Here is a 574,660-nt window from a genome sequence, read left to right as displayed (position 1 = left end):
TACTCAGCCAAGGTCGAAGCGCTCTGGGTGAGACCCCCTCTGAGCTGAAGCGCCGCCAGTCCCCAAGCGGCCGGGGTAACCTCGGGGTCGGTCAGTGCAAGCAAGGAGGGTCGTCGGCTCAGCAAGCCTAAATTTTGTCAGCTCCCCCGCGAAGATCTAGGGTTGGTGGGGATGGACGCTGCTTGAACTAGGCGCCAAGTGACCCACGGAGGGGACACTCCCTCCCCGCAGGCTCCACTCCGGAAGCGGGATGGGGCGTTTGTCCGCTCAGCTCTAGAAACTAGCTGCGTTCTTACTGTGCGGTCATCCCGGTGTAGCTGTAAAGTTAAGTTGTTCAGATCACTTCCTTTTTTTTTTACCCCCAGTTTTAATGAGAGATAATTAACATACAATCCATGTAAACTTAAAATGTAGAATAATGATTTGATCCCCGTGTATGTTATGAAATAATTACCGCAAGAAGGTTAGTTAACATCTCCATTCTCACATGACAGTAGTTTGTGTGTGACAATGACATTTAAGGTTTACTCCCTTAACTTTCAAGTGTATAATACAGTATTGATGGTTGTTGGTTGTAGTCACCATGCTGAACATTGGATCCCCAGAACTTAACTCTTCTTAATCGCTGTAAATTTATACCCTTAGATCGTCCCATTTCCCCTACCCCCTGGCAATCACCGTTCTATTCCTATGAAGTAGGCTTTTTTAGATCCACATATAAATGATATCAGTATTTTTCTGTGCCTTACTTCATTTAGCCTATGCCCTCAAGGTCCACGTTATCCTAAAAGGCAGGATTTCCTTTTTTAATAGTCTTGTGGGTAGGTGGGTTGGATTGTGTATAACATTCTCTTTATCCATTCTTCCATGGGAATAAGTTGTTTCCATATATTGACTATTGTAAATAATGCTTCAATGAACAGGAGGGTGCAGATACCTCTTTGAGATAGTGATTTTGTTCAGGTCATTTTGGATTGACCAAATATCTGGGTTTCTTATAAAACATCTTTTACATTGGCATGCTTCAACTAATGGCAGAGCTCATCTTCTGACCTTTTTTCTTTCTTTTTTTTTTTAATTTTGGGCTTTTGGTAGGTGACTTTGGCCTTATTCCTAAATTCCGAGGATATTTTACAGTAGCCTTATATAGAGAGTCAGAGAATCTCTTTTTTGTTTTATTAACAGTTTTACTGAGATATAATTTATATGCCATAAAATTCACCTGATTTAAGTGTACAACTGAATGATTTTTGGTTGATTTACAGACTTGTACAACCACCACCAGTAGAATTAAATTTTTTTTGGTGAATTTTTTTCTAGTAATTGCATTTACTTTACCATTCTTAAAGTTTGCACAAGTAGACAAAATAGAAGTACAACTTAATACATAATATGGGGGTGCCTGGGTGTCTTAGTCAGTTGGGTGTCCAACTTTTGACCTCAGCTCAGGTCATGATCTCAGGGTTGTGAGTTCAGGCTCCGTGTTGGGCTCCATGCTGACCATGGAGCCTACTTAAAAAAATAATAATAGGGGCGCCTGGGTGGCTGAGTCAGTTGAGCTTCCGACTTCGGCTCAGGTCATGATCTCACGGTTTGTGAGTTCGGGCCCTGCATCGGCTCTGTGCTGACAGCTTGGAGCCTGGAGCCTGCTTCGGATTCTGTGTCTCCTTCTCTCTCTGCCCCTCCCCCGCTCGTGCTCAGTCTCTCTCTGTCAAAAATAAATAAACATTAAAAAAATTTTTTTGGGGGGCACCTGGGTGGCGTAGTCGGTTGAGCGTCCGACTTCAGCCAGGTCACGATCTCACGGTCCGTGAGTTCCAGCCCCGCGTCGGGCTCTGGGCTGATGGCTCGGAGCCTGGAGCCTGTTTCCGATTCTGTGTCTCCCTCTCTCTCTGCCCCTCCCCCGTTCATGCTCTGTCTCTCTCTGTCCCAAAAATAAAATAAACGTTGAAAAAAAAATTTAAAAAAAAAAAAAAATTTTTTTTTAAATAATATATAATATAGTGATGTAATGTAATAACTTAATATGAGGACCTCTGAACACATACCCTTACATTGGGTTTGACCTAAACAAGTAAAATTAAGAGGAAAATTGAAGCAAATGTTCCTGGTAAATTGCAGGTAGTGAAACTTTTGTGGCTTATAATACCAAGTACATATTGACTATTTCAGCTGTCTTGTTTGCTGAGGAAGATGGCAAAACCCCAATTTACAGCTGGAGAAATAGACTTTGAAGGATAACTTGCCCAATGCTGTATAGCTGTGCCTGGGACAGGCCCCAAACCTTGATGCTTCGTCTCTAAATATATTGTCTTTTCCACCTCAACAACCTGGTTTTCAATAAAAATATCTTTATGTGACCTATATCATTCATTCATTCATTGAACAAATGGTTATTGAGTGGCTACTGTGCTAACAACAAAAAATACTGGGGTGCCTGGGTGGCATCCAACTCTTGATTTCGGCTGAGGTCTTGATCTCATAGTTTGTGGGATTGAGCCTCATGTTGGGCTCCGTGCTGTCAGCGTAGAGCCTGCTTGAGATTCTCTCTCACTCCTTCTCAAAAATAAATACGAACTTAAAAAAAAAATTACTGCTCAGGGTGCTAGAGATACCATAGTGAAACAATGAATTTCCTGTCCCCAGCCTATATTCTGGTAACAAAACAATGACCGATTAAAGAAATATATGCTCTAATTTTAGATATTGACATATCGGGGCGCCTGGGTGGCGCAGTCGGTTAAGCGTCCGACTTCAGCCAGGTCACGATCTCGCGGTCCGTGAGTTCGAGCCCCGCGTCGGGCTCTGGGCTATTGGCTCAGAGCCTGGAGCCTGTTTCTGATTCTGTGTTCCCCTCTCTCTCTGCCCCTCCCCCGTTCATGCTCTGTCTCTCTCTGTCCCAAAAATAAATAAACGTTGAAAAAAAAAAAAAATTTAGATATTGACATATCATTTTTTAAAAATAGACAAGCTGAGAGGCGCCTGGGTGGCTCAGTCATTTGAGCATCTGACTTCGACTCAGTCGTGATCTCACAGCGTGTGAGTTCGAGCCCTGCGTTGGGCCCTATGCAGACAGCTCAGAGCCTAGAGCCTGCTTTGGATTCTGTGTCTCCCTCTCTCTCTGCCCCTCCCCTGCTCGCACTTTCTCTCTCTCAAAATAAACATTAAACCAAAAAAAATAATAATAGACAAGCTGAGAGGATGGGCAATGGTGGTTAAGAGGCAGGAAAGTACTGTTTTAGAAATGTGGTAAGAAAGGCTTCTCTGGGGAATCTGACTTGGGCAGAAACCTGTTTGAAAAGAAGAAATTGGGGTATAAGAGAGTGGATTTGGTTCGAGCAACTGGAAATATGGAGTTGTCATATATTGAATTGAAATAAGATAGCTCTGGGGCAGGAGCAGGTTTTGAATTTTAATTCAGTTTTAGATGTTTTCAAAGACTTCTTAGACATCCAAATGAAACATATTTAAGTCCATGAGATTAGATAAGAGCCCATGAAGGGAATGGGTGTAGGTAGAGAAAGGACCAAGAACTGACCCCCAGGACATTTCAGTGTTTAGAATTCAAGAAGATGAGGAAGAACCTGGAGAGCAGATTGAAAAGCAAGGTTCAGGGGCGCCTGGGTGGCACAGTCGGTTAAGCGTCCGACTTCAGCCAGGTCACGATCTCGCGGTCCGTGAGTTCGAGCCCCGCGTCAGGCTCTGGGCTGATGGCTCAGAGCCTGGAGCCTGTTTCCGATTCTGTGTCTCCCTCTCTCTCTGCCCCTCCCCCGTTCATGCTCTGTCTCTCTCTGTCCCAAAAATTTTAAACAAAAAACAAAAAACGGTTAAAAAAAAAAAAAGAAAAGCAAGGTTCAGGGGCACCTGGGTGGCTCAGTCTGTTAAGCATCAGCTCAGGTCATGTTCTCATGATTCATTGTTTCGAGCCCTGTGTTGGGCTCTGTGGGGACAGCTCAGAGCCTGGAGCCTGCTTCAGATTGTGTCTCCCTCTCTCTCTGACCCTCGCCTGCTCATGCTGAGTCTCTCTCAAAAATAAATAATAAACATTAACACAATTTTTTTAAGAAAGCAGAGTCCAGTGTGTTATGAGGAAAACCATGGAGGCATACCGCTTTAGAAGAGAGGTAAAGAGTTTTATGGGAAAAGGGGTAACTCAAATATATTGCAAATTGGTCAGATCAGGTAAAGATTGAGAATCAATAATTTCACAGAGAATAGAAAGACAAAATATTTTTATTCAAATGATCTTAATGGCAGTTGCTTGAAAAAAAATGCAACCTTTTGCAGAAGCTCCATTTGTTCCAACCTTTTTGAGGACAATCTGATACTATCTATCAGAAACTTAAATGTATGCTTTCTTTAACCTTGTAATTTCACTTGTAGGAATTTATCCTGGAGTATAAAAGTGTACAAATGTATAAAAGTGTTCCTCACAGTGTTGATTTCAGTAGTAAAAAAATCTTCATCAGGACGGATACAGTGGTTAAAGGAGCAATAGATATGTAATGGATGCATATTGATGTGTAAGATAGCTTTCACATTTTGTTAAATGATAAACTCAGGTTATTCAATAAAATGTATAATATGATTTAATTTATGTTAATATATGTAAAACAGGCCTTCTTTGAGTATACTATCAAAAGCTGCCTGCCTACTCATTTAACTCATAACTGTCACATTAGCCTATTTTATTCACAACTCTTATCACTATGTAAAATAATCTTATTTATATACTTGTTCACTTTTTCCACCAGAATGTAGGCTTTGTAATACATTTCCTGTCTTGTTCATGCTTCTATTCCTGCTGCTTAGGGATATAATTTTTAAAACCTTGTTTTAGGGGAAACTTATATTGCTTATTTTCTAAGGTTAGTAACTAACTATTACTCTCATTCCAATGAATATCACTTTGTGCTGCCTCATTTTTAATATTTATAAATGAAGATAGTACAACAGTCATTCTCAACCCTAAAGCAACACTAAAATTGCTTGTGTAGCTTTAGAGGAAAAAAAGTTATGCATAGGCTCCAGTGTAGACCAATTAAGTCAGAATTTGGGGTGGGATCAGGGTATCAGTATTTTTTTAAAAGTTTTCATTGAGATTCTAATGTGCAGGCAGAGCTGAGAACCAAGAAGATGAGAAGGTGACATTTAAAGTATAATCCCAATGATTCTGGTATCAAGAATACATAACAGGAAAACTATACTTTCAGGGAGCATTTCTTTTTTTTTTTTTTTAATTTTTTTAATGTTTACTTGAGAGCGTGTGCACACAAATGGGGGAGGGGCAGAAAGAGATGGGAACAGAGGATCTGAAGCAGGCTCCGCTCTGACAGCGGAGAGCTGAATGTGGAACTTGAACTCACGAAATATGAGATCATGACCTGAGCCACCCAGGTGCCCAGGGATCATTTCTGTAGTTCATTACTAGAGAAGTTTCTCTGAACATGTAGAGTACCTACAACCACAGGGAGGAGGTGCAGTGTCCTTTCCTGAGTATGAAGCTGGCTTTGGTGTTGCTTTTACAGCTGCTTTTTACCCTTGGTGATGGTTCTTTTTCTCCTTTGAGCGATTAAGAAGAAAGGGACATGGTCTGGGTGGCTTCTTAAAAAAAAAAAAAAAAGCATATTAGGGACACACTTTCTCTAGTGTAAAAAAGTATTTGCTTAGAATTAGAATATCAGTTTTGCAGACAAATCATCTTCTGCTTTAGAAATAGTAGATTGAATCAAATCATTTTTTCCTCTCAAAGTACTTCTTCCCTGAATGAGGTATTGGAGACAAAAGTTTCACCTATTTCAAGAATTTCACAAAAGACCCCAAATTTTCTGGAAGGTTTACTTTCAGGGGAATCACTTTCTTCAGAGTTCTTAGGTTTACTAGTGCTTGATGAAAATCGCTTTGTGCTTTCACGTCATTAATTAAGGAAATAGTCATGGGCTACCTTACTGCATCACTTTGGAAGGACTTTTCCCTTCCTTGGAGTTCTGTGATGCGTTCACCTAGAAACAGCTTCTTTGTTGTGCAAACATTCTACTGGCAAATCGTGCCAGGCTGCCACTCACCTTGGACAATTCAAGTTTCTTCTGGGAATTGAACTTAAATTCGGACTTTTCTCTTGTGTTTGATATGGTAAAAATGTATGGTTTTTACATTCTGAAGCATAGTGAAGTGTAGCATACTGTATCTTTTCTCATTTGAAGTATTGATACATCTTTTAAATGAATAGAAAAACAGAATAGTCATCTATGAACCTCTCGTCACAGAATAATTCTGTCATATTGCTCTATTTTGTGTAGTCTCCTAATACATTTTTATTATATAAGGTTAGTTTGGGAAAACAGTACTATTACCCATATGAGTTAACTTTGTATTAAGGAATTTTTTTTTCTGTTGGGTTCTTTAGTTGTTCAATGTGTATTTTTTGTGCCTACTCTTGAGATGATAGAGATAAACCAGAAATAAATCCTGCTCTTAGGTACCTTTAATGTAGTAGGAGAGATAATATTTTTACATAATCCAACATTGAATGAGTTAACAGTTGAAAGGAAGGTGTAGATCATATGCTACAAGAGTTAGAGAAAGAGATTACCCTTACCTTGCAGGAATTGGGGACTGAGGTGGTATTTGAAGTGATATTGAAGAATTTATATGTTCATGCTTTTGGAGGTATAGTTTGGTCCACATAATAATATAGCCAAGTTTTTAGAAGCAATATGAATGAAAGTCATTAAATAACTTTGTTTTTAATAGAGCATAATTTTCATAAAATGTAAGGAAATAAAAGTAAAGGATAGAATTCTTTAAAAAAATTTTTATATTTATATTTGAGAGAGAGAGAGAGAGAGACAGTGCATGAGCAGGGGAGGAGCAAAGAGAGACATGGAACAGAATCTGAAGCAGGCTCCATGCTCTGAGCTGTCAGCACAGAGCCTGTCATGGGGCTTGAACTCATGAGCCGTGAGATCATGACCTGAGCCGAAGTCAGATGCTCAACCGACTAAGCCACCCAGGTGCCCCTAGATTTCTTATGGAGACGTTTGTCTCCACTATCATTTTTGTTCCAGAATTTAGGAGCTATTTATTCTCCCTTTTCATTCACCAAAACTTAAGTTGTTTTTCAGTTCTCTTCTTTGGTTCTTAGAAAAGGAATGTAGTAATGATTGTAGGTATTAAATGATAAGAATGAGGAAAACACTAAAGTCTCATTAGAGATATTTGCACTTTATTTATTTTTTAAGATTTTATTAAGTAATCTCTACACCCAACATGGGGCTTAAACTCACAACTCTCAGATCAAGTCACATGCTGCACCCACTGAGCCATCCAGGTGCCTCAGAGGTATTTGTACTTTAGTAATTGCCTTAAATATCAAAAGAATGAAATAATACAGGAATTGCAAAATGGATTTCAGGGTTAGTGAATAAAATCAGGCCTTCATGCTTTCTGTTCCATGTTATTCAAGTCACACATCTTGATTTTTTTTTTTTTTTCTCTGTGAAAATGCCTTTAATCTAGGAAAGTTTAATTTCCTGGGAGATACCAACCAGCCAAAGAAACACATACCCCACTTACATGCAGCCCTCTGGCCTTCAGTTTTTCTAAATGTGGCTTTCTCCTCCCCTTCCCTCATACATCCCCTGATCTCAAAAAAGAAATCTCCTTTTCGTAATAAAGAAATCTCTTATTGTCTAATAAAATGTGAACATTAATTTGGAAGATGGCTTTCCACTCTTGCCTTTACTTTAACGTTAGAAAAGAAAGATAATATATGAAGTTGAACTGAGTAGGGAATATGGATTTAAGGCAGTACTGAAGTTCTTGGGAAATTGAATTTATGAAAATTATAATGTAAAGTTACATTCTGCTGGGGCAAAAAGAGCACTCTGAGTTATCAGATGCTACGTTAGGAACTCATGTTAGACTTTTTATCTTTTGGCTGAATCCAGAGGGATATAGTTAGGGATCCTGATAGATAGAGAAACTGAAAATGAAGGCTATTTGCAAGTCTTATTTCCATAGATATGATTCATAGGTAGCATTTAAATATGAGTACATATATATACGTTAGCAGGCTGTTTCCACCAGTTACAATTTAAACCATGATTTGATCTTTACAAGGTAGATCTGCCTTGTCTCCCAGCAACAGGTTCAGCAGGCATCTCCTTCTCAAGTCTGGCTAAGGTGTGTGGATCTGAAGTGGAACCTTCCTAAAGACATTGTTATAGATGCTGGGCATACCTCAGCAGCAATTCCTGACTGCTCTATGCAGACTCTCCTTGGAAGCACCTCGGATCACCATTACTAGATCTGTTTCATGCTTCTTTTATCTCCAACATGTCAGGCCCTCTCCAGTTTTTAAACCACTCAGATCCAGGAAACCTTGCTACTGGCCGAAGCAAAGGGCTCCACGAGGCTAAGCCATCAAAAGCCAAGCATCTATCAGCTCACACATCTCAGAAAAATAGCCCAGTGGTGAGTTGTACGCTGGCATTTATTTTTTTGCCCTGTTCTTAGAAGACAGAGGTACAACAACTCCTGCACAGTTGAGGGCCAGGAGAAAGGAAAGTCCAGTTCTGTTTGCCCACCTGCCTATGCGAGCACCCTTTTATGTCTTTGCTAGTGACTGATCTAAGATGTGAGGTCAAATGAACTCTCATTTCTTTTGATTCCCAGCTTGACTCTAGAATAAGGAACAGTGAAGCAACTAAATCTAATGGAACCTCAAAGTGGATTTTGTTTATATTTGCCTTTTTGGTGGTTCTGACATTTCACTGAGGCCCAATAATCCCAAAACAATATAAAAATAGACTCTAACAGGCCTCTGAATTAATTTGATCCAACTCTATCATTTTCCAAATTAGGAAACAGCACTAGAGAGGCCACAGTGATTTGGGGGAAGAACTAAGTAGTCCTGAGTCCTGTTACCTTTTACCATATTACCTCCATATGCACCATATTACCTCCTTGGTTTACAGCCTTGTTTTATTAGGGCTAGACCCTAATGAGAATCTTTCTGAAGGTTACATATCCTCTTGGATCAGTTGATGTCCCTTCCATTGATGTTTTTAAGATCACTGGAAAGATCCACCTTGTCTTTAGCATACAGCTCTTCGGGGATGAAGTCTGAACTTGGGGTGAAAATGCAGACTAGCATAGTTTATTTCCTACTCCCCATATTGGGGTTAAATGAGAATCACAAGCTTAGTTGCTTTGCTAGGAGAGGAAATGTTTTACAGTAAAAATAAGTTGTGGATGAATGTTACATATTCATGTGAAAGAAATGTTACATATACATGTATATACACATGTACCCATTGCACAGATTTATATTTGACTCCCCCCCCCCCCCCCCCCAGTTTGCTTCACTTCTTCTTTTAAAAGAGATTAAACTTGACTGGTAACAGTTGACGACCATTGTGTAACTTTTGATCCCATCCCCAGCTCTCAGGACAGATGATATAAAAAATTTAACAAGATCAGACATCAACCAGTAAGAATCTTTGCCATTCCTAGCACTGGGGCAGGCCTTGGAGTTTCTGCTGTTGAGCATTAGGTATCTTGGATACTAGACTGAAGTGGGGTGAGCACCCCCAGGGTCTGGGGTGGTGAGATATGGAGGTGTTAGGGAAGCTGCTATTTTTTTTTTAAACTATTTATTTTGAGGTGGGGGAGGGGCAGAGATCAAGAGGGAGAGAGAAGCCTAAGCAGGCTCTGCACTGTCAGCACAGAGCCCAGTTAGGGGAAATGTGAGATCATGACCCCACCTGATATCAAGAGTTGGACACTCAGCCGACAGAGCCACTCAGGTGCCCCAGGCAGCTGCTATTACAAACCTCTGTGAAAGTGTTATTTGGCCATCTTGGGCCTTTTTTTTTTTTCATTTTGGGAGAGAACTCTTGTGAACTAAGTGTATATATAATCTTTATGTTCTTGCGTATATATGAAGGCTTTTAATGTTTTGGGCATTTAAAAAATTACATAAATGGTATTCTAGACATAACTTTCTGCCATGCTATTTGCATTCAATCTTATGTTTTTGAAAGTTGTTCTTTTTGATTCACATTAGTTTAGTCTGTGAACGTTAACTGCTGCATAGAATTTCATTACAAATTAATATATCACATTTTTTATATATTTTAATTTCTGTATATATACAAGCCGCAGTTGCGTATTCTTTTACGGCATGCCTCCTTATCCATATCTTTTAAACTATGAAATAAAAAGTTTTCAAACTGTATTTGAAAGAACTATATACAAAAAATAAATTGTAGGTTGTATATTGATTATTTTTATGAACCAAAAGCCTAACTGGAAATAATAGTTATTATTTTTATTTTTATTATTGGTGTTTTAAGTCTCAGTGATATTGCAAGGAAAAATAATGCTTATTTTTTGTACATGACTTTCTTAAATCCTGAAAGCTAACTATATTAGCTTTAGTCTTAAAAGGGAATAAAAAGACTGGGACACCTGGGTAGCTCAGTTGGTTAAGTGTCTGACTTCGGCTCAGGTCATGATTTCACGGTTTGTGAGTTGGGCCACGCGTCAGGCTCTGTGCTGACAAGTCAGAGCCTGGAACCTGCTTCGGATTCTGTGTGTCTTTCTCTCTGCCCCTTCCCTGCTCATGCTCTGTCTCAAAAATAAATAAGGATCTAAAAAAAAAAAAAAAAAAAAAACCTAAAAAAAAAAAAAAGAGGGAATAAAAAGAAATATTCCTTGTTTAAAAAAAAAATAAATCTTAGTGAGATTGAAATGTACTAGTCTACGGCCATACCACCCTGAATGCGCCCGATCTCGTCTGATCTCGGAAGCGAAGCAGGGTCGGGCCTGGTTAGTACTTGGATGGGAGATTGAAATGTACTAAATAAGATAGCTAGCACATTTTAGTCAGTTTACTCTCATTTTGGATCTCGGGTATGCTGTCAAGTTACTCATGTTAGTTCATGGTATATTGTCATCTTTCTGTGTAAGGTTGTGCTTTACTTTTTTCCCCATAATCCCCATTTGTATCCCATTTCAATCTAATATATTTGATATATGCCTTTGAATATATATACACATCTTTTAAAAATACATGGCTTTGTTTTGTGTATGGATTTATTTTCAAAAATACGTCATGCTTAGAAAATTACAAAATGTATACACACAGATTAGATAACGAAACAAATACCTATGAACTTACTCCCTAGTTTCACAGAACATTGCCTTATCCGCTTCCTGTATGCCCCTTCCTAACTAAATCCCTTTCCTCCCACCTAAACCTCAAAGTAGTAGATGTTTTGAATTTTGCATCTGTCATTCCTTGTTTCTTTTCCTAGTTAATCACCCATACATGTATCCCTAATCCATGTTTTTATTGGTTTTGAAAGCTGATTTGAATTGAATTATACTGCTTTCTTTTGTTACTTCTTTTGCTTTGTGAGTTTGTGTTGATGCAGTTATTAATAATTACTACAGTTATTAATAATTTTGGGGTGTCTGGGTGGCTCAATCAGTTGAGCACCTGACTCTTGATTTTAGCTCAGGTCATGATCCCAGGGTCATGGGATCCAGCCCTGCATCAAAGAGATTCTCTCTTTCTTGGGGCACCTGGGTGGCTCCAGTCAGTTAAACATCAGACTTTATAGCTCAGGTCATGATGTCAAGGTTTGTGAGTTTAAGCCCCATGTTGGGCTCTGTGCCGACAGCTCAGAACTTACTTTGTATCCTCTGTCTCCCTCTTTCTCTGCCCCTCCCCTGCTGGTTCTCTCTCTCTCTCTTTTCTCTATCTCTCAAAATAAATAAACTTTAAAAAAAAGATTCTGTCTTTTTTTGTGTGTTTGTGTGTGCTCTCTCTCTCTAAAATAAAAAAATAATAAATGAAAAATTAATTTCCATCATTATGCAATATTTTATTGTATGAAATAAATTATTTACCTATTATTTACCTATTAAACTCTTAGTTGTCATATGGTTTTTCAGTTTTTTGCTTCAACTAATGTCGATAATCTTTGCTTTTAACTAGAAGGATTAGTTCATTTACATTTATAGATATTACTGACTATTTGGATGTATATCTGTCATTACATTATGCATATTCTTTTTTTTTATTTTTTTCAATGTTTATTTATGTTTGAGAGAGAGAGGGTGCAAGGCGGAGAGGAGCAGAGAGAGAGGCAGAGGAGCTGAAGCAGACTCTGAGCTGTCAGCACAGAGCACATCATGAGGCACGAACTCAAGAACTATGAGATCATGACCTGAGCCGAAGTCAGACGCTTAACTGACTGAGCCACCCAGACACCCCACATTATGCATACTCTATTGTCCCATTATATTTCTGTTTCCTTTTCCTTCCTCTTCTCGTGCCAAAAACTGATTATGTTTTTGTTTTGTTGTATTTATTTTTTCATTCCATTTTTTCCTTTTCTACCAGTTTAAAAATTTTTTAAATGTTTTTACTTATTTTTGAGACAGAGAGAGACAGAGCATGAGCAGGAGAGAGAGAGGGAGACACAGAATCCAAAGCAGGCTCCAGGCTCTGAGCTGTCAGCACTGAGCCTGACACGGGGCTTGAACTCATGGACTGTGAGATCATGACCTGAACTGAAGTCGGTTGCTTAACCGACTGAGCCACCCAGGCACCCCATCCTTTTCTACTAGTTTAAAAGTTATATGTTATATGACTACAGTTTTAGTAGTTATATTAACTATATTACATTATATACTTAACAAAGCTAACTGAAATCTTTGTTAACTCCTGAGAAATCTGAAGATTTTATACTGCTTTAAACTATTTTTCTCCTATCCATGTATATGCATTTTTTTGTCCTGCATTGGTTCTATTCTTTATTTTCAATCCCTAAATCCTATTTTTAAAATTACTTAATGCTTAAATATATCCACATATTTACTATTATTTTTTACTATTCTTGCTTGTATTTTAGACTTTGTAAGTTAATTTTCTATGTGAAATCTATCCTTTAGAATTTTCTTAAATGAGGGCATATTGGTAAATTCAGTTTTTGTTTCTCTAAAATGTCTTTATTCTACCCCCCTATTAAAACATAATTTCATTCAGTATAGAATTCTAGCTGCCAGTTACAATATATCCTTGATTTGAAGAATTGCTACTATTTTATGCACTATTATAAAGTTTAAAAATGTTGCCACCTAAACTACCCACTATATGAAATGGCACCAACTTTAGATGCATCCCAGTTGCAGAGACTTGACAAGTTGTGTCTCTTAGAATCGGTGGAAATTTTTCTTAGCTATCATTTTGCAGTTTTCAATCTTCTGTATTATTGTTGAGAAGTCACTCGCCAGTCCAACAGCTATTTCTTTGTAACTACCTGTCCTTTCTAATTATCTGCTTTTTAGATATTTCTTTGATGTCCTGCAATTTCATTATGAGTGTGTAGGTAAGGAATTCTTTTTACTTACTCTTCTTGGGATCTGCTAGACCACTTAGATTGATATCTTTCAACAATTCTGTAAAATTCTCAGACATTATGTTTTTAAATAATGCCTCTTCCTGTTCTTTAAATTATAAACTTCTTGAACTCCAAATAGACATATGATAGACCACTTCATGTTGTTTCTGTGCCTTTGAACTCTTTTATATTTACCATTTATTGTTTCCTGTATGCTGTACTCTTGTTCCTTCCTATAGATCCGTTTATTCTTCAACTAGGCCTAATCTGTTTTTTAACATGTCCATTCCATTTTTAAATTAAAATTATTATACTTTTAATTTCTAGAAATCTTATTTGGTTGTTTTTTCCATGACATTTATTCTTTGTGATCCTGTGACTTATTTATATTTTCCAAATTCCCTTTTCTTTCTTTCTTTCTTTCTTTCTTTCTTTCTTTCTTTCCTTCTTTCTTTCTTTTTCTCAGAGTGGTGCCCGATGTGGGGTTCCATCCCACAACCCTGGGACCATGACCTGAGCCAAAATCAAGAGCTGGATGCTCAAGTGACTTAGCCACCCAGGCAGCCCTCTTATTTTTTTATTAATGTTTTGTTTTGAAGTAATCTCCATACCCAACCTGGGGCTCAAACCCACAACCCCAAGATCAAGAGATGCACGCTTTACTGACTGAGCCAGCCAAATGCTCCTTTTTTATTTCTTTAAATAGTTAAACATAGTTATGTTGTATTCTCTTGTGCAATTCTGTTTCCTAGTATCTTGGTAAGCATAAAATTCTAAAACCTGGTAACTTTAGAAAAATGTATTTTGTTCTTTAGCACATTAATCACCATGTGATAGATTTATATGCTTTTTAGAGATTTATGTTAATACATTTTTCTTGGTTTTATTTGAGTCATATAAACTTTGTTCTTAACAAAAATTGTACTAATTACAATTACACTTTGCACACCCTTTTGACAATAGGAGGAGATACTGTCATACAGGTAAATACTCCCTAAGTTTTACCCTCCATATAGGTGTGGAAAAAACAAAATTGACACTGACTTAATAAAATAAGATTTTAAAAAATCAATTTGTATAATAATAAAATGCATAGGAATTGATTTGTAACCAAAAATAAAACAAATACATACTGGTAATTCTTTCATCAATGGCTTTCTAATAGTTCACGTCTCTATAAAGGTTTTATTGGATGTGATCTAACATTTCCCCAGATATCTCATATGTGTTGTCTTGATTCCTATACTCTTAGAAATTATATTTATTTAGATAAATAATATGGGCTACTTGCTATTTTCCTGAGACCTATTGCATTTGTTATCCCAGCACCTCAAAATAAATATTTTAAAGTTGTATTCTATTTAAGGCTACTTAATTGCATTTGTGTGAGTTCAAACATTGTTGGTTTTGATCAATAGGGCACATGTTCAGTTAATTAATTTGCAGTTTCTCTTTGTAGGCTTGTTTTGATCCACCTGTTAAAACGGTTCCCACCAAGAACCCAATGATATACAAGAAAAGAGCAGCTGACCCAGTCTGTCCTGACCTTACTGCTTTGTTGGTGAAAAACAAGACTCTTTTAGCTGAGGTATATGGATTATCTGAAAATAAAGTGCCAAAGGAAAATGTATCCTCTGTAAAAGTAAGGAGAGAAACTTTTTTTTTTTCAGAGACAGAGAGAGAAGGGAATGCACATGGAGGCGGGGCAGAGAGAGAGGGAGAGAGAATCCCAAGCAGGCTCCGTGCTATTAGTGTGGAGCCCTAAGTGGAGCTCAGACTCATGAGCCATGAGATCGTGACCTGAGCAGAAATCAAGAGTCAGACTAAACAACTGAGCCACCCAGGTGCACCAGGGAGAGAAACATTCTGATAAGGGATTCATAACTCAGTTGTGCTTTTTTTTCTCAATATTGAACTGTCTTATTACTGAGGAACACTAATTTAGACCCAAATCTGTTTGCTTTTTTACCAGATAAATCCTTTTGAAGATGGTACATAGTTAGATACTTTTGAGTGGACCACTGAATGCTGTAGTGTTAAAATCGTGCTAGGCACTGCCATGCTCAAAATTTATGTAAAAACACTAATCAATTACATGTATTATGCGTTTTTTAATGGAAAGATTGAGTTCCTATTTAAAACAGCACCAAATGTCAAATATCCACTAGTCTTATATAATACTTGAGGAGACATCTGAGTAACGTCAACAGATGAAAAAGAAAGAAACCACATTTGTAGAAAATGCCTTGACTTTTCCCTTAACACCAGGTGATGAACTAGAGTGTAGTCATTTTTTTTTAATATTTATTTTTAAGAGAGAGAGAGAGAGAGCAAGCATGAGCAGGGAGGGGCAGAGAAAGAGGGAGACACAGAATCCAAAGGAGGCTCCGGGCTCTGAGCTGTCAGCACAGAGCCCTATGCAGGGCTCGAACCCACGAGCTGTGAGATCATAACCTGAGCTGAAGTTGGGCGCTCAACTGACTGCGCCACCCAGGCGCCCCAAGAATATAGGAATTCTTTAGTTGAGGTCAAGCACCCTCAGGCTATTTGTTGCAAGAGAGTCTCCCAGATAACCATGATTGAATCTCAAAGGCCACTATCATTGTTAAGGTACTGTGATGTGGCTGTTTATGCCTGCCCTGTCTCTATGGTTACCTTCAAGTAAAATATTCTGAATGCTTATATTGTGGGACACTGACCAGCCTTTCAAGTAAGTAGCTATATATGGCGTGTGCATGAGTTTGCTAGGGCTGCCGTAAGAAAGGAGCACAGTCTAGATGGCTTAAATAATAAAAATTTTTCTCATAGTTCTGGAGGCTGGAAGTCTAAGACAAGGTATCAGCAGGATTAGTAGTACTCCTTCTCCACCTCCTTCTTCTCCTACCAATACTACAACTGCTACTTCTCCTCCCCCTCTTCCTCTTCCTCTCAGATTTATTGCCACATAATTGACATGTAACATTATGTAAGTTTGGGATGTACAATGTGATGTGGTTTCTTTAATAAATTTTTTAAATGTTTATTTTTGAGACAGAGAGAGACAGAGCACGAACAGGGGAGGGGCAGAGAGAGAGGGAGACACAGGATCCGAAGCAGGCTCCAGGCTCTGAGCGGTCAGCACAGAGCCCGACACAGGGCTTGAACTCACAGACCGTGAAATCGTGACCTGAGCTAAAGTCAGACGCTTAACCAACTGAGCCACCCAGGTGCTCCTGTGATGTTTTGATGTACATATATTTTGCAAAATGATGATCGCAGTAAAGTTAGTTAATACCTCTGTCACCTCACATAATGACTGTGTGTGTGTGTGTGTGTGTGTGTGTGTGTGTGTGTGTGGTGAGAAGGTTCATTTCTTCTGAGGCCTCTTTTCTTGGCTTATAGATAGATAGCCATCTATTCTCTGTGTCTTTATGAGGTTTTCCCTCTGTATCTGTGACCAAATTTCCTCTTCTTTTTTTTTTTTATGTTTATTTTTGAGAGAGAGCATGTGCAAGTGGGGGAGGGGCAAGGGCCGAGAGGGAGCTGGGGCAGGAACAGAGGATCTGAAGCAGACTGTGTACTGACAGCAGTGAGCCCTATGTGGGGCTCAAACTCACAATTATGAGATCATGAGCTGAGCTGAAGTCAGACACTCAACCAACCGAGCCACCCAGGCACCCCTAAATTTTCACTTCTTTCTAAGAACATCAGTCATACAGGATTATGGCCTACCCTAAAGATCTCATTTTAACTTAATTACCTCTTTAAAGATCCTGTCCTCAAATATAGTCACATTCTGAGTCACTAGGGGTTAGCACTTCAACATGTGAAATTTTGAGAAGACAAAACTCAGCCTACAACAGGGGCCTGATTCCTTGGGCCTTCTTTTCTATCTCATCTACCAATAGTCTGACTCCAGGTTTTATTGAAACATATAGATAAAGAGGGGCACCTGGGTGGCTCTGTTGGTTGTGTCCAACTCTTGATTTCGGCTCAGATCGTGATCTCACGGTTGGTTCGTGAGTTTGAGCTCCAATCAGGCTCTGCATTGACAGTGCAGAGCCTGCTTGGGATTCTCTCTCTCTCTCTCTCTGTCTCTCTCTCTGTCCCTCCCCTGCTCACACTCATGCACGCTCGTTCTCTCTCACAAAATAAATAAACATTAAAAAATAAATAAATAAACATAGGGGTGCCTGGGTGGATCAGTCGGTTAAGTGAACAACTTTGGCTCAGGTCACGATCTCATGGTTGGTGAGTTCAAGCCCCATGTGGGGCTCTGTCTCTCTCTCTTTCTCTCTCAAAAATAAAATTTAAAAAAACATGAAAAAAATAAATATACAGGGGCGCCTGGGTGGCTCAGTCGGTTAAGTGTCCGACTTCGGCTCAGGTCATGATCTCATGGTTTGTGAGTTCAAGCCCCACATCAGGCTCTGTGCTGACAGCTCAGAGCCTGGAACCTGTTTCAGATTCTGTGTCTCCCTCTCTCTGCCCCTCCCCCACTCTCACTTTGTCTCACCCTGTCTCTCAAAAATAAATAAATGTAAAAAAAATTTTTAAATAAATATACAGATATATAGATAAATACATTTCTTTTAATTCTATTTATTCTATTTTAAAAAAAAAATTTTTTTTTCAACGTTTATTTTATTTTTGGGACAGAGAGAGACAGAGCATGAACAGGGGAGGGGCAGAGAGAGAGGGAGACACAGAATCGGAAACAGGCTCCAGGCTCTGAGCCATCAGCCCAGAGCCTGACGCGGGGCTCGAACTCACGGACCACGAGATCGTGACCTGGCTGAAGTCGGACGCTTAACCGACTGCGCCACCCAGGTGCCCCTAATTCTATTTATTCTAAATTTTTCCCTCTTTTAGTATATGGAGGTGAACAGAGATTAAATTTAAGTGGTGGAGTTTATATAAATGCAATCCGTTTTATGACACTGGAGAGATTTCTTAATTTGTCTTTTTTTTTTTTTCCCCACAGAAAAACATAATGCCAAATCCCTGAAAACCTTAGCAGTTTTAGTATGGGTAGCATTATTGTTCTTGTCTGCAGTATAACTTACTACTAATATTTAACAAGTTAGGGATGTAAAAAAATTTTTCTTTAGTGTTTATTTATTTTTAAGAGAGGGACAGAACATGAGCAGCGCAGGGGCAGAGAGAGAAGGAGACACAGAATCTGAAGCAGGCTCCAGGCTCTGAGCTGTCAGCACAGAGCCCGATGCAGGGCTGGATCTCACAAGCTACGAAATCCTGACCTGAGCCCAAGCTGGACACTTAACCAACTGAACCATCCAGGTGCCCCTTGGGATTTTTGATAATTCACATTTGGAGTTGATTAAGGTTTATCTATGCCTGATTCATAAAGAAGGCTTTTAAACCAAATTGTCAACAAAAGATCATAGGTTTTAAACCTTCTCTAAAGAAAATTTGTAAGTTATTTTCAAGAATTTCAAAGTACTTTTTTTTTTAATTTTTTTTTCAATGTTTATTTATTTTTGGGACAGAGAGAGACAGAGCATGAACGGGGGAGGGGCAGAGAGAGAGGGAGACACAGAATCGGAAACAGGCTCCAGGCTCTGTGCCATCAGCCCAGAGCCCGACGCAGGGCTCGAACTCACGGACCGCAAGATCATGACCTGGCTGAAGTCGGACGCTTAACCGACTGCGCCACCCAGGCGCCCCTCAAAGTACTTTTTAAAAGCAATTCTCTACATGTGCATAAGTCATTGGTAACTATAAGTATGTTTAATCTATTTATCAAAACACATATGAAAGGCTCTACAAGATATCATTTTGACTTGGTTTTTGATAGTATATGTATTAAAAAGTATTCCATATCACTTATTGGGATTTTCTGAATTTAATAAAAATTGGTGACTGTTATTGCATGGTTTCCCAGTGTTAAAGTTATTTTAATGTTTTATTTATTTATTTATTTATTTATTTATTTTTGAGAGAACACAAGCAAGGGAGAGGGAGAGAGGGGGGGACAGAGGATCCAAAGCGGGCTCTGTGCTGACAGCAGTAAGCCATATGTGGGGTTTGAGCTCACAAACCCATGAGGAACCTTGAGATTGTAACGTGAGCCGAAGTCAGACGCTTAACCAACTGAGCTACCCAGGTGCCCCTAAAGTTATTTAAAAAAAAAGAGTCCAGTGATTTCAACAGAATATCTTCAACATGAGTCATCTTTCTCTTTTCCAATAACCTATTATTTAATTCCACAGGAACACAATTGTCTTGATAAGCCAGTTTATTTTCTTCACTGCATGCATTTAAATTTTTTTTGTTATAATCAACTTCATTTCTTTGTGGGACATTATCATGTGTTTCTGCCCAATAATGGAGGCACAGGTGCAAGAAGGGCTATATTTAAGAAAAGCCAGATATAGAAGTGATGAATATTAAAGTATTCAGTTGGTGATTGTATTGTCTGATTTAGGCATTGTGATAGTGAACTAAAACTCTTGCATAGTCAGGTACACTGTTGTAGTAATAAACAGGAGTTAAAAACTTGTAAAAAAAATGTTACTAATATGTATAACAAGGCATGGTGTCCTAAAATAAATTTAGTGTGTTTTGCCAGTATTTTTAGTTTGATTTTTCATAGAAATTTTTATTTGTGAGGGCAGTATGACTGTGTTCATGCCGATAAGATGCTTTTTTTCCTTTAGCTTGGTAATAAGGCAAATAGGAGAAACCTGGTAGATACAGCTAGTTCTGGAGGGCGTGAATGGAGGCAATGTAAATTTTCCTGCTAAGGAAAAATATGTCAGAACCCATTATTATTAACTTTAAAATTGAAAATTTTATGGAGATAATTGAAGAATCATTTGCAGTTTTTTTTTAATATTTTTTAACATTTATTTATTTTTGAGACAGAGAGAGACAGAGCATGAACGGGGGAGGGACAGAGACAGAGGGAGACGCAGAATCGGAAGCAGGCTCCAGGCTCTGAGCCATCAGCCCAGAGCCCGACGTGGGGCTCGAACTCACCGACCTCGAGATCCTGACCTGAGCTGAAGTTGGACGCTCAACCGACTGAACCACCCAGGCGCCCCTATAATGTTACATCTAATTTGCCCTTTTTCCTCCTCTCTTACTAGTTCATAAGGATCTTATACAGCCTATTAAGAAATTTGAACAAATTAGGTTAAATCAAAAGTTAATTGACCCCTGGGGCACCTGGGTGGCTCTGTCGGTTAAGCATCTGACTTGATTTCAGCTCAGGTCATGATCTCACGGTTGGTGGGATCCAGCCCTGCGTGAGGCTCAGCACTGACAGTGAGGAGCCTGCTTGGGCTTCTCTCTCTTGCTCTCCCTCTGCCCCTCCCCCCACTCATGTGAGCTCTCTCTCTATATATTAAAATAAACGTTTAAAAAAAAGTTAACTGGGGCGCCTGGGTGGCGCAGTCGGTTAAGCATCCGACTTCAGCCAGGTCACGATCTCGTGGTCCGTGAGTTCGAGCCCCGCGTCAGGCTCTGGGCTGATGGCTCAGAGCCTGGAGCCTGTTTCCGATTCTGTGTCTCCCTCTCTCTCTGCCCCTCCCCCGTTCATGCTCTGTCTCTCTCTGTCCCAAAAATAAATAAACGTTGAAAAAAAAAAAAAGTTAACTGACCCCTGAATATTAGCAGTACCTCAAGTTTCTCCATCTAGTGAACTTTCTTCACTTATCAGATAGAAGAGCAGAGGTTTAAAAAATGATACCAAGGGGCACCCGAATGACCAGTCAGTTGAGCAGCTGACTCTCAGTTTTGATCTCAGGGTCATGGGATCAAGTCCTGCATCAGGCTTCCCCCTGAATATGGATCCTGCTTAAGATTCTCTCTCTCTCTTTCTCTCTCTCATCTGCCTCCTCCCCCACTTGCTCTCCATTCTAAAATTTAAAATTTTTTATTTTATTTTATTATTTAAAAATTTTTTAATGTTTATTTATTTTTGAGAGAGAGGGAGAGACAGACAGAGTGCAAGCAGGGGAGCGGCAGAGAGAGAGGGAGAGAGAATCCTAAGCAGGCTCCAGGCTCTGAGCTGTCAGCACAAGGTCTGACATGGGGCTCAAATGCACAAACCGCGAGATCATGACCTGAGCCAAAGTCAGATGCTCAACCAACTGAGCCACCCAGGCGCCCCTAAAATAAAAAAAAAAATTTTTTTTTAATGCTACCGAAAGATAAATAAGTCACCTGACAGCAGCCATGCATTCTGCCTCTCCAATCTCTTTTTGGTCTTTCTCAGCAGTTTGTGGCTGTCTTCTGTTGCTCCCTCTCTCGCAAGCCATCACTCTTGCTTCTCTTCATAACTTTATGATCTTTTCTTTCCTTTATTTGCTTTAAAATAATATATAGTCAATATAAGCCTCATTCTTTCTCCTGACTCTCCTATCCAACCATTTCACTGATGAGCACAGATAAGGCCGGGAAACAAGTGGTGTAAACATAGCTTTTTAGGAGAGAGGCCTCTGAACACACTCCCCTTCACAACCAACATAAAGTAACACGTCTATGGCCAAAGCATTAAGTATTTCTTTTCTGCTAGGCATCATAGAATTCATTATTGGTGTGATTTACTCTCACAACAAAATTTGAACAACTTTAATGTTGATGAGAATAAAATCGCTTATTCTAAACCCTATGTGTCATTTTAACGGTTTTTGTTGTTGTTGTGGTTGTTGTTGTTGTTTAATTATGCTGCTTCAGGAGTTCCTGGGTGGCTCAGTCGGTTAAGGGTCTGACTCTTGATTTAAAGGCTCAGGTCATGATCTCAGTGTTCATGGGATCGAGCCCCACGTGGGCTCTGTGCTGGCAGCAGCACAGAGACTGCTTGGGATCCTCTCTCTCCCTCTGTCTCTGTCTCTCAAAATAAATAAATAAACGTTTAAAAAAATTACACTGCTTCGGTGCGCCTGGGTGGCTCAGTCAGTTGAGAGTCCAACTCTTGATTTTGGCTCAGGTCATGATCTCAGGCTCATGGGATCTGTGCTGTTACTGCAGACCCTGCTTGGGATTCTTTCTCTCCCTCTCTCTCTCTCTGCCCCTCCCCAACTCTTGGTTTCTGTCTCAAAATAAATAAGTAAACTTTAAAAAAAAATGAGTGTAACACTGGAATATACTGTTAGGAGATTTGAGAATCTTCATTTTATTGTATAATAAGTTATAACTGAAATATATCCATAATGATTTAAAGTCATGAATTTTCTAAAACCAACATTATGATTTTAAGTAACATTTTCCCTTTCTGAATAGCTAAGAAACCTTCAAAACAAGCTCTTCATAAAAGAAACTTCATTGCAAGAGATGAAGAGTGAGCTAGAAAGTTACAAACGAAGTAACGTGCATCAGTCTTCCCAGATAATGTCCCTGAAAGAGGATATCAAGGACTTAGAGGAACTTATCGCTTCTCTAACCAGAATTAAATCTTTGAAAAACACCAATATTCAGAATCTTGAAAGAGGCAACTGGGATCTAACTGAAAAAATTATAGAACTGGAAAACAATCTAAGGTAGGAAATGTTCTAGTTTGTTTTCAAACATCTCATTTGTCATAAGTTTGCAAATAGTATATAAACTCCATATTCCTGATGGATCACAGAATTTAAAACTAGTAGAATTTCATGTAATACCTGACTCAAAATTATTATGTTTAAAAAAAGACATTTTTAAAATATTTATTTTTGAGAGGGAGAGAGAAGGAAAGAGTGAGAGAGAGAGAGACAACACAAGAGGGGGAGGGGCAGACAGGGAGACACAGAATCTGAAGCAAGCTCCAGGCTCTGAGCTCAGAGTGTGATACAGGACTTGAACTCATAAACCATGAGATCATGACCTGCTTGGACGCTTAACCAACTGAGCCACCCAGGTGCCCCTAAAAAAGATGTTTTTATAGACATGTAATTCACATACCATTAAAATTCACCCTTTTAGTCAATTGTACTTCAATAAAAAAAGAAAAAAAATGCACCCCTTTAAAGTATGCAATTCAGTAGTCTTTTTTTTTAATTTTTTTTTAATGTTTATTCATTTTTGAGAGACAGAGAGACAGAGCATGAGCAGGGAAGGGGCAGAGAGAGGGAGACACAGAATCCGAGGCAGGCTCCAGGCTCTGAACCGCCAGCACAGAGCCCGATGTGGGGCTCGAACCCATAAACTGCAAGATCATGACCTGAGCCGAAGTCGGTCGCTCAACTGACTGAGCCACCCAGGTGCCCCAGTAGTTTTTAATATATTCACAAGATTGTGCGATCAGTACCACTAATTCCAGAACATTTTTAATCACCCCTCAAAGAAACCCCATGCCTATTTTCAGTTACTCCCCATTCTGACAACCACCAGTCTACATTCTTTCTCTATGGACTTGCTTTTTCTGGACATTTTCCATGAATGCAGTCATACGATATATGGCCTGTTTAGCACAATGTTTTTAAGGTTAATCCATGTTGAACCATGAATCAGCATACTTCACTCTTTTTTATGGCTGAATAATATTGTATGAATATACCACAGTTTGTTTATGCATTCATCCGTTGATGGACATTGGCTTGTTTCCTTTTTTGGGGGTGACTTTATGCATAACGCTCCTGTGACCATTCTCGTGTGAGCTTTTACATGTCTGTATGCTTCATTCCTGTTAGGTATATGCCTTGGGAGTAGAATGGCTGAGTCATAAAGTAACTCTGTTTACTTTTGAGGCACTTCCAGAGTATTTTCCAAGGCAGTTACGCGTTTTACATTCCCACCAGCAATGTTTGAGGATTCCGGTTACTGCACATCCTCACCAACATCTGTTATTGTTCGTCTTTTTTATGATAGCTGTTCTAGTGGGTAGGAAGTATCTTACTGTGATTTTAATTTGCATTTCTGTAAGGCTAAAGATGTTGAGCATCTTTTCATGTGCTTATTGGCCCTTTGTGTATCTTCTTTATAGAAATATCTATTCAAATCCTTTGCCCAATTTTCAATTGGGTTATTTGTCTTTTTATTTTTGAGGTGTGTTTTTTATGTGTTCTGGACACTGGACCCATATCAGACATATGACGGGCAGGGATTTTCTCCCATCTGTGGGTTGTCTTTTCACTTTTTTTTTTTTTCTCTAAGTAATCTCTATACTCTATGTGGGGCTTGAACTCCTAACCCTGAGATCAGGGGTCGCATGTCCCTCTGAGCCTGGCTCAGTCTTTTCATGTTCTTAATGGTGTCCTTTGGAGCATAAAGTATTTTAATTTGGATGGAAGTTTATTTTTTGTCACTTGAGACTTGGTGTCATATCTAAGAAACCATTGCCTAATCCAGGGTCACAAAGATTGACGCATATATTTTCTTTTTAAGATGTATAGTCTTAACACTTAAATTTATATCTCTGAAAAATTTTGACTAATTTTTGTATATGATGTGAGTTAGGGGTTAGGAGTTCAAATTCATTCTTTTTCATGTGAAGACCCGCTATTCAAGGTCTTTTGTGGTTCCATACAAACTTTACTATTATTTCCTCAAGTCCTGTGAAAAATGCCATTGGTATTTTGATAGGGATTGCATTAAATGTTTAGATTGCTTTGGATAGTATAGGCATTTTAACAATATTAATTCTTCCAATCCATGAGCATGGAATATCGTCCCATTTGTGTCATCTTCAATTTCTTTTCGTCAATGTTTTACAGTGTTCAGAGTACAGATTTTTCTTGTTAAGATTTTTCTTAACTCCTTGGTTAAGTTTATTCCTGGATATTTTGTTCTTTTTGGTATAATTATAAATGGGATTATTTTCTTAATTTCTCTATCTGCTACTTTATTAGTGTATAGAAATGCAATCAACTTATGTGTATTAACTTTGTATCCTGCAACTTTACTGACTTTATTTTTTACTTCTAATAGTTTATTGTTGGAGTCTTTAAGGTTTTATATATATAGTATCATGTTATCTGCAAATAGTGACAGTTTAACTTTTTCCTTACTAATTTGGATGCCTTTTCTTTCTTTCTCTTTCTTCTTTTCTTTCTTTCTTTCTTTCTTTCTTTCTTTCTTTCTTTCTTTCTTTTTATTTCTTTTGTCTGATTGCTGTTGGTAGAACCTCTAGCACTATGTTGAATAAAAGTGGTGAGAATAGACATCCTTGTTTTGCTCCTGATCTTAGAGGAAAAGCTCGCATTTTTTTTTTTTTACCATTGAGTAGGATGTTAGCTGTGGTTTTTTTCTTTTCTTTTTTTTTTTTTTATATGGCCTTTATTATGTTGAGGTGTGTTCCCTCTAAACCCACTTTATTGAGAGCTTTTATCATGAATGAGTATTGGATTTTATCAGATGCTTTTCTTTCATCCATTGAGATGATCATATGATTTTAATCCTTCATTTTGTTGATGTGGCATATCACATTGATTCATGAATGTGAACCATCCTTGCACGCCCAGAATAAATCCCACTTGATCATGGTGGATGACCCTTTGAATGTATATTTAAAAAAAATTTTTTTTTTAAATTTTTTTTTTTTCATTTTTTATTTATTTTTGGGACAGAGAGAGACAGAGCATGAACGGGGGAGGGGCAGAGAGAGAGGGAGACACAGAATCGGAAACAGGCTCCAGGCTCTGAGCCATCAGCCCAGAGCCTGACACGGGGCTCGAACTCACGGACCGCGAGATCGTGACCTGGCTGAAGTCGGACGCTTAACCGACTGCGCCACCCAGGCGCCCCTAAAATTTTTTTAATGTTTATTTATTTCTGAGACGCAGAGAGACAGAGCATGAGTGGGGGAGGGGCAGAGAGAGAGGGAGACACAGAATCGCAAACAGGCTCCAGGCTCTGAGCTGTCAGCACAGAGCCCGACGCGGGGCTTGAACTCACAAACCGTGAGATCATGACCTGAGCAGAAGTCGGTTGCTCAACTGACTGAGCCACCCAGGCGCCCCTCAATGTATTTTTTTAATTTTACTTTTGAGAATGAGAGAGAGAGTGAGGGAGAGAGAGAGAGAGAATGGGCAAGGGACACAGAGGTGAAGAGAGAATCTTAAACAAGGTCCTTGCTCAGTGTGGAGCCTGACACAGCTCTTGATCCCACAAACCCATGATCCACAATCAGGATCATGACTTGAACCGAAATCAAGAGTTGGATGCTCAACCAACTGAGCCACACAGGCGCCCCTCAATGTATTTTTGAATGCAATTTGCTCCTATTTGGGGGGAATTTTTGCATCTATGTTCATCAGGGATATTAGCCTATAGTTTTCTTTTTATGTAGTGTCTTTGTCTGATTTTGGTATCAGGACTCATATTTGGAAGCTTTCCTTCCTCTTCTGTTTTTTGGAATATTTTGAGGAGAATAGACATTAACTCTTCTTTAAATGTTTAGTAGAATTCACCTGTGAATCTATCTGGTCCTAGACTTTTGTTTATTCAGAGATTTTTTAAATTTTGTTATTACTGATTAAATTTTGTTACTAGTAATCTGTTCAGATTTTCTATTTCTTCCTTATTCAGTTTTGGAAAATTATATGTTTCTAGGAATTGATACATTTCTTCTAGGTTGTCCAATTTTTTGGCATATGATTTTTTGAGTAGTCTCCTATAATCCTTTTTATTTTTGTCATGTCTATTGTTTCTTCTCCTCTTTCATTTCTGATTTATTTGTTTGTGTCTTCTCTCTTTTTTTCTTGATGAGTCTGGTTAAAGGTTCATCAATGTTTTATTTATCTTTTCAAAGTAATAGTTCTCGGTTTCACTGATCCTTTCTTTTTTCTTTCTTTCTCTCTTTCTTTTTTGTCTCTATTTCATTTATTTCTATTTCAATCTTTATTATTTCCTTCCTTCTACTAAACTTGGACTTTGTTCTTCTTTTTCTAGTTCCTTTAGGTGTAAGATTAGGTTGTTTATTTGAGATTTTGTGTTTGTGTGTTTCTTGAGGTGGACCTGTACTGCTGTAAATTTCTGTCTTAAAACTGCTTTCATTGTGTCCTCAAAATTTTGGACCATAGTGTTTTCATTTTCATTTGTCTCCACGTATTTTTTTTATTTCCTCTTTGATTTTTTTAAATTGACCTGTTGACTGTTTAGCAGCGTGTTGTTTAGCCTCCATTTGTGTTTTTTTCTAGCACATTCTTATGATTCTTTTAATTTCATACCATTGTGGTCAGAAAAGATGCATGATATGATTTCAATCTTCTTAAATTTATTGAGACATGCCTTGTGGCCTAATGTGTGATCTATCCTGGAGAATGTTCCATAGGCTCTTGAAAGGAATGCATAGTGTTGTTTTGGATAGAATGTTCTGTATATATCTGTTAAGTCCATCTGGTCTAATATGTAATTCAAAGACACTGTTTCCTTATTGATTTTATGCCTGGATGATCTATCCATTGATGTGAGTGAGGTGTTAAAGTTCTCTACTATTATTGTACTACTGTTAATTTCTCCCTTTATGTCTGCTAATGTTTTCTTTATGTATTTAAGCTCCAATTTCGGGTGTATAGATATTTACAGCCATTATATACTCTTGGTGGATTGACCACTTTGTCTTTATGTAATGCCCTTCTTTATCTCTACTTACAATCTTTGTTTTAAAGTCTATTTTGTCTGTTATAACTATTGCTATCCTGGCTTTTTTTCTTCTCTCATTTCTATTTGCATGGTGTATCTTTCTCTATCCTTTCACTTTCAGTCTGTGTAAGCATTTAAGTCTGAAGTAAGTCTCTTGTAGGCAGCATATAGGTAGCTCTTTTTTTTTTTTTTTTAATCTAGCTGCCACTCTTTGTCTTTGGATTTGAAAACTTAGACCATTTACATTGAAAGTAATTATTGATAAGTATGTACTTATTTCCATTTTGTTGTTTTCTGGTTATTTTTGTAGTTATTCTCTCTCTTCCTCTCAAACTGTCTTTCCCTGTGATTGATGACTCTCTGTAGTGTTATGCCTGAATTCTTTTTCTCTATTTTTTGTGTATTCATCATAGGTTTTGAGTTTGTGGTTACCCTGAGGTTCATATATAGGACCCTAAGTTTTTAGCAGTTTATAGTAAATTGATTGAAATTTGAACACATTCCAAAAGAACTTCTTTTTTACTCTCCTCCACATCTTATGTATATGCTGTCATATATTTTGTATCTTCTTATTCATAATTGTCTTACTTCTAATTATAACCTTTTTTCCCCTACTTAACAAAGCCCCTTTAACATTTAACATTTATTTAAGCTGGTTTGGTGGTGATAAACTTTAACTATTGTTTGTCTGGGTAACTTTTTTTTTTAAGTTTATTTATTTGGGGGAGAGGGGAGGGAGGATCAGAAAAAGAGAGAGAGAGAGAGAGAGAGAGAGAGAGAGAGAGAGAGAGAGAATCCCAAGCAGGCTCCACACTGTTAGCTCAGAGCCTGATGTGGGGTCTATCTCACAAACCATGAGACCATGACCTGAGCCAAAATCAGGAGTCAGATACTAACTGACTATGCCACCCAGGCACCCCTGTTTAGGAAATTCTTTATCTCTCCTTCAATTCTGAATGATAACCTTGGCAGGTAGCATATTCTTGGTTGTAGATTTTTTTACTTTCAGCTTTTTTATTTCAGGAGTGAATATATGCCACTCCTTTCTGGCCTGCAAAGTTTTTGTTGCAGAATCAGCTGATAGCCTATGGGGTTTCCCTTGTATGTAACTAGTTGCTTCTCTCTTGCTGCTTTTAAAATCTCTCTTTATCTTTAACCTTTGACATTTAATTATTTTATTATGTGTTGGTGATATGGACCTCCTTAAGTCATCTTGTTTGGAGCTCTCTGTGGTTCCTGAATCTGGATGTTTGTTTCCTTTCTCCAGTTAAGGAATTTTTCAGCTATTATTTCTTCAAATAAATTTTCTTCCCCTTTCTTCTTCTGAGACCCCTATAATGTGAATGTTTGCTTGCTTGATGTTATTCAAGAGATCCCTTAACCTATCCTCTTTTTGTTTTAAGTTTATTTTACTTATTTTGAGAGAGAGAGAGAGTGAGCAGGGGAGGGGCAGAGAGAGAGGGGTGGGGAGAGAGAGAGGATCCCAAGCGGGCTGTCAGCACAGAGCCTGACATGGGGCTTAAACTCATGAACTGTGAGATCATGACCTGATCCAAAATCCAGAGTCAGTTGCTTAACTGACTGAGTTACCCAGGTACCCTATCCTCTTTAAAAATAGATTATTTTTTCTTTTGGCTGTTCAGCTAGGGAGATTTCCATTACCCTATCTTCCAGATTGCTGATATATTCTTCTGTATTCTCTAATCTACTGTTGATTTCCTTCTAATGTATTTTTCATTTTAGTTATTGTATGCTTCAAATCTGATTGGTTCTCTTTATGTTTTCTATCTCTTTGTTGAAGTTCTCACTCAGTCTACTCTTCTTTCCAGTCTGGTGAGCATACTTTAAACTCTGTAGCAGGCATATTGCTTATCTCCATTTCATATAGTTCTTTTTCTGGGTTTTTGTCTTGTTCATTCATTCAGAGCATATTCCTCTGTTTCCTCATTTTGCTGTACTGTCTGTGTTTGTTTCTATGAATTAGATGGAACAGCTACTTCTCCTAAACTTGCAGGAATGGTTTGTATATGGTCATCTTCTGTGTAGACTGTATGTGGCTGGTGCCTTTGGCTGGCTGGCTGGAACTGTGTCTGCATGAGCTCGGGTCCCAGTGCACTCCATGCTGTGGCTACCCTGGTGGGATGGCTGGAGCAGAAGTGAGTGTGGGCCTGGGTGGTCCCAGGACTCTGTGTAGAAGGTGCCCCAGCAGGACAGCTGAAGCTGAAGTGAGCTCAAGCCAGTGGGTCCTGGGGTCCTTCACACAGAGTGCCCTGGCAGGGCAGCTGGAGCCACAGGAGGGCATGGCCCAAGGGGCCAGTGGCACCTCATGTCGGAAGTGTCCCAGTGGGATGTCTGGAACTGAGGTGAGGCATGTGCTGCACAGGATCAGCCTGGGAGGATACCTGAAGCAGAAGTAGGTGAAAGCTAGGGTGTCCTGAGGTGTTCAGTGAAGAGTGTGCCCTATTGGGGTGATCAAAATGGAGGCCAGCATGGGCCAGGTTGTCCCAGGATATCCTGTACAGAGGGCTCCCTGGTGGGGTGGCTGGAGCCGAGGTGAGGGGTGGGCTTGGGGTCTCAGGGTGCTCCATGCAGGAGGTGTTTTGGCAGGGCAGCTGGAGCTAAAGTGAACACGGGCTGGGGGTTCCCAGGGTGCTCCATGCATGGGACATCTTAGCAAGGCAGCTGGAGCCAAAGTAGGCATTAGCTAAGAGGTCCCAGAGTGCTCTGTGTCAGGGGTCCCCTAGCAAGCTATCTGGAGCTGAAGTGGTGTGGGCCTGGAATTTTCCAAGGAGGTGCTTTGTGCCTGTGTCACCTTGGCATGATGGTTGGAGCCATAGTGAGTGCTGGACCAGGGGTGTCCCAGTGTGTGTCATGCTGGGGCCATCTTTGTGTGACAGCTGGGGTTGGGAGGCTAGGAGCCTGGGGCTCACTGAGGTGGTAGGCTGGCTATGGCGCCTGGACCTTGTTCCCGTCCACATTATCAAGTTGGATGGGGAACATAACTGTGGCGCTCACCAGCCCTTTCAACCTGGAGAGTTCTAGCAGGTCCCCCTGCTGTCTGTTAGAGTTCTAGGACTGGCTCTTTTATATTTGGTTCCTCTTTTAAACTGTGGCTTTTCTGTGCCCCACGGTGTCTGAGGCTGGTGTGGGCCAGGGGCATGGGGCTTGTTGACATGACAGGCTGGCCATGGAGCCTGGACCCTGTCCTATCTGCACCATCCAGGTAGAAGGGGAAGGTGAACCATGGTGCTCCCCAGCCCCTCTGACCCAGCAAAAGCTTTACCTGTTCCCTCACTGCCTAGCGAGATTCTAGACCTAGCTCCTTTACACCCTAGCTGCTCTTTTAAACTGTGGCTTCTCCTCCGTGCCCCAGCGTGTCTGGGGCTGGTATGGGCCCAGGACCCAGTGGGCCCAGGCTCGCTGGGGTGGCAGGCCAACCAGGGGTTTGGAACCCTGCTCCCATCCACATCCCCACCTTGGTGGAGGGGGAGCACAGACTATGCTACCCAGAGAGAGTTCCAACAGCTCTCTCACCGCTGGGCAAGGTTCCAGGGCCAGTTCCTCCACATTCCAGTTGCTTTTCCAACCTTCAGCTTTCCCTCCAAGCCCCAGGGCATCTGGACCTGGTGTGGGCCAGTGACCCGGACCTTGCAGGGGTATCGGCTACTCTGTCTGTCCTGCCTCTCCATGTCGTCTCCCCATCCTCTGTTGTACAGAAGCTGCTCAGTCAGCCCTCAGCTCCCCCTAGGGCAGAATTGCTGTATAAATAGATGTAGACCTGGTGCCTCCATGGAGGAGGTGAGCCCAGGGTCTTCCCATGTCATCATCTTGGACTGGAACCTCCTCTAGTGTTTCCTATAAAGCATTTCTTCTGACAGCCTTTCTGTTTCTTCTTCTTCTTTTTCTGAAACTATATTATTTCATTTTCATTTTTTGAAGGTCATTTTTTGTTTTGGTTTGTGTTACTGAGTACAAAATTTGGGGTTGCCAGTATTTTTTTCTTTCAGCACTCTAAGATGTCATCTGGTTATCTTCTGACGTCTATAGTTTCTGTTGAAAAGTTATTTATCAGTCTTATTGTTGTGCCTTTGGAGGTAATAAGGTGTGCTTTTTATTGGTAGCAATTTGACTATGATGTGTCTTAGTGTGGCTTTCTTTGTATCTGTCCTGCTTAGGATTTAAAGAACTTATTGAATCTATCAATTATGTCTTTCATCAGGTATGGAGTCTTGGGAATTATTTTTTCAAATACTGTTTTTTCCCATTCTGTCTCTACTCTCACTCTAGGCCTACAGTTATAGGTGTGTTAGACCTTTTGAGCATCTCCTGCATGTCTCTAATATAATCTTTAAAAAAAAAAAATTTAGGGGTGCCTGGGTGGCGCAGTCGGTTAAGCGTCCGACTTCAGCCAGGTCACGATCTCGCGGTCCGTGAGTTCGAGCCCCGCGTCAGGCTCTGGGCTGATGGCTCGGAGCCTGGAGCCTGTTTCTGATTCTGTGTCTCCCTCTCTCTCTGCCCCTCCCCCGTTCATGCTCTGTCTCTCTCTGTCCCAAAAATAAATAAACGTTGAAAAAAAAATTAAAAAAAAAAAATTTAATGTGTTTATTTTTGGGAGAGAGGGACAAACAGATCATGAACAGGGAGGGGCAGAGAGAGAGAGAGAGACACACACAGACTCTGAAGCAGGCTCCAGGCTCCGAGCTGTCAGCACAGAGCCCAACGTGGGGCTCGAACCTGCAAACCATGAGATCATGGCGTGAGCCAAAGTCAGACGCTTAACTCAGACTGAGCAACCCAGGCACCCCTCTAATATAATCTTTTCAATTAAAAATTTCTGGGGGCGCCTGGGTGGCGCAGTCAGTTGAGCGTCGGACTTCAGCCAGGTCACGATCTCGCGGTCCGGGAGTTGGAGCCCCGTGTCAGGTTCTGGGCTGATGGCTCAGAGCCTGGAGCCTGTTTCCGATTCTGTGTCTCCCTCTCTCTCTGCCCCTCCCCCGTTCATGCTCTGTCTCTCTCTGTCCCAAAAATAAATAAAAAACGTTGAAAAAAAATTAAAAAATAAATAAAAATTTCTGTTTGGATAATACAGGTAATTTCTTTTAACCTGACTCAAATTCACTAATTCTGTAAGCTGCAATTCTTAGACAGGAGAGGGTCAAAAATACACAAACAGCAACAAACAAAAAATATGGAAGATCGACTGAAACTTTGACCTAGCTATGGGTACAGGGTAGAAAATATTAACAATACCTAGCAATTGATAGGTAATCAAAACAAGAACCAAACACACACACACACACACACACACACCAAATAATTAGCTATTTGTATATTTGATAATAAAACAAGTTTTTACATATGTTCTTCTCTATTGCTGCATCATTATTCGAATTCCCTTTCCTCTCATTAAATCCCAGTGGAAGAGCCATCAGATGTTATTAAAACAGGAGTCCTCATATCTCTGTGGAACCTCCTGGCCATCACAATGTTACTAATAGTGGCAGTCAGATATTCATGCTCAAATTTCCCCATGAAAAAGATGGTTTAAAAATTAACCTTCCCCAGCGGAACTACTAGAGGACCTAGCACTGGATTGTTTTCATCTCTATTTCTCTGCCATTTCTAGTTTCTCCCTAGAAATAGTTGGGTAACCACACAGCTCTTTGCAAAAGTACATTTCTAACTTGATACATATATTTAATATATTTTAAGTGGGGATTGCTTCTTTAATGATTATTATTTTTTAGAAGTTTATTTGGAGAGAGAGCAGGGGAGGGTCAGAGAGAGGGAGAGAAAGACAGAATCCCAAGCAGGCTCTGCACTGTCAGCGCAGAGCCCCACATGGGGCTTGAAATCACAAACCGCAAGATCATGACCTGAGCTGAAATCAAGAGTTGGACGCTCAACCGACTGAACCACCCAGGTGCTCTCTTTCATTTTTTTTTAAATGTTTATTTATTTTTGAGATGGGGGCCGGCTGAGAGAGAGAGGGAAACACAGAATCTGAAGCAGGCTCTAGGCTCTGAGCTGTGAGCACAGCGCCCGACAAGGGGCTCGAACCTACAAGCCATGAGATCATGACCTGAGGCAAAGTCAGATGCTTAACCCACTGAGCCACCCAGGCACCCCAACTTTAATTATTTTTAATTTAAGTTTGAAAATTGAGTTGGTTTCATGATATTGTTACCCACCAATATTTTACACAGAGTCCATCTGTTTGAAAGAGAAAAGGCAGAGCGGAAAGCAGGCCTTTTGGAGGAAAAGTTAGCAGGTGTTAATGGATTCACCCATCATATGAATATGAAAGGACAAGAAGATTCCTTGGATAGTTTCATGATGAAGGTGAGAATAAATATTGATTTTTCAAGAAACAGGATTTGCAAGACCTCGTGTTACTCTGAGAGATCATTGGCAAATGTTTAGTAGGTTGTTGGTCTGCTTCTGATCCTGGGGGGATGGGAAATGGGGGGGCATGGGGATGTGGGCGGGGAATCAAAGGAAGCTGTGCAGTATGGTTGACCGAAAGCCTTTCCGAGGTACAGAGAGTAATCACAAGGTGGATCTAAGGCCTCTGTGATAGAACCCTAAAAGGGATTGGAGCTGAGCAAGACCTGGGAGGAAGCGGTGGTGATAAGAGACTGAAATGTCGGTGTTATACATTTCTGGTGTGGGTTACCTCCTGCTGCTGCCAGCAGCTGGATTTTGGGCTCTGAATGTGTGTTGAAGGGCGGTGTAAGCAAAAGTCATTGAAACCGAGGCACAGAAATCACAAAGCTAAACTGGCAGATCATCTGCATTTGACCTTGAAATCTAGAATTATGGCATGAGTTGGGTTTAGAAGGAAGAGATGAGCCTGGTCACTAGTAGAAAGCAATTCACCGGATGAGTAGAGGTTTTATAGAAGAATGTTGGAGGGTGGGAGCCAGGGGAGAAATACAAGCATTTTTTTTTTTTTTTTTTTTTTTAGCCCTGACTATTTATAATGGAAGCAGGATGATTACAGGAGTACAAGGGAAAGGTTGGGGGAAAGAGGTGTGACTTCTTTCATTTATACATCTATACATCTACATAGTCAAAGTTGTTGTTACTAAGTGATGTTATAGAACCATGATGAAGTCTTTGTAGAAATATCTGTTGCCCTCCCAACTTTTCATTAAGTGTCTTAGCATTCATTGATGGTCCTTGCCTGAATCAGTTATTTCATTAGATAGAAAATGATGATTTTTAAATTTCTATCATTCCTTCTACATTTATTAGCTCAGAATTTTCTCTTTTTTTTTTTGTTTTACATTTTTAATGTTTATTATTTATTTTTGAGAGAGAGAGGGGCAGAGCACGAGTGGGGTAGGGACAGAGAAAGAGGGAGACACAGAATCTGAAGCAGCTCCAGGCTCTGAGCTGTCAGCACAGAGCCCAATGCGGGGCTCGAACCCACAAACTGAGATCATGACCTGAGCTGAAACCAAGAGTCAGATGCTTAACCAACTGAGCCACCCAGGTACCCCCCAGAATTTTCTATTAAGAGTTTAACTTCATAACTGAGGCTATTTGGTCAGCTGCTTCTCTAAGCTAAATTTCCTGTGTTCTCAAAACAATTTCTTCGTACAGTCATTTTAATACCTGTTGATATTCCAGTTTGCTCTTTTGAGCATGCCCTCGTCTGTCTTATGACTCCATAACTCTTTATGTCTTTGGAGGACCTTTCTCCTGAAGTCTTGTATTATGACTATATTTATATTTCAAGAAAACAAAAGGAAGTCAATGTCTCCATATTAAATTCCAAATGGGAAGTTTCACGTGTGTTGGCACGTTTAGGATATAGGGGAAGCTATCCTGACCAAAAACTTGGAGAGAGACAACATTTTTCACTCTGAAGGACCAAAAGATGGGCAGAAAATTTGGGATAAATGTCAGCAAGATTCAATCCATAAGGAAAAACAAAAATATGAGTTGGACAGACCTTTGTCTCCTTCCGGCTGGGAAACAAAAACTGTGCAATGTTACTGTCAGAAATTCCTCAGTCGGTTGGCTACTCTTCTGAGCAATAGTGTTGTCCCCACACTAGCCACGGAAGAAGCTGTGAAAGAGAGGGTTCAGGAAGTTGGTGCAAATGAGCAATCTTGGAAGTCTGTTAAGTGTATTGACAGACAAGCCACCCTTTCAGATTTGTTTAACATGTGGATTTTTTTATATTAGCGATTTAGTAAATTCTGTGGCTCTGAATTTTAATTTTGATTTCATTTTTATTACTACAATATAAAAGGGAAGAGGATGTCCATTATGACAGCAGAGGTAGTATAGTGTATTTGTGAAAAGTAGAGAGCCCCAGTATGAATCCCAGCTCAGCCATTGCCAGCTGTGTGCTCTTGGGCCGGTTCCTTATCCTCTCTGTATCTCGGTTTCATTTGTAAAATTTGGTGGAGGGGTGTGGGGTGGGGGCTGGGAGGGCACAGTTCCTGTCTCACAGAGTGGTAAGGATTAAATGGATTAATACATGATAAATGCTTACTACAGTTCAGTGGAAGGTCAACGAATGCTAGCTTAAAGATAGTGGTATGGTGGGGTGCCTGGGTGGCTCAGTCGGTCAAACGTCCCACTTCCTCTCAGGTCATGATCTCGCGGTTCGTGGGTTCAAGCCCTGTGTCAGGCTCTGTGCTGACAGCTCGGAGCCTGGAGCCTGCTTCGGATTTTGTGTCTCCCTCTTTCTCTGCGCCTCACCTGCTCTCTCTCTCTCAAAAATAAATAAAAATTTAAAAAAAAAATAGTGGTATGGTGAAGATATATATGTGTCCATCATGACTAAATACTGGTCAGTTCAGTCAATGGGGTAAAATACATTGTCAAGTCAGTCATTTGTTTGAATATACTGGCCGAGTCTATCAAAAGATTGAACCGGCAAGTTTAAGTGGCTATATATCTCCTTGTCATGTCCACATGATTTTAGTAAAATTTCATGCCTCTTCACCCTAAAATTCAAAGTTAGATACTGCTTAAATTCAGTGTGTCAATAAAATCTGCTCAGTCTGTTTGTTGGAGAGTTCCAATTTTTTATTTTACTTTTTGCTTAAAATTCATTACACAATTTTATTTCTCAATGCCAACTAAAATGTCTGATTTTGTATATCACACCTTTCAATTTCTTTTTCTAAAACCAGCTTCTACATGTCAAATCTTAGAAGTCTTCCCCAGTCACCTATTTAGTAATGTAATGTCAGCACAATGTCAGTGTCAGTAGACCTCACACATAGTTTTTAATTGAAACAGAGGTCACAGACCATCAGGAGCTTTGTCTGTCCTTTTCTCCCCACAGAGGACAGCAGGTCTGCAGCAGGAAATCCAGATGCTCACCAAACGGCTGGAGCAGCTATGTGGCCACTCTGAAGAAGCCGTTGGAGAATTCTCCCAAATGGAAGAAAGGCAGAGGGAACAAAAAAGACCCTTGAAACGTATGGAAGGAAACACTGCTATTAATGACTTTTTTCAAGAGAGATTAGAATTGAACAGGAAAAAAGTAAGAATTTCTATATATAAAGCATTTCTTTGACAATGAAAATGATCGTATTTTATGGTATCATCTAACGTTTAAAGCTGTTAATACTTAATATTAGAAAAGGGAGGAAAATTTGCTACAAACTTTTAAACCTTCTGTTTTTATCAAAAAGCCTCTCCTTGGAAAACCTGGGCAGCTTAATGGATTGGGCATCTGACTTCAGTTCAGGTCATGGTCTCATGGTTCGTGGGTTCCAGCCTCGTGTCGGGCTCTGTGCTGACAGCTCAGAGCCTGGAGCCTGCTTCAGATTCTGTGCCTCCCTCTCTCTCTCTGGCCCTCTCTTGCTTGCGCCCTCTCTCTCTCTCTCTCAAAAATAAATAAACATTTAAAAAAAATCCTCTCCAGGGGCGCCTGGGTGGCTCAGTCGGTTGGGCGGCCGACTTCGGCTCAGGTCATGATCTCGCGGTCCGTGAGTTCGAGCCCCGCGTCGGGCTCTGTGCTGACAGCTCGGAGCCTGGAGCCTGTTTCAGATTCTGTGTCTCCCTCTCTCTGACCCTCCCCCGTTCATGCTCTGTCTCTCTCTGTCTCAAAAATAAATAAACATTAAAAAAAATTTAAAAAAAAATCCTCTCCTCTTTCCATGTCTCTCATTTCTCTAAGATGCACACATTTGGTATTTATTATGAGGGCATTTGTTAATGTATTTCTTAATGTGCTTTAAAAAGCTGATTCGAAGGAAAGGAGCTCAAGGGAATGACTGTACAGGTGGAGCCTCAGGCACTGTGTTCCCCAGAATGTCAGGACACGAACTGTCAGTGTCCCGACACAAACTGTGAGATCATGATCTGAGCCAAAATCAGGAGTCAGATGTTCAACTCACTGAGCCACTCAGGCACCCGTAAAATGCTATATTAAATTTTAAGAATATTCAATTAACACATCCTTTCTGTAACTCTTGAAACCAAGTGAAAAGTTTTTAAGAAAACAATAATAATTTCCCCCAACCTTCTTTCTGCCTATTTTACCCCAGTAAACAGCAGTATATATATCTTCTACAACTATTGCCATGGTTATGGAAATAGTCAAGTACATGTATGTAGGTACTTTTTATCAAACTGGGACTGTGTGGGGGCACCTGGGTGGCTCAGTAGGTTAAGCATCCGATTCTTGGTTTCGACTCAGGTCACCATCTCAAGCCCTGTGTCGGGTTCTGTGCTGACAATACGTGGGATTCTCTCTCTCCCTCTCTCTGTCCTTCCCCTGCTTGCACCCTCTCTCTCTTTCAAAATAAATAAACTGGAAAAAAAAAACTGGGACTATGCTAGTGAAATACTGTTATTACACAGTAAAAAGTAAGTACCTCATGGTTTGTCCTTAGGTTAAAAGAATGGATTTAACTCATTCCTTTAATAGCTGCATAGTATTCCACCGAGTATATATAACTTATTTATTTGATTAGTTCCCTACTGATGGACTACTAAATTATTTCCACCTTTTATGCCATTACAAATAATGTAGCAATAAATATATTTCTACATATGTCTTTCCACATTGGTGCTTTCTCCCCCTAGGCGATTGAGTTCTAGATATGAAATTATAGGATCACAGTGTATGAGTATTTTAAATTTTAATAGCCACTGCCAAAATACCACCTTCCAAAAAGCAAGAGTTTCACTTTCCAAATAGAAATGCCTGAGTGCCTGCTTCTTCTTCACAGCCTAGCCAGCATTGGATGATGTCATTCTTTGAGAGAGAGAGAGTTGGGTTAAAATAGTATAGTTATAACATTTACCTGATTACTAGTAAGGCTGAGCACCTTGTTTTTTGTTTGTTTGTTTGTTTGTTGGCTTCTTGTATTCCTTTGCTTCCCTACTCCTCACAATTTGGACCTCATATGCAGAAGGTTGAGTTAATCAAACTCTATGGTACATAACACACTATCTTGGACCATGGAAGAGCTTTCTCTTATTTATTTACTCCTTTTAAGTCTATTTTCCCATTCCCTCTTCCAAAAGAGATCAATCTAATGTGTTTAATGTGTATCTTTTTGTCTATACTATGTGGGGGTTAGGGGTGCTGACACCTTCCCCATGTAGTTGAAAGGTCCCGTGTATAATTTTCGACTACCTCAGAACTTAACTACTAATAGCCTACTGTTGACCAGAAGCCTTGCTGATTACATAAAGAGTCAATTAACACATATTTTGTATGCCATATTTATGTATATGGTATTCTTATGATAAAGTAAGCTAGAGAAAAGAAAATGTTAAAAAAAGTCATAAGAGAGAATACATTCTTCCTAAATTTTCCTATTTTGGGGGGTATAAAGTGTTGTTAATTTAATTTGCATTTCTCTAATTAGTGAGTTGGAGCATTTCTTTTATCTTTTTTAGTCTTTTGGCTTTTTAGTCTTTGCCTGGATGTTTCCTTCACCCATTTGCCTATTTGGGTTCCTGTCTCTTCTTGTTAATTTCCAAAACCGTGTGCATGCCTTCCTCACCCTGCTCGGGCTGTTACCCTCCACGGCAGGTCACCTCTCCACCCGGGCTCTCCTTTCACCCTGGTCAGGCTCTGAGCCCCTCTGCAGGGCAGCCCATCTCTGTGTCCACTTCTGTCAGCCCGCTTGGGTCATCAGCTTTTCTCTTCTCATTCTGGCGCCTACCTTGTCTTGCCCATCTACCAGCATGAGGACTGTATTGTCCAGAGAGGAAAAGAAAGGAAAGGGAGAATAAGAAGAGAAGGAATAAGAACACCTGCTTTATGTTTAACCTTTCAAATATCCTGATAAAAGTGCTTAAACTATAATTTTTCTGTCAAGAGGTACTTTAGCTTTGTGCCACAAATATTGACATGGACTGTTTTCCTTATTTTTCATTTTAAACATAGTAATACATTTTTAGGTTTCCAGATGCATAGGATTTAAGATTTTTGTCTTTTATTACAACATGCTGGAAGTACCTGATCCTTGAGAATTTATTGAGACTTCTTACATGGCTTAATACTGGATTGATTTTGGTAACTGTTCCACGTGTGCTTGTAAAGAATGTGTTCTCTGTTTGTTGGGCATAAAGTTCCATAGATAGTTAATGCTCATATGATTCATATGGTTCAAATTGTCAGTATCTTTGATTTTTTTCCCTTGATTCGGAAAAAGTATGCCAAATTCTCCAAGTATAATTCATTTTATTTATTTATTTATTTATTTACTTACTTACTTACTTATTTATTTTGAGGGGCAGGGGCAGAGAGAGGGAGAGAGAGAATTCCAAGCAGGCTCTGCACTGTCAACGTGGAGACTGACACAGGGCTCAAACCCATGAACCATGAGATCATGACCTGAGCTGAAACCAAGAGTTGGATACTTAACTGAATGAGCCACCCAGGTGCCCCTTTACTAGGGTTTTTTGTTTTCTGGTCATGATTGCATATTATTGTTTTCTAGAAAAAAATGTATTTCTTTTAGATTTTCAACTTTTTGCCACTGAATTATAAAATATTCTTTTAGAATTATTTTCATATAATCGCCTCTCGGCCTTTTGGCTAAGATCAAGTGTAGAATTATTTTCATATTTTCTGTATCTATGCATTCTGTATGTTTTTCCTTCCTAATATTATGTATTTTTTACTTTCTCTCTTTTCTCTTTAACCAGGCTTGCTTGGGGCATCTATTTTATTCTTCCAAAGAACAGTTGGTTTTTTTTTTTTAATACAAACGTTATTATCTTTTGATTTATATATAGTGAAAATATATGGTATTTTTATTCGATTTTTATCCTCTCTTTTTTTCTGGTACTAATTTTATAAAGTATAGATTATTAGAAAGAATATAATTAAAATCACAGTAATCCTACCACTGTAAGATAAGCAGTGTTAAAATATAGGGATAATTCTAATATTTTTCCACAGAGGGGCACCTGAGTGGTTCAGTCGGTTAAGCATCTGGTTCTTGATTTCAGCTTAGGTCATGATCTTGCAATTCATGAGATCGAGTCCCGGGTCTGATTCTGAGCTGATAGCATGGAGCCTACCCAGGATTCTCTCTCTCTCCCTTGCTCGCTGCCCCTTCCCCACTCATGCTCTGTCTGTCTCTCTCAAAATAAACAAATTAATACTTAAAAAGAATATTTTTCTATACCTATGTTAACATAATTGGTAGGCAGAGTTTTTCTTTTTTTTTTTTTTCTTTTTTTTTTTTTAACGTTTATTTATTATTGAGACAGAGAGAGACAGAGCATGAACGGGGGAGGGTCAGAGAGAGGGAGACACAGAATCTGAAGCAGGCTCCAGGCTCTGAGCTGTCAGCACAGAGCCCGACGCGGGGCTCGAACTCACGGACCGCGAGATCATGACCTGAGCTGAAGTAGGCCGCTTAACCGACTGAGCCACCCAGGCGCCCTGGCAGAGTTTTTCTTAATCCTCCTTCCTTCATTTAGTTGTAGCATTAATATTTTCTTTTAGTAGATATTTTTGAAGCTTGACTTCTAGGGAATGTATAATCAATAATATGTAATTTTTTGGCATTTGCACTGTTACTACTTTTTTGTGTTATAAATAATGTAAAGAATATATTTGCGTATGAATCTTTACTAAATATTTCCTTATAATACATTCCTTGAAAAGCTGATCTCCTCTGTTACCATCCAATGTTTATGAAATTGTCTACTTACCTGTGCCCTTGTTAGCACTGAGCCACCCTTTTATTGTCATACTTTATTTTCCAGATTATTTTAATAATGCATATTTATGGTGAAAAAAATTTACTTACATAAGTATTACTGTCTGCAGTTTATTAGACTAGAGTAGATGTGGTATGCTAGTGTGGAACACCACTTAAAGCACAACTTCTTTATTTCAATACTGTTGATTTCTGCAAAGGAAAACTCTGGGATTAAGAAATCATGGATAGCAGAACATGGCAAGATATCCAAACAGCTAGAGAAAGACAATGAGCAACAAACACTGTTGAATATTCAGCAGAATTTGCAGAATGCTACAACTCAAAGATTAGAGGAGAAAATTCAGAAACTTCAGAAACAGCTGAGTGATTTGAAATTGTCAAATAAAAGTATGAAAACTCAACTGACAAGAGTAAACGTCCTCAAGGTAAGTAAAGGAAGTGAGCTTTCAAAGATTCACTTAAGCTTTGGTCTTGTTACTATTTTAGCTGCATGTTTCTCATTGAATTAAAAAGCATTAAAATTATTTTATATACACACATAAGAGTATATATTGGATAATAAAATTAGATGCATGCAAATCTACCACTTATCTTAAGAACGAGAGCATTATCGGGGAGCCTGGGTGGCTCAGTCAGTTGAGCATCCAACTTCGGCTCAGGTCATGATCTCGCGGTTCGTGAGTTCGAGCCCTGCATCAGGCTCTGTGCTGACAGCTCAGAGCCTGGAGCCTGTTTCAGATTTTGTGTCTCCCTCTCTCTCTGCCCACCCCTGCTGGTGCTCTCTCTCTCTCTGTCTTTCAAAAATGAATAAACATTAAAAAAAATTTAAAGAACAAGAGCATTATCAACTCCACTGAAGCCATCATGTATTCTCTTCCCTACTTCTCAAAGGTAACCGGTATTCTAAATGTTGGGATTCTAGAACCCTTGCTTTTTTTTTTTTATTTTTATATATTTTTTAACGTTTATTTACTTTTGAGAAAGGGAGAGACACAGCATGAACAGGGGAGGGTCAGAGAGAGGGAGACACAGAATCTGAAGCAGGCTCCAGGCTCTGAGCTGTCAGCACAGAGCCCGATGTGGGGCTCGAACTCACGGACCGAGAGACCATGACCTGAGCCAAAGTCAGCCACTTAACTGACTGAGCCACCCAGGCGCCCCAGAACCCTTGCTTTTTAAGTTTTATTTTGGTCTTTCTTATTGGGGTAATAGTTAAAAGTTTTACTCATTTTGGGGGCTCCTCTTTGGATCTTCTCCATACCAAGCTTCGCTGTACTATTTCAAGCATACGTTTGATTCCTTAAACCAAAGGTGCACTAAATACTTATGGATCAATGTTTTTTTTTCCCATTCTATCACAATATTTATCTTACTGCAAAGCCAGTTATTGTCTGTATTTCTGAATTTGGCTAGCAGAGGCTGTAAGACTTTTGAAGGCATGGAATACTCGTTAAACGTCTTTAAATCCCAAGTGTCTAATTGATACAGGTGCTCAGTGACTGTTGGTTATTGATGAGTTTGACGGTTAAGAAATGTTCTCTTAATTCATAAATTATGGAATTTTCTTTCTTTTCCGTATATCAGGTCAAAAAAAACAAAACAAAACAAGAAGAAGAAGGAAAAGAAGCATGGGTTATACCATGCATCTTGTTTATTACTTAGAAAAGATCTAATCACAGCCATCTCCCTTCCCCCAACCTTATACCCTCACAGGACAAAACAATTGAAAAGCTCAGGCAATCTTTAACAAAAGCTGAACTAACGCAAGGGAAGACAGTTATGAAAACAGACAACTTGAAAACTACGTCAGACTCTGCCAAGACAGAGGAAAGAGGAGACAAAGAGAAAGTCCATCAGATGTTAGACGCCATCAGCCCTGAGCGCTACACAGCAAAGAGCACGCTTGATAAAGTATCAAGACAACAAGAGGTTTGTTTTATTACTTTAGTAAGATTCTTTAAGTCGAAGTGATCAACACCCATCTCAACGTAGACTCTAGGCCAGACAAAAAGGACGTTGTTGGCTTATGGAATCAAAGGTGAGTTAAACAGCCAGACCTCTGAGAGGGCCCCAGGATCAGCGCCTGGAGCCTCATACAGCTCTTTTCACCATCTCTGCTTGGCTTTGCCATGTATGTCAGCTTGCTTGATATTTAGAGATTCTGTGACAGGAGAGAGAATCCCAAGAAAGTGTCTTATAAGCCCAGCTTAGATCAAATGCCTATTCCCGGTAAATCCTCCGTGGCAAAGGAGGGGATATAGGATTATCTTATGTTAGGTTTGCATACACATCCTCCGATTAACCGGTGACAAGGAGGAAAACGATGTGAGAGATTGGGAGTTCAGGGGAACCCACGTGTCTGGGGCTGAGTCACTTTTAGGAAAAGAGGGTCGTGCTTCTAAATTTGCTTAGATTTCCACGGCATTTACAGAGCACATGTTTTTGGAGAATTTTTTAAAGGCTAACTGGTAATTTTGGGCTATTGTGAGATTATATGCCGCCTGTCCATTATTAGTTCTTACAAAATATGTAGAACTTTAGAGATTACCTTAAGAAATTCTTAAAACACAAAATCATGATATGATTTGGCTTTTTCTCATTTTAAACTTCTGCTTATGTATATTCTTGTTTTTATTCTTCTCGATGTTCCTTATCATATTTTCAGTCAGATCTCTTCTACTTTGGGTACTCTGTAGCTTACTCCTTATCTCTGAGATGACTTTGTCATGTTCTTCCCTGACTTCAACCTGACCTCACATCTTATTTATGAGATATCTTGGATATCTTTTTTTGTCCATTTGTATTCTGAATACTGTATTTCTGATTCAAAACAAAGGTTCCCCCCACCCCCCGTCTGCAAATCCTTGTTTGATATTTAATCCATACTGGGTATTGTGTCAAACATGTTTCTTTTGCTTCATGGGAGTTCTTTGGCGGGGGGGGGGGGGGGGGGGGGGTCGGGGCAGAGTTTCATCACCTGACTAGTTTGGAGGAGGCTATTTTCTTCTTAAGGAAATTTGGATGGGGGCACCTGGGTGGCTCAGTCGGTTAAGCGTCCGACTTGGGCTCAGGCCATGATCTCACGGATTCGTGGGTTTGAGCCCCGCATCGGGCTCTGTGCTGACAGCTTGGAACCTGGAGCCTGCTTCAGATTCTGTGTTTCCCTCTCTCTCTGTCCCTACCCCACTGGCGCTCTGTCTCTCAAAAATAAATAAACGTTAAAAACTTTTCAATACAAAAAGAAATTTGGATGGATAGTATTTGCCATTTATCTATTCACTTTAAAATCCTTTTAATTGTCCTGCCCTCTCAATTTTAGGTGTTTCTACTTTACGTAGTTACAGGGCAGGGTTTACTTAGTTTCTTTTTTTAAAAAAATTTTTTTTCAACGTTTATTTATTTTTGGGACAGAGAGAGACAGAGCATGAACGGGGGAGGGGCAGAGAGAGAGGGAGACACAGAATTGGAAACAGGCTCCAAGCCATCAGCCCAGAGCCTGACGCGGGGTTCGAACTCACGGACCGTGAGATCATGACCTGGCTGAAGTCGGACGCTTAACTGACTGCGCCACCCAGGCGCCCCTTTAGTTTCTTAACTCAATACTACCCTCTTGTGTTGGTACAGTAAGTGCAGTTTCTAAAGTTTAACACCTCAAGTCTTTTACGTTGAGGTGTGGGGGGGGTTTATGTGATGTCTGATTCTGCAGTACATCTTGTTTATAGAAATCACTCATTTCCCACTGTTTGCTTTTCTCTTTTCCTTTATCTCTAAACCTCCAAGGAACACCTTACCCTTCCAAGTATCTCTTTCTCCCCTCAGAAACCCTGTCCTTTACAACTGCCCGTTTCGGCTAATGTGTTTCCAAGGCCCTCTCTTTTCCCTCTCACTTGCCAGGGTTCTGACCCACTAGGTCTTGGACTTCTCAGTATTTCCTCATTTATGCATTGTCCTATTTCTGGGCCGCCCCTGGAGGCCAGCTGCATCCTTCAGCCTGGGCTCATGATTTATGGGTGATTAGAGCTGCTTTCCTTATAAGGGAGGAGGGGTGGAGACAGATGGATTTCGGGGACTGCTATTACCATACAACAAGTCTGAAATCAAAAAAGGAATCACCTTAGAGATGAAAAGCAGCAATAAAATTAGGTTTAGTCTATAAAGTGTAAAAATAAAACCTTAGGAGCGCTTGGGTGGCTCAGTCGGTAAAGCATCCAACTCTTGATCTCAGAGTCATGAGTTCAAGGCCCATGTTAGGCTCTGTGCTGGGGGTGAAAAAGACTTAAAAATAAAAAGAAAAATCTTAAAATGAAAAGGACATTTTCTTTTTTTTTCTTTTTTTTTTTAGCGTTTATTTATTTTTGAGACAGAGAGAGACAAGGCATGAACGGGGGAGGGTCAGAGAGAGGGAGACACAGAATCTGAAACAGGCTCGAGGCTCTGAGCTGTCAGCACAGAGCCGGACTCGGGGCTCAAACTCACGGACCGCGAGATCATGACCTGGGCCGAAGTTGGCCGCTCAACCGACTGAGCCACCCAGGCGCCCCTGAAAAGGACATTTTAAATAAAGAGTTCTTGTAATAGAAGAGACCACTTTTCTTTCTTTCTTTTTTAAATGTTTTTATTTTATTTTTTTTTAATTTTTTTTTCAACGTTTTTATTTATTTTTTTGGGACAGAGAGAGACAGAGCATGAACGCGGGAGGGGGCAGAGAGAGAGGGAGACACAGAAATCGGAAACAGGCTCCAGGCTCTGAGCCATCAGCCCAGAGCCCGACCCGGGGCTCGAACTCACGGACCGTGAGATCGTGACCTGGCTGAAGTTGGATGCTTAAACGACTGCGCCACCCAGGCGCCCCAGTTTTTATTTATTTTTGAGAGAGAGAGAGCAGAAGAGGAGCAGAGAGAGAGGGAGACAGAGGATCCAAAGTGGGCTCCGTGCTGAGAGTGGGAGAGCCCCATGTGGGGCTTGAACTCATAAACCATAAGATCATGACCTGTGCCAAAGTCTGACGCTTAACCCACTGAGCCACCCAGGCACTCCAAAAGAGACCATTTTTCTATCTTAAAAATACAATTTGAATGTAGAATGTTACATTTCATAGAGAAATGTTTAATAAGACTACATTTCTGATACCGATTTTATTGTACATAATATGTAGGTGACTGAAACTAATGGTATGACTTGATGTTTTGGGTGGTTTTTTGTAGCTGACTGATTTTCGAGAAACTATTATGAAGATGTTGGGATTTAACATGAGAACAGCAGACAAGGAAATCATCAATCACCTAAGGCTTATTATACAAGATTATAAAGCATCTGACAAATCAAAGGTTGCTTCTCACTCTGAGACTGGACAGGATAATGAATAAAAAAGTTCTGTCCTTTTCATTACTCCCGACAAAGAACTCAGTAGATACGGGCATCTCCTGTAGCATCTTGAATGCAGCTATGTTATGAATAAATGCACTGGGAATTTCTCACCTTTGATATTTGGCATTTAACTTTTCTTTGTCATTGTCGTGTTCTACACATTTATTTATGGTCTAGTCTAGATTGTTACTTGCAATATACAATATCTAATTATATTTATTATTAATTGTATTTTAAGCAGGGTATTAATCAGGACTTGTGTTCTTAGTTGTAATATGTATATTTATAGTTAACAGCCTATTTATTTCTAGAGTGAACAATTTCCTGGGTATACCCGCTTACAAATCCAGGTACAGTTGTGTTCTATACTTTGAATCTGTCTTATCTATTTGATTAACTGAGAGTGTGAAAATCAGATACGAAATGTTGAATGGTAAAAAAAGTCATTAAGAATACTTACTTTTTAAAGGTTTTTAATTTTTTTTTTCAACGTTTCTTTATTTTTGGGACAGAAAGAGACAGAGCATGAACGGGGGAGGGGCAGAGAGAGAGGGAGACACAGAATCTGAAGCAGGCTCCAGGCTCTGAGCCATCAGCCCAGAGCCCGACGCGGGGCTCGAACTCACGGACCGTGAGATCGTGACCTGGCTGAAGTCGGACGCTTAACCGACTGTGCCACCCAGGTGCCCCTAAAGGTTTTTTAAAAAGTTTATTTATTTTGAGAGAGAGAGAGAGAGATCAAGTAGGGGAGGGGCAGAGAGGGAGGGAGAGTGAGAATCCCAAGAAGGCTCTGCACTGCCACTGTGGAGCCCCATGCAGAGCTTGACCTCACAAACTGTGAAATCATGACCTGAGCCGAAATCGAATTCGAGTCAGACACATAACTGACTGAGCCACCCAGGCACCCTGAAGTTAATGGCTACATTTTAAACAATTATAATTTCTTGGGGTGCTGAGTGGCTCAGTCAGTTGAATATCTAAATCTTGATTTCAGCTCAGGTCGTGATCCCAGGGTCATGGCATCAGGCCCCATGTTGGGCTCTGCTCTGAGCATGGAGCCTGCTTGGGTTCTCTCTCTTCCTCTCTCTGTACCTCCCCTGCTCATACACACACATGCGTGTGGGCTATCCCGGAAATAAAATGAGGGGGTGCCTTGATGGCTCAGTCATCGAGCATCTGACTTGGCTCAGGTCATGATCTCATGCTTTGTGAATTCGAGTCCCACACTGGGTGAGCAGGAGCCCCAAATTGGGTGAGGCTGCTTCTCAATCTCAATCTCTCTCTCTCTGTCTCTGCCCCTTGTTTACTTACACCCTCTCTCTCTCTCTCTCTCTCTCAAAATAAATAAATAGTTATTATAATTTATTATTTATTGCATTTAAAATAGGAAACTGTTCCTCTTCCAAGGTAGTTTTAGACTTATCCAAAATGTCCTCCATAGGAACAAGTCAGAATCTGGACCCTCAGTATCTGCTGTGGTCATCTAAAAATATCTCCTGTGGAGCTCAGTTTTAGAAGAATCTTCAAGGTGGAAGGGGTCAGGTTATACTGGAGCTTAGAGAGGTTGTACTTTGGAGAAAATGATTATCTTGAATACTCAATCAAAGACTGTTATGCCCAGAATTCGTGATCCCCAAAGACAACTAGGGAGCCCAGTCCGATGCAAAAGCAAAAGAGCCTTTATTCGACCTAGCTCGAGCTCAATCCCCTACCTGCACCGACCCTACCTGCAGCGGTGAGAAGCCTGGGAGAGAGCGAGCGAGTTTCAAAAGGACAAAGGTTTTATTGGGGCCTAGGGGCAGTTGGTGAGGTAATGGCTGTGGCCTCAGCCGATTGGCTGGGGAAGGGTCGGGGGTCCTGTTACGCAGGTCGCCGGAGTGTTTTCATCGGGAAGTTTGAACCGGTGAGCAGGAGGTTACTCAAAGGGAGGAGGCGTGGTCAAGGTGCAGGGCACAGAACAAGATGGAGTTGGTAGGCCCGCCCTTTCAGGACAAAATGAGAATCGCTCAGTTTCTAAATGGTCATGGCTGTGGTTCTCACATTGTGTGACAGGACACTCTGGTGTACTGCAGGGATCGTAGCATGCCATAGCATATTTCAATTAAAAAAAATTTTTTTAAGGGGCGCCTGGGTGGCTCATTCGGCTGAGCATCCAACTTCAGCTCTGGTCATGATCTTGCGGTTGGTGAGTTCGAGCCCCGCGTTGGGCTCTGTGCTGACAGCTCAGAGCCTGGGGTCTGCTTCAGATTCTGTGTCCCCCTCTCTCTTCGCCTCACCCCTGCTTGTGCTCTGTTTCTCTCTGTCTTTCAAAAAATGAATAAACATTTAAAAAAAGTTTTTTTAATATTTTTTTTTTTTTTAGAGAGAGAAAGAGTCTGCAAGCAGGAGAAGGGGCAGAAGAAGAGAGAGAGAGAGAGAGAGAGAGAGAGAAAAGGAGGGAGAATCTTAAGCAGGCTCCACTTGATCCCATGATCCTGGGATCATGACTTGAGCCAAAATCAAGAGTTGGACACTCAGGGGCACCTGGGTGGCTCAGTCGGTTAAGCGTCCGTCTTCAGTTCAGGTCATGATCTCATGGTTCACGAGTTTGAGCACCACGTCGGGCTCTGTGCTGACAGCTCAGAGCCTGGAGCCTGTTTCGGATTCTGTCTCCCTCTCTCTCTGCCCCCCCCCCCCCCATCATGCTCTGTCTTTCTCAAAAATAAATGAAACATTTAAAACAGTTAAAAAAAAAAAAGAGTTGGATGCTCAACCAACTGAACCACCCAGGCACCCCAGAATATTTCAAATTTTAAGGGAAAACAGTGATACATGACATTTGCCAGGAAAATACTTGAACTATCAGCTCCAAGTAGTTTCATAGTTTCAATATTGGATCACTCTTCATTCCTTTTGATATCATATCTTTGTGACGGAAACTGCCCGAGGCTTCTCGGGACACATAAATTTGATGCCAAGCAGGGGCCAGTAGTTGGTGGAATCACTGCCTGGGAAGTTGACTCCAGGCTTCTGACTGCAACGCAAGCAGCTCACTTAGCTTTCCTCTCAAGATTACCTTGGGCCCTGGCAAAACAGGAAAGGCAGGGATGCCCTGTCCAGAGCTTCCACCCGCAGCCCAACCTGCTGAAGCTGTAAGAACCATCTTCTTGTTCAGGATCCCCCCAGGGCCATGGCCCAAGGTCAGCACCTGCTGCGGCTTCAGCAAACAGGGCGGGGGGGGGGGGGGGGGGGGGGGGGGGGGGGGGGGACTGTATCCCCTGCTGCCCGGAGCTCCCCTTTTCTGAGGAATTGCGAATACTACCAGTGCCCAAGGTCACGATTTCCATGAAAATAAAGGTGCCGAGGTGTGGCAGTTTCTGAAAGAGCCACTTTATAAACACATTAAAGAAAGATCTTCTGTAAATACAAAGAGGCCTTAGCCTTAATGCTGCTTTATGAATTGTGTCAGTAGTAACTGATTGTTCAGCCATGGAGCAGTGTAAAAGGTTAGCTATATTAATCTTTTTTTTAACTTACACATACTTGATTGAAAGCCTATATGGTACATATGATGTTTGATATAGTTGACCTCAGCTTTTCTTTTTTTTTAAGGTTTGTTACTTATTTGTTTAAATTTTTTTTTTAACGTTTATTTATTTTTGAGACAGAGAGAGACAGAGCATGAACGGGGGAGGGGCAGAGAGAGAGGGAGACACAGAATCTGAAATAGGCTCCAGGCTCTGAGCAGTCAGCACAGAGCCCAACGCGGGGCTCGAACTCACATACCGCGAGATCGTGACCTGAGCCAAAGTCGGACGCTTAACCGACTGAGCCACCCAGGCGCCCCAAGGTTTGTTACTTATTTTTGAGAGAGAGACAGCAGCAAGTGGAGGAGGGGCAGAGAGGGGGGGGACAGAGGGTCCGAAGCGGACTCTGGGCTGACAGCAGCAAGCTTGACGTGGGGCTCGAACTCACACTCACAAACCGTGAGATCACGCCTTGAGCATGAAGTCAGACAATCAACTGAGCCACCCACGTGCCCCTAGTTGACCTCAGCTTTCTTCACACTGACTTCAGTGAGCTGCATTTGGGCTTTCTGTGCTTAACATCGCCTACTTGCTGCTGTTGTCATTGGTTTGTTTCATTTCAGGAACATGGTGGGTACTTTCAGGAAAAATCATATTTTTAGTTCCTTCTCTGGCAATTCTTTCCTGGATTCTTAGCTTTACATAATTATACCTGCAATGGAACCAGCATCCTAAAGGCATGAAGATGAGTCTTACTCCAATATCACATGATCTTCTAATTCTACTAGTTAACAAGAAATGTCCAGCCACAAGAGATCCCAATGAACTTGGTGATAATCAGATCCTGTGCACAGGAAATGTTTTTGACATCTAACATTCCTAGGAGCTTAAAAGGCTTCCCTTTAGTAGACCCGCTGGGCTTCAGTGCATCAGCCATGGACTCCAGTGGCCCCCTGTGGCCCCTGGCTATGCTAATTATTTTTTTTCTTTTCTTTTTAGCTATGCTAATTCTTGAGTAGACAAGGGAGAAGGACCCTTCTAGCATCCGGAACTGTCTTTATGAGAACTGCTTTCAATCCTGTGGTCAAATCACTACCACATTCTTCAATGATGAGAACTGGGTTTAGCTTTAAGGCTTCAGATAAGTAGTTCTCAACTTCAGGATGTATCAGAATCATCTAATGAATTTAATTACCACTGCGCCGCCCCCACCCACCTCCCCACACCCCCACCCCCGACCATCATGAGATACCAGTTCGACCATCATGAGATACCAGTTCGGTTAGAGAGGTATAGGGCTGAAGGCTGGATATTTTTTCAAAGAGCCCTAAGTCTATGAATTGACAAAACTACTTTGGGAAGCAGTTGTGGCAGTGTATTTGTGTCCTGTTGCTGCTGTAACAAATTGTCCAAACTTTGTGGCTGGAACAATATTTATTATCCTACATTTCTGGAAGTCTCATCAGGTGTTGGCAGGGCTACATGTCACTTCTGGAGAGGAGAAAATCTATTTCCTTGCCTTCCCCGAGTTCTAGAAGATGCACATCCTCTTGGCTCATTGCCACCACTTTTCACCTTCAAAACCAGGGACATCAGGCCCTCCCAGCCTTCCTCACACTACCATTTCTCTAGTTCTCTCAGTCCTGTTTCCCTCCTCCCCTTTTAAGTACTCTTGTGATTACACTGGCCACACCTGGACAATCCAAAATAATTATTTTAAAGTCAGCTGATGAGCAACCTTAATTTCCTTTTGCCAGGTAGCCCAAAATACAGATTCCAGGGATCAGGACATAGACATTTTGGGGGAGCCATTATTCTGCCTACCATAGTTCACATGTACCCAAACTGAATACATGCATGGCTTTAAACAGGCAATTCTACTCCTACATATATACCTACCTAGTAGAAATGCATAATAGATTCCACAAAAAGACATTTACAGATTATGGCAGCATTGTTGATAATCGCCCCAAACTAGAAACTGCCCAAATGACCAAAAGTAGAGTTAACGATGACAACCAGATCCACTAGCTAAGCAATCAGATCTCCTTCGTTTGTGGGATAGGGAGGGGTCAACTGGATTGATGAATTTTCTTAGGGACCAAACTAGAAAGTGACTCTAGGTCTAAGACTGGGGATGTGGCAAATGGAAGACAGCATGAGTTTGAGGAGAAATGGTAAATTTATGGGCCTCCACTTAGCATGCAGTAAAACTCTTAACAGTGGGGAAAGCAGCGGCCTGGAAGGAGAAAGTTCTTGTTGCCTATCGGCTATTAACCAGCCTTATAACCCTTGGTCAAATGTTGGGTTGAACAAAAAATTTTAAAATTGACCTCAAAATTAGGAAGTGTGGCCTGGATTTCTGACTTGTGCCTCTGGGGTTTCAGGCAGCCCCAATTGTTGCAGGTTTGTTTTTTGTTTTTTTTTAACCTCAAAACCCAGGATTCGTTGTCTCGCTGCTTTGAAGAATGAAGAGGTGGACACGAAGTGAGCAGCAGGCAAAAGTTTATTGTAGTATAAGATCAGAAAGGAAGAATAGTATGGAAGAAAGCTCTCCTTACAGAGAGGGAGCATCCCAAAGTGAGTGCCCCCGGAAAATAGTCAAGGACCTTTGTTATATAAGGTTCTGGTCACCCTCTCTTTCTCTTCCCCCTTGTTCCTTCTCAGGTTCTACCCTAACTGGCTTGATAGCTCTACGAGCTGGGTTGTCCATTGCTGATTGGCTCATTTCCATTGTATGTCTATGACCACTGCTGATTGGCTCATTTCCATTGTATGTCTATGACCATACCATTCCTTGCGGTCATACGTTTTATGGTACTGATTTTTAGTTAGGTCTTTGATCTAATTCCTGAGGGAATCCTGAGGGGGAGTAGCTGGTGTCTGTTACATTCCAAAGAGGAACCTTATGCCTGACGGAGTTTGCTAAGGTCAGACACTCCCAGCATTGTTCCAAAATAGGTGTTTTTCCTCACCCTGAGACCTCAGGTCCTGACCTTTCCCTCTCTGCCTATTGTATCCCATCTTTTCCCAATCATACAACTAGCCTAGCAGCAACATTTTTCGGGTCAGAATAATGGAGCTTGTTAACCCAAGACAGGAGCCAGCAGGCATAGCCAGGCACTTTCTGTCTGGAGACCGTTCCCTCAAATGAAAGGGCCATTTTCAGGCGTGAAAGGCTGGAAGATCAACAACCTCTCTCCGGGCCTATGCGCAGTGTCCCCTTCCGCAAAAGAGGAACCATGAACGCTCTGAACGCTCGCCCGCGGCCCAACACATGCTAGCGACAAGTGCAGCTGCTTCTACGGAAACCACGTGCCTGGGCAGGAGTCCCATTCAAGATTCTACAATGGATGCGGCCAAAACGCAGGTGGGATCCTTTCCCGGGCTGCGCGCAGCAGCCCCGCCCGTCATTAGCTACGGTGCAGACGACCCGCACTACTGCGCCTGCGCCGCGCCTAACTGGGCTGCGCCGGGGATGCTGCGCGGGGCGGGAACGGAAGACGCTCGTAATCGGGGCGGTAGACGAGCGACGCTGAAGGCGGAAGTGGGCGAAAAAGACGCAGAGGACCTTGCTAGTGACTCGCTGGCGGAAATGATTGGAAGGTGGAACAGCCGTTTCAGTTCGCGCCTTCGTGTGGGGCGGGGACCTCGCGATTCCAGCCCAGCCCAAAGGAGGGGCGGTCTCGCGGGAGAACAGTTTCGCGCGCGCGCGGGAGCGGGGCACTGGCGGCCAGGGCGTTCCCGGCTGCGCGCGCGGTGCTTACCCCGGGGGAATTCTGAGCGAGTTCCCGCGCGGGCAGGCTGTGGTGGCGCCCACAGCCCCAAGTCCGAAGGTCCGGGCGGTCCCCGTAACCGTTTTAAAAACTCAGGTGACTCCTTGGCCAAGGTCGAAGCCTATGCGCTGTGCGAGGCCGTTCTGAGCTGGAGCGCCGCGTGGCTCCCAGTGCCCGGGGTAACCTCGGGGTCGGTCAGTGCGAGAAGGGTCGTCAGCTTCCCCGCGCAGATCTGGGGTTGGAGAGGACGGACGCTACTTGAATTAGACTCCAAGTGACCCACGTGTGTGTGTGTGTGGGGGGGTGTTGGGGGAGAGAGACAATCTCCCCGCAGGCGTCCACTCTGCAGAAGTGAGATGGGGTTTTGCTTGCAGAACAGGACCGGAGGGAGGCATCTCGTGAGGACTGGTACCGCCAGTTTCCGAGTATGAAGCTTTCTTTGCTGGAGGAACCTGGCTAGGTTCTTACAGCTTTCAGCTTAGTTATCCCAATGCAGTTCTGAAGACAGGTTTTTCAGGTCACTTTGGACTCTACCAAATACCGGGGTTTTTTTCCTAAACCGTGTCTAACCGATGGCAGAGCTTACTTATTGAACGTGATTCATTTTTTTATTTGGGGGGGGTTTATTAACGGTTTTATTGGGATGTAGTTTACATAGCATAAAATTCACCTGTTTTAAGTGTGCAGTTAATGATTGTTAGCATATATACATAGTTGTGTAGCCGTCACCATAGTGGAATTAGACTCTGGCGATTTTTTCCCTAGTAATTGCCTTTATTCTCAAAAGTTTGCACAAGTGGACCTTTAAAGGTACAGTGTACTGTATGTAAGAGACTCTGAAGATGTACACTCAAATCGTGTTATACCTGAGTAGGTGAAATTAAGAGGAGACTCGAAGCATATTTTCCTAGGTGTTGCCAGTGGTGAAACTTGTGTATTGCAATCCAAAGAAATACTGTATCAACTGCTTCATTTGCTGAGGAATATGGCATAAACCCCATTTTACATGTGACCAAATCAACATTGAAGGATAAATTGCCTAAACATAGCTGTGCCCAGGCTAAACCCCAACCCTCGATGCCTTATCTCTAAATGTATTGCCTTTGCCACTTCATCAGCCTGCTTTTCAATTATATCTATGTATGACCTGTACTGTTCACTCATTTATTGAGCAAATAACTATTGAGTCACCACTATGCCAACAGCAACATAAAACGGCTCTAGATGCTGGAGATACCATAACGAACCAGCTAAATTCCTACCCTCGTCTAATATTCTGGCAGAGGAGACCATGAGCAATTAAAGAAACACCCTAATTTTAGATATTGAGACGTGGCATTAAAAACAAAACAATGTTTATTTAATTTTTGAGAGAGAGACTACAAGAGTTGGGGAGGGGCCGAGAGAGAGAGGGAGACACAGAATCCAAAGCAGGCTCCGAGCTCAACTATCAGCACAGAGCCTGATGTGAAGCTCAAACCCATGAACTGCAAGATCAAGACCTGAGCTGAAGTTGGACGCTTAGCCAGCTGAGCCACCCAGGTGCCCCAAGGCATGGCATTTAAAAAAAAGAGGCAAACCAGGAGTATAGGGAACAGTGGTAGGAGGCAGGATCTGTCTTGAGCAGAAATCTGAAAGAAGAGAGGAGTTGGGATGTAAGAGAAAAAGGATTTGGTTTGAGCAACTGGAAAGATGGAGTTGCAGTTTACGAAGTTAAAATAAGGTAATGCTGTGAAAGGATGAGGTTTTTGAGTTAAGCTTATGAATGCAGCTTTAGATGCTTTTTAGATGTCTCTTAGACGTCTAGTTGGAGATGTGGTATTTCATTCTGTGAAGTTACATGTCATTTGACCAAGGGAATGGTCAAATTCAAGGAGATGAAGGGGAACCAGGAGGAAAGATCGAAAAGGGGAGTGTAGTGTGTTACGAGGATAACCAGGAGAGCATATAGCCTGAGAAGATAAATGAAGAAAGTGATTTGTGGAAGAGGGGACAATGTTAAATGTTAACAGATTGATGAGATAAAATGAAGACTGAGAATGGCCCATCTGTAAGAGAATAGAAATACAGTTAAATAACATGGGTTTGAACTGCATGGATCCACGTGGATTTTTTAAAGATAAATACTGTACAGCACTGTAAATGTATTTTCTCTTCCTTGTGATTTCCTTAACATTTTCTTTTCTCTCTTTTTTTTTTTTTTAATATTTTTTTTCAACGTTTATTTATTTTGGGGACAGAGACAGAGCATGAACGGGGGAGGGGCAGAGAGAGAGGGAGACACAGAATCAGAAACAGGCTCCAGGCTCTGAGCCATCAGCCCAGAGCCCGACGCGGGGCTCGAACTCCCGGACCGCGAGATCGTGACCTGGCTGAAGTCGGACGCTTAACCGACTGCGCCACCCAGGCGCCCCTCTTTTCTCTCGTTTTGTTGTAAAGATACAGTGTATAATACATATACAAAAGGTGTTTAGTCAACTTTATATTATCAGTAAGGCTTCTGGCCAATAGTGGGAGTCAAAAGTTATTTTAAAAAGTCATGTGGACTTTTCAACTATGCAAAGGGTCGTTTCCCCACCCCACCTCCTTCAGTGGTCAACTGTATATAAAGTCTTTTGATATAAAATCTTTTTATATATATGTTTGTACTGACAGCTACTACAGAAACAGTGTTTACCCTTTTTTGAGGAGGTGTACGTTTTTACAACCTTTCTGAAGTGATGTTATCTAAAATTTAAATCGTGCTTTTTTTGACCAAGTAATTTCACTTGTAGGCACTTATCCTATAAAAATATTTATACATGCACACAAAGGTATGTGTGTGTGTGTGTGTATATATATATATATATATACACACACATATGATACAATATGAGTGTTAATCACAGCATTGTTTACAATTGGGGAAGAAAAATTTTCATCAAGATGGATATAGTTTTTTTTTAATTTTTTTTTCAACGTTTATTTATTTTTTTTGAGACAGAGAGAGACAGAGCATGAATGGGGGAGGGGCAGAGAGAGAGGGAGACACAGAATCGGAAACAGGCTCCAGGCTCTGAGCCATCAGCCCAGAGCCCCACGCGGGGCTCGAACTCACTGACCGCGAGATCGTGACCTGGCTGAAGTCGGACGCTTAACCGACTGCGCCACCCAGGCGCCCCAAGATGGATATAGTTTTAAAGGAAAGATGTTAGTGTATAGAGGGGCACATGAGTGGCTCACTTGGTTTAAGCATCCAACTCTTGATTTCAGCTCAGGTCATAATCTCACAGTTTGTGAGTTCAAGCCCCACATTGGTCTTTGCACTGACACTGTGGGGCCTGCTTGGGATTCTCTCTCTCCCCTTTCTCTCTACCCCTACCCCACTTGCTCTCTCAAAATAAATAAACAAAAAAAATTTTAAATAAATAAAGGAAAGCTATTAGTGTATAGATATGAAAGACACCTGCTACAGCTTGAAACTTGACCTTCTAGAATTCAAGTATTGAGGACCTAACCCTAAGTGTGATGGTATTTGGAGGTGGAACCTTTGAGAGGTGATTAGGTTTAGATGAGGTCTCAAGGGTGGGATCCCCATGATGGGATTAGTGTTCTTATAAGAAGAGGGGGACCTGAGCTCTCTTCTCTCTGCCATGTAAGGACACTAAAGCCGCGAAGTAAGTGCTCGCCAGAACTGAATTGACTGGCACCTTGACAGAGTTCCCAGCCTCCAGAACTATGAGAAATAAATGTTTGCTGTTTAAGCTACCCAAACTATGGTATTTTGTTATTGCAGCCCTAGCTGGTTAAGACAGAGAGCCTTATTGAATGATAAAGTTGGATTATCTAATAGAATGTATATGATCTCATTTATGTTAATATACCTGTGAGAGGCCTGTCTAATCACACTGTCAAAAATTACTCTATTTACCTTCCCTGATACTATTACTTACCCTTTTCTATCTGTAGCACTTATCACTATCTAAAATTAATTTTTATACTCATTTATTGTTTTGTCATAGTGGAAGGTAAGTTCTGTAAGATTTTTGCCTTTCTTGTTTATCTTTCTATCCCCAGTGCTGGGGTATATAACTTTTAGAAACATTATTTTAGGGAAAAAACCTTAACAGAGAGTATTCCTGCAGCAAATTAAGCCACAAATTCTTTCATACTGTTTCCTTCAAATGGTGGTGGCACATTTCCCTGCTTTTGAGTGTAGGACTTAGTGACTAGCTTTTAGTAAGTGGAATATGGCAAAAGTGGAGGGATGTCAGTAGGCCATAAAAGGCACCATGACTTCCTCCTTGCTCCTTCTCTTGCATCATTCATTTGGGTAGACCAGCTGCCCTGTCATGAGGACATAGCAAGCAATGCTCTGGAGAGTCCTCTGGGCAAGAAACTGAGGCCTGCTCCCAATAGCCAGTGGGGAACTTAGGCCTCTAACAATTTCGGTCAGCCCCAGTCAAGACTTAAGATGACTGCATCTCCAGGTGACAGCTTGACAGCAAGGTCACAGGAGGGAGAGAAGGACTGGAAGCAGGTCCTCTGGAGTGGACTCTGGAGAAGATTCTGTACCAAGATTCTTAGGCCATGTCAGATTTCCAGGTCTTTTACCTGGCTTCGCCTTGCAGCGAGGGCTAAATTGACTGAGATTTTTAGGCTCAGTAAGTTACTGAGAAAGGTGTGTTAAAATTGGCACTTAATTATTATGGGTTTTTCCCTGTATAGTTCTGTCAACATTTACTTTTTAATTGTGAACCAATTTGCACACAAATTTGAGATTTTTACTTTTCTGTTGAATTGCCCCTTTTTATCATGAAATCTCACCCTTTATTTCATGTGATACTTCTTGTCTCACAGTGTCCCACACTTTTGATATTTAAGAAAAACTTTTTTTTAAAATGTTTTATTTACTTTTGAGAGAGAGACAGACAGAGCATGAGCAGGGGAGGGGCAGAGAGAGGGAGATACGTTGATATTAGCGAAACCACATTTCTTTCAGTTGGTGTTTGCATGGCAATTTTTTTTCCATTTTTTCTTCAACCATTGTGTGTTGTTACATTTAAAGCTTATCTATTATGTAAACAGCACATAGTTGAGCTTTGTGTCTTTTAATCCAATCGTATAATCTTTGCTTTTAAATTGGAATGTTTAGACTATTGATGCTTAAAGTAAATTCTGATGAAGTTGGATTTAAGTCTACCATGCTGATGTTTATTGTCTATTTTCCCCATCTATTCTTTGTTCATATGATGGTTAATTTATGGGTCAGCTTGGCTGGGCCACAATGCCCAGATATTTGGTCAAATAGTATTTTTGATGTTTCTGTGAGAGTGTTTTTGGGTGAGATTAACATTTAAAGTGGTGGATTTTAAATAAAGCAGAATGCCCTCCATTATGTGGGTGGCCTCATTCAATAGTTGAAGTCCTATTCAAAACAAAAATTGACCTCCCCTGAGTAAGAGGGAATTCTGCCAGCAGATTATCTTCAGACTTGAGTTGCGCAACATTGGCTTGTCTCTGGGTCTCCAGCCTGCTGGTCTACCCTATAGATTTTAGACTTGCCAGGCTTCATAATTGCATGAACCAATTTCTTAAAATAAAATCTCTTTCTACATACATACACACAGTCTATTCATTCTGTTCTCTGGAGAACCCTAACACAGTTTCTTAATTTTTCCTTTATCACTTTCTTTGAATTAAATATTTTAATTTTATTATTGCGTCTTTCTTTTGTGTTTTAATTATATACTTCTGTTATCTTTAGTGATTACCCTTGACCTACAGATTAAAAAATGCATATGTATTTGACTTATGATAACTTAAAATTAAAACTTTTATAATTTCTGCCCCAAATTAAGAAATTTATATTTTAACTCCATTTTAAACTACCCTATAGCCACTGTACTATTATCATGTACTTTTCCAAATGTAATAAATCCTACAAGACATTATTATTGTTACTGTTAACTGCTAGTACTTATATCTGTTTCTCTACACATTTACCAATTCTATTGTTCTTTATTCCTTTCTACTATTCTGTGTTTCTAAAATGGGCTAATTTTCCATCAACTTGAAGAATTTCATTTAGTATTTCTTATAGTATAGTTCTTATAGCAGTAGGTCCCTTCAGTTTGTTTTTTTTTTTTTCCCTGAAAACTTCTTTATTTAATCTTAATTTTTGAATGGTATTTTCATTGGGCATAAAACCCTAGGATAACAGGTTTTTTTCCCCAGCACATTGAAGATGTCATTCTATTATTTTCTGACTGCTTTAGTTAAAAGTCAGCCCTCAGTCTTCTTGTATCTTTGAAGGTAGTGTGTCTTTTTCTCCCCTCTGTGGTTGCATCTAAGTTTTTCTGTCTTTAATTGTAAACACTTTGACTATGATGTGCCTTGGTATGAGTTTATTATCTTTATCATGCCTAAGATTTGCAGTTTATTGAATCTGTGGTTGATGTCTGTCATCAGGTTTGGCAATTTTTTTAGTCACCATTTCTTCAACCCTTTTGTTTCTCTTTTCTTATTTTGAAACTCCAATTACAAACGTGCTAGATCTTTTGAGTGTGTACCACATGTCTTGAATGTAATTGAAAAAATTTTTTTCTGTCTGTGCTTCAGTTGGGTTACTTATTTTGACTTGACTTCAAGGTCATCAATCCTGGTGGCTGTGCTTCTAAGACACAAAGACAGAAAATATGGAAACAGGACTGAAACTGTAAATTAGGTTTAGAATAGGGAGATGTTACCATTCCCTAGCAACTGGTATTCAAAGCAACATGTGAGCATAATTAGCTGTGTATCTAAGCTCTTTATGTGTATGATGACAAAGCAAGTTTTTACAAATGTCATTTTCTATTGCAGTATAGTTATTTTCAATTCCTTTCTCCTTCAAATACAATTAATGAGTCCCCTTTTGGGAATTGTTGTGGTAGAAGTACTTTAGTCCATGTGTAATGTCCGGACCATCACAGTATTATATTAGTACAGTAAGACCTTGGTTTGCAAGCATAATTCATTCTAAAAACATGCTTGTAATCCAAAGCACTTATATATCAAAGTGGATTTCCCCATAAGAAATGATGGAAACTCAGATGATTCATTCCACAACCCCAAAATATTCATATATAATTGATTACAATACTGTAATATGATACAAAATAATAAGGAAAATGCAAAATATAAAGAAAATTAACCAATAAACCTCTACTTACCTTTGAAAATCTTTGTGACTGGGGTGAGGGAGACAAGAGAGAGGAGGGTTATTGTGTAGGACGACTTTCACTATCTCTAACGGAATCACTGCTATGTATTGGCTCAATGGAATCTTTTTCTACATGGGGGCCATTGTACACGTTCATACAAATGTTGACTATAGTACAGTATTAATAAGCTCTTGTCATATACTGTATTTAATGTAACTGGAAATAAGGCAGGAGAGGAAAGGGTCTGTATCTGCAGACCGCCTCACCTAGAGTGACGGAAAGCATTCCCAAGCTTACTCTTGTATGGAAAAGCAAAGGACTGTCCATAGGCGCTTTGAAGTGACAAAAAATACAGTAGTGTCACTTGTGGACACCTTCCAACGTTCTGAAAAATCACTGGGGCCTGAGACCCACAGTGAGAGAGAGAGAAAACTGTTGGCTCAGTTGTGATTATGTGATGTACAGCAGCATCATGTACTACTCGTATTGCAAGACATCGCTCGTTTATCAAGTTAAAATTTATGAGAAATGTTTGCTCATCTTGTGGGACACTCACAAAACAAGTTATTCGCAATCCAAGGATTTATCGTATTTAAGCAGATGCTTCTCCCAAATGTTCCCTTGAGGGGATGTTTTCTGAAATGGCATTCCTCATGGGAATATTTGTATGACTGAACAGCTATTTTCATTAGAAATCCACTGTCTGTCTGTCTCTCTATGTATTTCTTTTTGTTATTTTTTTATTATTATAAATCCATTTCCTGTCTCTATATTTCTTTTTGTTATTTTTGTATTATGTTTCTTTTTAAGTGACATTCGAAAGTTAATTGATCAATTGTCTGTTGATACAGGGCACATCTGAAAGAGAAAAGGCAGAAACCACTTTATATCTGTTGGCAGATATGAACAGATTCACCCCCTATATGAATACGAAGAGAAGATCCCATTGCAGCCTGTAGAAGCTGGAAAAGGCAAGAAAATAAATTCTCCTCTAGAACCTCTAGAGGGAATGCATCTGTGTCGACACCTTGATTTTAGTTTTGTAGACTTGCATAGGACCTCTAACCTATATAACTATAAGATAATAAATTTATGTCATTTTAAGCAACTGAGTTTGTGGTAATTTGTTACAGCAGTGACAGGAAACCAATACACTAGTCCTCCATTATTCCTGCAAATACACATATCATTTTCAGATTATAAGGACACGTATTTGTATATAATTTCCTGCCAGAATTGTTACTCAGAACCTCCTGAATGGTGTTGCCTGATTGTTTGATTTACCTTTTTGATTAAAAACAAAGATAACAGGTATTTATTTATTTTTTTTTTCAACGTTTTTTATTTATTTTTGGGACAGAGAGAGACAGAGCATGAACGGGGGAGGGGCAGAGAGAGAGGGAGACACAGAATCGGAAACAGGCTCCAGGCTCCGAGCCATCAGCCCAGAGCCTGACACAGGGCTCGAACTCACGGACCGCGAGATCGTGACCTGGCTGAAGTCGGACACTTAACCGACTGCGCCACCCAGGCGCCCCAAAGATAACAGGTATTTAAAAGAGAGAGAGAGAAAAGAGGGGCCCTTGGCTGACTCAGTTGGTAGAGCATACTACTTTTTTTTAAAATTCTCTTAAAATGTTTATTTATTTTGAGAGAGAGACAGACAGACAGAGTGCAAGTGGGGGAGGGGCAGAGAGGAAGACACAGAATCTGAAGCAGGCTCCAGGCTCTCCGCTGTCAACACAGAGTCTGACATGGGGCTCGGACCCACAAACCACGAGATCATGACCTGAGCTAAAGTCAGATGCTCAACTGACTGAGCCACTCAGGTACCCCTAGCATGCTACTTTTGATCTCGAGGTCATGAGTTCAGGCCTCATGCTGGATGTGTATAGCTTACTTAAATAAAATAAAGAAGAGAAGATACCACGAACATTTCATGATGAAGGTAAAAACAAATTTTGATTGATTTTTGAAGAAATAGGATTGTTATTAACCTTGCATTACTCCAGGAGATAACTGATAAATGTTGAGTAGTTTGTTTGGTTTCTCAATGAAGGATCAAAGGAAGCAGTACCGCATGGTCAACTGGAAGCCTTTCTGCCTCTGTGATGTATAGACAATACACAAGTAGAGCCTGAAGGTCTAGTGTGACGTTGAAGAGAAGGTATAGGGGAATAGGGCTGTGGGAGCTGAGAGTTGAGGTGGTGGTTAAAGAATGAAATATTCTAGTTTTATATTTCTGGTGTGGGACAATTCCGGCTGATGACCAAGTCCCGGGTTGTTTCTGAATCTGCGTGAGAGAAGTTGAAGTGAGATAGAGGCAGTCATTACTGTTAGGGTCAGGCGTAAGGCAGGGTAAAGATAGGAGTCAGAGGCTAAAAAATTTTAGCAGTCAAAGGCTTTATTTGGGAACTAAGGTCTCGGGCGAGGTTCTGTGACTCAGGGAGAGAGAGAGAGAGGGGAGTCAGGGAAGTCGCCCCCAGGTGTGGTGGGGATGGGGTTTTTAAGCTGCAGCAGTTCCGGGTTTAGGTCTGGGTGGGCCTTTTTCCTGTCAGGTCGTGCCTTCGCTCGGTGATTGGTTGACCTCCAATTCGTTCTGGCACACTACTAGGGGCTTTTCATTGGGTTGCGCTGGCAAGATGGCCATCCCCTCTACTGTGGTTCCAAGGACATCCTAACAATTACTGGTAACCTGGTCCTCAAAAATTAAAAAAATCCCTGATTTGTAGCATTTGTTGATTTTAATCATGTAAATACTGCCACCAAGGTGATTTCAAGTTACCAACATGTTACTGAGTGCAGCACTAGAAAGAGATGTGAACAATCAGCTCTCAAGAGCTGGAATGAACTGGCTTCGACAACACATCACTGAATCTAGGTGAAGGTCACTGGAATTAAATAGATACCCTAATCACAAAGCTATCCTGTTGGATGAGCCATGTACTGTGGCTATTGAAATCCAGGATTATGGCATGAATTTGGTATAGAAGCGTTTGAACAAGGTTCCCAAATCTTCCTTGAATAAAGAATTGGAGAGTGGTCATTTGGTAAGAATTCGTAAGAGTAGGTTTTATCAAAGCCTGGGGTTGGAGGGGCAGGGAGGGATATTGTCAAGGAAATTAGTGGAAGTGTTATTCAAATACCTTCAATTAACTCTCCTAGCTGATTTATGTAAAGTAAAACTCTGGTTTATGTTTATGTGAAGTAAAGCTCTACATGATTCAATATGTGTGGGGTTCCAGTTATAAAGGAATAATTCAATAACCAAAAGTAGTTGATGTAGAGGCTGCTTTGAGACAAACAGGTGGTTAAAAGGTTTGAGCAATGGAATACAGACAGGCCCATAAGGTGACCCACCTCAAAATATCCATAGGCCCTAACTAACCAATGGGCTATTTACAACTCAGCACAGTTACCAAAAAAAAATTCCATACATCACCATCCTCAGCTTCTCCCTTGAAAGCAGCCCCCACCCACTGCCCCATGGCCGACAGTCTCTCCTCTGCTGTCCTGCCTGCCTCTCCCAAATTTCTATCTCTTTTGTTCTGCCTCACTAGAATTCTTTCACCTCCTGCAGCCTGTGCCCCACCAGCTTCCATGGGATTGGCTGATCTAGAGACACCCCATTTAGACACCACAGTTGATAGTAATTCCAATCAAGCAACAAAGAAATCCGATATCCATAATTCACAGTAATAACTTCCATTTTTAACTCACTATATATTTCTCACATTCTAAAACCCCTTACCCTCCTGTTAAAAGAAAAATGTCCATAATTTACTGATCTTCTGGCTTTTATTCAGCAATTCCTGAATCGGGCAGCATCCAATCTAGCAGATAGAAAAGGTCTCCCAGAAGCTGTATAAAATGAGAGACTTTCACAGGCACAAGGAAGCAGACACAGGGAAGTCATACTAGGTAGAAACAGATTGGTTACTGCAAGGTTACTTTCCTTACATGGAGCAAAGGGAAGTCTCAGAGCCACGTTGGGGAACTTGTGTTGAAAAGGGAAACACAGATTACTTGCTGAGGCCTTCCTTTTCTGGGAGAACCAAGCATAGAAATGTAGTTAAATTTTGGGTTACTGACATGAGTCTTAGCTCTATGTTGGGCCTAATCCGGTTGCTTTGACACTTTTTCACCCTACTCTCAACTCTCTTGGAAAACTCACAGAACCAGCATCCATGTAGCCCAGGACTTTTTTTCCCCTCCTCTTTTTTCTGCCCTTTTTCTAGTTTCTTTCTAAATCAAATTTATCACTTCTTTAATAATTCTTTCTCCTCTTATTTCCCATTTTTACCTGACAGAAGTTCAGAAACTGAACTTGCTAACTCAGAGCCCAGAGTTTAAAAATGGGACATGAGATCCTGGATGTTATGGGGTGCAAACAGAAGATACTATTTTGTTTGTAACTGAGGGTTTCACAGGTGGTTAAAAATAATTGGTCAAGGGTAGACAAAGAGCTAGGATTCTCCTACATTGCTGGTAAGAGGTTAAATTTGTACGAGTTTGAAAATATGTTTGGAAGTACTCCTAAAACCAAATATATGCATACCCTGTGACTGACTCAGTGGTTCTTCTCCATCAACAGTAGAGTGGATAAATTGTGGCTTATTCATTCAACGGGATACTCTACAGCGATGAGAATGAATGAACTATTGTTTTACATCCAAATGGATGAGTCTTACAACTATAATAATAAATAATATATGATGTAATGGCAAATAAAATAATTGGCAAAAGAAGTCTCAAAATGTTATGATTCCATTTATAAAGCTAAAAAAAATGGCAAACCTAAACTACAGAGTTAGAAGTCAAGAGACTTGTTCCCTTTGCAGGAGGTAATAAAGGTGGTGAAGAAAAGAACCCTTGAGCTACTGATAATTGTTTCAGATACTAGTTATATGAGTATAGATTTCCTGTGAACCTCTATCCAGCTGTACAGTTATGATTTGTTTGTTTTTCTTTATCTGATATACTTCAAAACAAAGTTTTTAAAAAGTAGACTTCCTGTTTATAATAATGGCAGTCTGGGTTATTCTACAGGCTCTTTTGTTAAAAAGATCTAAATAATGAAAGATTGATGCTTTTAAGGAGAAATTTTTATTATTTTATCTAAGAGTTGACAAAGGATTAAGGAATAGATTCAAAAATGAAGGGAAAATCTGGTCAGGCATTCTAGCAGAAAGCCATTTTTAAGCTACTTTGCCCTGAGGGCATTTGTCTAGCCCAAACAAAAAGAGCTTTGATTGCCTTATAGAAGAAAGATGACAGAAAAGAGGGCAGAGACCTTGTAAAAGCTGGAGTTTTTGCCAAAAGATCCTCCCCAAATTCAGCTTGGTTGACCCAAAGTAGAGCTGCTTTATCTAGGATGCAGCCCAGGTTCTAAATGAAGTGTTAGGGAAAGGCGTAGGGTCTGACAGTGAAGCAAAAGGGGAGCAGGAGGGGAGTAGACTTTTTGAGATGTTTGCCTCGAGTGGGGTAGATTTGGTCAAATGCACTGTTCTTCTGGGAAGCTCTTTTTCCTGGTCCTGTGGCTACAGAATGTGGGCTTTTCTTGGAGCATTTTGGTCTGTGCCCATTGGTGTTTCTGGATTAGGGAGCTCTCCTGTGCCCAGGCCTGGATGTACTGGAGACAGACAAAATCCCAGGGAACTCAACACCCAAGGTCGATAGCCAGTTTGTCTTCTTTTCTTCACCTTTATGCCTTCTGTCAGTTGCGCTATGGATGTTGTCGAGGTTTATTTGTTTGTTTGTTTCATTATTAGCAGGAGGACTAATAGGGTGGCATGTGCTTATTTCATCTTGACAGGACCAGAAACGATTCAATAAATTCTATATTGACTCCATATTCTATATTCCAATTTTGTCAGTTGTCCCAGTAATGGGTTTTATGGCATTATTTTCTTTCTGGTACAAGATCCAGTCCAGCATCATGAATTGCATTTAGTTTCCATGTCTAGTTTCCATCTATAATAATTTCTCAGTCTCTCATTTGTCTTTAAAGATACTAAAACTTGTGAAAAACAAAGGCCAGTTGTTTTTTAGAATGTCTCTCATTCGGGTTTGTCTGATATTCCTCATGATGAGATTCAGGTTATGAATGAAAAAAAAAAGTCTTTTTTAGAGAGAGTGTGTGCAAGTGGGAGAGAAGGGCAGAGGGAGAAGGAGGGAGGGAGGGAGGGAGAGAGAGAGAGAGAGAGAGAGAGAGAGAAAGAGAATCTTAAGCAGGCTCCATGATCAGCACAGAGCCCAATACGGAGCTCCATCCCATGAACCTGGGATCAAGACCTGAGCTGAAATAAAGAGTTAGATGCTTATCTGACTGAGCCACCCAGTCACCCCCAGGTTATGAATTTTTTGAGAGAAATACAATGTGAATGATGTTTGGGCCTTCTCAACTTATCATATCCAGAGGCACATGATACCTATTTGCCCCCCACCTTTTTTTTTTAATCTTTTTTTTTTTTTTTTTTTAAGTAAACTCTAGACCCAACATGGGGCTTGAACTCACAACCTTGACTGAGATCAAGAGCCGCATGCTCTTCCAGCTGAGCCATCCACACACCCCTGTTTGCTCCTTACTTTGATCACTTGCTTAACATGTTCTTCTATTCCTCCAGGGTATAATTGTTTTTCCTTTTGCAACTAATGCACACGTTATGAAGAGAAACTTTGATAGTGATTAAATATTCTGTTTCTTATCAAACTTGACCTCGACCCCATGTGTGTAGCATCCGTAGATGATTTTTGCCTGAAAGAAATTTTATTGTGATGGTTATAAAATGGGGATTTCCTGACTCCATCAGTACCTCTATATGCTGGCACTCTACTGCAAGAAAGAGCTCTTCCCTCTTTGAAACCAACTTTAGGAATGATCCCTTCTAGCTATGGCAGGAGATCTAGATAACACACTAGTCCTTCCTCTCCTTTCCCCCATCTTCCCAGTACAGTTATATTATTTTTAGTTCCTCCATTAATTATCATTTGTGACTTAATATACACTTTTTTCTTGTTCTGTCAAGTATCTATGATGTCTCTTGATCTTCGGGTTAGTGAAATGAGGGTCTTATTTTCCTTGCCCTGCCCTTTAGCTCTCTTCCCCCATTCTACTTCCCAACTTCTGTCATGTACACTTTCACATTATTGAGGTCGTTATTGACGCAATGTTTTATAATCACTATTACGTTACTGTGAGCTTATCCAGTTTCCCATCAACTTTCCACTTTCTCATCATTGATGGTCTTTGCCTGACTTATTTCATTAGGAGAGGCAAAATACTGGTATTTAAAGTTACAGTATTTGCTCTGCATTTACTAGCTGCCAGACTCCATTTTTCCGACCGTTCTAATTGTTGTAAAGTACAATTTCAGTGTTTTCACTCATGCATCTCATGGCTGCCCACTGCTTCATGAATCAAGTTCCAATGCTTTCGTGTTATGGCCAGGCCTTTCATATTATGTTTCCTACCCTTTTTTATCTCCCTTATTCCTTTAGATACTCTATGATCCTGGGAAGAGTTTCTGTGTTCCTCAAAAGTTCCACCTCACCCTTGCTTCTTCATCTTTGTTCTTGCCTTTCCTTCTATCTAGATTGTTCTCAGTCCTGTGGAAATTTTATCCAAAGTCCTCACAACGGCCTCAGAGTGGCCTACAAGGTCTTACACGCTAGAGTTTCTATTTCCTGGGATCTCATCTCCAGTGCTTTCTCTCTCTCATTCTAGTCAGACTGTTTTTCCAAGACACCATTCACAAGCCACAAGCTTTGTGATGTCACAGAGACATCAGGTCTTTGCATTTGCTGTTCCCCCTTCCTAGGGCACTCCCTCCAGATACCAGCATGGTTCACAGTCATCAGCTTTTTTTTTTTTTTTTAAAGAATTTTTTTAATGTTTATTTATTTTTGAGACAGAGAGAGACAGAGCATGAACGGGGGAGGGTCAGAGAGAGAGGGAGACACAGAATCCGAAGCAGGCTCCAGGCTCTGAGCTGTCAGCACAGAGCCCGACGCGGGGCTTGAACTCACGGACCGTGAGATCATGACCTGAGCTGAAGTCGGACGCTCAACCGACTGAGCCACCCAGGCGCCCCCACAGTCATCAGCTTTTTAAAGTATCTGCTCAATGTCACTTTCTCGGTGAGGCCTTTTCTGACCTGTCTCTTTGAAACTGCAGCACCTCCCTCCCTTTCCCTGTACTCATTCTCCCCCTTCCCTCTACTATTTTTCTCCAAAGTACTTATTCTGTCAAATAAGTATTATGTGATTTATTGATTTCATTTGTTTTCTGTCCCATCATTATCCTCTGCTAAATTCTGTAAGGATAGACTTAATCTATTTTGCTCACTGCTGAATCCTTACAGCTAGAACAATATTTGGAATTTAGTAGATATATAACAAATATATTCAAGATATTTAAATGAATTTGTGGAATGAATGAATGAATGACAAGACCTGCACTGTGGTCAATTTGTTGGTTGTTGAATAAATGAATCCTCCTTTCAAGAGTCATCTCAAATATCTCTTTTTGGAAATTTTTTGGGCACAAAGTTTTATTTCTTCCTTTGCAATATGTATTCATTTTATTTCCTTTTTTTTTTTTTTTTTAATTTATTTTTGGGACAGAGAGAGACAGAGCATGAACGGGGGAGGGGCAGAGAGAGAGGGAGACACAGAATCGGAAACAGGCTCCAGGCTCCGAGCCATCAGCCCAGAGCCTGACGCGGGGCTCGAACTCACAGTCGGCGAGATCGTGACCTGGCTGAAGTCGGACGCCTAACCGACTGCGCCACCCAGGCGCCCCTTACTTCCTTTTTTTGACTTGTTGCACTGGCTAGGTTTTTCAGCACTGTGTTGAATAAGAATGATGAGCATAGACATCCTCTACCGAATCTTCGATGAAGAGCGGCTTAGTTTTTAACCATTAAATATAATGTTAGATGTAGATATTTGATTTAAAAAAAATTTTTTTTTCAACGTTTTTTATTTATTTTTGGGACAGAGAGAGACAGAGCATGAACGAGGGAGGGGCAGAGAGAGAGGGAGACACAGAATCGGAAACAGGCTCCAGGCTCTGAGCCATCAGCCCAGAGCCTGACGCGGGGGTCGAACTCCCGGACCGTGAGATCATGACCTGGCTAAAGTCGGACGCTTAACCGACTGTGCCACTCAGGCACCCCTATATTTGATATTTTTTTAAACCAAATTGAAGATGTTTCCTCGTATTCCTATTTTTGGAAATTTTTATCGTGAGTGGGTGTTGAATTTTGTCAAAAGCATTTTCTTTACATATTGATGTAATCATATGATTTTTCTTTTCTAGCCTGTTAATACAGTAGGTAAGGCTGATTTTTGAATTTCGGTCTTGTATTCCTGAAATTGAGCCCACTTGGTCATGTATGTAATTCTTTTATATATTGCTGAATTTGATTTGCTAATTTTGTCAAGAATGTTTGCGTATATTCATGAAGTACGTTCATTGATTTGTAGTTATTATTATTATTTTTCATATTGTCTTTGTCTGGTTTTGGTGTCCAGGTAATACTAGCATCATAAAATGAATTGAGTCAAATCATTGTGTTGTACACCAAAACAATGGTATATGTCCTTTCTGTTTTTTGGAAGACATTGTATGTAGAATTGTTGTTAACTCTTCTTTAAGTGTTTGGTAGAATTCTCCAGTAAAGTCACCTGGACCTGTAGATTTGGGAGGGGTGTTAACTATAAGTTTAATTTCTTTAACAGCGTAGGGACACTAAGAATATCTAATTAATGTTAGATGAGCTGTGGTAGTTTTTGTTTTTCAAGGAATTGGTCCATGTAATCCAAGTTGTCAAGTTCATATGTGTGGAGTTGTTTGTAATTGCTGTCATCTGAATGTTTGCATATCCCCCCAAATCATATGTTGAAACCCTAATGCCCAATGGAATGGCATTGAGATGTGGTGTCTTTGGGAGGCGATTGGGTTGTGACAGAAAAAGTTTCATGAATGAGGATAGTACCCGGATAAGAAGCTCTAGAAGCATCCACTGCCCTCTTCCACCATGTGAGGACACTGCCAGGACCTCCCAGCCTCCACAACTGTAAGAAATAAATTTATGTTGTTACCAGTCTGTGGTATTTTGTTATAGCAGCTCAAATGAACCAAGCTGGTAATATTCCCTTTCTATTTTTTTAGATGTTGCGTCTCTGGCCAGCTGAGACATCTGAGGCGTCAAAGAAAATCCAGGCAACTGGGCCACCGTGTTGTTGCTCAGATCCCTGGCTGGTCTGCTTTCTTCTTTCCACCTTTCAGTCTTATGTTTGTTTTATATACAGTGTCAGGGTTTTTATGGTACTTAAGTAGCAAGAGGAATAAGGCAAAGTTGATCTACTCTATATTCCTAGAGTGTAAGCCCCCATGTGGCTTATGTCTTGCTAAGGTATTGCATCCAAATCATTTTTTTTTTAATTTTTTTTTTCAACATTTATTTATTTTTGGGACAGAGAGAGACAGAGCATGAACGGGGGAGGGGCAGAGAGAGAGGGAGACACAGAATCGGAAACAGGCTCCAGGCTCCGAGCCATCAGCCCAGAGCCCGACGCGGGGCTTGAACTCACGGACCGCGAGATCGTGACCTGGCTGAAGTCGGACGCTTAACCGACTGCGCCACCCAGGCGCCCCCCAAATCATTTTTTTGACAAGATAAAATCATTTCGTGCCTATTACTGTAAGACCATTGTTGTCCATTTGGCAAGTCTTACTTATATTCAGTGGCCTGAGATGCTTGGTGAATACAACTTCTGAATATGTGGAAATATTTTAAGATTGGTTGAGAGCAGACTACTTCTATTATAGCAACAGATTTGCCCTCATTTTTATTTGTGAGTATTTATAAATAAAAGTTTATTTGACAAATAAAATATGGTAGTTTAATTCTTCGAAGGCAGTTTACAGACAGATCTGCTATAGGATAATTATAGGTGTTGCAAACCTGGAGTTGATTCCATGGACAAATGTATAAGTAGAAGAGAAACATTGCCAGGAAGGAGCATAAAATGTGCATTCAAATAACTTTAATCGTTAAATTATACTTTCGGTTCTTTCTGACAAGAATGTCAAATCCGTCTCTCACAGTTAAATTGATTGGCCCAGTAATCTGCAATAAATGGTCTGAGATTGTGAGTTTACGTTTTAAAATCCTTTCCATTTAGCCAGAGGGAGAGACCATATTACACACACGCTTCTATGAAAAAATATGACTATTCTGCCTGTTTTAATTTTGTTAAGCAGTTTCCCCCTGTTATTCACATTGCTTTATAGCGGTTTTCATAAACAATGCATTGGCCTACACCAAGGATTATTAGGTGTTTCGCAGCACAGGTGTGAGACTTCTTGACATCTCCAGTGTTAATCATCATTGACTCAGTGATCCTTTGCAACGGTGAGTAAAGCTAAGGCGGGGAATGTAGGCTTTTAAATTGTGAAGCAAAATCATCGTTCTGGGATTTTACTGGGAATCACACATTGGCTTATGAAATGTCAAGAGGCCCAAATATGAATTTAAATTAGAGCTTTACCAAGTAATATTAAGTTATCCTCTTAATGCATTTTAATATAATTTCCTTTAGTGTCCTTCAACATCCTCTAAGCCCATAGTGCTTCACAGTTATTTTAAAATCAATCCCTAAGTCAATATCCTTTCTTTGTAATTTTAGTATCCTCCAATCTCCTAAGAACGGCTGCAAGTTGAAATGATGTCGGAGAACTGTGGCAAAAATCTAATAAAAAAAAAAAATGGCTTCATTTTGCAGGGAAAGGTGTATTAGGTAATTGACAGAGAATGACCAGGAACATGGATGTAGGAGTAGGTCAGACAGATTGAATTGTTAAGTATTTTCAACCCACTGTAAATGAAATTTTGAAATCAATATGCCGTTTTTGTTGCATAAGCCTGTTAAGGACAGAAGCAAGATGGAAAGATGTAATACTGATTTGTTTAGCTGCTAAAGCAAGTGGAAGTGCTGCGTGTAAAAGTTCCAGGATCTCTTGAAAAAAGCAAGTTGCACTCTTGCATAATTTTGCTTTAGAAAAGGGTATTTATAATTGTGTATGAGATAATTGTGCATTATATACTATTGCAATGCACATGATGCTAATTTTTCATCTTGGAACATCTTATTGACTTTTTTTTTTTTTTTGGTTCTTTAGGGTTGCAGTGGGTTTTCCGCTTTTTTTTTTAAAGTTTATTTTTTAGTAATCTCTACACCCAATGTGTGGTTCAAACCCACAACCCCAAGATCAAGTCGAATTCTTTTCCAACTGAGCCACCCAGGTGTCCCCCATAACAGTTCCAGGCTAGACACAGACTTACTGAGGTTTCTCTATGCTTTATCATGCAGCATGCAAATACAGGAATTCTAGGCAGCCGTGATATCTCAAGTACATTTGGTTGGTTACCCAACAGCCATTTCCCTCTTTTTTTTTTTTTCCACTAGGCCTCCATATTTTTGGGGTTCCACTCATTCTTTGCAGTCCTGTGCTTAGAGAAGAGATAAATCCTGGTAAGGCCCTTTCTCCTAGCCAGTGATCGGTTTAGAGATGTGACTATCAACCAGTTTGGCCAAGGAGACATGAGAAATATGCTGGAGGAACTTCTGGGAAGATTTTCCCTGCTTTCAAAAACGACACAGGAGGGAGGGAATCATCTGTTCTTCTGAACATTGTGACTGAATGTGACCCTTGAACTACTCACGGATAAGCAGAAGATGGAAAGGACAGACCTGATGACAATACTGAGCTGCTGAATTTGGAATGAAATTGGGGGCTGCCCTACACCCAGACTTGTTGGTGAGATGTTACATCTCCCTCTGTTGAGGCCTTTTGGGTCAAGATTCTTTATTACTTGCAACTGAAAAGGTCCTGTTAAAATAGTATTATATTACAGCAGCCTTGGCTTACGTAACATCTTCCGCTTAGATGACATATATAAGATTTGTGCTCCTAACTTGGGTGATTCTCTCTTATTAAGCATGATGCACTAATCACGAAGGATTAAAGAAAAAAAGGATAAGATCGAAATTGCTTTGTAGCTTTGGAAAACTATCAGGACTTTCCATCCTCTTGAAAGCAGGCTTCTAAGGATGAGTTGCTCTTGTTTCCAAATGATGTGTGGTGGTGAGAGGGAGAAATGACAGTGATGGTGTCACACAGGGTGTCACACAGGGTGATGGTGCTTCTACGAAGCCTGGACGATGAGGCTGGAGAACTGGGGTTCTGTGGAATCATGCTATTGCTGCAGGTGAGCTTTTTAAGGATAAAAAATGAGGGGCGCCTGGGTGGCTCAGTCGGTTGGGCGGCCGACTTCGGCCCAGGTCATGATTTCGCGGTCTGTGAGTTTGAGCCCCGCGTCGGACTCTGTGCTGACAGCTCAGAGCCTGGAGCCTGTTTCAGATTCTGTGTCTCCCTCTCTCTGACCCTCCCCCGTTCATGCTCTGTCTCTCTCTGTCTCAAAAATAAATAAACGTTAAAAAAAAAAATTTAAGAATAAAAAATGAGAGTTAGGGGAGAATCATGGAGGGAGGCGTCTAAATTAAATTTTCTCCTCAAAATAAAGCAAAGGGGGTTACAGGTTGGAGGGATAAGGGAGAGGTCCATAATTATACATAATGTTCCGGTTTTATTTTATTAAACAGTTTGTTTAATGTTTATTTTTGAGAGAGAGAGGGAGACAGAGCATGAGCAGGGAGGGGCGGAGAGAGAGGGAGACACAGAATCAGAAGCAGGCTGTAAGCTCCAGGCTCCAGGCTCCAGGCTCCGAGCTCTCAGCACAGAGCCCAAACTGGGGCTTGAACTCACGAACTGTGAGATCAGGGCTCGAACTCATGAACTGTGAGATCACAACCTGAGCAGAAGTCAGACACTTAACTGACTGAGCCACCTAGGCGCCCCTGTAATATTCTGGTTTTAGATGAGACTGAGCCCATGGCAGGCTTTATGGCAGCATATGTCTAGGCCTCAGGGACGATCTAGTCCAGATTTCTATTCAGAATTCTTCCTAAGAGAGAAATAGACTCTCAGCTCATGAATTTCATGAAGTAAACTGATTCTCTCATCAGTGTCTTTCAGGATAGCAATGTCAAGCACGCTAGATCCATTCAAGTTTCTGTTCAGGTTTCTGAAACAAATACTGGATCACAATACACCAGAAGTAGCTGAACAGTGTTTGTTTGTTTGTTTCTTTCTTTTTTGATGTATGTTTCTCAATGTTGCCCATTTCCATCTTTATCTCCACAAAATATCCTGGGAATGGAGGTAGACTTGCAGATTCTAGCAATAGTGAGAAAAGGCCAGAAGGATCTGAAACCTCAGAAAGAAACTGGAAGTGAATGAAGTAAACTGATCAGAGAGAGAAGTGGCCCACAGCTCCCATTGTCTTCCCGAGGTACAGGTCAGAAGTAGCATGTCCCCAGAAGATTAAATTCTTCCTGTAGACACCAGCTTGAGTGCCTGAGAGTTCCAGTGCCTTTCCTGACCCCCTGTGGATTTCAGGCTTGTCGAGCTAAGCCCCCATGATTGCATAAGCCAATTCCTTGCAACAAATCTCTTTATATATATAGATCTCCTACTGGTTCTGATTCTCTGCTTGAACCTTGATTGCTACACAGTCATGAAGAGGAACTCTTTTTTTTTTTTTTTAATTTTTTTTTTCAACGTTTATTTATTTTTGGGACAGAGAGAGACAGAGCATGAACGGGGGAGGGGCAGAGAGAGAGGGAGACACAGAATCGGAAACAGGCTCCAGGCTCTGAGCCATTAGCCCAGAGCCTGACGCGGGGCTCGAACCCACGGACCGTGAGATCGTGACCTGGCTGAAGTCGGATGCTTAACCGACTGCGCCACCCAGGCGCCCCAAAGAGGAACTCTTAAAAGCAGCTAGAAAAGAAAAAAACATTATGCCCAGAGAAATAAAGAATGACAGCAGATTTCTCATTAAAACACGCAATTGAGGAGACAGTTGTACATCTTTAAAGTAACAACAACAAAAAATTGCCACTTACATACTAGAATTTATATATTCCAACTTTTTTCACTTTGAAATTATAATTTTTTATTATAGGACATAAATTGTATAAAAATTCAATTGTGACAAAATAATTGGTGACTTTCTTGAAGCAAAGGCAAGAGATGTAACTGCTATGGTCTCATTAGTCGAGTGTCCTCAAAATTCATAGATTGAAACCTAATGCCCAAGGTGATGGTATTAGGAGGTGGGGCCTGTGGGAGGCCGTTAGGTCATGAGGGTGGAACCTCATGGGATGAGTGTCTTAGAATAAAGATATCAGAGGGATCCCTCCCACCTTCCATGCAGCAAGTAGGCAGTTTGCAATCCAGAAAAGGACTTTCACCAGAACCTAACCATGTTGGCACCTTGAATTTCCAGCCTCCAGAACTGTGAGCATAAATTTCTGTTGCTTCTAAACCACCCAGTCTGTAGTATTTTGTTACAGCAGCCCGAATGGACTAAAACAATAGCTTTTAGGGAGTAATTGTGAATTCTGTATTTTTTCACGTTAGTACTCACTCAAATATTATTTATCCAAACATTGTTGTCCTATCCACAAAGCCAGACATGCATGATAATAATTAAATTCAGTCATCTTTGATATTTTGCCACCTTTCAGTCCCAGCCAACCATAGCTTTATATACACTTTTCAATTTTTATCATTTCAAAGGTATATTTGCAACATATATTTGTACAATAAAACCTTGTGTTTACCAATTGGTTGGCTTATTTATTATGTTTAAAAATTTAAGTGTGTAATGGGTAAGCATTCATTTGTACCCTTCTCTGAGGCCCCCAAAATGTTAGGGCCTACAGGAGGGACTCTCTCAGGTCTTGCTCTGGTACCGTGCTATGGAAAGTCACCTGAGTGTGAACCGTCCCTAGCTAATTTCCTCTCCTTCCCTTCCTCTCTCTTGTTTTTGTTGTGGAAAACTGGGCACAGGGTGAAAAGAATCTCCTGGAGATCAGTTTACACACTTTCCCTTCCCAATAGAGAAATAAAACAGTTGAGGAGCCCTCCGTGTGACAGAAGAGGCATCTGTGAAGACCATACTGTACTCAACAACCAGCAAAAAGACTGGTTGCCTTCCTAGCCCCTACCCAGTCCCCAATGTTGGAGGATGCCTAGAATTCCACCCTTAGAACTTTATTTAAGGGGCACCTGGATGGCTCAATCAGTTAAGCGTCCAACTCTTGATCTCAGCTCAGGTCATGAGCTCATGGTTCGGTTGGTGAGATAGAGCCCCACGTCCTGTCATCGGGCTCTGTACTGACAGCAAGGAGCCTGCTTGGGTCAGTCCCACTCTTTGTCTGTGTCCCTCCCCCATTCACACTGTATCTCTCAAAACAAATAAAAAAAAACCCTTTATTTTAAGGTTGGAACCATTCTCTATCTTTGTGTGTTGGTAATTCAAGAGATTTGATTTGGGGAAAGGAGCAGAGAAGACCTGTGTTTCCAATGCAACAGGGCAGATGAACCACTGGGAGGCTGAGGTAGAGATGAGGGGAGGTGGGAGGGAGATGAGGGGAGGTTGGGAATCTTGGCAATTTTTTTTTTTATCTCAGTGTATAGCAAATTTTCTCATTCTTTTTTGCCATTGTGTCATTCATAGCTTTATACCTCAATATCTGGTGCATAGTTAAGCAAATGATAAATATTGAATAAGTGAAATATTGAATGAATGAAAATAAAGGGACATTTTTGTGCTGCTCTTGGAAATTAGCCAAGCAAGTTATTATATATGTGTTTCAACATGTAATATAAATTATACAAAGCCTTCTGATTCAACAATTGAAATATTACTTGTCTTATTCTTTACCATCCATTAGAGGGAGACATGACTCTGTTGTGTAAAGCCAACACTTTGATCCTCTAACTGGAAAATCTGAACCAACTCTATAGCAGGTGGTCCTTTGTAGAATTTGAGCCCTTAATAACTCTGTCTAGGACTGGATGTTCTAGGGATGATAAAGGATGTTAATTTCAGGAGGAGAAAATGTCTGGACCAAAGCACTTGGACCAGGAGTAAGGACACAGGTGAATTTGGCTCAGTTACTAACAGCAAGACTGACTACTTTTGTTAGGTGGGGTGCTAGCAAACTAACTCTTTAAAATAAAGTCCTGTTCTGAATGTAGTACTTATGGATTCCCTAAAGAAAAAGACAATACAGTATTCACAGTGAGCCATGAACCAAAAACCAGAGAACAGCTGAGAAGTGTTCACATCAATCAATGTCCTCTGTTCTGAAGGAAACAACACTCTCGGGCCAAGAGAAATCCGTAGTGTATCTACTTACTATGGTCAATTTCAAGCTATGATTGGTTTAACAATTGAATTGCAAGTTCCTTGAGTAACAATCCGGAATCCGGAGCCAGTGTGAACAGACTTCTGCACACTGCTGAACTTTGTTGGGTCTTAGTTGCCTTTCCTGGAAAATGGGGATGGTAAATAACCCATTACACAGATTCCATTATATAGTGGGCATCTAAGCCCTTTGAACATTTTAAAACAATGTTTTCCAAACTTCCCTGATCATAAAATCACCCAGTGGGTTGTGGAAAATGCACATTTCCAGGACCCACCCCAGAGCTCGTGGTTCAGAGTCTGCTGGGGAGGAGGTGCCTGGGAATCTATATGTTAAACCAGTGACTCGGGTGACCCACGATCTAGGAATATGGAAAAACACTGCTTTAAATTAGTCTCACAACCGGGTTCTAGGTCAGTGGGTCCTTCTCTGACTCACTTCACAAGTGGGCCTGCCTGAGGAGCTGCAGGCAGAACTCATCTATGCCGGACAGGGCACTTAATTCTCTGCTACCCCCTCCACCCTGGGAACCCAAACCTCTTTAACCACTAAACCTGCTGTTTGCCTTCTCCGAGGCCAAGTCTTCCCTACACCTGTGAAGCCCTTTGTTCTAAGGGCTGCTGGATTTTTTTTTTAATTTTTAAAAAATGTTTTATTTATTTTTGAGAGACAGAGAGAGACAGCATGAGTGGGAGAGGGCAGAGAGAGAGAGAGAGAGAGAGAGAGAGGGAGACGCAGAATCTGAAGCAGGCTCCAGGCTCTGAGCTGTCAGCACAGAGCCCCTGACTCGGGGCTCAAACTCATGAGCAGTGAGATCATGACCTGAGCCGGTCAGACGCTCAACCGACTGAGCCACCCAGGTGCCCCTGGGCTGCTGGATTTTTTAAAGCCATCGTGTATGGAGAACCAGCCAGGTGTCAGGCAGGTTACAGCTCATCCCCACAGCCATCTCATGCAGTATATTCTTGTCCTCTTATTTCGCAGAAGGTCAAAGAGGCCAGAAAAATGTTCAAGGGCATATATGCGATAAGAGCCTGGGCTCCATCCTGCCGTGGGCTCTTCTGGGCTGCCTGCTCCTTTGGTGCCTGCGTGTTCTCCATCTTCTCTGTGGAAGCCCCGTGCTCTGAAAGCAGCTTCCAGTAGCCGGAGTGGAAGAATGAAGGATGCCGAGGGCTGGGCCTGGCACCTGCAGAATTCAGAGGAGCCACCCAACCTGGGGAGATCGGCACCTTCCACGTCTGAATGAAGTTCGGTCAGCTCAGGAAACAAGCGCTGGCGGGGGGGGGGGGGGGGGGGGGCGGGGGGAGGGGGGGTGCTAATTTCTAAGAGGAACCCAAACATGCAGGGGATCCTCTGAATGTCCACAAAAACTCCCCATCTGTGCCCTCTACGTGTCTCTGATCATTTGTGACAGGCACTGTGGGTCATTTCTTAGGCATTGGTCTTCTCCCCTCCACTAGAGTACAAAGCCTTCAGGAGATCAGCAGTTAAAGAACCCAGAGAATGTTTTTGTGCTGTGAAATAGATCTGATCGGAACCCTCCACCTGCTAGATGTGTGATATCGGGCAAATTACTTAAATTTTCTGAGCCTTAGTCTTCTCGTTTGCTAAATGGGAACATAAATCGTGCCTCCCTGGTGAGACTGTTTCCAGGATTAAACGAAATAGTGCAGACAAAGTGTTTACAAGCAGTTGCTGAATGAATGATCTCCTCCTCCTCCTCCTCATCTGAGAACAAACACCTTCATGTTCTCTTGTGTCTTAGGCAGGGACTTAGGGCATTTTTGTTTTTCAGCATTAAGAGGGCATTCTCACACAGAGAAATGCATGAAGGCGAGAAGCCTTCCCAAAGAAGAGTGTTTTGCGGAAGAATAAATGTAATGTCGAGTGTCAGAATAACTTGAAAGTAAACATAATAAAGAAGTTGTCAATGATTTTTCTCCCTTGAATGGTATTTTAGCTGGAGATAAGGTGGGAAGGGATGGGGCCAGGGGACACAAGGCCAAGGATACTCGCGGTAGCAGTATGGCGAACACTCCGAGAACTTCCCAAGTATTGGGGACACAGGAAATGAATTTCTCTCAGGGAGGCCGGAATGGATCTATGCAGAGTCAGATAACTAGGGTTTCTAGGACCGTAAATCTGGTGAACTCACTTAAGTTTCCTTACGTGCAAACCAGGAATAAGATCACCTTGACAGAGTCGGCGTGAAAATGAAGCGTGGCATGGCTACGTAAGCGCTTTGTCAACTGTAAAAGCCACCATCGCCCTAAGAAAGCAGTTCTCTTAGTAAGTTGTGGCGGCCGGGTGGAAGAATATGGTGGATGAGAGCAGGCTGAGGAAGTATCTGGCCAGATGTGGGCAGAACCAGGAAGAAAAGATCAGTGAACAAATTGCCTGGACAGAGAGGAAAAAAAAAAGTAGAAATATAAAAAGAAGAGAAAAAAGGGGAGAATGCTGGGATCCTAGGACACTGGACAACACCGGCGACTCCTCAGAAGCTATATAAGCTACTTGGAGAAGTTCGTCTCCTGGTCGTAATTCCCAGCAAAAGGGGAGATGGAATCATGGAACAGATCATTCCTCTCTCTGCTTAGACTCATCAGATCAAGCAATGACTTCTGTGCAAGAAGCAGCATCTCTCTGTACACAAGGGATGCGGTCTGTATTTTTATAAAAGCCGCTGATGCAATTTGCATCACTAGAGTGTTATCTGACACTTTGAGACATTTATGGTAACTTTCCATGATATGAACAAAGAACTTGAAAATGTCAAATACATTTACAAGAAGTAGAAAAACTTCAACTTTTTTGAATTCTAAACTCTATGGAAGCAGACCGTCTTATTAGAATCTGTGGCTTCTTGAGCCATTTCTGTCTACCTATGCTATTTTTTTTTGACCTCATATCTGGGACTATTACACTGTCTGACCTGTTATTAATATTATTTTATTCTGTGCCGGAAGAGGCAAGGAAGCTGCATTTCCAGAATCGCATTTGAGTCATTTGTGAAATTGCATATTACAATTTGCCACCATTTCTAACAGTTCGCTAACATTTTCTTTCTCGACTGGGTGTTCACATTCCTGCCAGTGACCTCCAGGGGCTAGCTGCTTTGCTAGCTCAAGAGAGAATTGCTTCAATCAGAGTTGGGGCTCAGGACAGGAACGTGTCTTCTTCATGCTGTTTGTTTTCAAGTGGATAGAAAACTAGAAACAAATTATGCAAGGGATTTTTGTGGAGTTTAAGTACCTTCAAGGAGCAGTAGATAGTACAAAAACTTATTTTATCTGTACATTTGCGAATGTCAAAGACCAAGACGGAGACAGATGGAGGGTGTGTTATAAGGAGTTGGCTACGTAAGCTAGCTGCCCAGGTGGTTCATTTCAACTGCAGGTCAGAGTAACCTTGTCCTGTGGTCTGGGTGCTTAGATATCAGGTTAGGTCTACCTTGCTGCTTATGACCTAGGCCACCTTACTAAGGGCTCCGGTCAAAGCCATGTCAGTGAAGAACAAAGTTATATAAATATGCACACAGATGGTCATGCCTAGGCAAGAACTTGACAAGATTTCACTCAGCAATATCCAGGCTCTACAGGACACACAGGCTTCAGTTGACACAGCAAATCAGAAAAACGTCACAGTCGTAACAGAGGAGAAAGCAAGGGATTAACACGTAGGTAGAAAACCTTGGGGTGCAAGCTTTCACTCTGCCATAGGCACATGGGTGACCTTACAAAAGATACGCCGTCTCTCTAAGGCTCTGTTTCCCCATCTGTAAAGCAGGGACAGCCAAAGGGAACTTACGAGGACTAAATTCAATAAAAATGAGCCAACCTTGGGCAAGCCTGCCTACTGCAGTGCTTGGGTGGGAAAGGTGCATACACGTTAGGTTCCTTTTGATTTCCACAAAAGACGTGATCCTAGAGAGCTCTACCCAAATCCAGTTTTCAAATATCCAATTTTATCTGACAAACCCTGATTCATAAGCAGCTGCAATAACCTGACGGACGCATCGCATTAGTAATCCCACCTTTCCAATTCATCACCTCCAAGTGAGGGTGTCATTGTAGGTGCCACGTTCTTTCCCTTCTCTCTTAATAATTCCATAAGTTTAGGGTTACATCCCTCAAGTCCTCTTACAACACGCCAATATATGCTCACACATCATGAAGAAAGAGGCTGACCCTATCATTCTCCGGAGCAGTCAAGAGCATCTGGGGACCTAAGTCCTCCCACTTGACCTCAGGCTAAGAAGAGAAAAGAGAGCGACAGTCCAAAGCTGTCCCAGAGCCTGCAACTTTTTGTAGGAACCCTCCCCTCCACATCTGTTTTTGCTTTCTTGCCTTCAACAAGGTTTTCGTTGTTTGTTTTGCATCTTAATAGTCAGTTTCTCTACTACAGGAAATCTCTCGCCTTTTCCTCTGATTTTTCCAGGTTGAAGCCGTCAGCAGGTACTTGTTGAAGGCTGGGTTGAACTAGGCGTGTGTTGAATGCTGTGGGTGCTGTGCTGCGGTGGGGGTGGCTAGAGAGCCAAGACGCGCACTGCACAATCGCGGCGGCGCAGACAGAGCGCACAGGCAGGAGGGGCCCTGGGGGGCAGGCAGCCCGCATGTTCCACTGGGCTGTCTCCGCCTCCACTTTACTCAGGCTCTTCGTTTTGGGCTGGGTACGACTTCACTAGACGGAAAGGGGGCAGGATGAAAAGAAGAGGAAGGGGGCACCTGGGTGGCTCAGCTGGTTAGGTGTCGGACTCTTGATCTCGGCTCAGGTCACGATCTCACGGTTCGTGAGTTTGAGCCCCACGTCGGGCTCTGCGCCAGCAGTGGGGAACCTGCTTGGGATTCTCGCTCTCCCTCTCTCTCTGCCCCTCCCCCGCTTGCTCTCGCACCTCTCTCTCTCAAAATAAATAAATAAATATTAAAAAAAAAAAAAGATGAGGAAGGTGCACCCCGATGGAGAGGCTTTCTTTCCTCCTGTAGCAAAATGTCCCGGTCGAATGCCAACCTCCTTTGCTTTCCTAGGTGACACTTAGCTCATCTTGGAAGCTCATCTCCTTAGTGTAATCATAAATGCTAGTAAATTAATATCACCCATCATATATATAGCATGATTGAATTTCAACAATTCAATGCTGTAACCCCAAAGGATGACTGAACGGTGATGACTTTAGTCCCTGTTATAGAATATTTTGGGAAGAGGAAATACATGTCATACCATGTAGGTGCTTCCTTGGGGAGGTCATGAGTGAGGTACAAATCAGATGAGGAATCTCCTTTCTTTTTTTTTAATTAAAAAAATTTTTTTAATGTTTTTATTATTTATTTTTGAGACAGAGACAGAGCATGAGCAGGGGAGGGGCAGAGAGAGATGGAGACACAGAATCTGAAGCAGGCTCCAGGCTCTGAGCCATCAGCCCAGAGCCCAACGCGGGCCTCAAACTCACAGACTGCGAGTTCGTGACCTGAGCTGAAGTCAGATGGTTAACTGACTGAGCCACCCAGGTGCCCCATATATTTTTTTTTAATTTTAAAAGTTTTATTTTAGAGAGAGAGAGAGCATGAGCAGGGGAAAGAGGCAGAGGGGGAGAGAGAGAGAGAGGGAGAGAGAATCCTATGTGGGGCTCAATCTCATGACCCTGGGATTGTGACAGGAGCTGAAATCAATAGTCGATGGTCAACTGACTGAGCCACCCAGGCACCTGATGTGGGGGTCTTCTGAATGGAGGCATGGTCCTTAATACTAGATTTCAGGGTGCTTTTCAGTCTAACCATTGGTATTAACTGAATCCCTTCTTGGTTTTGGTCGTGTGTTAGGAATAGTCAGAATAATTATCTTCCCTACTCGTTGCGTTAAACCAGGCAAAGTTTCCATCCCTAAGGTACCATTATCTTTCTCAATCCACAGGATGAATCAGAAGGAAATGTACTCACTCCCATTCATTCTTTTTGCTTAATATTTCCTGCGGTGAGGGTTCCTTGCGTAACAAAACGCTTCTGTGGGTGTTTGAGGGTCTTTAAAAAGAGAACATGCTGTTCCCGTGAGTGGAATGCCTTCTGAAGGAAGCATCGCAGCAAACACAGAGCTCTAGTTCTGGGGTGAGCTGATGCTTAACTCTCCGGTGGCAGGAGGCTTTGAGGCAGGGCTTGTGTGTGGGAGCTGTCGTGCCCTGACATTCAAGCCATCTTCATTTCTGATTGATTGCAGTCATGGCATGCAAGAAAGCAGTCTTGGGCTCTTGCCTGGGTTCAACTCTTTCTCGGCCACGGGCTGGCCATTTTCCCAACTGTCAAACGGAGATACTAAATGATAGAATTTCCCTCATAGCCCTGTTGTATATAACTTTTTGTTAATGTTTATTTTCGGGAGAGAGAGAGAGCTGGGGAAGGGACAGAGAGAGGGAGACACAGAATCTGAAGCAGGCTCCAGGCTCTGAGCTGTCTGCATGGAGCCCAACGTGGGGCTCGAACCCATGAACCATGAGATCATGACCTGAGCCGAAGTTGGACACTTAACCGACTGAGCCACCCAGGCGCCCCGTTCATAGCCCTGTTGTGTATAAAATGAGCTAACATGTAGGCAAGCAGGGCATGGCTGAATGCCTAGTAAGTGATAGCTGTCAACGAAAGCATTAATGCCACTTGCTCCTTTCTTACCAAGTGTGGCTTTAGGTAGCCAAGGTAAGCTCTGCAAGCCTCAGTTTCCTCATCTGAGGAGGAACTAGTGGATAGAACTGCTATGCGGAGTAAATGGGATGCTTTGCAAGCACTTAGCGCACTCCCTGGCACGGTGTAGTTACCCGACAGGCGTCAGTTTTCTTCACGCTCACATTATTTTTGTCTGCCTGTCGGCTCATCCCTGAAATTCCCTCATAGTAATCTCCCTTCCAGAGGAAGGTATCTTATTCACAAGTAAGTACTTCCAAATGGGAGTGATTTTTTTTTTTTGAAACCATCACTTAAAATTCTCTCCTGAAGGCGGCAAGGAGGAAGGAGCCTATGGGTGCTGGGGACGTGCAGGGACACCCAGGAGAGGGGACGAGGAAAGCTGGGATTGGTCGAGATCAGCATCGCGTCCCCTACAGTCCTACACCATGAATCCGGTCAGTTCCGCGTCCTCCTGTTCAAACGAACTTCTCTACCTCGGGGAGCGGGAAACCTGGCCTTCCAACTTGAGAGGATCCAGGAGTCTTCGCTTTCATGAAAACTGAAGGGGGTGGCAGAGTAAAGATTTTTCATCACCATTGTTATCAAGTAGGTGGCTTCCCGTGTTTGGAGTCTGTCTTCGCCACCTGTGGCCCTCACTCTCATAAATGCAGAGCACAGTAAAGTCTGTCTAGGCTGTTTTTGGCTAAACCCCCAGCGCTTGAGCCTGGCGTGGTAAGTCTCCCTCCCGATGCCCTTTCGGTCTTTTTCTGTCAGGGATCTGGAGTCACAGCCGGATCAAGAACCATGTCCCTCGTGTCACGCGTCCGGATAGTCTGATGATTAATTAGACACAAATGTGGCCCTGGGGTCTCAGCATGGCCTATGGGACACCCGTAACTTGCCGTTCGACTTTCGCCAGCAGTGGCTGCCCTAAAGCCAGGTGCTTCTTAATGACTATCCTGAGATCCCAGTCCTCGCACTGTGTGCCACCGCAGGGTAGGTGAGGAGACCTTGGGGACCCTGCGGACCGGGGACCTGGAGCTGCCACCAGGGGGCGCGCGCCTGCGGAGAACCCGACGGAGGTGCTGCAGAGGGAGGAGGGGCGCAGCCGCCGCGGAGGCACAGATTTCCCCCCAGGTGCTTCTTCGCAGTAGGTGAGTTTGAGCAAGGCTCCTGGGATCTTTGCTCCAAAGCGAAAGGTCTTCCCAGCGAGCCGCTGAGAACCCACACCCACCCCTCCCCCCCTCCCCGCCCGCGCCCGCGTGGCGTGGCCTCTCCTGCGGCGCGAACCTGCGCTTGCTGCCCGGGATTGGGCAAATCCAAACCCTCTCTAGTGCCGCTACTAGATTCTTAGAGTCAGATTTCTGTATTTGATGACGCCGAAACATCCAGCCCCTCTCAGACCCACGTGGGTGAGGGTCAGGGACGTGAGCCGCAAAGTGTGGTCCCCAGCCGGGCAGCATCAGTTGCAGCCGCACCCTGAACCTAGTTAGAAGTGCACGTTCTCAGGCCCCACCCCCCAGACTCCCTAAATCCAAGAAGGGGGGGAAGGGCGCCAGGGGTGCTTTGCTCCCCCTGGGGGTGACTGTGAAGCGCTCGAGGGTGGCAGGCCTTTCCCTGGGGCTTCTCCCTACGTCCAGGTGAGTGTGGATGGCCGGGCAGGGGAGTCCGCGTCCTCCGAGATTTCCTGGCAGCCGGCTGGGTGGTCACGTGGGCTCTTGGTCTTTCTTCCCCACCTCCTCCCCCCGGGTCTTTAAAAGGAAGGAGAGGCGCCTCGTTAAGTCGTTTGTGATCTTTGCAGTGTCTCTGGCTACTGGACCTGTTGAAACCCACTTCGCGTCCCTGCTGCTAGGCAGCTGGACGCGCCGAGGCTGCGAGAACCGCGGCTGGAAACTTGCGGGGTGGAGAGGGACCACCCTGGGCTGCGACAGGCGCCCCGTCTGCGGCGATCGAGGGCTGGGCTGCGCGAGGTGGGCTCTCTCTCCGCAGCTGGTGGCCGAGCGCCAGGTGCGAGCCAGGTGCGGGAGCCGCTACTCTGGGAAAAGCACGTGTCCGCATTTTAGGGACCGCTAGGCCGGTGTTTCCCTGTAAGGTAAGTGTCTCTTGGCTCATAGTGTGATTTGTCTGCTTTTCTGTTTGAAATCCCGGGATGGGAAACCAGTAATATTGAGAATAAAAGACCAACTCCCCCCGCCCCGCCCCCACCCCCAAACCACTTGTCTTGAAAATTATAGGAAACAAATTTCACGCTCTGATAAGTATTTTCATTCAAGACGCGGACAAGTTCATTTACTTCATTAGTTTGTGCTTGTAAACTCCGGCTTCATGCGTGCCTATTAAAAGGAAAAACTCTGGGAGAGTGGACCGTGGATCAAGCAGGTGACTAGTGTTTTAAATGTATTAACTGGCATTCCTCAGTGATAACAAAAACAGATTTGCTTCTGTCCCGGGCAAACTGAGCAGGATTAAGATCTGGTCTGTTGTGTTTGCAGAAGACGAACACAGCTGCTGCTCTCACCCCTTTGTATTACGGTTTGTGTCTCATTCATACTGGAAGCATGAACTTTAGTCGAGGGAATGGTATTTGTGGGAAAAACAAAACTTCGGGTTTGAGTGGATTTCTATTTAGGAAAACCAGGTTGACTCAATTTTACTAGCTTTTTAAAAAGCAACTTTGTGCTTTGGTGTGGTACACGGCACTTTGAGGAAAGGGTTTTGCCTTGGTTGTTAGATTTTTAGCCTTCACATGGACATTCCATTGGGAATTTTTACTTTTAAGTTTCTGAACTCACAGTGGCTGTTGTCCTTCGTGTGTGGGGAAAGATGTTTGTTACTTAAGTGAACATGTGAAATCAAAGGTTTGTGCTGTATTGTCACAAGTCTGCGTGCTGTGACTATGACACTTATTCTTTGACTTTTTTTTTTTCTGCAAAAAAAATCTATATTTCTGTATATATTCAGGAAGAGGGAAAATGTAAGGGCCTGTTCAACAATAGGCGTTAAGGCATAATCTTAGGATCCATATGATATCCAAGCATTTTTTTTTCAGTTGAATTACTGAAACATTTTCATTTCAGAAGTAGCCAGTGTCCTGTAACACTTACGACTTATCTCTGAAATCAATTAAAAACACATTTCATAGTGGTTCCGAGGGACTCGAATGAATCTAATGACTAATATTCCTCAATTTATAATATGGAAAAGGTAAAATTTAGTAGTAAATTCAATGCTTAAAAATATAATTAGCACTTAATAGATATTGTTATGTCCATTTTTAAGGCACTGCAGTTTTCTATACATCCAGCTAATGATGCAAAATACATCTTGTGATCATTTTAGTTCACGTTTGAGTCATTTTGTAGAATACCTATAAAATATAATAATTCTATAAAATACTGAAGGCTGAACTTCAATCATTTATGGGTAAGTTTTTCAGTAATTACATCTGGAACACTTGAGAACTGTATACTTCATGATTCATTGCCTAGCACATGGATCTAGACATAATAGCCTTTTTAAAAAAGGCAGGCTCTTGGCCATGTAATTTACATACAGTAAAATCTAGCCTCTTTAGGTGTATCACTCTGGGAATTCTGACAGTTGAACATTTATATAATCGCTTCTACAATCAGGACCTAGAACGGTGCCATCACTCCCCAAAAGGCCCCCTTTGTGCCTTCATACTTCACCCTCTCCACCCATCCCCAATGCCTGGAAATCACTGAGCTGTTCTCTGATTTTACCATTCTGCTCTTTGGTATGTTCTTACCTAGAAATAATGATCTTCCTTTGCTTTTCAAAAAAGAACCTCAGCCCCTCCCTCCCCCTTTTTGTTGGGATGAGTCAGGTTGTGGGTTGTGTACTTCTGTTTTAGTCCTACATACTTTGGAATAAATTGAGGCAACAAGAAGCAATTTTGCAAATAGGGCTACATGTTAACTTCCCATTAGACTAGTAGATTCCATTCTTAGCACATTTGGATTCTGTTGCGGGGTAAGCTTTGGTAATGTACGTCATTAATTATCCCAGATGAATTACACGGTTATTTACAAAACATTGGTTATTTAGGTAATATTGATAGAATGTATTGCATTTTTATAATCTGGGCACTTAAAAACACTTTTTTTGTACTTGTAATCTCAAGTTACAAGAAAGTTACCTGAAATTACACATTATTAAATGGTGAGGAACAAAACAGTGGTTGAAAATGGCAGTTTGGAGACATTTAAAATATAAGACAGAAAAAAAAATATAAGAGTGATTGTGACTTGTTAGAATACATTCCTTTCTTCTTCTTTTTTTTTAAAGTTTATTTATTTATTTGAGAGAGACCACAAGTGGGGGTCAGGCAGAGAGAGAGAATTCCAAGCAGGCTCCACACCACCAGTGCAGAGCCTGACCCAGGGCCAGACCCCACGAACCGAACTGTGAGGTCATGACCTGAGCCAAAGTCAGACGTTCAACTGAGTGAGCCACCCAGGCTCCCCCAGATACTCTCCTTAATAGGCTATGAGGTCGGTGCCCAATTTATGTGTAGATGTCAGGGTTTTTTCATTTCTGTGCTCATGCTTTGAAATCTAGCTTCTCTTGCAGGACGTAGATGCAAAATCTTTTGTAAGCTAGTATTCTTTACGGCTTAATATGCTATTCAGTGAACAGTCAGGAGCCATTTCCTAAGAGTGGTACGTCTTCCCTGACAGTTGGAATTGGAAGGGGCAGAGACTTGCCGAAGACCGTGAAGACTGATGGGCTCCCCCTCCCTGCCCCGCCTTAGCGTGTGATGACTTTGCGGCTGAGGCTCAGTCCTCTTCCCCATTCAAGCCCTCAAACTTCTGTTTGCCAGCCAGCTCAGTAAGGACCAGTGGGCTACTAGGGGAGTTAGGTTTTTCTCATTTCAGAAGATATGTGTACACATTCCTAAGAGTTGCGTGTGTGGGTGCTTGGTAGTTCAGTTGGTCGAACATCTGACTCTTGATCTCGGCTCAGGTCTTGATCTCAGGGTTGTGAGTTCAAGCCCTGCGTCGTTAGGCTCCGTGCTAGGCATGGAACCTACTTAAAAAAACAAAACAAAACAGTTGCATGTGAATCAGTTATTAATGATCAGTTCCATGGTGATTTTGGAGTGTTTTTTCCTTTCCAGTGAATACTAAGTTGATCGAGAGCTGTGTTTTGCTGTGGAAAATTTAAGGCCAAAGGCTGGTAGACAGCCACAGACACACATGAAGGATGCTTGACAGTTAAATATTTTGTACCTTTCCCCCCAAATTCCTTCCGGTGTCTGCTTTGTGAATGTGCATCTATGACACACAGTGCATGCATTTGTGACGTATGTTGCATGGGGCACACACACGAGGGGTGCTTGAACTGAATGCTTGGGGAAGTGTGGCGGACAGGCTCGAGAACACAGCACGAGGAGAATGTGGCATTGGGTGCTCCACACGGTGCTAGCAGCCTACCAGTGGCCCAGCTGTTTGGACTGGTGTGATGGGTTGTTAAGCAGAAGTTACCAAAGTACAACGAGCAGGCAGAAGTCTTCAGGGCGGTCAGAAGAGCCTTTTACCTCGCCTAGAAGTTCTGCCACCCACTATTGGCGTGCCCAGGGGCATGTAATAGACTGACGTCAGCTTCCTGGACTGTGATAATCCCTCACAGGACGCTGTCACACACACATCATTTCACTTCATCCAAGTGCTGTGAAAAAACGCAGCCCACAGCAGGTCCCCGTTTCTGCTGAAGAAGCCACAGAGGCTCAGGGAGTTGACGTGATTTGAGTGGCATCACCTGGCTCTCAGCAGAGTCAGGACTGGGACCCTGTGTGCTTCTCTGTCCACCGGGCCGGAATATACGTAATAACAGCCCCGGTGGCACCTGCCTTCTTATTGTTGAGCTAGATTTGATAGGTGCTTTGATAAGATCATTCTACTCTTAGTGGAGTGCCTTTCTAATTTTCTAGGGCTTTTTTTTTTTCTTTTTTCTTTTTTTTTTTTTTCAACTTTTATTTATTTTTGGGACAGAGAGAGAGAGAGAGAGAGAGAGAGAGAGAGAGAGCATGAACGGGGGAGGGGCAGAGAGAGAGGGAGACACAGAATCGGAAGCAGGCTCCAGGCTCTGAGCCATCAGCCCAGAGCCCGACGCGGGGCTCGAACTCACGGACCGCGAGATCGTGACCTGGCTGAAGTCGGACGCTTAACCGACTGCGCCACCCAGGCGCCCCTTTTTTTTCTTTTTTAAATATCTCCCAAGGAATCACTGTTCATATTTGGAATTTTTTTTTTTTAATATTTATTTATTTCTGAGACAGAGACAGAGCATGAGTGGGGGAGGGGCAGAGAGAGAGGGGGACACAGAATCTGAAACAGGCTCCAGGCTCTGAGCTATCAGCACAGAGTCTGACGCGGGGCTCGAACCCACGAACTGTGAGATCATGACCTGAGCCGAAGTCGGACGCTCAACCGACTGAGCCACCCAGGCGCCCCCATATTTGGAATTTTAAAAACTTTTTTTCTGTTTAAGTTCTATAATGTGTTCCTGAGCCAGTGTGTTAGAACGCTGTGTACCATCACATGTGTGCAAAACGCTCTCCTGCTGAACACAGATGTGACCCGAAAGGGCTCACCACCGGCGTGTGAGCTGGAGGAGTGGGGCTGAGAAGCCTCTGCACAGAAGACCGGGGCTGTTCATCGTGAGGACTATGGGCCAACTCTTTGCTGTGGCGACTAATGAAAGAAAATTGACACGCAAAGGAATGTTTAATTCTTAGAATCAGGATGTCCGGGAACATGTTCTTTGGTTGGCCAGGTGAAGTTCGGTGCCTGCCAGGCCCAGCAATTAAGCTGTTGAGAGACTGTTTCTCCCTGTGGTACCTGGCATTGTGCTCGCTGAGTCAAAGCGTGCTTGTTCAGAGGAAAGTGTTGGGAAACTCCCACCCTACAATGAGATTCTTTCCCTCACCCATTTCGTCTCCCCAGTTTCAATAGGACCTGCTCACATAACCGGTACAGGTCTGCTCATGCACTTTTCTAGACGTCCAGTGAAGACGTCTGCTACTTGTTTGCTTGTCCATCAGGCCTCTTGCCATGATTTAGGTTCATCACCCCTTGTGTCTTTGCTTCAGAGGAGAAACCCTTTGCGTTGGCTACCAAGTTCCTAATGATCTGAGGTCCCATGTCACATGACTCTGGATGCATCCAAAGGATATCCAACCAAAAGGCAAAGTGGTCTTTCAATCACTGTCCAGCAACCAGCGCTCTCACGTGAATTACTGTGCGAGGCATGTGTGGAAACTCTGGAGAAATTGATTGGTATAAGTATGTGAAATCCGTTTTCCTAAGCAAAGTCACCATGGCACCTGATTGATCGCCTGGATGAATCCTGGCATTTGCCATTTGGCGGTGTGTCTGACAGGTCATTTCAGCATTTCTGGGCTGAGAATGAACATTTCAGCTGTAGGTGAAAATGAGTAATGGGGTTGATTCTGTGCTCCCGAGAGCTGTCATATTCATTTTAAATTGTGTGTTCACTTTCCACCTGGATAACAGCAAGTGTTATTTCAAGTTTATGAATTTCCATGCTGCTGTTCGTCACTTTGTATCAGTAGGAGCTTTGTGTTTGTAAGAGGCCTAATGAAAGTAAAAGATTGCTGTGGTCTTCTGATAGGTGGCTGTGTTGGCTTTGCTGAATTACTTATGCTAAGACGCTGAGTACATTTCTTTGGGGCAATATAAAGTTGAGACAGCGTGAAATCCAGTAAAACCTTGATTGACCAAAATGTTGAGAATGGTTTTTTGTTTAAACCATTCAACTGATTTTATTATTAATTGTGTATTAACTTGAAGTCTTGCTCAAATTGTTACTCTAACATTCACTGCTGCCCTGCTTCATAATTTCCTGCATGCAATGTGTATAACCACAGTGACCGCACTAGCTTTTGGATATACTTTTATTTATTAAATTGGGTAGGTCATACACACACACACACACACACACACACACACACGTATGTTCCCCATATGTGGAGTTCCCCAACCTACTCCTCCTCCAGCCCCTGGCAACCACCATTCTCCTTTCTGTCTCTTATGGATTTGACTACTCAGTTCATATGGTCTCGTGTGTCAGAATTTCCTTCCTTTTAGGGGCGCCTGGGTGGCGCAGTCGGTTAAGCGTCCGACTTCAGCCAGGTCACGATCTCGCGGTCCGTGAGTTCGAGCCCCGCGTCAGGCTCTGGGCTGATGGCTCAGAGCCTGGAGCCTGTTTCCGATTCTGTGTCTCCCTCTCTCTCTGCCCCTCCCCCGTTCATGCTCTGTCTCTCTCTGTCCCAAAAATAAATAAACGTTGAAAAAAAAATTAAAAAAAAAAAAAAAAGAATTTCCTTCCTTTTTAAGGTTGAATAATATTCCATTGTGTTTATGCACCACATTTTGTGTGTGTGTGTGTGTGTGTGTGTGTGTGTGTGTGTGTGTATAGTCAAGAAATGCAAAATGTATTACCTCCAGGTTACATTTTACTATACATAAATACAATTTGTTAAGCATGCTACCTTCAATATTTTCCTCTCCGTTGTTATAATTTGTACTGTTTAAGTTATGTTGTTAAAGTACTTTAAATGTTTTTTGATTAAACATCTGGATGCACAAGATATGCTGAGATCACATAGCAAAAACAATGCGCTAAAATACAGTCACCAAGGTACAATATAAGAAACATAAAGTACAGAGGGCGAGCACATGTGTAGGTGGATTGAAATAGGAGAGGTGTTTTCAGGACAGATTGAGGGATAGATGGCTCATCACAATACTGATGGTCATGGAATTGCCATCTAAACATTACCAGTGAGCTAATTACCAATGCCTGTGTTTCTTCTAGATTCAACCACTTGCTCTAACCTAGGTTATTTCCATGGACCTGTAAATGTTTTCAAGCATCTCTGTTTAAAACCCTTTTGGACTGGGGCACCTGGGCGGCTCCGTCGGTTAAGCATCGACTTTGGCTCAGATCATGATCTCATGGCTGGTGAGTTGGAGCCCCGCATTGGGCTCTGTGCTGACAGCTCAGAGCCTGGAGCCTGCTTTGGATTCTGTCTCCCTCCCTCTGCCCCTCCCCGACTTGTGCGCACGCTCTCTCTCTCTCTCTCCACCCCCCAAATATAAATAAACATTAAAAAAAAATTAAACCCTTTCTTGATTAACAAAATGTGGTGCATAAACACAATGGAATATTATTCCACCTTAAAAAGGAAGGAAATTCTGACACACGAGACAATATGAATGAACCTTGAGGACATTGTGCTAAGTGAAATAAGCCAGACACAGGAGGACAGATACCGTATGATTCCACTTATATGCAGTACTGAGTAGTCAAATCCATAAGAGACGGAAAGTAGAATGGTGGTTGCCAGGGACTGGAGGAGGAGTAGGTTGGGGAACTCTTGTTTAACAGGTGGGGAGTCTTAGTTGTGCAAGATGGAAAGAGTTCTGGAGATGCACAATGCTGTGAACATATTTAACACTACTGAACTGTGCATTTAAAAGAGGTTAACATTGGGGCACCTGGGTGGCTCAGTCGGTTAAGTGTCTGACTTCAGCTCAGGTCATGATCTCACAGCTCGTGGGTTCGAGCCCAGTATCGGGCTCTGTGCTGACAGCTCAGAGCCTGAAGCTTGCTTCAGATTCTGTGTCTCCCCCTCTCTCTGCCCCTCCCCTGCTCATGCTCTCTCTCTTTCAAAAATAAACAAACATTAAAAAAATAAGGGTGGCTGGGGCGCCTGGGTGGCTCAGTCGGTTAAGCGGCCGACTCTAGCTCAGGTCATGATCTCGCGGTCCGTGAGTTCGGGCCCCGCGTCGGGCTCTGTGCTGACAGCTCAGAGCCTGGAGCCTGTTTCAGATTCTGTGTCTCCCTCTCTCTGACCCTCCCCTGTTCATGCTCTGTCTTTCCCTGTCTCAAAAATAAATAAAACGTTAAAAAAAATAAAAAAAAATAAGGGTGGTTAACATATCATAAGCTTGATGTATGATTCACCACCACTTAAAAAAAAAAAAGTTTGGAAACTGCTAGTTTTGACAATAGTTACTATTATATGGTTTATCCTGCATATTTTCTGTTAGGAATCAGGGATTGTATGTGTTGATTAGGAATCTAAGTAATGGACGTATGAAATTCTGTCATTAACACATGCACATTGATTTTTTGTGTGAAATGTATATAAAATATATATATATATATATATATATGTATAGGTATATATATATGTATAGGTAAATAAACTTTTTGGACACTATATTCTTCTCCGGTTACCATTCCCTCTTCTGTCTTTCATGGTCAGTCAATGTCGATTTTAATTTGTAGCACGTTTGTGCTCATGCCTTAGCATCTCGCCTGGTATTTCCTGCCTCCTTTACCTGGCACGATAGCCCTCTGCAGGCAGAGTGTGTGTGTCGGGACTCCTCGAGCTCTCTCCTGTCTCAGCATGGTACCATGCCTACTGACGGAGCTCTCATCTCTGGCTGACACCCCTGAGTGCCTGAAATCTTACATTTCCTCGTAGTCTTTCATAATAACAAATATTTATTGAGTTGTAGTGGAAGGTGAATAAAAATAGCGTGTGCCTTCAAGGAGCTTGAGTTCTAATCCTACTTCTGCCATTTATAAGGATGATTCAGTGCTGTTCTAATAAGGAGGATTACATTTGCAAGTAATTATAGAGGAGCTAAGAGTGAAAAAAGTGCTAAGGTATGAAATGCCAGCCACTCCACGATGCATTTTGCATATTTCTTACGGACATGGCAGGTCTCCTGTAGGAAAACAGCAGATTAGGGTGGGATGGTGGCTTGGGGCAGCGGCATGGATTGCCTTGGATGTTGGAAGAGTGTGAGTGATTACACAGGCTGGTGGGAAGCAGAGGGCTGATCAGAGCTGGGTTTCAAGAATGTTAATCTGGCAGCTGTATGGACCTGGAGAAGGAGCTCACTGGAGACCAGGAGTGGTAAGGAGTCTATTACAGATGCACAGATAAGAAGTAATGAGAGCTTGCTCAGATGGTGGCAAAGACAGACCACGAGGAAAAGGCACTGGGAGGAAAAAAAAAAAAGTGTGCCTTGGTGATTAAAGGTAATTGGATGCAGGGGAGAAGTCAAAGCTAACTGTACTGGGCTTTGTCATTAACACAAGTAGGAAATTAGGAGTGGTTTGGGGGAGGAAAATGATTAATTTTACCTTGGATATTGTATTAATTATCTAGGGCTGTAGAATTTAGCAGCTTAACTGACAAACATAATATCACACACATTTTCTGAGAGTCAGGAGTCCAGGAGTAGCTTAGCTGGATGGTTCTTGCTTAGCTCCTCTTAGGAGGTTGGAGTCAAGATGCTGGCCAGGGCTACAGTTCCTCTGAAGGCTTGCCTGGGGCTGGCAGGTTAGTTTCCAAAATATCTCACTCACAGAGCCATTGGCTGGAGGCTGTGTTCCTTGCTGGCCATTGGCAGGGGACCTCCATGATACTGCTTGAGTGTCCTCACACTATGGCGGCTAATTTCCCCTGGAATGAGTGATCCAAGGGAGCCAGCCAGGAAGAGGCCTCAGTGCTTTTTATGACCTAGTCATGGAAGCTACATATCATCCCTTCTGCCATAATTTATTCATAAAAAATGAGTCATTGGGGTGCCTGGGTGGCTTGGTCACTTAAGCCTCTGGCTCTTGGTTTCCTCTCGGGCCATGATCTCTCAGTTCATGGGTTCGAGCCCCACATCGAGCTCCGTGCCGGCAGTGCAGAGCCTGCTTGGGATTCTCTCTCTCCCCCCGCCCCTCTCTGTCCCTCTCCCACTCACACTGTCTCTGTCTCTCTCAAGTCAATAAACTTTAAAAAAAAAAGAGTCACAAATCTAGCACATACTCAAGGGGAGGTTAGACTCCACCTTTTGAAGGGAGGAATGTTGAAGAATTTGTGGACATGTTTTAAAACCACCATACGTATATTGTTTTGAGGACAAATGAAATGGGCATTCAAGTGAAAAGGTCAGGAGAAAGTAGATGGAGATGGAGAGATGGAGATGGAGAGCTTCTCCAGGCAAGCTTGTTTACTTCACGATCTCTCTCAACCAGTCTAGTTATTAGTGGTCGTTTTTCCCCTTCCCAGATTATATTATTCCAATTATCCTAGTATTTTTTTAAAGTTTATTTTTATTTATTTTGAGGGAGACAGAGGGCAAGCGGTGGGGGGTGGGGACAGAATCCCAAGCAGGCTCTGTGCCATCAGCACAGTGTCCATGCGGGGCTCAAACTCACAAACGTGAGATCATGACCTGAGCTGAAGTTAAGAGTCGGATGCTTAAATGACTGAGCCACCCAGGCCCCCCTATTCTAAGCTTTTATTATTAAAGGTTTCCATTTGTAATTGTATTTTTTTTGTGTCTTTCCTCCATAGCTTCTTGTGAAAACTTTTGAACTTCAAGAAGAGGTGAAAGACTGGTATAATGAATGTCCACCATCTAGACTCAGTAACTGTTAACGTTTTTACTTGGTTTCTATATCCGATTTAGCCATCCAAATATTTTATTTCTAAACTATTTAGTGGGTGGCATTCTCTTGTAAAGAAGAGCTTGCCCTCAAGTGTGGCATGAACTATGGATCCTCTCAAAAAGGCAGGGTACAGGCTTAATTTCTTTCCCTTAATTACTACTTTTCAGAGTGAGGGACTGATGTAACAATCACTTGCAATGGTAGCCGATGATTCTTTTTTCCCTTTTTCTGGATTCATAGTCCAAAGGTAAAGCATGAGTTCTCTCTGTATAATGCCCGATATCCATGGAGGTTGTGCCATTTTGCATTCCCACCGACAACGTCAGAGAAAGTCTCTGTTTTTCCACAGCCTCGCCAGGGAGGGGAGGTCAAACATTGGAATTTTTGCCAAACGTGATAAGTGAGAAATGGTGTCTTGGTGTAGTTTTAATCTTTATGAATGGAATTGAGCATCTTTCTTTGCATTTGAAGGGCCATTTGCCTTCCCTTTTCTGTGTTCAGTGTCTTTTGCCTGTTTAAAGAATTTTTTTTATCTTTTTTTCACTTTAAAGTTCTCTATATACTAGGGAAATTAGCTCCCTATTTCTTTTAATTTTTTTAATGTTTATTCATTTTTGAGAGACAGAGAAAGTGCAAGCAGGGGAGGGGCTGAGAGAGAGGGAGACACAGAATCTGAAGGCTCCAGGCTCTGAGCTGTCAGCCCAGAGCCCGATGCAGGGCCCGAACCCATGAATTGCAAGATCATGACCTGAGATGAAGTCAGACACCTAACGCACTGAGCCACCCAGGCGCCCTGAGCCCCTTATTTCTGATAGAAGTTGAGAGTTTTTCCCCCGCCCCCCACCCATTTGTCATTAGGCTTTTGGCTTTGCTTATGGTGTTTTTATGATGTACAAAGATTTACTTTTCTCTCCTGAATTTATTGGTCATCTTTTTATTGCCTGTGGATTTTAAGCCATAGTGAAGGTTTTTCCCACACCCATGTTATAAAGCGATTTTTCTGTGTTTGTCTCTAGCACCTGTGTGGTCCGCTCTCCTTCCCCTCACTCCTGGTTGCCTTTCTCTTTTAACATTTGGATCTCTGAGCCCTTTGGAGTTGATTCTGGCATGTGTTCTTTTTCCAATGGCAATTCTACTGTCCAATGTTTTCTTTGTGATGTAAACTATCAGAGACCTTTACCATATGCCAACTTTCCAAAAACTTCGGAGTTTTTGAATTTTCTATTTTGGGATTTTCTATTCTGTTATGTAGCAGCCTGCGGCCGATCAGGGGGTTGAAACTATAGGTTTCAACACAGGAGAATTTTTCTTTTACAAATTTTCTAACATTTATTTATTTTTGAGACACAGAGAGCATGAGCAGGGGAGGGGCAGAGAGAGAGGGAGACACAGAATCTGAAGCAGGCGTCAGGCCCTGAGCTGTCACCGCAGAGCCAGGTGCGGGGCTCGAACTCATGAACTGCGAGATCATGACCTGAGCCTAACGCGGGCGCTTAACCGACTGCGCCACCAAGGCGCCCCCAACAGAGGAGGATTGATATAAAGAATAACTATGATAAGAGATTAAATATAATAAGTAACTCTATGCGGTTCCGTAGGGGTAAGGGAGAGCATCCAGGGAAGAACCAATTTGGAGGGGTTCAGATCTCTTCAGGAAGGGTGGGTGGGCCGCTAACCAGGGTGCAGTGGGGGGGCGGGGGCGGGGCGATCAGCAGCCCGTTGCGTGGTTGTGCCCCGGGAGTCTGGGTGGCTGCACAGGACAGAAGGCCTTTACAGCATGCAGGTAGCAGGAGGTGAGGAGGTTTGTACAAGGAACGACTTCTTTGTGACTCCTCAGGCCACAGTCTGGACAGGTGACTGTGGAAAGGACCCGCCACAGGGCCAGTCTCCCCTGGTTGTTCTCACCCTCATACTGCCGCCCTCTGCCGGTGTCAGAAGTCACAGCCGCTTCTTGCGCCTGCGGTGTCCGTGCAGCGCCCTCTACTGAGAAAGGTTAGCATTGTGCTCACTTTAAACAGGTTAAGCCACTCCAGCGCTTCCCATGGGCCATATACTGAACCTGAGAAGCGATAAATTATTAACTGACACGAGTGCAGTGGCCTGTCTGTTCCTTGTGTTTATTACTGGTGACTGATTCATTGTGTGTTTGAATATCTGTTACTGCTATCCAGGCCCATTGACCTGCTCTTTCGAGGTTTCTTGGCAATTCTCGTTTATTTTTCGATAAGAATTTTTAAATACACTTACCTAGTTCCAGAAGGGGGGAAAAAACCCTTGGGATTTTAATTTAATCCTGCATTTTTTAATTTTAAAAAGTATTTATAATAAATTCTTGTGGTTAAAAAAATTCTTGGAGCTAACAACAACAAAAGTGATAAAAAAAAAGTGAATAAAGTAGCAAATGAGAGTTCCTGCCCCCTGAGGTTAGTATTTTTTTTTTTTTTTTTGTCTGTCTTTCAGGATGTGTTTCTAAGCTGTGTGTGTGTAAGTAAGAAATATGTGTGGACATTTTTAATAGTTAGGCCTATAGCTCTAATTTAGAAATGTCTTCTGTTTTTCTCTACAGCCCCCGAGTCTTTGAGAAACTTATAATGTCCCTTTGTGCCTCTTCTCACAAAGAGTTTCCTCAGCTGTTACCTATTCAAGACATGGATATCAAAAACTCACCATCTAGCCTTAACTCTCCTGCCTCCTACAACTGCAGTCAACCCATCCTACCCCTGGAGCATGGCCCCATATATATACCGTCCTCCTACGTGGAGAGCCGCCATGAATATTCAGCCATGACATTCTATAGCCCTACTGTGATGAATTACGGTATTCCCAGCAGTGCCAGTAACTCCGAAGGTGGACCTGGTCGACAGACCACAAGCCCAAATGTGTTGTGGCCAACCCCTGGACACCTCTCTCCCTTAGCGATCCATTGCCAGTCGTCGCTTCTGTATGCAGAACCTCAAAAGAGTCCTTGGTGTGAAGCAAGGTCACTAGAACCCACCTTACCTGTACACAGGTAAGTCCAGTCTTTATTCTGAATTGTACTTCAGGGGCATTATTCAAATCACTTTATGATTTAGTGAGAAGAAAGATATGCATTACTCCAGGTCTTTCTTCATCACATAGATTACTAAGAGCACCTAACACATATATTCTGAATTCTAGAATATCTATTCTCTTCTAATCCTCATTTAAAAAGTAAGCTTGTAGATCTGGGTTCTGGGGAAAATTCACTATCATGACTACGGTTTTTAGACATTAGAGTTTGAAATAAAAAATCGCTTTTCTGTTGATGAAGTGACTTGGGTTTGAAAAAGAAATTTTTAGGGGTGCCTGGGGGGCTGTCGGTTGAACCTCTGACTCTTGATTTCGGCTCAGGTGACAATCTCACAGTTCCTGGGATCGAACCCTGCATGGGGCTCTGCTCTGACAGAGCCTGCTTGGGATTTTCTTTCTCCCTCTCTCTCCCTCTGCCCCTCCCCTGTTTGCACACTCTCAAAAAAATAAAAAGTAAAAAAAAGAAAATTTTACTTTCTTTTCAAGTTAGATGCTTCTTATCTTGTAGTGAAATCACAGTTGAGTGTTCATGGCACATTGTGTCCAAGAGAAAAGCAACTGGGGAAGTGTTACTGCTTCAATGAAATGGACTGGACACATGAAGCCTGAAAAGACAGGCAATGATTGGCACAAGTTTTTGACAGTGAACTAAAATAGCATTTCATAAAGATTGATGGGAAACTAAATGTAGACTTTAGTTGCAATTTCTTGAAGTTAAAAAGAGTATCTGTACTCTTAAATGCAAGGTAACGTGGGTTATTTCCATTTAATTTGTAATGTATTTAATGATAATTACAGCTATGGAGGGAAGAGGTCGGGTAGGGAGAAGGATGAGGGGGAGATAAATTTCTAAAATAACCAAAGTATTAAGTTCTTGCATGTTGGGTATTGAAATTTGTTACTTTCAAATGCTGTCCTAACACTTTGAGAAAGCTATGTTACACTGTAATTTTATTTTTCTCCTTTTTAAAATCTTTGTGGGTAAAAGAGAATATAAACATTGTAGATAACTTTTTTTTAATGTTTATTTATTTCTGAGACAGAGGGAAACAGAGTGCGAGTGGGGGAGGGGCAGAGAGAGAGGGAGACACAGAATCCAAAGCAGGCTCCAGGCTCTGAGCTGTCAGCACAGAGCCCGACACGGGACTCGAACCCATGAACTGTGAGATCATGACCTGAGCCGAAGTCAGAAACTCAACCGACTGAGCCACCCAGGCGCCCCATGTAGACAACTCTTTCAAAGTCCTGTTTTTCACTCAGCCTTTAAGGGAAGAAATATTTTGTTTCTGATCATGAGATCTAATCAGAGTTCTAATATAGGGTAAATTAACCCGTAGTATAATTATCTTCATTTATAAATCAATTATATCTCTGACATTTCCTTTCCAAAAGAAACATGGCTTAGCACGATTAGGAACTAGCCGGGTATGCATTTAGTGTCCGCTAATACTGCCTTCATGGGCTGTCCCTTCCTCTGTGGAAGCCACTGCCTTTCTCCCCAGCACTGCACACCTGCTTCCTTCAGAAACTTCTCTGAGCACCAGCGTGTGTGCACTTTCTCCCCCTCTCTTCTCCTTTCTCTCTTTTTCTTCTCCCTGCCTTTTCCTGTCCTTCCCTGCCCTTCCCGGCCCTTCTCCACCCTTCTCTACTCTTCCCTACCCCTTCTCTCTCTCTCTAAACCAGAGTATAGCGTTCACTTCGATGTCACTTAAAGTCTACTCCTCTTACCGTTATTTTCACTCTAGACCTTCATCTTAAATTGCAGAATGAAAGTTTTTGTTGCCCATTTAAATGGGAACTCTGAAGGGCTATTTAGCACCACTTAGGAATGACTGATACTTGAAAATGGTTAGGTGAGATTAGGTCCATCCTTGCAGTGTTGATGAATTAGCAATTATGGAAGGCCACTGCACACCCTGCTTGTAGTTCAGACCTGTGGGTAAGACTTGTTCTGGTCACTTATTACACTCAGAGATGTGCAATCTGATGGCTACAACCAGCCGTCTATAGTTACTAGTGACCCTCAGCATTGCATGGATGGGCATAGGCTCACCTAACTACCTTCAAACATCAGTCATTCCCAACAGTGTGACTCTTTCTGGATCTCATGATATCAGCAACAAAGGTCGTGCTTGATCAGATTTCCTGGAACTTATTTATTGTGAGCTCTGGAGGGCAGAGGTAAATTAGGCAGTGTTCGTGCTATATTTTTTTTTTCTAGAAAGTCCATCTTTTCCCCTTAATGCTGTGTTATAATGAATATTTTCTTTGCCCCCAGAGAGACACTGAAAAGGAAGGTTAGTGGGAGCAGTTGTGCCAGCCCTGTTACTAGTCCAAGTTCAAAGAGAGATGCCCACTTCTGTGCGGTCTGCAGCGATTACGCATCTGGATATCACTATGGAGTCTGGTCGTGTGAAGGATGTAAGGCCTTTTTTAAAAGAAGCATTCAAGGTACAAGAGTATTGTTAGCTGCTTCTGTAGTTTTCCGCTTTTGCTTTCAAATAACTCTGCAGATGACCTGGCAGAAGTTTCACCGTTGGCCTGTTTGGTACACAAAGTACAGCAGTTGAGAGGCTCGTGTGTGTTGGGGGATGGGGCGAATGGTGGAGTAGGATGTTTCAAGCATAGAGCCCCTTATCTTTAATTCTGGATCTCTACCGCAGAGCCCCAGAACTTGAACGGATCTCTTCCCACCATCACCCATCACCATTTTCTTGGGAAGAGAGGCCTAGTTACCACTCTTATGTATCTGTTACTGGTTTTTGATCTGTGGTTACCATGAGGTTTGTATGTAACATCTTATGCATATGGTACTTTATGTTAAGTTGATGGTCTCTCTTGTCTTTAATGTTTTTTAAAATGTCTTATTTATTCTTGAGAGACAGAGAGACAGGGCATGAGTGGGGGAGGGGCAGAGAGAGAGGGAGGCCCAGAATCGGAAGCAGGCTCCAGGCTCTGAGCTGTCAGCACAGAGCCCGATGCGGAGCTTGGTCTCACAAACTGTGAGATCATGACCTGAGCTGAAAGTCGGACTCAGCTTAACCGACTGAGCCACCCAGGTGCCCCTTAAGTTGATGGTCTCTTAAGTTTGAACCCATTCTTTACTCCTCCCTCCACTCCCCTCCCCTGCTGTGTTTTAAATCTACTGTGTCATACGTTACATCCTTTTATTTTGTGAATTCCTTGACTGGTTTTTATAGATATATTTAATTTTACTGCTTTTGTGCTTCCCACTTTTCTTCTGCTTATGGTCTTTCTTTTCCACTCAAAGAGTCCCCTTCAACATTTCTCATAGGGCTGCTTTAGTAGTCATGAATTCCTTTAACTTTTGTGTCTGGGAATCTCTAAGTTTATTTTATTATTATTATTATTATTATTTTTTTTTTGAGAGAGAGAGAGATGTCGAGAGAGAGAGTAGGGGAGGGGCAGAGAGAGAGGGAGAGAGAGAGAGAGAGAGAGTCCCAGGCAGGCTCAGTACTGTCAGTGCAGAGCCTGATGCAGGACTCGAACTTACAAACCATGAGATCATGACCCGAGCCGAGATCAAAAGTCAGCTGCTTAACCGACTGGGCCACCCAGGTGCCTCACTTTTTCTCCCTTTCTATTCTGAATGACAGCCTTGCTGGATAGAGTCTTCTTGGTTGCAGGGTTTTGTTTTTTTTTTTCTTTCAGCACTTTGAGTATATCATGCAGAGTTTCTGCTGAAAAATCAGTTAACAGCCTTATGGGGGTTTCTCTTTTATGTATCTGTTTTCTCAGAATTTTAAATTTCTCTCTTTATCACTACTTTTTGCCATTTTAATTATTATGTGTCTTGGTGTGGCCCTCCTTGGGTTGATTTTGTTGGGGTCTCTGTGGGCCTCCTAGATCTGGATTTCTATTTCCTTCTCCAGATGTAGGAAGTTTTCAGCTATTATTTCTTCAAACAAAATTTCTGTCTCCTTTTCTCTCTCTTCCTTCTGGGATCCCTATAATTCAAATGTTATTATGCTTGATGGTGTTGTTCAGTTCACTAAATCTAGTTTCATTCTTTATTTTTTTTCTCTCTCCTATTCAGCTTGATTCCTCCCCATTACTCTGTCCTTCAGGTTGCTGATCCATTCTTCTGCTTCCTCTAGTCTGCTATTTATTCCCTCTAGTGTGTGTGTGTGTGTGTGTGTGTGTGTGTGTGTGTGTGTGTGTTTTAAGTTTTTAATGTTTATTTATTTTTGAGAAAGAGAGAGAGGCAGAGAAAGAGAGGGAGACAGAATCCAAAGCAGGCTTCAGGCTCTGAGCTGTCAGCACAGAGCCCACATGGGGCTTGAACTTATGAACTGCGAGATCATGACCTGAGCCGAAGTTGGATGCCTAACAGACTGAGTCACCCAGGTGTCCCAGCCTCTAGTGTATTTTTAATTTCAGCTATTGAACTTTTCATCTCTGATTGGTTCTTTTTTATGTTTTCTATTTCTTTGATAAGAGTTTAACTGAGGTCCTCTACTCTTTTCTCCAGTCCAGTGAGTATCTTTATGACCATTACTTTAAATTCTCTATCAGGCATGTTACTTATCTCTGTTTTATTTAGGTCTCTTGCTATGATTTTGTCCTCTTCTTTCATTTGAGACCTTATTCCTCTGTCTCCTCATTTTGTCTAACTCTCTGTGTCTATTTCTATGTGTCAGGAAAGTCTACGTCTCCTGCTCTTGAAAGTACTGGCTTTATGAACAAGAGGTCCTCTAGTGCCCTGTGGTGCAATGTCTTCTGTTCACCACACCTAGGTCTTCAAGGATGTCACCTCTGTGTGTTGTGTGCACCCACTATATAGTGGCCAAGGTGCTTTGGCAGTCCTGTTGTCTGCAATGGCTCTCTTTGCCTATTGTGGGCTGAGTTGGGTCCCTTTGTTGTTAGAGAGCCAATCTGGGGCCACCTTGGCTTGAACTGAGTCAGACCAGGCATTTGCCAGAGATGTGGTAGCACTGAACTACAGGGCACTTTTCATGAGTTGTCCTTTGAGAAGCTTTTGTTGGTGGGTGGGGCCAGGAGTTAAGACCAGATGTCTGCCTCCAACCCACTGCTGGGGCCACAATTGGACTGGTGTGGTGATCTTTCCCTCTACCCAGGTCAGGAGTCACTTTGGAATGGTGCTGGCCCCTCTCAGGGCTGCTTGTATGCTGTCAGGCTTGTGACAGCTCTTTGGATGGGCTCTGGCCAAGGGCGTATTAGAGAGGGCAAGTCTGCAGGAGAACATGGAGCATGGCAGGCCTGCTGTTAGCAAGTTATATAGAGGGTATTGGGACTGTGCTGGTTTTTGCAGGTGTCTGTGTGTCTAGGCTGGGGTGTGGGGGAGGGGAATGGCACCCACCAGCTCCTTTGTTCCTGGAACAATCTCCCAATGATTCCTGCCACTCTAGCACACACTCTGAGATTAGTAAACAATCTCCCTTTCATATACCCCAGGCATTTTTCAAATAGCTGCTTCTATGCTGTACCTCCATGGGGCTGTTTGTTGTGCTGTTTCTTTAAGGGCAGGGTCTCCATTTCCTGTTGCCTTCCCAGCTCTCAGAGTCAAGTGCGCTGATTTTTAAAGTTCCATCTGTTAAGCCCCCCTGATTGTAAGAACTCATGAAATTACCCCCCTCTGTTTTTCAAAGCCAAATGTTAATGGGGATTTGTCTTACCTGTGTGCATTCCGTACTTGGGGTGCCTGGTATGATAGTCTGTTTTTCTCCCCACTCCCAGCCAGTGGGTCCTTCCCCTGCTGTGGACAGTCCCACAGGTCTGTTTAGCTCCTGACTACCGTTCCACCCTTCCTACCCTCTTCATTGTGGCCTTTTCTCTACATTTATCTGTGGAGAGTCTGTTCTGACAGTCTTTGGGTCATTTTCTGTATTATTAACACTGATGTGGGTGTTATCTAGTTGTATCCTTGGGACAAGGTGAGCTTAGGATCCTCCTATTCCACCATCTACCCCAGAAATCCCTAGTTATAACCCTTGTGAAGAAAAAGCTTGGAAAAAATGTGCTTATTAGGAATTCCAAAGATTGTTTCTTCCTTTGACTTATGTTTAACATTTGGCATGTTTAAAAGTCATGATGGTAGGATGGCTCCTGATCAAATCTAGAGGGGGCGAAGGGTAGAATTTAGTGGTAAAGAGTTACCTTCCTGTAGATCCCCTGAAATTCATCCTGCTGTATAGATGGCCACCTATTTGTCCTGACTCCTCCATTTAGTAGCTCTATGACTTTACCTTCTAGTCTGTTTCCTCCTCTGTGAAATGGAGATACTTACAAAGTTATTCTAAAAATGAAATGGAGTTGGTTATGTGAAAATATTTGGTCATGTATGAACATCATGCAAATTTAGGATATTCTAGTTGTTCCCTATCTCTTCTACATTGAGATATCAACATCCTTTACCTTTTCTTTGTATTTTCCTTCTAATCCTAATCTCATTTAAATCTACTTCCTTTAAAATCTTCATAGTTGGGTGGGGGCGCCTGGGTGGCTCAGTCCATTAAGTGGCCGACTTCGGCTCAGGTCATGATCTCGTGGTCCGTGAGTACGAGCCCCGTGTCGGGCTCTGTGCTGACAGCTCAGAGCCTGGAGCCTGTTTCCGATTCTGTGTCTCCCTCTCTCTGACCCTCCCCCGTTCATGCTCTGTCTCTCTCTGTCTCAAAAATAAATAAACGTTAAAAAAAAATTAAAAAAAAAATCTTCATAGTTGGGTGGATGAGGGCCCTCTGCCATTTCCAAACTTAATTTTCTCATTCAAAGAAGAAAGCATCACAGATAAAGAAAGCATATGTCATCGAATTATCAAAACATAAATTGTATTGTTTGCTTATTTATAATTGCTTTTATACACCAAGCTTTTCATTCTGTATTTAACATATTTAGTGCTTAGATATTTTTATTTATGATAATTGCAGTAGTAGATTATAAGGCCAGGTCCACTTCCCTACTATATAGTAAAAACAATTCAGATATCTAAAATTCAGAACTGAACTCTTGATATGATGACAGTTCTCTATCTTGTTGAGATTCCAGCATGTTATTCCTTAAGGAAATCTTGACCTGATACAACTAACTATATCCTTTGAAAAAGATCCTTTTTATTTGCTGTTGGGAAAAAAAATCTCTACCTGAAATATCTTGGAACCCTTAGACTATGGCTGATTACAATGATAAGGGAGTTTGCTCTGCTTTCCATATATCATTCCTTCCTACCACATGGGTCAAGAAACTATTGGGAAAGGTGAAAGGAATGTCACACTCTAAGTGTGCAGAAGGGAAAGAGGTAGTGCTCTGTGCCCTTACAATTGCTTAACGTATAAATGATCATTTTTTTTGGACTCCACATTTTTCACATCCCCTGATATAAAATGTGGTGCAGCAACCAAGAATGGACACTCAATTCTTTTTGTATATTGAATAAGAATGAAATGTATTTATCATATTATCATTATTCATGATAAACACTCTCAACGTTTATTTATTTTTGGGACAGAGAGAGACAGAGCATGAACGGGGGAGGGGCAGAGAGAGAGAGGGAGACACAGAATCGGAAACAGGCTCCAGGCTCCGAGCCGTCCGCCCAGAGCCCGACGCGGGGCTCGAACTCCCGGACCGCGAGATCGTGACCTGGCCGAAGCCGGACGCTTAACCGACTGCGCCACCCAGGAGCCCCAATTCATGATAAACACTCTCAACAAAGAAGGTTTAGAGCATATCTCATCGTAATAAAGACCGTATTTGAAAAACCCACAGTTAACATCATGCTTGGTGGTGAAAAACTGAGAGCTTTTCTTCTAAGATCAGGAACAAGACAAGGATGACCACTCTCCCCATTTTTATTCAGTGTAGTACTGGAAGTCCTTGCTAAAGCAATCACACAAGAAAAGAATAAAAAGCATCCAAATCGGTAAGGAAAAAATAAAACTTTCACTACTTGCAGATGACATGATATTATACATAGAAAACCCAAAAGTTTCCACCAAAAACCATTAGAACTGATAAATGAAATAAACTCAGTAAAGTTGGGGATACAAAATTAATATACAGAAATGTGTTGTTTTTCTATACACTACTAAATAGCAGAAAGAGAAATTAAGAAAACCATTCCATTTACAACTGCACCCAAAATAGTAAAATACCTAGGAATAAACTTAACCAAGAAGGTGAAAGACCTATACTCTGAAAACTATAAAACACTGATGAAAGAAATTGAAGATGACATGAACAAATGGAAAGAGATTCCATGCCAATGGACTGGAAGAACAAACATTGTTAAAGTGTCCATACTAACCAAAGTAATCAATCGATTCCCTATCAAAATACCAACAGCACTTTTCACAGAACTAGAACAAACAACACTGAAATTTGTATGAAAGATCCTGAATAACAAAAGCAATCTTGAGAAAGGAGACCAAAGCTGGAGGTATCACAATGCCCGATTTCAAGATACATACTACTTACCTATGGTAATCAAAACAGTGTGGTACTGGCACAAAAACAGACACACAGATTAATGGAACAGAATAGAGAACCCAGAAATAAACCCATGATTATAAGATCAATGAATCCTTGACAAAAGAGGCAACAATGTACAACGGGGAGAGAACATTCTCCTCAATAAATGGTGCTGGGACAACTGGACAGCTGCATGCAACAGAATGAAACTGGATCACTTGCTTACACCACATACAAAAATAAACTCAAAATGGATTAAGGACCTAATGTGTGCGAGACAGAAAACCATAAAACTCCTCGAAGAAAATATAGGCAGTAATCTGACCTCAGCCTTAGCAACGTTTTTCTAGATATGTCTCCTGAGGCAAGGGAAACAAAAGCAAAAATAAACTATTGGGACTAGACCCAAATCATAAGCCTGTGCACAGTAAAGGAAACCATCAACAAAAGAAAAAGTCAGTCTGCTGAATGGGAGGAGGTATTTGCAATGATATATCCAATAAGTGGTTAATATCCAAAACATATATAGAACTTCTACAACTCAACACAAAAATAATAGTAATCCAATTGAAAAATGGGCAGAGAACTTAAATAGAAATGTTTCCAAAGAAGACATACAAATGGTCAATACACACATGAAAAGATATTCGGCAGCACTAATCATCAGGGAAATACAAATCAAAACCACAATCAGATATGGCTGAAATAAGTCAGTCAGAATGGCTAAAATTAAAACACACACACACACACACACACACACACACACACACACACACACAAGAAATAACAAGTGTAGAGAAAAGGGAACCATCATGTACTGTTGGTGAGAATATAAACTGGTACAGCCATTGTGGAAAACAATAAGGAGGTTCCTCAATACATTAAAAATAGAATTACCAAAAGATCTAATAAGTCCATTATTGGATATTTAACCAAAGAAAACTAAAACTAATTCAAAAAGGGATAATGCACCCTGTGTTTATTACAGCATTACTTACAATAGCCAAGATATGGTAGCAATCTAGATGTCCATCAATAGATGAATGGATGAAGAAGTTACACACACACAGAGTAAGAGAGAGAAAGAGAGAGAGAGAGAGGGAGAGAGAAATATTACTCAGCCATTAAAAAGGATGAGATCTTGCTATTTGTGACAACATGGATGGATCTAGAAGGTATAATGCTAAATGAAATAAGTCAGACACAGGCAAATACCATGTGATTTCACTTACATGTAGAATCTAAAAATAAAACAAATGAGCAAAGAAACAAAAAAACAGACTTTCAAATACAGAGAACAAACTGGTGGTTACCAGAAGGGGGTGTAGTGGGGGATGGGTGAAATAAAGGGAATTAAGAGGTACAAACTTCCAATTATAAAATAGTCACAGATGGGGCGCCTGGGTGACTCAGTTAAGCATCCGACTCTTGATCTCATGGTTCATGAGTTTGAGCCCCATGTCAGGCTCTGTGCTGGCAGTGTGGAGCCTGCTTGGGATCCTCTCTCTCTCTCCTCTCTCTCTGCCCCTCCCCTGCTTATGCTCTCTCTTTCTCTCTCTCAAAATAAAGAAACGTAAAAAAAAAAGATCATTTTAAAATAAAGTAGTCACAGGTGAAAAATATAGCATAGGGAATATAATTAATAACACTGTAATAATGTTGTAAGGTGACAGATGGTGACTACACTTACATGGCGGGCACTGAGTAATGTATAGAATTGTTGAATCAAAATGTTATACACTTGAGCTTTTGTTTCCCAGCCATGCCTGTGGTCTTACCACAGCTTGTTTGTTCTGGGTTCTAATTCTCTTTTATTCCCAAATAAACCAGTCTTCCGGTTGGAAAAAAAAAAAAAAAGTTATACACCTGAAACTAATATAGCATTGTATGTTAATTATACTTCAATAAAATAAGCTAAAAAAAGGAAAAAAAATTAAATGTACTTATCTTAGTCAATTTTCTTCACATTGTTTTATTAAATAACTTTATTTTCATTGATTTTTTTAAATATGGGAGGTTATTTTTTTTAGTTGAATTTGAGATACAATTTACATATAATAAAATTCCCCTATTTTATTTGTATAGTTTTATGAATTTTGAAAATGCATGTGGTCATTTAACCACCACCATAATTAAGATATGGAATGTTGGGGCGCCTGGGTGGCGCAGTCGGTTAAGCGTCCGACTTCAGCTCAGGTCACGATCTCACGGTCCGTGAGTTCGAGCCCTGCGTCAGGCTCTGGGCTGATGGCTCAGAGCCTGGAGCCTGTTTCCGATTCTGTGTCTCCCTCTCTCTCTGCCCCTCCCCCATTCATGCTCTGTCTCTCTCTGTCCCAAAAATAAATAAACGTTGAAAAAAAAATTAAAAAAAAAAAAAAAGATATGGAATGTTGCCATCAGCCCAAAAAGTTCCCTTAGGCCCATTGCGGCCAATTGTCCCCCAACCTCCCAAGGCCCTGTAACCATCGATCTATTTTCTGTCCCTATAGTTTTGCCTTTTGCTAGAATGCCCTATAATTGAATCGTAAAGTATGTAATCATCTGTGTATCATTTCTTTCATTTATCATGATGCTTTTAGGATTTATCTGTGTTTCATGTACAGTAGTTCATTCCTCTTTGTTACTGGGGATTATTCCAGTATTTAGATGTACCACGGGTTATGTATTCATCTGGGTTGTTTCTAGTATTAGGCTATTTTGAATGAAACTTCAGTGAATATTCATGCATCTTCCTTTCTCTAGACCAAAGTTTTTGTTTCTCTTGGGTAAATACCTAGGAGTAGAATTGCTGCTTGTATGATGAGTGTATGTTTAATTTTATAAGAACCTAACAAACTGCTTTCCAAAGTGGTTGAAACATTTTGTATTCTCAACAACAGACTATGAGACTTCCAGTTGGTCTACATCCTTGTAAAAACTTGATATTGTCAGCTATTGGGTATACAGTTGTGTCTCATTGTGGTTTTAATTTGTGTTTCCCTGATTAGTAATGATTTTGAGCATCTTTTCATGTGTTCATTGATTTTTTTTCTCTCTCTCTATGACCTATTAAGGTCTTTTATATACTAATGTTTTATTCTGTTCTATTGTCTAGTGCTTCATTCTTATAGAAGTACCACCACATTATTTTAACTATTACAGTTTTCTTTTTTTTAGTATAATTTTATAATGCATTTTAATACAAGCCAGTATAAATATCTCCTGTTTTAAAAGTATTCTGGCTATTTTCCTTGGTTTCTTCATACATAGGAATATTAAAATAATTTTATTAAGTGTCCTCCCATCCATAATGTTAAGAAAAGTGGAGACTTTGTTAAACCTAAGAATTATTATGGAATAAATCTTTTTAATAGTCTTCACATCAAGAATATGTCTCCATTTATTTAGGTCTTTTATATCTCGTATACAGTTTTGTTACACACACATATATATAATACATTTCTCAGAGGTATTTCTGTAAATTTCATTCTTTTGGGCTATTTCTTTTATGTCCATATATAATAGTAATACTATTCTATTCACTTTCATTTTGATATTCATATGAACCTTTTATCATTGTCTTTTGAAAGTTAAAATCTTTTTGAGTGCTGCTCAAAGATCTTTAATTCTTTGTTTCTTACAACTTTGGAGTCTGAGCTTTCAATGGGAAACTCTGACAGCTGGTAGGTTATACAGCAGATTCCTTATCTTGGAGGCACATATTCCATTACTTGGGATTCATTTGGCCTTGAAGCCACAAAGGATGTCCTGAGGGAACAAAACACAAGGTTGATTCCTGCTGTTGAGGGATAAGCGTGCCAGGGAGGGTGCGGATGATAAACATTGCTCTATCGTTGAAATGACAAAATCGGGAAGCTGAACTGAGCTTAAACTCAGATCTTCTGATCTCAGTCCAGTGCTGTCTCTCCCCTCTGTGCTATGGATTTGAATGATGACAGGTATTCAGACTCAATAATTTTGTAGAGTATACAGATAACCTTTTACCTGTATACAGATTATAAAAAGCACATTTTGCTATAAAGCTTTATATCTTTAAGAATTAGCTACCTATTCTGCTTTGAACTTTTCTGTCAGTTCTGTTAGTATGGAATAGCATGCCTCTCAGGTTGTTGCATGAAACAAGAAAACTATTTTATTTAATTTTGTTGGAGAGGGAGAGAGAACGTGAGTAGGGGAGACGGTTAGAGGGAAAGGGAGAGAGAGAATCTTAAGCAGGCTCCACACTCAGCATGGAGTCTGATGCAGGGCTCAGTGTCACGACCGTGAGATCATGACCTGAGCTGAAATCAAGAGTTGGACGCTCAACCAACTGAGCCATCCAGGCGCCCTGAGAAAACCATTTTAATATGTGAGGTAGTTCGTATAGTTTAAGGACTTTTTTTTCCCTTTTTTGCCAGAAGTGAATTCAATTACCCTGGCCTTCTTGTATAAGACATTTTCTAGGCTATTTTTTTTTTTGAACGTTTTATTTATTTTTGAGACAGAGAGAGACAGAGCATGAACGGGGGAGGGGCAGAGAGAGAGGGAGACACAGAATCGGAAGCAGGCACCAGGCTCTGAGCCATCAGCCCAGAGCCCGACACGGGGCTCGAACTCACGGACCGCGAGATCGTGACCTGAGCCGAAGTCGGATGTTTAACCAACTGAGCCACCCAGGCGCCCCAAGGCTATTTTTATTTAGTGTGTTCATATTACTATGCTTTCTCATTGTTTTTAAGTAAAAAGGTCTTTTAAAATGAGGTAAAAAAGTGAACCTTTCATTGTCCCTTAAATGCTTATTGTAAACCTCTATAAAACCAAAAAGGATGACATCATGTATTATTCTTTGAGTTCTTAGAAGGTCCTTAAAAGATTGATACCTCTATGGAAAGTACTGTGGGGTTACATTTACCTTCTAGCCATAAAAGATTATGTTTTAGCGGACAATTGAAAATTTCTAATTGGGAATGTATCTTGACTTTTAGCATATAATTTATTTTTTAATGTTTTAAGTGATCATAAAAGCAATAACAAGTAATTATCTGTTCCTTTAAAAAAGATTTATGCCATACCTCATATTGCCTCCTACTCTTGCGTGTGTGTGGAACCTGTAAATATGAGAGTTGCTTCCTTGGTTAGGTTACCTGATATGGCAAGTGGTGATGGGGGAGTCTCGTGATTATGCTATAATTATGTAAGACTCCATCATACTGGAGTGGAGAGACACATGGGAAGTCAGAGATGTGCCCCCCCTGGCCTGGAAGAAAGCAGACATCGTGCTGTGAACTGCTTTTGGACAGGGAACTGGTTCCTCTATGAGTTGGCAACAGCATCCTGCTGACAGCCAGCAAGTGAATGAGAACTTCAGCCCCACAGCTGCAAATGGCTGATTCTGCAAACACCTTATATGAGCTTGGAAGGGGATGCTGAGCTTCATATGAAACCACAGCCCAGCCAACACCTTGATTGCAGCCTTTTGAAACCCTGACTAGAGTAAGCTGTGCCTGGATTCTTGACTCGTGGAAACGAGATAAGTGGGTTTGGTTTTAAGTGTGTAAGTTTGTAGAAATTTATTACGCATCACAGAATACTAAAACCATAACCTTAAGATGATTCGACTGAAGTTACATGTTTTCTTTTATAGAATGGGGATGATAGCTCTTTATAGGGAAGTTATGGGATTCAATGAAATGTTGATAAAGTATCTGGGAATCAGTACGTTGTCAGAAGGTTGGTGAGCCAGGCTTCCTGTGTGTGGCCGGGATGAAGGTCGCTTGAGAGGGCGTTTGCATCTCTTCGAGAGCTGTAGTCTCTGCCGTTGCTGCTACCCCAGGCTGGCTCAGGAAATGGTGGTAAAGCCACAGGCAACTGAATTTCAATTTGTGTTTGGTTGAACAAGTGTTACTGGAATCTACCTAAAGTGGGAGAGAATTATAAAATTCGATTTTGGTGCAATCGTGGAACAATGTCTTTTTGCTCTAGGGGTCGGGTAGGGTGCATCTGTTTCGCAAGGCTCAGCTCTGAACTCTGGGTGGAGTTCAGTCTGCACATTTCCTTATTCTCCTTGGACCAGCAACTACCCGAGGCATTTCCTTTTTTTCAAAGGGCCTCTTCTTGGCTCCAGCGGCCAAGCCAGACTGTTGGAATATCCCATCTACTTACATACTATTGGCTAAAGCAAGTTTCATGGCCACACTCAACGTCAGTTGGTAGGCGAGCACACTTTGGCTGCTCTAGTGCACTGCAGGGTCACAGGGCCGCGGGAGGCAGTGGCAACTGAGAACAATAACCACAGCCAGCCTCAAGTGGCAGTTTTTTTGGTTCTTCAGTTTGCTAATTTCATTATCCCCTTAGTGATTAGTTTCGCTCTCTTATTTGACTATGAATTCCCATAAGGGGCGCCTGGGTGGCTCAGTGGGTTGAGCGGCTGACTTTGGCTCGGTCATGATCTCACAGCTTGTGGGTTTGAGCTCTGGGTCCGGCTCTATGTGAACAACTCAGAACCTGGAGCCTGCTTTGGATTCTGTGTCTCCCTCTCTCTCTCTGCGCCTCCCCCTCTCATGCGCTGTCTCAAAAATAAATAAACATTTTAAAAAGTAAAAAAAAAAAAATCATGCTAAATCCCAAAGAGGGATATGTATAAAAGAATGTAAGCAATTGAATTTGGTGGCCTGATACGCAAGTACTATCCTTGAGGTGTTCTGTGATTTGCAGAACCAATTTCAGACGACTGTCTTACTTTCCCTGTCCAAAGGAGAATATTTCAGCTTTTCACAGTGGCAGAATTGTAGCCAATGAGGTTTATCCGAGGCACGATTATTGCTAATTGAAACCAAAGGAGAATATTTCTAATGCATCTCTTGAGAATTCTAAGAACATGCAGAGAATAGCCTATTGGTCAAAGAGTAGGATATGGAGATATTCCTGGATTTTCTATACTCACTAATAAGGTGCTTATGATGCTGAACTTTGGCCTTTGTACCTATACCTATCGTTAAGAAGATGCCCCCTACCTCTCAGCTGGGTAGCATTATCAGTGTTGTTGACCAGGAAGACATGTAATCAAAATATTGTAACAATAGCCTGCCTGTTTTGTTTTGTTTTGTTTTGTTTTTTTCCTCCGTTGTAGGACATAACGATTATATTTGCCCAGCGACAAATCAGTGCACGATAGATAAGAACAGGCGCAAAAGCTGCCAGGCCTGCCGACTTCGGAAGTGCTATGAGGTCGGGATGGTGAAGTGTGGTGAGTGTTCGCTTCCTGTTTCATTTCATCGTATGGGGGGGCGTGCCGATGGCTCCTTCAAACAGGACAGGTGGGGGAACTGGGGACGTGTAGCCTGGATGGGAGGAGAGTTAGGACTTGGTAATTATCATCAAGTATTTGTACGCTGCCACATTGGAGGGGGCATTGAGCAGAGGACAGAGCTGAGGTGAACAGGAACAAGTCACAGGAGGCACATTTTGGCCCAATATAGGGAAGAACTTTCTACAGCTCAGGTGGTCTGACAACACAGTAGACTGCTGCTGGGTTTAGGGAGCTCTAGAAACCAAAGTGCTCAAATGGGCTGGATGACCATCTGCCCGAGGCCTTGCAAAGTCTAAGGATGAAGTTCAGATAAATGTCCACAGTCAAAGCTGTGACAGAAAAGTAGAATATCTTGTGGGTTACTTGGAGAGCTATGGGAAAGATTCATGCCTAGCCCTGTATTAGCTTTCTAGAAAAGGTACATATAGGTGTCAGAAACATGATAGAACCATGGAAAGCACACAGAACGCAGATTCTGTTGTATGATATCTACGTATGCATATATGCGTATAAACATACGTATGTGTGTGTATGCACACATACATGTATACGTACATGAAGAAAAAAGAAAAATGGGCACATTAGTATAACATCTGACAGTAATGCGTACCTCCTGCTCTCTCCACCTGGCTAACTTTTGATTCCCTGTCTGTACACACTTGCATGTATATGTACTCACAGCAGCTCTGCCCGAGTTTTCCTGTTATTCTCTAGTCAGTATGTTGCCTGTGGTTAGTTGTAATTTCTCTATTTAAAAAATTTAAAACAAAAGTCTCTTTTCACCCTGAAGTCTCTTAGGAGCTCTGCCTTTTTTTTTTTTTTTTCAACGTTTATTTATTTTTGGGACAGAGAGAAACAGAGCATGAACGGGGGAGGGGCAGAGAGAGGGGGAGACACAGAATCGGAAACAGGCTCCAGGCTCTGAGCCATCAGCCCAGAGCCCGACGCGGGGCTCGAACTCACGGACCGCGAGATCGTGACCTGGCTGAAGTCGGATGCTTAACCGACTGCGCCACCCAGGCGCCCCGAGCTCTGCCTTTTGAATATTCTCTCTTTTTTTGTATTTGCTATGATATAGAACCTTTAATTTCAATATTTATAATTTCTCATCTTTTACATAGACTTATATATATATAAATGTATATGTATACATTATGTATACATTTATATATATGTATAAATATATATATATACACATTTATATATACATGTATAAATGTATATGTGTGTGTGTGTATATAAATTTATTGTTTAATTCACTTCCAATTTAGTTAGCATATAGTGTGCAATAATGATTTCAGGAGTAGATTCCTTAATGCCCTTTACCCACTTAGCCCATCCCCCCCTACCACAACCCCTCCAGTAACCCTCTGTTCTCTATGTTTAAGAGTCTCTTATGTTTTGTCCCCCACCCTGTTTTTATATTCTTTTTGCTTCCCTTCCCTTATGTTCATCTGCTTAGTATCTTAAATTCCTCATATGAGTGAAGTCATATGATATTTGTCCTTCTCTGACTAATTTCACAGTATAATACCCTTCAGTTCCATCCACATAGTTGCAAATGGCAAGATTTTCTTCTTTTTGATTGCCAAGTAATACTCCATTATGTGTGTAAACACACACACACACACACACACACACACACACACATATATATGTATATGTACCACATCTTCTTTATCTGTTCATCTGTCGATGGACATTTGGGCTCTTTCCATACTTTGGCTATTGCCAACAGTACTGCTACAAACATGGGGGTGCATGTGTCCCTTCGAAACAGCACACCTGTATCCCTTGGATAAATGCCTAGTAGTGCAATTGCTGGGTCATAGGGTAGTGCTATTTTTAATTTTTTGAGGAACCTCCATACTGTTTTCCAGAGTGGCTGTACCAGTTTGCACTCCCACCAGCAGTGCAAAAGAGATCTTCTTTCTCTGCATCCTTGCCAACATCTGTTGTTGCTTGAGTTGCTAATGTTAGCTATTCTGACAGGTATGAGGTGGTATCTCATTGTGGTTTTGATTTCTATTTCCCTGATGATGAGTGGTGTTGAGCATTTTATGTGTCTGTTCGCCATCTGGATGTCTTCTTTGGAGAAGTGTCTATTCATGTCTTTTGCCCATTTCTTCACTGGATTATTTGTTTTTTGGGTGTTGAGTTTGATAAGTTCTTTATAGATTTTGGATATTAACCCTTTATCTGATATGTCCTTTGCAAATATCTTCTTCCATTCCATTGTTGCCTTTTAGTTTTGCTGATTGTTTCCTTTGCTGTGCAGAAGCTTTTTATTTTGATGAGGTCCCAATAGTTCATTTTTGCTTTTGTTTCCCTTGCCTCTGGAGACGTGTTGAGTAAGAAGTTGCTGCAGCTGAGGTCAAAGAGGTTTTTGTCTGCTTTCTCCCCTAGGATTTTGATGGCTTCCTGTCTTACATTGAGGTCTTTCATCCATTTTGAGTTTATTTTTGTGTATGGTATAAGAAAGTGGTCCAGGTTCATTCTTCTGCATGTCGCTGTCCAGTTTTCCCAGCACCATTTGCTGAAGAGACTGTCTTTATTCCATTGGATATTCTTTCCTGCTTTGTCAAAGATTAGTTGGTCGTACGTTTGTGGATCCATTTCTGGGTTCTCTGTTCTGTTCCATTCATCTGAGTGTCTGTTTTTGTGCCAGTACCACACTGTCTTGACGATTACAGCTTTGTAATACATCCTGAAGTCTGGGAGTGTGATGCCTCCAGCTTCAGTTTTCTTTTTCAAGATTGCTTTGGCTATTCGGGGGTCTCTTCTGGTTCCATACAAATTGAAGGATTGTTTGTTTTAGCTCTGTGAGGAATGCTGATATTATTTTGATAGGGATTGCTTTTTCTTTTTCTTTATGTATGTAACAGATAAGGCACCTCATCTGGCTATATTATAGTATAGCAGAAGTCCTCTTATTTGATCACACTTCTCTGGCTTTATAATCACTGATGTTTCCTGTTTTCTTTGTAAAACACCCTGCCAATGCCCATGACCTCCCCGTGTGTATTGGTTACTCTTTAAAACATTCAAGCATTTCTGTTCCCACCACTTTAGTTATAGCCTTATCAGTAACCAGTAGACTTTTTCCAAAACCTATTTCTACTCATTGTAACTGTCAAATTATGTAATTTAATTAGAATTTATACAAACATGAAATATGAGTAGGAAAAGATATCATTTCTGTGAAAGCTTTGAATACAACTGTAAAGGAGGGACACCAGGCTGGCTCAGATGGTAGAGCATGTGACTCTTGATCTCAGGGTCGTAAGTTCAAGCCCCACATTGGGTGTAGCACTTACAGTAAAACAACAACAACAACAACAACAACAACAACAACAACTGTAAAAGACTAGTAGCTATTGAGTTAGGTATGAATGAGATTGTGGCGGGGGGGATCATAAACCTAGAAAAATTCTGAATTTGGATTGCTTTATGAGTGCCTAAGTTCTTGCTCCGTTGTAAAGAAGTAGAAATTGAAAATTCAGAGGCTGTGCATCGTGGATGTGGTTTATGTAGGAAAGTTACTTGTGATTTAATTGGCAGATGTGCTTAAGGAGAAAGATTTGGTCCTCTGACAAAAGATTACAAATTAAGTGTTTCATATTTTAAGTTAACATTTTAAGGTGTGTATTTTTTAAAAAGCTATTTACAATTTAGTCAGGATAAGAACAATTTTATTCTACTACGATCTGTTGGACAGGTGTAGCCCTGGTGGTTTGGGACCAGGGCAGGAGCACATGATAATCCGCCTGCAGGGGGCGGTGTATGCGGTGGGAGAACAAGAGGACAGGACTCCCGAAGGTTGAATTTCCTTTTTGTCCTATTTCTTGCTATCTGTGACTATGCTCAAACCTAACGTTTCTTGGTTTTCTTATCTCTGAAAAGAAGATATCTGCTTCACTGAGTTTTGTGAGGAATACATATGAAAAAAAAATATAAAGACCTAGCACAGTGTTTGGCACTAAATTTTAGTTTTCCTTCCTTTCCCCTCCCTCTTTGAAAAGCTCATATAAGTTATGAGGAGTTTTGACACAATACGGTCTTGCAAGGCAGAGTACAGAGATGTACTTTAAAACATCTTTCTGGGGCGCTTGGGTGGCTCAGTTGGCTAAGTGTTCAACTTGGGCTCAGGTCATGATCTCAGTTTGTGAGTTCGAGCCCCGTGTCAGGTCTGCACTATGAAGCCCGCTTGAAATTCTCTCTCTCTGTCTCTCTCTCTCCCCCCTCTCTCTGTTCCTCCTCAACTTGCGCTTTCTCTCTCTCACAAAATAAATAAACTTAAAAAAATCTTTCATGATACCAACTCAAAAGAGATCTGCAACCCCATGTCACAGCAGCATTATTTATTTATTTGTTTGTTTATTTATTTATTTTTAAAATTTATATCCAAGTTAGTTAGCATATAGCAGCATTATTTATAATAGCTAAAGCATGGAAATAACCTAAGTGTCCATTGCCAGATGAATGGATAAAGAAGTTGGTGTGTGCGTGTGTGTGTGTGTGTGTGCGTGTGTGTATAAAAATGGAATAGCATCCAGCCATTTAAAAAAAGCCCACAAAGAGATCCTGCCATTTGTGACAACTTGGATGAACCTTGAGGGCACATGCTAAGCGAAGTAAGTTAGAGAAAGACAAATACTGTTTGATCTCACTTACATTGGAATCTAAAAAACAAAAACAAAAACAAAACCCAAACTCATAGAAAAAGAGATCGGATTTGTGGTTACCAGAGGCAGGGTGTTGGTGGAGAGGGAATTAGAGAAAAGTGACCAAGGGTACAAACTTCCATTTACAAGGTAAGTTTTCTGACATAATGTACAGCATGCTGTTATTAACACTGCTGTATGATAGATATGAAAGTTACTAAGAGAGTAAGTCCTAAGAGTTCCAAAAGAAAAAAGAAATCTTTTTCCTTTTTTCCTTTTTTTTCTTTTAACTTTCCTTCTTTATTGCATCTATATGAAATGATGGACGCTGACTAAACTCACTGGGGTGGTCATTTCACAATATGCATAAGCCAAACCATTATGCTGCATACCTTAAACTTACACAGTGTTGTATGTCAGTTATACTGCAATAAAATTGGAAAGAAAAATCTTTCATGGAAAGGAAAACCAGAGAAAAGGTCATTAAATTTGGCCAAAAAGAAATTGGGCAGGGCTCTCTAAGAGAAAACATTTTATCATCTTTGGAGATGGCATGATGAGATGGGTTGATGTGCAAACATCTGGATATATCGCCCTTTACTGACCACAAAGAAGGACCATTAGGAGTGAACTTTCTTAACTATGCTTCCCTCCTTTTCCGGCACTCTTCTTATCTGTCCTCTCAATAAACCCTCCACCCATATTCTTCCTTCCTTCCAGTCTTGGAGGAGTAGGGACTCCACCTGCACCATTTCCCTTTCATTCAGAAATTTTGTCTTTTCTGTTACCACCGTTTTCTTCACCAATCTTGGGTTTTCTATTGAGGTTTTAATATGGTTGTTTAAATGGTGGGAAGATGCTCACCCAGACTTACTTCAGGGATGAGGCTTTGCTGTAAGGATACGCTGAAATGTAAATAGCCCGGAAAACAATCCAAAAGGCCATGCATTTGATCTCTAGAGATTCCTGTGTTGGGAGAAAAATCTGTATCTTTTTTTTTTTTAATTTTTTTTTCAACATTTATTTATTTTTGGGACAGAGAGAGACAGAGCATGAACGGGGGAGGGGCAGAGAGAGAGGGAGACACAGAATCGGAAACAGGCTCCAGGCTCTGAGCCATCAGCCCAGAGCCCGACGCGGGGCTCGAACTCACGGACCGTGAGATCGTGACCTGGCTGAAGTCGGACGCTTAACCGACTGCGCCACCCAGGCGCCCCATAAATCTCTATCTTTAGATGCCATCTCTCTATTTATCTGCTGTATATACACATGGCAGGGATTGGATAGGGATGTGGGACAAAGTAGTAAAACTGCCAGCTCTGGATTCAGACAACTGCTTTCACTATTTTCTAGTTTTCTACCCTGGGCAAGTTATTTGAGCCTTCTTGTGCCTGGCTCCTCCCCTGTATCTTGGAGATGCTGATAGCCTCTGCCCTCTAGGGCAGTTTTCGGAATGAAATAATCTATATACATTGTACAACATCTGACACATAGAAGCTTCCAGTAGCTGTGAGCTGTCATTTTGATCATTTACCGTTATTATCATTGTTGTCATTGTCATCACCATTGTCATCAACATCTTTTCACTGGGGCTATTTACCACTTTCTATTTTTTTTACGTTTATTTATTTTGAGAAAGAGCACGCATGCATAAGTGGGGGAGGGGCAGAGAGAGAGGGAATAGAGAGAAAATCCCAAGCAAGCTTCCCACTGTCAGCACAGAGCCTGATGCAGGGCTCGATCTCATGAACCATGAGATCATGACCTGAGCTGAAATCAAGAGTCGGGCGCTTAGCTGACTGAGCCACACAGGCGCCCATATTACCACTTTCTAATATGGAGCACTCCTGTTTGGTAGAGTTCTTTATCACGCTTCCTCAGAGGCACACTGAGTGACTGCCTAGATTCCAGTGTAAAAGCCGTGACACTAGAAATATCCTTGGTAGAAAACAGTGAGTTCCTGGTTGAAGACTTTATTTTATTGATCTGGAATCCCCAGGACTCTGTACAGAGCTCAGTATATAGGGCTTTCTCAGTGAAAGCTGATCAAATAAATTTGAGTGTGTGATTCAAAACCTTTCTCTTTGTATGTTAACCTGTTTCCTCATATACTCTACAAAAAGGAGATGTGTGATCAGACAGGTGCTTTCTTAAACCAAACATGTTGTTCCTTTTTACCCTGGGGGTATTAATTGATCTTAAATAATACCTATTGCTTTATGTCTGATTACTAACACAATGAATTATATTTTAGGCTTTTAATTCTTTTAGTAAACAGTTTGATTTGGTAATCTCTAGATAGATAGAGGCCTTCCTTCTAGTTTGATTAGCCAAGGATAAGAAGAAATTCAGATAACTTTTCTTGGGAGCAAGTAATTTAAATGTACTCATACCTCTTAACTAATATTTCTTTTTAAAATATGGACAACTTGGGGCGCCTGGGTGGCACAGTCAGTTAAGCGTCCGACTTCAGCCAGGTCACGATCTCGCGGTCCATGAGTTCGAGCCCCGCGTCAGGCTCTGGGCTGACGGCTCGGAGCCTGGAGCCTGTTTCCGATTCTGTGTCTCCCTCTCTCTCTGCCCCTCCCCCATTCATGCTCTGTCTCTCTCTGTCCCCCCCCCCCCAAAAACAAACAAACAAAAAAAAAACGTTGAGAAAAGAAAACAAAATATGGACAACTGAATTTAGTAAAGAAACATAATGGTAGGAATATAGAAACTAGGCATTTTTCAGATATTTTAGTTTTTTTGTGTGTGTGGGAAAGTTGTACCCATGCTCATGACATCCTGACTTATGTCTTTCTTAATTTTTGCTTTGTATTTTTGTCTTTAACCAATGGATTTCAAAAATGTTTTTAATGTTTATTTATTTCCGAGAGAGAGAAAGAGAGAGCATGAGCAGGGGAAGGGCAGAGAAAGGGAGACACAGAATCCAAAGCAGGCTCCAGGCTCCAACCTGTCAGCACAGAGCCCAATGCGGGGCTTGAATCTACAAACTGCGAGGTCATGACCTGAGTTGAAGTCGGACGCTTAACCCACTGAGCCACCCAAGTGCTCCTAACCAATGGGTTTTTAGAAATTCTTTTGTGCTAAACTTTATAGGGGCCTGGATTGTATTTTTGTTATTTCTTGTGATCTGAGAATATGATCTATATGACACCAATTTTAGTTAAAATTTTATTCATGAACTAGTATGTGATAATTTTTGTTCAAGTGAATTGTACAATCCAAATGTTCTGTATTCTGCCTTTCCCCTTATTGTTTACGCTGTCAGTTGCTGAGAAAGGTACATCAAAATACCCAAATAGGGGTGCTTGGCTGGCTCAGTTGGTGGAGCATGAGACTCTTGGGGTTGTAGGTTTGAGCCCCACGTTGGGTGTAAGGATTACCTAAAAAACCTTAAAAAATAAAATAAAATATCCATTATAATAATGTATTTGTCAATTTCTCTTTTTCTTGCAGTCGCTTTTTCGCGTTACATTTATAGGTTGTGTTTTCTTATCGTTTTGATGAGATAAGAATTATCTAAGTTTAGAATTATTTATCTTCCTTTTATAATCTACTGATGAGGCCTTAATAATGATTTGTGCCTTACAGTTTATATTGTCTGATATTGATAGAGTAACTGATTTATTTCATTAATTTTTGCCTGTTATCTTTTTTTATCCCTTTGTTTTCAGTTTTCTGTGTGTTAGATGTATCTCTTACAACCAGTCTATGTCTAGATAAAAAAAATATAATCTCAGAGTTGCTCTCCATTGATGAATTTAGTCTATTTATGTTTATTGTGATCATGATATTTGAATTCATTTCTATCATTTTATGCTTTAAAAAAATTCATCATATATTTTCTTTCTTTCCTTTTTGGAATTGACACCATTTTACTGTTTTATTTTTCCTCTTCTAGTTTGGAAGTCATACATTCTGTTTCAATTCTTTTAGTGACAGTTCTATTTTTAGCATGCATTCATGAGAATTCAAGCCACTCTCTCTAACTGATGTTTCTCTTCCCAAATAAACAATCTTAGAAAGGTCTAGCCAAAATTATTCCTCTCTCATCTTATTTGTTATTATCCAGTATTTGGTGCTACCTTATTTCTATACCTCCAAAAATTAATTGTTATTATTTTATACATTCTATGTTTATTAGGTTTCCTCTCATGTTTAACAATTTAGTTTCTTACCATTGCACCTTGAATTTCATTGCTTTTCATTGCTTTTCAATTTTTTTTAACGTTTATTCATTTTTGAGACAGAGAGAGACAGAGCATGAACGGGGGAGGGTCAGTGAGAGGGAGACACAGAATCTGAAACAGGCTCCAGGCTCTGAGCTGTCAGCACAGAGCCTGACGAGGGGATCGAACTCACGGACCACGAGATCATGACCTGAGCCGAAGTCGGCCGCTCAACCAACTGAGCCACCCAGGTGCCCCTGAAATGGCTTTAATTTATCCTCACTCTTGAATGATAGTTTATCTGAGAATATAATTCTAAATTGAAGGTTTCTCCCTTCCCCCACCATCTTAAACACATTATCCCATTGTGTTTCTGACCCATAAACCTACAGTAACTGAAATATATTGAGACCAGCAGAGGAGTAAAAACATATATATACATATGTGAAACATATATGAAATAGAGGAGACAATCCAGAAAAAGAGACCTTTATACATATTTCTTAAATGACAAGGCATTTTATAAAAATCTGTGGGAAAAATTTATCCAATAAATGCTACTGGGAAAATTATACATCTGTTTGAAGAACATAATATGACATGATACAAACATACATAAACTTCCAAATAGATTTGAACCACAAAAGTGCTTAAAGAAGATATAAGAAAATATTGGTATAATCTTGATGTGAAACAAAAGACCGATTTGGCTGTGTACCAAAGCTTCTTATGACGAGAGATACCATGAGTAAAGTGAAAAGCTATATAACAAGGCAAATATGGTATATAAGAAAAGTTGTCTATAGTTACTAAATAAACTTCATAGGTTACTGGGGGTGGGGGGAAGAACAAAAGAAATAAGTAGGCAATATACAAGTAAAAGAAATATAAAATATGGCAAATGTATTAGTCAACCTTGCTAGCAATTTAAAAAAATACAAAGTGAAATGAGATTGGTTAGTCATTTGTCAGATTAGCAAAGATTAGAAATTATTTGTAATGTCCAATGGTGTTATGAGGAGATAGGAAGCCCCTTAAAGTATCATTTGGATTATACATTTTAAAATAGTTTTGGAGGGGGCATCTGAATGGTTCAGTTGGTTAAGTGTCCGACTATGACTCAGGTCATGATCTCGCAGTTTGTGGGTTCGAGCCCTGCGTCAGGCTCTGTACTGACAGCTCAGAGCCTGGAGCCTGCTTTGTATTCTGGGTCTCCCTCTCTCTCTGCCCCTCCCCCACTCACACTCTGTTTCTCTCTCTCAAAAATAAATAAACGTTAAAAAAAATTTTTTTAACGTTTATTTATTTTTGAGAGACAGAGAGAGACAAAGCAGGAGACGAGGAGGGGCAGAGAGAGAGGGAGACCCAGAATCCGAAACAGGCTCTAGGCTCTGAGCTGTCAGCACAGAGCCTGATGTGGGGCTTGAACTCATGAAGCATGAGATCATGACCTGAGCCGAAGTCAGACGCTTAAGCGACTGAGCTACCCAGGTGCCCCCAAAATAAATAAACATTTAAAAAATAAAACAATAAAATAGTTTTGGAGGGGGCCCCTGGCTGACTCAGTCTGTAGAGCATGTGACTCTTGATCTCAGGGTTGTGAGTTTAAGCCCCACGTAGAGATTATTGAAAAATAAAATCTTAAAATAGTTTTAGAGGGTAATCTATCAATAATCTTAAATGTGTATATGCCTTGGTTCAGCAACTTGACTTCTTTGAATTTATTTTAAGGGACTAATTGGATACAGGTACTCATTTTCATTGTAATATGAATACTAGCAAAGAAATTAGAACCAACCTAGATTTCCATCAAGGGACACTTTAGATAAATAATGCTATATTCATAAAACAGAATGCTATATAGGTTTTTAAATTGTAAAATGACGCCTTTCTAATAAAAAGAAAAAGGTTTAAATAGTATATGCACACTGTGATCTAAATTTTGTATATGAAATATGCAAAAGTAAATAGCATTAAAAGAAAACTGAAAGAATTTATGCCAAAATTTGTCCTTTTCTATATTTTTCAGGATTTAAAAAAATTTATTACTTGAAATATATTTATTTGTGTAAATATATAAAAATGCATGTGTATATGTGTAAGCACACACAAGTACATGTGACTATTTTCAGAATGTATTATAAAAGTGTATTATTTGATAACTGTTTGGAAACATCGGTGTTCATTCAGTTCCTAAGTTTTGCCTAGCTTTTGTCTGAAGAAAACTCCTAATTCTGTGGTTTGAAAACTGAGGTTATGTCAGCACTCTTTTTTTTTTGTTAAGTTTTATTTATTTTGAGAGACAGAGGTGAGCGAGCACACAAATGAGCGAGGGAGGGGCAGAGAGAGACGACGGAGAGAGAGAGGGAGAGAGAGTCAGTTCCAAGCAGGCTTGGTGCTGTCAGTGTGGAGCCCAATGCAGGGCTCGATCCCACGAAACAGGAAATTATGACCAGAGCTAAAATCAAGTCAGACGCCGAACCCACTGAACCGTCTAGGCGCCCCGTCAACACTGTTGAAAAGAGAAATCGATTTCGTCTCCATAGGTAATCTTGAAATGGGAGACCTTACGTTCATTTGGGCTACTGTCCCTGAAACGTCCCGTTTTGCTCTTGCTAATATAGTCACAAATGTACCCATCTCTGGTACACGCCCCACAGGTTCCAGGAAGTAAGTCAGGCTTCTGTTCTAAGACACGCTGTGGGGACAGGCTCGGGTCTTAACCACGGCGTCACGGCCTCACTCTTGCCCGGCGACTCGGGCGCCTCGAACGCCGGGTTGGCGAAGCCACGGGAAAGCACTGTGTGATCATCTCTCCGGTTTAGGCTCCCGGAGGGAAAGGTGTGGCTACCGTGTCGTGCGAAGGCAGAAGAGCTCCGAGGAGCAGCTGCGCTGCGCCAGCAAAGCCAAGAAAGCCGGGGGCCACGTGACCCGCGTGAAGGAGCTGCTGCTGAGCGCCCTGAGCCCCGAGCAGCTGGTGCTCACGCTCCTGGAGGCGGAGCCGCCGCACGTGCTGGTGAGCCGCCCCAGCACCCCCTTCACCGAGGCCTCCATGATGATGTCCCTGACCAAGCTGGCCGACAAGGAGCTGGTGCACATGATCGGTTGGGCCAAGAAAATCCCAGGTAGGGCTTTCTGGATCTCAGTGCAGAGGACTTTAAAAAATATATAACTAAAAACGATCTGTTCCAGCTTTCTGTTCTTCCCTGGCATCTGTCTGGGGGGGTGGGGGGGGGGTGGAGCTGTGAGCCCAGGTAACTGTCCTTTATAATCTTCGATGACGTGTATTAAGTCTGTAGAAGGAGTCCAAGGCCGGACGTTGTGAGTTGCACACGCAGAGTTCAGAGTTTCCTTCCTTAGGTCAGCGTGTAGCCGCAGCTTTAAAACGTTGGTTGTTTTCTCTGTGTCGTGGGTGTTTTCGTAGCTTGTGAAAACTTGCTCTTTTGTTTTCACAGACACTGGGAGCCGAGGAGGAGGGTGGGTGTTTCTCATGGCCTCTTGCTTTCCCCAGGCTTTGTGGAGCTCAGCCTGTATGACCAAGTGCGCCTCCTGGAGAGCTGCTGGATGGAGGTGCTGATGGTGGGGCTCATGTGGCGCTCCATTGACCACCCCGGCAAGCTCATCTTTGCTCCAGACCTCATTCTGGACAGGTAGGAGAAAAATGCATCCCGTTTCTCCTCCCGACTTGTCTGAGTCCCGGGCGCTGCCTCACACCTCACACCTGAAAGGTCAGTCAAGAGGATGATCATGTCATGAGCTCCCTCACCAGGTCAAGAGCCCAAGAAGGAGAGCATGGGTGCTAGGATTCAGTGTCCTGTGACTTATCCTTACCCGCAGTGGGGTGACATTTACAGGTCAGACTATAAGAGCCCGTATCTTGCAGAATATGTGGCTAGTAAGTGTGCAGGTCAACTTAGATTTTTCAGCATTAAAAATTCCATTTTCAGTGTATAATTTTAAGTTGCCCTGCTGTTCTTTCCACTGGTGGGGACCATGCCTATCTCTTCCTGGACAGGTGATAAAATTCTTACAGATCTGCAGTTTATTTTAATGTGCTTTGACTCTAACTGCATGCTCTATAGCATTTTTGACAGTAGCAGTGGAGGGAATGGTTATTAAAACCAAACGAAAGGTAATGGAAATTGGGGAATGATAGCGCCAATGCCATCACTCGATTGCGCCTTGTTTTCTTTTAAAGATGGCGCAGAAAAGGAACCAATTTTTAATTGACTCAGGTGAACTGTTCATGGAGGAAAAACGAGAATATATAACACTAAAAATGTTAGTAGGAAAAGTGGGACACTTTCTTGGAATACATTTGAGCACAGGTTGAAAATCTCTCCATGGAAATGGATTTCCACGTTCCTTATTTTGAGAAAGTTCTAATGTAGAATGTTCAGTCACGTTTGACTCGGTGCACAGTGTGGAAGGAGCCATTATATGAATGGAAAATGTCTGCCCCCAACTCTTGGAACTGCCTGTTTAGATCATCAGGAGACCCCCGTGCACATGTTACACAGATGAAAAGTGATACCCCTAAGTTGTTAGCACCCACTCTGCCTCTTGTTCTGCATGACACCGTTGACAAAGCACTGTTTTAGTGGAGAACAGAGCCTTTGGGAAGAGCAGGAGCAAGCCCTGGTGTTAAACCATAGAAGAAGGTAGGTTCTGGAAACCATAGAAGAAGGTAGGTTCTGGAAGCCGAGACCCTTCAGTAACAATCAAACCAGTCAACTTATTGGCTTGTATATATCAGTCCCCATCTTAAGCATTTGATGTGTTAACTCATTTTATCTTCACGGCCCTTTATGGGAAGTGCCGTTATTATCCTTATCCTTCAGTTATGGAAATGGGGGGGTCAGGTAATTTGCCTGTGGTGACAGGGTGACAGGGTAGTAAGTGGTAGAGCTGGATGTAGGGGCTGGCTGTGAAGTCCATGCTCTTAACTCTGACAGTAGTTACCTGTACAATGGGTCATGCCCCTCAGAGGGACAGAGAACTGAAAAGGGAAAGAGGAGGAGGCTGAGAGGCAAAGTGACTTTCTACTTGATTCTTTTATCTTGGGACAACTCCATTCTACTCTCTGCCCACTTCAGAAACCTCCTCCTCTTCCTGTCACGGAGGACACCATCTGGCAAGGCAGGCTGGAAAGCCAAGCCCCCTGCTGAGCCGTCACTATCGTTCATTTACTCATTATGTTCCTCTTGGCGTTCAGATGAAGCCACACACACACACGCACACACACACACTTCTCCTAGAAGTTAGTGCTAGGAAGAAGTTTCACGCCTTGAATCAATACATTTGCAGACACCGGGATTGGGTTGTTGTTGCCTTTTGTCCTGATTTCTACATTGATGCCGCATTTAATGTTTATGTGCAGTGACTGTTTCGTTCCTGGTTTTTAGTATAACCACCTCTCCTCTTTGTGTGAGTTCTTTGATTCCTGTGGATGGAATTTACTGTAAACTGACACGAATCCTGGACAAGTTTTAGGCCTACCTTTCGGTTAAGTAATAGAAGGAAAACAAGAAGTAATTTTTGTTACAAATTATTTTTAATAGACTCACATTACTTTTTATAAATATTTGAAAGTATTGTGTTGTCCAGCACACAAATCTAGTATATTTGAGTAGAGGAGAGGCGCCTTTGGAATTGTAAATGCGTTCACAGTGAGCAAGCATTTTTTGTTTGTTTGTTTTTGTAGTGCCTGTGGTGGTTATTTTTTGTTGCAACCTCTAATATTGTTAACACATAAACTTTGTGAGGTCTAGAATTTCAAGTCTAAGATAAGATAGTTCAATTCTTTTGTGCGTCTTTTATTACAGATAAATATTGTTTTATGTGATGGGTATGTTTCTGGAGGAGTTGTCGCTTCAGATATGCTTGAAACGTTTTTTATTCAGAGTCAGAGGTGATGCGTCACAAAGAAGTTCTATTATGAGGTTTTTCTGCAACATGAATAAATAATTTGCACACCGCTTAAAAATCGCTCTCTTTTGGCAGACTGTCCTATCAGAGTGCCTTCATGTGGTGGTGTGACCATGAAAGCTGTGAATATAACTAAATTAGCCCACTTGTGGAGACTGAGGCAACAAATCCTGTTTCCCTTTATTCTTGTTGAGGCTTCTGCAGTGAGAAAACTTAGGCCTATTGAGGATGAGAGGAAGAGCCGGTTATCTCAGCTTATTTCTAACAAGGTAGTTCTCTTGGTAACTACTAGAGTCACAAATTCATGTGAGGATCTACCACAGAATCTGAGCTTTTATTTGCTGGAAAAATCGTATCTGCTAAGACATGTCATGTCCTTGGCATCAACAGGAAACGGTCTAATGTTAAGTATTATTTAAAAATCAGGGGCGCCTGGGTGGCTCAGTCGGTTAAGCATCCGACTTAGGTCAGGTCAGCTCAGGTCATGATCTGACGGTTCGTGAGTTCGAGCCCCGCGTCAGGCTCTGTGCTGACAGCTCAGGGCCTGGAACCTGCTTTGGATTCTGTGTCTCCCTCTCTCTGTCTGCCCCTCCTCTGCTTGCACTCTGTCTCTCTCTCAAAAATAAATAAACATGAAAAAAAGTTTTTTAAAAATCGGAGGGAGTTTGGATCTGGGCACGTCCCTCATTGTGGATGCGTATGGATTTCCGTGCACTCGTATCATTGTGCGTGTACTGAGTCTGCATTCACATTAGTTCTTTGTATGTCGACTTTCTTTAAGATACCCAAAGAATCTTCACTTTAAAAATTTCATCTCCCTTTGGTACGCACGTAATTTTCATTTCTGTTCAATATTTAAGTCTTCTCCATGTGTTAAGCTTTAAGCCCCCAACCTGTTGCCCTGACACAGAAGTAAACTATGGTCACCAGATACGAACGTGGGTACAAAATGGTGCACCCAAAGCCAGGTCCACTCATTCAACATTTTGTCCTTGGGATCAAACAGAATCTTTTTCTTTTATAAAGGAGCGGTTATCATGCAATAAGACATTCCACATGTAGTTACTAATTTTACCTTTACTTAGCCCTAGTTTATGGACAAATGGTGTGCAAAAGTAAGTTTTTATGAGTGGGTTGGTTTGATAGATTGTTTCAGTATTTTAACATTCAAATCATATGTTCTTTCTCTCTCTCTTTTTTTTGAGAGAGAAAAAGCGTGTAAGTGAGCAAGGGGTAAAGAGAGGGGGAGAGAGAGAGAAAATCCCATGAGGGGTAGAAGGAGGGGGGAGAGAGAGAGAGAGAGAGAGAGAGAAGCAGGGCTCACTTGAATTGGGGCTTGGGTTCCCCCAAAGTGGGGTTCGTGCTTACCTGAAGTGGGGCTCAAGCTTATCTGATTCGGGACTCAGACTCACAAACTGAGATCATGACATGAGCTGAAGTCAGATGCTTAACTGACTGAGCCACCCGGGTGTCCTGTTCTCTCTTTTTAATTCAAATCTTTTAATCCCATCCTAATTTCTTTTTTTTGTTGTTGTTTTTTAGACTTTTTTTTTTAACATTTATTCATTTTTGAGAGATGGAGAAAAACAGAGCGTGTGTAGGGGAGGGGCAGAGAGAGAAGGAGACACAGAATCTGAAGCAGGCTCCGGGCTCTGAGCTGTCTGCATAGAGCCTGATGCAAGGGTTGATCCCACAAACCGTGAGATCATGACCTGAGCCGAAGTCAGATGCCCAGCAGACTGAGCCACCCAGGTGTCCCCCATCCTAATTCCTTACCCCCAGTTCAGTTCATTCCATAGTTATAAGAGTAATAGATCTCATTAACTTATTATTTAAGGGTCCTTCCTCTGTAAGACTCATTTTAAGGCAGAGCTTTAGTAGGGTGTCATTTATGAGGTGTTGTCTCATATTTCCTGTATTTCTCATTTATTGTCTACAAAAATTATCTGGTTTCTCCAGCCTGTGAAGTGAATACAAATATTCTAACCGTGCCACCCCTTGAATGAAATGGCTGGCTGTCACATCTATTTAATAAAAGCAATCAAACCTGATTCTTTAAAATTCATTGAGAGATTCACTTTTTCCATGAGGTATACATGTTCTGATTACAGTGAGTTATAGCATTTCTCAGGGTTTAGGATGCTCTAGAATATAAACTCTCCCTCCATTTTTTAAAAAAGTTTATTTATTTATTTTGAGAGAGAGAAAAAGAGCATGAGTGGGAGAGGAGCAGAGAGAGAGGGAGAGAGAGAGAATCACAAGCAGGCTTCAAGCTGTCAGCATGGAGCCTGATGTGGGACTCGATCCCACAAACCCTGAGATCATGACCCAAGCTGAAATCAAGAGTAAGATGCTTAACTGACTGAGCCACCTAAGTGCCCCTCCCTCCATTTTTGAAATATGAGTTTGTGTTTAAAATGGCAAGCATTTTGGGATGCCTGAGTGGTTCAGTCAGTTAAGCATCTTGGTTTCAGCTCAGGTCAGGATCTCACAGTTCATGAATTTGAGCCCCGCATTGGGACTGTTTGGCATCCTCTCTCTCTCCGCTTCTCTGCCCCTCCCCTGCTCGCTCGCTCTCTCTCTCTCTCTCTCTCTCTCTCTCGCTTTCTCACTCAAAATAAACTTTAAAAAAATGGCATGCATTTTAATGAGGAAATTATACTAGTTTCAATACTTAGGGATGTGTTTTTAGGTACACGTGGCAACCTCTGCACAAAATGGTTTTGATTTCAGATGGATCCTCTTATCATACTGTTTGGGGAGTGGTGTGAGTATGCATGCCTCTACATGTGCATGACCCCACCTCTGACTGGGTCTCAAAGAGAAGAGCCAAACTGTCAATCAATGAAGGACTTGGGGGGCTTTTTGTTTTTGTCCCCAGAGATATTTTGTTTTGTTTATTTAGTTTGTTAGTTTCATTTTATTTTATTTTTTAATGTTTATTTTTTGAGACAGAGACAGAGTGCAAGTGGGGGAGGGGCAGAGAGCGAGGGAGACCCAGGATCCAAAGCAGGATCCAGGCTCTGAGCTGTCAGTACAGAGCCCGACATGGGGCTTGAACCCACGAACTGCGATATCATGACCTGAGCCACAGCTGGTCACTTAATCGAATGAGCCACCCAGGTGCCCCTATTTATTTAGTTTTGTAAAGATTTAAAAAAATTTTTTTTTATTTTTGATAGAGACAGAGCACAGTGGAGAGGGGCAGAGAGAGAAGGAGACACAGAATCTGAAGCAGGCTCCAGGCTCTGAGCTGTCAGCACAGAGCCCGATGCAGGGCTCGAACTCACAAACCGCGAGATCATGACCTGAGCCGAAGTCGGACCCTTAACTGACTGAGCCACCTAGGTGCCCCTGCAAAGATTTTTTTTAAAGTAATATCTACACCCAACGTGGGGCATGAACTTACAACCCTGATATCAAGAGTCAAGTGCTCTGGGGCGCCTGGGTGGCTTAGTCGGTGAGTCATCTTGATTTTGGCTCGGGTCATGATCTCGAGATTTGTTGAGTTTGAACCCCTTGTTGGGCTCTGTGCTGATAGTGCAGAGCCTGCTTGGGATTCTTTCTCTTTCCTTCTCATCCTCTGCCCCTCTCCCGTCAAAATAAATAAACTTAAAAAAAAAAAAAGTCACATGCTCAGGGCACCTGGGGGGCCCAGTCGGTTAAGTGTCCAACTCGTGATACCAGCTCAGGTTGTGATCTCAAGTTTATGAGATTGAGCCCCGCTTTGGGCTCCGTGCTGAAGGGGAGCCTGCTTGGGATTCTCTTTTTCCCTTTCTCTCTGCCTCTCTCCCACTTATGCACGTGCACTCTCCTTGTTAAAAATAAAGAAATGATCATTAAAATAGTCATTACAAATGTGTAACACGCTGTAAAGACTGAGCCAGCCAGGTGCCCCTGACCCCCCAAGACATTTTAGAACCAGTTTTATTCAGCATCAGCTCACCTCAAGCCCAACAATTACGATTTCCAATAATTGTCCCCAAGCATAGCGATTTGATTATGTGGCATGAGGGGCCTTCAGGGAATAGGTATTTCACTACGTGCAAAGCATGCATTGTCCTTACTGGACACTTGCAGCTGGCTGCCTGGGAAAGCCCAGAGCAGGGGAGGTGGGAGGAGGGGAGATTTGGGGGTTTCCTACCGATTTGGGCACCCTTTGCCCAGGGCTGATTCTCCAAGGTGGCCTTTCCCTATGAGTGACTTCTAGGAGGCACTGGCGTTTTATCACTTAACCTGTGCATGTTCAGAAAGCCTCAGGTGGTTGCAGAAGTTACCATATTTGTTTGCAACTTGCAGTTGGCTTGCTTGTAGCTTTGTGCAGGTGAGTCTGCGAGGGTTTGGGTGCTGTGGAATGCAGGATCCTGGGAAGCTGCTGTCCTCTCACAGAACCCAGTGGGAAAGACTCACCGCCATCGGTGCTCCATTTCGATTCCGCAGAGGCCCTTTCTCCAGCCACCGCCATCACTGGAAACGTCCTGGCTTGGGGTTGGGGGGAGGAGGAGAGGAAACAGTCAGTTCTCTGAAGATCTCAGGTTCCCTTCAGGGGCTGCGTGGGAGACTAAGGATGAAACCCGCAGACACCCACCTCTGCCAGGCTCCCCTTCATCATGCTCTGCAGGTGTTAAGAGGCAAATGAAGTTTCATGGGAAAATCATCTAACTGCTTGTCAAGGGCTTCCAATGACTATGGCTGATGATAATAGAAGATTTTGGGGGGAGCAGTGAGGCAGAATAATGTGTGTCTGGCTGGAGTGAACTGAAGCTGGTATTTTCCAGATACAGTTCAAGTCACTTCCTTCAAAAGTATGCATATAAAAATTCATTTCTATGAATGTTCAAAAGAATTTTGATTATATGGTTTGACGTTTGTCTAAAACCCTTGCTTAAAAATAATCTTTGGCAAGTCAAAAATGTGCATATTTCCATTTCTACCTTCCTTTCCTGATTCTAATCTGTCTTCTCGCCTTGTGATTTCTTTGGCTTGTTTTCAAGTTACGTTAAATGTCTCTTAGTGGCCCCACCAGTTTCTTACATGACCTCCAGGAAGTGAGTTAAGCCCTCCCGTGTGAAGGATTGTTTCGGTATCATTCAGTCTTCCTCATTAGCCCTTCGGAGTCTTCTGATGGGATCACGGAAGGTCTCATTTTAGCAACGTGTGTCGTAACTAGGGCTGGTTGGCCGAGATGGTCTAGGAAGGAAAATGATCAACAGAAACGGCAATCTGTTAAGGAAACCTCTGGTGCGCAGGTAGAAGGAAAATGTATTTCTAATGCACACTTTTGTCTCAGTAGCATTCATTCAAATGTTTGCTGTCGGAATTTATAGAAGTTCCCTATCCTCTCTATGTGAAGATTATTCTAGTAATTTTATACCACTGGATGTGCTTTCATTACCGGTTTGTCAGGGTTAAAGGGTGTTCAAGATGAAATTTGAGGTTAACAAGAAAATACTCATTGCTTTTGCTGGTTGCCTAGTGCTGCATGTTTCTTAAATTTCCAAACAAACTTTTGTAGGGATGAGGGGAAATGTGTAGAAGGAATTCTGGAAATCTTCGACATGCTCTTGGCAACGACTTCAAGGTTCCGTGAGTTAAAACTCCAACACAAAGAGTATCTCTGTGTCAAGGCCATGGTCCTCCTCAACTCCAGTAAGTAGCCACACAGCTGGGCTGTGTTTTATGGGGGAGAGATGCTGTTTCTAGAACTAGCCTGGTGGGAAGAACAGTATCAAACTTCTTATTTTACTTAAAAAGGGAAAAATGGCTTCCTTTCTGACTTCTCTGTTTCATTTTCTAGGGATTGAAACAGTAGTTAACTTTTGGTAACTTGAATATGAATTATTCACTGGCTGAATTAGTGGCAGTAATTTAAAAAGTGGCTCAAGTTGGAAAAGAAAAAAAAGAACTTTAAAATACTTACTTTACAGCTTTGTTCATTGTTTATACAGGCATTTTACATGGTTGACCCGCATTTATATTTACTCTTTTGCTTTTACAGATTCATTCATTCATTGATTTCATTTATTCATTTGGTAAAGACATTGAAGATGTAGTCCTGCCTTCCAACAGCTCACAGTCTAGGGAGGGAGAGAGAGAAAACAAATTATGAAAAGCAGTGATCGGTGGTCTAATAGAGTAGGTACAGAGTGCTGTGGGAAACCAGGAGAGACACAGGAGTGGCTGCAGAAGGAAACACGGTTTGAGTGCGTCTTCCGGGACGGGCATACATTGGCGGGACAAGGGAAGCACTAGGAGGAATGAAAGGAGGGCCAGGAGCTGCAGGCTGTGCAGAGGAGCAGAGGGAGGTGCGTATGGTTGTGCAGGGTGGTACCGGAGATTACACTGCACGCCTTGGCCGAGAACTGCCCCTGGGGTGCCGAGCAGCCCTAGAAGAGGTCCAGGCAGGGCAGTATCACGGACAGAGAAGCGTTCTGTAGAGATCACTGTGGCTTCCATGTGGAGGACTGGCTGGAGAGGGGAGAGACAGAGGCAGGGGCCTACACAGAGTCATCAGGGACGATGAGAGCCTGAACGGACTTGCTGTGGAGGGGCCAGGGAGGAAGGGCCTGACTTGAAGGAAACATCGGGGTTCGAAGTGAGAAATGAGAGAGGCACTGAAGGTACATGGGTGTGGTGGTGTTGCTGCTCTTTTCTTATTATATAAGTAAAATGTGGTTCTTGTAAACATTCAAACAAAAGAAAAACATACAAGGAAGAAAAAAATCACCAGGAATCTCCCCCCGCCCCTGGGCAAGATAACCACCATAAGTTTGGAAACCAATCTTTAACAGCTCTCTGTAGATAGATAGATAGATAGATAGATAGGTAGGTAGGTAGATAGACAGACAGCTCTCGATAGATGTAGGTAGGTACATAGGTAGAGATGGGTAGGTAGATAGGTAGATAGATATGCGCACACACACACACATACACAGAGAGGGAGATACCCATGCACACACAGGCTTATATGTATGATTTTACATAAACAGCAGAGCATTTTATGTTAAAAATTATAAAGACTTTGAAAGAGGCCTACTTTCATCTAATTATTGGCTTGACCCTTCCAGCCCAACACCAACTAGCTAGTCTTAACAACCAGAGGATAGATTTTATACCTTCTTCTATCCTCTAATAATCTTTTAAAATAATACGTCCCCTCCAATATCCACATAGATAAGCTTTTCCCCCCTATTTCAACAAAGTTAGGGGGAACCTGGGTGGCTCAGCTGGTTGAGTGTCCAACTTTTGGTTTCGGCTTGGGTCATGATCCCAGGGTCGTGGGATCAAGCCCCACATGGGGCCCTGTGCTGAGTGTGGAGCCTGCTTGGGATTCTCTCTCTTTCTCCCTCTGCCCCTGCCCCTCTCCCCGGCTCACACTATCTCTCTCTCTCTCTCTCTCTCAAATTAAAAACAAAAACAAAAAACCTCACTTTAAAAAATTAGCATAATTTTAAAAGTTGGGATACCTATATATACAAATACTTCTCTGTGTCTTGCGTTTTTACTTTCCAAAATGCTGTGAAATACCTCCAGGTCAGCTAGGAGAGGTCTAACTCATTCTTTGAGTGAGGACATTGTCTGAATTGTTCAACCATTTCTTTGATGGGCCTTTACTTAATTACAGCTTTTTTTTTTTTTTTTTTTGCCATTATAAACATTGCTGCAGTAAATACAGTTGTGCTATTTTGTACACATTTCTAGGTTTTTATGTAGTGTTGACACTGTTTAGTTTACCACCTACCTGGTGTTTGGCCCAGCTCCTGTCCCTGGTATTGCTTGCTTTGCTTAGCTGTTTACTCTCGTTGGCTTATTTCTTTCTGAAATAATATGGGTATGCAAGTTTTTGTTGTTGTTGTTTTGTATATGCAAGTTTTAATCCTCCAACTGATGACTTACGGATACCTTCATTTGGGCATCATATGGGGCTTTGCTACCTAGATTTTATCCAATCTTACAACTTCATGCTGGAAACAATGGGAATCTCTGGGATTGTTTGATGCCACTTTATTTTAAATCATCCAAAGCAGCAGTTCCTGAAGCCAAAACTCAGTGCAGACCCTGTGGCCACCTTCTGGGCACCTGCACTCCTTCTGTGACCTACACTTTCCTGCATGTCTAACACCCCCACGTACTGTTGGCCACTGGCACTAGATCTGATGAGAGGGAAAGGGAGACATACAGAGCAGTGCTTCTTGAGCCTTGGCATGGAGCATGGAGATAGAGGGCTGGATCTGGGCAGGGAGAGTCAGTCCTGAGGGAGGGGAAGGGGGGAAATGAAGAAGGAGATATAGAGACCCCGAAGACAACCTTTATGTACTTCCCAGTTGGGTTTCAATCTGGCCCTACCTGCCTAGCAGGGCATTTCCCCTACACCCAGTGCACTCTCCACCCCAGTTCCAGAAAACAGTTTGTGAATAGAAATGGTCAACTGTTGGACGAATGAAAATTGTAGAGAAAGCCAAAGAAGACTCCTAAATGCTCTGGCGCTTCTGGCAACTTCTTGACATTTGTACCATTCACCTTTTACAACATAATACGAGGCTTACATCAGCGATTAAGGTGATGTGTGTATGGAGTACGTCCCACTGAGATCTTTGAAATTGATCGTGGAAGAAAATGGACTTTTCCTGATCTCTTTGAATCCACCTACAGACCTTACCTCACACGTGTGCTGCGATTTCTGTCTTCGTTGCTTGAAAAGTTCATTCCCATCTTGGCACAGGAGGATCATCAAGTGCTAGATTATGGGGCTTCTCTTACTTTTGGAAATAATTTAGAGCTCCTTTCTGTGAAGCAAAGTGCTCCTTGCAAAGCCATGTGCTTCTTGTTACACCACTTTGCAGTAGGAAAGCCTTCTGTTTGGCAAGGCTTCTTACTGTCAGTTTAGCCTCCGAGACATCATATTGTGTTGTTGTGAAAGCTAGAAGTATCATCTGTGCAAATGGGAACGACCAAGGCTACAGCGTCCCTCCTGCAGCATCTGACAGAACTGCCATCATAAAATTACAGAGGGTGAGTCAGGCGTGTGACGTAATTACCATTTGTGGTGGTAAATTGAGTAGAATTTGTTTACACTCAATCTATATTTAGGAAATCTTCTTTTAACAAAGTTCCTTTCTCCCTTGGTAGTCAAAACAGTTGTCAAATGCATTTAGGAAAACGGGATTCTGTTTCTCCTGGGAAATTTCCATTGTCAGGAGAGAGGGGTCTTTTGTGTGCTAGATTTTAAGCATTTGAAGGTATAGGCTTTTGCTGTTGTTGTTTTGGATTATTTGTAGCGTTACATTAAAAATGGGGACAGAATCTACTTTCCCACCTTAAATTTTAAAAAAGAAAAAGAAAAACTGGAGAATATACAAAATAGACCTTGGACATTGGACAACAGACCACACAGGACAGTGATCCCCAAGAGAAGGGACACAAATGAAATGAACTCTTGGATCACCCAGTTTACTATCTAGAGCCAACTACCAGGTTCTATAGGGAGAGGTAACCCAAATAGACACCGGTGGTCTCCCTGCACAGGGAGGACAGAGTCATGAATTTGAGGAGGTCAAGGCAGCTGGGATTTGCAGGGGAGGAGACTACTGGAGAGAAAGAGCTGGGTGCATAGGCTTTGGAGATCTGTAGCGGGTGACCTTCAAGTTTTCATCTGAGCATTAACCTCATGCTTATGAGGATACTAACCAAGGACAGGGAAAGAGCCATCAGAAAGGAGCAGACAGAAAATCCCTAGCATTTACACAGGGGCTGGAATAGTTCATGTGCTCACCACCCAGCAGGAAAACACTGTAATATACTGGACATTGGGTGTAGTATCCAAAAAGGTATTGCATTGGTAGTGAGGTGAACTTAGCCCTAGACTTAAAGGCTGCTCTGATCCTACCAAACAAAATTTAAAAGCACGCCTGAAGGATGAAATTTATTGTCAAGTAATGTAACTGCATCACAGAACAAAGTTCAAGAATATTTAAAAGAATCCAAGAATATCCAATACCCAACCAGGTAAAGTTCACAATGTCTTATAACCAGTCAAAAGTTAGCAAGCATGCAAAGAAGCAGAAAACATGACCTATAATAAGGAGAAAAACCAAGAAACTGGAAAAGACCCCAAAATGATACAGATGATAGAATTCGTAGGCAAGAACATTAAAACAATAGTTTAGTAACAATAATTACTATAACTATTTTCCAAACGTCTAAGAGGTAGAGGAAAGCATGAGCAGATTTAGAGGAGACATGGAAAATATGAAATACACACAAATTGAATTTCTAAATGTGAAATTTATAGCTATATGGGATTTATATCTGTGTTGGGAAGTGGAAGAGGGACAGTAAAATATCCTGCAGACTGAGAAAGCACTTTGAGACCAAACAAACAATGCAAACCACTCCACACTGTTTATATGGTTTTATTTAAAGATTAAACAAGTTTCTTTCACAATGGTAAATGGGTATATTTGTCAAGAAGACATAAAAATGCTAAACATTTATGCATTAAAAAGAGGATGTCAAAATATCTGAGCAAAATCTGATAGAACTGCAGGGAGAAATGGACAAATCTCTTGTTATAGTTGGAAATTTTAATGTCCCTCTGTTAGTTCGATCAATACAGAACAAGTAGACAGAAAATCAGTAAATATAGAGACTTGAACAATATCGTTAACCAACTTGACCTATTTGACATGTATAGAACCCTCTACCCAACAACAGTAGAAAATATGTTCTTTTCAAGTATTCATGAAATATTTACCAGGATAGACCATATTCTGAGTTATAATACAAGTCTCAATATGTTAAAAAGGATTTAAGTCATACAAAGGATTTTCTTTGATAGAGTGAAACTAAATTAGAAACTGCTAATAAAAAGGTCTTGGAAAATTTCCAAACATTTGGAAACCAGATAACATACATCTAAATAACCCATGGATCACAGACAAAAATCACAAGCAATACTAGAAAATATTATGAACTAACTTACAATGAAAATACATTGTAGCAGAATTTGTGGGTTGCAGCTAAAGCCATAGTTTGAGGGAGATTTATAGCACTCAAGACCCATAGTAAAGTAAAAGCAAGGTCTCAGATTAATGACCTTAGCTTCCAACCTTAAGCAACTAGGAAAAACAAAGCAAATGAAACTCCAAGTAAGCCAAAGAAAACAAATGATAAGGATTAGAGTGGAAATCAATGGGACAGAAAAAAGGAAAGCAATCGATATCAAGGAAACCAAAAGCTGATTTTTTTGAGAACAATAAAATTGTTAAGCCTCTAGGCAGACTGATTAGAATAAAGGAAAGAAGGCACAAATTACCAATATCAGGAGCGAGAGAGGTGACATTACTGGTGACATTATTATTCTGCAGATATTAAAAAGAATAATGAGGTCATATTATGAACAACTTTATGCCAATACATTTGAATATTTAGATGAAATGGAAAAATTCCTTAAAAGACAGAAATTACTCAAGAAGAAATTTTAAAATGCTGAGTAGCCATATATTTATTAAGGAAGTTGAATTTGTAGTTAAAAACTTTCCCATAATGAAAACTCCAGGCCCAGATGGCTTTTCTGGGAGAATGCTACCAAACATTTAAGGAATTAATAATCCCAGATTTGTACACACTTTGTTTTTTACTTTTTTAATGTTTAATTTTTTTTTAAATTCCAGTATAGTTAACATACAATATTATGTTAGTTTCAGGTGTACAATATACTGACTCAGCAATTCTGTACATTACTCAGTGTTCATCACTGAGCACTGAGTGAACAAGTGAACTGATGACAAGTGAACTCCTTAGTCCCCATCACCTGTTCCTCCACTCGCCTCCCCCATGGTAACCATCAGTTTTCTATATTTAAGAGTTGTTTCTTAGTTTCTCTCTCTTTTTCCTTTGTTCATTTGTTTTGTTTCTTAAATTCCATATATAAGTGAAACATATGCTATTCTGACTGACTGACTGACTGACTTATTTCACTTAGCATTATATTCTCTGGCTCCATTTATGTTACTGCAAATGGCAAGATTTCATTCTTTTTATGGCTGAGTAATATTCCTGTGTGTGTGTGTGTGTGTATGTGTGTGTGCGTGCGCACGTGCGTGCTTGCGCTTTATCCATTCATCTTTTGATGGACACATGGGCTTCTTCCATAATTTAGCTATTGTAAATACTGCAATAAACATAGGGGTGCATGTATCCCTTTGAATTAGTATTTTTGTATTCTTTGGGTAATTATTCAGTAGTGCAATTACTGGATCATGGGGTGGTTCTGTTTTTAACTTTTTCAGGAACCTCTCTATTGTTTTCTACAGTGGCTGCAACAGTTTACATTCTCACCAACAATGCCTAAGGGTTCCTTTTTCTTTACATCCTTGCCAACACCTGTTGTTTCTTGTGTTGTTGATTTTAGCCATTCTGGCAGATGTGAGGTAGTATCTCATTGTAGTTTTGATTTGCATTTGCCTGCTGATAAGTGATGATGAGCATCTTTTCACAGGGTCTGTTGGCCATCTAGATGTCTTCTTTGGAAAAAATTCTGCTCATGTCTTCTGCCCATTTTTAAATTGGATTGTTTGGTTTTTGCTGTTGAGTTGTATAAGTTCTTTATAGATTTTGGATATTAACCCTTTGCTGGGTATGTCGTTTGCAAATATCTTCTCTCATTCAATAGGTTGCCTTTTTAGTTTTGTTGATTATTTCCTTTGCTGTCAGAGGTTTTTATTTTGATGTAGTCCCAATAGTTTACTTTTACTTTTGCCCATTGCTTCAGGAGACATATCTAGAAGGATGTTGCTACAGCCAGTGTTAGAAAAATTACTGCCTGTGCTCTCTTCTAGGATTTTTATGGTTTCGTGTCTCACATTTAGGCCTTTAATCCATTTTGAGTTTATTTTTGTGTATGGTATAAGAAAATGGTCCAGTTTCATTCTTTTCCATGTAGTTGTCCAGTTTTCCCAACACTATTTATTGAAGAGAGTATCTTTTTCCCATTGTACATTCATTCCTCCTTTGTCAAAGATTAATTGACCATTTAACTGTGGATTTATTTCTGGGTTTTCTAAATTTTTTTTTTAACGTTTATTTATTTTTGAGACAGAGAGAGACAGAGCATGAACAGGGGAGGGTCAGAGAGAGGGAGACACAGAATCGGAAACAGGCTCCAGGCTCTGAGCTGTCAGCACAGAGCCCGACGCGGGGCTCGAACTCACGGACCGCGAGATCATGACCTGAGCCGAAGTCGGCCGCTTAACCGACTGAGCCACCCAGACGCCCCTATTTCTGGGTTTTCTATTCTGTTCCATTGATCTATGTGTCTGTTTTTGTGCCAGTACCATACTGTTTTTGATTATTACAAATTTGTAATATAATGTAAAGTCTGGGATTGTGATACCTCTAGTTTTGTTCTTCTTTTTCTTTTTTTCTAATTTAAAAAAATTTAATGTTTATTCACTTTTGAGAGACAGAGCATGAGCAGGGGAGGGGCAGTGAGAGAGAGAGAGAGAGAGAGAGAGAGGGAGAGAGGGAGACACAGAATCTAAAGCAGGCTCCAGGCTCTGAGCTGTCAGCACAGAGCCTGATGCGGGGCTCGAACCCACAAACTGCGAGATCATGACCCAAGCTGAAGTCGGACACTCAACCGACTGAGCCACCCAAGCACCCCTTGTTCTTCTTTTTCAAGATTGCTTTGGCAGGGCACCTGGGTGGCTCAGTTGGTAAGATCTGACTTTGGCTTAGGTTGGAAAGATAACATGCTAATTGATGTAGACAATCCCAAGGGGTCTACAAAAAAAAAAAAAATGGGTTTATTAAGGTTGTAGGATAAAAGGATAATATATATAAATCAATTGTATTTCTACATAGTAGCAATTAACAAATGATAATTGAAATTAAACTCTATTATTTGTATAGCATTACAAATTATTAAACTTAGGGATAAATTTGACAGAAGGTTTGAGACTGAAAACTCAAAACATTTCTGAGAGAAATTAAATAAATTGTAAATAAATGGAGAGATATGTTAATGGCCTAGCAGATTCAATATTGTTAAGATGTCAGTGCTCCCCTCAAAATCATCTATAGATTCAATTTGGTCCCAATAAAAATCTCAGCAGGCTTTTTTTGGTAGAAATTGACAAACAGATTCTTAAATTCGTAGGGAAATGTAATGAACCTAGAACAGACAAAAGAACTTTGAAAAAGAACTAAGTTGGAAGACTCATACTGGTGGACTTCGAGATTTATTCTAAAGCCACAGGAATGAAAACAACATGTATTGACATCAAAATAGATCGCTGAAACAGAATAGAGTCCAGAAATAGACCTATACAATAAGCAATTTTTAACAAAGGTGTCAAGGTAAATAGGGAAAGAATGATCTTCCCACTAGATGGTGCTTGAACTAAAATAGGCAAATTTTGAATGGATACCTCATCAAAGAAGATATGCTGCTGGCAAATAATTACATGCAATGGTGCTAAAATTATTCATCAGAGAAATCTAAATTAAAACACAATGAGGGGCGCCTGGGTGGCTCAGTCGGTTGAGCGTCCGACTTCGGCTCAGGTCACGATCTCGTGGTCCGTGAGTTCGAGCCCCGTGTCGGGCTCTGGGCTGATGGCTCAGAGCCTGGAGCCTGCTTCCGATTCTGTGTCTCCCTCTCTCTCTGCCCCTCCCCCGTTCATGCTCTATCTCTCTCTGTCTCAAAAATAAATAAACGTTAAAAAAAAAATTAAAAAAAAAATTAAAACACAATGAGAAACCACTCCATACCCAATAGATTGGCTAAAATTAAAGGGACTGACCATATCAAGGGTTTGTGAGAATGTGGAATAAGAACTCTCACTGCACTACTGGGGAGGATATAAACTGGTACAACTACTTTTATTTACTTATTTTGGTGCAGCTACTCTTGAAACCTGATTGGCATTTTCTTAAATAGTTAAGCATACATGTACCAGGTTACCCATTCATCCCACTTCTTGGTATTTACCGAAGAGAGATGAAAGCATATGTTCATACAAAAACTTGTATGCAAATGTTATAGCAACTTTATTTGTAATAACGCTAAACAGGTAACAACCCAAATGACCACCAACAGATGAAAGGATAAACAAATGTGATATATCCTTAGAGTAGAATACTGCTCAGCAGTAAAAAGCATTGAACTACTGATAGATATATGCAGCATTATGAACCTTAAAATAATGGTGCTGAATGAAAGAAGATAGACCAAAAAGCATACATACTAGAAGACCTCATGTATATAAATTTCAGAAAAAGCAAGCTAATCTATAGTAGCAACAGATCTGTAGTTGCCGGGGGATGGGATGGGGGTTGGGGAAGGTGGAGGGATAGATTACTTAGGGACACGAGGGAACTTTTGAGGGTGATGAATGTGTTCATTATCTTGATTGTGGATTATGCTTTTAATGGTGTGTGTATGTGTGTGTGTGTGTATGTATATATATATGTACATATGTCAAAACTAATCAAATTGTACACAGTAAGTGTGTGCAGGTTATTGCATATCAGTTATACTTCAACAAATCTGTAAACAATGTAATTAAAACAGAAAAAGAAAGACGAAGAGGGCAAAAATTGTAGCCTGAATGGAAAAGACATACTGCGCAGCAGCGACCGTATCCAGTACAGGAGGGAGACCCTCGGGATGAGGGTCAGGAAAAGAGAAATGGAGTAGGTTTCTTCAAGTCCAAAGGCTGGGGATGTTCTCTGTCCCATATTGGGAGAGCAGAGTCTCTGAGGGCTGCTACTCTGAGGGTTGCTGTCAGCTTCCCTTGTGTGCTAGGTAAGCATTGGGCTGTCTGGAGGTAGTCTCCTGCGTAAGTGACGAGCTCAAGTTGGGATGACATCATTCAGTCAGGTCTGAATTGGTATCAGCATGCTAGGTGGCCAGGTCAGGGTTTGTTAGTAGTCATATGTATGTATACGTATGTATGTGTTTATATCTGACTTTTTTACAGCCAAGACAGTGTTTTTAACGGAACCATGAGGTATAGTTAATATACAATAAACTGTACATGTTTAAAGCATACAATTTTATGCATTTGGGCAATCATATACGCCCCTGAAAGTGTCACCACAGTTAAGATAGTGAACATATCTATTACACTCAGAAGTTTCCTTGTGCCCCTTCCGAATTTCCCCCTTCTTCATTTCTTCCCCCTGTCCAATCCCATGCAACCCCCCAATACAATTTCTGTCACTATAAGACATAGTCAACATAAAATGGCACAGATTAGTTTGCATTTTATAAAACTTGATATAAAATGTATTTGGGGGTGACCAACTATTTAGATGTACCTGAGACTGAGGAGTTTCCTGGGATGCAGGACCCTCAGTCATGCTAACAGGTGTGTAATGGCATATATTTGTGGTTTCTTTGGTTTTTTCCTATAACTAATGATGTGAATTTTTTCGTATGCTGCTTTGTAATATCTGTATCTTCTTTGGGGAAGTATTTGTTAAAATAGTCCATTTTTAACGGGATATTTGTTTTCCTTTTTTTTTTTTTGAGGTACAGTTGACATACAATATTAGTCTCAAAATTTTTTTAACATTCAGCTTTGAGAGACAGAGCAGAACTGTGAGTGGGGGAGGGGCAGAGAGGGAGACACAGAATCTGTAGCAGGCTCCAGGCTCTGAGCTGTCAGCACAGAGCCCCACGCAGGGCTTGAACTCATGAACCATCAAATCATGACCTGAAGTCGGACACTTAACCAACTGAGCCCCCCAAGTGCCCCTGTATTAGTTTCGGATGTAGGTAGTTATGTTTAAAAATTTTTTTTTTCAACGTTTATTTATTTTTGGGACAGAGAGAGACAGAGCATGAATGGGGGAGGGGCAGAGAGAGAGGGAGACACAGAATTGGAAACAGGCTCCAGGCTCTGAGCCATCAGCCCAGAGCCCGACGCGGGGCTCGAACTCACGGACCGCGAGATTGTGACCTGGCTGAAGTCGGACGCTTAACCGACTGCGCCACCCAGGCGCCCCGGTAGTTATGTTTTAAATAGCTGCATACTTCTGTGTTATTTATCTCTATTTATTTATTTACATATATATATATATTTATTTACTTACTTACTTTCTGGGTTATTTATCTCTTCTAATAATGGACATAATATAGAATGAATATTAACTTTATTATCCAATTCAATTTCAGTTTAGTAAATGTTTATTTGGTTTCAGGTATGTGCCAATGACTTCTAAATAGTAAAAATGTCAAAGTGAACTAGATACATGTGTTTGGTCTAGAATAGCGATATACACTGAAACAGGTAATCAGGGGTCTGGTCCTTGCTAGGCTTTAGTAGCAGAAGAGTATCGTCCTTGCTACAGGGAGAGGGATAGAGAAAGGACATCACCTTTTTTTTTTTTTTTAATTTTTTTTTCAACGTTTTTATTTTTATTTTTGGGACAGAGAGAGACAGAGCATGAACGGGGGAGGGGCAGAGAGAGAGGGAGACACAGAATCGGAGAGAGGCTCCAGGCTCTGAGCCATCAGCCCAGAGCCCGACGCGGGGCTCGAACTCACGGACCGCGAGATCGTGACCTGGCTGAAGTCGGACGCTTAACCGACTGTGCCACCCAGGCGCCCCAGGGACATCACCATTTTGATTCCTCTCTCAGCACATCCTCTTACACACAACCTAGGATGTGAGGGGCACTTGGCATAACTTTATTATTCTCAGCCTTTGATGCGGCTTCTGAAACTTGGCTTCTAAAATTTGGAGATCACAGAAAACACTGCATTTAACAGCCTGTTACAACGTTTGCTAAAATGTTTTAGAACTCAAAAGTGTTATACAAGTGTTGTAGTTAACATAACAACATATCCAAATTAAGAGTGGTGGGACCAGCCATCTTGTCATCCAGAAACCTGAAGACTGAATACGTTTTCCCCTGGATAGAATCAAGGGTACTGAATGTAGGACATGGAGTCGGATCAGTCTGCAAATAGTCTTTAAAAATATTTAAAATTAGGAAGAGGTCTGTGTTTTTAGATTTTTTTTAATGTTTGTTTTTGAGAGTGACAGAGCATGAGCAGGGGAGGGGCAGAGAGAGAGGGAGCCTCCGAAGCACGCTCTGGGCTCTGAGCTGTCAGCACAGAGCCCATTGTGGGGCTTGAGCCCACAAACCATGAGATCGTGACCTGAGCTGAAGTCGAATGCTCAACCGACTGAGCCACCCAGGAGCCCCTGGAAGAGGTCCATTTGTCCAAGCAGTTTTAAGACTTAAAAAGGATGAAACTTTTTGTTCAATGAAAGAAATAGAGGGTTAGAACCAGGCAATGCTCTTTGCCATTAAGAAGATGACGGAGACAACAACTCAAGCCCTGGTTCACTCTGAGTTTTGGGGAGAGCTCCCGTGAGGCAGGTGGGTGGAAGGCAGAGGCACAAAAGGATACACAGAAGGATGCTGAAGAGGCCAGACGGGGCCTTTTCTATTGATGGACTGTGGGAGCAAAGCATTGTGAACATCAGCGTGCTGGTTTCCTATCACGGGCCTTTCTCAAACACTGGCCTGTTCTCGTGGTGCTGGGGTAGGAGGTGGTGATAAAGGGATGGGTCATGGCTAGAGCTTCCTTACCTTAAAGCAAAGAGGCAAACACCACATATACCTCCCCAAAGCACATTTTTCCTTTGGCTAGTATTCTGGGATTTTTATTAAACACTTAAGATTTTCTGATTTATTTGCCTTCAGTCAAGGAGAGCTTATATCTTCATCCTTTGAACGTAGGATGTGGCAGATCTTGGGGAGTCTCCCCCCCCCCCCCCCCCCCGCCTCGGTGTACTGCTCAGAATGTCATCAGGTAGGTTAGTGAGAGGAACACACAGCTGTTCCCAGGTGATAAAGAGGAGAGGAGATTATGTCTTTGTTTTTATTTTACTTTCTTTGGTATGTGTGGGGCATGGTGCCAAGATCTTGTCTTCTTTAGTTTCATGTAAAGTAATTAAACTGTGTTCTAAAATGAATCCTGACGTTTTTTAAATACTTTTTTTAAACAATTTTTTTTACTAACTGATTTGTTTTACTACTTTTTTTAAAACATTTTTTTTTTTACTGTTTATTTATTTTTGAGAGAGAGACACACACACACACACACACACACACACACACACACACAGAGTGCGAGCGGGCGAGGGGCAGAGAGAGAGGGAGACCCAGAATCTGAAGCAGGTTCCAGGCTCTGAGCTGTCAGCACAGAGCCCGACGTGGGGCTCGAACCCACGCACTGTGAGATCATGACCTGAGTCAAAGATGCGCAACTGGCTGAGCCACCCAGGCACCCCAACTGATGTTTTTACTTTTGGCTGGTAGAAGAGCTTAAGTTTTTTCCCTGTTTGGGTGGTGAGCATCCCAGAGGTGAGGGCTTTGTGTCCCATCTCCTGCCTCTGCCACAGCCTGCCAGTTAGCAATTACTCTGTAAGTACACGCTTGGTGAGCCCCGGGGTGTGTGAATGCCCAAGTGCAGGCTTGGCACTGCTGACCAACGAGGCAGCAAAATGGGTATTTTTCGGCTAAATTCCTTCCCAGGATGATCTTATATAGGTTAATCTTTCTGCATATAAAAACTTTCCCTGTATCTAAAATTGATACAGTCCTCACAAAACCTAACTGACTCCCGTCCCCAAACTCCTTGCTGGTGATGACAGTGATGGCCCGGTAGGAAGCTGCACTGCCCCCACAGCCTCTAGAAGACCCAGGGCTTGCCTCTGGCAACGACTACTCCTTTGTGAAGAGGGATTCACCTACTAGACAATTCACCCATTTAAAGTATACAATTCAGTGGATTTTAGTGTGTCCATAGACTTATGCACCACCCATCATCACAACCAATTTTAGTCATCCCTCCCTAATTTCTCTTCCACCTTTACTCCTAGGCAGCCACCCCCGTGTATAGATATGCCTGTACTGGACACGTCCTATAAATGGAACCATACAAATTGTGGTCCTTTGTAACTGGCTTCTTTCACTTGGCATAAGGTTTTCAAGGTTCATCCATGTTGTAGCATGAATGAGTCTTTTGTTCTTTTTTATGGCTGAGTAATACTCCATTGTATGGACACACCCCATTTTGTTTATCCATTTATTAATGGGCACTAGATTTGTTTCCACTTTTAGGCTATCATGAGTAATGGTGCTGTGAATACTAAATGGTGCTGTGTATACTTAGCTGAGGAGTTATTTTTATTTTTTCACTTTGTCACTTTGGACCAACACACGTCCTTTTAGAATCCAAAAACATATTTCTGACAGCAGAAATCCATGGAGCACACATCCTGTAGAAGAATGGACTGAAGGGTAGTTTAGAGAAAGCACTTGTTAATGCAGCTGGGGTCAATTTTAGGGGAAGTAAGTTTAATGAGATTAATAATTTTCTGTGTGTATCCCTAAAATATGCATTAACCTGCATTTTTATCATTTCAGTTATGATGGTGTGATTGGCTAACCTGATGTAAAAATCTGAACCTATGTACATTCAGCTTAATTCTTCCCTTTATGAGTATTCATTCCATGCCAGTCTTTGCACTAGGGTGATGAGGATATAATGATAAGCAGACAGGGTCTGTGCTCTCGAAGTGCTTATGTCCAGTGTCTCTGAGGGTGGAAGGGTGGCCATGGGTGTGTATAAGGAAATCCGGGATGTGGGACAACATGGTGCTGTCTGCACTGTCAGAACTTCAGAGGAGAACCAGAGTAGACTTAGGGTGGGATAGTAGGGAGGTCAGGAGAGCATCCAGAAGGAAGTTCACAGCCAGGCTGGGATCTAAAGGAGGAGTGGATGTCAATAAGCAAAAGAGGGAGGGTGGAGAGGAGGAGAGGGAGAGCGAGCGAGTTCCTAAGCAGAAAGTTGGGCGTGTTCTTTGCATCACCTGCTCTGGAGTTAAAAGGGTTCAAGGTGAGGTGCGGTGGGAGATGAGGGTGAAAAGAGAAGAGAGTGGCCTGGTACCCTTGAAAGCTGCGTCAGGTGGTTTGGACTCTGACCCAAGAGCTGGGAAGTCATGAAAGGGAGCCACATGAGCGGGTCTGCATTTTGGTGGCTCGGAAGGGGCACGTTGGGCCAAGGGTGGGACCTGTTTCCCTTGCGGTGTGAGGGCAGGTCACCTGCTGTGGGGCTCAGTCAGAGTTTTGAGGATATGGGGGGATTCAGGAAGAGTCACTGTGGAGAATGAGGTGAGCCTGTGAGTTAGAGAAGCAGTTCTGGGTTACTGTAAAAAGATGAATATTTTAAGCCTACATCGTCAGACATTGTGGAGGGACAGGCCCCAGGGGTGTGGTGAAGCATTACGCTTGCATAATTGTGGTTCAAGATGTCCCTTGCCTCCACTGAACTGTGTGGAACTGAGCTACCTTAATTGAACTAAAAATACCAATTAAAAAAAAAAAGAATGGAAAGTGCCCAAATTCCATGGATGATGGCGTGCTGGTCCTCATTATCCTTTTAGCACACAGCCGGCAGGTCCCTGGTTGGTTCCACAGAGTTGCCATTTATTCTTACTTTGAAACCGAAAGCCTGGAAGAGAAGCTAATTATTTCCCTGCTTTCAGGGATGCAGGAGGCAGGATTGGTGGTGGGGTGTGGGGGCAAGAGGATTTACCTGAGCCGTTATTTTGCAAATACTGGGAGGCCACAGTATCTCAGATCCTAGAGTCAGAGGGGGATTAAACACCGGGCAGGGTAGGATGAGGTGGGGGGTGGGGAACAGCCTACTTCGAGGATGGCTTTGGGGGTCTCAGGAGTCATGTGCCTGTAGGCTTTGCCCAATGAGGTGCTCAGGCCGGAAGCACTAGGGAACTGGTCTGGGGTCCAAGAACTAGAGATGGTCTTCCTGCCCCAGCGAGGTGCCACCAGAGGTGTGATGCCAAGGGCCTGGACAGCGGGCCTGCCATGGCTGTCTGCATGTGGTGGACAGGGGAGGCTACGTCGCCGTGGTCATTCGTTTATGTTTGTTCAACTCCCCTTAGATGAGGGGGCCTCCTAGGGGCTGAGAGTAGAATTAATCTCACTCTCTGACCCTCTCTGTATGTAGCTGTTACTACAGCTGAGAAACACCATGTAATGGTTCCGGCCACCAGATAGGTTTACTGCTAGGAAAAGCCACGGTTGTGGGCCACGTGGCATTTTGAGAGACCAGTTAGTCCGCCCGCATTCAGCCAGGCTGGCTCTCGGGGGCAGGTGAAGATTTTTTAAGACTTCACTATACGTGCAGATGCCAGAACAGCCCAGATCAATTTGGCCCCCTTTCTGGAGAATGTAGGCATTCTTAGCTGCTGGATACACGACTTCCATTCCCTCTCCTCAGAGCAATGACTCGTGGCTGTTGTTCTCCGTCCAGGTATGCACCCGTTAGTCGCAGCAAGCCAGGAGGCTGACAGCAGCCGGAAGCTGACTCACTTACTGAACGCCGTGACCGATGCTCTGGTCTGGGTGATTGCCAAGAGCGGGATTCCCTCCCAGCAGCAGCCAGTCCGCCTGGCTAACCTCCTGATGCTCCTTTCTCACGTCAGACATGCCAGGTACAATCCTGGCAGCTCCACTGAATGTGTGGGGGTGGGGGGGGGGTTGCACGCACGTGCTCTGAGAAGGGTGAAGAGCTTTGAGAAAGTGTTTGCAAGTTTGAGAGTAATAAGGTAGAATTTTTACCTCTAAAGGAAAATAACCCCCTGAAAGGGAATGGTGGTGGTGGTGGGGTCCCTTCATCGGTGCATGAGCCTGTGGCCAAAGATTGGCATAGTGGGCACTGACTAGATGTCATGTGACCCCTTATAGGATATTTATGGCATCCTTCCTCTGTTTTTTAGTTGCTGGGGGTTTGGGCTTGTTCATGGAATTCTAAAAAGGGCAGTGTCTCTACTAACGTGACGTGCCTCCCCTCCCTGCACCACTACTCTGAGGTCATTTTCTTGGGGAGGTTAGATCAACTCCTGAGGCTAGTGATCTGGGGAAGTACTGAAGCAGCAAATGCATTGCTCCTGGAGGAAATACAGGGTTAGGTTCCTGAGAGGCTCTGGTCACAACATTTTCATCCTCCAATTCATACATAACCTTGGTGTACCTGTGTTTGTGTTTAAAGAGTGGTTCTGTTCTTGTGACAGCATCAGGACATTAAGAATGAGACCAAAGGGAACTGGCGAGGCCAGCAGGTTTAGGAAGGTAGGGCCGTGAGTGGAGTGTATTCAGGGAACACGAATCATGTGTTCTGATGACGAGGGACTCCCCTGGTGTAGGATGGTAGCTCTGTGCTGGGATAGTGATGCTCAGTGCTAGATGGCTCCCGGGATGAGCGTCACCCTGCCTTGGAGCAGGAGGAGGGGAGATGAGGTTGGAAAGTAGTTGCTACCCAAGGAGGACGAAAGTCTGGGGGCTGTGGGGAAGGACAGTACTCACCTCAAGGATTATTACAAGGGGGCGGAAATGAAAACAACCTTTGCCTTGTTTCCTCTTGAATGATTATTTGCCACTAGGATCATTTTCAGAACAGGTACCATCCATTCTCATTATTCACAGATTCTGTATTTGCAAAGGTGACTACGTTTACAAATTTATTTGTAACCCCTGAATCCATACTCTATGGCATTTTTCGTGCTCACTCAAGGACGTGTGCAGAGTGGCAAAAAATTTGAGTTGCCCACACGTACATTCCCAACTGAGGTCAAACAAGGTGACACTTGCATTCTTGTTTCGGCCCTCGTACTGTAAAGAAATGTCCTTTACGTGGTCTCTTAAGTGCCATGTTTTTGCACTTTTTTGTGCTTTTTGTTGGGAGATTTCAGTGTCTAAACGTGGCCCCCAAGCACAGTACTGAAGCACTGTCAGTGTTCCTAAGTGCAAGAAGGCTGTGATGTGCCTTATGGAGAGAATACGTGAGTTAGATCAGCTTTTATTCATGCATGAGCTATGGTACCATAGACTGTGAGTTAAATGTTAATGAAGCGACAAATTATGTTAAACAAGGTGTCTTTGAACACAAACACAGGTACACCTAGGTTATGTATGAATTGGAGGATGAAAATGTTGTGACCAGAGCCTCTGTATTTTCCCCAGGAGCAGTGTATTTGCCGATTCAGTGTTGGTGGCAACTATGTAGAACATAACTGGTATGAAAAATGAGAATTGCACTCCGTGCCAGGTTCTGTCGGGCCACTGCGGGTGGGTGGTGGGACACTGAGGTGCTTGCCCTTCAGTGTAGATGATTGATGGAGCCAGATGGAAGGACCCTACCTAGAGCAAATGGCAAAGGGATTTGGGGTGTGGGGTGGACCGACTTTGTTGGGGAAAGTTGGGGAAGATTTTGAAGTTCCCACGGCTGCCTCACGGGAAGGACTCTCAGCATCTCTTTGTTCCCATAGTAACAAGGGCATGGAACACCTGCTCAACATGAAGTGTAAAAACGTGGTCCCAGTCTATGACCTGCTGCTGGAGATGCTGAATGCCCACACGCTTCGCGGGCACAAGTCCTTGGTCACAGGGTCCGAGTGCAGCCCGGCAGAGGAGAGTAAGAGCAAAGAGGGCTTCCAGAACCTCCAGTCTCCTCAGTGATGCCCATCCTGGGGCGAACAGGCCACAGAGGAGGTCAGAGGCTGAAGTGTGAACCCCAAATGCAAACCGCGAGCTCCATCTGGAAGTGGGCGGGCTTCATCGTCTTTCTCCTGCGTGGTCCCTCATTGGGTCATGGTAGGCTCAGCCATGTGCCGTCCTTCACCTGACCTCTCCACTTCCCAGGAGTCAGGCTGAGAAAGCTAGGGAGCATGTTTGAATGCAGAGTTTACCTCTCGCTTGGCCTCATAGAATCTCAGTGTGGTTCCTTTCTTACTTTCCATCTCCTTTCTGTTCCTCTGGGAAACATCCTGAAGGTTTTGGAATGAATGGTGGAAATCTGACGTGGAAGGTTTATAAGGTAGAGAGGGAGAGAATGAGGCACTTTAAAGAAGTGGACTAACCTTTAAAGAAAAATTTTTTTTAATGTTTATTATTTTTTTTTTTTTGAGAGAGAGAGACAGTGAGAGCAGGGGAGGGGCAGAGAGAGGGAGACACAGAATCTGAAGCAGGTTCCAGGCTGTGAGCTGTCAGCACAGAGCCCTACGTGGGGCTGGAACTCACAAACCATGAGATCATGACCTGAGCCGAAGTCGGATGCTTAACCGACTGAGCCACCCAGGTGCCCCAAGAAGTGGACTAACCTTTATTGTGCCACCTAATCTGCCCTTAGATAGGCCTTTGTTTGCCCTCTTCCGGGCCACTTGATTATAGGATTGAAAACCAAACAATGAATGAATGAACTAGTTCCACAAACCTGCCTCACAAATCTGTGAGGACTAAGGCCATGTATCACTATTACCATTGAAGGCCAGAGGGATTGCAACCTGGGGAGCCGGTGGTCAGGCTGGGAAGTGAGCCACGTTCTCCACCCCCGCGCCCCCCCTCCCCCGCACTTGACCTTGCTGCCATCTTCATAGAGGTTCATTCCTTTTGGTTTGCATTCATAGAGCCTGCTAATTATTTGGGGTGCATGTGTGTTTGTGATCACTTTCATGGAGGATTGTAGAGATTTAAATCTAACTGCCCCTGGAATTTTCCTTCCTCAAAACTCTCTCGTCCCAGGTGCCCGGTGTGTGCGGGAGAAAGGCCCAGTGTTTGCAGGAATGGGTTTCTCTTGTGGGTTTGGGTCACAGCCACAGTGCTTCCCTGGGACATCCACAATTGTCACATCAGCCATCCATAGACAGGGACACGTCAGGCTGTGTGTGCAAGGCATGCTGTTCCGTGGAAAGATGAATGGCTACAGACACACCGGTATGTCGGGTTCATGGCCACAGTGTAGATTTGGTGAGCATTACCACCTGAACAACCCTGGTCTGCAAACTCTACTTAAAAAAAAAAAAAAATATATATATATATATATATATATTTAGGGATATTTATAGCAAGAATTCTTTTACATCCTATGGCTCTTTTGAACTGTTTTCTTATCAGAACATTTCTATGGTGAGTGTGTGGGGGGGGGAACTTCGTAAACTATTAGTTCCTATTTCAAGTGGAACATAAATAGGACGAGGTGATAAAGCACCTCTGAAATTACAATTTTAACTCACTTTTTCATAATGGAAACCTTCAGGAACATGGTGAATGCGTAAAATGAGTTACATCTGTATCTTGAAAGTGAGCAGTTAAATAATATGTATGATTTTTTTGATGATGTTTTAAAAAATTACCTTGTGAGAAGAGGAGATTAAACTCATTCTCTTTTCGAAAACAGGTTTACTTTGCTAGCACACTCTGTATTTCCTAAGTCATTAGGGAAATTAAATTCAATGTTATAAAGGTTGGTTTCTGCTAGGGAGTCCTTGGATAATTCTTAATTTTGGTGCAGTTTTACTGAAAGTTGAGCAGAGCCGTTTCAGAAACACGTGGACACAGACCTAGAGAACACGCCATTGTCTGTAGTCTAAGGTGGCCTGAAATTATTCCTAGTGGCTCAGTGTTGCAGCCTAGGTGAGATTTGGTATAGATCACATGGACTGCCTTTTACAGGAACTGGGGAACCAGTGTCATCCAGAAGGTCAATTTTCTTTCTTTCTGGGCAGCCTAGAACCCTGCACGTTGAACAGAAGATAGCAGGTTGGGGAAACCGAAGTGGGAGGCAAAGGAGGCAGTCTTGAACAAGTATTTGCTGATGAAGTTCTCTCTCTCTCTCTCTTTTCATGTTTATGTGTGCGCATGCGAGAGAGAAAGAGCGCACGCGCGCAAGCTGAGGAGGGGCAGAGAGCGAGAGAGACAGAGGATCTGAAGCAGGCTCCGTGCTGTCGCACAGAGCCCGATGCAGGGCTTGACCTCACGACACTGTGAGATCATGACTTGAGCTGAAGTCAGACGCTTAACTGACTGAGCCACCCAGGTGCCCCTGCTGATGAAATGTTCTTAATTGTACTTACAAAAGAGACTACCAGGTTCAAAAACAAAAACAAAACAGAATGAGGTCCAAGCCACTGCCACAGGAGCATGAGTGACATTTTTTAGGTTGGATTTTGCTGCCCAAGGTAGAAACCAGATTTGTCTCAGGTGTCTAAGCACCTTTCCGTGCCAAACCCTGTGCTTGCCTGGAGGGTGCATGTGCTTGAGTAAACCCTTCCAGCGCCCACTACGCATCCCCTCATTATTCCCGCATGCTTCTTGAGGCTGCTTGCTTCACTGCATTTAGATTCAGCCACGAGGGGGATGTAACACGTTGGTAATTTCTTCTTGGCTCAGGTTGCCATTCGGGGGGGATGTGCTGCTGGTACAGGTTAGTCTAGCCTGGGCGGGGGGGGGGGGGGCCTCCTTCGTGCAAGGCTGTCTCTTAGAACTGGGATCTGGGCCAAGTAGGCAGTTGAGATGACATGGCGTATAGTTGAAAAGAGTTCTTCATTTTGTTTAGAATATTTTAGGGCCCTTTCCCCCACTGCAGATGGAGTGTTTCGAATCTCTGTGCCCATCTGCTCCAAACGTGTCCTCTAAAGATGACACCAGTGTGCAGTTTTTATGTTTTTGGTAAACTCTCCGTATCCATTTTAAAGATGAATCATTTCTATTTAATAGTGCTTTCGTTTAAATGTCGTCTTTTTTGGGGGGGTATCCATACCCCTCAAAGTGATCTATAGACAACTTTAAATTCTGCCATAGCTAAGCCAGGATTTTGTTGTTTCCAAGATCAGTTTTCAAAAGGAATTAACTCGGGGAAATAGGACCTGATAAATGTAAACAGGAATTAACTTGAGTATCGGAAGGGGAAAAAAACCCCACCCAGCTACACTTTATGTATTATGGAAAAATGATCTTAGCTTTGCCTCACACTCGTGTGGCAAGATTCTTTTCTTCCATTTTGATCTGCAAGTTATTGTTTAATGTAAGAAGCTTATTTGTGGGAGACGAATGAGATTTGGGCTTAATTCCAAAAACACGAGTGTCTCATACAGAATCATACGGCAAATGTTAATGAAATAATTAACATGGAATATTCTTAACACAGGGAACGTTAGAAGAGAGCATTCACTCGGAATCCCGGGAGGGAACTGGCAATTCCTAGAGAGGACGGTGTGGGCGAGCCTGGGGCTGCACAGTGAGTGTGCACACGTTGTCCTGTGTCCCCCACCCCTCCCCCGTCCCCTCTGTGTGGCCTCAGGCCTGTCACATTCATACTGTCTACTGGGACCATTACAGAGGATTCAACCCTAACATCATTTTGAGGAGATTTTTCTTAAACACTTGAGGTGGGAATGGAAGATTGTCAGTCTAATAACAAATCTAGAGGGTCTCAACTGTATTAAAAACAAAACAAGGCAAATCAACAAAAGTTCTGCAGTGAGACAATCTTTATCTGGATTATTTCACCTGCCGACTGAGCTAGAAGGCAATTATTCTAGAGTTCAGTAAAAAGACATGAGTTACCAGTTCTTGGCAGAGTGACTTATATAATCATATAAGTAAGCTAGGTTGAAGCAAATCTAGAATATTCTAGCATGTGAAAAGTTTGGTTTTTATTTAAATCAGCTAAGGAGCTTGCATATAGGGACACTTTTTCAAATTCAAGGTGCACCTTCAGTATATAGGTCTGTTTTGAAACAAAATGTTTTTTATTGAGTAAGATTTGACCCATTTCTTTAAGCTGCTGAAAGCCTTTTAGAAAACATAATAAAGGTTACGTGAAGGAAATGATAAAAATACATCATTTAGTACCTAAAAATAACACTTGTGGAACACTTACTGTGTGCCACAGTTCTCCATGCCTCATACTTCTGCATTTACTCTTCATAATAATTACCGTTATCCTAATTTTCTGGCTCTGGAAAACAGAGGGTACAAGCAAACTTGCTCAAGGTCACACAGGGCAGTTAGTGACAGAGCTAAACACAAGTAAAGTTCCAAAGCTTAAAGTAATCATGCAGTTTAGTTAAAAACAAAACAACACACACACCAAAAAAAACTCCAAAACACTAAAGAAATATTTTTATTTTATTTTTTTTTTAAAATGATATGATTTTTAAAAATTTTTTTAATGTTTATTTATTTTTGAGACAGAGAGAGACAGAGCACGAACGGCGGAGGGTCAGAGAGAGGGAGACACAGAATCTGAAACAGGCTCCGGGCTCCGAGCTGTCAGCACAGAGCCCGACGCGGGGCTTGAACTCACGGACCGTGAGATCATGACCTGAGCTGAAGTCGGCCGCTCAACCGACTGAGCCACCCAGGCGCCCCAAGAAATATTTTTAGACTGCGGAATCCATTCATCAATTGCGATTTGACACGCATGGCTGCTCTGGTTTAAGTGGGGCCTTCCCAATTTCCGCAATACCCTGTAGGCACAGTGACAGCTTGCAAACTTGACATAGAGGTTGAGTCTCATCTTTTATCCACACGTAAAATTAAAGCCCAGAGGGGTAAGCTGACCTGCTCAAAGTCATAAAACTACTTATGGCAAAAGTTGGACAGGAATGGAAGTCTTCTGCCTGCCTGGCCAGCATTGCTCCTGCTGCTTGATGTGAATCTCAGTGTGTAACACACATTAGAGTTAGGGTTGCCTCTGGGCACCTGGGTGGCTCAGTCATGAGCATCTGACTTCAGCTCAGGTCATGATCTCACAGTTCGGGAGCTCGTGTCCCACTTCTCTCTCTCTCTCTCTCTTTATGGGATTCTCTCTCTCCTGTCTCTTTCTCCCTGCCCCTTGCTCTTGTGCCCTCTCTCTCAAAAAAAAAAAAAAAAAAAAAAAGAAAAAAAGTTACGGTTGCCCTCTGTTGTATCTTTAGGTCCTCCTACCTTTTTGGCTTAGATGGGGCCTGCAGAAAACTTTATACAGGTGGAACAGAAAATGAAGAGTTCTAGTGTTCCCTCACCCTGGGCTCCTAAGCCAGTGGGTGGTATTCCTGTCACCTCCTATCTGCTATTGCTTTCCCCAGATGCACTGGAGTGGAATACGGGGTTCCTTGGAAATTTACCCCTGTAAAATTCTCACACCTTTTAGGTACTTACTGATGCTTCCCTGTGGAGTTTGGTATACAATCGTGTGAAACACATGCCGTGTATTCTTTGTAGCTCTCAAAGTTGCTGGAATTTCGGCTCCAGTGACAGCTCGAAGATGTGCACTGTCTCTGCGATATGCAATCTTCTTATAACCCTTTTTGTTGCTTTGGAGTCAAGGATCCTTCTTTCCCCCCCTTTCTTTTATTTTTGGAGTTCCAAGGATCCTATCCACTTGTGAGGCCAGTGGCTGGCTGTTAATGTGTGGGAGGATTTCCTTCATGGGAAGGGCGAAGGCTTGTGAACGCTGGTCCTGAGCAGCTCCTATTAGCACGGTTTCCGCACGTTTGTTCTTCTGCGCTGGGTGTCTAACTGCCCGGACTCTTGGTGCTGTGGCTTTGTCATCTGGTGGTCCTGTGTACCTCAGAGCCTGTTGGCTGGCTATAGCTTGTCATTTTTTCAGGTGAATGCTTTGTACCATTAAGCAGCCTTGTACATTTGGGCCTTTTTACAAATGAATGTTGTGTGACAGCAAGTTTTGAGGTCTGCTTTCCGTTCTTCCCACGACTGCTTTTCCCCTCTGCTTTCCCCCCTTAATGTTTATGGAAAGAAGTTTAATGTGACATAAGCTAAATAAAGTGTTTTTCATAATTTTGGCTTTAAAAATGTATTTGTTGGGAATATAAGAACTTTCAATAATTAGGCTTAATTAGTCCGTGTTCCCATATCTGAATTCTATTCTATTTTAGGTTTGCAGCACCCTTTAAGAATTTGATGAAAACCATGGACAGTCTTCCCAGAAAAAGGTACATAAGCAACAAATGCTTGCCTACAATTTCAGGAGGGTTAGAATCTGTCTTAAGCTGTCAAAGACTTAAAAAAAATTTTTTTTTTTTAATGTTTGAGAGAGACGGGAGTGCTAGTGGGGGAGGGGCTGAGAGAGAGGGAGGCACAGAATCTGAAGCAGGCTCCAGGTTCTGAGCTGTCAGCACAGAGCCCAACGTGGGGTTCGAACCACGAGATTGGACACTTGACTATGCTGCCCAGGCGCCCCTGTCAAAGACTTTTTAAACGGCAGCAATTTAATCTTTGGTCAACTAATCTCACCCTGGTGATTTATGACCACAGGCACTGTGTGTTCAAATAAAATGCAGCTCACCCATGTAAGAGTCCTGGTTTGCCTGACATATAGACTCAAGACTCAAAGACCGTTATTTTGAGAATGGATGTGTACAATTAGGCTTTAAAATGCAGACGCTTTTCTTTCACTGGAACTTCGACTTGCTCCAGGGTCAAAGGTTTCTAGAACCATCACCTCCTTTGGACTGGAAGAGAAGGAGGTCAAGATTCTGCAAAACTGGAGCAAGGACCTCCTTCTAACCAACTCAGTGGCTTAGAGAAAAAGTTTGGGTATCATTTTTCCCTTAAATGTCCCTCTGGAATTTTTGTAATCCATGAAAAGAAATGAATTATTTTAAAGCATCAAAAGACTTGGCAGTTAAAAAAAAAAAAGTACAGTGGGGCACGTGGGTGGCTCAGTTGGTTAGGTGCCTGACTCTTGATCTTAGCTCAGGTCTTGATCTCAGGGTCAAGCCCTACACTGGGCTCTGCACTGAGCATGAAGCCTTCTTAAAAAAAAAATTTTTTTTTGAAGTGCCCGTTTCTCCCTATCAAACCCTTTCATCAATTGTTAAAGTGGAGACCGGTTCTCTTCCAAGTGGTCCCTTAACTTAAGCGGCTCGGGAACTGCACATGTCCTGGGGATGTCTCACCTGCAGAAGGGGCCACTGGCGCTGAGAGTCTGGGCTTCACCCACAGATAAGCATCCTTGGCTTCCCCTGAGGTCTGTGCTCGGCAGAGAAGGAGAGAGGGCACTGACCGAGGTGACGGTTAGGTCAGTGGTGTCTCCCATGTGTCAAGAGCTGCAGGTTAGGAACAGTTAACCCAGGAACTGGTTCAGTGACTTCTAATCCCTGTAACATTTGTTAAAATCTGTTCGATTTGGAGAGAGCTGGGAATAGAAAAATCTGGGTGAAATGATCCTTTCCTTTGTACCCACCTTCCCCACCATGCTGCCCTCATCACTCCCTACAGCACTAGGGGGACACACACTGGGTAATTTCTACATATGCAGGTTGTGGGAGTTTAGATCTCACAAGTTACTCTGTACAAAGTTAAATACTATAAAGCTTGGCTTGGAATTAAAACCAATAAATCCCCCCAAATATATATTTTTTAGAAGTTTATTTATTGGGGCGCCTGGGTGGCTCAGTCGGTTAAGCGTCTGACTTTGCCTCAGGTCGTGATCTCCCGGTTTGTGTGTTTGAGCCCCGCTTCTGGCTCTGTGCTGACAGTGTAGCAGGTTTCTTGTACAGAGAGCCCTAACACCGCGGCTTTTCTTTCCAGGAAGCAACTTTATTCGTGCCAGCACGGGCTCAGTTGGGTTCGTACCCGAAAAGTGAGCCCAGACGCCCGGGTGGTGTAGCCTTTTATGCATTTTCTGTTTGTCTCCCATATATGGGTAACGTATAGACATACAGTCTGATTGGATGGTCTCATGTTACAGGGTCATGAGGGATGTCACGTATGCACGCAGCCAGGTTGCCTTCCCTTATCTTGAGGGTTTTTTTTTTTACCACATTCCTTATGGAGGGGACTCCACCACCACAGCTTAGAGCCTGGAGCCTGCTTTGGATTCTGTGTTTCCCCCTCTCTCTGCCCCTCCCCCTCCCGCTCTCTTTCTCAAAAATAAAAGTTTATTTGCTTTGAGAGAACAAGGCGGGGAGAGGCAGAAGAGGGGGACAGAGGATCTAAAGCAGGCTCTAGGCTGGCAGCAGAGAGCCCTATGTGGGGCTTGAACCCACTAACCCTGAGATCACGACCTGAGCTGAAGTCAGACGCTTAACCGACTGAGCCACCCAGGTGCACCCTCCCTCCCTCCAGCAAATATTTTAGAAATAATTTTTGTTCTATAGAAGGTTATGCATAACACTTAACTTGTAATATAATCCAGTGCAACAAGAGTATGGGTATTTGTATGGTTGTTTTAATGAGAAACATTTGAATTGTACATACCACAAATAGCTTCAAGTTTCTGTAACAACCTCCCTCCCCCCCCCCCCATGGCCAAACAGCTAAACAAAACCTGAAGCATCACTTTAAATGTGAAAGTCTTATAAAATTAACTTACAAAAACATCCCTATCAAGTAGTTTGGCATTTACTGTACATTAGTCAAAAGGTCAAGCTAAAATCTGATTCTTTTAAAAAAATCAAAGTTTACATTATTCATACAGATCCAGCATTGTTAAAAAATATGCACAAATAACCACATCCATGCAATATAATTTCTTTAAAAATTTAAAGCAATATAAAAGAGCAGACCTAAGTACAGAACAGAACATTTTGGTTTATAACCTGTAGCTCAAGATTGCTAGCTGATTGGAGTAAAATTAATTCTAAATCTCTTAAATATGATTGTTTCAGTCAACCAGCTAAGGGTGCACGTGAGTTTCCGAACCATTTCTAAGGTGGAATCCGCTAGCGTGTTTCGGTAACGTGGGATGAACGCTACTGTTCGTGAGCAGAGTAGGTACATTTTAATAATGTCGTTTTTCAAATAAATCGGAATTCGCGGAGAGCTCGGCTCTTCAGGCAGCTGCAGTTTCCAGAGATCCCAGACCCATCAATGAGCTTTGTCAAACTGCCTGGGGCGCCCGCTGCCCGGCTCCCTGCCCCCAGGGCAGAATGTCATTCGGAAGCCCTCTCCGGCCAGCCTGGAGGGCGGTGTCCTCGGAGAGATCGCAGCCCGGCCGCCGCTGATAGGGCAGGGGCCGGGTCAGGCACCCGAGAAGCCGAAGCCGGGCGGTGGTGAGGTGCCGCAGGCCAGGCGGGGCCTCTAGGTGGGGGGCGGCCCGTTGGTGTACCTCAGCATGGGGTAGAAGGACCTGGCGAAGTTGTTGGCCTGCGTGCAGCTGTAGTCCTCTTCCGAGGAGGGCAGGAGGCAGGCCAGGAGCAGCAGCAGCAGCAGGAGCAGCTGCAGGGGCAGCGCCGCCCTGATCACCCGCGCCAGGAAGGAGCGCCGTGGCCGAGAGCTGCCGGGGCCGGGCACCCTGCCAACAGACCAGGTGAAGAGGTGAGCAGGAGGTTCCGGACGCCGCACCCCCTCGAGCTACCTGACCCCTGCCTGCGTTAGGTGAGACATCCGGGGCCTGACGTGAAAGTGGGTGCCCACGACTGAGGTTCAGTTCTGGAAGAGCAGCCCAGCCCCTTTCCAGACTGAAGAAAACAAGTCAACTGGGTTCTTACAAACACCTGGAGCGTGGCATTGGCAAGACTGGTGAGGTGCGTGTGTGTGTGTGCGTGTGTGGAACAGAGGACTCATTTCTGTGACTGCATCCCCCCTACCTGCTGTCCGCCTTGTTCTGGTCTTTCGTCATCCTCTCTGCTCCAAACTGCTGGATAAAAACAACCCAGTTAGTAAGTGAAGACTGGTTAGTCCTGTCCATGATAAAACCTCCTTCCTTCTTAAATTATACAGCTTCCTTAGCTCATCTTTCTGCCAAGCTTTTGAAACCAGACAAATACATTTGAGATTATACTCCAGGGGGTAAGAAATCATTGGGTTTGTTAAAGTAACAAGAGCTTCGCGGTCCAGTTTGTTGATCTGTTGTTAATGGGGAGAGATCAGGAAGCCCCTTCAACAACACTAGAAGGGCTCCCATCTTTCACAGCCTACTGGGGGGCGGAGTCTCCAGTTCCTGTCATCTCAGTAACTTTGAAAAATAACCAGCGTGCTTCTCGGGGCAGAAAGGGGCTCTCACCTTGGCTTGGGGAGCTGGTGTGGATGCAGCTGGAGGCTCGTCTCCAGAGTCTACCTCGTCCAAGCTGGGCAGAGATGGGTCTGGGTTCTGAAATCCACACCCCAAGGGTTCAGTTCAGGGAAACAGAGGTTCTGAGTAATCTCAAGAGCGCAAAACGTGCTTCATGCAGTTTCACTGCTCTGCTCACCCCTCCCCCAGCTCAAATCTTTCTGGAAGAGAGAGCCCTTTAACACAGACTTCTCCAGTCAGAAAGGAATGTAAACAAGGCAAGGCCAAGCACAGCATTAAAAACCCATAGCACACATGGGGGGAGACCGAGTTTAGCTGCATCAAGGGTTGACAGCTTGCCAGATGTGCTGAAGGATCATGTGGCCATCAACACACTATAGCCTTGGCTGTACAGGTAGAAATGTCACTCTAGAATGGAGGGGTGGGCCTCCCTCGAGTCTGGTGAAGCCATGGTATGGGTATCCATTTGTTCTGAGTTGGATCACATTTTAAAGACGAGAAAGTAGAAAAATGAGAGAGTGGGCAGCAGAGAGCACCCTGGACGGTGAAGGAGTACTCTCAAGTCTACTCCGCATGAAGGAAAGACAGAAATGATAGAGGGGTTAGACTGGTTTTTCACACACCAGCCATACGAACAGGTAGGTACCATATTGTCGTCTCCCTCTTGTAAAGGACAGAACTGCGTCAAAGAGTTTGTGTAACTTTTTAAGGCCGCCCAGGTAGAAGGGGCGGGACTCGAGGCGCCACTCGGACCACGTGCTTATAGCCTCTGCCCCACAGCGAGGCCTGCCATTCTGCTTTCCTGTTGGCATCTGATACCACACGTATTTAAAAGCCACAAGTGGACTCACCTGGCTGCCCTGCAAGGACATTAAGTCTTGGGACACTTGCTCAAGTAACTGTTTGAGTTTCTTCTCAATAACATGTACCTTCTCTTCAGCCTCAATGTAGTCTTCGCCATGCCCCTTAATAAGAAGGCTGTTTGAAAGCTCTTGTAAGGTGTTTACTTGAGGTTCACGTTCCACGAGCTCCTTTTTCAGTTGCTAAAAATAAAATGTGTGAAATACAAATAAAAATAGCCGCTGCTTACTGTGGCCAGATGGCGCTTGCTTAGTGCCAGGACAGTTCCGGGATGGATGATGGGTGGTGGTCAACTCCAGAACATTCTACTAGCTGTGTACCTGGGTGTATCTGCAAGTCTAGCATCATTTGGGCAGCAAGTAGGTGACACCCTGCCCCTATTTTCCACTCCTCATTCTGAAGACAACTTGAGGCTGGAGGAGTTGGAAGAAGTGAGGGGAAGACTAGACCTTTGTCCACCGCAGTAGCAAAGTCAAGGAAAAAATCTAAATTGGGTAAGTTGAGAAACAGCAGCTTAAGCATACTTTATAGGAATAGAGGCATGTGTCTGGTGAATCAGCCTGTGTGGTCGATTACCTTGCTTGCTGTCCCTTTTGGTAGCCACTACACAACATGTGGCGATTTAAAATTACAATTCAGTCTCAGCCACAATAGCCATGTCTCAAGTGCTCAACAGCCACCTGTGGCTAGTAGCTATCAGACTGGACAGTGCAGATACAGAACATCTTCTTCACTGCAGAAAGGTTACTGGACGGCACCCTTCTTGAGAGTGGGGCTTTACAAGGATTTTAGCATAAAAATTTTTTTATTTTTATTTAAAAAATTTTTAATATTTTTGAAAAAGACAGAATGTGAGTGGCGGAGGGGCAGAAAGGGAGAGAGAGAAGCCAAAGCAGGCTCCAGGCTCTGAGCTGTCAGCACAGAGCCTGATGTGGGGTTCGATCCCACAAACCCCGTGGGATCATGACCTGAGCTGAAGTCAGCCGCTCAACTAAGCCACGCGGGTACCCCTATAAACATGATTTTTAAGGGGCACCTGGGTGGCTCAGTCAGTTGAGTGTCCAACTCTTGCTTTCAGCTCAGGTTGTGATCTCATGGTTCGTGGGACTGAGCCCTGCATTGGGCTCTGCACTGATGGTGCAGAACCTGCTTGGGATTCTCTCTCTCCCTCTCTTTCTCCCTCTCTCTCTAAGCAAACATTAAAAAAAAAGCTTTTAAAATAATGACCAGTACTTTAAGTTTAAACTGTTTATAACTGAATCACCTACAAACTTATGGCTAAGAAAGTCACCTGGTTAGTGAAATAAATCTATGAAAACACAACTACCCTTCAAGAAATAAGACTTTTCAATAGCAGATTTAGAAAACTCATATAGCTCGTTGTGTCTGTGGAGTAATTGAGCATATTTTCCCCCAGGGAGTCCTGATATTCACAAAGGAGAAAATACTTCTAATCAAACGGCCTTATGTTTCTCAGGATATTGCTAAACCCCTACGTCCCCCGTTCCCGAGAGTCTTAAGGACTTCCTGCTTTTAGCCCTGGCCCTTCATCTCTGCAAGCCATCCTGCTTCAGAACTACTACAAAGGGATGCTTAGTAGTTGATACCAACTGGAACACGAGAGCAAAACGTCACGCTGGCGTTGTTCCAAGAAACACGAGGGGCAGCTCCCTGAGTCCTCACCTGCCAGGGGCCAGCGGCAGTGCAGGACCCCTTAGGAGGAAACTTACCATCAGTTCTTCCTGACACTCCAGGAGCACCTGGGGGTCTGCCTCTGGGTCCGTGACACGAGCCTTCTGCCTCCGGCTCTCAGCACTCGCTAACCACAGTAGCAGATCTTGACTCAACTGGTGGAAGTCCTTTAAACATACACACACACAAAACACGTCATAGTATTGCCCTTTCTCTGAGGGAAGGTGTGCTGAGAAGCAGCTTGATGTGTTGGGCCTTCATAGTATTTGCTCTGGTCTTTATCCGATGAATAAAAGGGCCAGATTTAAACTAAATGCCAGGGCCCCCCAACAAGGAAAAGGGAAAGCCACAAAGAGGATGCAGGTGGCACAGTCCCAGGAGGCGTGATGCATGTCGAGTGACGAGTGCTAGCAGAAAGGCCGGGCTTCACAACGCCACACCTGCTATGACACAGAAAGACCACACAAACGACTCCACAAATCTGGATTCAGCGGCAAAGGGAGACACCCCAACGGGACAGGCCGTGGCCCAGGGACACATGGGCACGGGGTCTTGCTGGTGGGGCTCGCGTTCCCAGAGATGGGGTCAGAGCTCACACAGGATGAGCATTTACCATGTGCGGAGGGCTGGGCTAAGATTACCTTGTGAGGTAAGGACTAACATGATTCCCATTTTTCAGATGAGAAAACAGAGGTCTAGCTGGCACAGTGATTTGCTCAGAGTCGCACAGCTACTAAAGCTCTAGGGTTGGGTTAAACCACTCCTTGTTCTGAGCCAGGTCTCTTAATCGCCCTGCTATACATACGGTCCTCCTGGCAAAAGGACAGAGATGGGGCAGCGTGGGGCGGCATTTCTGACCTACTGGAATGTTCGCTGGAACCCTTATGCTAAGAATGGGCCGGGGCAGCAGAGCAGGAGACACAGGGCGGGACACCAGCTGAGCCTCTTGGAAACAAAACGATAAAGCACATGTTTCCTAACACAAGCCGTGTTTGTGTGCCAAAGCATCCTGACTAGGATAAAAATATCTGCCTCTCCCACCCATGTGGGCCGGCGTACCTGGCACTGCACGAGGGCCCTCCGTAAGCCCGCTCTCCAGCTCTCCACCGCGCCCTGTGCCGCGTCCCAGTGCAGCGCCAGCTGGCCGACGCGACCTTGGAGCTCTTTGGACTCCGCGCTCTCAGTCTGTAGATATTCCTCACTGCTCATGTTGACGGAGACCACTAGAGCCTTGTAGGTGTCAAAGGCTTTTAGTATTTCCTACCGCAGAGGGAAGAGACTGGGTTAGGCATTCTGAAAATAGCGATGTGGGGTTCATTTGAACCTCAGCAGGGAATGGATCTGCCAAAGGCTTCTCTGAGCTGTGGCGGCAGAAGCAAGAGCCAACTTGCTTTCAACTGGCTGGGCGGTATCAGGTGAGGAGCTGCCTCACAAGGTCAGTGACCTTGGCTGGCCAGGCTGAGAGTAGAGGCCCGGCTCCTGGCTGGTCAACTCAGCCACAGGCATGAGTAGACCCTGCCGAGTCCTGGTTGGCTTATTTCTGGACCAATTAGAAGTTTTTCAGATAAAGTACATGTAGTTAACCTGCACGAATCCCTCGATATCACAGAAGTATTATTACTTAGGGTGAATAGTTAACCCAGATATACTGATGCACAAAGTAAAATACTAATACCCATGTGAAGACTGCCTGGGTACCCTAAACCCCTGCCCTGGGTTGTCTTAGGAGCTCAGGCTCAGGGCCCCCCTCCCCCCCCGGCCAAAGCGCAGGGCTCCAATTGTCTCTCCCCTGCTCCCTGGCTAGGTCTAGTGGGGCAACGGCCGACTATGTGGGTGACAAATTCTAACTGGGTAACAGAGTAGCTACATCAGGCCACAGAATTCATCAGCAGGTGAGCTGATCTTCCCCCCACCCCCATTCTCAATGCTCCCCCACCAGCCTGGATTGCACAGTTTGGAAGGGCGTTTTTCAGCTGCCTGGTGGTGCCCACTAGCACCTCCTTACAAGTATAGAGGGGTCTCTGAAGTCAGATCTTTCCAGCACAGGGGATCTGAGATGCACCTCCCCAGCACCGCTGGGGGCTTTGGGATCATGTGCAGATGATCTTCTGCATGGAAACAAAAACCTACATCTGCGTCCTTGCCCGTTACAGAAGTGGAACGGGACAGACTGAGCACTACACCTGCTTGCAGCCTGCCACCTACACCGCTGACAGGTGTAACCTGCTGGTCCTGCACAGCGAGCGTCCACATGCACGTTCTAGATCCCTCTTCCCTCCACACCTCCCCCTCACCTTGAGCTGCTTCACTCTGAGCTCCATTTCGTGGATATCAGAGGGAGGTTCTGCCACCTTTAATGTTTCCAGCTCTGCTTCCGTTTTTTTCAGCCAAGTGGTGATGTCGCTGATCTTGGAATTGAGCTGTTGCAAGTTTTGTTTCATCCTGAGTTGATTGTGAAGTTCTTGTGCTTGAATCAGCTCCCATCTGTCAAAGGCGCCTGGAATAAAAAGTTGCGGTAAAAAGAAGCAGTAGCCCCAACAGATTTCCCGGTCTCCAGCTAGTCCAGGGTCAGGATGGCAAAACCTGAAGGGGATGCTCCTTGCAGGAGGCTTGGCTTCAGGAGTCCTCGCCGTCCCCTTGCTGTGGTTCAAGGCTGGTGCCACCACCCTCCCACAAAGGCTGGGATGAGGTACGGAATGGGCTATGAGACCCAACATGGTGCCAACGTGTACTGCAGTCCAATGTTCAGCAGTTTAGTTTATGCTGTTTTCCGGCGCTTTCTCTTCTGGTTCATGAATGATCGGGTCAATTCTATCAGTTTGACTTTTGGCTTAGGAGAATAATTACTTTTATAATCATTGAACTGGTCTCATGAGGAGCCACCTGACTGCTCTTTGGTCATCATCTTCCTGTCTGATCTTTATATACAAGTGACATTAAAATATGCACTTCATATGAGGCTCACTGGTCAATATTTATTTTTTTTTTAATTTTATTTTTTAAAATTTACATCCAAATTGGCATATACTGAAACAATGATTTCAGCAGTAGACTCCTTAATGCCCCTTACCCATTTAGCCCATCCCCCTTCCCACAACCCCTCTCCTTGGTCAATATTTAAAGAATAGTTTTGAAGGACACCTGGGTGGTTCAGTCGGTTGAGCATCCGACTTCAGCTCAGGTTATGACCTTGTAGTTTGTGGGCTCGAGCCCTGCGTCAGGCTCTGTGCTGACAGCTCGGAGCCTGGAACCTGCTTTGGATTCTGTGTCTACCTCTCTGCCCCAACCCCACTCACACTGTCTCGGTGTCTCTCTCTCAAAAATAAACATTAAAAAAAAAAAAAATAGTTTTGCAAGTAAAAAGCCTAGGAATTTGTTCGTAAATACAAGTCAGCTGATTCTGTTTTTGCTTTAACTTTCTTTTTTTAAGTAATCTTCACACCCAACGTGGGGCTCAAACTCACAACCCCAAGATCAAGAATCGCATGTTCTACTGACTGAGCCAGCGAGGTGCCCTACAAGTCAGCTGATTCGAAAATAACAATGGCTGCCGTAGACTAAGTTTAGCCGTTTTGGTGGATTACAGTTGGTCAATTCTTAATTAATGTTCTGTTGAGCAATGACTTAAATTAAATGCTCAGCTGACCCAAAATATAGCCTTGACCTGTCCTAACAACGGCCTAATTTATCTGTACCTGACTGCTGCCCGGTGAGAGCAGCAAGTCCCTCGTCTTCCTGCTGTGAGCTGCCATTCAAGGCTCTGGCACCTTCTTTGCCACCGTCAGTGCCTGGGGATAGCAGCAGCTTTACCTAGAATGAACCGATTTTTATGTTACCACTTATAAATTTCAAAGGCTGTATGAAGAGTATCTTGGTTCATAGGAACAGGTAGGAAATGAAGATATGGGACCCCTTTCCTTTTAATATTAATATTACACGATTAATAATTATTTTTAATATATAATGATTATTAATATGGAGATTATTGGGTACATTTATAAGCAAGCAGAGCCAACGGCAGAAATAAAGCCTTAGTAAAGACCAAGACTGGTGGTGGGGAGCAGGGGAGAGGTCAGTATTGGAAATAAAACGGCCTAATTCGGGCTTCCTAACACTTCTCAAATGAAACATGCAAAAAAAAAAAAAAAAAAAAAAAAAAAAAAAAAAAAAAGCTAAAAACCACCGCTGAGCTACCAGGCTGTTACTGTGTGCACACTTTTGCTTTTGCAGAGTGTTCTACAAAATTTAGTCATCCCTCCTCGTCACTCTGTGGAGCTGGTTGGCAGATTATCCCCAGAATTGGAAACACAGAGGACAAATCTGCCTCCGGGGGTCATTCATTACTGAGCATTTATCTTTCACTGCACATATTGACTCTTCTGTTAGTGCAGAGCTGACTGGCCTATTATCTCAGGACTTTCCAAAAATAAAGGTATCCTTTTTAGTAAAGCCATGCTTTCTTTGGTTTGTGTCCATATGGCCTACTTGTGTGGAATGAAAAAAATACCGCCCCCGCCCCCCGCCTTCAGATTTCTGGTGACACGCCTGGTTCCAGGCACACAGAAAAGGGTGGAGGCTTTTGAAACTGGCCAGGGGAGGAACACAAGCATCAATGCTGGGGAGGCCAAACCATGTGGCCCTGGATACAAAGCAAAGGTGAGGTGCTGGGGTCCCTCCCTCTCCCCACGACTGTCAGGTCTTATTCCGCATCACAGAGGGGCAGATTAAAACTGACAGCTGCTTACTAAGCAAGAGGAAGAGCTGCTGAACTGGGCATGGCAGCCCGCTATCAAATGACTTGGACCTGACCGTATACGGGCAGAAGCTTCTCCAATTATCTAGCACTATCCATTCTTAGACACGGTGGGCACTTGGCGGACTAATTCAGTGATGCCCACCACTGCTTCTGGTTTCTCTAGAAGAGGATGATTAAAAGTACACAGAGACATTTGAATTTCAACTCGCTCCTCCCTAGTCCTCTGTGCTGAGGCTGATCTACAGCCAACGTTAAATCCTAGGCTGGCGGCCCCCAACGGCTGCATAGCCAGAGCATACCAAGGACTCATGCTGCCCGAGGAAACCATAATGAAGAAGGAATGGTCACTGTTATAAACAATAACAACGAACCACATATGGTAGTAAAAATAGTAATAATTGTAACAGTGACCACTTCTAAGGGCCTTCTTTATACATTCTTACAAATCAACACAGACAACAATTAATGGAAAGTAGGTTTATCCTCAGGTGAGGAAGGCTTACGGAGGCAAGGCAAAGTGCTGTGGCCCCAGAGCACTCTATTGGTGGGGTTAGGAATCAAACCTGTGTCTACCACTGTACATGGTCAAATCTTCCTGAATATGAAGTCACAATGTTTTGAATAGGATATGCAGTCAAAACGTAAACAGAACACAGTTTGGGAGCAGCTCAGGAAAGCCAGTATGTTGCTTCTCCATTACTTGCACGGATGACTGACTCAACAGTAATAATCACTGCCGCATCATGTTCATGTACACAAAGATCGTTCTTGGCCAGAAACCAGTCTTTAACTCTAGTATGTTTTGCCAGGGTTCTAATGATGTATGGACGGCTCAGCAGAGATACTGTCACCATGGGAAAACCAGCTCAAAATCCCCCTTGAAAGTGAGCACACGCAGCATACACCAATCTCTCTCTCTCTCTCTCTTAAGAATTTCAACTACTAATGCACTTGGGTTATATTCTCAGTGCAGTCAAGACTTACATAGGCTGGTTTATAGGGAGTGCTGGAATCTGAGGGGATGGTTTGTACATTCCTATCACTTCCCATTTGTTTGTAGCGATGCTTGGGGCAGGAAGGGCTGTCAGGAACATGCCATGAGTGGTCCTCAGAAATGGATTTCCCTGAAACAAAACACAGCAAGTGACAGTCCATTCTCTCCAACCAAAGGATTCATACTTAGTTACACAAAAAAAGGTCATGGGTAACATGGCATCAGGTTATAGTATAATATGAGTTCTGCAGCTTTCCTTGCAAAGCATGCACATTTGCAAAATGTCAGTATGCCCCAGAAGGGAATGAAATGAGAGTCATGCAACTGAGCAGCATTGTGCCTTCACTAGATGGGTTCACGATGGAGCACAACAAACACAGGATTTTTTGAAGATGAATGGTGTTTTGGAGCCAGGCATCTAGTGGCGGGGACACTGGCAGCGAGGCCAGGTCAAAGGGCCAGAAGGACTGAAGACCTCTCAGGAGTGGGGGAGAGTGAACGTCAGGATGGACCTGGGGGCCAGAGGGCCGCTCGTGGCGCTACCCCACCACTGCACATGGCGACGGGGCAGGGAACATAGGTTAGAACTGCAAATCAAGGAAAGGAAGGTTTCTTCTCCTGTGGCTAATGCAACAGTACTTTTACCCCTGCCCACCCATCCTCTTCCCAGGAAGCACCGTAAGCAAGGAAGGAAGGAGTTCCAAACCAAGCCACCGTGAAGAAAGCTTGGTCTATGCCGAAGAACTTCAGTTAGATGGCGGGGGGCGGGGGGGGGGGGATTAAAGTTTTAAAAGACACCATGAAGAATTCCCTTCTGCACAGGCCTGAGGGGCAGGAGAAGGACAGCATGGAGACTGCTCCTGTCTGGGCGGGGTTCTGTAAGGAGCACGCAGGTATGTGTGAGTACGGCAGTGTAAATACACCATGACACAAGGACCAAGGCGCATGGTGTCCACAGAAGGCAGAGGTCAGACATGACATGGGAGCGAGGTTTAGGATGCAGTGTTCGCCACAGGAGGCTGCCATGTTGAGACACATGCACGGTCAGGGGCCTACCAGAAGACGCTTTCAAAGTTTTTGTGGTCATTTTAAGATAGGCCTCAGGATTTTCAGGGATTTCTACATCTGAAAAAGAATAATGTCATTTTCCTCACCGCAGGCATCTGTAGATGAATGCCCAAGTATTAAGTTAAAACAGTAGAAACATTGTCAGCTGGGAGGAGAAGAGTAACCACCTTTGATCTGTCTTATTAAAAAGGTTTAAAAAACCGAAAGGATTTTTTTCAGCCGACTCTTGACGGTTTGAAGCCGTTGTGGGAGAGGGGGGAGTCCACGGAAAGAATGGAGACAATCTACCAATGCTCTGAAGAACTCAACTGAAAAGTTCACTGACGAGCCTCCCAGACAGCCAGAGCCATCAGAGAATAGCCTTAATGTCCCCAGGTGAATTTCGTTCCTTTTTCCCTTTCATTCCACCTGTCATAGGAATGAGCCACTCTCAGGGAAGTCAAAGTGGGCAGGACAGAACACAAGAAGCCACAGAGGTCTGGGTCAGCCATGAGCTGGACTCTGGGTCATCCAGAGATGGCCATGTTGCTACAGTGCTAAAAACATAACCAAGTGGGTCAATGTCAAGGGCTCTGGAAACAGGGGCTGTTACCTGATAGTGCACTGTAGTATGGGCCTTCCTCATCATCTTCGTGAGAGGAGGAGCCCCCCACATCACCTGTGTGATCCCACTCCAGAGGGATGGAGTCCACGCTGACGGGGGTCTCACAGCCAGACCGCTCGGGCCCCGGCGCCGGGGGCACCAGATGACAAAGGGACTGAGGGGAAGAGGGTTCCTCGCTCTCTCTCCTTTTGCGCCAAGAGTCAGCCTGGATCTCTCTGGGGTCCTCCATGTCCGTTTCATTCTCGGAGGCCTCTTTTTCATCTTCCAAGCCCTAAAGTGGGGATGTCCAGTTTTCAGAATGAACCACATTAGAGGCTTGCAGCTGTGAGGTGCATGGGGAGTCTGCCTTGTCTGACAGTTCCTGAAAATGGCCACTGCCCACATTTCTGTGGCCGCTTTAAAAAAGAATCGGGTTAGGTGCACCTGGGTGGTTCAGTCGGCTAAGCGTCAGAGTCTTGATTTTGGCTCAGGTCAGGATCTCACGGTTTGTGAGATGAAGCCCCGTGTCAGACTCTGCACTGGTAGCATGGGGCCTGCTTGGGATTCTCTCTCTCCCTCTCTCCCTCTGCCCCTCCCCTGGTCACTCTCTCTCAAAATAAGTAAACTTAAAAAAAAAAAAATTTTTTTTAAAGAAAAAAGAATCAGATTCCCAGGGCCTAGTTGTGATTATTCTAATTTAGACGCTTTAGTGTGAGGCCTAGAATCTGTATTTTCGGCAAAGCCCAGCCTCTTTCCTAGGAGAAACCTGACATTTGATGGTCTAAGTTAAACAACTTTCCCTAGAAGAAAATGGAGGCCAACATTTTATTAGTGGTTAATGGTAGGTTTCTCCAAGAATCAGAAAATTTTAAATAAAAAAAAAAAATGTAAGGCCATTAAGAGTATATTCTGGCTACGATTCACAACTTCATGACTGTATGTACCAGGTTCTTTCTTTCTTACCCCTCAATCTTATTGTTCAGGATACAGAACCTTATTCTTCCTATTTTGTAATGCCTGGGTTTAAGAGAAATGCCTAGAAACTGCTACATTTAGAAATGAGGAAACTATGATGACTCTTAAGGTTATGTCTGATGAAGAAAGAACCATCAAGTTAGCCAGTTGGAGACACAAAAAAGGAAAAAATGGCCAGTTGTGTTGCTCAATATGGTTATCATGAAAGCTCCTGGCACACAAAGGCAATGAACTTTGAATAGTGGCCTGAATGCCACCTCAACTTCCCAGAAGGTCCCTCTGCCAAGGGAAACCTCACAGTTGCTATGGGAAACTGGTGCTTTTGTCACTTCACAGGTGAGAACAGGGGTGCCCGGGTGGCTCAGTTGGCTAAGCGTCCGATTCTTGATTTTGGCTCAGGTCATGATCTCATGGTTTGTGAGTTCGAGCCCTATGTTGGGCTCTGTGCTGATAGTGTGGGGCCTGCTTGGGGTTCTCTCTCTTCCTCTCTCTCTCTGCCTTTCTCCCTGCTCATGCTCTCTCTCTGCTTCAAAATAAATAAATAAACTTAAAAAAAAAAAGTTCAAAGGTGAGAAGAAGGCACCAGAAAGGCACAAATGTTAAAAGCTCCCGACACTGGGGCACCTGGGTGGCTCAGTCGGCTGAGCCTCCGACTTCGACTCAGGTCATGATCTCACAGCTTGTGAGTCTGAGCCCCACGTCGGGCTCTGTGCTGACAGCTCGGAGCCGGAGCCTGCATCTCCCTCTCTCTCTCTCTCTGCCCCTCCCCCACTCACACTCAGTCTCTCTCTCTCTCAAAACGAACAACTTTTTAAGGCTCCCAGACACTAAGAGGAAAAGGCCAACACATTCCCAAATTAGTACCGTAAGCAAAACCAGAACATATATCCGCATATCCTACGGGTGCTGACACATGTCAGGAGAGCCCTGGGCTGAGGAACACACAGAAAACAGCTGAGGGGCGCAAAAACTTTCAGAAATGCTGTCCCTTCCATCGGGTAAGGGGAGCCCCCAAGTTAAGTGTGACTCTGGAGTAATAAAAGCAGAAACAGAACTGTTTTGCTCTCCTTTTTACCATAAAATACGTCACAGCTGACCAGTACATAGGTTTCCAGCTCTGTAAAAATTTGGCCAGACGTCAAGTGTGCGGAGCCCATTCGGTGAACCGTCAAGTTTGCGCAGCCCGGAGGCGCTCCGCATGAGCGTGCGCTCCCCTTACCGGAGCGCGGGAGGTCAGCCGGCGGTGGAACCGCGAGACGCGGCCGAAGACCTCCTGGCAGTAGCGGTGCAGCTCCTCCAGCTCGTCCTCGATCAGCACGGCGTCCAGGGGCTCGCTCTTCTGAATCAGCTGCTCCCCGAACACGATGAGCTGATCGATCTTGTTGGTATTTAATGTAATTTCCTGTTGGAAGCCCTATTCAGAATAGGAGAGAGGAACGATTTCAAAGAAGGAAAGTTTCCCTGAGGATCCAGACGATGTCTACTTTGTTCCTTCACCCAGGACGCGAGCTTCATCGATTTTTTAACAAAGTGACAATAAAGATTTAGATAATTTAAAATGACTGTAGGGGGGCGCCCGGGTGGCTCAGTCGGTTGAGGGTCCGACTTCGGCTCGGGTCATGATCTTGTGGGTTGTGGGTTCGACCCCTGCACTGGGCCCTCTGCTGTCAGCGCAGAGCCCGCCTTCTCCTTCGGATCCTCTGTCCCATCCAATCTCTCTCTGCCCCTTCCCCGCATGCACTCTGTCTCTCAAAAATAAATAAACATGAAAAAAAAAAATAAATAAAACGATTGTACGTATTTTTTTTTTCCCTCTCCCTTCTGGGCACTGACTTTTGCAATTAAAATCATTCTACACTTGATCTTAGCCAAAAGGCCGAGAAGCGGTTACAATTAAAATAATTCTAAAAGTTTGGCAAGGACAGACATCTACTGCCGTTGGGTGTGAGGGCGAAAACTTGTCTTACTGACACTGAGTGGAAACAAAATTTCTCATAATAAACCACCCGTGGGCATTTGGTCCTGCTGACCCAATAATCACCGCATTGGTGCCGTTATATTAAGGAAGGCAAGGGGCGCCTGGGTGGCTCAGTCGGTTAAGCGGCCGACTTCGGCTCAGGTCATGATCTCGCGGTCCGTGAGTTCGAGCCCCATGTTGGGCTCTGTGCTGACAGCTCAGAGCCTGGAGCCTGTTTCAGATTCTGTGTCTCCCTCTCTCTGACCCTCCCCCGTTCATGCTGTGTCTCTCTCTGTCTCAAAAATAAATAAACATTAAAAAATAAATTAATTAATTAAAAAAAAAAAAAGGAAGGCAAATTTCTATTTTTCAACTTCTTTTAAAAGCCCAGGAGGGAATTACAGTGAAATTTAAGCGAAATGCACATATTTGAGAGAGCAGAAGAGATCTGTTCATGAACCCACTCTTGATACATATGTTCTTCCTGCCACACCCCGCATGTTGCACCCCGACTCAAGAGCTGGGGAAAGAGCACCTTGTGAAGTTCTGTCTGGAACCCCGTGGATGATTATAAATGGCAAAGAATACAGAGCCTCGTGCCAGTGGCCCCTCGACTGTAAGGAACAGTATCCTCTCTCGTGACAACCCTGCGGGACACAGGTGGGGTCAGCCTGGCTGCTTTAACGATTCTGGAATGTGCTCTCAGGGTGTCAGGTGAAGTTTGTGCTTGGCCGGCTCTCCCCTGCAGAGGTGTGTTCTCCCGAGAGGGGCCGTGGGTGCAGGCCTTACATTCAACTGGCGCATCTTGTCGTCGGCGTCGCTCTCCGAGAAGTGCTCCACGTTGGTCAGCTGCAGGTCCATCTCCGTGAGCCACACGAGAACGCTCTCCCGGGTCCCCTCGAATTCTTCCCTCTGGTTGGTGAAATGCTGCGGAAGAGAACCGGGTGTTTGGGTGGATGGCAGAAGACAGTTCAGCAAGGTTACTTTTGGCCAAGACGAAAGGGTACCCCAGGAGACCCAAAGGGCATCAGGGGGCCAGTGTGGGGTTGGGAGCCCGGGCTCTGCTCCTGGCTGTGGGATCACCAACAAGTGCCCCAACTTCTCTGAGCCTTGGCGTCTTTGTGGGCAAGTGAGGGTGTGGGACCGCGGATTGCGACGTTTCGGGTCCTTTCAGCAATTCTGTAATTCTCCAAGTCAGTGATTTTCCCAACCTGCCCTTTGAGGAACGCCCTCAAAGTCTGGGCCAGGCACCTTGGCTATTTTTACCTGTTAGCCTTCTGTGGAAGCTTTTGCTTAACACAAAGATTTAGTAGTTTCGAGATGGAAGAGTACGGATCTCAGGGTTAAGCCTGGCCTAGTGCCCCATTTGCCTTCACTGAGGTAATCCTGAATGTGTGCCCTCCAAGAAAGAAGACCCAGATTTATCACCTCCAATTAAGGATGCCTCTTGGGTTACCCTTAGAGATGGGCAGCCGATTCTCAGACAGACAGCATTCAGTGCCAAATGACCAGTCACAGTCAAATCGGTGGGAGGTAAGGAAATTAATGCATGGGGGGTTGTCTGAAAAGCTAGCCCACTCCTTCTTGAGGGTTAAAAAAAAAAAAAAAAAAGCCCAGATTTTCATCATCTTAGAATGATTTCAAGAATGTTCTCGGGGCGCCTGGGTGGCGCAGTCGGTTAAGCGTCCGACTTCAGCCAGGTCACGATCTCACGGTCCGTGAGTTCGAGCCCCGCGTCGGGCTCTGGGCTGACCGCTCAGAGCCTGGAGCCTGTTTCCGATTCTGTGTCTCCCTCTCTCTCTGCCCCTCCCCCGTTCATGCTCTGTCTCTCTCTGTCCCAAAAATAAATAAACGTTGGAAAAAAAAATTTGTTTAAAAAAGAATGTTCTGCCCTGAGAACAGAAGCAGGGGTTAAAATTACTTGCTGCAGCCATAGACCACACTGGTCTGGTCAGTTTGCAACTAGACTCACAAAGGTTAACACCCCAAGCCTTCCACATTCCAGAAATCTCAGGTGAATGCCTATTAGATTTAAAAATCCAACCCAACCTTTGAGGTTAGGTCAATGTGCTCTGAAATTCGGAGGATAATCACTGTCCCCAAGCTCCACAATGCAGAGGGGGCTCTGTCTCCAGCTCTCACAGTGCAAGAACCAACGGGACACACAAAAACGGGCAGATGGGCAAGGCGGGGCCTCTTTCCAGGCGAAGAGGCACCTTTGCCACACCGGGTAATGGCAGCGGCCCAGGCTCTGGGCAGTCTGTGAGCCAACGTGCAGGCCTTCCGGGTATCCAGAATTGGAAAAATGATGCGCTTGTTACCACAACTCACATAACCAGGCCCCGCCTAAGAAGCCTATTCTTGGGCAAACGACCTCTTTAAAAAACATGAATGCTGGCAGCTTCAGCTTAAAGCAAAGGGAAGGCCGACTGGGAGAACGTTCAGGTAGCTGAGGCCGGAAATGAAGTCTACCCATGGCTTCGCTCTAAGCCCGATACCGCACATCGCTTCTCCCCGAAAGGCTACAAGTAAGGCGGGTGATATAGACAAGGTTACTCTGAGTCTCCGCAGGACGGCCGTGACCCGCTTCTGGAGGTTGTCCCAGCGCTGGTTGCCCTCGTGTACCATCTGCTTCAGCTTGCTGGCCGTGTCCGTGCGGTTCTCCCGGGCCAGCCGCCGGTACTGCTTGTTGATGAGCTCCAGCTGCGTGAGCCTCTCGTGGATCTGCCGCTGGAAGGCCTGCGACAGACGGGGCGCGTCAGTGCCGAGGCACGCGGGGGGCCACCTCGCCCCCTCCCCGGCCCCAGACGGCCCGCCTCGAGGGCTTACCCCCCCAGGCTGAAGTGGCGGCGGAGAGCCTGCTTCACCTGCCCTGATGCCAGCTAAAGAACGGCCTCTCAAGTTCACCGCGTGCCGCGTCGTGCCCGGCAAAGCGGACTCAGCAGCTGCCGGCAGGCTGCGGACTGCGCCGCCCTGGCCAGAGGTGGGGGGAGCCGGCCCCTTAAGGGAGTCACCTGAATTGCCCAGAGGCTTGATTCCCAGGAGCAGCGGGCTGGAGGGGGGCCCTTACCTCGAACCTCTTCAGCTCTTCTTTGGCATTTGTGTACAACACCTCTGAGGAATTCGGGTAGGCTGCTGTCCTCTCGGCTGACTTGAGCCAGTCCTCAAAGCGGGAGTAATCATCTAGAAATTTCTGCCACAGACGCCACGTCTCTTCGATTCTGATAGGAGGAAAGCACCTCAATATAAGCCAGCCATTTCAACAATGAGCTTCCATTTTTTTTTCCCCCTCCCTTGATGGGCCCAATTCCCGACACCCCTCGCACTGGCACTGTTTAGGGGAAGAGACCCTGATATCCCTCTTCTAAGAAATAACCAGGAACATCCCCTTCTCGGTCAGGACACCTTCTGTCTAGGACTGCCCTTCAGAGTTCCTGAAGTTCACAGAGGTTAGCAGGCAGGAGACAGAGCTCCCACTACTTTGTGGCTAGGGACACAGAGGCACAGTGGCCAGCGTGGTTACACCTCAAGGCCCAGGACTGCTGGGGAAAGCTGTTGCCCTGATTGTATTTTTTTCTTGAATAATTCACTTCATGCGCACTGGTCACACCTACTGAGCCTTCTCTGCCAACAGCCTTGGAAGCGGAGTGAACAGAACACAGCTACTCTTCCTGAGATCAGAAGGACGCACGGAGTCTGGCTGACCATGTTCAAAACGTTTAGGGGCGGCTCATTTCTTACTTCATTCGCCGTTCCATTGACATGGCGCAGATGTTCCTCCAGCGTCTGTCCAGGCTTCTGGTGGTCTGCTGGATGGAGTCACACTCGGTCTCGTTGGCACAGGCATCGGAGTCGTGCAGTAGGACATCGCAGATGTTAAACACAGATTCCACCCCTGCGCTGTGTTGTTCGATGTCTCGCTGCAGGTCCTATGGTTGTTAATAGAGCAAGGAGGGCCTTGAGGTGGTGGTGGTGGTGGTGGAAAGATTGGCATCAGAGGATCTCCACTCCCCCGAGACCCTCTTCTAGCCCAGGGGCCACAGGCCTCGTGCACGTCCACCTTGGGATCAGTAACGATGACTACGTCCCCCTCACCTCTGCACAACCCTTGTGCCGTAGCACCCGGCAAAGCTTCAACACTGGCAACAACGGGATTTATTTGTTGAACTGGCTAGAGGGGGTAGGAGATCAAAGGGTACCCTCTTCTGAGAGCCCACTGCCCCACAGACTCTGGGGAGGCATGGCATCCACCCCATATCACCAGACCACAAGGGCCTCCCATTTAGACATGGCTCCTGGGAGGTCTTCCTTGGGAATCTCTTCAGAAGGACCTAAAACTTCAGCAATAGAAACTCTTGACTTTTTATGGGTCACAGAATTATCGAATCTACTGAGACCTTTGGTCCATCTTCACCCCCCCCCCCGCAAATCATGCATGCAGCTGCATGCTGTCCACAGCCTCTCCATGAGCCCATCCTAGGGCTCCATAGCCCCAAAGGAAGAGTCTGGGAGTAGAGACCCCACTTCCCCAACTGATGGGGTCCGAATGAGGGGGCAGGGTCTCTCTGGAGTCTTGTGCCAAACAGTGCTACAGTTCCTAGATTCAGCAAAAAGAGAATTCGTGAAGAGACAATGCATGATTATGGGGAAAAATGGAAAACCTGTTTAAGAATAAACACAGCTTTGGGGTGCCTGGGTGGCTCAATCGGTTAAGAGTCTGACTCTTGTCCGTTGAGCATCCGACTTCACCTCAGGTCATGTTCTCACGGCTCGTGAGTCTGAGCCCCATGTTGGGCTCTGTGCTGACAGCTCAGAGCCTGGAGCCTGCTTGGGATTCTGTGTCTCCCCCTCTCTCTACCCCTCCCACACTCATGCTCTGTCTCTCTCTGCCTCAAAAATAAATAAATAACAACAACAAAAAATTAAAAAACAAAATGAGTCCGACTCTTGGTATCGGCACAGGTCACGATCTCGTGGTTTTGTGAATTCGAGCCCCACCTCGGGCTCTGTGCTGACAGTGTGGAGCCTGCTTGGGATTCTCTCCCTCCCACTGCCCGCCCCCCTGCCCCTCCCCCGCTCATGCTGTCTCCGTCTCTCTCAAAAATAAATAAAAAAACTAAAACAAACAAACATAACCTCTTAAAAAAAGGATAAACACATCATTTTCAGGTATTGCCCAGAGAATACTTCTGCACACCATGGGAGGGCCGGAGGAGCCTGTTTATTTTGCATTCTGGATGAATTAGGCTTCTCCAGGTATCTAACTTCTGTGGTAAGTGAAAACAGACCACGCTGCTAATCTCAGTATCCAAAGGACATTATGAAGAAACAGCAAAGACAAAGCTAAATCAGCCACTGTTGGCGTAAGTTCCCCGGGTTAAACAGGAGAGATTATTTTATAAACTGCCTGGCACTGTCTATAGAAAGGCAACATAAAAGTTCATTCTGGGTCACCTCAATTATTTAATCATTTTGGAAATTACTATTAGATAAGACTAATATTTTCTTACTTTTCTTCTGATAAATGTACAATTTTGATCATTCTCTGCTCAGGCGGATATGAAAGAATAAAACGTTAATGCTCAAACCACATTTTAAATCAAGCAGTTTAAAAAAAAGTTTTGTTTTTTTTTTATTTGAGAGAGGGAGAGAGAGAGAGCACAAGCAGGGGAGAGGGGAAGAGGGAGAGAGAATCTTAAGCAGGTTCCACACTCAGCATGGAGCCCAACGTGGGGCTTGATCCCACACCCTGGGATCGTGACCTGAGCTGAAACCAAGAGTTAGTCGCTCAACCGACTAAGCCTCCCAGGCGCCCATAAATTAAACAGTTTTTAACAGGATCCTAACGGATTAAAAATGAGCACAATGAATTATATTAAGAAAATGTGTTTTCTAGAGGTGCCTGGCTGGCTGGGTTGGGGGAGCTTGTGACTCTTGGTACTGGGTCGTGAGTTCGAGTCCCACACTGGGTATAGGGATTACTAAAAGAAATAAACTTAAAATAAAAAGACAGCAGAGGGTGCCTGGGTGGCTCAGTTGGTTAAGCATCCAAGTCCTGATTTTCGCTCAGGTCATGATTCCATGGTTCGTGAGATCAAGCCCCGTGTTAGGCTCTGTGCCTGACAGTGGAGAGCCTGCCTGGGATTCCGTCTGTCTCTCTCTCAAAATAAATAAATAAACAAAACATTAAAGAACAAAAAAAGAAGAAGAAAGTGCATTTTCTAGTTTGTCACTCTATGTGTCCTATGAAGAGCCATGTACAGGGTGATTTTTTTTTTTTTTTTTAAGCTCTGCAGTCCAGGACAAGTGGTGGAAGTCTTCCTGGGGTCCATGCAAGTACTGGCTTTCAAATTACTAGGTTTAAACAGAACTCAAGCTTTAAGAATTCTCGCCGGCTCGCAGAATTGTCATGGGCTTCCTAAAATGTATTGGCACTGGTAAATGTCTCTTTTGACTTCATCAAAATAATAAGGAACCCTAACATTGGTGTTACATGAGTAATAGTGGCAGTTTTATTTAAAAAAAAATTTTTTTTTAACGTTTATTTATTTTTGAGACAGAGAGAGACACAGCACGAACAGGGGAGGGGCAGAGAGAGAGGGAGACACAGTATCTGAAGCAGGCTCCAGGCTCTGAGCGGTCAGCACAGAGCCTGATGCGGGGCTCGAACCCACGGACCGCGAGATCGTGACCTGAGCTGAAGTCGGACGCTTCAGTCCGACTAAACTAAAACAAACAAACATAACCTCTTAAAAAAAGGATAAACACATCATTTCAGTAACCAACTGAGCCACCCAGGCACCCCAATAGTGGCAATTTGAATTGAAAAATGGTACCTGCCCCTGACCTCAGCTGGTAGGGTCTGGTTGAAAATTACTGAAAAAGGTCTAGTCTATGGATAAATATGAGGGCTGCATATTTTTTTTTTATTTTTTTTCAACGTTTTTATTTATTTTTGGGACAGAGAGAGACAGAGCATGAACAGGGGAGGGGCAGAGAGAGAGGGAGACACAGAATCGGAAACAGGCTCCAGGCTCTGAGCCATCAGCCCAGAGCCTGACGCGGGGCTCGAACTCACGGACCACGAGATCGTGACCTGGCTGAAGTCGGACGCTTAACCGACTGCGCCACCCAGGCGCCCCGAGGGCTGCATATTTTAATAGACTATTTGCAGTTTCTCTACCTTATTTGTTCAGCTTATATTGAATAAAATGGCGACAGAAAACTAACACACAGGGTGAATGGGAGAGCAAGAAATGAGCTCTGTGATAGTTTATAGACGACTATCAACGTTTTGGTTAACCAAATTGCAAAAATTTTCAAAATTTCCAAACCAAACATTTAAAACACGGCAGCATGATCTACGGATTATAATATGCACCAGTTACTTGGTAAAATATAAAGTAGTGAAGCATACTGAAAAAATGCGAACCATTTAAGTGCCAAACGAGGGACATGTTACGGACTAAACCGATCCCACCACTGATTCCCATTGAGGCATGAGCATGCACAGTAAATTAGATTTCAAAAACTGTGTAAGTGCAATTTGAAGAAGGGGACTTAAGAAACAACACAAGACGATGTAAAAGACTTTTGCCGATCGTTCTGGAAACCGCTTGCGTTGTGTTTCTGTTCCTGAGCAGGTGACCAAGAGCACTGAAGCTGAGAAAGAGTGTAACAGGGGTGGGAGGAATGAGGAGGAAGATCCAAGGTAAGAGGTCAGGGAGAACACGACCAGGAAGGAGGAGAATACAAAAGGAACTAAAAAAATAAGATAAAGGGAGAAAAGAAGAAAGTCACTCTCGGGGTGGGGGAGGGGGATGGGGGGCAGAAAATCACGTGGGGTGGGGTTCCCATGGTGGCTCCAGATTGACTCTGGGGGGAGGGGCTTGGGTTGGCAAGCCAGTGGGGCAGAATGGTCGTGGCTTGTGGTTTATGGAGGTTGGTGTTTAGCTGAGTTGGCCTGCTGGGAAGGGGGCTACTGGTAATTACAGAATGGGGGGTACCTAACAGCACCAGCTCCTCATGTTAGCATCTGGCACCCCACAGTGAACCAGGGAGCCAAAGAAAACAGGAGAGAAATGCCCAAGGCTTAATGAAAGTGGTTCATGTTTAAAAGTGTCACAAAGGTTGCTACCACTTTCTCTGAAGATGATCTATGCCACAGAAATAACAACGCAACCCTTATTGCTTCAGGAGTTCTGCATAAGAGAAACAAAAAGGACCCTGATAAGGTTGACCTCTTACCCAGGGTGCTCCCCAGAACACTGCAGTGAGGATCTGGGAAGCACTTCTGCGGGCTTGAGGGCTTCTGCAGAAGGCACTACTAGACGATCCCAAACTTTTAGGTCTTATTTCTGGAAACAATCATGCAACTTATTATACTCAGTGATAGAAACTCAAGTAAGGTTTTTTTTAACAGCCCACATATAATTCTTTTGTGTGACACATTTCTGTTTTTCGTGTTTTTGGTGAAGGCTTTAAGGTCTGGTTTTGGTATAATTTTTTTTTTTTTTTAAACAAAAAATACTAACAGTTTGCTCAGGACACGGGTGGTAAGTGGACTTTTGAGTGCCCAAAGATAACCATGTCCTTGTCCCCAGAATCTGTGAATACGTTGGGCTACATGTCAAAGGAGAATTCAAGTTGCCAATTAGCTGACCTATTATCCAGGGGGCCTAGTGTGATTAGGGTCCTTAAAAGTGGCAGAGGGAGGTAGAAGGGTCAGTCAGAGGGAGGAGGGACTGTGAAGGAAAAGCACAGACAGATGCCATGTTGCTGGCTTTGCAGATGGAGGAAGTGGCCATGAGCCAAGCAATGTGGGCGGTCTCCAGAAGCTGGAAAGGGTAAAAAAAAATGGGTTCTCCCCTGTGGCTGCCACAAAGAAATGCAGCCCATCTGACACCTTCATCTTAACCCGGGGTCACACTTCTGACCTCCAGAACTGTAAGATAATAAATTGGGGTCTAAGTTGCTAAATTTGTGGTAAATTTGTTAAAGCAATCATAGAAAACTCCTACAACATCTAACTTCCTTACAGTAACGGTAGTCCTAAACACCAACTCTTTAACTGGCTTTGGATTACTACGAGATAAGAACTCCTTGATGGTGATTCTGAGTTCTGTGAAGAGGGAAGCTTCAAATCAACCACAGTGAAATTATGGACCATTTCAATACAGGACCAAACCAGGCCCGGAGGATGGCAGCTGCTCCAAATTGTATCCTTTGGGGGATACAGTCCCTGCAATTTAATGTTTTGGCACACTCAGGTTTATAAAACATTAACACACATTATTGACTCCTGCCAAATTTTTCCTCTTAAAGGAAAAATATACTCAGCTTCTGTTTATCTGAAAAAACTCACCACTCAGGGTGAATTGCTATTTGCAAGACCTGTCTGTAAAGAGACTGCTCAGGGAATTTATCTTAGTGGATCAAACTTGCAAACAAAGCTGATAATGTCCAGTAGCTGTGACTCCACTGAGAAGGCCATTAAAATCCGTTCAATGTCCATTAACATGGTACTTCTATCAGTATTCATTTCTCCACAAAGCAAAGACAGCATTGAGATGGTCTCCATGAAAAAGACATACTTAAATTTCTGAGGCTAAGTATTTTTACTTAGTAGCATGGCTAAATCATACTAATTTGAAAGTCAGAGAATAGGCATTGTTTAAACAGGAATAGTAATAGACCGAATAAAGATCTAAGAGTAATGGCTCTATTTTATGGTAGCATGAGATGTCACTTATTCCCGTTAAAAAGACTGACTTGAACTCAAGGGAATTCGTCATCAATTTATCATCACCTTCTGCCCTCGAATCTAAGAAGTTTCAGCCCTAGTTCTTTCTCTAAGAACAGCTGTTACCTGTGGGTGAATCTTCCTGGTGAGCTGACAGGTAGCAAACACTAAGACTTTGGAGATAATGTGAAGAAAACATGTATGAATCTGAGAACCTGATGACAACCATATTGCTTATATGGTCAAAACAGAATCTGCTCACAGGTCTGAGAAAAATCTATGAAGGAGAAGGAAAGCTACTGAAAGGATAATGTAAACTTAATTTTTTTTTAAGTAGGCTCCACACCCAGCACGGAGTGCAGTGCGGGGCTGGAACCCACAATACCGAGATCAAGACCTGAGCTGAGATAAAGAGTTGGACACTTGGGGCCCCTGGGTGGGCTCAGTCAGTTGAGCGTCCGACTACGGCTCAGGTCATGATCTCGCTGTCTGTGAGTTCGAGCCCCACGTCGGGCTCTGTGCTGACAGCTTAGAGCCCAGAGCCTCCTTCGAATTCTGTGTCTCCCTCTCTCTCTGACCCTCACCTGCTCACGCTCTCTTTCTCAAAAATAAAAATGAACATTAAAAAAAAATTTTAAAAAAGAGTCAGATACTCAACTGACTGAGCCACCCAGGTGCCCCAATACAAACTTAATTTAATTTAATGTTTTTTTTAGAGTTTATTTATTTTGAGAGAGTGCAAGTGAGCGCTGAAGAGGGGCAGAGAGAGAGGGAGAGAGAATCCTAAGCAGGCTCCTCACTGTCAGCACAGAGCCTGATGCGGGGCTCAATCTCATGAACCTCAAGATAATGAGTTGGGTGCTTGGGGCACCTGGGTGGCTCAGTCATTTAAACATCCGACTTCGGCTCAGATCACGATCTCGCGGTTCACGGGTTCGAGCCCCGCGTCAGGCTCTGTGCTGACAGCTCAGAGTCTGGAGCCTGTTTGGGATTCTATGTCTCCCTCTCTCTCTGTGTCTCTGCCTCTTATAGTCTATCTGTCTCTCTCTCTCTCTCTCTCTCTCTCTCTCTCAAAAATAAACATTAAAAAAAAACAAAAAAGAGTCGGATGCTTAACTGACTAAGCCACCCAGGCATCTTAAACTTAATTTTAAAAATAAAGACAAGCTCCAGGCACTGCAAAGGAGAATAAACTTGTGAATACGAGCCCATGGAAGTCAGGAAAGTGAACTTGATAAGTCAGTGACATCAACGAGCACCCACCAGGTTAGTGTGATGTTAACACTGGCAGGATTCAGTGGTTTCACACTGTGGAGTTTCCAGGGTTGGCGCTGAGGGTACGTAACTGATGAGAGAAATGTACAGAGTACTGAAGGGGCTTCCTAAGCATGTTGTTTATCATACCTTTCCCCTCCTAGCATCAGTTGTATTGTCCCATGAAAACTTTTCCTGGTTAAAAAATTTATTTTTCTTTCAATTCATTGCCTCCCAAAACGATACGACCAAAAACAAAACAAAGATCCAAGTTTAAAAAAATACATAAGCAAAAAACCTTATTTACCGCTAAGACCTCTTTCTCAAACACTGATCTCACAAAGAGGTATGTGAATGTGGTGGCGGAGGGGCACTCAAGAAATGTCATCTCACACATACAAGGACATGGACACTGGTCAGTTTTCTCTGGAAAAACACACCAATATTATGAAATGTGAACACGCTAAAAGACACAGCCACTACGGGGAAGGTCTGAGTTAGCAGATATCATAGGCACCTATATGTTGACAAAAGTTTGTTTGCCCACCTGCTGCTCGGCGAGCCTCTTCTGGATCTCTTGATCGTCACAGACGTCATAAACAACAGGCTTAGAAAGCTCTGACTCAATTCGAGCCAACCAGGTGCGAAGGTTGCTCATGTTTTTGTCCAACTGCTGAATAAACGCAAAGGTCTCCTTCAGCTTCTTCACCCTAAACGTATTTGCAGGAAAAAAAGGAGGTAAAAAAAAAAAAAAAGCCCAACGTTGAGTGGTGAGAAAAAGAAGGTGTCACAGGATAAAAAGCAGCTTATGTTGGTTATTGATTTTATAGCAGGAACAGCTCTCACGTCACGGGTAGTTTTCACAGAATATGTGACACTTCACAAATTGCTGGTCTGGTTGATTTTCAAATGCACTATGAGTTAATCCAGCCCTACAAACATGAAGTCCTATCTTTCCCAGAGTAGGATCCCCTAAGACCCAGTACCTCTTTCTAGGGCTGCAGAGGAAAGAGGAGATGCTATCCCCGCTCTCTCTAGGTTAAAACAACCACGCTTGATTTCTGTCCAGTTTCTGTCTTGGGTATGCCTGAGATCGCGGCGGTCAGGGACATTCCCCGATGGTTTAAAGACGTTACGTGCCTGGCTCGCTTGGTGATTATCTGGCCTGTGATGACGCTCGTGGAACCCTCCTCTTGAGCAAGCACAAAACATATGCTAAAGCCCACCGCAACCAATCTAAGGGGTTGAGGGTGCCACACACATATACCCAGCCCGTTATGGGGCCGCTGTGCCAGCCAAAAAGGGAGGAGGGAGTGGGGAGGAGGGACAGGCCAGGATAATCTGCAAGCACCGTTCTAAATCCATCTGCCTCCTACTCCGTGTGGAGCGGATTTGAACGGACACACACGGCGTCAGTATAATTGGTGAGCTCACTGGCGCCTCAAGGTACTGTCGGGGGGAAACGGCTTGTTCTGGGGATCTGTGGATTCTCAGCGAATCTCAGCGACTTGAAGTAATAGCCGTGACGCCAAGTTCCCACCGACCAAGACTCAGGTTACAAGGTGCCTTCAGAACTCCATCCTATAGCACTACGGAAAGAAAAACTGAGGCTCCCACTCACCAGAAATGCACTGTATTCCTTGCCACCATCATTTCTTCCCAGGTTGCCTGTGACCAGTTCCCTAGCGCCCTCCTTGCCCTCCTCCTCCTCCCCACCCGTGGGTCTGCGGCCAAAGTGTACATTTGGGGTGGCATGGCCGATCCATGCATGCTCCGCTGGTTTCACAGTCCTCGCCCCACGCTGTCGTATCAGTTTAATCCCCCGACCTTTTCAAGTTGTCCAGCATGCAGTGGCCTCTCTGCCTCTTCCCCTGCACTCTGCAAAGTGGCTCCCCTTCCCTTCTCCTGGAGCCTCCAGCACGGCTCACCGAAGACACTGGGGGGCCCCTGGCCCACGTGCTCCCGCAGCACCTGGGACCTCCTGCCCTGTGTTGCGTCTGCGTCTCTCATTCGCTATCCACCCATCGCAACAGAGCCCGTGCTGGCCAGGCTGCACGGGGCTCCCTACCTCTGCCAGCCCAGTACCTCCCACACTGCCTGGCGGGCGGCGTTGACAAACATTTGTTGCATGAATAAATGCGTAAGAGCATCTCCACTACAAACGTAGACCACAGAATTGTGTGTGTTTTTTTAAATTTTTTTAAATGTTTTAATTTATTTTTGAGAGACAGAGCACAAGTGGGGGAGGGGCAGAGAGAGAGAGAGGGAGACACAGACTCCGAAGCAGGCTCCAGGCTCTGAGCTGCCAGCACAGAGCCTGACGCGGGGCTCGAACTCATGAACCGCGAGACCACGACCCTGAGCCTAAGTCGGATGTTTGACCGACTGAGCCACCCAAGCGCCCCAGAATTGTGTGATTTAATTTTTATTTATTTATTTATTTTTGAATCCTACCATCAACCAAATCAACCCTGGGGACTGACGTCTAGCTCCAGCTCTCTTACCAGCTGGTTTTCTGATTTAGGAAAAATCCTTGTGTTTCAGCCTCCTCATCTCTAGTAGGCTTCTGAGGTCCCTCAAGGTCCAGGGAGGTGATAATATCTGGGTGAAGTTACGGCCAGAGTTCTGGAAGTGAGCAGACCTGGGTCTAAGTCCCACTGCACCATTTATGGGCTTTGCATACTGCAAGGAGCCCAACTGTCCTGATTCCCAGTTTCCTGGTCATCCACCTTGCAGGTGGTTCTGAGCCCCAAAACAAAAGGACGTTGTGTCAAGTCTCTGGCACAGAGCGAGAACTCAATATTAGTTCTTATTGCCACTGGGATTACACGATGCTACAACACCACCTCATTTACACGACACCAGACCTCACAAAGTCCTTTCATAAATATTTATTCTCAACAGTGCCAGGAGGGAGGCCAGCTTAGGAGGCGGCCACGGAGTCCAGTGGTAAAGAGCACAGACTTTGTGGTGAGGGCCTCGGTTTGAATCCTAGCTCTGTTTAAGCTCATCTGAAAAACTGTCTACAGCAGTTAGTCCCTTCCTTCACGGGGTGGCTGAGAGGGTTGAAGGAGATATAAATACATGAAATGCATTTGGCACTGTGCCTAACAGAGATAAATGCCCAGAAACCACGATCGAGAGGATTTTCATGGTGGTTAAGTTTTTCCAAATTACAATCTTACTGCAAATACCACAAGGAGTTCCTTTCAAAGCCTCAAGATGATTTATTAAAAAGGAAGAAACAGAATCTGGGGCCAGGCTTGGATGCAGTTGTAACCTAGATCCTGCCTTCGTCCCTGTGGCTTTCGAGGGACACCCTCCTCCCCCCAGTATCTTGTCACCCTGACTGCCTAGGGATCAGAAAGGACATGCCAGACAATGCCAGAGGAGCTGGGAAACCCAGGCCCTATTGGACAAGGAGTCTTCCATGCAGTTTGCAAGGGGCTGCCCTTCTGGAAGCTCTGGCTGGAGAGGCAGCCCAGCCCTGAGAGCTCCCTAGAATGGAGGGGAGAGGAGGGTCAGCAGCCTCCGCACAGCTCTCCTGCCTCCACCTCCATCCAGCACCTGACCCTAAGCCATCCTCAGCATCCCAGCCTCTTTAAAAAGAAAAGCGCTAAAATGCAATTCTTTAAATGGGGGGGGGGGGGGGGGGGAGGCTAACAGACAAAAGAACCTGGATGTAAACAGAGACGAAGCGACCTTGAATCCTATTAATCCCAGGGTGAGACATACAATAAGTGGGGGTGGGGCGTGGTAGGAGGCAGGTGGAAGAATAATTTACTTGGCTTCACCAGGACTGATACTCCAGGCCAGTGACGTCCAAAATGGAGTGCTCAAGGCAATCCAATGGAGTATGGGAACAAAACGTTAGACTTTCTAGTGCTATCCCATTCTTTTGAAGCGTCTACACTGGGCACACTTTAGAATTCACAAACTTTACGACCATGTGGAACAACTACAGACCACGCTGACATGTACCTGTGCCAGGTCTGTCGTGCTTTATACACGGGAAACTCATTTAACCCTCCTGGCAATGCTAGGAGATCAGTACTATTAGCATCCCCATTTGACAGAGGAGGTAACTGTGGCACAGGGATCAAATAACTTGCCCCAGTCACATGATGATTAAATGGCAGAGGCAGGATTTCAACCTGGGCATGCTGTTCTTAGGCTCTTTCCTCATGGCAACTCATATAAACCTACATACGCTAACGTGCACGCACGAGCCCATGAGATAACGTTAGGCACGGGATGCCTTTTGTTGCTGTAGGGAACATGATTAGAAGTCCAGAGTCGTGGCTCTGGGATACGCTGTGGGGGTAGAAGCCCGTCCACCAAGTGCTATACTTCGGGTGCTCCCAGTTGCCCCTCCATGATTTCCTTTCAGTAAGCAGTTAACCATGTGCTTTGTCTTGGATCCTGTGCAGATCCCAAGGATTCAGGAGACAACTGAAATACAGATCTTATTCCCAAAGAGCTGATAATCTAACTTAGATTGAATTTCGACATTATAATAACAATATAGGAGGCGTTTCATAAATATCTTTTGAATGAGTAAAGGAGGTTCACCCATACCTTCAAATTTGTCTTTTTCATAAAACACATAGCTAGGTTCTATGTTAAAGGAAAGAGGGAAAGGTCAGAGCACCTCTAAGCCATCTTGCCGCAGAACAATTTGCTGCCACACTGCAAGCCCTACATGCTCCTCTTTGTATTTTATTATTATTTTTTTTATTAAATTTTTTTTTTAACGTTTATTTATTTTTGAGACAGAGAGAGAGCATGAACGGGGGAGGGTCAGAGAAAGAGGGAGACACAGAATCCGAAACAGGCCCCAGGCGCTGAGCCGTCAGCACAGAGTCCGACGCGGGGCTCGAACTCACAGACCGTGAGATCATGACCTGAGCCGAAGTCGGACGCTTAACTGACCGAGCCACCCAGGCGCCCCTCCTCTTTGTATTTTAACTGCAGGTCCTTTAGCACGTAGAGAATAGTCCTGAAATGGAAATTATTCTATATAGATGAATTTGATATTAAAAGCCTCCATCACACATTGTAAGCCTTAGGTCTGAGACATAGAATGATACTAGCCAGACTTGGTCTGGTTCCATACAGGGCAAGCAAAATATTGACAGGCCCACAAATCATACGTACACTTAGGTCAAATTAAAGAGAAAGGGAAGGTAGGAGGAAAAGAAAAGAAGAACGTTGCCAAGAAGTTATAAAAGATTCACCTAATCAGGATCCAACCTTACCCCTATGTCCCAACCTCCGACTGAGGACGTAATATCCAAAAGTGCATGGTGATTTAAATAAATGTGGTTTTTTTGCTTTGTTTTTTTTTTTTTTTTTAGATAATCCCGTCACAACTTACTCTAGGAACCCTCACGTGTACTGTTGAGTTTGTATCGTATTCTATGCAGATACTGTAATCTGATTATCACCTTTCCAGGGTTAAGAAGTATGGGTCATTTGCCAACCCAGGCAACCAACCTCCATGTTAGGCCTTGTTAATATCGCTCTTGGAAAAATTTAAATCTCGAGTTCATGTTGAGAAACAAGGAAACCCATTCAGAACCCAGACCGCTGGCACAGGGAAGCAACCACAATATTGCATCACATCAACCATGGAGGCAGTTTGTTTACGTGGCTCATCGTCTCTAACTTGCCCATGTTTTACCCAGGTGCACCACATACAGAAATCCTGTTTCTCTACAAACAATAAGTGTGATTTCCCGAGTCAAATTCTAATTCTGAGGATTGGGAGAACAACATTTTTAGGTGCAAAGGGGAAGTTTCTCACCTGTGTAGATTACTGGAAGACCTTTTTATATGAAATCAAACAAAAATAAGAATTTTTACTAAGAGTAGCTACAAATTAGGAGACCTTTTGCAGGGATTATGGGTAGAAATGCAGCAGATAATCAAGGTGAATAAAGTTTTATTTTAATAGTGATAGATCAGAATACAATACTTGTGAGCCCTGTCTCCCTCTAAAACAAACAAAACCAAATCTGGTTAGTATCATTCTATGTAGCAGACCTAAGCTTACAACATGTGATGGAGGTTTCTAGTATCAAATTCATCTATATGAAATAATTTACACTTCAGTCCTATTCTCTACATGCTAAAGCGTCTACAGCTAAAAGACAAAGACCTTAGATCATCATCAATGAAAAAATCCTATGCCAATGTGGACAGCATAACTTAAAAAATACTGAAAACCGAGATGGTCAAAATATCTGAATTTGTGCAGAAACAAACAGCTACTCAAACCTGGGGGCAGCTGTCAGCTGCTGAAAACACCATACAGATTCTGTACAACTGCATCTTTTTACCTGACTAAACAGCTTTATAGTAAGATAATCAATTACTCCAAGATCTTGAAGCCCTGATTTGAGACATTTGAGCTAATCGTCTCTTTGAAGCATTCATGTCGCCGGAGGACTTCCATTTTCCACACAGCATAATCACCCCTCTCCCTTGCTTGTCAAAAGCTGGGCGCAGACGCCACGCTCGCGAGCTGACACTGGGAGAGAACCCATCCCCCCCCCCCCCCCATGGCTGAGCGCGCGCACACACACACACACACACACACACACACTCCACAGCCACCATCTCATCCATCGCTCCTATTGTAACCAAAATGAGGGAGCAAGAAAGGGAGACATACAGAGGCAGCAGCCGCCCCTCGGCCATATGCTGGGCTGATGGCTGAAATGGCACTTACTGTTGATGAGAAAAAACCATTCCTTCCGTTTAGGGGAAGCTCCAAGTTCCCGGCTGCACCTCCACCTCCCGGGCCAAGGCAGCCCCTCCCCCGGCCACCCGCCAGTCCATCCCCTGGCTCAGCATCCGAGCGAGCGGCCGCCCTCCCGCAGGCTCGGGCCACAAAGCAGCGCCCCCAGGAAGGGAGCCGACCTGCCTCTCGGCTCACTGCAGTTTTAATCTCCGTTTTCTTCCTTCCAATAAACAAATATCTCCAGCTCCTTCCTCTCTCTCTCACACACACAGTCTTTGTTCTGACGCTACAGGATTGCAATGCTGGGGGAAGAAAGTCACAGTGTTATCTTGGCTGTGGGTTATTTATGAAGTGCTGTAAACAGAGGGAAGAGAAACATTTAGGTCTGGGGCACGGGAAAGAGGATTTCTGTCCTCCTCAAGCCAAATTTTGGCTTCAGATTGGAAAGAACTGGTGAAACTGGAAACCCCTGAGTCCAACAGGGATACCCTCCTAGGGTCCTCCTGAGGAAGAAATTTCCAGGGAATGCGGGGGTGGGAGGTGGGTTTCTGCCCTGCCTTTTTAGCCCTGTGCATCCTGGTTTAGGAAAAGGCAGAGAGTTCACCAACTCCATTCCTCCGCCTTTTGCAAAAAAATTCTATGTTATAGCACAAATGGAGTTCAAGACTTTGCAGAGGAAGAGATTTTGCAATTTTCCTTGTTAGCTCCTCCCAGGATTGACCATAATGTCTCTGAAAATTCCTCCATATCCCTAATCTGGGTTTCTCTAGGGTATCCCAAGTGGCTGTTTACCAGAGCACCCTTGGTTTGTGTCCAGCCCCTTTCAGACTTACTCTAAGCCTTATTTGAAGCCTCAACAATATCATTTCTCATGGGTCCCTAAAGCCCAACATACCGTAATTATTATATCCCCACCTTGAAACACCTTGAAACCTCGAGCACATTCTAGACCCGTGAAATTAAGAGCACAGGTTTGGAAACCGTTCTCCCCAAATGCAACATCTAACTGGTGCCCACACGCTTAGCTGTCCCTGGGACCTGCTAAGTATGATCCCCCAAAGACTAGTACATTGGACCTGCTGATGCTGCCCGATGCTGTCCGTTCACTGACCCCCTGGTGGTTGCGGTCTTCTTGAGGAAACTCCCCAACCCTCAGGGCCCAGGAGCAGCAGCCCCATGCTCTGGAGGGGGAAAGATCAGGCTGATGGGAAGGAAAATGGAGATGGGGAGGGTGACCTCACATCTGGCTTCTCCTGCACTAAAATCTCTAAATCCTTCCAGTTGTACTGGATCAGGCCAGAGCAAGTCAACTCGATGACTAGCAGCATTGTTTGGTCTTCCAAAATAACCTTGAGAAAATACAGATAAAAAGAGAGCAAGGAAAAACTTTATCAACTTAAAAAGGCACACATCTCCCTGCCCATTCTGCAAGGGATGGAAAACACTCCCAACACACGGTCGCCATGGTAATAACTGCTAGGTTTAAATGACAAAATTTTAATTGCTACTATTGTGAAACAGGTGGGGTTTTCACGTTTGGTAGGTGAAATGTGAAAATTATGCTTAGTTAAAAAGTTTCTTTTCATGGACTTGATTCTTCTGATAGTGAGAACTATCTAGTCTAAACAGGGAGGGATCGTATGGAAGCATGCCTGAGCAAGTCCCCCCTTGAAACACTGGCTTAAGGATATCAAGTCTGCTAATGACGTTGCCATCACGAGAAATTAAATTTTTTTTAAAATCTGTATTTTTTAGAGAGAGCATGAGCAGGGGAGGGGCAGAGAGAGAGAGAGGGAGACACAGAATCTGAAGCAAGCCCTAGGCTCTGAGCTGACAGCGCAGAGCCCAACGTGGGGCTCAGACTCACGGACAGTGAGATCATGACCTGGGCCAAAGTCAGAGGCTTAACTGACTGAGCCACCCAGGCGCACCAACCATCAAGAGAAATTAAAGAGAAAGGTAAAAACATTGAGGACATTTTTTCTTAAGGAAAAGAAAAAATAAAGCCCCCGTGGTTCCTTTTTCCATAATGAACATTCAGAAAAAACAGATAAGCAAAAAGAAAACCGAAATCACTGATGATGCCAACACCAACAGATAACCAATGTAAACATTCTGGGGTATGTCTTTCCATCCAGTGGTCCCGTCTGTTTTAGGCACTGACAGCCTTGACCAGATCATTCACACATACTGCTAGAAAGAGTCTTTAAAAAGAGCTTCCCTTCTCCTCAGCTACTTTTCCCCAGATCTCTGAAAAGGCTCCACAACCAGCCAAAGTGACTTACCAAAGACAGACTGACCAGTGGCCACAGGGCTCCTACTTCATAGGATGAAGCTAGGGGTTTACTGAATGCAATGGGGAGGGGTTTCTGGGAAACAAAAGTAGATGGGTTTTTAAGGAGTTCAACTGTTGGGTTTCTGAAATCCAGGTAGACACAGATGAGAAGTAGGAGACTGAATTTTCCTCTGGCATCAGTCCCACTGAAGGCAGGATGGTGGGGAGGTGGGGGGGGCAGGCAGGACCCCCTTTTCAGAGCTTTGGTCTGTGCTGGCTGAAGCAAGCCAACTTTGTACCTTTTGTCCATCATCCAACATCCCGTGCCTAAAGTGTTCCCACTAACAGGTAGCCAAGCTGCTTCTAAAACGGGATCACACATATTGGTAGTTCTGAAAACGTCTCGTAATTTAGTTGTCTCTCCTGCATTGACATTTTGCTGGGTCAGTCTTCAAAGATATTATCTAAGAAAGCATGAAGGGGGAGGAGCTAATAGCTACCATATTTTAAAACAATTTTTTTAAAGATTTTATTTCTTAGTAATCTCTTCACTCGATGTGGGGCTCAAACTTACAACCCCGAGATCAAGAGTTGAATGGTCTACCGACCCAGTCAGCCAGGTGCCCTAATAACTGTAATTTTAAAAAAAGTTAACTCTTGGGGCGCCTGGGTGGCTCAGTCGGTTAGGCGTCCGGCTTCAGCTCAGGTCATGATCTTGTGGTCGCGAGTTCGAGCCCCGCGTCAGGCTCTGTGCTGACAGCTCAGAAGCCTGGAGCCTGTTTCAGATTCTGTGTCTCCCTCTCTCTGACCCTCCCCCCATTCATGCTCTGTTTCTCTCTGTCTGAAAAATAAATAAACATTAAAAAAACCCCAAAACATAAAAAAGTTAACTCTTCATTTAATCTGTCAAAGAAGCATAGTAGTGTAAAATTAATATTTCTTGTCATCAAGTCGGATTGAGTTCTAGAATAATCACACCATACACCAAAAAAAAAAAAAAAAAAAATACATAGTGCTTCAATGGCCTTTCTGTCGGTGAAATGAATAGCATGTTTTACATGAATTTAGATATCATTAAGGTAAGCAGCTGCCCAAGGGCCCATGACGATTGGGAAAATCTCCTGCAGCAATTCTGATGGAGAGCCACTTCTCGGAATTTTGATGTCTACACCCAAGGCCAATATAACCTTATGTGAGGTTAGGTTCCCCTGCTCCCTCCTTTGATTAGCTGGTAATTTGGGGAGATGTATCCTTCAGGTTCTCTGCTTTAGCGATTTTACAGAAGCTGAAGAACACCTTACAAGTAGAGAAAGAACAGTGGCTTGGGTCTAAGCCTGCTTTCTCCTCCTCATTACCATGTAACCACCCCGCACTGCGCCCCAGGCTAATAGCGTATGTGTGCAAACAGACCCACAGCTGTCCTGCTGCTCTCTCATCCAGGATCTTGTGCCTAGTTTATCAACCAAGACACTAAAGGTTCTGCTTGGCATTGTTCAGATCTAAATTCTGCAGCCTGTGCTCCCAACCCCTTTCCTCGGTGGTGACACCTTTGTGTAGTACCCAGCATGAAATCAGTGTCAGAGATCCGACAAGGAGCTAATTCCACGTGAGGCTATGGCAGGTCTCAGCTTGCCTCAACTCACAAAGTCAACTGAAGGGTAAACCCCACTCAGAGCTTCTTAGGCTCTCAGCCATCTGTCTCACCTGGTCTTTGCTTTAAGAGAAGAGAAATTACTCTCTCCCAAGTCCTCTAGTTTTGAAGGGATTAGACTCTCATTCTGTTCTCTTCGCTACAAACCGCAAGAGTCTAGGGGAGCAGGGAGGCAACACCACTATGAGTGGAAATCCTGGCGCCTCACATGCTAGCTAGGTAATTACAGGCAGGTTACTCATCTTCAACTTCTCGGTCTCCTTATCTGTAAAAAGGGATAATGGTATCTACCTTTCAGAATACAATGACGATTAAGTGAAATCATGTGTAAAAAGCACATGGTCAAGAATATAGCTCGCAGGGGTACCTGGGTGGCTCAGCTGGTTGAGCACCTGACTCTGGATTTTTGGCTCAGGTCATGATCTCGAGTTTCATGAGGTCAAGCCTCAGGTGGGCTCTGTGCTGACAGGGCAGAGACTGCTTGGGATTCTCTCTTCCTCTCTCTCTCTCTGTCCCTCCCCCCTCAAATAAATAAACATTAAAAAAGAAAAAAGAAAAAAAAAAAGAATGGACTGTCACTCTAGTCTTCGGGAAGCATAATCTAGACCTTGCTCCTAAATGACCCATAAACAGGTCTGATGTCATCATACCCTTGATTAGCGCCAGGTGCTCCAGAAGACTTAGGATATAAAGATGATGTCAACAAAGACATACTAGACACAATTTACTTAACAGAAACGATCGCATTCTTAAGCACTGAAATGTTCACGTCAACCAATATCTGAGACGCTCTGTTGTTGTTGTTGTTTTGTTTTTTAAAGAGAGGGAGAGACAGAGAGAGAGGCAGGGGGAGAAGGAGACAGAGAATCTTAAGCAGGCTCCATGCCCAGCTCAGAGCCTATGAGATCATGACCTGAGCCCAAATCAAGAGTGGGACGCTTAAGCAACTGAGCCACCCAGGTGCACTGGGAATTTAAGAGAGTCAAAGACACTGGTCTCCCGGAAGAAAGACCTCTTAGTATCAGACACAACTGAGGGAATCCTCTCCCATTTAATAAACATGCTACTTCGTCTTACAGTCTTCTTAGGGGAAAACAATGATAACAGCCACTCAGGGAATGCTGGCTCCTCCAGGCTGGTCCTGTGCCACATGCGAGACACAAACCATTCATCCTCATAGCAGCCTCTGACGTAAGCAGTGCTATTGGACATAGTTTGCAGATTTGGAAACTGAGGCTTAGAAAGGTTAGATCTGGAGTGCTTAGGTGGCTCAGTTGGTTCAGTGTCCGGCTTCAGCTCAGGTCATGATCTCACAGTTTTTGAGTTCGAGCCCCGCGTCGGGCTGTGTGCTGACAGCTCAGAGCCTGGAGCCTGTTTTGGATTCTGTGTCTCCCGCGCTCTCTGCCCCTCCCCCACTCACTCACACTCTGTTTCTCTGTCCCCAAAATAAATAAACGTTAAAAAAATAATAATAAAATAAAGGTTAGCTACCACTCAAGTTTCTACAGTAAGTGACAAAGGCAGGATGTGTTCAAAACCTGTGCTCTTAATCCTTATTTGGGTTACCACCATGGATTTCTACGGATTTTTTTTTTTTCAACTGGCAATACAGACAAGTTAAATTCAGCCCAGCCTATGCTGCCAGCCAAACCACCCTAATACTTGTTTTGGCAAACCCTCCACTGCTAAAGAACCATGAATGACTCAGACTTTATTTAGGAGGCCAAATCTTCGGTTGAGATTGAAGGTCTTTTAAGCATTAGCCCTGATCTACCTCTCTAGCTTCATCTCCTACATTTGAGCCAATGGAGCTTCTTGTTTTTTTCTGAGAGACTTCCAAGCTGCTCGATCCCTGTATCCTTTTGCTCACAACGTAACGGTCTCTGCCACCAGTAACCCTCAAGGATCCCAACCCATCACTCAGGACCATCTGGAAACACCACTCCTCTGAAAGGCTCCTCCTCATTCCTGCCCCCACTCCAGAAAGATGAGCTCTGAGCTCTCAAACCACTTGGCTTTACAGCTGCTCAGATGTCTGCTCCCATTAACGTAATTGACTCATCTTACTTCCTGTCTGTAATTCTCGTAGCCCTTAGCCTGGCGCCCTTGCTGATTGAATCAGGTTCACTTACGGTTTACAGTAAACAGTGAGGTCAAGGAAATAAATGCCAAATTATTAAGAGCATCTTATTTTCATTACTCCCTAATTCCTCATTCTCCTTACAGGTCCTCCTGTATATTCTGCATCTCAGGCGTGTTCCAAATATCTGAGCACACTGCTACAGAAGAGAGTCGCATGGCCGGTATAAATACAAAGCTGCATGAGTGGTCCCAGAGCTGAGTGACCATTTTTTGCATGCCAGGTTGCACGTGAAAAACATTTCGGTTGGGGTCTGTCTTTGGAGAGAGAATTTGAAGACAAAAGACACTTAAAAGCTCTGGGTGGTGTCAGCTTCATTACTCTGTGAGGGGAGATAAAAATCACCAGTCTTATTTCTGATAAGGTTGCACTAGAGAATATAGCTTTGATTTGTGGCCACCGACACGCCTCCTAAGGCCACATCGTAGGACCAGATGCCCACTGGGGCCTGCAGACCAGCATCTAGAAATCAGGCACATGTCCCGACCTACTTGCATTTGCCTACGTACAAGCAGGGACAGGCAGAGACGATTTCATCCGGGGGACACACAAGCATTGAAGTAGAGTTGAAGTTTCTAAATACTTCGTCCAGGATCTCTTCTCAAATTAAACCTAACTTCACATGAAATTTTAAGCTAAAGAAAAAAAACACTGAAGTCTCATATATGAAAATACAATCTTCCTAAAAGGTTGAAATAAGAATTTCAACCGAAGTTTGCCTTCCTAAGTTTATGAAACTGCTAGGCTGCTTTAGAGGAGACTAAGCTTAGTTTCTGGATGTGTGATGTCACCACGGTGCCTAGGAAATAAGAGTAACTTCTAGGCCATTTCTCACCTTGATCCAATGACATCAAAAAGATGCTGCCAGCGGTCATTGATTTTGTTGAGCTTGTCATCGATCTCAGCTGCTCTTGTCTTGTTGCTGGCCTTGATCAACTGGTCACCCATTTGCTTTAACTGTAACTTGTTTTCACTAAACAAGTTTATTTCTTCCATGCAGTCCTGGCAAAGGCACCAAAACACAAAAGCCTCAGTTACTACTGAAAATTCGTTTCTTCGCCAGTCACAAACATACAGCCACCTCTTGAAATTAAAAAAGAATTCAAAAACTTCTCTTACCTGTTAATGCAACTCTTCAGTGAGTAGCTAAAAAGTCAAACAACACCCACTTGGCTCATGTGTAATACGTTAAGGCAGTAGTTAACTTTTTAAACAAAATTTTTTTTAATGTTTATTTACTTTTGAGATAGAGAGAGACAGAGTGTGAGTGGGGGAGGGGCAGAGAGAGAGGGAAACACAGAATCTGAAGCAGGCTCCAGGCTCTGAGCTGTCAGCACAGAGCCCGACGCAGGGCTCAAACTCGGGAATGGTGAGATCATGACCTGAGCCGAAATCGGACGCTTAACCAAGTCACCCAGGCGCCCCAGTAGTTATTATCTTTTTACTTTTTTATTTTTATTAAAAAAATTTTTTTTAAATGTTTATTTATTTTTGAGATGGAGAGAGACAGAGCATGAAGGGGGGAGGGTCAAAGACAGAGGGAGACACAGAATCTGAAGCAGGCTCCAGGTTCTGAGCTGTCGGCACAGAGCTCGACGTGGGGCTCAAACTCAACAGACCGTGAGATCATGACCTGAGCCGAAGTCAGGTGCTCAACCGACTGAGCCACCCAGGCGCCCCACTTTCTTTCTAAACAAATTTTTTAAAAAGTTATTTTTGAGAGAGAGAGAGAGAGAGAGAGAAAGAGTGTGAGTGGGGGAGGGGCAGAGAGAGGGAGACGCAAGATCTGAAGCAGGCTCTGCCGAATTGGGATGCTTAACCGACCGACCCACTCAGGAGCCCCAGTAAGAGCTTTCTTGCAATAACCGAGTGGCATTTTGGGTGACCGCAGCAAGAAGCTTTTCCCTGTGGAGCCTGGTGGCCATTTCAAAAATTATGAGCCCCAGTTGCTGTTGGCGTCTCCCCTTTGGCGAGGAGAGCTCCCTCATAGCGACAACCAGAGAAGCCACAACCCCTGGCGTATGAACTGATGCTTAAGCTGACAAGAGCCCTGCTCTGGCCAGACTTCCTGAGAGTAGGCACAACAAGCCTCATGCCCTCCTATGATGGTCCCACATCTCCCCCATCACTTACCAATTTTTCTCTGCGAAGGAATAAAGACAGTGAGAAAGGCGTTCAAATTTCTGCAATGTTATTAGAAACATATCTAACAGGTTAGGCCACTGCGAGCCTGGGAATGAGGGCAGAGAATTCCGAGGCAGTCCTAACGGCAACTATCTGGATATTCCTACTTACCTTCTGTAACTTTTCAATCATTTCTTCAATACTAAGATCCGCTGTCTGTAGAACTTTGTTTTCCATCTGCACCAGCCATGCACACAACTCTTTATTTTTTTCATTGAACACAATCCATGAATTGAGTCTGTCTTCAATCTCCTGTTTGCGTATAGCCACCTGGAAATGAAAATGAATTTGGCAGCTGAGTGTTGGCAGGAAGGAAACTATTTCCTTTCCCTTCCCCCCATTAAAAAGACTATGAATTTCATTCATTTTAATCAGTAACCCTGTAGACTTAAATAACTTTACCCACTACCTGGGGTTCAACATCAACAGTTATACCTTTTTTTTCTTAAAAAAAATTTTTTTTAAATGTTTACCTATTTTTGACAGAGGTGGGGGGTGTGAGTGGGTGAGGGGAAGAGAGAGAGGGAGACACAGAGTTCGAAGCAGGCCCCAGGCTCTGAGCTGTTAGCAGAGAGCCTGACGCGGGGCTCGAACTCACGGACTGCAAGATCATGACCTGAGCTTGAAGTCGGACGCTCAACCGACTGAGCCACCCAGGTGCCCCAGCAGTTACACCTTTTGATAAATGCCATAAAAGCAACACAATAAAGATTATGTCTGAAGTGTAACTGACCGAAAGAATTCAGTTTTATTCAATGAATATCTACTATTACCAGGTCATATTAAAAATTAGATAGGAAAAATAAGCTAAAAACAGTAAACATCACCCAAATTTCTTCTGATCCTTGTTCTTTCAATATACCTTTATTGATGGCTTGCTACATGCTAATTTACAATTTTATGACCCAAATCTTTTACTTTTTTTTTTTTTAAAGTAGGTTCCACACCCAGCATGTAACATGGGGCTTGAACTCACGACCCTAATCAAGACCTGAGCTGAAATCAAGAGTTAGACACTTAACCAACTAAGCCACCCAGATGCTCCCAAATCTTTTATCTTTTTAAAAATGACCAAGTCCTTATTTCTATTTAAGGCCAATGTCCTGCCTATTCAACTTAAAAACTATAAATCTAGATCAAAACATTAATTTAACGTTTATAATGCAAATGGACTAAAAATTAAAATTATTTCACCATTTTAGTGGTAGATTTCCAAACTAAAGCAAAGTAAAATTAAAAAACAAATGCACATTTCTCATTTAATCCACCTTCCCATTATGCCCTCTGGCTTTGGATGCAAAGTATGGAAATGCAATCATATACTGGTCTGTAGTGAGCAGGCTGACCCCACTTACCCAATGCTCTATTATGCATTAGCAACCCCTAAGCTGACTTCCACAAAGGCTCTTCCTCCTTAAAGGGTTCAAATTTACAAGTTAAGTATAAAGAATGCAAATCAGACTTTCTAAATGTACAAAAGTATTCTCAGCTCTTAAAAATCTTGAGAATCTTATAGGGTTAAAAGAAGTAGCTAAGAGTTCTTTTGATAAAGTTTTTTTTTTTTTTAATGTTTATCTATTTTTGAGAGAGAGACAGAGAGACAGAGCATGAGTGGGGGAGGGGCAGAGAAGGGGACACAGAATCCAAAGCGGGCTCTAGGCTCTGAGCTGTCAGCACAGAGCCCCACGTGGGGCTCAAACTCACGGACAGCGGGTCGCTCAAACCACTGAGCCACCCAGGCGCCCCAGATAAAGTTTTAACACCCCACCTTACAGATGGGGAAACTAAGGTAGAACTCCCAAAGATTTTCCTGCTATGTACAATGAAAACAAGTAATCTTCTCAGAGTGAGGCAAAAATACTTAATGCTTATACATTCACCCAGCCAAACTTGTTAAGAAGGCTCAAAGAACTATCCCTAAAAAACAAGTTTTGTGTTTCCATTCCTGAGGGCATCTATTTATCTTAGCTTTTTAAAATCCTGGCATTTTGCACAGCGCCATTCTGATTGGTTTCCTAATGGTAACAATTAAAAGAACATTTGGGCCCCAGTCTCCCGCTTCTACCTTAAGTTTTAGGAGGCTTTTCACATACTCTAAATATTTTCTTTTATATAAAATATGAACAAAAATTCTAAGAGATCATTTAAAATTATGGTTCATTGTGAATGTTAAATACTAAAGTCAAGAAGAAAAAATTATTTTACTTTATTCAAAGGCACTCAAAAGTGAATTTCATCTTTTAAATACACTTTTTCATTCACAAAAATGAGATTAAGGAATTTATTTTTCTTAGGATTATATGTTCTCAAAACAAAGACCTTTTCGAACCCTTTAGTTCCATCCTGTCACAAACATGTACTATTATCATACTCTAACCACGATCCAATGTTTATTAAGGAGAAGTGATCCATGGAGGTACTACGTGTAGCTGTTGATGGTTTCTTTTAGAGAGTTTTAAAAAACCAGCTACTTGAAAGGAACATCGGATTGCATGTGAATACAGAGTTCTCAGATGAAATACCCCTGTGTCAGGCACTAAGTAAGACTGTTGCTGCTCATTGGGCCCAGAGAGATACTGCAGAGACATCGCTCTTAAGGCCGGACAAGACCTCTTTGCTGAAGTCCTGATTCTAATATACCAGTGGGTACTGGTCATCTGTGTAAGACAGAGAGCAGAAAGCTCACAGCTGCCGGTAACTGCAATTCCCCCCCCTCCCCCACCCCATTTAAGGTGAGTTTTTAAAAAGCTTATTAAAAGTGTGCAAACCTCCAGCATTGAGCATTGGAGAAACAAAGGGTCAAATCTGTTAACCATGTTGCTGCCTTCTAAAGGAACAGCAGCCAGCCTGGGCTCCAATTGAAAAGGGCCTCCGGTTCAATGAAATTAAGCCCCTTTCTACTTTGTCTGGCCTTTGGAGACATTTCAATAAACTCCAGAACAGCCGTGCCCTGCAGTTAACTGACTTACTCTCAAGCAGAGGTCTTCCCATTGTCTGTGCAAATGCTCTGTTTGCTCCTCCAAAACCATCACGTCCTCCGCAAGAATGTGCTGGGTTAAGTCGGTCTTCAGAGTGTGAAGTTCTTTCAAGTTCTGGGTCCAGTTGGCCAAAGACTTCTCTAGTTCCTGCATTTAAACACAACAAGGGGGGAAAAAAAACAACCCTTCAACTCAGGCTGCTGTTGTTTCCAAACCTGTAGGCTAATCCTTTGATTGGTCTGGGGGAGGGGAGGCCAGGGAAGGGGGCGGGACCTTCGGAATGAGAAACAGCCCAGGGCAGCGGCTGCTGTTGTGGTTGGCCGGTTCTTCACCACCCTTTTCTCAAAGGAAAACTCCTTTCTACCTTATTTTCCTTTGCTCAGATAGTTCGGATTTTTATAGAATTAGTTCTATTTTAAAGTCATGTAGGTCTTTACCTTTATTGAGAAGAAATTATTTTTGGAGGCTGGCAACAATCTCTCTCTCTCTTGCACACACACGGGCGCGCGCGCGTGCGCGCGCGCACACACACACACACACACACACTTTTAATTCTGAAACAATGTTACAGAAATGTCCTATCAAGTGTGATTTCCCATCTTTAAAAAAAAAAAAACACCTAAGAAATGTATTGTTGCTACCCTGGCAATCATAACATCATAACAACGGCTTCTGTTCAACGGAATTATTTTGGTTAAGCTTCCCCCCAAAAATGAATATAATGGAAGAAAAAATAAATTCTTCCCTAATATTCGGCAGAAACTGGTTAGCAGAAAATCTCTGGGCATGAAAACAATTATTTTTTAAAATGTGTCAAATTTAAACTCTCTGAATTCTAGGACTTACGAAAAGTGCTTTCACAACAGAGGGGGTAAAAGGAACACAAGAATCCTCCAGATTTTTCTTTGGCACGTTTAAAGGGTCTTCATTTGTACCCGTCTACTGCAGTAGAAAGAAGAGATTATTTCACTTACATCAAAAATAATGTGAGGGGTGGCAACAATAGAAATGTGTTAATCCTGATTCATTTTCAGAGTTCTAAAAGCTACATTGGCATGATTGCATAACTTGCTGACAGAAATTTATATTTACTCAAATGGCCCACAGAACTCTTTTTAAAGGTTGCATGGAGGGGCGCCTGGGTGGCTCAGTTGGTTAAGTGTCCAACTTCAGCTCAGGTCATGATCTCACGGTTTGTGGGTTCCAGTCCAGCACTGGGTTCTGATGCTGACAGCTCAGAGCCTGCAGCCTGCTAGGGATTCTGTGCCTCCCTCTCTCTCAAAAATAAAGAAACGTTAAAAAATTTTTTTAGGGGCGCCTGGGTGGCTTGGTCGGTTAAGCGTCCGACTTCGGCTCAGGTTATGAGCTCACGGTCCATGAGTTCGAGCCCCGCGTCGGGTTCTGTGCTGACAGCTCAGAGCCTGGAGCCTGTTTCAGATTCTGTGTCTCCCTCTCTCTCTGCTCCTCCCCTGTTCATGCTCTGTCTCTGTCTGTCTCGAAAATAAATAAACGTTAAAAAAAAATTAAAAAAAATTTTTTTAAAGCATTAAAAAGAAAAGAAAAAAAGAAGAAAAATCTTTAAACTCTTGTTACCTACTTTTACCCTCATGATTCTAGTAAAGTGGATGAGAGCAGATTCTGTGTGGAACACTTTTGCTAGCTATAGGCTATAAAGGGAATGACTCATAAGTGGATGCGTACCACTCACTGACTTAAAACTAAAGACCCCAAGACTGCGAGCTACACAGAGTGTTTCTCAGTCTGGTGCTAGGAAGCTCAGCCTGTCCATGGCCCTGCTCAGAGGTGTGGGCTCAGATGCTTGCATGGTCAGGGAGGCATGTTTAGGCTTTCCACAGCCAGGTTTAAATTGATTTGATTTGGATACTTGGTTTCCTTCTACAGTTGAAAGGATAACGAACAGGTGTAGAACTTTTGAATATGGACATTTTTATAATTCTTAACAAATACTGCCAAATTGCATTCTAAGAAGAATGGCTGTATCTTTCTTCACATACTTTGTGTTGTTATATATATATATGTATATGTTGCATATATATATATGTTGTGTGTGTATATATACATATAGATATATATATATATGTATGTATACACACACATATACATACATATATATGCACATATACATATGTACCTTTGGATAAATATGTATCAGTGGACAAGTTTAAAATTTGGACAAGTTTAATATGCCTAATGTTGGACAAGTTTAATACATATACTGGACAAATTTAATATGCATAATGATTAGTTATTATTTAAGTTTTTATTTCTTTACTTAGTTGAAATGCTACCCACTCTTTCACCCTGATGCTTCCACAAATATATTTAGTTAATTCCCATTTATACTTTCAGATCTCAGACATAAGGGTGATTCCTCAGAGGAGCCTTCTCTGAGTCATCAGACAAGGAAGGGACCCCTGTTTTATTTACACTCTTGTAGCCCCCTGTCCTTTTCCTGTCTAACATTCACCATACTTATTCGCGCGCGCACACACACACACACACACACACACACACACACACACACACAGAGACGAGTGAGGCTCTTTGGTCTCTCAAGCATGTGTCTCTCAAGTAGTCTAAACCGTCAGTTCCATTACCGGCCAGCAATGACCACACAGTTCACCAATCCATTGCTGAGCACCTACCGTGATGCCTTGTGTACTTAAGTCCTCAGATACACAAATGTATGATTGAGATACAGAAATGTACGACTGACAGGAAAGCAATTTGGCAGGGTCTCAAGAACTTTAAAATGTTCATAAAGTAAGAAAAGCAAAGAATCATCAAAGAATATGTAGAGCGAGGTCGACTGTGGAGGTTTATTATGGTTGATCACTATTTGTACAAATATTTCAAAAATCATGCTTCTGTCTTTAAATGAAAATACTCCAGACTTGCTACCAAATCATAACTGCAAAAGGGAACATGCCACTCAGGTAAGTGTTTTTCTTAATTTAACCAGAGAAACTGTCTATATTGCCTGTAAGATTCCCATTGTTCATAGAACATGAGATGTAAAATTTCGTTCTTTGATTACATGAAATGAATGGGACTCTAACACAGCACAGCAGCATTAAAGCCTTTGCCTGTGGACTCACTTACCAGGGGGATTGCCAAGTCCCATTTTTCTACCTTACCATTTGGGTAAACACAGGACCAAAAAACGTGTATGTATATAAATATTGGCCGGTATATGCATACAATATCTTTGGAAGAATACACAACAACTTGGTAACACTGATTACCTCTGTTGAGAAAAACCAACAGGAGAAAAAATTTTCAGGGCACCTGGGTGGCTCAGTCAGGTGAACGTCTGACTTCCGTTCAGGCCATGGTCTCCTGGTTTGTGAGTTCGAGTCCATGGGCTGGCTGCTGTCAGCTCAGAGCCCACTTCAGATCCTCTGACTCCCTCTCTCTCTGTCCCTCCCCTGCTCACGCTCTCTCAAAATTAAATAAAACATTAAAACATTTTTCATGTATGCCTTTTGCACCTTCTGAATTTTGAGCCATGTTGACAATCTTACTCAAAAATTATTTTAAAAATAAAAACTGTCCCCCAAACTCAATCATTTGAACACAGATGTCCATAAAAGTGAAACGCTAGTATGTCACGAAGTGCTATTCCATGTGTCAGCTGAGATGTAATGACAATGTGATCTTCTGAGGAGGACAGTAAAGCCCAGACTGGTCAAGTGGTTAGTGTATCTCTCTCCAGTGATTTAGGGATGATAAGCAGTCTCCTAGACAGGCTTCAGGTTACTTGAGTTCGTTTTGGAATATGGTCATGGGATCGATGAACTCAATGCTTTTGGCCTCTCTTCCTGATTTTTACACTGAGAGGCAGAACATGGCGGCTGTGGAAACTGAAAGGATCCCACTGGAAACTGAAGAGTGTGACACTTGGGACACATTATGCCTTCTTATGAGTTTACAGTTCACATTCTGCCCTGGTTTCTAGACTTTATGGAAGGAAACGCTATGGATCAACTGAGAGAGTGACTCCAAATTCCTCTGTCCCCGAGATCTAGATCTACACCTAAAGATGTGGAGATAATAAAAAGGTTGAAAATTAGGGACAGATAGGAATTTTCTTAACCTAATAAAGCCATCGCCAGCAAATACCATACTTAATGGTGAAATGTCAGAATCATTCTCCTTAAAACCAGGAATGACGTGAAGCAGCCAGTTACCGATTCTTCTACTAAAAAATGTTCTGGAGGTACTGACCAGTGTAGAAAGTACAGGAAAAAAAAATAAGTATGGAAATAAAAGGAAGAAATTTAAAAAAAAAGTCATTTTTTACAGATGGTGACTGTCCCAAAAGATTATATAGACAAATTATTGGAATTGACAAAAGAGTTTAACAAGATGGTTGAATATAATATGAATCAAAAATGATCATTTCTAGGCACAAGTGGTAAATAGAAAGTATAATTAGAAAAAGTATTTCAATAGTCTAAAAAATAACATGGAAAAAAATAAATGTAACAAAAGATGTTCAATACTAAAGAAAATTATAAATTATTGAATACAACCAAAAGGAGAAACATGCCATATTCAAGAATAGGAGTACTCAATGTCAAAAAGATGTTTATTTTCCCCAAATTTATCTATAGATCTGATACTATTCCATTTCTGCAAAGACCTAAAATATCCACAAATAATTGTCAGAGCTGTATCAACTAGGCAGAATATAGTTTGGAAGGTTTTATAAAAATGTGATACTTGAGGGGCGCCTGGGTAGCTCAGTCGATTGAGCGTCCAACTTTGGCCCAGGTCATGATCTCACAGTTCGTGAGTTCGAGCCCCGCGTCAGGCTCTGTGCTGACAGCTGAGCCTGGAGCCTGCTTCGGATTCTGTGTCTCCTTCTCTCTCTGCCCCTCCCCCACTTGTGCTCTGTCTCTATCAAAAACAAATAAAATACTTAAAAAAATGTTGTTGTTTGTTTTTAATGTGAGATTTGAGCAAAAACTCCAACCCATTTATTGGCTGCTAAAAAAGGAATTCTTTAATAATACTTTACTCTCATTTCAAAGACAAGGTCATTTGTTAAGGGAACAGGTTTCAGTGTAATCTCAGAGGCCACATCTTGTACTACAGAGGAGAGAAACAAATAGAAAGAGGACCTGGAGGAACTCCCCCCCCCCCCATTCCTAAGAAGAATTTCTGTAAAAGCCTTTCTCAGATTTATGCATGGATCTCAAAGAGCATGAATTCTAATTGCTTTAGAGACCAGGATGTTATTTTAGATAGAAGATAGGGGAAACGATTTCTGACTGAACATGGAAACACGGTTTCAACACAGGATAGAAAGGCAAACACTTCAACGTCTCTGAAAACCGCTAAGTGATTATCTGGAACGCGACTTTGCAGCTTTCAATACCTTAATCAGCTCTTTTTCTTTATGGAGGTCCTCATGAAGTTCTGGAAGAGGATCTCTACTTTGTGCCTTTAAAACTTGCAGCCTGCTTTTCAACTCCTTGATTTTCTTTTCACACTGGTCCCAGGTCTATTTGAACACAGTATTAAAATTGGTGAGTGCTTTGCTTTTAAGAATGAATCGCAGAAACCAAACAACCCATTTAACCCATTCCATTAAATGTCTTTTTGTAAATCCCACAGAAACCCAGTTCCTTTTCTCAAGAAGACGAGTCTAAAAGCAGATAGAACACCAGTATGGTTCCATACCCCTGTTGCAGCTTTATGTGTGGCTGATTTCAACGACTGAGTTGGTTGGCTTTTGCTTCAAAAGATTTCTTCTTCCTTCCCCATATCCTTGATCTAATCTTATTTTTATTTTAGTTTCCGGCAAGTGCACATTTAAAAGGCTACTGTAAGGATTAATTTTTAACACAGTCTTGGGCACACACATCATAAAGCAAAAGCACTCAACCACTTTTCTTGTCTTCTTTCTAATGTCCCTCTGCGCTCGCTCTCTCTCTTTCTGGAAATAGCGTGGCTTTAGTGACCCTTTCATAGTGAAGCTTCGCTCCACATTTCTCACCGCTGCTTTGACTGCCGCCTTCTGCTTAAAGCACTTTACAGTTTATAAAGCATTCTCAACTTCGTTATCTCACTGTAATTATCATAATTTTAGGAGACTGACAGGGTTTCGCATTTTAAAATGAGGCTCAGAGAAAAGCGAGTGGTCAAGGATATGCCCTCAGAAGTGCACCATTCAACGGTCGGCCTAAGCCTGCAGTCGGCTTGCCCGCACCCCGTCACCTCTGCAATGCCTTCCTCTCGCGCACAGCATCTCTTTTCCTTTACCCTTATATCACTGAGAAAATAGTTGCCTGCATTTACAAGTTCAGAATGTTTACAATAGATTCACCGGAATAAGTTTCTACTCCCGAGGTTGCTAAAAGTAGACAAACGTAAAGTCAAACATTCCTCAGTACAACTGATACCTCAACACACTTGAGTTGCCCCTATTCTACGGTAACATAGAATTCACATGAGGGGAGGCTGCTTGTCTGCAACATCAACTCTCTGGAACATAACCAAGAAGGAAGTGAAGACAGAAATGAAACTGAGTCCTTATTTCTCCCCGCAAACCATTAACTAATACATTTACCACCGGGTTTTACAAACAGGGGAAGTGTTCAACAAATATTTGCTAGTTAATGAATTTCACGTAGCCCATATACCAAATAAAACTCGGATATTTTATTCACAGGAGAGATGTTCAGGCCCTAACTCAGCACATATGTATTCTTTATTCAAAAACACTAACTCTGGGGGACCCTGGGGGGCTCATTCGATGAAGCGTCCCACTTCAGTCAGGTCACAATCTTATGGCTTGTGAGTTCGAGCCCCACATCGGGCTCTGTGCTGACGGCTCAGAGCCTGGAGCCTGCTTTGGAGTCTGTGTCTCCCTCTCTCTCCCTGCCCCTCTCCTGCTTGCACTTTGGCTGTCTCTCTTTCAGAAATAAACAAACATTCAAACAAAAAACAAACCATCTCTGATAAGCTTGGTTATCTGGTTTTGGTACACACACAATAGATTAGGAAGTGGGCTATAAGGAGCAGGTATGCTCAGAGAAATAAAAATTAAACATAGACCACTTCAAATGATGTTTAGAGAAGAAAATATAAGAAAAATAATAAAAACCACAAAAACATTCGGGCAGCATAGTTGTGTTGGGCCATGGGATCAAAGCAGCTCAGAGTCCTTAAGAATACCTTGATATGTTTTAGTGTAACAAAATAATAATTATTTCCTAATAATGACTCAGAATAAAACATTTTGGTTCTTAAAAATATAATCATAAATTATCTGTGAAACTCTTATACACACTTCTATGGAAAAGCACATTCTTGGACGACAGAACAAAGAGGAAGTATTACCGTGTTTATTTTCACATACCACATGCAAGGTGAGACCACATGTGGAACATTAGCTTTCTGTACAGAACTTCCATGGAACGTGAACAAGTTTCTTGTTTTGTAAAAGTGAATATAAAATAGAACCTCAAGTGTGCATACATTTAACACTGAACTTTCTCAATGTTCGATTATTATTTTGCAACAAGTACCTAGTATGATTAGGACTCAAGGTCCCTCGGAAAACTTACAATATTGTGATTTCCTAAAATCGTTCCCATTTTTGCACAGCAAACAAAAATTCTATGTACTGCACCTGAATATCAGGAAAAGTAAACGGTGAGTTTACCTCTATATTGCTCTGTAACTGGGTAATCATCTCTCCTACTTGGAGCTTTGTGTCCTTCCAGTTGTCCTGGAGTTGACTGATTTTCTTGTCAATCAACTCTTTTGTTTCCAGGCTAGCTGTGTTGAGTAACTTTTCCCCAGCTTCTAAGGTGAGTGCATAGGTGATGTGCCGTCTCTGAAAATGAATGTCTTTACTCTAGAAAACCAAAAAACACAAAGTGATTTCCTTAAGCCTCTGCTATTATCCAACTGCGACCGTATGTGTTTGGGAACATTTCCTTCGGAGCTTTTCCTGATGTTAAATTACACATAAATTAGATCTGATTAGAAAGTGTGCACACGCACACACACACATTCACATCTCAGGTTACGTTTTACACTACTATATACTACACCAAGTAATGTGATCTTAAAATAATTTCCAATGGTTAAGAGATAACATTCTTCGTGTAATGATCAGAGACACAAAGACATAAAAATATATACTTCAAAGACTAAGAGCCTACAAGATAAACAGACCTGAGAGTATTAAGCAAATGATCGGAGTATTAGACCTGAAATTAAGAGCAAATACTCACTACGACCATGGTAGAAGAGTCAGCTTACTCTTAACCCCTGAGAGTCAAATGTGCATATTATACACAGATATAAAAAAGGAGAGAACAAATAAAAAAGGCAAAATATAAAAAATATACACTTAAACTTATTATGGGCACTTAAACATATGCATCAGCGTATGCCCCAGAGGGACAGCTGTATGACGTTCCATTTGAGTATCGTGCAGGCTCTTTGTTCTGTTGTTTCCTTTTAAAGAGAGTGAAAGTGGGGGAGAGGGGAAGAAGGAGAGGGAAGGAGAGACAGAGAGGGGGAAAGACAAAGAGAGGGGGAGGGAGAAAGGGGGAGAATCTTAAGCAGGCTCCATGCTCAGCACGGAGCCCCACACAGGGCTCGATCCCACAACCCAGGGATCATGACCTGAGCTGAAATCAAGAGTTGGATGCTCAACCAACTGAGCCACCCAGGTGCCTCCAGGCTCTTCTTTAAAGGGACTGAAAATACCCATTTTCACTATAAAAATGAAGTAAACACTTTTAAATTGACTCATACTCCCAAAAGCATTTGGTTTCAGGAAAAAAAAAAACAACCAACTTAGTTTTCTTTCTTTTTTTTTTTCTGTTCCAAATATGATTTCCTTCACCTTCAAATTTCTCAAGGGAGGCATAATGTAGGCATTTTCTAGAATGGGAACTGATGTTTAAAAAAAATCAAGAGTATTGATTTACAAAGGTATTTCTGGGAATACTTGATACAACCCAATACAAAGTAGGAAAGTGGACTGTCCTCTCAGGATCAGACACAAATAAGAGGAACCGTAACTCAGGGAGCATCCTGACACTCCACACTCGTCTTTCCAACGCATAGTATTGCTCGACATGGCCAAAGAGATAGACATCTATAGGCATTTTAGGCTTCTCAAAAGACCTGCTCCTCCTCCAATTTTCCCTGACTTGGGCAACAGCACACTATCCACCAAGATGCTCAAGCCAAAACCCTAGAGTCATCTTGACTTAGATTTTTATTTACCTGCCATATCCAAACCATTAGGAAGTCTTGTAAACTCTATTACAAACACGTCCTTTTTCAATCTTCACCATGATCATCCTTTTCTTATCCATCATAACAGCTATCCAAGACTACAGAAGTGGCCTTCTAACTGGTTATAGGAGACTGTATTTTTCACAAAACGCCCACAATATTCCTAGTCCTACACGCTCTTCCAGAACCTTGCCATCACTCCCCATCAAGCATTGGGGTCTCTGCCCCCTTCTGTTAATCCTGTATGAGCATGTGTGATGGCCTTCATTAACAGAGGATGGTAGAAGTGACTTATGTGACTTCTGAGGCTAGGTCTAGAAGGCAGTACAGCGTCTCCCTGGATCTCTTTCTTGGGACGTGCACCTTTGAGTCCACTGAGGTGCCATGTAAAAAGTCTGGCTATAAGAAGCCTTCATGTGGAGAGACCACAGAGCATCATGCTGTCTGAGTCTTTCCCACTTAAGTGCTAGACATGAAAGTGAGGGAGCCCCCACCACCGTCTGACTGAAACTTCCTGAGAGACCCTAAGCAAGAACCACCCAATTGTCGACCCCGAGTACTTTGAGAGCTAATAATCAATGACGGTTGTTATGCAGCAAGAGATAAGTAATACGCTGGGATTCCTGACTCTCCTTCGGCACCCCTATTATCTATCTTCCCTCAGAGCAGCTGGAGGGTCTTTAAAAAATCCAAACGGTATCAGGGCGTCTGGGTGGCTCAGTAGGTTAAGCATCCAACTCTTGATCTCAGCTCAGGTCTTGATCTCAGGGTCTCGAGTTCAATCCCCGCATCAGGCTCCGTGCCGGGCGTGGAGACCGCATTGAAAACAACAACAACAACACAGAAACAACACAAATGGTACCATGCTGCCCCTGTTCCAACTGAGGCTTCCGATTACAGGAAGACTATAATCCGGCTACTACATCTCACCTACAAAGCGCTCCTCCCTACTTGCCTCTCAAATTCACTCCCTACCACTGCTGCCTTACTGGTTATACTCCGCTCACACTGGCCTTCTTCCTGTTCCTCTGCCCTGTCAAGTTTGTTCCCATCTTGCGGACTTTGGGGTAAGACATTCCTTCTGTCTGAAAGGTTCTTCCCCAGATTTTTGCATGGCTGGCTCCTTCTCGTCATTCAGGTTTCAGTTTACATGTCATATTCCCAGAGGTCACTCAGTGGAAAGCGGCCACCAGCCCCTTCGTTACTGGTCCTGTTTTAGTTGTCGACATATGCCTTATTGCAATCTGATTATCTTCTTATTTATTGATTTATCTGACTTCCCACCACCATCAATCAGATGAATTAGCATTTCCTTGTTTATTAATTTGTCTGCTTGCCTGCCTGAGAGCAAGGCTCTTCTCTTTGCCCATAGCACATGCCCAGCATTTAAAACAGTGCCGGGCACAGAGCAGATATATCCAGTTGGTGCCTGATAACTGGACAAATGAATGAAGAGAGTACAGGATTTCAAAAGGGTGGTGTTTCATTTAGCCGTGCCTCTACAGTGCAGAGTGGTTCTACAGCTAAACGGAACATGTTTTGGGGACTGCCCACTAACTACTCGAAACCTATGCTCGTTCAGCAACTCTCTGACTGAAAAGTTGGTTGCCCAAGAGCACACTTACCTTGATGAGCATTGAGTGATATGTGGGATTGCCGAGTCACTATACTGTGCACTGAAACTAATACAACACTGCATGTGAACTGGAATTAATACAAACTAATATGACACTGCATGGAACACCGGAATTAATATGAAACAGGAAAAAAAAACCGAGAAAAAAAAAAGAGGAAAAAAAGAAAAAAAAAGAAAAAAAAGAGGAAAAAAAAGAAAAAAGAGAAAAAAGAAAAAAAGAGGAAAAAAAGAGAAAAGAAAAAGAGGAAAAAAGAAAAAAAGAGAAAAAAAGAGAAAAAAAAAGAGGAAAATAAAAAGAGAAAAAAAAAGAGAGAAAAAAGAGAGGAAAAAAAAAAGAAAACTTGGTTGCCTAAATGAATTTGCCCTTCAAGAGTACGCAAGAGTTCCACTGTAAATTATGGCACTGGTGGTCAAGTTATTCATCAGTCGGTGCCTTAAAGCTTGGGTGGAAGGAATCTGTCACTGAGACTTGCCCCACTCTACCCACCCATCCCCAACTCCAGCCCTACTCCCGCAGCCCGAGAGAGCCTCGCTATTTCTGGATGAACGGGTAAGATTGGGTTTCGGACGCCACAAGGCCGGGGACAAGGCTGAACAGGGTCACAGTGACCCTGGATAGCTGATCCTCCCAGTACAGAGAGCACACCTGAATCGCAATATATTAAAAAAAAAACCCCACAAAACTTGAGGTGAATGAACACCTTCCCAACGACGATCGCACCGTAGTCCTCGCGCTGCTACCGTGCCGGCATTACCTTCAGCTCACGGATCAGCCTCCTGGTTTGGGGGAGGCTGTGGCAATCCTGGCTCTTGGCGGCAGACAGCAGGGGGCCGGTGTTGGCGAGGAAGCGGAGCAAGTCCTCCGCGGCCGTGGTGAAGTGCCGCCATCGCCCCACCAGCCCATCGATGTGGCTCTTCCTCTGCCGGAGGCTCTGGGCCGCACTCTGCCATCGCTCCTTCAGTTTCGTGAACTTTGAAACAAATTCCGGTCTTGGGAGAAACAAATGGTTAGAGGATCTTGTCACCGACACATAGAAAAAAGAACTCCCAACGCACCGTAGAAGCTCAGATGTGCTGTTTATATGCATAATTTACAGGGGTGGGGGGTGGGGGTGGGGGGAGAAAACCTTTTTAAAATGTGCGTACTCTTCAACTTAAAGGTGTTGGGAAATTTAGGGTTGGGGCAGGGGCAGCGTGGGGCTGGCAAAAGGCATTTAGCGGGAGATAGTTGCATGTGACCCGGTATTTTGCCAGCATGGAAAAACTGCATCCTTTAAACAAATGTAAGCTATTTTAACTTGCATTATTCTAAATGCTGTGTGGAAAACTGAATATTGGACCGATGATGGGAAAGGATGAATAGGTACCGTGTAACGTTCTCGATTACTTACTTGCACGCCGTACTTTACAAAATTTCAGCAACAGAGAAGATGCTATCTGCGACTACTCAACGAGTTCTTTTCCGGATAAATAATAACCCACCACGTGGTAAGTAAGGCCTTTTATATATTATCGGAAAAGTCATGCTTTGGTGCACAGATCAAAATCTAGTTTGTCATCCTGGAATGGGGCTGAAGTTACAACCTCAGAGCTAGAAGGAAATGGACTTTATACTTCTTAGCTATGCTCAAAGAAAATTCAGGTATATGGGTGTTAATGGGGAGGAAAAACAATACCTATCAGGACACTTAGAGAAGCATTTAAGAGGCTAGCCCGTCTCAGGACTCTGCCATGTGTACCAGCTCTGTGAGCAGGCTCATGTCACCAGGCTGGTGTAAGGGGCTCTTCTCAGACTGACTGGCACTGCCCAGTGATGCCAACACCGTGTACATAGCAGAGAGAGAAATCCCTTCTTTCACAACTATGTGCTATAGCTACCTGCTGGGAACAGCAGCACTTTAAGAATTATTGGGGCGCCTGGGTGGCACAGTCGGTTAAGCGTCCGACTTCAGCCAGGTCACGATCTCGCGGTCCGTGAGTTCGAGCCCCGCGTCAGGCTCTGGGCTGACGGCTCGGAGCCTGGAGCCTGTTTCCGATTCTGTGTCTCCCTCTCTCTCTGCCCCTCCCCCGTTCATGCTCTGTCTCTCTCTGTCCCAAAAATAAATAAACGTTGAAAATAAAAATTAAAAAAAAAAGAATTATTGTTATTATTTTTTATTTTTTGAGAGAGAGACAGAGAGAGAGAGAGAGAGCAAGGGGGATGGGCAGAGGGAGGAGGAGAGCGAGAATCTTAAGCAGGCTCCACACCCAGGTAGAGCCTGACACGGGGCTCAATCTCATGACCGTGAGATCATGACCTGAGCCAAAATCAAGAATTGGATGCTTAACCCATTGAGCACCCAGGTGCCCCCAAAATTATTTTTCAAATAGCAAAATGTCATGAGGCTGCAGACAGAGAGGAAAACACTACAGAAGAATCCTTTGCAGCAAAAACTTAGTTAACTCCACTTGGTGAGTGGGTATTCGCAAAGCACTAATCTAATGTTTGCTAATGCCACCCTTCTATCATACATAGAAGTGCGACTGACATTTCTACGGCCACGTAGCAAGTCCCCATCCCAATAAAGAGTCAGAAGACTGGCCTCATGACGGTCTATCAACTGACATGGCTGCAGGTTACCAAAGTGGTCAAGATTCACGTGGTGGGAGGCCAGACCTCACATACACACACACACACACACACACACACCCCCATCATAAACCCCAGACAGCTTACCTCTTCTCTATTTCTGTGGTGTCCAAGAGTTGTAAGGACTGGGTGACATAAGAATCAGCCACTGTCTGGTTTATAGAAACTTCAGCTTCTAACATCTGCATATGAGTTAAAATAGAAGATATCAATAGATTCTTTTTACGAACCTGGAGCTTCTATTTCCTATTAAAATCTAAGCTCACAGAGGACATGGGAGACGATGAATTTTCAAATTATTTGAGCCTCATTGCAAAAAAGGCTCAACCATCATGTCACCATCACCTATGAATAGAATCTCAGAAGCAAACAGGCGTAATAACAAGTACAACTAAAGCCCATTTATTGGGCATTTACTATTTGTGAGGCACTGTGTAAAACACGCATTGTCTCACTTATTCCTCAACCTTCAGACTTAAGTACTATTATCACACTCATTTAAAGATAAGGAAGGAAACTAAGACGGAAAGAGGGCTGGTAATTTAATCGAGGCCACTCATTCACGGTTTTTTGTTTTGGTTGTTCAATGAACTTCATTTTCATTGGAGGACCTTAATGTAACGATAAAGACTTAAATCATTTACACTAAAAATTACAGCGACTTAATCATGCACACTTTCAAAATGCAGTATTTGCCTATACCATCAAGAGTATTTCTGAATGCGCATCAGTGTAAGCACAGGGAATAACCTCTGTCAAATTATTAAGTCTGCAATTATAATTATGCAATTCAATATTTTAGAGAATTATTCAGTGAATATGCAAAGATGAGCTGAAGTATTTTAGCCTGCTCTTGGTATGTTTGCATCCTATGGAAGCAAAGTTGTGCTGGAAGTTTCCCCTGTTGCAGAAACTCTAGTTCTCTCATTAAAAAAATAGAGCACTAAAACAAAATGTTGAAATTTATGAAATGTGTGAGAGTTTTACAAATAATCAATTGGCAAATGAATCTGCTTAAAGTCCTATATTCGATTGCTAGGGACTGATGGATTTAAATAGATTGCAATGAGTATCTTTCCCTGACTCCTGCCCCAGGGTGAATGTACCAAGCAGCGGAGAGCACAGGTTTACCTCGTATGTTTTCTGCTGTTCCAGGAGAGCTGGGAGGCTGTCAGCCATAGTCACCTTGAGCATCTCTTCTGTCTTCTCCAGAAGCTGGACCCATTTTTCACAGCAATAAAGAAACTTTTCATTCAATCCTGTTGCCTGAAGCTCACTACAAAGGTTTATACACAGACAAAACAGAACCATAAAACAATGACATTACTGAGCTCAAGTCAATAATTTTTAGCTTAACTGAAACAGAACGAAAGAGGTGGGATGTTCTGACCTGCAGCGTTCCAGGGCCGTTGCCGTGGCCCGAATCCACTGTCGGTTCACATTTTGTAACGTCTTTATGGCTATGTCACTAAGGGGGAGTTTGAGGCTTACTTCATTCAAATGTTCCACATCAGGTGACTGGGCTGTCAGTGCCAGCACATGGTTCTGTTAAAAAAATTAAATTTCAGGTTTCTGGAGGCCAATAAGACATCTAGAAGATGAAAAGGACCCAGAGATCCTGCAGACCATCCTTATCTCAAAAATGAGGGAAAACTGGGAACCTCAATAGGTAGATGACTTACCCATGATCAAACAGCCAGTTAGTATTAGACTTGGACCTAAACCCTGGGCTCCCAATCCTGTGGCTTTTCTAGAATAAGTGCACACACGGTCAGCACCGCAATGGCCCGGGAAATAGAAAATGATCTCAGATTTTGCCTTTGAGGGAGATGGAAATGAGATAGGAGTTTTGTCTTTTTTTTTTTTTTTTTTTTTTACAGGACCCATTTTGGACTTCAAAAGTCCTATGTATTCTGCCAACTTGACCTTCAACAGATCACAAAGCCAATGAAAATTTAGTCCTTAAAATGACCCTAGTAAAGCATGGTCCTTAAACATCCATATTTTGAAAGAACACGAAATCACGTGAAAGAAAACGCATCAAAATTTTATTTTTAAAATATTCCAGGGACAGCATCTAGGTCAATGGTATTTTAAGCAAACATCCTCGACAATATCCATGCTATCACTACGGAACTCTGCCGTCGCAATCTAGGTCAGGGTCAGCAAACTTTTTCTGTAAAGGGCCAGCTCATGAATAATTTAGCTTTCATGGGCCATATGATCTCTGTCATAATTATTCACCTCTGCCGCTGCAGCATGAAAATTCCCACAGACAGTTAATAAATCAAAGGGCATGACTGTGTGCCAATAACAGTTTACACAAACTGGTGGAAGATGGGATTTGGATAGTGTGCCATAGTTGGCTGCCTCTTTTTTTTTAATTTTTTTTTTTCAACTTTTTTTTATTTTTATTTTTGGGACAGAGAGAGACAGAGCATGAACGGGGGAGGGGCAGAAAGAGAGGGAGACACAGAATCGGAAACAGGCTCCAGGCTCTGAGCCACCAGCCCAGAGCCCGATGCGGGGCTCCAACTCACGGAATAGTTGGCTGACCCTTGATCTAGGTTATGGATATCAGTCCTTAGGAGTTTGTACGACCCAGAATTCTTTAATTCTTCCACTCGTTTTTGTTACTTATACTAAACTTACTAAGGTAATAAAGAAAAAAATATATAGGATTAATGTAATAGGGTATTTTATTTTTGACCTTTAGCAAACCAGAAAAGTTCAATTAATCACAACAGCCAATGCCTAGATTATTCTAGTTCACTGAAGCTAATTAGTAAAGACGTCAAAAGCTTTTAAATCTACTAAATTTACTGTGGCATATTACTAAAATAGATCTCTATGTTGTCATACTTTTCTAGACCTTACGGAAAATAAGGCAAGAATGAATGGCATATATATGACCATGCTCAAGGGGCACCTGGGTGGCTCAGTCAGTTAAACGTCCACCTCTTGATTTTGGCTCAGGTCGTGATTTCATAGTTTATAGATTCGAGCTCTGCATCAGGCTCTGCATTGGGAGTGTGGAGCCGGCTTGAGATTCTCTCTCTCTCCCTCTCTCTTGGCTCCTGCCCTCTTGCACGCTCTGTCTCTCTCAGAATACGTAAACTTTTTTTTTTTTTTTTAAATGACCATCCTCAAGAGTGAAGACATCAACAGATTCTGTAACTTAATAGTTATTAGCTTATTTTTTTATCTTATGGTGAGTCTAAGCCCTAAGGAAACACAAACATTGGCAATACCAGGAATAACTCAGGGTTTTCTTCTTTTTCTTGATGGTAGAGTTTATCCAAATGCTCTTCTTCATGCGTAATGAGACCTTTTAAAGATTCCAGCCGTTCCCCAAAATCCTTGAACTGCGACAGGACAAACTAGAACAAGAGAGATTTTCATTAGAAATAATTTTCATGTGCATACACAACAAAATGAAACATAGTCTTGGGAGCTGATAAAAGCTCAAGGTGTTTTCAATGCCCAGCAGCTCATTATTATCTTGACTATTCAGAGGCGAATATTCAGAAGACTCCTGGTTTTTTACTTTGTGCCTCTGGCAAAGCACTGAGCCTTCAGGGATGAATGGATTACCCTCTGGAGGGGGCATATAGAGGAGGGTTAGTGAGCACTCTGCTCCCTCAGTGTTGCTATTGATATTGAAAAGGTACATTGGAGCTCCATGGCCTTTTATGCAGGTTTTTGACAGCTCAGGCACTAAAGGCTTTTCAAAAAATGAATAAAGAATACAACAAATGGCTCTGGTTTAAGCAGCTACTTCTAGGACTCAAGTACCCCACTTGGAGATCCAAATAACTGTGAGATCTGAACAGAATAAGGAATATAATATCCTACTTCTTAAGCCAACATGTTCAATGAAGAAGAGGTGCTTGCTTAAGATCTGCCCATTGCTCAAGTAATTGAACAGTCACATCAGGGAATCTTTATGTTCAGGGCATCTTGATTGTGTAGTTTCCCCGAGGAGCAGCCCGGAAAGTACTAATAACTAGTACTTCATCAGATATAAGGAATTGAGGGTAGCTTGCAAATGTCCAAGACTACAAGTTGAATGGAAAAAGGACATGAACCTCAAATTCATTAGCTTTCACAAGCAGCATCTTTTCCAAGTAAGAAACCCTCTGGAGGGAGTGCAGTTGTGTAGAGAGGGGCATGTGGGTACTGGACTCTGTGAGCTGTGGAAGTCGATCCAGGAGAGCAGAATTCTGGAGAAAGGCTTCTTTCGTCTTCTGTACGTCATCCTGCAGTTCCTGGAGAAGCAACAGTGATCAGAAAACACTCCTCCTCGTGTCACAACATAAATTCCTATCCCTGGGACTCCATCAACATCTAGGAGAATTTCTGCCCTAAAATTGTGGACGTGGCTTTTTGTCATTATTTATTTCAAAGAGCTGAAAAAGCTAAGCTTTCGTTATATGATGCACATCACTGGCGCTCCTCTGAAATATGTCATTTCCGACCTAAAACTGACAACTAATCAACAGAGTTGGGGCTTCCAATGTGCAGAAACTGAAGACCACCTGGGTAGAGTCCTATGTTTTATGTTTCTAATCATCAAACACTATAACGATCCATTTAGGGCCATTTTAAGAATCAATGCAACTCTGTCCTCTGTCTGAGACTTTATGACATAAACGGATTCATTTGCAGAGACCATAGAATCTCATTAATCAAGCTGATGTTAGGGCCACTCTATAAATGTGGTGTATGCAAAATTTGTTGAAACAACAAATTAGGTAGAAGTTGATCAGAAATACAGATCACATTTGTTGCACTAAGTGGATTCATATTTTTTTATTTGACCTTTGGATTCAGAAGCTACAGAATGTATCTGGTCACCCAGTTTAAAACTAGAGAGTATTCACTTTCTGGGCACTCATTATAATAGGACAAGATTACAGAGGAAATTATACAACTCTTAAATATAGTCTAAAAATGATCATACCCATAGAAAAGCCACATTAACATGGCATGAATCCATGATTATTTCTAAAGCAAGGGATTCAACATCTATTATTCTTAGATGATCACACTCAGTTGAGACACTTTTGCCTTTATTTGAGAGACCTTGTATGAGGCTTTTGCTTTAGAGTTTTACCTGCTAAAATGAAAGGGGAAACTTGGAACAAGAACCCTTGACCCAGCTACCTGTGGCCTAGACTTTGCTTCTGAGTCACCACTTGGCCCTCCCAACCCTGCACATCACAGCATGTTCACGTCCTACACGGCCTGCTGATGCACCTGTCCTGACCCACTTCTTTGTCCCTGTGGTCTGTCTAGTCCCTGGGTCATGGCCCTCTCTGTTGGGCTGTCTTGGCCTTCGTTTTCCCAATGGGCTTTGCAACCACCTTTACATCCTGCAGGGCCCGGGTCAGGATCTCTGCCAGGTTGTTTCCAGACATGTTGATGTTTTCGAGCTGCTGGTACTTTGCTTCCTGCTGCTCCAGCCTTGCTGCAGCTTCGGTGTGAGCACTGTCATGGGCCTTCCAGAGCTGCAACAGGCTCTGGGCCTTCTGCAACTGCTCTGCAATGTCTTGGTTTACCTGGGTCCACCTGTCAGAACAACATGAACAAAAGGGCCCTCATACCATCCTTCCCTTCGCAGCAAAAGCACACTGCACACATTCTACCTTTAAGTCAAGAGCAGATGGGTTGTTAAGGCACAAATGCCTTTTTTAACTAATGTATCACCATTATATAAACAAAAACAGCAGTCCAAATTAAGATATTTAGTTGACTTTATAATTATCAACAAAAACTACCAAATTTGTGATTGGCATGATCTATTGTATTACGAATGTCTGTTAGGCAAAGGTAGAGAAATTGATGAAAATCACTTCTCCACATGGGAGGGGTTTATATGGGGGGGGGGTCTTTAAATGGGCCTTATTTAAATTGAGTTTATGCCAAGTTTATTTTCTAATGATAAAAGCAACATGTTCCTTACATAACAGTGGAAATAAAGGAAATTGTTTTTATTCCATATACAGACTGAATAACCTCTCTTTCCCATGTGACTTAAAAATTTCCCATTATTAATAAAAAAATGAGTCTAATTTTATTTGTTAAGTCAGTCTAATTTTAAATGGCTGTACACAACAGGCTTTAAGTGGTCTGTTTTTTAATTACCAAATTCAAGTTTAGTACGGGTATTGAAATAATTTTTAATTTGTGCTTTCAAATCTAATGCTCAGATACAACTTTGTTCCAAAGATCTTTTCCCACATGTCAAGATATTGGTCTTAAACTAGATTTCTGAGAGAATTAATTTGGTCAAAGAACAAGAACGTGTAAACATTTTTAAGGTTATAGCTACACATATGGTCAAACTAGCTTTCTGGAAGCATTATAATATTTACATTTTACCTGAAACACATAAGAATGCTTGTTTCATGATAGCCTTGACTCTGCTAAATAGATGGAAAAGGTGAAAAATGGCACAGTGGCTTTATTTTTATGCATTTCAAAATCTTACCAGAACAATGTTTTTCCTAAACAATATTTTCCCCAGTTATAATAGAACGTGCACTCATCATGAAAGAAAACAAAATCCCACCAACCACATATGTTTAAATCTATCTATCCCTATATCTGTACCTACATTATACCTCACCTTCCTACCTACCTCCTTGCCTACCTATCTAGAAAGAGAAGGTTATGAAAAAACAAAAAACAAAAACACCCCCTGACATCTCATTGATCTATAGATAACTACTGTTAGCATCTTGGTGCTGTCTTCTTCAACCTTTTTCAACAAGCCTTCTGATACATTCTTGTGGCAACAATTGAACGTGTATGTGTAGCAGCGACAATTGAATCCCTTCAATAGCAAACTGCACCGCCATGTTTTGAGGGTGGGCCCAATACTGTAAGTGCCATCACAGACATGTCTATGCTCCTCCTTACTCCCCCTCCTTCCCTTCTTCCAATAAGGACTGGATCATGAGCTGAGGATGTCACCGCAGCGTATGTAAATTTGATGTCTCTTATTCACAACGCTTGTCCAAAGTGGATTTACCAGAGAGGCTGAATCGACATGGAGGAAGGGTGGAGGACACTGAGGGTAGCTTAATCTCTTCATCGCTGGCTTAAAAATCAAATTCTCTTCAAGCTGAATTTCATATCCCATTCAGCAAAATTAAAGGCTTGCAATTAACCAGGGCCACCCTCCTTAGAAGGAGCTTTCCACCATAAGCAGTTCATCAAAGAATTCCTTCCAATCTCACAAATCACGTCCCCTCAAGAGGGATAATAACATCCCCTTTCTTCCATCTTAGGTTTCCAGTGAAACGCACTGTCCTTCTGAGCACCCTGTAGTCTGTCTCAGCCTGGGAGTTTGGTATCCGTGAGGATCGCACTGGGCAGTTGGTCTATACCCTCTGAAAGCGGCTACCCTGGCTACGAGGGAAGTAATTGCCTTCAGAAAATCAAGTCTTACGTAAACGAGATGCTTCAAAGCAAAAGAACCACAGGAGCACAAAACCAGATTATCTCAGATGCCGAAGCTTTACAAAGCTGACGTGGCTTCGCAACTCCAGTGGCGCAATCAGCCCGCGGTACTTGTACAAAGCTGATGTCACTTCATTCACCACGTGTCATTGAGATAAGGAAATCTATCTCCTCTGTTATCCCATCTGTATCTTAAAGCATACCTGGCATGAGTATTTTGGCATTTCTCTTCGATTATTTCAGCAACCGAGGGGCAGCGATCTTTGAGTTTTCGAATCACCTCCTGCAGTTTCTCCCAGCTTGCTTCACTGCTCTCAGCTTCATCTTGAAGAGACTGAGAAGAACAGAGCAGGAACATTCACTTCAGAATGGCCTGGCAACATCCAAGGGAGGCAGCTGCTTTTCAGCACGTCTGCTACATCACAATAATATTAACGCTCAGAACTTAATAGGACTGGGGAAAATTACTAGAAATGTGAAGAGGAAACCCACTGAGGAGGCATCCTTTCATCTGAGGCTACAACATTAAAAAGTATGCTAACACGGGGAGCCTGGGTGGCTCAGTCGGTTAAGCGCCCGACCCTTGATTTCGGCTCAGGTCATGATCTCACGGTTTGCGAGTTTGAGCCTCGCACTGGGCGCTGCGCTGACAGCACGGGGCCTGCTTGGGATTCGCTGTGTCCCCTCTCTCTGCCTCTACCCCCCTCACGCTCTCTCTGTCTCCAAATAAATAAACTTAAAAAAAAAAAAACAAAACAACATACTAACACACACCCCCAAAAGACCAAACTTTTAAACTGTGAGATAATATGGACATGAATAATAGAGAAAAATCCAGTGTAAACTTTGGAGCCGCTCGTCTGGCTCATTTTGGAATTCCATGTCCTCCTTTTGATGCTGCTATTTAAGACGCTGTTTTGCGCTTCTCTGTGGACAGCACAAAGGCAGCTGTGTCCATTTCCGCACCTGCCTCCACCGGAGGTCTTCTGCCAACCAGGCAGCACCGTGCCACGATCTGCTGAATTTACCTGGAGGTTCTGCACCTGGCATCCTAAGGCCTCTAATGACAAAAGCCCAGGCTTGCTGTGCTCCATGCAGTACCAGAATCGGATTGTCATCGTCACCACCTCATCATACAGGCTTTCATAAATCTTCCACTCCTGCAAAACAGACTGCGTGGAGGTCTTGAGCTCGTTGACCTATATGAAAAGTGCAAAGATATTTAGAAACTCATTGAGAAGAGGCTCCTTCATCATTTTGTTCCCTTCTAAGGATTCTACCGTGGTATCTAATTTAGGCATTTCAGCTTGAGAGTATGGGGGAATGGGCTCCTGGGTGGCTTGATCTCAGCTCAGGTCCTGATCTCAGGGTTTGTTGAGTTCGAGCCGTCTATCAGCATAGAGCCTGCTTGGGATTCTGTCTCTCCCTTTCTCTGCCCCTCCCCCCACTCACTCTCTCTTGGTCTCTCTCTCTCTCTCTCTCTCTCAAAATAAACTTAAAAAAGAGAGGGTATTGGGAGAGCTTCAGTGATTAACTGAGGTGGGAAGAGTAGTCAATAAACAAAAAAGATCAGAGAAGACTGAGTTTTAAAACAGGTGAATGAAAACGAGATCTGAAGCCAGAGGGACCAGCAGGGACAGAGTTCAGCCTACCGGGAGATAGCCGAGGGAGGGAATAATGGATGAGGAACAGAATCTGTGAGTACATATTTCAGCAACACCTAATTAGCTTTCTGATCATGGGCAAGTTATTGCACCCTTGAGTCGATTTCCCTACTCACAAAACAGATACAGTAGATAGAAACATAAACAAAATAGTGTCTGTGGAAATATTCTGCAAACTGTAAAGCACTGTAATTGTCAAATTACTGTTACTGGCACCTGAGTCCGCATAAATTGGAGAGGAATGTGCTCGGTCAAAATGATGAGCACGTGAAAGTAGGAGGAAATGAGATGATCTCAGATACAATTGCGAATATGTAAGTATGTATATTTTTATATGTTGCATAAAGAACATTTACAACTCAACAGTAAAAAGACAAATAACCAAAGGATTAAATTGGGCAAAGGATTAGATATCTACTAAAGAACATCCACAGTCCTTAGAGAAACATAAATCTATACGACAATGAGATGCCATTTCACATCCACTAAGATGTCTATAAATCCAAGTTGGGTAATAATCAGTGTTGGCAAGACTGTGGAAAAACTGGAACGTTCATATATTGCTGGTGGAAACATAAAACCATACAGCCTCTGTAGAAAACGGTTTGGCAGTTCCACGAAAAGTTAAGTATAGAGTTACCATATGACCCACTAATTCCACTCTTAGGTATATACCCCAGAGAAATGGAAGCATATGTTCATATAAAAATCTGTACACAAATGTTCATAGCAGCATGATTCATAATAGCTTAAAAGTGGAAACAATCCTGGGGCGCCTGGGTGGCTCAGTTAAGCATCCGACTTCAGCTCAGGGCATGATCTCGTGGTTCATGAGTTCAAGCCTTGCCTTGGGCTGTGCGCTGATAGCTCAGAGCCTGGAGTCTTTTTTGGATTCTGTGTCTCCATCTCTCTCTGCCCCTCCCCCGCTCATTCTCATTCTCTCTCTACCTCCCTTAAAAATAGATAAAACATTAGAAAAAAAATTTTTTTTAAGTGGAAACAACCCAAATGTCCATCAACGAATAAACTGTGGAATACTATTCATCCATAAAGTTCTGAAACATACTATAATATTGATGTTGGAAACATGCTAAAACAGACAGATAAGACCACATGTCGTATAATTCCACGTGTATGAAGTGTCCAGAACAGCATATACATAAGAGATAGCAAGTAGATTAGTGCTTCCAGGGATGAAAGGTAGGGAAGAATGAAAAGTGAGTAATGGGCATTTCTTTTTGAGTTGACAAAAATGTCCCGGAATTAGAGAGTAGCGATGGTTGTGTCTCTGTGAATATACTAAAAACCATTGGGTTATACACTCAAAAGGGTAAGTTTATGGTATCATCTCAATTTAAAATAAGGATCTGAGTATAAATGGAATGTGATCAGTATGTTGGCCCAGCTTTATCTATGATGTGATGTCAAGTTTTGGATGTAACCATACAGGCCTGTATTCAGGCCCTCTGTTCTCTGCTTAACATCTACAGGCAGCTGCCTCAAACCCTGCCCCAAACAGAGATGGATCAAAAACAACCTGGGATGCCAAAATGTCAGTCTCACACTGGCAACTGCGTAGCCCATATGTCTTTATATGGGCTGAATGGCTCACAAAAACAATCCACCATTAAGAAAGAATAAAAGACAGTAAGGGAAAAAAGGAGGCAGGACGGGAACTCCTTATAGATGTGCCTTTTACTTTTTTTCTTTGATTTTTTATATTTATTTTTGAGAGAGAGAGAGAGAGAGAGAGAATGCAAGCAGGGGAGGGGCAGAAAGAGGGGGAGACACAGAATCCGAAGCAGGCTCCAGGCTCGAAGCCGTCAGCACAGAGCCCAACGCAGGGCTCGAACCCATGAACTGTGAGATCATGACCTGAGCTGAAGTCGGACACTCAACTGACTAAGCCACTCAGGCGCCCCTAGATGTACCTTTTGGAAGCTTGGGGACTATCTGGGTGGCAGGGATGATCCTGACACACAGGTGCCTATAGGCACATGGCTGCATAAGGCATTGTCATGGTCCAAGGACTTCATGGCTCCCATATACAAAGTTGGTGCAACTTCTGGTGCACTTAAGGGCAACCCTTCGAATATTACAGCTTCAGGGAAAAGAAATGGCACATGTGGTTTGGGGGAAAGGATAAGAAAACCATTAAGCAAAATTCACTACGCTAGAAACAAGAAGGAACATTTTCAGAATGTTAAAAGTACAATCAGCCAGTAGGGCAGCACCGAGTGCCATATAGGCATTGCTACAAAGGTAGAAAGACGTAGGTATTATCATCCCTATTTCATAGACCAGGAAATTGAGGCTTAACGAGGTTAAGCACCTGCCCTAGGACGGAGATACAAAATGGGGCTGCTAAGATTTTTTTTTAGGCAGAGACTTAAAGCCCTTGTTTTTATTTTTTAGTTTTTTTTTTGTTTTGTTTTGTTTTTAAGCCCTTGTATGTATGTATGTATGTATGTATTTATTTATTTATTTATTTTTAACGTTTTATTTATTTTTGAGACAGAGAGAGACAGAGCATGAACGGGGGAGGGGCAGAGAGAGAGGGAGACACAGAATCGGAAGCAGGCTCCAGGCTCTGAGCCATCAGCCCAGAGCCCGACGCGGGGCTCGAACTCACGGACCGTGAGATCGTGACCTGAGCTGAAGTCGGCCGCTTAACCGACTGAGCCACCCAGGCGCCCCAAGCCCTTGTTTTTAAAGACGAGGCTCTACTAACTCTGGAGAACTTATGGAAGGATGACGTAAGTTTTGTGTTTTCTACATTAAAAAAAAAAAAGCTTTGGAGCACCTGGCTGGCTTAGTCGGTACAACATGTGACTCTCATCTTGGGGTCATGAGTTGGAGCCCGAAGTTGGGGCTAGAGAGAACTTTAAAAAACAAAAAAATAAGTAGGTTTATTGAGATATAACTCACAGTCCATACAATTCACCTATTTAAAGTAAAGTCACCAAAATCAGTGTTAGGACATTTGCATCACCATGAAAAGAAACCCCATACCCACTAGCAGTCACTCCTCATTCTTCTCCAACCCTTTCTCAGCCAAAGTCTACCTTTTGTCTTTAAAGAATTTGCCTATTAAGGACATTTCATATAAATGGAATCATACAACATGTGGTTCTTTGGCAACTGCCTTCTTTCACTTAGCGTGATGTTTTCAAGACCATCAGTGTTGTAGCAAGTATCAGTACCTCATTCTCTCTTATGGCTGAATAATATCCCGTTGCACGGAAATACTATCTATCTATCTATCTATCTATCTATCTATCTATCTATCTAAGTAGGCTCCACACCCAGTGTAGTGCCCAATACAGGGCTTGAACTCACAACCCTGAGTTCGAGACCGGAGCTGAGATCAAGAGTTGGACTCTCAAGAGACTGAGCCACACAGGCACCCCTTGATATACCATTTACCTATCCATTTATAAACCGAGGGATGTTGGGATTGTTTCTACTTTTTGGCTATTATGAATCACCCTGCTGTGAACATTATTGTGTAAGTTTTTGGTGTGGACACATGTTCTCCTTTCTCTTGGGTACTTACGAGTAAAGTTGTTGAGTCCTAAGATAACTCTATGTTTAAATATTTTAGGACTTGCCACACTCTTTTCCAAAGCAGCTGTTCCATTTTCCATTCGCTGGCAGTGTATGTATGAGAGTTTCAAGGTCTCCACACCCTTGCTAACATTTGTTATTTTCTGCCTTATTATTATCACTATGGAGGTGGTTATGGAGTATTTCATTGAAGTTTTGAATTATATTTCCTTTATTAATGATACCGGGCATCTTTTCATGTACTTATTGACCATTCATACCTTCTTTAGAGAAATATCTATTCAGATCACTTGCTCATGTTTTCCCTTTGGTTATGTCCTTTATATATTGTAGACACAAGCCCCTAAGTATGTAAATATTTTCGTCCATTCTGTGGTTTGTCATTTCACTTTGTTGATGATGTCCTTTGAAACACAAAAGTGTTTAGTGTTGATGAAATCCAGTTTTTTCTTGTGCTTTTGTTGTCATTATCTAAGAAACTATTGCCTAATCCAGCCAGGAAGATTTCTGCCTCTGTTTTCTTCTAAGAGTTCTGTAGTTTTAGCGTTTACATCTTTGATCCATTTAATTTTTATATACGGTGTGAAGGTGGGGTCTAACTTCATTCTTTTGAATGTGGACATACAGCTGTTCTAGTACCGGTTTTGGAGAAGACTATCCCCCCGCCTCCCACCCTGGATTTGTCTTGGCATCCTAGTCTAAAAATTAGTTGATTATAATGTGAGGGTTTATTTCTGGACTCTTCATTCTATTCCATTTATCTAGATGTCTATCTTTTACATTAGTACTATCTGCAAGTTTTTACTTGCATTATCTCAATCTTCTCTATCCCAACATTTTTATCATAATTCACTGTGTGGTGGGGTGCTTGGGTGGCTCAGTTGGTTGAGGGTCCAACTTCAGCTCAGGTCATGATCTCATGGTTTGTGAGTTCGAGCCCCTGATTGGGCTCTCTGCTGTCAGCGCCGATCTCGTTTCAGATCCTCTGTCTCCCCTCTCTCTGCACCTCCTTCACTTACACTCTCTCAAAAAATAAATAAACATTAAAAAAAATCACTGTGTTGTGATTGTCTATTCAAGTATGTTTTCTTTGGTGGTCTGCGAGCCCTTTGACGGTAGGATCCATTTATTTTCTCGTTTATCTTTGTACTGTTGGCAGTGAACATAGTGACTCACAGAAGATATGTTCAACAAATGACTCACACAAGATATGGTAAGCTCATCTCTATCTTCCTGCCCGAGTTCTGGGGGAAAAATGAGGCCGAGGGTCACCAATGAATTTCATTTATACAGGTTATTCCCAATTCCCTCTTGGAACAAATAGTCAAAAGTAGATTTTAGTAGATGACAAATAATCCACAATAAGGACTTCTGGGAAATATGGACACACCTACAATTGGCTAGTATTTAGTTTTCTCCCTCCATTTGTGAGGAGCCAACAAGGTTGCAGTATGTAGAGATGCCTGCCTTTTCTCTTTTGGTGCTCTACTCCTGGAAGGGGTAAAGGCAGACTTTAACATATCTTTCCTAAGCTGACCAGACATCTTCCACACTCCTCCTCTTTACTTTCTCTTCACCGCATACTGTGTTCTCCTCACCTCTGGAATTCTTCATATGCTGACCATGCTTCTAGCTTAATAGAGGTTACAAGAGACGGGATCATTCCCTGCCCAAGGCACCTCCCTGGATGTGCTTTCTCATAGCTGCCCCTGTATATCTGCCCAGGAAACAGTACCAGATGCTCTGTTGGGGCAGGGGGTGGAGACATTTTTGTCTGTGAGTACGTTAGACAAAACAAAGATAACCAAGTGGATTTCTAGCTTGCCAATGGTGTTGGAATTGGTGGCGACACCTCCATCCGGTGCCAAAAAAAAAGGGTAGGGGGGGATTTGAAATGCCTTTCTCTATTTCACTTCAGTATTTCTCTAAGCAACTCTTCAGTTTTTGATATGGAGTGAGTTTCCGTGACTAAACACATCAACAAAAAGATGAAAGAAGGCTATATGAGGAGAAATAGTGTACTTCAAATGAAATGAGTTCTAGTACCTGGCTGATAACACTGCTTCTCTTTTGAAATAACCCATCAATTCTGGATGCTGTGTCTTCTAACAATGGCATGGTCCCACTCTCCGAAGTCAGGTAACATTGTCTCAACTCATCAAGGGCCTTGGATTTACTTGCCAGTTGATTTTCTATATCCTGGAAGGGCAAGAGGAAAAAGTTTGCATATGCACAACATTACGGAACAATAAGGTGTAAGTAAGAGACAGGAGTTTGGCCTTTTCGAGTAAAAATGGCATTACAATATGTAATTAAATAACATCACATCAAAGACATTTTAATAATACATTTGATTCCATTTTTGCACTTATTACAGTATGAATTTTTATGATAAGTTTAATTATTACATGTATCTAGATTAAAAAAATTTAATATGTATTTTTGATAGAGAGACAGAGCGCAAGCAGGGGAGGCACACAGAGAGAAGGAGACACACAATCCGAAGCAGGCGCCAGGTCCTGCGCTGTCAGCACAGAGCCCGACGCGGGGCTCGAACCCACAAACCACGAGATCATGACCTGAGCCAAAGTCGGACGCTCAACCGACTGAGCCACCCAGGCACCCCTAGATTTTAGAATAGTCTAGGTAATAAGTCCTCATCATCATGGTACAGTAGAACGAGTCCAGGAGATCTAGTCCCCATGCCATGTCTGTCCCATACTGGCTGTCTCCCCTGACATTAAGTCATCAAACCTCCAAGCCTGTATTTTCTCATCTGGAAACTAGCAATGATAGCCCAGGCCGTGGACAGTTTAGAACTCAAGTGAAACCAGGGTGGCCTGTGGGGGGCGGCATGGCACGGACCTGTGGAGCATAGGCTTCCCGTGAAGGTTACGTTGAATCTAAGGCTGCTGTAAGAATTCTAAATGGAATGGCTAGTGGGTAGTTAGAAGCAAGATATGACCACTTGCACAGATCTCTTATAATGGTGTTGCTGCTCACATCTCATGTCCAGGATGATTAACCTTCTCAGGACAACTGGGGTGTGACCTGACCTTCCCACCCCAGCAGGGAGGAGCCTGTGTCCTCAGGCAGTAGGTCCAGAAGCAGCTAACGTCTGCAGCTACAAGGGCAGCTGAAGTGTCTTCAATAGGCAGTGACACAATCAGGGCAGTACTTACGGAGGATTAATGTATGTGTGGGTGAGACTAAGTGACCTGGCAAATGACAACTGAACAAAAGGGGGCCAGGCCAATATCCTTAAGCTCAACTGTGATTTAGACCGTAGTTCCAAGGGATAACCGGTCCTTTCGGAACATATTACACAGAAGGTAAAAGAAAATCATTTTCCTCTGAAGACGCAGAATGAAATACTAAAACTAATGGAAACCTTAGAGTAATTGCATAAGTATTGGGTGAATTAATAAAAAACTGGGAAACATGAAATAAAAATTCCCTTTGAGCATTTTCTTTGAGGAGCCACATTCAAGTCTTAGGAACAGTAACTGAAGATACCTTCTTCTGCTTCTCACATACAAAAAATTGCGTTTTGTAATTTTGTAAAACCCATGGATGATTATTATCTCCTTTGCATAATGAAGTAAGTACCTGGGGGTCTGGAGGGGTCCCTCGAAAGTGCAGCCACTTGCCCTCCTCCTTGGGGCCGAAGCAGCGACGGAACAGCCTGGCCACACCGTGTGGACAGGCGCCATGTGCCTTCTCACCTGACAATCCAGAAGCATCCTGTGCACGGAGATCACATTTCCAGGTTTTTGTAAAGTTTTCAGTCTCTCCTCTTGCGCCTCCATCCAGTTGTTCAAAATCTGTATTTTGTTTTCAGTCTCCGTGATACTTTCCAAAAGTTGTTCTAAATGTTGTATCTTTAAGGTATAAGTAAGAAAATAAAAATTTCTCATTTTAAACCAGGTGCTTTAAAATGTAAATGCCATGACGGTTATTTTTAACAAAATAATTTTGCTTCTTCGCAGATTCATCATACTTAGCACAAGATTTCCCAATAACTTTTGGAATAAAGATTCATATTAGGAAATATGAATTCAGTGTTTGAAAGCTAACCTGCTAAGCAAACTGGCTGTTTTGGAGTTTCATTAACACCTGTACAAATAAAATCGTGTTGCTAACATTCAGTGACATGTTGAATAACATTCAACTCAAATTCAACGCAATTTTTCATTGCATTATCGATTGATATACTTAAAGCTTAAGAAAACTTTATTTCCCTAGACTTTCTTCATTAGAGTCATTTAAAAATTAAGTCAATATCAAACATATCACAAATAATTTATCAACTTAATAAAACAGTGACCTTTTTTTATTAAAAAATTTTTAAACATTTATTCATTTTTGAGAGACAGAGACAGAGTGCAAGTGGGGGGAGGGGCAGAGGGAGGGAGACACAGAATCCGAAGCAGGCTCCAGGCTCCGAGCTGTCAGCACAGAGCCTGGCGTGGGGCTCAAACCCACAAACTGTGAGATCATGCCCTGTGCCAAAGTCAGATGCTTAACCGACTGAGCCACCCAGGCGCCCCAATAATAACTGTTTTTAATGTCTGCAGTTCTTGTCATTTCCAATGCTCACAATTTTTATTAGGTTATAATGACTGTATATGTAAAGTTTTTTTTTGAAAATTTGAAAGGCTGCCCAATCTTTTAAACGAATGGACACAGTATAATTCGATTAATTATTCCTCGATCGGTGGAAATTTAGGCATTTTACATTTTTCACCAGTATAAATAATGTGGAACACTTTATGTGCATATTTTTCCTTTTCTGAAGGGCTATGTACTTAAGATAAACGTGAGAGGAGACACTGCTGAATTAGGAAACAAGATGATTATTCTAGTTCTTGAAATTTTCTGAATGCTTTCTAAAAGGGGAATATAAGCCATGATCTGCATATGAATGTGATAGCTTTGGGCTCTTAGCTCTAGCTTACTAAATTTTTCAAATGTAATAAATATATAATGTTACATAATGTTTATTCTGAATGCCTGATAACTGAAGTTGTAATCTTCTCACGTTGGTTTGCCAATTATACATTTTTTCTTTGGTGAACTGTCTGTTCGCGTTCTTTGTCCATTCCTGCACTTGAACCTTAATTGTCTAAATCCATTTGTATGCATTCTCTACACATAAAGAAATCAATCAGTTGTTAACCTCAATTATATATAAATATTAAAAATGTCTCTAAGAATAAGTTTTCTTAATATTTTCAGAGTCATGGAATGAAAATCTTCCAAAAGACCACATCCATTTTCCTGCCTTTTCATAATCTTTTCACGGCTGTAATAGCTTTGCCACTCTTGAACATTTACTTTCACGGAAAATGTCAAAATCTCCGACCATTTAGTAGTCTCACATAATACTTGGTATCTTCTCAAATAAAATTCCTCCTCTTCACTGGCCTAACTCAATTTCCCACTAGGAAGTCTCAAAGAAATGATAACTCTTTCTTCCTCTCTTGTATGCACCGATTGGAGAATGCCAGAATGTAGGCTTTACAAAAGGGTCATAGCTGGGAGAATTGTTAGTCTTAACCGTAAATTAACCATAGGAATAGCTTTTCACGTTTTTCAGAAAGTGGCATTTTGCAAAGGCCAAAATCATACAAACTGTGACACACGAGCACACCTTTCTATTCAGTGTTCCATGCATCCGGTGCCATTGGCGGTTCATCTCTCCCAGGTGTTCTGCAAACTCTGTTCTCTCATAGCGCTTACTTTCTACATCACAGGTGCTTAACTGAAGTAAGGACTGGTTAACAAAGTCCACTATCCATTGTTTATAGTCCATCTCCATTCTGAACTCCTAAAACAAACAAATAAACAAAAGTAAACTACCAAAGCCTGAACGGAAGTAGGTTGAACCGGATCCCGCCATGCTAGGGAGCCCCAAGCTCCCATTCGTTAAAGGGGCACCTGTCTAGAGTTGTAGCCATCCTGTTCCCCCCCCCCACCCCCAATCCCACCAAATGTCTGCTTTGAGTAGAGAGTCTTTTGGAGAATTCCACATCCCCACGAACAGAGACTCGTCAATTTCAAGCAGGATGAAAAGTCAAAGGCAGCATCGCGTATCATGGCTGCATCATCTCAACCAAAATCAGGACCCAGGGACTGACAAAGGGTTCCCGTGAGCGGCTTCCTGAGAGCCACACTGGAATTCAGAGCCCCCCTGCAGGCTCACGGAAATGAGAGGATGGGAAGTCTCAAGTTAAGACTCCCCCAGAAAACCCAGGACATAGGGGCGCCTGGGTGGCTCAGTCGGTTAAGCGGCCGACTTCGGCTCAGGTCATGATCTCGCGGTCCGTGAGTTCGAGCCCCGCATCGGGCTCTGTGCTGACAGCTCAGAGCCTGGAGCCCGTTTCAGATTCTGTGTCGCCCTCTCTCTGACTGACCCTCCCCTGTTCATGCTCTGTCTCTCCCTGTCTCAAAAATAAATACAACGTAAAAAAAAAAAAAAAAAAAAAAGAAAACCCAGGACATTAAGGAACTTTGCCAGCTTAGGTAGCTTCTCTGTTCCATAGCAAGCCTAAAAACACCCAGGGCCAAGCATGTTTCTGTCAAGTCGGATACTTATTAAGCTTATCCTCGTAAGTCCTAACACCCTTCTGGAGGCATCAGGGGAAAAACTATGTGGTATATGCTAGGTTACAAGAGCATAGAAGAATACATGCATGTGGACCCTCCAAAGAGTCTACTACTCCCCGAAGTTAGGATGTGCTAGTATATAAAAGTAAAATCCTTGCTAACATCATGCCTCGTGACCAAAGTATTTGTCCTCTGCCTACCAGAAGCTACATCCATCAGCCTGTGAGGTCTTTGAAAGCAAAGACCAGAGACTTCATTGATCTCCTGAGTTCCTAGTGGTGAACACATTACCTGGTACACAATGTTTGTGTGTGGCTTATTAAGTGTGAGTTAAATCTATCTGAAGTCAAATATCACAGAGAAGGCCACATTTATATGTATTTGTAGAAAGGTATCAACTTTTCCTTCTGCATTCTCTTACGCAAAGGACATTGACTTAACACCTGTTGGATGCCAGGTCCTGGGCTAGGTGTGCTGTTTCAGGGAGGTGAAGGATTGGCCCTGCTCTCAAGAAGGAGACAGGCAAGTAAGCAAATAATTATCACACCCTGGAGACGCCTAATCCTAGAAAGTGAACTCGACTGGCTGGGAGAGTCAGGAGTAGATTTCCAAATCAGGAGATACTTGAGGAGAGTTTTGAAAGATGAACTAAGAGCATTTCTACGGCCACAAGTGGGGCACTAAATTCCAGGTTGAAGGTGTAGCATGTACAAAAGCAGAAGCCGGGGCGCCTGGGTGGCTCAGTCGGTTAAGCCTCCGACTTCGGCTCAGGTCATGATCTCATGGTTCGTGAGTTCGAGCCCCGTGTCGGGCTCTGTGCTGACAGCTCAGAGCCTGGAGCCTGTTTCAGATTCTGTGTCTCCCTCTCTCTCTCTCTGACCCTCCCCCATTCATGCTCTGTCTCTCTCTGTCTCAAAAATAAATAAATGTTAAAAAAAATTTTTTTCAAAAGCAGAAGCCAGGAGAACACCAGATGTAGCGGGTTCATTCGGGTCAGGCAGAGTCCAGGATCTATATCGGGGAATGAAAAGATGAGGCTGGAGAAGTAAAGAGGGGCCAGGGCAAGTTAAAAGCTTGGATTCCGTCCTGTGGTGATAGGCGCTCCCAAACGAAACGAGGCAGAATAGAAAAAGTATACTAACGTCTGTCTAGAATCATCCAATATCCCATTCCCCACGCCTAGAATCAGTTCTTCTAAAGCACACCACACTGGTCTCTTTGGTATTTCCCTTCCCAATGACTTGCCTTCTTAGTAAACGAGCAAGCTTGTGGCTCTTTTCGTATAATTACCTTGTACTTCTGAAGAAGGTTTTTAACTTGAGATGCGGAACTCAGAGAATGCTCACAGTCTTCATCTGCGGTCTGATGTTCCACATCGTTCATCCAGCTAATCATTTCTGTGATTGCTTTACGAGATGGCAATTTCTCCATCTGGAGCTGCAAGGACAAAATGATTTCCATTTAATTACCTGCAGTTGACAAAATGAATCGGGGCATCACTAAAGACGGTATCTGGTTTGATAAAAGGTCTTGCTACATAATTATGCAGGTTGCTCACAAAAACAAACCCGGCACTCAAGCTTAGAATAAGTGACCCCAAAACAATGACGATGACCTTCACATAAAGGAACACAGTGATGCAGATAAACTGGGAAATAAAGTAATTAAGCCTGATTTCTCCGGTAAGAAAGATCCCACTGGAGGAGAGTCCAGTAATTAAGACCCATATTCAGTGGTGCCAGAGGAAAATAGATAGTGTCAATGAAAATTATTGAGTCAGAGAAATAATTTTAAAGGAGTTGTGAGCTAACAAGTGAATGCTAATTTAAATGCTGCCTCTTTAAATACCTACCTGGTGAAGTTTTTCTTGAATATCTGGAAGTTGAGTTATGAGCGTTGTCCATTTCTGTTCAAACTGCGCTAAAGAAGCTCTCAGGGTAGCCGTATCGGCTTCTTTCAGGTGAAGAAGCTGATTCCCAGTACTTATAACCGCGGTCTTCAAGGAGGACTTGTCATCTAGTTCCTTTGAAAACTCCTAGAGGAAACAGCGTGAAAATTTAGAAACGTTAAAAATTTGCAAACAGCAAAGAATAACTAAGAGTCAGAATAACTGGTTAGAGTCCCGAACTAAGTACATGAACTCAATTCAAACTGCTAATGCTTGCGTGTGTATCTATAGGTGTGTATGTGTGTGTTCACGAGTGCGTGTGCACGCGTGCACGCACACACCCACACCCACACTTTTCCTACTAAGTGTCAGGCACTGTTCCAGGCATTAGGTAAATAGTGGGGAACAAAAGAGAAGGAATTCCTAACCCTTGAGTGGCTTATAATCTAATGGATTAATGTTTTTTTAAAAAAAGACCAATCAGGGGCACTTGGGTGGCTCAGCGGGTTAAGCGTCTGACCTTGGCTCAGGTCATGATCTCCTGGTTTATGAGTTTGAGCCCCATGACAGGCTCTGGGCTCACAGCTCAGAGCGTGGAGCCAGCTTCAGATTCTGTGTCTCCCTCTCTCTCTGCCCCTCCCCTGCTTACACTCCTTCTCACTCTCTCTCTCTCAAAAATAAATATTTTTAAAAATTAAAAAAAAAAATCAAGTAATAAAATAAAAAAGACCTATCATTTCAACGTTAAGAGAAACAGAACACAAAGTTCCTATTAAATGAACTAAATGCAACTGATTTTTAACTAAAATATTTGAAAACTTTCCTTTGTATTTGTGGGGGTTTTCAAACATATTTTTAAATAATTACATTTTAATACCAAAGTGGGTGATCATTGCTATAAAATAAGAAAAACAGACAAGAAAAGAATACGGGAAAGGAATTGATGTTAGAAAGTTTTATAAATTTATATTACAGAAGTAATAGTTTCCTTTCTTCAAAAAAAAAAAAAGCTCAAAACAATAGAACATTTTAGTAGAAATGTCAGTTCTGTATATGACAATTTACAACCATGTATCTATTAACTTTAACATTTATGAATTAATAAGTCTGTTAAGTTTTGGGGGAAAAGCAGGGGAGTTATTTCCTGCATTTAAAAAGCATGCTTTGGGGCGCCTGGGTGGCGCAGTCGGTTAAGCGTCCGACTTCAGCCAGGTCACAATCTCGCGGTCCGTGAGTTCGAGCCCCGTGTCGGGCTCTGTGCTGATGGCTCAGAGCCTGGAGCCTGTTTCCGATTCTGTGTCTCCCTCTCTCTCTGCCCCTCCCCCGTTCATGCTCTGTCTCTCTCTGTCCCAAAAATAAATAAACGTTGAAAAAAAAATTTTTTTTTAAATAAAAAAAACAAAAAGCATGCTTCATGTCAGAGAAAGTCTTACTTTTATATATATTTTATAGGTTCAAATAAAAATCTACTTTATCATTGTTTTATTTTATTTTTAAATATTTACTTTGAGAGGGAGAGAGAGAGAGCATGCACACAGGGGAGAGGCAAAGAGAGAGTAGAGAGAGAGAATCCCAAGCAGGTTCTACTGTCAGCACAGGGCCTGATGCAGGGCTTGAACTCACAAACCATGAGATCACCACCTGAGCTGAAATCAAGAGCTGGATGTTTAACTGACTAAGCCAGCCAGGTGTCCCTATCGTAAATATATAAATGACCGCTATAAACAAATAGCTCTAAGTTTGAAGGATGATATTACCCTAAATTTTATCCCTTATCCACAAATGATTATGGAGACTATCGCATTGACCCTGGGCATTTTCCCCTGATATTTATTTCTGGCAATAATTATCTGAGCATATTTTATCATAACTTACAAAAAAACTGTTTATGTTGCTTCTGATTGTATCCAAGTCCTGAGACACATTGAGGGATTGTTCTTTCCAGTAATTCAGAGTTTGCTGAGAAGATTCCAACCACTTGGTTAACTGATCTGAATCTCTGTTATAACTAACAGGAATGAAGTGAGAGAGAAAGAAAATTAGAAACGTACTCTATGGGTGATATGCATCGTTGGCAATTTTTTTCTCATTTTACTTTATGTTTTCCTGTGTTGATCAGCTCTATTATTCAAAAAATCACGATGTTTTAAGAATTATACCCTGTTTTATCCCATGCCCTAAATCTGACACTCCTGGCATTTTGTAGGACTGTTATGACTATTCCAGAACAAATGAGCATTTTAAAGTCTAAAACATCTTCTTATTACAGCTACACAAAAATAAACCCATGGGTAAGGACAGCGATTATTTCTGTTCATTAAATGTTGTTGACAGATTTGTTTATAGGAAAAATATAACCAGCATTTGTATAAGTTGCATAACAGTAAACTTATTGGCTAGATTCCAACATATTTACAGGAAACGAAGGAAAATATTGAGCAGAATGCTACCCCTCTTGTAACTCTTAAACTTCTCTAAGACAGGTCCCTAAGAGGCACAGAGGAGGAGATTCAAACGTTCTGTGCTCTCTACCTTCCTCAAGGAGTTCAAGATTAGATCCACTAAACAAACAAAATTCTCTGAAGAACTCTGAAGGCTTTTTCAAACTATTCTGTGAGTTAAGATTATTATTTTTTAATTTAAAACCTTTTTAGAGAGTAGGAAAGAGCAACACCGTGGTATAAAGGTCACATGTACAATTTCATAACATAATTCTTACTTTTCACTGAACTGATTACATGTCATCTTGAGTCTGGCAAACCAACCTCAGAGATCCTAGATCGCATCTGGCCCAGAAGAGGGACCCAAGTGCTTAAATTGTTGAAGACGAACCTTACAGTAGAGAGACTGCAGGTAAAATCTGGTCGACTGCAGGATCCTCTGAGGTTTTTGTCCACCTGAAAATCTGACCTCAACCCATCCCTAAGAAAACATACCTGAGCAGATGCTTGAGAAGCGTTTGTAGTCTGTGCAGTTCATGGTCAATTTTTTTGTTTAGGGCCAACCACTGCTCTTCTAGTTTCGCAATCTGGCCCTCTAGTTCAGGACAGCTCACGGAGGCCACCAGCTCTCTGCCTTCATTCAGAGTCTGGTAAAGCCGGGCGTGCTTTTCATCAATGTTTCTTTTTATTTGCTACAAAAAGTCAAGTCACAGAACGAATTATTGAAAAATGAAGCCAGTCCATCTATTGACAAATACTTCAGCAGAGGCTACTGAAGAAACAAGAACACAGTCCTAACCCTCAAGACTCTTGCAGTCTGGCTGAAGAAACGTGATTCACGTTTTATTGATCACCTTTCATGATGAGACTGTCCAACTAATGCATTTCTACGGCACATTTCTTCAGTTCTATAGACTTACACATACCAACAGAAAACAAAATGTCACGGCTTTAGACTTGAGAATTCTCTGCCTACAAGTAAAAAACAAGCTGGCAGTCTACGGGGCACGTTCAACTTGTGGACAGGTTTTGTGTGACCTAACGATTATTTTGAAAACCGGGATATTTGACATAGAAATCAGGATTTCCTGTGACTCGGAGAAAACTGGAAATCTAGCACCCTGGGTCTACACCTTGATGTGGCACAGATGGCCTGGAATTGGGCAGCCAGGCTTCCTTTAGAAGGGCTTGGTCTCTTTGACATTCTGCCACGACAGTCCCCACCACCTTCCGAACACAGAGCCAGTCAGCGTCCATATTTCTGTTCTCGTCTGGCCCCTGTTAGAACTTTACATTGCAAATAGGTTTGAAGGGGATGAGAAAACATTTATCATCCCTTAGACCCGAATAGTAGAAAAAAACTCATTTCTAGAGTTCTAAGTGTAAGGATTCAACAGGGAGAAAGGAAGAGGACTTTAGAAGAATAAATTAGTACATCACTAATCCAACTTCATGAAAAGAAAATCTTTAGAACAGCAATACAACGACCCCTTGAAGAGAACTCTGTCTAAAGGCAATTACCTTCCACCACTGGGTTCAGCCGCTGACACTTATCCTGACAGCTACTGAAATTTAATCTTCAAAAATAAATTATAATCAAAATATAATTTTTCCAACTAACTTAAGCCTTTTAAAAATCACTAAAGAATTCTACTTCCAATGCCCTTTCCACTGCTCTCATTTGTAATCCCCTCTTCTCATCTGAGTCGGCATGGGAAAATGTCCAACATCTGTTTAAAAAAACCCAAAACACAGTTCTAGGGATACCTGGGTGGCTCAGTCGGTTAAGCATCTGACTCTTGATTTCTGCTCAGGTCATGATCTCACAGTTGGTGGGTTGGAGCCCCGCGTCAGGCTCGGTGCTGATAGCTCAGAGCCTGGAGCCTGCTTCAGATGCTGCGTCTCCCTCTCTCTCTGCCCCTCCCCCACTGATGCTCTCTCTTTCAAAGATAACATTAAAAAAAAAAAAGCTCTAATATCCCAAGCCTTCAGTGAAAGACCAAGACACTTCATCTTTAGATTATCCCTGAGAATTTTTTTTTTAATGTTTTTTATTTATTTTTGAGACAGAGAGAGACAGAGCATGAGCAGCAGGGTGGGGGTGGGGGGGCGGGCGGGCAGGGAGAGAGGGAGACACAGAATACAAAGCAGGCTCCAGGCTCTGAGCTGTCAGCACAGAGCCCGACGCGGGGCTCGAACTCACAGACCGCGAGATCATGACCTGAGCTGAAGTCGGACGCCCAACCGACTGAGCCACCCAGGCGCCCCTCCCTGAGAATTTTTAATTACCCCATTTTATACACAGGAGTCAGACTGCAATGGTCACTCAGCACATGAGGTGCGGAGCCAGCATTGAAATGAGGTTTGCTCAACTGCAGAGGCCACACAAATGCTATGTTCCGTGGCCCACAGATGTCCACCGATCAAAATACATGCAAATCTCTCCATGACGCAGAACACTGAGAACGACCTGAAGAAGTCCATAAGTGAGATGGGCTTTACAAGGTATCTTTTTTTTTTTTTTTTTTTGAGAGAGAGAGAGAGAGAGAGAGAAACCGTGTGTGTGTGTGTGTGTGCGTGTGTGCGTGTGTGTGTGTGCGTGTGTGTGTGTGTGTGTGAGAGAGAGAGAGAGAGAGAGAGAGAGAGAGAGCGAGGAAGAGCAGCATAGGGAGACAGAGAATCCCAAGGGGCTTGATCCCACGACCCTGGGATCATGACCTGGGCTGAAATCAAGAGTCAGATGCTTGACCAACTGAGCCACCCAGGTGCCCCATATATCTCTCTTTTAGTTTGACGAATTTATTTAAGAGTTTTAGAACAATTATTTCAGTTTTTAAAAATCTCAAATTTAACAGATTCACAGGTTGCACTTTAAGGGACATGATCCCTTGTCCACCTGAGAGAGGTGGGCTAATACAAACAGTTCCTTAACATAATGAGTTTTAAGATGACGTTTTCAACTGCCTTCTCTTAGCTCTTTGGACGTACTTCTGCATCCCCAGGCTAACAAAGAATTAAGCAGCAGCTTCCCACCCCCAGAAGATTCAGATTTATCTTAGAGTTAAGCTCAATCGGACAAGATGGCAAAGAGATCAATTGCACCTTTCTAGGCATCTAGATAGCAGGACTACAGTGTCTGTGTCTTTGCAAAATGTTCCTTATAGGAGCTTAAATGCTACTGAGGAATGCCAGGGTCCTGCCAAGGATTTCATTTTCCATCCGGTCTATTCAGGCAACAAACCTACTCTTGAAGTTTTGAAGTTGGCATTTGATAACCACGCCCAGCATCACAACTCAGAGGCTGACAACACATTTGAAAGTTAAAACTAAATATTTCAAGTTTCTGTCGAGAAGACTTAAAACTCGTTTTCTCGTTGGTCATGATCTCAAGGCCATTTGAAAACTATTCTAGGGTTCTATCCTTTCCATGGCATCGAAGGTTGGGACACAGAGACTTGGATGATAACACTAAATGTTACACACAAAACATTTTGTTTGAAGTCTTTTTATAATGCTGGTGGCAGGTGACAGATTATCGCCTGTCTCAGAGGCTATGTCCAAACAGGGTTTCACCGAAGTAAGAAAACCACATATAGGTTTAGTGGCCCACGGTTTACAACGTTCTTTCTGTACTTTGGCTCACTTCCATACCCACTGACATCCACTTCCTGAGACGGGTAGGAGAACTAGCGTGATTCCCTACAGTATACAAAGAAACTGAGACTCAGAGACAAAAAGTTGACACGCTTGACAGGTGAGAGCCAGGACTCGTACCCAGCACCTCGACCCCAAGCCTCAAGTATAATGAAAGACTCAAAATCAAATCCACGGGTTCCCTGAATATCAGTCTAATAGTGCATGGTGTGAGGAACAACACTTCAAATTCAAAGTCGAGCAATTTAGTCAAAACAAAAGAAAACGCCAAGTGCCACGGACGCTGCCTCTGACGGATTCAACGGCGCAAAATACCTGGTAAAATGAAATCCTTTCCACTAATCTTTCCTCTGTCTCTTCCACCAGACTCACAGAGGGCAACGTAGATACAAGAATTTCCAGATCCTTTTCAAGAGATGCATAGTTTTCATCAAATTCTTCCCATTTCTAGAGAATCAAGAACATAATATCAGTGGGAGCCCTTTTCTAGATTCGTTCCAGCCAATGACAAAATCGATCATATGAAATAAAAACGAACTGAGACCACAGGAACTTCAAGCACGGATTCCAGGGGTTTCTGAGAGATATAACCTACTCTCGTAAGAACTCAGGGTCCGATGGAAAACAATTCCGTTGCCTTTGTGGAGAGGGTTTTGAAAAATCCAGTTGGCATTAGTGTTTTATGCTTGTCTCATCAAATTGAGTAAGGACCAAGATTAAGTGAGAGGGTTACACCTCTCAGCCTGCACCTCTGTGGAGACCTCAGAGTCGGAAGAGAGCCGTTCTCACACTTGGAAAGGAAGGGGCTTTTAAAGCTTTTCTCAGCAGAGGCTCCGAGTAGGTTGCTTCTACCCTCTCTGCTCCAACCCCTAGCCCACTGAACATTACCCTGTGATGCTGCTAGAAGCAGAATTCCACTGTTGGAGGAATGTGGGCTTACACTTCATTAGGAGAGTACTATTTCCTTAGGCTGAGTCTTGCCTTGTCCCCGTTCTATGTCTATAGAAGCCCACCACAAGGACCTCAGCACGCCAACAGAGCTAACTTACGGACACTAGATATTAATTACCTGCTGGAAAAAGAACCACCTTATTGATTCTCTTATCTACCGAAGTAGTGGGTCACGTGGCTGTGAGGGGCACTCTTTGGGCTCGGGGGGGGGGGGGGGGTCTCTTTTTTTAAATACCATGAAATATTACTAGAAATATCAATTTGACAAGCTAACCAGAAAATTGATTTCGTTAGCCTAACATAACATGATCACATTACAAAGTTGAAGATTTCCTTGCTTTTGGGTTACTTCCTTTAAGTGCTAACATCCACGGTGTGTAAGAAGTTAAAGGTGAGAACTTTCAAATGGAGAAAGAACTTGATGCAAACTTAATTTTCTTCTTGGATTTAAGACTACCAGGAGTCCACTCCAGCAGCAGAACATCCGGACCTGCCCTCTTTGGGGAGCACAGTTTCTGAACCACCGTTTCATCCAAATGACCTCTTTCTGGATCTCAAAGTGCGCTTCCAATTTTGTTTATTTGCACACAAACCTAGAAGGTGGAAAGACATGCCATCCCCTCGTTCCCGTGTGCGGAATCTCAGCAACTATTTCATTCCGGGAGCAGCAGTCAGGGCTAGAACAGACTTCCATCTCCTCAGTGTTAGTTCCCATTTAACTACTGCTTAATGGTAACTCGACACCTCTGGACACCAGCAGGTGGTGGTCCAAGGTCCAGAATTCCAGGGTTAAGCACAACGTTTACATATCTCAAGTACCTGCAATAAACTTTGCAGCTTTATTCCACGTTGGTGTGACTTTTCTTCCAGTAATTTAATTTCTTGTATTTGTTCTGCCCAAAATGTGTCTTTCTTTTGCAGTAAAGAAGGAGGCATTCTGTTGGAGTATGTTTGGATCAACAGCATGTCAGCAACAAGCTTCTGGAAAAAAAGCTGTAAAATGGACAAGACTTGTTATTTATTTATTTCTACATCGTGAAACTTAAAAACTGAGTTACTTCAACTTTTTATACAGGTGTATTTACTTTTATTTGTTTTTTTATTTTTTTTTTTTAATTAAAAACATTTTTTTAAAATGTTTATTTTTGAGAGAGAGACAGACAGAGTGTGAGCCAGGGAGGGGCAGAGAGAGAGGGAGACACAGAATCTGAAGCAGGCTCCAGGCTCTGAGCTGTCAGCACAGAGCCCGACATGGGGCTCGAACCCACAAACTGTGAGATCATGACCTGAGCCGAAGTCGAACGCTTAGCCCACTGAGCCACCCAGGCACCCCTAAATTTTTTTTCTAACATTTATTTATTTTCAAGAGACAGAGAGAGACAGAGTGTGAGTGGGGGAGGGGCAAAGAGAGAGGGAAATACAGAATCTGAAGCAGGCTCCAGGCTCTGAGCTGTCAGCACAGAGCCCAACGCGGGGCTCAAACCCACCAACAGTGAGATCATGTCCTGAGCTGAGGTCAGATGCTTAACTGACTGAGCCACCCAGGCGCCCCAGGTGTATTTGTTTTTAAATCCCAAGACAAGGGGCGCCTGGGTGGCGCAGTCGGTTAAGCTTCCGACTTCAGCCAGGTCACAATCTCTCGGTCCGTGAGTTCGAGCCCCGCGTCGGGCTCTGGGCTGATGGCTCAGAGCCTGGAGCCTGTTTCCGATTCTGTCTCCCTCTCTCTCTGCCCCTCCCCCGTTCATGCTCTGTCTCTCTCTGTCCCAAAAATAAATAAACGTTGAAAAAAAAAAAAAAATCCCAAGACAGCCATGCAGAGTCACACATAAGAGGAAAGAAAAAGAAAATTGTGTACCCATTAGTCTTTAACACTAATGGCATTTTAACAAGTCATAAAGAAAAATCCTCCTAAGTAACATTTTCCATAAAACAGTCCATGTTAAAGGGCAAACAGTGTTAGCCAATTTCAATTTCCAGTGAGATCTTCCTAAATCAGTTACTCTGAGTTTTTAATTTTTTTTTTAAATCTTTATTTATTTTTGAGAGAGAGACCACATGTAAGCAAGGGAGGAGCAGAGAGAGAGGGAGATACAGAACCCGAAGCTGGCTCCAGGCTCTGGGCTGTCAGCACAGAGCCTGACATGGGGCTCGAACTCATGAACCATGAGATCACGACCTGAGCCGAAACCGGACACTTAAAACCAACTGGCCACCCAGGCACCCCCAGTTACTCTAAGTTTTAAAAAACTTTACAGAAAGGTCGATACTGACATGGCCGATTAATTTCAAGACACTAAATTGGATGGATAGATGAGTGAGCCCAAGAAGCCCACACATGGAACTGCCAGAGGTTCCTACACTCTGGCTTGATTTTCTACTCAATAACATGGCCAAGTACAAGGAATTTGTTGACAGGGTCTGTTGGGATCCTGGTATGTAAAAGCTCCCAGAACAACACTTTAAGAACCTTTACACAGGAAGTCTTTAGCTTCACATGGTTCTCCATTTGGATAGTCAGCTGCCCCTTCTAATTGTCTGGAGGAACTTCTTATGCGAATCCTTTCTCCTACTCCCTTGAAAAGGGTATGTAGAAGGTTTATAAAAGCATCCAGCACAAATCCTGACACACTGTAGATATCCATAATATTAGTTTTTCCTTTCCCCCTCCATTCTTTATAGAATATTTACCTTTGGATTTCTTAGCACAAGGTCTCCTTATCACACGCCTAGAGTTCAGCTTGTTGGAGGCAGCAATGGTCTTTCCCTTTTTTTTTTTTGCATCAGTACTTAAATTACTACATATCTTTAGGTGGTGATCATGAGGCTGTTGTGTAATAAAATGAATGGACAACTAAAAGATTTATTGTAGCATTACACTAGATATACATTTATATATTGAGGTATAGATATTTTTTTGGCCTCAGTTCTCAGGAAAGCCTTCCCTAATCTCCTGAATTCCATTTCCCCTCTTAAATGCTCTGAAAGCATGTGTCTCAATTTTAATTTTAAATTTGTTTGGAATGACTTGTTCATAAATGTCTCTCTTTCAACCAAAAGCTCTGTGAACGTAAGGAACTATATCTGTTTTCCCTCACAATCACATCCTTAGAGGTCAGCGGAGTTCCTGATATCCAGTAAGCCGTCTAATTGATGTTAGTTCAAACAAAGAGTGAATGAATGAATGAATGAATGAATGAATGAACAATGTATATTTCACCAATGAATGAATGAATGAACAATGTATATTTCACCAAGGAAGAAAATGGATGCTCTATGGTTAAGTCAGAAAGACTTAAAGTCTATGAAAAGGTAATCTGACCCACGCGTCTTACCTTGTGATTCTGTATTTGAGCCTGTAAGGCATCTTTACTTTTGGGTTGTTTTAAGTGGTCATGAGCAAGCTTTTCCTTTCCAATAGCCATTAGTTCCACCATGCCTTGCAATAAGACATCTTGCTGGCTCTCAGTGATGAAAGGGCTGCTGAGTTCTGTGTACCGAGCTCTCAAGATTCCCCACATACTGTCAAGCACATCCTGAAAAGAAAGAACGTTTTCATCCAACCACGAAAATAATCCAGATGGAGAACAAAGCTAAACTCTCTTTGGAGAACAAACCTGAACTCTCTTTCTGGAAGAACAAGAAAGTCTCACTCCCTTATAATCATAGCAATTCACTGACCGAATGTTTTCTGCTCACACATACCTCTAATTTGTAAACCTCTTGCAGTAACACGTAAGGTAAACGAAGCCTCTCCCCTTCGTCTCTTAGTTTTGCCACTCGGCTCTCGGAGTTCTGCAGCTCCACTGTATACACATCTGCTTTCTACAGTGAGAGACAATGCAAAAAAGCAAACCCTTTCAGAAGCCAGAGAAGTGCGCGTATTCATTGTAAAAGAATGAAACCGTACAGAAAAAATTAAGGGAAAAATGAAAGTCCCACTTCTCCTCCCTCACCTCCAGCTTCTCCTGGAAAATTTGTCCCCAACGCGTTTGAAGCAGGGGCCAGAAGTACATGTGCACATCCTTAAACTTAATGAACGCGCACATCACTCCATTCTGCAGGCTGCCTCCTTACTTACCAGCTGCTCTGCAAGTCAGTACAAATACAGGACTCCTTGCAAATGGACACACACTGCTTTTCTAAGAGTCTGCTCTTAATGGCTTTTGGGCTATGAAGCGTTTTTAGTTCAAGCAGTGCTGCTAGGTCCATCCTTGAGTATTTATATATTCTCTATGCCCTTGTCTTCCTTCCTTAGGATAAGTGCAACACCTATAGCACTATCTGTCCACAGAAGGTCCTCAATTCATACTTGCTGAATAAATGAATGAAGTGAGCCTACTGTGGGTGGAAGCACATTCACACGTAAAATTCTGATTTATAGCCAACCGATCCTGAGAAGCTGGTCAAATTCTCCTCCCGAGAGAATGGGGGCCTCATTTCCTAATACTCTCACTGACCCTGCACAAACTTCCATTTTTGCCTTGATAGGTGACCATGGTGTTGTGTTGGTTTAATTTACTCTTCATAAGGTACTACTTACGAGATATTTTTAAAGGTCCACATAAAGAGTTCTCATTTCTATTGTTTACTCTAGCCTTGCCACTGCTCCCAAAGGAAAGTGCTTCAGAAACACAGCTTCTACACAAAACTCTTTGGTCCAAGGTCAGATCAGTGTAATTGTTTTGACTTGATTACCTGAAGCTGTTCATCAATACTCTGGCCACTAATTTCATTCAAAGACTGTTGTAAAGATGTTTTATTCTTAGTAAGTTGATCATACAATCGCTTTATTTCATTCTGTATAGGAAGATAAATGCAACAAACAGTAAGAATCTCATGCGGGCCCCTTTAATACCTTACAAAAAATTTAGCCATTCTTTAATTTTTATGCTAACAGAAGTTCCAAACATATACCGAAATAGAGGAATTGCCTAGCTTTAACAATTATTGACTTGTGACTGGTCATCTCTGCTCTGTGCCCTCCCCTGAGCCTTCTTAACTATATCTAATCTCCTTCCTCTCAGAATATTTTGAAACAAATCACAGATATTTCATCACGGTAAGTTTCAATATGTGTTTTTAAAAGATAAAGATTCCTCCCTTTAAAAACAGTACAAAATTGGGGCGCCTGAGTGGCTCAGTCGGTTAAGCGTCCAACTTCAGCTCAGGTCATGATCTCACAGCTTGGGAGTTCGAGCCCCACGTCGGGCTGTGCTGACAGCTCAGAGCTTGGAGCCTGCTTCGGATTCTGTGTCTCCCTCTCTCTCTGCCTCTCCCCTGCAAGCTTTCTGTCTCTCTCTCCCTCTCTCTCTCAAAAATAAATGTTAAAAAAATTTTTTTTTAATATTACAAACCAACAACCATTCCCTAGTATCATTAGCTATAGGAAAGGGTTCACATTTCTCTAATTAGCTATAATTTTTCCTTTTGGTTTGTTTGAATTGGAATCTAAATGAGGTCCAACAGGTTGCAAGGGACCAATACATGTGTTAAGTCTTTTGTGATCTGCAGGCTCCCCAACCATCTCTCTTGTTTATTCCTGGGGTTTTGGGTGGGATGGTGAAAACACAGGTCTTTTACTCTATACAGCTTCCCACGGTCTGCATTTGGCTAACCCCCACCCCCCACCCCCCCACAGTGTTGCAATGCTCTTCTCTTGTGTCTATTTTGCGTGATCAGATTGAGGTTTGACTTTACGGGCAAGACTCCTTCATAAGTGGTGTTGTGTTTCATTTCTTTTTCTCTAGTTAGGAAACTACTAGAATTGTCTGTCTGCTTGCCTCAAGTCTGTCCTCTAATCCACAGTAGTTAACAGCCAGGTGAATCTACCTGAAACATACACAGACTGTCCTTCTTTGGCTCAAAAACTTTAATGGTTGGGGCGTGTGGGTGGCTCAGTCGGTTAAGCGATCGACTTCGGCTCATGTCATGATCTCACAGCTTGTGACTTTGATCCCCGCGTCAGGCTCTGTGCTGACAGCTCAGAGCCTGGAGCCTGCTTCGGATTCTGTGTCTCCCTCTGTTTCTCTACTCCTCCCTTGCTCATGCTCTGTCTCTTTCTTCTCAAAAATAAATAAAAACATTAAAAAAATTAAAAAAAAAACTTTAATGGCTCCCTGTTACTGAGAAATCCTCCCCTAGGACAATCATTAATGACTAAATGTAACACAGGAAAGAAACGGTTCATTGCCCGATCTAACAAATTCATACCGTAACTTTGGGAAGGACCTCGCTTTCAAATGGTCTCCAAACACAGGCACCGAACTAATCTAAAGACCTTCACAGAAAGAACCTCTCACCACTTTCCTTAGCAATTCCTAATCATGACTGCCACCAGGAATAGGAATGAATAGAAATTAACATGAAACAGTGCCAAAGTAGGCTGAGTGCCTAGCCCTGTACCTGATAACTGCGGTTATAGTCGAGGCCAGCTTTTAGGGACTTGCTCCTAGAGGCAGCTGTGGCCTGGGTGTGCTCCAGGTAGACTTGGAGGTTATTAAAACATTCATGGAACAAGTCGGCGTTCTTCCCAGACCAAGTCATGGCTTTCAAAAGATCATCCTTCTTATCACCCATAGCTAAGTAAAGTTTTTTCAACTCAAGAGCCAGTGTCTGCGAAGAGGTGAGAAGGAAAGACAGTGAACAGACTCTGACTTTAAGAGGCTTCAGCTCTGGCTTAAACAGCGTGACTTTAAGAGGCTTCAGCTCTGGCTTAAACAGCGGGCTGTTTGCAGCAACGGCCAACACATGGGCTTTATTGGAAATTCCTTACCTCGTAGTGCACCTGCCGAGCACAGACATCCTCTCTGAAGAGCCCAGGTGTCTGCAGCATCTCCTCCACACTGGCAAGGCACTGACTGAGGGTCAGAAATAGTTCAAATAATTTTTTATCCAAATTTATGTATGTTTCTTCTGTCATGTTTTCCTGAATCAAGAGGAAAAAAGAAAAAAATAAATATTAGGATTCCTTGCCTTCCTGAGCCTCCATTTTCCCTGGTTTTGTTATGGTTTACAATTTACATTATACTTTTTTATAATTGGTTGTTTTGAACACTTTGTGAATCAGGTAGAAGAATAAACAAATACAATTAAGATGTTAAGTCTGAGAAAAACAAGTTTAAGAAACTCAACGCTTGGTAGTGAGTAACCATTGAAATGGAATTAAAAGGTAAATAACAAGATGAAGGACTTCCTTAGCGGGGCCATCCATGTGGAAGGGTGGTCCCAAGGAAAGCATACTATCCCTCTTCCCACGGCTCCCTGCCTCCCACATTGTAAGGTAGGAGAAAGTGGGTTAATGGAATCAAGTACAGCCTGGAGAAGGAAAAGAAGACATTTGAAAGGGATGATTGGGAAGAGGTACAGTATCTTAAAGATAGATGGTAGGCAAGGCATGGTAACTACAGTTAATAAATACTGTGTTACATATTTGAAAGTTGTCAAGAGAATAGATCTTAAAAGTTCTCATTTCAGGAAAAACATTTTTTGAAAATTGTGAAGAGAGTAGATCTTAAAAGTTCTCATTTCAGGAAAAACATTTTTTGAAAATTGTGAAGAGAGTAGATCTTAAAAGTTCTCATTTCAGGAAAAACATTTTTATAACTGTATGTGGTGATGGATGTTAGATTCATTGTGGTGATCATTTCACAAAATATACAAATATTGAATCATTATGGTGGACACCTGAAGCTAATATGTCAGTTACATCTCAATAAAAAAAAGATATGGATGGGCTGTGGAGTGGGGGTGGAAATTAGAAGTGTTATATGTGGGCTGATTGTGAGAATTAAGGCCATCCTTAGATGTACAACTTCAAGGGAGGCACCTAGGGTTGTGCGATTGTGTCCCAGTGAGTTTGGGAGCCACAAGGTCTCCTTATATTTTAGCATAAGCTGTTGGAGCCACCTCTTTTTCTTTACCAATGAACACCCTGAATTCTTGACCAGGCACAAGATATTTAGAAGCATGCGAAAGCTAGTAATCACCCCAATTTAGATTCTATTTCCTATGGTCTTCTCTGGTTGATACTTAACATTACCCAGCACACCGTTTCAGCATTCAGCTTAGTCAAGGTTGGAAATCTTGTCAATACTCCCCTCCTTCCTTACCCTTCCAATCACAGAGCACCACTGCAGACAGTACTAATCAACAACGATCCTCGTTCCTGCCGATCTTAGACTTGGGTTCAATGATCTTTGTACACGGTGGTCTCGGCAGGTGCTACCACAGTCATCAGAGTCGGCAAGAGATAAACTCTACTTGCAATTCTAGGACCCATTCCACCATGGATTCTACCATTTATTCAATTTAAAAAATGATGGCTAGTTTACGATGTCACATTTCCCTTCTTTTTTGATATTGCAGTGAGGAAAATATGTACTGTGAAGCTGCTACCTGGGTCTGAAGATTATTTGCCTCTTGACGCAGGTCTTCAAGCTGTGTGGTATATGTTTTCAGTTCTTCGGTTGTTGGGTATCTAAAGTTATACACACTCACACTGGGTAGAATACTCATATTTGTGGCAACCTATATGAAAAAAGAGAAACCTCATTACAATTTGAGATCCCGCTGCCGTTAACGTTAAACAGCAAAAATGCTTTTTCACGTGCTATCTTCCAAGTTACTTTGTTGGCAAATGTTTTTGTCTACCGTGTCACTTGTAAGAAAAAATTAAATTTTAAATATTGTGGACAGCTTTGAAAGGTCATGAAAAGCTTCACTTAGACACTTGAGGGTCTACTGAGATAACAAAATGAGGCGAGATAAACCATAACTTGAAAATAGAGTAAAATCACTAATGTTTCAATTTGGTAGCAATGCCATGCACGTTATGAGGTTAGCGGTTTCTCTTCCCATTTATTGGTAGACCCCTGGTATAGAGCCAACTCTTAGAATAGTCCCCTCCAGGTACAGACTTGCATCTTGATCTGTTATTGGAAAGCTAAATAAGCATTAAAAATTAGCTGTGACGCTAGAAGACAGAAAGATTCAGAGTTAATTCCCTTTTCAAATTAGAAAACTAATAAATACAAAGAAACAGAGTGGGGTGGTGTCAGATTCTGCCTGGGGAAAAGAACTGATGATGTTCTGCGGATGGAAAGAGAACAATATACGTGTTACAGTGTGTATGACGAGGAGAAACCAAGACTAAAGCCAATGAGTTTAATTCAACATCAATAGGCCAGAAAAGGTTCTCGGCAGAACAGAACAGGAAAGTTCCCACCAGCCTGGAGAACTGGGCAACAGGCGGTAACCTTTGCCCAGGCAGGTTGGGTGCAAAGTTGAAGGCAGAAGCTTGATAGCTGTGACCAACGGTGTTAATCTGCTCACGGGCTCCCTGCTCAGAGAGAAATCCAGCAGCAGCTGGCCCAGCATGATTAAGAACTGTGACGGCAGTAAGACAGCGTGTTTGTGGGACACAGGTACCTGGCACACTGTAGATTCCAAATCATCTTGATGAATGAATGACGCTAATATAGCATTGTGTCATTAAAACATTAAACAATTAAAACAGTTAACAATTAAAACATTAAAAAAGTGTTTAAAAAAAAAACATATTATTCATTCCTTTATTCATTCAACAGATTGAAACTGAGACTTCACAATGTTTCAGATACTGTGCCAGGCACTCAAATGTGAACCAGGCAGACATGGTCTTTTCTTCCTATACCACTTAATGGGGGAATACAGACAAATAAACAGGTACTCAGTATCGTAAGAGCTGTGATTAGGGAAGCTCAGAATGCCACAAAAGCACAAAGGAGTGGCACTTCACGCAGACTTCCAGGGGGGTGAAAAAGGGTTGGCCAGATGAAAAAGCCACTTGGCATCTTCGCTTTCTGAAAACCAACGATTTTATTTCCGCCTAACGCGGAACACGTATACGGGTACTTAATGAATGCTTGTTGCATTTTCAAAGACAAACGTGTTTATTTATGATTTACACCGTGTGCGTCACATCCACTGACCTGAGGCTGCACAAGCTGAGGTAGCGGTAGCCCGATCTTTGATGACAGTTCGTGACGTAGATATTGCCACTTATCCCCACTTTGGCCCTGAGTTGACAAGACCGAGTCTGGAGCATCCTTTGCGGGGCTAGATGCCTTAATGCTTTTAAAGGGAAATAAAAGGTGAAAAGAATAATCAACAGATAATTTTGGTTGCATTCGGTAAGAGTTTTAGAAGTGATTTAAGAAGAAATGCTCTGAATTCCCCCAACCATAGCTGAATGTCCAACTCTAAAAATGTCTTACCTCTCAGATGATTTCTGAGTTGTAGCTTTATCAGGTTGGCCAAACTGGGGCCGTATTTCCTTAGCATTAAATTCTACGAATTTGATGAAATCTTTCTGTTCCGTTGGTTTTAACTCCGGGACCTATCATTGAATGAGATTCAAATGGTCCAGTCAAAGTTTTCCAGTGACAGCCAACGGTTTCTTCTGTTGAGAGCATCTCATTTTGAACCATTTCCTAAATTATTATCTACTGTTTCCCTTTCTTGCTTGCTTGTTCCCCTTAACTTTTATTTCTCAAAAACCTACCTCAAGTATTCACACAAAGATCAAGTAAATATTACAATATATGCTACACACATGGAAAGTCCCCTAAAATATGCAAAACACGTTTAGAAACAATAGGGAAAGAGGTGTTATGCTTAGAGAGGTAAGTCCCCCTGAAGGTATTTACTTAGTTTGAAATAAGATGCAAATCAATAAAATAGCAAAGTTAGAGTGTCCCCACCTGCAGAAGGCGAAAGCAAGGTGGGTGTTGCAGTAAATGCTTACCACTCACACACACCCTCCAGGAGCAGTTTGGTACTTAGTTCAAAGGGAAATTCCATACGGAAACCTTTATTCTTATCCTTATATCTGTTAAGGGCTGCAATTACCTGTTGCTGCTGGAAATCTTTTTGTCTGCTGAATTGTGGCCTTTCACTGACAACAGGTTCAAGTTCAGAAAGGTTATCTGGTTGGAGATCATTTTGATGCTCTGGAGGTTTCTTTAGTGTGGCAGAATGCTGCAAAACATTTGATGATGGCAGACTATTTAAAAAATGACTCCCTTTATTTTAGTCCTACTAATGAGACCGCATAATGGAAAAGTTTTATATGAAGTGACTAGGTTTCATTATTTATTACAAGTATATACTATGATTTAAGGTAGTTGTTTCAAAACAACTTCAAAAAACCATTACATTTGATGAAGTGGTCATTTTATTTATTTTTTTTAAATGTTTATTTTTGAGAGAGAGACAGAGTGCGAGCAGGGGAGGGGCGGAGAGAGAGGGAGACACAGAATCCGAAGCAGGCTCCAGGCTCTGAGCTGTCAGCACAGAGCCCGACACGGGGCTTGAACTCACGGGGTGTGAGATCACGACCCGAGCCAAAGTCGGATGCTTGACCGACTGAGCCACCCAGGCGCCCCTGAAGTGGTCATTTAATTTTCTCAGTGTAATTCATCCAATGAATTACTAAAAACTAGGAAATGTATTGCTTCTCCGTTTTAAGAACAAAGTAAAACACACACACCCCGAAAAGAGAAATAGTACTAATGCTTATAAATGCAAATTTCCCATAGGTCCAAAACATTTTTTAAAAAGAGAGGACATATGAGGATGAAAGGGGAACCACAGAGTCTGTGTATCTGCAGCCAATCTTATTTCTGTGAATGTAAGTCCTTTGAGTAGGAACCACCATCTCCTAAGTATAGATGCAAATCTTATACAGTAAGGCTCTACTCATAAGACACGCATTTGCATTTATACAGAATGCTTTTAAAAGTCACGAGAACAGTTCAACTGCATGACACTTCCATCAGTATATGTATTTGCAAATAACAGAACGTATCCTGGAAACAGTTTTTCTATTTCTGATGTCTAACTTTAAGCTTCTCAAAAAGAAATTTTAATCTTCACTATTGGCCCTTCATTTTCCAGTCAAGTGGGGTGACACATTACCTTTAAACCTTATCTTTCTTTTATGAAGAGGGCCTACACCACACCTCATTACCAGTGAGAACCATCAAGCCAGTCAAACCAACCCAATGCAGACCAACGCCGTCCCTAACAAGAGCCTAGGTAGGAAAACTGCAGGGCAAAATGGAATCAGTAACACAAGTCAGTACAACGTTCCCTTACAGTTTGAAGATGCTTCATTCTCTCTTACGTAGTAGAATTTCTTCTGTGGCTGTCTTATCACTTCTGCCAGAATTCCTTCCTGGTGGTTCTATCAGATCATCTGCCCACTCACGTCTATACGTGGCCGTGTCTTACCTGGTCTTCATTGTATTTCTCCTGAAGCATGATCTGGACTTTTTCCAAATTGCACTTCACAGTCTTTAGCTTCAAGGAAAGAGCTTCAGCCTCCTGATGAGTGGTCCCACTGTCTCCCGGCCCCCGATCTTTGCAGCTCTCTAGCAGAGACGCAACCTTGTGCTCGATTTCTGTTAGCATGGCCTTGGAAACAAAATCGTTTCATCATTCAAGGTTTTGGTCTTGAACAAGTATTATACTCTACCATGAGTCAGATTCACTCTGTCTACCTACCGTACACAACAAGTCTCAGAAACACAGACTGGAAGGGGCTTGGGAAAACAACAAGGACGATTTCCACATAACTCCTGAGCTTTTGGACACGGGTGCCACTGAGCCAACCCAACTTGCAGATGTCACTCCCCACAATAAACTAAGTGACTCCATAATCACTTTAGAAAATACAGCTGAATGTATCCAGCACAGCATAGTGGTTAAGAACACAGACCCTGGGGCGCCTGGCTGGCTCAGTTGGAAGAGCTCGCGACTCTTGATCTTAAGGGTAGTGAGTTCGAGCCCCGTGGTGGGTGTAGATTACTTAAGTAAACAAATAAGCGTAAAAACAAAAAAAACCACAGACACTGGAACTAGACTCTGTGAGGTCAGATCCCAGCCCTGCCACTTAGCAGCCGGGTAAACGTGGGCACCTTCCTTTGTACGAGTGTGCCTTCAGTCGTCTGTAAAATGAGGGTAATAGCAGAACTTACCTCCTAAGGGTCCCTCGGAGGAGTTAAGAGTTAAAATCCATTCGCTCTGGCCAGTGCTCGACTAGCGTCATCTTCTCCCCACTATCCTAACCTTTTCCTGTTGCAATCCGAGTGTCGAGTAGTAATAATAATAAAAAGACAAAATTTGCACAGAAGCCTTTGAAAGTTCTTTCCCTTGATCTTTGCCTCCTCTTTTTCAAGTCAAATAAACTTCTACAACATCCGAAGAAGATCACAGAAGAAATAATTTGGAACCTAAAACACTTAGTCATTGATACCGCTGGCCAATTTACACACAGATCTAAAAATAAATCAGCCAGATGAAGTAAGTTTCCCTGTAAGTCAATGTCACTGTATTCCTCCCGACAGATCAAGTTTGCTGTCTCCTGTGGCTCTGGAGCCCACGCGGTCACGTCAACTGACTGGCATACCATATGGCAGCAACATGCAAACTCACATTCTGGCCCCGGGATCACTGGGGCTAAAACTTGGCGTGTGCCTGAGAAGTTGTTCAGCTCTTTGAGAGAAACTTAGGAAAAACTGTCCTTAAAACAGATTTTCAAACAATCTATTCTGATAACTCCTCTATCCAAGCAAACTACTTGTATCCTGTACAGACTCTTGTAAGCATAAACAATATGTAATCACAGATTTTAGAGTGGCTACAAAGAGAATGTACTATAATTTTGTGCTCTTTTCCTCCATTCAGCTTTTTTTTCTTAAAGCGAGAGCGAGAGAATGAGTGGAGCAGAAAGAGAGGGAGAGAGACAGAATCCTCAGCAGGCTCCCAACTGTCGGTGCAGAGCCCGATGCGGGGCTTGAATTCACAAACCACGAGATCATGACCTGAGCTGAAATCAAGAGTCGGACGCTTAACCAACTGAGCCACCCAGGTGCCCCACCATTTAGCTTTTTAAAAATGTTTGAGAGACGGAGGGCGAGCGAGCGCGTGCACACGCTAGCATGAGCTGGGGAGGGGCAGAGAGGGAGAGAGGGAGGGAGGGAGGGGGAGGGAGAGAGGGGGAGAGAGAGAGAGAGAGAGAGAGAGAGAGAGAGAGAGAATATCCCACGCAGGCTCCAGGCTGTCAGCACAGAGACCAACACGGGACTCAATCTCACAAACCGCGGTCAAACCAGGTGGGACACTTTATATGCAGACAGCTGACCCCAAAACATTGAGCCAATCAGACAGAATTATCAGACATTAGCGGATCCAGAGTTTTCCAGGATGACATAATTTTTGCCGGTATAACAGAGAAACAAAACAATAGCTGTTTTGATTCACATGTTTTTAATAATCAAGGCTGAACATTTCTTCTCAAATATTAAATTACCAAATATAATTTGTTCTCGACTTATCCGTTTGTTCCTCTCCTTGGACCTTCTCCCACGGGGAACTTAATGTTTTTTACAGACTACTATAAGGCTTCTTGTAGGTTTCAGTATTAAGTTGCGCGTGCCATGGTGTTATATAAATGAGCCAAAGATGGCCCCTGCATATTGGTCCCTATGTTGCTTATTTTTTCACAGCAGGCCAGAACCATTAGCTCCAATCCTACTGGCACCAAACTCAAAGCAGGACCCTCCATCTGCCTGCCATGGTTAAGACAAACTCTGGGGCTCTAGAAGACCGTAGCCTCTCTTGCCCCCTGGAACTCTCTGACGTCACCTAGATACACGAGCCCCTCTGGATTCCTTGCTCCCCTGAGTGTCCCTTTGCCCTCCTCCCCTTCCAGGTTGGGGTCCCACCGCCATTCCAAGCCACAGCCTCTAAAAGGGCGCCTGAAGAGAGGGACCTTCCCATCCCTTAAGATCCTGCCCAAATGTTGCCCAAATAAAGCTTGCTGTGTGCTGCTGCCACCTTGTGGTTGTGTCCTTCCCTTGAGCAGCCCCCACATACTTGAGCTCTCTACAAGTGGCCTCGGGAAGGGATTCTCTCCGGTGACCTAGGAATCCGCATAGGGTCTACCCAATTGGCATATCGATCCCAGATGGCTGCAAGTGGCTGGGACTCAACGTCTCCAACACCTCAGGTTCAATTCAGCACAACGCTGCCCGATGCAGTAGCACCTTTTCCAGACTCCCCCGTGCCTCGTCATCCAGGCCAAGCAGTGGTGCTAGTATTTAAGTGAACCCACCCCATCAAGAGCTGACTTTTGGGGTCATAGGTGGGGAGCTAGCTACCTGGGGAAGGAGGTCAGCCTGCCCACCTGGGTCCCCCACATGAGGCAGGCGCTGGATATTGTAAGACTATGGGCCTGAGCGGAGAAAGGACGAACAAGGTTGGGCTCCCTCCGACCCCAAAACGGGCTCCAGTGGGAGGAGCTCCCTGTGGCCGGGGCCAGTGTGATGGGGTACTCTCGGAGGAAGTCCTCATTCCTGGCGTCTGCTATGGCAGACACGTGAGCCAATCAGACATCAGGCCAAAGCTGGTCTCTGCACCCTCGGAGAAGACACCTCAGCCATCGTGACACTCCATTATGCTGCCGTGATGTCATCCTTCTGGCTTCTCTCTGGAGGGATACAGGGATCCCAACCTTCGGGCTGAGTCAGCAGCACTACTCAAAGTGACTAAAGGCAAATTTATATACCTGTCTCTTCCCCACGCCCCAGCCCCAAGAAAGAGTAGGAGCATTCACAGTAAAATGGCAGCAAAGCCCTTTTACACTGTACGTGCAATCTTGCAAATGACGATATTCGGTTTCATTTCAGATGAACGAAAATTCAAAGAACTTATTATGAAAATAAATAACAGCATTTATTGAGCACTTTTTATATACTTGATACACTAGACACTGGTTCTTGTACCTTCTCTCCTTTAACCCTGTCAAAGTCCTAGGAGATAACCTACCCCATGAGAAAAACGAGGTGAAAAGCCAACATCCTCAAGTTCACAGTTAACGTGAGGGGGGGCTGGACTTGGACTCTAGATTCTAGAGCTCTTACCACGACCGTCTCTCCAAATGCCCCGATTACGTAAATCTCCTCAAAGAATTACCCAGAGGACAAAAAAGTTGAGGCCAAGATAAACACAGGGGGCAGAGTAACAGGAAGAGACACACTGCTGCTTTAAAGGAAATTCACCCATTCTTGGCAGGTGATTGGTGAAGAGGCAGGCCACCAACTCTGGCCCATCGGCCTTACCTGGCACCCTACCAGCTGCTGTTCCACCAACTGCTGCATGTCCGCGTTTAATGTTTCCGGCTCGAATGCCACGTTGGCTTGGTGCAGCCACAGCTCCAGCTCGGCCACCTGGGTCTTGCAAGCATGGAGGATGTCTGCAGGCTTCAGCCCGGGTTTCTCCACCGTGGCCTCAAAGTCCCCGTGCTCGTCAGAAAAGCCCAGAGCTGCGGCCTTGAGAGGTCGTGTGGCGCCCTAAGATAAACCCAAGGATAATCCAGCAGTGAAAAGCCACGGAGTCCAAAGTTTTCAGGGCTGAACTTGCAAGAACCTGTGAACTTCCAGCATTTCCCCAGTTAAAAGAAAACAAATAAGGGCAGAAGAAATAAGAAAGAGAAAAGAGAAATGCACCTCCACGCTCATGGCAACAATCACGTGACCCGGTGCCCCAGGTTTCCAAGGAGCTGATCTGCATGTATACAGGTAGTGTTCCCAGGCACGGAGGACGCAAATGGGCTCGCAGTTCATTAAACAGCAAGTGGGCCCCAGGAGACAGGTAAGTGTGAGGGGAGAGGGTGTGCATGTGGGTGTGCGTGTCTGAAACTTTTCAGCGAATTGGCCAGCGTTTGAATTTGTGTGACACATGATTAAGCAATGCTTACATTGCTGTGAGCTCTGATCTAACAGAAAAAAAGGGCTCTTGACACATGGGCTGGGATACAAGGTTACGTTAGAGTAGGTTAGAAATATTTTAGCGCCCCCCCCCTCCCCCCGCCAACATACATGCTACTACTACTCATCTAAATTTCTCCCTATTAAAAGTAGCTTGAGTCAAATAAAGAGCTTCGGTGGGGTAATCTGGACATTTTTCTCCTAGCCTTCAGAGAGAATACCTGAAACAAATTTTCACCATCTAGATACTCAAATATTATTAAGGACTAGATGCTTCTAGTAAAAGACAGCATGATGTAGGACATGTTCTGTTTACACTGAGAATACCTGGGTTGCTTACCAGTCCAAAAGAAAAATGTCTTCCAGATACCAAGTCCAGGCATTCTATTAATAATATATTAGATATTTTCAATTTGGAAGTAAAAGATGATCTGATATAGAGACATATTTGCTTCCAACATCCTTTTCCAGAATATTGGAAGATTCTATCGACCGTTCTAGAGAAATGCCTCTAGGGATAAGGATCGGTGTTTTGCGCTAAAAATTATTGATCTCAATAAATATTTTATCAATTAAGATTATGCTGAAATACGAAGTTTTCTATATAAGACTCTGCTAACATTAGCATCTAACAATGGGGATTGTTCACAAGTGTATACCCTCCTTCAACTCAAATGCACATTTCCCAGTGTCTGTAGAATTTTATTTAAACAGAGAGCTTTCAGTACAACAGAAGTAAACAAAATAGGCAGGTGGTAACAAAAACATGCAGGGTGTGAAAATACCCCTTTTTCACACACATGGGGAGTATCAGGAAAGCTGGCTTAGCAGAAGTTGTACTTGTTCCCCTTGACCATTAACTTCACGTATGTTTGCTCTTTTCTGCCAAAACGCACTTTCTCCCTTGCCTTCATCAGTATTTTTTATTTTTTTTTCAAGAATCCCCTTCTTAAGGAGGTCTTCCCTTGCCCTGTGATTCTCGGCAGAGTCGGGTCTATGCTTGGATTCAGCTGGTTTCAATTTTCTTTTTGAATTCTGGTTTTTTTAAATGTTTATTTTGAGAGCGAGCAAGCAGGGGAGGGACAACGAGAGAGAGAGACAGACAGACAGACAGACAGAGAATCCCAAGTGGGCTCCACGCTGTCAGTGCGCAGCCCCACGCGGGGCTTGAACTCACGAACCATGAGATCATGACCTGACGCTTAACCCACTGAGTCACCCAGGTGCCCTTTAATTGATTTCTTTTAAAAAGCAACACCTGTGTGTACGGCCAGACACCCAATTGCTAGTCATCTGATTGTTTTCTTGTTTTCAGGTATTGCTATAATTTAGTGGCAAAGCTTTTAGGATCCTCTTTTTTTTTTGTCACCTGAGGTAACAATCAGTAATATTAATTAATTAGTCTGTAATAACAGATTTACCATCCACCTTCTTTATTTATTCAAAAACATGATCGGAGCACCTAATCGTATACCACACACATTTTTTAATGGCAATATTGAATTTCATTGCTTTTTCACTCACTGAATTAATCAGAAAACAAGGAAGCTGGATCACTAATCTGGGTTTTATTTGCTAGTTATTTAAAACCGAAAAGAATCCAAAGGTGAATGGGAGAAAAAAAGAACATTTGCAACCATAGAAACCGCAATAGCTAAAGGTGGCCTGGGAAACCTGCCAGTAACCAGTTCACCCACCTCTTTTCATAGTCAAAGAAACCCAAGTTCGTTTATCGCTTAAGCAATTCACACACCTCCCTTTTCACCACATTGCTTCTCAGAAGCTCAGGTCCAGACATAAGTTAATCGCCTGAGGTCACAAGGCTCTGCTATCTTTTAGCCTAGAGTCTACAGTTTTTTCCACAATCACACCCCTGCTGAATATCTTCTCTAAATGATAGCCCCAAATTCTAAAAGCAGAAATGATTTAAGTGGGTATTTTATGACAGTACATCTTGAGGGGCTAAAAAGTATTACCACCATTTCTTGTTAAAGAGAATCATGGCATTTCTACTGCATAATTGTAAATTAAACTACCTCTCTTTTGGGCTCTAGGGCCAGACTCCCATGCTAAGTGTGATACACAGATCCTCTCATTATCGCCCATCACAAGCCCTCATTATTTCCAGTGTACAGATGAGGAAATTGAGGCACAGAGAGGTGATTCAGATTGCCTGTGGTCACCCAACAAGTAAGCAGAAGCAGGATTCAATCCCTGATTTCCATTATGCCTTGGGGTCTCCAAGTCCACATTCTTCTCGTGACCTTGCCAATGCTCTTGTATCTAATTTGCCTCTCAGTTCGTGAATGTCCTACTGCTTGGTTTCCGCAGCAACAGGATTCCGTTAAAATGCAGGTGAATTTTCTGGCGGTGGCTGTATGTCATGCCAAAATACCAACCCTTTAAATTTACCCCTTAATATTTTACAGTCAATTCTACAAACGTAAGTCCCCCCCCTCCCCCCCCCTCCCCACGAGCACCACAACACACAAATACACTTGTTCTGAAAAGCAGGATTGCCTGGCTCAAGTGCAATACCCAAGTGCACCTGCACGAACACTAGCCATGCCGCTGGGATGGCGTGGTGGCGGTGTATTCTGAGGCCAAACCTACCCGGGTTTCACGTCTTTCAGTACTAAACGTTCAAATTAGGAAGGCAGTTGGGAATAGCCTAGGTTTGACTCCTCATTCCTCCATTCACCAGCTGTACCTCCACTCTTTAAATTTTGATTCCCTCATTTGTAAACTTATGGTAGCTACTAATCTACCGTATTTAATCTTGAGGAATAAGCAGCAAGCCTAAATGCTTCTTATGGGATAGGCAGTTAATCAATATTAGCTCCCCTCCACCTCCGGGGCCCTCACCAGTTATGTGGACAGAAGAAAGAAATAGTTGTTAGTGGAAAGGCTTGTTCATCCTGACAACTAGGTAGCAAGCAGTAAATGATTCATCGCTCTGTGCCGTGCTTACTTTCGATGTCAACATCGATGGCAAACCTTCCAGTTCGCCAGCTTCACGGCACACGTGAAAATGTTAAAGTTCACAAAGAACTCTTGGCTTGATACACCAAATGTTGCAGAACACAGAAAGCTGGTCATCCCTGGGTGCTCGTCCAGGTGCCTGAGTAGTTTGCTTGTTACCAACAGGGACTTACCTCTTCTGTTTGGTTGGGACTCAGGGAAAATTCTGGGCCTTGCTCAGCGTTTACGGAGTCTGGCACAAGAACTTGTGCCATAGCATTCTCACATGTGCTTATTTTCTCAGTAGCCTCCTGTAAAGAAAAGAACCAGAGGTCCAGAAAATTTCCTGCCCTTGCTGCCAGGTGAGTTACTTTTCCTGCGCTAGCTCATTTTACATTCTCACATGGCTGCAGAAGTGTCCAGAAAAGTCCAGCACATGTAGAGAAACGTTTATTCGTTAGGAAAAAAAACAAAAAAACAAAACAAAAAACCCCCCCCAAAACCCAACTTCCTCAAGTTTGTCTTTATTTGAAAGATTTAAATTTTCCAAAGCTCTCTAGCAAATGAGGAGCATATAAGGAAATCTACAGAATTCTATATTTAAGTGGATTAACATGAGAACTAAAATTAAATGAAATTATATGGTAAAGGCATTTCAAATAATAGGGGAAAAGATCAATTTACTAAATTTGGGAACTACTCAGGTATTTCACCAAAAAAATAACTGAATCCTTGTCTTACTTCTAATAATGGATTCTAATTGTATCTAAATTTAAATGTAAAAGTTATACTCTAAGAATCCTTGAAAAAAAAAAAAGTGAATCTTTTCTAATCTAGGAGTGGGGAAGGACTTTGAAAGCATGAAAATAAAAGGAAACACTCCTGGTATTAGCAGCCTAAGAAATAAAATAATAGTATTACCACAAAAAGCATCATAACCGAAGTTAAAAATAAAACAACAAACTGGATAACAGCTTACAATGTGTTAATATCCTGAATATATTAGTTACTCTTATAAGTCAGTACGGAAAACATCAACCCTTTTGTAGAGAAAAAAGTCAAATGGCATGAACAAGCAGTTCATAAAAGAAGAATACAAAAGGCAATAAACACTTAGATAGTCAACATTCTTAGAATGTAAATGTAATTTAGACCACTGGAGAAGTTTGGCTAACGTTGAAATATCCAATATCAGCTTGAGGTCAAGAAAGAGGCATTTCCATGTACTCCTGGCAGGAATAAAATTGATACAGTCTTTCTAGAGGGCAGTTTAAGAATATGGGTTATAGTTTAAATGGATATATACTCCGATCCAGCACTCCCATTTATTAGGTTAACCAAGGTTAAACAATGGGAAAATAGGATATATACACAAATAATTAACATCACGTGGTGGGAAAGGTGTGGCTGTTCTAATCGACCAATCGTGCTTGTTCTACTTACAAGCTGCATGATCTTAGACAAGACAACTGGAACTCTGAGACTTTACTTTATCTTTAAAGTGGGAATATAACCTACCTCACTCATGCATGTGATTACCAAGCAAGATGACACATATAAAGCATCTAGCAGTTCCTAACAAAACATTACTTTTCGGCTTCTTGTACTGAAAACGATCGCTGCTATTAGAAAGGTAACAACCAAGAACTAAAGGGAAAGCTTAGATAAATTGGAAAGGGAGGACAGCATCATGAAGAATCTGGGATGCCAGGCTAAGAAGAATGCATTTTAGCAGATAATCAGAATCCATGAAAGATTTCAGCATAGCAGTAATAGTTTTAGGAAAAGTCATCAGTGACTATTGTAGAAGATGTATATTTTATTTTAGGAAAAATAACTAGACGTGGTAAACCCAAATAGAAGGCTACTCCAACAAAAGTCCAGGGCAGAAGTCACAATTGCCTGGAATAGGATGATGGCAAAATCATGGGAGGAGAAGAATGTAAAGATTGAATGGACATCACCTGGCCACTGATTAGATATGAAAGTGAGGTATCTAAGAGGACTCTGAAGTTTGTCTTAGACTCTGAGGGAACAGTGGTGCTATAAACAGACGTCGAAAAATTAGGAGGAACTAGTTTTGAAGGAAACTTGACAAAATGGGTTTGAGATGAAAGAAAATACATGCAAAAAGAGAAATCCATCAGGAAGGTAGAAATGTAAAACAGAATTAAAGGAAAGGTCAAGACAAGAGATTTGATGGGATCACTGGCAGAGGGAGGACCAAACCTGTGGGAGGAGATAAAACTGCCCTGAGGGAAAGAGAAGGAAGAGAACAGAACCCTGGATGGGGCAAGTGAAGGGGATGGGGGAGGGGCTGCAGGTAGGTGAGACAAGAAAGTGCAGAATTAAGAAAGTCAAAGGGTCCCTCATTTCAGGAAGAGATGTTGCTAGTGTCTAATGCTGGAGAGATCAATAAAGATGAGGACAAACAAAAGGGCACTAAACTGATGTTCCAGAAGGTCAATGGCAGTTTGAATAGAGCCAGGGGCAAAAACTTGATTACAAAAGGGGCCAAAGGTGAGGAGGCCAAGTAAAGATTTTGAGAGGTGAATGAGAAGCAGCACAGTAATTGACTGACCCGGAAGCAGGATCAAGACAGTCAGTGCATTAAAGTACCATGCTGAGCCCAGTACAGGACAGAAACATGTAAAACATGACGCTCTTGCCATTCACCAAACCGTGTCAGGTGTACGCATAAAAATGTGGTAAGTCATAAGTGAGGTTCAGCATGCTATCAGAATGAAGGGAGACAGCAGAGGTTTCTTGGAGGAAGTCAAAGTTGAGACGGCCTTTGTGGATGAGGAGGAAGTCTACCTCCTGGGGAGGGGGAGACCGAATACTTCTCAGACTGAGAGGGAAGGAACCAGTCAAGAGGCAGAGACTGGAGCTACAGGTCTAGGCAGAACCCTGTGTGGAGGTGTCACGAAACAAGTGGCCTGGGGGCTAGGGCAGAGGGTAGCCCTGGACAGGAGACGGGAACAGGAGGCATTATGGATCACAATGATGCTGGGATGTTTCAGGCACAAGGGGAAAACATCACTTTCATGTTAATTTCTGATGATTTTCTAAGCTGAGGGCATTTGCCCTCGAGTTTGAGAGGTTGGAGAAGATTTAGAAGGTCATAGAGCAAAACAGACATGAATACGCATTATGCACTACTCTGTTCAAAAAGAGGATTATGGGGAGACCCCTCGCCACAATGACTTCCAAAAGAGAGGCGTGTTAGATGCTTTGAAACACTACAGTGAACCTTTTGAAGGGGGGCTCCTTTGAGTTATCTGTTTTGTTAGTCTCAATTCTCACATATGGAGTGCTCAGAAAATACTCTCCTGTTATCACCAAGCACCCAATAGAACTGCAAATAATAAGCAAGTACTTGGCTGTTTTTGAATTTGTGAAGACATAACGGTGAGAAACTTAAAAAAATTCAGCCCAGACAGCTTCCCCCTCCTAAGCAATGTTTCAAACAAGAAATTCTTCGGACTTACTTCCCTTACTATCCCTGCCAGCTCCCAACCACCGAGTGTATTCTACTCAAAACTACCTGAATGATCGTTCCAGAGGACGAGGATGCTCTGTCTTCCTCCATGTCCTGGTCGTGCTTGCAGAGTAAAGACCAGGATCCGGAAGATCGCTCTGCCGTCTTCTCTCCATTCTAACACAGTAACCAACTGATTAGCAAAGAAGTAATTTCCTACCATCCTAAGAGCATCCTACTCCTCTCTCACACAAAACTCAGTTCACCAGGCAGTACGACTGTAGCCCTTAATTCCCCCTCTCCCTCCATTTGTCATCTCCTTCTCTGGCTAACTAAATCGTAGGGGTCCAAATGGGCTTGCTCTTCCCGAAGCCTAAAAAACACTCTGAAAAGTTGGAAGGCAGCTCACAGCACTCAAAAAAGGATCTTTAAAACCGTGCTTTAGGAATTTGATCTGCTTTGGTAAATGTAACCTTAAACGCCATCTTTAAAATAACAGCCTGATAAACGTGTATTCTTGCTACTGTCAGAGACAGACAATGGTTATGGTAAATAGATCAGCTCAGAGGCAAACGCAGGTCTTAAATTAGAACCACGCTGCCTCCACTCTCCTCTCGCCCCGGAGCCTCCTCAGTTCTCATAATTGCCTCTGCCGTGGGGGGACATAATCAGATTACGAAGTTGTCTGATGGACTGAGCTGCAGGAAGCCTCTACTCTCCCTTGCCCTATCTACTCGGTTCCAGTGGCCTCGTCTTTAGGAAAGCAGGTGGTTCTGTGTGACAAAGGAGCTATTTAACAATCCATAAAATGAGCACAGAAAGCGTCTAGCGATTACACGTGAGATAGAGAGACGATAAATTGGTGCAATTTTCTCCTCTTCGGCACAAGAGCCACTGTAACTTTTGTCTTTAGGGTATGAAATGGAAATCGATACCAGGTAAGACAATTGTAAATTGTCTCATTCAATCAGCTCTAATGAAGCGGTAAGGATCAGTAGAAGCGTAAGTTGCTAACGCAACTCTTCATATCCTTGGCAATGCTGTCTCAGACGAAAAAAGAAACCTGGAAGAATAAAGTTCTAAAGAGCACACTAGAAGCGCCCACCAGACAACATACTCTGAAAATTTCAGAGAATGTACTCGGAAGTCAGGATATGACCGAGAACTTCATTTTCTCCCACATGCCAACAAGTGTGTGTGGTTTACATTTATCCCACTCAGGCATGAAGTAGATTCAGATGCACTTAACGTTAATAATGTAAGAGAACAGCTTCAATCACCCTTATCAAACATCGGCATTCAATTTAAAAATCCTTGTGTTCCTATTCATTGTAAGCTCTTCCCATTGACCTTCTTTTAGAGATTTCGGTTCTAACGAAACTTGAGGAGAAAATCAGGTTCCTTACTTCACTCTTCGGGGAGCTCTCTTCTGCCTCTTCCTTGAGCGCCGGCAGGAAAGACATGGAACTTTTGTTCAACTGAAAGGCACAGCACAAATACTTGCAGCCAGGTTGCGGTTCAACATCATCAGGATCCTGGCCTGGCTGTGCTTTTATGCAGCTAATTTTTTACTCGCTTGATTCAAGATGCCCACCCACCCAAGCAGCCTCCGGGTGAGGCAACTTTCAGCTAATCCCGCCACATATCGTGACTCGGTCAAATCTTTGATCATTTTCACCTGCATTGCCCTCTCTGGCCCCTCATCCATCAGTTGAGAACGTGATCCCCTGGTGTGGACTCAGGGGGCTTAGAGTGGTGCTGGATCCATTTCTGAGTTTGCACTGGGCTGATTGGTGAGGACAAAGACATTTCACGGGTGACTCCCACCCACCTGCCTGTGGAATTTCATACACACCTTCAGTAACTCAGGCATAAAAATTCCGGGTTGAGTCCAGAACAGACACACCCCAAGGGTTTATATTCCCTAGCGAGCAATCTCAGGCACAGTATCTCCACTTTAAAAAATTCCTGTAGGCCATCGACATAGATGCCACAGGTTTTTCAGCTGAAAAAATAACCCCAATTTAATACTCTCGTGAAAAGGCAGGACCAGCATTAGCCTAAAGTCTTACCCACCTTCCACTCAGAGCCCTCCCTCTCAGCCACTCCTTCCTCTTCTGAGGTTCCGGTTGATGGCATTTCTTGTTCTAATTCTTGCTGGTCCCGCTGTAAATGCTGGTGAAGGTTTAGTATGGCAGCCTTCAGGTCCACCAACAGGTCCTCTTTCTTCTGGTTCAAACTCAGAATCTGCTGTTCCATACCTTCAATTTCTCCCTGTGCGGAGAGAGAGTTTGCATTGCATTGGGCGGTCTGAGGCCTGTGCATGCCCTCGGGAGCTGTGTCGCTCGGTGGAAGGCAGGACGAGTTTCCTATGCTGTTTGGCAGGCAGCACCAAGAGCGAGTGTCTGCCTGGGCACAGGTCCTCCCCATCCTGGCAGCGTTTCCAAGTGACCTGGTGAGCACTTATGAGCTCACTTATAGGATGACTTAGGCTCACCTGACACTTGGTCTATCAATTCTCTGGGAGGAGGGTCAAGCCAAGGCTCAGAGATTTGTAACAAGCTTCGTGGGGGGCCTGGCATATGCAGTCACCGATCTAGTGACAACAGGACTGACTACCCGAATTCATAGGCTCAGGGCCTGGAAAGCTTCTCAGGAGATCTGTAAGCAGACTAACATTCAGGAACCACTGAGAGAAAACAGGGTGAGAAATCTCAGGCTTCCGCCATTGCTTCCGAAGCGTTCTTTAGTATTACAGAATTCGTTTACTTTTTCCTCACAGTTTCCTACCAAATGGGAATAAACAAGCAAATAAAGGTAGTGTTATGTGTCACTTACCATGAGAATGATGGACAGATGATTTCAAGCTTTATAACGTGACTTTAAAAATTTGTATGACTGGGGGCCCCTGCCTGGCTCAGTCGGCTAAGCGTCTGACTTCGGCTCAGGTCGTGATCTCGCGGTTTGTGAGTTTGAGCCCCACACGGGGCTCTCTGCTGTCAGTACAGAGCCAGCTTCGGATCCTCTGTCCCCCACCTCTCTCTGTCCCTTCCCTGCTCTCGCATATGTGCTCTGTCTCTCTCTCAAAAGTGAATAAACAAAAAAAGCTTTTAAAATTTCTTGTATGATGTGTGGGAATAAAATGTCTTGTATGTGGGTAGAAGTACAGTTTGTCTGTCTAAGACGAATATAGAATATCAGAATCGTAGATTTGGAGGAGAGAGCAGGTGTCTGATCTAGCATCCTCCTCTCTAGCACCCCTGAAAGGCATTATTCCATCTCTGCATGAGCCTTGCAGTGAACGCTGCATCAGAAGACAACCTGCTCCTTATCAGCAAAGCTTCACGTATTGGAGTTCTGTTCCTAACACAGTCCTTAAACTCCTGTTCATTTGTTTCCTCCTTCCTCCTTTCTTTCCATCTATCGATCCATCCACCCTACACACATTCATAGAATCATTACTTCTTTTTTTTTTTTTTTTTTTTTTTTACAGAGAAATTTACTATGTCTCCAAGTGTGAGGGTTCTGAAGTCCAGAGAGGTGATTTTTCCAGGGCTGCAGCTAGCCAGTGACAGAGCACAGACCTGGACTTCCTGACATCCCACCTCCACGGTCTCCTGCTCCTGCCTACATTTGGACACCAATAACCCTCGTCTGTCTGAAGTTAAACTTCTTGTGATTGCTTTGGGAAACGATAACTGAATTAAAACGGAGTCGGCAGTGCTGTGTGCGTGTGTCCATTTTCAATAAACACTAAACTTCAGAGGTATAATGCCTCCCAGCAGACATAATACTATAGCCATTGGAAGAGCCCTAAGTGAAAAAAAAAGAACAGTCTGCATACCACAATTATGGATGCGCAGTAGGGCACAGAGCAGCCACTCTCAAAGTGGCATCTGCAGACTGCTGGGGGTTCACATTCTATGAGGTCAAGGTCATTTTCAAAATAATACTAAAACGTTATTTGCCCTTTTCACTCTGTTGACATTTTTCACTATATGCTACGACAAAAGCAGTGGTGGGTACAACCACTGACACTTTATACGGATCAAGGCAGGGACATCAACTATATGAGTTACTAGATTATTCGCTCTCATGTGCTTAACTGTAAAAAACAAAGAAAAAGCCAGTTCACTTAAGAATACCCTAGAGAAAGAACATGCGTTTCTAATATATTGTGGGACACAACAGAAAGCACGCATAAAGCTCTTTCCCTGTGTGCCCAAGTATGATGGCTGAGAAAAAGCTCTGTGTGATTATTTACGTTTTGCGCTGAACTACATTTTCATACAATGCTATTTTTACTTGGAAAAAAAAACAGCTACTAAGCTATACGTATATATAAATACTAACAGATTTTTCTGAAGAGATAAATGTTAATATTAATAAATGTGAATTTTTAACACTGACTACTGAAATGTGGACATATTTGGAGTATCTGTGTAACTAGCAAAACGGTATTTTTCTTTTTTTTTTTAATTTTTTTTTAATGTTTATTTATTTTTAAGACAGAGAGAGACAGAGCAGAGCATGAATGGGGGAGGGTCAGAGAGAGGGAGACACAGAATCCGAAACAGGCTCCAGGCTCTGAGCTGTCAGCACAGAGCCCAACGCAGGGCTCGAACTCACGGACCGCGAGATCATGACCTGAGCCGAAGTCGGCCGCTTAACCGACTGAGCCACCCAGGCGCCCCAAAACGGTATTTTTCTAATGATCAAGCATGACGTCATAAAGCCATGCATGGCTGGGAGAGCCATTCAAAGTACAAAGAGACCAAAGGATCTTAATATAAGAGTGTGAAAAGTTCATTGACAGGACTTGGGATTCCATTTAGCAGCAAACCTGTGAGTAACTTCTACTTGTTGGAGCTTAGTGTAGTTTCAAAGAATGTTCACAATTATTCAGAAGGGTTATGAAAACATTCCTTTCTTTTCAAGTACATGTTGTTGAGAGGTTGGACTGTTTTTACACACTCCAAACTAAACTACATACCTCAACAGATGGAATGTAGAAGTGATGAGAATCTAGCTGTCTTCTACCAAGGCAGACATTTCAGAGATTTGCAAAAACGTAAAACAACATCACTCTTCTCACTACGTTTTCTTTTGGAAAATGTGATTTCTTCCACAAAAGATACGTTATTTCTATCAGTATGTACTAGGTTTGTTATTGTCATTTAAAAAAAATTTTTTTTCAACGTTTATTTATTTTTGGGACAGAGAGAGACAGAGCATGAACGGGGGAGGGGCAGGGAGAGAGGGAGACACAGAATCAGAAACAGGCTCCAGGCTCTGAGCCATCAGCCCAGAGCCCGACGCGGGGCTCGAACCCACGGACCGCGAGATCGTGACCTGGCTGAAGTCGGACGCTTAACCGACTGCGCCACCCAGGCGCCCCGTTATTGTCATTTTAAAATAAACTAAATTATTCTTACATTTCTGAGTTTTCATTTCTTTCTATCTCAGTAGAGATGATTCATATAAACAAAAGCTCGTTGGGGCCTTAAAATTTTTTAACGTAATGGGAAATCGGACATATTTACAATACTGAGTCTTTACTGTTGAGTCTGCCTTACTGAGTCCAACACCTAATAGGTGTGTGAGTCACCTTGGACCCCTCCGTAAGTCACTTGCCTTAGGTCTCACAGCTAGCCAGTGTTGCAACGTGGCTTTGAATACCATAGCGATCGCCTGCCCAAACCAACCTGATGGTAGGATAGAAGCAGCTCTTTACAATCCTTGGCATACCATCAGGATTTTTTTTATAGAAGCACTAATTTGAAAACAAAGACTGAGAAAAAAAAAAATCTCTAGCGATAGAGGGTTAACCTACACACCACTGTAACTGGGCCCCACAGGATACTGTTAATTGTGACGCATGGAAATGCTAGTTAGTGTATGAAACTCTTCATTACAACAGTGGTCAGGGTCGTTACCTGTGAAGCCCAGCCTGCCCACACTGCCTGACCCCTATCTCAGAAAGCTAGACGTAAAGTCAGGTTGCCCAACTTTCCTGTGTTCCATCAGCTTCTTCAGTAGCGGAGCAAATTCAGACCCCAATGCACCTATTTTATGAAATAGGAATGTATAAAGTCAATACATACATAATATACCTTCAACCGGAAGAGAGAAGTAGGAAATACACCGGACCATCACGAAGGCTTCTAGACACCGATGGCTTAGTAAGTGATCATTGAAGGAACAGCAGGGCAAATAAATTAAAGAAACATACCTGTACCTGTGGCAGGTTGGCAGTTTGGTCTGGTGATATATGTTCATGGGAGAACTCGGCTGAATAATTATTTAAGATCTGCTTCAAATTTTCTATTTCCTCATTGCATTCATTAGTCTGTTTTATGACCATCTATAAAATAACCCCCCCAAAAGAAGAATCTTTGTCATAACCTAAGGACTAGATTAATGGGTTACTTCCAATGTCCAACCCCACCACAAGTTTCAATTAATGACAGCAAATACAAACCCATATAGATTGCAATAGAAAATGGTAGCCTAAATACAGAGAGGAATGTTTGTAAAGCTGGCACCTGACTTTCTTGCTCTACTAGATGCCAGGACACCTTGGGCAGTGCTTGGAGTACAAGCATAATAAGACACACCTTTGCTCTTAGTATTTCCAGTCTAGTGGGCTTATTCTGGGAAGCATTTTTTATGGCATGTTAACATCCAGGTGCCAAGTTCTATGAAATTACTGCTATGTCATAACATGCTATTTTAACGCACACTCCATGTGATGTTTTCTATACTAGAAGGGTGATATTACTGGTTCAGAGTGGAAAGGGCATCTGATTTGAAAGATGATGAATTTTCCCATTCCCGTCATATCCTCACCTGGTATCCCTTGGGGATCTGTGATGTACATTTTATGAGTAAGAGGTACAGGGTTCAAGAGCAGTCTGAGTTTGCAGGAAAAGGCAAAATTAACCAGAACAATACACTGAATCTAGTGTTAAGGAAGTAGTGAAGCTCACATCTATTTGTGTACTAAATTGTATGATCAAAGTATGACGGAAAGATAAAGTATAGATGTTTCCTTGGTATGCTACACAATGAAGCAAATGCCTTTTAAAACTGCAAAGTTTCGGACCAACACAAAATTCTTCCTTGTAGGGCACCTGGGTGGCTCAGTAGATCGGGTGGCTGACTTCAGCTCAGGTCGTGATCTCACAGCTCAAGAGTTCGACCACGCATCGGGCTCTGTGCTGACAGCTCGGAGCCTGGAGCCTGCTTTGGATTCTGGGTCTCCCTGTCTCTCTGCCCCTCCCCCGCTCACATTCTGTCTGTCTCTCAAAAATAAACATTAAAAAAAAACCTTTCTGAAAATTTTCTTTGTATTTTCTTTAATATTTAACCATAATTTTGGCTGTGAGCTGGAAATAAATAACTACGTTCGCTGCACACACCTGTTACCCCACCCTCGATAATGAGCTACATCCTATTACCCACCCCACCCCCCAAATAACTTGTCTTGTTTTCCACGGTGAGGGCACTTAAAATGTCCAGCCAAAGTAGGACTTGAAAGAAATGTACCAGATTCTAATGATTTTCATCACCAGCGTCTTACTTAATTTTGAAATATAGGAGATGACACTTGATTTCCACGAGCACAATAACGTGGAAAATTTTAGCAGCACAGTCTGATACCTTACTCGGCACAAAATAGAATTTCCTCTTCTATTTTCCCCTTCTCATCCTGTGAAGAAACCCCTTAAAAGTATAGTTACAACTGTTATTTTCTTTTCCTGACCAGGAAACCAATAAAGCACAAAAAAAGCTTAAAAATAATAGATCAAACTGTCTCTTTCTTTCTGTTTTCTTCTCTTTATAATATCAAAAAGGAGTACACAGAGTGCCAGATCTTTTTTCCTCCCCATGGGTGCTAGACATCAGCTGATGAGCCAGGACAGAGAGATTTTATGAGCTAAGACTCAAACCAGAGATTACAGTATTCTCCAATCTTAGGAGAACACAGAGTAGCCAGCTAAATGGCAATGAAATTGAAGAGGGAGAAAGAGACAGCAGCTTCCTCCCTACAATCAGGTGGTGGTCAGGAAGGAGGGAAAATAACCTTTTCTCCTACCCCAACCTATCTAATCAGGAAAAGCAGGTGGAGGGGGGGAGGGTGTGGGATCTGCCAACAGAGTTGAAAAGTCTGTGGGATTTAAGGCTGTTTCAGCAACTTTCTCTTCTTGTGAAAGTGGTTGTTAACTTAGAAATGCAAATCAAAGAAAAATGTAATTTCTATCTAATAACGACTCCTGACTTGAGCCTGGAGATCAGTCAAAACATAAGAATTAACCCTCTGGGGAGATGCTGAAAGATGTCATCATTTAAAAGGAAGAGACCTTGATATGAAGAACGAAAGATACCAGGAGTCTAGAAACACAGATTTTTGTCCTGTTTGTACACAAATGAATCTGGACACGAGTTAACTCGGTCCTTCAGCAAGTGATCTAATAAGCTTCTGACTCCTGTCTCCTTATATATAAAAATAAAGGTGGCAAAGTGCCCCTTCTATCTGTATCCCATGTTTGAATAGAAAATAAGATGATTGATTAATGGGAAAGTGACCAAGAGTATAAAGAGATTATTATGGTGCTGGTTACTGTAAGGGTCTCACAAGGTTTGCAAATACACTGCTCAGGTTTAAACCTTTCTCCACAGCATTTACCCACGTGTGTTTTCAATAACTGCAGGACAGAATTAAACCGATCACAGTTATGCTTTAATGCCTTCAACTAAAGAAGAATAAGAACTGGGGAAATCACCTTAGCCTCATTTAAGCAGTAAGACACTCTCCTTTATCCAATGTCACATCCTGGATAATAATACCAGAAGAGACCAAAAAGAATCAACAGAGGCAGCATCTTGTGGTCACGGGAATCTCACCAACCCAACCATTAAAATTGAAAAGAAAACAGCTTTTGCTGAACATTTTCAGCCAATAAAGTTGGCTACTATCACACACTGCTCACCTTTAATAACTCATTTTGTTCCTGAGTCACATTTTCCAACAATTTTACATCTTGTAAAAGCTGATTCGTCCGCTGAAACACAGGGAGAGGCTTCATTCCTGTCTGGGGCAACCTCAGTTCTACTTGGTAAGACACTATTTCAGCAATGGTTTTCTTCATGGGACGTATGTTTTCAAGTATGACCTTAATTATATCAGAGAAGCATGGTACGTAAATGAAAAGAAATGGCCACTGCTGAATCTGTTCAAAATTAAAATACTGTATGATTTAGTCTTTAATCTATAGTTTTGATTTTTTTTAAGTTTTTTCTTTTTCTTTTTTTATTTTTTAGAGAGAGAGAGAGAGAGAGAGAGAACAAGCTGGGATGGGGGCAGAGAGAGAGGAAGAGAGAGAATCACAAGCAGGCTCCGCACCGTCAGTGCAGAGCCTGATGCGGGGCTCGAACCCACAGACTGTGGGATCATGACCTGAGTTGAAATCAAGAGTCTGATGCTTAACCAAATGAGCCACCCAGACACCCCTAAATTGTGATTTTTAAAGCATTTCCCTGGGGGGCGCCTGAGTGGCTCAGTCGGTTAAGCGGCCGACTTCGGCTCAGGTCATGATCTCACCATCCGTGAGTTCGAGCCCTGCGTCGGGCTCTGTGCTGACAGCTCAGAGCCTGGAGCCTGTTTCAGATTCTGTGTCTCCCTCTCTCTGACCCTCCCCCATTCATGCTCTGTCTCTCTCTGTATCAAAAATAAATAAACGTTAAAAAAAAAAAAAAAAAAAAAAGCATTTTCTTGGCTCAGGCTGGAAAGAACTCTTAGATCACTTGTGCCCCGATAGTGAAAGGTCTCTGGAAAGAATGCCTGGGGCGAGAGTAAACCCGCAGCACCAAGTTCTGCGTTTGGACCACCCTTGCCTTCCTTCTCTCCCTCCCTGACTCTCTGAAGAACTGTTGCTTTGCTTTGTGCCACCAGGCAGTGAGCTGTGCAAGGGCAGTTTCTGCCTCTTTCTGCCTCTTACTCACTTTCATAGCAATTGCACATAGCACGGGGCTTCCCACAGCGCAGGTCCTCAAAAGGTGCTTATTGAATTGTCCTGCCAAATTCCCTAAGTCCCAAAAGTACAATTATATTTCGCTTCAATGACATCGGTTCCGTAAAAACCCGGACTTACATAATCTATAAATGCGAAGAGATTATTCCCTTTACGAAGAACTTCCTATCTATCACTTCTTTAACCGTCACAACAACCCTGGGAGGTAGGTATCAGAACCGCCATTTCACAATAAGGAAACTGGGTTCACAGAAGTTAGAAGACCCCGGGGAGGTCAGGCTATAAGAGGTAGGGCTGGGAGTTGAAGCCAGGCCTGTCTGATTCCCAAGCACACGCTGCTGACTGCTAGGCTGAGAGGAAATCCGTGTCTGTGTGCTGTTTAATATGCCCCGGGTCCTATGCTAGAGGCTCTGCATCCACTGTAACCATCCAGTACCCTCGCCACAATACCAATGCGCGTAGGAGAATTCCAGAAATGTTAACTAATTGCTGAGAAAGTCACACAGCCTGTAAGCAGTGTAGTTGGGTCTAAAACCCAGTTCTCCTGACTTTGAGGCTGAAACCCTTGAACTATTAAACACCGGGATTTGACTTGATGGTAAAACTTCCAAACTTTGAAGTTTTCAGAAGAAATTCAGGAAAAAATAACCAATAGAAAAGTTCTTTTTATACAGATAATACTGTATGATTGAACACACGATATGTGTCATTCATATCTAGTTTTCAACTTTATTTTGCTATTACTCTGGCAGGACTAAGTACTTTTTAGTCAGGTCACATTATTATATATTTTAAAACATAATAAATAATAGGGGCACCTGGGTTAAGCATCCGACTTCGGCTTGGGTCATGATCTCACGGCTCATGAGTTCAAGCCCCGTGTCAGGCTCTGTGCTGACAACTCAGAACCTGAAGCCTGTTTCGGATTGTATCTCCCTCTTGCTCTGCCCCTCTCCCACTCATGCTCACCATTCTCTTTCTTTCTCTCTCTCTCTCTCAAGAATAAATAAAACTTAAAAAAAAATAATAAACATGTTTAAAGCATAAACATAATAAGTATTATGAGAGAATATTTCTAATAATGATCCATGCATACTTACCTCCCCATGCTTAAGATGTTCTTCAGGCGAAAAATCAAATATTTCTTTGGATAAGAGGATAGCTTTGATTTTTGAAACCTTTTTGTCCATTGATTTTACTTCAGTTTCAATAGCAACCACATCCTAGAATTTCAGAAACAAGAAAACATTCATGTAGTATATATTGTATGTTAATAACCTATAAAACACAATTTATTGCCTCGTATTCTGTTCTCCAATTTAGGCAAAAATGTTTGCCATGTACACCTCTTAAAAATTAACCAAGTGAGAGGCACCTGGCTGTTTCAGCTGGAAGAGCACGCAACTCTTGATCTCAGGGTTGTGAGTTTGAGCCCCACATGGGGTATAGAGATTCCTTAAACAAATAAAAATAAAAAAATAAAAAATAAAAAAAAATAACCAAGTGTATCTTCAACAAATGATGTTGAAGATACTGGACAGCTACATACAAAGAATGAAACTGGACCACTTTCTTTTTTTTTCTTTTTTTTTTCTTTTAGAAAGAGAGTGAGAACAGCAAGGGAGAGGCAGAAGAGGAGAAGGAGGAGGGGAGAGAATCCTAAGCAGAATCCATGCTGTATGTGCAGCCAGTGTGCGGCTCGATCTCCCAAACCATGAAATGATGATCTGAGCCGAAATCAAGAATCAAGAGTTGGACGCTTAATCGGCTGAGCCACTCAGGCGCCCTGAAACTGAATCACTTTCTTACACCATACACAAAATTAAATTCAAAATACATTAAAGACCTAAATATGAGACCTGAAACCATAAAAGTCCTAGACGAGAACATAGGCAGCAACCACTTTGGCATCAGCCTTTACAATATCTTTCTAGATATGACTCCTAAGGCAAGGGAAACAAAAGCAAAAATAAACTATTGCATCTATGTCAAAATAAAAAGCTTCTGCATAGCAAAAGAAACAATCAACAAAACTAAAAGACAACCTATTGAATGGGAGAAGATACTTGCAAATGACATATCCAATACAAGATTAGTACCCAAAATTACAACTCAACACACACAAAAACCAACAATCCAATTTAAAAATGGGCAGAGGTGGTGCCTGGGTGGCTGAGCTCGTTAAGCAGCAACTCTTGATTTTGGCTCAGGTCCTGATCCCATGGTTCATGAGTTTGAGCTCCCGCTGTCAGCTCTGAACCTGCTTAGGATCCTCTTGCCCCTCCACTCTCTGCCCCTCCCCCCGTGTGTGTGCATGCACACATGCTCTCACTCTCTTAAAAAATAAATTATTTATTATAAAAAAAACAAAAAAATATTTAAAATAAAATAAAAATGGGCAGAAGATGTGAACAGCCATTTCTCCAAAGAAGGCATCCAGATGGCCAACAGGCACATGAAAAGATGCTCAACATCACTCATCATCAGGGAAATACAAATCAAAACCACAAAGAGATATCACCTCACACCTGTCAGAATGGCTGAAATAAAAAACACAAGACACAACAAGTGTTGGTGAGGCTGTGGAGAGAAAAGAATCCTTGTGCAAACCGGTGGGAATGCAAATTGGTGCAGCCGCTGTGGAAAACTGTAGAGGTTCCTCAAAAAATTAAAAATAGAATTACCATATGATCCTGTAATTCCATTACCAGTAACAAATACAAAAACACGAATTTAAAAGATATAGCACTCCTATATTTATTGGAGCATTATTTACAATAGCCAAATTATGGAAACAACCCAAGTGCCCATGGATAGATGAATGCATAAAGAAGATGTGGTACATATACAATGGAGTATTACTCAACCATTAAAAAGAATGAAGACTTGCCATTTGCAACCACATGGATGGATCACACAATGCCAAGTGAAATCAGCCAGTCAGAGAAAGAAAATACCATATGAACAAGGTATGGTACAAAACAAATGAACAAGGAAAAAGAGACAAACCAAGAAACAGCCTCTTAAGTACAGAGAACAAACTGATGGTTACCAGAGAAAAGATGGGCAGAGGGATAGGTGAAATATGTGATAGAGATTTAGAGTATACACATTGTGATGGACACTGAGGAATGTACAGAACTGTTGAATCACTATATTATACACCTGAAACTAATAAAACACTATATGTTAACTGTATTAGAATTAAAAAAAAAAAAAAAAGCCTAACAAAGTGTATGTAGATGTTAACTGCTTTCAATAAAAAAGTCATTCCTTTATTAGCATACCACACTACAAAGCACTGCTTATACCTTGCTGAGTTAAAACTCCTCATAAGGCCAACTTTCAATTTCTTAAACTATGAGAACAAAAGTATTATGCATTTGAATAAATTTTATTAAGTTTATTTTTTTAGTAATCTCTATGGTCAATGTGGGGCTCAAACTCATGACCCCAAAATCAAGAGTTGCACACATTTCTGACTGAGCCAGCCAGGCACCCATGAATCAATTTAAAAAAAAATTTTTTTTTAATGTTTATTTATTTCTGAGACAGAGCATGAGTCGGGGAGGGGCAGAGAGAGAGGGAGACACAGAATCCGAAGCAGGCTCTAGGCTCTGAGCTGTCAGCACAGAGCCCGACGTGGGGCTCGAACTCACAAACCATGGAGATCATGACCTGAGCCGAAGTCGGTCGGTCACTCAACAGGCTAAGCCACCCAGGCGCCCCTTCAATTTTTAATTCTCAATATCTATGAACTCTTTAGATTTATCTTTGGAATGTGTTTAAACACTTGAATACAAGTGGGTCTACAATTTAAAAATTTCTACCACTTCAAGTAAAATGACAAAGTCACCCTTGGAAAATGAACACAAAAGAAGCTAGAAAAATTGACAGGATTTTCTTGCCAATCCCCTAATGAACTATTGTCATGCAGAGTCACCAAATTAACTTTATAACATACTCATATTAATTTAAACAAACAGATCATTTGTCTGGTGGTTATTCTCTCATCAGTGTCAACCTCTAGGACTTGGCCAAGAACCTAGAACAGTGAAAAGGCTGCAGCATGTGTAATAAACCTACACGTGATACAAAACCATAAATGCATGAGTACATGCTACAAACCCTACATATTGAAATCCACTTGCACTGTAAGAAGGCCTTTATTTTTTTTATTTTTTTTTAACGTTTATTTATTTTTGGGACAGAGAGAGACAGAGCATGAACGGGGGAGGGGCAGAGAGAGAGGGAGACACAGAATCGGAAACAAGCTCCAGGCTCTGAGCCATCAGCCCAGAGCCCGACGCGGGGCTCGAACTCATGGACCGCGAGATCGTGACCTGGCTGAGGTCGGACGCTTAACCGACTGCGCCACCCAGGCGCCCCTGTAAGAAGGCCTTTAGACCTTTACTTAAAGAGAGCTAAATGCAGACACACTGTAACAACCAAAAGGTACAGCTCATAATGAAAGGGATAGAAAACTACACGGGAATAGACTGAGGGTTTCAGGGGCACCTCAGTGGTTCAGTTGGTCCAACTCTTGATTTCAGCTCAGGTCACGATCTCATGGTTTATGAGCTCGAGCCCCGGTGATGGGCTCTGCGTTCATAGCCAGGAGCCTGTTAGGGATTGTCTGTCTCCCTCTCTCTCTGCCCCTCCCCTGCTTGGGTGCACGCACGTACATGCACTCTCTCGCTCTCTCTCAAAAATAAATAGAACTTAAAAAGTAAAAACGAAATAGACTGAGGGTTTCAAATTAAAACAGTCTGGAGCCATTTAATATCAGATAAGCGTAACTTTACAAGCAAATGAAGTAATGAATACAGCAACTTCCTAGTGATATCTTCAAGTTACAAAGAAAAGTTAAATTATATTGAAATTATTTTTTGCATCTTATATTGAAAAGGGTATAAGAAAATAAACCGTATCTCTTAGGGTAATTTCTATCAAAAGTTATAGAAGCATTTAAAAACCTTGGAATAAGCTTCAATAACCAAGAATGTTTAGCAATCATTATCCTGAAGTTACATAAGTGTGGCATAGGCAATGTAACAGAAACAAAAAGTAAATAATTAATTGTACCTGCCTTTGCTATATGACTTGATCCTTAAATAAATGCCTCACATGTTTCAAGCGGAAATAAATAAAATTATTTCAAAATCTGGTGGCTGCCATACAGCAGCCCCTCAGCAAATATTTGTTATTGGTCAATGAAGACTTGGGAGATTATCTGTTCAAGTCCCACTTTGCTAATTTGTATGTTTATATCAACAATTATCGTCTCTCTGACAAAGAGTAAACAGTGAGCTTACTTGATGAGGATTCTTTCCTTTAAATAGACCACTTCTGGACCAAAAATGGGGATATGCACTACACAATAAAAGTTGCAAATTAAAGTAAAATTGGGGCCCCTGGGTGGCTCAGTCAGTTAAGCATCCAACTCTTGGTTTTGGCTCAGGTCCTGATCTCACTGTTGGTGAATTCAAGCCCTAAGTCGGGTTCTGTGCTGACAGCGTGGAGCCTGCTTGGAATTCTCTGTCTCCCTCTTTCTCTGCCCCTGCCCCACTCACACTCTCTCTCTCAAAATAAATAAACTTAAAAAAATTAAAGTAAAATACAATTCAAGAAATAAGAGCATAAGTGAAATATGTACCAGATCAGTATGTCTTCATATAGTTAAGAGTTGATTAGTGGTATAACTCTAATTTGCTAAATGAAATATAAATTAAAAATAAGAAATAACATCTTTGTAGTGTCTACTTACATCAGCCATCCGTTGAATCTGTGGAAGGCTCTCCATGATTTTTTGTTGTAAAGCTGCCACTTGACGACTTAACTCTTGTACAGATTGTGCTAAATCATCAGTTTCAAAAATTATTGACAAGTCTTCTAGATCCGTGAACACTGAATGTAAAAGATTGTGTTTCTGTTCTGAATCTTCCAAAGCCATCTACATAATGGAAAACAAGGAAAAAAGAGAGAGAACATCAAGATACTAAAAGAGGTTGATTAATATCGAAATTGGAGAAAATTTTCTAACTGTATATAGTGTGGCGTATTAACTAGACTTACTGTGGTGATCATTTTGCAATACATGCAAATATCAAATCATTTCACTGCACACCTGAAACTCTTATAATGTGTGTCAATTGCACTTTAGTAAGAAAATTTTAAATCCGAGAATTTTAAAACTGCCTCAGCATTTCAAACTCCTATTCATTTCATTTCATAATAAGACACTGGGGGTGGTTCAGTCAGTTAAGCATCGGACTCTTGATTTGGGCTCAGGTCATGATCTCAAGGTTGTGAGATCAGGCTCCACACTGGGCATGGAGCCTGCTTGAGATTCTCTCTCTCTCTCTCTCTCTCTCTCTCTCTCTCTCTCTCTGTCTCTCTTGTCTCTCTCTCTGCCCCACACCTCTCTCTCTCCCTCTGCCCTTCTCCTGCTCACACTCTTGCTCTCAAAAAAACCCCACTTTAATCATAATAAAATACTAAACACTATATTGTAAACAGCATTGGGTGACTTTGGAGTGTCTACCCCATTTTGGTGGGCTCCTAGCAGCTATTATATACCATGCAACCCTGCTCCTCCAGCCATCAGTAAAAGAACCAGGAACACCTGACCTGCGGTCCATCCCTCTGTCATCTGAAATCCGGGCCAAGAAAGCCATTCAGGCTCTCTCTAATTGGCTGGACTTGTAACTTTGGGAATGTGAATTCGAGAGAAAGAGGTACACGAAGTGAGGATTGGGAATGAAGAGGCAATCCTGTGGCTTGTCAGTCCTGGTGCCGATGTCCTCGCGTGGCCTTACCACATGATGCCACCGACTTCCATGAGGCATCCCTACGATTTGAGTTGACCTGAATAACCTGACACCAAAGGGACTCTATCTGATAAAACCAAATGAAAGAGAAAAACATCCATTTTTACAGTTTCGTAGACAATCCTCCTTATAATTTTTTTCTTTCTTCTTTTAACAATGATAATGTATTAACTAACTTTCAAACTTAAGATTTCAAGATATCTCAGCCACCAACTGGAAATGTTTAACCTAGCGTAGTCTTCAGGTGATTCCATAAAACATAATATGGTATGAGAAAGAACATTTACTTAATTCAATTAGAATTCTGGTCTCTAAAATTTTTTAGGTTATTCAGAATTTTATGTTGTCCTTATTTGAAATCCTAGAAGGAGAAAACTTTATGGAAAACAAAATTTAAAACCAATGCTCTTTGTTTTTTTTTTAACCAATAATACCATTTTACAATAGCATCAAAAATATAAAATACTTAGGGATAAATTCAACAATTTACATGTAAGACCTATACACTAAAGATTATGAAACACCACTGAGAGAAATTAAAAAGGACCAAAATAAAGAGATCTGTCGTGTTGCTGGATTGGAACAGTCAACGGTTAAGATGTCAATTCTCGCCAAACTGATCTACAGATTTAACGCAATCCACTCAAAATTCCAACAGTCCTCTGTATATTGACAAGCTGATGCCAAAACTTACGCTGAATTGCAAAAGACCCAGATTAGTCAAAAGAAATTTGAAAAAGAACTAGTTGTAGAAATTATGCTACCTGATTTCAAGACTTACTATACGGCTACAGTAATCCAGACTGGGTCACATCAGTGAAAGAACAGACACATAGATCAGCAGAAAGAAACAGAGAGTCTAGAAATAGACCCACATCTACAACATGGCAACTGATTTTAAATAAGGCACCAAAGTAATTCATTGGTGAGTCTTTTCACCAAATGGTGTGGGAACACTCAGATATCCCCACAGAAAAAAGTGAACCTTCATACAACGTACAAAAACAAACTTGAAATGGATTGAGGACCTAAAAGTAAGAATTAAAACTATACAGGGGCGCCTGGGTGGCTCAGTCAGTTAAGCCACCGACTTCAGCTCAGGCCACAATCTCACGATTTGTGAGTTCGAGCCCCACGTTGGGCTCTGCGCTGACAACTCAGAGCCTGAAGCCTGCTTCCGATTCTGTGTCTCTCTCTCTCTCTCTCTGCCTGCTCCCTGCTCACACTCTGTCTCTCTCTCAAAAATAAATAAACACTAAAAAAATAAAAATAGAAAAGAATTAAAACTATACAATTTCTAGAAGAAAAGACAGGAGACCATTGTAGCCCTGGGTTAGGTAAAGATTTCTTACATACAACACAAAAGGATAACCCATGAAAGAAAAATATTAAAAATTGGATTCCATCAAACTACCAACATTTGCTCTCTGAAAGACAATATTGGGAGAATGAAAAGCCACAGACGGAGAGAATATGTGTAAATCATATATGTGTTAAAGGACTGCTTTTAGAACATTTTATAAATAATACTTACAATTCAATAATAGAAAGACAACCCAATTAAAAACTTCAATAGACATTTCACAAAGGAAGCAAATGACAAACACATAAGTAAATGTTCAAATAAATAAATTATTAGTCATAAAGAAAGGCTATTTATTTATTTATTTATTTATTTAACGTTTATTTATTTTTGAGACAGAGAGAGATAGAGCATGAACAGGGGAGGGTCAGAGAGAGAGGGAGACACAGAATCCGAAACAGGCTCCAGGCTCTGAGCTGTCAGCACAGAGCCCGACGCGGGGCTCGAACTCAAGGACCGTGAGATCATGACCTGAACCGAAGTCAGACGCTTAACCGACTGAGCCACGCAGGCGCCCCAAGAAAGGCCATTTAAACCACAATAAGATACCACTACATGTCACTGGAATGGCTAAAATTTACAAGATGATATCGAGTGCAGGTGAGAATATGGAGCCATTAGAACTCATATGGCCAGTTGGACTGAAAAATGGGCGTTTAGCCATTTTGGAAAACAATGTGACCATTTCTTATCCATTTAAAGACCTACCATAAAGGCCAACAATCATACTCCTAGTCATCTACCAAATGAAATGAAATGAAATGAAATGAAGACATACATCCACACAAAGATTTGTATATGACCATTCACAGCTCTGCTTACAGTAGCCTGTAAGACCCCCTGATCCCCACCTCCTGATACTCAGGCCCTTATAATCAACTCCTTTGAAATGTAGGTTGGGCTTACTAATTTACTTGCTGATTTACTACTGGCTCTACTGATTCCTTACTGAGATGTCACTTCCAAGATTAGGTTATAAAAAGACTGTTTCTGTCTTGGGGGCTCTCTTTTTTAGATCGTTCATGGTGAGGAAAGTCAGCTACCAGGCCATGAGGCAGTTTTGTGGGGGAGGGCCACAGGTCTGTATATAGAAATAGATTTTCTGAGGCCTGCCAATAGCCAAGTGAATGACCTTGGAAGTGCATCCTGTCTTCTCCCTCACCCACAGCGAGGCGTGACTGCATTCTTACAAGAGACCTTGAGCCAGAGGCACTCAGCTAAGTCGCGCCTGAATTCCTGACCCACAGAAACTGAGATAATAAATGTCTGTTGTTTTAAGCTGCTAACCTAGCATAGTCCAAAACTTGAAATAAGCCAATGTCCATTAACTGGTAAAGGGATAAATATGTTGCATATTTCCACAAATGGAACACTACTCAACAATCAAAAGAATGATCTATAAACATTAACAATCTGGATGAATCTTGAAAACATTACGCCAAGTAAGTCAGGTAAAAAAGGCTGTATACTATACGATTCTCTTTACAGGACATTGTGGAAAGAGGCAGAGGAAACTCTGAGGTGATGGAGATGTGCTTTATATTGACGGTGGTGGTGGTTGTTACACAATTGTATCCCTTTATCAAAACTCATCAGTTGCACACTTAAAATAGACGTATCTGGGGGCACCTGGCTGGCTCAGTTGGTACAGCATGCAACTCTTTGTAATGTCATGTCATGTCATGTCATGTCATGTCATGTCATGTCAAATGTAATCTTATTCTATTCTATTTTAGAGAGAGAGAGAGAGCACATATAAGCAGGGCAGAGGGGCAAAGGGAGAGAGAATTCTTAAGCAGGCTCCACATTCAATTCAAAGGCCAAGGTAGGGCTTGATCCCATGCCCCTGGGATCATAACCTGAGCCACCAAGGCGCCCCAGTAGAGCATGCAACTCTTGACTGTGGGGTCATGAGTTCAAGCCCCACGTTGGGCGTAGAGCTTATTAAAAAACACATAGGGGCGCCTAGGTGGCTCAGTTGGTTAAGCATCCAACCCTTGATTTCAGCTCAGGTCATGATCTTATGGGTTCATGAGTTCAAGCCCTGCATCAGGCTCTGTGCAGACACTACAGAGCCTGCTTGGGACTTTCTCTCTCCCTCTCTCTACTGCTCCCCTGCGCTCTCTCTCAAAAATAAAATAAACAGTAAAAAAAAATATATATATGCATATATTATATGTGTATTTTACTATATGTAAATTATACCTCAATGAAATTGAGTAAAAAAACAATTTGTCTATTTTTACAAAGAAAATTTATGTGTTTTTTTTCAACGTTTTTTATTTATTTTTGGGACAGAGAGAGACAGAGCATGAACGGGGGAGGGGCAGGGAGAGAGGGAGACACAGAATCGGAAACAGGCTCCAGGCTCCGAGCCATCAGCCCAGAGCCTGACGCGGGGCTCGAACTCACGGACCGCGAGATCGTGACCTGGCTGCAGTCGGACGCTTAACCGACTGCGCCACCCAGGCGCCCCGAAAATTTATGTTTCAATAATTCTTAACTACAACAGCAGTATTTCTGGAATCATCTTTGGGTTACAAAAAGATTTTAACAAATACAATCCAGGTAGAAGCTTAGTTGGGAGTTTTGATACTTCTTCAAGAGACATTTTTAAATATCAATGCCTGGTAATGCTAAAGAAGTAGAAAAGGGTATCTTAAAAGTAGAACAACTATTTTCAAAATAGGGACAAAATGGCATATTCACATATGACTAGTTGTTTGAGACTTACTTCCCATTGGAGGATTTATGAGGATACCTTCTACAGTAAATCAGCCTTCTCTTGTGCCTACTTCCTCTAGCTCAGAAAGTAGAGTTAGACTAAGTTCTAGTTCATACACTAAGGCCAGCAAATTAGAATGTCCTCATGACTGAGATTCTTTCACACGTCACATTTGGGTCAGTAGAAGACAGCAAAATTAGAGATGCTTTTGCCTGAACTCACTCTTGTAAATTTGTTTTAAACTCATAACAAGCATTTGAGGAAAAGAGTATCACTCCTCTCTTCTGTCTTTGCAAACTCCTTGCAACTGGTAGAAAATACAGGCAATTTAAAATAAAAGACGACAGGGGCACCTGGGTGGCTCAGTTAAGCATCCAGCTTTGGCTCAGGTCATGATCTCGTGGTCCGTGGGTTTGAGCCCCGCATCGGGCTCTGTGCTGACAGCTCAGAGCCTGGAGCCTGCTTTGGATTCTGTGTCTCCCTCTCTCTCTGCCCCTCCCCTGCTCACATTCTCTCTCTCAAAAATGAATAAACATTAAAAAAATTTTTTTTAAATAAAAGAGGACAGGGGTGCCCGGGTGGCTCAGTTGGTTAAGCGTCCAACTCTTGATCTCAGCTCAGGTCATGATCTCATGGTTTGTGAGACGGAGCCCCACACTGGGCTCTACGTTGACAGTGTAGAGTATGCTTGGGATTCTCTCTCCCTCTCCTCTGCCTCTCTCTCAAAATAAATAAATAAATAAAACATTTTATAAGCAAAGAAATTTCATTAATAAAATAAAATAAAGGACAGGCTATAGGGATGTGGAAAGCCAACCCGAGAGCTGGGGGCAGAAATCACAGGCAAGGGGAAGAAAAGAAACAAATGGGTGAAAGGCAGCATCGTTACAACTGTTACCATGGGGGAAAATGTGCCAACAAATCTCAAACATCTGGGAGGTATAAAGTAAGCTGTCTACTTGGGAATACACTGTGCTATTCTAAAGATATAAAGGAGCTGGATCAACGTTGAGGTCTGATTACTCGAAGAACTGTTGTAGAATAAACCTTTTCCTAAGAGATTCCTTCTTGTGGTTTAAATAATATGAGAGAAGAAAATATGCCTTCACAATAAAACTTAAGCCCATACTTGGCATCTGGAAGATCTCTTGCAGTCATGGCCCTGGGTAGGAAAATACTCTCATTTGTTTTGTCTTTGTAAGCTAGCATGGAGACATCAGGCACCAAAATGGACAGGGCATTTGGCAACATGGCATGCTTGAACTAGAAGGAACTACGGACTCGTTTTGTAATGCTGTGCAACTAATTACCACAAACTTCGCAGCTTAAAATAAAACAAATTGATTATCTCGTAGTTTTCATGGCTCCAGAGTACAGGCATAGCTTAGGAAGGTCCTTGGCTATTACAAGGCCATCACAAGCCTACTATTAAGGTGCCATCTGGAGCACAGTTTCTCTTCCAAGTTCATTTAGGTTGTTGGGAGAATTCAGCCAGTTTTCCTGCTGGCTGTTGGCTGGGGGGTCACGCTCTGCTTCTAAAGGCTGCCCAAGGGTCCTAGCCCCACGGGCCTCTCCTAATGTCACAGCTCACTTCATCAAGCCAGCTGGAGAATCTCTCTAGTCTGCTATTAGGGAGTCTTATAATCTATAAACGTGATTAATCATGTATTCATGGGATTGACTATCCCATTACCTTAGCCATATACTATAACCTAGTTAATAGAGTGGCTATCTCATCACATACTCTCATATTCCTACCCACACTCAAGGAGAGGGGGTTATATAGGTTGTGTACACCAGGGGCAGGAATATTGGGAGCCTTCTTAGAATTCTATTGACCAAAACCATCCCTATTCACTGCAACACCCTCACTTCACAGATGGGGGGAAACCGAGGCCCATGGAGGAAAACAATAAATTATCCGAAAAGTCATATAGGAGTTATCACGACACAAAGAACTAGACCCTGGCCTCCAAAATCCCTGTCTAGAGCCTGCCACTGTCCCAACCTTCCTTCTGCCATTTGGCATGACTGAAGATAAGGTTGTTCTTCAGGAGAACAGGGGGGCAGCACCACGAAGGGGAGCTATACCACCAGTCATTGTGTAGCTTCCATACGCAGGAAGAAATGAAAGAACACTTACCTGAAGGGTGCTAGCGTGCTGACTCAGCATCTTTGAAGAGTCATAGTCAGCAGGATTAGCCAGCAAACGGCTGGTATTTTCTGTCCAAGCCTCAGTACTCTTCAAAAGGTCATGATATGCCTCCATCTTAAGTATGGCCTGTGAAAGAAAGGCACGAGCAAATAGTCTGACTCCTTCCACTTGAGTCAAGTGATTCTTCAATGGAGAATTTGTTACCGTAAGTCAGGCCCTGCAGGGTTCCACTCCCTGTGGCTGGGGCAACTCGCCCACCCCCTCCAGGTTTTCACATTTCTAACTTTTAAGACTAACCCCGACCATAGGTAGAAAGGATTTATGAAGTTGTACCCTAATGCTATGGGTCTCAGGAACAGTTCCCAGTTAGCCTTGCAACTAGTCTGGTTCCCATTTTATGCTTCATTCTGAAAACTGGATTCGTATTTTGTCTTCCCATACAGGGCCTTGTCTTAGTATATCCCAGTTCCTCTGGGACTAGGCTCCTGCCTTGTTCTTGCTAGATTACATGTACAACTCACCCACCATGACCCCTATTTGGAAGGGAGGGAGAAAGTGTCTTGTTCCTGAATGACATTCTTTCTTGTTGCTGGCTCCCTGCAGGGACTCTTGAGATTGTTTGTTGGAAATGCCCATTGCTATTGGGAAACCCAATGCTCTCCTGGACTCCTGCTTCGGTCCGACTTTGGGACACCTGCGGTCCGACTTTGGGACTGCTTGCCCAGTCAGACTTCCTGCTGATGACAGCAGTTAAATCTGTCCTCCCAGCGCCCACCTGACCCTATCATCTGGCTCTAGCTTCAGAACCCGAAACTGGCAATTCAAGGGAAAATGGCTGCCTCAGAGTATATATTTTAGTTTTGTTTTAAAGCCCTTTCAATACAAGCTAAGCGTAGTTATCACGTGTTACTGTCATACCTTATTTAACTGTGAGGTTCTAGATTCTGCTCTCTGCGATACTTGCTGATACTGCTGGAAAGGAATCATCAAGTTATCCATCCATTCTTGAGCCTGTCCTGGATCCTGTTCAACAATGTCCTGCACTTCAGAATCCAGCTCATTTAGCTTGGAATGCCAGAGATCTAGCTCGTCCCACATTTTCTGGAGAAGGAAATCATGAGTCACTTTGAATGCAGAGGTCCTGGTTCATTGTGTTAATTCCTAGTCTTTGCACTGTATTTGCACCTGTAAGTGCTACCAAAACAACATCACAGGCACACTTATTCACTTATGCCCCCAAACCACTTGTGACCTAAATTGAAAAACACCATTTCTGAGGTCTCTTAGTCTACCTATATTTGTTTCACAAACAGAATTGGCTGTTAGGGAACAGAAAGACCTAGACATTTCCAGACACAAATGACACCGAACAAGGTCAATATAACCTTAGTCTTTCAAGAGTGATGAGGTAACATTATGTTTAAAAGAGGCTTCAGTAATCACACACACAGACACACACACACACACACACACACACATGCATCCTCATGTGCGCCTGTGTGTGTGTATTTAATCTAGAAGACAATTTTTTAAAATTTTATTTTAGAGAGAGTGTGCGATTGGGGGAGGGGAGCACAGGGAGAGAGAGAGAGAGAGAGAGAGAGAGAGAGAGAGTGAGAGAGAGAGAGAGAGAGAGAGAGAGAGAATCTCAAGCAGGCTCCACACTCAGTGCAGAGCCCGACATGGGGCTCAATCCCACTTCCCTGGGATCATGACCTGAATGGAAATCAGAGTTGGACGCTCAACCGACTGAGTCATACAGGTCCCCCAAGAAGACGATTTTTACTAAGTGTAAAAACAAAGCTAACAGAAAATATCTGTTTTGGTTTAGGATTAATGCAGTGGCAGAAAATTCTAGCAAATAGATTGGATTCAAGCCTGACCTTGTATTGTCAATGGAATTCTCAAAGGTAAAATATTTAATTTGTACTTAATATTTGCTTAAGAACCCAACTTTTAGAAATGGGAAAAGTAGACTGGTTAACTTAGCTTCCTCTACTTATTAAGGGTCAAGATTTTGTCCAAAGGTGAGCCATATTTTGACCTATTTTTAAAAGTCTCCATTCATATTAGAATAATTCCTTAAAACATAGATTAGAATAAGAATGCTCTTCCATATGCAGGAGTTTACTCGGGGAATTAAGTGGTAGAAAATCACGCTTATGTACAGTTTTACCTAAGACTTTATTTCCCAAGATATTTTACAAGGCAAATAAATTTGGGATTTCTATTTTCCTGCTTCGCCTTGTAGTCTAAAGAAAAGTTGTTAATTCCACTCAAATCCTATTGAAATATATATATTTTTTTAAATTTTTTTTTCAACGTTTATTTATTTTTGGGACAGAGAGACACAGAGCATGAACGGGGGAGGGTCAGAGAGAGAGGGAGACACAGAATCGGAAACAGGCTCCAGGCTCTGAGCCATCAGCCCAGAGCCCGACGCGGGGCTCGAACTCACAGACCCCGCGAGATCGTGACCTGGCTGAAGTCGGACGCTTAACCGACTGCGCCACCCAGGCGCCCCGAAATATATTTTTTAATCAAATAAGTTTCAGAAATATTCCACATCATATTCCCCATGTTAATTCACGTTAGAAAACAAAAACTCCGAGAATTGCTCATAGAAACATGCTAGCTTTAAAAAAAAAAATTAGTATTTATAATGTTTCTTATATCAGTCTTTCCAGGATAAGGTCCTTACTCTCCTTTACTTGTGAAAAGGCTAGTTCACAATCACAGGTTCTCAGGGGTTCAGGCATATTCCCACCATGGAAAAACTGAGAACAATTCTTAAATGCAATCTTCTCTACTAACCCTCTGCAGGTGACATGCAGTAAGGGGGCCCTATAGGCTCTGGGTGAGCATCTCTGTGCTTCAGATTCATCCAAAGAGCACACCCTGATGACTGAGGAACAGGAGGAATGCTAAATGCTGAAGGAAATTAAAGGACGGATATTACCTTTTGAATTTCCTGAGCTTTCTCGATATTTTTGCTTTTCTGCTGCAACATCTTTTCCACATTGTGAAGCCCTTTGTTAATCTCGTCTATTTTTCTACTCATCGTATATGATGGTGAACTTTTCAAAACTTCACTGCTAATCTGTTGTAACGAGAGAAAGATACGTTTGGCTTACAGATGTGCTCCATACTCTATTCACAGGTCCAGGTGATAGAAGAGATAGGTACATTGTTACGTGATTTTACTTACAAAAATCCTGTAAAGGCTAGGGGGGACATCCCAAACCATTATTAGCTAACACATTAATGAGAGGGTAGACTAGCAGGCTAGGAAGTAGGAGCTGTGCTGACCTGACCTTTTAAGTCCAATCTAAAAAAAGGAGAAGAAAATCAATCAACAAGAATTTGTTGTAATCTACAGATTGTACTACAGGTCTGTGCTGAATTGGGCGAAGCTACTGAGTGTACTATCTGAGACAGAGCCCAATGGAGCAAATGATATGAAAAAATCCAAGGGAGGTAAATAATTTATTATACAGTCTCTCATTTTATGACAAAGACCTCTGCATAGGACTGTTCTCAATAAAACCCAGCTTATTCTCAAGCTGACTTAAAAATAATGTAATTCTCACCATAATATTCATTTGGGTGAAATAACCCTCTAAAACTCACTATTTCTTGAGGCACAAAGCTCAGTTTTTCTCTGCGTGAATGTTTATAGTGTATGTTTTCACAGCAATCTGAAATCTAGTAGCTGAACAGTGTAGCTTTTTTATCTGAATGATTTTCTTAAGAAAATAACTTGGGCTAGGAAAGATAACAAATGAATGTGGAATGTGTCATTTTTCAAATACCTGATTAGTTCCTGTTCTTGGTTTTTTGGTTGTTTTTTTTTGGTTTGTTTGTTTGTTTTAGCCATGTTGTTGATAAGGCTTTCTCCCAGCAGCCACTAAATAACCAAATAATACTTTACGCTTCTGTATAATCCTTTAACCCTTTTAAAAACAACTATATCTGTATAACTATTACAACTAAAACCTTCCAATGCAGATGGTACACAGAGAGAAACTAAACAAAGGTTAAATGACTTGCTTATGGTTACACATCAGGGGAGAACGTGAACTTGTCCTGAGAAGCCCCAAGTCACTCTGGAGTCCCAGGCTCTTTTTCACATTTCAGGATGTTGATACTCTTGTAAGATGTTTTTATTCCACAGACCATAATGCAGTTGAGATTTTTAGGGGAAAAATTTAACCCTATGTTAGTTTTTAAACTGCTGTAATAGCTATTTATTGCCATGTAACAATTTTTCTGATATTCGGGACAGTTATTCTCTTGGCCAAAAGGCATATAACTTAGGTACGTTAGGAGAGACCAAGATTTAGGAAAAGTCAGCAGCCCTTCAAATTATACAGTATGGTTCTGAGTCTGCCTGGATCCTTCACACACCAAACAAGCAAAATCAGTTGCAATCTGTTACAAATATACAAGGTACAGCTGACACTCTCAACCCTAGATTTAAGAGTGATTCTGATTATTTATTTTCTTGGGGATTTTCACATGAAAAGAAGAAAAGATTTTCACATGAAGTATTCACAGAAACAAATTTAGTTGCTCTCAAAACACTATTTTCTTAAAATAAATCAATAGTGCTTGATTCTTGAGAAGGTATCTCATGGAAGTATCTCATTTTCTTCTGTGTTAAATCAACAACATTTGTCATAAATGTATATTAGGAGTATATATGTTTTTTCACGGGTCAGATTTGCCTAAGAAAACCGCCAAAGAAGTTAACTGGTTTGAAATGTGATTTCCTGTGTATGTGCTTGATATCTATTTTATTAAGCTAGGGGTATTCCAGATTTCAAAAAAGAACACAAAAATCTTTCTGTGGATGCCAGACCAAACAGAATTTTGTTCTGCTGGATGGATGTAGGCTGCCCTTCTAGGATCTAATAAATCTGTCTTGCTAACGTCTTGGGTCTCCAGTACTAGGAAACATTTCCCACTTGTTCTTCTAACTTTCAGATTCATCCATTCGGGGATGAAGATTTGCTCAGATGTGTTTGTGAGGACACCGTGTCTTAGATGCTATTCCTGGTGAGTTGTGAAATTCGTATTCTAATTGCCCTTGGTAGCAATTTTAAAACACTCACAGGGAGGGAATACATTTTACAGCAAAGTATTATTCATGTCCAAAATTTTAAAGTGATTCTCCGTTTAAAAAAAAAAAAAAAGCCCAAGTAAAAGCTAACGGACAATTCTATTTTTAAATGCAAGAGAAGAAAAAAACTAAACATCCTGACAACTAAAAATAAACACATTGTCTAATTCTGTTATCTGTCACTTATTTAGAGCAATTTCACCTCAGTATTCAATACACAAAATTATCACTTATCTAAACCCTATAAAAACAGTCATAGTTGAAATCAGGGCAAATGAAAATGTGACATTACGTCGTCTTTTCTTTATATCTCTTCAACTCGTAAATAATAACACTAGTACAAACATTATCATTACCTTCTCGTCTATGTCTTCTAATGCTTTTCTGCATTCTTCCACCTGGGATTCAATCTCTGCAGGGACTAGGGTATACATTTCAGAATACTTGATTCGCAGTTTTTCCATAATATTCTCAAAAGTCAGCTTCCCTTTCTTAAAAATGCTTTGAAGCTCCTAAAAACATCAAGAGAGTTTCAAATACTCACAGGACAGGGAGAAAGTGTAACTCTCAAAGTAAAAGCAGCTTCCCAGCACATCCTTATGATTTAAATGAGCACACTTTGCATGACAAAGCCTCACTACTGATACAAGCCGATTAAGCCGGAGAGATACTCTGCTTGGTCAGATGATGCTTTCTAGTTTGTAAGAATTAAACTTGATATCTCTTCATGGTGTCAAACCATTGTCCTAACAAGACATTACAACATCTCCTGCTTCTAAAATACCTCTAGGATCTGACTGTATCTCACTTGCAGTCTTGATCTAGAAAGCCACAAGTAGCAAAAAAGTTTCAAAGAAGTTTTTTTGTTGTTGTTGTTATTAACTTGTTGCCATTTCTGCTTCTTCCTACATTATCATCACAATGATTCAAGGCCACTAAAAGCCCTACGCTTGAAGCAAAAGTGTCTGCTTTCATGTAATTAGACAGCCCAGCAGAGCTCAACTTCTTTCAAAAGGGAGGGTTCCAGTTCCCTGCAAAGAATGTGGGCTTTAAAAGATAAAAGAAACCTGAACAAATAGTCTATTGGTTGTGGCCTAGAAACAAAATCTGATCTACGTTCTCCTGCACTAATTATAAAGGAGAAACTCATTTGTTTGGGAAAGTCTCCCAAAGATCCAGTGGAAAAATCCTTCTTGACTTTACTGTGGCTTTTGGGGGGTTTGTTTTGTTTTTACAGTAACTGTTCAGTAGCATTATTTGTGTTAATAGGTTGAGTCACCACACTGAAGAATGATTACAATTTTGAATGACTCCGTGATGTGTCACTGTTTTCCTTTTCTTTACCCTCAGCAGAGAACAAATCCAGAGGCAGAAAGTTAGAGAACAATGCCATTCAGACAAAGGTGGGGTTTGAAGTACAGTGCCGTCCGGTTTTATCTAGACCTAGTCAGAGAATATAGAGCTACACTTGGATGGGTTCTCCATGAAGACTGAGGGAGAGTAAATTCCCTCTATCAACACTGAGCAATGGTTAACAACCACACGTGATTTTTGAGTAAACTTCCAAATGTCTGTTTCGCTTGTTACCACTGGACTGGAGTCATTCTAAAAGACATGAGGTCCCAAATGACACGGGGGCGTGTGCACAGCCCTTAGGATACTGTGATTTAAGAGATACAGTTCGTCTTCAGCCCTGGTTCCTGAGCAGTTTCTAAGGCCCTTGGGATTTCTGGGATAGGAGTAAAGGAGTGCATTTTGTTATTCATAACAAGCCCTTTTCAACTATACCTGAGTTTATGCTAATAAGTGACTTCTGGGGGCTCCCCCAGATAGATTCTCGATGGGGGGCGGGGCTGGTTGCCCGAGGAACCAATCAAGTGAACTTCCAGCCCCATTTCCCAACCCCCTAGGGTGGGGCCAGGTGCTAGAGATTGAGTTAATCATCAATGGCCAGCGATTTAACCAATCGTGCCTGCATAATGGGACCACCATAAAAAACCCTAATCGATGAGGTCTGGAGAGTCTGGAGTTGGTGCTGGGAGAGCGGCACACTCAGAGAGGGCTTGGAGGCTCTTCGCCCTTACCTCGGTCTATGCATCTCTTATCGACGGATCCTGAGTTGCATCCTTTATAACAAACCAGTAATAGTAAAGTGCTTTCCTGACTTCTGCAAGCCATTCTAGTAAATCATGAACCCCGAGGAAGCGGTCGTGGGAACCCCTGATTGATAGCCAGTCTGTCAGAAGTACAGGAGGGCCAGAACTTGTGATTAGCATCTGAAGTGGGGGGCGGTCTTGTGGGAGTGAGCCTTTAATCTGCGTGGTCTGTGCTAACTCCTGCTAGTTAATGTTAGAATTGAATTGAATTGAATTGAATTGAATTGAATTGAATCATTGCTTTCCAGAGACTTGGGGAAGAAACTCCACACATTTGGTACCAAAAGTGTTGTGAGTAAATACGGTGGCACCTATATCAGAGGTAAGTAGTACATCCTACTAAAGGCAGTAGTCTAACACCCTACTCAATAAATGCTCTGAGACCCCTGTTCACCAAACACGCCTGAAAAGGGGTTGAAGCAGGACTGCTTGGTCCAGACCGGCCTACCTCCCTGCTCTCTACTGTGATAGGAAAAGACAAGATTCAGTAGGCTGAGAGGGAAAGGTTAGGACCCGAGGTCCCAGGGTGGGGGAAAATGCACATTTTGGAACAATGCTGGGAGTGTCTGACCACAGCAAACCCCCTGGGGCATAAGGTTCCTCTTAAGAACGTAACAGGTACCACCTATTCCCCTCCCCCTCAGGTTTCCCTCAGGAATTTGACAAAAGACCTAACTGAAAGTAAGTAGTAGACCATAAACCATTTGACCCACAAGAAATGATATGGCCATAGATCTCCCCTCATACAATGGAATTGGGCCAATCAGGAGTGGACAACCCAAGCACCTAGAGCATCAAGCCAATAAGGACAGACACTGAGAAGGAACAAGGGGAAGAAAAGAGGGGCGAGTCCAGGACGTTATAAAACAAAGGCCCTTGCCTACAGTCGGGAGCATTCACCTTCAAATGCCCCTTCTCTGTAAAGAGAGCTTTCATACTAGTCTTACTTTCTAATCTTATACCCTAATAAACTTTTGCCTGCTGTTCATTCTGTGTCCACCTCTTCATTCTTCAAAGCGGCGCGACGATGAATCCCAGGTATTGAGGTGAAAAATCCTGCAACGCTTCTCTGCACTCCAACCACACTGATCTTCCCCTGTGGCTTGGCCCCACCATGCCACGGGGCCTTTGCCCGTGCTTTCCTCGCTCCTGGGCCACTCCCTCCACTCCAGTCACAGAGTTACCCCTGCCCCAAGGAATTTGCATTCAAGACTGCAGACCTGTATCAGCCACATTCACTGGTTCCTCACTTCATTCCTCACTCACCTCGAACTGGCCTGCCTTTTCTGGGTGGTCGTGTAATTCCATGTTTTGGAAAGAAGTTGCGGTCTGTTGGAATAAATTCTTCAAAGTACTTATTTCTTTTGTGAAGGAATGTCTTTCTTGGGTTTCATTCTCCACCAATTCCTTATTTTCTTGAGCTTTCTGAAAAAGCCTAACATAACATCAAAATAAAATTGTTCTTATCCTGCTGTCTTGGGAAATAATTTTTATTTCAACAATTAACACAATGTCAGCATAGTTCGCAAAAGAAGATGATTTTTCCCGAGAGAAAAGTACCAATTTTCAGTGGTTTATGTACTACATATACAAACATATACCAACCAAATTCTATCACTCAGTCAAAAGCCTCTCCAAACTTTCATCTCAAAATATCCTCTTTTTGGGGCTCCTGGGTGGTTCAGTTGGTTAAGCATCTGATTCTGGATTTAGGCTCAGGTCGTGGTCTCACAGTTTGTGAGTTTGAGCCCCGCATCAGGCTCTGCGCTCACAGTGCGGAGCCTGTTTGGGATTCTCTGTCTCTCAGTCTCTCTCTGCCCCTCCCCCGCTCCTGCTCTTATTCTCTCTCTAAGTAAATAAACTTTAAAAAAAAAATCCTCTTTTCACACTTTACATTCCAACTGCTGTCTCCATCTGACTTTTCTCCACATGATCCGTCAGTTCAACTGAATATGACTTAGAGGTGAGAATGGAGTCATGCATGGGTGGGCTCTTGGGGACAGATGACCCCATTTGCTGTGGATGTAACTACCATATTAGTAGAGGAATTTAAGAGGGTACAGTCTTTCCTGAGAGCTATTTGGTAAGTACTTCTACCCATAAACATATTATATCCTTTGACCCACTGATTCTGCTTCTTGGTGTCTTTCTCAAAGAATTAATCACAGATGCAGAGATTCTGGCATAAGAATATTCACTACAGTGGTTTCTTTTTAATGTTTACTTATTTTTCAGAGAGAGAGAGAGAGACAGAGACAGAGCACAAGCAAGGGAGGGTCAGAGAGAGAGAGGGAGACACAGAATTTGAACCAGGCTCCAGGCTCTGAGTTGTCAGCATAGAGCCCGACGCGGGGCTCGAGCTCTGAATGGCAAGATCATGACCTGAGCCGAAGTCGGACGCTTAACCGACTGAGCCACCCAGGAGCCCCCTCACGACCATGTTTTTATAAAAGTGAAAACCATGTATAACTTAAATATTCTATAATAGGAGTTTGGTTAAATAAATTATGGTATATTCACATGGTGAAATATTACATAATTATGTTTTAAGGAACATTTAATGGCATAGGAAAACTAACATGATATGCTGATAAATGATTTAGCACGCAACAAAACAATATAGTACTATCATAATTTGTTTAAAAATAGAATTATAACAAAAAAAGGTAAGTGATTGGCAGTGATTGTTGTTGAACGATAAAATTAAAGAGAGGGGTTATATTAACCTTTATAATTTTCCACATTCCCTGAACCACCTGTAATGAATATGTGTTACAAAAATAGAAAAAAAAAAAAAGCAATCATGAGTAAAAAAATTCAACGGCTATTCATCCTCAATAATACCAGGATACAGAATATGGACTGTTTTTCATCATTGTTACTGATCTTTTCCATCTGCACCCCCCCACCCCCCCGCTTCTTTGAGTATAGTTGACACGCAATGTTACATTAGTTTCAGGTGTACAACTTAGTGATTTGACAGGTTTATACATTATACTACACTCACCCCAACTATCGTGTTACATCACTGTCACAATACTGACTACATTCCTTATGCTCTGCTTTTTATTCCCAGAGTTACCGATTCCATAACTAAAGGCCTGTACCTCCCACTCCCCTTCACTCATTTTGCCCACCCCCCACCCACCTCCCCTCTGGTTCTGCTTTGTGTTCATTTATACCTTTTTTTTTTTTAAGATTCCATTTATGAGTGGAATCACATTTGTCTTTCTCAGTATTTGTCTTTCTCAGGCTGACTTATTTCACTTAGCATAATACCCTCTAGGTCCATCCATGTTGTCTCAAATGGCCCAATCTCATCCTTCTTTAAGGCTGTGTAATATTCTGTTGCACACATATACCACATTTTCCTTATCTATTCGTCCATTGATGGACACTTAGGTTGCTTCCATGTCTTGGCTACTGTAAATAATGCTGCAATAAACATAGAGGTGCATGTATCTTTTAGAGTTAGTGTTTTCATTTTCCCTGGGTAGACACTTAATAATGGAGTTACTGGATCCTGGGGTAATTCTATTTTGAATCTTCTGAAGAACTGTCGTAATAGTTTCCACAGTGGATATACATTGCCAACACTGTATACTTTTCTGTGTTAACGCAATTCCATCATACCATTTGCCATTATTCTATATTTTTATATTTTCAATAGCCAAGATTCTCTAAATTTTAAGCCTGAGTCAGCAAGCACGTTGTCTTAATAGTATTTCATAAGACTTACTTGTTGCATCGTTCTTGCATCGATGTAATCTCTTGAAATGCTGGACCAGTTTCTACAGCCTGTAAGCTTTGGGGAGCATTCTGGATACTTCTTAGGCGCTGAAGAAGTAAGGTCAGTAATAGCTGCTGCTTCTCCACATTTTCTTGGTAACGGCATAAACAGTCTAGCAGCTCACAGAGCTCCTCTGTGGTGGCCGCCTCTTTTGTTTTAGAAATTTCAGGGAGATCTTCTTGAAGGTTATCTAAAATAATTGCTTCTCGTTCAATCTAATTCAATAAACAAAAGAGAGAGAGAGAGAGAGAGAGAGAGAACTAAAATAACTAAACTGTACTTGGATCGCCTCAGGAGCTGAAGCATACCTTGGGAACCATAATTTTTGTGCACTGGCCCTTCAAAGGGTTCCTGATGCCATATCCTCACTCGAAGTAGCATCCGTCTTCCTATAGCTGGGAATATTATTCCTCTGCTTTTGGAATCCCATAGCTCCCAGCGATCGATCATGTAGATATGTGATTACTATGAAATACTGCTATTGTGAGCTGAAGGAAACACTGTTGAGTATTTTCATAAATAATTTTTCTCTGTTTCAGATTTCCATTGCACAAAGCAGTTATCTCTTCTGAAACACCTATAAGGCAGTTCGAATGAGCTTCACCAAATTGCAACTACTAAGAGGTTGGGTGACTGCTGGATAATTTTTCTACAGGTGACTTTTCTTTCACATCCCATTCCTACATGCCCAAAAAAGTAAGTCTGGTACTTCCTCATGCCCCTAACACCCATGCCAAAGGGAAAGCAGTCCTGACTAATCATGTATTTACCAACATGGCTATATGCAGAACCCAGAACTACATAACCTAATACATCACATGTCTGCAAAATGGAGTCCCATCATCCTTGAACTCAGAATGAAGACACAGAAAATCAGATCCCTCCACGCACCTCTTCAGACCCTGTGGTCCTCGCCTCAGCTGTACCCCACAGTCACCACATTCTGCCCCAGCAGTATTGTTAACTCTCCCGCCCTGACATTCAAACTCAAGTCAGGCACCTTGCAATCTGGACAGTACAGAGTAGCACTCTGGTCAACTACCTTTCTGATATCACGCTCCCTGAAATGATAAACGAAAACCTGCCAAAGGGTCGAACGTAAAGCCTGTGAGAATTTAGCAATTCCAGCATAAATTAAGTTTCCAGGAGCTCAGTGGTCGAGCGCCTGCCAGAATTCCATGGCGTAAAGCTCAAGTTGTTCCGTCTTATGTCTCTACCACTAAGAAAGCACTGGAATTTGCCCACTGAGATTTTGGAGGCAGCATATGCTATACTTGAGAATATTGCTCAGCTCCATTTATCAGAATGCTGCCAAGCTTGAGGGGGGTCTGGGCAAAAAGAGGCACTGCTCTAGGGTCAGATTATGGGATAAACTGCCCTGCCACTTGGGTCATATGACCCAGTTGAGTCCCCGGGTCACTGCAGGGTGTAGGTATAGGCTGGCCTCTCAAAAGACCCAGTTATGGAATGTATGCTTTCCATCACCTCAGACCTGAATTCAGTTGCATCAGAAATGCTGGTTCTCAGGCAGGCAGCCACACTTCCACCAGGGAATGAGATAGAAGGGTTCCACTGGGATGTCTGGCAACCTTCCTGCCAGGGAACCAGCAGGCAAAGAAAGGACGTGCTGTAGTGTCAGAGATAATGGTATCTAGGGTCTCGAATACACATCAGGGTGGAAAGAAGTAGGTCTGTAATCTAGAACTTAATGGAACATCTCTTGGTGCTTCCATGAAGAGCAACAACAGCAACCATGACCTAATAAGAGTAAAGCAACTGAAGGCCTGACCTTCCCAGTTCCAGTTCCCCTCGTCCCCCACACCTGTTCCTGGAGATCACTTTCCAAAATAAACCACCTGCCTGCAAGCCCCATCTCAGGCTCTGCCGTCTGCTGTAAGTTGGTAAGTGATTAAGGAGGGAAATCATTTTTATTGGGGCAATAATTGTACTCAAAAGCCAGGCCATTCTTCAACTTGTGATGGATAATCAAACTGTCATACCTGCACCCAACCCAGTATTACTCAGGAAGAAAGAGAAATGAACTATTGATACAAGCAGCAATATGAATGCATCTCCCATGCATTATGCTCAGCGAAAAGATGCCACACTCAAAAGGCACAAACTATCCCAGTCCATTTATATGACATTCTGGAAATGGCAAGACAGATTAATGGTTGCCAGGGGCTGGAGGTAACAGAAGGCACTGATTACAGAGGTGCACAAGGGAACTATCTGGAGTGATGAGAATGTTCTATATCTTCATTTTGTTGGTGATCATGTGCCTGTGTGCAACAAAATTCAACAGACTTTATGCGAAAAAGGATAAAGACAGCTCCCAAATCAGTAAAATAGTTGCCACAAAAATTATGTATTCATTCTTCCACTTGAATGATTTCCCTTGGACACAGAATTCTAATAATATTGGTTATAAAACTTTTAGATTCACAGTCAGTTATAGAGTCCAGAAAGGGAGAAGGAGCCGTAGTTGCACCATAAGTAAACAGAAAGAGTGAAAGAGACTGAAATACTCATAACCAGGAGATTTAGGAACCAGTAAAAGTCTTTTGGACTTTGGGTTCATGGGGAAGAAGCCAGCCTTCTACCTTCAATTATCTTTCGAGACAGGACTTTAGCACATTACGATCACCAAAGCAAAAATGATGACTGAATAACCAGAAACGAATAATTAAATCAAGCAGATTCTGTTTAAGAGAACAGGAAGGTAAAATTTTAGGGGGAAAAAAGGTAAATCAAAATTTAAATTTATTTTTCAAAATATACAATTAAACAGAGTTTTAAGTTTTTGAAAATCTGCTGATACAAAACCTTTATCCCATACAGATATGGGATTATCGTAATGTCTTAAAAAAAGAAATTCATTCTGTCACACACAAAAGCACCAACCATGCCAATAGAACCTTGCGTGTACAAGTGTTCAGATGATACAATTTTTATTGAATGGATACAAGCTATTTTAGGTTTTCATTTTTATTTTGAGAAAGAGAGTGAACACAGTGGGGGAGGGGCAGGGAGCGAGGGAGAGAGAGAATCCCAAGCAGGCTCTGTACTGTCAGCGGACAGCCCAGTTAGGGGCTTGATCCCACAAACCGTGAGATCATGACCTGAGCCAAAAATCAAGAGTCAGACACTTAACCGACTGAGCCACCCCGGTGCCCCTGGATACAAGCAATTTTAAAATCCTACATCAATTTGGTGTGCGTAAATATCATTTAAGCTGATGGTTTTGTGGTTAAATACCAGAGTGTAAGTGTGAAACATTTTTTTAACGTTTACTTATTTATTTTGAGAGAGTGAGGGCACGAGCACAGGAGAGGCAGAGAGACAGGGGGAAAGAGAGAGAATCCCAAACAGGCTCTGCATGGTCAGCATGGAGCCCAAGGTAGGGCTTGATCTCATGAAGCATGAGATCACAGCCTGGGCCAAAATCCAGAGTCGGTCACTTGACCAAGTGAGCCACCCAGCAGCGTAAGTTTGAATCTTCTTCTACCATTCACTCGTGAATTTGGGCAAGTTACTCCATCTGACTGTGTCTCACTTTCCTCGTCTACAAAACGAGGATAAAATAAAAGTAATTACCTCATAGGATTCTTGTGAGCGTAAATGATAATACATATAACGTGCTTAGAACTGTGCCCAACACACGCTTCGTACCAGCCCATCACGTGTTGGAGTGGTTGTTCCTATTACTACATGAGGGCATATTTTGTTTGTGATGCTCTGAAAAACACATTCTGCCAGCAAATATTGTCAAATGCTTCGATGAATAATTACAAAGCTCTAAATAAATGGGGTCTGAATTAATACAATACAATTGCAAATGGGCGTACAGCGATAGACAATGTAGTAAAATAGAAAGAGTAAAAGCTCAGGATTACCCTAGACCTGGGTTTGAATAAGAGCTGTCGCTCAAGAAATGTTTACTAACTGCCCACTAAGTGCAAGGCCCCGGTCAGATTCTAAAGTGACAGCAGTGAGCGCAACAGCTGTGGCCCCAGTCCCGCAGCCCCAGCTCCATCGCCACCTGGGAGGTCTCGTGTCATCAGAAATCTCTCGGCGCCTCTGTATCCCCATCAACGACATTGCAATAATATTTAACTCTTGAGAGCAATGCAAGGATTTGGTGGCACACAGCCTCCTGTAGGAACCCAAGAAACAGTGCCAGTACGGACGGGAAAGATGGGGGCTAGCAGCTCGGCTAAAAAAGTGAAATTTACAAAGTTTCTTAGAGTTGTAACATTCAAGAGTCTATGTACTAACCACACCCTACCAGCACTACCAAAATATTATTCATTTCCAGAATATCAAGTATTTAGGGGCGGCTGGGTGGCTCAGTCGGTTAAGGGTCCGACTTCAGCTCAGGTCATGATCGGGAGGTCTGTGAGTTCAGGCCCTGTGTCCGACTCTGGGCTGACACCTCAGAGCCTGGAGCCTGCTTCGGATTCTGTGTGTCCCTCTCTCTCTCTCTGCCCCTCCCCGACTTGCCCTCTCTCTCTCTCTCAAAAAATAAACATTGAGAGGCGCCTGGCTGGCGCAGTCGGTTAAGCGTCCGACTTCAGCCAGGTCACGATCTCGCGGTCCGTGAGTTCGAGCCCCGTGTCAGGCTCTGGGCTGATGGCTCAGAGCCTGGAGCCTGTTTCCGATCTGTGTCTCCCTCTCTCTCTCTCTGCCCCTCCCCCGTTCATGCTCTGTCTCTCTCTGTCCCAAAAATAAAAAAATAAATAAAAATAAAAATAAAAAAAAGTTGAAAAAAAGAAAAAATAAACATTGAAAAAATTAAAAAAAGAAAATCAATATTTTTCTTTTCTTTTTTCTTTATATTATTTTATTATTCTGCAGTAAGGTAGGTATCTTGGATGACTCATTTAAGGAAGTTCACTTAATCCACCTTGACGAAGCCTATATCCTCTCCACACTGACGGAAACACTGGTGGCAATTATTTACTAGGCAATTATTACTGAGGCCATTATTTCTGGATCAGACTGTGCCAGTTTGAGCAGACAGGGCAAGAATGAAGACCCTGGCCGAATTTTCTCCCATGGCTTCAGAAGAGCTGCTGGTGACCTATCGTGCTCTCTCGGATGCAATGAGGCAAAAGGCAAGAAGATCAAGTTTTAAGCAGGAAAATATGCCAGTGCTAAACATTTCTACCCCAAATCAAGTACTGATTCATTATATTTCTCTCTTAAGTAAAGTTAGCAGGAATTTTGACATGAATAAGAGAGAAAGGTTTTCATTTAATGTTCTGATTTGTACTTCATTTATACCTGATAGATTAAGGAACACCCGAAGATAATTTTATACTATTTTTAAATTTCCTTTCTAAATATATGTGATGGCCTAAATCCTGAATCATGCTTAAATTAACATCTGTGATTGATATATATTATGGAGGGCTTTTTTTTTTTTTTTTTAGTTTATTTATTTATTTTGAGAGAGAAAGAGAGAGAAGGCAAGCAGGGAAGGGGCAGAGAGAGAGAGGGAAAGAGAGAGAATCCCAAGCAAGCTCTGTGCTGTCATCGTGGAGCCGTACATGAGGCTCAATTCCGAGACCCCAAGATCATGACCTGAGCCAAAATCAAGAGTCAGACGTTTAACTGAGCCATCCTGGCACCCCTATTATGGAGATTTTCTTTAAGAGCGTTTTCAGAAAGAGTGTCATACATATTTTTAACTCCATACTTTAACCATTAGAATTAATTTCCATAGCTAATAAACAGTTAAATTCAAAATTAGTTGGTTATTGTGAATATCACCTAATTCTAACCTTTGGTGTTGTGTAGAGACAATTTTTTTTTTTGAGAGAGACTGTGAGAGAGCAAGCATGAGCAGGGGAGGGACAGAGAGAGAGAGAGAGAAGGAAAAAGAGCGAGAGATAGAGAGAGAATCTCAAGTAGTCTCCATGTCCAGCAGTGAGCTGAAGCAGAATTCGATCTCACAACCCTAAGATCATCATTTGAGCCAAAAACAAGCATCAGATGCTTAACCGACTCAGCCACCCAGGCACACCAAGACAGTTATCTTTAAGAGGGGTTAACTTATAGGTACACTAAAGATTTTAAAGCTCCAACAAGCAAATACTTATTTATAAGTATTACCTAATGCCAAAAACACTGGTACTTTTAAGAAAGAATTTGAACCATTTCTTGGAGATGAGTTTACTAGGACCTCTATGAACATTTATGTGCTACGTGCCTGTGGTATGAACAAAGGGTACCGGTTGAGGACTTGTTTTATATAAAAACAAACCGCCAAGTAGCACAACAATGTAGATGACAATTGTTAGGAAACTGGTTATAATGTTGAAAATGAAGCACTTACTTCTTCACTGACAAATTTCCACTCCCGCTTTAGTTCTTCACACCAAATCTCCCACTCTTTGGCAGCCTCTAGCAAACTCAACCATTTGTCCCACAGAGCTGACGTGGTTCTGAGCAGACACACGTCGTCGCTGTCTGTGCACATGGGTCTAATGTGTCTGTGGACCCGGCGTAGTTTCATTAACTCTTCTTTGGTTGATGTAAGATTTGACCCCAAGGCCTTAGGAAAGAAAAGGAAGAGGAGGAACAGAAGGTCTATTGATCTTTCTGAAACTTATGAACTTCTTACAATCCTGAGGAATTGATTCTCAATCATCCCCAAGTGTTATCTGATCTATTTGTTGGTCCTTTTGGAAGCCAATTTAAGACAGATTAGAACTGCCTTAAGTATTACTGGGTTGCACACGAATTTGGAACTATGGTGACAAAAAGAAAGTGTTTTGAAAGGTAGATTTCTTAAAAGATCATTGTTATTTTAATGTTAGTCTCATATCTTACTAGGTAGTTAATCTGAACAATACTTATCAACCACCAATGTATTATTTCAGGTTTTTGTATATGTATTTGTTTGTTTGTTGATATGTGGTAGGTATTAAGCACAGATGACTCAGAATGCTTTCATCCAAATCCTAATAACATAATACCATAGCTTTTAACAGATGAAAAGAAACAAAAACAAAAATTGCACACTAAGAATAAGAAGTAGCCAGAGTTTAGACTTAACGATAGTTGCATTAAATTCTCTGTCACTGATCCAGCAACATCCAACAAAATAACAAGAAAGGTAAAGCTTCAGAAAGAATGATCACTGAGAACAATCTGCTACGAGTTTGCTACAGTCCTGTGAATCCAACCCATGAAATCTCTCAGAACCACTGTTTCATGGTTCCCCTCGGCTTTTGGTTTGGGGTGTTTTGAGTGTCCAATTCAGGTGGGAGATTTCTGTGGGTCATAACAGAGCCACATTCCCTGCTGCCGCCACCTGTTCTTCCTGCCAATTTTCTGCATCAAATCTTACTGGAGATTTGCAAATACTATTACCTTGCTCTGTTCCAAGCGCTCTAAAGCTTCCTTGTAAGACACCGGCAACGGGAACATGGACTGCCCAAGAACTGTCTCCATTTTACTGAGGTGAGTGCAAATTTTCTCTTTAATTTTCCTATAGCATTTGTAATTCTCGAGACACCTATAAAGCACCATCAGGAAAAAAGAAAGGATATTAAATTTTATTTAGTATAATATATTCTGGATTACCCAGAATGAATTCTGAACACTTAATAAAAAACAGAATGTAATTCTCTTTTTCTTATTCAGCGTATTACACCAAATTTTTATTGATTACCTCTTCTTCACAGGGACCTGCATAAGACTTTTAATGCAAACTTGAACAGGCAGATAAGACTTTCCTCAAAACACGTAAATTGTAAAACTGCACTCTCAAACACTGCAAATGAGATATAAATTGGTACAATTCTTATAAAAACCACTCAGTCTTAAAAATGCTCATATCTTTTGAGCCATTAATCCAACTTCTGCAATTTATCTTAAGGAACTAATCCTCACAGTAGGAATTTATTCTAAACCTGATAAAACCTTTTACACACTAAAATCTTTTTACTTATTAAACTATTAATTAAAATAGCAGGGGTGCCTGGGTGGCTCAGTCAGTTAAGCGCACAACTCTTGATTTCCACTCAGGTCATGATCTCAGGGTGGTAAGACTGAGCCCCACATCGGGCTCCGTGCTGAGTGTGGAGCCTGCTTAAGAATCTCTCTCTCCTTCTCTCTCTGCCCCTCCCCTACTCATAAGCATGCTCTCTCTCAAAACCAAATAAATAACTAAAAAATTAAAAATGTCAAAAATTGGAACATACCTTATACGTAACAAAAGATATAGCTAAGTAAATTACAACCATCCATTTTGTAAAATATTTAATTGCAAATACAATTACCTTTGTGAAGTTTTGTTACAATAAGGAAAAGAGCACATGTTTTAAAGTAAAGGATAAGCAGCATCTTTTTATGTAGGGTAGTGTTCTGATGTATTAAAAAACTATGAATACAGTTATGTGTCTAAAATTGATATAGTCTCAGTCTCTCACTGAAAACAATGAAAACTTTAGTATCAAATATATATTTTAAAAATTATTAAAATATAATAATGAACTAGAAAGGAGGTAAGAAATATTCAGAGGCTCCCAAACTATATGGACGTGGAAATACAGAGAAACAAGCTGAGCTTTAGGGACAAAGACTTTGAGGGCATTTGCTGAGTTTCAGTTTTATTAACCTTTTCCTGGAACGCTGAGGGGACAGAGGATAAAGCCTCAACCCAGGATAGGTTTTAAATAGGAAACTTTCTCTGTCAAGATGTTTATAATATATATAACCACAAAGGACCAGCCTGCAAAATATAGCATACATCTCTACAAATTAATAAGAAAAAGTATGGGCAACCCAATAAAAATCGGGCAACGGCTTGGACAGGCATCTTTCCGAAGATGAAATATGAATGACCAAGAAATATTCAATAAAGGGGCTCAAACACATTAATATAATAGAGATGCAAATTAAAACCATAATGAAACACCACTTTTCATCCATCAGGCTGGCAAAACTTAAATCTCCCAACATCGAGTACTGGCGAAGATACGAAACAGTTGGAATAGACTATGTTGTCGAAACACTAGTCTGAGTAGAAGTAGGTAAAATTATTTGGAATTTAAAATGTGAGGTGTGCCTACCTTTTGACTCAACACCAGAATCCTCAGTAACTATTCAAGTGAACCTCTTGCATTTAAAAATGTTCCTATTGGCACTAGTTGTGAAGGCAAAAAGTAGAAAAACTCAAATGTCTGTCAATAGCTAGGTAACTGAATTTTGCTCTAGACAAGAACATGAATAAACTTCAGCATCAAAATGATGAGTTTGAAAAAAAATGAGGTGACAGAGGAACACACATATATGAAAATGAAGCATAAACACATAGAAAAAAATATTTTAAAAAGGAAAGAAAGTGGTAAATAAAATATTGGGGATAAGGATTAATTCTGAGGAGAAGAAAGGACCGCACAAGAGAATTCAAAAGTCATGATGTTTACCTTTGAACCTTTAGGGACAAAGCTGTTATTTTATTATTATCCTTTATATCATATGCAGACTTTTATAAGCATTCTGTTGTATGTATTCAACATTAAATACGGAAAAAAGGTAAAATAAATACAATAAAATATTTGCTATGGTTTTCTATAGATAGTGATTTAAAAAGAAACATTTTTTTAACGTTTATTCATTCTTGAGAGACAGAGAGACAGAGCATGAGCAGGGGAGGGGTAGAGAGAGAGGGAATCCAAAGCAGGCCCCAAGCTCTGAGCTGTCAGCACAGAGCCAGATGCCGGGCTCGAACCATGAACCGTTAGATCATGACCTCAGCCGAAGTCGGACACCCAACAGACTGAGCCACCCAGGCGCCCCATGCAGGTAGTGATTTTTAAAGTTTTCCATATTTTCCAAATTATTCCCTATTGGTAAATGTTAACTATAAAGAAAAATAAACCTTAATTTTGTTCTTAAAGCATTACCTTTAGAAAGAAGTACCTACCCTTCTATTTCAGCTTCCTTTATTTTGGCTGCCTCCCTCACGGCTGAGTCCTTCAAAACTAACCCATGTATAGTACACTGGAGTTGTTGTTTGGCTTCAGGGCTGGATACAATCCCCAATTTCTCAGTAAGGTCCTGGATGTCTGCTATTGTGGACTGCAACTCCTCTTGTTTCCAGTGAGATATCTCCAGCGATTCTTCCGGATCAGCAAGGTCTATTCTATGGGATGCAATAATGGCTTCACGGGCAGTAAGGATCCCCATCGCCCTAGTGACTGCCTCGTTATAGCGTGTCATACTTTCATCAGCATCATTCAAGACATCCTGGTGAACAGGAGATGAAACACTGTGACAAAGCTGGCAAACTTTGGGGATTTTTATCATTCTTGAATTTTTGTAGTGCATTCATAATATGTCTGGGTCTTACAAGGGTTAGCGTCTCCTACTTAGTTTGGCAACATTAGGCTAGCACATAAAGACCAATAACTTTCTGTTTGCATAAAGAAAAACTGCTTCCAGATTTGCTAAATCTACTCTAAATTCAAAAATACATCTCAGGCATCATGTCTAATGATATGCATTCCTGTTCTAGAACTCTTATATTAGACGATGAACTAAATAAAGCAATCGCATATATTTAATGTGTATAGCTTTAACCAATATTTGTTGGGGGCATAAAAAGAAAACACACCCTCGCCAAGATTTCTTGTGTTTTCAAATAAATGGCTCTGCCACAAATTTTAGTTTTGAACACATCACTTAACGTATCCAGACCATAGTCTTCTTGCTGAAATAACAAATAGTTGATGTAAATAACTTTAAAGGTCCCTTCCAGTCCAGCTCTAATCCTATTATTTTAGAGATTTATGTCATTGTTCCTGGAAACTGTATTAAAATCAAATAAAGAAGTACTGAATTTACTCAACATTTGTTAAGTATCAATTTAAAGAACATAGTAGGATTCACAGTATGACCTTACATTTCTATAGCGTTTATACCTATCAAATATTGAAATATTATCTAATAACTCTTTAAATCAATGAAGGGAGTTCATTTCCCCATTCTATAAGTTTAATGTGACAATTCTGAAAATACAGTGAAAGGCATTATATTAAGTACAAGTGTTCTAGCAATGCCTAAGCTATCTCTCCTAATTATTGTGGAAAAGGAGAGAGTATGTTGGACTCATTCTACAACACCAGAGGTCAGCAAACTTTTCTTGTAGAGGACCAGACTAAATATTTTAGGCTTTGCCCGCCATCTGGACTATCACAACTACTCAACCCTGCTGGTGTAGCAGGAAAGCAGCCATAGACATTCTCTAAAGAAATGAGCATGGCCATGATACAATAAAACTTTATTTACAAAATCAGGCACCATGGGCAGATTTGGCCCATGAACCTTCATTTGATGACCCAAGCTCTAAAATCAGACAGACCTTGACTCGAATCCTGTTCTGTTCCTGATGCAGGAGCCTGAGAAAACTGTTGATGTTCTTGAACTTAAATTTCCTTATTTTGAAATAGAGCTAATGATAGCACCCCCCCCCCCACAGAGTTGCTATGAGGATTAAAAACACAGTATTCAGCACGGTTCCCAGACACCGTAAGTTCTAAATGGATGCGGAGTTATTATTTTATGTTATTTTCTCTACACTATATTTCTTCCACTATGCCTCACTATTTCTAAAAACACAAACAAACCAAAACCAAACTCTGTCTGAACTCAACAGGGGTTGCCAGGGGTATAGAAGTAAAGACTTCACATTCCTCTTTCCTGTCTATAAAGCACTGTATTTAGATGTCAATTGAGGTGGGATTGTAAACTGGTCCACCGCAAGTTTCTTTTAAATGGCTATTCTATGGAGAATGTTCATGTAGAACCTATAACTGCTTAAGAAGCACAGATATTACCTAGAGTAAAAGCTAAAACCATGCAATAAAAAGAAATGCATTAACCACCTAATTGAAAAAAAACCTACTGTGCGCAAATCAAGGCTTGTAGCAAGCTGCATGTGAAGATCTTCAATGTCACGTAATTTTGCCTCCACATCATTAGCTCCAGAAGAATTTTCTTCTCTTTGCTTCTCAATGATGGTCACAGCTTTCACGCTATCCATTTCTGCCTGAACTTGCTCTTGAAATGCTTCACAATTATCCTTCTCATTTTGAATATGTTCAATGTCCAAATTTATAAGCAAAGGCTGCTCTAACTGAGATTTTATCTGCTTCAAAACATGTAAGGAATTTTCCAGTTTGTCCTGAAAATTCTGTTCGTTCACTTCTGTGGGTTGGGATTTTAGTATGCTGTTTTGGAGAACCTTGCGTAACTTGTCATTTTCTTCTGCATACAGCTTTATCCGAGGCATTTCTTTCTCTTTGAAGGTGTCATCAAAGGCCTTACTTTCATTCAATTTCTTTAGTATCTCTTGACACAAGCACATGGCTTTCTCAATTCTCCGATTCAAAATCTGAGCATCGAGCAAACTGCTTTCTGGTGAGGTCTGGGGCATTTCTAGCACTGCTTCGGCTCTTTTCTTAATTTGCAAGTCCATAGCCCTCAATTTACTTAGTGATGCCTGATATCTGCCATGGTCTGCCACATGGTCTGCCAACTGCTTAATTTTTTCCTCGAGTTCCTTTTCTTTCTCAACTACTTGAGTGTGTAATTGGTCAAGTTGGGAACCATCCCAGCTTAGTCCTATACATTCAAACACTTCTTTGAGTTTCCGTACCTGTAGGATACTAGACTGAATACCAGTGAGTCGGTCTTTAAGGCCACAGAGCTCCTTTTCAACATCTTGATTTATTTCTTGATTTAGCAGCAGTTCGTTGTGCCGTATATGGTCAACCTCCTTCTGAAGCACAGATGTTTTTTCATGGAATTCTCTGTAAAAATGGATCTTGCGTTCCACTTCCTTACATTTACTTTGAATTAATCTTTGCGTTCTATGGGCTCTAGTCTTAAGGTTTTTCAACTGGTCATCCAGAAATAATCTTTCGAACACATTTAGATCCTTACAGATGTTTGTTTGTTCCTGAAGGTGGGTCAAGATCACACTCTCCGCTTCTTGCAATTCCTTCTGAGAACTCATCAAAGTGACACGCTCATGTTCTAGTTCAGTTGCTGTGGAGGCTGTTTTCATCTTGGGATTTATCAGTGCTTCATTTTCCTGAAGTGAAAGTTGAACCTTCTCTATTACGGCAAAAAATCTGCTCCTTTCTTCCAATTTAAATTCTAATTGCCGTGATCTTTCCGTTGACTTTAAAACTAGCATTTGGTACTGATTCTGTAAGTCCTGTAGGAGGTGATTTAAATCATTGCTCTCATCTGCTGGAAGATTAGGAGTATTATCTTTGACCTCTTTAACCAAGGACTCCACAGCTTGGTGCTTATCCAGAATGCCATCATGTGTCATCTTGCACTTTCTGATCTGTGAAAGAATGTCATCTGGGAGAAGGCAAATGGTAGGAGCGAGTTCACCTAGCAGATTCTTGACCCACAGGATAATCTCTCTCATCCTGGTCCTTGTTTCACACATCTTGATCTGATTTTCCACCTCTGTGTTTAATGGCTCCGAGGCTTCCAATCGCTTCTGCAAATTATTCATTGCATCTTCCAAAGTGTTCTTTTCTTTTTCTCCCCAAATCCTCTCCATCTGAAATTCAGCTTGCCCCTTCAAAGCCAAAAATCTCTGCTTGATAGCCCGGAGTTCAGTGGCCAAGGCAACTGTGCCTGGGCTCCCCTCCGGTTCTTCTGGAGAGTTCAGCCCGAACTGCTGCTGTTGCTGCAGAGAAACGTCAAGGTCTTGGATCGCACGCATGAAAAGTATAAATTCATCATTTTCTGCTACTTGCTGAGAATACTTCTTTCGAGCCAACTGTTCTACTTGTTCGCAACTACGTGCAAGTTGCCGGATCTGGCTTTCCGAAACCTTCTTATCCATGTCAGTCACGCACTTTGATAAATTTTCCCATTCCATTTTCATCTTGCTTAAAGAATCTTTCTCTTTTTCTATCGATGCCAGGAAGTTTTTCATTTTGTCCAGATAGGCTGCACTGTCCAGTGGTCCCCTAGAGAAAGAAAAAAAAAGGGAGCTTATTAATATACATCGACACGAGGTTAGAGTTCATGAAAAGAAATTAATTCTGCTCTGAATTCACAGAAGAGAAGATTAGGTTGTCTATAAAAGCATTCTGTCTTTAAAATCAAAATCAGGACCTTGTTTAGTGTGGCTTTCAGTTAGTGTGTAACAATACAGAAAACTCACCTATAGAATAAGTATCGTAAAAATGCAGAACCACAGGAAGGGAGTGAAGAGGGAAGGGAACGATACATATGCAAAAGGACTTGGTAACTGTAAAGTACTCGCACAAAGGTGAGTCTAAGCCTAAGAAATTATCACAATGTCCAACCACTTTGTTACCATTTTACCGACAATAATGAATAAGAAAGTATAATCAGTCTTGTCCTTTGAATATAAAATTGCTTCCTCAAAGGGATATCACTGAAAGTAAACCCCATTTAGGCAAAAGTACAAAATCAAACTTTTTACTTTAAAAAAAAATTTTTTTTTTAAGTTATCCCTACAGCCAATGTGAGGCTTGAACTCATAACCCCGAGATCAACAGTTGTTTGCTCCACTGACTGACTCAGCCAGGTGCCCGCCTCAACCTTTTTAATAATGACAAGGTATTTACACAGTAAGACTGTATCTACAAACCATTTGCTATTATCTTCAGAGCCAAAAAGAGTATATATATGTGAAAAGAAATCATTAGAATGGATATGTATTCAGTAGGTTCCGAACTATTTCAACCAATTATGCTGATACTGAACAAGTGTATACATAGAATATTTCTTTCCACCCCCATAGTTCAGAATAAAGTCTTGACAAAAAGAGTTCTGAATTCCATAGAATTTAAATCCATTTGGAAGATACTTATAGTGTGAATTAATTGTTTAAGAAATTAATTTGTAAAACATAATTTAATTATAAAATTAATATAAATAATATAAAATTTACTGCATGAAACAACAGTTTTCTTCAATGGCTTCCGTATGTAATTAATTTCCATATTGTACTGTTAAAATCATAATATCGTCTCATAGTATAAACTCTTAAAACCCTGGGCCTGTCCAAGGTAGTGCAGCCTATCTGTGCTTGAATAAAAAGAATGCAAGACCTAAATTGTTTCGTTTTTTTTTTTTTAATGCTTATTTTTGAGTGAGTGAGTGAGAAAGAGAGAGAGAGAGAGAGAGAGAGAGAATGAATGAGCGGGGGAAGAGCAGAGTCAGAGGGAGACACAGAATCCCAAGCAGGCTCCAGGCTCTGAGCTGTCAGCACTGAGCCCCATGGGGGACCTGAACCCACCAACTGTGAAATCACGAACTGAGCCGAAGTCGGACCCTTAACTGACTGAGCCACCCAGGTGCCCCGAGTCCTAAATTCTTATACTTACACTTTTAGACTTTCCTTTTCTGTCAACAAGGCTTTCACTGAGGATTCAATGGCAGCAAGGCGATCCTGAAAATCCTTAAGGAAACAATATTGGCTTTCTTTATTTTTCTTCAAAGTAATAAGTGCCTGAAGCAGATTGTCCAAATAGTTCACTGAATACCCTGCGTTGTGAAGAACCAAGGCACTTGTTTCTGCTTTATTGAGATACTCAGTTTGTTCCAGTGGTTCAATGGCTGATTTCTTTGCGTCCAACTGGGCATATAATTCCTAAAAACAAGTCATGGAAATCAGTAAATATAAATTCACTCCCTCACTCACTCATTAATTTCCTTCCTTCCAGTAACATTATATCCCAAGAATATGTTTTAAAAATTTCATTTGCATACAGAGAAACCAAGGTGCTGAAAGATTAAAAGACTTTTTTTTTCCACTGGAATCATGTTAAAATCTAGACTGAAATTGACAGTTGTCTTAGCATTTAATAGCAATTAGATCTTCCTATTGTGTTAAAAGGTTCTGTAGTGTCTAAAGGAAGATTTCTCTCTTTTTGTTCCAGGTTGTTCTACATTTGCAGACACTCTGTTTATATACATCCTTTATATATGATACTTTTTTTTTTTAATTCACATACATCACCCTTCCTTCCTGTTTGAAATACATGTTTACAGTCATGTAAACTTAGCTAAAATTGTAGGGGTCATTTTTTTTTTTTTAAACATGGCCATGTATTGGATTTTTAGACTATATACCTATAAGTACATAAATATATAAACATAGCTAGGTAAACACCGCTGTAAAAAAAAAGAAGTACCCCGTAATGTTGATAATTAGGAAAAATAAAAGAAATTTATCAGAATCTGAAGAATACATACGACTAAGAACAGAAGTGAGAAGTCAGAATCTCCAAATAGTGTTACTGAATAAGTTTTTAGGAACTTCGTGAAAAAGACTAATGCTCATTAAACTCTTCCACTTTTTAAATGGAAAGATTTATACAACTTTACTGATTAGTACATAATTATATAGTTACCAAATTGATCATCAGGCAAAGGTTAAATAAGACTTTTCATTCTGTACAAGCAAGTTTCTGGTAATTAAAATATATTGTATTGCACTGGATAAATGATGCAATCATGTTGTCAATGTTTTTCTTGTTTCCATACCTCTATCTCCTTTAATTGTTCATTTCTTAACACGACATCTAATTCTAAAGGTTGATTTTGCAGCTCATTGACTTTATGCTCATCGTCAGTGTTTTTCATGCTTTCTTGAACATTGAGAGAAAGTTGTTTTGACAAAACCATTTCCACAGCTGAATTCTGAAAACATAAAAAGATTAATTGCCGAATGGTCTACCTTCCAAATAAATAATTTTTCCTTTTCTTGGTGAAAACATTCTAGTTCCTTCTATTTACTCAGATTAACGGCTTTCAAAACGTACATTTGGGGCACTATCAAAGATGATTTTCTTCATGCAATATTTAATGCCGACATTGATATCCCAAGGAAAAAGTTTTTTGAAAAGATAGGATAAGATCTATAATTATATCACAAGGTAAAATCTAGTCTTAAGGAAAACATATGGAAAAAACAAAAATTCTAAAATCTATACTTAGTATTCACTGTGATGCCAGAGGGCAGGACAAGTAACAGGCATTCAGTGTTACCTATGGGTAGTTGAACATGGTAAGTGGATAGATGGCAGGAACACCCAGATTGCATGATATTAACAACGGATTATGGCTTAAACAAATGAATAGTAAGAATTCCAACCTGGGTAAGGCAGAATGGGTTATACAGGTAGTAATTTGAAAGCTGTACCAACTGGATTTTCTCATAGGATTCACAGAGATGGCATCTGCATTCATTTATTTGTTCTTTTCACAAATATTTGTTGAGTATTTACGCGTACCAGGTACCATGACCGTCATTTTAAGAGATTTCCATTATTTTGCTAGGGTATTAGTTTTTATTTTCAGGTTACTTTATAAATGAAGCACCATTTGATTGCGCCGTATACTTTCACGTCAGTAAGGTCTGCATTAGTAGGTCTGTGAAGAGAATGTGTCCACATCCCCAAACAAGGTAGAAATTGTTATTGTAAAAGTACCGCCTAGATAGCAATGTAAAATGTTAAGCGAAAGGGAAACTGGGTAAGAGATCTACGAAACCTTTCTGTACCCTCTCTGCAACATTTCCATCAACGTAAGACGGTTGGAAAGTTAAAAGATTATTTAAATAAAACAGATGCTTTATGTGTCCGGAGCTTCACCAAAACTAACTGGTAAGAAAATTCAGCTGACCAGGGTGACTGGTTTTGATTAGTTGGCACTTAGCACCAGTTACTTCTTTCAAGAGGCTACAAATGATTACAATGATTTCGAAAACTTCCTCCATTCCCAACAATTTATTCATGCAAACTATAGTTAAAAACCTACAGGGAAGACAGCATCTCAGGAGGAAAGATTCAGGAAGGCTATGAGAGGGAAAGAGAAAGGTGCCACACCACAGGTTCCATCAGCCCATGGACACTCCTTGCCGTGAGCCACAACCACGGGAGGTGGACGCCTGCCTCCCACCTGTTACTCCCACAAGTCCACCCAGAACAAGAGCGTCTGAGGTAAAGGCTGAGATATTAGACCCTAGGAAAACTTCACGTATTATTAACCATCTACTAAGAATTCAGAGCTCTTGGTCTGTCTTACCTCATAAACCAGTGAGTTGAGGACTAGCAACAATCAGCCATTTGTAATCTATCTTTGGTGGCCAGAGAGAGCATTCTGAAAAACCTGAAATCACCCCTAAACCATTTGTCTACTAACCCCAAAAGCCATGTTTCGACCTTGGCAGAACATCCAACGGAATCCCTCAAACGAACGTTTCAAATTTAAAAGGTAACATTCTCTTGCTCATGCCCAGAGAGGTTGGAACACAGACTCAAGGTCCTGATTGGCTCATGGGAAGATTCTTTTGGAATCAGTCATCTCTGCTCATCACGCTTTACTGTATTTTATTTTGATTTGGCAGGCTCACTTGAACAACTTTCTTTTAAATAGAAGATATTTCAAACATAGTTAGAAGAACAAAATATGACCTACAGTCATTAATCGTGATACAGATATAAGTAACAGAATCTTCCATACCACAAATACAATCAAATATAATTGAAAGCCCAGTCCTCATCCTTCTTTCATCTCTTCCTTCCCAGAGATAACCACTATTTTGAAATATACACATACATTTTCAAAAGTATGTATTTATTTAAGTCATCTCTCTGTCCAACGTGGGGCTCTAACTCATGACCCTGAGATCGAGAGTCACGTGCTCTATGAACGGAGCCAACCAGGCATCCACACACACACATTTTAACACTTTTATTATATATGTCATTCATACAGTACTGCCTTATGTATTTTAATTCTTATAAAACTGGAATTATGTATTATCATTTTATAGCTTTTCCATTCAACAGTATGCTTGGGGATGTATTCATGGTGACAGAGAAAAATCTAATACAGTCATTTTACCTTTTATACTGTTCTACTGTCTGCATGAACATGACTTATTCATCTGTCAGGCTACTGTGAACATAATATTGTTTCCGGTTTTTCTTATTACAGATATATTGCTCTGACACACACTTTTTTGTCAGTCTTCTTGCACATTTGTGTGACTTTCTTTGGGATGTTTTCCTGGGACTAAAATTACTCCTTTTAAGTAATGGATAGCTACTGATTTGTTCTCCAAACTGAATTACAGTTTTGATTCAGTATGGTAAAAGAATTTGTATTTTCCCTAATCCTCTCTGATATTTGATGCTAACAGACTTTAATTTCTGCCAATATAATGCATGTGAAATTGATATCATTATTGTTTTAATGGATTTCTCTGACGGCTAATAAGACAGAGCTACTCTAGGGGCGCCTGGGTGGCGCAGTCGGTTAAGCGTCCGACTTCAGCCAGGTCACGATCTCGCGGTCCGTGAGTTCGAGCCCCACTGCGGGCTCTGGGCTGATGGCTCAGAGCCTGGAGCCCGTTTCCGATTCTGTGTCTCCCTCTCTCTCTGCCCCTCCCCCATTCATGCTCTGTCTCTCTCTGTCCCAAAAATAAATAAACGTTTAAAAAAAAAAAAATTTTAAAGACAGAGCTACTCTCTGGGCACCCCAGTGGTTCAGTCGGTCGAGTGTCCAACCAACTGGAGTTTGAGCCCCGCATTCGTTCTGTGCGGACAGCTCAGATCCTGCTTCGGACCCTCTGTCTCCCTCTCTCTCTGCTCCTCCCCTACTTGCTCACTCTCTCTCTCCAAACTAAATATAAATATACATTTAAAAAAAAAAGACTGATCTACTCTCCTAGAGGAAAACGTGAGCAGTAAGCTCTTTGCAATGAGCCTTAGCAATATTTTATTGGATTAGTCTTCTGAGGCAAAGGCAAAAACACTAAAATAAACAAATGGGACTACATCAAACTAAAAGGTTTTGCACAGGGGCACCTGAGTGGCTCAGTCAGTTGAGCGTCCGACTTCGGCTCAGGTCATGATCTCACGGTTTGTGCGAGTTCGAGTCCCACGTCAGACGCTGTGCTGGCAGCTCAGAGCCTGGAGCCTGCTTCAGAGTCTGTGTCTCCTCCTCTCTCTGCCCCTCCCCTGCTCATGCTCTGTCTCTCTCTGTCTCTCAATAATAAATAAACATGAACAAAATAATAATAAAATAAAATAATTAAAAAAAAATAAAAGGCTTTGGCACAGCAAATGAAACCATCGACAAAGCAAAAAGGTAACCTACTGAAAGGAAGAAGATATTTGCAAGTCATACACTCGTTAATGGGTTAACAGCCAAAATATACAAAGAATTTATACAATTTATTAAAAAAAAAATCTGATTAAAAAAATGGGCAGAGAACATGAACACACATTTTTGTCCAAAGAAGACATCCAGAAGGCCAACAGGCACATGAAGGATGCTCAACGTCACTTACCGCCAGGGAAATGCAAATCAAAACCACAATGAGATACCACCTCACACCTGTCAGACCGGCTATTACTAAAAAGGCAAAACATTACAAGTGTTGGTGAGAACGTGGAGAAAAGGGAACCCTCAAAAGCTACTGAGAGGAATGTAAGTTGGTTCAGTCACTATGGAAAACATTATGAAGATTCTTCAAAAAATTTAAAGTAAATGTATCACCTGTTCCAGCGATCCCACTTCTGGGTATTTATCTGAAGAGAACAAAAACACAAATTTGAAGAGCTATGTGTAGCCCTAGGCTCGCTACAGCATACTTTACAACAGCCAAGATGTGGGAGCTGCTTAAGTGTCCCTCAGCAGATATATGGATAAAGAAAGCGTAGTGTACCTATGTAAGGAGTATCGCTCAGTCATAAAGAAGAATAAAATCTTTATAAAAGCTTCCTAAAGATAAGCACCCATCATCACCACTAGAGACAAAATGAAAGGCATATCAACACAGTCTCAGGGGCTGCCTCCTTCTGTTAGCATGATGTCCACGATGTTAACATGACCCGTAAGGCACTTGTGACTCGGCCAGCCTCGCCTACCTCTCAGGCCTCACCTGTGTCGCTCTCCTCTTTCCTCCACCCTCTCGTTCATCCTTTCTAACTCCTCACGCTCTCTCTCCCGTCACAAGAGGAAATTCTACTTCTTCTTTCAAAAATGCTCCCAACATCCAGCCCTGAGCTCTGTTAATTCCAAGCCACCCTTCGGGTCTCAGTTCAAATGTTGTTTCCTTACGGAAGCTCTGACTACAGTTCGTGTCAGAATCCTTTATTATAGACGATCATGGAAATGGGTTCCTCCATCTAGTTCCTGTAATTAGGCTCTCATTAGTTACTTGATTGATGTGTGTCTCCTCCTCTAGACTAGAAGCTCAATGAGAAGAGAGACTATGTCTATTTTTGTTCACCTCTGAACCCTCACTGTCTGCTCAATAAATTTTGAGTGGACGTAGAGACGAATTAATATTAGACAAAAAATAAGAGAGTTTTGTTTAGTCTTTGCTTGTTAAGATGAACCATCTGTGGATTATAAAGCAGATTACAAAGAAATTGAGGATCTGCTGATCTAGGTCTGCCAATCTAGCTGTCGTTGATCTGATATCTGCTAGGAATGACAGAAACAGGATTTGGTGGGTTTACCGAGAGTAGAGAAAGTTCAAAATAGGCACAAGAACACAGTAAGGGGTCCACTGAGGTCAGACAGCACATTAGCATATTAGACCTCAATTAACAACCCACATAACACAGTCAATAAAATGGTGGGGTAAGCCACGAAGCATCAGGCTGTGTAGAGGACAGCTGTGTTCTAGTCCCAGCGCTGCCAGAAAACGAATTTGGCCAATTAACATCTCTCACTTCCCTCACCTGAAACACAAGAGTTAGGCTAGAGAGTTTCTAAGGTCCCTCAGCCTAAGATTTCAGGACTTCAGAAAATGCTCTCAAACACATGCTGCTCAGAGATGTCAACACCATGTACCCTATGTAGGTCACTTGGTGTCCCGTAAGGGAACAAATCTTAGGTTATAAAAAATACCTCTAGAGTAAGAAGCAAGATTTACATACGGGCCAAAAAGAGGCAAAGTAATACGCTTTGAAGACAGAGCCGGCGTATAGCCCAACTATGTGTTCCATTTCAAAATTTTTTTTTACTGTGTTATCAGGATAAACAATACCCCAAATAGACATCATTTACCCCAGGATTGAAAACTGTTTATCCAGTGAGTGGTTTTCCTTCTCACTCTAGTACGGACTCCACTGTATTTCTGGGGGCTCACCCACAGCAGGATACCTTTGTCTGTATCTGTGACCATCTACTTTCCAGAATTTCTCTGGATGCTTCTTAAACACTGAAATTATAAATGCTCAGAAATTTTTGAAAAGAACAAAAAAACCAACTCAGACATACTGACAATTATACCTAATGACAAGGAATTTAAAGAAGTAATTATAGACAAAAAGTTTTTTGAGGGAGCAATTATGTCATGCAGGTTGACATGTGGAAGGGAGAGGGGTAGGGAAGAACACTTAATACCAGTTAATATGTAATGTTGCTTTATGAGTTTTTAGAATAATAACAAACCCAGAATGTATTACTTTCCTGTTTTTCCTCTTTATCATTTCCCTTTATGGACATCTAAAATCTTAAAAGATTAGTCAGTCTTCACTTTTTATCATACCCTAATTTGTTACTTTACTTCACTTACATGGGGGGGGGGGGATGGAAAGCAGTTTTGCCTTTTCATATTCAAAAACTCTTAGAAATTCATCTCTATAAAAATATCCAGTAAGATATTTGATCATAAGCACCCCTACCCTTCAGTCTGTATAATTTCTCTTGCCTCCAGCTTTGCCTTAATATTTTAACTTTTTTTCAATGTTTATTTTTGAGAGAGAGACAGAGCGCGAATGGGGGAGGCACAGAGAGAGAGGGAGACACAGAATCTGAAGCAGGCTCCAGGCTCTGAGCTGTCAGCACAGAGCCCAATGTGGGGCTCGAACTCACAACCTTTGAAATCATGACCTGAGCCGAAGTCAGACGCCTAACTGACTGAGCCACTCAGGCGCCCCAATTAATATTTTTAGATATTAAAGAAAAAGTCAGCCAAAGGTCCAGATCTAAGTTATCCTCTAAATTTCACCTAAAATGAAATTCTTAGCAATGCATGCGGTAATGGCAATTTTTGAAAAGTGCAATCATGCTTTCAACAAAACTCTAAGATCACATGAAATTTACTAAAGAAAAAAGTAGAAGAAAATAAAAACTTCCTAAAAATTCCTCTGGAGACGATTTTAAATAATCTGATAAAAGCCCTTCCAAATTCCAAAAAGGCACGTGAAGTGAGCATTAATTAGATATTTAATTAGTGTTATATTTTAAGCTGTGACAACTGTATGCCCATATTCTAGCAGAATGACTAGTACAAAAGAGGCCTCAATGGATGTTTTTAATGAATTAAGTGCTTGTTTTCACTACCATAAGAGTTTCTGATCAATTACATTTATAATTCAGTCAATTGTGCTTTTATGTGCTCTATGCACTCAGTATATAGAGATTCTTGCTTAAGTAATTTACCCTCATCTTATATGTGTCTATACATGTTTTGATCACTTTTACTAGCCGTTCAACGTTAAAATTGTTCTGGGTCTTACACACTCTAATGTTACACAGAAAAAAGTAAATACAGCCAGTACTTAGAGTGGAGAAAATAAGAAGCACACATTCAGAGGGGGAAAAAAAAAAAGATTCATGTTACAAAAGAGTAAAAAGTAATCATGATAAAATATTACTAGAGAATTAAAACCAGTTTCCTCTATCCTAGACCTGTGAAAATTATTTGAAAACTTAAGTACCTCTATAATGGTTTTAACTTTAAAAATAGCTTATCTTGGGGCGCCTGGGTGGCGCAGTCGGTTAAGCGTCCGACTTCAGCCAGGTCACGATCTTGTGGTCTGTGAGTTCGAGCCCCGCGTCGGGCTCTGGGCTGATGGCTCAGAGCCTGGAGCTTGTTTCCAATTCTGTGTCTCCCTCTCTCTCTGCCCCTCCCCTGTTCATGCTCTGTCTTTCTCTGTCCCAAAAATAAATAAACGTTGAAAAAAAAAATTTTTTTTAAATAAATAAATAAATAAATAAATAAAAATAAAAATAGCTTATCTTGGGGAGCCTGGGTGACTCAGTCAGATAAGCGTCTGACTTCAGCTCAGGTCATGACCTCGTGGTTTGCAAGTTCGAGTCCCGCATGGGGCTCTCTGCTGTCGGCACAGAGCCCTCTTTGGATCTTCGGTCCTCTCTGCCCCTCCCTCACTTGCTCATGTGCGCACACTCTCTCTCTCCCTCTCTGTCTCTCTCTTTCAAAAATAAATAAACATTAAAAAAATAGCTTATTTCCTCCTTCACAAACACATGAATCTTCTGACCATATGCAAGACATCACAAATTAAATAAAAATTTATATTAGAATATATTTGTCTTACATGATTCAATGGAAAAAAAACATCTTAATGAAGCATCATAAATTATAAATAACTCATCATTCAAGATTAAGTAAAAGCTTAATAAATTAGAAAAGTTCTGATTATTGGATTATGATCTTTAGTTTTCAATACTCTACTGAATTTTGGGTGCTCACAGCCAAAATGGGTCTGAGAAGCTAATTTTAAAAGTTATTAAGCAATTCCCTTTAGCAACATCATGCATTAGGATAGAAAACACTCAGCTATATATATTTTTTTACTTATCTACTGCTCTTTAAATACTGTTAAGAGGGGCGCCTGGGTGGCGCAGTCGGTTAAGCGTCTGACTTCAGCCAGGTCACGATCTCGCGCTCCGTGAGTTCGAGCCCCGCATCGGGCTCTGGGCTGATGGCTCAGAGCCTGGAGCCTCTTTCCGATTCTGTGTCTCCCTCTCTCTCTGCTCCTCCCCCGTTCATGCTCTGTCTCTCTCTGTCCCAAAAATAAATTAACGTTGAAAAAAAAATATTTATAAATACTGCTAAGAAAGTTTCTTTTATACATACAACTCAAGAGTCGCAGGCACGGGCCCTTCATTCTTTTTTTTTTTTTTTTTTTTTTTAATATTTTTATTTTTATTTTTGAGACAGAGAGAGACAGAGCATGAGCAGGGGAGGGGCAGAGAGAGAGGGAGACGCAGAATCCGAGGCAGGCTCCAGGCTCTGAGCTAATCAGCACGGAGTCTGACGCGGGGCTCGAACCCACAGACTGTGAGATCATGACCTGCGCTGAAGTCGGACGCCCAACCGACTGAGCCACCCAGGCACCCCGTTTAAGACATTTTCCTTAACCGTGTCTGACATGACAAGTGGGATTTAATAAGTCCTCCTCATGGCCAGAAAGATGCTCTATTGGCATTTAACCTTGTTTTACACATTTCTAGAGATTGCTCTCTGGTTCCTATAATTTTCCATGCCTTTCTGTTTTAAGAAGACAACAGAAGGGGCGCCTGGGTGGCTCTGTTGGTTAATAGTCCGACTTTGGCTCAGGTCGTGACCTCACAGCTCGTGAGTTCGAGCCCTGCGTTGGGCTCTGTGCTGACCGCTTACAGCCTGGAGCCTGCTTCAGATTCTATGTCTCCCTTTCTCTCTGCCCTCTCCCCCATTCACTCTCTGTCTTTGGTCTCTCAAAAATAAATAAACGTTAAAAAAAAAAATTTAAGAAGACAACAGAAGCGTACGCTCTCTTCATCGCTGTTGATCGCGTACTCCATAAAAAGCTGATGAGGACTCAAGCCTGAATGGTCTGATCTTTGCTATGGTCCCACTGGACCCTGGATTGTGAGAGGCTGCCTAACAGGAAGACGCTTTCAAATACAGTATACTGGATGGTTCTTTGTGCCTCTTCCATTTCAATCTCTAACCTATGAGAAAGAACTTTAAGAGCCACAGGAAAATGTACCCATTTGGTTTAGAAAGAAAACAAAACAACATTCTTCTTTTCTTCTCCCCCGGGGAAATTAGGAGGCTGAATGTTGATGTTCTCACACCAAACGATCTGACAACATTTAAAAATGCATTTGCAGTAGAGGGTTAACATGAGAAGAAAAAGAAAGGAACCTATCCTTTCAAACAGTCTCTGATTTCATTATAAAATCAACCAAAAAAAAAAAAAATGGGGCTCTTGGATTTTTTTTTTCCCCTCAGAAAATGGGTAGAACACATTTTCTTTTCTTTTGCCTTTTCTAATTTGCCTTTGTGCTCTTGACCCAAGAAACGGTATCTGATTACATATCAGAGAGAATAATCAACCCAAGTTGATGACTGACATTTTAACAGACTAAACAGTAATATTGCACCACCGAAATCCTGAACAGTTTTCTAAGGGCTCTTTTTACAAGTGGGCATCATAAATAGCCAGCACATTGAGGGTTTAATTATGAAATCAGAAAGCTTGATTCACTACCCTCTTTTCAGAGCCCAACACCTCTTCTTTCTCAGACGCGATGTCTTAGAGAGGCAATCACAAGCCCTTACCTTGTTTATTTCCCAATCTTGCTCCAATTTTTCCAGTACAGCTGAGTCCTGAGTGGACTCCTGCACATCACAAGTGACCTCCTCCTCTCTGCCTGGCAGACTAAACTTTTCTTTCTGTTCTGTTGAGCGTTTTGATTGGAGAATGCTATGAAGACAATTTTCTGTCTCCTGCTTAGCAGATTCAAGTCGGTTTTCCAAATCCTTTTGTTTACACTTAAGTGATTTTATATCATCTTTAATAATCTTCTGTCCCACTGAAGATGTATTTTTCTTGATGGATTTTGCTAAAGCTAAAATCTTCTCCAATGTGCCATCTTGTAAACTGAGTCTATTCTCTAGTTCCTGTAAGTGGAGAAAAGATGATCACATAAAGTATTTCCATTGTCACAAGAGTTCATTGACTTTTGGAAATCACAGAGTATTCTTCTCAAGCAGTGGAAAGTATAATAAATTTACCAATTCATATCACAAAGAAAAAACTTTGGGCAAGATTTAAACCACTGTAGCATCCCAGATCAAAACCTCCAACAGACTGTATAAGATACTAAAAGTCTATAAGAAGTAACAAAGAAAATTTCATAACACAGTTCCCGGAACGTTGGAGGCAGTCAACATATATTTGTTAAGTATGTATTTTGTTCAAGATACAGCCTTTTTACACAAAATACTAAATAATAAGGGCTTACTTTGTGCAAAGCATTGAAAAAAATAGAAGAATCACTTAGAATGTGCCCACATGAATCTAGTGTTAATATTTAAAATTCAGAGCAAAACTTTAATCAGTCTATCCAATGCAATATCTTAAATATAGCAGGAACCCAAATAATATTTACTAAATGCATGAACAAATCAGGCTAATTTGAGAACTCAAGACTCAAATGGAATTTGAGGTACTATAGCAGTTACTGATGTTACTACTGAAATAGAGTTAAGACTTAAAGTTGCTAAGTGAACTAGATAGTATTTATTAGTCACTATCCTAATAGACTACACAGTATTCACTCATTCATTCATTTATTCATTCATTCATTCAACCAGCAGCAAATATTATCATGGTAGGCTTTTTAAAAATTGTCCTTTATGTTTTAAGTAATGTCTACACCCAATGTGGGGCTCGAACTCACAACCCCGAGATCAAGAGTTGCACCCTCTAACAAACAAGCCAGCCAGGCGCCCCTATCATGATAGGTTTTGAAGTTGCATAGATGAGTAAAATTCAGTCCCATCAGGTTCCTATAATCTAGTGAGAGACACAGAAGTAAACAGACAATTGTATTAGAATGTGAAAAGATCTACACTAACAAATACACACAGGTCCAGATTGCATTTTATTTTATTTTATTTTTTTTTTTAATTTTTTTAACATTTATTTATTTTTGGGACAGAGACAGAGCATGAACGGGGGAGGGGCAGAGAGAGAGGGAGACACAGAATCGGAAACAGGCTCCAGGCTCCGAGCCATCAGCCCAGAGCCCGACGCGGGGCTCGAACTCACGGACCGCGAGATCGTGACCTGGCTGAAGTCGGACGCTTAACCGACTGCGCCACCCAGGCGCCCCCCAGATTGCATTTTAGAAAGATCTGGCGCGGCCAAGGGGATGTTGCAATAGAGAGGGTGACAAGTGCAGGCAGAGAGCCCACTCACAAGTCAAATGCAGGGGTCTGTTTGCTAAGGGTCTGCCCTAAGGAGGCAATAACGGGGGTCTTGGGGAAGTAACAAACTGTAAAGATATTCCAGAGATGAAAGAGACAACATTTGGTGTCTGACTAGATTGAGGGATCTGGGAAAGCGTGGATAGCCAGGATTCTGACTTGAACCTTGGAGAGATGGGAGAAATATTCAGAGTCAGAGAATACGGAAGAAAAAGCAGGCCTATTGGTTGGGAGCTGGGAGACGGAGAACGGGAAGTTGCTGCGTTATTTTCCGGACCTGCTGAACCACAGATAACTGCACAATATCCCAGTGGAGTTTGTCCACTGGGGTCAGAAGACCTGAATTGCAGCCCCTACTCTGTCATTTAACCTGATGACCCTGGAAGTCCCTCATCTCTCCAGAACCCAGCTTATCTAGTATAAAGTGTGGGGTCTGAACTTGATGGCCTCTGAGATTCCTTCTGTCTATATCAGAGGTTCTATGTTAATTTTGTAGCAGGAGCCTGAGCTGGGCTCATGTCTGACACTTTCCTCGGTATCCGTGGAACCCAGACAGTGCCTTGGATATGACTGAGCCCTGAATATTGTCAAATGATCACTGTTAGAAAGGGAAGCAGCCCTGTCACACTATCAGGCCATGGAGGAGAAGGCTTGTGTGATTCCCAGATCCCTAAAAGAAAGAGATGAGGAATTCCCACACTCAGACCACCAGCGCTGCTCTGAGACTCACCCCATGAAATCTCCAGTTAAGGAGCTGTTAAAGAAAGAGCCGCTTTACTTTGTTTTCTTCTAGAAGTCACCTTGCAGCCCTGCTTGGTGGCAAAGCAGAGAGTGAGAATCCAAGGAACATGTTTTGAGGATGTGGGTAAAGCACGTGTGATCCTCACTGTATGAGGCTAGGTGCTGTTGGACTTTGGGAGGGGATTTTGGAAGCCTTACATCTGGAGACTGCTCTAATTTACAGCATGAGTATACAGGTTAATAAGGCACAAATTCTGTAACTCCCATCTGCCCCTGATAAAGAATGCGAAACTGGGGCGCCTGGGTGTCTCAGTCGGTTGAGCGGCCGACTTCGGCTCAGGCCATGATCTCGCGGTCCGTGAGTTCAAGCCCCGCGTCGGGCTCTGTGCTGACAGCTCAGAGCCTGGAGCCTGTTTCAGATTCTGTGTCTCCCTCTCTCTGACCCTCCCCCATTCATGCTCTGTCTCTCTCTGTCTCAAAAATGAATAAACGTTAAAAAAAATTAAAAAAAAAAAAAAAAAAAAGAATGCGAAACTGAGGCATTTCCCTCCTGGTCTTGCTGCATACTACGCATCCTTTGACTAGTCAGTATTTGCTGGGGTCACATGCGGGCTCTAAAACAAAGATCTCCAGGAGGTACAGACTGGTCACGGGTGGAACTGTCTCTGAGGCTCCAGAGTGCAGGGAAATGTTTAAGTCAAATTATAAATGGATTTGGTCACTAAAGAAGAACTTCCTGGGGGCGCCTGGGTGGCTCAGTCAGTTGAGCATCCGACTTCGGCTTAAGTCATAATCTCGCAACTTGTGAGTTCGAGCCCCGCATTGGGCTCTGTGCTGATGGCTCGGAGCCTGGAGCCTGCTTCGGATTCTGTGTCTCCTTCTCTCTCTGCCCCTCCCCCGCTTGTGCTCTGTCTTTCTCTATCAAAAATAAATAAAATATTAAAAAAAAAAAAAAAAGAAGAACATCCCCATTTTCTATGACTGGCCAGAACTTTAATTAATTACTTTTAATTATCTGAATAACAACTGGATTTCTGACCAAAGACACTGATTTGTTCATCGTAATTAATATTGATTTTGTTTTCATGTCCATCGTGTCTGGACACTGTTTAATACCTGCAGTTTCTGCAGTTTTTCCTCAGTTGCTATTTGATCCAAAGGCTTATCAGAAAAACTGGCAAGTTCCTTGGAGAGATTGTCCAACGTAGTATTCAGGTCTGCAACGCAAACCTGGTACGAGTGGTGTTCTTGAACGTGACCTTCCAATTTTTGCACGGAATCCTAAAAATAAAACCAATGACAATTCACCAATTATGTCTCTGAATTTCCTCCCTCAGAAAATAATTAAATTGTTCATACACACTTGCTTTATGAAGTTTCATCTGGAAACAGGAATAGGGCCATATAAATTGTCCAGAGTTCTTAAGTAAAGTTTTAGTATTTGAGATATTTCCATGTAAAATCTCCTCCTCCCCACCCCCCACAAATGGCTTATTGAAATCACATGCTTCTTGGCCTTCATTTCATTCCTAAGGACAATTTACTTCTCAAGAGGTTTACAAAATGTAAAGGCTTCAAATTATATCATCAAATCACAAACATCCATAATAAAGCAGCTCCCTTAATTATCCTTCTTAGTAAAATCAAATACCCACAGTTGTAAATGAGACTATATGAGATCAACCTAACCTCAGATTCCTTTCCTAAGAATTCAAGTCCAACATTGTGTCTTAGGAAAAAGTAATCCTAACCCGAGAACAAACCCATCTTCAGGTCTGCTTCCTGGAATAAGAAAATAAGGTGGCCACACCTCATCAGAAAAGTAGCAATTATTAAACTAAATAATTTATAGCCAAGTAGGTATCTCTTTACCCCTGCACACATCCTGCAATCTGTATAAGCAAGACTTCTTACCCACATAATCCTTATATTGATCTAACTTCCCATATGCAAAGAATTACAGACAATTCTCTTATGAGAATACATTCCCTTGTGACAAGCTGACATTTATCTCTTAACTTTTACTGCAGACCACTCAAGGGAGGGAAACTGATAAGGTTTATACAGAATAATGAATATATAGCTGACCTTAAACAACATGAATTTGAACTATATGGATCCACTTAACACAGAGCTTGTACAGTACTGTAAATGTATTTCCTCTTACGATTTTCTTAATAACATTTTCTTTCCCTAACTTACTATAAGTAATATATGTTTTAGGTAGTATATAATATACATGTCATATATTAATATAGATATATAATACATATACAAAATATGTGTTAATCAACTGTTTATGTTATCTGTAAGGCTTCCTGTCAACAGTAGGCTATTAGCAGTTAAGTTTGGCGGGAGTAAAAAGTTATACGCAAATATTCAACTGTGGGGGGGGCTCAGCATCCCTAGCCCCCCACTTTGTTCATGGGTCACCTGTAAACTATTCCAATGAATAGATGATGGATGAATGGATGGATAGGTGGATGCATGGATAACTTCAACACCATCACCTTCAGAGAGATACTTAAATCTTAACCCTTCTGGCCCTTGAAAATAGGAACTTGGATGAGAAAAAAATACATAATAATCAAATAATGGCCACTGGATTTCTCTAGCAAAACTGACTGGATTGAGCTCTCTATCCTTACAGAGTCAGTATTTGTATCTAAAAAGGATAAATTAAACGTTAAAAGTTTTTGATTTACCAGAAGAACAAAAAATGGTTCCATATACAAATATGATATACTTGTGCATAATTATGACAATCATTAAAAAACTTATTTTGACCATTTCACCTGTAGTTGCTGTAGAAGACTTTCGTGTAGATGCTTTATCTCCAGCCAAGGCTCTTCACTGAAGTTGGGATTTTTAGTGCATTCTAAGAGGTAACTTCCTTGAGATTTTAACTCTTTTAGCAAGGATGTCAAATCTTGCGCTTTCTGGAGGAATTTCTTATAAATTTTCAACTGAGCTTTCTTCTCCTGCAAACCGTGTTGCAGAGCAAAGCCCACTTCTTGTTTCTTTTTCAGTTCTGTGAGCATTAATCTCAGATCCTCCTTACTTTGCAAATACTTCTCTCCTTCTAGTAGAAGCTTTTCTTGATGGCTAAGTTGTACAAAATATTTTAGAAATGACACTAAGGAAATTGGAATGCTTTTTGCATATTATAGTATAACATACATTACAATAAAAAGCATTAAAATAACACTAATATAAATTATTCCCAATGACTCTTTTGGCAATATAGCATTCTAAATAGCACTAAGGTTAGCTCAGAAACCAAATCAGAAATTATTTGCAGCATTCCTAAAAAAATAGATTGTCACATAATTTGACCTGAGAACAAACACTTAATAATTTAGATTCTAAACCATTCCAGTTTTTGCAGCCGCTCTGGAAAACAGTGTGGAGTTTCCTCAAAAAATTAAAAATGGACCTACCCTATGACCCAGAAGTAGCACTGCTAGGAATTTACCCAAGGGATACAGGAGTGTTGATGCATAGGGGCACTTGTACCCCAATATTTATAGCAGCACTCTCAACAATAGCCAAATTATGGAAAGAGCCTAAATGTCCATCAACTGATGAATGGATAAAGAAATTGTGGTTTATATACACAATGGAGTACTACGTGGCAATGAGAAAGAATGAAATATGGCCCTTTGTAGCAACGTGGATGGGACTGGAGAGTGTTATGCTAAGTGAAATAAGCCATACACAGAAAGACAGATACCATATGGTTTCACTCTTATGTGGATCCTGAGAAACTTAACAGAAACCCATGGGGGAGGGGAAGAAAAAAAAAGAAAAGAAAAAAAGGAGGTTAGAGTGGGTGAGAGCCAAAGCATAAGAGACTCTTAAAACCTGAGAACAAACTGAGGGCTGATGGGGGGTGGGAGGGAGGGCAGGGTGGGTGACAGGTATTGAAGAGGGCATCTTTTGGGATGAGCACTGGGTGTTGTATGGAAACCAATTTGACAATAAATTTCATATATTAAAAAAGTAAATAAAATAAACCATTCCAGTTTTTACTGTGCTTAAATATAATTATGTTATCTTATATTTTTCTTGCTCATATAAGTAAAACAAATAATCATTCAGTATATTAACCAACTAACTAGTTTATGCTTAAATTTAGTTTTGATCTGCTTGTCTTCTTAGAAAAGATCTAAAATTCACATCTCCACTAAAGAGTAAACATATTATTTAACATGTGATATGAATTAAGAATTTTCATCAGAATTACATCCACTGAATTCGGACATTTATAATGTTTACACACTTAAGACTCTCTTGGAATATATATATTTAAAGGCATAATTATTCTACAGTAATACCATGCTGACTCTGAAATTGTCTGGGGGAAGGGGGTTTTGGTAAGAAGCAGAGCGTTGAAAGTAGAATGGGAGACAATGCTAATTTGTTACCGAGAGCTCCATGGGTTGATGAACCAGCCAAAGTAAACACTGTCACAGAGTTATGACAGCATGTGCTTCCTATCTGATCCCGAGAACTATTCATCTTCATTTCTGCCTCTGACATTGTGAATGCCCCTGACATTACTGCCTTTCTCTCCAACAGATATTATATCCAAACCCAGGAGGCAGACAAAACATACTTGTTATGGCTTCACCGGGCAATGAAAAGGCGTGAAAGTGAAGGCATGTCCTTTACCTTAGATACGTGTTGGCTAAATGGAGTGTGTTGTCCCACTGGTTCTTGATATCAGTAAGGGTCTTTGGAGCCAATGGAGCCTTGCTGCTCTCAGCCTGACTCATGATGGTCTGTATTTTAGCGTCCCCTTCAGGCTTTAGTAAAATGATTTCCTGAAGTAAAGAAAGATCTTAGAATCTCATTTGCTTTACTTAGAGGAAGTGCATATGATACCTTTTTATTTATAAACATTCTATTTAGATTCCAATTGCAGAGTAGATTTCAGAAATACCTTTTCATTTTTTACGTTGCCCAAAAGATAATGACACCTCCTTACATTATACAGAATTGGTTCTCCCTAAGTATTTGTCAGATTGCCCTTGCTGCATTCCTGCTCTCCTCTTGATTTTCAACTGCCTTCAAATAAGTTATATGCCCAAAAGACCCTGGAAAATCCTTCTTTCTATCCACTGAATTATTTAAGGAAACAACCTGAACAAGACATTTTTATACACCCAAAATGAGACTTAGGGCTTCCCACAGGAAAAGGCAGTGCCCCATGTCAACTCTTGTCTCTCCACTACAACATAATTCATTCCCATTCCCTGGTCTTCTCTTTCCCTCCTTTGCTCTAACAATCATGTTCCTCCCTTCTTGGAAATACTACTCCAGATTCACCTCCCCTGGAAAATCTTTCACGTACAATCCCAAATGATTCCAATTACTTCAGTAAGCCTTACCGACTCTTACAGCTCACTATTCAGAACCATTTCTTCCTGTAATAATGCTTCGATTGTGATTTCAATCCTTCTGGGTTCCTTTTAAGCACATGGGCTTCTGTCCCCTGCATTTGTAACTACCAACGCCTATTGAATCTCTCCTTAGATAAAAAGTGGGCTTAGAGGAGCTTGGGAGTCCCTTGCCCTCTGCAACCCCCTCGGCATGTCATAACCTTTATAAACTACGCAATGTACTCGATATCTAATAACCTTTTGAGCCATACGTATTTGCTCTGAAGAAGAGTTCCTCTCCAGCCCCGCCTTGACATTGCGGATATGTGTTTGTACTGACATAAATTCTTTTCATATCCTAGCAAACTCCCACCTGCCACAGCGCCATACGTACTGCCCTTAGAAAGAGAGAATACACCTTCTCTCTTCTGTCTGCCTTAAAATAATTTTAGATCCATCACAACTCTTCTCTCTTGTAAGCTCAGTCATCTGAACGTCCTCAGCCATTCCACAGTAATCCTATTTTCCACTAAGAAACAAATCTTTGCAGTTTTCCTGTAAATCTTTTAAAAATTAGAGTTCATTCTGACCTCCGAAATTTACTTTCCACAGTTATACCTTTATTCTTTGGATTCTTTCCTCAAGCGGCATTTTGCCTTCAGATGAATTCAAAACCATAAGGGACTCTTTAATCCCTGCTATCCAATGAATTACATCATGTGCAAGATCATTAAAGCTCTGGTCCTCTGTAGGAGGTAACTTATCCTCTTCATCAATTTCACATAATCGTCTCAAAAATGTCTGGTATCTATCAATCAAATGTGTTGATTCCATTATTATTTCTTCTTCTTCAGTAAGCCCATATTCCTTCAAAGAACTGTTCAGCTGGGCCATAGATTCAAATTGTTCCCTGAAAATTCCAAACATCATCGAAAGTTTAGAGGAGCCACAATACCATGTAAGAAACCATGTTGGCAGAAAATATATTCATACAGGATTAGCTATACCTTTTTCTAGCTATAGCTTCGCAAAATAGCTCAGTTTTCTCTCCTGGTTTTTCCAGTTCTTTCCATTTCTCTTCTTGACTGGTCAACCATGTGCTCAGATTTCTGTGGTCATCCTGGAGACTAACAGAATATTACATACGTTAGAATATAAAATAAGCAAAAAGTGTTTCTATGAAGAGAAGGTTGGCATGGATTTTGTAAACCAATCAGGCTTTTACTACATTTTTTTTTTTATTCTTTGGTGAAGAATTAATTCGCAACATTAAAATCTGAACAACAGTAGCCTGTATTATAGTAGGATTCTACAGGGGCGCCTGGGTGGCTCAGTCGGTTGAACGTCCGACTTCGGCTCAGGTCATGATCTCGTGGTCCGTGAGTTCGAGCCCCGCGTCGGGCTCTGTGCTGACAGCTCAGAGCCTGGAGCCTGTTTCAGATTCTGTGTCTCCCTCTCTCTCTGACCCTCCCCCGTTCATGCTCTGTCTCTGTCTCAAAAATAAATAAATGTTAAAAATATATATATAGGAGGATTCTATAAAGCAACAAGCTATGCAAACATATCACAAAGAACAGGAAACATTTTTTGGACTCTCCCCTGAACTACTGCCATATTAGATAATTTGAAGAATTCTCTCAACTTCTATCTTCCTAGGGTCAAACTTAGATTTGAAAACGTATATTTTATTTGTGAAATTTGTGTGTATTGTACATCCCCATGCTAGCTGTACTGATGCACAAAACGTGTAAAGAGATCATTAGAAACATATATTATTTAGCTATCACCTTTACTTCCTACCTCAGTAGCTGTTGCAAGCAGGCATTCAGCTCCTTTGTTCGTGCCTGGCAAATGGACTCCATTTTTTCTAATTCAATTTCTTGATTTATAATCCAACTGTGAAGCTCTTTAACATGTGCTTTGGGCAGATGCTTCTTCACATGACTTAGTACAGTTCCCACCTGCTGTGTTTTACTGCCTCTTCCTTCAAGAGTTAAGAAATCCTTAAGGAAGACAGAAAGTCAGTGATGCTCTACTGGCAAGCTGAAGTGTGGTCTCTACCACCACCCCCCCCCCCACCCCGTAGCACTTTTCCAAGCTGATACGTAGACATGTCACCTTTCTAACATCCTATACGAAAGAAAAACTACGGAGATATGGCTAGCGCCAATGGCAAATGACCAAAAGATAATTTACATTAGTTGTCGAATGTGTGTCTGCATCTGACTTGCTGGATATGACATCAAGCAAAATAATGCTTGTTCATGAAAGTCAGTAGGAGTAAGACTGGGGAAGCTGCATTTTTCCTTCCCGACTCTGCTCAGCTTCTAAATACTTGCTCCCCTCGGGTAATCAACATGTAAAACTACACAGACTATTCTCTATTTAACTCTGTCCAAATAAGAATTTTATTTCAGGGGCGCCTGGGTGGCGCAGTCGGCTAAGCGTCCGACTTCAGCCAGGTCATGATCTCGCGGTCCGTGAGTTCGAGCCCCTCGTCGGGCTCTGGGCTGATGGCTCAGAGCCTGGAGCCTGTTTCCGATTCTGTGTCTCCCTCTCTCTCTGCCCCTCTCCCGTTCATGCTCTGTCTCTCTCTGTCCCAAAAATAAATAAACGTTGAAAAAAAAATTTTAAAAAAAAGAATTTTATTTCAATGTTTGTGTTTCAAGGTTTGAGCATCATTTGTTAAGTCCATGCGACGGACAAAGTTAAAGGCAACAACAACAACAAAAAAGTCAGGACTTAAACTAAAAAAGAAGAAAGGCAATTCTACCAATAAAGAACAGTATCAGCAAAGTAAAGAATCAAACAAAGAATACTTAATGCCACTCATAAGCTTGAGAGCATGACTCATCATCAAACTACAGTACTAGACAGTCTTTAGTCAGAGAAAGACAAATATCATACGATTTCACTCATATGTGGAATTTAAGATACGAAACAGATGCACATAAAGGAAGGGAAGGAAAAATAATATAAAAACAGGGAGTTAAACCATAAGAGACTCTTAAATACAGAGAACAAACTGAAGGTTGCTGGAGGGGTGTTGTGTGGGGGGATGGGCTAAATGGGTGGTGGGCATTAAGAAGGACACTTGTTGGGATGAGCACTGGGTGTTATAAGTTAAGTGATGAATCACTAAATCCTACTCCTGAAATCATTATTATACCATATGTTAATTAACTTGGATTTAAAAGAATAAAAATAAATAAATTCATACAAATAGTGCTTAAAAAACAAAAGGCTAACCCTCCCTAAAAGTACTAGACAATCTAGCCTAAAGTGATGAAGATTTAAGGTGCCATATGCATTTTAAATGCCTGCTTGCACATTACCTTTTATTCCAAGCTGCCCTCCACTACCCTCCGACCAGCTACATGAAAGTCCAAATGAGACTGTTAAAAGAAATATTACTCAGAAAAAACTTAACAGAAAGTCAAGAGACCTCTCTCAAGAAAGTAAAGAGACTTTGGGGCTCCTGGGTGGCTCAGTTGGTTAAGTGTTCGACTCTTGATTTGGGCTCATGATCTCGCGGTTTGTGAGTTTGAGCGCAGCATTGGGCTTTGAGCTGACAGTGGGAAGCCTACTTGAGAGTCTGAGTCTCTCTCTCTCTCTCCCAACCCCAAAATAAATAAGTAAATACTAAAAAAAGAAAAAGAAAAAGAAAACCAACACTTAAAAAACAAAAGGAAAAGTAAAGGGACATCCAAGTCCACATTAGGCAAAGCCTTTATTTTGTATGAAATATGATTTTACCAAAACCGGATTCACCAGTACACCCTGTTAAACAGCATCTTAGAACAGGTGTGAAAACAGAAATTGCTTAAGTGCCTTGCACCCTGACCCCGTAAATATGGAGTTTCAAAAATTTGGGAAAAAGTCGGTTATTTGGAAACAATATCTCTATGTAGAGAAATGAGCAAGTCAAAGTAATCATTATTTTATCTAGTTAAATACAGTTCTATGCCTCTAGTATGTTAGCTTTGATAAATTTTGATTAAAATTTACATATATCTTACAGAAAGTTTTTGCAGCTTTTCTTCCACACTCTTTTTTGTTTCTGATGATTCAAAACACTCCTTAAGGTTCATTTTAATGTTGCCAAACCAGTCATTAAAGTTCTTGCACTGATCTGTAGGAAAAAACAAAAGAAGCTATATCCATTCAAGGAAGACTTTAGACCCTGTGTTAAAGTGAGAGGCTTTGAAACTCGCTTCACATAACGTGGGTACAACAAGTCATTGTGTAAGGTGGTAATAAGTTGAAGCCCAATTTTGAGGTTAATAGATTTCTCAAAAGTAATTATGGTATATTTTCTATACCCGACCTCCTTTCCAAACACACAGTACCCCCACAGACACTCGTAGGGACAGCATGTTCACAGGCACATCGCCAGACTCACTCACCACAGTGAGCAGGTCGAATGTGAGGATGTTGGTGACCTTCCTTCATGAAATAAAGATTTGGGACTTGAAAGAAATAGATGTTATATGATAGGCATATAGATCAGTGAGTGCTTCCCCCCAAAAGATTTATGTGAATAAATCCTAAATAAATAAGTACATAAATAAATTCTTTTCCTTAAATAGAATCTCTGCAACCATCTCTCAGTGAAGTTTAGATAAGCCTTCATGTTCGCAATATTTATTCATACTTCAAGATTCCCAGAAAAAATAGTAATGTGCTCACCATTCAATAACTCACTATTCAATAACTTACCATTCAATAACTTAGAAAAGTGATCTTGCAAAACACTTTTTTTGGTATTAAATAAATCACTGACACTTTCATATTGCTTTTTTAATTCAGAGAGTTCAGGAGTCAGACAACCTATTTGATTCTCCAGTAACATCATACTGTGCTTTTGCTGTAGGATTTGCTGTTGTATCTCCTAAATACATAAACAAACAACCATTAAGTCTCAAAATGCGTTCAATTTACACATAGTAGAATAGATCTCCATTGTTTTTGTAAAAATCTAGATGATTTTTCTGTTGAGTGGATTCACTTTATCTTAGCCGGTAAATGTATACTGCAACACAAATTAACATCAAATAATTACTGCCCTCAAAGCAATTCAACTAAATAAACACAAATTGTTTTTCTGAGGTTTCTCCCCCAACTTTCATTTTTTTGAATAGTTACTACTTTTCATTAACTTCAAGAGGCCAAAGTCATCAGAAATAAGCGTGAAAATAAATCTGAACCACAGAAGAGAAGCAGCTGGGACATACCTCTAGTTTAGTGAAGATCTCTAAGCTGTCAGAAGGAGACAGGGCTTTTAACAGGGACTCAGTCATTCCGATCTGAGTCTTGGCTTGGTCGAGATCCTCCCTTAGCTCAGCTGTATGGCCACTGAGCGCAGAGCAGTTGGATTCTCCTGTTAAATGCATTTTTACATTTTCTATCTTGTTTAAAACAGAGGACTCCATGACCTGAAATCATGATATATATGAAGTCAAATTAACAAATTTATTTCACTAGATTTTAAGACAACTGCATTGCTAGAGAATGAGTTGAGACGTTGAATTAATTCCTCATTGTTCTACATCACTGATACAATTTAAATTGTTTCAAAAAGAATAACATGAAAAACTGAGATTGACATTCTGTCTTTGTTCTAAAAAACTAATCTGTGGGCTGGGTGGGGGGGTGGTGGGGACGGGGGGAATGTGCCTGGATGGCTCAGTCGGTTAAGCGTCTGACTCTTGATTTCGGCTCAGGTCATGATCTCACGGTTCATGAGTTCAAGCCCCAAGTGGGGATATACTCTCCCTCACTCTGCCCCTCCCTCGCTTGCTCTCTCTCTCTCTCAAATAAATAAATGAACTTTAAAAATAAACTAATTTGAAAATCCTACCCCCCCCCAAAGCAAGTTTCATCTAGCATAACAATTGAGGTACCATCTCATGGCACTCATTTGAAAATGTATTAAAACATACAGAAAAATTGGGACGCCTGGATGACTCAGTACGTTGAGCGTCTGACTTCGGCTCAGGTCATGATCTCACGGTGTGTAGTTCGGGTCCCATGTAGGCTCTGTGCTGACGGCTCAGAGCCTGGAACCTGCTTCCGATTCTATGTCTCCCTCTCTCTCTGCCCCTCCCCTGGTCATGCTCTGTCTCACTCTCTCTCTCTCAAAAATAAACATTAAAAAAAACAGAAAAATTAAATAACCAGCATTTACTGAGCATTTATTATGTACACAACAGCATTGTGGTAAGCACTTGATGGACAAAATTCAGGCTTTAGAATGTTAAGTAACTTGACTTGCCCAAGATCATAAAGCTAGCTGATGACACAGCTGGGACCTCACCCAGAAAGTCTGACTCCAGAGCTCATACTCAGCCACCATGTGCTCTACCTAAATAAAAATTGTAACAAATCTCTTCACACAACAGAAAATCACACTTTAGGGGCGCCTGGGTGGCGCAGTCGGTTAAGCGTCCGACTTCAGCCAGGTCACGATCTCGCGGTCCGTGAGTTCGAGCCCCGCGTCAGGCTCTGGGCTGATGGCTCAGAGCCTGGAGCCTGCTTCCGATTCTGTGTCTCCCTCTCTCTCTGCCCCTCCCCCGTTCATGTTCTGTCTCTCTCTGTCCCAAAAATAAATTAAAAATGTTAAAAAAAAATTAAAAAAAAAAAAAAAAAGAAAATCACACTTTGGTCCATCTCCCTGCTTCCTCCATCTAGCAATTAATAAACATAGAATCACACGAGTCATATTCTCCTTCTTATGGCCAATGGACACTCAAGAGGAAACCCTTTCCTTCAAACAGAAGCATGACAACATCTCCAGCTCCACACAAGAGGCCTGGAAATAAGTTAATAAAACAATAAAAAAATATATACTTGCTCTAAACAAACATAATGAACTATGCCAAGTATTAAAAATTCAGTTGGACTTAATATAGGAATTGAATAAAGATGAACTAAATAATGATCCTAATTTTACTTTATTTTTAAAAACTTTTTTAATGTGTATTTGTTTTTGAGAGAGAGAGACAGAGAGACAGAGTGCAAGTGGGGGAGGGGCAGAGACAAAGGAGACACAGGATCTGAAGCAGGTTCCAGGCTCTGAGCTGTCAGCACACAGCCCAACCCAGGGCTTGAACCCACAAGCCATTAGATCATGACCTGAGCCGAAGTTGGACGCTTAACTGACTGAGCCACCCAGGTGCCCCCTAATTTTACTTTAGGTTTAAGATTTAGAATTCTGGGTTTATGGACATGAGTTACTTCAGAGTGCTTTAATTGCAACTGTTAAATAAAAATTCTCTTACCTGCAATTCAAGAGGCGTTTCGCTGCTTTGAAGGAGAAACTGTATTTTAGCCACTCTTTTAGAAAACTCTGAAGATTTTTGTTCGTGGACTTGTAACTCTTCCTAAAACATAATATTAGTGGATAATACCTTTTTATCTTATACCTTATTTTCTGGTACTCATGATTATGATTATTAATATATAGAAACCGAGAGAAACTTTGGATTTCCCCAAATCCCTTGTTTTTTGAATGAGTCCTGGGAGTCACAAACCCAAGTGGCTTTATGAGTCAGGAAAATGTTATAATTGAGCAAAGCATTCCAGCTAGAAGACGACAGAGAGGGGCCAGGCTTGTGCTATATCAGAATGCAGTGCCTGCATCACATGTCATACATCTGTACACATAAACTGTGCCCGCATGTGCATGTGCACATGTGCAAGCACTACACACACACACACACACACACACACACACACACACACACACTGTTGGCAGAATTTGGCTCATAGGCTGGTAGTTTACAGTCCTTAACTTCAAAGTTTTAAACAACCTGCATTTCAAGGCATTTTTAAGGAACTTGTTCATTTACACCTAGAAAATCATAATTTCTATCATCATATACACAGGAAACTCGTAAATCTCTACACTTTCTGGAAACCTTTTCCAAGTGTATAAAAGTGGATATGTGAATTTAAGAATGAATAAAATAACAAAGATTTGAGGGAAAAAAATGAGACAGGAAGCATTAGACCTGGCATATTGTAAAGGCTTCATGTGCACATACATACATTTTTCTGTTACATTGGACCACATATAATTGCCAATATTTGAATGTTTTCTGATCTACAAAGGTAGAGATTTTATATGATCCAAATGAATAATATATAAACAAACAATTAGAAAAAATTCTTCCTAGTGTTAAAATAGACAAATTCTTTCCAAATGGCAAAACCTGAGATTACTGTTTTAAAAACTAGCCTTGTTTGAAGACAGATACCATATGTTTTCACTCTTAATGTGGATCCTCAGAAACTTAACAGAAGACCATGGGGGAGGGGAAGGAAAAAAAAAAAGGCTAGAGAAGGAGGGAGCTAAAACATAAGAGACTCCTAAAAACTGACAACAAACGGGGGGGTGGGAGGGAGGGTTGGATGGGAGGGAGGGTTGGGTGGGTGATGGGTGTTGAGGAGGGCACCTGTTGGGATGAGCACTGGGTGTTATAGGGAAACCAATTTGACAATAAATTTCATAAAAAAAAAAAAAAAAAAAAAAAGAAGCTCTATAAAGATTCTGATACTCGGCCTGGTATTTTTTTCTAATCTTTCGGAGGGAGAGACTGCTTGATTCAAATTATGAAGGTTGTTCATAATCATGATCTAGATCAGGGGTTAATAGTCTAAGGGCTGGTAGTCTGTTTTTATAAATAAAGTTTTATGGGAACCCAGTTACTTTCAAGCATTTATGTACCGTCTATGACTGAGTGCTTTTATGCTACAACAGCAGCATTAATCAATTGTGACAATCGTGACCAAATGATCTACAAGCTTAAAATATTTACAATTTGGCCCCTTAAAAAAAAAAATCTGCCAACCCCTGAGACAGGGGTTCCCACTTGGGAACAATTATGCATTTGGTGGGGTGTCTTCCAGGAGTTATTAATGTTGCTTATACCATACAATGCTTCTGACAGTCTGGTGAATCCTGTGGACCCTTTGCATAATAATATTTTATTATTTATTTATTTATTTATTTTTGAATGCATAATAATATTTTAAAAACAAAAGATAAATTATGTAGAAATATAAAGGAAAACAATTATATTGACTTACAGTTATCAAAGTATTAAAAATAACTTGTGCTATAGTAATATGTATGTTTCTATATTAATACCTTAAATAATAAGATCTAGCAGTGGCCCTACTAACAGCCATAATTTCAAAGTAGTGAAAAGGGTAACAGTTACAACTAGATAATGACCCCCAAATACCTGTGACTTTCTTGATAACAAAGTCACATACAATGTTCATCCTGCTATGTTTGTTGACTATATTCATAACTGAAACACATTATATTTTGGTTAGACATTCAGAAAGGTAAAGATGCAATTTTTCCCATATAAGGTCATTTTACCCACTAACCACTCGGGTGTCTGTGAACCCCAGATTAATACTACCTGCTAACATCTTCCTACATATCAAAGGAAACAAGAGAATTGCAGTCCCACTCAAGGGATAATGAAAGAAATAAAACATTTCTTGGTGATTTCTCTACGCTGCTTCAAGAAAGCAAGCTCAATGTTCAATGTCAACTGTGTACAAAAAGAACATACATTTTTATCTGTTAAATTACCTTCAGCTTTTCTCTTTCTTCTTCAGTCAGTTGATGTAATTCCACTTTTCGAAGGACCTTTTCAGTCCACTCATCAATGACATTTTTTAAGTTAAAAAGCTTGTCCCATAAAGCTAGAGCTCGACCAAGATTTTCATAGTAGTCTTCGGTTTTTTCATTTATCTGCCATAATTAAAAAATAGAAATAATACATTTAGTGGTAAAAAAAAAAAAAGTATGAAAAACATTGTTTCAGTCACACATTATTTTAAAATAAAAATTTGCCTTTGCTTGTTGAACAATTTGCTTTATTTATCAACAACAAAAAAATGTGCTTTAACACATAACATAGTTCTTTCTTCCACAAAAAAAAAAACCCAACTTTGCTGTCACTTACAGGCAACTGAAAGCAATCGTCTTCCTAATTTCTAACCCGCAATAAATTAAAGGTGTTTTTAAAAACTCAGATGAAAATATAACACAAATTCTTAATTTGTAATTCATAACAATATAACTATTACTCAACCAAAACTGTATTAAATATATAGTTGAGCATGAATATCCTGCATGAATGGTTAATATATTAACTACTTTATTTTAAATAAGTTGCGTATGTGCTTTTATATCTGCGTGTATAGACCCATTTGTTAGTAGCGTCTAACTCTGCAGGTAAAATTAATAATTCCTAAGTCATAAATTTTATATTATTTGAACATTTTTACAATGAACCCTTGTGAACTTTGTAATTAGATAAAAATACTAAAGATACAACAGAGAAGATCGATTTGTTATCAAAGAGAATTGTTAATGAATTAAATTGTCACTCACATCAAGCCATCTATCCACAATAATATTAGCTTCTTTCTCAAAAGGAGGCTCTTCAAAACTTCTCATTTTATTTAGATGAAATTGTAGGTTTCTACAGACCTGGTTAATCTTGTCTACAACTTCTAAATGTTCATTAAATTCTTCTTTGACAATTTCAATCTGTAAAAAAAGTTAGGTTAACACATTTTTGATAGATTTACATAGAAAAATTAGTAAGAACCAAAATTCTATTATTGGCTATTCAGCTTAAAAACAATATAGGGACACCTGGTGGCTCAGTTGGTTAAACATTGGACTCCTGGTTTTGGCTCATGGCAGAATCTCTTGCAGTTTGTGAGTTTGAGCCCTGCATTGGGCTCTGTGCTGACAATGCAGAGGCTACTTAGGATTCTCTCTCCCCCTCTCTCTCTGCCTCTCCTCCCCTCACCTCAAATAAATAAATAAACTTAAAAAAAAAATCCACAACATCATAACAGAGGATACTCCGTATTAATACTTTATATTAATACTTTAATATGTACTTTGTACATTATCTTTTCTAAAGCAGGCTGTTATTTTCCCACTTTCTCAATAAAAAGTTTTTAGAATCCTAACCATCTCATTTACCAGTAATCCTACACCAAAATTTCTTCCCACGCTGCATGATGAAATAATTGTAATAATCTAAAGCCATGTTTCCTGTCCAGGTGAAATAACAGTCTACAAACAAAACAAAACAAAACAAAACAAAAACCTTCATTCAATAGTATAAAAAAAGGCAGTTGCTAGATTCCTCTAACAGTAATCATCTGTGGAAGTTGAAGAACCATGCTCATCTGAATAAAACAGAACTCTAATATATCTTTAATACATCATTTCTCGCTTTCTTTCTTTATTTGAGAGAGAGAGAGAAAGAGAGAGAACAAGCCGGGGAGGGTCAGAGAGAAGGAGAGAAAGAATCCCAAGCAGTCTCTGCAACATCAGTACAGAGCCCGATGTGGGGGCTTGAACCCATGAATTGTCAGATCATGACATGAGCCGAGATCAAGAGTTGGACACTTAACTGATTGAGCCACCCAGGGGCCCCCCAATATCATTTTTTTCAATATATGAAATTTATTGTCAAATTGGTTTCCATACAACAGCCAGTGCTCATCCCAAAAGGTGCCCTCCTCAATACCCATCACCCACCCTAGGATCCCTCCCACCCCCCATCAACCCTCAGTTTGTTCTCAGTTTTTAACAGTCTCTTATGCTTTGGCTCTCTCCCACTCTAACCTCTTTTTTTTTTTTTCTCCTTCCCCTCCCCCATGGGTTTCTGTTAAGTTTCTCAGGATCCACATAAGAGTGAAACCATATGGTATCTGTCTTTCTCTGTATGGCTTATTTCACTTAGCATCACACTCTCCAGTTCCATCCACTTTGCTACAAAGGGCCATATTTCATTCTTTCTCATTGCCATGTAGCACTCCATTGTGTGTATAAACCACAATTTCTTTATCCATTCATCAGTTGATGGACATTTAGGCTCTTTCCATAATTTGGCTGCTATAAACATTGGGGTACAATGTTATAGAGAGTGCTGCTATAAACATTGGGGTACAAGTGCCCCTATGCATCAGTACTCCTGTATCCCTTGGGTAAATTCCTAGCAGCGCTACTGCTGGTCATAGGGTAGGTCTGTTTTTAATTTTTTGAGGAACCTCCAACACTGTTTTCCAGAGTGGCTGCACCAATTTGCATTCCCACCAACAGTGCAAAAGGGTTCCCGTTTCTCCACATCCTCTCCAGCATCTCTAGTCTCCTGATTTGTTCATTTTGGCCACTCTGACTGGCGTGAGGTGATATCTGAGTGTGGTTCTGATTTGTATTTCCCTGATGAGGAGCAACGTTGAGCATCTTTTCGTGTGCCTGTTGGCCATCCGGACGTCTTCTTTAGAGAAATGTCTATTCATGTTTTTGCCCATTTCTTCACTGGATTATTTGTTTTTCGGGTGTGGAGTTTGGTGAGCTCTTTATAGATTTTGGATACTAGCCCTTTATCCGATATGTCATTTGCAAATATCTTTTCCCATTCCGTTGGTTGCCTTTTAGTTTTGTTGATTGTTTCCTTTGCTGTGCAGAAGCTTTTTATCTTCATGAGGTCCCAATAGTTCATTTTTGCTTTTAATTCCCTTGCCTTTGGGGATGTGTCAAGTAAGAAATTACTGCGGCTGAGGTCAGAGAGGTCTTTTCCTGCTTTCTCCTCTAGGGTTTTCATGGTTTCCTGTCTCACATTCAGGTCCTCTAACCATTTTGAGTTTATTTTTGTGAATGGTGTGAGAAAGTGGTCTAGTTTCCACCTTCTGCATGTTGCTGTCCAGTTCTCCCAGCACCGTTTGTTAACCCCCAATATCATTTCTAACATGGAAGGTAAAACACTGTATTATCAAAAGGCCGATGGTCTTAAACTACAAAATAAAATTTGAGTGTTGACGAATGTAATGTTTCACTCAGCTTTCCAGTCTTACCTGAGCATTTTTAACAACGATATAAAATTTGAAAATAGATTTCTCATAGGCAAACACCTAAAAAAGGATACACTGCAGGGGACTTCCATTTCTGGAAATGTGGAGTAGACATAATTTTCCCTATTCTTCCCATTAAGTACAACTAAAATCCCTGGATATCATATAAGAAACAAACTTAGTAAGAATGAAAAGTGGAGAGTTCAAGACCAGCTCCTGAACACCAATTTGGTGGTAAGTTCCCTGAATTTTCTTTTTCCCTTAGATAGATAGATAGATAAAATTTATATGGCATGCTGACCAAACCAGAAGACCTAAAACATTTGAAAAAGAAGAAGAAAGTAGGAAGAATCGGCCTACCTGATTTTAAGACTTATCATAGAGGTACAGTAATCAAGATAATGTGGTCTTGGCAAAGAGATAGACACATAGATCAATGGAAAAGAACAGTGAACTGGAAGGGGACCCAAAGAGTTTGCCCAACTGATTTTTGACAAAGTGCAAAAGCAACTCAATGGAGGAAAGAGAGCCTTTTCAATATATGGCACTGGAGCAACTAGACATCTATAGACCTAAGTCTCATACCTTATATAGAAACTTACTCTAAATGGATGACAGGCTTAAGTGTAAATCGTAACACTGTAAAACTTTTAGGAAAAAAAAATATGAGAAAATCTTCAGGATCTTGAGCTGCACGAAGACTCTTAGATTTTAACACCAAAAGTACAATGCATGAAAGGAGAAAACGACAAATAGTACTTTACTGAAATGAAAACCTTTTGCTTTGCAAAAGACCCTGTTATGAGGATGAAAAGACAAGCTCCAGTTTAGGAGAAAGTATTTGCAAATCGCCTAACAAACGGTTAGTATCTAGAACATAAGAAGAATGCTCAAAATGCAACAGTAACAAAACAAAACAAATCTAATTAGTGTAAAGAAGCAAAAGATACGAAGAGATAATTCCCCCAAGATGACATACAGATGGCCAACAAGCACGAGAAAAGATTATCAATACCATTAGCAATTAGGAAGATGCAAATTAAAACCATAATGTGATACCACTACATACCTATCAGCATGAGTTAAAAAAAAAAAAAAATTGAGACAGCATCTAATGCTGGCAACGATGCAGAGAAACTGGATCATTCCACAATGCTGGTGGGAGCAGCTGGGCAGTTTCTCTAAAAACTAAATACACGATTAACATACAAGCCAGCAACTGCACTCCTATGCAGTTAACCCTGAGAAATAAAAACTTACATTCACATAAAGACCCCTATATGAATGTGTTTATAGCAGTTTTACTTGTAATAGCCCGAAATTATAAACAACCCAGATGCCCTTCAGCGGCGAGTAATGGAACAAACTGTGGTTACATCCATACCATGGAAAACTACACAGCAAGAAAAGGGAACAAACTACCAATACATGCAAGAATCTGAGTGAATCTCCAGAGAATTATGCTGAGTGTAAAATAGCCAATTCCCAAGTTACATACTGTATGTGTATGTACAGGAGGAAAAAGGGTAGGGCTATAAAATGACAGCATGAGGGATCCTCAAGGTGATGGAAGCATTCTTGATCTTGACTGTATCAATGGCAGTGTCCTGACTGCAATATTGTACTACGTCGTTTTATAAGATTTAACACTGGGGAAACTTACAGTAAAGGGTACTCAGGATTTCTCTGTATAATTTCTTACAACCGCATGTGAATCTACCTACAATTATCTCAAAATAAAAATTTAATTAAAATAATAAAAACTGAGGAGTATTACTCAGCGACCAAAAAGAATGAAATCTTGCCATTTGCAACTACGTGGATGGAACTAGAGGGTATTAGGCTAAGGGAAATTAGAGAAAGACAAATATCATATGACTTCACTCATATGAGGAATTTAAGATAGAAAACAGACGAACATAAGGGAAGGGAAGCAAAAAGAATATAAAAACAGGGAGGGGGGGGGCGCCTGGGTGGCGCAGTCGGTTAAGCGTCCGACTTCAGCCAGGTCACGATCTCGCCGTCCCTGAGTTCGAGCCCCGGTCAGGCTCTGGGCTGATGGCTCAGAGCCTGGAGCCTGTTTCCGATTCTGTGTCTCCCTCTCTCTCTGCCCCTCCCCCGTTCATGCTCTGTCTCTCTCTGTCCCAAAAATAAATAAAATGTTAAAAAAAAAAAACCAAAAAAACAGGGAGGGGGACGAAACATAAGAGAGTCTTAAATATGGAGAACAAACACAGGGTTACTGGAGGGGTTGTGGGAGGGGGGGGAAGGGCTAAATGGGCAAGGGGCATTAAGGTATCTACTCCTGAAATAATTGTTGCACTATTTGCTAACTAACTTGGATGTAAATTATAAAAAATAAATAAATTATAGAAAGAAAAAGAAAGATAAAATAATAATAATAACAATAAAAATTTTAAAATAGAAAAAAAATTACTGGGGGGGGGGGGGTTTCTGTCTTCTGACTGGATGCTAAATGATACATCTTCAAAGCTGATTGCAAACTCCAGTGTTTTTCCTCCTGGCACAAGCCTCTGCAATGGGCATAATACATTTTTGTTCAATTAAATGGAAAAATAATTTGTTTCAATTATATGGCATAATTTTCAATACATTCAAAGAACTCTGTTGTTACAATTGACATATGCCGCCACTGGCTGAAGAAAAAAGAAAGAGCAGGAGAGGGTATCTTTAGCACTGACAGGACCTGTGGGTTTTGTTCCACAATACATTGAAAGGGTAGAATAAAGGAAAGCAGGCTCGCTCTGTCTTTTCCCAAACTTGAATGGTCCCCTGACATTCTAGCCTTTAGTCTTACTCTTGCACTTCTGTCTTTCATTAAAGAGAGTGGAAATCTGGCCCCATATCCTAGATAAACATCCAGGTTTCTATGGTTTGAAAGACAAAAGTTCTCAGTGATATCATATTTCAGCCACTGGTGCAAAGCATCACACTACAAATACATACTACAGAAATGGATTGTTTCTGAAGACGGTATGTAATTCATCACAAAATATAATTTTACATCACAAAGTAACGTATTATTCCAGCAAATATGTAAACTGCTCATATGCCAGATACCATACTAAAAGATTCTCAATATAATAATAAATGCTTAGGCTCTTATACATTTCATAAAGGGAATTCGTGATTTTATTAATTTTTAAAATGCCTTTGTGACCAAACCTCTACAGATGAGAAAGGGGGAAGAGACAACGCAAAGTTAATTTTTATTTCTGCCATATATGTATTTCAAACATTTACAGAGAAGGCAATATTATGATGATTGAAACATGACTTTGTAGTCACACAGATCTGGGATTAAATCATGATTATGCCATTTATCAGCCATATAATCTTGGTAAAGTCACTTAACCTCTATCCTCACTTTTTGCCTTGGTTACAGAGGAAGATGCTAATCTGTCCAAATTCCAAGACATAAATTAGACGTTACTGGTAAGCAGGATCAGCGTGCCTGAGAAATACAATATGTGGATATGGTTCTTTTTTCTGCTTCTTATCATTTAACAGGTAAGATCCTTGAGACCAGCATTATGAACCTATCTTGACATAAGATGAAGAACCCAGGTCCCTGTATCCATATCTGAGCTACTCTGTGATAAGATTCTAAGACTTGGATTTCGATCTGGAGGAGAAAAAGGCCTTATAAGCATTTAGGCTGGCCTGATGCTTGAACCACATCTTCCCAGAGAACCTGCTGGGGTATTGGGCACTCACACAACTTATAATAAAGCAATACTATTTGTTCTTATTTTTTGAGTATATATCTCCTTTGACAATCCCACAAGAAATCGGGAAAACTGACAGGGCAGGGTGAGGAATTCCTTTGTTCTTCATTCTTAACACCGTGTTAATAACATTACAAACCCTACAGTTACTTCTAAAATTCTCTAAACCTTGGTTTTCTCATCAATATAACAGGGTTAATACTTAACCCTTGAAGGATTATTTGGGAATGAAACCATACAAACGTGTGAAGAACTTGGCACATGATGGCCAAGCCATCAATGGCCAAAGCTTTTACTATCATCACCGTTATCATTTTTAGTAGTGGTAGCAGTGTTACTTAAAACCTCAAAGCCACATGATACTCTTATTTGCAAATAAAACCAATTTTGCTGGCCTCAGGATTTTCCAGCTTCTGAGGCAAGTCAGTCATTGGAGTGGAGGGGGGTATGGTTTGGCCAGCGAAGAAAGAAGGAAATTAGTACATTTTAAAGTGCTGCAAGGAATGTCTTTGGTATTAAGAGTCTTCCATATTTAAGATTAATCCTAGAAGTAAAATATTTGGTCAAATGGGAGGCGTATTTTCAAAGATCTTGAATGTCAAAATGTTTTCCAAAAGAGTAGGGTCAATATGCTCTCTGACCAGCAACATAAACAGCAGACAGCTCACTATCAAAAGGCCAACAGAGGTATTTTGGAGTAGCTTTGGTTTCCTTTGATTACTCATGAGGGTCAACTATGTCTCTTTTTTTTCCACAATTGCCAATTTGTTTCCTGTGTACAAATATCCACTTGGATCTCAGTAGTTTACTCACTAATTTCTATGAGTTCTCTGTACGTTACTGTAAACCTTACTCTCTCATATTTATGAAAACTCTTTTCCACCCTACAGCATTATTTAAAATAATAAAAAATTGAACTTTATTATACTAGCTTCCATTTATGAGGACGTGTTTAAATGAACTATATTATTACTATATATTTTGCAATATGTGAAATCATATGCACAGGAATAATTTATTAAAAGTCCTCATTCTTTGATCTATCCATGGTTAAAATTGCTGTTGCTCTGTCCTTATCCATACCAGCCTATTTTCATAATAAACTTTGTTGTGACAGGCAAAACAAAGTTAGAAGTTAAAAAATGAAATAAAATTGCTGTTGAAATAAGAAACTATAAATTTTTATGTTAGTTAATAAGACACCATAGAGGCTGTTGTTCTAAACCCCATAGTGATGGTATTTGGAGGTGGGTCCTTTGGCAGGGCATGAGGTCATGAGGGTGAAGCCCTCATACATAGAATTAGTGCCCTTATAAAAGAGACCCTAGAGAGTTCTCTTGCCCTTTCCTCCATCTAAGGACACAGCAAGAAGACAGCCATCTATGAACCAGGAAGCAAGCCCCCACCAGACCCCAAATCTGCAGGGACCTTGCTTTTGTACTTCTCAGCTTCCAGAACTGTCAGAAATAAATTTCTGTTGTTTATTTTTTTTTTATTAAAAAAATTTTTTTTTAAGTTTATTTATTTTTGAGAAAGACAGAGAGACAGACTGCAAGCTGGGGAGGGGCAGAGAGATGGAGACACAGAATCTGAAGCAGGCTCCAGGCTCTGAGCTGTCAGCACAGAGCCTGACGCGGGGCTCGAACTCATGAACCATGAGATCATGACCTGAGCTGAAGTCAGACACTTAACCAACTGAGCTACCCAGGCACCCCAAATTATTGTTGTTTATAAGCCATCCAACGTATGGTATTTTATTTTTCATTACAGCCTGAAGAGAGTAGGACAGAAATTGGTACAGAGCAGTGGGGTACTGCTGTAATAAATACCAAAAAATGTAGAAGAGGCTTTAGAACTGGGTTATGGGTAGAGGCTGGAAGACTTTTGAGAAGTCTGCTAGAAAAAGCCAGTATTGCCCTGAAATGATGGTTAAGGGCGATTCTGGTGAGGGCTCAGAAAGAAAAGAGGAGAGCTGAGAGAAAGTCTCAATCTTCTTACAGAATAACTAAGTAATGATGAACAGAATATAGATACTAAAGGAATGTAGACACTAAAGGAATGTAGATACTAAAGGCCATTTTGATGAGGTTGCAGACAGAAATGAGGAACATGATGTTGGATCTGGAGAAAAGGTGATACTTGTTACCAAGTGGCAAAGAACTGGACTGAACTGTGTTTGTGTTCTTGTGTTTTTGTGGAAGGTAGAACGAGCTAGCAATGAAATTGAATATTTAGCTGAAGCTATGTCTTTAGCAAAGTGCTGAAGATGTGACGTGGCTCCTCCTTGACTGCTTACAGTAAAAGGTGAGAAAACATAAATGATTCAAAGATGGAATTGCTAAGTAAAAGGGAAGCAGAACTGAAAAATCTGGAAAATTCTCAGTCTATCCATATTCATACCATATTGCCAAAAAATGAGAACACTAACACAATGGCCAAAAGACCCTTTCATAAGGAGATTGATATAGACCAGCCATCTCAACAGAAGGCATGCATTAGTCTTCAAGACAGGAGAAGAATGACCCAAAAGTGACTCAGAGACCATCAGGCTGCCCCTCCCATCATAGGCCCAGAGCAAACTGGCCCAGGGAACAACATGGCTGCCTCTACCCAGCATTCAAAGGATGGGGTCAACCTGGCAGATCCACAAGTGTGGCACCCCAGCCCAACAGAGCTGCTGGGTGATGAAGTAAGTTTTATTCATCAGATAAATAACTTATCCAGAAAGTACAGTTCACAGTTATAGGTGGCAGGAGGAATGCTCATATACCCGAGAAGAGAGAGTGTTCACAGCCATACACAGGGTGGGTCATTAGGACTAACACTCATTTAGGTGCTGATGAAGTCCTAGGCACTTTACAGTTGCTACTTCACCTGATCAGGAAAGGAAAGACTTTCTATTGGTAATGGGATTCCACTTAATGAGACAAAGGCAGGGATTCCAGAACTGAGGAGGATTAGCACAAATCAAGAATAGTTGCAAGTCAAGAGAGACTAGATATCTGTTCAGTATACAAGGTAGGGACTCAGGATCTGTGAATAAGGCAGATTTTTTTGATCCTGACACAACAGTACAAGTTGGGAAACTGGCATCAGGGCCATAGCAGAAGAGTAGATATGTAAATTGGGACACAAGGTTGAGGTCAATCTTGTAAGGCTGGTCATGTTGAATTTACTGGGAATCAAGAAAACCCACAGCTCTTTAAATCCCCTGGGATGATGACAGGATCCTTCTAGATCCCAAGACCACCAAAACCCAAAGCTACCTCTGCTGGATGGAAGCAGACAGGTTGCTTCTGAGCACTGTCTGCTCATGGTTTTGGTGGCCTTCCTCATTTAAATCTCATAGGAAACCAGTTACACAGTCACATATTGTACAACTGGTGTCCAAACAAGGCTCTCTGTGATTGATCAGTTCCAAGAAACTGAGTCTGAGAAAGCGGGTCTCAGACTAAGGCTATTCCTCATCTATAGCTCTGGTCATGTGTCTGTACCCTGCACCTTCGGCTTCAGGGATAAGAGTTCTAGATAAAGACTAAATTGTCTGCAGGCATCTGGTTGATTCTCTCTCATCAAACCATAAAGCCGCTAGGAAAAGCAACTTCCTGGTGTGCAGTCACATAGTGTAGCAGGCAGATGTCCTTCAACGATTCCGTTCTTCTGCCATTCTGGTTGATAACCACATAAAATCGCAGAAAATAATGACACCTAGTGTCCAAAAGTGTTACTCTTCTTCGAATATGTTGTGATTGCTTAGGCTATGAATACAGATGGAACAACATGGACATACACTCACACACCTTTACAGAAAGCCAATAAATAAAAACATAATTATTCCTTTGTCTACTAATAACAGAGGGGTTTTCCCACTACCTTCATTCTCTCAAGCCTCAGTTTCCTTTTGGGTAGGTCAATGCAAAGACTGTCGAAACTGTACAGAGGTAGGAGCAGGGGTGACCCCAGACTCCAGCAGAACCACACCACTAGTATCAAGAACCAAACAGAAGCAACCTAGCGTTAACCTGGGGACTGGGTTTTTTTCAAGCCCTAGTAACAAATTCAGTAAGGTCTTAGATATCTAGTAAAACGGTCACCGTTCTTGTAAGCCGAGTTTCAAAAATGACTCCATTTATAATATCCTCTTTACTGTTGAGGCCACGGTGTAGAGTTCCCTTTGGAATCTGGACTCACCTCTGCTATCCTTTTCTTCAGGTTCTCTTTTCCCATGTAGGAAGCCTGAAGGGAGATGACATTCTCTTCTTTTTGAATCAAAGTTGTCAAGATACTTTTAAAATTCTGATACTGTTTTAAGAGCTCCAAAACTCTTTCACATTGGTCAAGGCTATGGAAAAAAAAAAAAAGAAAGAAAAAAGTAAAACAGGTAAACCTCTAAGAATAGGGAAACCAGTCTCTCTCTTTGTACGTATCCTACAATAACGACTAATACGTTACAGAAGGATTTTTCCTCTTGACATGGTTTCGCACATTGTTTTACCAATTTAACCTAAGAATGATGGCATACATACTTATCTGGCAAAGGGATGGTCTAAAAAAGCACTGCATTATGATTTTCACTACTTCAATAGCAAAAAAAAAAAAAAAAAAAAAAAAATTACCAGATGTAAGCTCTAGGAAGAAACACAGGATTCATAATCTTAAGGAATCGGCATCTCAGTTTCATCATTAACCAAACTATATCTTGGAAAACAGGGCCTCCCTGGCACTATTCTTGGAGATTGTTTCCATCCTAATTCCGCAAGTCACAGTTTGTTTATGTCTATTTGCTCATTCTAGAGTTAGCCCTTTGAAAAAAGTAAAGTAATACAAATAATGAAGCAGTTAGGAGACCTGATTTCTAGTTGCGGCTGGCACTAATCAGTCATGTGACTTTAGCCTCTTTGGACCTCAATTTCTTTCCTGCACAAAATCAAAGGGTACAGTAGATTGAATACCACGGACAGGCTTTATCTTAACTTGTGTACATTCAGGTTCCAGTAGAAAACAGGAGGTGCCCTCAGACCGATGCGGGCAGAGTTAAGGGAAATTTTCAGGGAGCGGAGACACGAACTAGAGAAAAACAGATACACCACTCGGCCTCAGGGGAAAGGGGGAAGTGCCCTGGGCCAGAGAGGAGGCTGCCAGTAGGGGCTACCTGAACCACCTGCTGGAAAGGGAGGGGGTTAAGATCGCCTTGACCTCTCTCTCTCTGCCTGTCTTCAAATCTCCTACTAGTAACTTCCTGTCCTAACTGGACCCCTTGGCTTGGCTGGTACAGTCAGCTAGGGATCAGCCCTCCTGACCACTTCTACCTCCAGACAGAGAGTTAGGGAAAGAAGGCATGGATGGAGAACATTCAGCAGAATCACCAACCGGCGTGATTAAGGATTAACTTAAAATAGGAATATTACCATGAATTACCTGTGTGGGTGCAATATCATCACAAGGCCCCTTATAAGAGGGTGACAGGAGGGTCAGAGTGACAACAGAAAAAGAAACGAGAGGAGGGGAGAAAGCGCCAGATTAAGATTTGAAGACACCACATGGCTAGCTTTAAAGATGAAGAAGGGTGGCTCAGTTGGTTGAGCGTCCAACTTTGGCTCAGGTCATGATCTCACAATTCGCGAGATTGAGCCCCACGTCAGGCTTGCTGCTATCAGAGCAGGGCCCACTTCGGATTCTTTCCCTGCCGTCTCTGTGCCTCCCCAGCTTGCATGCTCTATCTCTCAAAAATTAACATTTAGAAAGAAAAAAAAAAAAAGATGGAGGAAGGGGACACACAGCAAGGAAAGCAGTAGGAGTCAGGAGGCCTCTAGAAGGCAAGGAAACGGATTCTGTCCTAGAGCCTCCAAGAAAGGAAGGCAGCTTGATTTCAGAATTTCCAGCCTCCAGACTGTAAGATAAATTTGTGTTGTTTTTAAGCCACTAAACTGCTGGTAACTAGTTACAGAACAGCAATAGAAAACTAATACAGGTAGAGAAATAATAATAATAATAAATACACTGGTTATTTGTTATTCCTCTTAGATAAACCTCTTAAATTCATTGGGCAATATAATCTAGGATTCCAGATCTTGCCCCAGACATTGGTCTCAGGAGCTTCCAGTATGAAATGCTTACTCTTGTTCCTCCGTTAGGTCCATGGGGATGTGTTTTCAACACGGTTCAAAAAGTTGATTGTGCTACACACAATTTTTTCAGATTTGGGAGGGATTTTTTTTCCTTACCATTCAGTGACCGAAGCTTTTGTATTCTCCCACAAAAGTGCCGTATTTTGGCACTGTTGATTCAGCGATTTTTCTCGGCCGTCTCTGAACTGCGGAAGAGAATTGACCATTTCTTGCAAGCATTTCTTCTCTTCTTCATATTCATCTAGATCCTTATCCAGTTTCATTAGTGCTTTTTTCCTTGATTACGAAAGAGAAAAGTTTGATAACCGATGATTGGCCACTCTGATTCAACACAAATAAAGGCAATTTGGGGGAGGCACTCTCACTTTAATTTGCCCTCAAACTATTATGCCAAAATTACACACTCTTATTAGAGAGTTCACAGGCTCTTTGCATTTGCAGAATACTAATTCGGTATTTTAAACATAATAAATATACAAAACCATAAGCAGTGACATTTTTTTCTGTGGTGAACACACTTGTAAAGAAGGTAGATATGCACCTGAGAGAAACCAGACAAAGAATATGAGTGGGTGCAAACGGGAAAGAGTGTGACATGGAGAAAGGACAAGAGACAGGTGAACGTGCCCTGCAAGCTCCTAAGGAAGAGCAGAGGAAGCCGAGGAGAAAGGAACGTGCAAGGAAATGTTGCATTTCTGCCTTGTGTACAAAAAGCTCTTCCCCATCAAAAAGGATTCATTTGACCTAAGGGTTTTAATCTGCAAACTAACCCTGGAAGGGTTAACTCCATTCACCCAGGTCTAAATTGCTTTTCTCAGGTACTCACTTCTCTACCTCCTTTCTTCCAATTCTCTCTGGAATCCACTCCCATAAGGATTTCACTCTCCACCTGCTCGCCAAGATCTTCGGTAACCTCCATGTTGCTAAACCCATGTTCCATTCTCAACCTTCGCTTCCTTCACGGGTCAGTAGCATTTGACACAGCTGACCACTTCTCCTTGTTGAAAGGTCTTCTCACTTGACTCCAGGACTCTCTTGATTTCCCTTCTCCTATACTGGCCACTCTTTCTTGGTTTCGTTCCCTGGTTCCTCCTCATCTCCCTGATCTCTTAACATGGAGTGCCTGGAGTAAACAGCTTGGACCTCTTCCCTTGTCTGTCTGAACTCCCTCCGCGGGCAATGTCACCCATCTCACGACTCTACACGGCATTCTAAATGCTCAGCCCCCTCTCCTGACTCCATCTGTCGTTAAGAATCTTGTTGATATCCGTATTTGAACGTCAAATAAGTATTTTGAACCTATCATGTCTAAAACTGAGCACACTTGATCAGTACCTGATAAACTTCATTCTTTCTCATCTCAGTTAATGGTAACTCCATTCTTCTAGTTGCTCAAGTCAAAGCTTGGAATCATTCTCGACTCCAATCTTCCTTATAAGCTATGTACGATGTATACATATAACCTATATAACTGTGGACTCTATCTTAAGAATTTATCCAGAATCTTAGCCCTTTTTGCCACCTCACCACTGGTCCATGCTACCATCATCCCTCACCTGGATCACTACCATAGGTGAACCTAGACTTCCTGTATCTTCACTTGATTCTTACACCGTTCTCAACACTTGGGCCAGAGAGAGTCTGTTACAGTGAAAACCAAATCATTTCCATTTGCTCGGACCCCTCCAATGACTTCCCATGTTATTCAAAGAAAAAGCCAAAGCTATCTCATGGCCCACAGGTTATCTGAGCTAAGCTCCATCCCACCCGTTCTGATCCCCTTTCATACTTCTTCCCCTCACTGTTGACTTTCCCAACTCCTTGCCTCTCTTCAAACATGCCAGGCTCATTCTCACACCTACTGCTCCCTCGGCCTGGAAGGCTCTTCCTCCCGGGAGTCACCGGGCCAGCTCTCTCATCCATCCCATCTGACTCAAAAGTTACTTTCTCAGTAAAACTCTTGATGACCCTTTTTGAATTACAACCCCCTCCTCCGTCCTTGTTCGATTTTTCTTCATAGCTTTTATCACTATCAAACATATTGAATATCTTACTCCTCTCACTAGATAAGACTCCATCAGGAACAAGAGCTTTTGTCTTTTGTGCTGACTCCTCTATCCGCAGTACCTAAAATAGTACCCGGCACACAACACATATTTGTTGTATTGGTAGCTAACTTAAAAATTAAAGCAATTTGGGGCGCCTGGGTGGCTCAGTCGGTTGAGCGTCCGACTTCGGCTCAGGTCATGATCTCGCGGCTCGTGGGCTCGAGCCCCGCGTCGGGCTCTGTGCTGACAGCTCAGAGCCTGGAGCCTGTTTCGGGTTCTGTGTCTCCCTCTCTCTCTCTGACCCTCCCCCGTTCATCCTCTGTCTCTCTCTGTCTCAAAAGTAAATAAACGTTAAAGCAATTTATTGTTTACCGATGTATAGTTTTTCATGTATAAATTAACATGGAACTTATTTATTACTTATTATTTATGAATAAAGAATAAATATTTATTAACAATAAATAACACATTAGTAATTAGTTCAACACCTCACTAAGAACTGGGCACTTAGGAATAAAAGTCTCATTGAGACCGTTAGCACAGAACAGTTTCAGAGGGAAGAGCTTGGTCAACTGAAGAGTCTCAAGAGAGCACTGAGCCTGAGGGACTTGGTGGGCAGAGGAGACAGGATGTGGGAAAGATTTAGAAAGGGGCGGAGAGTGCCACAGAGGTAACTTGCTAGCATTATCACTTGCGGGACCTGGAGGCTGGCTCTGAACACGAGAGTTAAAATCACGGCACTCGTACAAAGCCTGCCTGCCTCAGCTTACCACAATTCTGCTCAGTCTCCAGAATCAAAACTAACCTTGGCTGACCTCTTGCATCCAGTCCCATGCCGTCCCACTCTGTCCCCATCCCCATCCTGCTGGGAGGAGAGCAGGAGACCAAATAATTCAGCAACAAATAGGGACAGGGTATAGCATGCCTATCCTTTACCACTTCTTTCTTTCTTTAGTACCCCGTGTGTGGAGTTTTTTAGGTCTTCTCTCATCATGAGAACCCCGTAATAAAGACCAGAGCGCTAAAGGGACTTTGAAGGAACTCAAGTACTTTACATGCATCTTATTTCATTACTCCTTTGTCCATGAAACGTACACTTTAGGGAGAAAAAAAAATCATATAACATTTTCTAAAGGCACACTGTCAACAAAAGGAAAGCTTGTTTGAAGTGCCTACAGAAAAGCATGCTGAACACTGAATAGAGCAGGATGGAACAGAAGTAGAAAGACACAGAAAGAATTTCTTTCACCTAAGACATACTGAAAATACAGAGGAGCATCATCCCGCATGGGGTCATCGACAGACATGAGACTTACCGTTGTTTCACAGCTGGAGCAGTGGGATCCTTAAGACTGATTTTACTGATTTGATTGCACACATCTTGAATATTTTTCAGGAGTTCATTATTTTTGAAAGTACAAGTCTCTAGTAACTTGTCTTCAGTGAACTCCTCCTGCACGCCATAGCCATGTGTCTCAAATAACTTTTTGGACATAGCATCAACAAGTTTTTCACAGGTGTCGTCACCCCGTTCAGCATCTTTAAAGCTTATACCAAGCGTCTTCAAACGTTCATCCAAATGTCTGGCCTTGTCCTTCATCAGATTGGTTTCTCCTTCTTTATTTTCTATTGTCAAAGTGTTTTCTGGTACCACCTGTGTATCTGAGGCTGACGGGTCTGTAACAAGCTCAAAAGGGAGTTCAGCTGTTTTCAGAGAAGCCAGAAAGTCCTCCAGAGCTTTGAGGGCATCTTTACAACTCTGTACCCTGTGGTTCGTTTCATCAAGTTGTGTTCTGTGTTTCAGTATAATATTCTTTGTTGCATGGAGATCCAGTGGGTGTAATTCTTTCAATGCAAAGTCACCCCACTGTTCCAAATTATTACATATTTCAATCTGTTTTATGATGGAATCTTGGATATTCTAAAATAAAGTAAGAAACGCCGAAAAGACTAAGGCAGAGAAAAAGAGAGACTGCCCATCAGCAATGCACCTAAACTCCCAATGACTAGATTGCATCTGGAAAACCACTTCCCGGGTCTGCCAAGTCGGACAGGGTCCACAGAAGGAAACATTTTAATCACAAACAATCAGAGCCAATCTGTTTCATGATCTGATAACCTTTCTGATGTTTCAATCCCCAAAAGAAAACAAGTATATAAATCTACGGCTCCAGTGAAAATAGAGATTAAACTGTGGCGACATCTGTTTATAATCTGAAACATCAAACTTAAATATTTTTTTATTTCAAATGAGACCTGGAATAAGTAAACTGTAGAAAATGCACATGAGTCTAATACAATACTTAGGATTTCAGTCATTGGAGGAGATATTCATAAGCAGACCTTCATTTTGAATTCAAAGAAAATACCTAACTATTAACTTCACTGTACCTACTTTCAAATTTGTGAGGAATAAAAGAGATGAGAAATAAATTAGTCTAAATTATTGAAGACTTTCTGCCATTACTTATCATCTAACTATATACAATTGACGTATAATTAAAAATCTCTGAAGAATTGATTTATTCTATGAGTGCCTGGAAAACTTATATTTACCCTCAGGTTTTGATAAATGCCATCAGCACCAATGAGATGAAATTCTTGAATGGCCATTTCATGGAGGAGCAGGTCTGAGCCACAGAGGAGAAGTGATTCCTTCTCCACAGGTAACACAATCTTCAGCGCAGTCTCCAAAGATTCCATTCTGGGTGAAAAATAAACCCAGACACAATGGGAAAAGGCACCATAAATGTAGTCTATAAAACATATTAATGCCATTGTTTAACAACAAACAAAAAATAATTACCCAATAAGAATACATACAATGATATGTGCAGATTATCACATTAAAACCCAAACCCAGGAAAAACAACAAAAAACACACCAAAAAACCCCCAAATCCAGCGATCCAAAATGCCAAAGAATGAGTTGTTTGCTATATCCACATATTCATAATAGCTTAACAGAAACCACACTGAACGGAAAATTGTTGTAAAACATACAGAGCCTTTCCTAACCTTTTGAAGTGCAAAATGGTGAATGTAATTTAACTTTGCCTTGGATGACAAAGAAATGTCATTATAAACACTAATTATTTTATTAGTGAAAATATAACAGAATTCAAAGAAATGGGCTCTACTAATCTGGGAATGAAATGTGTGACCTTTGACGAATAACATATGACTGTGAGCCTCAGTTTTCTCTTATGTAAAGTGGGGATATGTCCTGGGGAAACACATCCTATGTATAGGGGATAATAACAGCACTCTCACTTTGGAAATGGGAAAATCAAGATTCAGAGAAGTTATGTGACATGGCCAAATTCATGCCCAAGGGCAGATCAGGGGGAAGAGCACGGCCTTTGGAACTCAACAGAGTGCAAATTCCACCTAAATGTCTGGCCAGTGGGGAGGCTTGGTTAGGTTATGTAACCTCCCTGAGTATCAGTTTCCTCATCAGTAAAATGGCCCTCAAGTTAGCAACCAAATAAAATACTTAATATAGTACTAGCCTAGCTTAAAATAGTATTAAAATTTCATAAATTTAGTAAATGCAGTGTTAATAGATCTCAGAATTATACCTGGTATTAAGAGTCATCTGAAACTCTCTTTCTTTTTCTTTTAATCTGTCTCTTGCCTCGCGTATAAAGGGCTTCTTTACGTCACTCTCAAGCTCTTCTAACTTCAGTGAAGTGATTTCAAACTCCTGCCAGCAGGAATCAGTTTCATTTTCTAAGACCTAGATGAAACACATAAAGTAATCTATCAACTAGGGGGTTAACAGGCATGATTATTTTGTTCTAACAAAATGAGGCATTTGCCAACTATGAACACGAAGTTTCATATGAAAATACATTAAGATTATTTTTATATCTAATTTCATTAATGAAATTAATTAACTAATTTTAATTTTAAATAAGTTTTAAAAATATTTTCCAACCATCTACGAGTAAAGTATCCTTCAGGAAACAATGATCTTAACTGTGCTCTCAGTTAGAAGACCCATTCAGTGAAGTCAAGGGAGTCAACAATGAAGGAACCCACACTTCCTTCCCATAAGTCAGTGCAGAGAATACAATTCAGAAAGATGAGATACATGTAGGGGTGCCTGGATGGCTGAGGCGGTTAAGCATTGGACTCTTGATTTCGGCTCAGGTCATGATTTCATGGGATCAAGTCCCTACTCAAGATTCTCTCTCTCTCTCTCTCTGCCTCTCCCCCACTTATGATCTCTCTCTCTCAAAACAAACTTAAAAAAAGGAAAGATACATGTAATATAAGAACAGATATTCTAGTTCCTCTAGATAATAAATCTTTGTTTCTCCCTAAACTAAAAACTAGAGTGAATTAAACTGTTTCTATCAAATAAGAAGCAAATGAAATTATAATTAAACATGTAAAAATTCTATTCTATTCCAGCTCCTTACCTTGTTAGGTTTTTTTTTTGTTGTTTTTTTTTTTTAAGGCACTACCACACAATTTTACTGAGTGCTGATCATTATAATTTGTTCACTTTCCCCAAGGATTAGTATAGCTTTTATGACCAACTCATTATTCAGTTACTGGAGTAAGGTCTCAAGACAGTTTCTTAATTGTGATGAAAACGTGCTAAATCTATCACTTGAACAACAGAGATTTTAACATATTCATTCTGCTTACTCAGATGGAAAATAGAGAAAAGCCAGATGGTAGAGTGTGACTCAGAAACTGGCATTATAAAAGGAAGATAACTATAAAATATGGGAGGGCACTGTAGGCTCTCCCGTGGCCCTTTTCTCCACCTGATGGGTTTTCTGTGAGGGTTCGTTCTAATGTACATCCAAGTATACAACAGTGTTGCCCTGCACTGCACAGATCGTCTTCAAAGTAAGGAAGATCTTCATTTGTAGGGCCTACAACTTGTGTGCCCAACATGAGACAGTTTTTTTTCTGTAGCTCCTGAGCCAAATGTAATACTTCTTCTGATGGCTCTCCACAAGAGTATCCATCAGAGTGAAAGATCCTTCCACTGCCTGCCCCTTTGTTACTGCCCAACATGAGACACACAAGGTGACAATTTGTCAGGATGACTGGTTTTTCACGTATTGTTAATTTTATAGCCACACAGTTGGGCTGTTGGGTGAAACTGCCTTCAAACATAGTGCTTGGACCAATTCTTTTGAAGTCCTCATTCCTATCCTATACACAACCCAAAACTCTGCAAGCCACCATATCTGGAGTACCAAATCAGAGCAGGAGCAATAAATTAGGACCCTGAACCAAAGTCTTTCCTGGGTTTGGTTCTTGAAGGCAAATCACTTTCTAGAATAGAATGACATTGGAAATGTAATCCAACAAAGAGAGTTCTTTGGAAACATCTAGCGTACGTGACCTCAGCAAAGGTAGTGGAATTCTATACTCACGGTGGTATTGTTTTCTAATAAAACATAAAACTCCTCTAATAACATTTTTATTTTATTTTATTTTTTTTAATTTTTTTTAGCATTTATTTATTTTTGAGACAGAGAGAGACAGAGCATGAATGGGGGAGGGTCAGAGAGAGGGAGACACAGAATCCGAAACAGGCTCCAGGCTCCGAGCTGTCAGCACAGAGCCCGACGCGGGACTCGAACTCACGGACCACGAGATCATGACCTGAGCCGAAGCCGGCCGCTTAACCGACTGAGCCACCCAGGCGCCCCTCTAATAATATTTTTAGTAATTACCTGTAGATCTGTCAGTTTAGCCTGAAGACAAGCACTACTCCTTACTACGTCACTGGAGAAATCAGAAATAATTCTGAATTTGTTGTTTTGCAGGCACAGCTCAAGATCTTCTCTGTGTGTATCATACCTGGGGAAAAATTAAATGCGATGCTACTTAACTTTAATAAGAAGACAATTTTTTTTTTTTAATTACTGTCAATTATACATGAGGAAATCTCAGGAATTTCTGCTTAAGTTACTGGACTACATGCAAAAATTATGACCAATGGGTTATACACATGTATTAAAGTATAACATGTTTGTATTAATGAAAGATTTTGGGTGGATCTTCCAGTTATTTATTTTTTCTCAACGTTTTTTTTTTGTTTTTTTTTTTTTTATTTATTTATTTTTGGGACAGAGAGAGACAGAGCATGAACGGGGGAGGGGCAGAGAGAGAGGGAGACACAGAATCGGAAACAGGCTCCAGGCTCCGAGCCATCAGCCCAGAGCCTGACGCGGGGCTCCAACTCACGGACCACGAGATCGTGACCTGGCTGAAGTCGGACGCTTAACTGACTGCACCACCCAGGCGCCCCTCTTCCAGTTATTTAAAAGTTACCTCTCTTGTAAACTACGGACAGATGCATCGTGACCCTTCTCATACTTCTCCATAACGCTTTCTTCCTGTTGAGGCTGTAACTCGGATTCCAGGCTAAAATTCTTAACTGATCCCATTGCCTAAGCAAATATGCAAAATAGCAAACATAATATCTTCAATATACTTAATTGCCTGGAAAAGATAAACATTTTATAGTACAAAGGTATATCACTAATTCTTTATACCCTCACCCAGGAGATAATAAAATTTATTTGAAGCTTCTCAGGTCAGAGAAAGGCCTTCCCCTAGGACAGAAGAGGTTTATTACAGGGAGTCTCACCTTCTAATCGGTATATCAGCACAGAAGAGGTGTTCTCCCAGCCCCTAAACCCCTAAATACTGTCTCTGCCTACGACTGCATAGCCATAGTCAAAAGCCTTCGGAAGCCTAGCGTGCAGGCCAGACCTCTGATTTCAAATACACCTGGTTCCTTCCCCACAGCTTCAGACTAGCAGGCTGGGCTATGACCCACAGTCCATGGCCACTTACCTAAAATTCAAGAATTCAGAAAATTCAATCCCCAAGGGGAGCAAACGACAATGTACTGAGAAAAAGACAAATAATAACTAGCTCATCTCCATGCAGCTGAGGCATCCGTACAGATGAAACTCAACCTCTCGTACCCCTGAATAGGAACGTGCACAGACTACGTGTAATCGTAATGTCTGCAAATGGTCTCTTTCTGAAAGAGCTGTTGTATCCTCAGGAGAAGAAAACGTTACGCTCGCTATAGCTTTGGTTCACTGTGTTGTAATTCTGAGTCTTTCTTGCATTACTTCCTCAGCTGATGAAAATAATGGGATAATTAAAGCTAGCAATTAATGAGAAGCGGATTGTTGTGCGCTTGGCTTTTTTTCACTGGGTTTACTTCTAAAATACATTATCCGCATGTGACACCTGTTCAGCTGATGGCTGATTATCTGAGTTTGCAGATGGCACCTCGCTGTGGGCATTCCTTCCTCCGTTCTCAGATGTGCTCATGGGCTCCCTAGGAAGGAATCAAAATTGCACGTTAAAACAGAGGCAGAAACAGGAAGTCTAAAAGAGAATAAATAACACTCCTTGTCATTCGATCTTGCAAGGGGCTTTCTCTTGTTTTCCCCTGATGTGTAGTTAATCTTATGAAGCACTCACTTGTTTTTCGACACGCCTCCCACCGCGGGCTGCAGCGCCCCGTGAATCTCGGAAGCACACTTCCGAAGTCTTTCTATCTTCTGTTCATAATCTTTGAGGGCCCTCCTCACTTCTTGTTGACTCTTCTGTGAAGTCAGCTCTTCACACAGCTCCCGCAGGACGTCCATGTGGTGATGGAGCTGGTACAGACCGCCTTCCTCAGAAAAGCAGGCCTGATTGAGGAAATAAAGCAGGCAATGTGTTTCAAAGGAGTCTGCGTGATTAGTCCATAAGGATTAGAAACTAACAGATGTGTGTGACTTTAACAACATAATCTTTTATAGGCCATCCGCTGTGCGCCCGGTGTGGTAATGGGCACTGGAGAAACAAAGATGAGGAAGTCAGCCTGAAAGGGATTCACCACAGTCTAGTAATGCAGTGAATGAAACCAGAATATGTCACCCCAAAATATGCCTCCTTTTTTTTAAAGTCATCTCTACACCCAACGTGGGGCTCAAACTCACGACCTCGAGATCAAGAGGCACACGCTCTACTGAGCCAGCCAGACGCCGCCAAAAATATGCCTCTTTGGTGCGAAAATTATTTTGAGCTAAAGGCAATTAAGAAGCAGAAAACACAGAAAAAGCTCCCTGCTTTCTGCCTACAGGCAGGAAATAAAGTCTCTTTTTATTAGCGATAGACTCTCATCAGCCCAGAGACAGTACCGGAGAAATCTGCAAACAAACCTTGTTAAACTAACCCTTATCTTTGCCTTGCCAATTCTTCACAAATGTATGGCTTTGTTGTCTACAAGGTATAAAAAATTCCTTCTCTGGTCACTTCTTTGGGTCTTTACTCTCTTGTGAAGGCTCCCACGTGCATGTAAAAATTCAATAAAATATGTACGCTTTTCTCCTGTTCATCTGCCTTTGTCGGTTTCATTTTCAGGGACCCTCAGGAGTCAAAAAAATAATAATTTTTTTTCCTCCCCTCCAGTGGTCATACAAATAATGTGCGCATAGCGTGACAAGTGTTATGACAGGGTCACTGCCTGCCTTAAGGAGTCCGAGAAAACCCACTCCACATGTGGGAGCCAGCTGAGGGAGATGCGGCCAGAACAAGTCCGACTGCTCCGAGTCAGAGCCTAGAGAGGTCACTCCTACCAGAAGGAACAGCCTAGGGGAAGAAAGCTCCAGATGTTCTGAAAGAACAGTGGTCTAGTGTGGCTGGAGGGCACAGCGCGGGAGAAGGGACGCTGAAGGCACGTCTTGAGGCCAGACTGTGGCCCACCTGCGTGGTGTTCTAAGGGGCTTAGAGATATTCTGGGAGTAACAGTGAGGCAGTGACATAGGATTTGTGGTTCAAAGGGGTCTCTCTGTTGATGGGTCTGGAAGATGATGTGGCCATCATCGCATGGGGAAAATACCCCAGGTCAAGGGCAATGGCAACACCGTGGAAAAGAAGGAGAGGAAGCAGTTGTCCTGGAGAGTAACCCATGAGGCCTGGCAACTGACTCCATCACAGCTGAGCAGGAAGGAAAGGGGATGGGGAGGAGGGGAGTTCTCAGGCTGCAGTGGCTTCATGACCAACAGATACAAAAGGGAGCAAAGTTTGAGGGAAGATATTATGGGCTAGTTTTGGACACGCTGAACTGGAGGTTTCTGAAGAACACTGGGACATGTACCACTCAGAAACAGAATCTGGACCTCAGAGGAAAGGACTCAGGTGGTGATAAAGATTTAGGCACTATCACTGCAGAGAGGGTTTTATCATTAAAGCCGCAAAGGGCAGAAAACCCCCTAGGGCAGGCATGACACCAGCCAAAAATGGAGACTCTCAAAACTAAAACATTAAGATAACACAAGGGAAACAGAGAAATTTGTGGGGCCCCTGCCTGGCTCAGTTGGTAGACTGTGCGACTGTTGATCTCGGGTCATGAGTTCGAGCCCCACGTTGGGTATAAAGATTACTTTAAAAAAGAGAGAGAAATTTGTGAATGACGCTAAAAAGAAGTTCCCCGCCCCCCAAAAAATAATCAAATAAGGAAAAGCAAGAGAGGTTGATATTGGGAGAGCCACGGCAGTAAACAGTTTAAAGGAAAGAAGAAGAGTCAATACTGTCAAATAAATAGAAGCAATCATATAGGATGGGGGCCGGATGGAGCATGAGATTTGCCCCAGATGCTTATATCCTGATTTGCTATCTTTTCCAAAAGCAGCACTTCTGAGGACACCGTGTCCCCTCAAAATCAACTGTGGGTACTTAAGCAACAGGTGACACATTTGCAACCACAGTCTCAAGGGACAGGGGCCACTGAGCCATGGCAAGGGAAATCATGAAATAATAACTTGACGCTGAATTTTTCTCATGTCCCAAAAGCAAGAAACACAGGCTGCAGTTAGAACTCGAACCACGTAAGGGATAATCCCCAGGAAACGGACAAGAGGACTGACGTAATTTTCAGAGCAGGTTTAATCCGAGGTGAAGGACATACACAACCATGTAAGAGAAACTCCAAAATGATGACAACATATAAATGGAAAACAAGTGGTTTACCTCATGTTCCTTGATGAGACCCTTGGTCCTTCCTCTGCGAATTAGTTTCTTTTCTTTATTTATTTGTTTTTCAAGTTTTGAAATACTGTCACTGAGTTTTCCTTTTTCAATGTCTATTTTCAGTTGTTGAATATACAAAGACATCTCATGATGAAGAGACTGCAAAAAAAAAAAAAAAAAAAAAAAAAAAAAGCCCACAAAGGCACATGTATTAGCTAACTATGAGAAAAGAATACATTGAAAAGATTTTCATCAAAAACCCAGTAAGAATATTTGTAGTAACACAGGGTCGAAAGAGGGTTTAAACGACATTCTGATTCGTCTTTATGTCACTGGGAAGGATGTTTTAAAATATACCAGACCCAGAAACATATTTTCTTTTTCTAACAACTAAAACCATGTATTAGCTGTGAAAGATACCATTAAGAGAATGGAAAAGACAAGGCTGGAGACTAGAGAAAACATATACAAAACACATTCCGAGCGTATGGAGAAATAACACGGAACTAAAATGTATGTCCTGGATGGGATTCTGAAATAGAAAAAAAATGAGAGGAGGGAAACACGGTGGAAACATGCATAAAGTATAAACGTAAGGAAATAACGTACCATCGTTGGGCCATTAAGTGTGACAAAGATACCGTATTAATGTAAGATGATAATAATAAGGGATAATAATACTGGGCATGGGGTACACTGGAACTCTGTACTATCTTTGTAATAATTCAGTAAATCTAAAATTGCTCTAAGATTATAAATAAATAAATAAATAAATAAATAAATAAATAAATTGTTCTAAAATTTAGAAATTTGTTTAACTTTTCATTTAATTAATTTATTTTAAATAAACGTCTATTTAAAAGCATGTTTTAAGGGGCGCCTGGGTGGCTCCGTCAGGTGAGCATCCAACTCTTGATTTCAGCTCAGGTCATGATCCCAGGGTCATGGGATCGAGCCCCACATCAGCCTCCACATTGGACGTGGAGCCTGCTTGAGATTCTCTCTCTCTCCCTCTGACCCTCTCCCCCACTCACACACTCTCTCTAAAATAAAAAAAAAAAAAAGGGGCGCCTGGGTGGCTCAGTCGGTTAAGCGGCTGACTTCGGCTCAGGTCATGATCTCACGGTCCGTGAGTTCGAGCCCCGCATCAGGCTCTGTGCTGACAGCTCAGAACCTGGAGCCTGTTTCAGATTCTGTGTCTCCCTCTCTCTCTGACCCTCCCCCGTTCATGCCCTGTCTCTCTCTGTCTCAAAAATAAATAAACATTAAAAAAAAATTTTTTTTTAATAAAATAAAAAAAAAACAATAAAGTTAAATAAAATACGTTTTAAGTGCCTTTAACAGTAGACATTCAATTATATTACCTTATTCTCTCTCTCCAGACACACACGCTGAATACAAATCATCGATTATTGAACACAATCTCTGTGGTGGGGCTTTAGATAAATCCTTGCAATAATCCTGCCAAGTGGTTGCACACATCCCCATTTTATCAGATACGTTCCTAGAGGGTGAAACAACTTACCCAAGGTCATAGCTGCTGAATCGAGGTCTGTCTGCCATCAAAGTCTATGCCTATTTCACTAGGAAACTCTACATGTGCATATGTGTCTATATGTTGTCTCAGTCAGGATCCAACTAGGGACCCAGGAAACACTAAATATTTAACTCAGAGGGAATCAAATGCAGGGAACTAGTTACACACGAGATGAAAGAACAGAAAAGCCAAAGGGAGGACAGTAAGGCAATCCGGAGATGAACACTGGCAGAAGGCTGTTATACTGCTGGGCTGGAGGCTTCAGAGGAGCCCAGACAGAAGGGTCATCAGAATCTGGAACCATGGAACCCACAGCCACCAAAGACACTGTCCAAGAGAGGGACTTTGGACTCTCCCCTTTCCCCCCTCCAATCACCCGCTAATCTCCAAGCCGTGTTGTCATTGGCTGAACACAGAACATGACTGGGCCCTGGGAAACTCACAGGATCAGCCCCACTGTGATACCAAGTACACGGGGGATGGCCAGGAATGACTGATGACAAATGGGCCCAGGGTCAGATCTACAAGCAGAATCCCAGATACATGTGCATGTTCTTACCTCCCACTTGGCACAGACACGTCTACTCTCTTCTTCCAAAGACAGCTTTACACCCTCAGTTACATCATTTTTCAGTTCCTCAACAGCTTTCAAATACTTGACCAGACTTTTAGAATTTAGAATTATTAGTGCTTCCTAAAAAAGAGAATGTAAACGAGAACATGAAAGCCTCATTCTAGGGTTGCCTGGCTGGCTCAGTCAGCAGAGGGTGCGACTCTTGGGTCTTGGGGTTCTGTGTTCGGGCCCCACATTGGGTATACAGATTGCTTAAAAAATAAAATCTTTAAAAAAAAAAAAAAAGTCTCATTCTACTGCCAAGTCCTCAAAGCTAATGTTGGTAGGTCTTTCGGGGGCAGAACTGGGAAAAGACTTTTTGGAGACTATGAAGATTTAGGGGAAACTTTTTGTAAAGTAAGGTTGATATCCCTTTTGCATCTCTTGAATACCTTTGAAAAGAACTGCAAAATATTTATTAATCAAATGTAGTTAGACATTTGAGGACCAGATAAAGACTTGCTTAGGATAGTCAAAAGGACTTTTGTTACCCCTCTGATAAATCATTGAAAGGATTATTGTGCAGGGGAATGAGCCACTGGCACTGTTTCCTCTAAAGTTCCTAAGTACTAGTGAATAGAGGACCATCCTTCATTAACAATACAATACGAAGAATATACTAGCATGTATTAGAGATTAGTGTTGTAAGAAGACACAATTTATAGTAGGATTAATAGGCCAATATTTAATATTGTGCATAAGCATTTTTAGGCTGCAACAAGTCAACATTACCTTATCATCAACTTCAAAGTTTTGCCCAGGGCCAACCACACTGGCAGTCCTGCCCCAGAGAGGGAGTAGCAGTGGACAGAGACGCGTCTGCTCCTTATCTCATGCTTACCTGCTCTTATAGACCCGGCAATTACCTGGCAGAAACCTAGTTTAATTAATTAGGAAATGACAGAACACAGAATAGTTTGGTGCTTGTGAAAGAGACAGAAAACCTACAGGAGATAGAAGACAAAAGTAACTTTAGGGAATAAGGCACTTAAGCATGGTGGGAATTCATTCATGCGCTCACGACGTATTTATTATGGGCCTACTGTGGAAAAGGTACAAGGCTGAGCCCCAGGGCCTTCCTCCAAGGCCTCTGTGAGGATTGCTGGATTTATTACCTGGGGAGACTCTCTAACCCTACATGCTGGCAGATGGCTCCCATGACTCATGTGCCCCTGGAGTCGCAGGGGTCTCAGGACAGGACATGGCAGGGCAGAGATCTTGCTTCTGCCATGAAAATGGCTCTACTTTACTAAATGCCAGAGATAAAAGGGGGGAAATCTGTGGCCTCAGATTCCAAAAGGTAGACCCTCAGCAGGAGGAAAATGGCGCCAGACTGACCCCTTTAACCCCTCTCTCTGGGAGAGAAGGGGCCTTGAGCCTCCGTTTTGTCTCTTCCTTCTCTCTTTCCTGAGCTGACCATATCAGCACCAGGAAATCCAGCCTGGTGATTATTCATAAGAACCACTGACTCTTTCAGGTCAGTTCAGCACTCTCAGCAACCTAGGAATACAAGTGACAATAAAAGGCCGAGGGAGGGGCGCCTGGGTGGCTCAGTCGGTTGAGCGTCCAACTTCGCTCAGGTCAGAGAGTTCGAGCCCCGCATCAGGCTCTGTGCTGACAGCTCAGAGCCTGGAGCCTGCTTCCGATTCTGTGTCTCCCTCTCTCTCTGGCCCTCCCCCCGTTCATGCTCTGTCTCTCTCTGTCTCAAAAATAAATAAATGTTAAAAAAAAAATTAAAAAAAAAAAAAAAGGCCGAGGGAACTGGTCAAAGATGGTGGCTAGCAACATGCAAACAGAAATAGATCACGCAGGGGAGGTCTTTGGGGTCCTGGGAAAAGCAATGTTGAGATGGCTCAGAAAGCCAGATGAGGACTGAGGCCCAGAAAAGAGAAGGAGGTCATGATGAGAATAAAGAGGCTCCTTCTTCTAGAAGAGTGGGGCGGTCCCCCCGGAAGTCTAGCTCATGTTAAATGTCCAATAAGTGTGTGAAATATTGAATAAAGGAACAAAAGGACACATATCACTCTACCTCTCCAATGTGTCCAATGGTAGAGACCTTATCGTACTTTTACTTCATGGACCACCCAAGTGCCTCCCATCATGTTAATTAATAATGACTCTCGGATGGGGCGCCTGGGTGGCACAGTCGGTTAAGCGTCCGACTTCAGCCAGGTCACGATCTCGCGGTCCGTGAGTTTGAGCCCCGAGTCAGGCTCTGGGCTGATGGCTCAGAGCCTGGAGCCTGTTTCCGATTCTGTGTCTCCCACTCTCTCGGCCCCTCCCCCGTTCATGCTCTGTCTCTCTCTGTCCCAAAAATAAATAAACGTTGAAAAAAAAAATTCTTTAAAAAAAAAATAATGACTCTCGGATTTGCACACATCTTGAGTCGCCTATCAAACCGGCAAAAGCAACCTGAAACTATCACCACACAAAACAACATCACTGGATCTTTACCCATAAAATTACATATAACTTCTACAAAAGCATGTTAATGACAAAAGTGTGATTTTATATTCAGAGAACTTTACCTATTCCAAGGGCCTTCATGTGCTTTTTTTTTATTTAACGTCTCACAACAAATTTGGCAGCTGGAATTATGCTGCCCATTTTATTAATTTAAAAAGCAAGAAAAATTAAACTCATGCTGAACATCGTACAATCAGTTGTGCTCGTGACACTATACCACTGAGTCCATTCGCAGATCTATACTAAAATTTAAATTGAAAAAATTCCTCACATTCATGTATATTTTTAATAGTTTCTGGGAACAACATATAAAACTGGGAAATTCTTTAAAGTTACAGTAACTTTGTGCATGATTACAGTGACGGAACTATCTCGATTTCACATGAGGTAGGTAGCTGATAATAAATAGCCTACATTTGGGGGTGCCTGGGTGGCTCGGTGGGTTAAGTGTCCGACTTTGGCCCAGGTCATGATCTCACGGTCTGTGGGTTTGAGCCCCGCGTCGGGCTCTGTGCTGACAGCTCAGAGCCTGGAGCCTGCTTCAGATTCTGTGTCTCCCTCTCTCTCTGCACTTGCCCTACTCATGTCTCTGTCTCTTAAAAATGAATAAATGTTAAAAAAAAAAAAAAAAAAAAAGAAGAGCCTACATTTGACGGTTGAGAGTCCCACCTTGTATTTTGAAATTAGTCCACTCCGGCTCTCTCTTTGTCCAAGTAATTGCTCAGCCCTTGTCATGTATGATTCAAGTTCCCTCTGTGACTCCTCCACTTTCAGCCTGACATCCAGATCTGGGGAAGCATCAGCTGAGTTTTTCAACACGGAAACTAATTTCACCATACTGATCTGCAAAGACAAAAAATTCTCAACAGCTGGCCCAGCTTCTCGGTAAGTCACAAATAAACAACTACAGTCTTTGAGGAGTGACTCTTATTTTCCCACTAGACATTAAGAATATCCTACTTATTATGTTGATATTTTTCAATGTGCTCTAAATTGTTAAAATATACACATAAAACACAAAAGTAGTATTTTATAAAACGTTTCCAACTTAGAGGGCAATCCCTCCCTCTCTTCCCCATCCTCCTACTGACCACTCAGTTTTAAAGACTGGATTCACTTAATAGGAAATATTAAAGAGAGACCTGAGGGGCGCCTGGGTGGCGCAGTCGGTTAAGCGTCCGACTTCAGCCAGGTCACGATCTCCCGGTCCGGGAGTTCGAGCCCCGCGTCGGGCTCTGGGCTGACGGCTCGGAGCCTGGAGCCTGTTTCCGATTCTGTGTCTCCCTCTCTCCCTGCCCCTCCCCCGTTCATGCTCTGTCTCTCTCTGTCCCAAAAATAAAAATAAAAAACGTTGAAAAAAAAATTTAAAAAAAAAAAAAAAAAAGAGAGACCTGAACTTTCTCTTTAGCTTCTTGAATCTTTGTCTGAAGCCCAACTGTGAGAACATGTTGAAGGGACTCCTGGCTGGAAATATTCTGCACATCCATTTGTAAGGTATCTTCAATTCTAGACACAAGCTCTTCATACATAGAGCCTTTGGCAATAAGATGCTATGGAAACAAAGTGAGACCACAATAAATATTCAGGTTATATGTTAAACACTAACCTTAATCTGGTCAGGAAATCATAAAAAGTTAATTATTATTAATCCAAAGCGAGGTACATTTGTACTCTAAAAATGTTATTTTTAAACTTCATTAAAAAATTTTTATGTTAGTACAATGAGATGCTGAGAAACATGGTCTGTCATAGATTCTTTACACAGTAAGCACTTCAGTAAAATAAAGCCTAGAAGTAATACAATGCCAATAGTCAAATAAGTTGAGAGAGGAGTAATAAATCTTAAAATGAAGTTGTTCTCTTTTTTTTAAATGTTTATTTATTTTGAGAGAGAGAGGGGGAGAGAGCACAAGCATGCACACACACGCAAGGGCAGGGAGGGGCAGACAGAGAAGGAGACACAGAATCCAAAGCAGGTTCCAAAGCTGTCAAAGCGGAATCCAAAGCTGTCAGCACAGAGCCCGATGCAGGACTCGAACTCAAGAACTGCGAGATCATAACCTGAGCTGAAGTCGGATGCCCAACCGACTGAGCCACGCAGGCACCCCAAAATGAAGTTGTTCTAAGTCAAATCGGTTGGAAGGAGATTCACTAAATGTTATTGGAGAAAAATGGCTATTGGAAAAGAAATTTATAACCATGCTTTATACAACACACTAAAAATAAATTTCAGTGGATCAGAAAGTTACATATAAAATAGAAAACTACAAAAAGAAATCATCCATGAAAAGTGATCTACCCTCTGGGTGTGAAGGGGCCTTTTTAGGGATAAGAGCAGGAACATCAATATAAAAATTTTCCATGTAAAATAAAATAAACAACTTAAAAGTCAACAACTTGGTAAAAATATTTGCCACACAAATGAAAACGCGTCGTGATTCAAAGAGCTCATAAATTCAATAAGAAAAGTACTAAGGTCCTTGGGGTGCTTGGGTCGCTCAGTCGGTTAAGCGTCCAACTTCGGCTCAGGTCATGATCTCGCAGTGAGTGAGTTCGAGCCCCGCGTCGGGCTCTGTGCTGACAGCTCAGAGCCTGGAGCCTGTTTCAGATTCGGTGTCTCCCTCTCTCTCTGCCCCTCCCCTGCTCATGCTCCGTCTCTCTCTGTCTCAAAAATAAATAAACGTTAAAAAAAAAAAAAAACAAAGAGAGAAAAGTACTAAGGTCCCAAAGAAAATTCAGAAAACGCAAGAACAGATAATTCACAAAAACAAATGGCCGATAAATACATGAAAGACAGTTCAACCTTACATGTAATTAAATAAGTACAAATTAAAATAATAATGAGGTACCACTTTTCAGTTATCAAATCAGCACAAAAAATTTTAATTACAACTCAAGGGTAGCAAAAGTATGATAAAATAGAAGTTACACTGCTTGATATTAACTATATAAATGTCGACTGTATTTATCTGAGAGCAGTGGAATCATGGTGCTTTTACTCTTTATGCCTTTGTACATTATTTAAATGGTCTACAGTTAGCACATTCATTTATATTTTCATTTTTTTCTCTTTTAAATTATAAAAGTAACAATATTTGGTTACTTGGTTTACATGTATGAGGCATCTGGAAATGTGCCAAGCCTGGGGCCTAAGGCACGATCAAGATAACATTAGTTATTTGTATATCCTTACACACAGTTTTCTATGGATATAAACCCATTTACTATAAAAAAGCAATTGTTTTAAAAAAAGACTAAAAAAAAAAAATCACATCACTGGTACTGTTCACCAATTTGCATTTCTTACTTCACCATATATCTTGCTCTAATAAAGATCTACTTTATTCCTTGTTAATATAAGTATATCCTTATATAAGCATATTTGTATTTTCATTGTTTATAAGAGGGATCATTGTCATCGTTTTGAAGTATTTTGAAAATATTGAATTTCTCCTTCCTACTCATTTCTTTCATCAAACGAATTCCAGATACAGCAAATAAATAAATATAAAAATAAAACAAAAGTAAAAAGTGCTGGCAGATGGCACAGGTACGTTCACACAATATTTTCAAAACGATAAAAAACGCGATTCGTACAAACCATGAAAATACAAAATGTTACCTATACACCTTTCAGAAATCTGGATTTCAAAGAATTACGTGAATATCCCTTCATTCCAGGAACTTTCCATCTTGTTGTAATTTATGACATGCTCCATAAGTTTTATAGCTGAGCTGGAACTCACTAAAAACCTCAGTCGTAACTCCTTCCCCAGGAGAACCGAATGATATTAAAACACACTCTTGCCTCAGTGCTTTTCAATGAGTCAACTGCCCGAGAATAAAGACAGAAAGGTTTTAACAACATCCGTCACCCTCCCTGCAGCAACGAAGGAAGGGTAGGTGGCTTAATCAACGGGTGAGCTTTCAAAGCATAAATTGTATAATCTCTTACACTCTCGCTGAACTGACCTACCTATCTGACACATCCTGACTCATCTCCTCATTGCTCTCTGAAACCAGAGAATATTTTAATCTGCATTAGGTGGCTGGGAAAATCAGTTCAGGAATTGAGACTTGTAAGGTATCATTAGTGGTCTCCTAATCTATCCTCTGTCCTCAGGCAAAATCTCAGCAAATGATCCAGGAATGACAGTTCATGCAATTTTTACAACGCTCAGCAAAGAAAGTTCAAACAGCAGTCTTATTACTATTTACCTTAAAACCTTGTATTTGTCTTAGTACATAAGTCCACAACCACGAAAGCTATGTTCTTAATACTTTTGCACTCCTACCTGCAAAGATTCTTCCACTGAGGCGTCTACCCCCTCATGACATCTCAGAAGCTCCAGAAGAGATTCAGTTTCTGCCTCCCAGATTTCCACTTGTTCAATGAGTTTTTCAACATCTTCAGCCACTTTGAGTTGCCCTGTGAATTCATTTTCTTTTTCATGTCCTTCCCCAGCCTACAACATTCAAAATTACCGCTAAGAACATGGCAACATCACTTATAAAATACTTTTTTAAGTGTATTTATTTTGAGAGAGACAGAGAGCACAAATGGGCGAGGGGCCGAGAGAGAGAGGATCCCAAGCAGGTTCAGCAGTCAGTGCAGAGCCTCGACATGGGGCTCGAACTCACGAAACTGTGAGATCGTGACTTGAGCTGAAACCAAGAGTCAGACACTCAACTGACGTGAGCCACCCAGGCACCCCTAAAATAATTTTCAATTAGAAAAAGTTACATCTCTTTTCTTCCTGAAGACTGCTAATGCAACATACTTTAGTAACTTAAAACCTACTTTTTGGATAATGATAATCACACTCTATGATTGCATTTATCACTTTAAAAAGTAAAAAATTTGTTCATGTTTTCTTTTTTTTCTTTCTTTCTTACTTGGTTTTTTTTTTTTTTTTTTTTTTTTTTTTTTTTGAGAGAGAGAGAGAGAGCAAGCACGAGCAGGGGAAAGGTGCAGAGGAGGGAGAGAGAGAGAGAAAGAGAGAGAGAATCGTAAGCAGGCTCCATGCTCAGCACAGAGCCCAATGGGGGGTTGATCCCACCACCTGGGATCATGACCTGAGCCCAAATTGAGAGTTGGATGCTTAAATGACTGAGCCACCCAGGTGCCCTTCACATTATGTTTTCTTAATGAGGGTATCATTCCTATCATTTAGCTATTATCATCTTCATTTTATAGATAAGAAGATTAAAGCTTAGAAAATTAGGGTAGTAACTCCATAGATACGTTTCTAAAACTCATGTACAATTTTAGTAAATACAACTATGAGTGACAGTAGTCATGAAACATCACCAAGAAGAGACTCAGAATCCAATTTCAACAAAATTAAGCCTTTTCTCATCGATAACCTCTCAATATCCTATAGGTTATGCTATAGCTCTGCATGACAGGTGCATCCTTAAAGCTGTTGTTAATCAGATATCTTAAATGTACTAGAGAAATATAGTGTTCCACATCCTTCTCCTCTATAAACGTATTGCACAACTTCAGATCTTTCAAGACTTTGATCAGGTCTCCTTATGGTGCCAAACACTAGCACTCCATCCCAGCAACTGGCCAAAGTCAGTCCAAACTTAATTTAAGTGAAATTGGATATGTTATTATTCGGAAGGAGGCACATTTCCAAAATCACTGGTATTATCTTACATGTGTATAAACTCTTTGTTCCTTTTCCATAGTCTTCCCTATAATCTAAAATCGTCCTCTAGGGGCGCCTGGGTGGCGCAGTCGGTTAAGCGTCCGACTTCAGCCAGGTCACGATCTCACGGTCCGTGAGTTCGAGCCCCGCGTCAGGCTCTGGGCTGATGGCTCGGAGCCTGGAGCCTGTTTCCGATTCTGTGTCTCCCTCTCTCTCTGCCCCTCCCCCGTTCATGCTCTGTCTCTCTCTGTCCCAAAAATAAATAAAAAAATGTTGAAAAAAATAAATAAATAAAATCGTCCTCTAAACTAAACAACAAAGCAAGAAATAAAGATTATATTGTCCCCTACTGTACAGAAAGGAAGTAAGACATGGGCCAGGGGCTAGACCAAAGCTAGACAATCCCTGAGCAAGAGGCAGAAGTCATCTGAAGAAAATATCAACTCAGTGTCCACAGCTCAGAAGTCATGACGGCTTCTGCACATCTGCGGAATTCCTGAGTGAGGGAGAGACACAGACTTGAATGCTGAAGCCTCCTTCATGAGGGATCCTAGTGGAACATTCTAGTGGAAAATGACCACATTTTAAGTGTTATCCGGGGTGCCTGGGTGGCTCAGTCAGTTAAGCGTCCGACTTCAGCTCAGGTCATGATCTCGCAGTCTGTGAGTTCGAGCCCCACGTCAGGCTCTGTGCTGACAGCTCGGAGCCTGGAGCCTGTTTCAGATTCTGTGTCTCCCTCTCTCTCTGACCCTCCCTCGTTCATGCTCTGTCTCTCCCGGTCTCAAAAATAAATAAAAGTTAAAAAAAATTTTTTTAAGTGTTATCCAATAATCACATTTACCACTGTTTCAACAATATAGGTTTAACAAAAGAAAAATAGCCACGGTATAGCTATATACAAGTGAAATACATAAAGTATGACTATTTTACCTTTACATGCTGATTATGACTTTCAGGAAGTTCTATTGACATATCCATTGAAAAATCAACAGTTGGTTTTTCTTCTTCATGTAGCTGAGTATTTTCATAATTGTCAAAAATGGGCTGATCCTGTTTTTTTCTAAGTGGCAGTTTCATTTCCTATAAAAATTGTCATAAAATTTACAGTCCATTTTAAAAAGTTACTTATTGACTTCTTTTGAGAGATAGAGAGTGAGGGGAGGGGGGAAGGGGCAGAAAGAGAGGGAGAGAATTCCAAGCAGGCTCCTCACTGTCAGCACAAGGCATTATGCAGGCCTTGAGCTCACGAGCCGTGAGATCGTGACCTGAGCCAAAATCAAGAGTCAGTTGCTCAACCAGCTGAGCCACCCAGGTACCCTGAAGCCCATATTTTTATGTGAAGATACATTATTACTAACAATAACTGGGCATAATATATTCAACATATTTTGGGGATTTATCACATAATAACAATGTTATAAAGTAGGAGCATTTCCCCCAAAAACAAAAACCCCCCCTCAGTCTAAAATTATTAAAAATAAGAAATAGAATAATTTAAGTTCAAAAATTATTTATTAAAGGTCTGCTTTTATAAGGCGCCATGCTAAATAAAAAGCCATAGAAAGCTCTGTGTATGTTCTTAAGGAGGTTGAAATCTGTATGCAAAAATGCTTATGTTGTTCTATAATGGTAAATGAATTTCAGCTACAAAACTGTATTATTACATGTCCACACAAATTCTTGTCCATAAGGGATGACTGACTTAGTCAGTTAAGCGTCCGACTCTTGATTTCAGCTTGGGTCATGATTCTCATGATTCGTGAGTTGGAGCTACGTGTGGAGCTCTGCACTGACAGTGTGGAGCCTGCTTGGGATTCTCTCTCCTTCTCTCTCTGCCCCTCCCCTGCTTGCTTTCTATTTCTCTCTCTTTCTCGCTCAAAATAAATAAACATAAAAAAAAAAAACTTGGACATAAATGTTCACAGCAACACTATTCATAATAGTCAAAAGGGTGGAAAGAAGCCAATGTGCATAAACTGATCAATCAATAAATGAAATGCCGGGTATCCATACAATAGACTATTATTTGCCATAAGAAGTAAATGAAGTACTGACACGTTACAACACAGACGAACCTTGAAAACATTATGTTAAGTTTAAAAGGCGAGAAACAAAAGGACCGATACTATTTTATTCCATCTGTGTGAAATATCCAGAACAGGCAAATCTACAGAGACATAAAGTAGATCAGTGGCCACTGGGGAGGCTGGGAGAGAGTAGAGAGTGACTGCTAATGGAGTCAGAGTTTCTTTAGGAGATGACAAAAATGTTCTAGAATTTATGATGGTGGTGGCTGCACGACTCTGAATATACTAAATATACTAAGTTATACACTTTTAATGAGTGAACTGTATGGTATGGGAATTATATCTCAATGAAGCGGTTACCAAAAAACAAAAACAAAAACACTTACAAGCTGAGTTTTTGTAATAAATTTTCTCCATCTTTTATTCAGCCTTCTCAGTTCTTTAGAAATAGATGATCCAACTTCATCATTACTGACTTGAATTAGGAAATTTCCCACTTCATTTAAAGTAGTATGTTCTACACTCCACTGGGATATTGTCTCAAAGGGAATCTACACAACATAGAAGCAACACATTTTAATGACACAACACTTGTCTTTCTGTTATGCGTAATAGATCTTTACCAAGTGATTCTAAGCAAAAGTGAGTATGAGGTTCTTGCAGACACTCTGACCCTCCCCTCAGAGGATTCCCCATCCCTGCTGGACTAGCTCTTCATCCCTAATCACTAACTGCCAGGCACCAGCTGTCATTGCTCTTGGTCCTGAACTTTAAGGAAGCAGCTGATGTTCCGCCTTTCTAAGTGGCTAATGAGCTTAGAGCAAAGGCTCTCAAACATTTAGCGGTTCATGGTGCCCTTAATGTTTCGGTAATTTTTTCATAAATTCCCTATGCCAGGAGATTCATCTAACGGTTCTCATTTTCAAGTAGTCGGGTCCAAACCACTTGGTAGTTATTTGCTGTGTGGTGTCCCACAGGCTGATGTTGCTGTGTCCCTCAAAATTTAAATTATCTTTAAAGTCCCCTGGCAGCTCAGGGCACCTCAGCACAGAGTTTGGGAAGTGCAAGGCTTATAGTGTTTTTTTTTTCTCATTTATGTGAATCTTAATAAAATATCTTTAATGGATGAAGCCAGCGAGTATTATGATAAGCAAAATAACTCAGAGGAAGACAAATACCATATGATTTCACTCATATGTGGAATGTAAGAAACAGAACAGACGAGCAAAGGGGGAAAAAAGGAGAGAGAGAGAGGCAAACAAGAAACAGACTATTAACCAGAGAACAAACTGATGGTTACCAGAGGGGAGGTGGGTGGGGGATGGGTAAAATAGATGATGGGGATTCAGAAGTGCCCTTGTGATGAGCACTGGATGTTGCATGGAAAGTGTTGAATCACTTTATTGTACATCTGACACTACTATTATACTGTAGGTTAACTACTAGAATTAAAATCAGAATTTAAAAAAAGGTTTTTAAACACAGAAGAATCGTTGAAAGCCAAAGATTTGAATTTTTGTCACTGTAGGTGACAGGGAGAATGACTCACCAACCCCTCAAATATTCTTTACGCGCTCCTCCACTTATCACAAATTTTACTTCATATAAACAGCCCATTTTCAGCTGAGGAACTTTAGTGTCTATTTGGAAAATGTTTCATCTGAGACTTTTCATCAAAATTATTTTCAAGCAGATAACCATTTGCAACAGAGGAAAAGAAGTGAAAGAAAGAAAAACTATCCCAGAGAAGAATCATAAAACAGATTATGACATGACTAGCAAGTGAAAACACTGATGAATTACATTGAAATTTCTTCCACATCTCTCCACTTAAGTCTAAGGTACTCTGCATTTCCTTCCTCTGGAAATACAGGAAGATTTTAGAGCTGAAAGGTATTCACCCAAATGGAAAAATAAAACTTTTTAAAATATCAAGTTATTTTAAATGTGTCTATAAGTTATTGAATATTCCAAGTCTTTTCTTTTCCTTCCAAAGAACTTAAGCAATATATCGTTCAAAAGCTACTGTGTGTGTGTGTGTGTGTGTGTGCGTGTGTGTGTGTGTGTGTGTGTGTAAAACCTACAATGAGGAGAAAACTTCCTTTTGGCAATTGTATTAGAAAGAAACTAAACTCTTTCCAATACTTTGAAGAGTATTTCCAAGAGTCATGTTCACTCTTCCCTGGCCTCTCATTTTTGGATTGAAAACGAGGATCTCCAAACAAAACGAAAAAAAAAAGAAAATTGAGGAGGTAACATTAGACTGAAAATACCTCTTTAATCTGTTCCTTCTTTGTCTCCTCAAAACAAGCCTTTAGTAAGCGAAGTTTTTCCAGATAGGTAGCCCAACATGTCAAAACTTTCTGAAGAGTGGACTTGACATTATATATATTTTTTCTATACATACAAATATCATATTCCACTGCCATATATTGTTTGCTAATATCCTGATATTCTCCATCTATAATGTTAACAAAACAAGAAAGTAATCTTAGAAAACAGTTTTTTATTAATAAAATAATACCAAGAAAAATATTTGCATATTAATTGTCGATGGTCAAGTAAATATGTACTGTGATAATATTAAAAGTGAACGCCAAGAATTTTCCAAAGAAAACACATGTTAAACCAATTCCTAAAACGTTAAGGTATAAAGAAAGTGAAACAGATAAAATGCTATTTTTTTTAATGTTTGTTTATTTTTGAGACAGAAAGAGAGAGGACAAGCAGAGGAGGGGCAGAGAGAGAGAGGGAGACACAGAAGCCAAAGCGGGTTCCAGGCTCTGAGCCATCAGCACAGAGCCCGACACAGAGCTCAAACCCACGACCTGCAAGATCATAACCTGAGCGGAAGTCAGATGCACAACCGACTGAGCCACCCAGGCGCCCGCGTGCTATTTTTAAGTGGTCATTTCATCAAAAAGTAACTGTGTAGCTTTACCTAAATTCTTATGTATTTCTTCACACTTTTGCAAGGAAGTTTCAAGTTGAGCTAGGAACTCTTTTTCTTCAATAAATTTCTGGGGGGGAAAAGGAAAAAAATATATTGACAGCTTTTTACCATTAAAAATGTGTCAAGAAATCCGGAGAGAAACATAAATATTGATGAAGCACTCGGGCCCCAAAATTTCCTTAAGGCTTTACTACTATATATTTGGGTAGAAAAGAAGAGTAGTTCATGAAGAAAGTCGGTTAAGATCTAGGAAACAGAAGTATGAACACTATGTAGGTATGAGACCTAACAAAGTTCATCATTGCCGTGATATGGTTCCACAACGGTTTTTCTCCTGTAGGAAAAGGTAAGTTACATATACCATTTTCAAAAGCTCCTACTTCACATATTTATTAATATTGCGTAATTTATCCCAGTTTCTTTTATTTCACAACTTTTATTAATATTGAATAATTTTTATTAGATATATGAGAGTATGTTGTAAATAGATAACATCATCCCACTCAGATGAGTAACTACCATTAGTCAAATTATGATGTGTCCTAAGCAAGCAAATTCTGCTGTTGAAAAATACAGTTAATTAAAAGCTCGTATTTACTGTATACTTATTAAATTCCAATGGTATGATTACTTAAATGGAAAAATGAAAAATACAAAGTAGGAAATACATTCAAAACCTAGTCTATTTGAGAATGATGTCTCCTATTCAGGAACGTACGGTGTTTAAATCATAAATTATTAAATAAATCTGTCTTGACTGTGTTGTTCAATTTTTGCACTGAAATTTACAATCTTGGATTTTTCTTTTCTGCCACTCATTCCAAAAAAAGGGAAACAGAAAGAATGATATTAATTCCTAACTGCAGAAATGACATTTCTAGGATGCTTTTAATTTACAAAAGAACATACTTATATTTAAATCATTTGCAACATTTTTTCCCATTAATTTCAAGAGCCAACCCCCTTCTCCAAAAATAAGCCCCAAGACAAAATGTACTGTCTTTCCCACTCTTACAACTCGAAAGGCTAAGATTAAAATGTTCTAAAAAAAAAGTTAATTTTTGAATGAAACCATGAATCTGAGTGGGAAAAATTCTTAAACAAGACATCCAGGAAGTGAATGCTGAAATTTTTAATAACCTGAAACTTTTTGTAACTATTAGGTTAATTAGCCTGGTTAACAGAGTCTTCCCTGTTGTGGTAAATTATGTGGTTTTCTCTTTCTTACTCCTCCCAATGTCTGTTATTTGGCTACCTAAAATTCTGTTCTCTAGGTAATTTTAAGCTAATGAAAACTACCAAGAAAACTCATCTCAAAACTTGGAAAGGTAAAGGGAAACTGTCTTAAGGAAAAATGCAAACTTAGCACCCAGACATGGAGAACGGTTGTCAAAGACACAAAATAAAACAGCTTACATGCCAGTCTTCCAGCAACAATTCCACAGATTCTTTGTTCCCATATTTGACGTTCCAAACATCCAATTTTGATTTTACTTCATCTAGCAGACCAAGAACTGTGCACTTATAGTAATGAAATTCTAGAAGTGGAATGAATTTTTCCCCCGAAATGTTGTTGATTCTGGAAAATATTTCAGGTTTTAGAATTTAACTTCATATTACTGCCCAAATGCGAGATAATCTGTTTGGCATTTCTAAAAATATTGGGCCTTTGGCTTTTTATTTTAAACACATGGAACTCAGATGTATCCTCAATTTTTTTTTTTCTTTTAAAGTAAGATGTACTATCCCCAACGTGGGGCTTGAACTCACAATCCTGAGATCAGGAGTCACACTGCTCTACCAACTGAACCAGCCAGGTGCCCCCCAAAAAATTTTTTTTAACAGAGTAAAACAAATATTGTGGCTAAGAATAAAACAACTATTTCTGAGAGGAAAACATCTAATACAACATTATCTGAAGAAACTATTCCCCTGTAGAAAAAAAATCCTATGCTAAATGTTAATCTCCAAAATATTTTACTAAATTTGTAAACTTTTGTATAACCGAATGCAACTATAATTTCAGTATTTACATATTAAAACGGCTTTCATTATTAAGGCTAAAACCCTCTTATTATCATTGTAATAAGTTGTGCATGAATAATGAGAAAAGAGAGGATGAGGTGGACAACCATCAGTTAAATAATCTCTATATTTATAGTATTTTAGAGTTTACGAAGTACTTTCAGATACCTCCTCCTGTCTCACCCAGGATCCTTGTGAGACACGAACAGGGTAGCTATCATTATTCTGTATTTACAAATGAGGATACATGCTCCAAAAGACAGTAACTTGGCCAAAACTCAGATACGGAGCTCGGTTTCTGACTCCCTTTCTAGAACTTACCCCACCACCATATCCTACCATCCAATGAAAAAGGACGTATGTTAGTATGATGTGATGTTACTATTACAAAAAATGTGAAGGTACTGTGAATCAAGATTTAAAGAATCCTTGTCAGAAATTATCTAAAAATCTATACTTTTCTGGTCCCTGTAGCATCCCGTTAGTGCTCAAACACGAGTGGCATCGGCAGTGGTGAAATGGTAGTGTTACAAACCGTGCTTTCATTTCCTCCAATTTCTTAGGTGATACCAGTGGCAAATTTTTTTCATCTCTATTTTCAAATGCCAGAAGAGTATGCGAATGACAATCAAATTTATCCATCAGATTCTGAAAAGAAATTTAGCATGACATCAACCAGACTTTTTGCCAAACACTGTAACTGGGGGTTCGTTAATCTCATTTGCTCTGCGTATGAGCTGCATCTTTTGTCCAAAAACTCATAGAGCCCTTACTTTTTTTCACTAAAGCTTCGCCAATGCGTAATTTCACCATAAATGCTTTACACTGGAACATTTTACAGAGAGACAGACTGTAGTTTCTTTGGTAAAAGCATTATCCAAACCTTTTGTTTTGGGATTTATTTGTAATTCCTTTGTGAGTTCGCATGCCATAAATGTCGTCTATCAAATTCCTTCATACCATTTTGATGAGAACCCACTCTCACATTTTACACCAGTCTCTTTCCTCCTTTTTGGTCAGGCTTTACAGTTGCTTTAGGACTGACTGGACTCTATTCTTATTGTTTCCACCTTGAACTAGCACAATGCCCATAAGGAAGTGAAAGTATCTTCTGGCTCCCCCAAATCCCCAAGGGAATCATTCCAAACCACCCTCAAAGAGGCACTGTATTTCCTTCCCTTCTCTCTAGGACAACGTCTTCCTCAAGAAGAAGTCCCTAACAAAGCACAGATTTTCCCATGTTTCTTTGTTATTTTCCAACCTTGATTAAAGTCATTTTCTCTTGTATTAGAGCCACGACTTCACAATAATCCTGGGAAGCTGGCAAATCTTCATCGATAAGCTCCTCTACCTCCTGGAGCCAGGCTTCGATTTGATGCAGCGGTGAGGGCAAGGCATCATTCACCTCCCTTTTCCACACATTAATCTGAAAAAACAAACATCAGCGCTTCACTAAACATTCTTCTGAAGTTTATTTCTTTGCATGCAGTTTGTTTAATACTTCAAAGTTTCTCTGATCCATTAGTCAGGGAAGTCTTTCTCAAATGGGCAAACTTCTCAGTTCTGTACATTTGCTTACCTGCTGATAGAGAAGATCATTTGTTTAAGAGCAATAGAAGGGGGCACACGAGGGGTGTCTCGGTGGCTCAGCTGGTTAAGCATCTGATTCTTGATTTCCTCTCAGGTCATGATCTCACAGTTCATGGGTTTGAGCCCCGTATCGGGCTGTATGCTGACAGCCTGCTTGGGGTTCTCTCTCTCTCTCTCTCTCTCTCTCTCTCTCTCTCCCCCCCCCCCTCTCTCTGACCCTCCCCCCCCCCAAATATGTAAATACACTTAAAAAATAGATATAAAAGGGGGCACAAGGATAAAAATGAATATTTTGATAAATCCATAATCAGTTAGGAGAGGGAAATTAGAACTATTTAAAGCACCCCTGAGGGCGCCTGGGTGGCTTAGTTGGTTAAATACCTGATTCTTTTTTTTTTTTAATTTTTTAAATATTTATTTACTTGTTGAGAGACAGAGAGAGCGTGAGTGGGACTGGGGCAGAGAGAGAGAGGGAGATACAGAATCTGAAGCAGGTTCCAGGCTCTGAGCTGTCAGCACAGAGCCCGATGTGGGGCTCGAACCCACCAACCGTGAGATCGTGACCTGAGCCGAAGTTAGATGCCCAACGGACTGAGCCACCCAGGTGCCCAAGCATCCGGTTCTTGACTTCGGCTCAAGTCATGATCTCATGGTTTGTGAGTTTGAGCCTCACACAGGGAGGGCTCTGCGCTGACAGCACATAGACTGCTTGGGATTCTCTCTCTCCTCTCTCTGCCCCTCACCCGCTCTCTCTGTCTCGGTCTATCTGCCTGTCTCTCAAAATGAGTAAACGTTTAAAAAAAGCACCCCTTTAAGCAAGGGTAGACTGTTATATAGAAGGACCATCATCTGAAATGTTGTATGGCCTTGTGTTCTCTGACTTTACAACGACACCTCACGCTCAGATTTATAGATTATTTTTCTCACTAGTACTAATCATATATTTGCATTACATATCTCTACCGTACCTCCCGAATATCTGTCCCTCACCGAAACCCCCCACAATCCAGGAAACCTCTTCCTTCCTCAGCCCTCCCTGCATGCACAAGAGTCACACAAATGCCAACTGCCTCTTTCCCCAAACACCGACTGCACTCCCAAGGTGTTCGCACTCCCTGTCCCTTCTACCTGGATGCTTTCTCCATTAAGCACCATCAGAACTCACCTACTCCCACATTCATTCATTCATTCATTCATTCATTCATTCAGCAAACACTTATAACCTATTGTGCTAAGAGCTGAGCATAGAGATACACAAGGCTTCTGGAATGGAGAGGGGACATGTAGTGGTTGTACCACAAAGTACTGTGCCATGAGCACTGAGACCCCAATGAGATGTAGACACATGTGAACACTGGAGCATTTTAAATATGTGTGCTCAAAAATTTAAGTAAGAAACAGAATAACACATAACACCGATTTACGCCACTTAATAATACACAAGCACATAAACACGTTATGTATTTGGCAAGAACATATGAAACGAAAAGGCCTAAGGAGACGGGGAAATGAAAGGAGGGCATGGGTATAGAAAGAAATAAACACAAATTAAACAAGTAAATAAAAGTAAGAGTAGGGCCTTGCCTAGACCCATATGCCACGAAGGGAAGAGTGAGTTTAACACAACTCTCTACATCTGACGGTCAACCAGATAAAAACAAATAAACAAACAAACAAACAAAAACCCACAGGTCTTGCCTGAACCATCTAGTGGGAAGCAAAGTACATGGTTACAGTGAAATGTAGTCAGCAATATAACAGAGCCAGGCAGAGGGGCCCAGGGAAGATCCTGGAAGAACACTGATTCCACACCAATGCCCAGACTTCTTTTTGTTAATTTTTAATTTTTAATTTATTTTTTTGTTTCAAGTTTTTATTTAAATTCCAGTTTGTTAACAGTGTAACATTAGTCTCAAGTGTAGAATTTAGTGATTCATCACTTACATCCAAAACACAGTGCTCACCACAACAAGTGCCCTCCTTAATCCTCATCACCCATTTAACCCATCCCCTGCCCACTTCCCCTCCAGTTACCCTCAGTCTGTTCTCTCTAGGTAAGGGTCTGTTTCCTGGTTTGCCTCTCTCTCTCTTTCTCTCTCTTTCACCTATGTTCATCTTTTTTATTTTTTAAATTCCTGAGGCAAGGGAAACACAAGCAAAAATAAACTACTGGCATTTCATCAAGATAAAAAGCTTTGGCACAGCAAAGGAAACAATCAACAGAACTGAATGGCAGTCTTCAGAATGAGAGAAGATATTTGCAAATGACATATTTGATAAAGTGTTAGTATCCAATATCTATAAAGAACTTATAAAACTGAACATGCAAAAAACAAATAATCCGGTTTAAAAAATGGGCAGAAGACCTGAATAGACACTTTTCCAAAGAAGACATCCAGATGGCTAACAGACACATGAAAAACAGGCTCAACATCACTCATCGTCAGGGAAATACAAATCAAAACTACAATGAGATGTCACCTCACGCCAGTCAGAACGGCTAACATTAATAACTCAGGCAACACTAGATGTCGGCAAGGATGCAGAGAAAGGCGAACCCTCTTTACATTGTTGGTGGGAATGCAAACTGGTGCAGCCACTCTGGAAAACAGTATGGAAGTTCCTCAATAAGTTACAAATAGAACTACCCTATGATCCAGCAACTGCACTACTCGGTATTTACCCAAAGGATACAAAAATACTGATTTGAAAGAACATATGCACCCCAATGTTTATAGCAGCACTCTCAACAATAGCCAAAGTGTGGAGAGAGCCCAAATGTTCATCAATGGATGAGTGGATGAAGAAAATGAGGTGTGTATGTGTGTATATATATATATATATATATATACACATATATATATATATACACACATACACACACGTACACACACACACACACACACACACACACACACACACACAACGGAACACTAGCCATAGAAAAGAATGAAATCTTGCCATTTGCAACGATGTGGATGCAACTAGAGAATAACGAGCTAAGCCAAGTAAGTCGGACAAAGACAAATACCATACGATTTCACTCATATTTGGAATTTAAGAAACAAAACACATGAGCACAGATGCCAAGAATTCTTAAGCAAGATAAAAATCCAGCTCCTAGGCCACGTCCTTTCCTGAGGACCCCATTTAAGAATGTGGTTCTTGATCTGAACTCACATGGCTCTATTGTGGATTTTTTGGCATTCTTACTCTAAAGACCACCCCCCCCCATGAAGATCATGCACAAATTAAAATGTGTTTCAGTCAAATGGCTTCCTCTATTGAAAATAGGAGTTTTAAATCTGTGTTTCTCTTTCTCTTATAGTTCTACTAAATGAACTGCCACTGCTCTTTAACTTAAACTGATTTTAAATAGAGGAAAGAATAAGCAACATTACATTTTTTAAAAGAAAAGAGTTATTTGATTCATCATTAATTAATTAAAAAACATTTACTGGGTGCCACCATGTGTAAGATAAATATCAAAAAGAAACATTCAAGCAAATGCCCAAGTGTAAAGATTTTTTTTTTAAGTTTATTTACTTATTTTGAGAGACAGAGAGAGAAAGAAGAGAGAGAGAGAATCCCAAGCTGACAACACAGAGCCTAACACGGGGCTTGATTCCACAAACCATGAGATTGTGACCTGATCCCAGATCAAGAGTTGGACACTTAACCAACTCAGCCACCCAGGCTCCCTGGAAGATGTTACATGAGTAAAAAGCTAGGCTTTAAGGCAGTCAAGTGGAACTATTCATAAGCTAGAAGCATTAAACATTATAGTTTTCACATTATTTGTTTGTTTGTTTGTTTTTAGGTCTATTGAGGCCTAATTGACAACATAGTAAGATATTTAAAGTGCACATCATGGTGATATGATACACCTACACATTGTGGAAGGATTCCTAGTATCTAATTAACACACCCTCACTTCACGTATTTACCTCTTTTTTTCTTTTCTTGGTGAGAACATTTCAACTCTCTTAACAAAGTTAATGATACAATACAGTGTTATGAAGTGTAGCCACTGTGTTTTACATTAGATCCTCAGACCTTACTCACCTGACAGCTGAAAGTTTGCACCCTTTTACCAACTTCAATCCCTCCTTTCCTCCATCCTGACCACCGCTTTTATCCTGTTTCTGTGAGTTTGACTTTTTTTTTTTAAAGCTTCCAGACATAAGGAATACTATATAGTACTTTGTTTTGCTTTAGGTGCTTCAACTTTATCGTCTCAAACGACGTAGGACAAAAGATAGCTCCGTAATCTTAAACCATTAAGTATACGCCATTAAGCCTCCAGTTGGAAAATCATGAAAAAAACTCTTTTCATCGTTATGAATTTTTAATACGTGCTTTCAGTATATCCAAATAGTTTGTACATTTGCCAAAATAAAATAAAATAAGCCAGAAAGTTGATGAGTGAGTTAAAGAGAGCCTAAGAACAATATCTTTAATCCAACTGATATTCTTTTCGCAACTGAAAGAAAGCTGAGTATGTTTTGAATGAAAAGGCTTTCTGCCTGAGGGCTGTACTCTTGTTTCGGTAACGGTCAGAAGGGGAAAGATAGAAGGCGATAATTACCTTTTACTACTCTTCTTTTTCACTTACCATAGAAAACTGGCTCCATACTTCTTTAGTTTTGGAACTTATTTTTGAATTTAGTTGAAAATTTATATCTGATCTGAGCTGATCTTGTCAGGTCAAAATAACAGAATGTTGGAGCGCCTGGGTGGCTCAGTCGGTTCAGTGATCGACCTCGGCTCAGGTCATGATCTCGTGATTTGTGGGTTTGAGCCCCGTGTCGGGCTCTGTGCTGACAGCTCAGAGCCTGGAGCCTGCTTCAGATTCTGTGTGTGTCTCTCTCTGTCCCTCCCCTGCTCATGTTCTGTTTCTCTTTCTCTCTCAAAAAAATAAACATTAAAAAAATTTTTTAATTAAAAAAAAAACCATAATATTGCTATTTTGCATAGCTGGCTTAAAATGAAACCATTTACTGTGATGCCTTGAGGTAACTGTGTGCTCAAACAACTGAACCAGAAATTGTCTAGATGGTATTGACTTTTCTGTACCTGAAGGCTGTAAAATTAATATGTCTCATTTGCCACACCAAGACAAGGAGCTGTATTATAACAGAAGAATGGATTTTCAAGCTACTATCAATTTGTGGCACTGAACTCTTGCAAAATAGTGGGTTTTTTTTTTTAATGGTTTTTCTCATTATGTTGGGTACTTTTTCCCAATCACGTTCAATAAAATTAGGCCAGGTGTTTGTGGCCTGGAACACTGTGAACTCTACAGACAAGATCTTCTTCCTCTCGTGTTCTGTTGAGGCCGTGTAACCGGGAGCTCCTGTCCTTCTCAAGGGTCAGTTTCAAAGTGGCGATGAGAACACGAGCAGGGGACACAATGAGCCGGGCCACTTGATGGGAAGGTTTCCGGAGCTGCGCTAGTTGTCCCAAATTAGGTACTTGGAGATGGTGGCTCTTTTAAGCTACTGGACCTGACTATTTACCACCCTTCATAAAGGATGTGAAAAATGTATTCTGAAAACAGGCTGGCGCTGTTGACAGCCGAGAGAGCAGGGGCCAACAGGGATCAACAAACTTTTCCAGGGCCAGAGAGAATTTTTGACTGGCAGACCATAAAAATCTCTGTTGCAACCCTGTAAATCCACCAGAAATCACTTAATTATCCACTTAAAATGCGTGAAGGGTATGGTATGTAAATTATACCTCAATAAATACGTTTAAAAAAAGAATGAAGGCAAAATAAAGACATTTAGAAATCAAAGAAAACTAACAGAATTTACCACCCACAGACCTGCATTGTAAGTTTAAAAAAGTGTTTCAGGCTGAGGCAAATAAATTCGGATGGAAACTCAAATCTCTCCAGGAAAGAATGAAGAACATTGGAAATGGTAAATATCTAGATAATTATAAAAGACATTTTTTTCTGTTAATTTATTTAAAACGTATGATTGCTTTTAGCAAAAATTGGTAACATGGTCTTGGGGACTTTAAAACATTTGTTTGTGGCATAAATATATTTATACGTAAAGCAACTATAGCACAAAGAATGACAAATAAATGAATCAATTTAACTGCAAGATTTCTACATAAGAAGTTGTATGATAACTTAGAAGTTGTGTAAGTAGACTGCAAAAAAAGTTGTTTTAAGTTTATATATTTATTTTGAGAGAGAGAGAGAGACAGTTCGAATGAGCAGGGGAGGGGCAGAGAGAGAGAGAGAGAGAGAGAGAGAGAGAGAGACAGTTCGAATGAGCAGGGGAGGGGCAGAGAGAGAGAGAGACAGTTCGAATGAGCAGGGGAGGGGCAGAGAGAGAGAGAGAGAAAGACAGTTTGAATGAGCAGGGGAGGGGGGGGGAGAGAGAGAGAGAGAGAGAGAGAGAGAGAGAGGATCCCAAGCAGGGTCTGTACTGTCAGCGCAGAGCCCGACACAGGGCTTAAACCCATAAACCATGAGATCACGACCTCAGCCGAAATCAAGAGTTGGACACTTAACTGACTGAGCCACCCAGGAGCCCCAGATTATAAAAAAATGTCAATGTATATTGTAGGCTGACTAAAAACCTGATAGAAAGCAATAGAGCCAAAAAGTCTATTAGGGCACCTGGGTGGCTCAGTCAGGTGAGCATAGAACTTTGGTTCAAGTCATGATCTGGCAGTTCATGAGTTCAAGCCCCACATCAGGCTCGCTGCTATCAGTGCAGAGCCCGCTTTGAATCTTCTGTCCCCCTCTCTCTGCCCCTCCCCCACGTGCTCTCTCTCTACAACAAATAAACATTTAAAAATTAATCAGTTAAATGTTTAAAAAAAGGTCAATAGATAAAATGAAATTCTAAAAATATCAACATAATCCAGGGCGCCTGGGTGGCTCAGTCAGTTGAGCATCTGACTTCAGCTCAGGTCATGATCTCGCGGTTTGTGGGTTCAAGCCCCACATCAGGCTCTGGGCTGACAGCTCAGAGCCTGGAGCTGCTTCAGATTCTGGGTCTCCCTCTCTGCCTCTCCCCTGCTCGCGCTCTCTCTCGCTCAAAAACAAACATTAAAAAAACTTTTTTTAAAAATTTTTTTTTTAACGTTTATTTTTGAGACAGAGAGAGACAGAACATGAACGGGGGAGGGGCACAGAGAGGGGGAGACACAGAATCGGAAGCAGGCTCCAGGCTCTGAGCCATCAGCCCAGAGCCGGACGCGGGGCTCGAACTCACGGACCGTGAGATCGTGACCTGAGCCGAAGTCGGACGCTTAACCGACTGAGCCACCCAGGCGCCCCCAAAAAAACTCTTTTTTAAAGACATAGATAATCTGACACGATCAACCACCTTATCTTAACTGATATCTATAGAATGCTGTGTCAAATAAGTACAGGATACATGTTCATTTTAAGTGCAAATGGTATTACACCAACATGCTCTATGTCTTGGGTCATAACACAAATCTGAATAAACCGAAAACAATTGAAATCATACAGATATATTCAGACACACATACACATGCATCTTCACACATTCTCTCTAGGCTCATCCCTAACCCCCTCCGAGAATCTACTGATGGCTACACAGGACACTGGTCCACGGAAAAGATAAGGCTGGTCAGTCAGAGTATGGATAATCTACTCTGGCAAGGCAATCATTGATAGCAAATATAAAAACTTTGGACAAGCAGCTTTTCCAAGCAGAATGCTCTAAATTCCTATTTAAAGATCAATCACTACCCATGCGAGACCCTGGAGAAAATAAAAGAATACTCTGCCAAGTTTCTGGAAGCATCTACTCTTTTACAGCATTCCTCATGGAAGTCTAATCATCCAACAAACAAAGCTGCCCCACGAAAATGTTCTAATCAACATAACATGGTAACCTGGTAGTTGAGGCCATCCCAGACTTCTCTCAACTGTAACTGATCTTCATTCAGCTCATCCAAGTTCCTTTCTATTGGCAGGATGTCCAAAAAGGGCTCTTTTCCTTCATTGAAGGACTCCAAAAAGGACAGCAGGCTCTACCATCAGAAGAATATTTTAAAGACAGAAATTTTAAATCAGTTAATATAAGGTAATCCGCTATTTTAAGGTCTATCGCTGCAGGTTATGTTTAAATTTTTACTTAAAGGGAGGTACGATTCCCTGGATTCAGGGTCCTCTACACTGATCTGGTACCTTTCTTCAGTGCACCCTGATCACTTGAGTGCCCTCATGGTAACACAGGTCACAGCTTGTGTCTCGTCAGCACTGTTGGATTTCTAAGGGAATGGAGCGGCAAGGTCACCCAGCTCTAGAGGACAAATCACGACGCCACACGGAAAATGGGAGTTTCTCTGTCCTCCCTGGATATGTGTTCACAACAAAATAAGCATGAGCGGAAGTGAGAACTATCCAGCAGCGGTCATCACGGACAAACGTGTCTATGATTAACTGTGCTCGAGCCGTTGCTTCCCAAGTTGTTTTTTACAGACTTGAGAAAATATTTTGTCCCTTGAAAATTTAATAAATTAAGCTTTTCTTGGCTCGTATTAGTGTGAAGTTCGTGTTTAAGAGTCACCAATTCCATAAATATTGTTTCAGCCCTTATTCATAATAATTGGCAGATTTTATCTTATTTTATTTTATTTCATTTCATTTCGGCTGAAGATTTAGGAGCTAGGGTGCCCAGCTGGCTCAGTCGATAGAGCAGGTGACTCTTGATCTTGGGGTCGTGCGTTCAAGCCCCATGGTGGATGCAGAGCTTACCTTAAAAAGTAAATAAATAAATAGAATTTGGGGAAAGATTAAGTTTTATGAGCAAACCAAGGGATAATTACTATAATTCTTTCTCACCCCTAATAACTCCCTAAGGCCTTTTATTCAAGAAAGCGGAATCTGTGGTGCCTTACTAAATCAAAGAGGTAGGTGAGAGTAAAGCACTTCCGGGGACGCTGGGTCTCTTGTCAATAAAAAAAAATATCAGGCCAAAGATGGAAGCAGCACAAAAACCTGGACCTGTACGGTCCAGATGGAAGGAGGACGAGAACATCCCATCCCTTTCTGCCCTGATGCCTCTAAACCAAAAAGGATGCTGTTGCCAGTAAGCTACACAATCCGCTGAATGTTGGCGTGGGACAGGCTGGATTCATCCAACTCGCCCGCTCAGCCTGCAGGTGCTAAGTGCAGAGCAAGCACATGACCGTACCCCTGCTCTATTCCCAGTGGAAATCCGATGGGGAGCAGAGCTGCAGGGACCGTGGGTTCTAAGGAACAGGGCTGAAAAATCCTCATCTCGGCTCCTGTTAGGCTCCTTCAAGATGATACAGGTTCTCCTGGTCACCCAGGAGGAACCCCACGAAATAGAGAGCTGGGTCTTCGAGGCTAGACTTCACGCGAACCCGCCTCTCCCTGGCAGTAGCTGTGTAACCTCGGGTGTCGTGGAATGACACCACCACGTTCAGCAAGATGCTGTGATGCGTAAAATGCTCATCAGCAAGGTGCCTGGTACACTGCAGATATTCAAATGTGGTGACAATCATAGTTGTCGTTCTTCCTCAAAGGGCTTCTCGGTTGAGGCCCTACACTTGGGGGTTGTAACTTGGGGTTGGCTTCATTTTTTACTTCTTGATCTTTTTTTTCCCATTCCATATAACCTAGTTCTGCTCTAGACTGGGGACTGGAAAACTTTTACTGTTAGAGGCAAGACAGGAAATGCCTAGGCTTGAGGGCCATACGGTCTCTATTGCCACTATTTGACTCTGGTGTTGCAGTGCAAAGGCAGCCACAGACCATACCTTCATGGGCATGGCTGTGTTCCAGGAGTACCTGATTTACCAAATTGGTGGGGCCCACAGACCAGTTTGCCACGCCCTGCTATAAAATCTCACTATTCAAGGTACCTTAAGGACCAAGTATTAGCAACACCTGAAAGCTTGCTGGAAATGCAGAATCTCAGGCCCCTCCCCAGGTCTACTGAATTAGAATCTGCATCTTAGGGGCACCTGGGTGGCTCAGTCAGTTAAGCAACTTCTTCTCGATTCAGGTCACGATCTCACGATTCGGGAGATTGAGCCCCGAGTTGGGCTCTGTGCTAACAGCGCACAGACTGCTTGGGATTCTCTCCCTCTATCTCTCTGCCCCTCCCCTGCTCATGCTCTCCCTCTCTCTCTCTCTCTCAAAGTAAATAAATAAACTTTAAAAAAAAAAAATCCGCATTTTAACAAGATTCCCCAGGGAGTTCACGTGCACATTAAAACTTGAGAAGCACTGTCCTAGAACATGATGCTAAAACTTGAAGTTAGTTTAGCATTTATGTAATTAACTCTGCAAGACTTTTTTTTCCCAAAAACATCCTACTCTTCCCTAAGAGTAAGCTGCAAACAAATTGCTGTTTAAAATCATACTTACATCATACTTTTTAGAGCAGGTCTCATTTTCTGAATCCTTTAGCACTTTCTGTAGTTTTTTCTCTTGTAGAGTCAACCAGACCACAGCATCTTTCACCTTTCCCTATAATTCACACACACATTTAACACTCTATCCTAAATAGACTTGGAGATTTTTCTTTTTAACAGTAAAATTAGCAACTTCAAATGTCAGTGAAATAATGCAAGCATTACACACCAATGCCTCCTTGTGCCGAAGAGGAAGTCTGCTTTTCCACCTAACACCTTGAATTTTAAAACGGATTGAAACTAGCACCTGAACATTATGTGCTAAAGCAACAGGGCATGCCAGCCCCTGATTTTTTTTTTTTTTGGCTTAGCCACTCCCATTATCCCGCAATTCTGAAGAACATTATTCTAAACTACTTACCCATAGTAAGCATTTCAGAATACTGCTTTCCGATACATCTAAATAGGGTTAATAAAGAGATGCTGACACCCAAATACACGGACATCAAAAATATCTTAGGCAGGGGCACCTGTGTGGCTCAGTCGATTTGAGCATCAGATGTCGGCTCAGCTCATGATCTCACAGTTCATGGGTTCGAGCCCCACGTCAGCCTCTGTGCCGACAGTTCAGAGCCTGCAGCGTGCTTCGGATTCTGTATCTCCCTCTCTCTCTCTCTCCCTCTCCCCCTCCTCGACTCACACTTTGTCTCGCTCTCTCTCTCTCTCTCAAATATAAACATTAAAAAAATTTTTTTAAATATCTTAAGCATTTTAAAGACCCTAAAAATAACTACTAAAGGTTTTGGTTCTATCATACGGATGTGAGCAACAATTCTTTTTTCCTAGATTCTTGCCTGCTTACATTCAAAAGTTAATTTCACTGCCAGAGGATAAAGCAAAAGACATTACATCTTATTTTCATTCCCTTTAAACTTCATTTACTTTTTCTCTATTAAGTAGGAGTGTTTTCTATATATTTTTGCATCTGATTTCATGGACAGTTTAATTTTTCATTTTATTTTTTAATAAGAAAATTACTTAGAAAAGAGTAGCTCCTCAGCAGGTCAGGAATAAGTGAACTGAACTATAGGCCTCAGTCTCAGCTTGAGTCTCTGTTCCAGAGTCAGCAACAATCTAGCACAGAGCCTCAAACATAATGGTTGGGAAAACCTAGGCCCAAGTTTGTCACATACAATGTGATAATATGATCGCTTGTAAACATGTCTGAGGAAGCAGTCTAAATAAATATTAAAATAATATTCGGGGACGCCTGGGTGGCTCAGTCGGTTAAGCATCTGACTTCGCTCGGGTCGTGATCTCACGGTTCGTGAGTTAGAGCCCTGCATCGGGCTCTATGCTGACAGCTCAGAGCCGGGAACCTAGTTCTGATTCTGTGTCTCCTTCTCTCTCTGCCCCTCACCTGCTCACACTCTGTTTCTGTCTCTCTCTCTCTCAAAAATAAATAAACATTTAAAAAATTAAAAATAGTAATATTCAAAAAGTTTACTAAATTCACAGCACTCATTTATCTTCAAAGCAGCAGAAAATAATTGTTTATTTTCATTTCTGCTCAGTGATTTTTGTGAAATTTCCACCCACAATATTTCGTGTACCTGACTGAAAGTCAAAGGAAAAAATTGAATAATCAAATGGCAAACTGATAGTGATTCAAGAGTACCTCAACAAACAAAGATCAAGAGTAGAACACACTGCTTCCATTTTTATAAATTATATGATCCCAGGGGTGCCTGGGTGACTCAGTCAGTTAAGCATCTGACTCTGGATCTTGGCTCAGGCCTTGATCTCACAGTTCATGAGTTCGAGTCCCATGTTGGGTTCTGTGCTAACGGCACGGAGCATGTTTGGGATTCTCTCTCTCCCCCTCTCTCTCTGCCCCTCCCACAATCTCTTGCTCTCTCTCAAAATAAATAAATAAACATAAACAAACAAACAAATAAATAATATGATCCCAGGTATATGTAGCTAAAATTAGATTGTGGTGATAGTTGCACAAGTAAGTAAATATGCCAAAAACCACTGAATTATAAACTTTAATTTTTTGTAATGTTTACTTATTTTTGAGAGAGAGAGAGAGAGAGAGATACAGACAGACAGAGCACGAGAAGGGGAGAGGCAGAGAGAAGGAGACACAGAATCTGAAGCAGGCTCCAGGCTCGACGCGGGGCTCAAACTCATGAGCTGTGAGATCATGACCTGGGCGGAAGTCAGATGCTTACCTGCCTGAGCCACCCAGGCAACCCTGAATTGTAAACTTTAAATGGTTTATTTTATGATATGTGGATTAAATCTTTAAAAAGCTGTGAAAATCAAAATAGACAAAAATGAGGTAGCTCTAGAACTTTTCAAGTTCCAGTGCTAAACGTAATTTGTCCTATACGGCGTCTATGTAAAAGTTATTTTCGATAAGTCAGCAAAGTTTAATAAATTACCACTTTTAGCTTAAAAATGAAAAAAGAAAAAAAAAAACAGGCGAAATAAATCCACAGTGAAAGAAACCGGAACACTGGTTGCCTGGGGTGCGGAGTACAGACAGGAAAGAGGAACACTGGAACATTCTGGGTAAGAGAAACGTGTTACATCATGATTGTTATATGGGTTACCTGGGTGTATGCATTTGTCAAAATTCATAGAACTGCACATTTCAGCTCTAGGTGCAAATTATACCTCAATTTTTAGAATGAAGCCATTGGTAGCATACAACAAAAATGAGCTTGAGACATACTTATGAGGACATACCTGAGCTTCAGCTCCAGTCCCAGATGCGTCCTTCGAATACCGTAGAAATTGTGCCACATAAGTCATGATTGACTTTTCATCAGGATTAACAACGTCCACATCTGCAAGATGTGCCACAGGATCAATTAGCCATAGATGTGATTTCCTACAATTACTACCCAAGAACAGGCCATGCCATGAGATAGCCTTGGAATAAACCAAAGCAGCTAGCCAGCCGTGCAAATCTCTGTGGTCAGTCGCCCTTGCTCCAAAGCTGTGCATTGGCTAAGAGCTTAGATCCAGAGTCAGAGCTGAGTTGAACCCTGGCAGTAGTAAATGCACAGCCTCAATTTCCACTACGCCTGTTGTAGGCAGAAGAGCGTAAGTAGAGCGGGAGAGTGGAACAGAGAAAATACAGCTTTTCAGAGACACGGTATGGAAACTCCTCCAGGAGTGTAGAGTGTAGGAACGTACAGCAGCTAGAACCCACTCCTGTCACACCAGTCTCAGGAAGTGCGCAGTAGAGCATTTCCAAAAGCATAGGTTCTATGGAAGACTTATTCAAGACATCCACAAGATTTTATTTGTTCATTTGTGGAACAAATGTAATTACTCAGAGCCTTGTGGGCCAGTCTTTGTACTGCATTAACAAAGTCCGTGGTGAAAAAACATTGGAAAATGCTGAATTTAAACAAAGTAAAAATATTATAAATTCCATAAGTGCAGACCTTCTCCAGACATAAAACAAATTAGATAGATCACAAAATCCAAAGGGATCACAATATGTTACAGACAAAATGAACACATAATTTTGGGCTATCTTTTGATATGTTGCCAAAACAACTACGAAGATATTGAAAAGGAAATCATTTGTGTTTATTTATTTTTGATTTTTTTAATGTTTATTTATTTTTGAGAGAGAGAGAGAGAGCAAGAGCAGGGGAGGGCAGAGAAAGAGGGAGACACAGAATCCAAAGCAGGCTCCAGGCTCTGAGCTGTCAGCACAGAGCCCAGTGCAGGGCTCAAACCCACAAAACGTGAGATCATGACTTGAGCTGAAGTTGGACGCTTAACCGACTGAGCCACCCAGGCACTCCTTTTGTGATTATTAATTCAGTTAAAATAAACTCATCAAATATTTGTAGAGAGTCAACAAATGCAGGTCACAAGCAAGATATGTAAGGCTCATTTTTGCCCTCAATTCATTCAACAAGTGGATGCAAGACACTTAAGTAAATGCTAGATGCCTGAGGACATGATCTGCCCCTCAAGGAGCTTACTGTTAGGAAAAAAACAAACAACAAAGAAATATAACACACTATGCATGCTTCAGCAAATGTGTTTACTGGACCCAATGACTATTCTAAGTAGGCTGAGGGAGAACATGAATCTAATCTATATCCAAATTAAAAGATTCAACACAGTAGACATATAAAAGGTATCGATAAAAAGTTAGGGGTGGAGTTTCAATAAAGGAAGGATCCCTAAGAGCAGAGTTATTCTTTTACTGAAAAAAAGTGTAAGTAAAAAAAAGTAAAAGTACATCAAGAGATACATAAAATAATTATACTGGCTTAACTAGATGTTTCTTTTCAAAAACTTTATTGCATGAAAAAATTAAAAATAAATAAAAGCTTTATTGTATATGAAGTTATACACAGTGATTAAATGTTTTAATAAAATTGTCAAAAGATAATTCTCTTATTCAAATATGACAACAGCATTTAGTTTGCAGAAATAATGACGTATTTCACATTTTGAGCTATTGTTTAAGCTATTTAAAGTGAATTATGGGCAACCATTTATACAGTGGAAATTTGGCTTTTTTATACTGTCACATTATTTGCTGAATTACTTTTACATACTAAAAGAGAAAAAATATTTTACACTGATATTTAGAGAATCACAACATGAAAGGAGTATTAAAAAAACAAATAGTAATCAGACAAGGGGATAAAACAAAACATGAGGAAACCCAAAGAAAAGAAAAAAGATAATGAAAAGCCAAAAAGGAAAGAGAAAAGACAAAGAATGGGAGAAAAGGAAGAAAGAAAGAAAAGGGAGGCGAGAACAAATAAGGAAGGGAGAGTTAACAAGAAGAATTATCAACAAGCAACATAAACCAGAGCAATGACAAACCTAATATACAAAAACATGAAACCATTAGGCTAACTCTCAACTTAGAAATACCACCTAATTCAACTGAGGTCCAAGAAGGCTAAGACCCCACATAGCTAGTGCCCAGATCTCAGCTTCTAATCCCATTCTCCAGTAAAAGAAACCGGTACTCCCTGGGGAGACGGTTGATCCCACTGGGGTAGGAAACATCCAAGATGAGCCTGGAGCATCTTGCAGCGCCAGGAAATAGGGATGTGCTCAAAAGCAAACAAGGAAACGCCACATGGAGGGCAGTATGTCAAAGGGGCAAAGGAGCTAGCTAAAAGAGCTCCTAATGGCTGAATCTTTGAGTTAAAAAAATGTTTTTTAATTTGAGCAGTTAAATACACAAAACAGTATTAGGTTACAACCCAAAGTAGAAAATGAAATGTCCATAAGCCCATATTGATATAAATAAATGGTTGGAGGGGCACCTGGGGGGCTCAGCCGGTTAAGTGTCCAACTTCGGCTCAGGTCGTGATCTCACGGCTGGTGGGTTCGAGCCCCGCATCAGGTTCTGTGCTGACAGCTCAGAGCCTGGAGCCTGCTTCAGATTCTGTGTCTTCCTCTCTCTCGCTCTCTCTGCCCCTCCCCCTCCTAAGTGTCGGCTACACATACCAACTTCCCAAAGAGTACAACACAGGAAGAGGGAAACAAAAAAAAAAAAAAATCGCTTCACAGGGAAGCAACCTGGCAAACACTACCTCAGCCAAGTGATTTTTTTTTTAATTAAAAAAAATTAAATTATATACATGAACAATCAAATAAAACATATTAAAACAAATGTAATAAACACTCAAAACTCACCACTTCCCAACTATTTTACCACATTTTACTATTACCGGTGCTCTTGAGGTTACTTACCTCTGTTGCACCTGTAAGATAGAAAACTGCATTAAAAAAAAAAAAAGAAAGAAAAAGAAAACTACATAATGGTGCGTTAGGGTTGCACATCTTTTCCCTACTCCGTGTTCAGTGACTTCACACCGGAATCGGCCGTGGTGGCAATGTTCAAACCACACACAACCACAAAAATCAGCAAATGAGGGCTTGATTTCTTGTATATTGATTATAAAGAAAGGGATGGAGAAAATGTTAATAACGCACGTTAAGCTTAAAAGTACGTCCTGTCTAGGGGCACCTGGGTGGCTCAGTCGGTTAAGCATCGGACTCTTGATCTGGGCTCAGGTCATGATCCCACCGTTTGTGAGATAGAGCCCCAAGTCGGGCTCTGCATTGCCAGTGTGGAACTTGCTTCGGATTCTCTCTCTCTCTCCCTTTCTCTCTGCCTCTACCCCGCTTGCGTGCTCTCTCTCCCTCTCTCACAATAAGTAAACTCTGAAAGACAAAAAAAAAAAAAAAAAAAAAAAGCATGTCCTATCTAGAGCTGTGAAGTTGCACAAAAAATTGAGGAAATATTCTTCCAATATTAGGTTCAGCAAAAAAAGTCATTCACATGTTGAAGAACAAGTCAAGTTCCAACAAACATCTTTATTGTCGTACTTACTCATGAATGTAAAGACAATTATTTGCTAACATTCATGTCAGGACTCCATGTGTCCAGCGACCGCAACCATAAGTTGGCTGCAGGTAGATACAAGCGTTTGGTGAAAATCAACAAAAACATCTGGGGCTATGTGGAATTCCTAATGAAGTGTATCACACATTTTCTTATCATTTGTAAACTGTGTGCTACGTGTGCCTTATATTAGTAATATTTGTGATAGACGTGTGTACGTATCCACACACGCTCAGGCACACACACACATTGCTCTGGAGACCCAGTCACACATTACCTACACACCCCTGGTTGTACAGCTGAGACTAGAATGTATACTTCTTAATTTGTCGGTGCACTGTAATCTTCGCGAATCCTACACACCCCTTTTATGAGCTTACTGGGATTTTTAATCAGCGTTGGTACATTAAGAAACAATACAACCCACAGCAAAGTGCTTTTCCAAAGAATTAAATCATCTTAATCTTAACTTTGTGAAGTTAGCATAATCATCTCCTTGAACAAAACCCATATTTAGGATTTTGCTGTGGTCGTTAACCATACCACACAATGTGTCGAGCATAATCACAGCAAAGCCTAGCCAGCCACAGAGGGCGAAACAAACAAACAAGAGTTTCTGTCCTCAAAGAAGTTCAGCTTTACCTAGGGGGAAAGAGTGGAGAGGGGAAATACGTTAACCCAAAGAACGGTCTTACCAGGGAGCTTTTAGAACAGAATAACAGAATCAAGGGAACACAATGTAGAACACAATGAAAGAAAACTAAGACAAAGACTCAAATTATTTCCAATAATAGCATTGCTTGCTTTCAGCTGTCTTGTCATCCTGGCAATTACTGAAGTTAATGAATTGGTAGGAATTCTTAGTGTCATGAAATTTAATAAAGAGTTTAAGTTATTAAACCCTCCGGGGCGATAATACCGTTATGTTTATTTATGTAGAGGTACTGTTTACATTTCCCAGCCAACTTCACACTGGACAGCGTTTTAAAAAGAAAGAAGCTTCTTTACCTTCTGGTTCTAGCAACTTGGGGATTTTAAATTCCCGTTCGGCAATTCCAAAGGCCTCTTTCAGATTGTCTTTGTTGGATCTATGCTTCACTGTCTTCATGTCAATTAGGTCTGGTCGCAAGGCATGAATGACAGCCAAAAAAGCCATCCCATTTCTCCAGCTTGACTTAAAATCTGTCACACTGACAGACTCACACCTATCACGAAAGGACAAAAACATGATAAATACTATTTAAAAGAATACGTCAAAGCACATCCACCATATTCAATAGTAATGAAAACAGAGTTCAGTGAATCAAATACATCACATACCCTAGGAAAACATTTTATTTTAATCTTGTGGTCATATTAAAGTGAAATGCCAGCTTTGATGAGGCTCATGTTACCGCAGAACATTGGTGCTCAAAGTGTGGCCCTTGGACCAGCAGCATCAGCGTCACCTGGGCTGCAAGTGCTAGAAATACAAATTCTCAGTCGGATGCAACCCCAAACCTACTGCATTAAACTCCGCAGGTAGGTCTGAAATCTGTGTCTCCAAAAGCCCTCCAAGTGACAACAGCCACACAAGTTTAATGCTCTTCATTCAGGAATCTGTTGACTCGGCACTGGCTTTAGACTTCTACGTGTAATTAAGTTCCTTTCACTAGTGGAAACAATTTTTTTCTCGTTAGAACAAATTATATGACACATTGTGCCACTTTAATGGTCAGTAGATTATCACTCCTCTGCTTAAAACTAGTCATCACAGATGAATGGATGAACAGACTGTGATGTATTGATATAGTGGAATATTATTCGGCCCTAAAAAAGAAAGACGTTCTGACCCATCTTACAACATGGAAGAACCTTGACGGTATTATGCAGAGTATAAGAAACCAGTCACCAAAGAGCAAATCCTGTATGATTCCACTCATGTAAGGCACCTTGAGTAGTGAAATTCATAGATAAAGAAAAGTAGACCACTGGCTACGGGAGGAAAGGCTGGGAGAGAGTTTTAGTTTCATAAGATGAGAAAAGTTCTGGAGATGGATAGTGGTGATGGTTACATCACAGTATGAATGTACTTAATGCCACCGAACTGGACATTTAAAAATGTTAAAATGGTAAATTTTATGTTCTACATGTTTTACTACAATAAAAAAATTTTTTTTTCAAAAACAAAAACCCTGGGGCGCCTGGGTGGCGCAGTCGGTTGAGCGTCCGACTTCAGCCAGGTCACGATCTCGTGGTCCGTGAGTTCGAGCCCCGCGTCAGGCTCTGGGCTGATGGCTCGGAGCCTGGAGCCTGCTTCCGATTCTGTGTCTCCCTCTCTCTCTGACCCTCCCCCGTTCATGCTCTGTCTCTCTCTGTCTCAAAAATAAATAAAACGTTAAAAAAAAAATTAAAAAAAAAAAAGACAACCCTGTCGGGGGCTTGGGTGGCTCAGTCGGTTAAGTAGCCAACTCTTGATTTCAGCTCAGGTTGTGATCTCACCATCATGAGATTCAGCCCTGAGTTGGGCATGCTTAAAATTCTCTCTCTCTCTCTCCCCCTCCCTCTCTGCTCCTCTCCCACCTATGCTCGCTCTCTCTCTCTCTCTCTCTCTCTCTCTCTCTCACAAACAAAACCCTGCCATAGATTATCGGAATAACATCTCTCAGTCTGGCCCACGAGGCCTAACATAGTTTGTCCCCTGCCTACAACTTCCACCCTTGTATCTCCCTCTCTTACAATGCTGGAGCCACTCTGCCTTCGTTCCTTTCTCAACACCGTGCTCTTTTTTAAGTTTTATTTTAGAGAGAGAGTGCAAATGGGGGTGAGAGACAGAGGGAGAGGGGAAGAGAGAAAGACAGAGAGAAAGAGAGAGTGAGAGAGAGTATAAAGCAGGCTCAATGCCCAGCACAGAGCCCAACACGGGACTCACGGGACTCGATCCCACAACCTTGGGGTCATGACGAGCCAAAAACAAGAGTGGGATGCTCAACCGACTGCGCCACCCAGGCACCCACACGCTCCTTTTAATCCCTCTGTGCGGATGCTCTTTCTCCCAGATCTTCATACACCTGAAGCCTTCTCCTTCAGTCCTCACTCAAAGGTCTCTTTCTCAGAAAGGTGCTCCATGGGCGCCTCAGATAAAAGCCACCCTCCCACCTTTGACATTCTCAATCATCGTAAGTCCTTCCTGACCTTACTGCCAACCGTAGTTATGACATTGATCCATCTGCTGTGGGCCAAGCCCCTAGAAAGCAAGGGCCGTGTCCTCCTTGTCTCCTACAGTAGACTCATCCCCAAATGGTAGCTGGCATATAAATGTGCTTAATATATATATTTCAAATCATTCCATCAATCACAACTCTGCATTTGACAAGGGATCAGTGAAGATGTTTTTTTTTTAATTTTTTTTTTAGCGTTTTATTTATTTTTGAGACAGGGAGAGACAGAGCATGAACGGGGGGGGGTCAGAGAGAGGGAGACACAGAATCTGAAACAGGCTCCAGGCTCTGAGCCGGCAGCACAGAGCCCAACGCGGGGTCGAACTCACGGAACGCGAGATCGTGACCTGAGCCGAAGTTGGACGCTTAACCGACTGAGCCACCCAGGCGCCCCCAGTGAAGATGTTTTAAGAGCACAGTTGCCTATGTGGGAAATAATCCAGGACAACTGTATTTTCCTTTAATATGTCATAAAAAATACGAGGAAATTCAATGGACCCATTTAAGGTATCAATCAAATGAGAAAAACCACTCGAGAAATAGTCAACTTCAGATGACCTGGGCTTTCCTGAACCTCTTAGGAAAAAACGCCTAAACTATGACTGTGATAAAACTACATGGCATTTGGCAATTTTTGTCTTGCTTAACAAATCTTTATGTGGTCCACACTTCGTTCAGAAACTGTTCTAAATACTTAAAAAATAATTTTTATAATATACCTAATAACGCTATGAAGTGTTAGTATTGTCCACAGTTTTATGATTGAGGAAACTCCAACGCAAAGAGATTCAGTAGCTGAAGTCACCAGTTAGAAACTGCTGGGAGCCCGAGCGCAGGCTCCAGGCTTCAGAACACTAAGTGCAACTGGCTAAAGGGATGCCTGGGGCCAAGGGCAGGGCAGAGCGGGGATCAGAACCGGCTAAGTGCTGACTGGCAGGCGCTGCCCTCAATAAAGCCCCAGGCTGTGAGATGGGCTCTGCACTGACGAGTGGATGCCAATCCCACAGAGAACAAGCTGCTGCCAGGTGTTAGAGAGGGCGGGTTAGGGCTCCAGAGTGACTGGCAGGACCTCAGCTCATTTAGAAGTTGCAAACCGGGTCCCCGCTTCATCTCCTTCAGAAACGAGAGAACACGACACATTTCTTACAACATAGTCTCCCCATAGTCTGGATCTCGGATGAGTTCCTGGGACACATAGAATATCTAAGTAAGCCCCCTAAAAATGCCACCAATGAGGGCCCAAACTAGAATAAACTCCTGATGAGTTACTTCAGAAGGATTCACTACATCTTGACAAGTTTAGCACAGCTCATAGTTGGAAAGTAGGGAAAGACATGGAGAAAAGGTAAACTGTGGCAAAACATTTGGACTTCCAAGTGGTTTGAAATTTATTTACAGATAAATGAAACAAGTCTGAATATGATTTGATAATGCTCTTCACACATTATTATTTTCGATTAAAAAATATAGAATTATTATTATTATTTATTTCGGATTCTTTTGGATTAAAAAATATAGAAAACGGAAGTAAAACCGTCTCTAGAAGATTCAAGAAAAAGTCCACTTGCTGTATGTAAAACCTCGTAAGATCTGTATGTCTTTTTGTCCTTCACGAAATACAGAGGATGCATGACAACTAAAGAAAGGTTGGGGCGCCTGGGTGGCGCAGTCGGTTAAGCGTCCGACTTCAGCCAGGTCACGATCTCGCGGTGAGTTCGAGCCCCGCGTTGGGCTCTGGACTGATGGCTCAGAGCCTGGAGCCTGTTTCCGATTCTGTGTCTCCCTCTCTCTCTCTGCCCCTCGCCCGTTCATGCTCTGTCTCTCTCTGTCCCAAAAATAAATAAACGTTGAAAAAAAAAAAAAGAAAGAAAGGCCAGAGGCAGAAGTTAACATCCTAGCCTACTACTGGGAAGAAGTTACTCAGAAGCCCACCATTTGCGAGGTCTTAGTGACACAGTTATGCCTCTATTTATGCAGACCATGCTACGATGGGAGAAGAAAGGCCATTTGAACTCTACAGCTCATCTCACAGGGAGTTCTGCATCCTAACTCCTTATTTTTCCTAAATCCCATCCCAGCAAGTGTTTAAAATGAAATAGTAAATGTCTGCCAAGAGCAAACCTTTTTCTTTATAAAACAGAATTTCCGGACACTAACTTGCTATCATCATCCCCACTTAAAAAAACAAAAAACAAAAAAAAAAACCTCCTATTTTCTGGCTTCTGTTCCTTGACTGAGCTACAAATTTCTAAACAATGGGGACTGTGGTGTTTTAATGTAGTCCTATACAGTTCCAAGGGATAATTTTATGTGTTGATTCCTTATTCCTTCATTTGTTCATTTATTCATTCAATACGCATTTATGGAGCGCCTACCAGGAACTTACATTGTGCTAGCTTTTGGGGATACACAGTCAAGAAAAATGTAGTCCTGACTTTTAAAAAGCTCCTAGTGTGGCTGAGTTCACGAACCTCTACATTTGGAACATTCACTCCAAAAGAAAGGAGGATAGTAAACATTTTCCTTTTAGGAGAGGGAAGTGTTCCGACGTATGTTATATACCCAGTCAGCCTTATTTTCAGACCTGGAGTCAGTAAGGTTGTGTTAGCGGGTAAAGTCACCCTGTGTGTCTCCCGTGGTCAGAGCAAACTACTTACGGGGCACATTGCTCCTGAGCCCACAAGAGAAGAGCCTTCTTTGCAGACATCTGCCATCTTTCTTGGGCTTTGGAGCATTTCTTGGCTGGAGGACTTGAGGTAGGAGATGAGTCAGCCACACTCACACTGTCCAAGGAAGGTTGATTGTAATTGCAAGAAAGAGTCCGGGCAAGCTCTTCGATCTAAGGAACACATAATAATAGTCGACACATACAAATCAGAAGTTAAAAGCATTGAGGCTAAACCTTCAGCCAAAACAAGACCTGAAAGGAATCAGGTAGCAGTGAGAGCCTACTCATGGTGGAAAAAGCACCGGACAAATCCTTGAATAACAGCATTTGGAATCTCGGGCTACGCTTAGGCTTTCTTTCAGTGGACTTGGGTTGCTCCTGCCCTTGTTCAGGCATTTCATTCCACCGAGGGCAAGCCCCTATTCATCCCCCCAACATGCTTACAGAGCACTTCTCGGGTGCTCAACACCTGTCACTCTCAACTGAATTGACCTAAGCTGAGACCCTACTCTAGAGTGCCTTCCAAGAGACTGGGCCAGTTAGAACGCATCCTTGATTACAAACCAATAGGAAACAAAAACACATACAGAACAAAATAGTCAAATATATGAGTCCCAAAAAAGAAAAAAAAAAATTGCCATCAAATATGTAAAAAATCACCTCACTAGTCATTTAAGAAAGCAAAATGTATACAGCAAGAGGGACAGTTCCTTCATTTATAACACAGGCAAAAAATTTTTAAAGATAACATCTAGTGATGTTATCATCTAGTGAGAATGTGAGAAACTGGATTTTTCCATGTTGCTGGTAAACACAAAAATTCGTTCCGATTTTTTGGAGGCAGTAAGATAACACCTATGGAAAACTTTAAAAGACAAACCTACAAACATAGTAACATGTATTATTGAGAGAAGTGCACTTCTCTTAATAATTAATAGATTCTCCAGACAACCAGTAACAGTAGATGTGACCAACACAATTAATAAACCTGATCTGATTGGCATACTCCATTGTACCTCAAATGGCAGAATCAACATTCTTTTCAAATCCATATAAAATATTTACTAAAATTGAGCCATAAAACAAGTTTCAGCAGTTTTGAAGAACTGAAACCATTCAGATGGTATTCTCTGACCACAATGAAATTAAGCTAGAAATCAGTAACAAAGGTATAACAAACAAAATCCCCAACTATTTGGATATTCAGCGATAGAATGTTAGAGAACCCATAGGTCAAATAAGAAATCATAGTGAACATGAAATATTTTGGACAGAGCAATAATAAAAATACTGGATTCATAGATTAAACAATGCAAATTTTACCAATGCCAACTTTTTCCAACTTATACATTCAACGCAATCCTCATTAAAATTCCAACAGATTGTATGTAAATGAACAGGTTATTTATAAAACTCATATGAATATCAAACCAACATGCCGTGTACCTTAAACTTACACAATGGCAAATGCCAATTACATCTCAATTTAAAAAACTATATGAAAATGCAAATAGCAAGGAATAACCAAGATGATCCCAAAGAACAAGTTGGACACTATCAGATATCAAGACTTTTCTATATAACTATAGAAACAGACATACTATAGCATTGGTCAGCAGGGATAAACAATGGAACAGAACTGACAATCTGACAATGGAGCCACACATATATGGTTACTTGGTTTTTGAAGTTACTGACACTACAGGACAGTAGGAAAATGATGGTCTTTTCTTTTTTTTTTTTAAATTTTTTTTTTCAACGTTTATTTATTTTTGGGACAGAGAGAGACAGAGCATGAACGGGGGAGGGGCAGAGAGAGAGGGAGACACAGAATCGGAAACAGGCTCCAGGCCCTGAGCCATCAGCCCAGAGCCCGATGCGGGGCTCGAACTCACAGACCGCGAGATCGTGACCTGGCTGAAGTCGGACACTTAACCGACTGCGCCACCCAGGCGCCCCAATGATGGTCTTTTCAATACATGATGTTGGGTCAACTGGACAGCCACATGCAAAGAAAATTATCTTGACTGCTTTAACCTAACATGCTCAAAAAAAAATTCATTCTCGAAAGATTGTAGCTCTAAATGTAAAAATGCGAAACAATTAAGCTTTCAGAACTGTGCTGTCCAATACGATAGTCACTAGCCACATGTGGCTATTATTTAAGTTAAATAAATAAAATTTAAAATTTAGTTCCTCGGTCATACTAGCCACATTTCAAGTGTTCAATAGCCACAAGAGACCAGTGGCTACTGTTCTGTACGGTGCAGCTACAGATCATTACCATCATTGCAGAAACTCCCACTGGACAGAACTTTTCAAGAAAAGAGTGTAAGAGAATATCTCCAAGATGTTAGCAAAGGAAAAGATTTCTTTACAGGACATAGAACGTACTAGCCACCAAAAAAGGAAGTTGATAAAGTTGAACTACATTAAAATCATGAATGTCTATTCATTGAAAGATTGAGAAGGCAAGCCACAGAATCAGAGAAGATATCTGCAATTCATATACACTCAACAAAGGACTTGTATTGCATCCTTGCATCCAGATATAGATATAGATAGATATAGATATAGATACACACACACACATATATATAGCATTTATTTTTGAGAGACAGAGTGAGAGCATGTGAAGGGCAGAGAGAGAGAGAGAGAGAGAGAGAGAGAGAGAGAGAATCTGAAGCAGGCTCCAAGCTCTGAGCTGTCAGCACAGAGCCAGATGCAGGGTTCAAACCCACGAATTACGAGATCATGACCTGGGACAAAGTCAGACACAACCGACCGAGCCACCCAGGCGCCCCCAGAATGTATTGTAAAATTTCTATAAATCATTACACGCGATAGCACAGCTAAAATAAAAAAATTTTAATGTCAAGTATTTGCAGGGATTGGAGAAAGGATCTCCAAACTCTGTAACAGGGTAAATCAGGGCAACCATTTTGAAAAACTAACTGGCACTACCTACCAAAGCTGAAGATCACACGCCTTATGACCGAGCAAATCCACTCCTAGATATATATACGAGAGAAATGAGGGCTTGTACCACCAAAGGCAAATATACAAGAATGGGGCTAGCGGCTTTATTCGTAACAGCTGAAAACTGGCAACAAGAGAAATGCCCATCAATAGTGGAATAGTAAGTAAGCTCTGGCACAGTCACGCAGTGATACAGTCACACACAAGGAAAAAGAAAGAAATCCAGGCAATGATATTATAACCGTGACGTAACAGGACAGATGGACGGTAGTTACACTTGTGGTGAACACAGCAAAATGCATAAACTTGTCAAACCACAAAGTTCTACACCTGAAACTAAAGTAACTAATTGTGCGTTAACTATACTCAACAACAACAACAACAACGAAAGACCTACCGATGCAATGCACGCTTCAACAAGTTGAAACTCATAGATGATGTTAAGTGAAAGAAATCTAACACAAAAGAGTATACAGCATATGTAAGTCACTTCAGTTATAATCTCTTCATATGGAGGTAAAGATGCTAAGCTAAACAGCGATAGAGATCAAAGTGGTGGTTTCTTCAGGGAAGGGGGGTAAGGACTGGGAGAAATACATGGGAACTCTGGGATTCAGGCAATGTTTTCTATTTATATCTTGGGGGATGGTTACGTGGATGTATTTAATTGACAAGAATACATCCAGCTCTATATGTAAGATCTCTACCTTTTTCTCTACGTATGTTATACTTCAACAAAAGTTTATTTACATCAGTAAAGCGAAGCCAAAAAAAGCAAAACTTAAGGCCCAACAATTTTACTTCTAAGAATTTGGCCCATGGAACTAATGAAGATTGTACGCAAAAGTTTTACCCTGAGCGTAGTCTTTTTGGAATTGCTTATAATCATAAAACTATGAGCATTCTGCCTGTCCATTAATAAGATATAGCACTTTACAAGAGAACACCATGCCTCCATTAAAACACACATATAAATTCAGATAGATGTTCATTAGAACAGGTTGAAAAGTTTGGATAGCAGGACCATTCTGTTTAGGACATACAAACATAAACAAATATATATGTTCATTCCTACTGCATGTATCATGGAGACTGCACAGCAAATTATTTAGTGGTTATCACAGAGTGGTAGAATTATAGGTGATTCTATTTGCCTTTTATTACCTGTATTAAAATTTTTAATTATACTTCAAATATCCTGGAAAGTATGGAGGAAAAAAAATATAACAAATACCTACGAATTGTCAAATTTTAACATTTTACCACATTTGGTTCATGTTTTTTTAAAAAAATAAAACACTGATACAGTTTAAGCCTTCTGTCTTCCCCTCTGTGATTCCATTTCCTTCCTCTCCCAGAGGCAAAAAACACAATTCTAAACTTGGTTTTCATCATCCTCACGCATTTTATTTTACTACAACTTCAAACGTAGGTATCCAGAAATCATACACAGTTCTTATCTTACATGTTTTAAATCTTATACAAAGTACTTATGTTATTTTCTGGTTTTCATAAAATAACATTTGTTTCCCACATTATTTAAATTATTTTCAAAGTAATTATGGAGAGATACAACATGCAACTTTTTAGGTAACTGCAGAAAACCTGCACGAATTCGGAATCCCGGGTCTGGAAGAACATATTTATCAATCGTAAGTATCAGAAGGTCAGGACCGACAGTGTCTTTGTTGTTGTTTTCTTGGTGTCCTGGCACAAGAGCTAGAACGTAATAGGTGTTTACATTATTTGTGGAGTGAAATTCATCAAGGAGTCAGTCTGGGGACAGGACGAAATGCTGTGGGATTACTAGATTGAACAAGGGTCCTCGAAACTAGGAGATTCTACAAAGTTTAGTGGGTTGGTTCTCACAAATTGACTCCGGAAGCTTCCTCTCTTCTGCCAAAGTAAGTGAACAATAATACACAAAATTTGATCACGGCAGGTTCTAGTGACAGTGGTGCTGACACTGCAGATCATTCAAGATACCATAATTCCGCATTCAATTTGCAACTGCAAAATAACATCAGTGGCAAAGGTCCACCCGTCAAGGGTTAGAGTGTCCTTTTTCTGGAAGAAACTCAGGACTGAATCTTCTTGCATAACACTTATTTCATTCTGTAGTAATCAGAACAGAAATAACTTCCACACCACCACACTACTTACGTGAAAGTGCAGTATAATTGTCCAAATTAGGCCAAGAATGATGGACGGGTTTCCGTCTATAATATCAGTGACATGAATATTTATTAGCTTGATCTGGAAAAGAAGAAACACGGGTTCAAAGGAGAAAATATTTCATTGCATTAATTTCTCCTGTGAATCTTCCGATGAAATTCATACTCACTGATCGGTTTTTTAGGAATGTCAGGGCGTGTTCTATATTGATTCTACACTGAAAGGTATTAGATCCTTTGTCTCGAGGCTATGAAATTCAAGCAAAAGATATCACTTAGAAATATGAAAAAAAATTTTTAATCAATAAAAGGCTTTTAATGTCACTTAAAAAGCTCACCAACTGTTGTCCTGAGAGTACTTCTAGCAGGTCCAGGAGGACATGCCCCTTTTTAATGTCCGCAAATAGGTCTGACACAACCGAGGGAGGAGTGTGCTACAAAAGGTCACAAGAAAAACATTCATTCAAACTTTGGTCCAAAAACATAATACCTTTAGGATTCTCATCAATAAATGCGCTTTGTGTTTTCACAAAAGCTCAAATTCGGTAGTGATTTTTAAGTAACAGAATGAGAGTGATTTTTAAGTAACAGAATGAGAGAGAACACACAAAGTTCTATGTCAAAGCACGGTAAGAAAAGTAGTGAATTTAATTTATCTCATGGCAAATTTCCAGTAGCACCACACTCTGGTACCTTCGCTGAGAGCTGAAAACCTGTGCATAGAGGCGGCATTAAAGACATTCAAAAACGCCAACAGTGACCCATTTGGGGAGTAGATTACATTTATGGAGTAATCTGTTTATGAACTTACCCTTTTCAGAATTGCATTGTGCAGGGATGGGGAGCCTGTGAGAAGAGGCTTATTCATTTTATATCTAGGTTATTCCGGGCACTTGGCATCACCGAGAGGCAGGATGGCACAGTGATTAACAAGGCCTTGGGGCGCCTGGGTGGCTCAGTCAGTTAAGCATCCGACTCTTGATCTCAGCTCACATCATGATCTCACAGTTCATGAGTTCGAGCCCCTCACTGGGCTCTGCGCTAACAGCACACAGCCTGCTTGGGCTTCTGTCTCCCTCTCTCTCTGTCCCTCCCCCTCAAAATAAATAAATAAACATTTTTTAAAAATAAGAAAAAAAGGCCTCTGGGTCCACACTGCTGGGTTTGTATCCCAGCACTATCACTTATAAGTGGTGTGACAGTGCAACATTAGGCAAGTCACAGAACTTCTTTTTCCTTAGTTTCCTTGTTCTTTAAACAGGAATAATAGTCTCATGAGGATGTTGTAAAGTCATGTAAATGTGATGCAAATTCATTATATTTACCGAGCTTAGGACACTGTTTAACACATAACCCTCCATACATAGGTACGAATCATTATTACTATTATTATCACATTTGATAAAAGAGACTTGCTGCTTTCCCTGATCTCCCATATCCTTAGCAAAAGTGTCTCCTTTTTGTGTTGGGAAAGAATGACAAATACATCTAAACAAGATCACGGCGACTTCAGCACATTCTTTCAACCTTTTTGACACCTCCCCAGTACCATTTGGGGGACCCAAAGGGAGGGAGTAGGAGAAGCAATTTAAATATATTTATAGCTTTATTTGTTCTTTTTATCCTCACCTTTGCCAACTGTGAGTTTATCCAGCAGGTGAAGGTTTTCTTCTGAGTGTCTTCCTGCTCAGCTATTGAAAAGAGACAACAGCAGTTATAAAAAGCCTCAGAAACCCTTTTAAACTTATCAAAACCTCAAAGGTCTATCCTTCTGGGGATGTGTGTGTATTCCACAGTTTTACCAGCTTTCTAGGACTTGGTCTAGCTTTCGGATGTTTGCTCAAGAAGTGGTTTGGAAATAGCATGTTGATTATTTATTTATTTGTTTATTTATTTTATCACCGCAGGTTAGCTGACAAGAGACAATGATTTTTTTTTTCAACGTTTATTTATTTTTGGGACAGAGAGAGACAGAGCATGAATGGGGGAGGGGCAGAGAGAGAGGGAGACACAGAATCGGAAACAGGCTCCAGGCTCTGAGCCATCAGCCCAGAGCCCGACGCGGGGCTCGAACTCACGGACCGCGAGATCGTGACCTGGCTGAAGTCGGACGCTTAACCGACTGCGCCACCCAGGCGCCCCGAGACAATGATTTTTAATACTTTTTACTGACAAAAGAATTAAGTCCTCACATGGCCTTGACGGTCTTGTACAAGGAACTGTGAGGAGAGAGACTTCCCAACCCAAAGGCACTCTCAGTCTAAGCCAAAGCCATACGTATTTAAAGACAAACCCCATTCAAGAAAAAAAGAAAAAAGAAAAAGAAGGAGGTGCCTGGGTGGCCCAGTCTCTTGATTTCAGCTCCGGTCATGATCTCATGGTTGTGGGATCCAGCCCCGCGTCAGGCTCTGTGCTGACAGTGGAGACTGCTTAGGATTCTCTCTGTCTCTCTCTCTCTCTCTCTCTCTCTCTCTCTCTCTCTCAAAATAAATAAACATTTTTTTAAATAAATAAATAAACAGGGGCGCCTGGGTGGCTCAGTCAGTTGAGTGTCCGACTTCGACTCAGGCCATGATCTCACAGCTCGTGGGTTCGAGCCCCGCACCAGGCTCTGTGCTGACAGCTCAGAGCCTGGAGCCTGCTTCGGACTCTGTGTCTCCCTCTCTCTCTGCCCCTAACCCACTCACATTCTGTCTCTGTCTCTCTCAAAAATAAACATTAAAAAAAAAAAATCCTTTATAAATAAATAAATAAATAAATAAATAAATAAATAAGGGTGCCTGGGTGCCTCAGTTGGTTAAGCGTCTAACTCTGGGTTTCAGCTCAGGACATGATCTCACTGTCCATGAGTTCGAGCCTGCATCAGGCTCTACACTGACAGTGTGAAGCCTGCTTGGGACTCTCTCTCTCTCTCTCTCTCTTAAACCAAACAAAAATAAATGTAGCAAACAAACAAACAAATAAATAAAAGGTTCATAAAGTCATGAGCGGTTTAGTCTCGACAGAGTATTTATCATGGAGGATATATAGCCACTGAATTAACTGTAAATGAGCTGCAGTTAGAGTCAGAGACACCTGGGCTCAAGTCCTGCCTCTGTTACTAAGCAGCTGTGTGACATCAGTAATTTCCTTTGGGAATAAGGTAATAAGCACTCACCTCCAGAGACCGTTAAGGATTCACTTGAGAAGTGCCCACTTTTATTAGCAGGACAGGAGTCAAGGGCAAGATCTGAAACACTCAGGGTACGTCTTCCTGTCCTCACAGGGGCAGGGGCAGGCCCTACACCAACTCCAAGCTCCCCACTAGCCTTCTACCCCCTCAGCTCCTGCGGACATGTCAACTCCGCACTCAAGGGTTAGCCCTGCACACCAGGACTGAGTTTCCATTTCCCCAGATGTCCTCGCCCGGCTGGACAGGGACAAGTGTCAGCCCAGGCACTCACTCCTCCCTGGGCCCGATGTTCACAGCCCTGACACCACCATCTACCTCGAGGTCACCAGCTCTCATCCCAGTATGCCTCTTTTTCTGCTATGTCCAACAGCGCGCGCGCGCGCACACACACACACACACACACACACACACACACACACACTGCACACACTCTCCAGGCTGTCAGGTTCCCTTCCATTCTCTCACTCTGATGTCCTTAAGACTCTGCACACGCCCCAGTTTTTCTCATCACCCACCTCTTCTTAACTCGGGAGGCCCTTCCACTGGTGATGAACCTGTAGAACACCGTCAGCAAAGTCGCCAGTGTCCAAACCCTCTCGGACAGGTGTCTTCTCTCTGCTCTTGCTGAAATCTGACCCCCTCAAGTGCTGGCTCTGCTCTCTTATACCCCTTGCACCACGGGGTCCTTGCTCCTCACTTCCAGATCATTCTCCACTCTCTCTGTCCCCAAAGTGCTCCAGTCTTGACTCTCATGTCATCAGACCATCTCCACGGTCACAGTCATCTACTGACCTCTGTCATTCCTCGCCATTCCTCATTTAATTCCTTCCCCGCTGTCCTCTCTCCAACACAATTTCTCTTTCTTGGCAATTTCAGCATACAACTGAGGAAGCTCCTGGCCTCTCCATTTCTTCCGTTCTTCTTCTGCAACAAACTTGTCTTCTGCTCTGCTTCAACCACTCGCTGTCACGGTCATACCCCAGACCTCATCATTACTAATAACTGCAACTCCTGGAGGTCTCAATTTCAGGCATCTCATTTCTGAACAACAGCCCTTATCTTTTCAGTTCATTCTAGCGCCATTGATTCTGCCAGCTTTTCACTGTCCCTCGCTCCCACTGATATCCTACCTTTCATCCTCTTCCATTTTCAATTCCATGATCACTTCTTACAAACACCTCCTTGTGCCTTCTTGTGTGTTCCTGGCTCTTTATCACTACACTCCGCTCGCTCGTACCAACACCCATCCTCCTGAATGTGGCTGGAAGAAGATCTGTCCCTGTGCTGACTGGTCTCACCATGACGCCCAAGTAGGGCGTCTCTTCCTCGAACTTCCAACACCTCCTCTCCCATCCTCACTCTTCAGCTGAGACCCTGCTCCCAGAGCACATCCATTCCCTGTCCAATCCACCTATCAAAATGTCCCTGCCTCCAGCCTGTTAGCACGCCATGACCTGGCCTTTTCAGACCTAAAGCTGATCCCTTCACCCGTTCCCCAGATCCCATCCCTTTATGCCTGCTCGAGGACATTGCCTCCTTTCTCTCCTGTATCATCCTCTTCTCCCCCTCTCCCTTAGACCATTCCCATCAGTGTAGATCCAGGCTGTTAATTCACCACAAAAACAAAACCAAACCTCTCTGACCCCAGTTCCCACAAACTACTGCTTTACTTATCTGCCGCCCTTTATGACAAAACTCCTCAGACAGAGTCGCCCGTGTTCTCCAGGTCCCCTCCTCCTCACTCTCTCTTAACCGAACCCACACCAATCAGACCACGGCCATTCCTCCAAAACTGCTCCCTCATCAAGGGCACCATGAATTCAGGTCATCAATAACCACCTTCCAGTAGAACCAACGGTCGATTCTCAGCCTTCACCTTTCTGGACCCTACACTCTTGGTTTTCCTCCACCATCACAAGTCGGCTTCTCTCTTTCTCTCACACTTCATATCCAATGCCTCGGAGAATCCTCTTTGGTCTCCCTTCAGAATGTATTCAGGATATTACCGTTCTCACAACCTCTACCTGGAAGCCTGCACTAAATCCCTAGCAGGTCTCCCTCCTTCCAGCCTTGCCCTCTAAGTACCATTCTCAACGCAGCAGCCAGAGTGGTGCTACTAAAATGGTAACTCACACTCCTTTGCTCACAACCCTTAAGGGTTTCTCACTTCACTCCTGAAGATGGATGCAAGGCTTGGGGCGCCTGGGTGGCTCAGTCAGTCCAGCATCCAACTCTTGATTTAGGCTCAGGTCATGGTCTCACAGTTCATGAGTTCAAGCCCCGCTGGCAGCATGGAGCCTATTTGGGATTCTCTCCCTCTCCCTCTCTCTCTCTGACCCTCCCCTGCTTGCTCTCTCTCTCTCTTTCTCTCTCTCTCTCTCTCTCTCAAAATAAATAAATAAACTTAAAAAAAAAAGATGGGGTGCCTGGGCGGCTCAGTCGGTAAAACATCTGACTTCGGCTCAGGTCATGATCTCACACTCTGTGAGTTCCAGCCCCGCATCGGGCTGTGTGCTGACAGCTCAGAGCCTGGATCCTACTTCAGATTCTATATCTCCCTCTCTCTCTGCCCCTCCTCTCCTCACGTTCTGTCTCTCTTACTCTCAAAAATAAATAAACATTTAAAAAAAAATTTTTTTTTGAAGATGGCCGCAAGGCTGACCCCCACCCCCTCTGCTCATCCCTTTTTTTAAAACTTTTTTTTTTTTCAACGTTTATTTATTTTGGGGACAGAGAGAGACAGAGCATGAACGGGGGAGGGGCAGAGAGAGAGGGAGACACAGAATCGGAAACAGGCTCCAGGCTCCGGGCCATCAGCCCAGAGCCCGACGCGGGGCTCGAACTCCCGGACCGCGAGATCGTGACCTGGCTGAAGTCGGACGCTTAACCGACTGCGCCACCCAGGCGCCCCTGCTCATCCCTTTTTTTAAAAAAAAAAAAAAAAAATTTTTTAAGTTTATTTCTTTTTGACAGAGACAGAGTGTGAGCCTGAGACGCAGAATCCGAAGCGGGCTCCAGGCTCCGAGCTGTCAGCACAGGACCCGATGCGGGGCTTGAACTCACAAACTGTGAGATCATGACCTGGGTCGAAGTCGGATGCTTAACCGACTGAGCCACCCAGGCGCCCCTCTTGCTCATTCCACTCCAGACTCTCTCGGCCTCCCCGTTTTTCTCGAACTCCCTAGAAACGATCCTACATTAGGGCTTCGCCCTAACCATCCTTTCTTCCAGGAGTGCTCTTACTACACATATCTCCGCAAGCCTACTTCCCATCCTATTTGAGGCTGTAACACCTCCAGTCCTGCTTCCCTTTGTTTGCTCTGTTTTTTTCTAGCACTTACCACCTTTAAACATCCTACCTAAGTTACGTATGTAGTGTGTTTATTGTTTAACGTCTTGCTCTTCTCCCACCAGAAGCAGAGCACCACATAGACAAAGATGTTTTGTCTGTGACCTATTCCAGGTGCCTAGAGGAACCTGGCCCAGAAGGACTCTAAAGAAAACATTTGCTACAAGAATAATAATATAACAATAACAATAACTTAATTAGTGATATTAAACCGATTAAAATTAATGAATAATAAAACTAAATCATAAGTGTGAAAAAGAACCACATAACTAAATTTAAATGAATAAAAAACAAGTTTTCTAATCATTTTACTGTTATATTTGATTTACTATATTGACAAGGTCAAATCTACCATTATGCGTTTATATTCCTTTTCTAAAAAATTACCTGATCTATCTTCTAATACACTGTTCTTCTTTGACTCCCTTCCACTCTGCTTAATTAATCTCTAGCCACCACAGTTATATCAGACTGAAACTGTTGACATGACATCTAATTAGAATTCCTAAAAATATTTTAATCTAGGGGCCCCTGGGTGGCTCAGTCGGTTAAGCATCTGACTTTGGCTTAGGTCATGATCTCTTGGTTCGTGAGTTCAAGCTCCATGATGGGCTCTGTGCCCCTCTTGCAGCTCAGAGCCTGCAGCCTGCTTCAGATTCTGTGTCTCCCTCTCTCTCTGTCCCTCCTGGCCCGCCCTCTCTCTCTCTCTCTCTCTCTCTCAAAAATAAATAAACATAAAAAAAATTTTCATAAAATAATTAAGAAAAATTTTTAATCTGATGAGAGTTCAGGTTGAGGAACTGAAGAGAATCTGAGTAAATGTATCTTCAGGCGTTTATAAGCACGGCTGATTAGAGATTAAAGATGCACTTAGCCTGGCTGGATTTTTTTCTTATCTTTTTTAATCCATTTCATTTTTCTGTATTACCAACTTAAATTAGGTATAGCCCAGTGATTTACAAAGTACAGGGTGCTTAGTAATTGTTAGCTGAAATGAACTGAGTCCTGGCAAGCCAAGTGGATAGTTTAGGCTTTTGAGAGTTATTTGTTTCATATAAATTTCACTTAGCAAAAGAATTACAAAGAACCACAATTTTGTCCTATAATTCAAAATGTTATGCAATCTTCTAGAGTCTTTGATACGTTTTCATTGCTTTTTCTCCTAGTATAAGTAGATGATACAACATTTTTAAACATAGATATTAAACACTTAAACATGTTAAAGAGTATCAGTAGATGCTAGGACTATATTTTTAAACATATAAAAAATTTCTAAACATATGTTTGAACATTAAACATTCAAACGAAAATTGTATTGGAGGCTAATTTTGCTCAACAGAAAAAAACTAGAGAACAGCTTTTTATGATTCCAGGATCAAGTTACCTGCACACAATGCACATTAATCAAGGTCACGGATAAAAGCGGGGAGGGACCTATCCATTATTATAACAATAAAGCAGAAATCCAATTCAAAACCAAAACAAACAAAAAAACCAAAGATGACTCTCTTCCTATCCTTAAGGGACCAAGAGAGATCTTTCTTTCTAGGTGATAAAGTGTGAAAAAGAAACTAATCAGGCACACTGGTAGGTGCAGGAGATAAGAGTCCGCACTTCCTTCAAGAGAGTTACATGGCGGAGAAGGACGAGGACATTTCTGGAAGGCAGATAAAATAATCTTGGAAGGGGTAAACCTCTGGCACAAAACTGAGTGCAGAAAGAACTTGATATTCCCGAAGAGTTTTAGTATTCCACATCCACCTGGAAACCTCAGTCATTCCCAACTCCTTCCAGGTAATAGAAGAGGGTCATTTCATTTGCGTGTGATATTGGACAAAAAGGGTCTTGGATGTCCTAAGCGAACTGAGGAATGAATTTTCCTAGGCTGAGAAAAGAGGCTGTGAAACCACGGCTCTAACTGTCTCATTCAAATTGGGAGCACTTCATCTAATCCGAAGTTGGACTGACATATATATCCCGAAAGGGACATAAACTGAAAATCATCAAAATGTTTCCAATGAAAACCCTAAGTTATTCCTGTCCTAATTTGATAAAATCTAATAGAAACCTGGGGGGAAACAATAAGAGAAGCAGTCAGACCAAATCCCCACCGGTCCTCTCCAGTTAGCAAAGGAAACGGAGCACAAATGAGATCTTCAGAAAAGGATTTAGAAAAGAAACTTCATGGCTTTTAACTAACTCATTGTCCAAATTTACAGAACACCTCATCATCCTAGAAATCAGAACCCTTCAAATGCAACAAGGACCCTTTGCTTAACAGCAAACAAAGATGTCCCGAGGACAATTAAACACCTTTGTAATGGCTGAATTAAATGGTTTAGTACGTGCCATTTTATTTATCCCTTGACACACTTTTCTCACATTTTCTTACTGCCTTATCCCTGAAAAGCGGTATTAATTCAGCAGGAACCAGAGCCAAATAACTCACCCTATGGCAGGATAACTAGTCATTTGTTCTTTTCAAAGGCTGACCCATTGGGAAAAAAATAATTGAGAACCAACTGCTCTAAAGCAACTTAATTTGAGTGAGATTTTTTTTTTTTTTTTTTTTTTTAGCTGCTGGATTTTATTTTGTAATTTCTGGGGAGAACTTTCTAATAAAATAATAAGGCTCTTCTCAAAACGGCATGTAGAAGAATAGAATCAGCCAATCTTAGGGATAAAAAAGGGAAAGAATTAAAGAGAATAAGAAAATCTATTGTAATGATGGATTTCTCTGTAAAATGCCGAGAGAATGGAGAATGAGAAGTTCTCCATCCTGATTTTTAAGGCAAAGAAGAAGTATGTATAACGTAGGAAAACGCAGTCAGTGAATTTTACTCAGGCCCATACAGATATCCTTATCATTCTTGGAAAATATCTGACCGAATTTGAGAAGCAAGACCTAGGAGGCAAAGGTTTCCTCTAGATGGTCATTACCATAAAAATACATTTAATCCCTGAGTTTGTTCTTATTCAATCTGCCCTTTGTGAGCTGGCAGCACATATCCTTAGCTGGAAGGGAATTTACATGAAAACAAATGGAGTTGAGCATAATGAAAGAGTATGGATTTTAAGTTCATTATAAAGCTCCTTGTATGGGGCGCCTGGGTGGCGCAGTCGGTTAAGCGGCCGACTTCAGCTCAGGTCACGATCTCGCGGTCCATGAGTTCGAGCCCCGCGTCGGGCTCTGGGCTGAGGGCTCAGAGCCTGGAGCCTGTTTCCGATTCTGTGTCTCCCTCTCTCTCTGCCCCTCGCCCGTTCATGCTCTGTCTCTCTCTGTCCCAAAAATAAATAAACATTGAAAAAAAAATTAAAAAAAAAAAAAAAAGCTCCTTGTAAAACTACCACAGCTACTAGACCAGCTGCACCCGAATTCATCCAAAATGTTGACTCCAAATTGATTAATTAATTAAAATGTTGACTCCAGCAGTTCTGCCCTGCGGTAAGAGTTCAAATACGAGAATTCTCAGATAGGAGAATCACTGATGGACATTTTCACTTAAACACAGAGCCACGCGTTATCACAGTGCGGCTCATCCAAGAATGTCCTCTCTACTGCAGGAGTTCACTGAGGAAGCTCTGTAATCTCCTATCCAGGAACTTCTTCCCCATCTATTATTGGCTTGCTGCTACCAGGTTTATGGCACTTGGCTCCGGATTCCCTCCTTTGATCTGCCACTCTCCCCATTAAAATCTCTTGATCCTTCCTCAATTCCTTAGAGAATAAACTCTAAATTCTTAGCCTAACACTCTAGGTCATTCACAGTTTGGCTCCAATCTGCTTTTTTCCTGACTCGTCTCCCATGACTTCTCTGCTCGTACCCTGCTTTCCCAGCAAACTAGAATATCTACAATTCCCCAGGTAAGTTTCATTCAAAAAAACCTCTCTTTTCTGCATTCCCATGCTGTGTACCCTCTGGAATGGCCAATCCTCCCATGTCCCTCCGCATTCATAACAACCCCAGCACTCAGCACAGTAGACGTGCTGGGCATTCTTCAAGCCACATCTGCTAAAAGAAGACATACTCTGTTCAAATGCCCCCTTGGCTAAAGAGAAATAGATATAATCTCTTCTGGGTCTAGTCTTCCACAATACTTCACTGGGGTTTTTTTCTTGTGATTAGAAAGTACTATATAATACTCATAAAACATTTTTCAAGCGGGACTCAAAAGTTAATCTTAACTTCACTCAAACCTCCCATTTTCCTTTCCCAGAGACAACATTAATTAACCGTTCCCTGTGCATCCTTCTAGATAGATTAAATATTTTTAAAAAACATAAATTCTAAAAGGGCAAGGATTTGTTTGGTTGGTCACTGGGCCGCTAGCTTGTAGAATACCTCACAAGTAGAAGGCACTCAGTCAATATTTGTTGAATGAACGTATGCATATGTAAATTAAAGGAATGAACATGACACAACTTCATGTTTTAAGTTGGCAATTAAAAAAGCAGAGATTTAGGGGCGTGTGGATGGCTCAGTCGGTTGAGCGTCCGTCTTCGGCTCAGGTCATGATCTCGCGGTTCGTGGGTTCGAGCCCCGTGTTGGGCTCTGTGCTGACAGCTCGGAGCCTGGAGCCTGCTTCACATTCTGTATCTCCTTCTCTCTCTGCCCCTCCTTGCTCACACTCTGTCTCTGTCTCTGTCTCTCTCTCTCTCTCAGAAATAAACATTTTAAAAATTAGAAAGAAAGAAAGAAAGAAAGAAAGAAAGAAAGAAAGAAAGTATTAATGAAGGATCAAACTATATTACTGCATGGAGAAGAAGAATTTACTGGCAGCAGTTACTAGGCCTATGTGTTACCCTAGTCCTTGTGTTAATAACACCTGGACAATTTCTTTCTTCAACAAATAAAATGCCTCGAACAAAAGGGCATGTACTGTAACGAGACCCAACTCACTGTTCACTGGGACACAAGTGGTAAGGATAACTACATCCAGAAAATAATGCAACACATTTTGGCCATCTCAAAGAATCTTAATCAAGCTGCTCTGGATGGAAAGGGGACTAAAAATAACAAGGCCACCTCTTTTATTGTTCATGGAGATGACAACAAACAGAAATTTGGGGCACCTGGGTGGCGCAGTCGGTTAAGCGTCCGACTTCAGCCAGGTCACGATCTCGCGGTCCGTGAGTTCGAGCCCCGCGTCGGGCTCTGGGCTGATGGCTCGGAGCCTGGAGCCTGTTTCCGATTCTGTGTCTCCCTCTCTCTCTGCCCCTCCCCCGTTCATGCTCTGTCTCTGTCTGTCCCAAAAATAAATAAACGTTGAAAAAAAAAATTTTTTTTAATAAAAATAATAAAGAAGCAAATTAAGGGAATAAAAATACACAGGCACGTGCAACCAAAACAAGAAAAGCCTAAAATATTTGAAGAATAAACAGGAAAAGGATTTTACTCACCTATAAAAGGGGAAACTATTAACTAACAAAAAAAGCAGGGGGGCATTTTACTACACATTTTCTTGCAACCAACTATAAGCAAACAAACAAGCCAGTAAGGCAAGTAGGACCAAGACTGAGATCTCGCCCATTGAAAGAGAAAAGCAGGGTTTAAAAGCTAACTCCTGACTAACGTAACTCATAATACAGTATGCAACCATCGACAGCATTCTTTTACTTTACTATTCCTCCCCTGGAGAACCTGTGTCCTCCCTACGGAAAACACAGCGCTTGCCCATCAAACTCCGGATCTCAGGACTAAAATCGCACTCTTCCTCTCTCCCTCTCCCCAAATCTGTCCTCACTGGAGTTTCCATCTCATAGATTTGACAGCGCCATCCTTCGCCATCTCCAAGGACAGCCTCCCATAAACCAGGTGAAATCTGCCCCCATGTAGCTCTGGTACCCGCTCCCTTCCTACCCCCCTCCCTTGGCTCCCCCAGCCCTCCTGCCCTATCTGCCATCCTCCATGGTTGCTCCTCCCATGGCCAACCAGGTCTGCTCTGCCCCCTTCGACCCATTCTCTGCTTCAGCTGGTCCATCTTACTGGGTTACCCTTTCCACACTTTGACGGTTTCTCTCCCCTCTGAGGTTAAGGAGCGACGTTGGTCACAGCCACAGAGATGCTGTGTGGTCCACCCCGGGGCATCTCTCCAGCCTCAACGCACACAGCTCTCCTCCTTTCCCAGCACCCAGGGTTCCAGCCATTCTGTCTTCTTCCTGCGCTTTTACGAGCTACGTTCCCTCCTGCTCATCAGCCCTTTGTACCAACACGCCTCCCTTCACCTAGTCAACCTCAGGTCACAGCTCAATGGCTCATCCTGAAGGAAACCTAAGTCAAATCTCCCTTTTGTTATTTGCTCTCATAGAGTCATACTTGTACCCCTGCCCCATTTAGCACTTTGCCTCGACTTGTAATCACTGACAAGTTAAGGGCACTGGCTCTAGAGCCAGACTACCTGAGTTCCCCTATACACCACGTGTTATCTGTGTGCCTCCGTCTTCACAACTGTAAAATGGGGCTATGAGTACCTACCTCCAGAGTTGTTAGGAGGATTAAGTATTTAGACTGACATAAACCAGAGGTCAACAAATTATAACCTGAAGGTCAGATCTGACCCACAGCCTGTTTTGGTAAGTAAGTTTTACCGGAACACAGACACAGACATGATCATTTGTTTTCCTACTGCCTGTAGCTATTCTCATGCTAAAATGGCAAGGCTGAATAGTTGCGACAGAGACCATATGGACCTCAAAGACTAAAATATTTGCTACCTGGCCCTTTATGGAAAATGTTTGCCAATCCCTGGCGTAGACTATGATTAGTCTAACACAAATAGATATTGGCTATCATATAAAAGAAACATGAAATCATTATGCTAAGTGAAAGAAGCCAATCACAAAAGACCACATATTCTATGAAACGTCCCAGGAAGGAAATCCATAGAAGCAGAGAGAAGACTCGTGGCTGCCTAGGTCTGGGGGGAAGGAGGGTGGAGGGTTTAGGGGATGACAGCTAAAGGGTATGGGGTTTCTTTTTAGGGTAACGAAAATGTCGTAAAATGAAACACGATAATGGTTGCACAACTCTGTGACTATACTAAAAACTCCTGGATTATACACATTAAATGGGGGAGTTGTATGGTACATGACTCACATCCCACATTACATCTCAATAAAGCTGTTCCCCTCCCCCCACCCCCCCCCCCCCACCCCCGCCGCGCCAAAATATTAGCTACTACCTGTGAGATTATTTGATTACTATCTGTCTCCTCATTCGCCTACTGGCTCCACAAGAGCAGGGCTCTGACTCTGTTCCTCATTTGCCGGCAACACCCACCACATGTTGAAAGAATCCAGAGAACGCTTGTTGAATGAATAGCTGAATGACTGGAGGAGAAAGGAGTGGGGTTCTCTTTCTCTTTTTCGCCCAGCCAATGTGGAGATTTAAACACCGGGTTTATTGGGGAAACAGATGACACACAACAAATGATTTATACTTTGAGCCTTGACATGTGGCACCCAGAGACTTCGTGTTGCCACATGAGTGAACCACACCCCTGTGCAACACCTGAGATTTTCCACACTGAGGCTTTTGTCTCCAGCCTCACTGGAACATAGCTCCCGGCTCCTGCGTAAGCAAATCTCGTATTTCTAGCAGAAGAGCCCAGGGTACAGATAAAATGCCTAGATCTTGGGGTGCTGTTTGTCTCTCCTCTTTCTCACCCTCTTCTGACTCATCTGAGTTGCTCAATAAATATCCGTGGAATGAACAGATCAAAGAAATGACTACATTTCTTTTAACACATATTTCTTACTCCTTACTGCCTCTTATCTGCCACATAAAACTGTGAGTGCTTTTCTCCTGAAGATCACGACGTGTGAGCCTGAGCTCTGACCAGACCACACTCAAGCCATCTGTGCTGTGATTACAAACCTAGGATTCTTACTGAACCCAGGATTCAGGGCCACTGTTTAAGTTCAGAGTTCTGTGTCCCACCTCCCTGAGATTCTGATTCAAGGGGTCCACACAGCTCACTTTGAGAAACATCTCTGTAACTGGACTGATTCACGTGGGTGACTTATTCTTGAGCCAACACAAGGGAACGGGAAGGGCCCAGCAACAATAGTAATGAAATAATAAACTCTGAGATATTAATATAGTGTAACTCAATATAAATCCTAAGACACACTTGGAGGGGCTCAGAAGGTTTACGGAAACAACTCGTGTCAAAGAATAAGTAGGAATTCACGGTAAGGAACAACGACACCATTTCATTCAAGCCTTCCAATGAAGTGGTCAGGTAGGCATTTGGTGGAGGAGAAAAATGTAGCTCCCAGAAGATGAAGGCTTTTATTTATTTATTTATTTTGAAAGAGAGAGAGAGAGCGCGCGCACGCATGAGCAGGGAAGAGGGGCAGAGAGAATCTTAAGCAGGCTCTACACTCAGCGTGGAGCCTGACACAGGGCTTGATCCCATGACCCTGGGATCGTGACCTGAACCATAATCAAGAGTCGTATGCTCTACCGACTAAGCCCCCCAGGCGCCCCGAAGATGAAGGATTTTTAATGACTCATTCATTAAACATTTATTGAAAGTGCACTGTGTCCTATACACTGTGCTCTAGATCTCACATCTGGTAGAAGAGAGTCAAATCCAGATGTGTCTGATACCAAAATCCATGTTCTTTTTGTCATGATTAAAAATCAGCCAAAATGTCAGATCCATGGCCGCTCCAGCTTACCACCCGATGTCTCTCCCCCGCTTTAAACCCAAACTTTTTGAAAATATGATCTACACTGGCTGTCCTCATGTCCTTACCTACCACTCACTTCTCAAAGTCACTAAAAGCTGGCTTCTACCCCCAACCATTCCAGTTAATTCTGAGCAAGGCTACCTGTAATATTCCCATTGCTAAACCCTGTGGATACTTCTCAGAATTGGATACCTACCCTTTCCATCTTGGAACATTCTTCTTCGTTGGCTTCCATGTCACTTGCCTGGTTTTCTTCCTACTTCTAGGGGCACACCTTCCCAGACTCTGTTATAAGTTTCTTTTGCTTTTTTTCTAGCTCTGTAATATCCTGCCTTCTCTTTTTCTGGATATTTTCATCTACTCCATAAGAACAAATTACTACTTACATACTAATGACCTTTCGAAACTTTATCTTCAGCCCAAGTGTCTGCTTCTCCTGAGTTTCGTGTTTATATATCCCATTTTCTTCTGGGTATCCCCACTTAGTTATTCCCAGACCCTTCAAACTCAACATTGCCAGAAGGGAGTCATCATCTCTAACCAACCCCCTCCCCAGCAAACTTGCTCTGCGTTGTTTTTCAGTGACTGGTTCCATCATCCACTCCTCTGCCTAAGAACAAGCCTGAGTCACCTTTGATACTTCCCTCTCCTCACTTTCCCATACCCAGTCATTCAAAAGGCCCTAAAGCTTACCTCAATAAAGCTAAAAATAAGAAAATTTTAAAGATTTAAAGTCCTGAAAATTGTACCGATTGGATATCTCTTGATACCCTATTTCTCTCCATCCTCACTGGCACCTCCTTGATCGGGATGCCATTATCCCTCGGCTGGACCACCCTAACTGACTTCAATTGGCCTTTCCGTCTCCACATTCACTCCCTCAAGACCACACCCCACACTGCAGTCTAGGTGATTTCTAAACCCGGTTCTGATTACGTCTCTACTCACAACCCTTCAATTGCTTCTTTCTGGTCTTAGGAAAAAATTCAAACCCCTGTATATTTACGTGACCCTCTATAGCTTCATCTCTTCATATTCTTCTTCAAACTGTAATACTCAGTCTCACTGAACATCCGTTTCCAAGAATGTGCCACGTTTGGCCCCACCTTCTGGCTTGAATATGCTGTTACCATTGCCTGAAGCGCTCTTCTCATTTCCACCCCTTTCATGTGCTCACATACTTTAGGTCTAAGCTTAGAAATCACTTCTTCTGGGAAGCCTTCCTTGCCCCACAAGACTGGTAGGTGCTCCTACTCTGTACTTCTAGAAAACCACACCTTCTCTCTCTTGCAGCACAGCCATATCACCCTGTAATAGTCTATGTACCTGTCTCCCTGTAATCAGAATGTGCATTTTAGGACAGCACCCTCTATGTGTCATCCCCCGTGTTCAGTATAGTGTCTTGTACACCACACGTGTTCAGAAGCACTTGTCAAATAATGAATGAACACATAAATGAATGGGGAGTCTAAGGAAATTAACCTATACTTAGAAAAAGCATAACCAGTCATGGAGTAGTATCTCTTACCTTAAAAAGTCCTACCTTTCTCTTCAGCAAGTACCTGATATCTCTGTTCCCCTTCACAGCAACATTTCTTCCAAGTATTGATTAATTCACCATCTCTGCTTCCTCACTGCCCATTCTTTCCTCAACCCATTCCAGTCACTCCTCCATTTGAGTGTGGCGAACCCTGTTAGAGCCACCAACTAACTCTATGAGCCCAATCCAAAGGCCATTTCCCTTCAATACAATTGACTTTACCCCTTTCTTGAAATACCTTCATCTGGTTATCAGACTTGCCTGGTTTTCCTTCTTTGGCATTGGCTACTGCTTCTCAGTGTCCTTTACATTTCCTCCTCTTCCGCTTCACCTCTAAACACTGAAAGATCCAAAAGTTCTGCTCTAGCTACACATTTTCCACAGGTGATCTCTTCCGGGCCATGGTTTTCATCGTAAATATGCCAGCCACATGTTATGGCTCCCAGATCTGTAACTCTCCCTAGAATTCTGGATCCTTACATCTAACTGTCTACTTGCCATGTCCATTTGGTATCAAATAAGCATCTCATATCTATCATGGCAAAAATAAACTCTCGATCTCCCCACAACTTTGTCTATCAGTCTTCTTCATCGCAATAAATTCCATAACCGACAATTCAATCGCTCAAAGCAAAAATTGAGAAGTTATCCTTGATCTCTCTTATTACTCACTCCAGAAGTCTCAACACTCACAAATATCCCTTTAAAAATCCATGGTTCTTTATCTCATTGCTATCACACTACTACTATCCAAACTTCTGTGATATTTTACCCGGGACTATAACAAAAGCATCCTAACTGGCTATGCTGCTTCCCCTCCCTCTTCCCAGATAATCCCCTCCCCACCCAGCAGCCGGAGTGATATTTCGGAACAGGTAAATCAGATCGAATTACTCTCCTGACTAAAACCTTCCGATGGTTTCCCATCCACACACCTTACCTGAGAGCTGACGAATCCCTGCCTGATCCAGCTCTGCCTCGCCTCGCTCTCCAGCATCATCTCATGCCCATATATTCCAGCCACACCAGGCTCCATGAATTCACCCAGCTTGTTTCTATCTTTGAGCTCTTCCTTGAGCTACTGCTTCAGACTGAAATGCTCTTCCTTTGTTCTTTTTCGGCAGCTCCTTTGTGTTGTAATTCCTCCTTAAATGTCTCCTCCTCAAAGACCTTCACTGACCACCTCAGACTCTACACGGTTTCATTCACTCGCCATCACAAAGCAAACAGAATTTCTCCTAGAAACACAATACTAAGACACTATTGAACCCACAAGCACCATATACATACCTCACTGCCTCCTGTCTGACGAGATCCATATTGCCATCCTCTCTGAGTTTCCTAAACATTTCACCAGGAAGTCATCGCATAAACCCATTTTTAATCCTCTCCATAGCACCTATCATGTGTTGGTATTTTTCATTATTTACTCTTTGTCTCTCTAACTGAAATACAAGCACTGTGCGCATATGAAGCTCGTTGGAGCTGTTCACCCAAAATAGTGCTTGAAACAGAGTAGCGTGTCAGGAAACATGCTGCATGAACATGTCAGTGAACGGATTTGCCCGTACTCATAAAAACCTAACTGTGTGATAAAGTGCTAAGTGTGAATTCACCTGTACTTTTGAAACATTTTGTTTTGAAGACATCAAACCACACCAGAAGTTCTGCCGAGTAGACGTTCGGACGGAGGCAGACAGGGACACACAGAACTGGTTCCCACTACATAATAATCCTACGTAACTGAAGACAGGGCCAACAATACCAATGTTCGGGAATGATCTTAAATATTGCTCAAACTTGATAAAGACTGTGTTCTGATTTGAGCCAAGTGCCCTTCATCTTATAATATTTAGCTGTTGATGCAATTGGTACACCCTGTGCAATAAAGACAGAAAAGACCAAGGCATGACCAGTGAGTGCTGCCTCGCCCCGGAAGGCAGAGAGCGAGCGTGTGTGGCCATTCTGCTGCCATCTTCTCTCTATGCTCACTCAGCACGCATCACCGCACAGTCAATGACCAGGAGAGAGTGTGTACCCAGAATCTCACGTCTCTCTTCCAAAAATACACACATTTAGAACGTTGAACGTTTCATTTCTCTGATAAATCATTCATATCCTTTTATCTACTATTTTTAACTGATTCTAAAAATACCTGGTGGTAGTAATCTTCAGTTCTCATACATATTGAGAACAACAAACACAGTTACCTTCTACCAAAATTTCCGTGAATGTTTTAGAAAAACACAGCCGTCACAGAAATTGTCATCACCAACACTGAAATCAGACGAGGGAAGTAATCTCTTGAAGAGGCACATTTAGAATAACCTCTAATTTTTAGAGGGTAAAATCACACACTAAACCCACCAAATGGTTATAAATTAATCTCTTATACTGACTTCTTACTTCCCCATTTTCAAGGGGAAATTATTTTGAGTTTTATTTTTCCTGATATACTACTTCGAGCTCTGAATAATTACACTGCCTCCCGACACATACACATACACAAAAGCTCAGTAAAATATCTTGTATCTCCCAAGGGGCTAATTAAAAAGGATTCTGATTTCTATAAGGAATGAATGAGATCTTTGTTAACCTACTTTAACAGGACTCTAAATGACCCTGGATTTATCTTGCCCTAGTTTTCAAAATGTAACTGACCCAGAATAAAGTAAGCTTATCCCCACACTCCTGGCAAAAACAAAACCAAAGTTCCCAGAAGCCAAAACTGTACATACACAATCCAAGGGAAAAAATTATTTTTCTGTCTTAGACTATATAGTGCAAATGCCACTGCTTGCAAAGCTGTTTTATTTTCCACTTAATTGGAATATTTTAAGATTATAAAGCCTTACAATATCAAACTAATAATCTTCCAAGAAAATAGAGCAAAAGAGATCATCAGCTACTATGATATCAGGAACTTCCTAGAAACTTTTGTGTTGGGACAAGCATAATAGCATTAATATCGAGTGAAGAACCATAATTTAATAATTTTCTCTGGGTGTAACCATCACCTAATTGCTAAAAAAAAAAAAAAAAAAAAAGACCCCAGAGATGATTTGCTTTTATTCCTAATAACTAAGCGGTCTGAATTTGTCAGAGAAACAGAGTTAAGAGTTACTGCCGGATAATGCATGTACTTTTCTTACTCTTCATTCACCATTTCCATCAAAATTCCACACTGGGGACTTGGCTGTAAAAGGGTAGAAATCCCATTCAGAAGCTTTTTTAGTAATCTCATTCCTCTTTCTCAGACTTTACATGGTTTCATTCACTCGCCATCATAAAGTAAGCAGAATTTCTCTTAGAAACACAATACTAAAACACTATGGAGCCCGCAAACACCATATACACGCCTCCCTCTAGACAGAGCCATTATTCCCATCCTCTTTGGCTGATTTCCCTGAACACTGAGCAATTCTTCTAATTCAGGGTACTTCATGTGTTTTTTTTTATATTGGAAATGACCACTCATTCATTCGTTCATGACCAACTCAAACAGTTGTTTACTGAGCGCCTAAAATATGTCAGAAACATCGTTTGGCCATAAAGACGCCAAGAGCACCCTACGCAGAGCACCTAACACACACTTGGAGGAACTCAGAAGGCTCATTAAAGCAGGCAATGCCCAAGGATGAGAGGGAACTCAAGGATTAAAAAAAAAAAAAAATCACAAGAAAGGCGGTTGGGTGGCTCAGTGGGTTGAGCATCCGACTCTTGGTTTCAGCTCAGGTCATGATCTCACGGCGCGTGGGATGGAGCCCCAAGTTGGGGCTGTGCTGTCAGCACAGAACTTGCTTGGGATTCTCTCTCTGCCTCTCCCCCTCATGCTCATGCTCTCTCTCAAAAATAAACAAACAAACAAACATTAAAAAAAAAAAATTACAAGAGGTTCAGTAAGGAGACACCTGACTCCAGAGAAGTTCCTACCAAAATGTTTGATTTTTACAGTCAAACGGAACAGATAACTCACTTTGCAAATAATATTCTAGAGAACACACTCTCATTCTTCACCTCCCTACAACTGAAATGGGAAGAGATACTCGAGACAGCATATTCAGTCATATTGTGGTTGGATTTTCGGTTGGACACCCAAATCAGGAGCAGGCCCCTGTGTAGTTAAGGACTTCAACTCATTTCATGAGAAGGATGAAATCTGCATCCCACGTTGCTTTCTTTCACGTGATACCAGCAAGGAGAAGCACAGTGCACCACATGCTTCTTCAAGGCGCTCAATCTATTCAACCTTTGTCCCCGTAACAACAAGCCTGTACACGTGGTCAGCACTCAGTGTTTACTGAACAGATGAATAAAAGTAAACATTACATCACATCACTACGCTTATCATCTAACCCACTGAACATGAATAATGTCTAAAAAGATCCCATAAAATGAAAGCCTCCGTTGGATGGATACTCAGTAAATAATAAAGTTCGATGTTGTAACAGCCTAACTACAGGGACCCGTGTTTCCCTATCAAGCCCTCCACCAAGTAACGTCTATCCAGAAGGCATAGAGGGTTTTTTAATCTTTTAAAAGACATCATCTGGAAGATAACACTAAACAAAACGTGCGAGCATTGTTTGAAATGACACAGTAACTGGGCTGAACATGGTTTTACACGGCTTCGCACAGATGGTTAACCATTCACCAGCATTTTGGCAGGACTGCGTGAAAGTTAACTCCTCGTGTGGTGGCAAAGGTAATAGAACACACACTCCTTCCTAGTTCTTTGTCTAACTAATGATAACATTCTGTATTCAAATGCCATTTTCCGAAAGCATTGGCCTACGTTGTTTTCAAAAGCAAAGTAATTTGCTCTTGTTACAGAAATGTATCACGCCCTCTTATGGTCCACAAATTATATTCACGTGTTATAAAGAACTCACTGAAATCTGAAATATAGAAAGAAAATATCCAAAATAGTTCAAGATTACCATAGCTGCTGCTTAAAATATCACGAGGTGAGTCGTCGTAGGCTGGCAATTCACTCATGATTAATTTGACTTTTAAATGGGCCTTCGACCTGTGCTGTACTTCCCATGCCATGAAGTTCTCGAGAGAAGAGTTTCCTTGTGAACAGCATACAGTATCTACAATTTACTGGAAGTACATCGATATACGGCCTTATTATCTGTTGCTATTAAATACTTAATGAAGGGGCGCCTGGGTGGCGCAGTCGGTTAGGCGTCCGACTTCAGCCAGGTCACGATCTCGCGGTCCGGGAGTTCGAGCCCCGCGTCGGGCTCTGGGCTGATGGCTCGGAGCCTGGAGCCTGTTTCCGATTCTGTGTCTCCCTCTCTCTCTGCCCCTCCCCCGTTCATGCTCTGTCTCTCTCTGTCCCAAAAATAAATAAACGTTGAAAAAAAAAAAAAAAAAAAAAATACTTAATGAAAACACACTAAATAAAAAGAGAGTTAATAACGTGGACATTATAGCTGCTACCACTATTACCCCCATCAGCTCAGCTTCTAGACCTTGGAGCCGCTCTATTATCATCCAGATTCAGTAGTTTCAGAACGCTGCTGAGCGTTTCACCTCGATGGTGTTCACACCCATCCCATACTTTCATATTCACTGTTTAATTCTAATCCAGGCAAATGTTACCCAACACCCAACTATTTGCAAACCTTTCTAACTGGTTTCCCCAGCTCCACTTTCTGGCCCCTTTCAAGTCTTCCTACACCCCAAGCCAGATTGATCTCCTAAAGTACACTTTGACCTCCAGCCATGTACTCTCACCCTCAAGACTCAATAGCCACCCACAGCCTAAAGGCAAAATCCCCAAACTTCTTGGGTTTGAATTCAGCCCCCTTAGGGATCTCAGTCTCAGAAATACTACTAAAGAAATTCCTACTTTGGTCTTAAAGTAAATGAAGAACAAAGAAAGTCCCTTCCAACTTGAAAATTCTGTGATACTCATCCAACTTACCCCTTATTGCTTCCATAATCATATCTATCCAGTACTCCAAAGATTTATTCCCCAAACACACCTTTCCCACCTGAAGAGCTTGGCACAGGTGGTATTTCATACAAAATGTATATTTAGTATTTTCTTAGGATAAAAGGAAAGGAAGCACCTGTTATTTTGCCAGATAAGAAAACCAGTGGAAAGATTTAAAGAAATTCTGTAACAGACATCTTGGTAAAGCAAATAATTTTTAAAGATAGCTGTTTATTTATTATTTTCGTAGCCTGAACTTTCACATATCATTTTATTTAAAATGTGGACCGTCTGGGCGCCTGGGTAGCGCAGTCGGTTAAGCGTCCGACTTCAGCCAGGTCACGATCTCGCGGTCCGTGAGTTCGAGCCCCACGTCGGGCTCTGGGCTGATGGCTCAGAGCCTGGAGCCTGTTTCCGATTCTGTGTCTCCCTCTCTCTCTGCCCCTCCCCCGTTCATGCTCTGTCTCTCTCTGTCCCAAAAATAAATAAAAAACGTTGAAAAAAAAATTTTTTTTTTAAATGTGGACCGTCCAACGTAGTACAAAATGCACCAGCCTAAAATAAATTCCATTTTACATTAATCTGCTCAAATTCACATTCACAAACGGCATTTCTTTCCCTTCCCAACAATCCATTTCAACATCATGCTCCTCATTAGACTAAGAGAACATAAATATCTCCCTACAAAAAGGGCCTTCATGAGGACATTTACTCAAACATCACACGAAAGATGAACAAAAAGAAAGATGAAGTTGCTTGTTTGTTGTCCTGCTCTATGAGTTTCAGCAAAGCACTGCCTCATTTCCTGGGCCTGATTCATTGCAGGCCCTGCACACGTGGGAAAAATGTTTTCATAGCCTATCTACAATGAGTTACTACATTTCAACACAGACATCTTACTTAATTTTTTCTCAAGCCGATTACTCTAAGTCAGGGTATAATTGTCTCATCTGAGATACATTTGGCTAAAGTAAAGCAGCCATTGTAAGTTAAGTAGGTCTCTGTCTCTAAAAAATGTTCTGAAATCAGAAGAAAAAAAACTTCCTTATGAGCAGTGGCCCTGAGCTTCTCATATTACATAAAATCTCTTTTCTCATATTACTCCAAGGATCATTACGCACACATGAATTCTGTGAAATACAAGTCTGATAACATAATGTACAAAGCCAAATACTTTTAAGACTGTTGTCAACAGCTTGCCATTCAGTCATAGTTAACTAAGGTACATAAAATCATCTGTTGATTTTTGTCTAAATAGCTAATAATTCTGCTTTGAAACCAAAGTTATCTTTAGAAATATATAAAAGCCCCAATGTTTATAGCAGCACTATCAACAATAGCCAAAGTATGGAAAGAGCCCAAATGTCCATTGATGGATGAATGGATAAAGAAGATGTGGAATATATATACAATGGAGTATTACTTAGCAATCAAAAAGAATGAAATCTTGCCATTTGCAACTATGTGGATGGAACTAGAGGGTAGTATGCTAAGCGAAATTAGTCAGAGAAAGACAAATATCATATGACTTGACTCATATGAGGACTTTAAGACACAGAACAGATGAACACAAGGGAAGGGAAGCAAAAATAATATAAAAACAGGGAGGGGGACAAAACAGAAGAGACTCTTAAATATGGAGAACGACAGAGGGTTACTGGAAGGGTTGTGGGAGGGGGGCTGGGCTAAATGGGTAAGGGGCATTAAGGAATCTACTCCTGAAATCATTGTTGCAGTATATGCTAACTAATTTAGATGTAAATTAAAAAAACAGAATTACAAAAATTACCCAAAAAAAAGAATAAAAAAAAAAAGAAATACATAAAAGTTCCTTCTTCCCTCCCTCCCTCCCTCTTTTCTCCCTTCACCCTTCCTTCCTTCCTTTCTCCCTCTTTCTTTCTTTGTTTCTTTCTTTCTTTCAACTCAAGGAACTTCAGCCAGATGAACTATAAACCTACTAATAATAATGCAGAACTTAACCGTGAGAAATGTATTCATGTCACAGTTAAGCTTTCATTCTACAGTCACGGGAACCTCTCGGCTGATATCCCTGAGTGTACCTCGCTAATGTGAGCACCCCTTGCCCAGTATAAATCTGATTACATTACAGTATTGGCTTTCCTCCTCTCCCCCTACAGAGCAATGCCTCTAGCACTACGTTCCCCTAAATGGATCATAAAGAAAAATCATTCACACTGGCAGTGCATGTATATTAAATTCCCATTGCCAAACAGCCCCTATTTATCTCTTATTGTAAAGCAGACTTTATTAGCCTGGTATAATTCAAAACATGCTATGAGAAACCACTCAATTCTTAGTAACTTGCTAATTATTTTGAGCTATTTGAGAACCTGAGATCATTAATGTTACTTGAAGATGCCCATCCATATTCTGGATGTGTAAGTTCACTATGGATTAACTAGAATAAGGTTAAGATTTAAGTAGATTTTCCAAAGAGAATGTTAGGGAAATTCCTTCCTTCAAAGATGTCTACACGTGTCGACATGCGAGGGGGTGTGTGGTGCAGCAGAAAAAAAACAATCCTCCAGGTCAAGGCCCAGCTCTGCCTCTCACTGTGTGACTCTGGGAAAGTAATTCGATCTTCCTGAGCCACAGCGATCCTCTCTGTACCTTCAAGATAAAAACATCTACCTCACAACGTGGTTGTGAGGACTGAATGTGCACAAGAGTGCTGTGCATGCTACAGCCTATGATATAGAAGTCTTAGAATGCACTGCAGTGGGGAAGAAAACACTATGAGATATAATCATTGTAATACTATCAGTGCTAAAATAACTTCTGCGGGAGAACAGAGGAGGAAGTGTGAATCTCAGCCAAAGAGAGAGCACGGCTAAGGAGGAGGCTGAGTCCAGCTGATTTGGGGATGGATGAGGGATCCACGAGGGATAGGTGAGCTGGACTGCTTCCAGCAGGAAGAGGAGAGGGGGGTTACAGCAGGACAGCCTGCACGAAAGCACACAGGCAGGGGGAGTACGGACCCTCAGGCAGCCATACAGCCGGAGCACAGGGTGCTTATGGGGGTGAAATGGGAGACGAGGGCAGAGAGAAAGGAGCACCAGACCGGAAGAGCCTGTGAGCCACACCAAGAGGTCTAGACTATCCCACATGTGATGGGAAGCCACTGAATAGAAAAATGTCAAAACAAAACCAAAAACCAGTAAAAACCAGACTCTGGTTTATAATTTTTTTCTATACACTAAGCAGTTTCTACTCTAGCTGTGTGCTCATAGACAAGAAGTCTTTGGGGACAAAGATTTTGACTGTAAATATATAAAAAGAAGTTACAGGGGCACCTGGGGGCTCAGTCGGTCAAGCATCCAACTCTCGATCTCAGCTCAGGGCATGATCTCACAGTTCGTGAGTTCGAGTCCCATGTCAGGCGCTGCACTGACAGTAGGAGCCTGCTTGGGATTCTCTCTCCCTTTCTCTGCCTCTCTCTCTCTCTCTCTCTCAAAAATAAATAAACGTTAAAAAAAAAAAATTTTTTTTTAACGTTTATTGATTTTTGAGACAGAGAGAGACAGAGCATGAACAGGGGTGGGTCAGAGAGAGAGAGGGAGACACAGAATATGAAACAGGCTCCAGGCTCTGAGCTGTCAGCACAGAGTCCGACGGGAGGCTCGAACCTACAGACTGCGAGATCATTACCTGAGCCGAAGTCGGACGCTTAACCAACTGAGCCACCCAGGTGCCCCTCAAAATAAATAAACTTTAAAAATAAAAAATAAATAAAAAATGAAAAGAAGTTACAATGCCTTTATTAAACTCATACTCTGTGTCAGGTACTGAGCTAAGCCCTTTGAATGCATTATGTATCATTGTTCACCTTCAAAACACAGAAGCAACACAGGCATCACCATCCGTATCTTAAGTGTGAGGAAACGGAGATTCAAAAAAGATAAAGCCTTTTGTCCAAGTTCAAAGAACTAGCAAGTGCCAGAGCTAGAAACAGAAATTAGATTTATGTTACTATTTTGTGATGCACTCTCTTCCTGATATGTTTCAGGCTACATGAGCTCCTACTCACGTGCCACCAAAACTTCAGAGAAAAACAAGAAAACATCAGGGCTTTTTTTTTTTTCCAGTTGAATGAAATTTTTTTAATTTAACATAAAATTCCAGCATAGTTAACATACAGTGTCATATACTGGTTCAATAGTTCTGTACATCACCCAGTGCTCATCACAAGTACGATCTTTAATCCCCATCATCCATTTTACCCAGCCCCCCCACACTTATTCCAGCTACTTATGGATATTGTATGACACTATAAAAAATATACTTACTGAAAACCTTTACAATTCTTACCTCAAGTACTACCTCAACATGTTATGTTTCTTAGCCTACACAAATTACATTACAGTTATTTTTAAAAGGCTGATACAGGGGTGCCTGGGTGGCTCAGTCGGTTAAGCGTCCGACCTCGGCTCAGGTCACGATCTCGCGGTATGCGAGTTCGAGCCCCGCGTCGGGATCTGTGCTGACAGGTCAGAGCCTGGAGCCTGTTTCAGATTCTGTGTCTCCCTCTCTCTCTGCCCCTCCCCTGTTCATGCTCTGTCTCTCTCTGTCTCAAAAATAAATAAATGTTAAAAAAATAAATAAAATAAAAGCCTGATACATATAGGCACAGTCTAGTGCAATAGGCATCTGACCTCCAAATCAAGAAGCTAATCATTCAAATCATGTTTTTCTAATTAAAAATAAAATATCAGAAAGTCATTTGGGGAGTCACGAATGACTCAAATAGAAGTAATGTACAGCATAGCAGCTATAGTTAATAATACCGTACAGTATATTTGAAAATCGCTAAGAGAGGGGTGCCTGGGTGGCTCAGTCAGTTGGGCATCTGACTTCGGCTCAGGTCATGATCTTGAGGTTCATGGATTCAAGCCACACATCGGGCTCTGTGCTGACAGCTCAGAGCCTGGAGCCTGCTTCAGATTCTGTGTCTCCCTCTCTCTCTCTCTGCCCCTCCCCTGCTCGTGCTCGCTCTCTCTCTCTCTCTCTCTCTCTCTCTCAAAAATAAAAACATTAAAATAGAAAAGGAAAGAAAATTGCTAAGAGAGCAAATCTAAACAGTTCTCGTGATAAGAAAAAAAAATCTGTAATTATATATGATGATATTAACCAAACTTACTGTGGTGATGATTTCACAGTACACACAAATATCAAATCATTATGTTGTACACCTGAAACTAGTAAGATGTTGTAGGTCAATTATACCTCAACAAAAAATAAAGTACGGGGGGGGGGGGGGGGGGCCCAGGTGGCTCAGTCAGTTAAGCGACCGACTTCAGCTCAGGTCATGATTTCGCAGTCTGTGAGTTCAAGCCACGCATCGGGCTCTGTGCTGACAGCTCAGAGCTTGGAGCCTGCCTCAGATTCTGTGTCCTCCTCTCTCTCTGCCCTTCGTCCGCTCACTCTGTCTGTCTCTCTCTCAAAAATGAATAAACATTAAACATTTTTTTAAAAAAATAAAAAATAAAGCACAAAATAAAATGATTCAAAATCTATGGCTTCTAAGTAACATTCGAAGAATTTTGTATAATGCCCTACATAATCTTAAAGATTACTTTAAAATAACATAGTCTCGGGGTGCCTGGGTGGCGCAGTCGGTTAAGCGTCTGACTTCAGCCAGGTCACGATCTCGCGGTCCGTGAGTTCGAGCCCCGCGTCAGGCTCTGGGCTGATGGCTCAGAGCCTGGAGCCTGTTTCCGATTCTGTGTCTCCCTCTCTCTCTGCCCCTCCCCCGTTCATGCTCTGTCTCTCTCTGTCCCAAAAATAAATAAACGTTGAAAAAAAAAAAAAATTTAAAAGAGGCTATGCAAAAAAGATGCAAAATGAGAGCAAACAATTCCAAGCAAACCATGGTTAACTATTTTCACTACAAATGAAATGCATACACTCAAGAGTGAGAAACCAAGATACCCAATTCCTTCCAGGTATTTCTTACTCTCTTAGACTGCTGAGGTAGCAGTAAAGACATGTACACATACTGCAAGGTTCTACAATTGGAAAAATACTGAAGAGAGGCAGAAAGCGGTAGGATTTGAGACCAGATGAGGGTAAGGTTTCCACAGTTGCGATGGGTGTTACCCCACCCAACCGTAATTACCTTGCAGTGTAATATGGCGACCATCGATGCCCAAGGAAACCTGTTCATCCTCGGTGGGAAGCACAGGACTAGACGCCATCCTTTGACTCACTGGAGATTATATCATGTCCATCTCAGTTAAAGAAGTGAACTAAAAGTAAAAGGGATAAATCCTCATTAGTGACTCTGCAACTCTGCATCTCTAATAGACATGACCCCCCGAAAGCAACAGCAAACGAAAGCTGCCCTCCCACAAGAAGCAGTTTTCTGGTGAGTGTTTCCTTAGTTCATGAGGAAAAGAAGACTACGCCTTCTTTTTTGAATCATAATCAAGATTTTGCCCTGTGACCTATTCGAGTTGCTGGCAGGACTCCCAAAGAGCTAGCAGGGTGGATTCTATACCAGTGGGGAAAAGAAAAGCTACCCAATTAGATTCCGGAACTTGTTTAGGGGACGGAAAGTTGACACAAACGGACATCTTAGGTGCTTGTGTGTACTTTATTGTGAACTTGAACCTGCAAGAATTGTCTTTATAACTTTTTATAAAGTTTATAAAGTTATTAAAGTCTATGAAGTTTTAGTTCCTCTTCTGCTCCGTAAATGTTGCCATTTACTGGAAACAATAACAACTGAGCTTGAGCTTGCAAAGTGAAACTAAAAAATAAACTATATGAAAAAGAACGTTTTGATGAAGCTACCTATTATAGTCAATTATTTTCCCAAGTACTTACTTTTCCACACATCTCTTTCTCTATCCCCACTCTGATCCTTAAAGAATCCTGCCAGTAAGAGGAATTCTAACTGTGCAATTCTTTATTGCTTCGGGTATGTATATGGCACTATTAGCATCTTAGGGGCTGAAAAACTTGACTTTTCCCATACAGATGACTTTCTTATCAAGTAAACCTAACCAAATATATAAAAACATAAAATGTATTAGGGAATGGGTAGAAAAATGGGTAAATACACAGACACCTGATCAAGCAAGGAGAGCAAAACATTAGTGGTAGAATCTATGTGTTCAGCATATCAAAGATGTTCACTATAAAATCCTTTTCCATTCGTGTATATTAGAAATTCTTTATAATAAAATATTGGGAAGGAGACAACCAAAAGTAAATATACCTGAGGCCAACAGCTAGATAAAATCAATCATATCCAACAGATCACTTTACACAAAGAATAAAAATCATTCGATTTTGAAAAATCAGTCAATGCAACAGACAGTCTTCAAAAATCTTTTGGCTCCACGGCAAGGAGGCTGTGGCATCGGCGGGTTCCGGGAGTTTCCAGCTCCAGACAGGATGGTCGAGGTTGTTTGTAATGACCAGCTGGGGAAGAAGGTCCCCGCTACACTGATAACATCCATCAGGGACCTTAAGAAGCTGATCACAGCCCAAAATGGCACCCATTGTAACAAGATCATCCTGAGGAAGTGGTACACAATTTTTAAGGACCACGTGTCTCTGGGGAATAAGAAATCCACGGTAGGATGAACCTGGAGCTTTAGTATCAATAGAGCACAATTCCTTCCCCCTGTCTTGCTCTGCCCTACCCTGCCCTCCGCTCTTCTCCCATCCTCACTCCCACATTGGTGGCTCAGTCAGTTAGACATCCAACTTCAGCTCAGGTTATGATCTCATGGTTTATAAGTTCGACCCCCTACGTCGGGCTCTATGCTGACAGCTCGAGCCTGGAGCCTGCTTCAGACTCTGTGACTTCCTCTCTCTCTGCCCCTCCCCTGCTCACATTCTGTCTCTCTCTTTGTCTATCTCTCAAAAATAAATAAACGTTAAAAAATATTTAAAAACTCATGTTAATGGGGCGCCTGTGTGGCTCAGTTGGTTAAGGGTCTGACTCTTGATTTCAGCTCAGGTCATGATCTCACGGTTCATGAGATGGGGCCAGGTGTGGGTTCTGCACTGACAGTGCAGAGGCTGCTTGGGATTCTCTCTCTGCACTTTCTCCCTTCTGCACTTACATGCGGGAGCTCTCTCTCTCTTTTTCTCTCTCAAAATAAACTTAAAAAAACCCATTTTAATAAAATCTTAGAAATTGCCAAAAAAAAAAAAAAAAACCCAAAAACCCAACAACTTTTAATTGCATCTTCCCCACTCCTGTTTATCATCCAAAATTCCCTTATTATCTCTCCCATGGATCACTGTTGTTAAAGATTTTACGCACCGAATAAACTATCCTTGTCAATTAACAGCTAATTTGTTTTATCCTCGGCATTAAGATGAATCAGAGACCGCTTGAGTTAACGGTGCTACAATACTTTGCCGATATGCTCCTAACCAAAATGAAAAGCTGTTTGCCAGCTCAAGTGAGCCCGTGCAGCCTGACAACTGACGAAGGTACCAGTGTTCTCCACTTTTGATGTAAGAAGACCGCCACTACCCCTTCCCATACCTGAGGGCTCCTGAACCCCAAGTGAAGACAAAGCACTTCTTCATGATGACAGGAGAAAAACTGAATTCTAGAATGAATTTCCTAAGGGCATCCACTATTCCCCGCCAGGACTATTTTCTTAAGGGGGGTTAATAACAATAGTAGCAAACACTTACATAGCACTTAACATATACAGGCACTGTTCTAAGCACTTTGCACATACAGCCTCATTTAATCTGTAACACCTGTAAGGGTTGGGTAGTCTAATTACCCCCATATTTGAAAAACCAAAACAAGGGGCGCCTGGCTCAGTCGGTTGGGCGGCCGACTTCGGCTCAGGTCATGATCTCGCGGTCCGTGAGTTCGAGCCCCGCGTCGGGCTCTGTGCTGACCGCTCAGAGCCTGGAGCCTGTTTCAGATTCTGTGTCTCCCTCTCTCTGACCCTCCCCGTTCATGCTCTGTCTCTGTCTCAAAAATAAATAAACGTTTAAAAAAAAAATGTCACATACAGCTGTCTATGGACACATAGCTAATAAATGATGGAACGAAGATTTGAATCCAAGGGGTTCTGGCTTCAGAGTCTATGCTCTTTACCAAAACATTTTGATGTCTCATCGAGCTAGCTGAAACTGCCATATTTTGTTTATTCTTTCTTTCATGCATTTACTCAGCAACTGTTTATATGTGCTAGTTCCTGCTCTCAAGGAATTCAATCTCCTGGGGATGACAAATGGACATAATATTGAGTGAGATCCTCGAAGGAATGTATGTAGAAGGCACCGTACAAGCAAAGGAAGAGACCCATCCCACACTCAAAGCTAGAGACAGATGGGGCCGTCAGGAGTGCACTTATCACACAAAACAGCATTTCACTCCAAATGGTCCCATTAACATTATTTGAACAAGACCTTGAAGTTAATAAGAATGTACCTGAGAATCACTCATTGTCATTCACTATCAATCAACCATAAAGTATTAAATGAAGGGGAAAGAATTTAAACTAAAAACAGAACAGAGAACAAATTGATAACCAGAGAATCAAGTGTTCCTGTACTAAACTGGTATGTGAAATTCACTATATCGCATATTAAAGTTGAAGAAAAAAAACTGTATTCATTAAAAAAAAAAAAAAAAAAGGCTAGACCTTAAAACAACTACAGTTGACACAGGTCTGAACTGCGCAGGCCCACTTACACAGAGATTGTTTACAGTGCAGCACTGGAAATACATTTTCTTTTCTTTATATTTTTCTTAACATTTCCTTTTTCTCTAGCTGACTTTATTGCAAGAATATAGTATATATTAACATAGCATATAGAATATGTGTTAATCAACTGGTTATGTTATCAGTAAGGCTTCCAGTCAACAGTAGGGGATTAGTAGTTACGTTTGGGGAAAGTCAAAAGATATACATGTATTTTCAACTGCGGGGGGGCGGGGGGGGGGGGCGGGCGGGGATCAGCGCCCCTGACCCCCATATTGTTCAAGGGTTAACTGGATTTGCCTGAGAGGTTTCTGTTTTTAATAGGATAAACTTAACAGGATAATACTTTTTTTTTATTTACTGAAAAATGTCTTCGAGTTTCTAAAATATGTCCACCAAAAGTAAAACCAGGGGTGCCTGGGTGGCTCAGTCGGTTAAGCCTCCAAGTTTGGCTCAGGTCACGATCTCACAGTTCGTGGGCTCAAGCCCCGCATCGGGCTCTGTGCCGACAGCTCAGAGCCTGGAGCCTGCTTTGGATCGTGTCTCCCTCTCTCTGCCTCTCCCCAACTTGTGCACGCAAACGCTTTCTCTCTCTCAAAAATAAACAAACATTAAAAAAAAAAAAAAAGGTAAAACCAAACTTTAAAGACTGACTCAGTTGAAAGCGGTAGATTATTAACCCAAATATTGTCTTAATACAACTATTAAGAGAGAGTAAGAAGGGTGTGGCCGTGGGCTCACAGGGCTCGCAGGGTCTCCGGCCCAACTCCCATCTCATTGTGTTCCATCTTCTCTGTGCAGCTAGAATCAGCACAGAAGAGCCCTTCCCAAGGGCTCCTTGTGGCTTTCCAGGGGCTCCTTTCCTTTTCAAAGAAAAGATACACACAATTGTGTGACAAAGCCAGGGATCAGAATGAAAATAACAGACCAGCTTCAGGCACACAACCAAAGACTGGGTAAAAAATTAATGCACTGGCAGTAAAGACTCTAAAATCAAGTGGAATGGTGTGGAATTATGTTTTTAAAATTCAGATAAACTAATAGGCACACTTCTATAAATGGCATAGCTATTTTGAAACGACTGTGGCTTGCTTAGGCAAGATATATTTTTTGAAAACTTTTTTTAATGTTTTTTATTTTATTTTTGAGAAAGAGAGAGCACGAGCGGGGGAGCGGCAGAGAGAGAGGGAGACACGGAATCTGAAGCAGGCCCCAGGCTCCAAGCTGTCAGCACAGAGCCTGATTTGGGGCTTGAACTCACAAACTGTGAGATCATGACCTGAGCTGAAGTCAGCCACTCAACCGACTGAGCCACACAGGCGCCCCTAGGCAATATATCTTAATATTCTTCTGGTGTCTCTAAAACCTCAAACACTAGAGAAATTTCCCTTTTTTAAAGAAATCTTGGCATTTACTTTGGATTATTATACTTAGGATGTTTTTCAATTCAAAAATAAAATTTGAATAGAGATTATCTCTCATGACGGAATTATGGGTGATTTTTATTTCCTTCCTTTTGCTTACTCTGCATTTAAAAAAAAATTTTTTTTTAATGTTTATTTTTGAGACAGAGAGAGACAGAGCATGAATAGGGGAGGGTCAGAGAGAGAGGGAGACACAGAATCTGAAGCAGGCTCCAGGCTCTGAGCTGTCAGCACAGAGCCCGACGCGGGGCTCGAACTCACGGACCGTGAGATCATGACCTGAGCTGAAGTCGGACGCTCAACCGACTGAGCCACCCAGACGCCCCTAATCTGCATTTTTAAAATTTCAAATGGTGAATGCATCTTTCTGCTGCAATAAGGGAAACATTTTTGCTTTTATTTTAATGATATGACAACAAAATGGGGAATAAGGTATTATTTAGTTCAAGGTCAAGTGTCCAATTGATTTGCTATGGAACATGTATATCTGTATCTTCAAAATGAGAAAAATACTCTCTTGACACAAATAAAATTTTAGAAAACTTTTCTGGCTTTGTCTTCTAGAAAACAGTTATTCTAGAAATTTCTAGAAAAGATTCCTGAAAACCTTTTTGGTACTGCAACAGGTCTCTTATTTCCTCATTACTAGATAGTTTGCTAATGAGTCCTGGCAGTCTGACAGCACTGGAAAAATTACTGTGTCGTACGAGGAAAGGGACATCTATCTCATCGTCAGAGGCTGATCAGAAAGTCTACCATGGAAGGACGTAGGAAGTATACTCAGGTAACTCTTCAACAGAGTGATTTAAATGTCACCACTTGTTCCCATCGTTTTTTCCTAGTCTTCGTCTACACCACATTATTTACGATCCACCTAGCAGTTCTGAAGGAGGTCGCTTTGTCAGATGAGTTGCAGTGCTATTCCTAGCCATGGGCCGTTATTAGCGGTGATCTGCTTACAAGCTCCCAGCAGAAAGGTGGTGACACAAATGCAGTAAGTTTCTTCAACTTTTTCCTGCTAACTTTTCCTAACTCCGCTATCACCTCTCCTGTCATCACCGCTTAACCAGAAGCTATGGTACAAATTCAGACCAGGTGATTTCTTTTTTAACTGAAGTACAGTTGACACACAACGTTACACTTGTCTCAGCTGTACAACACAGTGGTCCCACAAGTGCACACATTATGCTGTGCTCACCACAAGCGTGGCTATTGTCACCACGCAACGCTATTACAACACTGTTGACTACACTCCCTACACTGTGCCTTTTATCCCTGTGACTTATTCTTTCCGCAACTGGAAGCCTGTATCTCTCACGGCCCTTTACCCATTTTGTGCAGCCTCCCACAGCCCTCCCCTCAAACAACCATCAGTTTGTTCTCTGCATCTAAAGGTCTGTTTCTGCTTTTTGTTTGTTTAGATTCTACAAGTAAGTGAAATCATAAGGTATTTGTCCTTCTCTGTCTGACCTATTTTACCTGGCATCATACCCTCAGGGTCCATCCATTTTGTCTCAAATGGCAAGATTTCATCTTTTTTATCACTGTATAACTTTCCACTGTGTGTACATTACACATCTTCTTTATCCATTCACCTACTGACGGACACTTGGGTTGCTTCCGTATCTTGGCTATTGTAAATAACGCTGTAATACACATAGGGGTGCATGTATCTTTTGGAATCAGTATTTTGATTTTCTTTAGGTAAATACCCAGTAGTGGAATTACTGAGTCATACGGTGCTTCTATTTCTAATGTTTTGAGGAAGCTCCATACAGTTTTCCACAGTGGCTGCACCAGTTTGCATTCCCACCAACAGTACACAAGTGTTCCTTTTTCTCCACACCTTCACCAACACTTGTGATTTCTTGTCTTTTTGATTCGAGCCATTTTGACAGGTGTGAGATGATGTCTCACTGTGGTTTTGATTTGCATTTCCCTGATGATGAGGGATGTTGAGCATCTTTCTATGTGTCTGCCGGCCATCTGGATGTCTTCTCTGGAAAAATCAGACCAGGTAACTTTTAAGTTCCACTCTACTATCTCTTTCCAGGCACTTGATTTTCCTAATGACCACCTCAAAATGCCAGAAATCAATTTTAACCAGTCACTATACTTTTGGAAAACAAATATGTAGCAGTTCTCTGGATAGAATGCTGCTCACAACAAAGCAGGGTCACTCACCAGCCAATACCAACTGGGCCGCTGAAACACCCACTCCAACCATGGTAACAGCATTCTGAGTGAACATAGCCACTTCCCTAAAAGAGCCCGTGTTGGCCTTGACCAAGTCTCAAATGCTCTGAACTGTGGCATCCACTGACTGCTACAGAATGGGAATGATAGTATGTATCTTACAGGGTGGTTGTTGGAATTCAATAAAAAAGCACATGCAACTTAAAAACTACAGTAACAACTAACATTTATTGAGTGCTTACTGTGGTAGATGCACTACAGTATATAAATGGTCTTTTTTTTTTTTTTTTTTTAATTTTTTTTTAATGTTTGTTTATTTTTGAGACAGAGAGAGACAGAACATGAACAGGGGAGGGGCAGAGAGAGAGGGAGACACAGAATCGGAAACAGGCTCCAGGTTCTGAGCTGTCAGCACAGAGCCCGATGCGGGGCTCGAACCCACGGACCGCGAGATCATGACCTGGACCGAAGTCGGACACTCAACCGACTGAGCCACCCAGGCGCCCCTAAATGGTCTTTATTATAATCTGTGAAATGAATTTATCAAGATTCTCCCTTTGGTTTGGTTTTGTTTTTGAGAGACAGACCACAAGCGAGGGACTCATCACAATACAAAAATGAAGAGTAAAAAAACTTAAGGACAAAAACTTCCAAAGTTACGAAAGCTGATATGTTCAATTATCACAGATCTAGAAAGCCTGCACTTAGGAAGTAGTTATTTTGAATTTCCATCAGTACATTTTAACCTTAAAATTCTGCTCTCCTACCCTACACTCAAATTTTCTAAAGATCATAATTCCCCCAACAAAAGTTTCCTGCCTTTGCTACCACCAGGTCACCAATCTCCCAAAAATCCTGGATATGTCTTTAACCCAATGTCTTCTCTTCCATATATATATGTATATATCTTCATATATATATCTTCATATATATATCTTCCATATATATATATATATATATCTTCCATATATATATATATATATCTTCATTCCTTTTGTCTCTTCCATATATATATGTATATATCTTCATACATATATCTTCCATATATATATATATATATATCTTCATTCCTTTTGTCATCATCTCTACCCATGACCTCATTATTTTTTATTTTTATTTACTTACATACTTATTTATTTATTTATTTATGTAGGTTTCATGCCCAGTGCAGAGCCCAATGCAGGGCTTGAACTCATGACCCTGAGATCAAGACCTGAGCTGATATCAAGAGTCAGACACTCAACTGACTGAGCCACTCAGGCATCCCGTCCAGTCGCCATCTTGATCTATAGGCAAAATATGTACCTACGTATCTGAGTGGCTTCTTTCCTCTGGCACCGTGAGACACAAGGATAGCTTTCTTGGAAAGAAACCCGGTCATGGCTATCCTGGCTTCTTCCCTCCTTAGGACCCCTGGCCTCAATAATCATACTCCTAATTATTGGCCCCCTCTTTTTAATCTTTGTTAAATTTGTCTCTTTTAGAATCCAACAAATCCTTGTATGAATGATGGCTCAACAAGGATTCCAAGACACTCCCCTTGTTCAGCATGAAGCATCTACTGAAGATGAGACCTCCACACAAATACCAAAGATTTGTCATTGTCAATCTGACAGAGGGGAATGTAGAAGCTGTCATTAGGCAACAGGCTTAAGCAACAGAAACCTGAAAAAGGTAAAACGGTCCCACAGTGACCACCAGGCTGAATGCAAACAGACCCATTAGGTGACCCACCTCAAAATATCCATAAGCCCTAGCTGACCAGGGCTACTTACAAACAGGTACCAAAAAATGAAAATTTCATACATTCCCATACCCCCTCACTTGCTCCCCCTTAACTACAGATCCCCACCACTGCCTCCTGGCAGACAGTATCTCCTTTGCTGTTCTGCCCACTGTTCTCTCGCAGTGTATTCAATAAACGCCTATCTCCTTTAAAAAAAATACCCAAAGTCATATTCTATTAGAATTAACTTTAGAGAGCCCTTATGAGATCAGACTTACTCTTGTTTATAAACATCCACACCCACACACATGCTGAAATGAAGAGCAAAATACAAGAAAACTACCTTGGCAGGTACAAATGTTTAAATCTTTTAACCATAGCCCTTTGGAACAGCAGTGCAGTTTATTTTATCTCCTCCAAAGACAAAAGTCAATTTCACCCTTAGTGATGCCAGTGCACAGAAGCTCAGTATGAATTCACAATTCGGCTGGAATCTGTAATGACCAAAGCAATCTTCCCTCTTGGGATCATAAAAACTATAGACTTCGCAGTGAAATGAGCCACCCAGGCACCCCATCAACTTTGTTTTATACTTGAGGATTTTCATAATAAAATGTTTGGAGGAAAACGTTATTAAAGTAATCCAGATGATGCTAGCTGGGACCAGGGCTGCAGGAGTAGGAGTGCCAATCAGTGGTCAAATTCCGAATATATTTTGAAGATGGCACCAACAGGATCTTCTGATGGATTTGATACCACATGTGAGAGAAAGAGAAGAAGAAAAAATGACCAAAATTTTTGGCTTAGGCATCAGGAAGGATGAGGCAGAGACAGGTGCAGGTGGAAGAGGTTTGGAAAGTAGGAGTTCAGTTTTGAAATTTGAGATGTACATCAGACATCATGACTTCAGTTCCAAAGGGCAGATTCCTGCTCTATTTTGAGTTCAGGTAATGTAGGCATATTCCTTCCCCCCACCCTCCCCAAAGTAAATGCTTCATGCCCTATGGGAAACTAAACAAAGAACATCAAGTCAGAACCAAGAAGAGGGAGCTGGCCAAGATCGTAAGACAGGAACAGGGTATTATAGGGAAAAAAATATGCTCTATGTTTATGTCCTATTTTAAAAGATCAATAAAGGGGCACCTGGGTGTCTCAGTCGGTTAAGCATCCGACTTTCGCTCAGGTCATGATCTCACGGTTCATGAGTTCGAGCCCTGCATAGGGCTCTGTGCTGACGGCTCAGAATCTGGAGCCTGCTTCGGATTCTGTGTCTCCCTTTCCCTCTGCTCCTCCCCCCACTCTCTCTCTCTCTCTCTTTCTCAAAAATAAATAAACATAAAAAAAATTTTAAAAGATCAATAAAAACGTTAGAACATAAAATAAGGACATCCCCCATAAACAAAAAAGAGAAAAATGGAAAAGAAATACAAAGCTTAAAAGACCAATCCCCCCTGCCAAAAAAAAAAAAAACAATCCCAGTGGATCTAACATCCAAGGGAGAACACAGAGAAGGAAATAATCAAAGAAGTAACACAAGAAGGTTTTCCAGAACTGAAGGACAAGTATTTCCATAATATAAGAGCATAATAAGTGCCCCTCCCAAAATAGTTTTTTTTTAAAAAGACTCTCAGCAAAACATGTTATCGGAAAATTTCAGAATAGCTGGAATAAACAATCTCCCAGAGAGAAAAAAAAAAAAAAAAAAAAAAAAAAAAAGATCGCACACCAAGAAAAAAGAATCAGAACGGCATCAGACTTTTGTATAGCCATACTGGACAACAGAAGACAGAGAGGAATGCATTAAAAGTTCTGAGAAAACCTAAACATAAAGCTAAAACTATAAAACTCTTAGAAGAAAACAAAAAGCAAAAGCTTCATGACATTGGATTTGGAAATAACCTCTGCGATATGATTCCAAAAGCACAGTCAACAAATGAAAAAATAAATTGGACTACATTAAGACAAAATTCCAATGCTAGGGCTGAGAAGCTTAAAAAAAAATTATACCTTTATTCATTTCATAAAGAATTTGTGGGGGCGCCTGGGTGGCGCAGTCGGTTAAGCGCCCGACTTCAGCCAGGTCACGATCTCGCGGTCCGTGAGTTCGAGCCCCGCGTTGGGCTCTGGGGTGATGGCTCAGAGCCTGGAGCCTGTTTCCGATTCTGTGTCTCCCTCTTTCTGCCCCTCCCCCGTTCATGCTCTGTCTCTCTCTGTCCCAAAAATAAAATAAACGTTGAAAAAAAAAATTTAAAAAGAATTTGTGGTTTGCAAAGTCATGTTTACTGTCCTTCTGGGTGGAAATGCTGAGAAGTTTGGGAGAGAGGGATTTAGGAAGCTCTGATCAGATGACCTCATTTTCTAGGGAAAATAAGAAGTGAGGTCATCACTTGGGAGCAGGGAGAGCAAGGGTGGGGTAGGGTTCTTGAGAAATGAATGGTGCTTGGAACAGTCCACAGTCAAGAACCTGAACAAACTGACTAGAGACATACAAGAAGCTAGAGGGCAGTAAAGGAACATGGAGGCCAGAATAGCATTGGCCCAAACAGCATTTTGGGTCCAAGGTTCTCCCTCCTGGGAGAACCCAGAAGGACTCAGCATCTGACTGATACTCAAGTAGGAGCAGCAAATGTTGGTGACTTCAATTTCTGCCAACTAGAAAATGCTCTGAAATTGCACAGAGAGGCACTGAGCTGGCTCAGTCAGTTGAGCACGTGACTCTTGATCTTGGGGTTGTGAGTTCGAGCCCCACTTTGGATGCAGAGATAACTTAAAAATAAAATCTAGGTGTGCCTGGGTGGCTCAGTTGGTTGAGTGTCTGACTTTGGCTCAAATCATGATCTCGCCGTTCATGAGTTCCAGCCCTGTGTCAGACTGTCTGCTGACAGCATGGAGCCTGCTTTGGATTCTCTCTCCCTCCCTCTCTGCCCCTCCACCACTCTCACTACGTCTCTCTCTGTCTCTCAAAAATACATAAGTGTTAAAAATTTCTTTAATTAAATCTAAAACAAAAAATTGCACAAAGACACAGGAGACATATTCAAGAATGTTAATGGCAGAACCATTTGTAACAGAAAAAAGTGCAAATAATGGACCCCATCAGTAGAATGGATAAACTGTGGTTGATTCATGCAAGGAAGATTATGCCACAGCTAAAATGAATGACTGACCAGTATCAGCATGGCTATATATTAAAACTACAATGAGGGTTGGGCGGGAAGCAAGTGCAAAAGGACTGATACACTATGAAGTCATTTACATACTTCATGTAAATTTTAAACACACACATACATATATGGTAAAAGAACAGAAACATGGTTGGGAATGACACTCACCAACTGCAGAGTGAGTGCAAAGGAATGGAGGGTGGGACTTCAGCTCCACAGTTAGCGTCTTCTTTTGCCCCAAAGTTTAACATCTAAGTAGGGATTACATTATGATGTTTAAAATATCGTCCTTGGGGTGCTTGGGCAGCTCAGTTAGGTGTCCGACTTCAGCTCAGGTCATGATCTCATGGTTCGTGGGTTAGAGCCCCGCGTCAGGCTCTGTGCTGACAGCTCAGAGCCTGGAGCCTGTTTCCGATTCTGTGTCTCCCTCTCTCTCTGCCCCTCCCCCACTCGTACTCCGACTCAATCTCTCTCTCTCTCAAAAATAAATAAACACTAAAAAAAATTTTTCTTAATATTCATTCTTTAAATTTTTTTTTAACGTTTATTTATTTTTGAGACAGAGAGAGACAGAGCATGAGCAGGGGAGGGGCAGAGAGAGAGAGGGAGACACAGAATCTGAAGCAGGCTCCAGGCTATGAGCTGTCAGCACAGAGCCCGACGCGGGGCTTGAACTCACGAACCGCGAGATCATGACCTGAGCCGAAGTCGGCCGCCTAACCAACTGAGCCACCCAGGCGCCCCAATATTCATTCTTAACATTTTAAAATTCTAATCGAATTCTACTTAAGCTAGAGAACAGAGGGGTGCCTGGGTGGCTCAGTCGGTTGAGCGCCCGACTTCGGCTCAGGTCACCATCTCGCGGTGTGTGAGTTCGAGCCCCGCGTCGGGCTCTGTGCTGACAGCTCAGAGCCTGGAGCCTGCTTCAGATTCTGTGTCTCCCTCTCTCTCTGCCCCTCCCCTGCTCATGCTCTGTCTCTCTCTGTCTCAAAAATAAATAAACGTTAAAAAAAAATTTTAAGCTAGAAAACAGAGACCAAATACTTGAAAGAGCCCCGGATTCAGAATCAGAAGAATCTGGCGTTAGCCCCGGCTCTGCCACTGACCACACAGCCTCGGATAATCATCTGCTTCTCCCAGGTCCCGTTTCTCCATCTGTGAAATGAGGGCAGTGAGTCTGTCTGAGCGACCTCATAGTCTTTCAGGTTCTTGCCAAAGAACCTAACCCGAGTTCTCCGCTGCCTGTTGAAAAACACTGGATTACAAGAAACAACAGTCACGGTGGACCGCCTGCGAGGCCTCAGAGTCCACCCATTCCTGGATGTTGTCTTTGGATCCCATCCAGCCTCAAGGAACTGGGAACATGCACTGCATTGTTAGAGCCCCTCAGAGAACCACTTTTATTAAAACCCATTCTGGTATAATCCCGTAAACCTTACCCAGCCGGATATCATACGGAACAGTCCGGAGAAACCTACCATTGCACTTCTTACATAGAAGTTCAGGAGTACGGTGCATAAGACACGGTGTTCCTTTTCTGAGAACTCGCTGTGGAACATTCTCTCAGGTCTCAGGACCAAGAAAAACTGTGACCCTGAGCGTTTTTTCTTTTAATCTAATGACCACGTTGTTTTTATAAACAAAGTTTCCCTCTCTTTTTTTTGGCTGGGATAGCCCAGCTCTAGCAACTACAAAATGACTTTATGGAAACAAGTTGCTTTACTCAACTACTGTTGTTTTTCCTTCACTGCAAGGCCCTCTTCTAGTTTTATTATTATTATTGTTATTATTATTATTATTTATTATTGTTATTATTATTATTATTATTATTATCCAATTGACTTCTATGTTTTCCTACAAATTGCTTCCAACTTTGTCTGGAACGGGAGAAAGTAAAAATAAGTGAGTTAAATCGACTCAGACTTTCTAAAAGGACAAGATAAAACATGTTGAAAATTACAAAATGAGATACAAATGGAAACTGTTCTTCATTGGTGAAAAAGAAAAACTTACTGTGGAAAATGAAGCTGTATGTGTTTTCGGTAAGTGAGATTTTCTAAACATTTCTCAATGCCAAGTCACTTGAAGACATCCATATTCCAGTTCTAAACTCTGGGAAGTTCACATCAGCTGTAGCCTCAGTACCCCAAGACCCCAAATCAATGGAGAATCTTGGCGAAAAGCAATGAATTAACAATGCTTCCTGTTGGGTGTGGAACAGTGAAAAAGAGAAAAACAAGGTACTGAGGGGCATAATAAATCGGCTTATCATTATTCACAAGAAAAATCTTTTCCTGTGAATTCTTGGCACTCAAGAATATTTTTATTCTTTGGTCTTTTTATTTTATTTTAGGGAGAGAGTGAGAGTAGGGCAGGGCAGATGGGGAAAGAGAGAGGTGGGGGGGGGAGGGGGGAGAGAGAGAGAGGGAAAGAGAGAGAGAGGGAGAGAGAGAGAGAGACTCTGACATGGGACTCAATCAAGTCAACGCTCAATCAACTGAGCCACCTAGGCGACCCAAGAATATATATATTTTAATGATTATACTCTTCATGAATGTATTCTTACTCTGCCTCTTCCCCGTGTCCCCATTCCCTGCCCCTCCGTCCTCTCTCTCAGCCCAGGCCCTGCAGGGTGTTTTTATCTCTGCCCCAGCTCCCTCCCACTACAGCAAGGCAAACGCAAACTGAATATCCCATAAATTGCCAGCACGCTAACGTGAAAAGAGGCCACCTGAAACATCACACACTCAAAAAGCTGTTTTTGGGTTTTGTTTTTTTTTTTGATGTTTTTTATTTATTTTTGAGACAGAGAGAGACAGAGCATGAGCAGAGGAGGGGCAGAGAGAGAGGGAGACACAGAATCAGAAGCAGGCTCCAGGCTCTGAGCTGTCAGCACAGAGCCCAACACTCCGGGGCTCAAGCTCCCGGACTGTAAGATCATGACCTAAGCTGAAGTCGGACGCTTAACCAACTGAGCCACCCAGGCGCCCCTCAAAAAGCTGTTCAAATCATCATAGCTTATAAGAATTGCTTAAACTTTCCAGACAGTGAAAAAAACCAAGTATTTCGGTTCCTTTGCCACTGAATAGACTGGCTCTAGGGGAATTGGCCTTCTTCCCCAAAGAAGTCGCTGTGTAACTAACAGATCACTTCTCTCTGTCCCCACTCCAGGAATATCCTCAGTCCTTCTGGACTCCCTTACTTAGTTCTTATCAGCCCCCTCCTGGCATCTCATGCTGGAGTATGCTGCAAGCATCCTGGCATCGATTGAGAGGCCGTAGGTTCCTAAACATCAACCTGACATGCCAACTAACTGGAGAAACCCTTCCCCCTGAAGATCCACTGGTGAGCCTACCCATCCCTTGTAGCCCTGTATCCTCTGCAGATTCTAGATGGTGAGCCCGGAGAAGAGACTCTGTCTTGTTTACTGTTTATCTCTCCTCTAGCCCTGTGAATGGCATATAGCGGGCACATGAGAAATGTTTGAGGAAAGGTTAATGGAACAAGCAAGGGGCACCTGAGTGGCTCAGTTGGTTAAGCGTCCAGCTCTTGATTTCGGCTCAGGTCATGATCTCTCGGGTTCATGAGATTGGGCCCCATGTTGGGCTCTGTGCTGACCGTGCAGAACTTGCTTGGGATTCTCTCTCAATCTCTCTCTCTCTCCCTCTCTCTCTCTCCTGTCCCCCTCTGTGTCTCTCTCTCTCTCTCTCAAAGAAAAAATAAAAATAACTTTTTTAAAAAATAAAAAATAAAAATAAAAGAGCCAACAAATGAATGAACAAACTGGAATGAGGCAGCTGGGGAAACTTAACTTTCAGACTGCTCCCCCCATTAAAATTTCCTTTTTCCTTCCTTTTTTTTTTTTTTTTTTTTTTTTTAAAGAATTTAGCATTAGGAGCCGGGGGCCTGAGTGGCTCTGTTGATAAAGCCTCAGACCCTTGATTTGGGTTCAGGTCACGACCTCACAGTTCACGAAATTAAGCATCGCATCAGGTCTATGCTAACCATGCAGAGCCTGCTTGGGATTCTCTCACTCCCTCTCTATTTCTCTCTTTCTCAAAATAAATAAACTTAAAACAGTTTAAAGAAAAAAGGATTTAGTGCTAAAAAATACTCCACTTCCTTGGAGGAACAAGTTGGATTCTTCCTGGTGCTGTTTTCTATTATTTTTGTTGCTGTTTTCTCTCTCATGTTCCTTTTTTCATTTCATTTGGGCTGTCCAGAAACACAGAACTCACTTTGAGGTCAAACTGTAGTAATTATGTAGGCCCTCTTTATGTCTGTTTTTCCCTGGCCTTTGTCTTATTTTTCATTTTTACTTTAAAAAAAAATTTTAATGTTTATTTATATTTGAGAGAAAGAGACAGTGTGGGAACAGGGGAGGGGCAGAGACAGACTGAGACACAGAATCCCAAGCAGGCTCCAGGCTCCGAGCTGTCAGCACAGAGCCCAACGTGGGGCTAGAACTCATGAGCACGAGACCATGACCTGAGCTGAAGTCGAAAGCATAACCAACTGAGCCACCCAGGCGCCCCTGTTTTTACTTTTAATTGACATGTGTTACCTTATTATATATATATATAATATATATTCGTTATGTTCATCTTAAATCCTTCATGAATAAGGTAATGAACGAATTAAAAAACTGAATGAATAAGCAAACAAAAACTCAGAAAATATACTTTATAAGAATTTTTTTTATACACACTCAAAAATAAAAATAATTTTGAAATTCAGGTCTTCCCAAGTCACAGAATTTTTTAAGTTCCAACTTCCTCCTTCAGTAATCTCCACTTGAATTTGTTCTCCTTCCTTTCATTTTTGACGAGATTTTTTTTTTTTTCTCACCAAAAGGCCAGAATTCTTGGCCAGAGGAAACTAACTCACCCTCAAATGTCTTCTTGGATGTATTTTAAGGTAAAATGCCTATTTCTACTTGTAATGATTTGTTCCTTGGATTTTCAAGGTTTCAGGGGAACTTTAGTCCCCAACTATTCTGGGGGGAAATGGGGGCTGAGGGACTGGAGAAATTCTGTTAAGCTTATAAAGTTGAACCAGTCCTACCGAATGTGGTCAAATGGCTGCATGTATGCTGGTAAAATTCTCGGAACAGAAATGACTGAACCTTTTGGGAAAATCTGTCCAGGGTCTGACTGTGATTATAAAGGCATTTTTGTCAAATGTTTCAAGTAACATAACTGTACATGCATTTTTACACATGTTTCTGTTGGGTAGCATTTCCCCCGTGATGAAGGATTTGTTGTCTTTAAAATTCCAAACACTAGTCTTTCCAAGATACTTAAAAGAAATATTTCTCAATTTGAAATGTTTGCCAGCAAACACAACAGCCAAAAATATGTTGGCTGTGGAAATGAGAAGTTGGTTTCTGAAATGCACTATTTCTTCAGAAAAATATTTATCAATTTTAGTGGCAGCTGCAAAGCTGCTTTCACACTCAGAAATTAATTTACTATTACAAATGGGCAAAGGCAGAGTGATTGGATTTTTCCTTTTGGCCTGTGTGCTACTACAACCGACCCGAATTACACACGGCTTTAATCAACAGATGCACCAGCTGCCGCTTGGTCAGGGACCTGTTCTTTCTCTTTAACTGTGTTCACTTACAGAGGAAATCAACAAAACCAGACAATGGCCCAATTTGTCTTATAATGGCCAAGCCCCACTAGCATTCCCCATCACATGCCCATAGTTGCTAAGGTTTGTTTGGTTTTTTTTTTTTTTAATTCATTGAGAAGCTTTCTGATCCAATTTTCTTCTTACACTCAGGCTTTATGATAAATATCATGAAAACATGCACCAAAGTCACGGGAAGTTGAGACTTCCAGATGAGATCGTCTTCATTCATTCATTTAACAAATAGTGGTTGCGTGCTTTCTGTCTGCCAGGCACTGTATCAGGCACTGGGGCTGCAAAGAGGAGTGAGTGCGAAAGACTTTCCAGAGACAGGAAGGGCGTGTTTGAGGAGTATAAACACCAGCAGGAACTAACTGCCCGGAGGAATCCAAAAAAGCAAGGCTTGTCATAACAGGCATAAACAGAAAGGGACCAATTTCTAGCATCCCACCCCTAAGACTTCCCTGCTAAAGCAGGTAGGACCCAGCAAGTATAGACAGGTGGATGAGAAGGCTGGCCAGGACAAGTGAATCTATTCACATTATAAATCACTAATGAGTGCAAAACTAAGTTTATTCTTCCAGTCCACCACCACAACAGAACTAAGAGTTACGAAACAGACACAGGTATTTTTAGAGGGTGGAAAAAACCCTTTAAATCTGAATTTTGTTTGCCATAAGCATAAAAAAGTCAAACTGTAGTTTAAATTTATTTTCTACAGAATGGAATATACATTTTATTCACTTTTTTTAATGTTTATTTATTTATTTTGAGAGAAAAAGAAAGCGTGAGTAGGGAAGGGGCAGAGAGAGAGGGAGAAAAAGTCCTAAGCAGGATCTGTGCTGTCAGTGCAGAGCCCGACACAGGGCTCGAAACCACAAACTACGAGATCAGGACCTGAGCTGAAATCAAGAGTCGGCCACTTAACCGACAGAGCCACCAAGTCGCCCCCATTTTATTCACTTTTAAGAGGATTTTTTTTGTATTATGTAAGTACTATGTGTTAAGTGATTTTTTAATAATACAGAAAAAAAAATGAATAAAATCGATCCATAGATGTTTAGAGTATTTTTATCTCCAGCATAGGTTTTTTTACTGTTTTTACAAAGTTGCAATTACACCACAAATTTGTTTTATTCTACTAAATATTAGGCATCAGCATCTCCCTGTTATTAGTCTCCCTAATGTCATTATAATGTAACGCCTACATTGTATCTTGATGGTATATAAGAACTTGAACCGGAAAAGAACAGCAAGGGTTAGTCTCCTAAACTTCTCAAGAAGACAAAAAAATAAAAAATAAAAAACTAAAAACTAAACAACAACAACAAAAACTACCATTTTCATTTAGCTTCTGTTCATTTATCATTACTCAGGAAATTACCCAAAAAGTATTAATGTCCAGCTTGCATGTTTCGGCCACCATGCTAGGTGGTTAGCAATATAATCAGTCCTTAAGAGTATGGACTCCCCAAGACAAGAGGAACCATACTCCTTCGCCTTACTTGATTCTTTTCTATGGGTACCACTGTGCTTCAGCTCTGTTCTATGCAGATTAAATCAAATAATTACGTGAGTTATACTATGAGGCTAATTTCCAGTAGGGCAGGAGCGGTGAATGGGCAGCAGTAACAAGGACCCAGGCTCATTTGAGCTACAGTATAACTAAATCTGGCCTCAATATCCCTGCCCAGGGTGAGAGAAACCAGAGCCAGGGCACATCAGCTGCTTGCTGGCTTCCAGGTGAGGGACAGTGCTTCCCAGGCAGGCCTGGGACACCGCAGCTACCTTGGGTCTGGTCTGGGAAGCTGAACAGTCTTGTGAGGGGGTAATGCCACGGAATTATGGGGGTAATTCTGTGGAATTATTCCTGGACTAGTGGTTTAGCAGACCTGAGCTCTAGTCCTCTTTTTGGCCCAAGCGTAGAGAATGCATTTAACACACCGGAACCCTAGTGTGTTCACCCATTACACAAGGGTGGAGCTAGACATTCTCTAAGAGCCCTTCCAGCTAGATAAATCTGTGATTTTATGATGTTATAAAAAGCAGGACTCACAGTCCCCGAAAGTACCAAGCCTGACCATCTTACCACCTTTTCAAGCATGATTTCAAACACCAGGAATGAAGAAAAACCAGTTCCTTGCTGCTCTAGAAGTTGTGTATCTTCCAGTTCAGTTACTGAGCTATTCTGAGCTGTGATCAATCTTCAGTCTGGCTGGCAATGCCAAGGAGGCCGGGGTTGGGGGGTGGGAGGCTGAGACTGGATCTTCCTGAGGGACAATCAGTTGTGTTCTCTCCTATAGCCACAGGCTGACCACCTTCCCCAAGGACCCACAGAGGTTAGGGAGGGTCTGATCGGTTCAAATCTGCCTTTCAAACAGAGGAGTTCAAAGTATCTTTCTTTTTTTTAAGTTTATTTATTTTGAGAGAGAGAGCACATGCAGGGGAAGGGCAGAGAGAGAGAGAGAGAGAGACAGAGACAGAGACAGAGACAGAGAATCCCAAGCAGACTCCCAACTGGAAGCACAGAGCCTGATGTAGGACTCGAACCCACAAACCGTGAGATCATGACCTGAGCCGAAATCAAGAGTTGGATGCTTAACGGACTGAGCCGCCCAGGAACCCCATAAATGACTGAAGGTGATTACACACTTTCATTATATTATATTCTCTGACAGTATGAAAACAAGAAGATGAATTCTTTTATTATTAAAATTTTCATTATTTTTTCAAAATGATTGGAGAAGAATAATTTTTTAATAATTAGAGAATAGCTCATGCCATTTAAAGACTACTACCCCAATAAGTACAAAATATCCTATCAATTTAGACACCTATTTATGAGATATAAAATTGATATACATCCAATAAACAAACTTTGCACTTAATAATTGATTTGCACCTAATAATCACAATATATTCTTAAAATTACCTCTATTCTACTTACCTCTTGAAATCAAAGTCTATGATTTAAATTTTTTTTTTTGATGTTTATTTGAAGAGACAGAGTGTGAGAGGGGGGAGGGCATAGAGAGAGGGAGACACAGAATCCAAAGCAGGCTCCAGGCTCTGAGCTGTCAGCACAGAGCCTGACATGCAGCTGGAATCCATGAACCGTGGGATCATTACCTGAGCCACCCAGGCACCCCAAAGTCTATGATTTAAAAAGAAAAAAAGGGGGTACCTGAGTGGCTCAGTCAGTTGAGTGTCCAACTCTCAGTTTGGGCTTAGGTCATGATCCCAGGGTCATGGGATAGAGCCCTGCGTCAGGCTCCATGCTGAGCAAGGACACTGCTTAAGATTCTCTCTCTCTCTCTCTCTCTCTCTCTCTCTCTCTCTCTCTCTCTCTCTCGATCTCCCCCTCTGCCTCTCTCCCCTACTCATACTGTCTCTCTCTCTCTCAAAAAATATACATAAATAAATAATTTAAAAAGAAAAAAAGGAAGAGGGGCACCTGCGTGGCTCAGTTGGTTGAGCATCTGACTTCGGCTCAGGTCATGATCTCATGGTTCATGGGTTCGAGCCCTGTGTTGGGCTCTGTGCTGACAGCTCAGAGCCTGGAGCCTGCTTCAGATTCTGTGTCTGCCTCTCTCTCTGCCCCTCCCCTGCTTGTGCTCTGTCTCTCTCTGTCTCAAAAATAAGTAAAAACATTAAAAAAAAAATTTTTTTTAAAGAAAGAAAAAAACGAAGAATATTCCATATAATGAACAAGTGGACAACAGAGTCTGCATTCCACCCTGCCTTATAGGAATTATAGTCAATTATTAACAAATAATAACAATAATAATAATTACTTATCTGAAGGTGATAAAGCCAAAAAGAAAACAAAGGGACCATCCACTCTCGATTACCCAAGTACACATATTCCTTTTGAAGCACTAGTCAGAGTCCCATCCTTGGGCCAAGGACATTAAACAGACGTGGTACGTTTGTGTGTCCGCCAGTATGCATGCTTTTGTAGGCAGTGAGCCCACCCACAAGTGCACTTGGAATTTTGTTCGAGATGGAGGCAGGGGGAGTGTTAAAACTGCTTTCAGCCCGTGAAATGGCATCATCACCTATCTGTGCTAGAGCAAGGCAAGTGGTTATAGGGCTCAGTCACTTGACTGTAAAGCAACAGGATCCCATCCGTGTTGACACAGGGAAGGGGTGGGGCAGGTGCAATGAAGAAAATCAGCATCCAATCAACTTGCTTTTTCTAAGAACGTCATCCCTCAGCTTCAATTGAGTGTTCAATAGACATTAAGCTGAGTATCCCAAGTAAACGCATAGCTAGCTGCTACTGAACAGCTCCACTTCAATGACACAGTGTTCAACATATTCAGAAAAGGGCAGGTGACCCCACTGATGGCCACGAGGAGTTACAGGGTCCAGAATTAACTTCCTGCTGGAAGGGACTTTTCAATATGGGAAACAATTATTTTGAGACCACAACAGCAGGGGCAAGAGTGTCCCCCTCCTGAGAAAAGAAACAAGCAAGGGGAGCCTCGTGAGTGCCAGGGTTTTCTAGCTGGAGACACGTACAGACCTTAGCACTCCAAGGGGAACACCAAATAATAGAGCCCGGGGAACAGCAAATAGAGCCCGGCAACCTCACTGAGGGTAGCATTCAGCAAGGCGCAGGTGGCTGGCTAGAGCAGAGATGGAAGCGGAGATGGGGAGAGAAAGAAGATGAGCCTCCCCCAACCCCACCGTGAGCTCTGCCGGTTAAATGGCCCTTCAGAGCTGTATAAGCTGGGCCTGGATGGTCTTCAGCGTCCCACCTCATCAGTCACTGGATGTGAACCCCCCCCCGCCCCACCCCCACCCAGCCAAATTGGTAAGTGCTAAATATACATTCCAGAACCACCATACGCTGAAACTAACGCCTGATACATCTAAAGCTAAAAGGGTCCAATGGCGAAAACATGTCTTTCCCATCTCTTTCCCCAGAAGGTACAAGTGAAGAATGAAATAGACAAAGGCAACAGATTTGAAAACAAACAAGAATACAAATATCTACGAAACTAAGTAGCCAATTCTTGAATAAAATGGGTTATAATCCCTCCTATATTACACATGTTCAAATAAATTTTGCCCTTTTCTGTGTTTATTGAAACTGAATTTAGCTATGATAATGATTCAGATTATTATAAAACGGAATAAAATAGCCACACAAAGCAAAGCTCATTCCAAATATCAAAGGCCAAAAACTGCTCACAAAGATTCATGTATAAATGGAATTCATGGAATGCAGATAATTCCTGAAGCTTGACTCATAAGACTAAACATGGTTGAAAAGACAAGGTCACAATAAATGTCTACCCACAGTCAATATAGTTACTCCCTGTATACATTTACTCACTGCATATAATTCTGTTTAAAAAAAAAAAATAGAGGGGCGCCTGGGTGGCTCAGTCGGTTAGGCTTCCGACTTTAGCTCAGGTCACGATCTCGCGGTCTGTGAGTTCGAGCCCCGTGTCGGGCTCTGGGCTGATGGCTCAGAGCCTGGAGCCTGCTTCCGATACTGTGTCTCCCTCTCTCTTTGCCCCTCCCCTGTTCATGCTCTGTGTCTCTCTGTCTCAAAAATAAATAAACGTTAAAAAAAAAATTTTTTTTAAATAAAAAAAATAGAAGGCTATACAAAAGAATTGATAATTAATCAGAATTACGTTCAGACCAATTGTTTCTTATTTGTAACCTTTATGCTGTAATAAAAATTAGAGTGAAGAAGTGCATACTTGGCACTGAATTTTTAAAAATAAAAGAAGGGGCACCAGGGGCGCCTGGGCGGCTCAGTCGGGTAAGTGTCCAATTTTGGCTCAGGTCATGATCTCACAGCTTTGAGTTCGAGCCCTGCGACGGGCTCTGTGCTGACAGCTCAGAGCCTGGAGCCTGCTTCGGATTCTGTGTTTCCTGCTCTCTCTGCCCCTCCCTTACTCATGCTCTTCTCTCTTTAAAAATGAATAATGTTAAACAATTTTTTTTTAAAAAGAAGGGGCACCTGGGTGGTTCAGTCGGTTAAGCATCTGACTCGGTTTTGACTCAGGTCATGATCTCAGTTTCATGAGTTCGAGCCCCGCATCGAGCTCTATGCTGACGGTGCAGAGGCTGCTTGGGATTCTCTGGCTCCCTTTCTCCCTGCCCCTCCCCCACTCACACTGTCTCCGTCCTCAAAATAAATAAACTTTAAACATTTCTTTAAGAATAGGGGTGCCTAGGTGGCTCAATTGGTTAGGCGTCTGACTTCGGCACAGGTCACGATCTCACGGTTCATGAGTTCAAGCCCCACACAGGGCTTGCTGCTGTCAGCACAGAGCCCGCTTTGGATTCTCCATCTCTCTCCCTCTCTCTGTCCTTCCCCAGCTCACTGTTTCTCTCTCAAAATAAATAGACTTTAAAAAAAGACTTTAAAAGTAAGATAATAAAGAAAAACTAAGCATATTTACCAGTAAATAATACCTAATTCATGACAAAATACAGGGCTTACAATGCAGTATGCATTTTATGTACACATGTCATTTAAACATCATGAAACCTCTCTGACACGGATACTAATATCTCAGTTTCCAGATGACGAGGGCTCCCTGCCCAAGTGGCTCAGCCTGTGTGCTGGGTCTCAGAGCCACATCTATCTCACTCCTGGATCCACATTGCCAATCTCTATTTCATATAATCCCAAAATAAGATAGTCAGTATAAGTAAACACCTCAAGTAATTATATAATTTACTCTTTTAATAACATTTGTTTTTCATCAGCGGTGATGGAAATTCCTTGACCCGCTAAATACAGTATCTGGAAATATGATTTAGGTTTTCTTTGGTAACTTAAATCATCATTTTTTATTTATTTTTTTTAATGTTTATTTATTCTTGAGACAGAGACAGAGAGTGAGCGAGGGAGGGGCAGAGAGAGAAAGGGAGACACAGAATCCGAAGCAGGCTCCAGGCTCTGAGCTGTCAGCACAGACCCCCACCCAGGGCTCGAACTCACAAACCGTGAGATCACGAACTGAGCCAAAGTCGGACACTTCACTGACTGAGCCACCAGGCGCCCCAATCATCATTGTTAATTACTGTCCTTATCTCTAATTAAAACCATGTATGGGATTCTTTGTCGCTCCTCACTGAATTCATCCCAAGGAGGACATTATTCAAGCTGACACTTTTCAGGATGCACAAAGAGCTAACAGCTTCTTGTCTCGGCTCTGCCACAAACCCAGGCCAAGACCATGAGCAGCCCCCTGACACTCCCCGAGCTTCCTTCCTCTGCTCTAACACAGGGACCCACGGCTCCACCTGCCTCCCAGAGCTCGCTAAACGGCTCAAGTGAAAGAAGACAAACACAATCGAGAAACTGAAAAACGCAACAGGATTGCAGGCTTTATTATTTCCCTTCAAAGAAATGCTTGGATTTGAAACTCTTCCTCTCAGGTGTCATTTTAAAGAGGAATGAAATTCACATACAGCTAACGTCTCCACCATTCAACAGCAGTTTGTCAGACTGGCCGGTCAGAAGCACGTTACACTCTCCAACGACAAACATCAGGAATCGTGCCTTTTGTTCTGATGACTTCCGCAAGGCCACAGCACTGAAAGCTGTGACAAGTTTGTGTTTCCTGGAGTGGTGTGAATAGGCAGGATCTTCACCACTGGACAATTCTGCACAAAACACCACAACAGGCTCTGGGATGTGGTAGATTAAATTCATTAAGAGAGGAATTAATCTGGATGGACTTTTTCCATTCCTTTAGAAGTAATTTGTGTTCTATCTCTGACACAAAGGATCAACTTCTTCTATAGCAATAGCCCACAGAGTAACCCAAGACAAGAAACAATCCTGTGAACAGCTTCAAAGGTAACTGGAAGATATAAAGTTTCCTCTAAAAAACAAACCAAGTTCTGACACATATGAACAGGCAGTTCACATAAGAGGAAATTCAAAGACTAAATAAACACATGCAAAAAGTCCACCTTCCCTAGCAGACAAAGAAATTGATCTACGTCTACACTATCCACACAATAACCATTTTGGAAGTCAATCTGGTAACATATAGCTTGAGTCATAAAACTGCTCACGAAATTTGACTCAGTAATCTCACTCCTGGGAATTTATCTTAAGAAGTAATTAGTGGGGTGCCTGGGTGGCTAAATCGGTTAAGCGTCCTACTTCGGCTCAGGTCATGATCTCATGGTTCGTGAGTTCGAGTCCCTCATCGGGCTCTGTGCTGACAGCTCAGAGCCTGGAGCCTGCTTTGGATTCTGTGTCTCCCTCTCTCTGTCCTTTCCCCGCTCACACTGTCTCTGTCTCTCAAAAAAGGAATAAGTGTTAAAAAAAAAAAAAAATTCTCCCTCTTCCTCTGCCCCTCCCCTGGTCACTTGTGCACCACTCTCTCTCTCAAAAGAAATTTTTTTAAAAAGTACTAACTAGTTAAAACAACAAAGAGATATACAAATATGAATACACATATAGAGATCCTCAACATCGAAATGCTTTGCAAAATTCAGCATATCAATGTAAAAATGTTTTTAATCAAAACAAAAGCAATCAGTATAAAGCCTATGAAAACTATTAAATAAGAAAATGCTAAGATAAACAGAATACAATTGTTTAATAGGAGTATAACCATACAAATGTGTATACATGTGGATAAAAAGGAAAAGTGCAAAAATGAAAATTGTTGTGTTAAAGTGATTATCACTTAAAAAGTTCTCATTCAAGGGGCAACTGGGTGGCTCAGTCAGTTGAGCATCCAACTCTTGATGTTGACTTAGGTCATGATCTTGATCCTGCAGTAGTGAAATGGAGCCCTATGTCAAGATCAGTGCTGGGGATAGAGCTTGCTTAATATTCTCTCTCTCTCTCTCTCTCTCTCTCTCTCTCTCTCTCTCTGTCTCTCTCTCTCTCTCTCTCTCAATAAATAAAGAAATAAATGCTCATTCAAAATCTTTAAGTGGGATGCCTAACAGGCTCAGTCAGTGGAGCATGCGACTCTTGATCTGGGGGTCGTGAGTTCAAGCCCCACATGGGGTGGTGAGATTACTTAAAAATAAAATCTTTTTTAAAATATTTAAGCATTATTGAGCTATCTTGCCTTCTAAAAGAAAAATATGGGGGCGCCTGGGTAGCTCAGTTAAGCATCCAACTTTGACTCAGGTCATGATCTCACAGTTTGTGGGTTCGAGCCCCGCGTCAGGCTCTGTGCGGACAGCTCAGAGCTTGCAGCCTGCTTTGGATTCTGTGACTCCCTGTCTCTGCCCCTCCTTGGCTCATGTTCTGTCTGTCTCTGTCTCTCAAAAATAAATACACATTTGGGGCGCCTGGGTGGCGCAGTCGGTTGAGCGTCCGACTTCAGCCAGGTCACGATCTCGCGGTCCGGGAGTTCGAGCCCTGCGTCAGGCTCTGGGCTGATGGCTCGGAGCCTGGAGCCTGTTTCCGATTCTGTGTCTCCCTCTCTCTGCCCCTCCCCCGTTCATGCTCTGTCTCTCTCTGTCCCAAAAATAAATAAACGTTGAAAAAAAATTTAAATAAATAAATAAATAAATAAATACACATTTAAAAATTTTTAAAAATAAATAAAAAATATGTAACTCACATCATTATTTTAAAACCACTTAAAGTCAACCTTTACCATATGCCTTCCATCAACTGAAATAAAATACATACAATTTAGAAGGTTATCTATAAAATAAGAAACAATTAGAAAATAGCCCCTTCAGATGTGATTTGTGGTTAATAAAAAAAATAGTAATAAGTCTAAATCCTTTCAGTGCCCCTGTGATGTCCATCACAGAATCCCCACAATAACTTTTGTTAGTTTGAATTCTCTTTGCTTTTTCAGACTTACTGAAGAATTTAATTTTGTGGTCCTTGTAAAATATATTATCTGCGGTGTACTAAAGGGAAAACACGGAAATATTTGTATCTTCTGTTGCTTATTTATCCGAATACATTTCAAGTTTCTCCTTTGTCTCAGGCTCTGGAAGATGAACTTGGGAAGCCCCTTCGTTTCTGAGTGGCTACATATTACCACTCTCCCTTTTCTCCCTGAATGCAATTAACAGTCTATGTCAAATTGGCTTTTCCACCTTCCCAGCTTCCTAAGATACACTAGCTCCCTGGGGAGCCTTTCTTGGAAGAAGTGAAAACTGACAGACTATTCACGATAACCATCAGAATTCAGGGCAGGGAAGGACCCGTTGAGGGCTCCAGCTGCCCCTCACAAGGATTTGCAGCCTAGATCTGGGGGCTCTACTGGTCTCCTTCCTCTACTCATCAGCGTTTGCTGGGGCTAACTCTGGGGCAGGTGGCCTCTCAACTGCAGACGTTAATTTTTAGGGTTGCTGGGTCTCCTTTCCCTGCCTAACAGAGGACACATATTTGCAACAAAGAACAGATTTTGAGGTTAATCTTCTGATGAAACTAACATGAAGGGAAGCTTCTTGATCACTTTTATTATTGAGACAAATTAACCCTACCTCCGTTTTTCTCGTTACACTCTTCTTGGTTTATGAGGCAATAGGACTCTTTAAACTCCCTTAGCGTTTTGCTGGTACAGAGAACAGACTTCTCTGACATACATTCCTTCCCTTGATGGAAAGACAAGGTCATTCTTTCTCCCACTTTATTACTTCTATGTATCAAAGATCCAAGGGTTCCCTTGGAAGACTCTCAAACTCCCTGGTCTGAAATCAGGGGCTTCTGTTGTTCCTGGATGTAACAGCGCCCTCCATAGCCTATGGGCCAGCCCTCCTACCTATCCTTGTCTGTAGACAAAAGGCCTTCTTTATTAGGTACATTACCCCCAAATCAAGGGTTCAGTTATTATCTGCATATTATCACCTTCATGAATCCATCAATTCCCTCTGTCCCTATGAAAAGAAGATTCCCCAAGGATTTGAGGTGTTTTACGCTATTAAAAGAACCAGCAACGTGTGCTGGGCAAATGAAATAGACTGCATTTTTAAGTGCTTGGGACAGGGTTATGACTAAACGTTCTTGATTGCTGCTTTAAAAAAAAAAAAAAAAAAAGAGCTTCAGGGGTGCCTGGGTGGCCCAGTGGGTTAAGCGTCCGACTCTTGATTTCAGCCCAGGTCATGACCTCACAGGATTGTGAGTTCGAGCCCCACATTGGGCTCCACACTGACAGTGCAGAGTGTTTGAGATTCATTCTCTCTCTCTCCCTCTCTTTCTGCCCCTCCCCTGGTCATGTTCTCTCTTTCTCTCTTGCTCAAAATAAGTAAACTTAAAAAAAAAAAAAAAAAGGAGCTTGCAGCAGAAGTTGAAAGGACAGAAATCCAGAGAGAACAGGTATCAGCAAATCATTATCTTGATTCCTGTGTGGCCCCAAATATAAGAGGTGTTAACCAACCTTCCCCCCCACCTCTCCACCTCGGGAGGTAAGGACGTGCACCGCAGGCCTGTTACTGGGGCGCAGGCCTATTACTGGGGCCGCTGGCCTCACTGAGTGGTGTGGAGGGCATCAGATGCAGACCAATGAGATCCAGACACACCAGCCCCACAGGGCAGAGTCACACTCAAGTTCCCACACGTGCCCCTTCATTTTCAGCCACCCACTCACCACTCAGAGAAGGCCATGTATGCCAAATCAGATGGCCCAGCCTGTAAACTGCAAAAAAAAAAAAAAAAAAAAAAAAAAAAACCCACACCATGAGACACTCAGTCATAAAATGACATGAGAAACAGGGGTGGGGGAAAGGCAGGAAAGGCAGGGGAGGGCCGGGAGGGGGTAGACACAGAGCATAAGAAAACAAAGGAATAAACACACAGGAAAACGTGGATACATTCATTATGAAAAATAAAATGGCCTCTATGATCCCAAACACCGTTGGTAAATATCCAGCTGTACGTACTGGCTTTTTGACCATCCCGTGATCAGCCCAGAAAATCAGAGCTGTGATAGTTAGAACGAGGGTAGATCTTCCAAAGAGTTCTGTAGTTCTATTTCAATTACAATATTCAAATATGAAAATTACAACGGTTCTTCTTCTTTCTACTCCCATGGTTTCCTTAGTCTCTATTAAGGCAAAATGTGAATGCAGTCTACCAAACCCACAGCTTCTCGGCAAGACTGGAAACTCTCAGAAACCTCCTGCTTATGCAAATCCTTCCCCGCAAAATCCTCCTGCTAAACTTTTGACCTATTGTGTCTAACCTTCCCAATTTTTGGCCGTGAGTGGTAATAAACTTAAAAAGTGAGGTTTCGATCACGAATCATAGTTCCTATTGTGACTGAAGTTTAAGTTATAGACTTCCCAGTTTTGTTTTTTTTTCTTTTTCAAGTGGCAAGGTCCTGCTATTTTTACATATGAAAACAGTGATGTGCCTCTTTTCTCTCCCTGAGGGCTTCCCATCATCTATTTATAGGACTGGAAGTTTTCCAAGCCCAGACATAATTCACTGTGCCGTTTTCAGTGACTGGCAATTTTGGTTTTGTTTTTCTCTTATCCCAAGGGAAAATCAATTGCCCAGCAAATTCATGTATCCCGCACCCTTTCACCCTTAGAGATCAGCGATCAGAACTGATTTTGGTGTCAAAGCGATGGATTTCTGGCTCTGAGCCGATGTTTATCCTCGATAACAGGTTTGTCGGACAAGTAACGGACGGGCCATCCAGAGGCAGCGAGCGGTTCGACCCCGTTTATGATAAAGCTTCCACTCACTCACTGGGAGGCCCTGAACTGTATTATCTCGCTCTCTCTGACCATAAAAAACAACTACCAAAGCAGCCGACGGAAACGTATTTTGTTGGTTTTTGAAAATAAGAAGTAATTCAAATATAATGGTATCCATGACTGCAATTACATTAGCTTTAGGCAACCGACCGGATCCACAGCCACCAAATGCATACCTGTCCCCTCATAAAACACAGCCCCAGCACACACTGGAATTAGGAACCAACAAAAGAACACATTGTAGAGGAACTGCCATTGAGGTGCATTTCCCTGAAGCCCCGTAATCAGTACACAAGCAAGGGCGGCCAGATCCTCTTGAGAACCAACAGCACAAGGACTTGGGGAAATCTCTTATCCAGGTTCCCAGCAGGGTCCTCAGGACTCCAAGAGGATCCTGGCATCGAGGCTGTGGGAAGAACCCCAGAGATTTGAATGAAATCAGGCCTTGCTCTACTCTAAGTCGTTAGGGGCTCAGGATCTACCCAAAAGGTACCCACACTTGGAGAACTGGGAAAGTCCAGACCCCTGTGTGAACCCTTATCAAATCTTATTGGAGAAAAGGAAGAAAGGACACTCAAAAAATGAGATGTCTTTTTTTTTTTTTTTTTTTTTTAAGTAGGCTTCATGTCCAGTGTGGAGCCCAATGCAGCGCTTGAACTCACAATCCTGAGATCAAGACTTGAGCTGAGATCAACAGTCGAAAACTTGGGGTGCGTGGGCGGCTCAGTCAGTTAAGCGTCTGACTTTGGCTCAGGTTATGATCTCACTGTTTGTGACGGTTTGAGCCCCACGTGGGGCTCTGTGCTGACAGCTCAGAACCTGGAGCCTGCCTTGGATTCTGTGTGTGTCTCCCTCTCTCTCTGCCCCTCCCTCCCTCTCTCTCTCTCTCAAAAATAAATAAACATTAAAAAAAAAAAAAAAGTCAAACACTTAACCAACTAAGCCACCCAGGTGTCCCCCCCCCCCCCAAAATGAGATATTTTAGATTTCTAAGGCCAACCTGTAGCAAATTCTTGGGATCAGCTTAAGAAAAATACAGGACCCTCAGGTCCATCATAGTCTGAACCAGAATCATCGGGATGATCCTGGTCCGCAGACCTCCCTGCGTCACAGCAAAGCCAAACAGATCTTCTAAGATACACCCCTTGCGACAGGCACTTTGGCCAGAAGTCCTCTTCCGTCCTGAGGCTTCTGGTGCAGTCTGGGAGCTGTGGAACCCTGGAGAGGCTATCAGCCATCTCTTCCACCTCGGCAGCCAAGCATCACCTTGGCGACACGCTGTTAGCTCCTCAAACACACCTGCTTAAAGATTCATGCCAAAAAAACAGAAAAAACTATTTACTGTAAATGTTAATATTTTGAAAGTTTTGTTTGCTAGTGTTTAAAATGTGAGGTTTCGGGGCACCTGGGTGGCTCAGTCAGCCGAGCGTCCAACTTCGGCTCAGGTCATGATCTCACGGTCTGTGAGTTCGAGCCCCACGTCAGGCTCTGTGCAGACAGCTCAGAGCCTGGAGCCTGTTTCAGATTCTGTGTCTCCTCTCTCTGACCCTCCCTCGTTCACGCTCTCTGTCTCAAAAAAGTAAATAAACATTAAAAAAAAATTTTTTTTTAATGTGAGGCTTCCCCCACCCCCTCCCACCATGTTCTGGCTGCAATTGCTGAGTATTTCTTAACTCACTCAATTTTTTTTTTTTCTATTCTGTTAGTCTAAATCAATCAAAGTACTTTCACTTCACCAATCCCTTTGTGCAACGCCCCATAAAGGTCTGTGATTCCACAAAAGCGGGCAACAGCTTGAGTGCACTGGTTCAGTAACATCAGTGTACCTCCTCCGTTTCAAGCTCAACTTCCCATTAGAAAAAGGAAGTGATAGGGTTGGAAGACAGCCCTAAAATGCTGTCATTGTTATTGTGCACCTTTAAATAGACCTTTGTATCTGTAAAGGGTTTTGGTTCTGCTCACAAAGATCTTGTAGGAAGGTCTGTGCCATCAGGCCCATCTTTGATTTTTATCTACATCGCACGCGACGTTGTTACTACAAACTGGGACTAATAAAGTGAAAACTAGCCCCCCAAAAGGAAATCATAATTCTTTCAAAATCAAAGCCTTGAAAAGGTTCTTTCTATTCCTGCGTTCATGAAGATAAAAATTAACCCAGATGACACCGTCCGGAGAACTCTGCCTGTCGGCCAGTTTTAACACCACGACCTTTGTACTAACAATGTTTCTTTAAACGCTGTTCTCCTTTGACATTTTTTTTATCTTCTATTTCATTACATCAATTTTATATGACAAGACCTGCAAGGAAGAGGAAATTTTCAGAACAACTATGGTAATTAAGCAATATTTTGCTTAATTTTGCCCAAGCAAATAGAGAAAGCTGAAACTAGAGCACAGCTTGTTTTCAAAATGTTCATATATCGCTAATTCTTTCAGCAAGATTTTTGTTTTCACTTTGGGATTACCCGCTTCAAGTCCATGGTTTTTGTTTCTTAAAAAAGCAGTTACGGAAAATGGGCTGAAAATATTTTCTGCCTCTAAAAATAGACATCTTTGTTTTGAACAACATTCTGAACTTCAAAGTTCCGGCTATTCCCAAAACAGAAGAGACAGTTAATCAGCAATTTTTAAGAGAAGAGAGCTCAGGCAGGTTACAGAAATTCTTCCAGGAACCCCCTGGCCGCCTGTCCTCTGTCCACAACATCCAGCAAATTACAGTACTTTGTTAGCTCGAAACAACAAAAGAGACGTACAGCAGGGAGGGTGGGAGTGAGGCGGTGCAGAGGTGGAGGGCGGAGCTTATGGGGGATCTATTCTAATAAGGCGGGGGAGTTACGTGATGCTCCAGGAAAAGGCAACCTCTATTACTAAGTACTTTTACATGTTTATGTCTTTTTGTGCAACAAAAAGTAGGTTAAAAAAAAAACTGAAACGAACAAAATGTTAGATGCTCCGAAGGATGGCAGGTGATGTGTAAGTAAAAAGAAATAAGGAAGGGAGGAAACCAAGTAAGCCAGGAAAGCAGAATGAACAGGAAGATTATACTTCCCAAGCCAACGAAAGGTTTAACTGTCCTAATCCAAGTGCTTAAGATCCTTGAAAACAATAACCTTCCAGAGAGCAGACAGAAGTAGTCGACAAAAGAACAGAGGGCCGAGCATGTCAAGTCGGCACCATTCACTGGGGGACAAAAGAGAGAGAGAGAACCAAAATCATGAACAACCCAGATAGTTTAAATAGATAACATTCTAGAAAGAAATTCCTAAACTATGGCCTCAATCCCCCCAATTCACTTTATAGTTTCCTTTATATTCTGTGGCCCCTCTGTGGTTCACTAAGTGAACTAAGTGGTGCCATCCATTATCCTGCTTTATTTAGTAAAGGAAAAAATAAGAATTTTATCCTTTCTCATGAAGGCTTTCCTCCCACATTTTAGAGTATAATGAGGTTCACCTGCATGACCATGTAAATGTGGGGAAATAAAATCAATCGTCATAATCAAGAATGTTAAGACTGTGCCAAATCCATTTCACATAAAGGAATATGTTCATTATCTACAAACACAGGCATATTAACACTCAGACAATTCCATGGGTGTACTTGACATCAATCTGATAAGGGGATATTGAAAAACCCTTTTCAAATGTGAATAGCTGTATATGGGTCCAATAATATTGGAAAGGCAAAGCTATGCTAGGTTTTATGTAGCTTAAGGAGAGATGTTAATGTTATTTGTTTATTAAATAATAGTTTCCAAAAAATACAAAAATGTTATACTCACAAAACAATAAGGAAAAGACAAACAACCTAACAGGAAAATAAGCAAATGATAGGAACGGTGAGTCCTGAAAAAGGATTTTAAAAAACTAAATATCCAAAAATAAGTGAATGGATAAACTGTGACATATTCATGCAACAGAATATGAAACAATGAAAATGAATAAGTCAGAATCACACATATCAATATGGACATAGCCCACAAACGTAAAGTTGAGGGGGAAAAAAAACAACTTGCGGGAGAATGCATACAGAATGGTGCCACCTATGTGCGATCTCAAAAAAATATTGCTTAGGAGGGACGCCTGGTTGGTTCCATGGGTAGAGCATGTGACTTTTGATCAGGGTCCTGAGTTCAAGCCCCACATTGGGTGAGCTTCCATTCAAAAAACAAAAATGCTTAGGAGCCCATGATATTTAGCCAGTACACTTTGGCAGGGCTGATCTGTGGTTTGCGGCCAGCATCCAACACGAGTGGCAATGTCCACACACTATCGGTTGTGAAATACTTTGAAAATCACCCTTAACATTCGTAGGCAGCAAAATTGTAACGAAATGAATCCCAAACTCCCCTCTGAGGAGGAAGGGGTCACAACCAGGTTAGCAATATTTTGTCTCTCTCCTAAGTAAGATGCTAAAGCATGTAAATACTTACCGTCAGATGATTGATAGCACTTCATAGGTCTTAAATAATATATAACAATGTAAATATACATACGCCTACATAGGACAGCAAGAGCTTGGAGCCAGACATCTGGAGACAGCAGTTTTATTCCTGTTCTATCAATTACCTGTGGGACCGTGCTGTCCCTGAATCTTGGCTCCCCTTCAGTGAAATAAGAGGGCTGGGTAGCATTCAGCTCTAAAATGCTAAACTGAATTCAACACGATGGCTGTGGATGTCTCTGCACTCTAAAAAAACAGCCCACACTACTGCCTCTGTGCAAGTGGTATAAATTATGAGACAAGACTTAACTCCTTATGGATGTTACATACACATTTTACAGTTACCGCAGGAATGATTTTTTTTTTTTTAACATTTATTTATTTTTGAAAGACAGAGAGAGGCAGAGCAGGGGAGGGGGAGGGGGAGGGGGAGAGACAGACAGAATCTGAAGGAGGTTCCAGGCTCTGAGCTGTTTGTTAGCACAGAGCCTGATGCGGGGCTCGAACTCACGAACCGCAAGACCATGATCTGAGCCAAAGTCAGACACTCAACCAACTGAGCCACCCAGGAGCCCCACTGCAGGAATGATTCTTAATCCCGTCACCCTCTGTCCTTTGCTGTCGTTCGTGACGATCATAGACCCCTAAGAGCTGGCTGGCTAGGTCTAGGAGGGGAAAGCAAGGATTATCAGTAAAGATCGATCCAGAATAAAACATACTTTGTATCTGGTTGTGCTTATAGGTTATTTTACATGATCATGATACTCCTAAGGTGGGGAAAACTGAGACCCTTAGTGTTAATGATTTATTCAAGGACATACAACTGTCAGGGATAAACCCAGGATTAGAATTCATAATTGGTATCTTTTTTTTTTTTAATTTTTTTTTTCAACGTTTATTTATTTTTGGGACAGAGAGAGACAGAGCATGAACGGGGGAGGGGCAGAGAGAGAGGGAGACACAGAATCGGAAACAGGCTCCAGGCTCTGAGCCATCAGCCCAGAGCCTGACGCGGGGCTCGAACTCACGGACCGCAAGATCGTGACCTGGCTGAAGTCGGACGCTTAACCGACTGCGCCACCCAGGCGCCCCTCATAATTGGTATCTTAGAAATGATATTGTTTTCACTCAATTTTTGATCTCTCCTATGACAGACCATTATTTCATATACCACCAAGACTCATCGTAGAGGAAAGGGTTCCCCTCTAGTTCCTACAGTCCAACTATATTTAATAATTTACCAAGACTTGCACAGTGACAAAGCAAATAAATGAGCAAATCCTTAAATCACTTGGTAAAACACTGTAGATTCTTTTACATTTTTTTAAATGTTTATTTATTTTTCAAAGAAAGAGAGACAGAGTGGGAGCAGGGGAGGGGCAGAGAGCAAGAGGGAGACACAGAATCCAAAGCAGGCTCCAGGCTCTGAGCTGTCAGCACAGAGCCTGACACGGGGCTCAAACCCACGAACTGTGAGATCATGACCTGAGCCAAAGTCAGACGCTTAACCGACTGAGCCACTCAGGCGCCCCAAACATTGTAGATTTCAATAAGTAGATCACAGAGTCTAGTATATAAAATTTTAAGAAAGCGCTCTGAATTTTAAAAAATGACATTTCTTCTAACCACTTTAGATTATGATTTTCATACTAGAATGTTGAGGAAACTGTCCTAGGGGAATTTTTAACAAATTCAAACCTCCCCCAAAATAGAGCTCCTTTATCTTCTTTTTGAGTTCGTGTTTCTCCTTAACTCTTCACTTCCAAAGAACCCTTCATTACTGGCAATTGTGCTGATGAACAGGGAGTTCTAACTAAACACTTGACACCCAATCTTACCCAACCAATAAGTCTTAGCATTCTGACTGGCTAGTGGTAAAGTAGCCATGGGAAAAACAAAAACAAAAAAACAACACACACACACACACACACACACACACACACACACACACACACCCCATACAGCTGAAAATTAACTGCTGTGTGATTTAGAAGTTGTTTTTTCTAGGGTGCCAGCCAGCAGTGCAACTCTTTAGCAGGTATTCATTTGTTAAAAAGTTGCTGAAGCAAGCAACTAAGGAAACAGAGGGTGTCTCTGAAAAACAGATTTGGTTTCTGAAATAGCAGAACTTCAAACTGTGAGACCCTTCCCTCCTCCAAGCTTCCCTTGTGACTTGCTAGAGAGCTTGCAAACTAGTTTCCTTTTCATTTCTAAACATTTCAGAAGTTTCTCACCTGAAGAGAAACAACCAGATTTGAGTTTTCCCTAAAGATACATATTTGCCAATTTTGTGGACACAATTTTCCAATCTGATCTGAGGTCACATCATTTCAAGGAAAGAACAGAATGAACTTCTGTGTATACTAAATTATCTTTGTTGTTACTTATAACATGTGCGATGACGCTATTAGAAATTTGTCCAGCTTTAAAAAACAAAACAAAGCAAAATGAAACTTGGGGCACCAAGGTGGCTCAGTCGGTTAAGCATTAGACTTGATCTCAGCTCTGGTCTTGATCTCAGAGTCTTGAATTCAAGCCCTGCTTTGGACTCCACACTGGCCATGGAGCCTACTTAAACAAACAAACAAACACCCTAATTCTAGTTCTGAGATCACTTTTTCTTTTTCTTTTTTTAAGATTTTATTTTTAAGTAATCTCTACACCCTATGTGGAGCCTGAATTTACAACCCCAAGATCAAGAGTCACATGCTCTACTCACTGAGCCAGCCAGGTGCCCCTGAGATCACATTTTCTTTAGTATATCTTTTAATTCATTGAAATATTTAGAAATTATGTATTTCTCTGTGAAAATAAATTTGCTAAAACATAAATAATCCTTCTGACCCTTTACCTCCATAACTCGGATTACTAAAATTACAAAATTTTCTTTTCATGGGATTTCAGGTTACATTTTGAGATTTCTAAGAAATATTTTTTTGTTCTCTCCAAGCCTTCTCCATGGAAATATCCCTGACCTGTTCCTCTAAAACACACAGAACATAAAACACCCTCAAAAAGAAACACCATCTAAGTCGTTTCCTCCTCATCGGTGAACAATTAGAACACTCCCCCCAAAATGTTTCTTATCTTTCTAATGATATTTTCTTGGGTGTACCAGAACTGGAAATACCAACAGATCTTGAGAAGACCACTAAGGCAATACAAAGTCTCTGTGTAATCCTTCGGTGGAAGCTTCTTCAATTTCCTTAGTTGGGAAGCTGACCACCTAAGAGAGGCACTGAGATTTCTACCCGTTTGAAAAGATATCTCAATCTCACTATTTGCCCATTCCTGCTGACAATTTTCAGTGCTATAAAAGTGAAATAGCAGTGGGGTCCCTGGGTGGCTCAGTCATTTGAGGGTCTGACTCTTGATTTCGTTTCAGGTCACGATCTCACAGTTCATGAGTTCGAGCCCCGTGTCAGGCTCTGGGCTATTAGCACAAAGATGGAATATTATCTCTCTCTCTCTCTCTCTCTCTCTCTCTCTCTCTCTCTCTCTCCCCCTCCTACTCTGCCTCCCTCTCTCTGACTCTCCCCCCACTGGTGCTCAATGTCTCTCTCAAAATAAATAAATAAACTTAAAAGAAAAGAAAAAAAAAAACAAACAACATGAGCAGAGCCTTCCCCTTTGTTATAGCTTGAAAGTAAGACCAGGTGAATTCTTACACAGGCGGCCAAAATTGTAGATTCTCTTTTTGGTACTAATGGTAAAACAGTAATAATAGTTAATATTTATTTAGTACTTAATTTATGGCAGATACATGTACCATCTCTTTAATCCTCACAAGTCCATAAGACAAACACCATCTACCCCACTTAGGAAAACAGAGAAGGAAAGTAACTTGCTCAAGATCATCAGCAAGCCACTGGCCAGGCTTGCTTCGGGATCCAAACTCAGTGTCCTTAAAAGAAACTTCCTAATGGGCAAGATATAGCTAACGTACTCACTTATCCCATGATTCTGTTAGAGAGATTTGCCAGAGCACATCTATCTGAGAATTCAACAGAGGAAGTAATTAACAGATCAATCTAGTGACAGAACTAAAATGGACCTTTGCTGGTTTCAATTCTCAGCTCTTCCTGCCCTTTCTCCTCTTTAAAATAAATAAATAAATAAATAAGAGGAAGCATGTTTTTTTGCCCACTGTTGCAGCTAACTGGCAAACTTGTGTAATAAATTAACTAACAGAACTGGTTTAGCAACAAATGAGATCAAGGTCTCTAAATTCCAATCATAGGTACATCACTGATTTGAAAGAGGATCCACTAGCATTTAACTTAAGTTAAACTTCATGACAAAAGGCTTTCAGAACACAGTATAAAGAACTCCTATTTATGAAATCTCAGTAATAAACCCTGATACCAAATATTGAAGTGACAAAGGAAAAGCACAAACTCTAGCGACTCTGCTTAATCACCGCCAGGGTTCCGAGTGTTCAGAAAGACTCAAATGGTATAAACATAAGATTGTCCACAGTGGTGATCTCTAGGGACAGGGACTGCAGGAATGGAAAGTGAAAATACCATGAGGAAGAGCTTTTGCTTTTTAATATTTGTGTTGTTGGATTTTTGTTAAGAACACAGACACACACACACACAAAATATGTAAAGAAATGCACAAAGTCTTACCAGACTTAATGTTTAATCTGCATCCACGAGCCTGACATTGAGAGAACACATTTCATCACCTGACACAGGGGATAACATTAAGACTATCATTCTCTCTGCTCCTCTCCAACCCAACTAAAACAAGACTCGTTTTATAAAGTGTTCATTCACCCTTTCCTACCCAAATGTTTCCATTTCATCAGAAGCAAGAGGGAAAAAAATCTTGAAGGACTTCAACCTTCAAGCAGCTCTAAAAGGAAATGAGTATCAGACCTTTCGAAAGAAGATTGGGAGTGGAACTCCCCCGACATTCTTCAAGTAACAAAGGGAAATCTCCCAGTGAGAGGGTTATTCTCTCCTATTCTCTCCACAAGGTAGAGACTGTGTAATGGGAGGCTGAATGTGGAAATGATGAACAGTGCCACAGAGAGAGCAGTCTTCAGTGCTCACACACCTCATTCTTTCCAGCCCTGGTTTGCCTCTTGCCCCAAAAAGCTTGACGAGGAAGATAAAAGTGAGAAGTGCTTTGCAATGCAAGTGAATGTTCAAATAACATCAGACTTCTTCTGAACTATTTCTTCATCAATGAAAATACTATTTGCCTCCCATAATGATTTTTGGAGATGCTTAGCATAAAATCTGAGACATAGTGCACAATGTTAGCTTCTTTCTTGAAGAATTAAATTCCTAACTGCCAGCTAGATGTCCACACTACCCCACCCTACCACCAAGACCAGCCGTTGTCTCCCACCTGCTCCTCCTGTGTTTTCTCTCTCTCAACTAATGGCACCATCATTCTCTGCAGCACCTTGTTTATTTATTTGTTTGTTTATTTATTTAAGAAATGAATTGTCTTTGTTTTTTTTAATGTTTTTATTTTTGAGAGAGAGACAGAGTGTGAGTGGGGGAGGGCCAGAGAGAGAGGGAGACACAAAATCCCAAGCAGGCTCCAGGCTCCCAGCTGTCAGCATGGAGCCTGACAAGGGCCTCAAACTCGTGAACTGTGAGATCATGACGTGAGCTGAAGTCAGGTGCCGAACTGACTGAGCCACCCAGGCGCCCCAGGCACCTAATTCAGAACTCTCTCTCTTCCACCTCCTTTCAATACCTTCTGACTCTGTCCTCTGAATTTCTTCATCGCTCAACTGGATTTCTCAAAACACCTTGTAATTGGACTCCCTGCCTCTCCAATACGTCTTTCAGAACATTATCCTGAAACAGAGTTCACACCAAGCTTGGTTCCCTACTGACAAGAATATAGTCTATTTATGTGTTCAAACGTCCCCAAGATCTAACGAGGAAGCATCTATCGAGACCTCTCCCCCCGCATCTTGCCGTGAGCCCTGTACTTTATTTTATGCTCTTCTTCAGCCTCCAATCTACTCTCCTCCATTCTCCACCCACAAAAGCCCTACTCTACATTCTAGACCTGGCTATCCACCCAAATCTAATGTCAGTGTTCTACAAGACTAGTGCTAACTTCCCCCAAAGTAGGCATTGATTACCACTGGCTTAATGTACCTACAGCCCTTGGCCTGCCCTTCTTTCATTCTGGATCATACTAGAGTAATTCATTGACAAGGCCATCTCCCCCAGCTCCTAAAGGACAGGGGTCATATCTGCTCGCTTCTGATTGCCCCCTAAACACCTGACACTCAGACCCTGTTCACTGCACCCTTGAACTGAATGTAACTAGCATTTATTACAGTGTGTTCTGTAGTATTCAGCAACAGTGTACTGTCCATTATGTGTATTACCTCAGTAACATTCACAACACTCCTTTAAGGTAAAAGGGGTATTTTGGCCTCCGTTTTACAGACGAGGAAACTCTACTCAGAGAGGTTATATAATTTGTCCAAAGTGATACGGCTAGTGTATGGCAAAGCCAGGATCTGAACCAAAGTCAGTCTGACCTCAAAAGCCACGCTCTTAACCATTACATTATACCACAGCCATTTCCAAAAATCCCTCGTCCTTTTAGTACTTATACACGTGGGACTATTCCCCAAGACCAGGACTCCAGTAAATTATATTTTATCCTATCAGCACATAGAGGCCATTTTGGCTCTGCTCTCGTCCGGGGTCATAAACAAGCATATCGACAGTCTCCCAGATTCACTTTTCTCTTTTCCTACCCCACCCCCAAGCCCCTGAAAAGCAAATCAGAAAAAAATAATAATAATTTGGAAGACAGGGACAGGCAGACCATCAAATCTTCCCTTCTTCACGGAACATACAACATTAAGCCAGTTTATAAGGTTTAACAGGCATGTATAACCTAAAGAGTATGTTGGATCATTCCAAAACCTACTTGTCCTGCTCAAACCTGAAATCAGCAGCAGTAACTAAGAAAACACATAGCCAACTGGGAGACAACATGATGACTCATGAAAGGGGCAAGCTTACTTTCCAAGTCTCAGAAAGCATCACCAACAGAGTCTTGTAACCAAATCATCAACCTGTGGTTATAAACATTCTGGAGTTTCTTTTCATCTGGCCTAGAAGGAATCATAACCAGTTCTGGACTAAACACTACCTATAAAATTAATTATTACACAACTAAGTTAAAGCTTCCCATAATGAAAGAAAGTACAAAGACTACAAAGGTGACAGACTTTCTTTTAAACAAAAGTCTATTAACAAAGGAAAAATTCTTACTCAGTGTCATGAGATGATTAGAAAGGATATTCAAGAGAACACTTGTGACCCATTTTTCCTGTCAACATACAGGTGTAAATAATAAAACACACCTTTAACAGTTTTAAAACCAGAATTTACAGTAGGCATTCCTTTTTTTTTTTTTCTTTCTGAATCACTAGTTCAAAGTTTTGAACTAAAAGCTGTAGCATGCATTATTCTAGCAAATGATCTCATCAATCACTTCTCGGCCTTTTGGCTAAGATCAAGTGTAGCAAATGATCCCATCGTATGTTGGCTGTAACCTATCATAGTACTAACAGCTTCCATGCATTTAAGTTGTAGGGGGATTTTTCCTTTGTTATTTGTCTTGGGGGCATGGGAAGCAGTCTATTTATTTTGTTTCTTTTGCTTCAATTTATACTTAAGATAAAAATTACTTCTGAGTAAATCTTTTTTATTTTTTTTAATTTCCTTTTATTTTGATTTATCTTGAGAAAGAGAGAGACAGTCAGCAGGGGAGGGGGCAGAAAGAGAGAGGGGGGGAAGAGTGATTCTCAAGCAGATTCTGCGCTGTGAGCGCAGAGCCCGATGAAAGGGTTGCAACTCACAAACCCTGAGATCACGACCTGAGCCAAAGTTGGACGCTTAACTTAACGCCCAGACGCCCCTAACGAAATTGTTTTTTAAACAAAACTTAGCCACTTTCTACGGTATGACCCATTAATTGCTGTATCACACAGAAGTAGCCAAAACTGAAGATCTCAGCTGTAATACAATCATCTTTTCCTCAAGGTACCCCAACTTGTACCGCAAAGCCAGAGCAGGAAGAAACAGGTGGTCTGTCTGCATGGATTAACTCTGCACACACACCTCCCCCGACCCCAAACATGAAGTGCCCTGCAGCCTGAGCTCTAACGAAATTGAGCTCTAGTGTCAAAGAAAAGACTGTGCGTGGCACATGGACTAAGGTGAGTGGATTTTTGTTAAGATGTATTGTTCATCCGTAAATGTTAAATAGCTTTTCCTTTCTTTTCTTTTTTAAGAAATTTTTAATGTTTATTTTTTGAGAGAGAGCGTGAGCGAGCACGGGGAGGGGGAGGGACAAAGAGAGAAGGGGACAGAGAATCCAAAACGGGCTCCAGGCTCCGAGCTGTCAGCACAGAGCCCTACGAGGGGCTCTAACCGGTGAACCGCGAGATCATGACCCGAGCCGAAGTCAGACCTTAACCAGACTGAGCCACGCAGATGCCCCAATACCTTTTCAAAAAAAGCAACAGAATTGCTAAAATGAATAATGAGAATTTTTAATTTAAATACACTAAAAATCTGCCTAGAGATCTACAAACTTTCTTCTGATACCTCCCTCCCCCAAAACATGCCTTTCAAATTAAAGGTTCCCCTTCAAGCAAAATATTTCAATTTTGGCAGTATGTGGGTTTGTATTCTTTCTTACTCTTCTGGAATATTATCTATAAGTATAATGTATATATTGCTATCATGATAATGAAGGTTTATAAAATATTCAGATAGAATGTACTCACTAATGGGGTGCCTGGGTGGCTCAGTCAGTTAAGCGTCAACACTTGAATTCGGCTCCGTTCATGATCCCAGAGTCATGAGGTCGAGCCCAGTGTCAGGCTCTGAGCTGAGAGTGGAGCCTGTTTAAGACTCTCTCTCTCTCTCTCTCTCTCAAATTAAAAAAAAAAAAAAAAGAATGTATTCACTGATATAGCCAGTATATTTATTTTTAGTGAATTTTGATAGGAATCTATGTACACGTCTCCACACAACTGTTCTGTTTTACCTTTTGTGTAAGTGAACTCCAGATAAACTGGATCTATAATTTAATGTGTAACCATGAAATGCCTATTTGTGATTCAGTTTCATATTTATCTCTAGCATCTTAACAGCTCAAATAATTTAAAATCTAATTACTTACGGATGAAATAATATATGTGGAATTTACTTCAAAATAATCCAGCATGGGGGGGGAGGTGAAGGTACATACAGGTAGGACCACATTGGCAGGATTTAATAATTACTGATATTGAGTACTATTGACACAGGAGTTCATTTCACTATGATCTCTGCTTTTGAATATACGTGAAAATTTTCGTAATAACGTTTTTTTAAAATCCAGTTAACGGGGCACCTGGGTGGTTCAGTCAGTATAGCACCCAACTCTTGATTTCCACTCAGGTCACAATCTCACAGTTTGTGGGTTCGAGCTCCATGCTGACAGCACAGAGCCTGCTTGGGATTGTCCCTCTGACCCTCCCCCCCCCACGTGCTCTCAGTCTCTCTCTTTCTCAAAATAAATAAATAAACATTTTAAAACTAAATAAATAAAAATAAAATCCAATTTACTACTGCTCCAGTGTCAGACATAACTTCACAATTTTGAGTTTCTGTTTTACCCACATAGCAATTAATGTTTTACATGACACTTCATCAGTGCCAACACTCCTTTTATTTTTTTTTTTTTCAACGTTTATTTAGTTTTGAGAGACAGAGCATGAGCACCAACAGGGGAGAGGCAGAGAGGGAGACACGCAACCCGAAGCAGGCTCCAGGCTCTGAGATGTCAGCACACAGCCTGATGCGGGGCTCGAACTCACGAACCGTGAGGTCATGACCTGAGCTGAATTCAGACCCTCAACTGACTGAGCCACCCGGGCGCCCCTACCCAACGCTGTGCGGCGTTGGGGCTCCTGGGTGGCTCAGCTGAGTGTCTGACTCTTGGTTTCTGCTCGGGTCATGATCTTGCAGTTTTGTGGGTTTGAACCCCGCACCGGGCTGCGGAGCCTGCTTGGGATTCTCTCTCCCTCTCGCTCTGCCCCTCCACGATTCACATTGTCTCTTCCTCTCTCAAATAAACTCTTATGAAAGAAAGAAACAAACACACAAACAGTGGGGCAATAAATGCCTTGGATATCCCTGGCTACAAAACCCTCAGATGTGGCTTAACCTTGTTAACCATCAACTCACATTGGCGAACATAACACTACGTAGGAAAGCAATGGTGCCCACTGGGAAATACGTGGAGACACATACAACCCCGTATACGCAAAGCACTTCACAATGGCTCCTAATCTAAATGATAGGGGAGAAAACCCTTAATTAGCAGTGAGCTAACTTTAGTAAGGAAGGACTTGGTATTTTATGGACTGATATTCTGTGGCACAAGTGCTGTTCTTTGTAGGCTGGCTGTCATCTGTAAGGAGGCAAAGACGTGAGGAAACATAATGAGGAATCATTGACACCAATACCGTACTTCATAATGAATAATGGACACAAGAGGGGAAACCGAGTAATAAAAACACACATTGGAACTAAGGTGATGCACTTCATAAATTGTTAGAGCATAAGGGGGGGTGGGCAGGGAAGGACAATGGAGTAAATATCACATCTCTAAATCATACTCCTAGAATTTTGGAGCTGTGAAAAAAATCTCAGAGATCATCTAATCCTCTATGCCAGTGGTTCACAAATTTGAGAGTGTACATCAGAATCCCTTGGATGGCTTGTTAAACAAAGACTGCCGCCGCCCCCCATCCCCGCCCCCTCAAGGTTTCCGATTCAGTAGAATGGATGCTGCTGGTCCCCAGAACACAATCAGGCAAGCACTGTGTTAAGCTCACTCCCATTGCCCTGTTCGTGTCTCCTTTGCAGGGTCACCAGTTACCACACTGGATTCCGTGCTCCTCTGCGTGTGGGCCTTGCCCCTATTGGACAATTGCCTTTCTAAGAGCAAGGGACATAAATTTTCAGAAATGTTCCAGAGCCCAGATTCAATAAATATTTACAAGATAAATTAACTTGTTGAGTGAATGGAGTTTTCCCACTCATTTAGAGTCAAGTGTTTGCCAGTGTGTTAATATTCAGAATAGGGACACATTTGCATACCCGGATAGGCAGAAGCTACTCACTGACGACAAACAGCAAACAATGGCGATACTCAAAGCAAGACCAAAAGTCAGCTGGAACCAGAGCAACAAGTAGATGGCAAATTCTAGAGAGATCCAAGAACTGCATCTCGGACTAGAGTTTTCTTTTTTTCTTTTTAGTTTATTTATTTACTTTGAGAGGAGGGGCGGGGGAGCAGAGAGAGGAAGAAAGAGAGGATCCTAAGCAGGCTCCATGCTGCCAGCACAGGGCTCAATCTCAGGAACTGAGAGGTCATGACCTAAGCCAAAATCAAGAGTCAGACGCTTAACTGACTGAGCCACCCAGGCGTCCCTCAGACTGGAGTTTTCAATCCAATATGGACTCTGACAAGCAGAAACTTGAGGTTCACTTTTGTCAAATGTGTTACTTTGACCTGAGGAGCTATAACCGAGTACTTTTCATCTCACACACCATCCAAAGAAAGGAATGCTTCCAAACTCATGTCTTGAAGTTTCTCAGAGCCTGGAAAATATCAGCACAGGTGGACTGATTCCTTTTCCCCATCCACCTTCTTCCTCCTAATGTTGCCCAGAGGAAAGAAAAGAAGCACAACACGCTCTGCAGTGCCTGTCTGGAGAGTTCTCCAAGTCCGAGTGTTCTGAATGTTCTAATACCCTCCAGTTTCCTGAAGTATCTTTGCATCATAGCAATGATCTGCTCCATGGCAAGTCAGCAGATTTAGTGTAAGAAAACGAACTATGCTGGGGTGTCTAAGCAATTCAGTCGGTTAAGCGCTGACTTCGGCTAAGGTCATGATCTCACGGCTCACAAGTTTGAGCCCCACATCGGGCTCCGTGCTGACAGCTCAGAGCCTGAAGCCTGTTTCAGATTCTATGTTTCCGTCTCTCTCTGCCCCTCCCCTGCTCACGTTCTCTCTCTCAAAAATAAATAAACATTAAAAAATATATTTTTTTAATTTTTTTTAATGTTTATTTGAGAGACAGAGCATGAGCAGGGGAGAGGCAGAGAGAGAGGGAGACATAGAATCCGAAGCAGGCTCCAAGCTGTGAGCACAGAGCCCAATGTGGGGTTTGAACCCACACACTGTGAGATCATGACCTGAGCTGAAGTCAGACGCTTAACCGACTGAGCCACCCAGGCGCCCCTAAAAAAAAAAAAAATTTTTAAAGAAAATGAACTATGTTCTGATTTCTGAATTTCACTACTTCTTTAAATATATGACAATAACACAAAGGTCAAGAGGAGAGTAATGGAAATATACTATTACAAACAGGGTTTTTCATCCATACACGAGATGGGATTATAACACTTGAAGGTAAACTGTGTAAGTTAAAGGTGTATACTAGGGGCGCCTGGGTGGCTCAGTCGGTTATGCATCCGACTTCAGCTCAGGTCATGATCTCACACTCCGTGAGTTTGAGCCCCGCATCAGGCTCTGGGCTGATGGCTCAGGGCCTGGAGCCTGCTTCCAATTCTGTGTCTCCCTCTCTCTCTGCCCCTCCCCAGTTCATGCTCTGTCTCTGTCTCATGCTGTCTCAAAAATAAATAAACGTTAAAAAAAAAAAGGTGTATACTATAAACCCTAAAGCAGCCACTAAAGTAACAAAATAGAGAATGATAGCTAATAAGCCAAAAAAGGATATCTTTACTATATACAAAAATTTTCTATCTTTTACTATATACAAAAATAGTAAAAAAAAAATTAAAAAAAATATATATATATATAAAATCAATAAATCCAAACAAAGACCAAAAAGGAGAAAAAAGGAACAAAGAACAGATGAAAAAAGCAGAAAACATATAGGAAGGCTCTAGATCTAAACCTAACCATATTCATAATCACTTAAAATATAAATGGTCTAAACAACCCAATTAACAGACAGAGTTCATCACACTGGATAAAAAAGCAACACTCTTCAAGGCAGTGAAGCATAACTCTCCACTCTTTAAGCATGAGCTGCACATAGTGACTCCCTTACCAAAAAGTATGTACAGAAGGGGGAGAAAAAAAGTAACTTTACAGGGGAGAACCCTGACAAATAGTACCTCAGCCAGGTGATCAAGGTTAACCTGAACAGGGATAAGTCCTGTTGATATTCCTCTGACATGGTGCAATTAGAATACACACTCTGTTCAAGTGCACATGAGACATTTACTTAAAGAAATTATATTCTGGGCTATAAAATAATTCTCCATAAACGTAAAAGGATTTGAGCCACACAAAGTACGGCTCTTTGACAACAATGGAATTGAATTAGAAATCAGCAGCAGAAAGATCTCTGGAAAATCCACAAATATTTGGAAACCAAGCAATATACTGCTGGGTAACTCAGGGTCCGAGAACATAACAACAACAACAACAAAAACAACAACAAAGTTTTAAAGTATTTTGAACTGAATAAAAATAGAATCACACCCTATCGAAATTTGTGAGATGTCACTAAAACAGTACCCGGGAGGAAATTTACAGCACTAAACATCTATACAGCAAAAGAAAAACAGTCACAAAATCAGTGACCTAAAGAAACTAGAATAAGAAGAGCAAATTACACCCAAAGGAAGCAGAAGAAAGGAAATAACAAGGATCAGAATGAAAAGTCAATTAAATAGAGAACAGAAAAACAAAAGAGAATATCAATAAAACCAATAGCTGGCTCATCGAAAAGGTCAATTAAAGTGACAGACTTCTAAACCTTGGCGCTACTGACGTTTTGTCGCAATGGTTTTTTGTTTAGAGGATCTCTCCTGTTCACCGTAGGTTCCTGAACAGCATCCCTGGTCTTGACCCACTAGATGCCAACAGCAAATGCCGCCCACCCCCCAACCCCTAACACACACAAGACATCCGCCATACATTACCTGTCTCTAGAAATCGCCAAGGGTTCCCAGCAGCAGTAGGGTAAACTTCAGCCCACATTTCCCTCTGTAAACAAATATTAACTCAAAGTAAACTGACCTAAATGTAAAATGAAAAGTTTATAGGTTTACATTCTTTGATAGAGCTTTCCTAAGAGTTTTATAACTCTTAGAAAAAAATCTTTGTCACCTTGAGTTAGGCAAAAATTTCTCAAGGTACCATATCAAAAGTACAGTTCATAAAAGAATAAATTGATAAATTGGACTTCATTACAATTTAAAACTTCTGATCTTCAAAGATACTGTTAAGAGAACATAAGACGAGGAATAGACTGAAAGTAACTCTTGCAAATAATGTATCTGATAAAGAACTTGTTTCTAGAAAATATAAAGAATCCGTGGGGGGACACCTGGGTGGCTCAGTTGGTTAAGCATCTGGCTTCAGCCCAGATCTGATCTCCAGGTTCATGAGTTCAAGCCCTACATCAGGTTCTCTGCTGTCAGCATGGAGCCTGTGTCAGATCCTTTGTCACCCTCTCTCTCTCTCAAAAATAATTTGTAAAAAATTTAAAAAAAAAAAAAAAGTGGGGCTCCTGAGCAGCTCGGTTGGTTAAGTTTCTGACTTCCAGTCAGGTCGTAATCTCATGGTTTGGTTCGTGAGTTCAAGCCCTGCATTGGGCTCTGTGCTAACAGCTCAGAGCCTGGAGCCTACTTCGGATCCTGTGTCTTCCTCTTTCTCTCTGCCCCTCCCCCGCCCTGCTTGTGTGCACGCTCTCTCTCTTTCTTAAAAATAAATAAGTATATGCTAGGAATTTACCCAAGGGATACAGGAGTACTGATGCATAGGGGCCCTTGTACCCCAATGTTTATAGCAGCACTCTCAACAATAGCCAAATTATGGAAAGAGCCTAAATGTCCATCAACTGATGAATGGATAAAGAAATTGTGGTTTATATACACAATGGAGTACTAAGTGGCAATGAGAAAGAATGAAATATGGCCCTTTGTAGCAACGTGGATGGAACTGGAGAGTGTTATGCTAAGTGAAATAAGCCATACAGAGAAAGACAGATACCATATGTTTTCACTCTTATGTGGATCCTGAGAAACTTAACAGAAACCCATGGGGGAGGGAAAGGGGAAAAAAAAAAAAAAAAGGAGGTTAGACTGGGAGAGAGCCAAAGCATAAGAGACTCTTAAAAAGTGAGAACAAACTGAGGGTTGATGGGGGGTGGGAGGGAGGGGAGGGTGGGTGATGGGTATTGAGGAGGGCACCTTTTGGGATGAGCACTGGGTGTTGTATGGAAACCAATTTGACAATAAATTTCATATATTGAAGAAAAAAAATAAGTATATATATGTATACATATATAAAGAATTCTCAAAACCCAATAAGGAAACAACCAACCCAATAAAAAAAAATGGGCAAAAAATATACACAGAAACCTCAATAATGAAGATATATGGGTGGGCAATAAGCATATCATTAGTCATCAGGGAAATGCAAATTTAAACCACACTGAGAATACCACTACATCTCTAGTAGAAGTCTATGAAAAGCCTGACCATACCAAGTGTTGGCAAGGATGTAGAAGTCTCGCACACAACTTTGGGAATGTACAATGGTATAACCACTCCAAAACATAGATCTACCATGTGATCCAGACATTCCACTCCTAAACACTTACCTTGGGGAAATAAAAGCAGATGCCTACACAAGACTGTATAATGTTCACAGTAGCTTTATTTTTAATAGTCAAAAAATGGAAAAAAAAAAAAAAAGCCAAATGCCAATCAATGGGTATATGGATGAACGAGCCGGGGCATATCCATCCAGTGGAATACCATTCAGCAACAAAAAGGAATGACTCACTGATACACGCAATGTGGAGGAATCTCAAAATAATTATGCTAAGTGAAAGAAGCCAGACAAAAAAGAGACCCTGCTCTCTTTTTTGATCCCATTTACGTAAAATTCTAAAAATACCAACTAATCCATAGAGTCAGAAAGCTATCTTTGGCTGTCTGGGGTAGGAGAATGCAGGTGTAGGGAGGGGCTGAAAGGAGAGATGGTTTCACAAGTCTACACAGAAGTTAAAAACATGGCGAATTTCACACTCTAAACGTGTGGCTTACCATGTGTCAATTATACTCACTAGAGCCAGTGTAAGAATTATCACACTAGGGGTGCCTGAGTGGCTCAGTCAGCTAAGCATCCGGCTGTCAGTTTCGGCTCAGGTCATGATCTCACGGTTTCGTGAGTTCGAGCCCCGCGTCAGGCTCTGTGCTCACAGTGCGGAACCTGCTTGGGATTCTCTCTCTCTCCCCCTATCTCTACTCCTCCCCCACTCACACTGTCTCTGTCTCTCTGAAAATAAATAAATAAACTTAAACTAAAAAAAAAAAAAAAAAGAATTATCACACTAAACCACAAAGTGCAGACAGTGTAAGATAACCATCAAAAAAGAGCATAACCTGCAATTCAGTGAAGAATTACAGGCTTTAAACCTAAGGGATTCTACACTATTCCAGACTCACTCCTTTACTTGGTAAAAGTAGGAAAGGGGGGCGTATGACACAGGTCATTGGTCGATGTGAAAGCAAGGATAAAAAGTGAATGCACAGTGAAACCCTGAACAACAGGCTGTCGCATTTAACATTAACATGATTTCTTAATTAAGATGTAGCCAATGGGAAATGGTTCATAATAAGAAAAAAAAGGAAAAATGCTTTAGGGTTTCCAGTTTGGCCTGTTCCACGCCCGGGAAGAACCAGGTGCCTTCCTCCCACCACAGTCCCGAAGAACGCATCTTTTCCAGCACTGTCACGTATATATTGCCATGGCTCGTCCATCGAGACAGGGACTCTGTCTTTTGATGTTGGCATTATGGTCAAATGTAAGTGTTTTGAGGTCAGAGAGCCTGGTTTCCTATCCTAGGCTCTGCCATTCACCTACCAGGTAACCTCAGAAAGTTACCTGATGCCCAGTTTTAGAACCTATAAACCGGGGCTCATAGGCTGTATGAGGATTCAATGGGAATTTATCCACACCTTGGCCTACAAGGAAGGCCCTGCTCCATCCTTCCCCTGATTACCGCCATGTCTTCACTTAGTCCTTTCCCACCAGCTGACAGTGTTCAGGCCCAACCAGCTTCTCCCAGTTCCAACAAATCCACACGCCACCCAGCTCACTCCTGACTCAATGCTATTTCCACTGCTGATCTTCTTCCAAGTCTCTATCCTCCCCACCATCTCCCGCCCCAACAACAAGGCTGGCTCCTTCTCATCAAAGACACAGCTTTACTGTCAGCTCCACAGAGAAGCCGTCTCACTAGTAACACAGGAGCCCCTGGTCTCAGTCTCAGCATCCCATGGTCTCCTTCCTTCTATTCAACGTTCACTCAACAAATAGTTCCCAAGGCCCTACCGCACGCCAGGCACCGTTCCAGGGTCTGAGGCTACAACAGTGGCCACGACAGCATGGATGGAGTGCAATCCAGTGCAGGAAGACGGACCATTCACAAGAGAGTAAAAAACAGAGAGTATGTTATTTCCACCGTCATAAGGGCCACGGAGAGCTCTGCGCGGTCAGCTCGGGGCCTGGAGCCTGCTTCGGATTCTGGGCGTCTCTCTCCATCTGTGCCCCTCCCCTGCTCACATTCTGTCTCTCTCCCTCAAAACTTAAAAAATAAATAAATAAGTGCCATGGAGAAAAATAAATTGTGAACAGGGGAAAGGGAACGGGGGTTGCAAGAGGGGCTGTGATTTTAAATCTGGGGTTTTGCCAAGGCTCACTCAGAACACAATTTTTTTTTTTAAGTTTCTTGATTTTGAGAGAGAGAGCGCATGCATGGGAGGGGCAGAGAGAGAGAGAGAGAGAGAGAGAGAGAGAGAATCTCAAGCAGGCCCGTGCTGTCAGCGCAGAGCCCTGATGTGAACCCACGTGTCATGAACTGTAAGATCATGTCCTGAGCTGAAATCAAGAGTTGGACGCTCAACCCACTGAGCCACCCAGGTGCCCTTCTGAAAACACAACAATGAGGAAAGAAGTGAAGGCGGTCAGGGAGGGAGCCAGACAGAAATAAGGGCTGGGCCGGGGGCATTCCAGGCAGAGGCAACAGCAAGTCCAAAGGTAACCTCAAACAGCAAGGAAACTGGTTTGGCTGCAGAAGTATGAGCAAGAAGAAGTACAGCAAAAAGGTGTAGCACTGGGGAAGGAGGAGGACCAGACGTGGGTAAGCTCTGGGCCCACAATCAGGTCTGCCTTCCACTCAGGGATGGGAAACCACTGAAGGGCTTTCAACGGGGAAGTGTGTGATCTGATGGACATTTTAAAATCTGCAATTAGTTTGCTAATGTTTTTCACGTTCTGTGGATCTTCCCCAGATCTTCCCAGCTGCTGGCGGGAACCACAGCAGTCCCCGTGCTGTTGTTAACTCCGGCACCTACCACAATACATTGTAGGCACTCAATAAATATGTATTAGATGAATGAGGTAATCTATGCAAAGCATTTACTGGTACAGAATAAGCACTCCATAAATGGTAACTATTTTTGTTTGGAACTCCAGATTTCAGCACAGTGGCCGACATATGGTAAAAGCTTATTTGAGTAAATGAGTAATTTCGTGAAGTTATTAAAAATCTATATTAAAAACAGATGATGAGTAATGACAAATTAATCAATTGCTTTTCACCCTGTTCCTTACTTATCAAGGCATGGCTGATTCTATTTTTGAGCTTTACTTTAAATTGTTAAGCTACCATAGGGGCACCTGGGTGGCTCAGTGGGTTAAGCATCTGACTTCGGTTCAGGTCATGATCTCATGGTCTGTGGGTTCAAGGCCCAGGTCAGGCTCTGTGCTAACAGATCAGAGCCTGAAGCCTGCTTCGGATTCTGGGTCCCCCTCTCTCTCTGCCCCTCCCCCACTCGTACTCTGTCTCTTTCTCAAAAATAAACATTAAAAATAAATAAACTGTTAAACTACTGAGGGCACTACCTAGAATAATCCCATTGTGACTCAGTTCTCTAAACATACTGCAGTACCCCGCAAACACAATCAGCACCAATGCACTGAAATGTCTGTAAAATTTCTAATTGGGTGAACTTACTCACATGATCTTTTTTTTTTTAAGTAATCTTAATGTACAAGGTTAAGCTGACCCAAACTGGTTTGATTTTTATTTTTACTGAATTCAAATAAGGCTCAGTGAACTGAAACAGGTGAACAAAGAACTAAGAATTTCCACTTTTTATTTATTTTGACATCTCCAGAGTCTTTATCACCAAAAAAAAAAAAACCCACAACTTAATGAGGATTACACCTGCTCCCTTCTCCCTCGTGGTGCTTTGGGGCAGGGGGCCATAATGGCGGGGCTAAGACCGTTTAGTAATTATCTCGGGAAAAGCCTCTGGAAGTCTCAACAGTTTTCCAGAAATAAAACTAAAGAAGGAGTCACGCATTCAGGTACAAAAACACGCCAAATATTCCATCTCATAAAAGGTGAACACCCTCTCCTGGCGATATTTACAAGGTCTCCAATGGCAGGAACCCAGAGCGGCAAAGGGCCAGGTATGGTTCAGATGTTTAATTGTAACCCCCAACCCTAAACGCGGCCGAACTCATCCTAGCACAACCATATAATATCTGCAAGGAGGACTTCGGAGCTATGGAAACTTTCAAAACAGCAGATGAAAGTTGCTTGAAATCAAACGAACTTCTAAAAAGAAAGAGATGCAGAAGTATAGAGCGGCTACAAAGAAGCCTCTCGGTTTGGCTCTGACTTGCTGGTGCTTGTACACAATCGTGCCTGCTAGCATACAGCTCAGACGCTCCCTTCCATCAGGGGAGGGGAAAATAATAACTTTCGGAAATAACAAGCGTCCACAAAGGCAAATGTTACACGGGACTTCTCAAGCTCCATCTAATAAGGTGGCTCACGTAGTTTCGAGCAGCACCGATTCCACACAACTCTCCCCGCCCCCTGCTTTTTTTTTTTTTTTTTTTTTAACATTAGGAAAATAACCTAAGGAGGAAAAGGTGCTACCGTCAGACCCTCAAGGCAATTTCAGACAACAAAGACCCCAAACAATCAAAATGGAATTATAATGCGAGCAGTCCGAGCGGGCCCTGGCGCGGGGGCGCTTGGCTGCCGCGCCCGCCGCGGTTCCTGGAGCGCAGGGGCCGGCGGGTCCCCGCGCCCTCTCCAGCCCGGGTGCGCCCCGGCCCGCGGGTTCTCGGGGACTCGGGGCGAGCCTCGCGCCGCCCACGATTTGGCAATCTGTGAGCCGCTGCTCTCCACGTTCTATCTCACGCGGGGTTCAAAATCTTTCCCGCCCAGGCTTGACGCGAGGAAAGAAAACAATCAGCGGATCCCGAGCGCTGGGGCCTGGGCCGGGAGGGGGCGGCAGGGGGGATCAGGGCCGAGCCCCCAGCGCAGCCCCTTTCTGAGCCGGGCGGACCGGCGGGCTGGGGCCCGGAGGTGACACAAAGAAGCCGGAGAGACAAACGCCACCCGCTGGCGCTCGCTCCAATCCCCGGAGCGCCCCGCCCGCTGACAAGTTTGCGGCGCCCTCCACGCACCCCGCTCTCCCCACCTGGGCAAAGTTTCCGGTGGCCTGGCTCGGACCCCGACATCGGGTCGGTCCTCGTGCCTGCTGTCCCCCGCACTCTGCTCGGGGACCTTTCCCTCCCTCGCCCCCGCCCCTTCCCCTCCCTCCCGCTCTCCCTCCCTCCCGCTCTCCCTCCCCGCCACAGCCCGCTCTCTCCGGGGCGCACCGGGGTGCTGGGGGCCCGCGGCCGCGCTCACCCGCCGCTGGCCTGGCGAGGGGCGAGGGCGCGGGCTGGGGCGGGCCCGGGTCGGCGCCCTGCTTGCCTTGCTCCCTCGATCGCGCCTTTTACTCGTCCTCCCGTCCGCTTTTTCGGTCCAGAAGGCTCGGGGCTCAGCAGAGCGCGCTCCGCTCCTTGGCGCTCGGAAAGCTGAAAACCACGCCCCGCGCCTTCCCCGCCCGCCGCCTGCCGCTGAGTCCCGCGCTCGCCGCTCGGCGGCCAGTGTGGAGCTAGCCCGAGAGCACCGGAGGCGGGGCCGCCCGCCTCCCACCCCGCGGGCCCCGCGGCCGCCTTGGCCTGGCAACTTTCTTCCCAGGTTTTGGGACGTCAGAGAGGGAGGCGGGGAGATGCTAACTCAGAAAGCAGGTTAACGACCGGGGGTAGAAAGAATGTCACAAACTCCCAAAAAAGCGTTTCTGCCGGATTTCATCTAGGAACTTCTCTAACCTTCCTGGACTCCTGGTTCTTTGAGTTAGAGAGTAAGGGAGTAAGAGAGCAGATGTGCAAATTAGCTACCAAACCTTGATCGAGTCATCTAACCTTTCTGGACCCTTTGTAAAATAAGGATTTGAGATTAGATGACCTTTACCATCTGGGTCAGTATTTCTAATAGCGTGGTCTAGACTTCAGGATCACCTGGAAGGTAGGGAAGGCCCTTGTTAAAATACAGAAGGCCTGCACAAGAACAGCCTCAGTCTTTTTTTTTTTTTTTTAAGTTTATTTATTTATTGAGAGAGAGAGGGAGAGGGAGAGAGAGACAGTGCAAGTGGGGGAAGGGCAGAGAGAGAAGGAGACAGAGAATCCCAAGCAGGCTCTGAGCTGACAGCATGGAGCCTTTATGGGGCTCTAATTCCAGAACCATGAGATCATGACCTGAGCAGAAATAAAAAATGAGGTGCTTACCCAGCTGAGCCACCCAGGCACCCCCAAGAACCACCTCAATCTTAAGATACTATATACATCTTCCAGATCTGAAATTCACTGGAAGCTAAATCCTTGGGAATCCATCCTGCAGATGCCAGTTTGATATCCCAGCAAATTACTCAATGCCTTTGGACTCGGGATGATGTCAGTTGACTCCCACTTACCCCCTGTATTGCTGCTGCAGCATTGCTAAGGCAGTCAAAATCCTAAATGAATGGTATTGTATCAACTCACTATTATTATGTAAAGAAGGGACTTTAAAATATTTCTCTAGTGTGTTTGTATTGCAATCAAATCACCTTCTTATAAATCCAAGCTCACCTATGTTGTACGGCTACAAAATCTTGCCTGGATTACCTAGTTAAATATGGTGCTTGTGATCCAAACCAAATGGTAAGGAGCAGACATTAGAGTTTTCATAATGCATGCAGTTAACACATGTTAATGAAAAAATAATCATTGTAAATTTTACCCACAACTAGGAACAATTATTTCAAAAACTTGTACCTCTATGAGTACCAGCATGATTCAGTTATTTGAAAAGCACATTTTAGGGGCGCCTGGGTGGCGCAGTCGGTTAAGCGTCCAACTTCAGCCAGGTCAGATCTCGCGGTCCGGGAGTTCGAGTCCCGCGTCGGGCTCTGGGCTGATGGCTCAGAGCCTGGAGCCTGTTTCCGATTCTGTGTCTCCCTCTCTCTCTGCCCCTCCCTCGTTCATGCTCTGTCTCTCTCTGTCCCAAAAATAAATAAAACGTTGAAAAAAAATTAAAAAAAAAAAAAAGAAAAGCACATTTTACTGATGGTCAATGGCTCAACTCAACAAAACAGCACAGTATCAGTCTATGTGTCATTCCTTGAATTCCAAGATGATCATTCTGATAGTATCGCTTCTCTTCTTAGACTACCTAGGTTTACATTATTTAGTACTAATGGCTTGGATCTCAACAAAGGTCTATAAAGTAAGAAGATCCTTCTGGTCCTAGGGTGTCTTTTCATAGAACCGTTTTGCCTGATACAATACATACAAATCCAAGAGCCAATTTGGGGAAAGTTTGGGCTCTCGGGTGTATGGAGCTGCTCTAACAAAGCATTGTCTGTTATTTTCCTTTTCTGTTCTATTCATGCTATTCATTTCCATTTTACATCGGTTGCTTCCTTTAGAGTAAATGCTGCGAAATCATCATGGCAACAGTCTCTGGAGAAAATATTATGAATCATTTCTTAATTATTGTTCCCTTGTAGGCATCTATGCCACTAGTCCGCGAAATGAAAGGACTATTGTTCCGTATTGTGTCTAGTGCGCTCAAGAGAGTCCAGAATAAAGTGTCTCAAAATGTTTTCAGATGTCCCCAATTAGAGTCTTGTAATGATCTATGGTGTCTCCTAGACATGTCAGTTTGGATATAAAAGTAGTACCTACTTTCCAAACCAGCAAATTCGACCGATGGCAGGAGTACTGAAACAGATCCTCCACACTTTGAAATGAAAATAAAATGTAATGCTAAGCCAAACAGAGGCACACCCGGTTCTTTTGAAACACAACACTGAGCATGGGAACGGATGGCTCATGTGCTTCCAATCTCTGACTGTCAGGGTAAGGTTGCCATGAACCCAGCCCCGCCCACATTCTCCCATGCACCAAAAAACAGAGAGAGTACAACAACACAGTATGATGTCATGTTATGCCTCTCAGCTATTATTTACAACCAGCCTCTGTATTTATAGCAAAAGATCCCATTGGGCCCCACAGCCCACCTGAGGGACTTTGTCAGCTCCAGTTGTGCTAAAAACACACAAATTTTGCAAATTGATCCAACTGAAAGCACATCCGTGGCTTGGTACACAAGCATGCTGTGGCATATGGTGAGTACTACCGAAGCAGACATTCAATACGGAATCGCACATGGCACTGAGTGGGACAAATAACATGGTCTGAGGCATTCAAGCAGGATGGACATCCTCATGCCATTAAAGGAATTCAATTGACCACTCTTTGGGTGCCTGGGTGTTTCAGTTGCTTTAGCATCTGACTTCAGCTCAGGTCAGGATCTCACAGTTCGTGAGCTTGAGCCCCGCATCGGGTGTGCACGAGCCCCTCACAGAGTGAACACTTCCCCGCTTCTCTCTCTCTCTCTCTCTCTCTCTCTGCCCCTCACTCACTTGCGCCCTCTCTAAATAAATAAATTCTTCTAAAAAAACAATTGACCACTCTTTTTAAAATTTTTTTTTATTTTTAACATGAAATTTATTGTCAAATTGCTTTCCATACAACACCCAGTGCTCATCCCAACAGGTGCCCTCCTCCATGCCCATCACCTCTTTTCCCCTCCTTCCCGCCCCTCCATGACCACTCTTAAATTAAGCCGCAACTTCTCTCTGTCGAAGCATGGATTGCTCAGAACTAGAATCGTTGTTTACATTCCTGTATCCCACACTAGACTTGCCCAGATCCTCGTCTTGGCATCCACAGAGCCTAAATAAGAATGGCAACGGATTTTATACCAGGAGCAAATCCTAGTCTTGAATTTGGGTGCTGTATTGAGAAGGATTGTAGCGCTTCATCTAAATTTAGCAAGAAAGGATACAAATTGAATAGTAACTAAGTCTCTGCCAGGGGCACAGAAGGAGGAGGAATTGACACTAGTATCATATATTTATCAACCCTGATGATAATAGAAAATAATAATGTTAAATGATTGGCCAGATGGATAAGTGAGTTTAAAGAACAGCACAAAGTATCTTTAGCTGAAGGGGCGGCTATTATGTTACTTAATCTGAGGCAGGATGAGACCATCTTATTACTTACTTCTATTTTTTTTTTTAATGTTTATTTTTGAGAAAGCACAAGTGGGGAAGGGGCAGAGAGAAGGGGACAGAAGCAGGCTTTGCACTGACAGCAGTGAGCCCGATGTCGGGCTCAAACTCGTGAGCCGCAAGATTATGACCTGAGTGGAAGTCAGAGGCTCAACCCACTGACCCACCCAGGCACCTTGCTACCAACCCACTGAGCCACCCAGGCGCCCAGCTACTTGCTTCTATTTTATCAACAAAGTTACTACTGGGATGCCTGGGTGGCTCAGTGGGTTAAGCGTCTGACTTGAATTGGGCTCAGGTCAGGATCTCCTAGTTCCTGAGATAGGGACCCACATTGGGCTCTGTGCTGATGGTGAGGAGCCTGTTTGGGGTTCTCTCTCAAAATAAATAAATAAACTTTAAACAACAACAACAAAGTTAGTATAAATACAAAAGGAGATTGGCTTAGAGCTAAACACTCCCTGTTAGGATGCTAGGTCTGCTGATCTCAAGGGACAATCTTTCACCACAATATTTTTTACCATATTGGGAGCAGTTGTTTAAGCCAGGGATGAAAATAGCTGGCCAGGAAAATGGCTCTGTTCCTCTTTGTCCAAGAGTCCAATCACACCCTGTAAAGGTCTGAGCTCTTATCTCATTCTGCTCTTGTTTCCTGCCAAACCTGGAAAACTAACAGGAATAAACGTTGGCTAATTGCTCCCTTGACCAAAATGATCTCTCTGGCCATTGTCCTGATTCGAGTAGAAAGTTGGGTCCAGCAACCTGTCATGCTCTGCCAATTTATGCAGTAGATGGTCTCCTAAAATACTGAGCCAATCAATCAAGTTTCTGCCAGTTGAATCAGAGAGGCCAACATTCCAGAGTTGGAAGAAAAACTAAAACGAGTATGTCATGATTCAGGTCAAATATATATGTAAAATGCTAAGCATGGAGCCTGGCAGGCAGTAAGCACTCAACAAATAATAGCTGTTATTGCAATACTTTTAGTCAGCAACAGTGGGTATTATTTCAAAGGCACTTTTATTGCACTGGTAAATTATAGTATTGAATTAAAGAAATATCCCATAGCACACCTTATTTTACACAGAAGACAGACAGGCTTTAGAGAAAATATTTGCCTAATGGCATAAAACTAGTACTGGCAGTCCCTGGATGAGAATTCAGAGAAATTTTTAGCAGAAATAAATGTATCATTTAGAAGAATCCTGTTGTATTATCTTGTTGTTTGTTTTACTCTCAAACGCAAATCATTGAATTAAGCATACTATTCAACTTACAATACAAAACAATAAAGGGTCACCTGGGTGGCTCAGTCAGAGAAGTGCCCAACTCTTAGTTTTGGCTCAGGTCATGATCTCTCAGTTCCTGAGATCGAGCCCTACTTCTGGCTCTGTGCCAACAGCACAGAGCCTTCTTAGGATTCTCTCTCTCTCTCTCTCTCTCTCTCTCTCTCTCTCTCTCTAAAGCTCTGCCACTCATGTGCATTCTCTCTCTCAAAATAAATAAACTTAAAAAAATAACAATAAAAATAAGAGACATCAACATCTCTCTAAAGCCAATGCAGGTCTAAAGGATCATTTTAGAGGTACAACAAATCTAAACAACATAATAAAGTAGATCTCATGGATATATTCACATGTATAACTCAAAAATAGAGTATCCTTTCTTCCTGAGCACATAGGGACTCAGTCATGAAAACTGACTTTGTACTGTGTTACTCCTCAATGATAGAATAAACTATGAATAATGCAAATAGTATTTTAATTAAATAATAATAGTAATAAACACTATAATAAAACTAAAAGTTAATAACAAAATCAGAAAACAAACAATCCTTTTCACCTAGAAAGTTTAAAGTGTGCTATTAAATGAGTATTGGATGAGATGAAAACTAGTATACAAAGTGAAGTCATAATTTCTAAAAACTAACAAATAATGGAAATAATATATATCTACATAAAAATATAATCTATAAAAAATCAGTGATTAGGGGAAAACATGTAGCCTTCAAGTATTTATACAACAAAAATAAAAGAATGACTATAAATGAATTCTATTTCTAATTCAAAAAGCTAAACCATAGTCAACTCATCTTCAACAAAGCAGGAAAGAATATCCAATAGAAAAAAGACAGTCTCTTCAACAAATGGTGTTGGGAAAACTGGACAGCAACATACAAAAAAATAAAATTGGACCACTTTCTTACACCATATACAAAAATAAACTGAAAATGGATGAAAGACCTAAATGTGAGACAGAAAACCATCAAAGTCCTGGAGGAGAACATAGGCAGTAGCCTTTTTGACCTCGGCCGCAGCAACTTCTTGCTACATGTGTCGCCAGAGGCAAGGGAAACAAAGGCAAAAATAAACTATTGGGACTTCATCAAAATAAAAAGCTTCTGCACAGCAAAGGAAACAATCAACAAAACTAAAAGGCAGTCTGTGTAATGGGAGACGATATTTTCAAATGATATATCTGATAAAGGGTTAGTAACCAAAATCTATAAAGAATTTAGCAAACTCAACACCCAAAAAACAAATAATCCAGTGACGAAATGGGCAAAAGCCATGAATGGATGCTTCTCCAAAGAAGACATCTATTTGGCTAAGACACATGACAAGATGCTCAACATCACTCATCATCAGGGAAATACAAATTAAAACCACAATGAGCTATTACCTCACACCTGTCAGAATGGCTAAAATTAACAACACAGGAAACATCAGGTGTTAGCAAGGATTCGGAGATAAGGGGAACCCTCTTACATTGTTGGTGGGAATGCAAACTGGTGCAGCCACTCTGGAAAACAGTATGGAGCTTCCTCAAAAAGTTAAAAATAGAACTACCCTATGATCCAGCAATTGCACTACTAGGTATCTACCCAAAGGATACAAAAATACAGGTTTGCAAGGGTACATGCACCCTGATGTTTATAGCAGCATTATCGACAATAGCCAAGCTATGGAGAGGGCCCAAATATCCATCGACTGATGAATGAATAAAGGAAATGTGGTATATATATCACATATATATGGATTATTACTCAGCCTTCAAAAGAATGAAATCTTGCCATTTGCAATGATGTGGATGGAGCTAGAGTGTATCATGCTAAATGAAATGAGTCAGTCAGAGAAAGACAAATACCACATGATTTCACTCACATGTGGAATTTGAGAAACAAAACAGATAAACATATGGGGGGGGGAGGTAAGAGAGAGGGAAACAAACCATGAGAGACTCTTAAAAATAGAGAACAAACTAAGGGTTAATGGAGGGAGGAAGTGGGGGTGGTAGGTTAGATGGGTGATTGGTATTAAGGAGGGCACCTGTTATGATGAGCACAACGTATTGTATGTAATTAGTGAATCACTGAATTCTCCTGAAACCAATAGTGCACTGTATATTAACTAACTAGAATTTAAATTAAAATTTGGGGGAAAAAGAGCTAAACTAAAGAAAAGCAGAAGGAATAAAATAAAGATAAAAACAGAAATCAATGAAGTTGAATACATAAAACCAATAAAACTAATAAATAAAATAAATCTGCTGACTTTTGAAGAAAAAAAAGATTTCAATGACAGACCACTAAGAAACCTAATCCAGAAAAAAAAGGAAAAAAGCATAAACATTCAAAATAAGAAATGATAAGAGAGCTGGCCATTGAAATAGAAAGTGACATGGCATTATGTAATTATTTTCATAGTATTATGAAAATACATTTGAAAACCTAGACTACAAAATGCCCAAATTATTCCCACTAAATATAGAAAGTCTTGAAAAACCAATTTTATTAGAAGAAATAAAGATATCCAAGAACAATCCACACAAAAAAACTACCAGGCCAAATGATTTCACAAAGAAATTCTTCTAAATCCTCAAAGATCTGATACCTAGATGATACATACATTGTTTCAGAGCATTTCAAAAGAAGAAGGCCTTCCAAATTGGTTTTATTTTTGAAGCCAGTATAACATCATTTCAAAATATGACAAATATTGCACAACTCTCATTGACAGATATGGATATAAAAAATTCTAAATCAAATATTAGAATCAGAACCCAAAAGCATATCTAAAAAAATTATGCAGGGCACCTGGTGAGCCCCACATCAGGCTCCACACTGACAGTGCAGAGCGCGCTTGGGGTTCTCTCCCTCCCTCTATCTCCACACCTCCTTCCTTTTGTCTCCCGCCCTCATTCTTTTTGCTCTCTCAAAATAAATAAATAAACATTTTCAAAAATTATGCAATCCTACTGCTTAGTATTTACTCAAATGAGCTGAAAACTTCTATCCATACATAAACCTGTATGGATGTTTGTAGCAGTTTTATTCATAATGGCCAAAACTTGGAAGCAACTAATATATCCTTCAGTAGATGATAAATAAATTGTGGTTCATCCAGGCAACGGAATATCATTCAGTGCTAAAAAGAAATGAGCTATCAAGCCATGAAAAGGCACAGAAGAAACTTAAATGCATGCTACTAAGTGAAAGAAGCTAATCTGAAAACACTACACACTGTATGACTCCAAAAATATGACACTCTAAAAAAGGCAGAACTGTGGGGACAATAAAATGGTCAGTGGTTTCCAGGGAGTCGGGGGAAAGAAGGATGAATAAGTGGGCCACAAATGACTTTTAGGGCAGCAAAACTATTCTGCATGATAATATAAAGGTGGATACATGTCATTACACAATTGTCCAAACCCGTAGAATATACAACACCAAGAGCAAACCCTAATGTAAACTATAGACTTTGAGTGGAAATGATTTCTCAATATAGGTTCATCAGTTATAACAAATGCACTACCCTGATGGAGGATGTTGATAGAGGGAGAGGCTTTGTGTGTAGAGGGCAGGAGGTATATGGAAACTCTCTGTACCTTCCTCTTAATTTTTGTGTAAACCTAAAACTGCTAAAAAAGAAAAAGTCTAATAAAACTTTAAAAAACAAAACAGCAGGGGCGCCTGGGTGGCTCAGTCAGGTAAGCATCCCACTTCAGCTCAGGTCATGATCTCATAGTTCATGAGTTCAAGCCTCATGTCGGGCTCTGTGCCGGCAGCTCAGAGCCTGGACCCTGCTTTGGATTCTTTGTCTCCCTCTCTCTCTGCCCAGGTACTCCTCTATTTCTGTTTTTAAAAATTCAATAAAATAGAAATTGATAGATATTTCATAACGTAATAAAATATACCTCAGCATCTTACTTACAGGGAAACATTAGTGGCATTCCTACCAAGGTCAGGAACAAAGCAAGAATGCTCACTATCTCCACGGTACTTTTTTTTTTTTTTTTTTAACTAAGCTTCATATCCAGTGCAGAGCCTAACACAAGGCTTGAATTCATGACTCTGAGATCAAGACCTGAGCTGAGATCAAGAGTCAGATGCTTAACCTACCTACCTAACTGAGCCACCCAGGCACCCCAATAACTTACTATTTTAATGGAGATTAGCCAATGTAATAAGACAAAACAATTCAATTTAAAGGCATAAAGGCTGATGTTATGAAAATACACTTAGAAAACTCCAAAATAAATACTAAAGCTAACACAGACACTAAAGAATTTAGTAACATTGCTAGGTTTAAAATTAACATACAGGGATGCCTGGGTGGCTCAGTCAGTTAAGCCTCTGACTTTGGCTCAGGTCATGATCTCATAGTGAGTTTAAGCCTCCCTCCATCGGGCTCCGTGCTGACAGCTCAGAGCCTGGAGTCTATTTCAGATTCTGTGTCTCCTCTCTCTGCCCCTCCCCTGCTTGCACTCTGTCTCAATCTCTCTCTCTCTCAAAAAAAAGCATTAAAAATAATAAAAGTAAATTAAATTAACATACAAAAACAACACCCTTCATATATATCAAACAATAAAAGATTTAATGTAAAACTAAATCATGTTTACAAAAGCAACAAAAAATAAAATACTTAAAGGTAAATTTAACAAGAAACATGCAAATTTATATGAAAAAATCTTGAAATACTCTTCAAAGACACAATACTTGCCTTGAACAAATGAAAAACAAAGGATCTCATGCTCTTGGATAAAGGAAATAAAATTAAAAAGATGTCAATTTTCTTCAGAATTAACATATAAATGTAAGGCAATCCCATAATGGTACTCACATGATTTTTTTTTCCTCTGGAGCTAAGTAAGTTGATAAGCAAAGTCAAAAGACTGACAAATTGGGAAGAGGTATTGCTATTTAATTGACAAAGGGCCAATTACCATAATGTATGTTTAAAAATGAGTAGAATCATCAAAATCCAATAGAAAAAATGGGAAAAAGACATGAACAGGCAATTCACAGAAAAAGATATATAAATAGATATAGAAGATAAATAAACAGGGGTGCCTGGGTGGCTCAGTCAGTTGAACATCCAACTTCAGCTCAGGTCATGATCTCATGGTTCGTGGGTTCAAGTCCCACATTGGGCTCTTTGCTGACGGCTCAGAGCCTGGAGCCTGCTTGAAGTTCTGTGTCCCCCCTCTCTCTCCCCCTCCCCTGCTCACACTCTCTCTCTCAAAAATAAATAAAACATGAATATATAAATAGATATATAAACAGATGTCAAACATATCTATCTCAACTTCATAAAAGAAATCCAAATTAAAACTACACTGAAATCTCATCTAATACCTATTAGTCTGGCAAAAAATTCAAAGGTCTGACAATGCACTCTGTTCATGTGGCTCTGTGGAAAAACACTCTCATATGTTGTTGCTGAATGCAAAATTGTTCAATCCCATATAGAGAAAAAAATTGGCAATATCTAGCAAAGCTACATATAATCCCACTAAGAATTTGCCCTGAGGACATAGTTGCAAAAAAACAAAACAAAATATGCACAAGATTTTCCACTGCAGCACTATTTGTTCCCCTGCCAGATGATTTCTCTTGGGTTTTGACAATGGGAGACCAAGATAGGAAGGCAGAAGGGGAGAAGACACTTGCTTCCTGCTTCTAGTTCCAGTCAGATCCCTCCAGCAGCATGAAGACAGCTATACCTCTAGCCTCTGCTGCTGTTGGCACTCACTGTGTCAATCGCTTGGCACCTTCCTCCCAGGAGTTCCACCACCAATCTCAGAATGCTCCTCCAAACATCTGAGCGCTAGCTGTGGGGCACCTGAGCACCAGGCCAATGGTGCCCACCAGAAATTACAGGTGGGCCAGTGGTTGCAGGCAACAAAGCACAGCCTGTGGGAGCCCTTCCTCCAAGTCTCTAGATTCTATACATGCCAGCTCTTCCATTTTGTTCGCTAGCCCTAGGAGTCTGGTCTTCTTCCTACAGCTATTAATTAAAGAAGGCCTAAATAGGCGGCAGGATATATCTTATTCATGTAATGGCAATGAGCAAACTACACTTGGCAGAGACATCGTCAAAATTGGGGTCTCTGAAGGATCCCAGAAAGCAAAACCAGTATCCAGGTTAAACTGCTTACTTTGGTGCTGTTACTTGAAAGAGAAAAATGTCTATATTTTTTAAGCCCTCTATTTTGGGTTCTTTTTCCATAACAAGCTTAGCCTTACCTACACTAAGATACTGGATTAAAGATTTAGAGGTAGGGGCACCTGGGTGGCCCAGTTGTTTGAGCATCTGACTCTTGATCTTGGCTCAGATCATGATTCCAGGGTGGTGGGATGGAGCCCTGTATCGGGCTCCATGCTGAGCATGGAGCCTGTTTAAGATTCTCTCTCTCTCCCTCTGCCCTCTCCCCTGCTCAAGTGTGCTCTCTCTCTCTCTCTCTCTCTCTCAAAAAAAGGTGGAGGGAGAGCTGAAAAGACAAATCACAGGAAGGAGATATTTTTGGCACACATAATAAACAAAGATCTAGAATCCAGAATATATTGTGAAAATTAAGGGAAACTTCACTAAAATGGAGTCAGCAGGTTCACTAGGGGGAGCTCTCATGCCCTACTACTTGTTAATTGCAGACCCAACAGGAAGAGAGGCACCTTGCATGTGGATGCTACTTTATTATCTTAGAAGAGGAAGAAAGGATACCTCCTCCCCTGGCAACAGCCCAGCCAATGAGAAACTGTCAGACTGTCATAACTCAGCCAATGAAAAGCTACTATACTTCCAACTCCCAATTTATGCCAATGGACTTTTTTGTTTATAACAGCCTTTCCAACATCCCCCTTTCCTCTATAAAGGAGTGTAGCTCTCCTTTGTTTGTTGGACTTGCCTATAGACTTTGCCAAAGCTAGCTTTCCCAAATTGCAATTCCTTGCTATTGCTGAAAAAACTCATCTTTTGCTAATAAAATAACTGGGAAGTTTCATTTTCAAGGTTAACAACATGTAGAACTTGTACAAAATAGATTGGAAATAGTAGACAAATAGAAATACTCGAACTGCAACTTTAAAGAAGAGAAAATCTCAAGGGTCAATAAGTGGGGAAAAAATGTTCCACCTTATTACTAATCAGAAAAGTTAGAATAAGACCCTAGTGAGGTAACATTTTACACACTAGCTACTGGATAAATGAAGAAATCAGAAAGTATCAAGTGCTAATGAAGACATAGATCTACGGGAACTCTTAGACACTGCTAGTGCGAGTGTAAGTTGGTAAAATTGTCTTGAAGATCAACTCATGTTATCTTGTAAAACTAAAAATTTGCAAAGCCTGAGATGGAAGAGTTCCACTTCTAGGTATACACCGTGTCTATCTGGGACCAGCACAAAATGTACATGTATGTGATATGCCCAAAAATGTATATGTATAAAAATGACTCAGGTATATGTTTCTAGTAGTATTATTTTTAAAATAAACTTGTTTGAGGAATAATCTAATTAGAATAAAATGCACAGATTTCAGTTCGATGAGTTTTGGTGGACATATATACCCATGCCACCATTTCCACAATCAAAATGTAGAACATTTACATAACTCCAGAAATCTCTCCTGTGCCTCTTTATAGTCAATTCCTTCCTCCAGGCAACCATAGATTGGTTTTACCTGCTCTAGACTTTATATAAATGAAATTATACAGTACAAATTATTTTGTGTGGGCTTTTTTTCTCTTAAAAGAATGTTTTTGAGATTTGTTGTGGGGGAAGAAATTTTCATTACCCCCCTAAGGTCTTTCTAGTTGGACTAAGAATCAAATCGACATGAGACAGATTAACAGGAGAAAATCAAATTTACCTTTATAGGTATACAGAATCCACATAGATATGGAATTTCAGAGACAGGCAACATCAGGCTTATCTGAGGTAAAGAGAAGGGTAGAGTTAGGGGTATACAAAGAAAAGGAGGACCATTAGCAGGAAGGTGAGAGGAGATGTTTGGAAAACAAAGGTTGCTCTGCTCTGCAGACAAGTTTCTTAGATAAGGAGGAATCTCTGTGAATAGCTCTCTTCCTGGTACAAGTAGGTAGTTGAGGGGGCATGTAAAGAGCTTTTCCTGAGTCTACTAGATTTTGATTGCTTTTAACTCAAGATAATCTTCCTGCCAAAGTGGTCTATCTTGGGTCAGCCTGCCCTTGCCCCTATAGATTCATTTGTGTTTTCGTATGTAACAGCAGTTTGTTCATTTTTATTGCTAGTTAATATCATACTCACTGATGGCTACTGGATCGTTTCCAGTTGGGATTATTATAGATAAGTCTGCTGTAAATATTCTGTACAAATCATATTATAGGCATATGTTTCCATTTCTCTTGGGTAAATACCTAGGAGTGCAATTGCTATGAAACTGAGTGGATGTATGCTTAATTTTATATAAAATTGTGAAATTGTTTTTCAAAGTGATAGGACCGTTTTACACTTCCACAGGCAATGTACAATATTTCCAATTACCACACTTGGTATCATCAGTCTTTTTAATGTTAATCATTCCAATGGATGTGAAGAGGTATGTCAATGTGGTTTTGATATGCATTTCCTTAATGATTAGTGACATTGAGCATCTTTCCATTTGCTGATTAGACTTTAATATATGTATGTGCCTACATAGACATTTATGTGTGTATATCTTCTTTTGTGAAGCGTCTGTTGAAATATTTTGTCCATTTTAATTGGACTATTCGTTTTTATATTGTTGTTAGAGTTCTTTATACAATCATCATATTTATGTACTAGCTTGCAAACATTTTCTCCCAGCCTGTGATTTGATTTTTCATTTGTTTTTTAAAGTTTATTTCTTTATTTGGTGCATGTGCATGCGCATGCGCTCACGCACAAGAGAGAGCGAGCAGGGGAAGAGCACAGAGGGAGAGGGAGAGGGAGAGAGAATCCCAAGCAGGCTCCACACTGTTAGCACAGAGACCAACTCGGGGCTCAAACTCGCCAACTGTGAGATCATGACCTGAGCTGAGATCAAGAGTCCAACACTTAACCAACTGAGCCACCCAGGCGCCCCCTTACTTTTCACTTTCTTATAAGTATCTTTGGAAAACCACAGATTTGGTTTTTGTTGTTATTGTTTGAATTTGAATATATAAAATATCAACACACAGGTATTCAGTTCATAAATGAAGAAAATAATGCTCACTATAGGTCATTTGCCAACGCCTCTCAATCGAATAAGTCTTTAACTGTGGATTATGTGGTAGCAATATGTTTAAAACTTTTTGAAGAACAGTCAGATATTTTTCCAAAGTGCACCATTTTACAATCCCACCCGCAATGCATGATGGTTCCAATTTTTCCATATTCTCATCAACACTTAATTATTGTCTGTCTTTTTCATTTTAGCTGTTCTACTATGTGTCAAGTAGTATCTCATTGTGGTTTTCATTTGCATGTTGAACATCTTTTATGCACTTATTGGCTATTTACATATCTTCTTTGGAGAAATGTCTATTCAGATGCTTTGCTCATTTTAAAAATGAGGTTGTTTGTGTTTTTATTTTTGAGTCATAAGAATTCTTTACTCATTCTGAATATAAGTCCCTTTTCTGACATATGATTTGCAAATATTTTCTCTCCCATTCTGTGTATTGGTTTTTCATTTCTTGATGATTTCCTTTAAAGTACAAAAGGTAATAATAATGATAATAATGATAATAATAACGTACAAAAGGTTTTAATTCGGACAAAGTCCAATTTACCTATTTTTCCTTTTGTTACTATGTTTTTTGAGAAACCATCACCTGACCTAAAGCCATGAAGATACACACCTAAGTTTTCTTCTACGAGTTTTATGGTTTTAGTTCTTACCTTTAGGTCAATGATGCATTTGGAGTTAATTTTCACATATAGTGTGATGTGGGAATCCAGCTTCATTCGTTTCCATGTGAATATCCAATTTTCATGTGTCCCAACACCATTCACTGAAAAAACTATTTTTCCCCATCAGATTTCTTGGCACCCATGTTGAAAACAATTGACCATAAATGTAAGAGTTATTTATTCCTTCCTGTACTTCTGAATTTACATCTTATATCATTGCCTACATCTTTAAGAATTCCCCTTAGCATTTCTTTCTTTTTTTTTTTTTAAATGTATTTATTTTGAGAGAGAGAGCGATAGCAGGGGAGGGTCAGAGAGAGCGAGACAGAGGATCTGAAGCAGGCTCCACACCAACAGCAGTGAACCAGATGGGGGGCTCAAACCCACAAACCGTGAGATCATGACCTGAGCCAAAGTCAGACGCTTAACCGACTGAGCCACCCAGGTGCCCCTCCCTTAGCATTTCTTGTGTCAGCATTATTTATAATAGCAAAACAAATTAAAGGCCCCAAATGTCCATAGATAAAAGAGTGGATTAGAAAAAATGAGTTATTTTCTTACTAGAGAATATCATCTAACAGTGAAAATGAATCTACAACAACTATTTACAAAAACAGACAACTCATAGAAATAGAATATTAAGAACTCTGCTTTTATTCTGTATGAGAATTCATTGTAGTGATTTGAGCAGAGGAAGAATATTATTGGACTGATATTTTAACAGGATTCTTTTGGGTGCTGTGTTGAGAACCCACTACGGGTGGGGAGGAGGGCAAGGGCAGAAGTTGTCAGATCCACTGTGAGGCTATTGTAATAATTCAGGCAACAGATGATGGTGTCTTGGGCCAAGATGGTGGCTGTGGAATGATGAGAAGTGGTAGAATTCTGGATATACTTTGAAGGTACATTCGACATAATACGGGAGGTATTGGTAAAGGAGAGGAATCAAGTAGGTTCAGAATGAAAGGAAAATTAATCAATGTTCAAGTATTGTTTCAAACAATAGCATAGTTGATATAATGATATTGCAGAAAACTGTGAAGCATAGTAAGTGAAAGGAGTCAGTGATCCCAATGTTTTTAGTCTGAACACATGGAAGAATAAAGTCTTATATTATTATCTGCACTTTTCTATATGTTGGAAATATTTTTTTAATGTTTATTTATTTTTGAGAGAGAGAGAGAGAGAGAGAGGCAGAGCGTGAGCAGGGGAGGGACAGAGAGAGGGAGACACAGAATCCCAAGCAGGCTCCAGGCTCCAAGCTGTCAGCACAGAGCCCAACACGAGGCTCATACCCATAAACCGTCAGATCATGACTTGAGCCAAAGTCACGATGCTTAACCAACTGAGCCATCTAGGTGTCCCTAAAAATATTTTATTGTACACAAATGCTGACAATATTTTTAATAATTATTATAAATATGAATTAAAATATTAATTAAAACTTTGGAGATTTTCAAAATTAGGTTACTATTTAAGGAATGAGATACTAAAAAAACACTAGTGGAAGCATCTCAAAAACAAATGTGTCTTTTAAAACTTTTCCATAAAACTTTGTATTATACTAATTATTATGTATGCATGACAACAGTGGTTTACCTATTTTTTTTAACAGTTTTTTATTGATGTATCTTTAGCACCAAGAAAAAGGGCAGCAGCCATTTGTTGAATAAATGAGCAAAGAAAGCCTCATTTATTCTCCCGATCCAATTCTTCCCTTTACTTATTATTTAAACTCCACAGATGCTGTGGTTGATTTACACTGTTCTGCATGTTAAAAAGTGAGAGACAGCAATATATTTGTGTCATTATTATTAGAATAAATGTCAGTAATTATTAAATCTGAAGAAATTGAAAGAAAAACTCAGAGATAAATGTTTAAGAGATATTTTCATCTGTGAAATATATGAACAAGTTAAATTAAGAAACTCAGATTTCCTTATATATTCTCCATTATGCATATCTTGGAAGGTGTCTACTTACAAGAGATTACAAAAAATAAGACTACCTTTTGAGATAGAAGATAGAGCTGCTTATGTTCTGTAGGGCAGGATTCTATGTTGGTACATTTATCATTCTTGCTGGGTGATAGCAAAGCTGACTCGATTAACACCGTGGTTATTTAAGTGTGGTTAGCATACCACTGGGCGCTCATGTGATTATTTTAGTTGAGGATACCCACGCGTACCGTTTTTAAAAAGCAAATCTGTGATTCTGTAGATATCAATGTTTAGGACTAGGTTAAAGTAGGTATTACAATGAAAGGAATCGGAGTTAAAATTATTTTTAAAATAATAGCACACTTGGCATGATGATATTGCAAAAATTGTGAAGATAGTAAGTGAAAGACAGTAAGTTTTAGAAACATTGGTTTAAGGAATAAGGAAGGCGACAGAGCACATTGTATGCCATTAATAATGAGTTATTAATCTGATGGGCTTTGAAAGATCTGAATAGATATTATTTCTTCGTCCTTTATTATTTTTTTTAAGATTGTATTTTCAAGTGATCTCTTCGCCCAATGTGGGAGTTGAACTTACAACCCCGAGATCAAGAATTCCACACTCCACCAGCTGAGCCAGCAAAGGCACCCCTGGGCAGATACTATTTCTAAATGATCCATGGGCAATTAATCAAAAACAAAGGATAAACAAATTATCTTAAAGAAAAGATGCTAGGACTTAGCTGTGGTGTTATCGTATACAAAGATATGTAGCACTTGTGTCCATCAGTGGTCAGCTCACTCAGTGTCTATTGGTCTGTTTTATGTCTCTCTTCACATACATTATCTAACTGAGAAAGAGAAGTACAAGAAGACTGGGGCTATATCTGTGTGTTTTACCTCCTTTGGTATTGGCAGAGCAGAACATATATGTGGATATTTAGTAAATATTTTAATATTAATGAAATAATAGTATAAAACATGATTTGATTCAAAAACAACTATTTCTTAAAGAATAATATGTGTACAGGAAAAAACCATATATTATAACTACATAGCTCAGTGAATTTCTACAAACCGAATGAACTCATAAAACTTCATTTACCTTTTGTTTTTAAAGCATCTGCATTGCCTGAACTTATTCAAGTTTACCTGAATGAAATAGAGACCACTCATCAGTATTTCATGCCATGTCATATCTTAGAACTTCATAACTGTTGATGCTTTTCATTTTTAAAATCTACATGAGCTTATTTTTTGTATTTTTTTTTTCTTCCGCCTCAATTTTGGCGGGGGGAGGGAGTTACCATTAAGACATTATCTCTGGGGTGCCATATAGAATCGTATTTATTTTAAACACCTTGAATTCCAACAGCAGTGGGCTTTATTCCCTTTGTAAGGAATAAGAGTAGCCCCTTCACCTTTGCTCAAGTAGAAGTTCAAAGAGACACAACATATTCATTGTTATTTAACAATAAAACTTTCTTGCTTTGGTATATTTTAAGTTGCTAAGCTCTAGCTTATTGACAATTATAGCTTTCTTCTGGTCATTTCTCTTCTATGACAATAATTAAACACAAAAGAAATGGAAAATCCTCCGAATCTTACCCCTGCCACCGTGATAATTGTGTTTCTGGACTCCTCAGCTGCACCTACAATAATAATTTTTCCTTGGTGAATTATTATGATGGTCACATTCAGAAGAGAACTTCAGAAGGATTCGAGGAAATCACCAAGTTAGAATTTTGGCTAGCATTTTAATTACAATTTCAAATAGTTTTGATAATGAGCAGTTATATGTTTTAAATGTCACTGGCTGATACAGTGAAACATAATAAATTTTTACACTTAGACTTTAAAAGCTACTGATCATCTTTCTTTGGTCTTTTCCTTTTTTCTCTTTCTTGCTTTTTTTTCCTTGTTCTTCTTTGTATGTCTAGTTCCATTGTATTTTTCTCTTACGTCGAGTCCTTTGTAACTAAAGGGCTTCCTCCTCTTCCTTGGCGCATGTGTGCTTGTCTCCTTTCCTCTGAATCTTTATCCGCTTGTCTTTTTTTGTTTATCCACTAATTCCTCTCAAATGTTTATTTATTTATTTTGAGAGAGAAAGACAGCAGGGGAGGGGCAGAGAGAAAGGGAGAGAGAATCCCAAGTAGGCTCCACACTGTCAGTGTATAGCCCGACACGGGGCTAGAACTCACAAACTGAGCTGAAATCAAGAGTTGGACACTTAACTGACTGAGCCACCCAGACACCCCTGTCCACTAATTTTTATGTGTTCTGTCTCTCCATCTCTGTTTCTCTTCCTTCCTGGATTCTTTCCTCTCTCCCTTCTATTCCTGCTCTTTTTTCTCTTGGCTGACAGCCATGAAAATTTATCTCAAGAGCTCAGAGCCATGTATACCTCATTAATTTAAAAACCATAATTTATTAGCTTTGTTTTCTTTTTAATCTATTATGTTTATTTTGAACATTTATTCATAAATCTCTTTGCCAATAACAGGTCATTACAAATCAAAATAATGATAATCACATATAATAATAAATTAATAATAGATAATAAAATAAAAAAAATGAGCACAGCCCCATAAAGATGTGGTTTCATAAATATAACAATTTTCAAAAACATCTATTTTCTAATTAATTTTTATAAAATAATGAGGGGGACCTGGGTGGCTCAGTCGATTAAGCATCCGACTTCAGCTCAGGTCACCATCTCGTGGTCTATGAGTTCAAGCACCCCATTGGGCTCTGTGCTGACAGCTCCGAGCCTGGAACCTGCTTGGGATTCTGTGTCTCCCTCTCTCTCTGCCCTTCCTGAGCCACCCAGCTGCCCCGTATTTATTTATTTTTAAAGTTTATTCATTTATTATTTCTGAGACAGAGAGAGCACAAGCAGGGGAGGGACAGAGAGAGAGGGAGACACAGAATCCAAAGCAGGCTCCAGGCTCGAAGCTGTCAGCACTGAGCCCGACATGGGGCTCAAGCTCACACAAATGGTGACATCATGACCTGAGCCGAAGTAGGATGCTCAACTGCCTGAACCACCCAGGCGCCCCTCTCTTAGTGTTTTTCTTTTTTTTTTCAATAGTGTGGTTTTTTTTTTAACATTTATTTATTATTGAGAGACAGACACACAGTGTGAGCAGGGAAGGGGCAGAGAGAGGGGGAGACACAGAATCTGAAGTAGGCTCCAGGCTCTGAGCTGTCAGCACAGAGCCCAACGCGGGGCTCGAACCCACGAACTGTGAGATCATGACCTGAGCTGAAGTCAGTTGCCCAACCAACTGAGCCACCCAGGCGCCCCTCTTAGTGTTTTTCTAAGGCTCATCTGTTTTGTAGCATGTATCAGCACTTCATTCTGCCAAATGATATTCCATACAGATATACCACATTCATTAATTGATGGGCATGTGCTTTTTCCCATCTTTTGGTTATTACAAATAAGGCTGCTGTGATATTTTGTGTGTAAGTTTTTGTGTGAATATATGTGTCCACTTCTCTAGGAGTGAATCGTATGATAGCTCTGTATTTACCATTTGAATATATGTGTCCACTTCTCTAGGAGTGAATCGTATGATAGCTCTGTATTTACCATTTGAAGGACTGGCAAACTTTTTTTCAAAGTGGCTGTGCCATTTAATATCCTCACCAGCAACTGATGAGTGTTTTAACTTGTACATATAACTAGCCAATACTTACTATCTGTTATTTTGATTATTATCCTATTATTTTGATTACAGTCATCCTAGTGTGAAGGGGTATCTCATTGTGGTTTGATTTGCATTTCTCTAATGACTGATAATGTAAAGCATTTTTCGTGTGCTTGTTTTTTTTTTTTTTAAGTCATGACTATTCAAATATTTTGCACTTCTCTCAATTGAGTTGTCTTTTGTTGTTGTTAAGAGTTCTTTATATATTCTGGGTCCTAGATGTTTATTAGATATATAACTTGCAAATATTTTCCCTCATTCAGTGGGTTGTCTTCACTTTCTTGATGGAATTCTTTGAAGCTCATAAGTTTTTGATTTCGATGAAGTTCAATGATTTATTTTTTCTTTTATGCTTTATGCTTTGGGCATCATATTTAAGAAAACATTGCTTCACTCAAGGTCACAAAGGTATTCACCTAGGTTTTCTTCTAAGAGTTTCTTTATAGTTTTAGCTCTTACATTTAAGTTGATGTTCCTTTTTTGGTTAATTTTTATAAATGATGTGAGATTCAACTTCATTTTTGTGGATGGTAGGAGTTCAACTTCATCCTTTTACTTGTGGATATCCAGTTATTCCCAGCACCACTCGTTAAAAAACTATGATGTTCCTATTCAATTTTCTTAGCACCCTTGTCAAAGACCATAAGTGTGAGGATTTATTTCTGGATTCTCAATGCTATTCCATTGATCTATATGTCTATCCTTATGCCACCAACAAACTATTTTGATTACTGTAGCTTTTGAAATTGGGGAGTGTGACTCCTCCAAATCTGTCATTCTTTTTCAAGATTGTTTGGCTATTGGGGCGCCTGGGTGGTTCAGTCAGTTGAGCGTCCAACCTCCACTCAGGTCATGATCTCACAGTTCGTGGGTTCAAGCCTCACATCGGGCTCTGTGCTGACAGCTCTGCTTTGGATTCTGTGTCTCCCTCCCTCTCTACCTCTCCCCTGCTTTGTCTCTCTCTCTCTCTCTCTCTTTCAAAAATAAATAAATAAACATTAAAAAATTTTAAAACAAAAGATCGTTTGGCTATTCGAAATCTCCATATGAGTTTCCATATGAGTTTTTGGATCAGCTTGCTTAATCTTGCAAAAAATGGCAGCTGAGATTTTTATAGGGATTGCATCTAATCTGTAGCTCAATTAAAGGCATATTCCCAGCTGCACAATATTAAATATTCCATCCATTAGTACGGCTTGTGTTTCCATTTGCTTAGGTCTTCTTTCTTTCAATGATGCGTTGTAGTTTCATTGTATAATTCTTACACTTCTTTTTAAAATTTTATTCCTAGGGCATCTGGGTGGCTCAGTTGGTTAAGCATCAGACTGTGGCTCAGGTCATGATCTTGTGGTTTGTGAGTCTGGGCTCTGTGCTGACAGCTCAGAGCCTGGAGCCTGCTTTGGATTCTGTCTCTCTCTCTCTCTCTCTGTCCCCTCCCACACACACTCTCTCTCTCAAAGATAAACATGAAAAAAATTTTTTAAAGAAATAAACAAAAATTTATTCCTAAGTATGTTATGCTTTTTGATACCGTTGTGAATGGCATTTTTAAACAGCAATTTCTGAGTTTTTACTGGCAGTATATAGAAATGCAATTGATTTTTGTGTATTGATCTTGTATCCTACAACCTTGCTAAACACATTTATTAGTTCTAGTATTCTTTTGTAGATACAATAGGATCTTCTGCATAAAAGTCATGTCATCTACATTAAAGAAATTTTAATTTCTTCCTGTCCAATCTTGATGACTTTATTTATTTATTTATTTATTTATGGTCTTATTGCACTGGATAGAAACTTGAGGGCAATGTTGGATAGATGTAATGAGAATAGATATCCATGTTTTATGACTGAAATTAGAGGGAAAGTATTTAGTTTTTTACCAGTAAGTGCATTGTTAGCTATAGTTTTCTTCATCAATGTCATATATCAGGTTGAGAAAGTTTCCTTCTTTCCTTAATCTTCTGAGAGCTTTTATCGGGAATGTTGGATTTTGGGGGTTGGTTGGCTGGCTCAGTCAGTACAGCATGGAACTCTTGATCTCAGGGTTATAACTTTGAGCCGCATGTTGGATGTAGAGAATACTTAAAAATGAAATTTAAAAATTTATTTATTTATTATTTTTTTAAATTTACATCCAAGTTAGTTAGCATATAGTGCAATAATGATTTAAGGAGTAGATTCCAGTGATTCATCATCTATGTATAACACCCAGTGCTCATCCCAACAAGTGTCTTCCTTAATGCCCCTTATCCATTTAGCCCATCCCCCCTCACACACAACCCATCCAGTGACCCTCAGTTTGTTCTCTGTATTTAGGAGTCTCTAATGTTTTATCCTCCTCCTTGTTTTTATATTATTTTTCCTTCCCTTCCCTTATGTTCATCTGTTTTGTATCTTAAATTCTACATATGAGTGAAGTCATATGGTATGCTGGATTTTATCAAATTATCTTTTGTATCTATTGAGATGATCACGTTTTTATCTTTTTTTTAAGTTTAATGTTTTTATTTATTTTTTTTAAACACTTTTTTTTTTCAACGTTTATTTATTTTTGGGACAGAGAGAGACAGAGCATGAACGGGGGAGGGGCAGAGAGAGAGGGAGACACAGAATTGGAAACAGACTCCAGGCTCCGAGCCATCAGCCCAGAGCCTGAGGCGGGGCTCGAACTCCCGGACCACGAGATCGTGACCTGGCTGAAGTCAGACGCTTAACCCACTGCGCCACCCAGGCGCCCCTGTTTTTTATTTATTTTTGAGACAGAGAGAGACAAAGCATGAACGGAGGAGGGTCAGAGAGAGAGGGAGGCACGGAATCTGAAACAGGCTCCAGGCTCTGAGCCGTCAGCACAGAGCCTGATGAGGGGCTAGAACTCACGGAGTGTGAGATCAAGACCTGAGCTGAAGTCGGACACTTAACCGACTAAGCCACCCGGGCGCCCCTTGTTATCCTTTATTGTGTTAATGTTTCATTACATTGGTGATTTTTGTACGCTAGACAAAACATGCCTTCCTGGGAAAAATCTCATTTGGTTATAGCATATAGTCTTTTACCATATTGCTGAGTTTGACTGGTGAGTATTTTCTTGAGAATTTTTGCATCTATATTAATAAAAAATGTTGGCCTATAGTTTTCTTTCCTTGTGGTATCTTTGTCTGATCTTGATGTTAGAGCAATATTAGCTTCATAATATGAGTTAGGAAGTGTTCCCTCCTCTTATATTTTTTGGAAGACTTTGTGAAAGATAGATATTAATTTTTCTTTAATGGTTTGGTAGAATTCAGCATTGAAGACATCCAGGCCTGGACTTTTATTTGTGGGAAGTTTTTTTGTTTTTTGTTTTTTTTTTTATGTTTGTTCGTTTTTGAGAGAGAGAGTGCAAGTGGGGGAGAGGGAGAGAGGGGCAGAGAGAGAGAGAGAGAATCCCAAAAAGGCTGCCATTAGCACAGAGCCCAACGAGCTGTGATATGATGAACTGAGCCAAAACCAAGAGTCAAATACTTAACCGACTGGGCCACCCAGAGGCCCCTATGGGAAGTTTTTTTTATTACTAATAGGATCTCTCTGATGGTATTTTTAAGTAACCTCTACTCCCAACATGGGCTCAAACCCACAGCCTCGAGATCAAGAGTTGAGCCAGCTAGGTCTCAGGTATAAATAAACCTATTTACATTTTCTTTTTCCACTTTTATTAGTTTTGTCCTTCTAGAAATTTGTGTATTTCATGTAAGTTATCTAGTTTGTTTATACACTATTCCTCAGAGCTTCTCTTATAATCCTTTTATCTGTATGGTCAGTACTGATGTCCCCTCTTTCATTCCTGATCTTAGTAATTTGAGACTTCTTTTTTGCTTAGTCAAGCTACCTAAAATTTTGTCAATTTTGTTCATTTTCTTTTTAAGAAACCAGCTTTGGTTTAATTGGTTTTATTAATTTTTTAATTCTCTTTTTTATTTTTTTCCACTCTAATTTTTTTTTTCCCTTTCTTCTGTTTGTTTTAAGTTTCATTTGCTTTCCTGTTTCAGTTTCCTATAGTGGAAAGTCAGTTTATTGATTTAACATTTTTTCTCTTTTTTAATACAGGTGTTTACAATGATAAATTTCAGTCTAAGCACTGCTCTGTGTATGTGTTGGAGCATGTTTAAAAAAAATTTTTTTTTAATGTTTACTCATTTTTGAGAGAGAGAGACAGATCATGAGTGGGGGAGGGCAGAGAGAGAGAGAGACACAGAATCTGAAGCAGTCTCCAGGCCCCGAGCTGTCAGCACAGAGCCCGATATGGAGCTCGAACTCATGGACCATGAGGTCATGACCTGAGCTGAAGTCAGTCCCTTAACCCACTGAGCCACCTAGGTGCCCCTGGAGCATGTATTTAATACTCCAGTAAGCAGTTTACAATTGTGCTTTAGCCTTTACTTCCTGCTTGAGCAGAGCCCCAAGGTCAGTCTGAGGCGAGGAATTAGGGTCTTCTTAGGTCTTTGCTGAGCATAAGAAGAGCACTGCACATGCACATGTCTTTCTGGGTTCCCAGGAATATTTCGGAGCTTTGCAAAGAACCACATGGACATCTCATTCCAGATTTTTTCCTTTTTTTTTTTTTTTTTGGTTAGGTTCTTATTAGCTCCAATTGGTATCACTGCCTCATGCATCTGCAATGTTAAACAATTGCCACTGCTTCTTTTTGACAAATGTCCTAAGAATAAGGCTCTTCAAACAAAGTGAGCTCTGAGTCAGGTCAAATAAAGTTTACCCTTGGGAATGGAGCTTTACAAGGAGCTTAAAATATGTCAAACAGTGACAATTCTCTAAGGATGGAACAAGTGGGCAGTGTCAGATCCATTCTGCCCTTTCCCACCAGTGACTCCTAGGCTTCTGGTTTTTACAACTATCATAATTGTGTGCCTTTTGGGTTTTTTTGTTGTTTTTTTTTTAATTTTAGAAACAGAGTAAGTGTGAGCAGGGGAGAGGGGCAGAGAGAGAGATAGAGAGACTGAGAGAGAGAGAGAGAGAGAGAGAGAACCTTAAGCAGGCTTCATGCTGTCAGCAAAGAGCCCAATGTGGGGCTCGATCCCACATCTTGGATCATGACCTGACCCTAAATCAAGAGTCAGATGCTCGGGGCGCCTGGGTGGCTCAGTCGGTTGAGTGGCCGACTTCAGCTCTGGTCATGATCTCGCGGCCCGTGAGTTCGAGCCCCGCGTCAGGCTCTGTGCTGACAGCTCAGAGCCTGGAGCCTGTTTCAGATTCTGTGTCTCCCTCTCTCTGACCCTCCCCCCTTCATGCTCTGTCTTTCTCTGTCTCAAAAATAAATAAACGTTAAAAAAAAAAAATTAAAAAAAAAAAAGAGTCAGATGCTCAACCAACTAAGCCACTCAGACTCCCCAAGTCTGCTGATTTTTAAGTCTATGCAGCAAATGGAGAAAAGGAGATGGGAAGAAGGCAAGTTAAAAGCCAGAAAACTTGCTGCTCTTACTGATATTCAACTGGGTTTTTTTTGTTGTTGTTTTGTTTTGTTTTGTTTTAATAAATGATTCTAGAACATTGTAAACCTTTGGTTAATTTCCAGGGTTCTTTTGCTGTTGTGGATGAGCAGATTTTCATACATTCTTATTCCACCATTCTGGAAATGCTTCCAAACAAGTGCATTTTAAGATGTCCATATTTATACAGGGTGATTGGGGGCATGCTATATTTTATTGTTGACTTTTCATTTAATTGTATTTTGGGTATGTGCCAAGTTTTAATTGTAGAAGCCAGATTAAAAAGCCAAAGAGGGCAGGAGGGGGTAGGGCACCTGGGAGGCACAGTTGGTTAAGCTCAGGCTCAGGTCATGATCTCTCTGTTTATGAGTTTGAGCCCCCCATTGGGGTCAGCACTGATGGCATGAAACTTGCTTGGGATTCTGTTTCTCCCTCTCTCTGCCCCTTCCCAACTTGTGCTCTCTCTCTCTCAAAAAAAAAAAGCCAAAGAGATTTATCAGAGGAATTAAGAAAACAACCCAATTTACAACTGCATCAAAAAGAATAAAGTGGGGTGCCTGGGTGGCTCAGTTGGTTATTCATATAAGAATATTAACTTTAAATTATGTAATTTTATTAAAATGATGTAAAAACTATAGAACTTTTTAAAACAAAAACCTATTTCAAAAAATGTTATCTTAATTCATTATTTTGAATCATTCTCAGGGCAGGAAGAAATTTGCAAATGAAAAACCAGTCACAGAGAATGTCTTTCTAAACTCTAACTCCTCAATCTTCTGCAACTGGAAAATAATCTTGATTGAAGTCCTAAAATTGCTTTCCCCATACCTGTCAGAATGGCTAAAATTAACAACACAAGAAGCAACAGGTGTTGGTGAGGATGTGGAGAAAGGGGACTCTCCTGCACTGTTGGTGGGAATGCAAACTGGTGGAGCCACTCTGGGAAACAGTATGGAGGCTCCTCAAAAAGTTAAAAAGAGAACTACCTTATGACCCAACAATTTCACTACTGGGTATTTACCCAAAGAATACAAGGCCACTAATTGAAAGGAAAACATGCACCCTGATGTTTACAGCAGTGTTTGTTTACAACAGCCAAGATATGGAAGCAGCCAAGTGTCCATTGGTTGATGAGTGGATAAACAAGAAGTGGTATATATATATACATATATATATATATATACATATATATATATATATATATACACACACATATATATAATGGACTATTATTCAGCCATAAAAAAGAGTGAAATCTCTTGCCATTTGCAATGACATGAATGGAGCTAGACAGTATAATGCTATGTGAAATAAGTCAGTCAGAGAAAGACAAATACTGTATGATTTCACTCATGTGGAATTTAAGAAACAAAACAAAGAAGCAAAAGGAAAAAATAAGAGAGAGACAAAGCAAGAAACCGACACTTAATTGTGGAGAACAAACTGATGGTTATGGGGAAGGAGGGAGGGAGGAGCAGTATGGGAGATGGGTTAAATCGGTGATGGGGATTAAAAAGTGCACTTGTCATGATAAGCACTGGGTGATGTATAGAATTGTTGAATCACTATATTGTACACCTGAAACTAATATTACACTGTAGGTTAACTAACTGGAATTTAAATAAAAACTTAAAAAAAAAAGTTGTCTTCCCATTTGTCTTCATTTACACTGAAATCTTAGAATAGGAAGTAAAGGAGTTCTTAAACTAAAAGATTATTAAAATATCATTTATAGAGAGAGTGGTTCCTTTTTCAGGGCTTAACTTTCTTCTCAAAACAGTTTAATGAGCCACGGGGTACTTAGCACATACCAAGAATGATCACAATTCTGTCCCCCTCCCCACTCAGCACTCCCCCCTGACCCCGCCTCTTTCTCTTGCTTGTTTTGGAAAGCATTGATAGCCTTTTGATTCTTCCCTGTGTAGCATGTGTGACATATCCTACTGTGTTTCCATCTGTTCTATTTCAATTTGACTTCAGGGATAGGGAAATATTCAAGGGCTCTAAAACAATATGCTGGTAGGATCCATTTCATTAATAAACACAGGAAAACAAAGAAAAATTCTGACTTATCCTTCAATTCCTTGAATAAAGAAACGTTTAGTGTTATAATTTTAAAATTGAAAGATGACCATCCTTTATGTTTTGAGGGCTTGGATCACAGAAGGGGTTGGGATGTGAGAAAGGGGAAGAATATTTGAGAGGAGTTCCAACTCCCTTCCATCCTCAGAAGAACCGGGTCCTGGGTTGGAAACAGGTCACAGGTCGTGAAGAGTCAAAGGACAACATCAAAAGAAACTCTTCCCCCAAAAGGAACAAGCTAACAGAAAAATTTAAAGTTATTTTGTATACCGGGCATTTGAAAACTGTCATTCCTCAGCAGGCTTTAGATGCTTCCAGATCTGGCCAAATCCTAAATTCTGCATAACAAATTCCTTCCTGATTTCTCTTCGAAGGAAATTATCTCGAGATAAGATCAGTCTGGGTCATCTGGTGGTTTCTTCCTCTTCTGTCAGGGAAAAAGATAGGAACATGTCGTTTCAAGACTAAAACATTTAACTTTCATATTACATTTCAGTTTATAAAAGCACAGGACGGAGTTTATTTTTCAAATGCAGTGGCGACATCCAGTGGACAAAATGCTTCAGTAATTTACCAAGTAGATAAATAAACATTTATTATATCTGTCATTAAGAAAAAATATGCTTTTAAAAATTTGTCCCTTAATACATGTTTTCTTAATATGTATAAATACAGGTCAGCGGCCACTGATAGAGGAAGTTTCTCACACTTATACTAAAATAGCCCTCAGTGATTTGTGTGACCAGGGCCTCGGGCCCCACAGAATTCATACTGTCATGGAAACAAGATTTGTCCCTAGCCACCTTTCTCCTTTCCATCAGGACTCTGATGAGGTGTTCTGACAATAACCACACTTTCGGGGAGGCTCTGATCTTTAAGTACTCTTAAAAGTACTTAGGAGATAATAGTGAAATAATATCTCTTAGATGCCAGGGCTGGAGTCTGGTTAGAGTCCAGCATGGGAGCAGATATTAAAGTAAAATTTCTAAGTAAGCTGTCTGCATATGGAAGAGGAGGACTTTCATGCTTTATTTTAATGCTAAGCAAAATCAAATATAATTAAGTAACCAACTAAAAAAAGCCATCTATGAGTTCTGAATTGTTCTTCATTCTCTTTCAGGTATAGTCCAGCTAAGAAGATATGATCAACTCTAATGTATAAAAGGACACTTGAGTCTAATGACTAAAGAGAGCTCCCGCTTGTTCAGTGTCTACCGAAGCAAGGCATCATGCTAAGATTTTATATACATTTAATCACATCATGTTAAATACACACACAATGCGGGTACATAGGCATTATTAAGTCTATTTTATAGACAAGAAAAACGAGGCTCTATAAAGTTACATGACTTAAGTAGCAGAGTCAGAGAGCAAATCTCAGTTATTTCAATTCTAAAGCCCATTATCTTTTCAGGATATACATTGCATCCCGCCATAAAACAGGAAGAAAAAGAAAATGGAAGCTAGCACTTTTACTATTTTCCTAAAATGGAAAAATAACACACTTCCTCCCTTGCTTTGTACCATCAAACTTGGTATATTGTATATTTTTCAACTTCAGGAGGAGAAGTTTGCAATGATGCTGCCTCATTAGACCCTTAAAAATACCATAAAATTTGATTTATATTAGCAGAAAGGTGACAGCATGGTTACTAGAACCAATTGCTTAGATTTGAACCCTGGCTCACCTATTTATTTGCTGCACAACCTTGAGCAAGTTACTTAACTTCTCTGGGCATCAGTGTCCTCATTTGCAAATGGCATTACAATATCTATTTCTATCTATGAAATAATAGGTTGCTGTGAGCATTGAGTACAGTGCTTACAACAGTGACTGGCATGGAACAAAATCTCAGTATCCTCCTTATTGTTGGAATTGTTTCTATTAATATGTTAAAAAGTGACAAACTACTGCATTTATTTTAAAAAAAATGTTTTTAACGTTTATTTTTGAGACAGAGAGAGATAGAGCATGAATGGGGTGGGTCAGAGAGAGAGGGAGACACAGAATCTGAAACAGGCTCCAGGCTCTGAGCTGTCAGCACAGAGCCTGACGCGGGGCTCGCACCCACGAACTGCGAGATCGTGACCTGAGCTGAAGTCGGACGCTTAGCTGAATGAGCCACCCAGGCGCCCAGCATTTCTTTATTTTTAAACACTTTATTGATGTATAATTTACAGAACATAAAATTCACCCATTTTAACAGTACAACTCAGTGATTTTTAGTAACTATACCGAACTGTGCAACAATCACCACAATTCAGTTTTAGACATTTCTATCATCCTAAAAACTTCCCTTGGGTCCATTTATAGTTAATCCCCACTGCCATTCTCAGCCCTAACCAACCATGGATCTACTTTTGGTCTTTGTAAACTTGCCTTTTCTAAACATTTCATATAAATGGAATCATACAATGTATAGTCTCTGCGTTTGGTTTCTTCCACCATAGCATGAGGTTTGGAGGTTGGTCCATGCTCTAGTATATATTAATAGCTAGTTCCTTTTAAATTTTTTTTTTAACATTTATTTATTTTTGAGACAGAGAGAGACAGAGCATGAACGGGGGAGGAGCATAAAGAGAGGGAGACACAGAATCTGAAACAGGCTCCAGGCTCTGAGCTTCAGCACAGAGCCCGACGCAGGGCTCGAACTCATGGACCGTGAGATCATGACCTGAGCTGAAGTAGGCCGCTCAACCGACTGAGCCACCCAGGCGCCCCTAGCTAGTTCCTTTTAAATGCTGAATAGTATTCCATTGTATGGAATTGTATTTACCCATTCACCACCTGATCAATGTTTGGGTTGTTTCCACTTTTTGGCTATTCTGAATAATACTGCTCTGAACATTCACATGCCAGTCTTTGTGTGGACAGATGCCTTCTGTTCTCCTGGGTGATATCTAGTAGTGGGATTGTTGAATCATATGGTAAATCTGTTTAACTTTTTAAGTAATGGACAAATTGTCTTCTGAAGTGGCTGCACCATTTTACATTCCACCAGCAACGTATAGATTCCCTTTTTTCCACATCCTCACTAACACTTGGTATGGGCTGTCTTTTTCATAGACCTTCTAGTTAACGTGTAGTAATATTTTATTGTGGTTTCCATTTGCACTTCCCTAATGATTCATGATGTTAAACACCTTTTCATGAGTTATTAGCCATTTATAGATCTCCTTTAATGAAATATCTGTTCTTCTATATGTTTTTTAAAAATGTTTATTTACTTATGTTTATTTTTCAGAGAGTATGAGTGGGGGAGGGGCAGAGAGACAGGGGGCAGAAGATCTGAAGCAGGCTCTGCACTGACAGCACAGAGCCTGATGCAGGGCTCGAGCTCAGGAGCCATGAGATCATGACCTGAGCCAAAGTTGGATGCTCAACCAATTGAACCACCCATCACCCCTTATTTATTTATTTATTTATTTAGAGAGGGAACAAGTGCAAGGGGAGGCGGGGCAGAGAGGAAAGGAGAAAGAATCCCAAGTAGGCTCTATGCTGTTAAGTGCAGAGCATGACCAGACGCTTGAACCCACAAACTGTGAGATCATGACCTGAGCCAAAATCAGGTCAGACACTTAACCGACTGAGCCACCCACGTGCCCCCTATTCATTTTTTAAAAATGTTTATTTATTTTTGAGAGAGAGAGAGAGCACGTGGGAACAGGGGAGGGGCAGAGAGAGAGGGAGACAGAGGATCAGAAATGGGATCTGCACAGAGAGCAGAGAGCCCAATGTGGGGCTTGAATTCATGAACCGGGAAATCATGACCTGAGCCAAAATCAAGTCAGATGCTTAACCAACTGAGCCACCCAGACGCCCCACCATTCATTTTTTAATTGAATTGTTTGGTATCTTTTTAATGACTTGCAAGAGTCGATATGGAATGCTTCTCCATTTATTTAGATCTTATTTAATTTCTGCCAGTTTGTAGTTTTCAGTGTATATCACTTGCATTTCTTTTCTTAGTTTTTCCTAAGTATTTTTATTCTTTTTGAAATCATAGTAAAAGGCATCATTCATTTTCAGATCGTTCATTGTTAATAGGTAGAAATACGCTTGATTTTGGTATCTGATCTTATATCCTATAACCTCAAATAGATCCATTATTAGTTCTAATATTTTTTTTGGATTTGTTAAAGTTTTCTATATAGAAGGTTGTTACATCATTTACAAATAAAGACAGTTTATTTCTTCACTTCCAATCTGACTGATATTTATTTTTTTATTGCCTGATTGTGGTGGCTAGAATCTCTGGTTACATCTTGAATAGAAGTGGTGAGAACAGATATCCTTGCCTTTTTTTTTTTTTTTAATGTTTATTTTTATTTTTGAGAGAGAGAGAAAGAGAGTGCAACTAAGGGAGGGTGAGAGAGTGAGAGGGACAGAGGATCCAAAGCGGGCTCCATCCTGACAGCAGTGACTGTGGGTTAACAGTGTTAAAGACTATAATTTTGCTGATTTTCTGTCTAGTTATTATTTTGGTTTTTGAGAGTAGGATATTAAAGTTTCCAGTTATTATTGTTGAATTCTATTTCTCCTTTCAATTTTCTGTTTTTGCTTCATATATTAAAGGGCCCATTATATATATATATATATATATATATATATATATATATGGTTTTTGTTTTTGTTTTTGAGAGAGAGAGATTGCATGCATGCACGCATACAAGCAGGGAAGGGGCAGAGGGAGAGAAGGAGAGGGAAGCTTAAGCAGGTTTCATGTTTAGAGCAGAGTCTGACCTCACAACCAAGAGATCATGACCTGAGCCAAAATCAAGAATCAGATACTTAACTGACTGAGCCACCCAGGGGCCCCAATGTATATATGTTTTTAACTGTTTACCTTCCTAATGAACTGTTTGTGTTATCATTATAATGTCCCTTTTCTCCTATGGGAACAATTTGTTTGGTCTTAAAACCTATTTTGTCTGATACTTTAGCCACTCCATCTCTCTTATGGTTACTTTTTGCATCATTTTACTTTCAACCTGTTTGTATTTATCTTTGCTTATGAAAGTGTGTCTCTTATAGACAGCATGTAGTTGGAGCCTATTTACTTATATCTCTGCCTTTTAATTGGACTGCTTAATCCATTTACATTTAATATAATTAGTTTTGTGGTTAGATTCATGCCTGCCAGTTTTCTATTTGTTTTCTTCAGGTCTCATGTCATTTTTGTTCCTATGTTCCAACTTTATTGGCTTATTTGCATTAAACAAATATTCCTTGGCATACCATTTTAATTCCTTTGTTCATTTCTAAGCTATTTTTTGAGTTGTCATGGTTCCTCTAAGATTTATGACATGTATCTTTATCATAATTTACTTCAGGTTTATACTGACCATTTCCAGTAAATATAGCCAGATCATGAAAGGCCTTGTATACCATGCTTAATCAGTGGGAAAGGGGGCTGGTGGGGCACAATTATTTTAAAGTATAAAGAGACATGGTCACATTTGCATTTCAGAGTGCTCTAACAGAAATGTAGACGATCAATTTCAGGGAGGCATCACTGGACAAATCAGAGCTCTCTCGGTGATCCTCCCCTTGAGTTTTTCTTGATTTCTCAATGTGGTTTCTGTGTATTCTTACATGGGGTCAGGAGTCAGACCCTTAAGCCTGTACACATTCTATCTTTAGCTTGTAAAGCTCCAAAGTAATGAACTCCAACTGCTGGGAACTCGCTCTGGGTAAAGTTATGCAAGGCAATGCTCAATTATTCAGAAGTCATCCACTGAATTGCATATAATTAGATCCACAGTATCTCTGTCTCATTCCTTCTTCCTGCCTTAATCTTATTTATTGGTTGATTAATTCCTTCATATTATGTATAAAGAAAAAAAAAAGCCAGGGTGAGTACGCGTTCCCTTTTCATAGTTTGAATGAAAAATGGAAAAGAGTTTTAAACTAAGAGTTCAAATGAAATTTGTGGCCATCAGTGTATTGTTACTAACCTTTAGCCTACCTTCTAGAATAGATTATAAATGTTTTTCTCTTTTCAATGTTCATTAACTTTCTGGTCACCAGAATAGCCGCTCTAAAAAAATATTAATAATGTGAATTAATAATGTGCTTAATTTTCAATTAATAAGGCATACATTTACTTTTGTTTTAATAGGTTTATTTCAGATGAGACTATTTGAAGCTCCTCAAAACCCCCACTTGAGGGGTAATTTTGAATAAAATTTATACAGGCAGGAAATAGTAAGCAATTGATAGTAACACTATCTAAGAGTGTTAACTGAACTGATATATCTTGATGATAAATATGCAAGATATTCTCTCTCTGGTTTTTTTTTGTTTGTTTTTTAAGTAGGCTCCATGCCCAATGTGGGGCTTGAACTCATGACCCTGAAATCAAGAGTTGTGTGCTCTGCGGACTGAGCCAGCCAGGTGCCCTCAAGATATTCTCATTTTGAGTGAATGATTTGGACAGTCCATGCATCAAACTTGAAAATTACATGCAATTAGGAGCTCCTGAGTGGCTCAGTTGGTTAAGGGTCCAACTCTTGGTTTCAGCTCAGGTCATGATCTCACAACTCATGAGTCCTGCATCTGGCTCTGTGCTGACAGCGCAGGGCCTGCTTGGGATTCTCTGGCCCCCTCTCTCTCTGCCCCTCCCCTGCTCATGCTCTCTCTCTGTCTCTCTCAAAAATAAATAAATAAAAATTAAAAAAAAAAAGAAAGAAAGAAAACGACACACAATTAGACTGAATGCTAATATACTGACTGACAGTCTAGAGATCCAAACAGATTCAGAAGGCTAAACTAATGAGGCAAAATAAGAGAGCTAAAATTTAACACATATGAACATTGTGCCAATTATGAATGAGTTTGACTATATATAATGGAAAGCCTAAATTTATAATAGCTTAACCAAACAGGCAGTATTCATAAGAAGAAAGTGTGGTAGTACCCCAAACTCTTCAGACAATGACTGGAAGGTGGTGTTCCCACTGTAGGATTCTCAAACTGAGTCATGCTCTTAGGTGGTCATTAGAATGGTGATAGGATTCAAATCCATGTCTATGAAAAATATTTGGAGAGAGTTAGGTATTTATTCTGGGGCGGGGGGGCAGAAATGCTTATTGTCCCATCTTGGGAAAGGAGAATCAGATTTTCTCTGTGCTACTCCAGATGGCAAAAATAGGACCAATTGATAGTCATGGCAGAGAGGCAGATTTCAGTTCAAACTGAGTTTTTAACGTTAGAACACTCTGGAAATAAAATAAGTTATTCAAGGAGCTAAATTTCTAGTAATAACAAAAATAATGGCAATAACTTACTGAGGGTTTATAATGTACCAAGTACTTACATGAATTAATTTATTTTATATTCAAAATTACTCTAGAAGAAACTACTATTATCCTTGTTTCACAGATAAGGAACTCAATTTATTTGCCCCAGGCCAGACAGCTAGAAAGCAGAAGACGTGAATCCATGGAGTCTGACTCCAAAGCTGGAGTTCTGACCTGCTCTGTGTGCAGGCAGAGGCTTGCTGACTAATGGTATGGGTGAAGTAGGGTGAAAGGTGACAGATATGGATCAAAGCCTGGCTAGGATGAGGTAACTTACATGAGACTAGTAGCTACATTCATCGAACACCTGCTGGGTGTCAGGCATGGGACTAAAAATTTCACGTACATTAAGAGATAATGCAGCAGGAGCACGCAATGGTGCATTCAGTACACACTCAAGTACCATAAGCTGCTATGACCACTTTTGATCCTCTCAGCAGCTTTATTAGATGAGCATTATTGCATCTACTTTGCTAACAGAGAAAGTGATAACTTGAGAGACGAAGTAAATTATCCAACGTCAGGTGACAGTGCCAGTAAAGCTGGCAGGTGACTCAGGATACTACAGCTCTAGCCTTTCCACTAAGCCATGTTTCACCAGAATACTGACGCTTGCAACCTGGAAGTTTTAGGGTTCTGTGAAACCAGTAAGCAAATAATAACTTTAACAACAACAACGTCTATGCAGACTTAGATAAATCTTGCAAATTAGTAGGCCATTAGCTATTTGAAGTTAAACCTTAAAGAGTATAATAAGTACATACCAGAAGTGCAATGAAATGAGATAGGTTGTGTTTTAAAATTTTTCAAACTTACTATTTATCAGCAAAAGACAATCTTCCTGGGTCTTCTCTCTACAAATACCACCCAGAAATTCTCATATGCCGATAAATGAAGAGAAGTTTCAAATTAGAATTGTGATCATGAGTTGAAGCCAATGGCTCAGGGATCAGAGCTGAATAGAAGCAGAAGAGGCTAGGGTCTAAAAGCCCTTGAGGAAACAGGGCCTGAGACGGTCACCGCAGACGGAGACTATGCACAGGGTAGAGCTGTAAATGAGCTCTCTGCATAAAACTGGCAGCCGGACAAGCTGTTCTGCCTTCAAAACAGAAGAAAAAAACAAAAACAAAAACAGGGAGTAGAAAAACTCCACCTGTTGGTGTGTGTAGACACATACAGGGACACAAGCTAGCAGGCTGGGCCACGGAGGGAAAAGGAGCCACTAAGAGAAACCGAGACCAAAGCCGCTGCAGGAAGTGGCTGTAGGACAAATTTGTATTGTCTTCAAGGTGACAAAATCACCGTGGGAGGATGGAAGGAAGGGAAGGGAACGATGAATGCCTGTCTGGTGGGTGAAGGGAAAACAAAGAGTTGGGTCCCCATCTCCCATAGTTAGAAACCAATAAATAGTTTATAAAACTGAAAAACCAAGAAATAACAATTAAGCATGCTATTTAGAGGCAGGGCAGTAAACATCAAAATATTTAGCTGTACGAGATGAGAGTAGTTGCCTCTGAAAAGTGGGTAATGGGCCGGAGGAGGCCAGGGTATTGCTATTTTTCTTAACAAAACTTGTTGAATTACTTGACTCTTTATAAATAGAGTGCATGTAGAGGTGCCTGGGTGGCTCAGTTAAGTGTCTAACTCTTGATCTCTACTCAAGTCATGATCTTGTGATTCCCAGGATGGAGCTCCACATTGGGCTCTGCACCGATGGCACAGAGCCTGCCTAGGATTCTCTCTCTCTCTCTCTCTCTCTCTCTCTCTCTCTCCCTCTCTCAAAATAAATGAATAAACTTTAAACAAAGTGCACTGTGTACTATTGATAATGATTAAAAAAAAAACTTTACTAAAGCTTCCTATTTGTTTGGGTTTATTCAATCTTGTAGATTTTTATGAACAGATTTTTCATGCTAGACACACATGGTATTTTTTGGAATTATTCTAATTCCTTCAAGTAATCCTTCCCTAGAAGCAGTTCAGCAGAGATAAAATCGCTTCGTGAACAAGTTTGAAGTCACAATTGTAAATATTCATATTGTCAGGCAGCGTTAATCCTAAGTAGATCCTGAATATGAGGCATACTAGCTTGGATTAAGAGTGAAAATAAAGGGGGCTTTTTTTCCCCTAACTTCCCAGCATTTCCAAAACAACAATATTTGAGGAATAGAGAATGGTGGGACTGTCAATATAGAGGGTTTGTGATCCTTAAGAATATGCATCACCATATTCTTATATGGTGATAAGTGTATCATATTGAGTATAGCAACCTGCCACTGAATTTAGCAGATACACATACACACGCATGCACATACTGATACACTATAGACACACATACTGGTGGTGTGAATAACTGTATACTTTTAACTTTGATATAATTACAAATTTACAAAATTTATAACAGTCTAAGGAACTTCCATATACCCAGCAGACTTGCAAATTATTTAAATTTTGCACCACTTAATCATTCTCTCTTTCTATATTTAATTTGTTTGTACATACACAGGCATACACATATATGTATGTATATTCTTTCTGAACCATTTAAAATTAAGTTGTTACCAGGTTAGAGGGCAACTATGCCCCTACCCCTACACACTTTTTGTACATTTTCTAAGAACAAGGACATTCTCTTATGTAGCCAGTACAATGACCTAAATCAGAAAGTTTAATATTGATATACTATTATCTAATCTGAAGTCCATATTGTCCAAATTAATGTGCTTCATAGCTATTTCTTTTTCCTTGTCCACAGTCCAACCCAGAATGCCATATTGTATTTAGTTGTGACGACTCATTGGTCTCTCTCTTTTTTTTTTTTAGCGTTTTTTATTTATTTTGGGGACAGAGAGAGACAGAGCATGAACGGGGGAGGGGCAGAGAGAGAGGGAGACACAGAATCGGAAACAGGCTCCAGGCTCCGAGCCATCAGCCCAGAGCCTGACGCGGGGCTCGAACTCAAGGACCGCGAGATCATGACCTGGCTGAAGTCGGACGCTTTAACCGACTGCACCACCCAGGCGCCTCTCATTGGTCTCTTTTAATCTAGACTAGTTCCTCAATGTTGAGAGTATAGACCAGATATTTTACAAAATGTCATTCAATCTGAATGTCTGCTGTTTCTCATAATTAAATTCATATTAGATATTGGGACATAATTCAATATTATTCCCATATTGTCAATGTTAATTTTACTAACTAAGTGAAAGTGGTGGTCAAGACATTACTTCATTGTAAAGTTAATATTTTTCTCTACACAAATATTAAGTAATTTGTTTAAAAATTTTTTTTAAATGTCTATTTATTTTTGAGAGATAGACAGCGTGAGTCGGAGACGGGCAGAGAGAGAGGGAGACACAGGATCCTATGCAGGCTCCAGGCTCTGAGCTGTCAGCACAGAGCCCGACAGGAGGCTCAGACCCACAAACTGTGAGATCATGACCTGAGCCGAAGTTGGATGCTTAACTGACTGAGCCACCCAGGTGTCCCTACTTTAATAATTTTAAATGACAAATTAAATTTCTTAAATAGATACAGGACCACTCTGTTTCCTTTCATATTGGGCTGGTTGTAGTAAGTTGTGTTTTGCAGGGAATTTCCTCTCAATTATCCAATTTTAAAAATGATAGTTGTTTATAATATCCCCTTATTATCCTATCAAAGTCTGTAGGATCTATACTAATAACCCTGCCTCATTCTTGATATTGATAAATCTGTGTCCTCTCTATTTCTTTTTTTTAAAGTTTGGGGCGCCTGGGTGGCTCAGTCGGTTAAGCCTCCGACTTCAGCTCAGGTCACGATCTCGCGATCTCGCGGTCTGTGAGTTGGAGCCCCGCGTTGGGCTCTGGGCTGATGGCTCAGAGCCTGGAGCCTGCTTCCGATTCTGTGTCTCCCTCTTTCTGCTCCTCCCCCGTTCATGCTCTGTCTCTCTCCCTGTCTCAAAAAGAAATAAACGTTAAAAAAAAAAAAAATTTTTTTTTTTTTAACGTTTATTTACCTATCCCAATTTACTTTCAAATAATATTTTACCCCTTCACATAGAATGTAAGAAACTTATAAAGCTATGCATCCACTTCTTTCCTGTCTTTATGCATTATTGTTAACACTTTTTACTTCTACATATATTATGAACTCTACATTTTAATTGTCTTTTATTTAAATAACAAGTGGCTTTTAAATTGGGTGCCTGGGTGGTTCAATCGTCTAAGTGTCTGACTTCGGCTCAGGTCATGATCTCACGGTTTGTGAGTTTGAGCCCTGCATCGGGCTCTGTGCTGACAGCGCAGAACCTGGATCCTGCTTTGCGTTCTGTGTCTCCCTCTCTCTCTGCCCCTCCCCTGCTGATGCTTTGCCTCTCTCACTCTCTCTCTCAAAAATGAACATTAAAAAAAATGAAAAAACATTAATAAACATTAAAAAATCAAATACAATGAGGAAAAAGTATTTTATATATACCTACAAATTTACCTTTTCTGGCACTCTTTATCCTTTTGTGAAGATCCAAATTTCCACACTATATCATATTCCTTCAAGTCTGCTGGTGATGTATTCTCTCAGCCTGTGTCTGAAAATGTCTTTGTTATGCCTTCAAATTTTGAATGATACTTTTGCCAAAGGTGGATGCTCCGTGGTATTCTGGAAACTGGTGAGCGTTGTTCTATTAGACTCAAATTCTGAACTCTGTCTCCTCTATGGTCACCAGCAATGGTAATCTCTGCCTAGATCTGTTAGCCTGCTTCTTCTAGCTGTGCTGCTTGGCGTTTCTCCCATGAATGTGCAGAACAGAAGTCAAAGATTTGGGCTGAATCTATATACAGAATGCACTACTCCTCCTATGTGGTCATCTGCTTTCCAGAGTCTTCACTTTTCAGCCATTCTGACAGCCTCAGAGACTAGCCTTTTGCTTGAGTTCTAACTGCTCCACTCTGCAGGACTGGGGAGTGCCCTCAAGAAAAAAGTCATAAAAATTGCAGATTATATTCCAGATTCCAGTGTGACTTTCCTTCTTTTAAGGGTCAACTTCTCTCTAGTTTCCAGCAGCTTTGGTCACTCTCCAGTGCCTTCAAGTACATATTAATTATACTTTAATTATACTTTATCCAAGGCTGAAAATTGTTATCTATGGGAGCATTGGTTCAATGTGAATTACTCTACCATTATGAAAACAGTAATATGAATAATTAAAAATTATATTTTCTTTGAGTCTTTCAAATTTGAGGTTGTGTGACTGCTATAGGTAGAAGACACGTCTCACTTAGTAATAACTTACTTTCTGGGAATGTAATAGGAAATATGGTTTCTCATGATTCTCATTCTGAATTGCAAAACTGTCCTCTCTTCTGACAAAGTACTCTGTCAAAGCAGTCAAGTGCAAACTCTTTCAGTTGTGAGCCATCCTTCTCATCAAAAACCTCATGATGTACCTTCCTTGTTTTCTCCATTTGTTAAACAAAGAAGAATTTTCCACTCCCTTCTAGATAGTTCTATTTTATTAGTTTTATATGTTGGGCTATTGTGCATGATTTTGTGTAAAGGAAGGGTGCAGCTGTTAAAAACAGTTTATAAATCTGAGTCTAAATAATCGTTAATAGTCTCTAAAATTCAATAATTAATATATTTTAGTTTGTTCAACTATAGAAGATTGGTATATGTGTATAAAAATAACCTTTTGCATAGAAATTCCTATTCCTGGGGCACCTGGGTGGCTCAGTTGGTTAAGTGTCTGACTTCAACCCAGGTCATGACCTTGCAGTTGGGGAGTTTGAGCCCCGCATCAGGGTCTCTGCTGTCAGCGTGCAGCCCACTTCAGATCCTCTGTCCCCTTTCTCTCTGCTCCTCCCCTGCTTGTGTGCACACTCTCTCTCTCAAAAATAAAATGAACATTAAAAAAAAAAAAAAGAAATTCCTATTCCTAAGTGATCTCCTTCAACGTGCTGCCTACTTGATAGCAGGTAGAATCATTTATCAACAAAATACTCCTCTGATTTATTTCTATTTGAGCTCATTCAAGGATCCATAATGCAAAACTCCCTTTATTACTAATAATTTTGCCATCAATATTGCTAGTCTGTACTGTATGGTATTTTCATAATAGTAATTGAACTAAAGGACAAAGAAAAGATTTTGAGAATTCTGGGAAATGTGTACTGTTCACAGCAAATGTTACTTATACTTAGTCCAAAGGCGTGTGTGCAGCCGTATGATGGACTAAGACTTACATAATAGTTTAGAGCTGTAACTGTGCTAACCTTACATCAGACACATTTACAAAAGACCGTCATTGCCCACAGTTTCATGCAATCGCTTTTCTGATTTAAGTTTCAGAGTTGCTAATGTCTGGATATTCCTGTTTATACGGAAGGTGGAGATTTCTACTTTGTGTTATGGAACTCATTAGTCACCTGCTATCATCTTAATCAAGAAAAATAAATATTGTAATAAACATTCATGTAAAGCCTCCAGTGAACTAAGAGCTATTTGAATGAAAAACAATATGCCGATATAGGTCAGAATGTTCCCTCCCCCTTGGTATGCTTGCTAATTTACTGAATGCATTCTGAGGTCTTTTTTTTTTTTTTTAACATTTATCTATTTTTGAGAGAGAGGGAGAAAGAGAGAGAGCATGAGCAGGGGAGGGGCACAGGGAGAGGGAGACACAGAATTAGAAGCAGGCTCCAGGCTCCGAGCTGTCAGCACAGAGCCCCATGCAGGGCTTGAACCCATGAAACACGAGACCATGACCTGAGCTGAAGTCGGACGCCAACCGACTGAGCCACCCAGGTGCCCCCTGAAGGCTTTTAATGGTAAAGGAAAAGTACGAGGTGTTCTTTTTAGTGTGTTAACCAAGAGCACAATGCTTGTCTTCAGCCCACATACAAAAGCTAGTACAGTATCTGATCAAAAATACTGGTAGAGATTCCCCCTCCTACTTTGTAAGCTTCTTGGAGACACTGACCACATCATATTAATCTTTGTGATTCTGTCAGGTACCTTACGTGTTGCCTTGCATTTTGGCAGGTGGCCAGCCAATGTTTGTTGAATAAATCCATCTTTATTTTGTAAATTTTTCCATAAGTCAAGTTGTTCAGGTAACAGGAAAATTTTAGGTCCTGATAGCCTTTTATGTTCAGGACATTATTGTTGTTGCCATTCTTATCTCTGCTACTGATGCAATAACTTAAACCCACCTACCAAACCATGCTATTTTAGCAATTAAAGCCTTCTCTCTTTCCTTTAGTTTCCTAAACTGTAAAATGAGGAAGACATCTTCTAGTGATACTTGATAATCAACTGAATGGCTATGTTACCAATGGCAAGTAGTACAAACACAAAGCATTAATAATTCCATTATAGTTGTAAGACTCATATGAGTGGTCAGGATCTTTAATTCTATCATCATATTGCAAAAACAAGATGAGCTCAGCTGAAACAAGAGATTCTTCTGTCAGAAGGGTAATACCAGATAATCCCACGTAAACACACTGGTGTCTGCATTTTTCAGTGAAAACGAAAGTCTGTTGCTTTAGACGTGATGATCTTCCTCTTTACAAAATATTAACAATAGCCTATTTTAAAAATGCAAAATAGCTATTGCTGGTATGTAGCTTGTTGGTGATAAAAAGTACAGTTTTTAGACCGAAAACTAACATGTAGTAAGAATGTCAGAAGCAAAGACCAAGAAGTCAGAAAACTCAAAGTATGTTTTGGTATTGGATCCGGGAGCTGAGCCATGTCACTGCAGTAAATGAGGTGGTAGAAAAGAAGCTGAGAAAGGTCCGATGGGATCAGACTAGGGAGGAGCTTAAATCCTCTATTACACAAGCTATCATACTCCATGCTATGGTGAACAGGAAGCCTTGGTTTTGTTTGGAGCAGGGATCTGGTTGTTATGGATACCGTAACAGGAAAGCTAGTCTCATAATGATGTGAAACAGAGACCAGGAGGAAGGGGGTAATCCTTACTCTCACAGAATAGAAAATTAAATCAATACTTTCTATTTTTCCTTATTACTATGAAATATATCATAGATGAAAGAGTAGAATATATAGTTTAAGGAATAATAAACACCAGAATTACTTTCTAAATACACGTTTGCTACTTACGTATATATTCCTATGTCATTTTTTTTTTTTTAGTTTTTCTTGTCCTTGATGTTATATATTGGGATCATATTTTAAGTATTTTTCTGTGATAGCTTTTTCCCCCATTCAGTATTTTTGAGGTTCTCATCCATATTCATGCTTATAGCTGTGGTTCATCCTTTTCACCATTGCATAGTATTTCATTATTTGAACACACCAAGTTTTATCCTTTAATAATATTTCCAGGTTTTTGGTAACATGAACAGTGCAACTAAGAAATTCTTGCACATGCCTACTAGTGTATATTAAAAGATTCTCTGGGGTAAATACTTAGGAATGGAATGCCAGATCACTAGAAATGGTATTTTCTTTTTTTTCCTTTCTCTCCTTTTTTTTTTTTCAACTTACGAGGCAATACTAAATTGTTACCCAAAGTCAATATCAACTTTACAGTCCCATCAGGGGCATTATGAGAGCTTCTGTGGCTCCACTTCCTCATCAACATCAAAAATTGACTGATTTTTAACTTTTAGCCATCTGGTAGGCGTGAAATGGTAGCTCACTGGTTTTAGCTTGTATTTCTCTGTTCTCTAATGAGGTTAAGAATATTTCCATGTTTATAGAACTACCCTACGACCCAGCAATTGCACTACTAGGCATTTATCCAAGGGATACAGGTGTGCTGTTTCGAAGGGACACATGCACCCCCATGTTTACAGCAGCACTATCGATAATAGCCAAAGTATGGAAAGAGCCCAAATGTCCATCGATGGGTGAATGGATAAAGAAGATGTGGTATATGTATACAATGGAGTATTACTCAGCAATCAAAAAGAATGAAATCTTGCCATTTGCAACTACATAGATGGAACTGGAGGGTATTATGCTAAGTGAAATTAGTCAGAGAAAGACAAAAATCATATGGCTTCACTCATATGAGGACTTTAAGACACAGAACAGATGAAAACAAGGGAAGGGAAGGAAAAATAACACAAAAACAGGGAGGGGGACAAAACATAAGAAACTCTTAAATATGGAAAATAAACAGAGGGTTACAGGAGGGGATGTGAGGGGGGAATGGGCTAAATGGGTAAGGGGCATTAAGGAATCTACTCCTGAAATCACTGTTGCACTATATGCTAACTAACTTGGATGTAAATTTAAAAAAAATAAAAAAGAATCTTTCCATGTTTATTGGGGCGCCTGGGTGGTGTACTCATTTAAGCGTCCAACTTCAGCTCAGGTCTTGATCTCACAGTTTGTGGGTTTGAACCCCATGTCAGGCTCTGTGCTGACAGCTGGGAGCCTGGAGCCTGCTTCAGATTCTGTGTCTTCCTCTCTCTCTGCTCCTCTTCTGCTCATACTCTCTCTCTCAAAAACAAATAAATATTAAAAAAAAAAAACAAAACTTTTTTAAAGAATATAGTTCATTGTGAGGTGCTTTTAAAAAATAAAAAGAATCCTTCCATGTTTATTGCCCATACTTGCTCCCTCTACTGTGAAAAATCTAATCATATAATTTGCTCACTTTCCAGTTGTTTTGTATTTCTTTTTTCATCTACCAGGCCACCTCTGTCTTACATCAGGTTTCCATTTATCCATGAATCTATTTCTAGCAGCTGTTTTCTGGAAAATTCATTTTTCACTTACTTGAATACTTAAGACTAGTCAACTAAAAAACTATTTTTTTAAAGTAATCTCTGTACCCAACATGGGCTCAAACTCACAACCCCAAGGTCAAGAGTCATATATGCTCCACCGACTGAGCCAGCTAGGTGTTCCCTAAAAAGCTATTTTTAATGAAAGCCACAATTGATGAATATAGAACAGTTTCTTTTTTTCTTCTTTCTTTTCTTTTAATTTACAAGAAAGTCTTGAAAATATTTAATAATCACTAAGGATTAGTGTGCCACCAGAGGGAGCCCAAAGGGGTCCCTGAATTATATAGCACTGTGTTCATGCATACACAGAATAAGGGAGTCTAGCTTACTGAGCATTTGCTGAATAATTTTCAGTATAACTTACATCAAAATCTTGGAGCTTTAAAGCATTTTGGGGGCACCTGGGTGGCTCAGTCGTTAAGCATCTGACTTTGGATCTCAGAGTTTGTGAGTTCAAGTTCCCACAACAGGTGAGCTTGAACCCCCTATCAGGTAAACTCCAGCCTGCTTCCAGTGAGCACAAGCCCCACTTCAAGTGAGTCCCCTGCTTCTCTCTCTTTCTCTCTGCCCCTCATTCACTTGTGCCCTCTCTCTCTCTCAAAACAAACAAATAAATAAACTTATACAATATCCTTTAAAGAAAAAAAGAAAAAAGGCATTTTTGTAGCGTGTCTCACCTTTCCCTCTAATATTTCACTATTTTTATTTCATTTTCCCATATCACTATGGCACAATAAGACACATCGTGAGATTAAATAACTTGTTTGGTATTGCATTTAGAATTTGTAATGTTCCTCCTGATTCTCTATTAAAGTTTCTGCAACCATTGCAGTCTTGACCCTTCCCTAGACTCTGTGACCAATTCAGAAAGTGAGAAGTTTAGTACATTAGCTCTAGTCACTTCCTACAAATGAAGCTTGTCCCATTCTAGGCTTGCTGGCCAGGAACTAGTTATGAGATTCCGCCACCTCCTAAACCATTGTAAACAACAAGACTGGTGTTTTGTTTTTAATTTTTTTTTTTCAACGTTTATTTATTTTGGGGACAGAGAGAGACAGAGCATGAACGGGGGAGGGGCAGAGAGAGAGGGAGACACAGAATCAGAAACAGGCTCCAGGCTCGAGCTATCAGCCCAGAGCCTGACGCGGGGCTCAAACTCACGGACCGCGAGATCGTGACCTGGCTGAAGTCGGACGCTTAACAGACTGCGCCACCCAGGCGCCCCACGTTTTGTTTTTTATCAACTAGGTTCTCATCTGAAAAGTAGTTTCTGACTGCATTCCTCCAAGAGACCAAAGTCCTGTCCTGAAACCCAGACCAGTGATACGCACCCCATCAACTGCTCCTCAGGGCACTAGCAGCTAGGGATCCAGAGTGACTTTGTTAGCTGGAGTGTTTGTTTGCTTGTTTGTTTGTTCCACACTGCTTGCTGGGACAGAGGCTAATCATAGAACATAGACAGGCCACAAGCCAAGTCTCTTGGCTGCTTCTCTCTTTGTCCTGGTTGCTGGGAATCCAAAAAATAATTTTATATTTGATTACTATAGTTTTACTTTAGCAGCAATTGGGCAAAAATTTTCTTTGTATATTTTCATCTATTTATTGAGCCAGTGAACCTCTTGTCTATCCACTTTGGAATATGACTATATGAAAAACTGAATCTTTACCATCAAAAGCCGAGAGTCCAGCATGAATGCAAGGCATCGAATAAGTTGTAACTGGTATAAAGGCCGAGGGCAGATACCCCTCCCCCAAATTGGGCCACTTTGGCATAAAGATTATTTTGAATTAAAAAGCAATCAAGGGGCCCCTGGGTGGCTCAGTCGGCTGAGCATCTGACGCTTGATTTTGGCTCAGGCCATGATCCCAGAGTTGTGGGATCGAACCCCACGTCAGGATCCATGCTGGGTGTGGAGATTTTCTCTCTCTCTCTTTGTTCTTCTTCCCTGCTTACTCTCTCTTATTCTTAAGAATAAATAAGTAAATAATTATTTTTTTAAAAAAGAATAAAAATAAAAGCAGTCAAAACCCAGCAGATTCAGAAAAGTTCCTTATCTCCCCAACTGCCTAAAACATTTTAGATAGAGGACCTGCTCTGGGAAGAGATCTATTACCATAGATGGCTACGTTATACTATGAACTAGGTATGGTAGACAGGGAGGAATTTAGCAAATCTTGTTTGATCCCAGTCCTCTATGTCCCGTTGTTTCTGGGGGACCCGCAAACATTTGTTTACCAAACATTTACTCTTTTTCATCTTCCTGTGAATTGCATTACTTCCCTTTGAAGTCCCAGACCCTTACCTTCTTCACCTTAGTTCAAAATGATATATACCTCGTTTTGCCTGTCTACAATTTTCACATCTGTGTGGAGTCCCCATACGTACAAAATTAAAATTTATTTTCTCCTGTTAATCTGTCTCATGTCAATTCTTAGTCCAGCTAGAAGGTCCTTGAAGGGGACAGGAGACATGGAGAACACCTACATACTCATCTTCGTTCCTGGATTACCGAGAAGTCACATACACCAAACCACTGTCCTCAGTAAAAACCCCAGGCCCCAAGCAAAGACCAAGACTCTCTTTCCTTTCCTTTCTTAGTCTCTCATGCTCCTATACTCTCTGTCTTCAATAAACCGCTCTCGCTTCCTTTCAGCTGCGTTTGATTTCCATCCTGTTGGAAGCCAAGGCACCCTCTTGGCATGTCCTGCAGGACCCACCTCTGGGTCCTCAGTCCCAGTCAGCCTGCATCACCAACTTTCAAAGAGAATGTGAAATGATGTATCATTGGAGTATTTGCTAGAATTTCTGAGCTGGGGTTTCACTGATACCACTAGTGACTTATCAAGTGGACTCTTAAGTGTCATAGAAGCTGATTTAATATAAAAGGAGAGAACATGGAGGCGATAACTAGTGCAAATCCTTATCCAGTCTAAAATGAAAAGAAGAAAGAAAAGAGGATTACTGGCAGGGGCCAGGCAAGCTGCATGCATGACTGAACCAGGTAAAGCTGGGACACGGAGAACTGGAAAAGACATGCTCCAACAAATGTCTGCCAGACAGGAATGAGGGCCTAGTGTGTCCAGAGTGTCCCAATGTATAAGAGAAGCTAGAATTTAGAGTTTTATATTAAAAAAATGTTAATGTTTATTCGTCTTTGAGAGAGAGAGAGAGATGTGAGCAGGGGAGGGGCAGAGAGAGAGGGAGACACAAAACCTGAAGCAGGTTCCAGGCTGTGAGCTGTCAGCAGAGATCCAGGCGGGGCTCAAACCCATGAACTGCAAGATCATGACCTGAGCCAAAGTTGGACGCTTAACCGACTGAGCCACCCAGGTGCTCCTGAAATTCTCAATTTTTAACGTCAAATAACTGAAAATTTTTTCGATTGTGCAAGCTGAATAAAATACCTCTGCCTTTTTATGATCTTTAATTTAGACTGCCTTTTATGATGACTTTCTAAGCATGGATTCATCAACTGAAGCCAACTAGATCTTGTTGTTTCTCCCATATAAATCATCTCTCCCTCATCCTACTGATGGGGTTTTGGAGTGGTGGTGGGGGTTCAGAGCAGACGGCCAAGAATTCTTGAACATGTCTTTGGTGCACAAAAGATGATTTTATTAAAGCGTGGGGATAGGACCCAGGGGCAGAAATAGCTGCACTAGTGTTGTAAAGAGTGGTTAAATACTATGAAGTTGGGGGAGATAAAGTCAAGAGGAAGTTTCTTAAAGGGATTTCCACATGCTAAAGAAGACTCACAGATTACTGGAGTCCTCACTATTGTCAAACTAAAGTTGTTCTTCCCTCTAGCAAAGAATTATCATTAAGACAGTAGGGAGTTCCTGGAGATTAGGCTATTGATAAGGTGGCCTTTTTCTTGTAATTTACTAAGACATTTGCAAACTGATGGAGACTCAGGTCAAGCTTGACTGTGACCTCTATCAGTTAACCATTGGTTTTCCTTCCTTTCCTTTGTCCTCCGGCAGCCAGGAGTAACTGAGGAATATCACACATATCCCACCTGGGTGGTGGGGGTGGAGCGTGTCTATGGAGGAAGGCTGGGGGGGAGGTGTTGTCGCTCATGCCTTGTCCTCAGTTTGCCTTATGCCCCCTCATCACTACCAGCAACCTTCAATCCCATCCCTATTCACTTGCTTCTAGTATCAAAAAAAAGGTCTAGATGAGACAGAAGTAAGTTAAGAGGCATTTCAGTCTCTCTCTCCCCAGAGAAGTTTTCTTTACAGAGGGAAGTAGAATAGGTGAAATGCAAGGGTTTGGGGTTTCTTTGTTTTATTTTGTTTTTTTAATTTTTCTTTTCTTCCCCTGAAGTAGTCTACAGACTAAAACATTATCCCAGAATTTCTTCCCTTTCTAGAAAATGGTCTACCTAGAAAAAAATAATGCAGATTTTTTTTTTTTACTTCTGCTAAATCCATGCTTCTGTGATATTGTCATATTGTACAACTCCCTGCCAGTTGATAACTGAATATAGAATGATACTTAAACACACAGTAACAAAGATACTGCTCCCTAGTTTATACCAGCTGTCCTAAGAGTTGTTTCAATATCACAGGGACTGTGCTCTACCTTCAGGCAACTAGGTATTCAAAATGTAAGATTATAAATTCTCCTGGAAAACAATTCCACTCTTCAGATATCTTTGTTCACACATGAGTTAGGTAATACTGATGAAGGAGCATAAGGCAAGCTGAGGGCAAGGCACCAAGCTCACAACACCCCCCCCCCCCCAAAATGGGATATGTGTGATATTCCTTAGGCACTCCAGACTGCCCAAGAACAAAGGAAAGGACAGAAAACAAATGGTTGAACTGATAGAGATCACAGGACCTGAGTCTCCATCAGTTTACAAATATCTTAGGGAATTACAAGAAAAAGGCAGGCAATCTTATCAATAGCCTAATCTCCAGGAACTCGCTACTGTCTTAATGATAAGGCCTCCAGTAATCTGTGAGTCTTTTTTAGCATATGGAAATCCCTTTAAGAAATTTCCTCTTGACTTTATCTCCCCCAACTCCACAGCATATAACCAGTCACTCTTCACACCCCCAGTGCAGCTCTTTCTGCCCCTGGGTCCTATCCCCGTGTTTTAGTTGCTTTAATCAGCTCTGGACCCCCATGACTCCAAAACCCCATCAATACTAACAGCAGATATTACTAAAGACGCAAAATAAATTTGATATTTTATAGCAATCCTGAATAAATCCAGATATAGTTAGAATACATTGTTTTTCAAATCTTGTTTTCTCATTAGTCTTTTTTTTAAGATTTTATTTTGAAGTAATAACTACTTCTTTTTTTTCAAAAAAAAATTTTTTAATGTTTTTATTTATTTTTGAGACACAGAGAGACAGAACATGAGCAGGGGAGCGGCAGAGAGAGAGGGAGACACAGAATCTGAAGCAGGCTCCAGGCTCTGAGCTGTCAGCACAGAGCCCGACGAGGGGCTTGAACTCACGGAGTGTGAGATCATGACCTGAGCTGAAGTCGGACGCTTAACCGACTGAGCCACGGAGGCACCCCAGTAATAACTACTTCTACAGCGGGACTCAACTCATCACCCTCAGATTAAGGGTCACATGCTCCACTGACTGAACCAGACAGGTGCCCCCCCCCCTTTTAAAGATGTTAGTATTTTCTCACTAGTCTTAAATCGACTCAACTATTATTGCTAGAATTTCATATCTCTTCTTGTTTTTTAAAAGCCTATTGATGGGGCGCCTGGGTGGCGCAGTCGGTTAAGCGTCCGACTTCAGCCAGGTCACAATCTCGCCGTCCGTGAGTTCGAGCCCTGCGTCAGGCTCTGGGCTGATGGTTCAGAGCCTGGAGCCTGGTTCCGATTCCGTGTCTCCCTCTCTCTCTGCCCCTCCCCCGTTCATGCTCTGTCTCTCTCTGTCCCAAAAATAAATAAACGTTGAAAAAAAAATTAAAAAAAAAAATAAAGCCTATTGATGAAGTTTGGGGGCGATGGTAGGGTAGTCTGGAACTGACAGCCAAGAGAGAATTCTTGAAGATGTCTTTGGTGCAAAAAGGTGATTTTATTAAAGCGCTGGGATAGGACCCATGGGCCAAAGAGCTGCACTGGGGTCATGACTATATACCCGTCAGGTTGGCAGGGAGTCAGGGATGGAATAAGTCTCTAAGGTGTTTTGGAAGCAAGGTTTCCAGGACCTTGAGGTAGGGGAAATACCAATTATTACTGTTTCATGAAGCCTCAGTCATGAGACCCTTCAGATGTATATCAGGAGGCCTTAAGCTTGGAGTATGATTGCCAGCATATTTCTTGGGGCAGTTGAGATAAAGGAAGTAGACTTACAGGATCCTGGAGGTTGGGATAAGGTGAAGCTAAGATTCTCTTTTGCCCCAGCAAAGTATCATCATCTAGGCAGCTGAGCTCCTAGAAGGAGGCCACTTTGCCCAGTTTCAAGGACTTGTCAATGGGCCACAGCCAGTAAGGGAATTTAACTTTTGATTTGCCTTAGTTTCCCACATCACCCTGGCAAGCACTTAAACCCCTTTCCTTTGTTCCTGGGTAGCCAGGAGTGTCTGAGGACTACCACACGTATCCCACCTGGGTGTGGCGGGGGTTGCTGTTAGCCTGTATTTTGCCCTCAGCTTGCCTCATGCTCCCTCATAACTATCACATCTGACTGTGAATATGAGAACTTTTAGCAAGGAGATATAATATGTGTTCCTCTCTCTTCTCTAGTTGCTTGCTCTCAGATCCAGTCCTTGCCCTTTCCCTTCTCTGCTCTTTATCACAAGAGATCACTTTTCCCAAACCTGCTCACCCTGTATCTCCCCCCATAAGTTTGGCCATTGAGGAGCACTGGTGAGTGTTTGGAGGAGGGAGGGGACAGGCAGAGATTTCTTCCCTCCCATCTCTGGCAGGGGATGTCTCCATGGTGGCTCAAGCTCCCATGGAGCAGCCCCTCCCTCCAGGGCCCTGGCTCCAGCCCCCACGGGCAGCCCCAGCTTCGGGCTCTGATGGCACCGGGCAGCCCCAGCTTCGGGCTCTGATGGCACCGTTTCTTCCCAAAGTCCCCTCTGCACTAGAGGAGGGAGCGGCCTCTTGCTGTGCTAACTCTGAGTTGCTTCACTGTCCACAGGGCTTCTCAGCCTCAGCTGTTCAATCACCTGTGTAACCAATTCCTTGCATTAAATCCTCTCTTTCAAACAGCGGTTTCTATTTTTCTGCCTAGACCCTCACTGATACAAACAGAGTGGAACTCTTTGTAAATACTCCTCTAAGGCTTCAGGTATATGTCATTAATCCAATGTGTACACTAGCATGTCAGTTTTAACTACGAGCAGACATGCCCAGATTTAGTCGTATTTTCTACCTACAGCAGCTATCCCTCCAATTGTTATCACCCTGGCCTGATGCCAGAGAGTCCCATTTTGCAAATTCATTTTGAGTTACCTATACTGCCTTCCTTCAAAAATATTTTGGGAAGACCAAAGCTTAGCATTTGGTCATAAACCTGTATTTCAGCCAAATTAAACTATGATTCAGGAGTTAAAAACAGGTTTTAAATAGCCTCTAAAGCTATGTGTATTGCTTTTTTACAGAAGGGTTCAAGGGGAAAAACCGTTTTGTAAGCTTCAAGAGCCTTTTTGTTTTACATCATTTTCCTCCAACATTTAATTTTAAACCTACAAAAAAGGGATATAATAGTATGATAAATCTACATATAATCTTTGCCTGCATTCACCACTTGATAGCATTTGAGCAATTTGCTTTTTTCTCTCTCTGAACCGTTCGAAAGTAAGTCGGAGGCACTGTGACATTTCACTGCTAAAGAGTTCAGTATGTATTCTCCAAAACCACAATACCATATTCATGCCCAAGAACTTGAACAATGTAGTTCATTCTAACTTCCTGACTGTACCAAAAATGTGGTTGGTAGCTCCCCCCCCCCCAATAAATCTTTAAAAAGGAAGAATTACGCTAATGCAGCTAATTGGCTGACACAAAAGAATGATGAACAAATGTGTGTGTCAGTCAGGTCACTTATGTCATGTACATATTTGTATATCCAGTGAGCAGAGAAAAGTTAAATCAGCTAATTTTGCTTCTCCTAAATAATTTTGATGAAAACTCTAAACATGAAGGTATCACTGCTGATTCATTTAACTTCGATCTGGAGATAATCTACTCCATATGTTTACACTATGAATCTGGACAAACAAAACCAATGTGTTTTTCTTTTAGTTTTACCTCCCTGACCCTTTCTTTGTAGGCTTTGACCTAACATTGATTGGTCTATTAACTATACATTTAACAATGATACACCCTACTCAGTATTTTCTTGCATCAGTGCAAGAAGGTTCCTTGCACTTCAGAGACAAGATATTTTTCCCTCTGTAGATGGGTCAATATTAATTTCCCATCCTGTAACTGGCATTCTTGTGAAAATATGGAGACTATTTAGGTTGGAAATGTCTTTTGAGCTCCTGCCTAAATTCCTTGAACTATTTGCTTATTCTGGATGAAGAGTGTCCTAGACTGCGAAAAGAAGCAGCCAAAAACTCTTCTAATGTAAGCTAGTGGCGTTTGTTTTCACACAATGACAGCTCTCTAGATTGCACATTAATGTGAGTCTTAGATGTGGCCTATCCTTGCTCTGGCAACATCTAGTGTATAGGCTGTGCCCGATTGTTTCATTGATATTTCCCGCTCTTCCCATAAAATTCTGTAGGGGCCAAGGACAGGCTGCCCCAAGGTGGGCCACTTGGGCATCAAGATTACTCTAAATTAAAAGAAGTCAAAACCCAGCAGGTTCAGGAAAAGCTCTTTATCTCCCCTTCAACTGACTAAATTTACCTTGGACAGGAGAGCCTGTACCAGGAATAGAGCTAGGAACAGAGATTCTTCTTTACCTGAGAAACGTATTTGCACAACAGGGCAACCTTTGTTTACCACAATCTCTTCTCACCTTCCTGCTATTAGCCTTCCTCCCCTTTGGATCTCTAGACCCCTACTCCTCTCTTCACCTCAGGATGTCACAAATAAGCTTCCCGTTGTCTGACTCTCTTTGGAATTTCATGTGTGTGGACTCCCCACAGATACGAAGTAAATTTGATTTTCTCCTGTTAATCGGCTGGTCTCAGGTAAATTTAATTCTTGATGGTCCAGCTATCAAGAAATTTGGATAGAGGAAAGTTTCTTCCTCCTCAATAGTTGGGACTATTTGGCAAGATACTTGGACTCGTTGCACATGGCTTGTCCCTGACACAGCTGTAGCGATCCTTGGGAAATCTGGCAAGCAGCCAGCAGAAGGTAAGATTTCTTACCATGTTGGTCTCCTGAGATCTCTATCTGTGGAGTCCTGTGGAGTGAGAGTAATCAGCGTTCTTTTTCTTTCTTAATTTAGATTAGCAGGAGAAAATACCTGTGGAACTAGTTCCTCAGGTTTAGCAACTCTTGGGAAATTTGGTGGAATACTGATCAATTTCCTCTCCCAGATAAGTCCTTTTGTTTTTCTTTGTCTATGTCTTTTATGTCATTTGTCATAGAAACTTTGCTGTGGGTTCATGGGCACATGAGGTAAAGGCTGCTGCCAAGGGACATCCTGGAAGCCCAAGCCACGGGTAAGCACGGGTAGAGTACTTTCCCAGCTGTTAGAACACTGACCACCTAACTTGAAGACTCCCATGTTAGGATAAGTTAGTCGTGGAATGGATTAGATTGACACTAGGTCACCTGCCAATCTCAAAATTTCCGCGCAGCCTGGTGCACTGTAAAACAGCACACAATACCCAATCCCCTAGTACACCCTTCCCAGGTATTAGTTTGGTTACAGGAAATCCAAGGCTTGCTTAGAGCTGCTAATGTGCATATAAGAAAAAGTGGATGAGATTTTCCCTTTCATTTTGTTCTATGCACTAAGAGTTTGTCTTTGTGACCAGTGATAACCATGAGGGAGCTTGGGGTAAGCTGAGGGCAAAATATAGGCCGGCACTCCCCCAACCCCCAGGAGGAATATTCTGACACTCCTGGCTACCCAAGAACAAAGGAAAGAGGTTTAAGTGCTTGCCATGGTAATATGAGAAACTAAGGCAAATGAAAAATTAAATTCTCTTACTGCCTACAGCCCATTGACAAATCCTTGAAACTGGCAAAGTAACTTCCCTCAAGGAGCTCAGCTACCTGATGATGACACTTCGCTAGAAGCAAAAGAGAGCCTTGGCTTAACATAGTCCCAGCCTCCAGATCCTGTAAGTCTACCTCCTTTATCTCAACTGCCCCAAGATATATGCTGGCAATTATGCTCTAAGTTTATGGCCCCCGATAAACATCTGAAGGGTCTCATGACTGAGGTTTTATTAAATGGTAATAAATGGCGTTTCCCTAGGAACAGCTAGTCCCCCTCAAGCTCCTGGAAACCTTGCTTCCAGAGTTCCTTGGAGACTTACTCTATCCCTGACCCCTCCCAACCTGAGAGTATTCAATGACTCCCCGTCTTGACCCCAGTGCAGCTCTTCCTGCCCACGGGTCCTGTCCCCAGGCTCTAATAAAATTACCCTTTTGCACCAAAGATGTCTTCAAGAATTCTCTCTTGGCCATAGGCTCTGGACTCCACGAACCCCACCATCACCCCAAAACTTCATCAATAATATTCTTTTTGGTTTCCGCCATCCAGAAGATGCACTTACCAGGGTGCACTTTGCAGGCCAGTTGAATAGGGTTCTGAGTCTCTGGACATGCCAGCTCTTAGGGGTGTTTGTCATGAGAGGTCACAGGCCATAAGTTCCTTTGTTCTCTCAGCCTTCATTGCTTGTCAGTGCTGGAAAGTCCCATTCGGGTAGTGGAAGCAGAGAGTTAGAGGTTCCCAGAAAAAGAAAGATGAGTCATAACTCTCATGACCTAAGACAAGCCATTTTAGGCACCCAGCTATCTTCCGTGATTCTTATATGCCCTACCAGCTCTTCCTAGAGGGTGTCAGAATTCTAAATAAATGCAAAAACCTCAGTCGTTAAGGATTTTAAAGGAACAAAAGGAATGCAAAAATGAATAATCTCTACCTGGCCAGGAGATAGCCTAACCATATCAGAGACAATAAATCAGTGGTAACCACCCCCCCCACCCACCTCAAAGGTAAGCAAGACCCCCTGCAGTCCTTACCTGAGACAGTTGACAAATTAACTGACAGTTGACAGTTACCTTTGCCTCCTTATAACGTTAAGGCCTCAGTCCCAGGAGGAGCAGAAGCTTCACTACCATGACCTAGTATGTACGTACAGGCATGTTTTCCAAGTATGCCTGTGCAAACTCATGCCCACTTTAAAGACAATGGCGAAGCTCCCCTTCATGAATATTCATCCTAAACCCTAAATAAAAAGAACCCACTCAAGGTGCGGGCAGCACCTGGGTGCTCAGTTAGGCATCCAACTCTTGATTTCAGCTCAGGTCATGATCTCATGGTTGGTGAGTTCAAGCCCCGAGTCAGGCTCTGTGCTGACTCTCTCTCTCTCTCTCTCTCTCTCTCTCTCTCTGCCCCTCCCCTGCTCGTTCTCTCTCTCTCTCTCTCTCTCAAAAATAAATAAATAAGGGGCACCTGAGTGGCTCAGTCAGTTAAGCGTCCGACTTTGGCTCAGGTCATGATCTCACAGTTTGTGAGTTCGAGCTCTGCATCGGGCTCTGTGCCCACAGCTCAGAGCCTGGAGCCTGCTTCAGATTCTGTGTCTCCCTCTCTCTCTGCTCCCCTCCTGCTCGCACTCGGTCTCTCTCTCAAAAATAAATAAACATTAAATAAATAAACATTAACAACAAAAAAAGAACCATGCTGAATCCTGCACAGGGAGTCATTTGCTGTGACATTCTTATTTCCTTGTGTGACTCCACCTGGTGTGCTCTCCACCTGTGACTGACCACGGAGCAAATTCACCTTAGTTCGGGTGCAGCGGCATCTGCCTAGTATCACAGATTAGCAGGTCTGTGACTGGAGGTGTCTCGCGTTTTCGTGGGAGACCGGAGACACCGCGTTCACTAAACCATCCTTACTGCCTGGGCAACAAATGCTGTTGCTTTCTTAGACTAATTCTGGTTGTAAACTTTTGGATCGTGGGGTCTGCAGCCCCTGTGCCCTCTCTCTGGATGCCTCTTGCATCTTTGGTTAAGTCATTGAAAGGCTTATTGGTTTGAGTTGCTATTAGGAGATCACACTTGTCAATGGCCAGATGATGAATCCTTTAAATTGGACATATTTAAAATATATATACATCCTTTATAGATAGCTCTCAATTGTCTTCTTAGTATAATGGCCTGCCTTAGGGACTCCTTTGACAAGATAAAAGAACAGAAATTAGACTTAAGATAAAAATAAATATGGGGCGTCTGGGTGGCTCAGTCGGTTAAATGTCTGGCTTCAGCTCAGGTAATGATCTCACAGCTTGTGGGTTTGAGCCCCGCATCAGGCTCTGTGCTGACAGCTCAGAGCCTGGAGCCTGCTTTGGATTCTACGTCTCCTCCTCTCTCTGCCCCTCCCATGCTCATGCGCTCTCTCTCTCTCTCTCTCTCTCTCTCAAAATTAAATAAACATTTAAAAAAACAAATGTTCACATCCAACGTAAATTCCCCTTGTTAAAATCCAGTTCCATCTGCCTTTGCTAACTTCCCCTTTCCCTAAGGGAATTACAGAGAGCACTCTGGCCAGTCTCTAGGTTCAAAGTATACAGGTAGCTCATGTAAATGCTGAAAGCCAGAAAATGAATTTAGCAAAAGCACCCAAGACTGGCAGTAGGCTTGTTTGCTCCTACCTCCTAGGGCTCTGTAACCAGGCTGTGACAGCCTCAGACATTTAAAAAAAAATTAAAAAATTGAAAAAAAATTTTAATGCTTATTTATTTATTTTGAAAGAGAGCCAGCAAGTGAGTGAGCAGGGGAGGAGCAGAGACAGAGGGAGAGAGAAAATCCCAAGCATTTCCACACTGTCAGCGCAGAGCCCAGCATGGGGCTCGAACTCACGAACCATGAGATCATGACCTGAACCATCAAGAGTCGGATGGTTAGGGGTGCCTGGGTGGCTCAGTCGGTTAAGCCTCTGTTGATTTGGAAGGCTATTGTTCAGGAGCTCACAGAAGCCAAGGTTGAATTGTGTAACCAGAAAGAAAGAAGGCTTTTGTTAAAATGTTTTATACAGATGAAGGGGTTCAGGACAGGACCCCTCAGAATGTGCCACCTCAGCCTGTGGGTTATTTTGAGCTGAAGGCACTTGAGACTCTATGGCTCAAGAGAAACTTTTGTCCCTCCCTTAACCACACAGAAAATTCTAACTTGGGGGTCTTTCCCAGAAAGAGTTATTAACAGAGATAAATTTTATCTGAGTGGCCATCTGTGTGGCAGGGCGAGCATCTCATTACCAAACATCTGCTCTTATTGCCCTGTGAAGTGCATTCTTTTCTCTGAAATCCCAGGCCTTGAACCCTTTCTCCTTAGTTCAGAGTGACATAAACACCTCCTCTTGACTGTCTTTGGAATTTCCATGCCTATGTGGACTCCCCATTCCCATGCCTATTAAATTTGATTTTTTCTTGTTAATATGATTCTTAGTCCAGCTAGAATGACCTCTGAGGACACAGGAATACTTGCTCCCGGACACAAACTTTACATAGGTATAAATCTTTTTATTCCCATTTTAGTTAAAAATCTCCTGATATAAAGAAGCAAATTTAGGGGCGCCTGGGTGGCTCAGTCGGTTGAGTGTCTGACTTTGGCTCAGGTCATGATCTCACAGCTTGTGAGTCTGAGCCCCATGTTGGGTTCTGTGCTGACAGCTCAGAGCCTAGAGCCTGCTTGGGATTCTGTGTCTCCCTCTCTCTCTGCCCCTCCCCTGCTCATGCTCTGTCTCTCAAATAAATAAAAACATTAAAAAAAAATTAAAACAAAAAAGAAACAAATTTAGTTTAAAAGGTAGGCCAGCCTCTTGATATTCAGGCTGTTATCCAGTTCTTTGGAGAATTAGAAACAACTGTCTTTGTCTTACAAATCTCTACAAAACCAGAAATGCAAGTATAGAAGCAGGTCAAAGTCCACCTATGTTTACCAATCTCCAAACTTCACCTATTCCTCTCAAAATGCTTGTAGATAGTATAAAAGATCAGGATATTGGAACAAAATTGTCCTGTATTTAAGAAAAGGAAGGTAAACTTTAAATAGCAATTACCCTGAAGCTCAAGAAAAAACAAAGTTTTTACATTCTTTCTCTGTCCCTTGAAATAAAAAATCTGATCATGTCTTTGAAACATAAATAAAGTGGGGCACCTGGGTGTCTCAGTCGGTTAAGCGTCTGACTTCGGCTCAGGTCATGATCTCACAGCTCCTGAGTTCAAGCCCTGGGTCGGGCTCAGTGCTGACAGCTCAGAGCCCAGAGCTCACTTCGGATTCTGTGTCTCCCTCTCTCTCTGCTCCTTCCCAGATCAATCTCTGTCTCTCTCTCTCTCTCCTTCAAAAATAAATAAAAACATTAAAAGAAAAAAAAAAAAGAAATGTAAATAAAGCCCACAACCACCTGCCTGAAGAAAAAAAAAATGGAGGAGGTGGGGAAAGACCTTTTAAAAATACAAACTGCTAAAAGGGCTTTTTTTTTTTTTTTTTTTTTTTTTTTTTGCCAAAGCTCTGGCACTTCTGGTAAGAGGCTAAGATGTCCTAAAAAGTCCACCTTGGAGAAAACTTGTGTACATGCTCTATGTGTTTATGATGTAAATTTCCTTTTTTTTTTAATTTTTTTATCATAGAGAGAGAGCAAGTACGAGCAGGGGAGAGGGCATAGGGAGAGATGTGGGGCTCGATCCCACGACTCTGGGATCATGACCTGAAATGAAATCAAGAGTTGGATGCTCAACCAACTGAGCCACCCAGGCAGCCCCTATGATATAAATTTTCTACCCTCATCTTCTCTAGGACCTAAAAGCCACTCTGTTTTGTGTGTGTGTTTTTTTTTAACATTTTTATTTTTGAGAGAGAGAATGCACCGTGTGCACATGTAAGTGGGGGAGGGGCAGAGAGAGGGGGAGACAGAGGACCTGAAGCAGGCTCTGTGCTGGTATCAGAGAGCACAACATGGGGCTCAAACCCCTGAACCTCCAGATCATGACCCAAGCCAAAGTCAGATGCTTAACCAACTGAGCCACCCACCAGACACCCTGAGCAACTCTTTGAAATACAAATTTTAGGGAAAAGTTTTCCATCGGGGAAGGGGGGGCAGGGGGGAAAACGGAGATATTTGGAAATGGGGCCTATAGTGTCCTCGCCACAAATGTTAGTAAAAAACAAAAGCTGTAAGATTTTTGTTTGCATGTGTCTATTTGTGTGTTCATATGTGTTGTAAATGTGACATATTTTCTCTTCCTCCAGATAGTATTGTAAAATTAATTTGTAAAAGAGCTCCATTAGGGTTAAGCATCTGAATCTTGATTTCAGCTCAGGTCATGATCTCAGTTGGTGAGTTCAAGTGCTGCGCTGGGCTCTTCGATGACAGCATGGAGCCTGCTTGGGATCCTCTCTCTCTCTGCCCTTCCCCTGCTTTCTCTCTCTCTCTCAAAATAAATAAATAAACTTAAAAAAATAAAAAGAATGGGTACTGCATTCAAAAAAAGAAGAGCTCTATTTAGTTGTTTCGAAAGCAAGGACTTACAAGAATTGGGCATTTTAAAACTCAGAAAAATAGAAACTAATGTTTTTCAAGTTCATGTGATCTCAGAAAATATTCAATATTAAAGCTATCTTATTAATTTATTTATTTAAATTTAAATCAAAGTTAGTTGACATATAGTGTAATAATGATTTCGAGAATAGAATTTAGTGATTCATCACTTACATAGAACACCCAGTGCTCATCCCAACAAGTGTCCTCCTTAATGCCCCTTGCCCATTTAGCCCATCCCCCCCACTCACAACCTCACCAGCAGCCCTTAGTCTGTTCTCTGTATTTAAGAGTCTCTTATGGTTTGCCTCCCTTTCTGTTTTTATATTCTTTTTGCTTCCCTTTCCCTATATTCATCTGTTGTGTTTCTTAAATTCCACATGAGAGAAATCATATGATATGTATCTTTCTCTGACTTCACTTATTTCACTTAGGATAATACACTCTAGTTCCATCCACATTGCTGCAAATGGCAAGATTTCACTCTTTTCCATTGTGTATATCTTTATCTATAGATATAGATATATACACACCACATCTTCTGCATCCATTCATCAGTAGGTGAACATTTGGGCTCTTTCCATACTTTGGCTATTGTTGATAGTGCTGCAATAAACATTGGGGTACACAGGCCCCTTCGAATCAGCACTTCTGTATCCTTTGGATGAATACCTAGTAGTGATATTAAAGTATTTTAAGTTTGGCTTATATAGATATGTCTTTAGAGTAATCAGCATTAAATATAAAACTTTTATTCTGCCTGTATTTATTGAAAGTCAAATAAGTTCATTTTTTGTAACTGAACTAATGTGAGTTCACTCCTTGGTGAGTTACAGATAGAAACTATACCAGGTGGAGTTGTTGCAAAAAGGAAACTTTATTTGCAGCAAATAAGGGGATCACAGGGAATAACTTCCAAAGCTGTGACTCCCTGCATGAAGTTGGATAAGTTCCTTTTATTTAGGTTAGGACTAATATTTAGATAGGAAAGACTTGTTATCATATGTAGAGGCAGGCATAAGGTTCCCATGCATCTTAAGGAAACATGTCTATACACACATTGTATGTTATGTAAATGAAGCTTGGGTTCCTCTTGTGTTCCTCCTTAGGTGGAGATTTTATACTATAACGAGGGCAAGAAAGTTGTCGATCATTCTGGAGGTCACTCCAGAGGGTTCAAAAGGGTCTGAGTGGTCTGGGCTGTTGGAATTCTTTGTCCTGGCAGCTGTTATTGCTTGAGGGGTAGTTCTGGTTTCCATAATGGGAACGCTGGCATAACAGTTCACAACTGCTTACTACTTAGTTTTTACTAGAAATTAAGATTTCCAAGAGTTAAGAATTCTAATACACGTAATTTAGGCCTACTGGAAATAATAAGGGAATGTCTTTGCATGGAAGGAAAATAAGATATGTGTGTTTGGTAAGAAAAAGTATAAGAAACAGAAATACATATTTGTTGAGAAAAAAGAAAAACTGTCCTAAAGTGAGGCTGGTTATTCAAAGAGGGAAAACTTAGGATAAAATCTGAATGTAAAGAAAGTTGTAGAAGGTTTACAGAGAAGATATCATTGGAAAGGAATTTCATGTGTGGTCAGTACTGGCTAAGGTTAGGATATATTTAAGTAAATGAATTTGTTTTAATATCAAAAGTCCATTGGTGGGATGCTGGGTGGCTCAGTCCGACTGTCCAACTCTTGGTTTCAGATCAGGTCATGATCTCAAGGTTCATGGATTGGAGCTACACTGGGCTCTGTGCTGACAGTGAGAGCCTGCTTGGGATTCTCCCTCCTTCTCTCTCTCTCCCCCTTCCCAGCTTGCTCTCTTGCTCAAAAAAAGAAATAAACATAAAAAATTAAAACAAAACAAAACAAACAAACAGAAAAGTAGACTGGTACAATATTAAATTTTGCTTGCTCTTTGTGAAAAGAACAAAGTTTTCTTGAACTATCCGTCTGCTGTTAATAAGGAATTGTAAACAAGTTTTTCCTTACCTTTAAAGTTATCTGCCTAGAAAACAAAGTTATTTGCCAGAATTATTTCCTATGTTTATCAGGGCTCTGATTACTCAAGAAAACTGAGTTCTAACATTAAAAGAGCTAAATTTTGCTCACAACTCTGTAATGTTCTGTATTTGCCTTTGGTATCTTTTATTGTCATTTTGGTTAAATGGATAATTACTGTTGTTGCATAATTATTTGTGATTCTGTTTAATCAAATGTTCAAACCTTTTGATATTTTTTGACATAATTCTCAAAATCAAATTCTAAAATGAAGTATTTTGACTACAATCTAATTGAAATGTTCCAGAGGGTCCCTTGAACATTTCAATGATTTTGTGAGAGGGGGTATAGCTCATTGGTAGAGCATTGGACTGCAAAGATTTTGTGAGAAATTAAACTGATTACTTATTTGGTACATTAAATTACATATGAAGCATTGTCAAATAAGTGATATTAACCCTCTTAGATTATATTTGTGTAGATATATTATTAAAATAAGTATTTTTAGAAATTGAATGAAAAGTCCTAGAAATCTGATTCCTAGTATGTTATTATCTTGAAATGTTGTGTGTCACAGAAATAACCAAATTTCCTTATTAATTGCATTGTAACGAACTCTAGTAAGATCTTTATTCATGGCCATTTAAAAATATTTTTTTTCTTTACATTTATTTATTTTTGAGAGGCAGAGACAGAGCACAAGTTAGGGAGGGGCAGAGAGAGGAGACACAGAATCCAAAGCAGGCTCCAAGCTCCGAGCTGTTAGCACAGAGCCCGACGTGGGGCTTGAACTCACAAACTGCGAGATCATGACCTGAGCTGAAGTCGGACGCTTAATCGACTGAGCCACCCAGGCGCCCCACTCATGGCCATTTTTAAGTCTTTTATTATTTATAGACTGTTACACTTTTACTCAGATGCTTTTACAAAAGCTTCCTGCAAATGTGTTTCATTTTCAGTGAGACTGAGGGAAAGAACTGAGTACAAGCTGCTAATAACCTTAAGATTATAAAACTGAACTAGGTAAGAATTTCTGGGACTAGCAAAAAAAGTACATTCAAACAAAACAAGAATTAACATGGTACTGAATGAACTGAGGAGGACAATTATGATTTTTATGACTTTTTGTTTGAAACATAATGGATTTTTTTTAATGTTTTGTTTTTCCAGTGTTAAGGCAATTTTAATCTTAAGCTAAATACACTTTTGTAAACATGTTGAAACATTTATCATTTTTTCTCCCTATGTGACCTCTCCAGAATTCAGAGACTTTCAGTATTCTTTTTTTTTTTTTTTTTTTTTTTTGAGAGAGAGAGGGCCTGCACATCCACGCACCTGTATTCCCGCTTGCAAGTGGGCGAGGGGCAGTGGGAGAGAGAGAATCTTAAGCAGGCTCCACACCCAGTGTGGATTTACTTTCAAAAGACATTTTTTTAATGATGGAAAAGAAAACAGAATGTAAATAAGTGTGAAACCCTGAGTTATTTAACTTTTTTTTTAGTTTTCTAAGGCAATGTTCTCCAGTGTCTGGTGTGTGTTCTTCACAGCTACACAAGACAATCCACTGGGGATATCAGAAGAAACTATCACATGTCTACTGATATTTTTATTTCATGCTTAAAAATATCTGTGTATTGGGGCACCTGGGTGGCTCAGTCGGTTAAGTGTCTGACTCTTGATTTTGGCTCAGGTCATGATCTCATGGTTCATGAATTCAAGCCCTACATCCGGCTTCCATACTATCCGTGTTCAGGATTCTCTGTCTCTGTCTGTCTGTCTGTCTGTCTCTTTCTCTGTTCCTCGCACACACTCTCTCTATATATAAAAAATAAACTTAAAAAAATTCTGTGCACTATTTATAATGTACATTATATATTACTATAGCAATATACATATGTAATGTAGAAATAAATAATATGCAAGATATTTTTTGAGAGTATTTTAAAGTTGGTTCACTTTGACTCAGTACCTTTTGATCTTATTTTGAGAATGCTGTGGGACAAACTTTCTTTTTCAAAAGGAACAAACTGAAATTATATCTAAAATATAAAATGTTAAATTATTGCATTTAGACTAGAAACCTTTACAATAATCATCAAATATACTAAAAATCACCAGAGTTCTATAAACATGTTAAATCAATGGTACTTATTTTTTGCAAATTGTTAAGATAATTATAGAGAATTTTTTAATGACATGAAAATAACATGAAGGAAAAATACCCCCAGACATCTAGTTTATCATTTTATGTATTTTCTTCTAACCTTTTTTATCTACCTTTTTTTACATAGGTGGAATCATAAGAATAGCTAAATCCCCTGCACTTTTCACTTGTAAAATACATAAATTCATAAAGTATAAAAATATCTGAATACATAAGATTAATAAATATAAAACAACTTATTTTGACATTTATGCCCTCGTGAACATTGAAATAAAGAAACTGATGGGGTGCCTGGGTGGCTTAGTCAGTTGGGCAACCGACTTCGGCCCAGGTCATGATCTCACAGCTTGTGAGTTCGAGCCCCGCGTCAGGGTCTGTGCTGACAGCTCAGAGCCTGAAGCCTGCTTCGGATTCTGTGTCTCCACCTCTCTCTGCCCCTCCCATGTTCATGCTCTGTTTCTCTCTCTCTCTCATTAATAAATAAAACGTAAAAAAAAAAAAAAAAAAAGAAACTGACAATCAGGAAGAATTGTCTGATAACATTTCTAGTAAATCCATCCTAGATGGTTTTATAAGAAAATGAGAAAAGCCTCTAACATGCTGTTTATTTATTTATTTTTTTAATTTTTTTTTCAACGTTTATTTATTTTTGGGACAGAGAGAGACAGAGCATGAACGGGGGAGGGGCAGAGAGAGAGGGAGACACAGAATCGGAAACAGGCTCCAGGCTCCGAGCCCTCAGCCCAGAGCCTGACGCGGGGCTTGAACTCACGGACCGCGAGATCGTGACCTGGCCGAAGTCGGACGCTTAACCGACTGCGCTACCCAGGCGCCCTAACATGCTGTTTAGATACACAGTATATTCTATACCAAGATGGCATTACTTAGATGTTTATGCTCTTGTTCTGTGAAGATCTTATTTCACAGCTATATTTCTGTTTCTGTGATATATATATTTGTACGTGGCATATGTATATATAGATATACACACATACACGCACACACATGCACACACACATGCCAAAGAGACTAAGATCTAGTAACCCAGAGGCATCTACCATAGGAAGCTATAGAGGTCTGAATACGCCGGGAGATCTGAATACACAATGAATGTGTATTTCTTTCACGAGTACCTTCAAGCTGTTGGCTAGAATTTCTATTAAACAAACAAACAAACACATTAGTCTTTCTGTGTGAAAAACAGAAAGAATACATCAAAAGCCAGGTGTGTGGGACACCGGGGTGGCTCAGTCAGTTGAGTATCCAACTCTTGATTTCAGCTCAGGTCATGATCCCCGGGCTGGCTCTGTGCTGAGTGTGGAGCCTGCTTGGGATTCTCTCTCTTTCTCTTTCTCTCTCTGCCCCTCTCCCCTTCTCGTTCTCTCTCTCTCTCTTTCTCCCTCCCTTTCTCTCTTTCTCTCTCTCTCTCAAAAAAAAAAAAAAAAAGGGAGGTGTGGCTGCAGGTTGAGGAAAGGCTGGAGTTACAGTAAAGCCAACAAAGTCAGTGACGGAAAATAAAAGCAGA

The 574,660-nt window shown here is 41.5% G+C and overlaps 3 protein-coding genes, 2 long non-coding RNA genes, 1 other non-coding gene and 4 pseudogenes across 24 annotated transcripts; 8 read left to right on the top strand and 2 right to left on the bottom strand.

Moving 5' to 3' along the window:
• The first annotated feature begins 5,395 nt into the window (after window positions 1-5,395).
• On the top strand, window positions 5,396-5,602 carry LOC125169377 (small nucleolar RNA U3). Its single transcript, XR_007153672.1, has one exon. It is a non-coding gene; the product is annotated as a small nucleolar RNA U3 (small nucleolar RNA).
• Window positions 5,603-6,045: 443 nt separating this feature from the next.
• On the top strand, window positions 6,046-47,572 carry LOC125168421 (golgin subfamily A member 6-like protein 22). 5 transcript variants are annotated; one of them, XM_047863539.1, is made up of 9 exons: window positions 6,046-6,132; window positions 8,150-8,475; window positions 14,875-15,057; window positions 22,644-22,900; window positions 34,127-34,262; window positions 37,231-37,431; window positions 42,286-42,513; window positions 43,802-44,017; window positions 47,293-47,572. In XM_047863539.1, the coding sequence occupies exons 2-9, from the start codon at window positions 8,338-8,340 to the stop codon at window positions 47,452-47,454; spliced, it is 1,521 nt and encodes a 506-aa protein (XP_047719495.1). In that variant the 5' UTR covers window positions 6,046-6,132; window positions 8,150-8,337; the 3' UTR covers window positions 47,455-47,572. The 5 variants fall into 5 exon arrangements, with proteins under 5 accessions (XP_047719495.1, XP_047719497.1, XP_047719494.1 ...); XM_047863541.1 differs by having other exon boundaries at window positions 8,144-8,475; window positions 14,875-15,003; XM_047863538.1 differs by having other exon boundaries at window positions 8,144-8,475.
• A 7,109-nt stretch (window positions 47,573-54,681) lies between these two features.
• LOC125168987 (uncharacterized) lies at window positions 54,682-63,025 on the top strand. Its single transcript, XR_007153377.1, has 2 exons — window positions 54,682-54,833; window positions 62,773-63,025. It is a non-coding gene; the product is annotated as an uncharacterized LOC125168987 (long non-coding RNA).
• A 38,038-nt stretch (window positions 63,026-101,063) lies between these two features.
• Window positions 101,064-161,031, top strand: ESR2 (estrogen receptor 2). 2 transcript variants are annotated; one of them, XM_047864652.1, is made up of 9 exons: window positions 101,064-101,440; window positions 103,760-103,932; window positions 117,038-117,154; window positions 128,882-129,181; window positions 129,568-129,706; window positions 137,500-137,633; window positions 154,345-154,525; window positions 156,359-156,581; window positions 160,015-161,031. In XM_047864652.1, exons 1-8 carry the CDS (start codon window positions 101,079-101,081, stop codon window positions 156,546-156,548), a joined length of 1,596 nt encoding a protein of 531 aa, XP_047720608.1. In that variant the 5' UTR covers window positions 101,064-101,078; the 3' UTR covers window positions 156,549-156,581; window positions 160,015-161,031. The 2 variants fall into 2 exon arrangements, with proteins under 2 accessions (XP_047720608.1, XP_047720609.1); XM_047864653.1 differs by lacking the exon at window positions 160,015-161,031 and having other exon boundaries at window positions 101,079-101,440; window positions 156,510-157,005.
• Window positions 116,674-116,796, top strand: LOC125169118 (uncharacterized; annotated as a pseudogene).
• Window positions 161,032-165,757: 4,726 nt separating the features above from the next.
• On the bottom strand, window positions 165,758-508,290 carry SYNE2 (spectrin repeat containing nuclear envelope protein 2). 14 transcript variants are annotated; one of them, XM_047864572.1, is made up of 116 exons: window positions 508,080-508,290; window positions 452,451-452,580; window positions 425,238-425,299; window positions 423,947-424,042; window positions 423,779-423,856; window positions 423,598-423,690; window positions 418,445-418,626; window positions 413,596-413,792; window positions 408,933-409,033; window positions 406,189-406,290; window positions 403,683-403,820; window positions 395,464-395,628; window positions 394,738-394,850; window positions 393,594-393,756; window positions 392,166-392,244; window positions 391,498-391,685; window positions 389,611-389,775; window positions 388,128-388,277; window positions 385,836-386,006; window positions 382,932-383,090; window positions 382,210-382,383; window positions 379,021-379,155; window positions 376,925-377,083; window positions 374,390-374,601; window positions 374,153-374,243; window positions 373,217-373,335; window positions 372,616-372,742; window positions 370,492-370,649; window positions 369,468-369,615; window positions 368,228-368,832; window positions 364,960-365,139; window positions 362,927-363,077; window positions 352,501-352,659; window positions 351,694-351,855; window positions 349,364-349,465; window positions 347,318-347,518; window positions 346,803-346,974; window positions 346,103-346,215; window positions 343,884-344,086; window positions 343,091-343,210; window positions 342,702-342,993; window positions 341,374-341,525; window positions 339,495-339,804; window positions 337,816-337,980; window positions 334,306-334,647; window positions 324,471-324,626; window positions 323,309-323,574; window positions 319,828-321,919; window positions 317,848-318,170; window positions 315,288-315,432; window positions 314,248-314,466; window positions 307,857-308,122; window positions 305,384-305,552; window positions 302,318-302,473; window positions 299,799-299,939; window positions 297,758-297,940; window positions 296,828-296,965; window positions 289,534-289,719; window positions 284,867-284,989; window positions 282,726-282,908; window positions 279,965-280,096; window positions 275,809-276,006; window positions 275,139-275,210; window positions 273,799-273,909; window positions 270,446-270,562; window positions 266,643-266,873; window positions 262,753-262,935; window positions 261,370-261,498; window positions 260,736-260,857; window positions 260,451-260,592; window positions 258,877-259,008; window positions 257,255-257,407; window positions 256,885-257,094; window positions 255,178-255,279; window positions 254,185-254,304; window positions 253,815-254,015; window positions 251,302-251,475; window positions 249,847-249,978; window positions 246,373-246,569; window positions 245,312-245,444; window positions 243,401-243,583; window positions 242,839-242,985; window positions 240,593-240,769; window positions 238,665-238,820; window positions 236,986-237,138; window positions 230,737-230,907; window positions 229,912-230,042; window positions 227,608-227,812; window positions 226,330-226,509; window positions 225,493-225,621; window positions 223,632-223,786; window positions 223,373-223,517; window positions 222,329-222,423; window positions 220,368-220,602; window positions 216,382-216,576; window positions 214,090-214,215; window positions 208,677-208,832; window positions 205,819-205,977; window positions 204,359-204,525; window positions 191,260-191,422; window positions 183,458-183,645; window positions 182,787-182,937; window positions 182,273-182,455; window positions 180,506-180,643; window positions 178,979-179,173; window positions 176,794-177,076; window positions 176,190-176,258; window positions 175,124-175,263; window positions 173,079-173,193; window positions 171,678-171,880; window positions 170,443-170,643; window positions 169,422-169,550; window positions 167,682-167,873; window positions 166,822-166,908; window positions 166,406-166,455; window positions 165,758-166,110 (listed from the first exon to the last, which is right to left on the bottom strand). In XM_047864572.1, the coding sequence occupies exons 2-116, from the start codon at window positions 452,527-452,529 to the stop codon at window positions 165,897-165,899; spliced, it is 20,736 nt and encodes a 6,911-aa protein (XP_047720528.1). In that variant the 5' UTR covers window positions 452,530-452,580; window positions 508,080-508,290; the 3' UTR covers window positions 165,758-165,896. The 14 variants fall into 14 exon arrangements, with proteins under 14 accessions (XP_047720528.1, XP_047720527.1, XP_047720532.1 ...); XM_047864571.1 differs by having other exon boundaries at window positions 508,111-508,290; XM_047864576.1 differs by having other exon boundaries at window positions 166,406-166,452; window positions 508,111-508,290.
• Window positions 266,869-278,130, top strand: LOC125169008 (uncharacterized). The gene is made up of 3 exons (XR_007153393.1): window positions 266,869-267,174; window positions 270,556-270,613; window positions 277,226-278,130. It is a non-coding gene; the product is annotated as an uncharacterized LOC125169008 (long non-coding RNA).
• Window positions 312,805-314,106, bottom strand: LOC125167469 (40S ribosomal protein S29-like; annotated as a pseudogene).
• Window positions 453,734-453,948, top strand: LOC125169007 (ubiquitin-like protein 5; annotated as a pseudogene).
• On the top strand, window positions 494,773-494,973 carry LOC125169374 (uncharacterized; annotated as a pseudogene).
• Window positions 508,291-574,660: the final 66,370 nt, after the last annotated feature.

Source organism: Prionailurus viverrinus, chromosome B3 (assembly GCF_022837055.1).
Source record: "Prionailurus viverrinus isolate Anna chromosome B3, UM_Priviv_1.0, whole genome shotgun sequence".
Classification (NCBI taxonomy): domain Eukaryota; kingdom Metazoa; phylum Chordata; class Mammalia; order Carnivora; family Felidae; genus Prionailurus; species Prionailurus viverrinus.
The sequence above is the reverse complement of the archived record's forward strand: the minus strand, read 5'-3'. Positions and strand labels throughout refer to the sequence as shown.

Excerpts from the sequence above, each read along its gene's own strand:
- LOC125168421 (XM_047863539.1), top strand. The coding sequence starts at position 8,338 with ATGTCAGGCCCTCTCCAGTTTTTAAACCACTCAGATCCAGGAAACCTT. Across the intron at positions 8,476-14,874 it reads CTCAGAAAAATAGCCCAGTG|GCTTGTTTTGATCCACCTGT; the intron begins GTGAGTTGTACG and ends TTCTCTTTGTAG. Across the intron at positions 42,514-43,801 it reads CAAGAGTAAACGTCCTCAAG|GACAAAACAATTGAAAAGCT; the intron begins GTAAGTAAAGGA and ends ATACCCTCACAG.
- ESR2 (XM_047864652.1), top strand. The coding sequence starts at position 101,079 with ATGGATATCAAAAACTCACCATCTAGCCTTAACTCTCCTGCCTCCTAC. Across the intron at positions 103,933-117,037 it reads TTTTAAAAGAAGCATTCAAG|GACATAACGATTATATTTGC; the intron begins GTACAAGAGTAT and ends CCTCCGTTGTAG. Across the intron at positions 137,634-154,344 it reads CATGGTCCTCCTCAACTCCA|GTATGCACCCGTTAGTCGCA; the intron begins GTAAGTAGCCAC and ends TTCTCCGTCCAG.
- SYNE2 (XM_047864572.1), bottom strand. The coding sequence starts at position 452,529 with ATGGCGTCTAGTCCTGTGCTTCCCACCGAGGATGAACAGGTTTCCTTG. Across the intron at positions 308,123-314,247 it reads GGAAATTTGTCAGTGAAGAA|ATTGAACGAGAAGCAATTAT; the intron begins GTAAGTGCTTCA and ends TTATTGAATTAG. Across the intron at positions 280,097-282,725 it reads AACAAAATGAGTTATTAAAG|ATGGTCATAAAACAGACTAA; the intron begins GTGAGCAGTGTG and ends GTTATTTTATAG.